At 38.4% G+C, this 525,976-nt stretch overlaps 1 protein-coding gene, 1 long non-coding RNA gene and 1 other non-coding gene across 5 annotated transcripts; 2 read left to right on the top strand and 1 right to left on the bottom strand.

Moving 5' to 3' along the window:
* Positions 1-38,915: 38,915 nt before the first annotated feature.
* On the top strand, positions 38,916-422,056 carry LOC120867932. The gene is made up of 5 exons (XR_005722077.1): positions 38,916-38,935; positions 92,462-92,469; positions 110,372-110,377; positions 215,184-215,210; positions 422,020-422,056. It is a non-coding gene; the product is annotated as an uncharacterized LOC120867932 (long non-coding RNA).
* Positions 327,124-425,586, bottom strand: CHL1 (cell adhesion molecule L1 like). 3 transcript variants are annotated; one of them, XM_040246386.1, is made up of 26 exons: positions 425,327-425,585; positions 420,370-420,475; positions 417,091-417,278; positions 405,646-405,768; positions 404,447-404,617; positions 403,479-403,526; positions 401,281-401,401; positions 396,049-396,233; positions 387,224-387,355; positions 376,889-377,029; positions 374,454-374,565; positions 372,206-372,372; positions 367,708-367,873; positions 361,441-361,565; positions 357,133-357,234; positions 356,767-356,964; positions 355,346-355,416; positions 350,263-350,485; positions 348,405-348,520; positions 347,970-348,174; positions 347,656-347,778; positions 341,147-341,326; positions 337,791-337,952; positions 337,038-337,169; positions 335,131-335,203; positions 327,124-330,753 (listed from the first exon to the last, which is right to left on the bottom strand). In XM_040246386.1, the coding sequence occupies exons 1-26, from the start codon at positions 425,415-425,417 to the stop codon at positions 330,537-330,539; spliced, it is 3,678 nt and encodes a 1,225-aa protein (XP_040102320.1). In that variant the 5' UTR covers positions 425,418-425,585; the 3' UTR covers positions 327,124-330,536. The 3 variants fall into 3 exon arrangements, with proteins under 3 accessions (XP_040102320.1, XP_040102322.1, XP_040102321.1); XM_040246388.1 differs by lacking the exon at positions 337,791-337,952 and having other exon boundaries at positions 425,327-425,586; XM_040246387.1 differs by lacking the exon at positions 403,479-403,526.
* Positions 425,587-469,105: 43,519 nt separating this feature from the next.
* Positions 469,106-469,207, top strand: LOC120868510. Its single transcript, XR_005722250.1, has one exon. It is a non-coding gene; the product is annotated as a U6 spliceosomal RNA (small nuclear RNA).
* Positions 469,208-525,976: the final 56,769 nt, after the last annotated feature.

Here is a 525,976-nt window from a genome sequence, read left to right as displayed (position 1 = left end):
TAAAAATTAAAAATAAATAAATAAATTAAAAAAAAATAAAAAATAAAAAAATAAAATAAAATAAAATAAAAATAAAAATAAAAAAATAAAATAAAATAAAAAACTCTCAGTGAGAATTACTTTGTGTATAAAGTACGTCTTTCTTTACAACACCCCACATTATAATCGCCAGAGTTAACCACTGATAATTGGAATGTTTCCATTTGGCTGAAAACTCACTGACACGGATCACACCAACACAATTTATTTTATACAAATGTAATCTACCTAGGCATATATTTTCAGTCTTGGTGTTTATTATTTAGCTTACTTTGAAGTTACTTCCAAATATTGACTGATACCGATCTATATCAACATTTTGTGTGTTTGTGTGTAAGACAGTCTTAGACTTAAATAATAAAAGGTAACTTTTTAAAGTCAATTTTCCAGAGTAAAAATTCAAATTGCATTTATAGTAAAAAAGATCTTGGGTTATATTGCCAGATTAATTTCAATTTGCACTTTTATTTTGAGGTAACTGAGTTATGTGCTATTGTAAGAAATACTACAGAGAAATTCCATATACGAATTTCCCAGGTTCCCCTACTGTTATGCAGTACAATATTAGAGCTAGGATGTTGACATTAGCACAATGCACCAGTCTTACATAGATTTCTGAAGTTTTGCTAGTACTTATTTGTATTTGTGTGTTTGTGTATGTTCTTGGTTTTACTCAAGTTCATCACATGTGTAGGTTTGTGTCCATCACCACAGTTAGAATACAGAACAATTCCATCACCCCAGGGGTCCCTCATGCTGCCTCATACAACGACATTCCCATCTCCACCATTCGCCACAACTCCTTTCCTAACACCTGGCGGCCTTTAATTTTTATCAAGTCCAAGCCTGGTTTGCTTGCTGCATGACAGGCAGCATTAACCAAGAGATGATGTTTGAAGCAAGGAATATGACTTTATTTGGAAAATTGGTTGACCAAGATGACAGAACAATGTCTCAAAATAATCATCTTGTCAGCGTCTGGATGCCAGCTTCTTTTATAGAACAGAGAAGGGGAGGAGTTGAGGAAACAAAGACCATTATCTTGCAAATAACTCATGGAATGGTCAGCCTCAGGGAGGGGATGTGTTAATCTCCTCAGGCAGAGGGGCAGAGTTCCATGAGGCAGGTTATTATGTATGATTATAAAAACGAAAGCAATGAAGAGTAAAGGTTAAAGTCAAAAAAACAGATCCATCATGGAGTTAAAATTGTCTAGTCCCTGCAACATAATCTCTTCCCCAGTCAAATATTTAGTCTTTTCAAAATGTAACCTAAATAGATTTATAAAGCATGTGAATTTTCGGATTAACATTTTTTTCACTCAACATAATTCTCAGGTGATTCATACAAATTGTTGCTTATAGCAGTAGTTTGTTCTTTTTCATTGCTAAGTACTTTTCCATGACACAGATGTATAACCATGTATTTATCCACCAACTGAAGGATATCTAAGCTGTTTCCAGTTTGGGGATAATTTTAATAAAACCAACATGAACATTTGTGTACAGAAGCTTGTGTTCCCAAACATTTGTTTTTGTCTAGGATAATACTCCAGCAAAGTAATGCTCAAAATTCTCCAAGCCAGGCTTCAACAGTACCCTGAACTTCCAGATGTTCAAGCTGGATTTGGAAAGGCAGAGGAACCAGATATCAAATTGCCAACATCCGCTGGATCATCAAAAAAACAAGAGTTCTGGAAAAAAACCTCTACTTCTGCTTTATTGACTATGCCAGATCCTTTGACTGTGTGGATCACAACAAACTGTGGAAAATTCTTAAAAAGATAGGAATACCAGACCACGTATGCAGGTCAAGAAGCCAGAGTTAGAACTGAGTATGAAACAATAGACTGGTTCCAAACTGGGAAAGGAGTATGTCAAGGCTGTATATTGTCAGATGGCACCCTACTCCAGTACTCTCGGCTGGAGGATCCCATGGACGGAGGAGCTTGGTGGGCTGCAGTCCATGGGGTCACAAAGAGTCGGACACGACTAAGCGACTTCACTTTCACTTTTCACTTTCAGGCATTGGAGAAGGAAATGGCAACCTTCCAAGTGTTCTTGCCAGGAGAATCCCAGGGACAGGGGAGCCTGGTGGGCTGCCGTCTATGGGGTCGCACAGAGTCGGACACGACTGAAGCGACTTAGCAAGCAGCAGTATATTGTCACCCGGCTTATTTAAATTGTATGCAGAGTACATCATGCTAAATGCCAGGTTGCATGAAGCACAAACTGGAATCAAGATTGCTGGGAGAAATATCAATAACCTCAGATGTGCAGATGACATCACCCTTGTGGCAGAAAGCCAAGGGGAAATAAAGAGCCTTTTAAGGAAAGTGAAAGATGAGAGTGAAAAAGTTTGCTTAAAACTCAACATTCAAAAAACTAAGATCATGGCATCCAGTCCCATCACTTCATGGCAAATAGATGGGGAAACAATGAAAGCAGTGACAGACTTTATTTTCTTGGGTTCCAAAATCACTGCAGATGGTGATGGCAGCCATAATTAAAAGACGCTTACTCCTTGAAAGAAAAACTATGACCAACCTAGACAGCATATTAAAAAGCAGAGACATTACTTTGCCAACAAAGGTCTGTCTAGTCAAAGCTATAGTTTTTCCAGTAGTCTTGTATGGATGGTGAGAGTTGGACCATAAAGAAAGCTGAATGCTGAAGAATTGATGCTTTTGAACTGGGGTGTTGGAGAAGACTCTTGAGAGTCCCTTGGACAGCAAGGAGATCAAACCAGTCCATCCTCAAGAAAATCAGTCCTGAATATTCATTAGAAGGACTGATGTTGAAGCTGAAACTCCAATACTTCTGCCACCTGATGTGAAGAACTGACTCATATGAAAAGACCCTGATGCTGGAAAAGATTGAAAGCAGGAGGAGAAGGGGACAACAGAGGATGAGATGGTTGCATGGCATCATCGACTTGATGGACTTGAGTTTAAGTAAGCTCTGGGATTTGGTGATGGACAGGGAAGCCTGGCGTGCTGCGGTCCATGGAGTCGCAAAGAGTTGGACATGACTGAGTGACTGAATTGAAGTGAACTGAAGCTAAATGCCCAAGGGTACAACTACTGAATTGTATTGTAATTGATATATAGTTTCATAACAAATGGGTCAGGAAGATCCCCCTCCCAGACAAGGAAATGGCTACCCACCCCAGTGTGCTTGCCTGGGAAATCCCATGGACAGAGGAGCCTGGCAGGCTCCAGTCCATGGGGTCACAAAGAGTCAGACACAACTGAGAGACTAACACTTCTTAACAAATTGTCAAACTGTTTTCCAGAGTTACTGTAGCATTTCATGTTTCCAGAATATATGGAAGATATTCTCCCACAATTTCTCCACATCCTCATCTTTATTTGGTGACTAAGTTTTAGTCATTTAGGTAGCCACATAGTGATATCTCACTGTAATTTAAATCTGCATCTATATAATAGCTACTGATGTTGAATATCTTTTCATGTACTTATTTATCATATGCACATTCTTGATGAAATATTTCTCTATACCTTTTTCTCATTTTCTAATTGGATCTTTTTTTTTCACCATTGAATTTTGAAAGTTCCTTATACATTTTAGATAACAGCCTTCTTTCAGATATGTGGTTTATTTTTTTTTTCTTCCAGTTTGTATCTTTTTTTTTTTTTTCATCCTTTTACAGAGCACACATTTTGTTTTGTTTTTGATATGGTCCAGTGTGTCAATCTTTACTTTTCTGAAACAGATTTTGATGTCAGTCTAAGAACTTTTTACCTATCTACTGAAGATTTTTGCTTTTATTTAAGTTTTATAATTTTACTTCTTATGTTTAAATCTATATTCCATTTTGAGTTGACTTTTATGTAAGGTAGGATGTTTACGTTAAGGTACAATTTTTGTTGCCTATGATCAGTCACCATTTGTTAAAAAGGCTACTTTTCCTCCGTTGAATTATTTTGCTCCCTTTGTCAAAAACCAGCTGGACATCATCAAATGAGTCTAATTCTAAGCTCTATTGCTCTGTGTACCTATATCTCTGCCAATAGCTCATTGTCAGATTACTGTATCAGTTTATTGGATGTATTTTCGGGTGGAGTAATTCATCCCACTCAATTCTTTTTCAAGACTGTTTTAGATATTTTAACCTTGTATCTTTTCATATAAATTTTTGAATGTTTGACTCTGTCTAAAATAATCTTCACTAGAATTTATAGAAATTATATTAAATTTCACTGATGGACACAGACTTTACTAAAAATGGAAAATGCTGAAATAGTTGAGTCAGTTTGGCAAAATTGATATCTTTGCATGATGAGTCATCCAAGCCAGGAACACAATATATCTCTTCATTTATGTAGATATTCTTTAATTTCTTTCATCATCATTTTGTATACTCAGCATATGAATCTTTGTGAATATTTTCTTAAGCTTATACCTAACTATTTCATTATTCTTGGGTCATTTGTAGAACAACAGTTTTCCGTCTTAAAAATCTATTCTGTACATATTCATTGTTAGTATATCAAAATGTAATTATTTTTCTTACCAAATTCAATTAGTTTTAGGAGTTTATTTTACATAACTTTATCTGAATAAGTCATTTTTTATAGGATATTAATTATGTATTAATAGAAAATATTTGGAAGTATTCTCATTTTCAGAACTAACTTCTCATTCTCGATGACACAGTTATAGCTAGGAATCTAAAATAGAAAAACACTTTTCTATATGTGATAATCATTTAATATTAATAAGCACTCTTGTTTTTATCTTTTAGATAAATGGGAATATTTTACTTACATCATGAATATGTGATTGTTTTGAACAACAAAAGTAGTGAAAATGACAATTATATTTGGAAGAAGCTTTTAAGAAGTGCCGCTGTAGCCACATTATTTTTACCTATTTCAGCCCTTATGATAGTCTGAATTAAAGTATAGCCCCCATCAACTATATCCCTCTGTGATACCATAAGCAGAGCTTCCTTGCTGCCCCATGTTCAAAATGTAACAGGAAATGAACTTGTGTTAAGATTTGATTGATACAGAATAATGAAAGGAGGAAACTAGTCCTAACATATATTTAATGTAAATCAGTTAGATAGGGCCTCAAATGTTACAAACAGGAGGTAGGCTGAGAAAGCTGCTCATCCCCTATCAGGGAGGATTTCCTAATATCTCCTGTAGATATAACCAAGATTGGGCTTACATAGACAACTGAGCAAAGGATTCTCAAAAAAAATAGAATCCAAGCTTAACCAAGGGGAATGCCCCATCTTTAAGGCAGAGAGCCTGTAGAATGAGTTTTCAATTTCTATAGAAGTGTATCTCTTATGTCTCCTATTTTTTTCTAAGTGAAAATACTTAATTGCCTATCACTGGCTCACAATTATATATTTTGTGTGAGTAGGAGTAGATAACTTACCATTAATTTGGGAGATTTCTGGATCAAGAGGAGATATAGCCAGTACATTTTAGATCTACGGTGAACAATAGCCCAGGTATATTAGACATAAACCTTGATGCTGTAAAGTTGTGTGGCTTATAAGTTGTTTCATTCATAGACCACATGAATGTTTGTTGTGTGTATAGGAGGGAAAGGAGAGTATATAAAATATGTAGTGATCAGAGGGCAGATTTATTGGTCACTAGGAATTATCACAAATATTCCAGGTTTTTTTTTTTTCTTTTCTTTTCCAAGCACTTAATAGGATTGTACTTAATATGCCCCCTTGATATTAGGCATGGCTTTGGCCACTATAATAGAAGCAAAAAGTTATATGTATCAATTTTCAGGAAGAAGCCTTAAAGCCAGTATTAACTATGTCTCCTTTAAATTGTCATACTGATGTAGAAAAGGAGTTTTCAGCATTTGGATTTTTGAGTGACTATAGCTAGAAGACTGATTTGAATCTCTGTTGGACAAGGAGCTTGAGAAAGAAGAACTTTTGGTATTTCAAACCACTGAAATCATAGAGGATTATTTGTTTCTACAGCATAAACCAGCCTATGCTGACTGATACACTCATTTCATCAAATGAGTTATTTATTCTTAAATCATATAAAAAGAAAGAGAAGCACTGTGTTAAAGTCTATATGTGTGACAAATTTAATGAATTCCAATTCAAATTTTTGTATATACCAGCTATAATTTTAAGTTATTTTTCAAATCTGAGAAAGAGTTACAAGTCTCATAGGGCCGGGTTTTTACCAAAAGTGAACAAAGTAGCACTTCATTGTACTGAACTAGCTCACTAATGAGGTGTGGTAAAAGTTACATGTAAACCAGGAGACCAGACACAAGCAATTTCATTTTAATCTCTTAATCTTTAAAGCAGAAAGATTAGTTTGATTTAGTTAAAAGTCTTAATTACTGGACCAAAAAGCAAAGGTATTTTTATTACATTTAAGAACATGTAGTAATTGGAAACAGGCAAAAGAAATCCTTTGTTAGTGAGCCTGTAAACATGTTATAAAGACATAAAAAATACCAGACTAAGCAGAAATGTTAGCTACACTAATGGTAAAATGTGCTTCAAAATTCCCACAAGCTGCTTATTACTTTAAGAGAGTAAAACTTGCACTTGGAGCTTGGCGCTGACTTTACTACACCATGACACCACTGACATGACCACACCATGTTTTGCTACTAAAAACACCTTATGTCCAGTTTCTGATAAAATTAGCACAGATTTAAAATCAGTGCAGCAATTTAAGGCAATGAAGCAGAAATTAAACTGTGCTCAGACTGTCATAAAGAACAAACATAGAAGGCCAAAGCATAAAATAATATATACTACCTTTAAAATATCTAAGGTTTTCAATTATCTCATTAGTTGTCCACCTAGAGATATTTTGGAATGCAGTTAACAAATCTGAATATTTTCTGGCAACTGAATAAAATCAAAGAGATTCAGTTCAGTTCAGTCACTCAGTCGTGTCTGACTCTTTGCCACCCCATGAACCACAGCATGCCAGGCCTCCCTGTCCATCACCAACTCCCAGAGTTTACCTAAACTCATGTCCATTGAGTCGGTGATGATATTCAACCATGTCATCCTCTGTTGTCCCCTTCTCCTCCCACCCTCAATCTTTCCAGCATCAGGGTCTTTTCAAATGAGTCAGCTCTTCACATCAGGTGACCAAAGTATTGGAGTTTCAGCTTCAACATCAGTCCTTCCAATGAACGCTCAGGATTGATCTCCTTTAGGATGGACTGGTTGGATCTCCTAGCAGTTCAAGGGACTCTCAAGAATCTTCTATGCAGCTCAATTCCAGAAAAATAAACGACCCAATCAAAAAATGGACCAAAGAACTAAATAGACATTTCTCCAAAGAAGACATACGGATGGCTAACAAACACATGAAAAGATGCTCAACATCACTCATTATTAGAGAAATGCAAATCAAAACCACAATGAGGTACCACTTCACACCAGTCAGAATGTCTGTGATCCAAAAATCTGCAAGCAATAAATGCTGGAGAGGGTGTGGAGAAAAGGGAACCCTTCTACACTGTTGGTGGGAATGCAAACTAGTACAGCCACTATGAAGAACAGTGTGGAGATTCCTTTAAAAATTGCAAATAGAACTGCCTTATGACCCAGCAATCCCACTGCTGGGCATACACACCAAGGAAACTAGAATTGAAAGAGACACATGTACCCCAATGTTCATCGCAGCACTGTTTATAATAGCCAGGACATGGAAGCAACCTAGATGTCCATCAGCAGATGAATGGATAAGAAAGCCGTGGTACATATACACAATGGAGTATTACTCAGCCATTAAAAAGAATACATTTGAATCAGTTCTGATGAGATGGATGAAACTGGAGCCGATTATACAGAGTGAAGTAAGCCAGAAAGAAAAACACCAATACAGTATACTAACACATATATATGGAATTTAGAAAGATGGCAATGATGACCCTGTATGCAGGACAGCAAAAAAGACACAGATGTGTATAGCGGACTTTTGGACTCAGAGGGAGAGGGAGAGGGTGAGATGATTTGGGAGAATGGCATTGAAACATGTATAATATCATGTAAGAATCGAATCACCACTCTATGTCCGATGCAGGATATGGCATGCTTGGGGTTGGTACACGGGGATGACCCAGAGTGATGTTGTGGGGAGGAGGGTGGGAGGGGGGTTCATGTTTGGGAACGCATGTACACCCGTGGTGGATTCATGTCAATGTATGGCAAAACCAATACAGAATTGTAAAGTAAAATAAAAAATAAATTATCCATCTGAGGAACATAAAGACAAGGGAATGAAAAAAAATGAAGAGAGCCTATGAGATCTGTGAGCCACCGTCAATAATAGAACATCCAAAGAATGGAAGTTTCATAAGGAGAGAACAGAGAGAAAGGGATGTAAAAGAATTTTGAAGAAACTATGACCAACAAGTCATACTTTGATTGAATACATGAACCTATACATTCAAGAAGCTCAGTGAACTTTAGGAAGGAAAAACACAAGAGATCCACACTAAGACATGTTATAATAAACCTTTTAAAGGCAGAGACAAAGGAAGAACCTTGAAAGCAACAAAAGAGAAAAGACTGCCCTATTTAAGGGAGACTTGTTAAGAAAAAGACTGGACATCTTAGCAGAAACAATGGAGGCCAGAAGGCAGTGAGATGACATATTTAAAGTACCTAAAGAAAGAGAAAGCTTATAACTTTTTACCTGGCAAACTCTATACCTGGCAAAACTATCATTCAAAAAGAAAGGAGACATTAAGACATTCCCAGATTAACAAATGCTGAGGGAATTCATCACTAGTAGATGTGTCCTATTTGTTCAGTCACTGAGTTGTGTCTGAGTCTTTGTGACCCTGTGGCCTGTCAGGCTTCCATGTCCTTCACTATATTTCATGGAGTTTGCTCAAATTCATGTTCATTGAGCTGGTGATGCTATATGTGTCCTATAGGAAATGCTAAAAAGAGTCCTTCAGTTGGAAATGAAAGGACACTAGACAGTAAGCTTGAAGCCATGTGAAGAAATAACAGGTAAAGGAATAGATAAGCCAAAAAAAAAAAAAAACACACAACAAAAGCATCAATTCTCCAGCGCTCACCTTTCTTTAAGTCCAATTCTCACATCCATACAAGACTACTGGAAAAACCATAGCTTTGACTACTTTGTTGGCAAAGTAATGTCTCTGCTTTTGAATATGCTGTCTAGGTTGGTCATAACTTTCCTTCCAAGGAGTAAGTGTCTTTTAATTTCATGGCTGCAGTCACCATCTGCAGTGATTTTGGAGCCCAAAAAAATAAAGTCAGCCATTGTTTCCACTGTTTCCCCATCTATTTCCCATGAAGTGATGGAACCAGATGCCATGATCTTCGTTTTCTAAATGTTGAGCTTTAAGCCAACTTTTTCACTCTCTTCTCATGATGTATTCTGCATATAAGTTAAATAAGCAGGGTGACAATATACAGCCTTGACATATTCCTTTTCCTATTTGGAACAAGTCTGTTGTTCCATGTCCAGTGTCCAGTTCTAACTGTTGCTTCCTGACCTGCATACAGGTTTCTCAAGAGGCCAGTAAGGTGGTCTGATATTCCCATCTCTTTAAGAATTTTCCACAGTTTATTGTAATCCACACAGTCAAAGGCTTTGGCATAGTCAATAAAGTAGAAATAGATGTTTTTCTGGAACTCTCTTGCTTTTTCCATGATCCAGTGGATGTTGGCAATTTGATCTCTGGTTCCTCTACCTTTTCTAAAACCAGCTTGAACATCTGGAAGTTCACAGTTCACTTATTGCTGAAGCCTGGCTTGGAAAATATTGAGCATTACTTTACTAGCGTGTGAGATGAGTGCAATTGCACAGTAGTTTGAGCATTCTTTGACATTGCTTTTCTTTGAGATTGGAATGAAAACTGACCTTTTCCAGTCCCATGGCCACTGCTGAGTTTTCCAAATTTGCTGACATATTGAGTGCAGCACTTTCACAGCATCATCTTTCAGGATCTGAAACAGCTCAGCTGGAGTTCCATCACCTCCACTAGCTTTGCATTATGAGAGTCATAATGGTATATTTATGTTTTCATATATAGTACACATTTTGCTGAATCTACTCATGAGCTTTAAGTAATTGAGTGATGAGATGAATTTTCACATTTGATATACCTACATAAAGAAATGGCAACACACTCCACTATTTTTTGCCTGGAAAATTCCATGGACAGAGGAGCCTGGTGGGCTACAGTCCATGGGGTCACAAAAGAGTTGGACATGACTGAGAATGCACGCACATTAGATACCTTTATTAAATACTTTTTCAAGGTTTACCTAGATACCTTTATTAAATATCTTTTTCAAGAGTTTACCTAGAACTTTTTTGGGGAAATTGTGTACAATTAGAGTGTTGCCTTTTTTTTTTTCCTTATTGTGTATGATTTAATTTTTCATATGTCATTATTAATTTCCCAAATTATCAAAGCATACCATACTGCTTTAGCAAACTTAACTGTCCTTAAATTTTCTAGCATAGTCAACTCTTGTTGATGAGCACTAGGAACAGATTAACACCTTTATAGAAAATAGAGAACAGTTTGTCAACTAGACTTTAGGAATCATATTGGATGGGTTGCTCCAAACCTATGATCTCCTGCCAATACAGGATTTAACTCCTTACACCATTTAGAATCCATAATCCACTATTTAACTACCATCCTTAGGTGGCTTACAATAATTGACTGCATCATGTCACTTTTTTTGAAGAAGATATCAAGCTTTTGCATCTGCAAATTTTTCTTTAAGTCGAAAGCATATTATTAAGTACATAAGACTTCTCTATGTTTCTTACATATATGTGCACATGAGTGCCAAGTCACTTAAGTCGTGTCCAACTCTTTGAGAGCCTACAGACAGCCACCCTCCAGGCTCCTCTGTCCATGGGATTCTCCAGGGAAGAATACTAGAGTGTGTTGCCATGCCCTCCCCCAGGGAATTTTCCTGACCCAGGAACTGAAGCCATGTCTTTTGCATCTCCTGAATTGGCAGGTGGGTTCTTTACCACTAGTGCCACTTGGGAAGCCCCATATACATCCTGCATATTCTGGAAATTCTCAAAACTGGGAATTTAATGACATAATCTTCTGTGTACCTAATGAAGGGGAAATAGTAGTGATACAGTATGGACAAATGTCAGAAAGTTTCTCTCAGTTTTCATATGAGATCAAGAATTTGGCTATGTGATTGTAGATAATAATGTTATAAACATCAAAGCTGTTAAGACTGCTGCTGCTCAGGTGCTCACTCATGTCCAACTCTTTGTGACACCAGGGACTGTAACCCACCAGACTCCTCTGTCCATGGAATTCTCTAGGCAAAAATACTGGAGTGGGTTGCCATGTCATCTTCCAAAGTTGCTAAGACTAGATCCTAATTATTCCAAGCATAAAAAATAAATGATGATTATATGACATAATAGAAGTGTTAGTTAATGCTTCCATGGTAATCATATTGCAGTAGTAAAATGTATCAAATCAACATGTACACCTAAAACTTGCACAACTGTTTATTTCAATTATACCTCAGTAAAAAGTTTTAAGGATTTGATTTTGATTCCAAAGATTTTTAACTTCATGCAAGTGATATATCTATGAGTGCATGCTAACACTTTAGTTGTGTCCGACTATATCAAGTGCTAAATTTGTATTGTAAGTTTGTATATATAGGAATGAAAATAATGTATAATGCTGGTTAGTGACAGATATGTAAGTGTTCTTCCTGTCTTAAAATCAAGCAGGAGGTAAATTATTGGAGATCTTTGTTGATACATATTAAGTATCCATTTCATTCTTCCATAATAATATCTAACATTAGCTGATCACTGACTATGTACAGGGCATTGCAACTGCATAGATTTAAAATGTTTGGACTAGGAGGAAGTCCAGAGATGGCATTAATGAACTTGGCATTTGAGGATTGCCTGGTGTCCTCTGCTGATTTCTGAGAAGAGCTGTAAATTCCTGCAACTTATGTAAGCTGGGCTTCAACCTTCTCCTGAGAGCTTGCTGATTCCAGAAAACACTGTTCTCCTTTTTGTCTCATCTCTGCCCATGGGGACAGAGGTGAAGTTTTGAAGGAAGTCCAGAATTTCTGCTTGAGATAAGCTGCAGCAATTTTCAATGTGCCTTGCTTTTCCATGAAGGGTATGCATTTATATATACAACTAAATACTGTTCATCCATTTAAAAAAAAGAATGAAATTTTGCCATTTGCACCAGCATAGATGAATTTGGAGGATATTATGCTAAGTGAAGTAAGTCAGGCAGAGAAAGACAGATATTGTGTGATATCACTTATATGCGGGATCTAAAGAATTAAAACAAATTACTGAATGTGATAAAAAAAAAAAAGAGTAAGCAGACTCTTTTAGATATAGAGAACAAACTACTTGTTACCAGTGGGGAGAGGAAAAGGGAGAGGGGCAAAATAGAGGTAAGAGATTAAGAAGTACAAACGATTACATATAAAATAAATGTTACAAAGGCATGTTGTACAATGCAAGGAATAGAGTCAATATTTTATAATAAATATAAATGAAGTATGAAGTTTAAATGTTATTAACTCTGGGCTTCCCTGGTGGCTCAGTGGTAAAGAATTTGCCTGCCAATGCAGGAGATATGGGTTTGCCTGCCAGTGCAGGAGATATGGGTTTGATCCCTGGGTTGGGAAGATCCCCTGAAGAAGGAAATGGAAACCAACTCCAATATTCTTGCCTAGGAAATCCCATTGACAAAGGAGCTTGGTGGGTTACAGTCCATGGAATTGCAAAAGAGTCAGACACTGCTTAGCAACTAGACAACAATTATGAATTGGTATGTTGTACACCTGTAACATATAATACTGAACATAAAATATATCTCAATTAAAAAAAAATCATGCTTTGACCTCCACCTACTTCTGTATCCTCATTTCATGGCATTTTTCTCCTTTATGCCTAACAATATATGCCTTCCTTTTTGTGAACCTCCTGAGATCATAAGCAAATTAGTATGATTTCACTGTGTGTATTTTCACAGATGGTATGTCATGAGGCCTTTTAAGAAGATTCAACCTTCTACTGTTTTTTTAGTGTTTATGTTATCCTCTCTTCCTGAATGTGGACTACAATTAGAATTGCTTCCAGTAAATAGAATAAAACAAAAAGTGATGGGATGCCACTCTGAGATTAGGCTATGGAAGTCTGTGACTTCCATTGTGATTGCAAACTTTATTTATCGCCTTCTTGACTTGCATGGTTTGACAAAGTGAGATGCCGTGTCAGAGAAGCTACACATGGGCAGAACCTGAGAGCAATCTCTGATTAGCTATCAGTGAGGAAGTCACATCCCCAGTCTGGTGAGGTGCTGAACTCTGCTAGTAACCACTGTGAGCTTGCAAGTTGATCCCTCCCCACGTGAGCCTTGAGGCAAGATTATAGCCCTAATTAACACCTTGACTCCAGCCTTGTCATGGAACAGAAAGCAGATTACTGAGCTAGATCACACACAGAAACTGATGCACAGATAATAGATGTGCATTATTTTAAGCCACTAAGTTTGGGCATAATTTGTTATTCAGAATAGGTAACTAATATAATAGAAGTTTCTCCTTCTGATATAGGTGTCAACCTAATTACTGAATCATCAGGAATTTTATCATTGACAACTCAATCTAAAATCAGTGTCCCACCATCACTAATAAATTACTCAGTTTATTTTATTGTTATAGACACATACACACGCACACACATATTCACTCTCATGACTATCTTAAGGCAAAACTGCTAGTTGTCATATCTCTTCTCTCCTGTTTTCTCATTACTTCCTGTCATGTGAATGATCAATCACTAATAAAAAAAGAAAAAAAAACGCTATAATTTCCAGCTTCCCTTGAAGTTTAGTCATGACCATAATAGACTCTGTCTCCTGAGATTAAGTGAATATGGAATGTCCAAATTCCAACAGATATGCTGCTTCCCACCTTTTGCCATTCTCCTGATGTGGATGTGATAGCTTGAGCTGCATATTGGGCCCTGAGAATGAGGTTTACTCATGGGGATGGTAGCACAGATGGCTGGAAGTAACTCGGGCTCATTCAATTATAATCACCAAACCAGCCCTGACCACCTATCTAGACACATAAGGAGGACACAGACTTGGTTGTTTCAACCACTATTATTGGAGGTCCTGTTATACAAGACAACCCTAAATCTAAGTGGCATATACTTACTAGATTGAGTTTGCTTATTATTTGATTATAGACCCTCTTCATTCTCCTTGTTATCTAAATTCGATCCATAAAAGCTCCATGATGGATGATCATTTACTTATCTCCAATTTTCATTGGTCCATCTTTTGTGACTAGAATAGTATTTGACATGTGACAAGCATTCAATAAACACTTTCAAAATAAATGTATATGAATGGTCATTTAGACTTATTTAGAATGTTTGCTATTACAAAGCTGTGACAATAAATACGCTTGCATTCACATGGGTGCTGAGTTGTTCAGTCATATCTGACTCTTTGCAACCCCATGGGCTGCAGCCCACCAGTCTCCTCTGTCCATGGGATTTCCCAGGCAAGAATACTGGAGTGGGTTGCCATTTCTTTCTCCAGGGGATCTTCCCAACCCAGGGGTCAAACCCAGTCTCCTGCATTGCAGGCTGATGCTTTACCCTCTGAGCCACCAGGGAAGCCCTCTTTATACACATCTTTGTGCAATTATGAGTATTTGTTCTAAGAGGGACAGCAAGAGGTAGGAAGAATTGCTGGATGGAAGAATATGTACATTACATTTAATAATAACTGCCAAATTGCCTTTCCAGAAAATCTCTACCAATTTATACTTTAATCCACAGTTTATCTTAGGAAATGTTTTCCTATTCTTTTGCCAAGAGTGGATACTACAAATCAGCTTTGGTTTTGCCAATCTGATGTATGAGATAGATGTCCTTGTGATTTGTAGTTTGCTACAGAAAGACTGTTTTTCTGCAAGTCTACTCAGATTCTTATATTTAATGCATTGAGATTCTCTGGAAGGGATACACAGCATGCAATGTTTCCCAAAGTAACCATGGCAGTTTTTTTCTTTTCTTTTTTTTCTTTCTTAGATGGTCTCAAGATTCAGGAGTTCAGCATAATCACACTCTCAGAAATATTAGCTTGGACTTAATTGGTGGCCAGGATGCAGTGTACAGTTTCTCTCTAAGCTTTATGGAGGCTAAATTGAATATATTTGGAACTTTCCATCAAAGAAACCCACTGAGAGAAGATACAATATTAAGAGTTAATTATCTTCAGATTTTAATTTAGTAGGAATGACCTTGAGTTCATAACTAAGCAATTACATTAAGCAGTGTAACTCTTGGTTAAGATAATGGGTTTCTCTGAGGAAGAAGAATACTCTTCTCATTATAGACACAAGAAGAAAACCTTAGTCCTGTTTATTCTGTGCACTTGAAGAGTTCTGGGTGGACTGACCACCTGACATGGTTTACCATGGAGTGAGGGTTTTCCCAGGATCTTGATTTTTCAGCACTGAAACCAGAAAATGCTGGGCAAATCTGGATGAGGTGGTCATTGTATTTCAGACTTCATTTTCTAGGCTGGTTTAGTTTTTGTAAAGTCATGTCTTTCGAAGAACATTTGCAGCAGAAATGCCTCACACTTTTCCATGCAAACATTTTTGTGTGTGTGATAAAATATATATGACACAAATTGTATTATTTTTTAATTTTACTTTATATTTGAGTATAGTTAATTTGGACTTCCCAGGTGGCTCAGTAGGTAAAGAATCCGCTTGCAATGCAGTACGTGCAGGAGACTCAGTTTCAATCCCTGAGTCGGGAAGATCCCTTGGAGGAGGGCATGGCAACTCACTCCAATATTTTTGCCTGGAGAATCTCATGGACAGAGGAGCTTGGCAGGCTACAGTCCATAGGGTTGCAAAGAGATGGATATGACAAGCGACTGAGCACACTCACAGCACAGTTAATTTACAATGTTGTGTTAGTTACAGGTATACAGCAAAGTGATTTAGTTATATATATTCATATATTTATTCTTTAATATATTCTTTTCCCATAGAGGTTATTACAGAATATTGAGTATAGTTCCCTGTGCTACATAGTAGGTCGTTACTGATAATCTAATTTATATACAGTAGTGTGTAAATGTTAATCCTGAACTCCTAATTTATCCCTCCCCTCAATCTTTTCCCTTTGGTAACCATAAATTTGTTTTCTAAGTCTGTGAGTCTGTTTTGTAAATAAGTTCACTTGTATCATTCTTTTTTTAGATTCCACATATAAGTGATATCATAAGACATTTGTCTTTCTCTGTCTGACTTAACCTTTTGACACACAGCTTATGTTAAAACATGATCATTCCAGTTATCTCTTCCTGCATTAAAAACTAGCCCAAAACTTTATGGCTTAGCACAATAGCTATTTCATCTTATCTCATGAATTTTGTGGATCATGATTTGGATAGGGCTCAACTGAGGAGGGCTCTCTTCCAATTTGCATTAGTTCAAGTCTTTTACAAAGCAACTGTTAAGAAATGAGTCTAGACATGCAGGTGATGCTTGGGAAAATACCTGTGAAAGATAAAGGGGAGGGAGTGAGAATAGGTAGGAAAAGACTCAAACAGGGAGGCAGGTTCGACACCAATAAAAGAGATGTGGAAGGAAAAAAGATTGGAAACGAAGACTCTTGGAATGCTGTGTTGATGTGAGAGAAGGAGAGTTAGGCTATAAGTTGTTCAGTCTCAGTCATACTGTTCATGGGGTTCTTGCTGCAAGAATACTGGAGTGGTTTCTCCAGTTGACCACATTTTGTCAGAACTCTTCACTATGACCCGTTCATCTTGGGGTTGCTGCACAGCTTGGCTCATAGCTTCACTGAGTTACACAAGCCCCTTTACCATGACAATGCTGTGATACATGAAGAGGAGGCTGTGGATTAACTGTGAGAATTGTGTATTCTTCTGGAATGAAATTCCATGGTAGACTAAACATACTCAGTCACTGAGTAACAGAAGTCTAGGAGACTGGGGACTTTGGAACACCTGAATCAGGAGGAGTGAGTGTGAATCATATATATCCCTTGCAGCCGGTGATCATGAAGATGTAAGCAGTGCATTTTCACGGCTGTCACACAGCCAAGAATGTTGTGTCATTCAGTAGATGTATGCTGAGCTTCCCGAATGACTCAGTTGATAAAGAATCCGCCTGCAATGCAGGAGACCCAGGTTCACTCCCTGGGTGGGGGGAAGATCCCCTGGAAAAGGAAATGGCAACCACCCCAGTATTCTTCCCTGGAAAATCCCATGAACAGAGGAGCCTGGTGGGCAACAGTCCATGGAGTCACAGAGAGTCGGACATGTCTTAGTAACTAAACCACCACGCCGGGTCAGTCTCAGTGACCCAAAGTAGCTTTGCACACATGCTGATGGCATGAGCTAGTGTCTGGAGTGTCCACTGGGGCACCTTTGCAGAAGGATGGCCTCCAGGTAGTGTGAACTCTGATACGATGGCTCAGGCAGTGTGTTCCAGTGAACAAGGAATAGATGCATAGCCTTTCATTAGGTAGCACTGGAGGTACACAGAGTCACTTCTGCCATCCTCTGTCGGTTTAAACAGTCACAAATCCTCCTGAGTGCAAGGGGTGGGGACAAAGATTCCACTTCTCATGGGAAGAATAGCAAAACATTTGTAACCATGTTTTAAAACAGCCACAGGACCTAATTTCTTTTATTTCTCAGCTGGCACACACTCTACCCATTCTTATTATCCCTAAGAGGGAATTCATTTAACTGTTAAGGAAGTTCATTCTTTAAAATCAAACAGACATAAAGTTAAATCTCATTCTTTAAAATCAAACAGACATGAAGTTAAATCCAAGGTCTTTGACCTTAGTTTAGTTTCCCTTTGTTTTGCCTTAAATGCTCAAATGAAATGGACATAATAATAATATTTAACTCAGTTATTATGAAGAATAAATGAGATAATGCATGTAAGTTCCCGGCAGGCAATAAGCTCTCAATAAATGTTTGTTAGTACTTGTGTATCTTTCCCATTTTTTATACTGTAGCACTGCCAATTCCATTGTTTTGGGAAATATAATTTTGAGTGTTTCCTGCTGCCTGAGAAGTGATTTTATGGGTAAGATTCATTTATTGTCCCTTAAGGTTTTAGAATTTTAGATCTAGAAGAGACACATAACAATCAATTAAAGTTAACATTCCACCAACATTTATTGAGCAGCTATCGGGGCATATCTTAGGAGGTAGGAAAGTGAAAGGAGTGGTTGGAAAGGTCACTTAATCATGTCCAACTCTCTGCAACCCCATGGACTGTACCCCACCAGGCTCCTCTGTCCATGGGAATCTCTAAGTAAGAATACTGGAGTGGTTTGCCATGCCCTCCTCCAGGGGATCTTCCCAACCCAGGGATCAAACCCACATCTCTTTTGTCTTCTGCATTGGCAGGCAGGTTCTTTACCACTAGGATCCCCTGGGAAGCCCCAGGGAAGCCGAGGATGAGACTGCAAATGGAAGAGAAACCAAGGTACAAAGATGCACATGTTGCCTTGTAGTACTGCAAATGGACTAAAGGTGGCAGTGCACCCCCCTCGCCCCTCCCCGCGATCCTCAGCTCCCCATGTCAGCAGCAGGCTGGTGTGCTTCCCTTCCCGTGCCCGGGTGTAGGGCTCTGGCCACTTTGTGGATGTCCCGGGTCAGCCTCCCTGTTGATGTGGGGAAAGAGGACCAAGTTTTGTGCTGGTAGCAGCTGTACCTCAGGCGGGAAGTTGTGCCAGCTCACACAGGAAAAAGGTCTGGCCAGGCCCTGTGACCAGATGGTTGGCCGCTGGCCCAGCTGATTTTTCTCTTGATCTAATTTCTGGGCTGAATGTTACTGTCCCCCATGGTGATCTGGGGACTGTAAATTTTGAGCCTTGTTGGTGAATTTGAAAAATACTGTGTAAATAGATATAATGAAATGCAATGCATCCTTAAGTCACAGACACAGTAAGTGCTTTATAACACCATCTCATTTAATCTTCCCAGTACATTTCTGAGGTTGGGCTATGATATGTAGTTTACAGATAAGAAAGCTGAGGTTTTGCTCCATAAAGTGAAAAATTAGACAATCAAGATTTGACATTTTTAAATGGACCCAAGGTAACAATGTGAATGTTTTATCCCTTAATAAAATAGAATTCGATGAGTAGGCTTTCTGTCCTTTAGAATTTAAGTGGTAAATAAAAGTATATAATAAAAACCCTATCTGCCATAACTGGCACTGATGTTGGATCACCCATAAAAATATCACTTAACATATGGGATCATACAGTAGATATATACACAAATATTTTTAATATAAAACTGTAAGTGTTCTTTTATTCATTAATCATTTGCTGAAATGCTAATGCTTTTTGTTTGCTGAGTATAGGTCTACTGACAGAAGTTCCCCACTGCCTTTTTACTCCTTTAAAAAGCTCTCAGGATGCATCATCTAAGATCACCAGCTTCAGTTTCCTTACAAAGTGAGGCCTTTTGTATTTTTATCATTGTTTGCCCCAATTATTTAAAACTATCCTATACCCAATTCTAACAATAATTTTTGAGCAAGATACCTTTTATGATTTATTTCATAGGACATACATTATTTCCTCAGTTTTAAAAATAGTTTAATAAAACTGAAAGCTTATTATTCAACTCATATGGTGGTTTGAGCAGCAAACATGGTAACTTCCCTGGGGAACCTGGAATGCATCAGTGTCCCCAAAGGCAGTCAGAGGGCAAGTGCCGGCTCACCTGCAACATCCCTTACACATAGGGAGTTGGAGGAGAGAGGGTCTGCCTCTGACTACTGTTTACTTATCAGTAAGATCACATTTGTTTCTATTGACATTTTATCACTTGATCCACTGTTTTGGCTTTTCTTCATTATGTTCCTAGACTAGCACTTTGCTAACAATTCATTTGCTTATAGAAATGAGTGGAAATACTTTTCTAAATGGAAACAAAACACACAATGAACTTCTTGTTAAAAAAAAGTCAGTAAACACAAACACACACATATACAAGAAGAGTCACATGTGTGTCTAGATTTCTTTGGGAATTACTCAAAAATGTGTGATTTCTTTCTCAGAGTTGTCCAACAGGACACTCTGTGACCATGGAAATGTTCATCATGGGCCATTTTTGTTTGGTCGGGTTGCTTTCCTCTTACTGATTTGTATGATTGTTTTATATATTTGATAGCTAAAGTCTCCAGTACATAGTCATAAGCGACATGTGACTGTTGAACACTCTTAGGTATGGCTAGTACAACCTGAGGAGCTACATTTTTCATTTGATTTAATTTTAATTAATTTAAATTGAATTGAAGTAGCTACACCTGATTAGTAGCTATCATACTGACCGGCACAGACTTATAGCTATTACTCCAGTATTTCCTCAAGTACAGAGCTAATTTATATGACTTGCTTCAAAACTAAATGAAGAGATTACAAAGGTAAACAAGGATATTTTAATGTTATCCTGAGCGACTTCCTCTTATTTGATTGAAAGAGAAACTGTAATGTGATTACATGTCTGCACAAAAATATATGCTAGCTGTATAATATGTTACTTTTTAGATAATATTTTTCTTTTCCCGAGATTTAGTTTAAACCTCATTTATGAGTGAGTCAAGAAAGTCAGAGTGCAAATGTCTTGCCTCTAAGGTATAAACTAATTCATATGTGCAATGATATGCAAATCTATGTAACTATCCATATTTGTACTACGTTTCATGAATTGAGCATTTGATAAAGGGTAAATATGCAGAGACATTACTTTGCCAACAAAGGTCCGTCTAGTCAAGGCTATGGTTTTTACAGTGGTCATGTATGGATGTGAGAGTTGGACTATAAAGAAAGCTGAGCACAGAAGAATTGATGCTTTTGAACTGTGGTGTTGGAGAAGACTCTTGAGAGTCCCTCGGACTGCAAGGAGATCCAACCAGTCAATTCTAAAGGAGATCAGTCCTGGGTATTCTTTGGAAGGACTGATGCTAAAGCTGAAACTCCAATACTTTGGCCACCTCATACGAAGTGTTGATTCATTGGAAAAGACTCTGATGCTAGGAGGGATTGGGGGCAGGAGGAGAAGGGGACGACAGAGGATGAGATGGCTGGATGGCATCACCGACTCGATGGACATGAGTCTGAGTGAACTCCGGGAGTTGCTGATGGACAGGGAGGCCTGGCGTGCTGCAATTAATGGGGTCGCAAAGAGTCAGTCACGATTGAGCAACTGAACTGAACTGAAATATGCAAAAAATGTAAATGTGAGAACAGATTGGCCAGTGGTCATTTTCAACATGTAATGATAACTGCAAAGCTACTTGGGTTTAGGGAAGCTATCAAATAATGTCCACGTTGATTTCTGAGTCTACCAGAAATCTACTGGTAGACTGGTAGCTACCAGTCTTCCCCATTGCATTCAGGTACTAGAATCTTCACTGGCCTGTAAATTGTATCATTTTAACTTAGAAATTATATGTTTCATAGACCACTGCTTATCCTATTTTAGAATCAGCATCTTCCTATCAGTCTAGTTCCAATGGACTGACTGAAAGTTTTGTGATAGAAATCCTTAATGAAGGATTACTCATTGGAAAAAAAAATTGTTTTCATGTTCTTGCACTATTGACCAGCTACTCAGTTTGAAAGTATTAGTCATTCATTCATGTCCAATTCTTTGCAACCCCCTGGACTGTAGCCAGCAGTGACTCTTCCCCAGTGTTGAACCCAGGTCTCCTGCATTACAGGAAGATTCTTTACCGTCTGAGACACCAGGGAAACTTGATAAATTTTATTCAGTTATGTTTGGCCAATTAATATCACACAAGAGAATAAACCACTTAAAGTCAGCATCTTCCCTCTTATGGAAACTTCACAGAATAAATGTTCTTTGTTGAAAAACCAAGAATGATAATTTCTTCATGAGAGCAAAATGATATTGTGCATTAAAGTAGAATGAAATAAAGTGCTCAACCAGGGAAATAGAGCATTGTGGTCTGTGAGACTGATGAACATGCAGAAATTGGAATTATGATTTAGATTTATGAATGGAGAGTTCCCAGAGGAAGTGACTTGTAGAGAAGCCACTTTCCTCAAGAGATGTCAACAAGTGTTTGGATTAATTTGTTTTGACAGTTTCTTGCCACTAACAACTCCTCCTTGGCAGGAAAAACAATTGACTTCTGCCAAACCTTTGTGTCTCTCTCCTGCACTCTGCCCACCTTTTATGCAAAGTAAAATGAGGCTGCTTCAATTTTATAGGGATTACTAGTCATCCAGGATTTGAGGAACTAAACTAAAATAAAGTCCATAAAATGAATTTAACTTTTTAAAAAGAGCATCCTTAATGTCCTTGAAGTCTGTGTGGATTAATTTAACAGTCTTTTGTTAGAGTCTTTTAAACTTATAGTGTTGAAATGCCCATTTCACAGATTGCAAATGTGTCTCATGGTTGAGCCCAGTGCATAAAGAGCTATTATGAGTATCAGATTATCTTAAAAATATTTTTGTTGATCTTTATTGTAAGACCTAGTCACAAATATTGAAGAAAGGATTTTATAAATATAGATTAAAAAGTCAATCCCTTTTCAGTTAAAAATTTTACTAAAATGTAATCAATGTAAAGTTCTATATTTACAGAAAAAATGTATTAGGATTGGACAGAAACTTCTGAATTATCTGAGTCAAATTTCAACTCCTCCCCAAAGTCAGTGGAATGAAAATATTACTTATGAACAGTGAGTGGCAAAAAGCAATGTCAAGAAAGAGTAAATGGTCAAAAGGCTAAAACTTGAATATTTAACAAATTCAGTAGTGAACAAATGATAAATCTACAATCAATTTTCACTCTACTCTGGCAGATAAGGCACTTGCCTTCCTAAACCAAAATAATACCTTAATATGATACAAAATAAAATAAAGCAACAGGCAAAAATCTCATGATATTGTTTTACAGAATCCTTTGGCTGTAAGTAACACAAAAAACACTCAAATGTTGGAAAAAAATAAAGGGATGTGTTATCTTAAAGTTGTGTGCTTACCCAAGTCCAAATTTGGGCAATTCCAGGCATGATGCTCCATCTGTATTCTTCAGGTTTTCTTGAATCTCTCCTCCTTCTTGTTCTGGCTTCATCTTCCAGTTGGTAGCAAGATGATTATAGCATTTCTAGGCATCACATACAGGGAGAATATCACTAAGAGTCAGAAGGGGCTTTGTGCTTCAGTGAACACCACTGTGCATGTCAGATCGTGCACACGTGCAAGAATGATCTTAGTTTATGAACCTGGAATTGAAATTACTGAATTGGAGTGTACATAAGATATTAATTTTCCTATACACACCCATTTTTTTAACATATGAAAATTAATATGGATCAACTTATATTTCTACTAGCAGAGAATAAGAGTTCCTGTCTTTTCCTTGTCTTATCAATACCTAATATTGTGAGATTGCTGAATAGTCTAATGTTCCCATTAAATCTTTTATATATTCCTCTCTGATTTTAGTGAAGTTGCATATCTTATATGTTTGCTGGAACTTTTTCAGTCCTTGTTATGGCCTATGAATTCTGTTGTTTATGAAGGTCTTTTTGAATCAAAGGGTTTATAGATTTAATGGTAGCCTGTTTCAATTTCCAGTATAGAATGGAATCCATTTTATATAAGTATAATATACATATTTCATATATTTTATGGAATACATTTTATATAAGTCCATCAGCCACCATCTATCTATTTATTTGTTTAAAACTTTTTATTTTGTATTGGGATATAGCCAATTAACAAACAGTGTTGTAATAGTTTCAGGTGAACAGGGAAGGGACTCAGCTATATGTATACACATATCCATTGTCCCCCAAGTCTCCATCTATTTAAATACTACCAATTAGATAATTTTTACTATCACTTTGTGAATATATTTTGATACTGCAGAATTATAAACTCTAACAAATAGCCCTGTAAAATGTTTTTATTTAGTATTCCCCAATGTTTAAAATTCCTATATTTTCATAATCACATGCTGCTAAGGTTTTATAAGCAATTTGTTTTCTTCTTATATTTTGCATATATCTTTTAATGTGCTTTCAATTTGTGTATTTAATAAGCTAATTCTAAATATGATGCCACCAAGGACTCATATTTAGGAAGTTTCCATTTGTTCAAAAGCAAGATTGCTACAGAATGGCCTTTTTCCATTTTTAGTATATCTTATTTTTTGTTATAACTTACAAACAGTATATTAAAGAAAGGAACTCTGTGGTACTTGGTGGCAAGCAGACTGCACACATACATATGTTGGTGTATTGATTGGGGCATTTTTAGTTATATTTAACAAAGTCCACTAGAACCAACTTAAAGAAAACAAAGAAATACTATATTCATTTTATGTATCACATAAACATAAAATGACAGGACTGCATTAGCAATAAAGAAATGAACTAAAACAAAGGATCCAAATACTGAAAAAACATTCATTCTGTCTTTCATATCTGTTCTTTTTCTTAAATCTGCTTTATTTTCCTTCCTGATGTCACACTGCCATTCTATTTCCCAGGCCGTATGTTTGAAATAAAGATTTTAAGACGTCCTGAGTTTTCCTGTTTCTGGACCCCTTACCCAGAGAGTAATTGAATTGGCTTTTTACATTTTTCATCTCCCAGGGAAGAACCATCATGAACTTGATCTTAGATTAGCTGCCAGCTCCAAGTCAATAGACTGTACACAATATGGTTGAGACATGTAATATTGACATGGCTAATTTGGCTGTACCAATATGATTTGAAGGGTACAAATCTCAGAAGCTAGAATGGAAATGGACTTGAAAAATCAGCATAATAGATGCTCACTACAATATCCATTATACTGAAATGCTCACTATAGCTAGTGAATGTTGCTTAATATTATATTAAACACCTACTTTGCAGTCAGCATCGGACTTGACTTTTGGATAAGATGACTGAACTTTGAGGCCACTTATATGTCTAGCAGTTAGAAGAAAAGTATCATTGTATAGTTTCTATCATGTGCCAGACAATGTAACAGACTCTATATATTATCTCATTGGCTATAACAATCCTAAAGCACTGTGTGGCAACTGTGAAGCCACACTGCTCAGACTGTGCTTCAAGAGAACCAACTGCAGGAAACATAGTTGTTCAACAGCCTCTAGCTGCCACCTCTTTGAACATGTCCCTTTGTTGACCCCTGACCCTGCTTTCCCAGGGCTGCTTGCTCCTAGCCAAGGGTTAGGAACACTGGAAGTAAGCCATCTCTGCCCTCTGCAGGAGTCTTCTAGTGGGCAAGTTGGCTTGGGTGTTCTCTCTTGGCTGCAAGACCGTTTTAGTCTTTGACTGTTGTCTGAGGCTCTCCATACCCAATTCCCTTCCCTTTCTCCTTTCCCACGTGCCAAACTTCGCCTGCAGTGCAAAAGGCTGCCACCTTTTGCTCCATCTCCTTTTAGCCTGCACAAGTGGTTTCCCCAATAAATACCTTGAGTATTTTACCTTATCTTGGTGGACCTTGGTTTCCTAAAGGACTTAAAGTAACCCTTCCTCATTTTTCAGACTAGAAAACCAATGCATAGAAAAGCTAAATAATTTTCCCAAAGTCACATATTAAGTGTTAGTAAAAGGGAAATGTCAGAATCAAATATAGATCTTTCTTATGTGAAAATCCAGATTCTTTCTGCCACATCATATGCTTTTCACAAGTTTTATAAGAGTGATATTATTAATGTGTGAGACATTTAAAATAATGATGGCATGTAAAAAGCAATGTATAATTGTTATTATTCTTTTGATTTTTGCCTTTGTTCATGTGCTGTAAGACATTTGGAAAGCAGCTCAGCACAGCAACTGCTAGGAAAGCTGTATGCTGAATTGTGAACGTGACCTACATTTTTTCTCTCCTCTCTCCCTTCTCTCGGCCCCTGCAAAGTGACACTGTACCTCTTTTCATTAAGAAGTGACACTATTTTCTACCCTTGAATTTGGATTGGCCTCATGACTTTCTTTGGCCAGTGAGATATTAGTAAAAGCTGATAGAAACTGAGCTTTAAAAAAAACATTAATACATTGGGGATTACCTTTTTGTGGCTCTGAAAACTTTCCACCACCGTGTGAACAAGTCCAGGCAAATCTGCCTGAGGAAAAAAGAACATATGGAATAGAGTAGAGTTGTTGAAGCAGAGAACCGCTCCTAGTGCAGAATCCCCTCTTGACCTAACTTCCCCCATCTTCCCTGGCAGCTCACTACAGACACATACCTGATAATAGTTGAGACCAGCAGACAATCCCTATATGATTACAACTAAATGGCTGAGTCACAGAATTAAAAACTAAATAAATGGTGTTCTCCAAGCCACTCAGTTTTGGAGTAGTTGTTATGTAGCAAAATTTAACTGTTACCCAATTGTAGCTATAGGAAGGAAAATATTTGTAGTGCACACTGTTAATTGTCTACCCAATGAGTGTCCCTTCCCTCTTTCCTATTATCATTACACTAATGGTCTTCAGGTTTTGGCTACATATGGAAAACAGTGACAGATTTTATTTTCTTGGTCTCCAAAATTACTATGACTGCAGCCATGAAATTAAAAGATGCTTGCTCTTTGGTAGGAAAGCTATGACAAATCTAGACAGCATACTAAAAAAACAGAGACATGAGTTTGCCCATAAAGGTCTGTCCAGTCAAAACTGTGGGTTTTTCAGTAGTCATATACGGATATGAGATTTGGACCATAAACCAGGCTGAGTGCCAAAGAACTGATGCTTTTGAATTGTGGTGCTGAAGAAGACTCTTGATAGTACTTTGGACAGAGAGGAGATTAAATCAGTCACTCCTGAAGGAAATCAATGCTGAATATTTATTGGAATGACTGATACTGAACCAAAGCCATGGTATTTTGGCCACCTGATATGAAGAGCTGACTCATTGGAAAAGAAGCTGATGTTGGGAAAGATTGAGGGCAGAAGAAGGGGGCGACAGAGGATGAGATGGTCGGATGGCATTATCAACATAATGAACATGAGTTTGAGCAAACTCCAGAAGATAGTGAAGACAGGGAAGCCTGGCATGCTGCAGCCCATGGGGTTGCAAGAGTCAGACACACTTAATGACTGAATAACAACAAGCTTATGAAGCCTCTTTCCAGTGCCCACTGGTTAAATATTGATTGGTATAAGCCATTCATAGTAATTCTTTTTATGTTGCTATTGACTAGGCAGCAAATATAATACTGACTAATGAGTCATCTGGGAGTTCTATTGCTGGACATTTCCAGATACAAGGAAGAACATTCCACATTATGACTCTGAATACTACTGATGCCTGGTGTGCTGGCAGCTTCCTTGAGGGGATGAGGTGAAAGTCAAACGAAACAGAGAAGTTGGTATAGATACCTGATATCATCGAGTCACACTGAATTAATCAACCCTTGAACTGCCTACTCAAGATTTCCTGTTATGTGAAATAATGTATTTCTTACTCTTTAAGACATATTAGTTATATTTTTCTCTTAACTTTTTCTGTAACTTGATGACATCCAATTTGATACAGTGGTTAAATTTAAGCTTCTTAGAAATTCATTACAAGCTTTTGAAACTTAATATATGTATAATCATGCCAGGAGATGAAATCTATCCACTAATAAACTTCACCTTTCAGAGTTTCTGTCCCCTTCTTTCCTCTTTTTCTCCAAACTTATACCAAGCTTTATAAAAATACTAAACAAGAAAAGCAGCATTCTCGGTTGATGCAAAGAGAATGTTCTCCAATTTTCCCAAGTATTGCTGTATATTTCAATTTTTAAAACACAGGTGATTCCTTTAAAATGAACTTATTTAAATTGGAAAATTCTGTGCCACAAAATTAAATTACTAAAAGAGAACCTAACATAATATATTTGATCCTTGAGAGAGTGATCTGATCCCTTCAGAGAAGGTCAGAAACCATGGCCCCAAAATACCATCTTCAAGATTCCTCCTGAAGTTAGACAACTATGTAGAGAATTAAAACATGGTTTTTTGTTTGTTTTTGTTTCTAGTGTAAAGCACTATCCACTAGGATGCATGGTTGGCTCATAGCTCTCCAATAAAATCCTTGTTTCTAAAATGTGTTCATTAATTGTCCTGCCAAATCTCATCTGGCTTTCTCAAAGCAAGTGTGCATGTTGCTGCTTTCTTATTTCAATGCAACCCAGAAAGTATCTTGCTGTAAGAAGGAAAAGAATGATGTTGGAAAGCAGCTGACATAAGAGTAAGTTTGAATAGTGGCAACATTCTAAGTCTGATGAGAGTACTACAGTTGAAGCCTCCAATTATTCACATCTCAAAAAAATAAATGATTTCCAAAATGGCATCCATTCACCTGGATATCCAGGATGTTGCAGGAATGTTTCTAAACTAATTTGAAGGGTGATGGTCTGAGAGCAATGTTAATGGAGATTTGTACTCTGGCAAGGAGAAGGCAATGGCACCCTACTCCAGTACTCTTGCCTGGAAAATCCCATGGATGGAGGAGCCTGATGGGCTGCAGTCCACGGGGTCGATATGAGTCGGACACGATGGAGAAACTTCACTTTCACGTTTCACTTTCATGCATTGCAGGAGGAAATGGCAACCCACTCCAGTATTCTTGCCTGGGGAATCTCAGGGATGGGGGAACATGGTGAGCTGCCTTCTATGGGGTAGCACAGAGTCGGATACAACTGAAGCGACTTAGCAGCAGCAGCAGCAGTAGTCTGGCAAACATTAATAGGCATTTTGACACCCTATGTTTCCTCCTTGGGAATGGCAGTGTCAATTATGGACTCCTCAGAGAAGGCAATGGCACCCCACTCCAGTACTGTTGCCTGGAAAATCCCATGGATGGAGGAGCCTGGAAGGCTGCAGTCCATGGGATCGTGAAGAGTCGGACACAACTGAGTGAATTCACTTTCACTTTTCACTTTCATGCACTGGAGAAGGAAATGGCAACCCACTCCAGTGCTCTTGCCTGGAGCCTGGTGGGCTGCCGTCTGTGGGGTAGCACAGAGTCGGACACGACTGAAGCGACTTAGCAGCAGCAGCAAGTAATCCCATCTGCCAGTGGAGAGGATGCTGGCTCAGAAGGGAGACAGCTTATTCATCCATCAGCAAATAGTCATTTCACCAGCACAGTACGGTCTGAGTCTTTATGATCAGAACTCCTGCCAAAGATAAATAAGTCATAGAGGTCAAAGGATTTGATGACGATAGATCTCAAATCATCTCCTGGGATCTCTTTCACATATCCTTTGGTACCCATGGTGTCACCAAATACTATAAGGACAGAAACATTGTTTGGATATACTGTTTTTTAAATTTAGTGAACTAAAATACCTGGGTGTTTTTATACAATGATGAAAAGGTTATCATGATCTCAACCCTCAGAAAATCTGAGAAATATATCTTATGGCAAAATCACAGATCATGGTTGGCCCTGCTGCCTATCAGTTCAGTTCAGTTCAGTCACTCAGTCATGTCCGACTCTTTGGGACCCCATGAATCACAACACACCAGACCTCCCTGTCCATCACCAACTCCCAGAGTTCACTCAGACTCATGTCCATCGAGTCCATGATGCCATCCAACCATCTCATCCTCTGTCATCCCCTTCTCCTCCTGCCCCCAATCTCTCCCAGCATCAGAGTCTTTTCCAATGAGTCAACTCTTCGCATGAGGTGGCCAAAGTACTGGAGTTTCAGCTTAGCATCATTCCGTCCAAAGTAATCCCAGGGCTGATCTCCTTCAGAATGGACCGGTGGGATCTCCTTGCAGTCCAAGGGACTCTCAAGAGTCTTCTCCAACACCACAGTTCAAAAGCATCAATTCTTTGGCGCTCAGCCTTCTTCACAGTCCAACTCTCACATCCATACATGACCACAGGAAAAACCATAGTCTTGACTAGACGGACCTTAGTTGGCAAAGTAATGCCTCTGCTTTTGTATATGCTATCTAGGTTGGTCATAACTTTTCTTCCAAGGAGTAAGCGTCTTGTAATTTCATGGCTGCTGCCTATAGTGTTCTCAATAGTTAGTACATTTTACCATTCACTTCCAAACTTCCAGCCACTTCTCTCAGGACTGAATCCATGGCACATTTTTCAACTTTATGTCTCACTCGTTAAACCTTCATGCATGTACATGCTCACTTTCCTCCATGCTTCTTCCTTAGCTCTTGTAATTTGCCATTTTCCTGCCCTTTGAGAAAAGGAATAAATATTCTTTCTTCCCCATCATCTGCTTATACCTTCTCATCCATTTCTTCCTATAAGAAACACAATTTCATCCACAAAACTTGTATTTGTTACTATGAATTTATTTGCTAGCATTTGCTAAGATACATATCGATACAGAACTTTTATATAAAACAAAATAGATACTTAATAAACATTAGTTATTTTTTATTTCTTTTATCTTCCATGTCGTGTGTCATATGTTCTTAGTTACAGAGTTCCCTAATTTACCATCTAAGATTGTCTGCAAAGGTGTCTGCCAACACTTCTCATTACTGAATGTCTGGCTACTCCCTCCAAGTGGTGAGATCTATTTCCCCTGTCCTTACCTTCTTGATGGGCCTGATCAACAGAATGTGGCCACAGAAGCGTTGCGAGACTTCTAGGTCTATGATGGAAACTTTGACTTTTACCCTCTTGGGACTGATCTACCATGTGAAAGGTTTGCAGAGTTATTATAAGCATGAAAAGTGAGAGAGAGAAAGTCCACACCAGCCACTCCCAACTGAGGCAGAGACATGTGAGTGAACCATCTCAGATGTTCCAGCCATAGCCAGCTTTTAGCTAAATGCAACTGCGTAAGTAACTCACGTCAACTCTATCTCTGCACAGATGCTCTTTTTCCACAAGCCTGGCACAAAGTGTGTACTTCTAAGCCAACAAACAATAATTGATTTTTTAAAGCCCCACTAAGTTCTGGGAAAGCTAGATATACAGCAATACAAATAATTAAGATGTCTACAATGTACAATATGAAAACACAGAGGGAGAGGAGCATGAATTCATGAAACCACTAATGCCTAGATCAACATCATGCCAATAGTTATTATGAAAATCTTAAAATGGATCAAAGATTTTTCTTCAGTTTCAGTTTACTTCCTCAGTCATGTCCAACTCTTTGCGACCCCATGACTGCAGCACACCAGGCCTCCCTGTCCATCACCAACTCCCAGCGTCTACCCAAACTCATGTACATAAGTCGGTGATGCCATCCAACCATCTCATCCTCTGTCATCCCCTTCTCTACCTGCCCTCAATCTTTCTCAGCATCAGCGTCTTTTCAAATGAGTCAGCTCTTCTCATCAAGTGGCCAAAGTATTAGAGTTTCAGCTTCAACATCAGTCTTTCCAACGAACACCCAGGACTGATCTCCTTTAGGATGGACTGGTTGGATCTCCTTGCAGTCCAAGGGACTCTCAAGAGTCTTCTCCAACATCACAGTTCAAAAGCATCAATTCTTCAGCCCTCCGCTTTCTTTATAGTCCAACTCTCACATCCATACATGACCACTGGAAAAACCATAGCTTTGACTAGATGGACCTTTGCTGGCAAAGTAATGTCTCTGAATTGAATATGCTATCTAGATTGGTCACAACTTTCATTCCAAGGAGTAAGCGCCTTTTAATTTCATGGCTGCAATCACCATCTGCAGTGATTTTGGAGCCCCCAAAAATAAACACTGTTTCCACTGTTTCCCCATCTATTTCCCATGAAGTGATGGGACCGGATGCCATGATCTTCGTTTTCTGAATGTTGAGCTTTAAACCAACTTTTTTCACTCTCCTCTTTCACTTTCATCAAGAGGCTTTTTAGTTCCTCTTCACTTTCTGCCATAAAGGCAGTGTCATCTGCATATCTGAGGTCATTGATATTTCTCCCAGCAATCTTGATTCCAGCTTGTGCTTTATCCAGCCCAGCGTTTCTCATGATGTACTGTGCATATAAGTTAAATAAACAGGGTGACAATATATAGCTTTGACACACTCCTTTTCCTATTTGGAACCAGTCTGTTGTTCCATGTCCATTTCTAACTGTTGCTTCCTGACCTGCATACAGATTTCTCAGGAGGCAGCTAAGGTGATCTGGTAGTCCTATCTCTTTAAAATTTTCCATCATTTGTTGTGATCCACACAGTCAAAGGCTTTGGTATAGTCAAGAAAGCAGAAATAGATGTTTTTCTGGAACTCTCTTGCTTTTTGGATGATCCAACGGATGTTGGCAATTTGATCTCTGGTTCCTCTGCCTTTTCTAAAACCAGCTTGAACATGGAAGTTAATGGTTCATGTATTATTGAAGCCTGGTTTAGAGAATTTTGAGCATTACTTTGCTAGCATGTGAGTTGAGTGCAATTGTGCGGTAGTTTGAGCATTCTTTGGCATTGCCTTTCTTTGGGATTGGAATGAAAACTGACTTTTCCAGTCCTAGGTGCCACTGCTGAGTTTTCCAAATTTGCTGGCATATTGAGTGCAGCACTTTCGCAGCATCATCTTTCAGGATTTGATATAGCTCAACTGGAATTCCATCACCTCCACTAGCTTTGTTTGTAGTGATGCTTCCTATGGCCCACTTGACTTCACATTTCAGGATGTCTGGCTCTAGGTAAGTAATCACACCATCGTGATTGGGTCGTGAAGCTCTTTTTTGTACAGTTCTTCTGTGTATTCTTGCCACCTCTTCTTAATATCTTCTGCTTCTGTTAGGTCCTTACCAGTTCTGTCCTTTATTGATCCTATCTTTGCATGAAATATTCCCTTGGTATCTCTAATTTTCTTGAAGAGATCTGTAGTCTTTCCCATTCTATTATTTTCCTCTATTTCTTTTCATTGATCACTGAAGAAGACTGCCTTATCTCTCCTTGCTATTCTTTGGAACTCGGCATTCAAATGGGTATATCTTTCCTTTTCTCCTTTGCTTTTCACTTCTCTTCTTTTCTCCACTATTTGTAAGGCCTCCTCAGACAACCATTTTGCTTTTTTGCATTTCTTTTTCTTTGGGCTGGTCTTGAACCCTGTCTCCTGTACAGTGTCACGAACCTCCGTCCATAGTTCATCAAGCACTCTGTCTATCAGACCTAGTCCCTTAAATCTATTTCTCACCTCCACTGTATAATCATAAGGGATTTGATTTAGGTCATACCTGAATGGTCTAGTGGTTTTCCCCACTTTCTTCAATATAAGTCTGAATTTGGCAATAAGGAATTCGTGATCTGAGCCACAGTCAGCTCCTGGTCTTGTTTTTGCTGACTGTATACAGCTTCTCCATCTTTGGCTGCAAAGAATATAATCAATCTGATTTCAGTGTTGACCATCTGGTGATGTCCATGTGTAGACTCTTCTCTTGTGTTGTTGGAAGAGGGTGTTTGCTATGACCAGTGAATTTTCTTGGCAAAACACTATTAGTCTTTGCCCTGCTTCATTCTGTAATCCAAGGCCAAATTTGCCTGTTACTCCAGGTATTTCTTGATTTCCTACTTTTGCATTCCACTCCCCTGTAATGAAAAAGACATCTTTTTTGGGGTGTTAGTTCTAAAAGGTCTTGTAGGTCTTCATACAACCATTCAACTTCTTCAGCATTACTGGTCGGGGCATAGACTTGGATTACCATATTTAGTGGTTTGCCGTGGAAATGAAGAGAGATCATTCTGTCATTTTTGAGATTACATCCAAGTACTGCATTTTGTACTCTTTTGTTGACCATGATGGCTACTCCATTTCTTCTAAGGGATTCATGCCCACAGTAATAGATGTAATGGTCATTTGAGTCAAATTCACCCATTCCAGTCCATTTTAGTTTACTGATTCCTAGAATGTCAGTGTTCACTCTTGCCATCTCCTGTTTGACCACTTCCAATTTGCCTTGCTTCATGGACCTAACATTCCAGGTTCCTATGCAATATTCATCTTTACAGCATCGGACCTTTCTTCTATCACTGGTCCCATCCACAACCGGGTGTTGTTTTTGCTTTGGTTCCATGCCTTCATTCTTTCTGGAATTATTTCTCCACTGATCTCCCGTAACATATTGGGTGCCACCGACCTGGGGAGTTCCTCTTTCAGTGTCCTATCATTTTGCCTTTTCATACTGTTCATGGGGTTCTCAAGGCAAGAATGCTGCACTGGTTTGCCATTCCCTTCTCCAGTGGACCACATTTTGTCAGACCTCTCCACCATGACCCGTCCGTCTTGGGTGGCCCCACACGGCATGGCTTAGTTTCATTGAGTTAAACAAGGCCGTGGTCCATGTGATCAGATTGGCTAGTTTTCTCTGAGTGTGGTTTCAGTCTGTCTGCCCTCTGATGCCCTCTCTCAGCGCCCACTGTTTTACTGGGGTTTCTCTTACCATGGACGTGGGGTATCTCTTCACGGATGTTCTAGCAAAGTGCAGCCACTGGTCCTTACCTTGGAAGTGGGGTATTTCCTCACAGCCGCCCCTCATGACCTTGGATGTGGGGTATCTCCTCTCCACCGCTTCAGCGCAGCACAGCCACTGCTCGCTGCTCCAGTGCCACACAGCTTCTTGGCTGCATACAAATCATGCTCTCCTCATGTCCATGGGGTTGCTAAGAGTTGGACACGACTGAGTGGCTTCACTTTCACTTTTCACTTTCATGCACTGGAGAAGGAAATGGCAACCCACTCCGGTATTCTTGTCTGGAGAATCCCAGGGACAAGGGAGCCTGGTGGGCTGCCATCTATGGGATCGCACAGAGTTGGACACGACTGAAGCAACTTAGCAGCAGCAGCAGTGTGTCATTTAGGTGATCTCTTCAAACCTGCTTGATTGCACTGCAGATATCCTTGGGACTTCTGCTCAACAGGCATCTCACTTGTACACCATCAAAACCTGCTCTGAAATGCATATTTTCTGACCTGATTTTAAGCCCAGTGCTCATCATTCTGTCCAAAGAGTGTTCTTCTGGATATTTGTTTGTGTTGATCCAAAAACATGGCCTCATCTGCTTTAATCTTTAATGTTTCAAAGGAAATATGAAACTATCCGTAGCTATGAACAAACACTCTTTCAACAATCAGAAAATAAAGAGATGTGGAAATCACTTTTCCTAAACATCCCCTGTCCACATAACATTGCAGGATCCAGTCTTGGTGGCATTAACGACTTCCAGCTGATGTTGAGGGTTCTTCCAGATGTGTGAGCTCTTCCTTGGCATGCTCAGGTTTCTTGACCTTTACTACGTTTTGAAATTTTGAAGTGTTGAAACTAATGTTTCACTGGATTGATGTTCCCTTCCTCTAGGTTCTGTAACTTTTATGAAAATAACTCTCACATCTAACTGCCAGCTAATTTCATAACTTGCATCACAATGTCAATGGTGGTGACTAACATTAGCTTTGACACAAGCCATCCACTTTGCCATAACCACATGACATGATCATTAGCTTTTAATGTGAAAGAGATCATTTTCCATCAAGGTAGTATCATCTGTGGAACTTGGTTTTCCAGTACCCTGGACTAAACTTTTATTTCCAATGTTGATTTTGCTGAGGCTGGTAGAAGCCTCATATCCACTATTGGCTACTTTGAAACAATTTTCTCTTATTTCTACTGCATTACTAGAGTCATACTATATTACTTTCTTTTAAAGCACATTTTTGGACAGGAATCCTAATATTAGATAAATCATTTGAGTCAAGTATGAAGAAAAAAATCCATTTCATCTGCATTAAGTTATCAGCAACTCTAAAGCATTTGTTGTTTGCAAGCACTGTAAATATGGCCTCGCCTAGATGATTATGGTTCTGAATTAGTATTTATATATGAACAAAATGTATGTAACCTAAAATATTTTATTCATTACTGAGTCCAGTGAGCTGTGTAGCTTTGGAGGAGATTTTACCAAAACCTATCTTCAAAGTTGTTCTTTTAAGCCTAACTTCCAGACTAAGGCTCATATAAAAAGCAATCAAGGTGATATGTAATCTGCTATCAGAAATCGTAGGTTTGATGTTTGTCAGCTTCAGTAATTTGAAGTTTTTGATATCTGTGTTAAAAACTTATTTCCCTGTTCTGTTACTTTTCCTATCCTCTTATGTTGATGCTTCTTTAGTAGTTACTGCTTGGTTCAAATGGTGACGTCTGTACTGGATGTATATATTCACTGATATAGTAAGACTGGCTTTAATCAACCTTCAGTTCAGAGGAGAGGCTTAAAACTAACTCTTTAATTAATGAGTTTCTAGATAAATTTGGCTTTCATTCTCAAGAAGACTTTATTGCTATTAACACTTCTAATGATCTTTTGTCTAAATCAATGACTCAAAAATTTATTCTGAATGAATAAGACTGTTAGGACCATAACCTTGTTTTAAAATTTTAACTGGAATGATTTTTTTCTAACTTCACTCCTAATTGTCAGTCTGAACTCAAGTGATCTTGCCCAGATGTAAGTATGTCCTGATGCTGTCAGCCACCTTGCTCCTGAAAGCTTGACATGGTCTCACGGGTCTCCATATAAAGTTAAGTAATATTAAACATAAGTTTCATTTGTCCTTTATCTCCTTCTGTTATAATTATCCAAAACCTTCAAATTCAGTCTTTTTCAGAGTTCTTTTTTTTTTAATTCATACATGACAAAAGGCAAAAGCAAGATTATACAACACCAAATAACTCTGCCATGATACCACTTTGATTCAAGCATCTTCTGCTGGGCAAGTGATGTGGGCTGGAAAGAAATTCAACACATATAAATATTTTATGAACCACAGGAGGCAAGATAACTTCATTTTCTACCTAGAAATAAGCTCCCCAGTACTATGAGAGCTGCCACTTAGGATAAGGGTTTTGCTGCTTGCCAGCTTTAGTGCTAGAGCCAGTCACCTAACTTTTCCTGGATTTTAGTGTATACCCTTGATGTATAAGTAATGGTGGCTGATTGTATTTAAGGTCACTTCCTCCCTCCTCAAATGAAGCTTCTACCCTTAATAGCTGTCCCTGCCCAATTGATCTTATAGAAGAGGGAAGGGAAATGGAGAAACCAGCACATTGGTTCTGTGGGGAGGAAGCCCTGTTATAGGAGGAAGGAGGAGATGGTCTTTCACCCACATCTTGGTGGCATCCTCCATGTGTATATACACAAAGAGAATCTGTTCTCTTTTCCTCTAATACTGACTGTTCTCTTCACCCCTTTTGTCAATGAGCTTATTTAAAATCAAGTGCTTCCTTTTTTTTTTCCTTTTTTTTTCTCCCAAAGTAGAGGAAAAAATATGTCTCCTCAGTTTCAGCTGTAACCTGGTAAAATAGCATGAACCTAGCCTGGAGAATCCCAGGGACAGAGGAGCCTAGTGGGCTGCCATCTATGGGGTCGCACAGAGTCGGACACGACTGAAGCAACTTAGCAGCAGCAGCAGCAGCAGCATCAGGGCTTCCCTGGTGCCTCAGATGGTAAAGAATCCACCTGTGATGGGGGGGACCTGGGTTTGACCTCTGAGTGGGGAAGATCCTCTGGAGAAGGAAATGGCAACCCACTTCAGTATTCTTCCCTGGATAATTCCATGGACAGAGGAGCCTGGAGGGCTATAGTCCATGGGGTCACAAAGAGTCAGACACACCAAAGTGACACTTTCACTTTCTTTCTTTCTTTTTTTAAATTTATTTATCACTTTCTTTCATGCCCTAATGGCAGCCAAATGTAGAGAAAAAGGGAGAGGGCATGAAGAAAAGGATGGTTAATGTATCAAGGAGCTGTAGCCTGGCATAATGAGGGGGTTTTGAAGAGAATGTGGGGATTTGGAAGCTTACCGTGAGTTAGGCAAATGAAAGAGTATATTTCTGTCCACATCCATCCATAACTTTCTGTGTAAACAACATGCTTCCTGCTTCCATGGCACAGTTGATTGAAAGGGTAGTTGTCATTCATCCCTTTCAAACAGAGTTAGTTATTTGACTGAGAATCCAGGAGCAAAGTTGCCTATGAATTTGGCTGCTATAACTGGAAGGTCACTTTGATACAGGTCTTGGGGCTGCCATTTTAGGAAATAGAAGATTAGAGCCAGAGGCAGAAAAAAGAAGAGAAAATGAAAACAGTAAATGTCTGTCTCGAGAAGGACAGACATGCTCTATCACTGTGGCAGAAATAGAAACATATCTGGACCTTAGTGCTGACTGCATTTCTGCTTTTCATTTACTTGCTTCCTGTGTATGGACATGCTTTCAAAATCTCCCCTTTATCCTGAGGATTGTTGGTCAAGTCTTTGTTCCTTGAAGCCAAAATTACTTGATAGGTGATTTTGACAGTATTTTGCAAGTAATAATAAAATGAAGCATAAAGAAGAATAACACAAAAGAAAACTCATGAAATTGATGGGAGAAGCTACCCAGGAAGGAGTAAAAGTTTGGATGTATTAGTCACACACACACACAGTGAAGGTCAGAAAAACTTTACGTGGAGGCTTAAATACAAAAAATGGAGTAAAAACAGATGTGGACATACTTCAAGGAAAATGAGAAAGGTTAACACAATGGGTCAAAACAATTAGGATGGAGCCAATGTATTGTAAAGAAAATGCCAAAGAAGGTTAAGTTTTCATATATTCTCCTCTCTGACAGATTCTTCAATTCCAATATTTTTACACCTTTTTTCTTTTACAAAAATCATTGAAAAAAATTATTTCCTTTTTTGCACATACTTTGTATTAACCTTTCCTAATTAAATTTTGAACTTTTCTTTTATTTATAAGAGATATTTAAAATGTTATTGTTACACTGAGCACTATTTCCCATCTTTAATAACTTGCAGGTAATATAATTCCTTAACAATATTTTTGTGAAAAGGTCAGTGATGCCACAGAACACATTTAGTTGACAGCACTTGGAGTTTCTGCATTTAAAGACAGGCTCAGCTGTTTTCAAGTCCATCTATTTCTTGTTTATTTGGAACTTTATCTTATGAACTGTAAATGTCACTTCTTATTTATTATTTATCTGGCTTTCCCCTGGGTCATCACAGGGACTCACTAAGGACTCACTCACTACTTAATTTGGTTATGATTCCTATCAGAAATGACCCCAGAAGGAGTGGATATGGAAAAAGCCATCTTCATTTGGCAGTTTTGATTTAGGACAGATTTAAAGTTCTCAGTGCAGAAGACTCACTGCTCTGGCAAGGAGATGCTTTATGGTGCTTCGAAACATATAGTCTATCCATAGAACCCAGAAGCTAGTAGCCCTCAGCAACAACACCATATGGACAGACTGGGCCAGCAGCCTCGGCTAACACACACGCACAAACACTGAAGCTGCCAGGTGTTCAGATTCCCTTTGCCTCAGTGTTTCTCCAGGTGGTCCAAGCCTGAGTTACCTAGAGAGCTTTTTCAAATGGCATATGATGTATATCTGTATATATGTGTGGGCACACATTTATCTTTACACACTCGTAAGCATATACATAATGCATGGACAGATTCGCCTCCATGGATGAGAATGCTTCAGTAGATTGTGTTGCTCAAATGTTGTATGCTTTTACATCCATTCCTTACAGTGGAGGACAGAGGAGCAGAGATAGCAGGGTTTGTGTGCTCAAAACCTCCTGCTTCTTTCTGCAGCAGACTGAGATGCAACAGAAACTCTGCTGTAAGTTTTGCTCCCCCTGGGTGGTTGCTCTTATAGAGTCTTTAGCTCCAAAGGGACAGCCCTGCCATGGCCACCTGGAATTTTCAGAGCTCCCTTCTTCAACAATTCCTGTTTTCCTGGATGGTCGCTAGTGATCCACACGCTCTAGTGTTGCATACATAAACAATAATATTGTTGTTGTTCTTACACTTGCAATAATTAAATACTTTTATAGTGCTTCCTATTTGCAGGGCACTCTTTATAAGCTATTAAGTCATTGAATCCTCATCGCAACATATGAGGTAAATTCTAGTACAGTAAGCCCTCTACATATGAATGAGCTCTATTTGGAGAGCACATTCGTAAGACCAATTTGTTTGTAAGTCCAACAAAGTTAGCCTACGTATCCATCCAACACAATTTGCTATATAGTACTGTACTGTAATAGGTTTATAAAACTTTTCACACAAATAATAAATTTTAAAAAACACAAAAAATAAAGAAAACATGTTTAATCATCCGGTACAGTACCTTGAAAAGTACAGTAGTACCAGTTACACCACCGCTATTTTTATGCTTGCTTCTGGACATCATGGGCTTGAAATAAAGATACTGTACTACTGTACTCTCTACAGTAGTGTACTATACAGTAATGTACACAAAAACACAATGACTTGTAGAGGATGCACACACATGATGGTGTGCACCAGACGCATGAACTAACTTACATTATTGGACACGTGAACTCATGTTCATATCTTCGAAAGTTTGCAACTTGAAGGTTTGGATGTACGATGAAGGTTTACTGTCTTATCATTTCCTTTCTGTGGGAAAGACATCTCAGACCTGCAGGGGTTCAGTCACTTGCCTGTGGTCATACTGCTAGAAAGTGTGATATAAAAGTGGCAACCTGGCTACATCATATATTGTCAATAGTGTGCACATATGATGGAGCGCCCAGACTCTCTCCATACATGCATGTTCATGCGCAACTCATCTCCATCTACTCCACATCCAGAAATAAATGTAGCTATGGAAATCTGGGTCCCATCCTCACCCTCTGAATTAGCATATGAGGATGTGCTCCAAGTAATAGTATGATCAGAACATCTTCCAACCAATGTACATTTACAGCCCTCTTTAGGAGTCTAATTGTAGCACAGAATTGGAAGAACTTTCACAGAGGAGAGAGTTGTGTTTTTTTTTAACCCATCCTTTTTCTTTTTACCTGTTTTAGCCAGAAGCCAATGTAGTATAGATTTGTTTTTAATATCAAAGGATATTTTCTTGTTGTTGTTGTTCAATCGCTAAGTCATGTACAACTCTTTGTGACCCCATGGACTGCAGCACCCTAGGCTCCCTTGTCCTTCACTATCTCCCAGAGTTTGCTCAAACTCATGTCCATTGAGTCAGTGTTGCTATCTAATCATCTGATTCTTGGTTGCCCCCTTCTCCTTTTGCCTTCAATCTTTCAAAGATGCTGTTCACATCAGGTGGCCAAAGTATTGAAGCTTCAGCTTCACCGTCAGTCCTTCCAGTGAATATTCAGGGTTGGTTTCCTTTAGGATTGACTGTTTTTATCTTTCTAGGATCTTTCTAGATTCCCATAATCCCCCATTATGGTCTTTTTCTATGAAAAACATACATGCATCTTGCCTCATCTGTCTACCCCAAGTGAGTTGTTAACACCCTCCTCAGCTTGTAAGTATGGCCACGCTTTCTGCTTTAAATATTGTACATTGAAAAATTGAAATCTATCTTAATTTAAAATTGATTAATGGGTGAATACAGGCCTTTCAAGGCTAGTGCCATACCATATGGGCATCTCGGAGGCAGGGGTGATATGAGGTGATATATGATACAGCCCCCAAATGCTATTTCAGTAACCTCATTAGTGATGAAAGGGCTCAAGACAAAGATATGAATCTCAGTATTTTCACGAAAGGGAAATTGTTCCAGTAATACAGGGAGGAAATTGAGAAAAAATGTAGTGAAGTATGTACTCTCTATACTTAGAGAAAGTGCTAGTGTGTGATATCAGGAAAATAAAACCTCCTACACTTTTTCTGAGACCAACAGACTTGATTTTAGCTTCTCCGCAGTATTGAAGAAGCCCCAGAGGCCCAGCTAAAGGAGAGGGGAGGGTATGTAACTTAGCGTCTGTTCTAATGATAGGAAAAATCTTCTGTTATGATAAGAAAATAGCATCAAATTAAAATCATATTCTGGTGACACACTGAAGTAGATTATCTTTCTACTCTCTATTCCTGTCAGACACAGTTTTCTCAACTCTAAAACTAGGGAATAATAATTCTACCATCATTGACTGTTGAGGGTAGATGACTGAGTTTACAGCTAGCTATATAGCTCTGAGTACTACCAGCCCCCAAATGCTAAGTGTCAGCTGCTAGTGCTGGTATTATAATTTGTAATGAATAATATAATTTCTGATCAAAAGGCTCAATCATAAAAGTTAAGGTTTGAATTTTGCTTTATCCATGGATGGCTTGAGAGTTTAATGTAGCATTTTGACTTCGTTTTTTTTTTTTTCTGAAACTAGAAATTATATCCAGTTTCTATTATGACATAATGGAATACAAGGACAATATTATAATATGGTCTATTTGAGAAATCTAAGCTAGAGACTTTCTTGAGGAGGCAGAGTTACCACAAGAATAGTCAGAACTCAAACACCAGTCTTCTGACAAATTGCTATAAACCAAGACAAACTGTGGTGGTTGCTGAGTTATGTCCAGCACTTGCAACCCCATGGACTATAGCCTTCCAGGCTCCTCTATCCATGGGATTTCCCAAGCAAGAGTACTGGAGTGAGTTGCTGTTTCCTTCTCCACCTTCTCCAGGGAATCTTCCTGACTCACAGATTGAAACTGAATCTCCCACATTGTAGCCAGGTTTTGTTTTGTGGTTTTTTTTTTTTTTTTTTTGTACTGACTGAACCACAGATAAGCCTAAATAATGGAGGGATATTTTCTATAATGGTTCAGATGAACAAAGGGAGATATTTTATTGGAAGTTGGGCTAAGAACAGGGTATCATTGAAAATCTGTTAATTTGCTCAAATTTTGCCTGGATGTTTTCATAGATTGCTCTGAGTTAGTGAGCCTTAATATTTGCTTAATATCTATGGGACTTGGCCCTAGAGCCATTTCTTTCTAATCCAGTTAGAATTGGCCTCATCCTTTTCCCTTACATGATAAATAAGGCTTCACCTTGCCCTCGGCATGTATGGTGGCTTGGAATAGGTTCTAATTCAAAATAAGACCAATTCACTGCATGTGGGCAACTCAATTGTGATTGTCTCTGCTGAAGCTGCCAAACCAATGCTGGGTACATTTCAGGGTATAATTTAATGGCCTTAAAATCGTAGATCAACCATATTTCATTTCATTAAAATTCCTCTGCTCTCTCTTTGGTAGTTTTTGCCCTGTGTCAAAGACAGAGAGCCTGGAAGTACTTGGGCAAGTTTTGGACAATTTGAGATTGTTTCCCTGCTTGTCTTTTGTCAGTAAAGACTAGACCTGTGTCTTCTATGCAGAGAAGAGTTCTGCGATCACTCCTAAAAATAAAATGTTATATATAGGCTTGCTCATTCAAAATGGCAGAATGCTTCATTACGACCATCATCTTGGGTGATCCTTCACAACATGGCTCATAGCTTCATTGAGTTACACAAGCCACTTTACTATGACAAGGCTGTGACCCATGAAACATCTACTTCCATTTCACTGACTATGCTAAACCTTTTAACTGTGTGGATTATAGAAAACTGTGGAAAATTATAAAAGAAATGGGAGTACCAAACCACCTTACCTATCTCCTGAGAAACCTGTATGTGGATCAAGACACAACAGTTAGAATCAGACATGGAACAACTGACTGGTTCAAAACTGGGAAAGGAGTATTACAATATTGTATATTGTCATCCTGCTTAATTCATATGCAGAGTATATCATGCAAAATGTTGGGCTGAATGAATCACAAATTAGAATCAAGATTGCCAGGAAAAATATCTACAACCTCAGATATGCAGATGATACCATTATAATAGTAGAAAGTTAAGAGGAACTATAGAGCCTCTTGATGAGTGTGTAAGAAGAGAGTGAAAAAGCTGGCTTAAAGCTCAACATTCAAAAAACTAAGATCATGGCATCCAGTCCCATCCCTTCATGGCAAATAGATGGGGAAAATGTGGAAGCAGTGACAGATTTTATTTTCTTGGGTTCAAAAATCACTGTGGATGGTGACTGCAGCCATGAAATTAAAAGACTCTTGCTCCTTGGAAAGGAAAGCTATGACAAACCTAGACAGCTTATTAAAAAGCAGAGACATCACTCTGCAGACAAAGATCTGTATAGTCAAAGCTATGGTTTTTCCAGTAGTCACATGTGGATATGAGAGTTGGACCGTAAAGAAGGCTGAGCAGTGAAAAAAAATGACACTTTCAAACTATGGTGCTGAAGAAGACTCTTGAGATTCCCTCACACTCCAAGGAGATCAAACCAGTCAATCCTAAGGGAAATCAATTCTGAATATTCATTGGAAGGACTGATGAAGCTGAAGCTTCAGTACATTGGTCAACTGATACTAAGAGCTGACTCACTGGAAAAGACTCTGATGCTGGGAAAGATTGAAGGCAAAAATAGAAGGGGATGGCAGAAGATGAGATAGTTGGATAGCATCACTGATGGACCTGGAGTTGAGCAAACTCCAGGAGACAGTCTGGAGAAAGGATAGGCAACCCACTCCAGTATTCTTGGGCTTCCCTGGTGGCTCAGATAATAAAGAATCCACCTGCAGAAGACCTGGGTTCGATCGCTGGGTTGGAAAGATCCCCTGGAGGATGGCATGACAACCTACTACAATATTCTTGCCTGGAGAATCCCCATGGAGTAGCAAACAGTAGGACATGACTGAGCTACTGAAAAACAATTCAAAATTAGCATCATAGGACCAGGGCCAAGGTAAGCTGAATGAAGCCCTCATCTTGGGCCTAAAACTTAAATAGGTGCGAAAAATAATCAGGACAAAAATAATAAAATATTAATTATAAATCAACCTTAATGCAAAAAATCCATGATAAATACTAAATCAAAACTGCAAATGAAATTAGAATTCAGTACTATATTTCACAGCCTTTCCTCACTCACCTCACTAAGCTATCATTTACTGATTTTTTTTTTTCTGAGTATTTCCTTCAAATATTTCTCTCAATTACTGAGTTTTTGTGCCTGTTGAAATTTCACTCAAATAGCATGTACCTCTCTTTCCTAAGCCTGGCCGAAATTAGATTCTTATTAATCTTGCAGGGAGATTGAGGTCCAAACTACTGCATATTTTTCACAATAGCTTATAAAACTCAAGTTCTAGAAAAGACCTAGTGTGGCAAATTTCAGAGAATTTTGAAACAATAAAGAATAATGATGCCTATTCATTTCATGCTCTCAACAATCATATGAAATGGGCATTAAAAAAAAAAATGAGGCCATGTGTCACTAGGGATTGAACCTGCAATATAGTAAATTCATTTGTCCAGGATACGAGAGTAAGGGAGGAGGCTGAGTTTCAGAGTCAGATGGGCTGAGTAGAGTGTCAGGAGGCATAAATGAGAGCCCATATGGTCCCAGAAAAGAGCAAGAGCTGTGAGATGTGGGAAGACTGTTTCCTATGGGCATTCTGGTTCCTAGTTCTATAGTCTGTGAGGCCAACTATATTCCTACCCTTGGGTTCCATGAAATTCTTCTGTATCCTTCAAAGAAATTGCCATCATCAACTCGTGTTAGAAAAGGTAAATTTCTCCTTGCTCCCAAAAGTAAAAGACTAACTGGTTGAAGTTTGATTCTTCCAAATCTCTACCCTGACAATATCCATCTCAGTTTTTATTGGATAACTCCATTAGCTTTCATCATTTAGCAATTATTCCATTTTCATTAAATGTTTACAATTTTTCAGTAGAATGTTTTACAGTTATTTTCTTTTTTATAATAAATGTTTATAGAAGTACACACATATTACGTTAATTTTTTAACTGAATTGTAGTTGTGATGCACTAATTTTCAGCTCCCACAGTATCCAGTTGTACTGTATACACAGGTGTCACACAATAAATATTTTAGGAAGACCAAAATCCATCTATTGACTATTTTTATTTTTACCAAGATACAAGGACAAATATCATCTCCAACAGTGTTAATATGTAATCATATATTATAAGCATAAAAAGATGTTCTCTTTCTGTGCTGTTAACCCTGGAATAAACAAGCCTGAATTATGAGATATTGTAACTCCTGAGAGAGCCACCAATGACGATAGAAAACATGAGTGCAAAGCTCAGATGGTTTGTGTGTTCACCAGAAACTCAATTCAAAATTATGGCTCAATAATTCAACTTTCTCCCTATGAGGTTGTTTTATTTTTAATTTTATATCCTAGCTAGATAGAGTACCAAGCACAAAGTATACACAGGGAAAAACAAAAAAACACAAAGCCTAGGAAAATTAAGTATTCATAAATCCATTATAACTGAGTTGTATAAGAATTAGTTAATTTTCATAATCTGAGCATCTGCATTTTTAATTATAATTTTTATTAACATACATTCAAGTTCCCTGATTTTTAACATTTTTTATTCTTCTGATAATCCGACTGAAGGAATTGTGTGTCAGTGATAGATTGCTTTGATTTCTAGCCTTCCCATTTAACTTTTTATAATTTTTGTTATTATTTATTTATTTGGGGCTGTGCTCTGTCTTCAGTGCTGCACAGGCTTTTCTCTAGTTGTGGCTGCAGCTGCTGCTGCTGCTAAGTCGCTTCAGTCGTGTCCGACTGTGTGCGACGCCATAGACGGCAGCCCACCAGGCTCCCCCGTCCCTGGGATTCTCCAGGCAAGAACACTGGAGTGGGTTGCCATTGCTAGTTGTGGCAAGCAGTGGCTACTCTCTACTTGCATTGCAATGGTTCCTCGTTGTCATGGCTTCTCTTGTTGCAGAGCAGTGTCGCTAGGACACATGGGCTCAGTAGTTGTGGTTCGCAGGCTCCACAGCACAGGCTCAATACTTGTGGCACAGGGGCTTAGCTGATCCATGGCATGTGGGATCACTTCACTTCCCAGATCAGGAATCAAACTCCTGTCCCTTGCATTAGCAGGCGAATTCTTTACCACTGAGCTATCAGGGAAGTCCTGCAATAGTTTTAGATAGCATTTCCTAGAGTTGTGTTTTGAGGCAAGTGATGGACATGTATTAAAAATACCAATGCATGTTTCTGAACCCACTTTTTGAATTTCCATATCCTCAAAGTTTGCCAAGTCCAAAGCAAACATATTGAAGCCAAGCTGGCAAAAAAAAAAAAAAAGTGTGACTATGCAGTTACTGGAAATTCCAGTGTAGATCCAAATAGCTAGAAATCACTAAATGGCCACTGCTTGAAAAAATAGTTAAAATTATTGTGCTGAGTCATGCTTAGAGCCTATGAAGAAGGCTATTTTCTCTCTATTGATGCAAAATCCCGGGAAGACTCTTAGCTGTCCCTCTGTGATATCAGCCTTTAAGGACTATAAATATATCCTTCAAAAATTTAGCATAACTCCATCATATTACTGAGACTCAGTTTCCTCACTTATAAATTGGCAGTGACAGTATCAATTTTGAAAGAGTATTATGAGAATTTAAGCAGTTAATGTATAAGGGTTTTTTGTTACACCCTCTGGGTAACTGTGCTCCGTTTATACAATGTTTATGATTGTTATGATTTTACTTTTACAGTTTATTTCCCTGTCATTAATCTTCAAAACTGTATTATGAACCTTGATTTAAACATATAACATCTTTGGGGATAACCAAGATATCCTTAGGTTTATTATTTGCTATATAAGAAAGACATAGTTCAAAGATCTGCCTTTCAAGTTTCAGAAGGTACATTTTACTCACTGTGTACTCTATCTGGTGAAAAATGGGTTTTGCTTTCCTGTATCAGCATTTTCTCATGACTGGGATTTCCTGGGTCATGGTGCAGTTGTATGTCCCTCTGGAAAGACTTTTTCTTTGACTTGATTACTGCAGCCCTTATTTTTTATTTGACTGAGACACTTCCTTCAAGATTGAGTGTTAAACGTCAGTCACCTATTTGGAAAGACATCAACTTGCCATCTAACTAAGGATGTCTGTCTTATTTTCACTCTGCCCTTCTCTGACTTTCCAACTAGAATCTAAGTTCCTTCATGACTGCACTATTTCATTAAATTTTGTAGCCCTTAGAAAACATCAATATCCAGATATTAGGTTTTAAATGAATGAATAAAAATACGTGTAAGATATGTAAAAAAAAATGTAATAGTGTTCTTAATTTTTACAGTCACTTGGCTACTCTCTTCTGTAAAATAGAACATTTTGGAAGATTGAGTTATGCAGATGTTTTTCACTTAGTGGCTCTCTTTTACCAAAAGGGATCGTGATTTCCTGAAAGAATGAATGTAAAACTCAGGTGGCAATGGGATTCTAGGCAGTAGGAAAATCTGACTTAGCCCTGTTATCAGTAATTGTAACAACTATGGAGTGAAGCATGAAAAAATTATTTATTCTGGTCAATTTCTAAAAAATAAGCAGATGACAAAATCCTTCTAGTTGTTTATTGATTCTGTTTGGTTGTAATGAATTCAGATATGTTTTATGTAGACATGTTCAGCAATTTTGAATATTGGGTAAGTGTTAGAATGACAGATAGTATGTGGATGGGCTTGATATATATTCTTATATCAGCCAGTAGCTATTCGGTTTCTATAAAATTATAGAAAATTTGCATTCATGTCAGAGAACTCTATCAAAGCAAAAAAGATAACATGAAATTTCATAAGGTAATATACAAATATTTTTCTAGATTCTCTTTTATGAACTTTTCTTAGATATAGAATCTTTTTCCTAAAATAAATTCAAATCACAAAGGCTGTATTCACTGATAATTCTGGTCCTGTGTGCAGTGAAAAACACTACATTTGACACTAACAAACTGGAGCAGCTTTATGTTTATTTTTCACCTAATTTGTTGTGTTTGTATAGACATACCTTATCCAAGAATAATACAATTAAAATGCTAAAATTGTGCCAGATATATTTAATTCTAGTGATACTAAAGATCATATTTCTGATCAAACATAAAAAGAACCAGCACCAGAATCTTCTTTCTTGATGTACTTTGGGCATAAGTCTATGGTAGTAATCACCTGAGATGTTATAACCAAATGTCTAATAAATAATTCTCCCCGATTCACAGGATTTAAAAAATGAAATTTCCAGAAAGATAAATTGGTTTACAACATAATTTGTCATTATGTATACCTAATCATGTCTTTTTTTATTTTTGCTTCTTTCTCATGTTGTCTAGGAGAAGGCAATGGCACCCCACTCCAGTGCTCTTGCCTGGAAAATCCATGGGCAGAGGAGCCTGGTAGGCTGCAGTCCATGGGGTTGCGAAGAGTCGGACACGACTGAGCAACTTCAGTTTCACTTTTCACTTTCATGCATTGGAGAAGGAAATGGCAACCCACTCCAGTGTTCTTGCCTGGAGAATCCCAGGGACGGGGAGCCTGGTGGGCTGCCATCTATGGGGTCACACAGAGTCGGACACAACTGAAGCGAATTAGCAGCAGCAGTATGTTATCTAATAGTTGTTCTGTATGCCAAGTCACTTCAGTTGTGTTCCACTCTTTGTGACCCTATGGACTGTAGCCCACCAGGCTCCTCTGTCCATGGGATTCTCCAGACAAATACTGGAATGGGTTGCCATTTCCTCCTCCAGGGGATCTTTCTGACGTAGGGATTGAACTCCTATCTATGTCTCCTGCTTTGGCTGGCACCACCTAAAGACCAATGAGAACTGGAAATCATTTGAATCCCCCTTTTTTTTAAAAAAAAGTATGATATTTATAACACATCTTAAAATAGGTGGAAAACACTTCTGGATAGTCTTTTATCTGTTCACTGAGTTAATCTGAAGAATGCTTTTTTTCTGCCTATATAATCTATTACTTAGTGATTCCAGAGAAATTTTATGCATTGGTATATTTAAAATAGGAAGTGACCAGATTACTGCCCTTATTATTAAACCCCAACAGATTACTCTGTCCATGGGATTTCCCAGGCAAGAATACTGGAGTGGGGTGCCATTTCCTCTTACAGGGGATCTTCAGGCCCAGGGATTGAACCCACATCTCCTGCATCTGCTGCCATGGCAGGCAAATTCTTTTCCACTAGTGCTACCTGGGAAGCCCCTTTATAGTTACTGCTGCTGCTAAGTGACTTCAGTTGTGTCCAACTCTGTGCAACCCCATAGATGGCAGCCCACCAGGCTCCCCCATCCCTGGGATTCTCGAGGCAAGAACACTGGAGTGGGTTGCCATTTCCTTCTCCAATGCGTGAAAGTGAAGTCGATCAGTCGTGTCCGACCCTCAGTGACCCCCATGGACTGCAGCCTTCCAGGCTCCTCCATCCATGGGATTTTCCAGGCTAGAGTACTAACATCTAATAAATACAATGCCCAATATGATGCACAGATGCTCAAGAAAGCACTCAAAACAGTGTATCAAATCTAGAATAAGGAAATCTGTGCTTCTTCATTAATCATAATTATAATTTAACTTGTTTTAGGGATCAGGAATTGAGTTTAATTCTAAAATTTAGGCGCACAGACGTCAGATTTGAATATTTTCCAAACATCCCATGACCATAGGTTTGTAGAATGGAAATGCTATTCCTCATGCAGAGAATACTCCCACTGTCAGTCAGTCCCGGTCATGCTTGTCTTTAAGAAAAAAAGTCATCCCAGTCATTCAGAACTCAAAATAACTTCCAGTGGGAAATTTCGTAACTTCAACACAAGCCTAATCCGCAGATCCCCAGCCTGAATAATTCTGGTTTAATATCTTGAAAATGAAACCATCACCCAGAACATTTTATTTCCCATTGTCCATTTGCAGTTTCATTCCAGCCAAAGTTACAAGATTTGGATGTGTGCATTTTTAGAGTCGAGGGAGGTATGTAGTTTGTTGTAACAGAACATTTTTGTGTTTCTCTAAAGATTATGTACACAGTCTTTAAGACCATTTTGGAAAGAGCAGAACCTCAAACTCACATGTATTTTTCATTACTTTCTAGTTACTATTTCTTAGATTGCTAGAAATGGTATAATAACCTGAAGACGATCCTCCTGTGCTTTGCTGAAAGGGAAGATGGGATTGCCACCAAATCCCTAATTGAGACCAAATTAGAATAAACGATTGTTAAGCTCTCCAACCTAATTGTGGATGGTGTGTATTTGACATTCGCTAACATATAAATTAAAATAAAAAGAGCATTTTCAGAGGTATTGGAGGAGCTTTGCATTACTGATGGCCTCCTTTGCACAGCTGAAGCTTTGCATTATTCATAATGTCATTATCAGGACTATTCAGTGTTGAATGATTTCTTCACCCAGAAATTGTACAGCCTGACCAGATAAGTAATATCTGTAGTTTGTATTTATTCTTATGACTGCTTACTGGGGTATGGCTTATCTCTGCTGTGAGCTTACTTACTGCTGCTCAGCGGGATGTACCATCAGTGACATAAGCTTTGTTCTTTTACAGATGCAGAGCGCTGCACCAAAGTATTAAATCCTGCAAATGTGGGGGGAAATTCAAAGGCTTTAATCTTTGGACTGGCAATAGTCATTGTACCGCTGCCATATGTCAACGATGAAGTTAAGTTTCGAGTCTGCTCCTAGGCAGGCAGGCATGTGGGCGTGTGCTGCCTGCTTGTTTGTTTAAGATAGAGTCTTCCCTGCCACTGCAATAACTTTGCATCCAAAACCTTTTCATCTGCACAAAACGAAGCAACCAGAGTCACACAATGAAATGCCAACGGGTCCTTTCAGAACTGATTTGTCTATTTCACAGTCCCTTTCTTATTCTAATTAAACTTAGGAGAGAATTATGTTTCAACAACTTGGGCTGTGGAAAGACAAGGAATGGCAAGAGGGAATCAGAGCGTTTAGAAAGCTCTCTGCTGTGAAAGCAAGGTTTAACGGTCTAGAGGGTTTTCTTTTTTTTTCCTCAGCAAAGAGATCATCTTTTGAAATCTTCTCCATCAGTTCCCCTCTACACATACCAATTTCAGTTTTATAACACCCCTTGCTGTGCATCTCTTGGCAGGAAACTTGCCCATCTTGCAGAGTCTTGCATGAATAATTCATTGAAGTGTCATGCTGACTCTCAAAAGCCTGGATTACTGCTTTGGAGGAAATGTTTAATAGGATTCTTCCAAACAATCCAAAATATAGTTCTGAGTTCTATTTGTCCTATCTCTTAGGTCTGAGTGCAATGAAAGAATGAATTGCTGAAAGCCCAAACACACCTGAGACCGTTCAACCTGTGTCCACTTGGATGGTAACCCCACAATGAAGGTTAGTGTTTTAAATTAGGGTCCCAGCTTTTCAGACACATGATTCTTGAGTACAGGATTTGAGTTCAAGACACTGGCACAATTACTTTTTGTTGGATCTTGAGGTTTCAGCCACTCTTAGGTAACATTGAAGGATCCTGGAAAACCAGGCAGATAAGGAGCTGAGAGAAAGTACTGAGATGGATGTGGGCAAACAAATACTATACAGAGTAGTCATTGTGATCTCTTGCTGTTATCTGTTGACAGTGTTCTTTAAACAGTAGTCCTAATGTGCCGTGGACCAAACTAAAACATTTAAAGATTTTCTTTAGACTCAGAAACTTGTCTTTTAATCCCTGTCTGGTGATTTCATGGTATCTCTTCACTTTTATCTCCTCTTCCTTTCACCACAAAGCCTTCCTTTGCAATTGCATCAAAGCCTACCTTCAACAGTCTTTAAAAATACTCATATTACCCCATGAAGGACTGATGTCCTAAATTTTAACCCAAGCTCATGCTCCCAGGATAATTTGCATTTTAAATCAAGAAAAGCGTCACAAACTTGAAAATACTCTCTGTTGAGACTTTAGTTTTTGCTTAATGACTTTGAGAAGAACAAAAGTTGTACTTGCTCATTGTAGAAAAACAAAACAGATAAAGCAAAAGAAAGAAAATTTTTAAATGGTAATCATCAATCACATCTTGACACTATGATATATTAATCTGTATATTTATATTTTATATCTATACATAGATCTACCTATAGGTCTATAGATCCATATGTCCGTGCACATCACTTTACAAAGATTAAATAATCTACAGCAGAATTTTAAACAGCAATGGAATTCTGGAGGAGTGTCTACTCCATAGGTGTGCCCTATCTAGGTCATTGGATTTTAAATTGTTTCATGGAACTGTACAGATTAGTTGAAGGAGTTTGAGTTGGATATTGTTTTTTAAATTTGCCCTCAAGATCTGTGACACTTTTTCCCATTTCTCTTTGCCTCTTGAGGCTAATGTGAATGGATTATATTAATAGGCACCCTTACCCTCTGGCTTCCCACTGGGTTCAGTCAATGAGAGAGTCAACAGGAAGGAGCTCATCAGGAGGGAAGATGAGTTTAGGGTGTTTATTTTTCCAGTTTCCTCTCTTGGGAGGGAACATTAATAGCACACACTTCTTTCTGATTCTTAGTTTTAGTCACCAAAGCTTCTGCTGTCTACCTCAGGCCGGCCAGGCTCCTCTGGTCCAGGGCTATGCTGCTTCAATTTTCGACATTCCTAGTATGGTGGCTGGATTCCAAGAGCAAGCATCTCAGAGAAAACCAAACATGTAAATGGGTATCACCTTTTATGATGCAGCTCTGGACATTGCATGGTATCATTTTCTACTGTAGTTATAAATGCTTCCATATTCAAGGGAAGGGAATAGAGACACCACCCCTCAATCAGAAGGCTCAAAGGATATTGTATAAAGATAAGAAATATTTAGCCATTTCAACTGGGATAAGAAATATTGTTGCCGTTTTTAATTTAATGCAGACTATCAAACTGCTTCAGACTATTATTAACTCTAGGTTGTTGTGCTGTCTTTGGGAATTTCTTTATACCCTGTTTATTCTTTATAAATAATCTCTATTAAATTATCCTCAAATTCCAAAATTTGAAAATGCTGTGTTTTCCTACTGGGGCAGTACCCAATAAGGGCTGAAAGCGGATGTATCAGGAAGGTAGGGGAAGATGGTTCTAGTTAGCAGGGTGCCAGGAATCAACTTTAACTTCAACTACTACAATACTGTCTTTAATTGTAATACATCTATTTTGTACTTCATAAGCTCTCACTCGAATCAAGTGTTATTCTGCTGACAAAATGCTTTACACTACCATTTGGGGTTTCTTGAGCTGGCATTTATAAATGCCACTGATACCACTTTTCAAAGTTGTTTCCTGCCTTCTAATAAGTCTTAATCAAAGCCTTTACTAGCCGGTGGTTCTTGCTATGAAAATCCATTCTTCTTCTTGCTTAATCACTAGATATACACAAAGCATGTGCAGTATTCATTGCACTGTCAGATATTTTAACAAAACACTATCATCACTAAATCCTCAGACCTCTCCATTTTGACAGTCCTGGTGTCATTAACCCAACCTTGAGCATTCTGTTCAAACAGCGGACTCATAGAGAAAAGGACTCATATAGAATAGTTGCTTTAAAAAAAAAAGCAAGAAAAAGGTTCAACAGGACGTTTTTCTCTGTTTATACTGTTCATCTCTTTTCAGGTGAAACCCTCCAAATGCCTATTGAACCCACAAAAGGAAATGAAATAGCAGAAGCTAGGATATATTCTACTTGTGAGGACAAGTAGAATAAAAGGGAGCCACAGGCCTTTTCAGCTGGTGGTACTGAATTCTCCTGTAAAATAAAAATATAAAAAGTCAATGTTTTGGCTAGGAGGTAATCAGGTGAAGGGAATATGTTTTTCTCATTTTCTCTTCTGGCCTTCAGAGATTTTTCCTATGTGAAACTGAAAACTGTAGAATTGCTAAAGATAAAGAAGCAGAAAAAAATGAAGAGCTTTAAGTCACTGGAAAATTCAAACTTCAGGTTAATTATGCACACATTTGTCTATTTTGAAGTGCATGGAAATTCATAGTTACAATAAATTATAATACAGATCAACAATCTACATAATCCCTTCAGTTTTTAAATAATGCCAATCTTCACTTAATCATTAATAGTCTGTGTTAGAATAACCAATATTCTGGTTTATCCTCAGCAATATGTGTGTTGACTGGCATTTATTTTGACCAAATGGATGTTTGTTCTGATTTGTCTAGGCTTGAGTTTAACCAGTTGTTAAATATTTTGAATACCATTCCTAGAAATAGATATTATTATTGTTCTTACTTCACAGATATTGAATGTGACGTTTCCAGAATTCAATTCCTCCCTCATATATATAAATGCCATAACTGAGCTTGGAACTCCAAACCTTTCAATAATCTTGCTATTACACCCTTTACTATAGTTCAGTTTTAAGTTCATCACTTAGGAAAGTAAACTGGCATCACACCAATATCACATGTTTCTACATGACTAAGTTTCAGTAACATATGAAATTTAAAAGGTTCTTTAAAGCTAACTTGATGTTTAGAGCCCAAGGAACAGATTGTATCATTAGAAAGGTCAGAATCTCCTTTCACCCTTGAATTCAAAGGGCAAAGACCATACTTCAGATAAAGAACTTATCTCATTTTGAAGAAGACAGTCTACATTACTGTTTTCTTTCTGGTTTATATAACATCTGAAGTTCTAAGGAAATAACCCTGTCTTCAAATATTTATTTTGCGAGTGTCATTTCCATAGAGCTACACTGAGAGTGATGGGGACAGAGTTCCATATATTTGTATCCCCTCTCCCACAAGAAAAAGACTCCATTCTATTTATTAAAATTATCAGATAAAACTAGTTGACAAAACACACAGCAACTTAATCAATGCTTTCTATTTTCACATAGGTACTAAGCATGCCATACAAGAATTATTTTCTTACATAGTATGTTTTCTTGTCATTTAATACTCTTTGATTAGCTTAAACCCAGCCTTCAGGCAGCACTTATATGAAATACTTAATATCTATGTGAAAATAGTAAATGGGCTTCCCAAGTGGAGCTAGTGGTAAAGAACCTGCTTGCCAGTGCAGGAGATATGAGACGTAGGTTCAGTCCCTGAGTTGGGAAGATTCCCTGGAGAAGGAAATGGCAAGGAAATCTTGCCTGGAGAATCCCATGGACAGAGGAGCCTGGCAGGCTACAGTCCATAGGGTCACAAAGAGTTGGACACAACACAATAAATATAACCCCTTTACTTTCAAAATATGAATTTGTGCATAAGAAGAATAAATGCAAGTTAAATAGCCACCATTTAAAATAGTCCCTAATTTAGGTAACATCTATAAAGACCAAGTGAAATTGAAGCTAAGGCTATTAGTCAGTTATAAGCTCAAGGCAAACCCCCAACACTTTGCTGTTGTTTGTCAGAACTAAGTAGGCTCACCTCCAGCCCCCAAATATATCAGGGTCTCTTTGGCTTTAGAGTAATGTAAATTAAGACAAAACCTATGTGGTTTGCATAAGCTTCAGATATTTGATTAGTCAGCCTGGAGAATCCCAGGGACGGGGGAGCCTGGTGGGCTGCCGTCTATGGGATCGCACAGAGTCGGACACGACTGAAGTGACTTAGCAGCAGCAGCGTGGCATTCCCCAAGCTATGGAAATCAAGCTCTGTCCAGAGCCAGGTCTCAGAAAAATAGGCTATCACACTATTTAATAATCTCACACATTTTAAAAATCATCTCCAATCGTCTTTCTTTTTTCATTTCCTGCCTAATAACAACTCTCACTGGAGAAGGAAACGGCAACCCACTCCAGTGTTCTTGCCTGGAGAATCCCAGGGACGGGGGAGCCTGGTGGGCTGCCGTCTATGGAGTTGCACAGAGTCCAACACGACTGAGGTGACTTAGCAGCAGCAGCAACAACTCTCACACTGAAAAGCATGGGGGCTGGTGCCAAAATCTTCAATATTTTTTTCAGAAAAAAATTTTATTCAGTTAGGCCTCAAGTAAAGACTATTGCCCAAGCCAACCACAGCAAGTGGGGTAAATATCTAATATATTTTTTCTGTCTCCCCCTATGCCTCAGCAGCTTTTTCTGGATCCATGGTCCAGACTCTTCCTATACTACAAAAGTATTCTAATTCAATTACGTATGAAGGAAAATATCAAAGGAAAGTCATTGTGGAGATGTCAAGTTAGAAGTGTAGAATCTAAAGTTTTCTGTCTAAAGTAAATTTCAATGAGATTGAATACCAGATTTCTTTCTGTTACTAACATTAATTTGCACGTTTTTTAAAAAAATTAATGTTACCCTGCATTACACTCACTAGCTCTGTACATTTACATCCATGCTCAATTGTTTCCAACTCTTTGTGACCCCATTGGAGAAGGCAATGGCAACTCACTCCAGTCCTCTTGCCTGGAAAATCCCATGGGCAGAGAAGGCTAGTAGGCTGTAGTCTCCGGGGTCGCTGAGAGTCCGACATGACTGAGCGACTTCACTTTCACTTTTTATTTTCATGAATTAGAAAGGAAATGGCAACTCCAGTGTTCTTGCCTGGAGAATCCTGGGGACGGGTGAGCCTGGTGGGCTGCCGTCTCTGGGGTCACACAGAGTTGGACACGACTGAAGCGACTTAGCAGCAGCAGCTTTGTGACCCATGGACTGTAGCCCGTCAGGCTCCCCTGTCAATGGGATTTTCCAGGCAAGAGTACTGGAGTGGGTTGCCATTCCCTCCTCTAGGGATCTTTCTGACCCCTAAGTCCATCATCAAATCTGCCATCATGCTGCAATGTTTATTGTCTTTGTAGATAAGCTCTTAATCAAAAATCTTATTCCATTCTTTAAAGTGTAACATTCTGAAACTTTATAAAATGAGAAACTTCCTTATGCAAGCTTTGTAAATTAGACTCTTCTTAATCTCTAGTTTAAGACCAGTGTGTTCTGCAAACAAAGGAAAAATGTGAAAAGAGGTTTGTAAATTATACTAACTTTCTCCCTTTACTTCTTCTAGTGATGATTTAAGTTTACATGTTGCTTAACAGGACATGATTATTGACTCGATTTCTATGATATATTTTCTGGATAACACAATAATTAGGCCTCTCTTGGGGAAAAAGAAGGTACACAGTTCTTCACATTGGGCTGGCTAAAGAGTTCATTTAGGTTTTTATAAAATGTTATGGAAAACCCCAAGTGACCTTTTTGGTCAACCCAATATTTAAATCAGCATACAACATTAAGAAAGTGATAAATTTAAAAACCACAAATAGAATAACTATGGTACAAATGTATGTTGCTGTTTCTAAAGTTATGACAATCTTTATAGCAATTGAATTAACTCAGTCTCTCTTGCCTTTTAGGGCAAATAGGTTTGATTTTTTCCTCCAAGTGGTTGCTAGTAGGTACCAGTAGTGCTGTAATGAGGACTCTCAGACTGACTGAAGTTATTGGAAAGATTGTCATGACCAACTAAAGATATCTGTCATGAGTTTGAGAGGGAAAAGTGGTGGCAAATATTTTGTAAGACATTTTGCCTTTCTCATGTATATAAAGTCAAAGAGCAAGACTGACTAATTTTTCCTGTTATTTAACTTTGTGACTCAAGGGAAATATTATACTGCCCATACTTGTAGAATTAAAACTATCCCTACTGGTGTTTTGAAATTCAAATGTTCCAGAATTTCCAAAGTTACTCTAGTGAGAGGCCAAAGTTTGGGAACCATTATTTTAAGAACTAGAGTTAGATCAAACATATTCTGTAATTCAGAGATAAATGGTAATTTGTGAGCTGAGTATATGCAGGTAGTACAGGAAACCAAGCAATGAAATTCTTGTCTCATAAGAGACACATAGGATCACTTTCACACTTGTATGTGTGTTTTTGTTTTTGTGAAGATAAATTCAGGGAAAACCAAAAGAATAGATATAAACTCATCCAGGAAAATAAGAACAAGGTAGAGTATAATTTTTATTAGGGTCATAGATGCCTCTTGTTTCTCCCTAATTTAGAATGGCTCACCTGCCTTTAAACACTGTGGAAGTGGAAAACTCTGGCAATTGTTTTGAAATTCACTGAATTACTTGATGATTGCTTCTAGCTTCCATTTCAGTGAGACTGTGGAGACCTAACCATAATTTACTTCCTGGTTGAGTGATCCTAACAATGCTTTCTCTTAATACCGTACAATGTTATCACAAACCAAAGTGACATAAATAAGGAAACACTTGAATTCCCTTACCTCTTTTCATATATTTAAAAAATTTATTAGCTTCTAAATCCATGAGGCAATAAATATCTAAATGTTCTCACAAACATGTTCCTTTCTCCATCTTTTCCCTCTCTCTCACACACATGCTATGTAGCTATTTCTGCTAATGCATTCTAATAAAGGAAAACTTTGGAAAAGTCTACAGAAATTAAAGTTTCTCAAGATGAATCATGATTAAATGATTAAAAATAACAATGTTTAGTAACATGCAAAATTATAACATATTGCAAAAGATAATTGAAATTCCTGCATATGCGTAGGATATTAATATTTTTCCCTGCTTTTTTCTAATTAGATAGATGTGCGTATTTAAAAATCTGTTCCCCACATGTGCTGAAGGATGCCAGGTTTTTCCTGAGTCATTCTGCCAATTCAGATACTGTGTTTAAATGTCTTCTATTTCACTGGTAGTATATACACATGTGATATTTTAACATCATTGGAACCTACTGGTGTGCTGGGGGTGTCAGCACAGATGTAGAAACATGTTATCATTATGAGAAAATAGTTCATTTATTGGCCACGTTCATCTTTCTATTGACAATAGTGGCCCTTACTATCCAATATGATTTATAGTATAGTCTCAACATGAGTTGCCAAAACTGATAGTTCTGCTTCCAGAAGATGAAAAGGTTTTGAGAGGTGCTGTTATGGACTGAATATCTGTGTCCCCTAACTTCATATTGTCGACTTAAAAAAATGTATAATGTGAGAGTTGCGAGTTAAGTTTTACTTGTGGCAAAATGAAGACTGCAGCCTGGGAGACACCTCAGATAGCTCTGAAAAACTGCTCCAAAGAGGTAGTGGGGGAAAGGCAGTATACACATGATTTTGGTGAAGGTGGAATACATGTAATCAAAAACATATTTTTTCTAGAAGGTTTCTGCTAGTCTCATGAAGCTTTCTGCTAGTCATGAGGAAAGGCACCCCACTCCAGTACTCTTGCCTGGAAAATACCATGGGCAGAGAAGCTTGGCAGGCTGCAGTCCATGGTCATGAAGAGTCGGACAAGACTGAGCAACTTCACTTTCACTTTTCATTTTCATGCATTGGAGAAGGAAATGGCAACACACTCCAGTGTTCTTGCCTGGAGAATCCCAGGGACGGGGAGCCTGGTAGGCTGTCATCTATGGGGTTGCACAGAGTCGGACAAAACTGAAGCGACTTACCAGCAGCAGCAGCAGCATGAAGGATTTTAGTGCTTTTCTAGATATGAAGAGATACAAGAATTAGGCACATAAAATAGGCTCCTGAAAATGGCTATCTGAAGACTTATCCTTCCAGTTTTTCCCCAGAGCACTGCTGCTGCTGCTGCTAAGTCACTTCAGTCATGTCCGACTCTGTGCGACCCCATAGACGGCAGCCCACCAGATTCCCCCGTCCCTGGGATTCTCCAGGCAAGAACACTGGAGTGGGTTGCCATTTCCTTCTCCAATGCGTGAAAGTGAAAAGTCAAAGTGAAGTTGCTCAGTCAGCACAGAGTGCCTCATTTCCATTCTCCACTGTAAACTCTTTACAGGGGGTGTTGAAGGTCAGCAGCTATAATAGTATGTGATTTAATCCTTGTAGAGGTAGATGGCAAGTGCCTATCAGTTCAGTTCAGTCGTACAGTCATGTCTGACTCTTTGTGACCCCATGAATCACAGCACGCCAGGCCTCCCTGTCCATCACCAACTCCCGGAGTTCACTCAAACTCACGTCCATCGAGTCAGTGATGCCATCCAGCCATCTCATCCTCTGTCATCCCCTTCTCCTCCTGCCCCCAATCCCTCGGAGCATCAGAGTCTTTTCCAATGAGTCAACTCTTCGCATGAGGTGGCCAAAGCACTGGAGTTTCAGCTTTAGCATCATTCCTTCCAAAGAAATCCCAGGGCTGATCTCCTTCAGAATGGACTGGTTGGATCTCCTTGCAGTCCAAGGGACTCTCAAGAGTCTTCTCCAACACCACAGTTCAAAAGCATCAATTCTTCGGCACTCAGCCTTCTTCACATTCCAACTCTCACATCCATACATGACTACTGGAAAAACCATAGCCTTGACTAGACGGACCTTAGTCGGCAAAGTAATGTCTCTGCTTTTGAATATGTTATCTAAGTTGGTCATAACTTTTCTTCCAAGCAGTAAGCGTCTTTTAATTTCATGGCTGCAGTCACCATCTGCAGTGATTTTGGAGCCCAAAAAAATAAAGTCTGACACTCTTTCCACTGTTTCCCCATCTATTTCCCATGAAGTGATGGGACTGGATGCCATGACCTTCATTTTCTGAATGTTGAGCTTTAAGCCAACTTTTTCACTCTCCTCTTTCACTTTCATCAAGAAGCTTTTTAGCTCCTCTTCACTTTCTGCCATAATGGTGGTGTCATCTGCATATCTGAGGTTATTGATATTTCTCCCGGCAATCTTGATTCCAGCTTGTGCTTCTTACAGCCCAGTGTTTCTCATGATGTACTCTGCATAGAAGTTAAATGAGCAGGGTGACAGTATACAGCCTTGATGTATTCCTTTCCCTATTTGGAACCAGTCTGTTGTTCCATGTCCAGTTCTAACTGTTGCTTCCTGACCTGCATACAGATTTCTCAAGAGGCAGGTCAGGTGGTCTGGTATTCCCATCTCTTTCAGAATTTTCCAGTTTATTGTAATCCACATAGTCAAAGGCTTTGGCATAGTCACTAAAGCAGAAACAGATGTTTTTCTGGAACTCTCTCACTTTTTCCATGATCCAGTGGATGTTGGCAATTTGATCTCTGGTTCCTCTGCCTTTTCTAAAACCAGCCTGAACATCTGGAAGTTCACATTCACGTATTGCTGAGTGCCCATGTCAAGTGCCAATTTGCAGCTGACCTAGCCCCATTATTATGGTATTTCTAGATGGTGATTTTGGAAGGTGCTTGCGTCATGAGTATGGAGTCCTTTGGAACTGGATTAGTGCCCTTATGAAAGACAATCCAAGGAACTCCCTTGCTTCTTCTACCACAGGAGGATACAGTAACAACCATTTGGTCATCTTTGAGTCAAAACATGGACCCTGACCAGATACTCAATCTGCTAATGCCATAGTCTTGGATTTCCCAGTATTCAGTAATGTAATAAATAAATGTCTGTTATTTAAGCCATCCAGTCTCTGGTTGACTGTTATAGCAGCTGGAGCAGATTAAGAGAAGTGTAGACCTTCTTTTAGAGCCAGTTCTCTAGAAGCAGAATATGACCCAAGGATTTGGATTCACTTGACTCATTCTGGGAGGTTGCTCTGGAGGAAAGACATGAGGGAAACAATATAAGAAGGGGATGGAATTAGCATGAGTTCCTCCACCTTGAGGCAAGAGGGTCAGCATCTTTTGACTGACTTTATTCGTTGCTAGAACTGCTGTCACAAAATGTCACAAGCTGGGTGTCTTAAATTATGCAAATATATTGTCTCACAGATCTGGAGGCTGGAAGTCCAAGATCAAGGTGCCAGCAGGGTTGGTTTCCTATAGGATCATAAAGGAAGGATCTGGTCCATGCCTCTCTCCTTGGCTTGCAGATGGCTGCCCTCTTGCTGCCTCTTCACATGGCCATCTCTGTGCATTCCAGTCCCTGGTGTCTCTTTCTATGTCCCAACATCCTCTTATTTTAAGGACACCAGTCAGATTGGATGAGGGCCTATCCATGGGTTCTCGTTTTGGTGAATCACCAATTAAAGACCCAGTCTCCAAATAAAATCATATTTTGAGGAACTGGGATCAGGGCTTCATTGTATGAATTTAAGGGATGGTAAACCATTCAGCCCATAACATACATCCATCACTCATTCGGTGACTATAGGCCACCTCTGGGAGAAGGGTGGGGAGTAATCTTGTGTTTGTGTCTAGAAAGCACTTAGAGCAGGTGGGGCTGGATAGATGGACTGATTGGGGAAGGGGATCTGGGCAGACACCACACAGTGTTCCCTGCAGAAATGATCACCAATAACAACAGCTAGTATTTCCTGAGAGTTAATAATATATTTCATCAAATTCAGAACCTCGCCAGTTATAAGATATACTTTTAATTTAAGTATTATAAAGAAAGAAAAAATGTCCAAGATGAGGATCTAATAGAAAACCACCATCTAAAGTTGGTACAATTAAGAGCTAAATCTTCATTATCAGATGAAATGGGTTAAAAGGTCACCAGGCAAGAAAGGGCAGTAAGAGACTTTCATATTTTGATCTTGGCATGCGGTGGAAGGAAGAAAAAGACAATTTCCATAAGAGTTAGAACCACAGGCTCTTACTACCATTGTTCTTGCATTGTTTAATCACTAAGTTATGTCCGACTGTTTGTGACTCCATGGACTGTAGCCCACCAGGCTCATCTGTCCAGGGAATTTCCCAGGCAAGAAACCTGGAGTGGGTTGCCATTTTAGTCTCCACTTACTACCATGGTTTTTTTTTTTTTTTTTTTTGCATTCATACCATCAGATTGGTCCAAAAACCTTGAGCAGACACTTCAAAGCGCTCTCAGGTCATGATGCTTCCAAATGACTGGCAGAAATGGCTAAACAGTCAAGTAAGTGCCACTGATTATAAAACATTTCCTCCAAAAGTAGAAAATAATGATAATGATAACAATAGATAAACATTTATACGTTCCATGGCTTGTTCTCTAGGTGTTGGCAAGTTATAGTCCGTGGTCCAGATGTGGCTGCAACCTTTTTTGGTAAATAAATTTTATTGGAACATAGTCACACTCATTCACTTATATCGTCAGTCTGTGGCTGCTTTTACATAGCTGATTCATTGCATCAGAGACTGTTTTAGAAAGCCAGGAGTTATTATCTGATCCATTACAGAAAAGGTATGATGACCCTGAGCACTTCCACTTATCTACTTTTTAACTTTCATAATGATCTTACATGGTAGGTGGTGTTATATCCCCATTTTATAGACATGGAAATAGAGGCCAAAGTCATATATGGCCTGATAAGTAGTATAAGAAAGACTTGATCATAGGTGTGCCATTCTTATTTCTGATATTTGCTTACAGAGAAGTCAAGATGAACAAAGAAGGGGATAGGCTGATGGTAGGAGACTCATAGAAAAGTTGTGGCATGAGTGAATGAATATGGCTGGGAAGTCGCTCAGTTGTGCCTGACTCTTTGTGACCCCATGGACTATACCTTCTCCAGGGGATCTTCCCAACCCAGAGATTGAACCCAGGTCTCCTACATTGCAGGCGGATTCTTTACCAGCTGAACTACAAGGGAAGCCCAAGAATACTGGAGTGGGTAGCCTATTCCTTTTCCAGTAGATCTTCCTGACCTAGGAATCAAACTGGGGTCTCCTGCATTGCAGGCAGATTCTTTACCAACTGAGCCATCAGGGAATCCCAAGGATGGGAAATGGCAGAAGCAAAATTTGAAGCCAGGTCATTCTGAATCCAAATCCCATTATCTCCTGGAAACTAGATTTTACAATGTAATTAAAAAGACTCTCTCAATCTCTCCAGTTAACTAACTTGCCAGAGTAATTCATACCATTGCCTCTGATAAAAATATGATGACTACTGCATCCAACAGGCTACGCTCAAGGACTTTTACTCCCAGCAGTTGAGGTGGATGAGTCTTATTGGAATTATTATTTTAATTAACTGACTTACTATTGTCCTGATTTCATTGAGGAAGTGGTCATCCATTGCACCTGATACAGAACTTTCTGTGAGTTTAGAGACATTCTAAAGACAGAAAAAATTTTCCTTGACAAATTATTTAGTTGTTTCCTCCTGTAGATAAAGAAAAATTATTATTTTTGAAAACAACCAGAATTAAATTACTAAAAGTCCTAGCTGTTTGAATTTAATGCCCAGTATAAATCTTAAAATTATCAGAAATTGAGATAGTTATTAATACATATGTGCATATAAATCTTACTAAAAATATATCATATAAACTCTTTTTTAAAGGATTTTTTTTAAATAATTGGAAAACAGGAAATAATTTTAGAAAATATTAAGAAAATAATTAAAAAACATTTTTAAACTATTAAAACCATTAAAAGATATATTTTCAGGACTTGGTATTAACGAGAAGGCAAGGTCTTCTGTTCAGTGAGGGAGCCTGTGTTGAACTCAACCTCATCTTTTTCCAGTGTATTTGCCTTTAACCACTACCTTTTGTTTGCTGTGTTCTGGAAAATGCCATCCTGCACAAAGTTCTGTACAAAGTTCTTAAATAACTTTCTGATTGGGGCAGAGAGGAGAAGACATCTGAACTGAGTTTTGGCTGGTTCCCACTGCTGCTGCTGCTAAGTTGCTTTAGTTGTGTCCAACTCTGTGCGACCCCATAGACAGCAGCCCACCAGGCTCCCCCGTCCCTGGGATTCTCCAGGCAAGAACACTGGAGTGGGTTGCCATTACCTTCTCCAAGGCATGACAGTGAAAAGTGAAAGGGAAGTCGCTCAGTCCTGTCCGACTCTCAGCAACCCTAGGGACTGCAGCCTACCAGATTCCTCCGCCCATGGGATTTTCCAGGCAAGAGGACTGGAGTGGGTTGCCATTGCCTTCTCCAGAATGGCTCATGGGAGCTCAGCAAAAGAATGAGGAGAGAAAGGGAAGGTGACGTAAGTCAAAGGAAAACCTGTGCAGAGACCAAAGGCATGAAACAGCATAAAAAGTACAGAGAGTTTGTTTAAAGTGGTTCAGAACTAGCCGAGGGTCTGGTGGATGTTGGGACACGGCGGCAAAAGGTTGTAATAAGGTTAAAAACATGTTCCGCATCTGTAGTGGGAAGCTTCAGCCAAGGAACAGTGAGGAGCCACTGAAGAATTTAGACAGTGGGCAGAGAAATTCATATTTTCAATGTTGCACAGTCATCATCATGGCAGAGGTATATACAACAACTGGAATGGGAATGGACAGGGTATCCTTGAATCTTCCTTATCAGCTTTGCTTGCTGGCTTCTCCCCTGTCCATGCATTCTGTACCACTGTATGCAAGAGCCAGTCCTTGGCCCCTTCTTCTCACTCTTCACACTCCCTTGGTCAAACTTATCCATTCCCATGACTCATAGATCACTGCAAGCAAACTGGGTCCCTCTCCCAAGGAACAGTCTAATGCTGCCCACTAACAGCTGCTTGAAGCTGAGAGATTTCAAACTCTGTGTATCCAAATCTGACTCACAATCCTCTAGTCCATATCATGACCTCATTCAGCAATGACCTTCCTATTCCATCAGATAGGAAGGCAGAAAATCAGAAGATTTCCCAGATCCCTCTCTTGCTTTTCCTTTTTTAAAATGATGATAAGGACACTTGTCACAAGATCTACCTTTTGAAAATGTAAAGTGCAGAATACAGCATCGTAAACTATGGGCAGAATGTGGTACAGCGGATCTCAAGAGCTTATTCAGCTCACACAAATGAAATGTTACACTTGTTGAAAAGCAGCTTCTTATTTCCCCTCCCCCCAGCCCCTGGAACCTCCATTCTACTCTGTGTCTGTGAGTTTGATTAGTTAAGAAACCTCATGTAAGTGTAATCATGCATATTTGTCCTCTCTAAATTCCTTTTTCTCCCAACACTCTCCATTTTATTCAGTTTCAAAATTGGATTTGAATTCTGTGAACTCAACCTATTAATAGCCCATCTCTGCTCTTGGTGTTGGTTCTCACTGTCTCTTCCCTGAGATGTGTGTCCTGGTCATCTCCTAATAGAATGGGGCTCTGTGTGCCCAGTCTTGCATCTCTCCCATCTATTTTTCATCTTCTGATAAACACCATTCTAAAATATCAAGCTGCCTCTTGCATAAATCTTCTCTATGTTTCCCCACTGCCTGTAAAATGCAGTCAGCACAGTTCTCAAATTCTAAATGTAAACTGGAATCTCCTGAGGAGCTTTCACAATCTGTAGACGTCATAGTCCTGATGCCCAGAGTTCTCTGCTCTGGGGTGAGGCACAGAAGTACTTTTAATATTTTGTAAACACTCCTAGGCGATTGTGATGTGCAGCTTGAGAGAGAATTACCAACAAGAGCCACAGAAGCTGTCAGGGATTTGCCCATTGCTTATGTTTCCCCTTTATCTCCCAAGCTCACCTCACTTTCAGCCCATAGCTTATCCTTCACCCATGTTGAAAGAATGATAAATTCTCCAATATATCAATCTATTAATATATCTGGGTTGGCCAAAACGTGTGTTCAGGTTTTTATGTAGCATCTTAAAGAAAAGCCCAGAATTCTGAGAGCCCAGTATTTCAAGCCCTGTGGTTTTGATGTATGCTGTTCTCTGTGTCTGCAGAGCTCATCTTTCCTCCTCAGTGTTTGCCCGACTCTTCCCTCCTTTGGCCCCCAAAGCCGTCAGGGTTTTCCTCACATTTTAGAGCCTCTATCACTTTATTGCATTTGTTCTTTACCTATCTGCCTTCCCTCATGGAAGTAGCTCCTTGAGTTGAGAGTTTGGGTCTCATTTTGTTCCTAGTGTTATCCCAGGACTTCACATCTAGAACAAAGTCTCTCAACCTTGGCACTCTTGCTATTTTGGACTAAATAACCCTGCTGTGGGGGTGTCCTGCCCATTGTAGGAGGCCTGGGGTCCCTAGTCTACCCACTAGATGCCAAGAGCACATCTCCTGCCGCTTGTGACAATCAAAACTCTCTCCTCTGGGTGGGGCTGGAGAGGCAACATTAGCCTTGATTGAAGACACCTGAGTTGCTAAAGCTGGCTAAGGAGGGAATTCATCTAAGGTATGGCAGACCGCAATATTGCTCGCCCCTGTGAATCAAATGTCCACACCCGTGGCGTTCCCGCCCCCATACTGATACCGGCTGGGTCATGTGACTGACTTTGGCCAATCGTCGTCACGATGCCCAGGGAGGCTTATAAAGCGCTTGTTGACTCCAGGCTTGTGTCTTGCAGTTTAGGCTTCATGTGTGGAAGTCCGGCTAGCCTCTGTCAACATGAGAGGCCAAGCAAAAAAAAGAGACATCCAGACATTTAGGAGAAAGAAGTCATCTCTCCCAACATTGCAGCCAAGCTTCAGCTTCCAGTTTACCTACCGCGTGGATAAGCCCGGGTAAGGCCAGAGTCAGAACCTCCCAGCTCAGCCACAGAATCCTGACAAGTAGTAAATCATTTTCTAAGCCACTCACTTTGGGGTGATTTGTTAGGCAGCAGTGCAGAATGCTGAGGTTATTGTAAAGGTTCAGTGGAAGAAATTGGAGTCTCTGAAGAAGATCAGGGGTAGAGGAAATAGGGAACGTGGGAGTTAATTTACTTTTCCTGTTTTTTTATGCTGGGAAATCTAACTATCCTGAAGGATTCAAGTTGATAAATAATTGATGACTTGTACACATCTTTAAGTATTTGAAAACCCTTATGTATCTTGGTTCTTTTTTCTTAAATGTTTGTTTGTATTGAACACTTTAAAGCATCTTTCATTTAGCTTTCGTAACACTGTTAGGCCAGTCATAATATCCTGTTTCATAGATGAGGGAGCCGAGGCTCATAAAGACTCAGACCCATCAAACAGCTAGTAAGTGGTAGAACTGGGATTCAGCTTGGGCTACAAGTGGCTCCCAAGACATTACTATTAAACCCTTCACTATGTTTTCCACAGAAGCCTTTGGTGTAATTTAAGATCTTCTGTATTTGTTCTTGATGGCGTGAAAGAAAAGCTTTTTCCCATCTCCATTATCCTCAACAATTCCTTTCCCTGGTACATCCCTGGTTTATCACTGGTACGTCTTCACTTCCTGAGCCATAAAACCTATAGGAAGATGGATGTGGGCAGTCTATTTTAGGAGCCTGTACCAGGAAAGATTATTTGCTGTCAGTTGATCAGCCCCTTAGTTCTCTCTCCTTCTTGCACATCTAAGGGAAATTCAGTCTGTGTCAGCTGACCCTAGGGCTTTTTATGATGCAGAATTAAGAGCTCAGGTAGAAAGTCAACAGGAGTGGTCAGAAGCCAAAAGTGTGCTTCTGCTGAAGGCTGGGATTTGAGGGGAGAGATGGAGGGTGGGCTTCAAAAGGAAAATAAGTTCAGTTGTGGCCTTTTGATAAGTCAAGGATACACATTTGCTTGCAAATGTTGCTTAAATCATCTGAAACCTCTTAACGAAGGACTATGAACTTTCTTGAAAAACTCAAGAGAAGAAAACTTTTCCCCAAACTTGGTGAACGACCGGCCCCTACTTGGTCATCCTTATGATCCCCGCAGCTGTGGGGCTCTCTGTTGAGACTGTCTCCTCCCTCATTACCAAAAGCAGAATCAGAGTATCTCACCTGAGAAACTCATTGAAACATAAAATCTGGGATTTCATACAAAGAGCATCCAGCAGTCTTGACTGCTCCTGGAGACAAAGGTATATAAAAGGTCCAGTCATTTTTTTGAGTTTGAATGTTCCTTTTCATGTTTAAATCTCTTATGGTTACACAGACATTAAGATTTGCTGAATTGGAAACAGCTGTCTATCCATTTGTTTTCCCAAAGAAGGGACTAACTTTCTTCCGACACTGCAGCTGTGGTACAGGCAAGTGCTAGTTAACCGACTGCATACATCTACGTTGATAGTTTTCTGGGAAATAATAATTCCTTGGTGCTAAAGTCTAAGCCAATGTCAACTGTGATAGAACTTTTCTCTCTTTACTAGTTAATCTGGCACATACCCAGCAGGGGGCACTGGTTTAAAACAAGAGGGCTTGCTCACCAGTTTCAGTGCTAGAAGATTTTTCTTTTCAAGCCATTTTCTAACTGAAACAAAGGTTTGAAAATGAGTATATTGGGCTTCCCTGATAGTTCAGTTGGTAAAGAATCCACCTGCAATGCAGGAGACCCCAGTTCGATTCCTGGGTCAGGAAGCTCTCCTGGCGAAGGGATAGGTTACCCACTCCAGTAGTCTCGGGCTTCCCTTGTGGCTCAGCTGGTAAAGAATCTGCCTGCAATGCAGGAGGCCTGGGTTTGATCCTTGGGTTGGGAAAGATCCCCTGGAGAAGAGAAAGGCTACCCATTCCAGTAATCTGGCCTGAAGAATAGTCCATGGCGTCACAAAGAGCTGGACTCCACTGAGCAACTTTCGCATTTGGTTTTCGCATTGGGTGGCTCAGTGGTAAAGAATCCACTTGCCAAAGCAGGAGACCCAGTATCTATCCCTAGGTTGGGAAGGTCTCCTGAAGGAGAAAATGGCAACCCGCTCCAGTGTTGTTGGCCTGGAAACTCCCATGGACAGAGTAGCCTGGTGAGCTGCAGTCAGTGGGGTTGCAAAGAGTAGATGGGAACACAACTGGACACCACCACCACCTCATTGGTTTTGGTAAATGGCTTATGACTTTAAAATAGTCATTTTCAACACAACTGCAAACTGGGTGCTATACCAGTTCTGTCAGTACAGTAGCCGCTTGCCATGAGTGTTACTGAGCACGTAAAACATGACTTTTTTTTTTTTTCAGAGATGATAATTTTAAATGATTCAGGCCTGGATAGATGAAGAAAAGATAAAAGCATATATTTTTTTCTTTTTTATGCATTACAGAAGCTTCTTTCCACACTTGAATGGCTATAATTTTTAAATTTTACTGGAGCATGGTTGCTTTATAATATTATCTTAGTTTCTGCTGTACAGAAAAGTAAATCAGTTATACATATATCCCCCCCTTTTCTTTAGATTTGTTTTCCATTTAGGCCACCACAGAGTATTGAGGAGAGTTCCTGGTGCTCTACAGTAGGTTCTTATTAGTTATCTATTTTATACATTGGAGAACGCGATGGCACCCGATTCCAGTACTCTTGCCTGGAAAATCCCATGGACAGAAGAGCCTGGTAGGCTGCAGTTTATGGAGTCTCAAAGAGTCGGACATGACTGAGCGACTTCCCTTTCACTTTTCACTTTCATGCATTGGAGAAGGAAATGGCAACCCATTCCAGTGTTCTTGCCTGGAGAATCCCAGGGACTGGGGAGCCTGGTGGGCTGCCGTCTATGGGGTCGCACAGAGTCGGACACGACTGAAATGATTTAGCAGCAGCAGCATTTTATACATAGTAGTATATATAAGTCCATCCCATTTGGCCAATTCTTCCACCTTGTCTATCCCCCCTTGTTATGTATAAGTTAGTTCTCTACATCTATGCCTCTATTTTTGCCAGTAAATTCATCTGTATCATTTTTCCAGATTCCACATAGAAGCAATAGTATACAATGCTTGTTTTTCTTCCTGACTTTCCTCTGTATGCCAGTCTCTAGGTCTACCCACATCTCTGGAAATGGCACTACTTTGTTTCTTTTTATGGCTCTCTCATTATATTTTATATATATATATTATATATATCACATCTTCTTTATCCACACTTCTGTGATTGGACATTTAGATTGCTTCCATGTTCTGGCTGTTGTAAATAGTGCTGAACATTAGGTTGCATGCATCTTTTTTAAAATTAATTTTCTCTGAGTATATGTCCAGGAGTGGGATTTTTAGGCCATATGGTAGTTTTTAGTTTTTTGAGGAACCTCCATAGTGGCTGTGCCAGTTTACATTCCAACCAAAGGTTTAGGAGAGATCGCTTTTCCCCACACCCTCTTCAGCATCTATTGCTTGTAGACTTTGTGATGATGGTCACTGACTGCTGTGAGGAGATACCTCCCAGTAGTTTTGATTTGCTTTTCTCTCCTGTATTTGTTGACCATCTGTGTGTTTTCTTTAAAGAAAAGTCTATTTAGGTCTTTTACCTTTTTTTTTTCATTTTTTAAAATTGAGATACATGAGCTGTTTGTATATTTTGGGGATTAATCCCTTCTCATTTACTTCGTTTGCAAATACTTTCTCCTATTCTAAAGAGTTGTCTTTTTTTTATCGTTCCTTTACTGTGCGAAAGCTTTTAAGCTTAATTAGGTCCCATTTATTTTTGTTTTCATTAGGAGGTGTGTCAAAAAGATCTTACTGTGATTTAGAGCATTCCACCTATGTGTACTTCTCTCTAAGAGTTTTGTAGTGTCTGGCCTTACATTTGTAGTCTGGTCATTAATCCATTGTGAGTTTATTCCTGTGCACAGTGTTAGGGAGTGTTCTAATTTCATTCTTTTACATGTAGCTGCCCAGTTTTCCCAACACTACATCCCCATTTTCACCATTGTATATTCTTGTCTCCTTTGTCAAGGGTGACCGTAGGAGCATGGGTTTGTCGCTGGGCTTTCTATCCTCCTCCATTGAGCTGTATTTCTGTTTTTGTGCTAGTACTATACTCTCTTGATTACTATAGATTTGTAGTAAAGTCTGAAGTCAGTGAAGTTGATTCCTTCAGCCCTGTTTTTCTTTCTCGAGATTCCTTTGGCTATTCAGGGTCTTTGGTGCTTCCATACAAACTGTAAATTTTCTTGTTCTAATTCTGTGAAAAATGCCATTGGTAATTTAATAAATATTGCATTGAATCTGTGTATAACTTTGATTTCTATAGTCATTTCCCCAATGTTCTTCCAATTTAAGAACATGATGTGTCTCTCCCTCTGTTTGTGCCATCTTTGATCTCTTTCATCATGATCTTATAGTTTTTCTGAGTATAGGTCTTTTGTCTCTTTAGGTCACTGTAGTGTCTGGTCGTTAATCCACTGTGTGTTTATTATGAAGGTTGCTCAGTCGTGTCCCCCTCTTTGCCACCCCATGGCCTATACAGTGCATGGGATTCTCCAGGCCAGAATACTGGAGTAGGTAGCCTTTCCCTTCTCCAGGGTCTTTCCAGGAATGCAAGAGATATCTGTAAATTAATTTTGTATTCTTCAACTTTACCAAGTTCATTGACAAACTCTTGCAAGAGATATCTGTAAATTAATTTTGTATTCTTCAACTTTACCAAGTTCATTGACAAACTCTAGTAATTTTCTGGTGGCTTCTTTAGGATTTTCTAGGTACAGTATCATGTCATCTGCAAACAGTGACACTTCTGTTTCTTCTTTTCCAATTTGGATTCCTTTTATTTCTTTTTCTTCTGATTGCTGTGACTAGGCCTTCCAAACCCATGTTGAATAACAGTTGCAGGAATGGACTTCCTTTCTTGATTTAGGATAAATGCTTTCAGTTTTTCACCACTGATAATGATATCTGCTGCAGGTTTGTTGCAAATGGCTTTTCTTATGTTGAAGTAAAGGTGCCATCTTTGCCTACTTTCTTGAGTTTTTATTATAAATTGGTGTTGAATTTTGCAAAAGCTTTTTCTTCATCTGTTGGGATGATCATATGGTTTTTATTGAATTTGTCAATAAAAACATGGTTATTTTTCATTGAGATGTGCTGAAAGTATAAAATGTATACCAGATTTTGAAGATATAGTACCAAAAAGTAATGTAAAGTGCCTCACTATTTTTTATATTAATTACCCATTGAAATAATATTTTGGGTATTTCAGATTAAATAAAAGTTGAGCTCTTCATTCTCATTTTTTAAAAATATGGCTGCTCTAAAAATTGAAATTATAGGTGTAGCTTGTATTATATTTCCATTAGTACTATATTTTTTATATGAGCAAGTATTTTGTAATTATGCTATCTTTTTTGGATTCGGTCTGTAGTTTCAGTTTCTCTCAACATTTCTCATTTTCCCAGATGATTCCAGAAACCACAAGGTCCAAATGGGACAGTGGCATTAAGGGAGTTACCTGAAAACTATTCTTAAAAAACATAAGGCAACTCTGAGAGCTCTTGTTACCTTGGGGGTGTGTTTTAAACTTGGAGAAGGAGTCTTATGCACCCAGTAATGTATAGCAAGAAACAAAAAAGTTCTATTTGACTTAAAAAAAAAAAAAAAGAAGGTTTTTGGTGAAATGCTAGGGTTTTCAAATCAGAACTTCACACTGCACAGTCAGTAAGCCCGTACTTTTTGCCAAAAAAACTTTTACAAAATTACTTCATTTGATTCTTGCAAAAAAGTTTGGCAAGTCAAAATTCATCCTATGCTACAGATGAAAAACTGAAACACAGAGAAGTAAAGCAGCTTCTCTGAGATCACACAGCTGGGAAGTGTCAGCAGAAACTTCGGAACTCCTATTTGTTGAATCTGCTGGGTCCTCTCTCTGTAAGTCTCTGGCAGATGAAGAGCACCATGGGTTTGAGACTGGCAGGTGGTGTGTGAGGGGGCTCTGCTTGTTTCCAGGTGGTCATGAGCTGTATGAATAAGCAGAGCAGGGGGCTGGCTGTTTGAGAGCAGGGATGTCACCATTGACAGCCGTGGGCTGCTGAATAGATGAGTAATCGCTCAGACAGCGAGAATGTGCTCATAACAGAAAGCAGTGCCTCCTTCTGTGATCTTAATAAGATAAATGTTCCATTGTTCTCACCTCTGGCTGGGGCCTATTTTCAGCAACAGAAGAACTGCTTTTAGAACTATAAATATTGTGCTGATTAGACAAACTGGGTTCATTAGAAAGATCAGGCAGAAAAGAAAAGTTAGAGGGAAAGCAGAATTCATCAGCACCGTTCAGACTCTGGGGCTTAGTGAGGCGTCATTTTCTCCACAACTGGATTCCTGAGAACAGCAAAGCCATCTCTCCTGTCATCACCCGTCCTGTTTTCTCATGTGGAAACCAGGGAAGTGTCACGGTAATTGTGTTCATGGCATCTTTGTCATTTTCTGGGCAGTAAATGAGCCAGCCCCAAAGCAATGCAGATCAAGTTGGGTTAGGCAAAGCAAAACTCAGTCTGCCAAGAAAAATACATATTTGTGTAAAGGCTGAGCTGATGATAATATTGATTGAATACAGACTATTTGACAGATGGGTTCCCAGCACTATTCTACTAAATCCTAATTCATATTAAGAGAGCAGCATAATAGTTAGCCCTGTATTACTGAAGAGGACACAGAGGTTCGTAGTTGATGTAACCTGTACCCAGACTCAGGAGGCTGTTTTAAGCTAGAATCCCCACTGTTGCATGACCATGATACTATCCTGCCTTCCTCAGAGAAAGTCTTCCTATCATGAAAAAAAGTGATTTTTTTTCTGACCCCCTTTATTGAAAAAAGGGCACAAATCTATAATGAAGGCACTTGCACCACACTGAATGCTTTTCTCCATTTTCATTCTGTAACAAAAAATGGATACCAGATGTAAGTCCATGTATTTATGAAGGCGGTTGCTTTCTGCTCACCTCATTTTGCCATTTGCTTTGACTTGAAGGAAGAAATAACTAAGAGCAACCTTACAGCTATAATTGGATTTTTGCCATCAGAAATGGCTTGGTACAATTGTATCCTAGAAGAAATAATACACATTTTAGGTTTAGTTTTATAGAACCTATTTACTGTAACCTTAGAGGTCTTAAATTTTATCTAGCAATGCATTTTGTTCAATACTTGCAACTTGCTTGTAACCTGCTAGGAGGGAAAAAAGGCTAATTTAAGATCATTCTGATCTTGTCTTCCAACCTTTGCAGTGAATGTATCCATCTGAAATTTACATTTTTGGTAATCACAAATTCTACATAAAACTTCCCAAAACAGCCTTATCTACTAACTGCAGGAACCATAAGGATAATTTGGTCTCCAAAATCATTACTGAAGCATTTTGGTACCCTTCGTGTTATTGAGAGATTTTGCATTTCTTCAGTTATGTGGCTTTTATAGAAAATCTTTGCTTAAGGCATTATGTATGATACATGTTAGATGATATATATCATACATGTATGATACAATGTTAGATGAAAAGGGAAAAATTTGGGGGAAACATTTTATTATGAACAATGTGGAGCCTGCGTTTTAAAGGGACTGTTTAGTCGACTAAGTTGAGAAATTAAAACTTTTCAACTTGTGTTGGAAAAGTAAAAAGGATCTTTAGTATGGTTTGAGAATTGAAACAGAGAAGGGTAATAGGTCATTTTGCTGCTGGCTTACCACTTCCTCGTGAAAATAGAATGTCTGCTAACTATGGAAATTTAAGTTATTTGGAGCTTTATGAAGTTATATCAATGCTTTGTTCTTTTCTTAGAGAAAACCTCAAACCAAACATGTAATTCAAGATCGGGATTCTAAAAATACTTTTTCAGGAAGACCTGAGTCTTTAAAAAATGAAAGTGGCAGAGAATCCCCGCAAGGAATGATGGTAGAATCTTCTAGTAGTAGAGAATAGTATTTCTATTGTTTGTCATTGTTCAGTAACTAAGTCATGTCCGATTCTTTGTGACCTCATGGACTGTAGCACACCAGGCTCCTCTGTTCTCAGACATCTCCTGGAGTTTACTCAAATACATGTCCATTGAGTCAGTGATGCTATTTAACCATCTCATCCTCTGTCACCCCCTTTTCCTTTTGCCTTCAATCTTTTGTAGCATCAGGGTCTTTTCCAGTGAGATGGCTCTTTATATCAGGTGGCCAAAGTATTGGAGCTTCAGCATAAGTCCTTCCAGTGAATATTCAGGGTTGATTTCCTTTAGGATTGAATGGTTTGATCTCCTTGCAGTCCAAGAGTTTCTGTTACAAAGTACCAAACAGGAATTTTGTGGGGTTTGTCCTATCTTAATAATTTGAATCAAAGCCTGTTTACTTTTCCCTATTTTTAAAAAGATAAATGTCCAGTCCTGCCTGATCTTCTTAGGTTCAGCTTTAAGAACCAACATCTCACTTGACATATCCATGTCTTAAACAGTGCTTTTCAAATTTTGATCTGCATATGAATTATATGCGCACATTGTGAAAATGCAGATTCTGGTTTAATGGAACTGGGATGGGATCTGATCACTTCTAACAAGCTCTTCAGTGCCACCCCTGTTCCTAGATAGGCATAGGAAGGCAGGTGGAGGAGGCCCCCACATTTGGCCTCACTTTCTGTTTGTCTTCATTTAATCCGATTGCAAGCCTATTGGTTCTGCTGTCAAACACTATACCTGATAGAACCTGATAAAACTGCATCTCCCCCTATTGCATAGATAAGACCCTAAACTTGAGGCACTGTCATAGACTGTCCTTGCTTCCTAGGGTCCTAAATGACTTCTCTCTTTGATTCTTGCCCTTGGCCCCAGAATATCCTTCTCTCAAATGGCAGAGAGAGACTTTTTCAAACATAAGTCATGTCAAACTTACCATAATTATCTTCCACTTGTTCCTTAGCCCATTACAAAGTAATCTAAAATGTGCCAACAGTGAGACCTTCCATTATCTGTTCTGATTTCCTCTTCCACTTTGTCTCCCACTTTTCTCTTCCTGTTAACTTGATGCCACCCATACTAGCAGTGCCATACTCCTTCACAACACCAAGCACATGCTCAGCTCAGGGCCTTTGCACTTATTTTTCCTTCTTCCTGATGAGTTTGTCTGCCAGAGCTTTGAATGAATCAGTACCTTACATTATTCAATTCACCGTTCCAGTATCTGCTCTTCATGGGAACCTCCCACATACCTTGTTTTAATTTCTCCTATTCCAGTTATTATGGGTGCTTAAATAATCACCAAACATTATATAGCTTCATACAGAAACTGTTCTGTTCTCTAATTTACAGTCGGGCTGGAGTTGGGATGAGTAGTTTATTTCTGTTCCACTCATCTTTTGGCTGAGGTGGCTCAAAGCCTGAGTGCTAGCATCATCTGAAGGCTCATTCTCACACATGCCTGACACCTGGGCTGAAAAGACTCAGCAGCTGGGCTCAGGCATTGTCTGTATCTCTTGTGGAATCACCACATGGTCTCTTTCTCTCAGCTGCTTCAGGTTAGCCAGACTCTAAAACACTGGGGAACAGAGGGAGCCAGGTGGAAGTCAAATGGCCATTTGTGACCTACCTTCAAATCTGCCAGATTCTATTTGTTGGAAGCAAGTTATGAAGGTTGCCCCATATGCAAGGGGAGAAAAATTAAATTCCACCTTTTGGAGCAGAAATGTCAGAAACTTTGTTAAACCTTTTGTAAAAACCATCACATATTCCAACTGCTCATCCTGTGTCTTTCCTAGCACTATTCACAAGGTGAAATCACACTCTTTTTGGTTCCTCTTACTAGAACATAAGTTCCATGAGAGAAGGTACTTGGTCTTCTTTACTGCTCTATTGCCAGCAACTCAAACTGCTGGACTAAAAGTATTTTCACATATGTGATGATTTGTTTATTTAATAAAACTATTTTCTCTGCAGAACTCAGTTGAGTTCCCATTTACTGTTGTTACTGAGTTCATGCAGGAAATTACAGTAGTGCAGCTCAGGTGGTTTATGCTTAATCAATACTGGGTGACATTCCTAATAATAGCTAACTTTGGTATGCTTCATACACACCTAATTCTTCATATGGGTTACTTTATTTACTCTCCCCAAAAATCTAAGAGATGGTACTGTTATTGAAAGTCTACTTAGTGGCAGAACTGGAATTCAAAACCAATCCTGCCTGATTGCAAAGGAAATTTCTGGCTATTCTATTTCACTTTTATGAGTCTTTAATAGGTGGAATCCTGCAAGCCTCAAATGAGTTACCTGTGAGAGTTACTTGCCAAAATACACTGTTAAGGAATTGTAATGTAATCTTTAATATTATATGTTTCAATCATTTGGATAGATCTTTGTATGCATATTTCACCCTAATTAGTAAGTTGTTACTTTCAGGAAATGACTCACTGTACTGGTCTATCCTACAGTGCCTGAGACAGATGAAGAGTTTGATAACTAATTGAGGAATTAATGAGTATAATATAGAAGTCCTGATAGGTAGAATGATCTTAAAAATTTTAAGTGAATATATTTTTATATGCATGCATTTTATGCAGAGTTCACTATTTGGAACTCAAAAGCCACAAATTCTTTGAGAGGTAGATAAAGTAATTATCATAAAATAGCCAGTTAGCTTCTATGCGTGGAATCATGAAGTGAGAACATGGAAAGAAGACAAGAAAAGGTTCAAAATTCTGATGCACCTCTTGGTAGAGTGGGAAGACTCCTAAATGTTTGTTTTAAGCTTTCTTTTCCTTATCTCTAAAATGGAGATCATACCAACCTCAGGTGATTGATGAAATGGTATAACATAAGTGCTTTGTAGTATACAATGTATTTTGAAAATATAAGTCATCATCTAGTCTGAGTCTCGGAGAAGGCAATGGCACCCCACTCCAGTACTCTTGCCTGGAAAGTTCCATGGACGGAGGAGCCTGGTAGGCTGCAGTCCATGGGGTCGCTAAGAGTCGGCACAACTGAGCGACTTCACTTTCGCTTTTCACTTACATGCATTGGAGAAGGCAATGGCACCCCACTCCAGTATTCTTGCCTGGAGAATCCCAGCGAGAGAGGAGCCTGGTGGGCTGCCATCTCTGGGGTCGCACAGAGTTGGACACGACTGAAACGACTTAGCAACAATAGCAGTATTCTGAGTCTAGGCTAATTTCTATTCATATGAGGAAATGATTGGTATATATTAGCTATACTTCAAAAAGTCACTACAGGTCTTTCATTTATTTTATTTACTTTGTATTGAGATATAATTGATGTAACGTTGGGTAAGCTTAAGGTGTACAACATGTTGATTTGATGTACTTAATTATTGTAATTGGATTGCCACTGTAGCATTAGCTAACTCAAAAACATCCCATAATTATCATTTATTTTTTGTGATGAGAATAAGGTTTAGTCTTGGCAATTGTTAAATGTATTATAAAATACTGCTGACTATAATCATTAGTGAAGTGAAAAGTGAAGTCGCTCAGTCGTGTCCAACACTTTGCGACCCCATGGACTGTAGCCTACCAGGCTCCTCTGTCCATGGGATTTTCCAGGCAAGCGTACTGGAGTGGGGTGCCATTTCCCTATGCATTAAATCTCTAGTTGCAAATTTGTACCCTTAAACAATATATGCCCAATTCCTCTCGCCTGTGGTAACACTGCTCTATTTTTCTGAGTTTGGCTTTTTGAGATTCTACATGTAAGTGGAGAATTTACGGTATTTGTCTTTGTCTGACTTACTCCACTTAGCATAATAACTTAGAAGTCTATCTGTGTTATGGATGGCAGGATTTTTTTTTTATGGCTGAGTGATATTCCATTATATTTTCACATCACCTGTTGATCCAGTCATCCATTGATGAATACTTAGCTTGTTTCTATATCTGAGTTATTATGTTTATTGCAGCATTATTCATAAGAGGGCAGATAACTTTTAATGTCTTGTTTTCATTACCTTTGGATATATGCCCAGAAGTAGGATTGATGGATCATTTGGTAGTTGATTTTTTACTTTTTTTCAGGAACCTCCATAAGGTTTTTCATACTGATTGAGCCAATTTATATATATATAAAAGTTTCGTTTCTCTACATCTTTGCCAACACTTGTTTTCTTAATGATGGTCATTCTAATAGGTCTGAGGACATATCCATATTTTTGATCTGCATTTCCCTGGTGATTAGTGGCTTTGAACATCTTTTCGTGTACCTGTTGGCCTTTTAGGAATTATTAAAATCTTACATCTTAAAATTATAAAGTTTATGGACTGCAAATTTTTTTTTGTTATACAGGAAATTGTTCTTAAATGAATGTTACCCACAAATATTGTGATGGAGACGTTTCAAACTCTTGATCCCTGTTACCAAGGGGAAATAGGGGATGGCCTGTGATGAGTCCTTTGTTTCTCAGGTGTCGTCCTTCAATTTCTTCCTTTCTAAAAGGTATTTGATTTTGTTTGGCAATATGACCAGCCTCAAGGGGAATTCAGTAATGGATTTTAGGCCATTGTGTCTATTCTACTTTCCTGTAATAGGTATATACCCAGTCATGTGCTATTAGAATGATCCAGGAAATAAAATTACATGATTATAGTGAAATAAAAAACAAATAGAAGTATACTCCAGGACTTCTAGGGAAGGGGTACTTTCTGATAAGGTGAAGTCCTGTTGTTCCATTTTTTTCCAACCCTTTCTGCTTGAACCATTGGCTTCCTCATAATTACATTTGCAGCAATGCAAAATAGACCAATAAAATTTTGAAATGCATCCTAGTCTAAAAGAATCAGATAAAACTGAGCCTCTCAATAACCTGGGTATAGTCTACCTACAGATTTCTTAAGTAAACAATAAAAATTATGAGTATAGCCATTTTTCATTTGGTTACTGTTGGGATTACTTGGAGTTCCTTGCATTGTAACTGACCTATGGTATATTACCTCAAAAATCTAGGAAAGAATAGTCATAAAGCAAGGCTTATATTTACCATGTTGAAACAGTAGCATCTTGAAAGAAGCAGTTTTGAATGTAGCAGATAGAGAACCAAAAAAAAAAGAAACCACAAACAAAAATTAAGTACGTTCAACAACAACAACAAAAACCACAATTCTAATTTTCTCAGCCTTAAGGCAGCCAAACATCCAGAACTGATCCTTCTCATAACACAAAAATTTCACTTAAATTTAGTTAAATGTAGGATGACCAGTTGAGAAAAAGGAAAATGAAGGGTTTTCATACAATTAGCCATTAGTCCTACTGACATAAACTTTTATCTTCTGTTCCGTGTTATCTTACTTTTTGTATGAATTGTCTCTTTGAAATTCTGTGAAGGAACTGAAAGAATCTCAGGGCATCTGGATCCAAGAGAGAAAAGTCAGGTGGCAAAGCCACCCAACAAGGGTAAGATCATGTGAGGCCAACTTGCAGAGTGAAGATACTGTCGAGAAGAGGTTAGGTGGGGCAAGATGGAAGATGATGAGAGAGAGACCCCTCAGTGGGTTATGTAATTTAGGCCAAAATAATGGTAGCCTAAATAGGGAGCTGCAGAGAAAGGACAACGTGTGAGAGGAGTTTAGGAAAGTATGTAAAAACAGACGAGTAGGTATTACATTAGACAGAGACATACAGGGAAGATGACTAGTTACAATGACAGGAACATTTGGATTTCATATTTAAGTAAACCAGACAAGACAGAGGAGCTGTTTGCTGGGAATGTCAAACTGGACCAAACGCTGCAGAGAAATAACATTCAAAGGTAAAGGTATTGATGACATTGAATGTTAGGAATATGGTCACTATGGGGGAAGCCAGACAGTTGTGGGTTGAAGAAGTGGGTGGACAGTGAGCTTCAGAGATAGTGAAGGCACACAAATATTGAAGGAGTGGTCCAAAGAGGGGTGAAATGAAGGGAAATGGAAATGAAGGTGAAAGGGGAAAGTCTTTATTTGAATAGGAGAGAGCTGAGTAATGTTCAAGGATCCATCTTGAACAGTGACTACCGTTTTTCTCATCTCTTACAAATCATATACTAAAGCAAACAGAGTTCTGTTGTTTTCCTTTCTTTTGGCAATGCAGATAATACAAAGGAAATTGTCAAAAACTATGAGGATGCAATTCCCAGAGGTAGCATTGTCACACAGAAACTGAAAGAGACTTCTAAATTTGAAAACAACAATGAAAATGCGTTCTCACTGGGATCACAATGCTTCTAGCAGCCTCTTTCATAGCAGACATTCCTCAGAGGCTGCCAGTGCTACCCGAGTGCCTTCCCCTTGAACTTCAGCTCCTTCTGAAGGAATCTCCAGTGTGCAGCCTCCCTTCTCATGGGGCCTCTTGTTTCTTTTCTGTTCCCACAGAAAGCATTTCAGCTTTTGTTTAACTTGCTCTTGTTGAAGATAGGTCCATTTCTACAAACAAGGCGCTAAATAGCTCATGCGTAGAGTTGTCTATCAGCCTTGGAAAATGGACTATGCTTGCAGCAGAGATACCTTTCTATTCCCAAAATGTTTCATCTGGGTCCTGGGTACTTCCCAGCCACCCTCCCAGTTAAGTGTGGTTATGTGCAATGTGGACTGAAATGATAGGGAAAAAAATGGTCTGTCACTAAGCTATGTCCAACTCTTTGCAACCTCATGGACTGTAGCCCGCCAGGCTCCTCTGTTCGAGATTTTCAGGCAAGAATACTGGAGTGGATTGCCATTTCCTTCTCCTGGGCATCTTGCCAACCCAGGGATCAAACCCTTGTCTCTTGCTTGGCAGGTGGATTCTTTACCACTGAGCTACTAGAGAAGTCCTGTCACTTAAAACCTTCAAGTTCTTTTTACATATTCTTAAATATGGACAAAAAAATGGACACAAAGCTACCTAAAATGGACACAAAGCCCAGGGGAAACTTAATAAGCTACTAATTGAAGATAACATTTTCAGAAGGTAGAAGTCTGTGTCCCTGATTTAGCCCTGAGATGAGACTTATCTGACAAGCAGCAGCTTTTAATCAGTGAGACATAAACTCGGATTAAACTGTGGAATTTCAAAGGCTTAATACAATATATTTAAAACAAACAAAATAGTAACAAATACATCATTCAGTCATTCATGGTAATAGCATGTGCCATGTATTGATTTGTATACCACTCACTATATAACTATTATTTAATTCTCCACAAAATAAATTCTCCCTATAAAATAAATGCTATGATCCCCATTTTACAGATCAAAGAGTTTATACTTCAAAGCAATTACCAAATCTTCCCAACAGTGACTGTCTAAAATCCATATAGAGGCTTGTAATATCTTCATCTAAAACATTATTATGGAACAGATTCTAGGGATATTTGGCTCTTCTGCATAGCTCCTACTTCAAAGTAAACATAAGCTCTTAATTCATTTTGAAATCTATATGCATGAAATATCTAAAGAATGCATAGCTAAGATATTATTTACAGCATAATAATTCACAATAACACTTTAATTACCTGAAAAATCAGATATTCTAACATGCTTAAGCAAGGTCAAATTCTAGAGTCCCTTTTAAAATAACAAAAAAAGGGGAAACATTCTCTCCTGTTAAAGTTAAGTTCAAGATACAAAAGTATATCCTCATAAAAATTTGTCAGACATAGTTTTCACTTGGCATAACCTATTTAAAACGAACAGCTCAAGATCAGCCTGGCTTGACCTAAGTATATATGCATCGTCTTGAATATTCACATTATGGTTCATTGAAAAGGCAATGGGCTTTGCAACAAGATTGACAACAAAAAGGAAAGTGATGAAGAAAATTGCCTTACTTATCTGCTACAGTACTCTTGATTGCCTACTGTAATTTTACGGTTCATTATAAGAGGGGGAAAAAGTTTGACCGTCAACTTGAGTACTTGTATATCATAAATTGCACAAAGAATTGCATAAATTGCCGCAAAGAATAAGTTGCTTGAAGCACTGTTTAATGAAGCCACCATAATTGTGTGTTTTTGAAGCATCAATTTTCACCAGTTTTACCCCTAATGGAGTTATGTGGGTAAAATACTTAAAGGTCATCAGACACTATGGGATATGAATCAAATGTAGAAAACTGAAGATGTTAAATTACACAGGGGTGACACAGGCTATTTTCTAAGTCATCACTTGATATAGCATGAGATTTGACTGGATAATTGAAGTAAATAGCAGTGCTTTCATAGATGGTCAGCACACATCAGGTAGGGGTCAGAAAACGTAACAACTTTACTCATCCTTTAATATAAGTGAATGCCACTCTGCAGTACTGCAGGGATTCTCCTATTTAAAGCTATTTCCCCATTCTACTAAAAGTCCTAAACTTCACTTCTTCAAAGGATACTTCCTAACTTAAAACACTTGAATACCTTAGTGCTAGTCTCTCAGTCATGTCCGACTCTTTATGATCTCATGGACTGTAGCCCACCAGGCTCCTCTGTCCATGGGGATTCTCCAGGCAAGAAGACTGGAGCAGGTTGCTGTTCCCGTCTCCAGGGGGATCTTCCCAATGCAGGGATCCAACCTGGGTCTCCTGCATTGCAAGCGTATTCTTTACCATCTGAGTCAGCAGGGAAGCCCTTCCATTATCTAGAATAGTGCTATTAAGTACTACAGACACTAGACATGTGGGGCTGTTTAAATTTAAACTAAAAGTAAAATAAAAAATTCAGATCTCAGTGCCAATAGTCAAAGTTCAAGTGTTCAGTGGCTTCATGGGGCTTATGACTATGGCCTTAGAAAATACAACTCTACATTTCCATCAGCTCTGAGAACTCAGATCTAGAAGTAGATTACCTGATAGGATACCCACAAGCTGGATATGGATATTAAGAGCTTGAAAAGTGGCTAGTCCATGTTGAGACTTGCTTTTGAGACTCCAGAATACACAGCAGGTTTGGAAGACATATTTCTAAAAATATACTGTATAATCTCAGCAATTCTTATGCTAATTAAATGTTGAAACAATAGGTAAAATATGTTATTAAATCATCTGTTTATTTTTACTACTTAAAACATGACTATCAGGGAATTTAAATTTACATATGTGCTTTGCATTATAGTTGTGCTGGACAATACCAGTCTATAGGAATCAAGCCTACTTGGTAAAGACTTCCCAGGTGGCACTAGTGATAAAGAACCCACCTGTCAATGCAGGAGACTTAAGAGATGCAAGTTTGATCCCTGGGTTGGGAAGATCCCCTGGTAAAGGAAGTAACAACCAATTCCAATGCTCTTGCCTAGAGAATCCCTTGGACAGAGGAGCCTTGCAGACTATGGTTCATTGGGTGGCAGAGAGTCGGATACAACTGAACTGAGTTCGCACCAAATGCAAGCCTGAACTACCAAGTAGCTCAGTGAAGTTCAGCGTACTGTCTTGCATCAGGGAATCTGTATACCTGAGAAATCATGGGGGCACTTACCACACTGAGGAAGAGAGATGGTTCCAGTCGGGACCTGAGGAAGGAGAATTTAGGTACCATTTAAATGATACAGTGTTTTGATAAGGCACAGAGCAAAGAAGGGCTGTTTGCCAAGGACTTAACTGCAAGCCTGAGGTTGAAAAGCATATATTTATTTTATCTTTTGAAACTAGCAAAGTCAAGATACATGCAGAATGTATTCAAAATCCCCTCATTTAAAGTTCTGCAATGAGATTAGAAATTGAGGCTGTATCAGGGGCTTCCCTGGTGGTTCAGATGGTAAGGAATCTACCTGCAATGCAGGAAACCCGGGTTTGATCCCTGGGTCAGGAAGATCCCCTAGAGAAGAGAATAGCTACCCACTCTAGTATTCTTGCCTGGGAAATGACAGAGGAGCCTGGTGAGTTACAGTCCAGGAGGTCAAAAAGAGTCGGACAGGACTCTGAGTGATTTTCACTGTCGCTTTTTTTTTTTTTTTTTTTCCACCTTTATCAAGGGAACTCAGTTCAGTCAAAGGTGGTAGGATTCATTCTTGGTAATATTATCCCTTAATGTTATATCCTCTTGATAATTATCAAAAGCTATTTTACAAGCTAATAATAAAGTTTCATATTTCTTGACCTAGCATTAAAGTTCATCCATGGTCTCTGCCATTCCCAGTAATATCCCTTATTCTTCATATATACTGTGATTATGCAAAAATGTCCTCAAAATGCCCTTCTCTTTCCACCTCTTTGGCTCATATTCTCTGTGCTTAGAATGTTCTTCTCACTCCTTCTGTTGAAATCTTTCATGGCTTAGTTCAAATGTCATAGCTTCTAAAGGCTGCCCAGCTTTTACCCGCCACAGTCAAACTAGCATCAAACAAATATCCCAAAACTTGATTTTGACCTTCCTTGGGCAAATGATGGACTCATTTTCACTTGGTGTGTAATCAGTTGTACATGAGCCCTCTCTGCCCCCTACTTGACCAGCTTTTAGAAAGGAGTGAACATGCTTTGACTGTATATTCCTCTTAAAACAGTCTATTTTACATAGTACATTCTCTAAAACATATGATGGAATATTTATTTGCAATAATGAGAAAATGCAATTAGTAATAAAAAAAAAAAATCCTTGTAGACAGATGGTATGACCTGACATTTTAAAACTTTGCTTTATCTTTGCTACATTTTCATGACTGTCTTTAGCTTTTTGGGTGTCTCATACCCCCACTTCCTTTTGCCTCTTTAGAAACATATACATACATGCTTGCAAGAGAGAGAGAGAGGGAGGAATGTATGACCACTGCTTTAGAGAGTTAGTTCACAGAATAGCTGCACAGTTCCTATTACACCACCCTGCTTATTTCTAATTTAGCAATAGTTAACCAACATCTGTACTAACATCAGGTTGAATCAAACTCTCACTTCCTTCCTTCCTCAGTCATTTCCACCCAGCTAATTGATGCTAGACATTTCTAGGTAATGAATGTATATGATGAAAGATTATTCTAAATATACTTGAAGACTATAGGTGAAATAGGAGGTAAATAGATAGTATTCTTTGAGGAGATTTTTATATAATTGCTTATCTTATGGCTCTGGCATAGTATAAGAAAGTCTAATTTTCCTTGGCAAGAAGGAAATACATCCTACATAGGAAATGCTATACCTCTGAAAAAGCAAAAGCGTTGTGCTAGGGAGCAAAAGGCTGGTGCCTTGCCTGACTTACTAGCTAGGTGATGCAACAACTGGGCACCAGGAATACAAAAGCATCTTGTGTCCACTTCCTCTCCAGGCAAAATAAATAAACAAAAATACTGGTCTCTAAATTTTTTCATAAGAATCACAAAAGAAAAAAAATTCCCAGGACTGGTCCCCAGGGATTATAACTAGTGGGTTTAGAGAGGTCTGAAATCTATTATGTTTTGCTGTTATGGAGCATCCTAGTAATTACAAGTTTGAAAAACTCAATCTGATTGCAGCCTAGCTTCACACTTCACAGTGTATAAGAATTGCTGGGAGGCTTGTTAAAAATTGCAAATTGTGCCACCTGACTTCTCACGATCCTGATTCAGCAGATCTGAGGTGGCACTCAGAAATCCAAAATTTTAATGAGCATCTCCTGGTAATTCTGACTCAGGTTCATAGACCACAGCTGGAGAAATACAGGATTCAGCTATGACTTAGGAGAGTTGATGGCTATAACTCCAGCAACCAGAACAGACCTAGGGCTCAGTTACTGTTGCTGAATCAAACGGAAATGCCCTGTGATGTGTTGTTATTTTATTTAGCTAAAGAGTTCATTATTTGAAAGGGAAAAATGAACTAATTTGCTCTTTGCAATTCCATGGGCTGTAGACCATCAGGCTCCTCTATCCATGGGATCATCTAAGCAAGAATACTGAAGTGGGTTGCTATTTCCTCAACCACGGGATCTTCCAGACCCAGGGATCGAACCCATGTCTCCTGCATTGGCTCTCTAATGCTGAGTCATCTGGGCAGCCCAATAAGATAACCAAGATTGAATTATCACTTCCAGTCCCCCATCTCTTCAGTACACTGATGTTTCCAATTCATTTTTTGGTTTATTCAATAAATGTTTCTTGAAGTCCTATGATAGGCCAGGCAGCCTGTGAGGAACTGATGATATAGCCATGAACAAAGAGAAATAGTTTCTTTCCCACTGCAACCCAAGGTGTAGGAGAGTTTTATGGTTATCTATTGCTGGATTACAAACCATGTCAAAACTTACTGGCTTAACCAACAATCATTTACTTCACTCACAATCAGCAGTTTGAATAGAGGCAGTGAAATGTCTGTGTTTTCCATGTGGCATCAACCTGCACAACTATCGTACCTGGGAGATCCCGTTTCAAGATGCTACCTGTCCATTTGATGGTGGCTGTCACAGCAAAGGTCCTGATCCCTCCGTATGTGGCCTTCCCAGGGGCTGCTTGGGGTCCACACAGCATAGGGTAGGTGGACATTTTACATGGGGGCTGGCTTTCCTCAGTGTTGTAGCACAACAAGATATAGGCTGCAAAGCATCTTCCTAGCTAGCTTCACAAGTCACAGAGGGTAACTCTACTAAATTCTATTGGCAATTCAAATCGCTAAGGCAGTTTTCGGTTTACAGGGTGTGAAATTTCCTTGCAACTCTCAATAGGAGGAGTAACAGAGAATTTGCCGCTGGTTTTAATTGTTCACGGGGTGAGACAGATATTTAACAATGAACTAAATATACTTGCAATGAGTACTACTAAGAAAAAGGGTCTGGTGCTATGAAAACATAAAACAGAGAGAGGTAATTAGGAAGAGACCCCCTAAGGAAGTAATATTACAGATGAGATGGGCTCCAAGTCAGAGTGCTACATAAAAAGTGAAGAGATAATAATCAGAAGCAGGTAAAATAATTAAGTAAAAAAAAAAAGTGTAAAAATGGTAAGAGTTAGTCTTAATTACTTGGTTGCTCTGTGCCAGGCACTATTTCCAGACTTTACATGTATCATTTCATTGAACTCATAACAATCCTAGATAATGAGTAATCATATTTCCAATTTGTACCTACTGAAAAATAAAGAAGAGTTCCTCAAGATTGCAAAGCTAGTGAGTGGCATTGCCAGGGTTTTAGGGTCTCATTGTATTCTAGAAATTTGAGCATATGGGCATCCTTGTACCAAAGGTTGTCACAGCAAGGAGCTGTGAGTAGCTAAGAAATTCCAATAGGAGAGCTGACACCCAAGGAGGAAGTTATGCAGAAAGTAAGAGCGAGCAAGCAGCAGAAATGAACTTCATCTCCTGCACCCCTGGCTCTGGTGAAGGGTTGTAATTTTCTCTCACTGCAGCGTTTTAGAAAGAGATTGAAAAATAACAGCTGGATTCCCATTTTTAAGTAGGGAAGGAAAGTCATTCCCTTTGATTTGGCTCCATTTTCCAACTTTTCTTTAAGCCCTAAATGACCTTAGTTACTACCTCTTTCTACAGTTAGAGTGGCAATGGATGATCTTGTAGCACTGGGCAGAATTTGCTAAATAAGAAATATCCCTTTAAATAAACCTTGAAAGGTATAAGTCAGTTGTCTAGGTTTCCGCAGGCCAGGTGACAGTGTAGTGAGAATGCATCGCCTGAGTGACGTGGTTCTTATGATGTTCAGATGTAATACTTCATCGAGACCAGCATGATATACTATCAGCTCTGTGTTGCTCTGATGATGTATTACTTGGTAAAATAAGGTTAGCTGTCAAAAACTCATTCCAAGGAACTGAAAGTTTGGCTGGGGGAAAAAATTCATTTCAGGTCTTAAAAAAATACATTTTTCATTTGAGTGGAGGGAAAGATGACATGGTTAGAAGTCAAAAGGCTTGAGGGCCTTCTGAACCCTGGTGAAGAAAAAAAACATCTTTCAATACAGACAACTCAGAGGAAAGTCAGGGCCAAATCAATGAAGCCAGTGCCTTCCTATTTTGTAGGAGCCAATCATGTACAATTCAGAATAGCACAACTTGGGGGACTTTTTGTAACTTCCACAACTATGTCCTTGAGACAGCAGAGGATGGAAAAATTATTTGGGTAGGTGTTTCAAGAGAATAAGTTTCTATAACAAACATCTGGAATTAGTGTTCTGTACATGGGCTAGAAATGTCTTATTATTTAGCATAGTCCTATTTATGGATGTCTTAACAACTGTTTTTTATAGAGTGATAATATATTCTAAAATGATCTTTAATACTGATATTTCAAAATCTGTTCTTAAATATGTGTGTGTCATGAAATTTTAAACAGTCTTTCAACGTTTTATTTGGTTTCAGACGTGCTGACTAATCTTGGAACTGAATTTATATTTATCACAAAATTCAGCTTTTAGCCCCACCTATTTTTAATTTCTACCAGATATTTTCATGATAAGGTTAGAGAAACTAAGTACCTAAAAAAAGAAAATAAAACAAAGTACCAACCAAACAAAACCTCTAAGGGAGCCAAATGGAAGAAGTGTTTCTTTTAAGTAAAACAAGCAAGTCCTTAAGTTCTGAGGTTCTAGAGTTGGACTCTGATTTTTTAACAGTTGGTTCTTTGCACTTGTCTAGAATATGAAAGAGTTAGAAAACTCATGTATTCATCGAGATGAATGTCACTTTCTGCTACTAAGAAAAACCAAGTATCAACTAAAAACTATCAGGCTAAAACAAAATAGCCAAACAGTGATTATGAAGCATATTCTTTGTTTATCCTCTATTCTGTCTCTTCTAAATAAGGTAGAGGCAGAGATAGAGAATGCCATATTATTTCATTTTCCAACTTTACAGCATATTTCAAAATATTTTCAGATCTTGTCTGCTACAGTTTGTTCTAATTAATTAGAACATGTAATTATATCTACATGACTCCAAAATATCTTGGTATTGTGACAAGTTGGAGTGGACTAAGGTATGGTGGGGAATCAATCCAAATACTTATCTGGAAAATGGATGTAAAGAACAGTCACAAATTCAATAATAGTTTTGAAACCAGTTCATGTATTAGTTTTGGCCTTAAAATAAGTTCTTAGTGACTAAGCCCATAAACAGTCATTTTATCATCAAAAATTGCAACTGCTTATAGAGCTCTCATCACTTGTTTGACAAAAGGAAATACAGCCTTGCAAGAGGAAGACATCTATCAACTGATATATATTTCTAAATTTCTTTTTTAATTTAGATACATTTCTACATTGTTTAAAAAAATCTTAAGAATTTTAAAATTATTTTTGAAGGAATGATTCAAGTGTTTATAATATATATCACAACATTTTAAAATGTCATTATGATGGATATTTTAATTTAGTATTTTTGATAAGTTTAGAACTGGTGATTTGTTACTGGAGCAACTTATAATAATGAATTAAACTTGATTTATATAGATGATGATAAGATATAGTAATTGGGTTTATTTTTGGGAAAAAGGCAATTCAAAATCTATTTTTGTTTGTGTACCCAAACCCAATTTTAATAAGAAAGCTGAGACAAAGGAAATATGTGTATAAATATATATGGATATCTGTATAAATAACTATATATATTTCTTGCCATCTTAAGGAAAAAGATGTCGAATTCTAAACATCAAAAGTCTTATAACTACAGAAAGGTGGTAAGGTTGTAGGGAAATATATTTAAATTGTGAAAAATGTATAAGAACGAAAGAATTTTAAACTAGTTGGGGACTCTACTGTGTGCAGGCAGAGATCTTGTAGGAGATTGGTGTGGGCGACATGAGAAAACGTGGGACATCCTTTTAGCTGGGAAAAATTTTGAGTGACATGAAAAAGAAAGGAATAAATACAGCAAAGAGAGAGAGAGAGTGGCTTACATTTAGCCAGTTACATGGTACCTGGGTGATATTTTTTACAGAATAATATAGTGAAAATTTTAAATTTTCAGGCCTAGATCTGGGATGATGTGTTGTCCAGTAGGAAACAGCAACCCCCTCCAGTATTCTTAACTGCACAATTCCACGGACAGAAGAGCCTAGCAGGCTATAGTCCATGGTGTCGCAAAGAGTCGGACATGACTGAAGCAACTGAACACACACACACACACACACACACACACACACACACACACTGTCCAATAGAGTGGGGCATGCATGTTTTAAACTCTTTAGGTAAGATTCATGTGATCGATAGAGTGGGAACTTGAGTTTGTCATTACAACGGCCTCTGTTACCTGGAGGAATGCATACAGGTTAGAAAGTATAGTTAGGTAAGGACAGGACAGAAAGTTATAGGGGCTTGATGATGAAACAATGCAGAAGACACTTCAAGGAGACATAGTACTTTGCTCCATCCTCCGTGGAGCAAATCCTCACTAATGGATTTGATAGTTACCTTGACAGAGAAAGCTTCAAATACATATTCCTTTCGTTATATGTCTCAGTGTTTTCCCAAAGCATAGTAAGCCTAGTCCTGGCAGTATTCAGAATGATTTTAGATGGTATGCCATAGACATTTGTTTATAAAGTTATTCATTTAAATAAATAAATAAATTAGAAAAAGCGTGGCTGAGTCATGAAACTGATGATATTGCACTATCATTGCTTAAGGGTAAGATCAAATCAGTGTTAAGTAAATTTAGAAAAAAACAATAGTTTATGTTCAGTAAGAATGTTTAGGAAAGTCACAAATGCAGGAAAGTCTATATGTTAAGTGAAAAGACTGAGATTGGAAAAAAGCCTCGTTCTCTATTTTTCCTCGCATAGCTCTTTATGTCTCTGATACAATCTAGATTTATCCCTTTCATCATTCTCTACCCATCCTCTGTCTCGTAACTGACCACATCATTTGTGAGACCCAGTGCAAAATAAAAATCCAGGGCTGCTTTTTCAAAAGTTATAAGTAATTTCCAGATGGTGACAGGAGAGTCTTAAATCAAGCGTGGTGTGTTTGTGAGTTTAAGGCCCAGCGCAGTTGATTCTACTGCCCCTCTGTGTAAAGAAACAGGATGAATTGGGATCTGCCAAAGTTTCATGTTCATCTTGGTTGCAGGAAATCTGAGATGCAGAGTCAAATTTTATGGAAGTGTTTGTGTAGGTGTGTATGTTTGAGTATTATTGTTTCTAGTGGAAAGCCAGACTATATCTAAGACAGTTCTGGAAAAGCAAACATCAAGACTTTCTCTGTTGTTATGTATGTGGCAGAACATGTAATCATGTGAGTTACAGAAGCCAGGGTCCCAGTGGCCTCCTTTGGATGGTCTTAGGGCCACATACTGGTCACTGCTGTGAAATGTCTTATTTTATATAGATAATTAAATATCCCAAGCTACTTTTCTAGGTTAACCTGGGGAAAAAAGTTTTATGTTCAGTAAGAATGTTTAGGAAACTCACAGATGCAGAAAAGTCCACATGTGAAGTGAAAGACTGAGATTGGAGAAAAACCCTGGTTCCCTATTTTTCCTCATATAGCTTTTATGTCTCTGATACAATCTAGATTTATCCTTTTCATCATTATCCATCCTCTGTCTCATGACTGACCACATCATTTGTGAGACCCAGTGCAAAAATAAAATCCAGGGCTCTTTTTTCAAAAGTTATAAGTAATTTCCAGGTGATGATAGGAGAGCCTCGCTTTGGGAAGAATGACATTTCAGCCTTTAGGGCATGAAGTGGGAGATCAGTTGCTTTTCTCTTCAGGTTCATATTAAGTCTCACCAAGCCTGCAAAAAATGAAATGTTTTTCTCTGTCTTCCCCTCCCTCCTCATGCTTCTGCCATCCTGCCACTTTTATTTTTGCCTTCGGGTTTCAGCTTACAGGACATCTCCCCATCATGCATTCTGAAGCCTGTTGGTCCTGCTCTTGGATGCAAGATTGCTTTGGTCTCCTTACGGCTTTCTTCTAGCCCCTAGAGGAGCACTTCAGAGGCTTTCTGGAAGTTGCTTGCTTGTCTGTCTTCCTTCCAGATTCTGCGATGGGTGAAGTCAGGGCTTCAACGTTTTGACAGCTTATTCTCTATTCTGCCAAAGATCCTGGCACATAACACACTCTACATATTTGGTGAATGAATGATTGAATGACTTAATGCATCAGTTAAAATACATGAAAGCTCTGAGAGCACTAAGAATATCTACAAAAAGACTCAAATGAACTGGCCTAAATGATATTTTAACTGCTTATGGCATATGCATCATGGTCTCCATATGGGCTCTTAGGCTTGCATAAGTATCTCCATCCTTATATTGTATTTTCAAATAAAGGATTGTTTTTAAAAATACTTTCAATATTCATTTAATGTCTAGCTTCAAAACAGATTTCATATTGAAAGCCTATGCATACCAAACCAATAATTTTGTCAAATTGTTCATAGTAAATATGAGTCATAAGTAACTTTTTTTAATCACCAATATTTACCCTTTAAACATTTGAACCATGTTTGTGGTTCATGGTTTTCATATATGAATCTACTCTTCTACATCATGTAAAAACAGGTTTACTTGTGTAAAACTGTCTTTTAGTGGGGACATGTGGTAATTCATGTGATAAATCATTTCTGATTCTTAAATATGTCACAAAGAGCTTCGAAAATGAAAAAATTTTGATCTTCTAGCTCTAGAGTTTATTGGCTTTGATGTTAGGTGCTATGTTTCTTTAAAAAAAAATACCCATTCCTGAGTTTCTTAATTCTGTAAACTCTGGACTTAGATTCAGTTACGAGCTAAAGATCAATAAATTCATAATCTCAAGTCTGTATGCTTATGTGTATTAAATTTATACAGTTTGATTATATTTAAAGCTCATCTGCAAAACTCAGTAAATTTCCAGTTGTCTTGTGGAAGTGTTCTATCATTAAGAAATTTTGCAGTAAAATGTATAATGGCTTAAGACATCTGAACTATATAAAAAAGAAATAGAAAAACTAAACTTTGTAGACAGATATTTTTGCCAATGAAGTATCTTGTCGGAAAGTTTTGGACAATTTGGTAAGGGGATAAATAATTTGAATCTTTGGGTGAAAAACTGAAAAAAAAAATAGTGGAGATTTATCAGAAATTCACCTGCCTTTCTCTGTGGGAATTAATGGACTAGAATTGCAATAGTAAGAAGAGTGAGTTCTGTTCTTAAGTGGGAATTAATAGGGACTCATAGAAGGTGATGTTGGACTTCCTCTCTGCACAATTCATTTCTCTCATCTTTTCTACATCAGTAGTCAAACTTTGCTAGAGATAAAATAAATACTTAACATACATAAATATATTTTCTTGCTGTCTTCTCTCCAGGGTTGCTGTTAAGCACAGAGTGTGTTTTCTGAAAGGCTCTTCTTTACATAAGAGGGTCAAACATATGGACTTTCTGTTTCCAAAGAGGGAGCATGGTGTTACAGGTATGGTGCTTTGATTTTAAAACCTCCTTCATGTTCTGGCACCACTGTGAACAAACTGAGACCTTCATCAATAGCTTATCTTTTATTTTTTAAAAAAATAATTTATTTTAAGCCATTTTAGCCCAACAAAATTGAGAGGAAGAAAGATAGCCCACATGCCCTCATCCCCCAAACAAGCATAGATGCTCCACACCACCCACTGTCAATATCACTCACCAGAATGATACTTTTTTTTTTTTTAACCAAGAAATTACATTGATACAGGGCTTCCCTGGTGGCTCAGATGGTAAAGAATCTGCCTGCAGTGCAGGAGACCCGGGTTCAATCCCTGGGTTGGGAAGATTCCCTGGAGGAGGTCATGGCAGCCCACACCAGTATTCTTGCCTGGAGAATTCCATAGACCAAGGAGCCTGGCATGAGGTTGCAAAGAGCTGGACATGACTGAGTGACTAACACTTTCACTACATTGACATAGCATTGTCACTCAAAGTCCATTGTTTCCTTAGGTTTACTTTTCAGCACCCTTCTACAGTGCAATTCAGTTGTTTTCCTCACAAAACCTTTTCTTTTCAATTATAAGCATACACTTATTCATAGATAAAGTCCTTTTACATAAACATTACCATCTTGGGAAACATTTCTATTCCTCCATGACCACTTGGGGACTATGTCCCTTGAGATGTGACGTTGTCTTAGCTATGCAAGAATGGACAGGACTGAGATTATTTTATGTTACCTAAATGTTAGTCTCCTTGAGATGTGAGGGACAGTTTAGCCTCATCAGCAATATCCTGGGGAGAGGAGTGCTTCTCCAGATGGCTGCCGTCACCTGTTTTCTGTTGATTCTTACTGGGAGTTGTCATCCTTGTAAAGAAAATTAATGGTGCTAAATTCTGAGGGTATACCTATTTGGAAGAGGCTTCCCAGGTGGCGCTAGTGGTAAAGAAACCCCTGCCAATGCAGGAGACATAAGAGATGCGGGTTTGATACCTGGGTCGGGAAGATCCCCTGGAGAAGGGCACGGCAACCCACTCTAGTACTCCTGCCTGGAAAACCCCATGGATGGAGGAGCCTGGCGGGCTATAGTCCATGGGGTCGCAAAGAGTTGGACACGACTGAAGCGACTTAGCATGCACGCATGCATTACTCCCAGGACTGTACATCTTATGACATATATCCTTCACTATAATATCAGAGTATTTTCACCTCCCTAAAAAATCATTCATACTCTGCCTATTCATCTTTTCCCCACCTCTACCCTGAAAACCTCAGCTCTTTTTATTTTCTTCATAGTTTTCTTTTTTCCAGAATGTTATATAGTAGAAATCATACATATACTTTTCAGATTGACTCTTTCCCTTTGTTATGTGCCATGTTTTATCATGGCCTAATCTTTCTTTTTTGGAGGGAAAATATATGTTTAAAAAAATATTTCACTTGCATTTCTGAATAAGTGACACATGTCCAACATTCAAAACATGCAGAAGAATATGTTCAATGCCTACCTTGAGTGTATTGCTCAGTGACATTGTCCTATCACCTTCCAGTAACTTTTGTAGAAAATAGTACATTTACTAGTTTTTGTATATATTCCAGACAGTTTATGCATTTATAAAAAATATGCATAGGTGTTGTTTTTTCCCCACACAAATTATATCAGTAATGTCATACACGTGGTTTCACACCTTGACATTCTCATGCAGTAACTCTTGGAATAGTTCCATATCATTACATAGAAAACTACCTAATTATTTTTAATGGCTATGATGTTTTATTGTGTGAATTTATCATAATTTATTTAATCATTCTGTATTCATGTGCATTTAGGCTTGTTCCAATCTTTTGCAATTTGAAATATGTTCCTGACAAAGGCTAGACTGATTCATTTAAAGTTAAAATAATTTGAAGATAGAATTTTCCCCTTCATCTCTCCATAAGTCTTTGCAAGGTAAAAAGAACAGGAAATACAAACACAGAAACCAGTAACATTTTCTTTGTTTAACAGCTCTTGTTTTTTTGGTTTTTTTTTTAATATTTTATTTTATTTATTTATTTATTTTTATTTTATAAATTTATTTATTTATTTATTTTTAATTTTTACTTTACAATTCTGTATTGGTTTTGACATAGATTGACATGAATCCACCACAGGTGTACATGCGTTCTTTTAATTTTAGTGCTGAATAATATTTCATTGTGTGGATATACCATGTTTTATTTATCCATTCACCTGCTGAAATTGCATCTTGGTTGCTTTCAAGTTTTGGCAGTTACGAATAAAAGTACTGTAAACTGCAGTTAATAGTCAGACCTTTCTCGGCAAAGTAATGTCTCTGCTTTTTAATACGATGTCTAGGTTGGTCATAGCTTTTCTTCCAGGGAGCAAGTGTCTTTTAATTTCATGGCTGCATTCACCATCTGCAGTGATTTTGGAGCTCAAAAAAACAACGTCCCTCACTGTTTCCATTGTTTCTCCGTCTATTTTCCATGAAGTGATAGGACCGGATGCCGTGATCTTAGTTTTCTGAATGTTGAGTTTTAAGCCAACATTTTCACTCTCCTCTTTTACTTTCATCAAGAGGCTCTTTAGTTCTTCTTCGCTTTCTGCTATAAGGGTGGTGTCATCTGCATATGATACGAAACATCTTTTCATATGATTACTTGCCACCAGTGTACCTTTTTCACTGAACTTTTCTTTAATATGTGATTTTAAAGTACCTGTTTCAATTCCTTTGATGTATTAGAGTGAGATAAAATAGGTGAATAGCTCATAATACAGCATATAGTAAATGTATGAAACATACTGGCTGTTTTTCTTATTCACTTTCATAATAAAAAGGGTGTCAAATAAGTGTTGTCAAAAAACCAATTATTTTGGCTCAATTATTACAGTAAGAAGGTAAAATATTAAAACATATTACAAATTATTTTAAATTTTGAAGTTTTGAAAATATGCTATGTGAAAGCTGTCTAGATATTCAGGAGCTAACTTCAAGTTTAAAAAAAAAAAAGGAAACTAAAATGCACTCTCAGATAGTATAGACTGTTTAGAATCTTCATCCCTAGTTGTTTTTATCTGATACAATTAGTACAGCCTATATGTGTTGACCACTGGACATACAAACTACTTTTGCTTTTATGAACAAGGCAGTTGAAATTTGTTCTCTCAAGGCCAAAAGCATAAGTCAGTGTGAAGGGTGAGACAGTAGAGTATTTGATCAAACTATTGATTCTTCTTTAAGGTAAAACATATGTGGGCTAAAATTTTCACTTTTTTATTTGGCTGTTACATGTTAGAAGCTGAAGAAACTTATTTTCTGTTTATCTTCTGCGACCACGCTTACTTCTGTGGACAATTCCAGTCAGCATGCCTCTGAGACTAATTCATGCCCTCTGATAAATATAAACAAGAAGACTTGCCTCAGACTGAAGTCTCCAGCTTAAGCTAGCATGGGTGCCCTGTATAAACTGCTTTGGTTAATTGCCAGGTAATCATATATTAGGGCTTCCCCACTGGCTCAGTAGCTGAAGAGTTTGCCTGCAATGCAGGAGACAGAAGAGATGCAGGTTTGATCCCTGGGTCAGGAAGATCATCTGGAAAAGGAAATTGCAACCCACTCCAGTATTCTTGCCTGGAAAATTCCATGAACAGAGGAGCCTGGGGGCTATAGTCCAAAGGGTCACAAAGAGTCGGACCGGACTGAGTGACTAAGCACAGGCACAATCATATATTAATATTTGAAAAGATATAAAGCATAATGAGTTAAACATCAGGTTAGTAAGAGAAAATTCAGATAGTTTGTATTCAATATTGGTGAAGACGTTTTAAGGGAAATGACCTCTGTTGTACCTGCTCTTTTCCCTTTGACCTAGTGAACTGAATTTCTATTGACTTAAGAGTGAGGTAGCACCTGTTGCAGACCTTCCCAGAAAACCTCTCCTCGGAATTTATTGACTCAGTAAGCACCTTTATTCTTGAACCAGTAATTGGCAAGGGCAATAAAGCTGTGTTAATTGGTTTAAGCATATCATAGTCCTTTTGGATCTGAGGTCAATCCCACGTAAATGATATGCCTACTACAAACTGTGAAATGGTTGAAAAGGATGCTGGGGCATGAACCTCACAATATCCACCACTTGTAGCAGAGCACTTTTCTCTTGATTGTTTCTGAGTGTATCCAGCCTGTCCCCACCCATGTGACGTCATTGGGCAGCTGAGGACAGATGTGACCAAAATGCCTAACCAGTTAGTTGATTTGCTGCTCCTGCTGCTGCTAAGTTGCTTCAGTAGTGTCCAACTCTGTGTGACCCCATAGACGGCAGCCCACCAGGCTCCCCCGTCCCTTGGATTCTCCAGGCAAGAACACTGGAGTGGGTTGCCATTTCCTTCTCCAATGCATGAAAGTGAAAAGTGAAAGGGAAGTCACTCAGTCGTGTCTGACTCCTAGCGACCTCATGGACTGCAGCCACCAGGCTTCTCCGTCCATGGGGTTTTCCAGGCAAGAGGACTGGAGTGGGGTGTCATTGCCTTCTCTGGTTAGTTGATTTAGAAATGGACAAATATATCCCTGCTTACAGTCAACATCCCTTCCTGCAATTGGGAATTGTGATAAAGATGCTCATCTCCCCCTGATGCTTCTTGAAGAAGTCAGATAAACATGTAGCAGCTCAAAGCATTGGCTACTTACTACTCTTGTCAACTAGGTGACAGAGAAAGCTAATATTCAGCAAGACAAAAGAATAAATCACATGTGCAGAAAAAAATTTAAAATACACAAGGATTATTTTCATGATTCTTTATAGCACTCCCATCCCTTACTCTAGTTCATTCTTGATTCATCCCAGTATCTTTCTTGCTTAAGTTAAACTCAGGCAAGTTTTCATTTTTTGCAACCACAAGAATCTTTAGGAAAATGGACATCTTTTCCTTAGATAAGACTTATTTTTCTGCTCTATAAATTATACTTTTCCCCCTATGGATAGAGATATGTATATGCTCACACACACACACTTGCATACCCAATGTTCAAAGTATATGTAAAATAATTTTTAAATTTATTTATTTTTAATTGAAGGATGATTGCTTTACAGTGTTGTGTTGCTTTCTGCCATACATCAACATGAATCAGCCATAGGTACACATATGTCCCCTCCTTCTTGAACCTCCCTCCCATCTCCCACATCCAACTTCATCCCACCCTCTCTAGGTTATCAAAGAGTCTTATTTGAGTTCCCTGAGTCATACAGCAAATTTCCAATACCTGTCTATTTTACATATGGTATTATATGTTTCCATGCCACTCTCTCCATTTATCATAGGGGCTGAAAGGCCTGGCAACATTTAGAATATATATAATCAATTTAAAGGATTATTGTAATAATTGGAATGAAGAAGAGACTAAAAGCCAAAGTTTTCTTTTCTTTTCTTTTTCTGTCATGGGATGTGGTTTGGTATGGTGATAAAAGGAGACAGATTTTGGAGGAAATTGCCAGTGATATTAAAATAATAATTTGTACTCATCTACAAAAATCTTTATAAAACTTTACCTTGTGAGTGAAACTTGTGCTTTTTTCTGCCTCCATCCTTAAGGCAAACAGCTCCTGAGTCTGCTATCCAGAACATTTGGCTTCTTGACATTGTCCCGTTCTCTCAAGAGAGTGCCAACAGGCAGGAGAGGAAGGTAAGAGTTGTTAACACTCTAGGCACATAATATATAATCAACAGTATGTTGTGGATTAACAAATAAGCAAATCAAGTTGCTGTGTACTATAAATCTTATATTCTGAATTTGATGTCATAGGACATTTTTTTCCTGAGCTTTTAAGCACCAGTACTTTCATTTACAAAACATAAAATTGCTGTATTTTAAATTACAGTTACTTACATAGGATGTTTCAGATCCCTGTTACTAGAGGTATGATCCAGAGATCAGTAGTAGTTGCATCATCTGGGGATTTGTTGAAATATAGGATCTCAAGCCCTAGCTTTAACAGTCAAGTGTAAATTTGTATTTTAACAAAACTCCTGAGTAACCCAGTGCACATTACAGTTCAAGAAGCACTGGATTACATGATTATTTTTTGTGTTGTTTCAACATGGGTGGGGAAGCCTGGCGTACTGCAGTCCGTGGACATACATGACACCATGGACACGACTGAGTGATTGAACTGACGTTATGAAATAGAGTAAGCCTAACCTTGATTTTAAAAGAAAGTTTTATTTTTCACTTATACTGCATTATTTGTTTCCTGTCACAGATAGTCATAACTAATCTACTATGCTAAATCACAGGAGTTGGTAATCAAGTGAGATTGGCTGTAAATCCAAACATTAATGAAAGTGATATTTGAAAATATCTTTTAAAGAGATAATGCTCAATTACGGGTGGTATTTAGATAGTTTTATGTTACAGGATTTATTTTCAGGAAAAGTATGATTCCTAAAATAAATGAATTCTAGAGATTGAGAAAGCTACCTTGTAGCTTTGTTATTATCACATTTGTCAATATTGGGATGTAACATTATTATTCAGAGACTATCATTTGGTTCTGAAGATTTTAGGATGTATACTCTCTTGACAATATCTATTGATATTTTATTGAAAATTCAGATTTCTTGGTACTTGTTAAACCCAAAAATATTCTGGCACAACAGCTAATGCAGCTGGTGATACTTTATTGTTTTGAATCTGGAATTCATAAGATATTTTCTTTCAGAATTAGTGTTGTATATCATGCTACATGACTGTTTATAACTTTAAGGAAAAATTGGTGTTTATATATCATTTAATTACAATGAATTGAAGTATATATTTAATCAACTACATTGTATTAAAACGGAACTGAAGGTTTACAAGAAATTCTAGGTGAAATATTATTACTGACTTTGCAAACCAAACTCTGATTATACAGATGTCTCAATTATTTCTTTTACTGCAACAAATTAACTCTTTCTACTAAACTCTCTAAGGTTTGCTGAAGTAAAAATTCTTCTGGTAAATTTAAAGGGAATTTTACTACATCATATAAAATTTGCATTGAGGTATAGTTGCTGTATACTATATAAGTTACAGATGTATAACACAGTGATACACAATTTTTATAGGTTAAACTTCATTTACAGTTATAAAATGCTGGCTATATTTGCATTTTGCTGATGATTAGCATTGTTGAGCATCTTTCCATATGTCTGTTGACCATTAGTATGTTCTTTGAAAAATTGTCTATTCAGGTCTTTTGCCATTTTTAAAATGGGTTTGTTTTGTTTTTTATGTGGAGTTCTATGAGCTGTTTATATATATTGGATATTAACCTTTTTGGTCATGTCATTAGCAGATATATTCTCACATTCAGTAAGCTGTCTTTTTGTTGAAGATTTGCTTTTCTGTGCAAAAGCTCTTCAGTCTAATTAGGTCCTTATTTTTATTTTGGGTTTTTGTTTTTCACTTTTACTTGCTTTAGGAAACATATCCAAAACATATCACTATGATTCATGTTAAAAGAGTGCCATGTTCTTCTGGGAGTTTTATGGTTTCCAGGCTTGATTTTAGATTTTAAACCATTTTGAGTTTACTTTTGTATATGGTGAGAGAAAATGTTCTAATTCCATTCTTCTGCATTGTAGTTTGCAGTTTTCCCAGCACCACTTACTGAAGAGACTGTATTTTCTCCATTTTATATTCTTGCCTGCTTTGTCATGGATAACTGATCATAATCATGTGGGCTTATTTATGGTCTCTCTACTCTGTTCCGCTGATCCATGTGTCTGTTTTTGTGCCAGTACCAAACAGTGTTGATTACGGTAGCTTTGTATTACAGCCTGAATTCAAGCAATGTGATTCCTCCAGCTCTGTTCTTTCCCAAGATTTTCTTTTTTTTTTTTTTTTTACAATTCAAGGTCCTTTGTATTTTCACAAAAACTTTAAAGTGTTCTACTTCTGCAAAAAAATACCTTTGATATTTAATAGGGATTGCATTGAATCTGTAGATTGCCTTGAGTAGTATAATTATTTTAACAGTACTATTTCTTCCAATTCATGAAAACAGTCTGTTTCTTTCTTTTTTTTTTGAAGGATAATAGCTTTACAGAATTTTGTTGTTTTCTGCCAAGTATCAACATGAATCAGCCAGAGACCTACCAGTATATATTTCTGTGTCATCTGAATTTATTTCATTACTGTCATAAAGTTCTCCAAGTACAGTTCTTGAACCTGCTTTGGTTGCTTTATTCATAGGTATTTTTTTTCCTTTTCAGTATGATTATAAATTGGGTTGTTTCCTTAATTTCCCTTATTGACAGTTGATTGTTGGTGGTTATTGTGTAGAAATTCAACAGATTTATATATATATTACCTCTCTATTCTGCAACTGTACCAAATTCACTGAGTCCTAGTAGTTTTTGGTGGCATCTTTAGGATTTTCTATGTATATTATCTTATCATCTACAAACAGTTTAAGTTTTACTCTGTCCTTTATAATTTGGAATTATCTTTTTGTCTGATAGCTGTGGCAAGGACTTCCAATATTATGTTGAAAAACCAGTAGCAAGAGTTGACCTCTTTGTCTTGTTTCTTAGAGGAAACACATTCAGCTTTTCACCATTGAGTATGATGTTAGCTGTGGATTTGTCATATCTGGCCTTTATTATGTTGAGGTATGTCCCCTCTTTGTCCACTTTCTAGAGAGTTTTTTTTTTTTTTTGTAAATGGATGCTAAGTTTTGTCGAAAGCTTTTTGCATCTGTTGAGATGATCATATGGTTCTTATTCTTCAATTTCTAATGTGTTGTATCCACTGATTGACTTGTAGATATGTAGATATTGAAAAGTCCTTCAGTCTCACATTTTATTTAGAAACAAAGAACCAATAGGTTCTTTGAACTTAAATTATTTTTCTCAACAAATATTTATTGATCCTTTACGAGAAGACTGTTGTTCTGAGTTTTGTGTGGGAAAGAAGCAAATCACAAAGAAACAGTTTCAACATCACGAGCAAAATATATATTTATGTGTCCATCTTTGTATGTGTGATCATCATTGAAAAGAAAGGTTATTGATTATGTCTAATTATTTTTCATATGTTCCAGGCACTAGATATGTAGAAAGTATGTAATAGTAACAGTAGGCCTTAGTAACCATTGACATTACATCAGCAACTTTGCTAAACATTTCAATTTCATTATTTCTTTGATCTTAACAAAATTCCTTTGAATTGGATATATGTAGTACTTCATTTTGCATATAAAAAAGCATGCTCTGCAGTGTTTTGGATATGCTGTTCAAGATCACAGAGATAATAAGTGTTCAATCCAGAAATAATAGCCAGTGTTCAGGGTGCTTGTGTGTGTTTATGAGGGTTCATTGTAAGCTTCTGCTTATTGAATAACTCTAAACAAGCACCAGATAAATACACTTTCTAAATCAATAGGGTAAATCTATTCTGTGAATGCTGTTCTTTACTGAGCAGCAAATGACTACTATCAAGGTGAAAGAAATGAGATTGAACAGTAGTGCTTCTCATCATGCACAAGATCTCTATTTTCACCTCTTTTGAGAAAAAAGATTTACCATAGGCAATGCAGTCCACTAGTATAAGTTACTATCCTAGGATGGTATAAAAATTAATTTTCCAAGAAGGATAGTGAATAAAAAGAAAGTTGAATATGTGTATAATGTCTGTCAGGATGCAACCAGACCCATTTTACATCATTCGCTTCTTCTTGGTACTTTTCCCCAAAGGTCCAATAGTATAGGATATTTCTTTTTTTTATTGTAGTTTTATGTTTTTAACTTTTTATTTTGTATTGAAGTATAGCTGATTATCAATGTTGTGATAATCTCAGGTAGACAGCAAAGGAATTCAATCATACAAGTACATGCATCCATTCTCTCTCAAGATCCCCTCCCATCCAGGCTGTCACATAACGCTGAGCAGAGTTCCTTGTGCTATACACTAGGTCCTTGTTGGTTATCCATTTTAAATATAGCAGTGTGTACATGTCCATCCCAAACTCCCTATCTATTCCCCAATCCTTCCTCCTTCACAACCTTAAATTCATTCTCTGAGTCTGAGTCTTTTTCTGTTTTGTAAATAAGTTCTTTTGTAGCATTTCTTTTTAGACTCTCCATATAAGGGGTGTCCTAGATATTTTTCTTTCTGTATGACTTACAGAAGTACAGAATATTTCTGAATGGTATTTTTCTGACTTGAGGATTCTTCTTGAAAAACTAGCAATACCCTTTCACGGCAAAGATAAGAGATGTCTGCCTGAGAGTAGCCAGTGGTACCAGATACTCAGGTTTTTTCCGTTTTTCCACAGCAAAATTTTAAAGGAGAAAATGGAAAGGATGTAAATTTGTTTGCCCCCCTGAGTGCCTTTAAAGTAACTAATGTATACTTTGGTTTACAATCACATGGCACCTATTAAAACAGAGAGTGACTATTTTTATCTAGTTGGGTTAAAGTTGGACTCCCCAAAGAGCCATAAAGAATGAGAATGTAGACCATCATTTTGGAGGTAGTTTCAACTGAAAGAACATTAGTGCTAGAAGTTAGAAGAGTCTTCTTTGTATCAAGGAATTAAAATCTTCTGCAAGGGTTCTGCATTAAAGACCCACTATTAACTCTGTTGTTGTGGTTATTGTTGTTAAGGAATGCAAAGACCATATTTTTTCTTTTTTTATTGTAGTATAATGAAGTTATATTTGTTCTGATTTTATATTTGTAAATGTGAATAGTCTCTACAACTCTGGACAGTTTAATACATTATACATTTAGACTTAATCATCCACTCTCCATCACCTCTTTTTAACACATTTGTAATTGGGAGGAACCAGTTCATTTAAACCAAATTAATCACATTCTGCCTGAATTAATATTTATTAGCATGATTTATATTGATTGCTACTTCACATTTTTTCTCTCTCCTCCTCTCCGTTTTTTTACTTGTTCATTAAGTCTCAGTTCAGTTCAGCTCAGTCATTCAGTCATGTCTGACTCTTTGCAACCCCATGGACTGTAGCACGCCACGCTTCCCTATCCGTCACCAGCTCCTAGAGCTTGCTCAAACTCATGTCCATCCAACCATCTCATCCTCTGTCATCCCCTTCTCCTCCTGTCTTCAATCTTTTCCAGTATCAGGGTCTTTTCCAATGAGTCAGTTCTTCGCATCAGGTGGCCCAAGTATTGGAGTTTCAGCTTCAGCATCAGTCCTTCCAATGACTGTTCAGGACTGATTTCCTTTAGGATTGACTGGTTTGATCTCCTTTCAGTCCAAAGGACTCTCAAGAGCCTTCTCCAACACCATAGTTCAAAAGCATCAATGCTCTGTATGTTATTGTAAGAATAGAAAGTAAAGAAAAAGAAAGGGAAAAATATCTCAGCCCAGGGCTCTGTGTTGAAGATATAACAGCTAAGAAACAGTGCTGACATTTTTCCTGATAGAATAATAGATGCCTTAGTTATAGAATAATAGATGCCTTAGTTAAACACATTCTTTTTAAATTAACAGGTTTATTTTGCTTCTGAGTGTTAACGAAATGATCAAAACTGTACTGTATATAATAAAGGTAAATAGTTGGAAATAGCCATGCCCATACTACGTCTCATCACAGAAATGATAAAGCCTAAAGGTCAGTTCCAGAAAAACATATATTTCTGCTTTATTGACTATGCCAAAGCCTTTGACTGTGTGGATCACAACAAACTGGAAAATTCTGAAAGAGATGGGAATACCAGACCATCTAACCTGTCTCTTGAGAAATCTGTATGCAGGTCAGGAAGCAACAGTTAGAACTGGGCATGGAACAACAGACTGGTTCCAAACAGGAAAAGGAGTACATCAAGGCTGTATATTGTCACCCTGCTTATGTAACTTATATGCAAAGTACATCATGAGAAAAGCTGGGCTGAATGAAGAACAAGCTGGAATCAAGATTGCTGGGATAAATATCAATAGCCTCAGATATGCAGATGACACGACCCTTATGGCAGAAAGTGAAGAACAACTAAAGAGCCTCATGATGAAAGTGAAAGACAGTGAAAAAGTTGGCTTAAAGCTCAACATTCAGAAAAGGAAGATCATGGCATCTGGTCCCATGACTTCATAGCAAATAGATGGGGAAACAGTGGCAACACTGGCTGCCTTTATTTTGGGGGGTTTCCAAATCACTGAAGATGGTGACTGCAGCCATGAAATTAAAAAATGCTTACTCCTTGGAAGGAAAGTTATGACCAACCTAGACAGCATATTCAAAAGCAGAGAATTACTTTGCCAACAAAGGTCCATCTAGTCAAGGCTATGGTTTTTTCCAGTAGTCATGTATGGATGTGAGAGTTGGACTATAAAGAAAGCTGAGTGCCAAAGAATTGATGCTTTTGAACTGTGGTGTTGGAGAAGAGTCTTGAGAGTCCCTTGGACTGCAAGGAGATGCAACCAGTCCATCCTAAAGGAAATCAGTCCTCAGTGTTCATTGGAAGGACTGATATTGAAGCTGAAACTTTAATACTTTGGCCACCTGATGTGAAGGACTGACTCATATGTAAAGATCCTGATGCTTAGAAGGATTGGGGGCACAAGGAGAAGGGGATAACAGAGGATGAGATGGTTGGATGGCATCACTGACTCAATGGACATGAGTTTAGGTAAACTCTGGGAGTTGATGATGGACAAGGGAGGCCTGGTGTGCTGTGGTTCATGGGGTCACAAAGAGTCAGACATGACTGAGCGACTGAACTGAACTGAACTAAAAGGTCAGTTATGGATTTGGGGCTTATTTAAGAACTGTACATTGCCAACTCAGATGCCATCCAGTGGTGTGCTAGAGACAGCTTTTACAATATTTGTGTATTTACCAAACTCCATGTTTAATGATGTCACATGGTTGACTAGAAATGGGTCATAAAAGGAGTATTTACACCATGGGAATTGGTAAATGCTGTAAATTAGACCTGTTTTTTCCCCACCCATGGAGAAATTCTTAAGCATTTTCCAGTACACCACTACACATGAGCATACAATTGTTTTTAACCAGTATCATCTATAGTGTATTCCTTTACAAATGCATGGTGTTATCCCTAGGCTAACCACACATCCATCTGGATAAACTGGACATTCTTGGCACAATTTTGGACCCTAGTCAACATTTGCTGAGTGAATATATCACCATAAGTGGTAAAATAAAAGCCTTGCTTATTTGAATATAAAGTTCTTTTCATACTTGTTAGAAATTGTAATGTACTAATTTAAAATTATTGAGGCAAAATTTCATATAAAAGAAAAAAATATTAATAGGATTGGATTAAATATCCAGCTCACCTACTTGCTAAATAGACCACTTATTCAAATTCTATACTCTACAGTTTCTCATATGAAAGTAGAGACAATAATAACCACAGGTTTATTGTAAAGATTCTAACAATATGAAGTATTTGTTACATAACATGCTTAAAGTTGGCAATAGATATTGCATATATAACAAAGTCAACAATAATTATTCTTCTTATTTTAAATATAATCATCTGAGGATAAGTAACTTTTTTAAGTAATATGTAATGAGATTTAGAAAAAAAAAACATGATTTTTCAGCTATGGATTCATTGGTAATTCCTTTAACTGTGCTGGAAATAAATCTCAATGAATAGAATTTTTCATGAAGATTCTATGAAGATTTCATGAAGGCTGAGCATTCATAAAGATCTAGCCAAAGCATTTTCTTTACCAAATAGTAAAATTCATTTTCAATTATCCAGATAAAATTGGCAGTAAAGTTTACCTAAATAAGAAGCTTAAGTTAACAGTATATTTCTAAGATCACAAGGAAACAAATCCCCAAAAATCTGAGAACTGGGACATAGGCCTCTCCTGGCCTTTATCCTCTAGGGAAATAGGAAAATGAATGGTGATGCAACAATTTTGTTATAACTCTGGTTTTCAAACATAATATGCAGAACAGTCAATAGAGAAGCCTGTGGCAAAAATGCAGATTATTGATATTCATTTTACTGACTCACTACCCAGGGAGGAAAGATAGGGAAGAAAAGGAGAAGGAGAAGACAGAGGGAAGAAATGGAGAGAGGGAGGAAAGAGAGGAATGGATAAAAGAGATGGGAAGAAGGAAATTAGGAAGAATATTTTTGGAAAAGATTAATATTTACCTCTTAATGTCTTCTCATATTTTAAAGTTTCAACACTGGGCTTGTATACTTTTTTATTTTTTTAGAGTTCTGATATTTGCAAAGAAGATCAGAAGTTTGTATTGATGTAATTTAGGTAGATTTATAACTTAGAGTAAGTCATCTTACTGGAAATGGTGTCATAAGTCAGAATGATATTAAGTCAAAACTGATTTTCTCAATGGAACAATGGTATAGTCCAGAGCAACTTCCCAGACACGTCATGAGATGAGAACAAGCATCCTCTTTAATCAACTACAGGTGATAGATGTATACAACATAAAGCTTTCTCAAGGGATGTAAATTTACTTAGCTGTAATTCAGTCATCAATAATATAAAATTGCACTTGATAGGATACTGCATCTCAGTGGAGTGGGTCAGAGCTATTATGGTCTTCATAATCCATATCCTATTAATGCAACAAGACATAAATTAAAGAAAGCCATTGGTGTCCTGGAAATTCACAGGATTGTACTCCTTGAGGAAATTTGTTCCAAACATTCTTTTTCTTTTGGTAGCTATGGTATGATTACACTTTCCTAATAATCATCTTGACTTGTGGGTATCTTTCTTGATGTCTTTTTTCATAGTATAAATGTTAATAGACCAAATTACCAGCACTGAACTTCAATTTATTGGCCTTTCTGCTAAACTGCAAACAAGTTCTTTGTTTTTTTAAAAAAAATTAGTGTTATCAACAGTAATAATCAACACTGATAATGTCTCAACACTAGCAGATATACATCACCTGCGTTGGATGAGTACAAACTACCTTGGAAGTGCATATGTTGATATATTTGCATATTTGTCCTCAAGTTTTCAGTATTGGATTCTTTTTACAAATACTTTTCATGAGATTAAATATTTAAGTTTCAATACGGGTCAGATTTAAATGCAATTTGGGCTGAATTTTGTCTCCGTAGAATCAAAAATTCTACTTTCTTAAAAGGATTGCTTTTAAGAATAATAGATGCCCAGATCCAAAATTGCTTCAGTGAACCACCTTTCAACACATTAAATTTTCAATATAAGTATGATTATAGATTAAGGCAATTGATGTTATAGAAAAAAAATGGATCAAACTTATATCAGCTGGGATCCAGTAAGGATATAGTAATTATTCTAACAAGTTTAAACAGATAATTCAGTATAGGGGCTTGATGACACAAGTGACGTAAAAACTTACAAATCAAAAAGAGAATGGGGATGCAGCACAATTTGAAAGTGAAAGTGTTACTCACTCAGTCATGTCAGATTCTTTGTGACTCCATGGACTGTAGCCCACCAGGCTCACTGTAACCTGCCAGGCCCCTTTGTCCATGGAGTCCTCCAGAGAAGAATACTGGGGTGGGTAGCCATTCCCTTCTCCAGGGGATCTTCCCAACCCAAGGATCTAACCTGGGTCCCCCTCACTGTGGGCAGATTCTTTACTATCTGAGCCACCAGGGAAGCCCAGTTTAGTAACACTTCCCAGGTGGCCCTATGCTGTGCTGTGCTTAGTCACTCAGTCGTGTCTGACTCTTTGCATCCCGATGGACTGCAACCGGCCAGCCTCCTGTATCCATGGGGATTCTCCAGGCAAGAATACTGGAGTGTGTTGCCATGCCCTCAGGAATCTTCCTACCCCAGGGATCGAAACCAGGTCTCCCACATTGCATGCCAGATGGCACTAGTGAAGTGGTAAAGAACCCACCTGCCAAATGCAGGAGACGTAAGAGATGCGGCTTCAGTCCCTGGTCTAGAGGATGCCCTGGAGAAGGTCATGGCAACCCACTCCAGTATTCTTGCCTGGAGAATCTCATGGACACAGAAGCCTGGAGGGCTAGAGTCCAAACGGTCATAAAGAGTCAGACATGACTGAAGAGACTTAGCACGCACACACACGCAACTAAGCTACCATTCCTGAGCCCCAAAAGAAAAGGATTGTATCAAATCCCAGGGAGCTGTCCAGCAGATAGCCTGACAAGAGCTTCAACTACCCAGAAATGCAGACATTGCCCACAGACATTCCATGGCAGAGCAAGAGAGGAACAAAGACCCTAATTTCTATCTGCCTGGGAAAGGTTCTTTGCTGAATATGTCGAATGCATCTGAGATTAAATAGAAAAGGAACAGCTCAGATAAATATCTTCATATGTATTCTTTATAAAGTTATCTTCATGAAAGATTCCAAGCTCACTCAAATGATGCGATTGCACAGTATATTTTTACATTTCCATTTGTAGAGACTTTACTACTCTCAGAAGAAAATCTGTCTTCCCCAGAGCCCATGAATAGCATAAGTTCACTTATGTCCTGGCTTACTGTTATAATTACTGCACACGACAACATGCCTGTAATTTGCCTGTGCTGCAAAATGTGAATCACCAGATGTTGATTGCTAGGAAATGAGATCTGTCTGTGCTAGCAAGTTTTAAGAGCTTTCCCATTAAGGAAGTGAAGGATGATGTAGTTCTGAGTGTATATATTATCATAAAACTCATTTTGTGATAGCCAAATAGGAATTCTGAACACTCTTTATTATTTTTAAACGATTAACCTTTAATGGGGCTGTATATCAAGAGTTTTAAGTCCAGTTAGTGGTAGCATAGAGGGAGTTAAGATTTATTGAGTACCTACTATGAGCTGAGCACTATATAGGAACTTTGTAAACATTACCTTACGGTGTTATGAGATGGGTATTCTGTTTAATGTGATCTAATATCCATTGTCTCTTCCCTACAAATCTGTATCACAAATATTTTGAACTCACTTCTGGCTTTGTTTTAGGTGACTTAAACTTATTTGTCTCCTTTTCCCACTTACTTTTAGTTCATTGATTTGTGTATTTTTGTGAGCAACTTTTAAACTTTGAGGGAACAAGACAAGCTTTATGTAAATAAATATCATTTTACTTGAAATAGAATTGTGGATTCTATGTTAAACTGTGAATTTAGAACATAGACTATTGTACTAACCATTGTTCTCTGATGCTAACTACCAGACAGAGAATGACTCTGGGATATTTTTGTGTTTCTCCAGTTAAGCTAACTTGAATCTATATCCAATGATACACCACACATACATTTGTGTAGTAGTAACCAATTTTTCTTCTGTTTTTGATCCTTGTAAGTATACATGCCTGTTTTTTTTTTTTTTTAATGTGTTTTTCCAACTTGCTTTTTTCTGGGTCCTTGCTTAAGAATGAGATTTGATTGACTTTAATGTTAGTCTTTCATTTCACTGTAACACTTTTAGTTTGAAAAGACTCTGTTCCTAACTACTAAGAAGGATTAACAAAGATTAAGTTTATTAATTTTTTCCATATTTTTTGTTTTGCTGTAACTTTTCTGTAATTCTATTGCATCCTTCAGTCTATGAAACAATAAACACAAGTTGTAGGATAAAACAATCTTCTGAATACCACTGGGATGTTTCATACCACAGAAGTCTGACAATTCTGACAACTCCTCTCACATAGTTTTTAATAAAGTAGGTCTCTAATTTTCATCTTCTTTTGTCTTAGAAAAACAAGTTTGTTAGTAATGTCAGCATGGTCTCTCAACAATTCTTGTCAGTGAAAAATGTTTGTCTATTGCTAGTAACACTAAAAATCATTCACTGGGGACCTATGCAGATGACAAAGATTTATTGCCTGAGTCTTAACAATTAGTTTACTTGTTAAAATAACTTGGCTTGGGAGCATGCTAACAAACAAACAACTTCTGAGAGCTATTTTGCTTTGGTAATTTTGTGTTGTTAAAATCATGTGGAGAAGCAGGCATTTCTGCAACCTATGGAACAATGAGATAGCATGTGTAAAGCTAAGCTGATACCTTGAGCTAATTCTCCTTTGTGAACTAACAATATTCAGTAATCAGCTATAGCAAATGTGTCTCCATGATAATATATTCTTGTCTTGAACACGGTAATTTTTTTTTCTGTTAACATATTCTTTTCAGCACTTATATCTCTATCTACCACTCAATTATATATGCATGGGTTCATGTTTTCACATTGTGTATTGTATTCACACCTTCTTCTACACTTGTAACACTTAATCCAACAGTGTATTATTTATCTCTGTCAAGCATTGTGTTCATACGGATACAGGCTTATCTAAGAACTTCCCAAACACCACATAATCACAAGTCAATGAATCCACTGGTTTTTGTATACATCTGACAAAATTACTGTTCATTTCAATGGAAGGAAATGTCAATCAAACAGCTTTTTAAAAATCTAATTGAGTGTGTGATTGACTTCTCCATTGAGCTTGGTCAAAATACCACTCAATGGAAAGAGAATTGTGGAGACAAATATACTAAAATAGTCCATTTGGAAAAGCATTTTTCAATTGGCAGGTGAAGCTCCTCTTTGCAGATACTCAGTGCAAGGTCATAGTCTGGTATGTCCATGTGACTGAGGTCTTGTTTTTGAACTTAGTATGCTCTGCCTATTTAAAACTTTACAGCTGGATATCAACCAAAATGACATCTTGATGAGAGGAGAGATTGCGCTACTCTCTCCTTCTTGCTTCCCATGTTAGTCTTTTCACAGTCGGGAGACCTGGGACTCTGCAGTTTCAAAGTTGAATGTCTTAGTGGCTTCTTTGAAACATGACACTGACTTGCTTTTCCTTGAAGTAGGAAATAGACCCAGGGATACTTACCCTGTGGTAAGTTCAAGGTCAAGCTCATGCTGCTTGCCACATGCTGCTGCCACTGCTAAGTCACTTCAGCCGTGTCCGACTCTGTGTGACCCCATAGATGGCAGCCCACCAGGCTCCCCCGTCCCTGGGATTCTCCAGGCAAGAACACTGGAGTGGATTGCCATTTCCTTCTCCAACACATGAAAGTGAAAAGGGAAAGTGAAGTCGCTCAGTCGTGTCCGACTCTTCATGACCCCATGAACTGCAGCCCACCAGGCTCCTCCATCCATGCGATTTTCCAGGCAAGAGGACTGGAGTGGGTTGCCATTGCCTTCTCCGGCTTGCCACATAACACACCAATATACTGAGAGACAGGTGGGGCAAGAAATTGCGACTTTGAATTTGCAAAGCCAGCAGACCAAGAAGATGATGGACTAGTGTCCCAAATAACCATCTCATCCATCTTATCCAAATTAGAAATCAGGTTTTTGTTTTTTGTTTTCTTTTAATACTGAAAGGGGAGGGAGTGTGACTTTGGTATAGGAATCCTTTGCTCTTGAAGCTGCCCAAGTATTAGATCTGGTCACAATGTTCCAGTAAACCTCCTACAAGACTATGTTATTTTCCATTCTGCAACTTTTTATAAGGGTCAGATCCTTGAGAATGGGCTATCATGTTTATTTCATGCTCTAACCAGCATTCTTTTACAGAGGTGCAGAACCAGCCTGACTAAGCACAGGCAACAGATCACAAGGGTTGGAACTAAAGGAATAGACCTAATATGGAGTTAGGTTTTTTCCTTCTCTGTTACACCATCTCTTCCTGTCTTTGGACAAACACTACTGTGGCAACTCATGGTGGTTCTTACAAGTTCTTAGAGCTTACTTTTTTTCAACCTCATGAAAGTAAAATTTCTAGAACTTTTGGTAATATATCATCACCAAAATTGAATGGAGGGAGAAAATAACTTATCTGTGTAATTTAGTAATATCCTTCTTCTTTCTAATCGAGGATTAAATCTTTTGTAACCTCCTTAAACTTTTGTTACCTTTCTCATTTAAAGTGACAAGTTAAATGCTAATGCAATTGATAGGGGTGAGCAACTGGTCAATGACCAGCCTGATCAGACTGCATAATGTAGCTGAAATTGCTAAAATATGCAGGCCCATTGTAATTTTGACAGAAAACAGTTTTCTACGGGCCTTTATATCTCCCTAGGTGATATTAAAAGCCAAGAATGTTTTAAGTACCACATTTCTTTCAAAGAAAGTTGAGAGAATTCAGCAACCTTAACTTCAAGCTAAAAATATGTGCATAAATTTCTAAGTATCATGAGATTTTTACCTGTGTCTAATTTGAATGGAAAATTTGATGGTAAATTATGTTGAAAACATGAATACAGCCCCAATTGGGATGTCTTATGCTATGTTCCATGTCACCAAAATAAAACTTGACTTAACTACAGTTTCAGCTCTCCCCAAAATGGAATCTTAAGCCAGTCATTCAGGAATTGCCTGATCAGTACTAATTAGGTAGTCTTCCTGATAGACCCCTGCCATGGCCTAAGGAGCAGTAAAACATGCAGTCACCACCCACCTATTTTGCCTCCTGTAGGTTCTTTGTCCCTGCTCCCTTAGTCTTGTAAAACTGTTTCATTTTATCCATCTCATGGGAGCTCCTTTTTATCTGTTAGATTGAATGCTGCCTCATTCAAATAGATTTTTGCTTAAATAAGGCCTTAAAAATTTTAATATAAACTCAGTTTATCTTTTAACAAATATAATACTACAGTTAAAGATCCTTGTCCACTTTGCACCCACAAGCAAAATGTAAGTTATAGTAACTAAGAGACTGCTTTTTCCACTTAGCTCTAGGTTTTCTAAGGCATAATGAATTAGACGTTTGTAGTAGTTATTTGATGATGTAGGCATAGGCAGTGGGAGTAGGGGAAGGTTGCATGCAAATTAGTGTGGGTCATTTAAAGACCTACGTTAACATTTATTTCAATAACTTTTGTTACTGAAAGTTATTGAAATAAATGTTGGTGGATCCAGGATGTTTGTAAATGGTTGGTATGATGAATGTACATCTGTTAGCATTTGATATCTGAAAGCTCATTTTGGGGGGCTATATCCTTTTTATATGTATCTGATGACCCTTGGTTTTTGCAGTATTGAACTAGATTGCTGTTAGCCTATATTGTACTTTTGTACATAAAGGAAAAAGGGCCCCACTTCTGGTATATTCAGAATTTGCAGAAACCAGTACAAAATGAAAATGTGGAGTTTTTTTAAAAAAATTATTAATAATTTCGAGACAATGACATGGAACATTAAACCAAATGCAGAACCCTTCTAAGTTCGGGTCTGTCCAACTGTTTAGGCTACATGCCCATGAAACTGGCCTTTTGTCAGTGCAGAAAAAGCTAGATTTTTAGTCACATTTGTCCTTTCATGGCCAGATACTATCATTCAGGAAGAAAGTAGGGCCTTGTTAACTAGGCTGTGATGAATTCTCTCATCAATAAGAACGTGCACACATGCATGCATGCTAAGTCGCTTTAGTTGTGTCCGACTCTGTACAACCCAATGGTCTGTCTCCCACCAGGTTCTTCTGATACTAATGCCAGTTCATACTTTTAGATGGAATATTTTTCTGGATAGTACTGGATGTAGGTTGGTAAGTGGTGAATGGGGCACTAAATAACTTTTCTTGCTCATTCAGTTAAGCACCTAGTCAAAATTAGGAATGGTCCATTTATTTGTGATCCATTTTCATTTCTTAGTCATAAAGTAAGGGATAGTATACTTTAGTAGATTAGATGTGAGAAATATCTGAGTGTGAATTCAGACTACATCAGTTCTTAGTTGGAAATATTTAGCCAACTTATTTACATCATTAAGTTCCTCATCTGTAAAATGGGGAAAATACCTACAACCTAGAAAGTACAATTTTAACATGAAAAATATTCTCTTGCTTTTTCAATGATCCTCTCATTCACTAAGTAATATCTCTGATTATGATAAAATAAGATCAGGTTTTTTTCTGTTAGTGACAAAGAATGTGTATTAATGACTATGATCTTTGATTAAGAACATCTTAAATTATCATAAATGATACCTTGTAAATCTGAAATACAATCTAAAAGTAAATTGAATTAGAATCCTTTTTAGTGGAGAAAAGGTTATGAAATCAGTGTGATAATATCAAACCTAAAATAATGGCATAAAGATTTTCTTTAATAATACTCTAATGGAAGCTTAAGTGGAAATTTTAATCATTTCCTCTGTGTGTGTGTTTTATAGATTTTTTCTTGTTAAAATTGTATATTTATTTATTTAGATGACCAATAATTTAAATATACATCACCAAGGAAATTATGAGATGAATGAACAATTCAGTCAAAGGCAAATAACTAGTACTCTATGGAAAGAAAGCAAGAATTTAATCTGGAAAACTTTGAGTGTTAATCAGTTAAAATATTTACATTGTGCAAAATGATTTCCATACCAATGAGAATTTGGAGGTCTCAAAACAATTCTAACATTTCATCTCATTTCCTAATATATATCATGTTGATGAGAGGCCAAAATTTCTTGTGATATCAAAAGATATAAATATCAATCGATAATTTTTTGCCAGCAAAACACATTTTAGAAGAGATGGTATATTGGATATAGCACAGGATTTGGATCCAAACAGACCTTGTTCAAATTCCAGTTACCAACAGTAAATAATATTTCTGTAACTTGGCAACTCATTGAAACTTGCTGACCCTAGATTCTTTATTTTAAAAATTAGGATACTAACCCCGATTTCAAAAAAAATAAAGAATGGAGTGTGATATATGTAAGTGACCTTCCAATATGGTTCTTTCTTAATTGATTACTATTGATAGTTATTAACATGAATAATATTTGTGAAACACATATTATTTTTATATTTTCATCTTAGTTTTCTTTGTGAGTGGTTCAGTTCAGTTCATTTGATCAGTCCTATCCGACTCTTTGCGACCCCATGAATTGCAGCACACCAGGCCTCCCTGTCCATCACCAACTCCCGGAGTTCACCCAAACTCATGTCCATTGAGTCGGTGATGCCATCCAACCATCTCATCCTCTGTCATCTCCTTCTTCTCCTGCCCTCAATCTTTCCCAGCATCAGGGTCTTTCCAAATGAGTCAGCTCTTCTCATCAGGTTCCATAGTAAAATGCTTTGCTTTCTTCAAAACCAACAACAAAACTTTGACTGGTTAGCTCCATAGTAAAGAACTGCTAGAAAAAGATATATTCTATTCAACAATTAAGCATTCTCTTTTAGATCAGGATTGAAAATTCAGATGCCTATAAAACAAGACAGAGCATGCCCTGGAATATTTTCTTATGAAATATGGCACTATATTTTTTTGAACAAGACACACATTGTCTGCATGTGAAACTTAGACAAGTATTTTCCATTTCACCAAAATACATTCTCCTCTGTTTTTGTAAATTCATAGACTTCTTTCTTACATTTAACAGTTATAGACTCAAAAGTATTTTTTCTCTTAACTCTAAGCTAAAACAACTATATAAGTATAATGATAAATAACCAGATTTATTAAAACTATCTCAGTGTGAGGCATCAACATGATATAGCAGTGACTATTACAAATGGAAAAGTTTATTCCCCATCCAAAAGGACAGCTACAGTTTACCCTTACCCAGTTACTAGTAGTGGGATATGGCCCAATATTGCTAGATGATTTTATCTTTCAAGAAAAGCTTAAAATTCCATTTCTTGTGAAATTTAAAAAACTGGACACTATTGCGTATTTTGGCATGACTACTAGCATTATGTAGACAAAGCCAAATGTTTCATGGACTGATTGCACATAATAGTTCACCATTTTACATTACCTGCTTTAAGTAGGTAGCATATCTTTAAGAGATCTGTAATCAAACCTCCTGAAATTATGACTGCATAGCCAGTTGGTTGGACTAATAGTCCAGCAACCATTGCTGCCAATAGGACGGAGTAGGAATGAAAATTTTAGTATATACTTTATTATTTCTGGATAGAGACCCTAGCATAAGTATGTCAATTCTCAACTATATTGAGAAAAAGTTAATGATTATTGGGTAACTAAAAAGAACTAGAGACCTATAACCCACTTACTACCACTTCCATTGCATATCTGTCTTTTTTCTTCATTACAAGCTCCTCCATATGCTACCCTCACTTTCAAAATTAGAAACAGGTGAAAAAAAATGGAGGAGTCCGAATATAGCACAAGTTACTTTCTGATAATAGTTTTGACTTGCTTTCCTAATTAGCCTGACTATATCTAGGTTTCTGTGATTAACTGACTGGCTAAAATTAGTCAAAATAGTAGTGATTAATGCATCCTTTAGGCCTTTCCTGATCACAAGGAATAAAAAAAAATACCTGCTTTCATTTCTGAAAAAAATGAAGCTGTCTTGCAAAGATACATGATGAGGTAAGGAAGACAAGAATGGGCTTCAGCAGCCAAGAAGTAATGCTGGACAGAGGAACAGAATGTTGTTCTTGTGGTTCAGAAAGAAAGGTCTATCAGCACCACTGGTGAGTCAGCACCTCTTTTAGCATTTGCCTCCTGAAACAGGTATTCAGGTCTCCTCATTAGGGTTATGCTAACCCTGTCAGTCTCTCTGCTTTACTCTCAATATGTTTATATGTTATTATTGAATTTTTCTATGTTTTTCTTTCTGTCTCTTTAATTAGTACTGCACTACTGGCTTCCAGTGACCCATAACTTCCACTTGTTTCGTGGTTTTAGCCACTTACCCCTTCACTCAAGCTCCTACAGAGGGACGGTCTTATGGAGCCTGTCAATCACCATCCAATTTATATGGTGGTGTTCTTGGTAGAGCTTTTCAGATCAGTCATTGCTTATCTTGCATCCCACCAGTCTGTGGACAGATACCTCAAGAGCCAGGTCTCCATTTTGGTCTAATGGTTTGTTGCCAAGGCTGGTGGGGTCACATGGTGTGAAGTGCAGATACTCATCTAGAAGGAATTCCTTCCAGGATCGATGAGATCAGGACAGAACCTCTGAGGCTTCTCAGAAAGATATACTCTAGTTTGTAGCATCCTGGGTGCCCAGAACAAATAATGAACTTATCCCTATGCCCTCAGCATAACTACAGATTGCCAAAAATATTCAATAATTCAAACACAACTTCAACTCAGTAAAACAATGTATTATTCAGTGTTCAGTTCAGTAGTCATATGACTTCTAAATTTAAAGGGGTTCGCAAAATCTGTTCTGCCCTTAAGTTTTTGAGAATTTTTGATGCTGAAATATTATTAAAACTTTGTAAAGTTTTAAGACAGGGTTATACATTTTCAAACTGCATTCCACAAAGCTCATATATGTGAAAGTGCACTGATATCCTGAGCTTGGCAAGTCTGAACCTGCTTGTGCCCATAATTCTGAAAAGTGGATTAATAAAATACCACATCAGCTATTGGGAGGGGTTTATATAAAGTTTCCTTTCTGATAGGTAGCTGCAGTATCTGTCCTGAATGGTTGATTTCTAATTAGCTATAAAATTCTAGAGCTAGGGAATTAATTATGCAAAGATTGAGATAGAGTATTGTTTGAAATAGACAATAGAACTTGAGGATAAATAAGGCCTTTCAAGCATTCATTTCTCCATTTTGGTCTATGTCTATATCTACAAGTTTCTATTCCTTTCAATGTGATGTGGAGTTCAGGGGTCTGAAACAATATTTTTAATTCTGAACCTTTATATTTGTGAAGCCATCTGATTTCTTATTCAAATCCAAAATCCTCTGTAGATAATGAGGTCCATTGCCCCCTTTAGAAGGGGAGTTGCTTCTCATATATTTCGGTTGCTTCTCATATATTTAGGTCACATGCACACACATGCACTTAATGCACACCATACAAGAAGCAAAAAATTGAAATTTTCTGATTACAAATGATTAAATATTCCTTAAAATAATTTTTTTTCAACTCAAATATTACTCTAGTAAGTTTCTGTATTGAAACTCTTGTCTATGGTTCTTAGGAAGCTTAGCAAAAAGTTATAGTTAGGGGAAAAAAAAGAACAAAAGAACTGTCATTTTGTGATCTCTATAGACTATATTAACATAAACCAATATTAACAGAAGGGCTACTGACTTTTCATGTATTTTTCTTCCACTTTACTTTGATCTTCAGTCAACTTTGAACATAATAAAAATGATCAATTTTGTGTAAAGCCTAAAACTCAAAGAGAACTTTTTATTTTGATTTTTCCTTCTAAAAAATTGCTGTAACAAATATATGAAATCTAATATCCTACTTTTAAATACATTTTTAACTTGAAGGCCATTATTGTATAGCAATGATGTTGTTGAACAAGCTTTTCATTTTGTATCACTTCAACTTTATACCCATTGAATATAAAATTCTGATATCTCCCTTCCCTCTTCACTGAGCAACCACCATCTACTTTATGCTTTGATAACTTCAACTTCTTGAGATAGCTCATATGAGTGGAATCATGCAATATTTATTCTGCTGTGATTGGCTTACTTTCCTTAGCATAATGTCTTCAAGCTTCATCCATGATGTAGCATATTACTGAAGTTCTATATTTTATGTTTGAATAATATTCCACTGTAAATGTGTATAAATCACACTTTTAATCTGTTCATCCATTGTAGGACATTTAGTATGTCAGCTTCTTGGTTCTTGGGAATAATGCTGCAGTGCACATGGGAGAAGAGATATCTCTTTTAGAACATGCTTATGTTTTTTGGACAGATAACCAGAGATGAGATTGCTGGATCATATGGTAGTTCTATTTTTAATTTTTTGATGAACCTTTATGTCATGCTTCATTGTACCTGCACTATTTCATATTCCAAAGAACATTGCACAAGAATTCCAGTATCTCCACAGCCAACCCTTACTTCTTGTTTTTGTTTTGTTTTGTTTTAATAAACAGACAAGCATCTTAAAGGATGGGCTGTAATATCTCATTGTGCTTTTTTGATTTACATTTCCCTGGTCTATTCATATATCTGTTGGCTGTTTGGATGCCTTCTTTGGAAAAATGTCTACTTTTTCCCCCATTTTTAATGGATTATATTTTTGTTAGTGTGGTTTAAGAATTTATTATGTTTGAATATTAACTCCTCATTAGATATATGACTTGCTAATATTTTCTCCTACTCTGCTAGTTATGTTTTCACTCTATTGATTGTTTTCTTTGCTGTAAAGAAGCTGTTAGTCTGGTGCAGTTCCACTTGGCTATTTTTGCTTCTATTGATTGTCATTTTGATGTCATATAAAGGAAATCACTCCCAAGAGCAATGTCACAAAGCTTTTCTCCTATGTCTCCTTCTATTAGCTTTTGAGTTGGTTCAGTTTTGTGTAGGGTTTAATTTAAAAAACCAACTTCACTCTTTTGTTTGTGGATGTCCAGTTTTCCCAGTAATAATTGTTGACAAGACTGTTTTTCCCTATTGAGCATTCACGGCACCATTGTCAAAGATTCAGTTCAGTTCAGTCGCTCAGTCATTTCCGACTCTTTGCGACCCCATGAATTGCAGCACGCCAGGCCTCCCTGTCCATCACCAACTCCCGGAGTTCACTCAGACTCACATCCATCAAGTCCGTGATGCCATCCAGCCATCTCATCCTCTGTCATCCCCTTCTCCTCCTGCTCCCAATCCGTCCCAGCATCAGAGTATTTTCCAATGAGTCAACTCTTCCTATGAGGTGGCCAAACTACTGTATATACATAGGACTGTTTGGGAACTCTCTCTTCTCTTTTGTTTATACAGATATCTGTCTTAATGCCAATGCAAGACATGAATTATTGTAACTTTATAATATGTTTTGAAATAAAGTGTGAGATTTCCAGCTTTGTCTTCCTTCTCGTGGTGGTTCTGTTTATTTTTTTTCTGTAGTTCCATATGAATTTTAGGATGAGCTAAACTATTTCTATAAAAGATACCATTAAGGTTTGGATAGAAATTGCATTGAACCTGTAAATCACTTCAGAAGGTAAGGACCATCTTTTTAACAATATACAGTTTTCTAATCCATGAACATGGAACATCTTTCCATTGATTTATATCTTTCATTTTTTCAGCAACGTTTTATAGCTTTCAGTGTACAGGTCTTTTGCTTCCTTGGTTAAGGTTGTTCTGAAGTGTCTTACTATTTATAATGCTATTGTATAAGAAATTATTTTCTGAATTTACTTTCCAGATTATTGTTAGTGTACAGGCATGTACATGATTTTTGTTAATTTTTTATAATGCAACTTTGCTGAATTTATTTTTAACAATTTTCTGTTTTGTTGTGGAATCTTTAGAGTTTATATACATAAGTCATCTCAGCTCTAAATAGAGATAATTTACTTCTTCACTTCTGATTTGGGTGTCTTTTATCTCTTTTTCTGACCTAATTCCTCTGGCTAGAGTATCTATTACTATATTGAATGGAAATGATGAGAGTCATGGTTATTGCCTTGTTGATCTTAAAAGCTTTCAAGGTTTTATTGTTGGATATAATGTTAGGTTTGGATTTTTTTTAATATGACCTTAATTATTTGAGGTACTTTTCTTCTCTTCCCAATTTTATGTTTTTTAATCATAGTCATAAAGGGATATTGAATGCTGTCAAATGCTTTAATACATCTATTGATAATATCATAAAGTTTTATTCTTTTTCTCTGTCAACTTGGTGTAACACATTAGTTAATAATAATATATTGCACTGTCCTTGCATTCCAAGGATAAATCCAAGTTGATGATGTTTTATGATCATTTACTGTGCTCTTAAATTGAGTTTGCTGTATTAGGTTGAGGATTGTTCCATTAATGTTTGTAAGGAATATTGGTTTGGAGTTTTATTTTCTTATACTATCTTTGTTTGGCTCTGGCATCAAGGTAATATTGGCCTCATAAGTTTGTTTGGAAGAGTTTAAGAAGGAATGACATTAATTTTTCTTTGAATGTTTGGTGGACTTCACCAGTGAAGCCATCCAGTCCTGGCTTTTCTTTGTTTGCTGCTGCTGCTGTCGCTTCAGTCGTGTCCGACTCTGTGCGACCCCATAGACGACAGCCCACCAGGCTCCCCCGTCCCTGGGATTCTCCAGGCAAGAACACTGGAGTGGGTTGCCATTTCCTTCTCCAATGCAGGAAAGTGAAAAGGGAAAGTGAAGTCGCTCAGTCGTGACCAATTCTTCACGACCCCATGGACTGCAGCCCACCAGGCTCCTCCATCCCTGGGATTTTCCAGGCAAGAGCACTGGAGGGGGGTGCCAGTGCCTTCTGCATTTCTTTGTTTAGAGATTGTTAATTAGTGGTTCAGTTTCCTTAGTAGAACTGTTCGGTTTTCTCTGCTTTGTGGTTCAGTCTTCATAGGTTCTGTTTCTAGATATTCATCCATTTCTTCTATATTTTTTAATGTATCACCATAAAATCATTTATAGCAGTCACTTGTAATCCTTTTTACTACTGTGGCATGAGCTGTGATAGCTCCCCTTTGATTTCTGATTTTGTTTATTGGAATCTTTACATTTTTTCTTCATCTCTCTAAAGATAGGTCAGTTTTGTTCATCTTTTCATAAAAATCGGCTCTTTTCTCGATTTTTGTAATTCTCTAATTTGCTTGTTCCTATCTCAATCTTTATTATTTCCTTACTTCCACTAACTTAGGAATGTTCAAATCATATCCTTAGGTATACTCCTTGCTATCTAAACTCTATAACAACTTTATAGTTTCTTCATACTTTTTCAAACTGTTTCCAAAGTCACAACAATTCACTGAGCCTTTAGTATCTTTCTAGTGTACTTCCTTTTTACTTGAAAAGTCAGTCATATTCTGTTACCTCAAACCAAGAACCATGATATTTTTGAGCAACAACTGCAAATTAGATCTTTACCTGTATTAAACTCTGTTGTTGAGGTAGATTGATGACATTAATGGCTCAATTCTTTACTTCCCATTGTATACACATCCTTTGTAATGTAATCCTAGAGTTATTCTCCAAAAGAGAGTATATTCCCTACCACGAGAAATTTATTTTGCCCAGTGGTATTTGATGGAAGTGATGGTGTGTCAGTTCCAAACCTAGGCATGAGGAGACTTTGAGTGCTTCTATTTGGTTTCTTGACTTCTGAGAACATTCCCAGAGCTTCTGCTGATCTCGTGTGATGGATGGCAGGTACATGGAACAGAACTGAGTCACCTGAAGTTCAGCCCAGATGAGGTCCCTACATGAGCCCAGGGTACATCAGCTAAATGACTTAGACATAAGAAAGTAAATTCTTATTGTGATATTCCAAAACATGTCGTTTTACACAGCAAAAATAACCAATTCAATTATATTGTGTTATTCACCCCAAATTTTGAAATGAGATACAGAGGCTTGAAAAAATTAAGGAGTTGTTACATAAAAGTTAAATAGCTGGTAAATAGAAGAACCAGGATTAAAAATTGACTTTGAGTGCTAATAAGTACATGGTATTCCACCATTCTATAAGAAATCTAATATAGCAGTATTTTTACATGTTCAGTAGCCAACATTTAGAATGGTATCCAACAAGAGATTAAATTTATCTTTTTATGATTTGAATTCTTTTCTGTGACTATGAATCTAAGTAGCTCCTCTTTTATTCATGCTATAAATAAGAAACGACTATAGGAAATATCTGATTTTGACTTTTTATCAGACATAGCTTTCAATCTTGTTTTTAAAGTTGTGTATGAGTTAGGGGGCTTGACACATCATTGAGCATTACTGCCACAAATAGCATGATGCTTGAAATGAATAGTACTACTGTGGAGACAGTTATCTGCTTACAAAGATAGATTGCTAGGTAGATACAAGATTTTCCCAGGAAAATATAGCTCATAATTTTACCACCATGAAAATCTATTAAACTTTGCAAAACAACCAAGGAAGAAGAATAATTTTTAAAAATCAATCTATATTATAAAGGTAAAATAATACTAGTGAATAAAAGTGTTTCCAACTAAAATGTCTCTTTAAAAACAACTGTTAACATTTTCTTTTGTTTCACCCAAGAAAAAATTGTATTCATTTATTGCAATATACCACATACCTACATAGGCTTTTTCCCATCAACTATTTTCAGCAGACCCATAGTGAGGAACATAGTTATTTCCATTTTTAAAATATTTGTAAACATATCTTTAAATATATATGTAATGATTTATTTGCAGGGCAGTGCCAAGCTGAGTTAATAATAAAATGAAAGTTTTGCTAAATAGTGTCAAAATTGTTTCCTAGTAATTTGCCCCAATTTCTTCTCTTACACATACAAAATTTACTCCAATTAGCAATGCTCTACACACATATGCAAACACACACACACACAAATTCCTCATGCTTGGCAACCCTAGTTTTTGATAGATTTTTAAAAAGTTTTTTGGTCATATTTCACCGCAATTACCTATCCCAGGCCTCCAGTTCTGTGGCAGATAGCTGTGCCTGTATTACAAGAGGAGCTAACACTGAACCTTAGGAGTCAAGGTGGGCAAAAAGGAACCTGTGTTCCCAATACTGGGGAACTGTACTCTAGTTTCTTTTTGCTGCTTCAGATCACCGAGGCACGGAAAGGTTGGCAGTCATTATTGTTGCTTCTTACCCCATTAATGCAAATCCATGCCCCTCTAGCTGAATGTCTTCAGAAGACTTAAAGAGCCAGTACTTTTTCATTTCCCCTCATTTTTCTTTTTTCTCACTTTCGAGAGCTGGATATTAAGACTAAGATATTCAAATGAAACTGCATATATAGGAGAAATTAAAAGTCTCTGTGCATGGCCAGGGGAAGGCAGAGTAGAAGACCTACATATGTTTTAAGTTTATGCCTTAATTTGACCTTCGGCACTGAAACAGTATATACCAATTAAATAAGCAAAAGCAAAAACAGAAAACTGTGGGGAAGACTAAGAACCTAACTTCCAAATTTATCACACAAGTTTAAATATACAGTTTTTAAAAATAAAAAATCACAAGACGGACAAAGAAACAGAAAAGTATGACTTACTTAGAGGAAAAAAACGAATCAACAAAAACTGCCCCTGAGAAAGACTTGGGGACTTCATGGTGATTAAAAATTTACCTTCCAGTGCATGGGGCATAGATTGGATCCCTGGTCTGGGAAGATCCCAAATGCTGCAGAGCAGCTAACCCCACGTTCCACAACTAGAGAACCTATGCTCGAGAGCCCATGAGGCACAACTACTGAACTCATGTGCCTAGAGTTTGTGCTCAGGAACAAGAGAAGCCGCCACCGTGAGAAGCCTGCATACCTCAATGAAGAGCAGCACCCCCCCACTCACCACAACTAGAGAAAGCCTACCTGCAGCAACAAAGGCCCAGCACAGCCAAAAGTAAATAAATAAATAATTTCTTTAGAAAAAAGGAGAGACCTGATGAATGACATGACTGCTAGATAAGGCTTTAAGACAATCGTAAAGATCTTCAAAGCACTAAGGAAGACATAGAGAAAGTCAGGAAAACCAGATATGAACAAAATGGAAGCATCATTAAAGAGATAGAAAACCTAGAAAGAAACCAAAAGGAAATTCAGAAGCTGAAAACTATAACAATTGAAATTTACAAAGTCACTAGAGAGGATTCAAAGGCAGATTTGTGCAGACAGAAGAATGACCCACTAAACCTGAAGGTAGAATGATGAAAAATAATTAAGTCAGAGGAACAGAAAGAAAAAAGGTTGAAGAAAAAGGAACAAAGCCCAGAAGAGTCTTTTAAAATATAAAAAAGTTACAAAGATATTCTTTATTAATGTTCAACAGCTCAATAATTGCAAATATTTTACACAGCCAATAATATACCATCAAAATATATGATACAGAATTTGACAAAATTGAAGAAATAGACAGTCACTCAATAGGTGGGAGACTTCAATACTCCACTCTCAATGGGTAGAACAATAACTGATAGAACAATGGATAGAAAATAGGAAAATAAAAGAGAACTTGAATAACGCAATAATCTAACTAGATCTGACTCGACATCTATCATCTAGTATTTACTGTTGCTGCTAAGTCGCTTCAGTTGCTTCCGATTCTATGTGACCCCATAGACGGCAGCCCACCAGGCTTCCCAGTCCCTGGGATTCTCCAGGCAAGAACACTGGAGTGGGTTGCCATTTCCTTCTCCAATGCAGGGAAGTGAAAAGTGAAAGTGAAGTCGCTCAGTCATGTCCGACATTTCGAGACCCCATGGACTGCAGCCCACCAGGTTCCTCCATCCATGGGATTTTCCAGGCAAGAGTACTGGAGTGGGATGCCATTGCCTTCTCCCTATAGCACTCTACTCAACAGTAATATGCATATTCAAGTGTTCATGGACTATTTTGGGGGATAGGGTATATGTTCGGCTACAAATTGAGATTCAATAGGTTTTAAAAGGAAGATATAATAGAAAGTAATATTTTCTCTAACAGCAATGGATGAAGTTAGAAATCAATAACAAAAGGAAACTGGAAAACTTAATGAAAGTCTTGAAAATTAAAAAAACACACTCTTAAAAATCCAGTGGATACCTATAAGGGAAAATATCTGGAAAAGAACATCTTGCATATATCTGAATCACTTTGATATGCTTCTGAAACTATTACAACATTGTAAATAAACTATAGTTCAATTTTTAAAAAATGTTTTAAAAGTCCACTGAATCAAAGAAGAAATCACAAGCAAAATAAAATACTTAGAAAAAATAAAAAGTACAACAAACCAAAACACATCAGTTCAGTTCAGTCGTTCAGTCGTATCTGACTATTTGCATCCCCATGGACTGCAGAACGCCAGGCTTCTCTGTCCATCACCAACTCCCAGAGCTTGCTCAAACTCATGTCCACTGAGTCGGTGATGCCATCCAACCATCTTGTCCTCTGTCGTCCCTTTCTCCTCCTGCCTTCAATCTTTCCCAGCATCAGGATCTTTTCAAATAAGTCAGTTCTTCGCATCAGGTGGCCAAAGTATTGGAGTTTCAGCTTCAGTCCTTCCAGTGAATGTTTAGGACTGATTTCCTTTAGGATTGGCTGGTTGGGTCACCTTGCAGTCTGAGGGACTCTCAAGAGTCTTCTCCAACACCACAGTTCAAAAGCATCAATTCTTCAGTGCTCAGCTTACTTTATAGTCCAACTCTTACATCTATACATGACTACTGGAAAAACCATAGCCTTGACTAGACAAACCTTTGTTGACAAAGTAACATCTCTGCTTTTTAATATACTGTCTAGGTTTGTCATAGCTTTTCTTCCAAGGAACAAGTGTCTTTTAATTTCATGACTGCAGTCACCATCTGCAGTGATTTTGGAGCCCAAAAAAATAAAGTCTGACACTCTTTCCATGGTTCTCAATCTATTTGCCATGGAATGATGGGACCAGATGCCAAGATCTTAGTTTTTTGAATGATGAATTTTAAGCCAGCTTTTTACACTCTCCTCTTTCACTTTCATCAAGAGGCTCTTTAGTTCCTCTTCAATTTCTGTCAAGTGTGATGTCATCTGTATATCTGAGGTTATTGATAATTCTCTTGGCAATCTTGATTCCAATTTGTGCTTCATCCAGCCTAGCATTTCACATGATGTACTCTGTATATAAGTCAAATAAGCAAGGTGACAATATACAACTTTGACGTACTCCTTTCCCAATTGGGAACCAGTCTGTTGTTCCATGTCCAGTTCTAACTGTTGCTTCTTGACCTGCATACAGATTTCTCAGGAGGCAGGTAAAGTGGTCTGGTATTCCCATCTCTTGAAGTATTTTCCCACAGTTTGTTGTGATCCATACAGTCAAAGACTTTGGCATAATCAGTAAAGCAGAGGTAGATGTTTTTCTGGAGTTCTCTTGCTTTTTCTGTGAGCCAGCAGATGTTGGCAATTTGATCTCTGCTTCCTCTGCCTTTTCTAAATCCAGCTTGAACATCTGGAAGTTCATGGTTCACGCACTATTGAAGCCTGGCTTTGAGAATTTTGAGCATTACTTTGCTAGCATGTGAGATGAGTGTAATTGTGCAATAGTTTGAACATTCTTTGGCATTACCTTCTTTGGGATTGGAATGAAAATTGACTTTTCCAGTCCTGTGCCCACTGCTGTGTTTTCTGTATTTGCTGGCATATTGAATGCAGTACTGTAACAGCATCACTTTTAGGATTTGAAATAATTGGACCAAAACACATATAATACAGCAAAGAAATGCTAGTGGAGAAATGTATAGCTATAAGCAGTTTCATCAAAAAAAAAGAAAGAAAGAAACCAACTTTACAACTATTGGACTAGAAAAAGAAGAAACTAAGCCCAAAATTAGTAGCAGGAGGAGAATAATGAAGACTAGAATAGAGATATATGACATAGAGAATAGGAAAGCAATAAAAATATCAATAAGATCAAAAGTTGATTCTTTGAAAAGAAAAACGAAACTGACAAACCTTTAGCTAATTAGATTTTTAAAAATACTCAAATTACTAAAATCAGAAAGAAAAATAGAGGCACTACTGCTATTTGGGGGAAAATTAAAAGGTTTGTAAGAGTACAGCGGACCCTTGGATCTCTGAGCTTGCTTCTCACAGCTTCAGTTAAGCACAGTCACCTGCAGTTTGAAAACATTAAATGTCAAATTTCAGAAATAAGCAATTCATAAGTTTTAAGTGTGTGCATGTCATTATGAATAGAGTAATGAAATCTTGGAGTGTCGTAGACTGTCCTTTTCCATACTGTTTGTGGTTGCCAGCCATCGGCATCGTCATGGCTTAGTGGCTGACAATCAGCTGCACGAGATTCTCCTGACATATCCTCAGAAGGTCAGTCGTAGCCGATTGTTGTGTCTTAATGCCTACAATATTGGCTTCATCTTCTCACAGAGGCATTTTGTCATCTCACACTATGACATGATAGTAATGCTACCTGGCTATTTTTAAAAGCTGGGTTGGTTGGTTTGTTTTCCCTTACTAATCTGAAGGAAGTATCCTTACACTTATAAAGAAATAGTCCTTTGTCTGACATTTCTACATAAAACTTTAAAGTAGAAGGTGTGAACATTATTTTGGATCTCAGGGTAATTAAAATTGTTCTGAGGGAAGGGTACAGCTGAAGTAAAAAATGGTGGATTAGTGGTAGTCTTATTTTTTGAGTGGACTTTCCCTTTGTCTCCCAAACTTTGGCTGTTTTTAAACCTATAATTTCAATTCCATTGAGATTACATTATTATTTCAAAATAACTTGCTATATATAAAATCAAACATTTCTATATCCCTGCAAACTACAGTCCCAATAAGGCTTTTAAAGTTTTATTTTCCCATAAATTAGATTTGTGATGGTGTGTTTAGCTTTTTTCTGGGAGACTTTTTATTCCTAAAAGACCTTATAAAAATAAATGAGTTGATTTATTAAAAATGCAATGCATATTTTTTATTTTATTCTCATATTGCTCATTTTCCTGAGATTCCTAAATGAGTAATATATTGAATTAATTCTCTGCATACATTGTTTGATTTTAATTTGTTGAATAGCATTATCCATAAATAGTAAAATAAATAATTGCATGTTAGAAAGCTGATTCTAAAATGCATCTAATTTTCAGCATGGCTTGATGTTTATCATCTAGAACATTTGAACCTTCAACACACTCATATTTTTCGAAGGCTTTAGAGCATTTCTATCATTATGCCTGGAAATAACATTATAATCGAGAACTTAAACTGTCCTAGAAGCCATTAAACTATCTTCACTAAAAATATTTAAATTAACACACTTAAACTCTCACAATTTAAATGAAATTTTAGCTGCTATTATTTAAGATGGGAAGATTCAGTTGTAATGGGATTGCATAAAACTGACGTTTGATATCTCAAATAATTAAAAAAGAAAAACTTCAAAATGGACCAAAAGCTGCTGTTTTACCTATGGATTTTTAACAGCTCATTGCTTTTCAATATTCAGTGATCAGAGATGGCTACTTTCAAGAGTTTCCTTTTTCTATGGATAGGGGAGCCTGGTGGGCTGTAGAGTCCACGGGGTCAGAAAGAGCTGGACATGACTGAGTGACTAACACTTTCACTTTACACTTTTCCACTTAGAAGGAAGCTGTGTGGGATGTGCATTATTCCTCATATGGAAGTTGAAGAAATCATGTATATAAAACCCAATATAAAATATGTTAAGAGTGTGATACTGTCGACGTAAAAAATAGTCACAACGTTAAATTTGAGAGTTATGTTTTATTTGGTGGGAATTTTTAGTATTTCAAGTCTGAGAGACAGCATCTCAAGTAACCCTGAGAGAACTGTTGCCTGAGGCAGGGAAAAAAGTCAGATTGTACAGAAGTTTGCTACGAAAAGCAGGTAGTCTGAACAGCAGAACAGTATTGTTAATTAAGGAAAACCAGATATCTCAAGTTAAGGAATTTCGCCAGTCCAGGTTCGATGCAAGAGACGGGGTGCTCAGGGCTGGTGCACTGGGATGACCCTGAGGGATGGGATGGGGAGGGAGGTGGAGGGGGTTTCAGTATGGGGAACACATGTACACCCATGGCTGATTCATGTCAATGTATGGCAAAACCACTACAATATTGTAAAGTAATTAGCTTCCAATTATTAAAAAATTTAGCACTTTTTTCTATGTATGGGAAGATAGAAGAGTCTGCTGTCTGAAATTTCCTTTTATACGCATCTCAGCTCTCTGGGGCCAGTATCCTGCGTTTTTTCACAATCCCTGTAGCCACACAGTCCTCACCATGGGGAGTGGCTGATGGCTGCCTGTTCAGTTCAGTTCAGTCGCTCAGTTGCGTCCCACTCTTTGCGACCCCATGAATTGCAGCACGCCAGGCCTCCCTGTCTATCACCAACTCCCGGAGTTCACTCAAACTCATGTCCATCAAGTCAGTGATGCCATCCAGCCATCTCATCCTCTGTCGTCCCCTTCTCCTCCTGCCCCCAATCCCTCCCAGCATCAGGGTGTTTTCCAATGAGTCAACTCTTCGCATGAGGTGGCCAAAGTATTGGAGTTTCAGCTTTAGCATCATTCCTTCCAATGAACATCCAAGACTGATCTCCTTTAGGATGGACTGGCTGGACCTCCTTGCAGTCCAAGGGACTCTCAAGAGTCTTCTCCAACACCACAATTCAAAAGCATCAATTCTTCGGCACTCACCTTTCTTCACAGTCCAACTCTCATATCCATACATGACTACTGGAAAAACCATAGCCTTGACTAGATGGGTTAGCAGGTATTGTCCTTCTTGGGTGCCCTTTAGGCTGAGAAATTCACCTTTGGAGGGATGAAATCGCTGATGGCTGTGGCATCTTTGTTTATTGGTATGAAATATTCCATATCTTAGTACTTAGAATCACAAGTTCAGTTCAGTTTAGTCGCTCAGTCGTGTCTGACTCTTTGCGACCCCATGTACTGCAGCACGCCAGGCCTCCTTGTCCATCACCAACTCCTGAATCTTGCTCAAACTCATGTCCATCGAGTCAGTGTTGGACCATCTCATCCTCTGCCGTCCCCTCTTCCTCCTGCTTTCAGTCTTTCCTAGCATCAGGGTCTTTTTAGTAAGTCAGTTCTTCACATCAGGTGGTCAAAGTATTAGAGTTTCAGCTTCAACATCAGTCCTTCCAGTGTATGTTTAGGACTGATTTCCTTTAGGATTGACTGATTTGATCTCCTTGCAGTCCAAGGGACTCTCAAGAATCTTCTCCAACAGCACAGTTCAAAAGCATCAATTCTTCAGTGCTCAGCTTACTTTATAGTACAACTCTCACATCCATACATGACCACTAGAAAAACCATAGCCTTGAGTAGACAGACCTTTGTTGGAAAAGCAATGTCTCTGCCTTTTAATATGCTGTCTAGGTTGGTCATAGCTTTTCTTCCAAGGAATAAACGTCTTTTGATTTCATGGCTGCAATCATGATCTGCAGTGATTTTGGTGCCCAAAAAAATAATCTGTCACTGTTTCCATTCTTTCCCCATCGATTTGCCATGGAGTGATGCCATGGACCAGATGTCATGATATTTGTTTTCTGAATGTTGAGTTTTAAGCCAAATTTTCACTCTCCTCTTGCACTTTCATCAAGAGACTCTTTAGTTCTTTGCTTTCTGCGGTAAGGGTGGTGTCAACTGCGTTTCTGAGGTTATTGATATTTCTCCTGGCAATCTTGATTCCAGCTTATACTTCATCCAGCCCAGCATTTCACATGATATACTCTGCATAAAAGTTAAATAAGGAGGGTGACAGTATACAACCTTGATGTACTCCTTTCGCAATTGGGAACCAGTCTGTTGTTCCATGTCCAGTTCTAACTGTTGCTTCTTGACTTGCATACAGATTTCTCAGGAGGCAGGTAAGGTGGTCTGGTATTCCCATCTCTTGAAGAATTTTCCCACAGTTTGTTGTCATCCACACAGTAGAAGGGTTTGGCATAGTCAGTAAAGCAGAAGGAAATGTTTTCCTGGAGTTCTCTTGTTTTTTTTTCTGTGATGCAGCAGATGTTGGCAATTTAGTCTCTGGTTCCTCTGCCCTTTTTAAATCCAGCTTGAACATCTGGAAGTTCACAGTTCATGTACTGTTGAAGCCTGGCTTGGAGAATTTTGAGCATTACTTTGCTAGCGTGTGAGATGAATGTATTGTGCAGTAGTTTGAACATTCTTTGGCATTGTCCTTCTTTGGGATTAGAATGAAAACTGACCTTTTCCAGTCCTGTGGCCACTGCTGCATTTTCCAAATTTGCTGGTATATTGAGTGCGGCACTTTCACAGCATCATCTTTTAGGATTTGAAATAGCTCAACTGGAATTCCATCACATCCACTAGCTTTGTTCATAGTGATGCTTCCTAAGGCCCCCTTGACTTTGCATTCCAGGATGTCTGGCTCTAGGTGAGTGATCACACCATAATTTTTACCTGGGTCATGATTATCTTTTTGTACAGTTCTTCTGTGTATTCTTGCCACCTCTTCCTATTATCTTCTGCTTCTTTTAGGTGCATACCATTTCTCTCCTTTATCGAGCTCATCTTTGCATGAAATGTTCCCTTGGTATCTCTAATTTTCTTGAAGAGATCTCTAGTTTTTCCCATTCTGTTGTTTTCCTCTATTTCTTTGCACTGATCACTGAGGAAGGCTTCCTTATCCCTCCTTGCTGTTCTTTGGAACTCTGCATTCAAATGGGCTTATCTTTCCTTTTCTCCTTTGCTTTTGGCTTCTCTTCTGTTCTCAGCTGTTTGTAAGTCACAAGAGCTAGAGGTTATTCTCAACCTTAGCTCTGCCTCAGTGTATGAAAATAGGGCCAACATTTAGTGTTTTTGACTTTTGTTCTTCATCCTTATAAAAAAATGATTGTAATTACAGAGGGATTTATTTTAAAGCTTTTGAAGTTTCAGTTTCAAGGATTCTCATTTGCATAGGTCACTTCCAAAACCCCAGGTGGGCTGAGTATTCATATTTAATTTTTTTTTTTCCTTAAGAGAGACCTCCCTAATGAAGGTGCTTCTGAGTTCCTAAAGCCTGGATTGGAATGCATTCTGGAAAATATTCTCCTGAGTTTGTCCTCCAATTCTTCAATTAAGTAATATTTTATGAATGTTCAGTAATTGTTCATACAGTTACTCAAAACTCTTTGTCACTCATAGTGTTTTCTGTCATAAGACATTTCTGCTTTTCCTACAATACCATACAGCTTTTAAGAAGAATGACTTTCAATGGAATGTTAAAAGAAAAAGAAAACTTTGAGATCTGTGTTCTTAATTCTTTAATTTTTCATACTTCTTTTAAACTTCTTAGTACAGTGATTGGAAAAGGCAATGGCACCCCACTCCAGTACTCTTGCCTGGAAAATCCCATGGATGGAGGAGCCTGGTGGGCTGCAGTCCATGGATGGAGTCGCTAAGAGTCAGATACAACTGAGCGACTTCACTTTCACTTTTCACTTTCATGCATTGGAGAAAGAAATGGCAACCCACTCCAGTGTTCTTGCCTGGAGAATCTCAGGGATGGGGGAGCCTGGTGGGCTGCAGTCTATGGGGTCGCACAGAGTTGGACACGACTGAAGCAACTTAGCAGCAGCAGCAGTACAGTGATTCTCCCTGGGTTGGGAAGATCCCTGGAGAAAGAAATGGCAACATACTCCAATATTCTTGCCTGGAAAATGCCATGAACAGATGGCCTGATGGGCTACAATCCATTGAGTTGCAAGAGTTGGGTATGATTTAGCAACTGAACAACAAAAAATAATGATTCTCAGTTGTGATTACATTATCAGGTATGTGAGAATCAGCGAAAGTTTTGTTTTGTTTTGTTTTAAATGCATATTCTTAGAGTTGCAAGGTAGATTTACTGAGTAATGAAAGAAGGAAAGGGTTGCTGATATCAGAAATCAGCATTTGAAAGAAGCCCTTCAAATGCTTTTGTGTCCACTAGTCTTAAGAGCCATCTACTTATTTGCATGTTCTGGAAGGCTTCCGTGTTTCATTGAAATTAGGACCATATGGCAAACAGAATAAGAACACGAGAAAAGCTGAATGCAGGTGAAACTGTGTGCCCCTTTCTCCCAACAAAAATGGAAGAGATTAGCATGTTTTATTGTATTAACATTATATATCTCTTCTCCCAATTTATATCCCTCCCCCTACTTTTTTGTTTGCCTTTTTCTCCTTCCGCTTGTCAGTGATCACAGAGCTGGAGTAAAGAGAGGAGAGAGAAAAACTGCAAAGGAAAGCTGCCTTAGATTCATTTCCTTGTCCATCTTCTTGCTTGGAGGCTCAGAACCTAGCATGCCTGAGGGGGTGCTTTTGAATAGATGAAGTGTAATGGGGGGGGAGCACTAGGGAAGAGTTGATCTTACCACTTCCCTAATACATTGGGGATAATCTTTGTACTGTCCTCCCTTAACACTTTAAGAAGTTGCTTCAATAAAGGTTAGAGTGGAGCAGCATACATGTAGAGAAAGAAAGGCACCCCTGAGCCTTTGAGTTTCATGCCTGCTTAATTCTGAGTTGAGAGCCTGTTACACACCAAGAGGGAACCAAGAAGATCCCTAGCAGGGCGGACATGCAGGCCAGGATCCATGTGGAATGAGCAGTAGAAGTTCTGAGGGCTCTGACATATACTGCAAAAAGGGACCATCTTAGTATGTTCCATCATCGTGGGCTTCCCTGGTGGCACAGTTGGTAAAGAATCCGCCTGCAAAGCGAAAGACCTGGGTTCAATCCCTGGCTTGGGAAGATCCCCTGGAGGAGGGCATGGCAACCCACTCCAGTATTCTTGCCTGGAGAATCCCCATGAATTCTGTAGCCTCCCCCCCAGAGGAGCCTGGCGGGCTACAATCCATGGGGTCACAGAGAGTCGGACATGACCGAGCAACTAAGCACAGAGCAGCATGTCATAATAAATGGCCTGTCTCTCAGAAGATCCTGAGAAACAGCTACAGAATACGTTGGGGAAATGCATTTTCCATTGTGAGAAACAGGAGAGCACAAAAAGTTGGAGAACAAAGAGAATATTTACAGAGACCTTTTTTTTTAGCCTTCCTGCAACACCTTTCTTGATGTTTTAGGATGGTAATTTGCTTGAGTAAGTGTGTCTGGCAATTAGGGAAGCACAAAAGGAAAAAATAAGACAAAAATTATTTGTGAATGACATCAGTTTTTCTGCTGTGCCTGAATTTTGTGATAAGGCCAGGGTTCTGTGGTGGGCTTTGGAGAACATAGTCACTTGTATGTGATTAGCAGGAGTATGAGCACAGAAACTGTGTGTGTGTACGTGTGTGTGTACGTGGGTGTGTGTGCACGTGTGTGTGTGTGCACGTGTGCACCAAAGAGAAATGGGTACTTTATTTGGCCTGGTGTGTTGCTCAGTTGAAATGTTTAAGCTGCTCCATCAGTTCGGATTGTTCATCCCCTTTTCAGTTAGCAGTGATTTCCACTGTGCATTTAAAAATGGAAACTTGCCTCAAGTTTTTTAAGAAATGAAAGTTCCTACGGTTAGTTGAAAACTACATTGAAAAAAAAAGTTAATGTTCTTTGTTTTTTTTCTTTACTTCTGTTTATTGACCAGAGAATAGAGTATAGTTGAAGACAAAGTATAAATGAATATTAGCAAGGAGGATAAATGAAAAGGTTGGAAGGGGCAAGAATTTTTTAAGTAACTTTTTTGAAAGAAATATATTTAAGGAAAATAAGACAAATCCATCTATTTGTTTGTAGAATGTAAATTCTGAATATCATAAAAACTGGTAGTGAAAGGTTGTTGCTGAACCACACAAAGACACCGGGATTCTTGGCCTCTGGAGGAGAAGAATTCAATCCAGGGCCAGAGATGAGGCTTGATTGCTCAGAGCTTTTGTGTAATAAAGTTTTATTAAAGTCTAAAGGAGATAGAGAAAGCTTCTGACATAGGCATCAGAAGAGGACAGAAAGAGTACTCCCCTGCTAGTGTTAGCCATGGAGTTATAGACTCTCTAATTAGTTATTACAGTGAATCAAAAGAAGGTCTGGAGGTTGTAAAGACTTCACGAGACCTACTCCCATAATTTACACCTTAAGATAACAGGATTAGCCAGAAGGTTTTTTCCAGAGACTGTCCTTAAGCAGGATACATTATTGTTATATAATCCTAAGGAAGGTAGAGGGACAAACTTTTTCTTCCTCCTTGAGAATTCCAGACCTCTCTCTCCTTGGAGACCCCTAGACTTCTTACCAACCTGCCTAGGAAATGATTCTGTCAGTAGGAAAATATAAAATGTAAGTGATCACATATATTTTCACTAATTAATTATCATGAATGTTCATGCTACTTAAAATCTTCATTATAATAGCTCAACCACAACTTTAATCTTTAGGGCCACATTTAAACACATGAAGGATTTATTAATCTGAGGCTTGGCATTGACCATCATATCTAGTAGAAACTCTTCCTAATTATAATTTTCCTTTTAACCGTATTTGCAATTTAATCTCAAACATGGTTCTCTTGTTAAAGGTAATTGAACATTTAACAAAAAGGAATAAGAAAAATGTGTGGAAGTATTTATAGACATGCTGTTAAAACACATTTTTTATTCCAGCCTGGTTTTCTCTGTCACAATTAACATTTATTCAAATCTTATTGCAAGTGCTTTGGAAAGATACAAAGGAATGCACACACAATGGCATATATCATTGTCATTGACTCTTTTAAACAATAGCTTTGAGATTTAAAGTCATTCCTTCAGGGTGTTTATCAGAGGGAAAATTAGCCTTAGGAAAGAGGCTAAACTGCTCTATAAAGTTATTTGAAGGAATCTGCTTAGGAGGTTATTTCTATAAGACTTTTCTGTTGATAGAGAGTAGTTGTTCATTATCTCGAAGCCTGGCTGATTGATTAGTTGTTGCTGTGCTTGATAGCGTGGCAAAAGTAAGTTCAATGTTATGGGATCAATTCTGATTGTAAAGAGTTAGTTTCACGTTACTGCCTTATTGAGTTCAGCCAAGATCCCAGGAACTGTTAGGAATTGCTGGGATGCTTATCACAAATCTATTCCCACTACTCAGGATGCACTTTTGTCTGCAAGTCAGTGGTTTCAATGACTAATGCTGAGCATACAGCAAAAGATGGGGTTGCTCTTACCAGAAACTCTTATTCATTTCATTTCATTTTGAACAGTATGATTCTTAAAAGTCATGGGACCTTAGTATTCAATATAATTAAGGAAATGATTTCCAAATTATATTATGATCCTTGGGCTTCCCAGGTGGTGCTAGTGGTAAAGAACCCATGTACCAATCCAGGAGACATAAGAGATACAAGTTCAATCCCTGGGTCGGGAAGATCTCCTGGAGGAGGGCATGACAACCCATGCCAGTATTCTTGGCTGGAGAATTCTGCAGAAGGAGGACTCTGGCAGGCTACAATTCATGGAGTCGCAGAGAGTCATAAACAAATGAAGCAACTTAGCACAGCACAGCTCATTATGATCCTTACCAATGCCCCCTTATGAAAATGTAATGTCTATTAAACTTTCATATTATATTTTCTCCCAGGACTTCAAATTCCCTTATTGCTTATTCTAGCTGACATTTTTTAATAGCAGAATGGAATATTGATAATACTTAATATTAAGCATTATTATTAAGTATAATACTTAATAATTATAATGTTTAATAAGTATTATTATTATGTAAAAATAATAGTTCATGTTATTACTAAATGCTTATTTGGCAATGTGTATGTGTATTTCTAACTAACCTCTTCAAAGACAAGTATCATCTCTACTGGCCAATGTTATTGTTTTTAATGATACGAATGACTTACCATTTGATAAGTATGGCAACATGAGTCACAGTGAGAAAAATACTAGAAATGATGCACCTTCTAGGTTATGTCTAGGTTACTATCTGCTCATTTCTTATATATAAAATAGTATAATTTGCTTAGTACTGACTTTTCCCTCATGCCTGAGGAAGAATTAAACCCTCAAGAGAAGAATAAAGTAACATAGCTACATATTTCTATAGAAATGGGGGGGGGGGAAAGCAAACTATAATAAAAACTATAAATTCAGATATTTATTCAATGGCTGAAGAATATATTTGTGCTGTGATAGCTATTAAATGCATTTTAGCATCCATAATAATTGAGAATAGTAGCAAAGTAATCATTATGAATAGTGAAACAAATGTAAACTAAAAAGGAATCACTATTCATTATGTTTTGTTGCTTTTTCTAGTGCCAGAGTTTCCTTTCCTACTGTGATAATGGTATAAAGCATCAGTGTAAGCTATAAAATATGAAGCAGTTTTCAAAATATTTTCATAATTATTTCATTGTGTATACTCTCATTTTCCAAAATATCTCAAAATAAACCAATGCTATAGTTGAGTCAATGAAATTAGATCTTCCAAGAGGAGATTGAACTTGTTTTCATAAAATGTTTTTTTCAGTAATGTTTATTGTGGACTTACTGTGTGCAAGGCTTCTCGCTAAGTCATAGAAATAGAGATTAATAAAATGTATCTTATTTCAAGAAGTTATGAACTAATGATGGAGAAAAATGTTAATAGAGAAATGTGCAAGAAACCATGTGGATATTGTAGCAGATGACCTGAGATTACTTGGGAAGGGACCAAGAAAACTATTGCCACCCATGCTTCTCCCCACCACTGCAAGTAATATAAGCTTCAGTTATCTTCGTCAGTCAAAAGTATGACTTTTTCCCGCCAAATGCTTAGTATTTATTTCTTCTCCCTTCTTCTCTGACGCTTTCTCTTTGAGAAAGGAGTTGAAAAAGAAAGAGTATGTGTCACATGTGTATATAAAATGTCCCCTGTTGGATTTTGCAGGAGTGATCGATTTTCCAATGATGTATCTGGTTATCTGGTATCTGGGCGTGCTGTGCTCAGTTTTGTCTAACTCTTTACAACCCTTTAGACTGTAGCTCACCAGATCCCTCTGTCCATGGATTTCTCCAAGCAAGAACACTGGAGCGGGTTGCCATGACCTCCGCCAGGGTATCTTCCTGCCCAGAGATCAAACCTATATCTCCTGCATTGCAGACAGATTTGTTACCCGCTGAGCCATGATATATCTAGAAAATAGTAACTTGCCTGGTTTAATTTGTGGCATGAAAGCATAAGTTCTGTGGTAGAAGGAAACCTTAAGTTTAGTATGCAGAGCTTGTTGACTGTGGTACAGCCAAATAGACTTGCACTAGGGCCTGCCTGCTTTGGAGACAGGGTAATTGAGTCCATAGATCTGTACTCCATGATCTGCAGCACTGGCAGTTAATTCTCTACCTGGTGCATCAATAAACTTCAAAATTAACATTCATGAGAACTTAAGGAAAACTACCTAGCTGAAAAGATTTAGGCTTGATCTATATTTGTCTTCTATGTGAAGGAAACAAGTTTATAAAATACCCAAGTGTTCTAAAATATTGATAGCCCAGCAGTATCTTGGAATTAAAATTCTTTAGCTGTTTCTTGGATAGTTTGAACGAGGACATTAGATCATTCTTGGTACTTAAGGCTACACAGCAGAAGTAATATCTGGAAAGGAAATAAGTCATTTAAAGTGATTTTAGACATCTGTTTTCTAATATAAAACTTCTCCCTTTCTGTAAAATATTTTATTGTAATAAGAAATAATAGTGTCTTTGTTTGTTTGGAAATCTGTTTATCTTTGTTTGTTTGCTTTTAACTTGAGGCCACAGAATTTACCTAAATAATACTTACTTGGAATATTCTGCCCTTTTAGAGCATTTTGTTTGATGGCAAGTCTCAGTCTTTGTAAGGATAGCGACAACTGACAAGTATGTCACACTGTGGTTTTGGTGTCAGAAATGCATTAATTCAGATCTCAGCATATATAACAGACTCTTAAATTCCCTTTGGATGGAACATGCAACTTTTTCTATCTCTAGATCTACTCTTCACTGAGGAGAGGAAAGCCAGCCATGATGTTCTTAAACCCAACTCCATAATTTAATCAATAAAAGAGAGAGTTCTTCTGTGGCACCCAATGGTCCTAAAGTGGAAAAGCGTAGATTAGAAAAGACAGCAGTGGGAAAAGTTGACGACAGCAATATGGTATCAGGTGGTGGACAAAGGAGAAAGCCAGTAAAAAATTGCTGATGGCAGAAGTTGCCTGATCTTAAAAATGCTGGGTCTTTGCAGTTCTTGTCTGTTATTGTCAACAAATTGTCTGTTGTTTGATGTTGAAGGGACTCTTAGAGTAACTCAAACTAGCTTTTCTATTTGAACTTTTTCCCATTGCTTCTTCACCACCACTTTGCACCCCACACCCTAATATCTTCTTATTCTCCCTCCTAAGAATTACATGCATGCAGTGAACTTTCATCCACCCATCCCTGTTCTCCACCTCCATGTTACACTTTCTAAAACCTTTCAAAAGGTGCCGATGACTGAGGCTTTTAGCAGATGCCATATTCCTGAGAGGTTCTTAATGACCTCAGCTTTATCTCCCTCTTCAGCTCACATTTATATCATTTACCTTCCTAGTATTCCACACTGAAGCCACTTGGAATTTAGCACTTCTGGTAGCTATTCACAAAAGATTTGTTCATTCCAAGCTAAGAATAGCTCTTCTGCTCCTTCCATCTGCCATATTCTTCGGCCCTTCATAGTGCAACTGAAATGCTACTTTCTTACGATGACCTTTCCTGACTTTGGAAGCTACAATTCTCCCTGCTGTAAGCTTTCATAGAATCCTGTATTTTTCTTTATATCAATCTTTTCTATATTAACTTTAAAAAAAAAATCAGTTACTTAATGTGTTGGCTTTCTACTCACAAGTCCCATGACACTGAGAACCATTTTATTTCTGTTTATATTATATCCTCAGCACCAAATAGAGTACATTTAAGTAGTATGGCCAAAGTGAAGACTTGATTATTGATGAAATGGTGATAATGCTGATAATCTGTTCAGAAATTACCCACCAATACTAATTTACTCTATTCAGCATCGTCAAATAAACAGAGACATTGATTAGGATATTCAGTTCAGTCACTCAGTCGAGTCCGACTCTTTGCGAGCCCATTGACTGCAGCAAGCCAGGCCTTCCTGTCCGTCACCAACTCCTGGAGTTTACCCAAACTCCTGTCCATTGAGTCGGTGATGCCATCTAACCATCTCATCCTCTGTTATCCCCTTCTCCTCCTGCCTTCAATCTTTCCCAGCATAAGAGTCTTTTCAAATGAGTCAGTCCTTTGCATCAGGTGGCCAAAGTCTTGGAGTTTCAGCTTCAGCATCAGTCCTTCCAATGAACACTCAGGACTGATCTCCTTTAGGATGGACTGGTTGGATCTCCTTGCAGTCCAAGGGACTCTCAAGAGTCTTCTCCAACACCACAGTTCAAACATCAGTTCTTTGACACTCAGCTATCTTTATAGTCCAACTCTCACATCCATACTTGACTACTGGAAAAACCATAGCCTTGACTAGACGGACCTTTGTTGGCAAAGTAATGTCTCTGCTTTTTAATAAGCTATCTAGGGTCATAACTTTCCTTCCAAGGAGTAAGCATCTTTTAATTTCATGGCTGCAATCACCATCTGCAGTTATTTGGGAGCCCCCAAAAATAAAGTCTGTCACTGTTTCCCCATGTATTTGCTATGAAGTGATGAGACCAGATTCCATGATCTTAGCTTTCTGAATGTCAAGCTTTAAGCCAACTTTTCACTCTCCTCTTTCACTCCTCAAGAGGCTCTTTAGTTCTTCACTTTCTGCCATAAGGGTGGTGTCATCTGCATATCTGAGGTTATTGATATTTCTCCCAGCAATCTTGATTCCAGCTTGTGCTTCTTCCAGTCCAACATTTCTCATGATGTACTCTGCATATAAGTTAAATAGGCACGGTGACAATAAATAGCCTTGACATACTCCTTTTCCTGTTTGGAACCAGTCTGTTGTTCCATGTCAAGTTCTAACTGTTGTTTCCTGACCTGCATACAGATTTCTCAAGAAGCAGGTTAGATGGTCTGGTATTTCCATCTCTTTCAGAATTTCCCACAGTTTGTTGTGATCCACACAGTCAAAGGCTTTGGCATAGTCAATAAAGCATAAATAGATGTTTTTCTGGAACTCTGCTTTTTTGATGATCCAGTGGATGTTGGCAATTTGATTTCTGGTTCCTCTGCCTTTTCTAAAACCAGTTTGAACATCTGGAATTTCATGGTTCACGTATTGAAGCGTGGCTTGGAGATTTTAAGCATTACTTTACTACCTTGTGAAGTGAAGTCAAGTCACTCAGTCATGTCCGACTCTTTGCAACCCTGTGGACTGTAGCCCACCAGGCTCCTCCCTCCATGGGATTCACCAGGCAAGAATACTGGAGGGGGTTGCCATTTCCCTCTCCAGGGGATCTTCCCAACCCAGGGATCGAACCCAGGTCTCCCACATTGCAGGCAGATGCTTTAACCTCTGAGCCACCAGGGAAGCTGTGTAGTAGTTTGAACATTCTTTGGCATTGCCTTTCTTTGGGATTGGAATGAAAATTGATCTTTTCCAGTCCTGTGGCCACTGCTGCATTTTGCAAATTTGTTAGCATATTGAGTGAAGCACTTTCACAGCATCATCTTTTAGGATTTGAAATAGCTCAACTGGAATTCCATCACCTCCACTAGCTTTGTTTATAGTGATGCTTCCTAAGGCCCACTTGACTTCAGATTCCAGGATGTCTGGCTCTAGGTGAGTGATCACACCATCGTGATCATCTGGGTCATGAAGATCTTTTTTGTACAGTTCTTCTGTGTATTCTTGCCACCTCTTCTTAATATCTTCTGCTTCTGTTAGGTCCATACCATTTCTGTCCTTTATTGAGCCCATCTTTGCATGAAATATTCCCTTGGTATCTCTAATTTTCTTGAAGAGATCTCTAGTCTTTCCCATTCTATTGTTTTCCTCTATTACAAATTATTTAAATCACTATATTTATTGGGATCAATTAGTTTATCATTCAGTCCAAATTAAATTGCATAGATAACTTTAATATCCTAGAAACAGTAATATGTCAGAACTGTTCTGAAATGAATAATTTTGCCAGTAAAGATAGTTTACAGTATTATTTATTCTGTGAGTTTGGTTTTAAAGAGCTTTAATTTTAGACTTCATTGTGCTATATCAGATTAATATTAAAAAAATTTATGTCCTATCCATGTACATTCATGACGTAAGTATACTTCTTTTTTTTTGACTTTCAATTTAGCAAAGTCATTTGTTTGGCCATGGATTGCTAGCAGACATGACATGTGACACAAGCAGAGCTTTGATATGTGTTTATGCAGAAGATATTGAACAATTTTGCTTCTTCTCTCTGCAGAGCTTTCCCCTGAAAGCTGTGGTCTCATTCAAATGGGATTGCAAATGCAAGGCTGTGGAGAAACTTTGTATACTATCAGTGGAAATGAAAATTGATACAGTCATTGTAACACTATGAAGGTTCATCAAAAATTTTAAAATATAACTAACTGATGATCCAGAAACCCCTCTTCTGAGTTTATGCCCAAAGGAAATTAAATTCTGGAAGATATCTGTGCTCCTATGTTAATTGCAGCATTATTCGCAATAGCCAAGATATGGAAATACTTTGTATCCATTGACAGATGAGTGGATAAAGAAATTCTGATAGCGTTAAAAAAGGAAGTCCTACTATTTGCCACAACATGGATGAACCTAGAGGACATTATGCTAAGTGAAATAAGTCAGACCCAGAAATTTAAAAAACCTTCGTTATAGTATTTATATGTATAATCTAAAAAAGTAAAGTAGAGAGTAGAATGGTGATTACCAGCAATCTAAAAAAGTTAAATAGTAGAGTGGAGATTACCAGGGAAGAGGAGATGGGGGGAAGGGGAGGTGTTAGTCAAAGGATAAAATGTTGCAGCTATATAAGAGGAATCCCTTGAGATACATAGGGTACTGCATGATGACTATAATTAATGATACTGTTTGTTGCTGTTTACTTGCTCAGTCATGTCCAACTCTTTGTAACCCCATAGACATTCTGGCCTGCCAGCTTCTCTGTCCATGGTATTGGATACTAAAAATTTGCTGGGAAAGCAGATTTCAGGTGCTCTCATCACATACACAAGATCTGTTAAGTAGCTTAACTGTTGTAACCATATCACTATGTATATCAAATCATTACACCCTACCCCTTAAATATATACAGTTTTTATTTAAAAAAAAACACCCTTAAAAAATAAATAATCAGAGAATTGAATGGTTTTGTTCAGTTGTTACTGAGCTAACATGTTCATGAATAATAAATTTTAATTGTTGGCTTCCAAGTTTAAAAAAAAAAATAATCCCAAATGAATATACAGTGGACGGAGATAACTCAGCTGAACTATAGACCCTTGAGAAAAATACATAGTCATTGGTGAAGGCCATTGAGTGTATCACATTGTTTATTAGTGGTGATGGTTAATTTTTACCCATAATACACAAAAATTTGTGGGGAAGATGGTGTAAGGCAGAGGCCAGTTGCTGCCTTGGCAAATCACCATAAGTGAAACTTCTTTAATTACTTGAGGGTAATATAAATGACTAAAGGCTATTAATAATAGGATGTAAAGTTGTCCAGGCAGCCTGAAAGACCTGAAATATCACATGAGTAAATACAAAAGACATTCAGTGATAGTTATATAGCTTCACACTAGCTACACTCTAGGTTAGTTTCCTTGCATCCTAAAACTCTAGGTTCTGTTTCCTATATGTGTGTCTCTGTATATTTTCTAGTCACTTGAAATGATCTGAAGACCAGTACATCCTTAACTAATACTAAAAGCTAACTAGATTTTTTTCCAAAATTATTACTCTGAAACATGCAGAGATTTTTGTCAAGACTGCAACTAATCATTAAAACACAGAGGTATGATCCGTTTTGCACCATTATCAAGCATCAAAAGGCATTTTTAACATGATGCCATAATTCATAATCAGTTAACATTTTCTAGTATGTTGAAAGCTGAAGTATGATTTCAAAATTGAAATTGGTACTCTAGTCTCATTAATGAGTGGTTTGGAATATGTATGGAAATAGTCCTCATTTTCAATAATTCTTCTTGTTCATTATAGCATTTAAAGAGGGGTAGAGAGTGGGGATTAAAAATACCATTTTTCAGGCACACAAATTTTAACTAGCAGCAGATGGTAAGACTGTAAAGAAACTGCTCCTCAAGCCAAGCTTACAGAAATTGGTCTCTTTTCCTTATAGTCACAAAGCATTTAGTATTAGAATCAGGGGTCAGAGCAATACTTGCCACATGTTAACCCCAGTATATCTGCCTCTTGCTGGTGTAGATGCTGCATTTCAAGGAATTTGATTTGAGTCAAAAAGCATGCTGTAATTTTTATTATAATAAGCCATGACCTTTGATGATGTTTTGCTGCTGCCCAATAATGAATTCTCTGGAGAACTTGAATCTCTTTTTTTACTTGAAATAAAGCTTCATCTTATTTAAATGCTTTGTGGAACCATAAAACTGTATTCTTTTTAAATTCAATCTAGGAGGAGGATTTTTTTTTTCTTTTTGAGGCAAAGGAAAGATAGGGGAAATATGTGTGTTGGTGTGTAAGTATGTGTGTGTATGTCTTGATGTGGGACAGGAAATTGATGGAGGGAAAGGTGGTAGGCTAGAAGTTAGCAGGGACAGAAAGATCCTTTACAGTCCTATGGTAATTTTTTTTTTTTCACATCCTGTAAATTCTTGGATGTGCTCCTCTTCTAAAGTTGGAGGCTAATTCCCCTCCCCCTGAATATAAGTTGGGCTTTTTGAGTTGTTACTACTGAATGGAATGAGGTAAAAGTGATGCTACCGAGTTTCCAAGAACAGATGGTAAACAAGGATAGCTTTTATCTGACTCTGTTGTATTATTTGCATTAGGGAAAGACAGTTGCCAGGTTGTGAAGTAACTCAGATAGCCTTGTGTGGGAATCTGTGTGAGACAGAACTGCCCATAGACAGCATGAGTTGCCAGCTATATCAGTGATCCACCCTGAGAACAAATCCCTCAGCCCCACTCAAAACTTCAGATGACTACAGCTCTCACACGTACGATCAAACCTCACGAAGCCAGAAATGCCCAGCAAAACCATTCTTACAGTCCTGACCCTGTGTTGTTGTGAGAAGTTATGAAACGTTATTACTATTTTCAACCATTAAGTTTTAGAGTCATTTGTTACTCAGCAACAAATTGCTAATATGTACAAGTTTAAATTTATTGATTTCATTGTATAATCACACTTTAGATAATATTGGTACCTCCTTTATAGTTAAAAGATTTATTTTTTATTTAAAAAACTTGTATATTAGAAGTGAAAGAAAAGTGAAGTGAAAGTGCTAGTCACTCAGTTGTGTCCAGCTCTTTGTGATCCCATGGACTATAGCCTGCCAGGCAAGAATATTGGAGTGGGTTGCCATTCCCTTCTCCAGATTTTCCCAGCCCAGCAATCAAACACAGGTCTTCGTCATTGCAGGCAGATTCTTTGCCATCCGAGCCACCAGTGCCACAGGGATTCTCTAATATTAGAAAACTGAGGGTTGGTTCTCTTGCTGATGAAGCACACAGTATATCTTAACTCCTTCTAATTATTTTGTTCACTGTTTTTAACATGTGTATTTTAATATTCATGTTCATATAATGAATGCTGCTGTGCCACCAGCTATTGAAACTTTTTTTGTGGAGGGGAAAAGGGCCGAATTCAATAGTGGTTCCTTTGAATACCTGTGCTTATTTGGGTCAAGAAGAAAAACCCTCTCCAGCACTCTATCCTACACTACAGTGGCCAAGGTGTTAATTGCCTCCCTTAAGCTACAAGGAAGGATCAGCACATTGACCTCTCAGGGAAAATCTGGAATCTGAAGGTAGTAAGATATGGAAAATGGACATTTCTAGGCAATTCTCTGTATCTGTCATTATCTACCCTATGTTCACATAAACTCTTTTCTACTTTTTTAATTTTCCAGACACACTTATCCCAAAAGGTATAACATCCACACCAGTCATGGACTGTAGCTCAAAGTTTAAGAACTCTGAGTAGTGTACGGATCAATTCAGTACTCCCAGAACAAAGAACAAAAGTAACAATGTATGCCATAGGGGAAAAAAACTATTTTATGGTTGTAAAATAAATGGGTCTTTATGCTTACTAACAGCCAGGTGATCAGTTAAAATAAATTAATTTACCTTTTCTTAACATGAACAGATCATTCAAGAGACTTAAACTTATTCTTGCTCCAATATTCAAGTTATACTTTGATGTAAATTATTCAGTGCAAATTTTTATCATCTCTTTAAATTTTCATATTTCTTTAGATATTAAGAGAAGCTGCTGACTATGAGCTAAAAATTAAAGTTAAGCCCACTCCTCAAGTAACTAGTAAATTCAAAATTGATTAAATGCACACTTTGCTATTAAGAAACAATTATGTACAATCATAAATTCTTATCAAACTTGTATGAGTTTATCTTAATTAAACTTAAATGGTTAATGATGTAATAAGTATATATGGGTGTGTGCGCTGCATGTGTGCTCAGGCGCTTAGTTGTGTCCAACTCTGCAACACCATGGACTTATAGCCCACCAGACTGTAGCCCACGGGATCTCCCAGACAAGAATACTGGAGTGGGTTTCCATTTCTTACCCCAAGTATATATGTAGTTTTCTCAAAAACAGTTCATCTGCTCAAAGCAATTGCAAAATAATTTTCCTTGAAAATGGCCTATTATGTCTAGCAGTTTTAAGACTGTTTTTATAAAAGCGTCTGGACCTTAAATTCAATATCATTTACTGAGCAACTGATTTAAATTTCTCTCAAAATTATATTAAATGAGTAAAACAATTTTTTTTAAAAAGTCCTTATTATACCATGGAATATTAGAGAAGAATTTTATGAAATAAACCGCAAAGGTTTTGTAAAGTTTCTTTAAAATGATTTATAAAGAAAAAAGCAATAGAAAAAAGAGAAATACCAAAAAAAAAAATGGTAAGAATAAAGATCAATAGAAATTTAAAGATTGATTAAACAGAATTGGCTATAATACAATCCATAATCCCAACAAACAGAGAGAGAGAGAGATGTTAAGATATGTAGTTTAATTCAAAGGGCAAATTCAGATAACAGTGAAGAAAATAAAATCAGAGAAAAATATCAAACCTGGAAAAAAAAGCTTTACATTGAAAAAGCCAACTAAACACCAAAGAGAATGACTTTTTAAAAAATCTTATAATTTGAAACATTCTTGGCCAATGTTTGATAAAGGTTGTAAAAAAATTTTATGAAGAAAATCTTGAGGATGTCTCCCAGCAAAACAGAAGAGTAGTTTAAGAGAAAGGAAGATATAGGATCCAAACAACAATGTGATCCACATAAATATTCCGTAAAATAAGATTTTGTAACATACGTATAAAGTAATAAGTTCAAATGAAAGCAGTTTTCTATGAAGAATGTTTTCAAGAAGACAATTTCTGTTTAGCCTATACTGTAATTAGGATTCTGAATATCTAACGACTATCAATTGTGGTCTGAGACATATTGAAATGATTTATTATTGTGTATGATTGCTAGAAAGTAGTAAAACAGGAACTCATGTAAAAACTTCTTCCTTGAGCTGCATTAGATCAAACTTAGGAGCATAGTTTTATTCTCTCTGTCTAGGCATCTTGGTTAATTTTGTAATGAATTCACACAGTAACAATATTGCAGGGTAACCCCTCCTACCTCAGAGTATGACTGTATTTTGAGAGGGGCTTTTAAAGAGGTAATGTTAAATGAGATCATTAGGATGGACCCTCATCTTATGAAAAACTATACATTTTTTGTATAAACTATTAAAAAATACATTTCCATTGTTTAAGCCTCTTGGTTCTTTGTGATAGCAGCCTTGGCAAACTAATACTAACATTATCACACTCAGGGACAAAATGGAATAAGAAGGTACTAATTTTTTAAGTGAACTAATTACATCATGTTCATAACAGAGAGTAAAATAGGCCTGACTAAATTTGATGAATATAGAAAAAATAGAACAAACATCTAATGTATAAAATTGTTGAGGAAAGGAGAATTAAAATGACCAAAAGTGATTGCTTCTTAAAACAGTACTAGAAATGAATAGGAAATGAGAGGTATTCAACTTTTTAAAACACCCGTGGTGGATTCATGTCAATGTATGGCAAAAGCTATACAGAATTGTAAAGTAAAATAAAAAATAAATAAATAAAAATTAAAAAAAATAAAAATAGCATTCTGCCCTGGAAAGAGTTTCATCAACACCATCTTTCTAGGGTCCATATATATGCATTAATATACTATATATTTTTTTCTTTCTCACTTTACTCTGTAAAACAGGCTCTGTGTTTATCCACCTCATTAGGATAGACTCAAATGTGTTCTTTTTTATGGCTGAGTAATATTCCACTGTGTAAATGTACCACAGCTTCTTTATCCACTCATCTGTCAATAGACATCTAGGTGCTACTAGACATCCAGTGCTGCAATGAACATCTGGGTACATGTGTCTCTTTCGATTATGATTTTCTCAGAGTTTATGCCCAGTAGTGGCATTTTGGGTCATATGGTAGTTCTATTCCTAGATTTCTAAGGAATCTCCATACTGCTTCCCATAGTGACTGTATCAGTTTACATTCCCACCAACAGTGCAAGAGGGTTCCATTTTCTCCAAACCCTCTCTAGCATTTATTGTTTATAGATGTTTTAATGATGACCATTCTGACCAGTGTGAGATGATGCCTTGTTATCATTTTGATTCGCGTTTCTCTAATAATGAGTGATGCTAAGCTTCTCTTCATGTGTCTCTTCAGTTCATGCGTTTCTTAGCCATCTGTGTATCTTCTTTGGAGAAATGTCTGTTTAAGTCTTTGGCCCATATTTTGATTGGGCTGTTTGTTTTCCTTATGTTGAGCTGCTTATATATTCTGGATATTATCCTTTGTCAGTCATTTCATTTGTAACGATTTTCTCTCATTCTGAGGGTTGTCTTTAGTAGAGACAAGACGTAGAGAACAGACTTGTGGACACAATGGGGGAAGGAGAGCTTGGGATGAATTGAGACAGTAGCATGGAAACATGCATTACCATATGTAAAATAGATAGCCAGAGGAAATTTACTGTATGATGCAGATCAAATCAAGTGTGCTATAATAACGTAGAGGGGTGGGGTGACATGGGAGGTGGGAGAGGGGTTCAAAACAAAGGGGATATCTGTATACCTACAACTGATTCATGTGGATGTATGGCAGAGACCAACACAACATTGTAAAGTAATTATCTTTCTATTAAAAATAATTGAGAATGGCATTGAAATATGTATAATATCATATATGAAACGAATCAGCAGTCCAGGTTCAATGCATGATACTGGATGCTTGGGGCTGGTGCACTGGGATGACCCAGAGGGATGGTACGGGAAGGAATGAGGGAGGGGGTTCAGGATGGGGAACACGTGTATACCTGTGGCAGATTCATTTTGATGTATGGCAAAACCAATACAATCTTGTAAAGTAATTAACCTCCAATTAAAATAAATAAATTTATATAAAAAATTAATTGAAAAATAAACTCAAAATGAATTGAAGAGCTTAAAAAATAGCATTCTATACTGTGATTTTTTTGTCTGTGAATTACTTTTCACCAAAAAAGTAGATGTAATTAATTAATCAGTTTTGAGCTGTTTATGAAAAGTTACCATAGACTCTGTGGCTTCTGTATCAATTTTTTTCCCCGGTATGTTTTTATTGCATGAGCTATTCAGGCTTACAGAATATGAAAAAGAAAATAAATGGTTGTGAAAACTAATTTATTATCTGGTTTCCTAAAATGAAGAATATGTTGGTGACAAAACATAAGGGAAAACTTTGAGACTTCAAAGGAGATATCATTGGAAGAAGCAGACTGGGGCTAAGGTATAATGCAGGGAATTTTTATAAATTATAACCACAGGCACTAAAACAGTAACAGGTGGTAGAACAAGAGATGAAATACAGAATAGTGCTGGTGAAGGGGAGGCAGCAATGACCAGGTTCAGCTTTCTGGAAGGATTTCAATTCAATATAGTATCTTTGAAAAGTGAATGGTCTCTGAAACGACTGAGGGACAATTCTATTGTACCCATGTCCTAGTCATTGACATTAAATATGTCTAGTCATTCAACTCTTGAAATTATTAGAAAATAAATAATGTAAATTGTATTATTTGCATGTAGGCATCTTTTAAATGAGGTTCAGGGTCATAATAAATTGACAAAGGAAAAGACAGAATCATTGTCTTTAATTCAGAAGAGAGGTCTGAATTAACTTATTTACTAATATATGTCCAGGAATGGTGTTCTGTGCTGTATTTATTTGCTCAGTCATGTCCAGCTCTTTGCGACCCCATGGTCTGTAGCCCGCCAGGCTCCTCTGTCCATGGGGATTCTCCAGGCGAGAATACTGGAGTGGGTTGCCATACCCTCCTCCAGGGGATCTTCTCAACCCAGGGATCAAACCCAGATCTCCCACATTGCAGGAGATTTTTTACCGTCTGAGCCACCAGGGAAGCCCAGGAAAGGCATAACGTAGATCAAAAATCAAAATGTATTTGATGTTCCGTGTTGTGTAATGCAGACAGGATGCCTTTCATAAAGAAATATATATTTTGTTCATATATGTGCATAATTTTATTACTCAGTTTAAATGAGATTGGATTTGGAGATTATCTGTGAGCAGATTGAAGCAGTTATCGGTGGACAACATAAACACAACTGTATAATATCAGATGCAAGTCATTCAGAATGAATTATTTAGTCTTTTATTTTTCATTGATCAGAAAATTTATCTTGTTTTTATAATAATAAAAAATCACCATCAAATGACATGCAGTGATGGAATTTTCATCATGTACATCTTTCCATTTCAGCCAAATTCATGGAAAAATATTCTACACTTGTTTTAGTCCATCAGAGCTACTGTAATGAAGTACAGCAGAATGGGTAGCTTCTAAACAAAAGAAATGTAATTCCTATAGTTGTGGAGATTGTGAATGCCAATGTCAGGAGCCAGCATGGTCTGGGAAGGGCCCTTCTCTGGGTTGCAGACTTCTGATCGTACCCTGACATGTGGAGAGGGGCTAGATAGAGTTCTCTGAACTCTCTTTTTTCTAAAAGCACCAATCCCAATCATGAGACTCCATCCTCATGGTCTAAGTGCTTCCCAAAGCCCCCACCTTCTAATGTCACACTGGATGTTAGGGTTTCAACTTAGGGATTTGGGGAGCACATAAATAATCAGACTACAGAAACATTTGTTCATCCTGCTTCTTCATGCCCCTATCATTCTTCAGTCTCTGGAACCTGGCCTTGACTCCCACAATTGGACTTCAGTCACCTCCATAGATGTGCAAGTACTTCTTTGTAATTGTCTTCTGATGGGCTACAGTCCACGGGGTCACAAAGAGTCGGACACGACTGAGCGACTTCACTTTCACTTTCATCTTAGTTGACTTTTCAGAAACTCTGAGCTACATCCTTCTTTATTTACCTCTCTATTGGTAATTTCTATTTGAATCTTCCTTAAATAGCTCAGTATTAAACTTTCCAAAATGGAGCTGTATCTTTCTCCTTGTTGTTCCATGGTCTAATCAGTTGAACCTTCCAACTTCTTTTTCAACCTTATGTACTAATCACTCTCTCTCTTTAGTTGCTAAGTCGTGTCTGACTCTTGTGACCCTGTGGATTGCTGCCTGCCAGGCTGCTCTGTCCATGGGATTCTCCAGGCAAGAATACTGGAGTGGGTTGCCATTTACTTCTCCAAGGGATCTTCCTGACCCAGGGATCGAACCCAGGTCTCCTGCACCAGAGGCAGATTCTTTACCAACTGAGCTACAAGGGAAGCCTGTTAAAGTCAATGCTACCCCCTAGATATGTTTTTCTAATCTAACCATTTCTCTCTGTCCATGTGTCCTTATTATAGTCAAAACTAGTTTTATCTTTTGCCTAGATTGTGGTCATGCCCTTCTAACTAACCTTTTTGTCTATGTTCTTTTTCTAATCCATTCCATTCTCCATATCATAAGCAATCTTATTCAAAAATGAATTGTACAAACATGTAGTATGTATATGGAGAAGGAAACGGCAATCCACTCCAGTATTCTTGCCTAGAGAATCCTGTGGACAGAGGAGCCTGGTGGACTGGTGTCTGTGGGGTCGTACAGAGTCAGACACAACTTAGCAGCAGCAGCAGTAGTATGTATAAACATATGTATGAATATATGTGTACATTTTGTGTACATATGTATGTGTGCAATTACACAGCCTTGGTTCCTCTCAGTGTGGCATTCCAAATACTTATTCTGGTCTATGAAGATCGTGTGTAGCTTTGGCTATCTCTTCTTATATCTGTTTACTTATTCAGCCCCCATCTCTCATTATATCACCCTCACATTTAACTATTGAACTATTTTCAGTTCCAGTGTGATGATGAGTTTTCTTACTTTAGGGTTTTAAAGCACCCTTTTCCTTCTGTTTACAACTTTTTAATTCTCAATGTTCTACTACATTCCTGCTCCTACTTCTGAATAACTCTATGGATTAAAAGTGTCTGTAGCTGGTTCTCACATTTCTTTTGGCCTCCTGGACATAGAAGTATTGCCATCAATTTTTCTTGAACTATCAACTCAAGGACTTTCTGAGAGTAGACTTGTATTAGAGCAAAATAAGTGACAATCCAGTTGGTGACTACAGGACTAGCTACAGCACCTATTTTTTAAGTATGTAATGTTGATGATGAGGTACAGCTGAGAATATGCACATGAGTCCATAGCCCTGAGTGAATGCCTAGAATACTACACATAAAAATTGAAATGAGCTTAGGGCTGGGACCTTTCAAATGTGAAGTTCTGCACGTGGTTAGCTTGTCTTTCATACTATGCTTCTTTCAAGTGCAGAATGACATAAAATGTGCCTGGGAGTCATGGAAACTCTACAAAGCTGCTGTTGTGCATTCCCAATTGTTTCCTTTCTGTATCTTTCTAGGGATCAGTTAACCTGATGCTAGTTGAAGTATATTGTGTCTTATGAGTTACACTGTCAGTCTAAACCTAAGATCACTGCTGCTGGTAGAGTAGAGAGGCACTTGAATCTCTATTCATCAAATTTAGCTACTGGGTCACTTCCTCCAGGAAATATTCCCTGACTGACCAGGTAAGTCAAGAATTGAAATCCTAGTGCACCAGCCCCAAGCATCCAGTATCATGCATCAAGCCTGGACTGCGATTCATTTCATATATGATATTACACATGTTTCAATGCCATTCTCCCAAATCATCCCCCCCTCTCCCTCTCCCACAGAGTACAAAAGACTGTTCTATACATCTGTGTCTTTTTGCTGTCTTGCATACAGGGTTATTGTTACCACCTTTCTAAATTCAATAAATTTATATTTTAAAAATTTATTTTTTTTAAATTTATTTATTTTTAATTTTTACTTTACAATTCTGTATTGGTTTTGGCGTAGATTGACATGAAATATTTTAAAAATTTAAAAAAAAGAATTGAAGTCCTGATGTCCTCATTAGTTATTAAGTAGTTATTAAGCTATATAATTCTTTATTAAGCTATATAAGTCTTTATTCATCAATAAATGTATACTTTCTTTTACTCATTGGTGTTTCCGAAATATATGATACAATGTCTGACACTTAGTAGCTTTTGAATAAAATTATTAAATAAACAAATGGCTAAAGAATATAAATCTATCCCTGCCATGGAGAATAGGGAACTGGTAAATAAAGTTTAAGTAAAGCTCAGTTTTCTGTTTATTCTCCCATTGTATCACTTTATTCTTGCTATGTGACAGACCTTCAAAACTGGCTTAAAATGATAATAATCATTTATTACTGAGCATGTGTCTGCAGGTTGTCTGGGAAGTGGCTGGTCAAGGCTCAGTGTGGTTAGGATGCTCTGCTTTAGGCGGCAGTAACTGGCTAGCTCTATCTCTTACTATAGGACCATGGGTCTAGCCCACAGGTCTCTCACGGTTCTTGGACCAGCAGGATGGGTAGGGTATACTTTTTATATGTCAGAGGCAGAGGTGCAAAAGAGAAAGTAAATGTATGCCAGTTCTCTTTCAACACCCCCTTGGCATTGACATGGTGTTACTTCTGCCCACCTATCATTGACCAAAGCAAATGATAAAATCACATCTAGTCAAGGGCCAGGAAAATACATTTCATCCACAGAGAGGCCATGGCACAACAAGTAAAACAACAATGTAAAAAAACTGTAACTATGTGATTAATGTGTTAATTGACCTTATTATAGCAATAGCAATTATAGCAATATATCCATATATCAAATCACTACTCCGTATACCTTAAACTTTTGCAATGTCATATGTCTATTTTGTGGAAAAGGCAATGGCACCCCACTCCAGTACTCTTGCCTAGAGAATCCCATGGATGGAGGACCTTGGTGGGCTGCAGTCCATGGGGTCGTGAAGAGTCAGACATGACTGAGCGACTTCACTTTCACTTTTCACTTTCATGCACTGGAGAAGGAAATGGCAACCCACTCCAGTGTTCTTGCCTGGGGAATCCCAGGGACGGGGGAGCCTGGTGGGCTGCCGTCTATGGGGTCGCACAGAGTCGGACACAACTGACACAACTTAGCAGCATCAATATGTCTATTTTGAGGGCTTCCCAGGTGGCACAATGGTAAAGAGTATCTGCCTGCCAATTCAGGAGATGCAAAAGAGGTGGATTCAATCCCTAGGTCAAGAAAATCCCCTGGAGAAGGGAATGGCTACCCACTCCAGTATTCTTGAATTCCATGAATAGAGGAGCCTGGTAGGCTACAGTCCATGGGACTGCAAAGAGTTAGATGCAACTGAGCATAGAACATGCCTATGTTAGCTCAAGAAAGCTGGAGGAAAAAAACCAGATTACATATTGAGCCAAATTTCAACTAATTTGTATGGGCAGTATGAAACCAGCCTGCCAGGCTTGTCTGTCCAGGGGATTTCTCAAGCAAGAATCCTCGAGTGGATTGCCATCCCTTCTCCAGGGGATCTTCCTGACCCAGGAAGCAAACCCAAGTCCCAAGTCTCTCTCATAGCAGGCATATTCTTTACCATCTGAGCCACCAGGGAAGCCCTCAACTTTTATAATATGGAGATATATATATATATATGTATAATATATATATAATTTCTCTAAGTTAGGTGGTCTGGGCTTCTTATGATTATAGAAAAATAATATATATAGTCTTAAGACCAAGTTTGTTTCTCCTGAAGAATGGCTATTTTAAATGTAGAAGCTCTGTTGCTCAGTTCTTCAGGTCCAAGTATTGTTTTTGTTGTTGTTACTTGAATTTTGTGGATAATTTCCTTGAACCTTAATTGGTTTGGCCTGCAAATATCTGACTCAAGTTGCATTGCTTTCTGCTGAACAGTTGAGATTGTCATTAGCATTACTGAACATATTTCCACAGTTTTGTAATTTATTTTAGTCAAAGGAAAGATCAATTGCATTTTGAAAATACTGTTCACATTGTTAGGATTCTTCCAATCAATTCAGACAAGGAAGGTGTAGATTCATTATTTTATAATCTAGGTAGCATTGAAGGTAGTGATAAATGCTTTCCTCAGAGTAAAAACACACCTTTATTTCTTTTTTAACCTACAAATTACTTGTATAACTCAATAGTTTAGTCTGCTTCCAATGTTTAAAAAGTAGATGATTTAAGGTCAATCAGTGAATTCATTCCTCTTGACTTTAAATGTGTCTTCATTATATGCATTCCAAAGAAAAAATATTACCTAATCTGCAAAGATATATTTTAATCTCTAAATAATCTCTTGGATACATTTACAACTATAATTTTGTGTATTGTGAAGCACTCTAATTATTCAATGTGAATTCTAGTCTAATGTTTAGCAAAAAAAAAAAAAAAACAAGATGTAAAAGTATGCATAACATTGACTGCAGATAAATGCACTGAGGAACAGAAGGAAATAGCAGTGTTTTAAAGGCATTCAGATTCCTAGTTTTTAAGCCACTAATGCTAGTTATAAAGTTGGTTAAGGTAGGCTTAGGGAGAAAATATTTGAAAAGGGGTTATAAAACATCACGGAGTTTTGATATTTATTTCTCTTATTCTAGAATATCTGTCTCAACAGTAGTTGTACTGGGATGGGAACTATTGAGATCTGATCCATATTGCCAGAATGTCATTAAGAAAGGTGCCATGCTCAGTAAATATTATACATCAATGATTGCAATAGACTGAGTGTTTGTGTCTCCACACCCTGCTGATTCATGAGTTGAAATCCTAATACCTAAGGTGATTGTATTAGGAGATGAGGTCTCTGGGACTTGATTCAGGAGAGTGGAGGTCTCATGAATAGTATCAGTGACCTTATGAATGAGGCCCCAGAGAGCTCTCTTGCCCCCTCCAGGTATGAGAACATTGAGAAGTCAGCCACCTATTAACCAGGAAGCATCCTCTCACCAGACCCTTATCTTGGACTTTCCAAACTCTTGAACTATGAGAAATAAGTTTCATTGCTTATAAGCCACAAAGTCTATCATGTTTTATATAGCAGTCTGAATGGCATATAAAAGTGACTTTTATAAATCTTTGTTTTGTTTTACTGAGTATGTAGTTAGGTGATTGTAGAGTGTTTTCTACCCTCTACACTTGCTGCTTTATAAGATTGGTCTGTACTTTTGTACATATGTATGTACATATGTATTCATAGCCATATGTTTGCTTAATAATCTTATGAGAAAGGTCACCATATTTGGAGGGATAGAATAAAAAAACACATGGTATAAAGCAGCGATGATGTTCAATCTGTGAATGTGTGCATTCCTATAGTTCTTTGATAACCTCACAAAAAAGTATATGCAACTTTTTATGATACATGATGTTTCAAAGAGAATTCATGTTGATTCACGTATGAACTTTAGAACAATGGTATTACATATAATTAGAACCTGAGGGACAAGAGACGAAAAATCAATAGATCTGTTTCTGTCTTATTGATCTTGATATTTTCCTGTTTTACATATGGCGAACACTTCATATTCTACTGTGAATAAGTGGTAGAGGAGTTAGAACTGTGAATTAAAAGTGTAGTATATAAATGGAATAAGAGGATTAACATTGTAAGATGGGTGGATTGGTGAGAAGGTAAAAAGTAAAACTTGAGTGAAGAAACTAAAACTTTCCCTGGCGGTTCAGTGGTTAAGACGCCATGTTCCCAATGCAGGAGGTGTGGGTTTGATCACTGGTCAGGGAACATATTGCACAGTGCCTCAAAAACAAACAACAACCAGAAAAAAAAAAACCTAGATATACTGGGAAAGATAGAACCTTTAAGTATAGATAACAGAGTCTTTATGGGACCTGGTTTGACCTGAACTGAGCATCTAAAGACAGAAATTGAGATTGAATGTTGGAGTCAAGAAGAAAAATACATAGATTAGTTAGGCAGAAACTAAAATTTAGCCTTGGACTGAAGTTCCAGGATCCTAGCCAGAGATGATTGCCTATTAAGATCCCAAATTTGTAGATTCTCCTTCTTTTCTAAACTATAACACATCTTACATGAAATATTTTATTAATTTCTTATAACATTCCTAGAATAATTATTATTTTTGATCAGTCTTTTGCAAAGGAAGTAGTTGAGATGCTAGAGGTTAATCTACCCAAAGGCCCCATAGCTGGGAATAGGGGAAGCCAGGATGGAAACTCAGGCATTGCTCTGTGAGCTCATGCTCTTAACCTGGAAGGGTCCCTGGAGAAAGAAGGGAGCAAAGGGTTATAGCTTCTCGCCATTCAGCTGGAGTTCAGAGCACACTGTGTGATGAGATGTGTGAGTGGATATGTCCTGGTAAGGTGTAGGCTTGCAAGCAAGGTAGCACTTCCATCAGCCAGTCTCAGCATATGTAAAAGCAGCAGCAGTGGCCATGTGGATACAGATTTCCAAGGCATCAGGAGAGATGACCTTGAACTTTGTTAATCAGGAGGCTAGATGGGAACAGTTCTGATTGCGGCATCAAGGCCAGAATGATATTCAGTGTTTGGAGTTCCCTGGAGAAAGGAACAAACAACAACAAAAAAGTTTTCACTAACCCTTTTAAAATCATAGATAAAACCCAGTTACATCTCGAAACATTTCAGGGGACACTGGTGCCTAGATTGAAACTGCCAAATGTAATCATTTTGCACCATCCACCTTTATAACAAAGGTTTATATGTTTTCACTTCTTTGGAAGACAGGCTTGTGACCACAGAACTAATTTTTTTTTCAGCACGTTTTTTGCTTGAAAGGATTCTAGGCCTCCAGGGTATTATGCTAGGCACTCACAGACAATAAAATAAATTGAAATAGAGACACTAGACACTATTAAGTTATAGGTGGTTACTAATAGGCAGTTTTGCAGTAAAGGACTAAATATGGAATTGCACATCGAATTCTACCACAATAGCTACTAGCTGTAAAATAAGGGTATTATGTTCCTTGTGATTTCAGACTTTTTTGAGCATTTATTGTATTTTTTCTGAATTTTTTTTTTTATAACTGGACTCATGGCTTTAAATTGAGCGATGTTATCCTAAAGAATATATTTGAAAATATACATATCTTGAGCATATTATTTGAAAATGCAATTAATATCGCTTTACAAATAAGACTGTCTTGTCTTTTCCAGTTTTTCAGATACTCTGACATATATATGTAGTATGTGTTCAGTAAATGGTAACTGTTTTGCTTTCCATATCTGATTAAAAAAAAACAGCTTGTGAATTATTTGCTAAAGTGTTTTATGCTATTTTCATAGGGTATCTTTGTTTTCCAAGTCACTGGATGAAAGTTGTCATACAAGGCCATGAGGAGGAGGCTGAGTTTCCAGACCTATTATCTCAAGAAATAGCTGTTCTCTTGGATGGAACATTGTTTATTCCCTTGGGCCACAGAATGAGGACAGATGTGAAAAGGAAGAATCCTTGCTGATAATTTTATCAGACCTTATAATCCTTTGACTTTTAATAAACTCTGCAGTGGAACTTGAGGAAATGTGACATAGTGTGGTGGAGTTTGAATTGCATAGAGCAGAAAAGGAAGTTTGTACAGCATTTTGTGCAGGTGTGCATGTATTTATGTGGTTGCCTCAGAATTCAGTCATATCTACTATTTGCAGGTCATGCAGCCCTCTTTACTTTGAAAATAGCCTCCCTATTTCACTTTGGTCCTGGTAAAGCCAGGGAGGCCATAAGGATTTGGGCTGCTCTGGGCTCGCTGGTTTTGCATCCAGGTTTTAATACTTACTGTGTGACATTGGGCAAGTTACTTAACCTCTCTGCATGTCCTTTTCTTCATCTTAAAATAGAGTTAATATGAAACCTTCCATATTAGGTCGTTATATATTAGGATTTGTATAACCTGGATTTCCCTAAAGAGCAGTCTTAAGATACAGGATTGGGTGCCGTTGGTTTGTTGTAGGAGGTGATCACATGTGGTTGGGTCCTGAGAAGAGTAAAATAGTGAAGACACAAGAGTTAATTTAGAGCTCTCTCCCAAGTTGGTCACTGCTATGATCATTGGGGTTCAACCCTGCTGCAAGTCCTTTGAGACCTGTACAGACTTTCCCAGAGAAAGGTCTACCAAGAAACTGAGGAGTGGAATATTCACAGCAGACCCCCCTTTCCTAGTGTGTTCCCCATGGGTGTTAACTGTGACACACTTGGAGGTTTGCACACATGTATCTGAACAATTCCATAGGAATCTCTCCCAGCTCTGGGACAGAAGGTCAGGGCAGATACTGGGATTTTGTTGCCACACACAGGCAAGATATTGTCAGAATATGCCTGGTGACTGCCACCAACCAGCTGAAGTTAAAAAGAGCCACTAGGAGATATAAGAAAGGGAGGTGTTGTTTTGGGATTAAATGGGGGGGAAAATGTTTGCAAAATGTCTAGACCATCATCTGGATCATGGTAAGCACTCAATACCTGTTAACTAGCAAACAGATATACTGTTCTGGCCAGTGGTATGTAAGTATTTTACAGAAAATTATGTCTCTAGACTTCTTCCCTTCTTATAACATGTATATATTATGTTGTAGAATAATACTGTCAGAGCTTTACTATACCACATTCCAGTAACAATAGTAAAATGTTGGTTACTCCCCTCTCTTCTCAGGGAAAGGAATAATTAATTATAACTTGAACAATGTCCAAAGAATCCCTAGGCTTTAAGTAAGACTATCCAAGGGACATAAAGGTTAACAAATTTCTATGGACACAAAGACATCTGATCAGTGCTTCAATAAGATGTTTTCCCAACCTCAACACATACATGCAAGCACACACACACATATATACACAGAGTTCAGCTGCTATAAAATATGAATATGAGCTACTTCTCAGGGAATTTTTAGATCTGTTTCAACCCACAAATGAGGTAAGCAATTTGAGCTGAAAGTGAGACCTATATATTTTCTTAATTCCCAGTTGCTTCACGGAGAACATTGAACTTTTTCTCATCATTGTAGATAATAAATTAGCAAGCTTAGCTTTAGATCATTCGTACTTTTTTTCTTAATCTATAATTGAAAAAATTTGCTTCCTTTTGTCTTTCTTTCCTTTGATGCTTCCTTGTGATACTTAAATTTTTATTTCTTTATGCTGATAAAATATGGAGAAACATGTAGGCAGAGTGTTCAGCAAGATACCTATCTATAAGTGAAGACCGTTTTAAAGTTTGCCTTTCTTATAAAAGATGGGGAAATTGGATAGATTTTCTAAGGAGATAAGTAAACATAATGAATATAGAATATAGGGTTTTTTTTATTAAAAACAGAAAGGATTGCTTGGGAGAAAAGTAAAAATATAAATAATCATCAGCCTTTTTGTCCACAATTGTGTTCACATAGGTCAAGATGTCTTTTTAAATATTTTGCATTTGTTTTTAAGTCTAAAAGTTATTTATACATTTCCTGAAATGTCTATCCAGTGTGTGTTAAACATTCTGTAAAACATTATTGAAATTAAAATTATTGATACACTTTTAACAGATCTATTTGAGTTTATTAAATCCAACACTTTGCCTCATTTGTGGGTGACCTCAAAAATCCTAGCACTGCCTGTGCAAAGGAAATCACTGTTTGGGGTTACTTGTGCTCTTTCACAGAAAACGCTGAAGAGCTCAGATGAGTACCCCACAATGGGTTTCCCTTGACTCCTCACAATGCATTTAACTACAGCAGTGATAATGAATGGCCACAAATCGAGACATAAATTTAAGACGGGAAGTTTAGGTCTGGTGTTAGGAGTGCCTTACTATAAATAAGGACTGGCTGCCCTTGAACATTTTTAAAGCAAGTGTGGATCTGGTGTTAAAACTAGCAAAATTCATTGCTCATTTTTCCTTTGCTGGTAGAAGAATTTACAGTATGTCTCTTGGGTCTCTTGAGCTATGTGGGAATACACAAATCTCAGCTTTACTGAGAGTCATGCTGTGCCTTTATTAGTCTTAGGGGAACCAGAATCAGCTCCACTGATTTGGAGATTTGCTCCTTTTAGAAAATTACATGGACTTCTGTATTTAGGATGCCCTATATTACCTTAATTGTGACTCTTTTAACACACTTACTGCTTAATGTATGACTTTTCTTTGCAACTTTTATCACCTTAACTCTGCTGGTTGGATTTGAAGATTAGAGCAATTAGCAGAAGACAGTTGACCTTCCCCAGGGTCATCACAGAGAGCCCTTGCCAACCACTGAGATATTTGGATTATTTTAGGCAGTGATGGTTTAGATTATTTAAAGTAGTAATAAAAATTAATAGAGTTAGAAAAATGGTTTATTGTTTAATTTCTCATTTTATATAAGGTGTATGTTTTCCATAAGGTGTATGTTAGAACACTAACATGTTCTGCTAATAATAATTTATATTTTTGCTATGAACAGTGTGGGCAAGATGCTAGGAACAAAAGAAAGGAGAGAAATTGCCCTAAATTGTAAGCATTGCCCTAATTGCTTACAGCCTAATATGGGCAATGAGACAGTTTAAAAAATAGCTACATACCTGAAAGAAATATATACTTATATATATATATGTATATTCATGAATTAATGTATATATGTCCATATAATAATTAAAATATCAATTGCAGCACAATCATGTTAGTCAAAATTTGGAAATTACCCAAAGTTCCCTAAGCACTAGGATGAATTACTAATCTGTCTCATAGTTGCATGGTAGAATATAATATGGCCCCAAGAATTAATAAATCATAACTATGTGTAGAAACATGGATGAATATAATGTTGAGTATGTTAGGTAGTTAGAATAGGAAAAAGGAGTCTAGAATGACAATGGCTAAAAGACAAAGAAGGGAAAAGCCTGTGAAAACTAAACACAACACATTCCATGGCCATTGCCCTTCTAGACTCCTTTTTCCTATTCTACCTACCTAACAAGTAGAAGAAGCCAGACACAAAACTATAGATACTGTATGATTCTATGTATGTAAAGTACAGACAAATTCCTCTGTGCTGTTAAAAGTCAGGCAAGTTACCAGTGACTAGTAACTATCGTGATAGTAGGGGGTGTGAAGTGGCCCTCTGGTGTTCTCATTGAATTCTTATGCTGCTTTTAACTGTGTGTTATGTACAGTTCATGAAAATTCATAACCCATACATATATGATGCATGCATTTTTCTATATGTATATATATACTTCAGTTGAGATTTTTAAAATGAGCAATTTTAAGTAGAAGAAGACCTTTGCAGAAGAAATGTTTTAAGAGTGGGCTATATCTACTAGGTGCCACTGCCTTAGTCTTCTTGATGAATTGACAGGGTTTAGAGATCTGGAGATAGTTATTTATGAAGGAAGAAGAAACACAAGCCAAGACAAAGAGGTCAGAAAGCATCAGGTCACTTATTAAATGAAATTTTAAGTCCTTGAGAAGGAGGACAAGTACAAAGAGAAAAATATTAAGTTTGGTTAGGCCAGACAATGAAAAAAATAAATATTATGAAAAAGTTTTCTATTTTTTTTTTTACATGATGGCAGTCAATGAAATTTTTGATCAATAAGATGGCATAGTTGTGCTTTTGAAATGTAGCAATTGCATTTGGGATGATAGATTGAAAGGCAGGGTGACTGAAGGAGAGAAGATTGAACCATGCCTGCAGTATTAACAGGGGAACTTCATATGGGTGTCTGTGCTGGATGACAGCGGTGGGACGGTGACTGGCTCTCAAGAATTATTAACTGGGTGAACACTACTATAAAGCAGTAAGTGAAGGAATGGGATTTTGCATTAGATTCTGTAAGTAGGCTTTCTTAAAGAATGAGTTTGTTTACTCAGTAGTTTATCATTCCAAAGCAGGATCTATATTTTACAATGTAATGTCATTTGAAATTGGGATTGGAGCACATGGTAAACTCTCCCACACTTTTAGGTGACAGTCAGATCACTGAATCTTAACTGCTTCGAGTGAAAATTGTATATAGAATGCAGTGGTGGGCTGGTTGTATTATCCGTTAATTATTCTGTCAAAATGCATTTTGAAGTAAAATACAAGTTTCCCTCAAGTAGTATATTGCACCTCTCTTCTCAGTAATTTTCCTAATTGAAAGACCAACAGTCACAGTGTATTTTGGGTGGTTTGGTTAGGAATTGTTTTACACTACAGATTCTTTAGTAGTTCTTATCTTGAAGGTCATTAATTCCAGCATTCTGAGAGGCAGATCAATGGTAGAAAATGCAACATCTTCGTTTTCTCTTAAGAATTCTGACCACAGATACACTAACTAGGTTTGAGGTCAGTTTTTAAGGAAAAGCCACAGATTTGTGTTGAATTACATTTTTTTCGTTTAGTTTTGCTTGTGAATCCTGGCAAGAACTTTGGGATAGTTGGTGACAGTTGACTCTAAGCATTTATATATGAGAGGGAAAGAAGAGTGGTCTAGCCCCAGATCCAAGCAAGGATGTTTGGCAGGATCGGGGAGACACTTTATCAGCAAAGTATGTGGGTGAAAAGAAAGCCTGGATCATCTAATTCTTTCCAGTGAGTGTTGGATGAACAGAATCTACTAGATAATTAATCTTCACTTTCTCTTTGCTCTTCTCAACAGTTTAATTGTAGAGGAATTAAGAAGATAGAAAACATGGCTGATTCACTGTATATTAATGAACAACTTCAATTCCAACTTGTATTTCTAAACTTCTCATCCTTTCTCTTACTGCTTTCCTACTTCCAATCCATCTTCCACATTCTCACTAATGCTGTCAATAAATTTGTTTTTATTTGATCATGCCACATGTCTATTGAAAAAGTCTGATGTGACAACATAGAAGGTACTAACTCCTTTAACTGGCTTTTTGTAGGTATTAATGGTCTGTTTGTTGAATCGACACTCGTTGAGAAAAAAAAAAAAACATCATTATTGGTAACCTCAAAGATAATATGACCCTAAAAAGATTTTAGCTTAGTTTTGTCTTGCTGATTTTATTTTAAATTATCCACCTTATGTCAAGATCTTCAGTAGCAATAATGAATTAGTTATCTCTGAAGCATGTAATGGAGTTCATTGTAAGTAAATAAGATTGCAGTTTAAATATTGATTCGGGAATAATTGAGTTTGCAACATGTGTTTTATAAATAATGCTGTTATTCTTGTTTATTTATGGGAAGGAAAAAAATCTTTGAATTTGAATTCATATATAAAAGAGCCAGGAAGTTTATCCCCTCTCCAAAAATATATATTCAGAAATTATAAAGGGAACACAGTGATTAGAAAAAATATGAGGATCAGTACATGTAAATTATGAAATGAATCATTTATTTCTGAAATCTAAGAGAATTATTATATTTCAACATACCACGTTTGTATGGAAATTCTTATAACATGTTAAAGAAACTTCCAATATACATATCAATGGTAGTAAAACCCATAAACATGGAAACATTTTTTATGTGTCGTCATTTAGAATTTTTAAATAATAAATACATCAGAAATAAAGTTTTACTTGTTTATTGCAATAGTAAACTGAGACACAAGTTTAGAAGATGACGTATGCCAAATGTGAAATGGGATATTGAATCAAGGTAGTGTTTTTATTAATTTTTTAATATATGATTTTTTCATAATAAAACAATGTATGCTGGGTTCATAGTATCCCTCTTTCAAGATAAATTTTGCTCTTTCTCTTGGCATCCATCTTGGCAAAGGGATAGCCACAAAATCATGTGTAAGTCACGATTTCATAAGATATAATTATCAAAATAAGCAACACAAATCTGATGCATCTTGTTTGTCTTTACCTTTAAAAAAAATTTCCTTTGCCTCCACAGATTTACTTTCTTACAGGCTATCTAAAAATATTTTTTGTTTAAGAAGGAGAAAAAGTGCCTCGTGACAATTTGCATAATATGCTAATGCAGATATGCATCTAGACATCTGGATGGCATTTTAATACCTCATTCTCATTCAAGGAACTAGACCTCACACAGATGGTAGAGACAATTTTAAGAGCATTGTTGTAAACAAATAAGGCAGCCAGGAAGCCAAACACACTCCAAGATAGGCTTTGCCACCAAAGAAGCTTTTTAGTGAGATGTTTTGACTACAAGATTGCACAGCCCTTATCAGTCTCTGACAAAAGGAAGAGGGACCAGCAAGCAGTTTTCCTAGGCAAAGGAAAGGAGGAAAAACCCACACGACTGACATGCATTTTCAGCTTTGAATATTTGGGAGATTAAATATATTTTTATACTTATGCAGAATATATGTGTGCATAGACCCATACACATATACATATGTATATATAACATGTATATGCATATATACATTTAAAATATATATATAAAGAGAGATATAGGATTTAACAAAGTTTATCTCTTTCTTCCTTCTCTCCCTAGTGACATATACAATCAAATCTTGGGCTATTAAAAGCTGGTAGTCTGGAATCTTTTTGCCTAAGTTTAAACTGTGAGTTTAGATCTACAATTAACTAGCATTGTTGTTTTGAGCAGGTGACTTAGTCTCTTGCATCTGTTTTGTCATGTGGGATAATGATGGTCCCTGTCTTAAAGGGTGGATAAGAAGATTAAATGGATCCAATACTTATCACATGCCCAGATCGCACAATCATTCAACAAATGTTAGCAGTTGTTATCATCATCGTTTTGCGTATTTTTTGTTACATTCTGAAGCTTCCCAGGTAGCTCAGTGGTAAAGAATCAGCCTGCTAATGCAGGAGACACAGGAGATATGGGTTCAATCCCTGGTTGGGAATATCCCTGAAGGAAGAAATGGCAACCCATTCCAATATTCTTGCCTGGAGAATCTGATGGACAGAGGATCCTGGAAGGCTACAGTCCATGGGTTCACAAAGAGTTGGACAGGACTGAGCACACACACACACGCGCTTTTGAATCTTGCCATCTATAATATGAAACTGTCAGGCGAGTGTAATCTCCTTGGTTCTGTCTCATCACAACAAAGATTTGAAGCAATGGACATTAAAGCTCTCGGCACGTCACAGCTCTTGGACAGACAATGTTATAGTTCTTAGACCAGTGTTACAGCTCCGTGTTACAGCTCAGTTTTATTTAGAAAATAGCAGGAAAATACATCCTCGAGGCATGAGGGAATGTCGACCCAAAGACACGAAGAGGAGAGAGAGAGCATGCAAGCGCCGCAGGAGAGAGAGAGGCCTGGCCCTTTGGCTCCTCTTTTTATATGTTTTTTCCTCCCCCCATCCCCTGGGCCTGCCCTATGTAAATTGGGCTAGCCAGGAGTGCTGTTTCTTCTACCGAGGGCCTCACTCTGGTTCTCAGACCTTCCTTTGTTCTATTTTTGCAGGCTTTCCCCTTCCTTGTCTTTTAGCCACCGCTATTTTGGACTCCTGTTTCCTATTCTACCAACCTAACAAAACCACTGAACTCCTTCTCTCATGAGATAATAATAGGTTTCAGGGTCTCCTGGAGATGTGACAGGGATCAGGCTCTGAAATCAGCCAAACTGTGTCTTAAACCTGAGTCTTTTTCTTGCTGACTGGTGTGTCAGGGTTAATTTCTTTATATGGTAGGTGGGGGACAATTCATAGTTGTTTCTCCTATGCATTTGAAGTAAAAGCTTTTGGGAACAGCTATATAGGTCACATGACTTGTTACTGAGGTTTGCATGCCTGCTATTATCCAAAGGAAAGGACACTCAGCAATCATGTTTGTCCTTATTGCATCTCTCTGGTAGACATTGCTTAATTTAGGCCAGTTTGGTTTTGGGATTGAGTGACATTTGTGAGTTGATGCTTAACTTGTAAAATAATTGCATTTCACCTATGGCTGATTCATGTTGATGTTTGGTAGAAACCAATGGAATACTGTAAACCAATTATCCTTCAATTAAAGATAAATTAATAAAATAATGGCATTTCATTTGAGGAGCTATGTATTTGTCAGGTTTGTCCTTGGTTATGCCCAAAGAAGTAACAGTTTTTCAGTAGAGAAAATGAGAAATGGTAATAGAGGAGTGAAAGTCCATCTAGAAGAGAGAAGACCCTCAGAGTGAAACAGAGATAAGATAAAATAGAGATTGTGATTTCCTGGGTTCCATAGCATATCAGATTCATTCAAGCTGCTTTTTCTTAATTTACCCTGTATGTGATAGATTTCTTTTGCTAGTAATTAAAATATCCTGATTAGGATAACACATAATTTGCTTTTCACTATTAGATCAAACTTGGGATTATAGTGTTCTAATATACTACCACATTATATTAATTGAGAACACTCACAAAGCAAAATGTGCCCATTTTTGAGGAACATACTTTGCATGGTTCTTTTATTTTAAAATTTATTACAGATAGAAGTTTAATCATCATATAACAAATGTAGCCAAGTGAAGTGAAGTCACTCAGTCATATCCAACTCTTTGCGACCCCAGGCTCTTTGTAGCCTACCAGGCTCCTCTGTCCATGGGATTTTCCAGGCAAGAATACTGGAATGGGTTGCCATTTCCTTCTCCAGGAGATCTTCCCAACCCAGTGATCAAACCCAGGTCTCCCACATTGTAAGCAGATGCTTTACCATCTGAGCCACCAGGGAAGTCTCAAATTATGGTATAAAGAAACTTTTTAAAAATAGACAAAAGTAGTTAAAAAATTTTAGACATTATAAATCTTTCTTAATGCTAATATTGTTTTCATATTACCCTAAAGACTTATTGTAGAAAACATTCTGTGGCCATAGCTCACTTTCACAATTGCCCTGACTATAGCTGACTTCTAGTTAGTTCCATAACCAATTAACATTTTGTAGAATCGCCAAGCTCATCACTTTTGTCCTTTCATTTAGAGATAAAACACCTTCTATTTATTTCACTGTAACACAGAAATACCTATATTAAGCTCAAGTAGGAGAAATAAAACAGAAAAAATCCAAAAACCACAATTGAAGTTGGTTACAAGCTTGTCCAGATGACATTTAACACAGTGTTGGGAAAATACAGATGCTTATCTTGGAATCAGCAAATAAATTATGCTCATGGTAAAATTATAAATTTCTGACTTTACAGGTTTGTTCTATATGTCCACTGAACTATAAGCTCAAGAATAAGAGGTAAAAAGTTTTCAGATATGAAACCTGTTTAGCTTCTCTCAGCATGAGTTTCTCAGTCTGTGAGGTGGTAATAAAATATGAACCTCACAGGTTATCAAAAAAGAAATGATACAACATATACAAAATTCTTACACAATGTCTAACACAAAGCATAACAAATATAGTTACTTCCAGATGGTAACAGAGCTATGGACCAATCTCTGCAGTTGTCATTATGCAAGTGTAGTGAAACAGAACATGAAAGACTATTGTAATTTCAGTCTAATACCCAATATTTACGGAAATGGCTTTCTCTCTCAAACATTTTTTTAGGTCATCTTTAACCACTAAATGTGTCAGTAACCTCTTGTCTATTGCAAAATTTAATCTGTATTATCAGTAAAAAAAAATAAAAGATATTTATTCTTCTTATGCACATAAGAAATTCATGTATGTGACACGAGTATATAGTCATAAGTGGAGTCACGTGAATGTTGTCACATAAGTTTTCTATCCTAGCCACTGAGATCTTGGCATTAATCTAGATTGTAGATCTTAAATTTGTGTTCATTGAAAATTCACCAAGTAAAAGATAGTTCAATACAGTTTCCATTTTTATTTTCAGTCTCTATTTTAATTATGGGTAAGATAAATAATCGGAGAAGGCAATGGCACCCCACTCCAGTACTCTTGCCAGGAAAAACCCATGGGCAGAGGAGCCTGGTAGGCTGCAGTCCATAGGGTCACTAAGAGTTGGACACGACTGAGCGACTTCACTTTGACTTTTCACTTTGATGCATTGGAGAAGGAAATGGCAACCCACTCCAGTGTTCTTGCCTGGAGAAGGGATGGGGGAGCCTGGTGGGCTGCGTCTATGGGGTCGCAGAGTCGGACACGACTGAAATGATTTAGCAGTAGCAAGATAAATAATAGGAATAAAGCAGCATGAGTCAAAGCATAGTAATTATGTATATTCTTGTGAAAAATAGAACTGAAAGTTATGAATAAAGTTGACACCTGCTTAAAAAATTGCTTGAATCTGGCTGGTACAAAATATAGCTAAAACTATTACTATGAAATCACCCTAACTTTAATATTTTAGTATGTTTTCTTTCTAATGGAATAACAACACACCTTGAAAGCATGCTTCATTTATCCTTACCTCTTGGTATAGATGAGACCTCCTTTTCCATTTTTGGAACACTTTGGAGAAGTGTATGCCATATTAGAAATTTATTAGATTTCATCAGAAGACAGGTGGTTATGAATTTTTGTTTCCAAAAAGGAGACCCGAGGGATATTCCATATTAAAGGTGTTATTCCCATTTGGTAGAAACATGCAAATGACTGTTTTTGCTAAAAAAAAAAAAAAATCTATAAAACATTTCCTCTCTTATTGTTTCCCTTGGGAATAACAGTTCCCTATTATTCATATTGTAAAGGCAAATTGAAATTTGATGTTTATGTTCACAGGAATAAGATATGTGGGGACATTTTAAGGATATCAAGCCTAGAAAAATCTTTTTATTTGAAATTCATACATATATACATAACATTAATTGTACCAACCTAAAGGCTACCTTACAGAGGAGCCTGATGGGATACAGTCCACAGGGTCACAAAGAGTTGGACTCGGCTAAAATAACTTAGCACACATAAAGGTTAATTCAAATTTGGCTCTGTTATTCATCTTTTGAGAGACAAAGACTGGTAAGTAAATTTAACTAGCAGAGCAACTGAATCTTCATTGAAATTATTATAAAGTTGAAGAATAAAGACATATATGCATAGAGAAACAATTTGTGAAGTAAAGTATCTTTAAATAGATAAGCTATTGCCATCATAAGGTAGAAAATGTGTGAAACAGGAATGATCTGTACTTTCAGTTAAAGTGACAATGAATGACAGCAAAAGATCAGGACTCACTATGCAAGGCTGACTGTTTCTGTGATGCCCTACCTAGTCTTTATTGATCTGCTGTGTAGTTAGCAGCTGTTAACACTGATAGACACACCTATAATACTGAAAGAGGACTTTTGAATCTATTCCAGTCCACATAGGATGCTGGAACTAGGACATCTTCTCTCCCTAGACAAATTTCACTGGGAAGAAAGAAGCACACAAGTGCTGAAATACACGAGTCATCTAACTGCTTCCAATGAATTGGTTAACTTCACCCACCTGTATCATCAACATGTAGGCATTCTGTGCCACCACTCATTCTCCACAAGCAATGATAGCCTGGAGTTGGGGGTGGGGGGCGGTGGGGGAAGTGAAAGCGTTAGTCTCTACTTAAGTCCGACTCTTTGTGACGCTGTAGCCAATGGCCTGTAGCCCACCAGGCTCCTCTGCCCATGGAATTCCCCAGGCAAGAATACTGGAGTGGGTTGCCATTCCCTTCTCCAGAGGATCATGCCAACCCAGGGATCAAACCCGGCTCTCCTACATTGCAGGCAGATCCTTTACTGTCTGAACCAAATGAATAACTGTTGCCAAATGAATAACTGCACCACGATGAGACACTGCTATTTAAACGCTGCCAAGGTAAAGGGTGAAAAATGAGGAAGAGTAGTGAAAGGTAAGTGGAGGCTGCAATATATTAGGAATTCCACCTAGGAATTCAGGTGGGCTGGAAGAAGTGGCCTTTAATGGAGAGATTGCGACTACTTTCAATCCTTACTTCTCTAACCTCTTTTGCACCAGCCTCTAACACACCCTAGGCGAACAGACACAGGGCTGTATGTGCTTGGCAACTTGCTACCCATTTCATTGTTCAGTGGTTCTGGAAGGGCACAGAATGCAACTCTAGCCTGGAAACATTTGGAAAAAATAACACTGTTCATAATATATCTTTGTTTCTTCCTCTGAGTGATGGTTGAAGGTGACTTTCCTGACTGCTGTTAGCAATTTTCCAAAATTAAATACTATATTTTTTGCATTTGATAGGCACAGCTGTGTCTGTTACCAAGGGCAAGCCCACCTGCACACCATTCTGTGTTCATCTAATATACTCAGAACTTTATTTAGAACCCAGTTTCATGGGGGGGAAAATGCAAATTGTGAGAACCAATTTTGTGGGTGATGAATTCTTGAGTTCCACATTGAGTTATGAAAAGGGCAAATTCATTTGTTTCCAGTAGAAGTAATATGCTGCTGCTGCTAAGTCACTTCAGTCGTGTCTGACTCTGTGCGACCCCATAGACGGCAGCCCAGCAGGCTCCCCCATCCCTGGGATTCTCCAGGCAAGAATACTGGAGTGGGTTGCCATTTCCTTTTCCAATGCATGAAAGTAAAAGTGAAGTCGCTCAGTCGTGTCTGACTTTTCGAGAATATAGGGCTCACCAAAATCTTAGCCATGAAGCAAGTGGAATCTCTGTCTACATTTGTTAGCTTTGTGTGTATATGTTTATGAAGCTAGTTTTTAATTTTTTATGTTTATTTTTTTATTTGGCAATTTCAGGTCTTAGTTATAGCATGTGGAATGTAGTTCCTTGATCAGGCATCAAACCCAGGTTTCTTCCCTTGTAAGTGTGGAGTCTTAACCATTGGACTATGAGGAAAGTTCCTGAATTAAATTTTTCAAAACTCCATGGTATTCTAATCTGATAAACACGAATAGAAAGTGGCAAGACCAAGTTTAGAGACTGATGTGAGAGTTCTAATTCTGGTATTTGATCAGGTGACTCCATTTCTCAAAGTCTCTATTATTTTGGTGCCAATTGCACTGGCAGAGTAGATTAAGCCCACAGTCATCTAGGACTCTAAAAAAGCTCTACAATCTGGGTGATGTGGAATTAGAGTATGTGATCTTTCCCAATTAAAATAATTTATCTCTCAACTACAGTCAGAATGGCCATCATCAAAAAGTCTACAAACAATAAATGCTGGAGACAGTGTGGAGAAAGGGAACCCTCTTGCATTATTGGTGGGAATGTAAATTGATACAGATACAGCCACTATGGAAGACAGTATGGAGATTCCTTTAAAACCTAGGAATATAAGCACCATAAGGCTCAACAACCCCACTCCTAGGCATATACCCTGAGGAAACCAAAGGTGAAAAAGACACATGTACCCAATGTTCATTGCAGCACTATTTAAAACAGCTAGAACATGGAAGCAACCTAGATGTTCATCGACAGATGATGGGTAAAGCAGCTGTGGTACACATATACAATGGAATATTACTCAGCCATAAAAAGGAACACATTTGAGTCAGTTCTAATGAGGCGTATGAATGAAGAGCCTATTAGGCAATGTGGAGTAAGTCAGAAAGAGAAAGATAAATATTGTATACTAACACATATACATGGAATCTAGAAAGATGGTACCAATGAATTTATTTGCAGGGCAGCAATGGAGAAACAGAGAATAGACTTCTGGACACAGTAGGGTGGAAGGAGGAGATGGTGAGATGTAGGAAGAAAGAGGAGAGTGAAAAAGTTGGCTTAAAGCTCAACATTCAGAAAACTAAGATCATGGCATCTGGTCTCATCACTTTGTGGGAAATAGATGGGGAAACAGTGTCAGACTTTATTTTGGGGGGGCTCCAAAATCACTGCAGATGGTGACTGCAGCCATGAAATTAAGACACTTACTCCTTGGAAGGAAAGTTATGACCAACCTAGATAGCATACTCAAAAGCAGAGACATTACTTTCCCAACCAAGGTCCGTCTAGTCAAGGCTATGATTTTTACAGTGGTCATGTATACATGTGAGAGTTGGACTGTGAAGAAGGCTGAGAGCCAAAGAATTAATGCTTTTGAACTGTGGTGTTGGAGAAGACTCTTGAGAGTCCCTTGGACTGCAAGGAGATCCAACCAGTCCATTCCGAAGGAGATCAGCCCTGGGATTTCTTTGGAAGGAATGATGCTAAAACTGAAGCTCCACAACTTTGGCCACCTCATGCGAAGAGTTGACTCATTGGAAAAGACTCTGATGTTGGGAGGGATTGGGGGCAGGAGAAGGGGCCGACAGAGAATGAGATGGCTGGATGGCATCACTGACTCGATGGACGTGAATCTGAGTGAACTCCAGGAGTTGGTGATGGACAGGGAGGCCTGGCGTGCTGCGATTCATGGGGTTGCAAAGAGTCAGACACGACTGAGCAACTGAACTGAACTGATGGAAAGAGTAACATGGAAACTTACATTACCATATGTAAAATAGATAGCCAGTGGGAATTTGCCATATGGCTCAGGAAACTCAAAGAGTCTCTCTGTAACAACCTCGAAGGGTGGGAAGGGGAGGGAGATGGGAGTGAGGTTCAGAGGGAGGGGACATATGTATACCCATGACTCATTCATGTTTCTATTTCACAGAAAACAACAAAATTCTGTAAAGCAATTATCCTTCAATTTAAAATTTTTTAAAAAAGATCGTATCTCTCCAGGCAAAATTAATTTCATATTTAAGGTGACAATGGTTGCTTCTTGTTATTTATGAGGGACTGCAATTTCCTAAGTGTGTCCAATGGGACGCTCGTCTCTCAAGGTGTTCTACAAAAGCAGACGTTTCCGTGGTAACTACATTTGGCATGCTCCACACACTTTTTCCCTCATCCTGGAGGAGTCATAAATCAAATTAGCATTTGAAGACTTCAGAAATACCACAGAAAAAAAAAAAATTTTAACCCTGACCCTATGTTTCTCAAACTTAGTTGACCTTAAGTGTTGGGTCATCTTTCCTTATTTGACATCTTTCCTTCGCCCCTCACATTCACTCTTCAACCTTCTCCACACGGCTCTGTGGATTGTAACACTGGATTTCCTTTCCACTGTCCTGAAGTTGTGCAGCAGTGAAGAGCACAGTTATTGAAAGTTCTGTTTGTTGTTGTTAGAGAAGAACTAAGAGCTCTTTACTGTCCATGTTCTCTTGGAGAAGTCATGGTGAAAATTTCTTTTCGTTTCTGGCATGCAGGATATTTCTTTAACACAAGTGTGCCTTTATATTAAGTCTTATCACTTCCTAGCAGCAACTGGTTCACAACCCTGCTGAATGTGCAATGGTTTCCCAGAAAGACAGCCTTCTAAGAGTATGTTGTCTCAAACGTGGCAAAAATTGCTTTTTATACTATATGAGGGATCAAGAGCTTTTAAGGACTGTTTCTTGCTTCCCTGATAATGTTCACAAGAAGACTAAATGTTTCATTTTTCCAGGTTCTGTAAAATACCCATTGTAGTGCTCGGAATGAACATAGCAAACAAATCAAATCAGTCCTGAAAACCTCAAGTGTGTGGAGATGGAAAGGACTATAGAGGGAAAGGCTCCGCCTTTCTGAAGTAGTAGTTACCTGTGATCTTACCCCTCTGCCTGCTAAGGGCAGAGGAAAGGCATGGAACTGTCCTCCACCCTCGCCTTTTACAGTTGGCCTGGTGTGTGAAGAAAGGAATAAAGGTAAGGGACAAGCTGCCAGAGAAAAGTCCCAAAGACACCTGCATTCCCTTGGATTGCCATGGTAGGAACATCATGGTTTCTCAAGAATCAGGTTTATTCTACAGAAGTTTTATTGTTTACTCACTAAGTCGTGTCTGACTCTTTGAGGCACCATGAACTGCACCACACCAGACTTCACTGTCCTTCACCATCTCCCAGAACTTGCTAAAATTCATAGCCACTGTTATGGCTTAAATCATCTTATCAGTATTCCATAAGGACCACACCCACTGAGAAAAGGAACCCCGGCAACAAGAGCATGGAAGGTAGATTCTTTGGGGGCCAAGAGTGTGTTACAGAGTGCTGCTGGGGACTTGGAGACAGGAGGGCAAAGTTTTCATAATTTGATTGCACCACAAAAATACTCATCACTGAGATTCATTTTTCTCTAAAAATGAATGAAAAAAAGATGTCTGCTCTAGGCAGATGGAGGAAGAGACTGCTCTAGATCCAGAATGTTAGATTCTGATTTACCATGTAGCAAGATTCATGTGTGTACATAGCTGCATTGAGATTTCTGGTTGGAATTGGCTACCTTATCGAAGGTTGAAGTTTGGAGCCTGTTTGTATTAATAAAATGGTTTAGTGTGATGAACTGTTGCAGACTGATTATGAGTCACTGGTCTAGAGTTTTCTAGAAGGGGAAAAAAATGTTCTTTATCTATAAATAACTCAATGTAAGAAATTTATCTCAAAAACAAGTACTAAAAAAAAAAAGAGCAACAAACTTTCCTTCCTACGAAACATGTGTTTCTTTTCATATTTAATAAAATTCTCTCTCTGGGTACCTAGAAAATTTTAATTCAGGCTTCTTTATACTCTGTCACAGCAACTATATGGTTGCTATATTTGTCTTTTTAATGCAACACCTTTTTTACATTTTGGGTTAATTTTTTTCTACCTATTAATGTTTACCATGTTCCATTTGTCTGCTCTCTCTCCATCTGCATATCTATGCATGTATCTGTCTGTTACACTTCTTATAAGTGTTACTATCTAAATTTAATAATGTTTGTTAAATACATTTTCTTGACTTCTTCATGTCTTTTATCATAAATACAACTTGGAAATAGAAATTTATAGATAAAAGTTATAAACATATTTACCATGCATTTTATAAAAGTATATATATAAATATATATGAAACTGATCTTATGTATACATACACATCCACATATGGGACTTTTGGTAAATTTCTTTTGGCTATTTATTTATATATGCAAAAAAAAAAAAAAAGAGCTGGTGATGGTGGCATCTGAATCTGTTGCCTCTATTATAATCTCACAACTCTAAGCTTCCCACACAGTTGGAAACACCATTTATCTACAGAATTCTTCTGCTGGTGTGCTCCCAGGGAAGCAGAGAAAATAAAGAATTCAGTACCTTTAATATTTCTGCTTTTTATGTCCATCATAATGTCTACATTTAGCAAACACCCCCTCACATTAAAAGTTTCTTTATATTTAACCTTAGGAATGTTCTTTGGTAGGCCTTTCCTAAAAACTTGCCTCAGAATTACACAAATGCCTATTACAGGTGCCTAACCATTTATTCCTGCTTTTCTTTCCTTTCCTTTTTCTTTTTATTCTTAATTTTCAGCTGAAAGTACATGCTTCCTGTAAACTGCACAGTTACAATTGGCATATATTACAGATGGCAGAAATAAATTTTGATACAAATTCATATATTGTTCTTGTATGTGGTGAAGTGACAGCCTTTCAGAAATCATGTGACCAAAATTCTCCAGAGAATCTCAGATCTATTATCGATTTCATGCTTTGTGAAACTTTTATCTTAGTGTTCCCTCTCTCTCATTTTTAGGTGGCTATTTTTAGTCCACCGGTATTATCCATGCCCTTTGGATCAACCAGGAGTTCATCTAAGACTTCTCCTCCTGGGTAAATGACATGCTCATATGTGACTATATAATTGAATTTTGACTTATGCAAAAAGAAAAAAGTTGTAAAGTAGATAAGAGAAAAAGTACTGTAAATAGATATTTAAAAGAAGGGAACAGATGGCCTCTTTATGAATACGTTCGGATACAGCCAAAATATGGCAAACAGATGGTTTACACGTATGGGTAGGTTGGTGATGGAGCCTGGAGTTTGTGAGGTAGAATGGACAAGAGCTCTGGCATTTCCTAAAACACTGAAATTTGGTTCGTCAGAGAAAAGCATTACAAACTACATGAACACACAGACAACCTATTAAAAATGCAGCCCATGCCATTTCATCTTCCTGGAAACCTCCATTTGCATTTCATCATTACATCAATAAGTAAATAACTTACACTAAACTGTTGAGGAAGAAAATTTTAAATGTGAGGATGATAGTGCAGATGAAATTTAAATACCTCAACTTGTTCACCCCTATTTAGTGCTGACTTATTAGATTTACTTCTTTTCACTATTGGCTTATCCTTGTTTATTTTGCAAGTCAAATCTTAAGAACATTCAAAATACACCAGCTTATTCCCCATACATATGTTGCTAGTTATTTCTACTTAGAAGGGACTGTATATATATATATACATACACTGTGTATGTGTGTGTATGTATGTATATATATGTGTGTGTGTGAATATATATATATATATATATATGTTAGAACAAAGGGTCAGTGCTCTCTCTCCTATCTTAGGCAGCACTGTGTTAGATAATTCTCCAAACAAAGAAGCAAACAAACATATTTCTTTTTTTAAAAAAATTACACAAGCAATGCTTAAATGCTACAGCTTAAACAATGCAGAATTATATAGATTGAAAAGTGTCCCCCTACATCTTTGTTGTTACTCAGTCGCTCAGTCATGTCCGATTCTTTGTGACCCCATAGGCTGCAGCAGGCCAGGCTTCCCTGTCCTTCACCATCTCCCAGAGCTTTCTCAAACTCTTGTCTGTTGAGTTGGTGACGTCATCCAACCATCTCATCCTCTGTTGCCTCATTCTCTTCCAGCCTTTAATCTTTCCCAATATCAGGGTCTTTTCCAATGAGTCAGCTCCTTCCTATTTAAAATCTATATTCTAATCTTTTATGGTAACCACCATTATCATCACAGTACATATTTTATTCTGTCATTTTCTATTAAGTTATATACATGTATGTGCCTCCAAATTCACATATATGAATTTTATTAAATTCATATATGAATTTTATTAAATCCTAAATTCAATCATTTCCATTCATGAGATGTTTTTCTTTTAAACATATCTTAGAATCATACATAAAAATCACTCATTTTCAGAAAGTTTACATATTTCATAAAATGAAAGAATTATAGTCTTTGTAGAATATCTGACATAAATCTATTTAAGAAAATTTATTATGAAGCACACTTCCTTGAGCAAACATGAATAGAAGAATTTATGATCACATGTGGAAAATGAAAGCAGAAATTCTAGGTAAATACCAAAAGTATAACTCTTAACTTCTTTCCATGCCTAGATTGGCCTTTTTCATTTCAGTTTCTCTCCTCTGTATGTATTCTGAGGTTTTTGTGTAATGTGAAAAAATGATACTCAGAAATAGAAAGTAGTCACAGGGAAAAAGACTTGGAGTTGACAGAGTCCTACCTAAAGAGCAACTGTGGTTGTACTAGTGTCTTCTGTTGAAATGCTTACTCATCTACAAGGAATTTGAATAATATGGGACAGATTTTATTTTATTTATTTATTTTTTATTTTACTTTACAATTCTGTATTGGTTCTAAGAACTAATCTATGATGCATAGCATGTTGTTTCTCCAATTGGGGCAAAAAGATTGATGCTCAATAGATTGATACTGTTCTGTGCCCGCCACCCCCGACTTGAATATATATTCCCCTGGGAACTTGCTACATTAATTGGACATAGTGATTAAAATCACCGGATTTTATTTCAGTTTTACTTGACTTGACCTTTGGAGGCACAGCTTTCCTTTTACCTCTCCATCCTTCTGGCTTCTTCATGGCTACTATCCCATATCTTTTTCTATTAATCTCCATATTATCCATGGTCTTTTTGGTGCCAGTACTCTGTTATTAATTTCTCTGGGTTTGAAAAAAGAGCAGATTTATCTTTGGTTTCATTTAGATATGCTTTGTCCCTAAGTAACACAACTCTTGAAAAGATAGATTTGGTTGATTTATTTGAAAATGAAATCATAATTCTTTGCAGTAAACATGCCTGATTCTCATTCTTTAAACTCCTTTATTTCAGAAGATTCCAATTGGATTCTAAAACAAATCTTAGATGTGATGGATATTTTAGGGAGTGTCTGCTTTGGATCAAGCACAGTGCCAAAAACTTTCACAATGCATTGTTTTGCCAGTAAAACTTCGTAAATGTATGAAGATGAAACTATTAAATGATAGCTATGCTTTATATCAGAGGAAGAAGAAACAGCTCATATCTTAAGTCTAAATCTATATAAAAAATAATACCAATATTTTATATATACATACTGGTTTCCAATTTTAAAATACTTCTATATATTAGCTCAAGTGATAGGAATGACAATATGGTGGAATGTTAATATTTTAATTTTTAGAGAAGACAAAAGCAGTGCTCTTCAGATGTTCTTGGACTTGCCATTGTCCCATAGCTACCTTCCCTAGCATTCTGCTGTTTATCTCCTCTCTGTCTAACAGACTATGAACCATTTCATTGTTTTAACTGCCTTATTCCCAGAGTGTCAGTAATCAACAGAAGCAGCAACTGTTCCCTACTTATTGGTGTATATAAGTTCATATCAGTTTTAATGAATCAGTTTTTTCGAACTTCTTTGTAGCTTTCTTCAGTAAATCATGAAAGGAAGCATATGTGGCTTTTTTGCCCAAATAGTCATATATTCATCAAGTTGACTTATTTTCAGTGGACACTGTGTTTACACATTCAACATCTTTGTTAAATGAATGAATATAGGACTTCTATAGTATTCGAACCATTTTGTCGATTTATAACTGACCTGTCTATATGTTATTCTTATCACCTAAAACTCCAGTATTTTGAGAGCATTTGTTAAATATTCATTTGAATATAGATACATATTTCCTGAATAAACACTTCGATTTAAAACTTTGTGCACTGGATGAAAAAATGAATGTGCTTTAATATTCATTTAATATTCATTCATTCAAATGTGCCTGAAAAATCCACTCCAGTATTCCCATGGACAGAGGAGCCTGGTGGGCTACAGTTTATGGGGTTGCAAAGGGTCAGACGTGATTGAGCGACTGAACATACTGATATAGTTCATGCCGGTATAAAGTCTAATAGCTACATTACATACTTTTGCATTCTACTGATAAACTACAGTTCAATTCAAAATTTTACCATTATTGAACCTCATAGTTGTTGTTTTTTTAACAGCAGGGGCTCCTCAAAGTTTTGCATTTTCATTAAAGGGTGCTATGTGCAGTTTCTTCTTTCTTTGCAGCTCCTTATATGAACAGTTCTTATCTGTTTAACCTCTACAAACTGGGGTGTGACTGAAGAATTTATAAATTAACAACAGTGGTACTATCATACAAGGTTTTAGGGAAGAATACATTTTCAATCCTTAGTACTTGTTTCATTTCCTCTTGTTTGTGGTCTTTAAAAAATGCTCTCAAAAAAATAAACACTTGGTCAATGTGTCTAACACCTTACATTTGGTTGGAATACCACTTCTGAATGGTGCTAGGGGCAGTTTCAGAGAGCTGGGACTTCTATTCAGTCAGAATAGTTGGCCTCCATTTCCTTAGTTGTGGTTCCCACACCAATAGAACGTCCTGCTTCTTTTGATACATTTATTAACCACAAGTTGAATCATTCTGTTTCTGAAATCTATCAGTTTCTTTTGCACGAATAAACTATAGTTAAGTCAGTTTTAAATTTGCTGTCCTAACATACATGCTATATAACAGAGCAGTTTTTCCCTGTCACATGGAGTATCCCTTTTGCAAGTATCATTGATATTTTTCTTGGGAAGTCTTTACTTTACCACAGCCTTTATTTATTATTTCATATTCTATTTTTGGTGGTCATTGTTTATTCTTTTATATATTATGATTTTTTTATAATTTCTCGAGAGTTAATATCTTTGATAGATTTCATTAATTTCTCCTTTTTTTGTATGTGTTCATTGTTTTATTTGGATATAACATTTCCCACCCTTACTTTGCCAATAAGTTTTTAAATTTATCACTGATGCTTAATATTTTTCTTCTTTATGTAATTATTTTTCATATTATCTTTTTTTAGTTTTCTTAGGAAGCGGCAAAGTATACTCATTTATATGAATATTCCATGTCTTTTGATTTCAGTAACATTTATGCTTATTAATAATTTTCTTTTCCTATATCACTGGCAGTCGAATAAAACCAGACATCTGTTTCTTTGCACTATCAGCATATTTAGGCATTGGCAGAACAGTTTGATTGAAATTTTTCTAAATATGATCACAGTACTTTATAGATTTTCATCTTTTTTTATAATAACATAAATATGGATTGCATTTGCCCTTTAATCAAGTGTTTGTGATTCAAGAAGACTTACCAAGATCAGATAGTTCTGAGGAAAGATTGCATTTCTCAGGCAATTATAGAAAAAAGGAAGTTAAACTATTGGGAGGAAGAAAAAATGTCTTCCATACCCAATGTCATGTACATTCTTCATGGTTTACAGGATTTTCTTAATCTTTAAAATGGGGATATTGCTTTTCCTACCAAGCTGCAAGAGAGGGTTGTCAGGAGAATCAGATAAAATGATATGTTAAACATTTTACTTCATGGCTTATCTACTGTTTCAATTAAGTTCAGTTCAGTCACTTAGTCATGTCCGACTCTTTGTGACCCCATGGACTGCAGCACACCAGGCTTCCCTGTCCATCACCAACTCCCGGAGCTTGCTCAAGCTCATGTCCATCCAGTCAGTGATGTAATCCAACCATCTCATCCTCTTTTGTTCCCTTCTCCTCCCAATTTCAATCTTTCCCAGCGCCAGGGTCTTTTCCAATGAATTAGTTGTTCACATCAGGTGGCCAAAGTGTTGGAGCTTCAGCATCAGTCTTTCCAGTGAATATTCAGGACTGATTTCCTTTAGGATTGACTGGTTGGATCTTCCTACAGTCCAAGGGACTCTCAAGAGTCTTCTCCAACACCACAGTTGTAAAGCATCAATTCTGTGGCACTCAGCTTTCTTTATAGTCCAACTCTCACATCCATACAGGGCTACTGGAAAAACCATAGCTTTGACTTAGACGGACCTTTGTTGGCAAAGTACTGTCACTGCTTTTTAATATGCTGTCTAAGTTGGTCATAGCTTTTCTTCCAAGGAGCAAGTGTCTTTTAATTTCATGGCTGTAGTCACCATCTGCAGTGAGTTTGGGGCCCCCCAAAATAAAGTCTCTCACTGTTTCCATTGTTTCCCTATCTATTTGCCATGAAATGATGGGACTGGATGTTTGCCCCCAACCCTGAACCAGGCCACTGCCAACCCATGCCTCTGCTGGAGACTCCTAGACACTCACAGCCAACTCTGGGTCAGTCTCTTGTGGTCAATGCTCCATTTTCCTGGGTTCTGGTGTGCAAAAGGTTTTGTTTGTGCCCTTCAAGAGTCTGTTTCCCCAGTCCCGTGTAAGTTCTGGTGGCTCTATGATGGGGTTAATGGCGATCTCCTCCAAGAGGGCTTATGCCATACCGAGGTATGCTTCGTGATTTGTTGCTGCTAGTCATTAAGATGTGTCCAACTCTTTGAGACCCCCCATGGACTATGGCCCACTAGGGTCCTCCGTTCATTGGATTCCCTAGGCGAGAATACTAGAGTGGGTTGCCATTTCCTTCTCCAGGGGATCCTCCCAACCAAGGGATCAAGCCTGCATCTCCTGCATTATAGGCAGATTCTTTACCACTGAGCCATAGGGGAAGCAGTAATGTGATTATTTTTTGTATGTAATACATATTATGTGATAGAATTTCATAGAACTATATTATATATATGCATATATGTATATATAATCATTATCTTACAATGAAAAAACAAAAATGCAACAGTTGGTGGCTATAGGTTTTGAGATTTGATTTATTATATTGGTGGTCTTTAATGATTTCTCCAGCCCATGATGAAGTACACAGTGAGTAGAAAAACAAATGTCATCCATTCTTTTGACAGAGTACCCAGGCTTCTGTAAATCTGGGGAAACTCTTCAATCATTACTGGCTTTCTAATTCCCCTTCAACTATTGCCATATAACAGTTTTCTTCCAAAGAATTGTTCACATTAGTTTCTAAAAGTTAAAATGGCTTTGGATTTTGTCTTACTTTCAGGGTGAACTAGTCTATGGATCAGAGGTTAATTACCAGCAGTTTTCCTAAAAACAGTCTGAAAATAATTTTGAGAAAAATACTGCACTTAATACAACAGATCTTTGTTTTTTTGGTATACAAAGTGATCACTTTGAATCATATTTCTCACCACTCACTTAGCCAGATATTTTGGTATGCTCTATAAATAATTCAATTTTAATATGGCCCCCAAAATAAATCTCTAAATTTTTTTCTCCCTCCAAACTGTTCTCTCCATTAAGTATGTTTATTTAATATCTATTCACTATTTATAATTTAAAATAGAATTATCATTGACTGCTTTCTTTATTCATTCTCATAAATCCTTTCGATTCTACTTTCTAATGCTTCTCAAATCAGATCTTTCCCTTTCCTGCCCTTTGTCACTGCTTTATTTTAGGTAAACTTTGTCTCATATTGGACATCATCTGAACATCCAGCTTGTCTCCCATCCCCTATTCTCAGTTTTCCCTTAGCCATCCATCCCTGGAAATTTCATTCTATCCTCTGGATAGTTCCCCAAATTACTTAGCCATTATATGTTGACATCATTTTCCTATGTTTAAAGGTTTCCGATGCACAATCGTTAGCCATTAGGGAAATGCAAATTAAACTACAGTAACATTAGTTCAGTTCAGTCATTCGGTCATGTCCTACTCTTTGTGACCCTATGGACTGCCAGGCTTCCCTGTCCATTGCCAACTCAAACAGCTTGCTTAAACATGTCCATCAAGTCAGTGATGCCTCCAACCATCTCACCTTCGGTCATCCCTTTCTCTTCCTGCCTTCAGTCTTTCCCAGCATCAGGGTCTTTTCCAATGGGTCAGTTCTTTGAATCAGGTGGCCAAAGTATTAGAGCTTCAGCATCAGTCCTTCCAGTGAATATTCAGGGTTAATTTCCTTTATGATTGACTAGTTTGATCTCCTTGCTGTCCAAGGGACTCTCAAGAGTCTTCTCCAACACCACAGTTCAAAAGCATCAATTTTTCGGCGCTCAGCTTTCTTTATACTCCAACTCTTACATCCATACGTGACTACTGGTAAAACCATAGCTTTGACTAGATGGACCTTTGTCAGTAATGTCTATGCTTTTTAATGTGCTGTCTAGGTTGGTCATAGTTTTTCTTCCAAAGAGCAACTGTCATTTAATTTCATGGCTGCAGTCACCATCTGCAATGATTTTTGAGCCCAATAAAATAAGGTCTGTCACTGTTTACATTTTTTCTCTAGATTTTTGCAATGAAGTGATGGGACCAGACACCATAATCTTAGTTTTTTGAATGTTGAGTTTTCAGCCAGCTTTTTCACTTTCCTCTTTCACCTTCATCAAGAGGCTCTAATTCGCTTTCTGCCATAAGAGTGGTGATATCTGCATAACTGAGGTTATTGATATTTCTCCCGGCAATCTTGATTCCAGCTTTTACTTCATCCAGACCAGCATTTCACATAATGTACTCTGCATATAAGTTAAATAATGAAGGTGACAATATACAGGTTAGATGTACTCTTTTCCCAATTTAGAAACAGTCTATTGTTCTATGTCCCAGTCTAACTGTTGCTTTGTGACCTGCATACAGATTTCTCAGGAGGCAGGTAAGGTGATCTGGTATTCCCATCTCTTGAAGAATTCTCCAGTTTGTCGTGATCCACATAGTCAAAGGTTTAGCATAGTCAACGAAGCAGAAGTATATGATTTTCTGGAATTCTGTTGCTTTTTCTGTGATCCAGTAGATGTTGGCAACTTGATCTCTGGTTCCTCTGCCTTTTCTAAATCCATCTTGAATATCAGGAACTTCTTGGTTCACATATTGTTGAAGCCTAGCTTGGAGAATTTTGAGCATGATTTTGCTAGCATGTGAGATGAGTGCAATTGTGCAGTAGTTTGAACATTCTTTGACATTGCCTTTCTTTGGGACTGGAATGAAAACTGACCTTTCCAGTCTTGTGGCCACTGCTGAGTTTTCCAAATTTGCTGGCATATTGAGTGCAGCATTTTCACAGCATCATCTTTCAGGATTTGAAATAGCTCAGCTGGAATTCCATCACCTCCACTAGTTTTGTTTGTAGGGATGCTTCTCAGGCCCACTTGACTTCACACTCCAGGATGTCTGACTCTAGGTGAGAATCACACCATCGTGGTTTTCTGGGTCATGAAGATCTTTTTTGTATAACTCTTCTGCATATTCTTGCCACCTCATCTTAATCTATTCTGCTTCTGTTAGGTCCATAATGTTTCTGTCCTTTATTGAGCCCATCTTTGCATGAAATGTTCCCTTGGTGTCTCTAATTTTCTGGAAGAGCTCTTGGCTCTTCCATTCTATTGTTTTCCTTTATTTCTTTGCATTGATCACTGAGGAAGACTTTCTTATCTCTCCTTGCTATTCTTTGGAACTCTGCATTCAGATGGGTATATCTTTCCTTTTCTCCTTTGCCTTTCACTGCTACTCTTTTATCAGCTATTTGTAAGGCCTCATCATTCAACCATTTTACCTCTTTGCATTTCTTTTTCTTGGGGATGATTTTGATCACCACCTCCTATACAATGTTATGAACCTCTGGCCATACTCCTTCTTCAGGTATTCTGTCTATCAGACATGATCCCTTGAATCTCTTTGTCACTTCCACTGTACAGTCTTAAGGGGTTTGATTTAGGTCATACCTGAATGATCTAGTGGTTTTCCCTACTTTCTCCAATATAAGTCTGAATTTTGCAATAAGGAGTTCATGATCTGAGCCACAGTCAGCTCCTGGTCTTGTTTTTGCTGACTGTATAGAGCTTCTCCATCTTTGGTCGCAAAGAATATAATCAATCTGATTTCACTGTTGACCATCTGGTGATGTCCATGTGTAGAGTCTTCTCTTGTGTTGTTGGAAGAGGGTGTTTGCTATAACCAGTGTGTTCTCTTGGCAAAACTCTATTAGCCTTTGCCCTGCTTCATTTTGTACTCCAAGGCCATGCTGGGTTACTCCAAGTATCTCTTGACTTCCTACTTTTGTCATCCAGTCCCCTATGATGAAAATGACATCTCTTTTCGGTGTTAGTTCTAGAAGGTCTTATAGGTCTTCATAGAACCATTCAGCTTCTTTGGCATTAGTGGTTGGGAAATAGACTTGGATTACTGTGATACTGAATTGTTTGCCTTGGAAATGAACAGAGATCATTGTCATTTTTGAGATTGCACCCAAGCACTGCATTTTGGGCTCTTTTGTTGACTATGGGGGCTAGTCCATTTCTCTAAGGGATTCTTTTGCTCAGTAGTAGATAAAATGATCATCTGAATTAAATTTTCCCATTCCAGTGAATTTCAGTTCACCGATTGCTAAATATGTTGATGTTCCCTCTTGCCATCTCCTGTTTGACCACTTCCAATTTACCTTGATTCATGGGCCGATGTTATTCCAGGTTCCTATGCAATATTGTTCTTTACCGCATTGGACTTTACTTCCATCGCCTGTCACAACCACAACTGCACATTGTTTTCATTTTGGCTCAGCCTCTTCATTCTTTCTGAAGCTATATTTCCACTCTTCTCTGGTAGCATAATGGGCACCTACAAACCTGGGGAGTTCATCTTTCAGTGTCCTATCTTTTTGCCTTTTCATTCTGTTCATGGGGTTCTCAAGGCAAGAATACTGAAGTGCTTTGCCATTCCCTTCTCCAGTGGGACCACATTCTGTCAGAACTCTCCACAATGACCTATCCTTCTTGGGTGGCCCTACATGGCGTGCCTCATAGTTTCATTGAGTTAGACAAGGCTGTGATCCAGGTGATCAGTTTGGTTAGTTTTCCATAATTGTGGTTTACATTCTGTCTGCCCTCTGATGGATAAGGATAAGAGGCTTGTGGAAGCTTCCTGATGAGAGAGACTAGCTGTGGGGGAATCTGGGTCTTGCTCTGATAGGCAGGGATGTGCTCAGTAAGTCTTTAACTTTCTTTTGATGGTTAGGGGTGTGTTCCCTCTCTGTATTTTGGCCTGAGGCCAAACTATGGTAGGGGTAATGGGGACCTCATTCAAAAGGACTTATGCCAGGACTGTTGTATGCAATGCCCCTGACCCCACGGGATGTCACTGTCGACCCGTGCATCTGCTGGGGGCATCTGGACACTCACAGGCAAGTCTGGCTCAGTCTCTTGTGGGCTCATTGCTCCCTTCTCCTGGGTCCTGCTGCTCACAAGGTTTTCTATGAGCCCTCTGAGCATCTCTGGCGATTATGGGCTTTAATTCTAAACGTGATTTCACCCTCCTACTGTCTTGTTGGGGCTTCTCCTTTGCCCTTGGATGTGGCGTATCTTTTTTTGGTGGGATCCAGCATTGTCCTGTCGATGGTTCATTGGTTACTTGCAATTTCGGAGTTCTCACAGGAGAAGATGAGTTCACATCCTTCCACTCTGCCATCCTGTGGATAACATACAATAATATACTACTCCACATTTATTAGAATAGGAGAACATACCGAAAATAACAAGTGCTGGCGAGGATGAAGGACAGTGAGATCTTCTCTACCTTGCTGCTGAAAATACAAATCAGTGTCTCCATTCTGAAAAAATAGTAGTCTTTTATAAAGTTAACTATACACTTACCATATGAGGCAGCAATCACATTCTTGGGTATTTATCTCAAAGAAGTTGAAAGTTATGTTCACCTGTAAATATAAAAACCTGTACACAGATATTCATAGCTGCCTTAAACTAGCACAGTCCAACTTTCCTTTAATAATTAAATGGATAAACACACCATGGTACATCAGTATAACAGAATACTTGTTAGCAATAAAAAAGAAGCTATGGAGACATACAGCTTGGATATACCTCAAGACGGTATGATAAGTGGATAAGAGGCCAATCACAAAAGATTGCCTACTATATGATTCCATTTATAGAAAAGTCTGAAAGTGACAAGTTGTGAGGATGGAGGACAAATCATTGATCGGTAAGGGTTATGATGGAGAGTGTGACTATTAAGGAATAACATGAGGGAGTTTCTTTATGGTGATGGAACAGTTTTGTATCCTGATTGCAGTGACAGTTGTCTGTATATCTGATAGCATTCTGTAGCATTGTACACTGAGAGATGAAATAGGGCTGGCAAAAGCTGATGATCTCTGTGTCATGTCTGTAGTCTAGCTACCAGTATTGTGCCAGTGTTAATTTTCTGGTTTGGGCAGTGTTATTTGGTTACACAGGTATATGAGACTCTTCATACTGAGATTGTGTTCTGCTCATTTATTTTTTTAAAAGCTGCACTATTTTAAAACTGTTCAAATTAGGCTCTTTTGAAGGAAACTTGTTAAAAAGAAAAGGCTTCTGCTTAATCCTCAAAGCCAAGAGAGATAAAACTCAGACTCTTAACGAGGCATACAGTGCAAATCCAAATTATTTTTAAACTCCGTAAACATTATTCCTCTTTATTCTCGCAAGTAGTTTCTATCTTGACCATCCTGAAACTCTCATGGGTTTATGTGGGACTCCTCCTTCCACACTCTTAATGGCAAATTCCTATTCGTATTTCAGTGAATGGTTGATCTCCTCTTGCTGTGGTCTTTCTCAAACCTCAGTTGTTGCTCCTCCTCTGTGCTTCTGTCACATACTGTCACACTTCTACTGAGAACTGACCACATTTGCTGGGATTTTTGTTTCCTTGTTTGTTTATTCATGGGTTTTCTCCACTAGACTATAAACTCAAGGAAAGGTGTAGCACCTTGCTATTCTACTTTCAGTCCGACAAACTCTGCGTTAGTCCATTGAATTCATAAACACAATATGTAACTGAGTTGATCATTTAGCCCGCAATAAATTACTGTTTCCTGTTTTGTTAACAAACTTTCACCCTTAGACTTTGTTAATAGAAATGTTTTTATTTTCTCCCACCCACAATGCAAGTCGTTGTTTCTGACCTTCCTCTTCTGGCTCAATTGGCAAAACTTCAGTGTGTTTCAGATACATTTTTTAAAAGCAACCTTTGTGGGTCTAATAAACATTAATACCATCTGTGCTTTTCTATAGCCCAGGGAAATTCTATCTAGAGTTACAGAACAGTTTTGAATAGAGTTAGAAATAACTACAGTTCCCTTGGAATCCATAACATTTTATTTGCCAGACATTATGTCCATAGCATCTAATGCCTGCTGTTATGAGCTACCATAGCCACAATTTAAAAAACATTTGTTTTATATGTAATCTCTTAGGTCAAGCTCTCAGGAAGTCATTTTAGATTATGTCATTTTGATATGATCAAATCACTTTTTAGAAATGACAGTAGTGATAACATGAAAGACAGTAGGACTCTGCTATAAAAAATAAAAGCAGAAACAATAAATTTTGCCTGAAACAAATTTTGTGTTCAGTGGGACAGCACAATTAGGAATATTATGGTGATAGTTATAAATGTCAAACTTTTATTCAGCCTAATTCCCAAACATTTTCTCATATTCCTTCTGTCATCAAACAGCCAAGGTCTCTCCTTCCCTCTTTCTGACTGTAACTGTAGACAGTATAGCGTGAGAGCACCAGAGTTTTAATCAAGACAATATGATGGAGATTTTCCAAATACTTTACAACTGCATTTCTTACCCTACATTATGAGGCTCAACATAAAGCCTTTGGCTGTATCTTTCCTTTGCTCCTTAGAGTCCAGACTCATTGGCCTTCTTTCTGTTCTGCCATCCCTTGGAGCTTGGACTGGCTTTGGGACTTGACACTAGCTGTTTTCTCTGCTTGGAATGAAGCTCCTGTAGCTCAACACATGTCTTTTATTCTGTTTAGTCAAAGCAACGTAACATTGTAAAGCAATTACCCTCCAATTAGAAAATTTGAAATAAAAATAAAGGGGAAAAAAAGACAATGTTTTCAGAGCATTAAAAAAGAAAAGAAGAAGAAAAAAGCTTTAAATGTCACTTTCTGAGAGAGGGCTATTGAGTCTGAAGTAGCTTCATCACATTATGCTGCGCTTTCCCAGGACAGTTCACTAGGACTGATGATATAGGCATCTCTGTCCAACTTGATACTCAAGAGTGTTACCTTGTAGCTTGAAATCATGTTTGGGATAACTTACCCCACCGAAAACAGCAAATACTACAACTGAGGGCTGTGTCTGATTTCTGTCTTTTGAGAGCTGGTTCCTAAACATTTACCAACATACGTCGCCTCCACACCAATCAGTACATAACTCTTTTAATTCATGTATTTTTAAATAATCATTTGTCTTTTTAAAAAAATCTGTATTTGTGCATGTCTCTTTGCTTCTGGTAGAACATAAGCATTTTGAGAAGCAGTTTAGTGCTCTCTTCCCAGTGCCTAAAACAGTGAACTCCACAGGACAGGTATATAGCAAGTATTTGTTGAATGAGTGAATCATTAGGCTAGATCTGTTACTTTTAAAAAGTGAGTTTATTAACCCTGACACCGACCAGTTGATATTTTTCCTACAAAACTTATATTACTATGTGAATGATTTCCTCAAATAATGCTACATTTAATGTATGCTATGTTACCACAGTTTCTTTCAAGCAAAGTTGAACACTGGCTAAATTTGGGGAGGGCTAGTTAGACCTAGTTTATGCTCAATATGAACTTGACTCAGAAGAGAGAACTTTTAAATCCTTAAACATCTAAGTAATCACTCCAATTCTTTCATGTCATTGTTAATAATTAAATGTTTAAAACTTCTTTAAGCTATTAAGCTAGGAATAAAAATGCAATATTTTAACCCAATTTACTCAGCTAAAGAACAATCCCAGATGTTATTTAACATGAAGATTAGCAGTGAACTGCATTTCATTAAAATCTGAGTACTAGAAAGAGAATTTTTAACATATTATGTAAAGAAGTTAATTTAACTCTATTAAATAAGGGAATATTATCTTCAGTTCCCTGAAAGCATATTAATTAGATCCTGAGTCTGCCTCAGTGGACAAGAATTTGAGCAAACTCTAGGGGATAGTGAAGGACAGGGAAGCCTGGAATGCTGCAGTCCATGGGGTCACAAAGAGTCTGATAAGACTAAGTGATTGAACACAACACACACACATACCTAATATGAATTGTTGGGTTTTGTTTGCTTCTGTATAGCTGTGTACCCATAGGTGTTACATAATCCACTATCAGGTGAAATTTAAGTGCGGGTTTCTATTATTCTTTTTTTTTTCCACTGAATTTACAATGTTAGTTTTTATTTATTCACTTATTTTTACCCAAATAGTCATTACCTTTACATTAGCATCTATAACTTATTTGGAAAATTCATTTGGAATGCTGTCATTATAATTCACTCCTGAAAATGTATGTTCAAATAACTAAAGAAAATGTAATTCTTTGTTAAGCTATTTTAAACTTTATTAAAAGATGAGCCGGTGTGGTAAAAAAAATGTAGCAAAGGTCAAAATTTCCTTTAAGTGTATTGATGAGACTTAGTGTCTTCTGTTCTCATTATAAACAAAGTTAATATGTCATTTTTTTTTTAAATTGAGCAACCCAATTATTTAATGGTCCTAGGATTTAAAGAGAAAAAATATATATTGAAAATCCGATGCCCTGGATGTTGTCTCTTAAAAAGCTAATTCAGTTTTTATGTTAACTACCATCAAAGATGATACTGTTAAGTTGAACATCTATGGCATTGCTTTCTGTTGGTCATCGTGCACAGAGTCAAATCTGCAATATAGTGTTACGACTGCCTTTGGATCCTAAAACCTGGGTTAGCTGAAAAAGTAAAACTGTGGCTAAATGGCATTCACTTTTGATGTTCAGCATCTGATAAACTTGTTTACCATTTGTGTTTAGGTCCGTGGTTGCTAAAATGTAATTCTTACCTCTTGCTCTGGGAGCAATACATGTTACTAGGAAATAATTGTTCTTTATGGCAAGTCAACCACAGCCTAAGGTTGCAAATAGCCTTTATTTAGTAATACACTCTAATAGATACTGTGCAGAATTCAGATGTTGGTAGGAGGGTCCTTCATCACAGGGGAAGATCAGGGTAGTTTAGACAGCCTTAAATTCCTATGGATAATAACAAAAGGAAGAAGGAGATGAATGAAACTTGAGAACAAAATAGTACATAGTAAAAATTCTTTAGAAAACCATTTTATCCATACACGGCAAACAGGGCTTCCTAAAATGAAAGACAAAATGAGGGAAGAATTTCTTGATCGGAGATCCCTGTTTTGTTGTAAAGCCTAGCTAAGTCCAGATTCTAGTTTGTATAAAACGAGGAGGAAAGGAATGACTAATGTACTCGTGGAGTATATTTTTAAGAGACCACCAGTCTCTATGTATGGGGGATCCAAAAGGGAGACAATCTCTGAACAACCCCAAAATTCCATGGATGGAGGAGCCTAAGTGAAGTCGCTCAGTCGTGTCCGACTCTTTGCGACCCCATGGACTGTAGCCTACCAGGCTCCTCCCTCCATGGGATTCTCCAGGCAAGAGTACTAGAGTGGGTTGCCATTTCCTTCTCCAGGGGATCTTCCCCACCCAGGGATCAAACCCAGGTCTCCAGCATTCCAGGCAGATGCTTTAACCTCAATTCATGGGTTTGCTAAGAATCAGACACAACGAGGGACTTCACTTTCACTTTTCACTTTCACGCATTGGAGAAGGAAATGGCAACCCACTCCAGTGTTCTTGCCTGGAGAATCCCAGGGATGGGGGAGCCTGGTGGGCTGCCATTTATAGGGTCGCACAGAGTCGGACACGACTGAAGTGACTTAGCAGCAGTAGCAGCAGCATGATGGAGTAGTCAGGGCAGAACAAGAGGCCAACACGGCTTTGAGGGTTCATTACTTGGAGGTTGGGGCTCTGTCATTGAAATAACTAAGTCAAAATAAAAACTAAAATGAGAAGTTCTTCAGACACATTGAGTTGAAGTTGATGAAGGTACACTGCAGTACAATATTTTTTCCATGTTATTTTTCATACATTGACCTCAGCTGTAATCATTTGTATTTGAATACAACTGATTTTTCTAGTAAAGTCATTTACCAAGGATTGTGCTACAGGCCTAATCAGTTACAAAACTAGGATACTAGTAGTTACTTGACATGATTTTCTTCTTCAGAACAACCATCATTCTATCCTCTGTCTAGTTATTTCTGTGGTATTCTATGTGTTTTCTGATAAGGTTGTTAATAATAGAAACCTGACCTTCCAGATAAGTTTAATTTTTGGCACAAAGTATGCATTCGATAAATATTAGGATTTGTTAAGGGTCCCATATTTAACCTGTGGAATAAACCAGGGGTTGATAGCTTTTTTCCATAAAGGATCAGATGATGTCTGGGTTTCAGGTTTTGAGTATGTGGTGTTCTCTCTCATAACTCCTTAATTCAGCCATTGTAGCACAAAGGGACCACAGAGCATACATATGTCAATGTGTGTTTGTATTCTAATAAAACTTTGTGAAAACAGGAGGTGGATTGAATTTGACCTGCGGACCGATCGGATTTGACAGTCCCTAGAATAAAGTATGGGAGAAGGCAATGGCACCCCACTCCAGTGTTCTTGCCTGGAGAGTCCCAGGGATGGGGGAGCCTGGTGGGCTGCCGTCTATGGGGTCACACAGAGTTGGACACAACTGAAGCGACTTAGCAGCAGCAGCAGCAGCAGAATAAAGAATATAAAATTTACAGAATGTCAATAGGTACAAGTGCATAGTTAGTATATGAATATGTAAATATCCATACATATGCAGCCAAAACTATTAGCAATTTTCATGTAGACATAGAATGTTTTCTGGTGTTAAGAGTCCACTCATAGGCTAAAAAGTAGAAGAATAAGTACATATACTGGTTCCCTCAGATGTCTTTTCTGTCTTCATGCTTGGTTCTGTAAAATTCACTAATGCTATTTTGTGTTTCATGAAAATCCACACAAAAGTTTGATCCCCAGTAGTTCATGAACAGCTCATCAGTTTGTTTTAGTGGAGTTCATAGGCAAATTGCAGACTGTCCTGTCCTTTTTCTTATTGATAGAAGTTTGATCTATAAAGCAAATTTCTGCATCAACATAATTTTACTGAACAATCTTTCTATGCCTTCATAACTACATAAAGCAATGTAGTATTCAAAAATTGGTGGTTTATTTCCATCTATTTCCAACATATTATTCTGGTGTATATTTCAAAATACTTATTTTTCACAAGTGCAGTAGGACTGTGAGTTCTATAAACTTCTTTTTTTTTATTTTATTGAAGTATAATTGATTTACAGTGTTGTGTTTAATTTCTGCTCTATAGAAAAATGACTCAGTTATGCATATATATATTCTTTTCATATCACAGGGCATAGAATATAGCTTCCTATGCTACACCACAGGACCCTGTTGTCCATCCATCCTATATATATTAGTTTGCATCTGCTAATCAAACTGTTAATCTTTCCCTCCCCCAAACTCCCACCCCTTTAGCAGCCACATCTGTTTTCTATACCTGTAAGTCTATTTTTTTTTTTTATAAATTTCTTTTTTAAAGTTAGAATAACATTTCATGGTGAAGGGCCTCTTATTTAACTCACCTATTACCAGTTAGCATTTATCCCGTGGTTCCAGTACAGGTAAGCACCTCTCCTATTATGCCTCTCTTCTCAACTTTATCCACCCAAAAGCCAAAACAACTTAGATGGTCTCTTAAGATTTTTCTGTTACATGATTTATTCCCCGCCACTTTTGACATTCAGAAAGCAACACTGAATTATGAGTTCTATTTTGTAAAGAGTGAAAAAGATAACATATTTTAGAGTTAAGAATAGATTCATTTGACATAGATTTTTCTGTATTTATCCCTCTTTTCAATGAGTATTCAAGGCATTTATTCTGCTCTACATACAGACCTATGTTATAAGAACATTCTTTCTCAGACCCTGAAATAAATGCTTAGCAAGGTTTTCTTATAGTTTTATGAGGAGGAGTAGCTATCTACTTTCTGTCATCACAAACCAGTCACAGGTCCTGTCTCAACTTTTTTATTAATAATGAGTCATGGATACTGCTCAGAATCCTTTGTCTGCAATTTTCTCTCCACAAATTGATGTTTAATTATCTGCAAGAAAAAGCAGTGAATTTGTTTTGTGACTAAGTGTAAACTCATTGATTCTCATCTCAGAAAACAATTACAGAGATGGTTTATTTCCTTGATAGATTGTTTCTTATATATGTAGTGATCAAGAACAAGAATGCAAATGAATATGTAATTATGACTACTGTGCAGTGTTTTGTTTGCTTTTCCTTTTAAACATTTTTCATTAATTGTCAAGTCAAACTGGGAGAATTTCATTAGTGAGGGTACAGGTTAAATTGTCTGTGGGAAACTAATGATGGCAGGAGCTTCTCTCTCACTCTCTGCATTGAAAGGTGGAGTTTATCTCCTCTCTCCTTGAACCTGGGTTTGCCCTTTGACTGTTGAGTCAGAAACTATAGCAGAAGTGACACTGTGCCAATTCCAAGAGCGTATCAGCTCCCATTTCCTCTTGTTTGGAATGCTTGCTCTGGGGTAAACCAGCTGTCATATGACAAGTAGATACTGCAAAGTCGCTGTACTGTGAGGAAGCCCAAGCTGACCGTGTTCTTATATCATTTAAACATCACGCATTTTAATTGACTAGTCTCCTTTTTTGGATGCTCCCTTAAAAAAAAGGAACAAATATGCCTTATTTATTTTCATTAATTTTTACAGTACACATGTATGCAGTGCAATTAGAGAGATACAGGGGTAAAAGATAGTATGTTTACTTAGAAGGAATCATAGTGATTACATACATTCTGAGAGACAAGAGAAGTGAACACACCAAAGTAATAAAATTCACAGGTGATATGACAGAAAAATGAACAGTGTGCAAATTGGGATGCTAGACTAAGAATGCTAATTCTATCTAGAAGTCTACTTTTCACACTTTTTTTTTTACTATTATTTTATGTGCACCATAGTAATAATAACTCTTCAATTTTTTAATTTATTTTTATTGAAATACAGTTGATTTACAATGTTGTGTTAATTTCTGCTGTGATTCAGTTATATATATATTGGCATTCTTCTTTAATATTCTTTTCCATTATGGTTATCATAACATACTAAATATAGTTTACTGCACTAAACACTGGACATTGTTTATCCATTCCTTATGTAATAGCTTATATCTGCTATACCGGACCTCCTATTCAATTCCCTCCCCGACCCTGCTCCCCCTTGGTACCCACAAGTTTCTTCTCTATGTTTATGAGTCTGTATCTATTTTGTAGATTGGTTCATTTGTGCTGCATCTTAGATTCTACAAATAAGTGATATCATATGGTATTTGTCTTTCTCTTTCTGATTTACTTCACTTAGTATGATAATTTCTAGTTGCATCTGTGTGTGTCCATGCTCAGTCCCGAAGTCATGTCTGACTCTTTGTGACTTCATGGACAATAGCCTGCCAGACTCCTCTGTCCATGGATCTTCCCAGGAGAGGATATTGGAAGAGGTTGCGTTTCCTTCTCCAGGGGATCTTCCTGACCCAGGGATTGAACCTGCATCTCTTGCATTTACAGGTGGATTCTTTACCACTGAGCCTCCTGGTAAGCCCCTACTTGCTGCAAATGGCATTATTTCATCCTTTCTTTATGTCTGAGCTACTCTCCAATTATTAAGCACAAATCAAATGATAGGCATTATGTAAGTGATACATTGCTCTGAGAAAGAGACGAGAAATTATGAATGATATAGTTCTAAAAGTTTTCATTGCAAATTGATCTCAAAAATACTTAGGCATATTCAGTTTATCCAGAAAAGGGAACAACTAGACTCTAAAGTGGGATTTGTTGTGGTTTAGCACCTAAGTCATCTCTGACTCTTTTGTGACCCCATGGGCTGTAGCCCACCAGGCTCCTCTCTCCATGGAATTTCCCAGTCAAGAATACTGGAGTGCATTGCCATGCCCTCCTCTAAGGGATCTTCCTGACCCATGAGTTGAACCTGCACCTCCTGTGTCTTCTACATTTCAGGTGGATTATTTACCCACTGAGCCTTCAGGGAAGCCCCCATAAATGGGATACCTTTTCAACATGCAGACTCATCAGTGTTACTTCCCTGAAGTGTTATATATGAAGATAAAAATGTTTAACATTCATCCCTGACCTCTTGATGCTGATGTCAGAAAGGACAACATTGCATTCCAACTAAAATTTATTGTATTCTTGTAACTGATAGAGATACATATGGAAAGAGCTTGTTTCGTTAAGGCAGTTCTTATAATAATGTATAACAACTGCTGACAAATGTCTCTGAGTAGAATCTCTCTTCAGATCAACCTTACTGAAGGGAATAATTTGTAATCTTAATTTAATTGTTTGCATGAAGATGACAGTACTGGAAATGGGACTCTTAAAACACTTGAAAATAATTTGAATCCTTTAGTTTTTGAAATTTCACCTCAAATTTGCTTTGTTTTCTCAGAGATAATACAAATATAAATCTTTAGCTTAGCACTTTGTGAGATTATTTCAAAAGTGAAATTAATAGAATTCAGTGTATCTATCTTACTTACATTGCTTCATTAGTGGAGTTGAGTTCCAGATCCACCACTTTGTACCTGCGTGGTCTCATGCCAGCCATTCATCTACCTCACATCACCTTACGAAGATGGATGGATAGCACACGTGCTTGTGGGCTTCAAAGTGCCTGTGACAGAGACACCCATTCTTTAAAGCAATGCATACTAAGTCAAATATGAAAAGCATATACTGGGTTACTTGAAGGGACTCCAGTCAGTCCAGTTTTACAGTTTTAATGTGTAATAAGAGATTTGCAGGAATATAAAATCATCATAATCATTATTTTCTTTGTGAAAATAAAGAAACTTTGGTTATATTCCTTTTTCATCTTTTCTTCCCACGTTACTGGCTAACATCAGTTCCCACAGATGGCAGGGGTTTCAAAATTCTGTTAGATGTCTAATTAAAACTTTTTTAAGTTAAAAATCATCCCATGGGGAAAAGAAATAAACAGGGTAGAATAAAATGAATGACTAGATAGAAATGTTTTAGGTAGCAAATTTGTTGTAGATGTTACACAGAAAAACAATCTCATTGTCAAGTAAGTTTGAAAGACTTATTATTATATTATTATTGTATTATTCTTCAAAGTTAGGCAACAAACCACTGAAATTTAGGAAAGACAGAAATGTGTTTTCTTCATCATTTTATCCCCAGTGCCTGTTATGACATCTGACACATACTTGACACGCAGTCCATAACAGTTGATTGAATTGAAATTATCCCTGAGTTTTAGTTCCCAGGTCACTATTAAGTAGCTTTTTGACTGGAGATACATGATCTTTTCTCTCTGGCACTATTTCTGTTGTATTCAGTTCAGTTCAGTCGCTCAGTCGTGTCCAACTCTTTGCAACGCCATGAATCACAGCACACCAGGCCTCCCTGTCCATCACCAACTCCTGGAGTTCACTCAGACTCATGTCCATCAAGTCTGTGATGCCATCCAGCCATCTCATCCTCTGTCGTCCCCTTCTCCTCCTGCCCCCAATCCCTCCCAGCATCAGAGTCTTTTCCAGTGAGTCAACTCTTCACATGAGGTGGCCAGAGTACTGGAGTTTCAGCTTTAGCATCATTCCTTCCAAAGAAATCCCAGGGCTGATCTCCTTCCGAATGGACTGGTTGGATCTCCTTGCAGTCCAAGGGACTCTCAAGAGTCTTCTCCAACACCACAGTTCAAAAGCATCAATTCTTCAGTGCTCAGTCTTCTTCACAGTCCAACTCTCACATCCATACATGACCACAGGAAAAACCATAACCTTGACTAGATGGACCTTAGTCGGCAAAGTAATGTCTCTGCTTTTGAATATGCTATCTAAGTTGGTTATAACTTTTCTTCCAAGGAGTAAGCATCTTTTAATTTCATGGCTACAATCACCATCTGCAGTGATTTTGGAGCCCCCAAAAATAAAGTCTGACACTGTTTCCACTGTTTCTCCATCTATTTCCCATGAAGTAATGGGACTGGATGCCATGATCTTCGTTTTCTGAATGTTGAGCTTTAAGCCAACTTTTTCACTCTCCTCTTTCACTTTCATCAAGAGGCTTTTTAATTCTTCACTTTCTGCCATAAGGATGGTGTCATCTGCATATCTGAGGTTATTGATATTTCTTCCAGCAATCTTGATTCCAGCTTGTGCTCCTTCCAGCCCAGCATTTCTCATGATATACTCTGCATAGAAGTTAAATAAGCAGGGTGACAATATACAGCCTTGACGTATTCCTTTTCCTATTTGGAACCAGTCTGTTGTTCCATGTCCAGTTCTAACTGTTGCTTCCTGACCTGCACATAGGTTTCTCAAGAGGCAGGTCAGGGGGTCTTGTATTCCCGTCTCTTTCAGAATTTTCCACAGTTTGTTGTGATCCACACAATCAAAGGCTTTGGCATAGTCAATAAAGTAGAAATAGATGTTTTTCTGGAACTCTCTTGCTTTTTCCATGGATTGTCAACATCCATTCCCCAGCGGATGTTGGCAATTTGATCTCTGGTTCCTCTGCCTTTTCTAAAACCAGCTTGAATATCTGACGTTCACGGTTCACGTATTGCTGAAGCCTGGCTTGGAGACTTTTGAGCATTCCTTTACTAGCGTGTGCTGCTGCTGCTAAGTTGCTTCAGTCGTGTCCAACTCTGTGCGACCCTATAAATGGCAGCCCACCAGGCTCCCCCATCCCTGGGATTCTCCAGGCAAGAACACTGCAGTGGGTTGCCATTTCCTTCTCCAATGCATGAAAGTGAAAAGTGAAAGGGAAGTCACTCAGTCGTGTCCGACTCTTAGCTAAGTGCAATTATGCAGTAGTTTGAGCATTCTTTGCCATTGCCTTTCTTTGGGATTGGAATGAAAACTGACCTTTTCCAGTCCTGTGGCCACTGCTGAGTTTTCCAAATTTGCTGGCATGTTGAGTGGAGCACTTTCACAGCATCATCTTTCAGGATTTGAAATAGCTTAACTGGAATTCCATCACCTCCACTAGCTTTGTTCGTATTAGAAAGTTTAAAAAACATAGAAAAAAAGCACAAAAACAAATGAAAGCTTGGAAACTGTACCCATTGAACTGCTAAAAAGCTCCATCTAGATTTTTTAATATTCTGAAATCTAGAAAGGATTTGAATGCTCAAATGGAAAGTTGTGTCCAATACAGGAAGACAAACACATTTATCTGTGTCAGTGTTTTATCACGTCTGTTTTGTTATTATTGCTTTTCATGTGATTCATACTTAATATACTCTTGCCCAAAGTAATGAACTTCATTCTTATAGGGCTATTCTGTGAAATTTAGTTTTTATGCTTATTTGAAGTAAGTTACAATTTTCTTTCTATATGTGCATTGCAATTGAAAATAAATATAAGAAAAGATTCTTATAATTATTAAATGTTTATGTATTGGATGCTATTCTAAATATAATACATTTATCATAAAATCCAATTTTATTTAATTCTCCCAATATTGCCTGATTTAAGTATTACTGTCTGTTTTCTGGACGAGTAAGAAATTTTGAGGCTAAGAAACTTTAAGGACTTTTTTCAAATATATGGCTAGAAAATTACACAGTTTAAGTACAGGCTGTTTTGTCTGATTCAGAATCACATACTTTTGTCTGATTCAGAATCACATACTTTTAAATAGTCAGTAACAGAAATTTAAAATACAAAAATTAAGTTCCGCTCCCCTTGTGGCTTCCCTGGAAGTTCACTCCTCTGAGACATCAATGGAAAGAAGAAAATGCCTTGCATTTTCCTCACCTCATCATGAATTTTTGCACTATCCCAGGTTTATTCCCAAATTGAAGGATGAGTTCAAACAGGCAGAAGGTGAGGGATTGAAACCTTAATATTGGAGGTCTCAAGCGATTTTCTCCCTCCTATGATGGCATTGAATGAACTTAAACCTAATGTTAGCATGATGGTGGTTTAGTCACATCCGACTCTTGCAACCCCATGGACAGTAGCCTCCCAGGCTCCTCTGTCCACAGGATTCTCCAGGCACGAATACTGGAGTGGGTTGCCATTTCCTTCTCCAGGGGATCTTCCCGACCCAGGAATCAAACCCAGGTCTCCTGCCCTGCAGGCAGATTCTTTACCCTTGTAGTTCAGCGTTAGCATCAAGATCTTTAAAACATCATTCATCGTGGGGGAAAAAGGAATCAATATTAACATCAGGCTCTTTCGTTTTACTTAATGCTTTTATTCACTTTTATGTACAATGTACATAACCCCAATGGAGAAGGCAATGGCACCCACTCCAGTACTCCTGCCTGGAAAATCCCATGGACGGAGGAGCCTGGAAGGCTGCAGTCCATGGGGTCGCTGAGGGTCAGACACGACTGAGTGACTTCACTTTCACTTTTCACTTTCATGCATTGGAGAAGGAAATGGCAACCCACTCCAGTGTTCTTGCCTGGAGAATCCCAGGGATGGGGGAGCCTGGTGGGCTGCCATCTATGGGGTCGCACAGAGTCGGACACGACTAAAGTGACTTAGCAGCAACATAACCCCAAAGAGCTAATACATTTTATTTTATAATGATGCCCATAAATTTTACACATTCATTCTTTATTGTTCCATCTGTCATCACTGCATTCCTGCCTCTATTCATTTAACAGATATTTACTGAAGACTTGTCATATGCTGGCACTGTTTAGGCTCATCTATACATTAATAAAGAAAAAAGACAAAAATCCATGACATGATAGAACTCAGATTTTGACGGGGTAAAGACAACCATAAATAAAATGAGTGTGTTATTATTTATGTAACATGAGAATACCATAAGGAATACCAAAGGACTATGGGAAAATAACTCAAGGAAGGCAGATGAGTTTTGGAGAGCAGAGTGGATTTAAATTGATTATTCAAATAAGGGGTTACTGGAAAGGTGACATTTAAGCAAGTATATGAAAGAGGTTAGCAATGAGTCAGCTGGATGGCTATCTAAAGGAAGAGCATTCCAGGTGGAGGGTCCAGCAAGGTGGTAAATTAGAAAAATATCAGTGAGGAAAGCAGTACAAAGGAGATGGAAAAGCCATCACAGTTGCAGAGTAAAAGCTATCATAGATATGAATCAGCCGTGGGTGTACATGTGTTCCCCATGCTGAACCCCACCCCCCCACTTCCCTCACCATCCCATCCCTCTGGGTCATCCCAGTGCACCAGTCCTGAGCATTGAATCTGGACTGCTGATCTATTTCACATATGATAATATACATTTTTCAATGCTATTCTCTCAAATCATTATACCCTCGCCTTCACCTGAACTCCCTGCTATTTCTTGTAAGTTAAGCAAACATCTTAAGTAGCCTTGTGTAATTTGAGCAAATGTCTGTGTCATGGAAGTAATGCCTGAGACAAAAATTCAGACATACAGATGCATGATATGGGAAGCTGCCAGTGATGACACAGAACTCAGGAGCAGATGGAAGAATGGGATGTCAGTAGCATCAGTTAACAGTCCAAGTGAGCTTCCAAGAGACTCCACCTCATGATCACAAAAATCCAACATTCTTCTGTCTCCTCCTCCTTTTATCCTGTCAACTTCTCTGCAGTCTCTACACACCTCTTCATTCACCTACTTAACATATTATATTTCTATTGCTAACTCACATACAATTTCCTTATTAAATAGGATATAATCCCCTTTGATCAATATTCTCCAAAAATAAAAGAAACTTTACATGGTAAAAAAACAAACAAAAAAAAAATTATCATAGAGTATGTGACTGGTGGCTCTACCTCTCACCTTTAATTTTCACCAGTGGGACATGGTGGAAATGATGCTCTGTGATGTCTGAGCATAGGTCTTAAAGGGCATGCAACTTCCACTTGGGATCACTATGCCAGAGAAAGTCCACTGCCATGTAGGAAATCTGACTACCCTCAGGCTGCTATATTGGAGAGACCATGTGGAAAGATCTCATAAGTGAGTTAGAGACGTGCCTGATGGGTCTTCAGATATTTATGTCATCCCAGTTCAGGCACCAAACCTGTAAATGAGGAAGTCTTCAAGGTATGTCTGCCCCAGCCCCGCATCAGATGGCAGTCGTAGGAGAAATGCCAAGTCAGAATAACCCAGCTGAGCCCCACTGGTCTCAGAGCTCTTGAGAGACAACAGTAAATGATTGTTGGTTTTTTAGAGCCTCTCTGCTTTGGAATTATTTGTTACGCATAAGTGGATAACTGCAATTAGTAGCCTTTTGAGTATTCTGAACAAAGGAATGATATTATTTCTGTTTTAACAGGATTTCTCTGGCTTTGTGGAGTAGGGGAAGAGAGAATAAGAGATTATTTTAATAGTACAGACAAAAATATTAGTTGCTTGGGAAGGCTCAGCTGGGAGGAGAAAGGGAAGGGAAGGGAAGGGAGAGTCGCTCAGTCATGTCCAACTCTTTGCGACCCCATGGACTGTAGCCTACCAGGCTTCTCAGTCCATGGGATTTTCCAGGCAAGAGTACTGGAGTGGGTTGCCATTTCCTTCTCTGGGAGGGGATATATGTATATTTATGGATGATTCACGTTGTTGTATGGCAGAAAACAGCACAACACTGTAAAGCAGTTATCCTGCAATTAAAAATTTAAAATATATTAGTGCCTTGGACCAGAATGGTTGCAGTGGGGGTATTGAGAAAGAGTATTTAAATGTACTTTGAAGATGTAGGCAATAACTTTACCTGAGAGATTAGATGTAGGGTATAAGATAAAGTGTTGAATAAAAATGTTTACAAAGTTCTTAAGCATCTGGCCGAATCTTAGCTCTCATTTATTGGTTGTGGGCAGAGCACGGGAGGAGCTGGCTTGAAGGTAAAATTTAGGACTCAAGTCTGGGTTTGTTAAGATGTATATGTCAATTTGACATCACAGTAGAGAAAGTAAGGAATTAGCTACATGTAAGAGCCTCATGTTCCTAGGAGACAACCTATCTGAGGAGATAAATGTGGGAGATGTTAACATATAGAAAATATTTAGCCAGGAAAATTAATGAAAGTGTAAAGGGAGAAAAGAAAGACCAAGAACTCAGACCACTTCAATTTTAAGAAGCCAGAGAGATGAATTGGTGCTAGCAAGAATGTTCAAGAGAAAAGGGCCAAAGAAGTAGAAGAAAAATTAGGAGTGATGTTCAAGGCAGCCAGGTTGGAAATAATTCTGAAACTAAGACCAGTATTCTTTATGCAGCTGAATACCTGAAATAGAGTGTAAAGGTTTAAAAGCCATTTTGCCTCTATTCATCAAACCATGACATCCATTACTGGCATGTTGAGTCCATTCTGTGTGTAAACGTCAGTAAAACTTGAGCACATATTCTCAATTGCAAGTGTAACTTCACAACCTGGTGGAGAACTGGGAATAAATTGAAACTTTTTTCTAGGCATGATACCAAACCATAATAAATGAGAGGGATGGTTAGGGCAGGATGTTTTAGCCTCTTCTCTGATTGTTGAGTGTCAGGGGACATCCACCACAATAACTCTTTGATTTTTAAGTGGGCATTTTCCTACAGGACACTGAGGCTGTATCAGTCTTACTATTCATATTAAGAGCCCAAATGATCATTAATGATACCATGTTTTCTCACATGATACATGTTGTCACAAATTTAAATATATAAGCTGAAGAAATAAGTTAGTCCAGCCATCCTATAAAATGGGCTTTTCTTTCCAGGAGGCACAATTAAGCTTCATTCTGCTGATTTTTCTCTTCTATATTTCCCATGTGTTTATTTTCATCACAATACAGATGTGACAGTCCTGTTATTTTATCCCTTAAGGATGCTGGTATTAAATATAATATAAAATCTCAAAGAAATTCACAGTAATATACACATATAACTAGTTTCATGAGTGAAGGGTTGAAATGAACTCTCCAAGGATTGTATTTGCTATTAAATGTTCCCTGTTGAAATGAACAGATAATTAATATGCCTCATGGTTAGAATGTAAAATCTGCTTCATTACCCAAAAACCTAGGGAATTAAAACCATCCTTTTCTAATTTATGAAAGATAAATTTAACTTTTAAATTCCATGTTTTACTCATTATTAAGGACTGATAATATGCACAATGTATGTGAAAGCCAATTATCTAAGAGCAATTTTAGATTCACATAAAAATTAAGATGAAAACATAGGCAGTTCTTATATGTCTCCTGCCCCATGCATGTATAGTCTCCATTATCAACTTCTTCACCAAAGTGATACATTTGTTACAGTTAATGAGCCTACCCTGACACCTTATAATCACTAAGAACCATAGCTTACCTAGAGGATTCACTCTAGGTGTTGTAGCTTCTTTGGGTTTGGGCAAGTCTGTAATGACATGTGGACCTCCCTAGTGGCTCAGTGGTAAAGAATCTGCCTGCCAATGCAGGGGATATGGATTCAATCCCCGGATGGGGAAGATCCCCTGGAGAAAAAAAAATGGCAACCCACTTCAGTATTCTTGGGAATATTGCATTAAAGAGGAGCCTGAGGGGCTGCAATCCATAGAGTCACAAAGAGTCAGACAAGACTGAACGACTTAACGGAAACAGCAAATAATGACATGTATTCATTATTATAGTATAAAGTAGAATATTTTCACCACCCTAAAAATCCACTGTGCTCTACCGGTTCATGATCTTCAGTTTTGAAGGATAATTTTGCAAGGCTAAGAATTCTAGGTAGATATTGTTTGTCTTTCCACTTTAAATATATCACTTCACTCTTACTGATTGTATAGTTGATGAGAAGTTGGATGTAATTCTTATCTTTGCCGCTGTATGAAAAGTGAAAGCATTAGTCACTCAGTCACGTCCAACTCTTTGAGATCCCATGGACTGTAGCCCACCAGGCTCCTCTGTCCATGGAATTCTCCAGGCAAGAATGCTAGAGTGGGTAGCCACTTCCTTCTCCAGGGGATCTTTCTAACCCAGGGATTAAACCCAAGTCCCCTACGTTGCAGGCAGATTGTTCCCACATGAGCCCCCAGGGAAGCTATCTACCCTCTGGCTTCTTTCAGGATTTTTTTAAGTTTGGTTTTCTGCAGTTTGAGTATAAGAGACCTAAGTGCAATTTTTTTGAGCATTTACCTTTCTTTGTGTTCTCCAAGCTTCCTGGATCTGTGGCTTGCTTGTCTGACATTGACTTGGGGAAATTCTTAGTCAATAGTACCTTAAACATCTCTTTGTTCCTTTCTCTCTTTCTTCTCCTTCCAGTATTCTTATTACATGTATGTTAAACCTTCTGTAGTAACCCCACAGTTCTTGCATAATCTGCTTTTTAATTTTCTTTCCTCTTCGTGATTCAATCTGGGTAGTTTCTATTGAGATAAACTCCGAGAGTCTTCAGCTGTGTCCATCGAAGGCATTTCCATTTCTGTTACAGTGGTTTTTGTTATCTAGCATTTCTTCTTGGTTCTTTGTTAGGATTCCATCCCTCTGTTACCACTGCCTATCTGCTTTTGCATACCTACATTATCCCTTAGACCCCCTAGCATATTCATAAGTTTTCTTTTTAATTTACAGTCTGATAATTCCAACAGCCCTGACAAATCTGAGTCTAGTTCTGATGCTTGCTCTCTCTGTCTCTTCATATTGTATGTTCTATCTTTTAGTATGCCTTGTAACATTTTCTTGATGATTGGCTCTAATGTACCAGGAAAAAGCAACTGCTATAAATACTAATGTGGTGGGGGCATGTGGGAGGAGGGGAAGGGGTCTACACTTCTGTAACTGTGGCTAAAGTTGAGTATTACCCTTTCCCCAGATTGGTTAGGCCTTGAAAACACCCCAAGACTTTAATCTCTGGTAAAAATAGGTTCTCTTAATATCCAACCAGTCCATCCTAAAGGAGATCAGTCCTGGGTGTTCATTGGAAGGACTGATGCTGAAGCTGAAACTCCAATACTTTGGCCACCTCATACAAAGAGTTGACTCATTGGAAAAGACTCTGATGCTGGGAGGGATTGAGGGCAGGAGGAGAAGGAGACGACCGAGGATGAGATGGCTGAATGGCATCACTGACTCGATGGACATGAGTTTGGGTGAACTCCGGGAGCTGGTGATGGACAGGGAAGCCTGGCGTGCTGCGATTCATGGGGTCACAAAGAGTCGGACACGACTGAAAAACTGAACTGAACTGAGAGCAGACTAGCTTGAGGAAAAAAGAAAGCTCTGAAGTGTTTCAGGATTGTTCCTTTCCCCTCCGTCTGCCAGAAGCATAAGCGATTTTTCTCTGATATTTAGTGTGAGAAGCTAGTTTAGGTCCTACAGATTAAACTCACAAACCTGCAGATGCCCCCAGTGACCAGACTCCCTGGAGCTTTGGACTCCGATTTGGCCACACAGCCTCTCCTGCAGTTTATCAGTTATAGTTTAGGTTTTCCAACCCTGGCACTAGTTCCTGTGGAGGGTTCTGCTTGTGGGTTTTTGTGATTCTCTGAATTTGACCTGTTTCTTTCTAATCTGAGAGTCAGTCATTTGCCCTGTGCCCTCCTGTCTCATGGATTTAAGAAGAGTTGTTGCTCATTCACTCCGTTCAGCTTTTTACTAGATTTTATAATGGAATGAAAATTTCTAAGCTACTTGCATGCCCACAAATAGTAGTTCTTTTTAGACCAGAGAACAGAGCCTTCTAATTAATATTTGAATAAGCATTCATATTATTACCACAAAATTCAAACAAAATTTCCTTCAGTTTATAGGTCATTTTTGTATCTTATAGTAAATGCATATATGTGTATATGTCTTGCCCACATTTCTATAATATTTCATTATATTATTGATTTGTAACTCATACACAAGATACTATTTTTTTAATATATTTTTTACATATACTACAGATATTTTTTTTAGCTACTATCCTTCAGGCTTAAACACTAGTGTAGCCTACCAGGCTCCTCTGTACATGGGATTTTTGAGGCAAGAACTTTGGGGTAGGTTGCTATTTCCTCCTCCAGGGGATCTTCCCCAACCCAAGATCAAACCAGAGTCTCTTGTTTCTCCTGCATTGACAGACAGATGCTCTGCCACTGTACCACCTGGGAAGCCCCAATATTTCTTATAATAGTACATAGTAAGTATGATGTAAAATCTCACATTTTCCCATTAGTTTAAAACATTAAAAAGATCTTCTTCACCCAATTTTGCAATTGCTTGAAACAGTATATACACACCTATACACACATATGTGTATATACATACACCTTTGTATATACAGTTGACCCTTAAAAATGTGGGGGTTAAAGGTGCTAATACCTCCCCTACAACTGAAAATCTTTGTATTACCTTTGTCTTTTTTCCTTGATATCTGAGGGGGATTGGTTCCAGGACTGGCCTTGAACACCAAAATTAGCTCAAAGCCCATAGTCAGCCCCTCTTATCTGCACTTTCACATCTGGAGCTTCAACCACAGATCATGTAGTACTGTGGTATTTACTGAAAATCTGCATTATGTGGACCGACACAGTTCAAACCTGAGTTGTTCAAGGCTCAACAACAGGCGTATATATGTGTTTGTATCTGGTTTCCATATTTGGAACTGCTTTGTGTAAGCATTGGTATGAATTGGAGAGTTCTATTTTCAAGAGCATAGTTAATTGTTCCAACACTATCGAAGGCCTATTGAACAATGCAGCTTTTCCACCACTCATTTGAAATGTTTTATTGGTCATAAACAAATCCTTATATGAGGAGCTCCTCAAGCACATGATGCTTACAGATACCTCCTTGTCTTGGCTGGTCCTCTCTCAGATACATCCAATGCCCATCTTTCCTTTTTTAAAGTATTTAATTTATTTATTTGACTGTGTCGGGTCTTAGCTGTAGCACAGACTCTCTAGCTGTGACATGAGGGCTCAGTAGTTGAGGTGCATGGGCTTAGTTCCTCTGTGGCATGTAGGATCTTAGCAAACCTGCAGCCCTTCCCCTGCAAGGTGAAATGTTAATCATTGGACCATCAGGGCAATCCCCTCATCTTTCCTTTTGGTACATGGTGTATACTTCTACTCATTCTTGAGCTTCTCAGTTGAAGTGTCATGGGTTGTGCTTGGTTTGTGCTTTCACTCCACTTGTTGTATCTTATACTGAGCAATAATCAGTTGGTATAGGTAGAATGTCTGATACACCTCTGGGTAAACTTGATCCATATACCCTATAATATGTAGCAATAGATATATTGTTTTATTTCTAGAAGGATGAAGATAAGAAACAGGTACATGTGTTGTTCAGCATGCATAAAAGCTAACTGGTTAAATTTATATCTCATCACATCATTTATATACTGGGATTTTCCCTTTACTAGAAATACTCTATTTTAATATGTGTTTGTTTTATTGAAATATATGTTTTAAAATATATATATATATTAAAGAGCATAGTTAACTGTTTCAACACTATTGAACACAATAATAATTTAACACAATTGAACATAATAATATGGTTTAGTCACTAAGTTATATCTGACTCTTGGCAACCCCATGGACTGTAGCACACCAGGCTCTTCTGTCCATAGAATTCTCCAGATAAGAATACTGCAGTGGGTAGCCATCTCCTTCTCCAGGGGATCTTCCCAACCCAGAGATCAAACCCACATCTCCTGCATTGCAAGTGGATTCTTTACCACTCAGCCACCCAAGAAGACCTATATGTGTGTGTGTGTGAGAGAGTGTGAGTTTGTTGTGTATGTGAGTTATATATCCTTCAAGAAAATTAGGGTTGCCTTTTTAGGAGTGTGGCAAAACCAAAGTCAACCTTTAGTGTTTTAAAGGTTCTGTGTTACAGGCATACAGTTTGGCACATTGCAAGCATACTGTTGTCTGTAGGAAATGGAAAAATGGTAATGACATTATATCAAGCAAAACTTGCAGCCTGGAAGGGCAGGATATATCCACGCTGCTAATTTTTCCAGTTCAGGCTTTGTCCTCTTTGTGGAAAGAATTTGAAGGGATGTCCATTGATGCCAGTGCACATCACAGAAAGTACAAATCATAAATGATCTGTTTTAAAGTCTGATATTAATTTGACACTTCATTAGTTGGAAAGTGTCTCCTCTGGTTCTAGTTAACACTTTTCCAGTTTAAATCCAGAAAACAACAGCAGAGGCATCTTTGCCAGCTAACTTGAACAGTATAACTCAGTTTGGGGGAAAGGTGATAGCTGTGGTACAGATTCATCTTTTGAGCCTCTTCATGAGGGTGGTTGCTAGTAATTGGACTACTTCTTTGTGCAAAATCTGTGGGTGAGCACCCCTACTCTGAGGAAGAAACCTGGAGTTTGCTAGCTAGTTAACAAGTGTAAAATTGTTAGTCAGTTTTCTGGGGAAGTAAATATGTGCAGTTAAGTGTGTGTGTCTATTATGCAGCCCCAGAAAAATCCACATGCCAGTTTATTTGCTTATGGTGTTTTGGAAAATGGATCCTTTAGAGAGCAAGAAAGTATAAACTTTCAACTCCACTGATTTTAATTAAGCTAACTGTAGACTGGTGAGCACTGCAAACTTCAAGAAGCTGATGAGACACTAGAGATTATACAGTAGGTACCGTGACCAATGGCTAGTCCTTAATTACCTGAAACTGACAAGACAATGACCTGTCAAATTCATGGAAATTATTTTCCATAAAACCTGAATATGGCAGTGTAATATTTATTTTTTATGTGCTCTGTTTTCTTTATTTTTTATTGAAGCATAGTTGATTTACAACATTGTGTTTATTTCAGGTGTATAGCAAAATGAATCAGTTACATATTTTTTGATGATTTTCTATTATAGATTATTACAAGAGATTGAATATAGTTTCCTGTGCTATACAGTATTTCCTTTTTCTTGTCGTTTTTATGTATAGTAGTTTGTATCTGTTAATTGCATGTTCCTAATTTATCCCCTGCTCTTTCCCCTTTGGTAACGATATATACATTCTCTTTGTGACTCTGTTACTATTTTACGCATATATTTATGTGTATCATTCTTTTAGATTCAATATACTAGTGATATTGTATTACATTTGTGTTTTTTCTGACTTAGTTCACATATATTATAAGCTCTAGATTCATCCATGTTGTTACAAATGGCAAGATTTCATTCTTTTTTATAGATGGCAGCACAGTATAAAATTAGAGAAAAAAAGAAGTCTAGACTAAAAAGAAGTTACCTGTCATTAAAAATGAATATGTGTGAAAAGACAGACATGGGAATGTTGATGATATGATATATTAAGTGAAAAAAATACAGAAAACAATATAGCCAGCATGCTTCCATCTTGGTGAAAGTTAAGTACACCAAATTTTAATCTGTTCCACTAATGCAGAAAGAATATATAGTCACTTTTTTTTCATTTCTTAATCATTAGAACACCTTATCTTGCTTGAAATGAAGCATTTACTAGTGTTTCTCTGTCTGCCCAAAGCAGAGAAACCTTGAATCTGAACAGTGCACCACTGACGTTCTTCTAAAAGTCACACAATGTTACTGTCAGAGGCTGGTCATGGAAAACTTCACACTTGGCCACTGCTACTGGGATACCTTTGATAGGTGAAACCTTGATGGGGTGGTGCCCATAAGGCACCAGGGACAGAGTCTATTTTAGATCACGTTCTCATGATCTGTTTTTCTTCCATAGCACATCATAATAGAGCTGATAAGATGGGGGTTAGAGGATTTTTATCTAGAGAACTCTACTAACCAAGCCTCCACAAATTTAAGTATCCTGAGCTGATCCCAAGTCACCAGGCTAAAGACCCTGGATTGCTTTAATATGTATCCTTCATTCCACATCCAAGGAGTAGTGGTTAATGTTTTATTCCATTTTTTCTTCTGTCTCCAACAGGCTAGATTTCTACCTATATTGACTACTTTTTGCTTTTCAGTCAGGTAGATCTAATTCCAGGATAATGAATAGTCAACAGTCTTAATTATATGTACTAGAGATGGCAAACTTTCACATCCAGAAGATGTACCTTTCTATACTCATATGAAAATATGCTTAAAAATACCAAGCTACTGATTCTAATTAATTTTTTATTCTAATGTTTATTGATTCCTATCATTTTTCTAGTTCATTAGCATATGCATGCATTATCTGTCATCTGTCATAATGAGTGCTTGCAGTTATAAGAAGATGGCCATTTTTATGTCCTCTATATCAAATATTTTCATTGATCAGCTTCTATGAAGAAACTTCTACATCTAATATGGAAGCCTTGAAAACACACAAAGGTGGCAATTGGTAATGAGAAAGATTGTCAGTGAGAAACACACAGATTCTGAAACAAAAGTTTGTTGTTGTTCAGCTGCTAAGTCATGTCCGACTCTTTGCAACCCCATGAACCGCAGCACACCAGGATTCCTTGTCCTTTACTATCTCCCAGAGTTTGCTTAAACATATGTCTATTGAGTTGGAGATGCCATCCAACCATCTCATCCTCTTTCACCCCCTTCTCCTCCTGCCCTCAATCTTTCCCAGCATCAGGGTCTTTTCCAGTCAGTCAACTCTACCCATCAGGTGGCCAAATCTTGGAGCTTCAGCATCAGTCCTTCCAATGAATATTCAGGGTTGATCTCCTTTACAATTGACTGATTTTATATCCTTGCAGTCTGAGGGACTCTCAAGAATCTTTTCCAGCACCACAATTTGAAAGCCTCATTTCTTCGATGCTAAGCCTTCTTAATGGTCCATCTCTCACATCTGTACATGACTACTGGAAAAACCATAGCTTCGACTACACGGACCTTTTTGGCAAAGTTTTCCCTCCAGGGAGCAAGAGTCTTTTAATTTTGTGGCTGCAGTCACCATCTGCAGTGATTTGGAGCCCAAGAAAATAAAATCTGTCACTGCTTCCACTTTTCCTCCTCCTATTTGCCATGAAGTGACGGGGCCAGAGGCCAGGATATTAGCTTTTTTGAATGTTGATTTTTAAGCCAGTTTTCACTCTCCTCTTTCACCCTCATTAAGAGGCTCTTTGGTTCCTCTTTGCTTTCTGCCATTAGAATGGTTATCATCTGCATATTGAGGTTGTTGATATTTCTCCTGGCAATCTTAATTCCAGGTTGTGATTCATCCAGTTTGCATGATGTGCTCTGCATAGAAGTTAAACAGGGTGACAATATACAACCTTGTCATACTCCTTTCCCAATTTTGAACCAGTCCATTTTTCCATGTCCTGTACTGTGGCTTCTTGAAAGTTGCAGTTTACTAAACATTCCCCTTTGTCCATCTGTTTCTTCAGATTTGCAAAAGTTAAAAGTAAAGTCCCTCTGGGACTTCTCAGGTGACCCAGTGGCTAAGACTCCATACTCCCAATGCAGAGGACCCAGGTTCAAATCCTGGTCAGGGAACTAGATCCCACATGCTACAACTAAGATCTGGTGCAGCCAAATACAGAAAAATAAATTTCAAAAAATTAAAAAATGCAAAGTCCCTATGCATGAACTCTCAAACAAGTTTCTCTTAACATACACCTCAAGACAGTGAGAATGGAGATAATCATGTAAAACTCTTCAAAATACTTTTCTCTGAAGTGTATCTAGGCATTTGAAGATCAAAAATATCTTTAGCTTCAATTATCCATAAAATGGCTTTCATTGCAGGCTCAAACTTGGTTTGTTTTGTCCATAACAGAAATTCCCTCTCAAACTGAATATAATAAAAAGCAGACAGGATATCATTTAAACATACTTTCTATTTTACTTCAGTACCTGAATCTCCAGGGCAATGATCATGAGAGTTTGGGAGCCTTTGTTCCCCCCTTTTTTTTTCTCTTTAACACTAAACATCCTGGACATTCAGTAGCAGAGGTACCTGGGGAATAGAGAAGTAGCAATTGATCGGTAAAGAATCTGCCTGCACTGCAGGAGACTTGGGTTCAATCCCTGGGTTGGGAACATCCTCTGGAGGAGGGCATGGCAACCCACTTCAGTATTCTTGCCTGGAGAATCCCCATGGACAGAGGAGCCTGGTGAGCTACGGTCCATAGGGTTGCAAAGAGTTGGACACGACAGAGTGACTAAGCACGCACGCATGCAATTGATAAAATTAGTTATAAAGTTAATCCCATGTGATACTTCTTACCAAGACAGACAGTCCCATCGCACATAAAGCACCTTAATATTTGACTCTTGGCTACACAGGAAAATAATGCACACAGTAAATTAGAGCACATTCGCTTAAATGTGTCATGAACATTCATCTTATTTATAGATTCATCCTAATGAAAGAGGTGAATCTGGACTTCCCAGAAAAGAAAGGAAGGGAAGAAGGAAAAATGAAAGAAAGGAAAGGCAGAAGGAAATTTTTTAAAAAACATCCATACCATCCTGGTTATGAGTGTCCTGAAGTCCATCTTTCATTTCCAGAAAGTCACCAAACTTATGTTCGATAAATGTAAACGAATTTTTTTATCCTGTCATTTTAAATGCTTTGGGAAATGCTCTTAGTTTATTTCTTTTTTTCTGATGTTGCTCCTATCTTTCACGCTTTGCTTATCTTTTGGAACTGTCTGTCCTACTTGAGCTCTGCCAAGAAGATATTTTGCAAGGACATCTTCTGCTCCCAGGTATAAAAATGACTCAAACACCACTATTATTTTTGTCCTTCAGGAAAAAAACTTCTGTGAGAATCCTGATTGCATTTTCTTTCATAAGATTCCCTCTCATTTATTGACTGAAAGGTTTGGGTCAAATCAGCCACATGTACTCTCTGTAGTTTATCAGCAGAAGGATTCTCTGAAAGATTAAATTGCATAGGACTGACTTCTAAAGTGAAGTAGAAGAAAAAATAAATCACCTAGTAAAAATGCTAAAACTGTGATTTTCTTGGGAAATGTTGTAAAATTTTAGCAAATTAAATATATTACATTTAAACCCATTTGTACTTTGCACTGGATTGTTTATTGATGCTTGAAAGAACTGTCATTTGTGCGTAGAGATAAGCAAATTGAAGCACTGTAATTACCCATAAATGTGTTTTGTGTTTCCTGGAATTTTAAAGTAGTCAAAAAATATCAGTGAAATCAAGCATGGGGAAAATATTGCATTATTAATAGTGTATTTAAAAGTAAATAAGATCTCAAATGTCTTTATAAATCATTTTTAGTCAACATAATCCTTCAAGCATCAATTCACTGTATTTTTAAATGCACATTTATTATCTCTCTATGTGGTTTTCCCCATCTTTCATTTTTCTTGTCTGCATTTCTGTTTGGGGAAGAATGTAAAATGTAGAAGCAAGCTCTCAGAAATACATGTCTCCTCTCCCTTAAAGTCCAAATTTATGGTTAAATAATGATTTGAAAATTCTAATTGCTCTCTCATTAGCCTCTCTGACTCCAGTTTCTTCTAATCTCAATGGTTAAGAAAAATATACACCATCTTCTTGCATCTCCTGACACCAGACCCTAGTTGGTTTCCTGAATAGGGCCTCAACCTTTCAGCCCCCCATGACACCCACTTCATTTACGTTCTTATCACCATCCTCACCCATGCCTCCTTAGATTATTTCAGTAGCCTTTTAACTTCATGTTCTATGCTTCATCTCTTTCTTTACCATCATAACAATAGCTGTTTTATTTCACATTGGGCTTTTCCAGGTGGCACTACTGGTAAAGAACCCGTCTGCCGATGCAGGAAACATAAGAGACATGAGTTTGATCCCTGGCTTGGGAAGGTTGATCCCCTGGAGGAGGATATGGCAACCCACTCCAGTATTCTTGCCTGGGAAATCCCATGGAGAGAGGAGCTGGGTGTGCTACATAGGGTCACAAAAGAATGGGACATGGCTGAGCACCTGAGAGTGTTATGAACCAGGTCCAGTGCTAAGATTTTACAGAATGCATTTAAAATGTGTAGCTAGCAAGCATGGGCACAGATAATAGTATCCAGCTTTTCATGTGACCAAACTGAAAGTAGCTTCAGTTCAGTTCAGTAGCTCAGTCGTGTCCGACTCTTCGCGACCCCATGAATCGCAGCACTCCAGGCCTCCCTGTCCATCACCAACTCCCGGAGTTCACCCAAGCTCATGTCCAAAAGTAGCTTAGGGTTTACTTTTAAGTTAAGGCTCTGGTGCAGATTCAGTTCTGTCTGAATCAAACTCTTAAATGCCACTATGTCCCCCTCCCTCTCCATTTTTATAAACTATGAATTTGATATATTTCATTATCTTATGAAAAACTCTTTAGTGGATCCCAAAAAGGGTTGGTATAAGTATGAATCCCTTAATATGATATCAGTATCTTTAATTATCTAATTTCTGATTCCTACATTTCTAGCCTAGTCTGTCTTCAGCCATTTTCCCAGTTGTTCCGTATATTTCTGGTTAATCAGGAACATGAGCTCAGTTTGTAGATCCCACCTAGAGCAGACTCTCTGCTTTTGCCTGTGCTGGCCTCTCTGCCTGGAAACCATTAACCTTTGTGTTCCTATCCGATACCCTCAGCTCTGAAAACCTGTCTCGCTTCCAGGGAGAATTGGTTCCTCCCTCCTCTGAGACCATTCACACCTTCAAGCCATAAAACGAGGAATAAAACTGCCATATGACCACCCAGCAATCCCACTGCTGGGCATATACCCTAAGGAAACCATAAGTGAACGAGACACATGTACACACGTGTTCATTGCAGCACTATTTACAAAATCTAGAACATGGCCTTCCCTGGTGGCCCAGTCAGTAAACACTCCGCCTACAATGCAAGAGACCAAGATTCGATCCCTCTGGTGGGAAGATCCTCTGGAGAAGGAAATGGCAGTCCACTCCACTAATTTTGCCTGGGAAATCCCATGGACAGAGGAGCCTGGCAGACTATAGTCCATGGGGTGGGAAAGAGTCAAACACGCCTTAGCAACTAAACCACCATCAGGACATGGAAGAAACTTAGACATCATTGGCAGATGATGAGGAAGTTATTGTACATATATATAACGAAAGTACTCAGCTATAAAAAGGAACACAATTGAGTCAGTTGTAATGAATTGGTATAGTAGTTGGTGTAAGTTGGTATAAGTTGGTATAAATGCATTCTAATGAGGTGGATGAACCTAGAGCCCATTATACAGATGAAATAAGTCTGAAAGAGAAGGACAAATATTGTATGTTAATGCATATATATGGAATTTAGAAAGATGGTACTGACAATCTTATATACAGGGCAGCAAAAGAGTTCAGTTCAGTCGCTCAGTCATGTCTGACTCTGCAACCCCGGGGACCGCAGAATGCCAGGCCTCCCTGTCCATCACCAACTCCTGGAGTTTACCCAAATTCATGGCCATTGAGTTGGTGATGCCATCCAACCATCTTATCCTCTGTAATCCCCTTCTCATCCTGCCTTCAATCTTTCCCAACATCAGGGTTTTTCCAATGAGTCAGCTCTTTGCATCAGGCAGCCAAAGTACTGGAGTTTCAGCTTCAACATCAGTCCTTCCAATGAACACTCAGGACTGATCTCCTTTAGGGTGGACTGGTTGGATCTCCTTACAGTCCAAGGGACTCTCAAGAGTCTTCTCCAATATGACAGTTCAAAAGCATCAATTCTTTGGTGCTCAGCTTTCATTATAGTCCAACTCTCACATCCATACATGACTACCGGAAAAACCATAGCCTTGACTAGATGGACCTTTGTTGGCAAAGTAATGTCTCCGCTTTTTAATATGCTGTCTAGGTTGTTCATAATTTTCCTTCCAAGGAGCAAGTGTCTTTTAATTTCATGGTTGCAGTCACCATCTGCAGTGATTTTGGAGCCCCAAAAAATAAAGTCAGCCAGTGTTGCCACTGTTTCCCCATCTATTTGCCATGAAGTGATGGGACCAGATGCCATGATCTTAGTTTTCTGAATGTTGAGCCTTAAGCCAACTTTTTCACTCTCCTCTTTCACTTTCATCAAGAGGCTCTTTAGTTCTTCTCGGCTTTCTGCCATAAGGGTGGTGTCATCTGCATATCTGAGGTTATTGATATTTCTCCCTGCAATCTTGATTCCAGCTTGTGCTTCATCCAGCCCAGCATTTCTCATGATGTACTCTGCATATAAGTTAAACAAGCAGGATGACAATATACAGCCTTGACGTACTCCTTTTCCTATTTGGAACCAGTCTATTGTTCCATATTCAGTTCTAACTGTTGCTTCCTGACCTGCATACATAGGAGACACAGATATAAATAACAGATTTTTGAACACAGTGGGGAAAAGAGAGGGTGGGATGATTTGAGAGAATAGCATTGAAACATACACATAACCACATGTGAAACAGACAGGCAATGAGGGAACCCACAGTCGGTGAGAGGGATGGGGAGAGGAGGGAGGTAAGACAGGGGTTCAGGTAGGAGGGCTCATATGTATGCTTATAGCAAACTTATGTTAATATATGGCAGAGGACAGCACAATATTGTAAAGCAATTATCCTCTAATTAAAATAAATTTTTTAAAAGGTGATAGCAAAAAAAAAGAAGAAATGATCTCAAGGAAAGATCCTGGGTGTTTTCTGTCTTTGTTATCTAGGATCTAGTATTGTGCTTTGCTTATGCTGGGATTAAATATACATTGTTTAAATCAAAGGTAAGCACCTTTACTTCACACAGGAATTTTTGAATCATTCACTCCGTGAATAGCCCCTGGTCTCTTTTCTCTTTTTGGAGAGAAGGTAGAAAACTCTACCTTCCAGAATGATTTGATCTATATAACCAGTTCATTGATTCAAAGCGTTTGGACTGGCTTCATGCAAGAAGAGACATCATGCAAGTTTTCCTTTATGGAACTATGCCAAGAGCTAAGTACTAGGTTATTGACTCCTCTGTTTCAAAGCCACCCTTGACTTATTTCCAAGATTATTTTTTCCCAGTTACACTATTCTTTCTGTGCATTCCCTGCCCTTGGCCATGTTTAAAATTGAATTGCTTATGTCTCCTCCCTTGACTTCTCTTTTAAACCTATTATGATTTAGTTCATTTTTTCTTAGCTCCTTATTTGAAAATTTCTGGCTGTAACACTTTCTTATAACTCCTATTGCTATCCCAGGTTTTTGCTTAAGCTCAGTGGTGCACTAATAAGGCTGGGCAGAGTTTCAACAGCATTTAATCTTACATTTTTAATTATTCCTCACATTTTGCTGTCTTGACACGTTTACTGTAATAAAGGAAATCATTAATTCACTTAGAAATATGTGTGTGAAAACTATATTTTTCCTTTTGATTAATTTCCATATTCATCATTACTTTGCTGTTAATTTACTATGCATTCACAAGAATGAGGGGGAAGAGCACAAGTTTTTCCTTTTTGTTCAGAAAGAACTGTCTCAGAAATCAAATGGAGCTGAAAATTAATTTGCATTTTGGCTGGCAAATGGGAAGAGAATACTTCTTCTTAAAGATGTGTGTTGGTCCCATCCTCATTTTTCTTCTAAATCTAAATATACAGCACACCCTTCTCTGATTTCCTCTATAAAAATACCATAAAGTGGGTGGCTTATCAGCAACAGAAATTAGTTTCTCATGGTTCTGGGGCCTAGGAAGTCCAAGATCAAGGCACTAGCAGCACATTCAGTGTCTGGTGAGAAACCGTGGCCTGGTTGGTAAATTGAATCTTCTCACTTCATCCTCACATTACAGAAGGAGAAAGGGAACTCTCTGGGGTCTCATTTTTAAGGACACAGATCTCATTCAGGAGGGCTCTACTTTTATAACCTAATCATCTCCCAAAGGACCCACCTCCTAAAACCATCATGTTGGAGATGTGGTTTCAACACGTGAATTTCAGGGGGACAAATATTCAGTCTATAGGATTTCTACCTTCATATCAGTTTCTAAACTACTTTCTCATCCTTTATGAAAAGAAAAGAAAGCTGATTTCCCTTTGGATAAAGGAAGACAATATAGTCAATATAGACAGTATCATCAATATAGATAGTATACTCAAGGCTGTGGTCTTCCCACTGCTATGTATGGTTGTGAGCAGAAGACTGTAAAGAAAGCAAAGCACTGAAAAATTGATGCCTTCAAACTGTGGTGCTGGAGAGGACTCCTAAGAGTCCCTTGGACGGCACGGAGATCAAACTAGTCATCATAAGGGAAATCAACCCTGAATACTCCTTGAAAGGATTGATGATGCAGTTGAAATGCCAGTGTTTTGGTCATCTGATGTGAACAAGTGATTCGCTGGAAAAGCCCATTGTGCTGGGAAAGATTGAGGGTAGAGGATAGGGCGTCAGAGGATGAGATGCCTGGATGGCATCACGGATGCAGTAGCCATGAACTTGGGCAAACTTTGGAAGATGGTGAGGGACAGGGAGGCCTGGCGTGCTGCAGTCTGTGGGTCACAAAGAGTCAGACGTGACTGGGCAACTGAACAACAACCACAACAAAGGAAGACAATGATCAAAAATAAACTTACAAAGCAAGCTTTAACTTAAACCGCATTTGAATGATCCCTCTGTCAGAAAACAAGAACCATGCTTGGGTGGGGAGGTCAAATATCTTATCCAGAGTTAGCAGCAAAGGATGGAGTCCTGGAATAAAGGGAAAATACCAAATTTACAGTTATGAAATGAGAACCAAAGTATGAAGCCAGAAAATAGCTAAAATTTACAGATGAGTATATATGCCACATACTCTTCTTAGACCTTTTTTTATTATTATTTTACTTTACAATACCGTATTGGTTTTGCCATACATCAACATGAATCTGCCACAGGTGTACATGAGTTCCCAATCCTGAACCCCCCTCCCACCTCCCTCCCCATACCATCTCTCTGGACATTTTTAAATCCATAAAAAGTCCTCACAATAACACAGAGAGGATTTCTACTATGTACATTTTACAGAGGAGAAAATTGAGGTTTGCAAAAGTTAAATAAGTACGCCTAGTTTGTTATTAATAAGTGGAAGGACTTGCAGTTTGAACTCAGGCAAACTAAACTCTAGAGCCCACATTATTAACTTCAACATAATCCTGCTGTTTACCAAATAAAACCTGGGCAATTCATGTTGTTTCTCTGACTCCAGATTTTACTTTTAAAATACCCCTTCTGTGTCTGAACTTACAGTGCAAGAGTGGAGGGTAGAGGACTATAATGGCTTTGCAAATGGCCATTGTCTTGGTTTCCTTCTGGGTTTGAATTCTGGGTTTTCCCTGTATGGCAAGTTACCATAGATGGTCATACATCCATTTGTTCATCTCTAAAGGGGCATAAGAACAGAGGATGCAAAGGATTTGGAGGGAAGGTGAATAAGAGGTGATGTGTGTATAAATAACTCAGCACAGTACCTGGGACATATTCAGCTCTCAATAAATGATTCTTAACCCAAAGCATCCTTTACAGTAACACTTACTGGAGGAGGAGAATAAAAACATATGTCAGAGTTGTAGAGAATGTAACCCCCAAACAAAATTTTCTTGTTTTATTTTACACATCCATGTAGACTTTGCATTCTGTTCTATTATATACATGTGTATATGTAGGGATGGGGGAGCCTGGTGGGCTGCCGTCTCTGGGGTTGCACAGAGTCGGACACGACTGAAGCAACTTAGCAGCAGCAGCATGTATATGTGTACACATGTGTATATATATGCATACATATGTGCACATATCCTATATACATGTGTGTGTGTGTGTATGCAGGATGGCATCACCGATGCAATGAGCATGAACTTGGGCAAACTCCTGGAGACAGTGAGGGACAGGGAGGCTTGGCGTGCCGCAGTCCATGGGGTCACAAAGAGTCAGACATGACTTGGGTGACTTAACAACAACAATAATATGTGTGTGTGTGTGCACACGCGCGCATGTGCATATATAGCTCATGTTAAAAACATGTTTGCTACTACTTATTTCCAGGACTTAATGTTTTAAGTGTGCTACCTATGTCCTTGGCTAATGCTCAAGATTGTGTGCCAGTGAATCTATATCCATTTTGAAACCTTGGGTTGTAACATAAAGCCAGATGCAACAGAATCGTAATAATTTGCTCATAAATAGATGTAAGAAAGACTTTGAAGGCAGCAAAAACTTTGGTAGCATTTAGTTTGCTTTTCCTGTGTCATGGGAACAGATGGTGTCACACACAAATCGCCTGTACCTCTTTAGTGAAAGTTGCTCAGTCTTGTCCAACCCTTTGCGACCCCATGGACTGCATGGAATTCTCCAGGCCAGAATACTGGAGTGGGTAGCCTTTCCCTTCTCCAGGGGATCTTCCCAAGCCAGGGATCAAACCCACGTCTCCCGTGTTGCAGGCAGATTCTCTACCAGCTGAGCGACAAGGAAAGCCCAAGAACACTGGAGTGGTGCCTCTTCAAATGTTGCATAATAATTCACAGCTGCTTGGCTGGTAAGCTTTGCTCCCACTGCCTCCCCTGTCCATCTGTTCTGGGGCAGTGACTCACTGGCACTGCATTGCCTCCAGGTGGCGCTGACCATGGTGCTTGGCTTTCATTTCCCATCCATGTGATTAGATCTAAGCTAGTCTCTCATGCCCTATTCTGCTTTCCTCCATACTCCGTCTCCAAAGAGCAACTCTTCTCCCCACCCCACGCCCCCCAAAAGTTCTTGTAACAGAATTCTCAATTTCAGCTCTACTTCGAAGGGAAGTAAACTTAAAACTTAGAGATTTAGTATTCAAACAGAATGTTGTGAACTCCACAAGAAAGACAAAACAGAGTTTAAACATTTTAAAGCAGAATGATTTAAATGCTCAGATTTTTTTTTTATATTATTTATCTCAGTGTTTCAAAATGTAGTACTGTAGTGCTGGGGGAGTTAAATGGTTCTGAGTGACAAATTGGTTAATTACTGTAGTTTTGTGTTTATGTTAATATCAGTTAGTAAAAATATATGTGTCTGTGTTTATGATTGCTTAGAAAATCTTGGAAGTTATATTTAAATTTGATTTTAAAAACATTAATTATAGATACTAATTGGATATGGCAAATATATCAAATGTGTAAGTTGGTGGGTAAAATGTTAGGAAACACTTATCCCCCAAGTTCTTCTGTCTGTAGCCATCTATCATCTAAATAAATAGAATCTATTTTTTTTATCTTGAGTAAATGAAATTTACTGAGTTTTTGGGGGGGTTGCCCTGTGACAGTGCTGTCCAGCATGGTGACATCTGGCAAAAGATTATAGTAATTTCTAAGTGATGGCCAAATGTTAGATGGTTGGCAAAGTCTTGGTAACCAGCTTCTGTCATGAAGACTTCCTCTATAATTTGGAATGACTTGTAGTGCACTACACCTTTCCCACAATGCAAGTGTGTATTTTCCCATCATCTCATTTTAGACATGATCCATTGGGGGAAAAATTCACCATCAGATTTCAGGGGTTAGGATAAGATCTTTAATTATTTGAATAAGGTACACATGCTAGGGACTCTTGTCTCTTTGAATCCAGCAGATTTCTGCACTGAATTGTTAATATTTGTGAGTTTTGTAGAAAGAGAGTCTATGGATGATAGTAGATTCTAAGAATTTTCCTATTTCCCACAAGGTCAAGAACTACTAGAAAACATAGAAAACTTGTGAAATAGAAGATTTAGAGAGAGTGGAAATAATTACATTGTTATCTGTAAAGTATATAATCTTAAAAATCAAATAGATTTTAGGTTAATCATAATTTTTTATTGGTAATTCTGACTTTTTAAACCAATATCTAGCAAGCACATCTCTCTTAACAGTAGCATTTGTTCAGTATCTTCTAAACCATGACTGTTTTTTAATATGATGATAAATATGTTTAACATAAAATTTATCATGTTAGCCATTTTAAGTGTTTAGTGGAATTAAGTAGAGTTCCACTGTTGGACAGCCGTCACCAGTATTCATTTCCAGAATGTTTTCATTATCCCAAACTAAAACTCTGTACCCATTCAATAATGATTCCCCATTTCAGCCTTCCCATTCCAGCCCTGTTAATCTCTATTCTCCTTTCTGCCTCTAAGAATTTGATGATTCTAGCTCCTTCATGTCAGTGGATTCATACAGCATCAATCCTTTTGTGTCTAGCTAAACCATGATAATGTCAATTCTGTTATACTCAGTAGGGTTCATGATGACAAGAATTGTTTTTACTAAGTATTTTCTATTTGACTTTAGCATCCAGATATAGGTAATGGTTTCCAAATATATATATATAGATATAGAAAACAAACTAGTGGTTACCAAGAGAAACAGGGAAAGAGGAAGAGGCAAATTAGGAGCATGAGACTGAGATACGAGCTAATACATATAAAACATGTAAGAAACAGGATATGTTCACCTGAAACTAACATAATGTTGTAAATCAACTATACTTCAATGAAAATAAATTAAAATTTTTGAAAGGAAAAAAGGGACAGCTATCCTGCTGTGGAATAGATTTATTTGTTACAGGAACAAATTTTAAGTCCTTGGTAATAGTAATTTTTATTATTTCCTTATGTACTAAAGTGAAGTGAAGTCACTCAGTCGTGTCCAACTCTTTGCGACCCCATGGACTGCAGCCCACCAGGCTCCTCCGTCCATGGGATTCTCCAGGCAAGAATACCAGAGTGGGTTACCATTTCCTTCTCCAAGGGGTCTTCCCAACCCAGGGATCGAACCCAGGTCTCCCACATTGCAGGCAGATGCTTTAACCTCTGAGCCACCAGGGACAGTAAACAATCCATGAGTTAAAAACCATCTAAAAAAACAGCATCCACATAATATAGTTTATAAGTTTTTGAATTCATATTGTCTCTTGTGAGTTGTGGAAATTCAAAAGCAGTATGGCATAGAGATGGAGACACGTGTCATTCTTGCAAAGATTCAGTTATCTCATGTTAAAGATGAGGAATATAATCTAATGCAGAAGTGGGTATGAGTCTTAGGTGAGGTCATACCTCCATCTACTCAATAAGTATTTATTATATGCTTATTATAAGCCAGACAATGCATTTAGTGCTGACTGGGCTGTGATGAATAATACAGAAAAAGCACCTGCCTTCATGGAGTTTATAGTTCCTGGCACACGTACATGCTCAAAAGTATTAGTTGCAATTATTAACATTACTCAGTATTTGATCCTGAGTTAGATGAAAAAAAAAAAAACTACTCTATCATATCTAGCCAATTGTTAACAAATTTCAGGCATTTTATCCAATCCTAAATATTCGACACAAGTAAGAATGCTAAGCATTTTCTAAAAGTTGATAATTGCCTTATTAACCAGACAAGAACTTCCTAGACTGGCAAATATTGCTGAGTTGACAATATTGAGTGATAAGATGGTAAAAGAGCATCAGCATGAATCCCTATATTGAAGGGTTATGAAAAAATGTAATTTGGAGATATTTGAGTGACCCAGAGAAGCTACATTTCACTTAGAAGTGTTGAAAATGCTTTGACAAATCGGTTTATATCTGAGAACTTGAATGAGTCTAAGACGGTCCTCATCTTCTAGAAAAGAACAAATGTGAAATAAGACTGCTATTATTTCTTTAGGTCTTACTGAGATTATTTTTTGCAAGAGGATGTGAATATGTGAGTTTTCTATAATAACATCATACCTTGTGTTGGATCACTAGGTAGTTATGGGATAATCTAGGGCTCAGGGAGAGATTTTTATGACAAGCTTTATAATAGACTTTCAGTGTTTTTCAAGAAGAAAATCCCACTGAGGATAGAAGGTTTATATTTTTCTCTGGCTATAACACATCTCCATAAAGATGATATTCTGCTGATATTTGAGATTCATGTTTTCTGCACAAAAACTTTAAGTGTTTTGTTCTGTGTGACAGTGAAACTGTCTAGGTATTCTAAGGCAAGGAGGGAAATGGCATTTAAGTAATATTTACAGAAATAGGTAAGGCCTAGGAGAGATAAAGTAAACTGATAATTACTGCCCAATGTTTCGTCTTTTCCCTTGAATCTCTTCAGTTTTAAGTGATTTGGGCCCTGTTAACAAAATGATTTTTCTTTATATTTCATCAACTTCTGATTTGAATTAAAAACATTTTTAGACAATCAATGGGTTATTTAAAATCCACAAAGCCAATTCTTTGTGAAGAAACTATTGTTTGTTCCTTGCCACCCATAGTCCATTCTTCTGTGATGGTTACTATGTTGACTTGGCTAGGGCATGGTACCCAGCTATTTGGTCAAATCACTGGTCTGAAGGTTATTGTAAAGGAATTTTTTCCTAGATGACATTAACATTTTAATCAGCAGCAGATTACTTTCCATATATGTGAATGGGCCTCATCCAGTCAGTTGAAGGACTTAATAGACAAAAAAAAAAAAAAAACCATCTCCCCAGAGAAAGAGGGCATTCCACCAGCAGACTGCCTTTGGACTGTAGCAGTAACATTAACTCTTCCCTGGGTGTCAATCCTATCCACTAACTCACCCTGCAGATTGTGGACTGTGAGCTCTCACAATCACAAGTCAGTTCCTTAAAATACATCTTTCTCTTCTATATATCCATATATCTTACTGTTTTTGCTTTTCCAGAGGACACTGACTAACACACCCTGTATGTATGAATCATTCTTTTTTAATATTTGTTTTTATTTATTTATTGTGGCACACCAGATCTTTAGATGCAGCATGCAAAACATTTTAGTGTGGCATGTGGGATCTTCTAGTTGTGGCCCACGTGTGAATCTTTCTTGAATCAGACATTTCTACCTAGGCATTCTCCTTGGACAATTGATTGGGAAGTCTTTTTGCCAGGTCTGTATGAGACAGAGTTCAAGTATATTTGGGAGCCTGGTTATGAAAAAAGCATCAGATTTTAAAATAGAACTGTATTATCTATCCAATTCTACACTGATATTTCACCTGTGTATGTATTAATATTTTCATCTTCCATATCCATACATTCTTCTTATTGTTGGTGTCAGGTAACAAAGCAGAGTCTTGGAAAGTTTGGTTTTACCCATCAGATGAAAACAGGTACTCTTCCAGTCTAAAAAGGAGAAATGCTAGAAATAAGTTAACCTCATTATGAAAATTGCAGTTATCTTTTAAAACCGCCTACATGAGGGCACCAAATGGGTTATAAAAAAGACAATAGAAAACTCTTTGACAGAAAAGAGATTATGAGAGCATAAAATAATTGGTTCCTCAAATATGTTTTTGCGGGGTAATGGGGACAGCCATTTGAATGGAGGATGAGTATAAACTGAATAAGCTAAAGAAACCATACTTGATTTCTGCATTTCTGGAAACACAATTTAGAGTATTAGTATTGAACCTGAAATAAAGAAGTGAAGTAAAGATTATTCCCTGGATTCCAGTTGATAGTGATGAAATAATAAAAAATATCCAGCTATTATAGACTATATCACTTGTCCATTTCATTCCCAGTTGGAATCATGCAACATAAAACATAGGCTGGATATGAAAGATGTGATGTTAAAGGTATCCATCTTTAAAACCTTATGATAGCCTTCTATTTATCACAACCATTTTCATCCATCCCCTTCTTCAGTGTATTAGCTCATTGCAGTCAGTGGACAATGAATTTATATATCTTTATATGCTTCATGGTGTTGAACATACATACAAACATACCCACAGACATAGCTGTTTCAATTTGCTATTGCTACGAAATTCTGCTTAGCAAATCTCCTCACACTCATTAGCTTAAAGCAATAAGCATGTATTAAATCTCACGCATCTCTGAATTGCCTGTGGATCGACATTTTTGTAGGCTGGGCTGGACATAGCTCTCCTGATATAAGCTAGGCTTGGCTGGGTGGTTTGGTTCTTATTTATGTGTTTTCTTTACTCTCAGAGAGATAGTTTGGCATGTTCTCATCACAGAGGCAGAGATACAGAAAGTCAAGCCCAATCAGAGAAACATTTCAAACCTCTACTCTGCCATATCTACCAAAATCACATTGGTCAGATAGCAAGTTACCAATCTCTATCCAGGGATGAGTGGGATCAGAGATGCTGCAGAGTTACTGGACAAGTTTTTGGTGTATAATTCCATTGCTGGGAGAGGGGAAATAAAGCATTGAAATAGTCTACCACAGATATACTTAAGGAATTCTAAATGTACGTGTGTTTTTCCAAACTATATATGTTTATGGATTCTTAATAACTTATAAAAGTGACAATTGTGGGTTTTGTTAATTACATTGAGTATGCTCGTATGCAGAGTTTCAAACTTATCTTTAAGATAAGAACCTTTAGCATATTTTAGTGAAAGGGAAAAGCAGTACACATACATCATGAAAGGTTGAACAACTTTTTCAGGAGTGCAGTAATTCAGAGCTTTGTGGAGGAACAAAATTGTTCTTATGCACCTTCTAGGATGGATTAGGTTTTCTTTGATGTAGAATATCTTCCAAGTGGATCCAGATCAAGAGAGAAACTGTCCCCACAGTTCTTAGTGAAATATTCTACAGAAAATCCACTTTTATGACCAGTAACTTGATTTTATACCTCAATTTGTGAACTGCACATCTGGCAAACAATATGACTTAGGAAAGGAAAAAAAAACAAAAAGACCTAAAAATTATTTTATAAAATAGAGTGTCATCTGACAGTAACTTGATTCCTAAAAGAAAAATAAATTTGTTTTATTTTGGTCACATAATAGTGCCATACATTCTTTACAGTATTTTACGAAGTAGAATTGACCCTTAAACAACACAGGTGTTAGGAGCCCTCTGCGAAGTTGAAAATCCATATATAATTTACAGTTGACTGTTTGCATATGTGGTTCCTCAGTGTCCACAGGTTTGCACCCACAGACTTAGCTAACGACAGATTGTGTAATACTGTAGCATTTCCTATTTCAAAAATTCTACCTACAAGTGGACCCACATAGTTTAAATACACATCATTCAAGGGTTAACTGTATTTTCATATGTCTGGTTGGATATTCTTATAATATCATTAATATAGACAGACAAATGTATCCTCATTTGACATATGAAGAAATTAAAGCTCGAGTCAATGAAATTAAGATGATTGCGGTCTATGTAATAGTGAAGGGTGCATCAGATAGCAAATAAAGATAATCTAATTCAGACTGGCTTAAACTATAAAAAGGATTGACTGAAGTTCATGTAAACTGAAGCTCAGAGTAGATTAGGATAATCCTTGGTTTAATAAGAGCTTGACCTTTCTGTGATTGCTGTGTGTCTTTCTCCACATATTCATTTTATATTTCTATTTTGACCATATTCACAAGATGGCCACCAATAGAACGCAGAACAGTGTTTTCTGATTGACACCCACTAACAGTATTGACACCCATGAAGCGCGTCTGGCGTGCTGCAGTCCACGGGGTTGCAAAGAGTCGGACCAACTGGGCAACTGAACAAGGACAAGGAAGAATATTGAGCTTTCTGCTCATGGAACCATCTGGCAGCCAGTCTCAGGGGACCTGGAACCCCATGTGGTGATTGGTCGGTGCCTGGGTAACACAAACCAATCCCTGTAGCAGTGAGTTGGAGGTTATCCAAAACTCCCTGAGATCATTGTAGCCAAGGTTTATCCCCAGGACTGGAGAAGAAGACACACTCAAAGTTGAACAAACATTTATTGTCTGTAGACGTTTTGATGAGGGCCATTCTGACCAGTGTGAGGTGATATCTCTATAGTTTTGATTTGGATTTCTCTAATAATGAATAATGTTGAGCATCTTTTCATGTGTTTTTTAGCCACCTGTATGTCTTCTTTGGAGAAATGTCTGTTTAGGTCTTTTTCCTGCTTTCTCATTGGGTTGTTTTCTGGTATTGAGTTGTATGAGCTGTTTATTTTGGAAATTAATCCTTTGTCAGTTGTTTCACTTGCTATTATTTTCTCCCATTCTGAGGGTTGTCTTTTCACCTTGCTTATAGTTTCCTTTGCTGTGCAAAAGCTTTTAAGTTTAATCAGGTCCTACTTGTTTACTTTTGTTTTTGTTTCCATTACCGTAGGAGATGGGTGACATGGAAACTTATATTACCATATGTAAAACAGATAGCCAATGGGAATTTGCTGATTGGCTCGGGAAACTCAAACAGGGGCTCTGTATCAACCTAGAGGGGTGGGATGGGGAGGGAGACAGGTGGAAGTTTCAAAAGGGAGGGGATCTATGAATACCTATGGCTGATTCATGTTGAGGTTTGACGGAAAACAGCAAAATTCTGTAAAGCAATTATACTGCAATAAAAAATAATTTTTTAAAAAAATTAAACAAACAGAACATACTAGGTAATGTTTCATAAAGGTAATCTGGGGATTTAACCAGGGTGAAGAAAGAGGTTTAAAGCTAAGAATATGTATAATTAAACACTGTCTGCCACATTCCTTTTTCATTCTTAAATAATCTGTCTTCTTTTGATTAATATACATTTTGATATGAGTTGTCTTATAAATATTTACCTGCTTTCTCCATTATGTGAACAATAAGACAGAGCACATTTCTTACTCTTTGTAAGAAAGTAATAATCTATTTCTTGAGCATTTATTGAACTTTTCTATGAGATATGAGTTAAGACAAAAGCTTTGCTACTTCTGAGACAGTATTTCAATATTGTTATATATTCTGATATTATTGTTCAGTTGTCATTTTTTAGTGATAACATTCATCAGAGTGAATGATCATTTATTTGATCGATTCATGTACACAAATTATTGTCGTTAATGGCAGCTTGATTTGGAAGACATATCAAGTCATATATTACAGATCCATTTCCTCTGAAGATTGTTCTTCCATGTCAGCAAATGCACATTTTGTTGGGAATAAATCACCAAAATGTGGCTACATATATGTTATATATGAAACGTGGTTAATGGCGCCTCTTCACACCAATACGGTTTTATGCTGGACAATGTAAGGACAGTTTCCAGTCCAAAGCCTTCGGTCATTTCTCAGAGGCTCCATTACATTTTCCAGGCTACTTAGAATACCATTTAGTAAATTGCTGCCTCAGGGCACTAGATAATGATTTTATGGTTTAAAGAGTTAATATACCTGAATTGCCTGACTTAACGAAAATGCCTCATTACACCACACACACATACATGCACGCACACACACACACACAGATTTACTATAACTTTAGCCACTAAGTTATATTGCTGGTGTTCCCAGGATGTCAGAAAAATAATAATTCAATTTTCAATATTGGAGGTACTCTAGAGACCTTGTTATTAAACTTCCTCGTTGTGAAGAGAACGTAATGGTGTCACTGGATTTATCTGCCTTCTTGCTACTCCAGTACTTGAGAAGACTACATCTATCTGAACTCCAAAATACACATAATTTGAGGAGTAATTATTTCTATGTTTTCACAGAAAATGTTCCCAAATTATGTTTGGGGATGAAAGAAAACGAACCATCAGCTAAGGAAAGCTAACATCAATCATTGTAGGTAAAGAATAACAACATTTTCCAGATCTCTTCAATTTTTTAACAAGAAAAGGTATGGTTATTGCACATACTATAGTTCTCCAGGCTAAAAAGATCCGAATGTCTTAAAAAAAAAAATCTAGAAAGAGGTGATACCACTGGACTGTAATTGGGCTGACTTGAGTTTAGGTTTAATATTCTTCCTTGCCCCTAGCATCCCCCTTGGCTGTTTCTAGGCATTGCCCTTTCCTTTCACAGACTTGACATTTTCTTTTGACCTTAACTTCTTAATGTTCCTTCACTTTCTAAATGCTTCCTTTTTCATGCATCTGAAAATGGAGTCTTTTAAATAAGGACACCTGTCATACTGTCAGTTACAAGGTAAAATCAGTACCATAACCCAAACATCGTGTTTCTCTGTCTGGTTACAGTAATGTTGTATATTTAAACAATAACATTAGTGTTGTTCCTATGAGTCTCATAATGCAATTTTTTGCCTTCTCCCATATTACATGCTCTTTTTCAACTTTGAACAATCTTATCTCTCTTATCACTAAAAATAGATAAATATATTCAACCTTTCTATCCCACATACTAATCTAGCTACCTCCCTTTTGATTCTCTTCATATTTTATGTTTTTCAAGAATTCATCAGTGTTCTCTTCCTCATTACAGTTCATTTCTGCCCTCATCAACCCACTAAAACTGGACTCATTGAGTTAATAATGATCTTTTGTTTCTCAGATCAATGGATACTTAAGGTATTCCATCTCTAGAACAAATGACTCCTTCCTGAAACTGACTGTTAGAAAGAAGTTGTTTGCTTGGTCTCTCTCCCACCTCTTAGGTTGAATTTCTTTCACTTCCTCATCCCCTGCCATGCTTACCCTATAAATATATATATATATATATTTTGCATCTCATAGTTCTTTACATATTTAACTTTCTCACTGGCTTCAACACCACCCACACAGCTGTGATTCACCCGTTAGTGTATCTAAACCAGTGGTTCTCAGCCAGGGTGATTTCACACACACACACTCTCCCCATGAAACACACTGGAGACATTTTTGGTGGATGCAAATAGAGGAGTGAACATGTTACTGGGATCTAGTATGCAGAGACCATGGATGCTGTAAATATCCTACATCCATGGGAAACCCTCTTGTAACAAGGGAATATCCAGCTGAAAATAACAGTAGCATCAAGGGTAATAAGCTCATCTAATAAACTCTCATCTCACCTTTCCTCAATTTCCAATTTACATTCAGTTGCTTAGCTGATGTCTCTACAACACAGATGTTCCTTAGAGGCTCTGAGCTTAACGTTACCAAGAAATTCAGCATAATCTGTGCTCAGTTAATTCTCTCATGTTGCCTGGTTTTTTATTTTAGATTTAAAGAGTTTCTCTTTTCAACTCTTCAAAATGTATAGTGTGTGTGTATATGTGTGTGTGTGTATATCAGATTGCTAACATCCATTGGATCATCAAAAAAGCAAGAGAGTTCCAGAAAAACATCCACTTCTGCTTTATTGACTATGCCAAAGCCTTTAACTGTGTGGATCACAACAAACTGAAAAATTCTTAAAGAGATAGGACTACCAGACCACCTGCTCTGCCTCCTGTGTCAAGAAGCCACAGTTAGAACTGGACATGGAACAACAGACTGGTTCCAAATCGGGAAAGGAGTACATTAAGACTGTATATTGTCACCCTGCTTATTTAACTTATATGCAGAGTACATAATGAGAAACACTGGGCTGGATGAAGCACGAGCTGGAATGAAGATTGCTGGGAGAAATATCAATAACCTCAGATATGCAGATGACACCACCCTTATGGCAAAATGCAAAGAAGAAGTAAAGAGCCTCTTGATAAAAGTAAAAAAGGAGAGTGAAAAAGTTAGCTTAAAACTCAACAATCAGAAAACTAAGATCATGGCATCTGGTCTAATCACTTCATGACAAATAGATGGGGAAGCAATGGAAACAGTGACAGACTTTATTTGGGTGGGCTCCAAAATCACTGCAGCCATGAAATTAAAAGACACTTGCTCCTTGGAAGAAAAGCTAAAAGCTATGACCAACCTAGACAGCATATTAAAAAGCAGAGACATTACTTTGCCAAGAAAGGTCCATCTAATCAAAGCTGTGGTTTTTCCAGTAATCACGTGCGGATGTGAGAGTTTGACTGTAAAGAAAGCTGAGCACCAAAGAATTGATGCTTTTGAACTGCGGTGCTGGAGAAGACTCTTAAGAGTCCCTTGGACTGCAAGGAGGTCAAACCAGTCAATCCTAAAGGAAATCAGTCCTGAACATTCATTGGAAGGACTAGTGCTGAAACTGAAACTCCAATACTTTGGCTACCTGATGCAAAGAACTGACTCATTATAAAAGACCCTGATGCTGGGAAGGATTGAAGGTGGGAGAAGGGGATGACAGAGGACAAGATTGTTGGATGGCATCACCAACTCTATGGACATGAGTTTGAGTAAACTCTGAGAGTTGGTGATGGACAGGGTGGCCTGGAATGCTGCAGTCCATGGGGTCACAAAGAGTCAAACACAACTGAGCTACTGAACTGAACTGAGTATATATAAGTAACACATTTCATTGCTGTAAAATTCTTATTTAGTGTTATAATTGTAATCTATGTTGATTTCTTCTGTTTATGATAGAAACTATTTGATCTTCTATAAACTTTTGGTCACCTTTTAGAGAGTGGAGGTACAGACAAACTCATTATGGGATGGAAATCACACACATACATATTTATGTGTGTGACTAAATTGTGAATTCATTTGGAAAAGTGTTGTCTACTCCATAATTTTATTTTCATAGTGTCAGGCAAATTACAATTTCTAATAATTTAAATTATTCAGCTCTTTTACAAAGGAAGGCTTTTAAAAGTTATTAATGAAGCCAAGATCACAAACTTTTTGTCCTTGTGAGTATACACACACGTGTGTGTGTATATATTTAAAATGTATATATGAAATATATATGTCAAGGCTGTATATTGTCACCCTGCTTATTTAACTTATATGCAGAGTACATCCTGAGAAATGCTGGGCTGGAAGAAGCACAAGCTGGAATCAAGATTGTGGGGAGAAATATCAGTAACCTCAGATATGCAGATGGCACCACCCTTATGGCAGAAAGTGAAGAGGAACTAAAAAGCCTCTTGATGAAAGTGAAAAGAGGAGAGTGAAAAAGTTGGCTTAAAGCTCAACATTCAGAAAACAAAGATCATGGCATCTGGTCCCATCACTTCATGGCAAATAGATGGGGAAACAGTGGCAACACTGGCTGACTTTGTTTTGGGGGGCTCCAAAATCACTGCAGATGGTGACTGCAGCCATGAATTTAAAAGACACTTACTCCCTGGAAGGAAAGTTATGACCAACCTAGATGGCATATTGAAAAGCAGAGACATTACTTTGCCAATAAAGGTCCGTCTAGTCAAGGCTATGGTTTTTCCAGTGGTCATGTATGGATGTTGACAGTTGGACTGTGAAGAAAGCTGAGTTCTGAAGAATTGATGCTTTTGAACTGTGGTGTTGGAAAAGGCTCTTGAGAGTCCCTTGGACTGCAAGGAGATCCAACCAGTCCATTCTAAAGGAGATCAGACCTGGTTGTTCTTTGGAAGGAATGATGCTAAAGCTGAAACCCCAGTACTTTGGCCACCTCATGCGAAGAGTTGACTCGTTGGAAAAGGCTCTGATGCTGGGAGGGATTAGGGGCAGGAGGAAGAGGGGACGACCGAGGATGAGATGGCTGGATGGCATCACCGACTCGATGGACATGAATTTGAGTGGACTCCGGGAGATGGTGATGGACAGAGAGGCCCGGCGTGCTGTGACTCATGGGGTCGCAAAGAGTCGGACACGACTGAGCGACTGAGCTGGACTGATGCATGCTCAGTCATGTCGAATTCTTTGTGACCCCATGAACTGTATAGCCCGTCAGGCTCCTCTGTCCATGGGAATTTCCAGGCAAGAGTACTGGAGTGGGTTGCCATTTCCTTCTCCAGGGATATGTGTATGTGTATGCATGACATGATTTCCAGGGATGCTGTGTGTATGCAAGATTGAAATGAATAGCTTTAGAATAATACTTCTAAAAGGCTCCTTGGCTACACGGAACTAGGATCTTATAATCTGGAAATCTTCATTTTTAAACAAGGTGATTTTATGTGAATTCATGCTAAAGAACCAATTCCTTTGCCAAGGTCCAGGCCGATCACAACAGTTATGTCCTCTGTGTTGGGTCTGTTGACGAGCAGCCATGTCCTCTCTATCCGTGCAGTAGAGCTGTTGGCAGGAGTTGGCAAATAATTAACGTGTAGACTTTTAGACCAATGGTTTGGACACTGGACCTCTGAGCTGAATGTTCTCCCTGAGGTCATATTGAAAAAATTTTGGCATCACCCAGACTCGAACCCTCTTTTGCTAATAGTAGTACTTGCTTTAGATGGTCACAGAATTAATCACAGTCTCAAGGAATCAATGTAAGGTTTGAAGCTAAGGAGTTCCTTAGGTGGAAAGGGACATTTTCTGATCAGAAAGCACATCACTTATCAACCAAGGTGATTTTTTTTTCTCCGCCCTTTTGCTTCTTCTATCACTATGTCTCCCTCTTTTAACTGTCTTGATTTGTATACCTGACTGCTGTGGAGTTCCTTCGTTGCAGCCTTTGAGGTCTGGGAGCATGTGCACATCAGTGTATGATGGTCATGTGGCAGCGTGAAAGGCTCCCTTGACTAGGAAGCTGGGTACCTTCTTTTCCAACTCTGACACCAACCAGCCATAAATGTCCAGATTGCATTTCACCATTTTTTTTTTTTTAAATGGAGACTGTTATGGCACATTCATCTCCAGCTTTTTCTTAAGTGTTCTGAGGTCTCATTGACCTCTGGGGAAAGGAGCCAAGTTATAATGGCATCTGGCAATAGGTGTGCTTGCTTTTTTGGTTTTTGTTTCCATATGTGACCTGGAATTTTTAAAATATTATAAACAACTTGTATACATATGTGTGTGTGTGTGTGTGTGTGTAAGCAATTGTATAAAAAGATGCTATGTATTTTTGTGTATGTATATATGTGTGTGTATTTATAGGCTCAGTACTAGAAAGTATTGAGGGGAAAGGTCAACCATTTCTAATGAAAGTATTTGAAATTAATTTAAAGAAACATGCAATTGTGTAAATACAAGTACACATATATTTAGGTGTGTGTATATATACATAACCTGGAGGAGGGTGTGGCAACCCACTCCAGGATTCTTGAGGGAAGAATCCCCACGGACAGAGGAACCTGGTGAGCTGCCGTCCACAGGGTCTCAAAGAGTTGGACAAAACTGAGCAACTAAGCACAGCACATATATACATAAGGGGCTTCCCTTGTGGCTCAGTGGTAAAAAATCCATCTGCCCATGCAGGAAACACAGGTTCCATCCCTGAGGTGGGAAGATCCCCTGGAGAAGGGAAGGGGCTACCCACTCCAGTATTCTTGCCTGGAGAATTCCATGGACAGAGGAGCCTGGCAGACTGCAGTCCTTGGGGTTGCAAAAGAGTTGGACATGCCTGAGCCACTAAACATCAACAGCAAACACATACATGATCACTGGACTTTGTTTCCAGAGAATGTTAGTTTTGAGTGAAAAGGTGACAATAGAAGTTCCTTATGAAGATTGTTCTGGCCACACTATGTGAGATAGATATGAGGGATGAAGCTTTGAGAGGAAGAGATCTGTTCAGGGATGCTTAAAAGTAGCTCAGAAAGAAAGAGTAAGAGTCTCAACAGGGTAGTAGCTTTGGGAATAAAGAGGAGGAAGGGTCCAGGGTGTGGGTCAGAGTGGCGGTTCATAAAATCAACTTCTTTGAACAGTTTCTGAATCAGACTTACCTTAGGGAAACCCCAAAATATTGTTCTTAAGGACTCAAATACCTTCTCAGAGAACTAACCAGATTGTTTCGTAGGTGCTGAAAGACTTTAATTAAACTCAACTAACTGATAAAAGAAGTAAAAGTTGAGGCGTTGACTTAATTAGGCCATGAGAGGGCTCTCCCTTTAAGATCAGAACTTCCCATTTATAATACAACACTCCCAATGGCAGTGTTTGTACTACATTTGGAAATATGAATCTTTGAACAATTCCACTAATTCCACTAATTGGCTGCCTCCACCTACATTAATAGATATACTGAAGTCTTTTTCCTGTGAATCCCAGACACATGTGGCAACATTGCACAAGATGCATGAATTGCCCACAAAGCCAGGGAAACTTACAGCTCATGTCAAGGTGGTGGCTGGATTATTATTATTGATCCACTTGGCTGCCTCTTGTCACTATGTCACAGCTGGCTTGCAGTCTTAAGGAAGACCTATTACATATGCTGAATCTTGAAGGCTCAGGGGGAAAAATGAGGGGGAAATAAAGAAATAGTATTAACCACTCAATATCCTGCTGTGCTTTGGTTCAGGGTGCTGGCAAGAAAGTAGAATTCATAGTTTGGTGGAGAGAGTGTTGGAGGTTAGAGAAAAAATTTTATTTAAATTTTAATGAACGGTGGCTAAGTGCTTTAGATTATGTGAACATTCAATTTATAAGTTAATTTTGGAGTGCCTACCCCAGAAATCACATAATCTAAAATCACTCTAATAAGAGTTTGGCTGTGACTAAATTCACAGTCAAAGGAGAGACGTTACTCTAAATTTAGCCTCATTTTTGGATCATGAAAATCGTTAGATTGGGTCATACACACCATGGTGCCGAGTGGTGCTTAATTAACTTAATGGGCCAAGACTTCATTTTGCATGATCTTTATGGTATTTGTGGAACTATTAGCTGTGGAAATAGCAGGAGCAAAAGCCAAGAGCTGCCACCAGGGGGCGCTTAAGTACTTTCTTTCTCTACAAGTCAATCAAATCAGGACTTCCTGATGCCTGGAAGAAGCATGAGAGTAGAAATTGATTTCCAGAAGGGTAACATTAAACTTCCTTAAATGTATTCAAAAAATAAACTGGTTCTAATGATAGGATTTAGTCAATTTAGGGACCCACACCACACAATACACACACATAAAGGAGACACGTTTTCAAATCACAGTGTGTATATCGAAAGAAACAGTTCATTAACTTCTTTTCTTATCTCAGTTCTCACGACATTATCTCATGTTAAGTATCTCAGTTCTCACAACAGTATTATGAAACAGGTACTATTATTATCATTTCTTTTGTAGAAGAGGAAATGGCAACTCTGAGAAGTTAATATAGGTTACATGATTGATTGGTTGCAGAGCTGGTATTGCAATGCAACAAACCCTTAATTTTTCATTGGTGTGTCCGTTTGCCTCTGAAATCAACACCCTTGGAACTGGCCAAAGTCTAAAGATTTGTCAAAATTTTGAATAAATGGTGTTTAAAATTTAGGGGAAATTTAAAAGTTTTAGTTGACCTCAATGTTATATTGAATTTCCTTCATGGTAAGAGAAAAAGACAGAAGAGAATGGACAGTAGCATTTGGTAATAAACACAGAAACACTATAATAGTAATATAAAACACTCGAGCTGCTTTGTGAATTAATTTTAAAATAGTTGCATGCCTGAAATTGCTTAATATGAACTTCCCAATGAAAGAATCTCTGACTTAGCTTTCTTGTTAATAGGATTGTCACCTTTTTTCCTCTCTGACTCTGAGCAACAGATAACATTATATAAAACTTGTCCCAATAGGCTCCAAATCAGCAGAGGGAGAATACACACTCTTATTCAGAGGCCCATTTTCTTTGTTTTGCAAAAATCAGTGGGGAAGAAAGTTAATCACAAACAGAGATGTAATTCGGTCCAGGGGGGAGTTCCTTCCCCACTCTGACAACGGCGTTAATCTTAATTACGTGATTTACTCCAAGGAAAAGTCAGATTAATGTACCTGTTAGAACACCACCCAGTTTGTCTAATTAATGTAAATTGTAAAATGTTCAAAAGGTGTCAGGAAGCAGAATGTGGTCTGTTCCTCTAATTTGAAAACACTGTAATTAGGATGTATTCTTGGAGAGAGGGTGCCTTGTATACCACCTTCAGGAAAACCAGGAAGATTTCCAAGAAAAAACAAAAAGGCTTGGACTGAAGTCACATAGGAGATGCATTGCCTTTCTGAACAAAGACATATGAAATAATGGGCTCCATGACTGCACGTGTGTTGGTCTCAGGTTGGATCAACTCATCTGAACTGTCTAAATTTGAGAAGGCACAGTTAGAAGTGCAATTCATGGTTTGAGAATACTCTGATCATTAGCACAACACTGAGAAGAACTGGAGAAAAGAGAATTTTCTGTCTCCTAAAATTTGAAGTCAATGCCCTTATGTTAGTTTAATAATGTAAGTTTATAACTCAGTAGAACATGTCCAACAATAACTTTAAGATCATGTGATTCTATCCAGTTTTACCTCTAGACAAGCGGTACACACGGTGATTCCCATATCTCAATTTCAATGATAATAGTCAAAATATTTTTAAAAGGTACAGATGTCCTGATGAATCAAAACAGTTACTGACTATAAACAATTTGTATGACCCTACTGCTATTATCAAATGAATATCCACTTGCTATGAATTGATTTGTGTCCCCAAAAAATTCTTACCAAAGCTCTAACCTACATTTTGATTATGTTAGGAGTCAGGCCTTTTAAAAGATAATTAATAAGGTCATAAGGGTGAGACCTAAATCTGATAGGATTGGTGGCCTTACGAGAAGAGGAATATGGCTTTCTCTCTTCCCCCCCCTCCCCACTTTTGCTCAGAGGAAGCCATCTTCAAGCCAGAGAGCCCTACCAGAAACTAAACTCTGCAGAACCTTGAGCTTGGACTTTCCAGGCTCTGAAACCGTGAGGATATAAATCTCTTTCAAGCTGCCCAATATGGTGTTTTGTTATGGCAGACATAGCAGAGTAATATGCAACTCTGAATAATTACAGCAATCTTCCTGCTGAGAATCAGGCATACTTATAACACAGAGATTGGCCTTGAGTTTATCTTTAAAAGCTTCTAGATAGATTTGACAACTTTTTGTAACACTACTTAAAACCTGAAAATCCATTCATATGAATACTCTTCTGGACATACTTTCTGCAATAGTCCTGGTGTGGTTAATTTTATTTTATAAAGAAAAGCATCACTTATTACAGGAATTTACTATTTCCAGAAATGGTACAATATGCCACTTACCATAATGAAGTTTTAAAAGGGTAATTTTCTAAGATGCTCCAAAAAGATTACATTAAAAAAACCTCTTGATTAATTGAGTGTGAAAAATGATGCTTTGTTAAAAGTTCAATGTGGTTATTTTATTGCTGGCCTTGTAGACACTTTCACATGCCAGTGTGTTGAATGATCAATACAGTTCATCATGATTTTCAAGAATGAGATACAAATGCAGATTTTCCCAGCACATCTGACAAAAGGACCCTTATTTCATTTAGTACAAATTAAAAACTATGGAACTGATATCTGCAGGACACATAGCCTCTCAGCAAATCCTATTTTAAAATGAAGAATTCTTTTGCAAAGAAAAGAGTTGCTGTATCAGTAGATTTCAGAGCAGGTAAAGAAAAGAATATTAATTACTTCAAACAGAACAGAATTTCACACATGGAATTAGGTAGGAGGTAGGTGGGAAATACTGCTGCTGAATCTTTAGGTCACATCCTGTAAACTGCATTAACATCAGAAAGGAGCTGCCAAAGGTGAGAACTGGCAGAGGATATGGAGTCTGGCCAGACCCTGCAGATGCTCTTGTCTTCTGAAATCAACACTGTCAGCCTCCACTGCTGGAGTAACGTGGCCGGTTCTGCCTCTTCCATCTTCCTCTGCATACACAAGCATGTCTCATTGGCACAGGCAGATTGAATCCAGAGCCCTAGAGATACAAGAGTCTGTGGAATGTAACACCCAGGCTTCCAGCCTCAGAGATACAGACCTATGAATCATATATTCTGGATTTCTACTTATTTTGTCAGTGAAACGCACTGTAAACAGATGTTCTGAGATTTTTAAGTCCTGTTTCCAATTCTCTTTTCATATTCCTTTGGCAAATGGACCACAAATCTCTCCGCTTTTATAATGTTATTTTTGATTGTGCTGGGTGTTCGTTGCTATATGCAGGCTTTCTCTAGTTATGGAGAGTTGAGGCTACTCTTTAGATGTGGTCCACAGGCTTCTCATAGTGGTGACTTCTCTTGTAGAAGATCACAGGCTCTGGGCATGAGGCCTTCAGTAGTTGCAGCACCCAGGCTCAGTAGTTGTGACATAGGAGCTTACTTGCTCCTCGGCATGTGGAATCTTCCTGGCCCAGAAGTCAACCCATGTCTCCCCACTGGCAGGCAGGTTCATATCCATGCACCACCAGGGAAGTCCTGAAAACAAATCTCTTTAACATTCTTTTACATGCTTGAAGAATCATAAGCACATAGAGGCTTCAGAAATAGTTGTTGTCTGAATAAATGAATAAAAGACATCTATGTTTTTTATGTGATTGACATAAGAGGAAAATATGGTGAAATGAGAAGATTGTTAATAAATGGATGCTTCTCCTGTGGAATCCACAGGCAAGCCTCAAGTGGTGCTTCATGAATTAACTCCATTTAATAATGACTTATTTCAGTTATCATAAGCATATCTACACAGTAAAACTGAACTAAGCAATATTTACTACAGGGCATGCATGAAAAGAAAAAAGCACATTTACTGAATATGAGGACACGAAAGATAAGACAGAGCGACAATCCATTATGACTCTCCTGTGTTTTTCTCTTTCTCTCCTCTTTGCCACAGTGGTCAGAGACTTTCAAAGGACCTCACACAGTTCTCTTCAGTGTAGAGATGGCTTACAGTTGATGGAGTAGCAATGCTTCTCCCCGGGACGTGGCTCAGATATACAGGTTCTCATCTGTCTTTCTACAGAAAACTCAAGAGATCAATGTTGAGGCTTGGATTTCCCTGGAAGTGCAGTGGGTAAGACTGCATGCTTCTCCTGCAGGGGGCACAGGGTCTATCCCTGGTCAGGGAACTAATACCCACATGCCACATACATGGCCAAATAAGTAAAGTTGGAGCTTGAAGTACCATGTAAATAGTGTCATTTCCAGTGTGTGTGTGTGTGTGTGTGTGTGTGTGTGTGTGTGTTAGGGAGGAAGAGCTGCTCTCTCAATATGCTATTTTATTATAATATCTGAGCAAAAGAGGGAGATTCTAATCAACTGAGATATTTTCTTTAACTTAGGTGGACATTCTAAGAAATCAGAGCATTCTTGTGAGTAAATCCTCCTAAGCTGCATAAAGTCTATTTTTCTTTTTTTGAAGAAAAAATCAGCACTTTACCTAAACTCTTTCTCTGTCTCCCTCTTTCCATGAAAAGTTATAGCCCAGGGAGATAATAGACCCCAAATCTAACAACAAGATCAGACAGCAGACAAAATATTATCAGACACCAAATCTGATAATACGCGTCAAATATCAGTCACTCTGACATTGTCTTGTTTCTCTTATGGGTGGATTTGAAACATATTAATAGGTCTATAAACAAAACCGGTATCAGCAGCATGGCCTGGGGTAATGGACTTACAATGTGGCCTGCCATCACCATCTTTGTTCCTCTGTTGTCACCTTGGAGCCACACGTTCTACCAAGTGCCTGACTCCACATCAGACCTGGTGAGAAAAAAAACAAAACACACACGCACATACAAGGTTGTGTTATGCCTCTAAGATTTCAGGACTTGTCTCTTTCAGGAGCTAGTATCTGCAGCCCTGACAAATGGGAGGAGGGCATCCTTTGTACGAAAAGTCCAATAAATGGGGGACCTTTTTCATCACAAACCCCTGGTAAGATCAACAGAAATAGAATTTCAGAAATATTCACTATCATATCCTGGGGACTGCAGGCCAAGCTCCACGCTTATGTGCTTTTCTTTTCCCTGGAAAGAGAATAGATAACGTATATTCAGGGTTCTGGAAGGCCTCGAGTCCAGAGAAGATCAAGGACTATCAGCTGAAGAGTTGAGGAAATTTTGAACTTCTGTGAAATTCTCAAATCACAGAGGCAGTTATCCACAAGGCAAGAAGTCTGCTTAATCTGAGCAATCCTCTTTAGGCTGTTGCCCTCCAGGGACTCAGAAGCCTGGCATTTGGACTTGGGTTTGCAAGAACCAGGAGTGTAGCAGGTGATGGGAGTATTAGTGATTAGGAAAAATAGTCTGGAGCCAAGAGGCTTGTTCAATAATGTAACACAAAGGGATTTAAAAGAAAAGAGGCAAGCAAGCGCTGAGCAGTTAGTCTTCGTGGTCGGAAGTCTTTTGTTTTCCTCTAATCTCCTTAAAGGTGATTGCTGTGGTGGTGAAGGCTCTTATATTTAATAGACTCTCGAGTTATTTCATTTTGGAGATGAAACATATTTTACACTTACATAAAACATACTTTATACCGCAACACAGATGCTACAACCAGTACCCCCTTGCTCCAAGAGAGCGTTACACAAAGGGTCCCCAAAGATTTCAGAACTGCACTTACCATATATAAAAGACAGATTACAGTAAACTAACCTCCAAGGTTAACGTCACAGAAACACAGAAGATGGGGCTATTTATTAGTTTCCCTCCTGGGGAGTTAGCAGCCCCCTAAAAATAAATTTTTTTAATGCACTTAACCCTGGCAAGGATAACTGTTCCAGGTATATAGATTTTCAGTAACTGTTCAAGTTGTCGATACATTGCACTCACTGCTCAGTAGGTGCCCCTGAATTGTGAATTTTGTTAATGAAGAATTGTCAAGAAGTATTGGCTTCATTAAGAAAGCAATATTCTTCTCAGTAGCCTCAGTCTCATTTTAGGAAATCCACAGGGGATACATAAGCCAAGACTTCAGAGCACAAGGCATCATATTATTATTTCCCAAACCTTTGCAAGTGTCCCCCAAAGCAGAAAAGGATTAAATTATAGGGTTTTGATTTCTGTACTGTTTCAAAGCACAAACCTATAAAAGGGGAGCACTGACACTCTTTTTCAAGGACATAAAACCACCTTTGACTTTACATGAAATACTTCGAGTTGATATAATTGCTCCTCAGATCTCAAAGCACTTTGTCATGTTTCATTGAACTCGACTCTTCCCTTTGGGCAAGAAAGGTTGACAAAAAAAAAAAAAAATCTTACTCTGTTTGCTTTCTCAAGCTACTCCAGGATTAAAGGGAAACACAGCATGTCTTTATGTCTTTGTGGCCTCATGATTCTTAGCAGGGAGATTTTCTGTGTATCCCATTTATGGGGATAAGTAAGAGTCGTCTGTATATACAGAGACAAAGAGAATAGGAAGTGGTGTGATTTTAAAATTGGAACTGTTCTTCTCCAAATCTTCCCTACCATTTCAAGATGGTGTCAGGAACCTATAATTCAAAAAAGACCAAAGCCTATCCTGCTAAAAGTTGCTTTTATTTTAGAGAATCATGAGCTTCTACGGTTCCATGAAAATACAGAGGCAGTTAGCAAAAAGTCTTGTAAGTACTTTACCCAGATGCTCTCTGAAATGGTAAATGGAGGTAATAAAAAGTTACCTTTTCATCCATGTATTTTGAAGGCTGAATAAGATGAAACTTGTAAAGAACTTAATATTGGGCAGAAAGTAAACTCCATAAATGTTAACAAGCAATGCAAATAGTAATCATAGTTGTAAAACATTTTGGTTTTTCCCTGTAACCCATTTGCACATGTTACCACATTTATAGAGTTTAATTTATAAAATCTGACAGTATTTTCTAGAGTTAAATTTATAAAATCTGAAAGTTACTAATTATTTGTCCTCCTCCTTCCTTTTATCCTTCTTCTCCTCCCTGCTTCCCTTTCTTCTTTCCTTGCTTTATTATTTAATTCATTCAGCCAGTAATATTGAGTGAACACCTATTTGTAAACACTGCAGATAAACTGAGGACCAAGCTAAACACAATTGAAATATGAAATTTATATTTTAGACGATAAGAGGCAAATATTAAACCCAAAATTCAGAAGTGCTTAATGCCAATTGTGAAATATATTTTACCAGAGACAGCATAGGACACATTAATAGATTGTAACCTGGGCATATATCCACAGTAGCAGCAGACTCATCACTGTCAGAAGCACTAATTTAATTGTTTCTTAAATATATTGCTATGGGATGAACATACAGTAGAAGTAAAAATTTAACAGATCTTTTCCTTCACGAAGCCCTCATTTTCATTTTCAATTGTGTGCTGAGAAACTCTAAGGGTCTTACAAGTGCAAGACCCTAAATGCCCACTGGAGCACATCAGGGAGAAGGCATGCACTAAAGCTTCATTACTCCACAGGTACTTCAGTCAGGGTGTGAGTAGCCCTCACTTTGCACACCATACTGACACAAATGTGTGACTGTGTTTATGTGGAAACTCAGTCCTTGCTTAAGCAGGTCCCACATGTGTGTAATATGCTTTAATGTCAGTTAACTTGGTACCATGTAAAGTGAGGGCTACCTGGGGGTCCTCGTATGTATGTTTCACAAAGGTCATATAGCCAAAAAGCAAGTAACTGCCAACTGTTTCTAGTCTTGAACATGGTCTTCCAGTTCAAGATTTCTTTGAAGAATGTATAACTCCAAGGAACTATCTTATTCCACTGGGCTAAATATCTCATTCTCTTGACTTTTTCTCTTAAGATTCAGCACAGTTACTCTCGCTACTCGGGTCACCTCTTTGAGCACATACTAGCTTGCCACCATTCCTCTTAACTCTTGGGACTCAAAACTGAATATCAAGTATTATATGTAATGGGATATTTATTTTTTAATTTACCTGTTCATGTCGGCTGCCCTTGGTCTTTCATTGCTGCACACAGGCTTTCTCGAGTTGCAGTGTGTGGCTTCTCCTTTCGGTGCCTTGCCTTGTGGTGGAGCATGGACCCCAGGGTGTGTGGTCTTCAGGAGTTGTGTCATGGTGTGCTCCGTAGTTGTGACTCATGGGCTCAGTAGTTGTGGCACACAGGATTAGCTGCCCCATGGCATGTGGGGTCTTCCTGGACCAGGGATCGAACCGGCATCCCCTGCACTGCAAGGTGGATTCTTAACCACTGGACCACCAGGGAAGCCCTGCAGTGAGACATTTATTTGTGATCTCTGGAGAGTGTGTGTTCGATCAAAGTAGGCACATGTCTTTGCAGTTCACCATTGTAACCCCAGTACCCTAGCAGAGGACCTGATATCCAAATGGCACTTAATAGTTGTTTCATCAATAAATACTGTAAGTATGGCATGGTCCTCCATAGTATAGATACCTACTTCAATAACTGTGGTTTCCCTGGCGGCTCAGATGGTTCAATCCCTGGGTCGGGAAGATTCCCTGAAGAAGGGAATGGCTACCCACTCCAGTGTTCTTGCTGGAGAATTCCATGACAGAGGAGCCTCACGGGCTATCGTGCTTAGGATTGCAAAGTCTCAGACATGACTGAGCGACTAACACTTTACTTTCAATAACTATAACATGAGCTTTGCTGATAGCCACATCACACAGTTGACTGATTCTATATTTCTTGCTGATTTATCAAATGAATTACTTTTCATTTGTGAAGGTCCTGAGGGCCCTGACATGAGGCAGGTAAATTTTGTTGGGGACGGATTGCTAGAACAAAAGTCAGAACTGAGTGGGATCCTAAAGTGGAAAGGAAGTTGTTAAGAATATCATGATCTCTCTCCCATAAGTGCTCTGTGCTTAGAGGCTGAAAAGAACAAGGAAATCAGAAATAAAACTTTCACATCATTCTAGAAATGCCAAGGCATAATGTAGAAGTTTTATGGTTTTATATTTTAAAGCTTCTGCATTATAGTATTGATTTGAATGATTTGAAATTTCATACAAAATTTCATTACCTCTTAACTTGATGAAAGTCACCAAAGAAAGAAATGTTACAGAAATGGACTGTTCCATAATGCCTTTCTTATTCATGTCAGACTGTCAGCACAGATAATTGGCACTTCAAATGGTATGGAGGAAAGTACACTTGAATATCATATCCGGGCAAAGCAACTTGGCATTTATGTGACTAAGCTTAAAATATTCACACTGAAATTAGAAATCATACTTCTGGAAATCTAATCTAAGGAAATAGTGAGAGGATAGTCAAAGATGTATGTATGAAATATGTATCGAAGCTTTTTTTTTTGTATAATAGAATAAAAAAGAAACACCGCTCTTTGACGTGGAACTATTAAGACAAAATAATGGTTAAACCTACATGATTGAAATTAAAATCGTTATACTTCCAGAAAGATGCAGAACAGTATATATTATAAGTTATCTTTAAACTGAGATAAAAAGATGGAAAGTAAAACAAAAACTAATAATAATGGTTACCTAGGAGGTAGATGACACCTTAGTTGAAATGCACTGGGTTGAGGGCCAGAACAGGGATTTGATGAACCAGCTTTGTACTTATATATATAACCAAATTTTCAGGTTTGTTGCTAGTTAACTCCAAAATTCTCGCACAGCTGGGAAAGTTCTATAAAGCAGCTTGCTTTGAACAGTGGCCTGGGGGGCGTGGGTGGCAAGCTGAACTCCATCATTAGCGACTAGTAACATTATGTGGAATTGTCTTAAAAAACCAACAAATGAGTCCATTTTTAAACACCTGCCTTCTTGAAAAAAAAAAAAAATTACAGAGCATTGTAGTATGGTAGTTCAGAGAAGGAATTGTGGTGATCAGCATCAACAAAATGCCATCAGTAAACTCATAAGGGATTTAAACCTGACTTAAGCTGATCACCTTTGGAGAAGGAAATGGCAACCCACTCCAGTATTCTTGCCTGGAGAATCCTATGGACAGATGAACCTTGCGGGCTGCAGTCCATGGGGTCGCAAGAGTCAGACACGACTGGGTGACTTTGACTTGACTAGGACTCTTGCCTAGAAAATCCCATGGATGGAGGAGCCTGGTAGGCTGCAGTCCATGGGGTCACCAAGAGTCTGACATGACTGAGCGACTTCACTTTCACTTTTCACTTTCATGCATTGGAGAAGGAAATGGCAACCCACTCCAGTGCTCTTGCCTGAAGAATCCCAGGGACGGGGGAGCCTGGTGGGCTGCTGTCTATGGGGTCACACAGAGTCGGACACGACTGAAGTGACTTAGCAGTAGCAGCAGTAGCATAAGAGCAAGAAGGAAAAAATAAAGTAAAAAATAGAGCTTGGTTTACTTTAGTTTTGAATTTGGAAGCAGGAATATGTTTTATATTATGTGTAATATAGAAAACAAATCCTTAAATTCCGAAGGAAAATAAAGAACCTGAGTGTAAAGTTAGTTAAAGATGTAAAGAAGAAGCTTTGCATTCTAATAACTTGTATAAGAATTTTGGAATATATCTCACTAACAAAGATATGGCAAAAACATCTTCATTTCCTTTAAATTGAAGTATAGTCAATTTATAATGTTGTTTTGGTATCAGCTGTACAGCCTGGTGATTCAGTATTTTTACACATTATATTTCATTAAAAGTTATTATCAAATAATAGCTATAATTCCCTGTGCCATACAGCGTATTCTTGGCATGTCTCTTTTAAACATGATAGTTTGTGTATCTCAATTCCACACCCTTAAACTGTCCCTCCCTTGGCAAAAAAAAGAAAAAAGAGAGAAATCTTAAAATGCTACCTGTAATCATATTTTAATAATACTGATATTGTTATTTTAACATATTGCCTACCTATTTTGGAATAAATCAAATATGTGTTTTCATGTCATCAGGAGACATGGCTTTAATTGTTAGAAAAATATAAATGTAAATTTAAAGAAGTTAAGCAAAAGCCTTTTCATCTAATATTTGAGTTGAAATTATCAAAATAAACTCATGCTTTATTTTGACATGATATTTTCCATATCTCTCCACTAAAACGTCTAGAAATAATGACTATCCCAGTACTTGTCAATAGTCCCAGCCCACAGATCATGGTCTCTAAATGTCTTTCCTCATCAAAGAAAACAGGACACCTTGGAGAGATGACCAATTATAGGTTTGGGGCAGAAAAAATATATATATACAAGCCTGAAACATTTGGTTAAACTTCCCAAGGAGGGAAGGCACATTACTGTCCTTACATGAAAAGGAAATCACAGTGATAATGGCAATGAATTGAAATGTACCAAAATGTAAATCATGTGGCTGCATAATAATACCAAAAAAAGAAAAAATGGTAAAAAGAGAATCAGGTACTTTTCTATTCAGACTACCTCAACATAGCCCTAAGAGTTTATATAGACGTATTTCAGATAATAAATGTGGAATTAATGATAAAATTAGGTTATTACCATTTTGTAACCACTATTGAAAAGAAGAATGATGATTAATAGCTGGTAAAACCAAAACCCAAAAATGAATGCCTAGTGGGAAGCTTCATAACAGATCGATCAGTTTGTCAACTTCTTTCAGTCTTAGTACCACACACACATGTACACATACTCACACAAACACACACCCACAAAGCAGAATGTGCATATTTGATGTGATACAATAGAAATTATTCAGCCTCACCTACAGCTATAAATGATCCATGTCACGATATTGAACCCAAACTTTAAGACTTACCAGTTTGTAGGACATACACAGGTAGAACAGTGTGTTGAAAACACCACAGAGAAACAATCTGCAAAATTCAGGGTGTGAGAAATTCTTCAGGACAAATGACTGATTTCTTCAACAAGTCAGTGGCATGAAGATAAATAAGGAAAGAAAAGGGACCAGTAGATTAATAAGAGACTTAACAGTTATCTCAACCAAATGGTACCTGTTGGATATTTTTTTAATCCCAGTTTAAGCATACAAAATAGTAAAATCACATTTAAAAACAACTGTGAAAGCTTAAACATTGGAAAAGACCCTGATGCTGGGAAAGATTGAGGGCAGGGGGAGAAGGGAGAGACAGAGGATGAGATGTTAGGATGTCATCACCAATTTGACAGACATGAATTGACCAGACTCTGGGAGTTAGTTAGTGAAGGACAGGGAAGCCTTGCATGTTACAGTCCATGGGGTCGCAAACAGTTGGACACAACTGAGCGCCTGAACAACAACAAAATGTTGACTAGGTGATTTTGAACACATTTTCAAATACATCAAGTGCAATAATGGTATTTTAATTAGGTTACAAAATAGAATCATTTATATTTTAGAAGTACAAACTGAACTGTTCATGGACAAAATTATATGCTGTCTTAGATTTGATTTAAAATATGCTAGTGGAATGATAAAATAATGGGTGGTGGTGTAGGTAGTCAAGGTTGGACATATGTTGATAACTGTCTAAGTTAAGTGGCAGGTATAAGGTGTTTTAATCTAATACTCTCCCTAATTTTATCCATTTGTGACATTTCACATACTAAGAAGTTAAAACTAATATTTTTAGATAATATTAACAACAGTTAGCTCTGGGTTATAGGATTTATAAATCCTTTACTTTTCTTGATCTATTGCATAACTTTCTTTAGTAAGAGTGTGTGACTTTCTTTTTTTGTGTGTGTGTGTGACTTTCATTAAAAAAAAAAAAGGTATATAAATTTTAAGTGAACTCAAGACCAAATTTGACCTGATATATCCAGGTTCAAATTCCCTAATATGTCAAGAGTCACAGCATTGTTTTCTAAGGGCTACTGTAACAAAGTACCACAACTCAGTGCCTTAAAACAATGGAAGCTTAATCTCTTGCAGTTCTGGAGGCTAGAAGTCCAAAATCAAGGTCTCAGGAGGTGCTTGTTCTTTCTGGAAACTGTACGGGGGAATCACTTCTTGTCCTTCTAGCTTCTGGTAGTGGCCATCAGCCCTTGGCTTATAGCTGCTGTCACTCCAGTCTCTGCTTCTGTGTTACATAGTATTCTCCTTGGGCTTGTCTGTCTTTTCCTCTTATAAGGATGTCAGATGGATTAAGGGTCCATCTGACTTCAATATGACATTATCTTATAACTAACTATAAACATCTAACCAGTTATATCTACAATGAACTTATTCTGAAATAAAGCCACCTTCTGAGGTGCTGGGATTAAAATTTCAACATACCTTTTGGGGTCACAGAATTCAACCCATAACAGCCACAAATGCTGCCCATGATTCTTGAAATAGCTGGGATATATCAGGCAAATATCCTACATAAATTTGGCCCAATTTCAGATCTCAGATAAGCTCCTTATTAGTTCTATGACCTCAGATTTAATTTTTAAATCATATTTCCCTTGGCTGATCATACTAACAGCAATAATAATAGTTTGTCTTAGGTCAGGTTCTCTACAAGACACCCTAAGGTAGAACTTGTTTGCTAACCCTTTGGTGGAGTGAGTACAACCGTGCAGCAATAAGAGCAAGGGAGAAAATGCCAAAGAGGCCAGAACACACTGGAAGCAAATATGGTGGGCCCTCCCTACCAGTTGTTCTTCATCTGCAGATATAACCAGCATTGGATCCAAAGTTAACTAAATCTCAGAAAGTGGTAACCACAGATACAGAGGGTCAACTGTACTATGTCATTTTACGTAAGGAACTTGAGCGTCCCCAGTTTTGGCATCCTCGGGGGCCCTGAAACTAATCCCCCATGGGTACTGAAGGTGACTGTACATGCTGGTACACTATTACCAAGTGGGTCACAGCTTCACAAGAACAGTGACAGCTGCTCAGTTATGTAGGCAATTCCAGACAGACTTGTGCAACCACTGTAGCTCAGCACCCTTCAGTGGGATAAAAACAAGAAATACGTATCTTGTACAGCTCCTTCTTATTGCCTCTTTCTCATTTTTCCTAGTTAAGCCTATGAACCCTTAACTCTCCAGCTCTCCCCATATCCCACTCTTGGTTTTGTCACCCGGTCCACCTAGGCATTCAGGAAGCCACATCGCACACCAAGTGGGGAAGGGCTTCCCCTGAATTCAGAAGTAGGAAGACTAGAGAGAGCCTCTGGTAGGTAGGATTTTGGTGGATTAATGGCAGGTAAAATGGAAGCTGTATCCAAACTGAGCATTTATCCTGGAAATGGTTTATGGAGATCAGGCAGCTGAGGCCATATGCTGAAATTTTCAGTGGAAAGCAGCTGGGGCAAATAAACTGATGAAATCTAGGTTGGCATGTAAACTGTCTCGAAAGAACACTCAGCAACTTACAGGTTAGTTGTGATATGTCGCTGAGAAAGTACTGGTAGCTCAGCTGGTAGAGAATCTGCCTGCAATACAGAAGACCTGGTTTGGGAAGAGACCTTGGAGAGGGGAACAGCTACCCACTCCAGTATTGTCACCTGGAGAATCCCATGGACAGAGGGACTTGGTGGGTTACAGTCCGTGGGGTCGCAAAGAGTCAGACACGACTGAGCAGCTAACACTTTCACTTCCTGTTTATTTGGAAGAGACTGATTTTGGCATTCAAAGAGTTTATCGTATAATTTTAAATTTATTTTAAGAGGGCCACATGAATTTGAGGAGAAGAGGCAAAACTATGTTTAATGAGAAGACTTTATTTTAAAGCCACTGTGATATTAAACTCAGACTCTGAACTACTTGTAATGAAAAGGAACTAGCCACACAAAATAATATGAGCATGAAAGAAAGGGTGTCTTAAAGTCAACTTTTGCACTATTGTAAATAAGAGTTCAGACTATGGCCTAATGCACTTTTATTTTACTATACTGTTGCTGTTTTGTTTTGGTTTTGGTTTTTGCCATGAAACAACACTCCTTTTATTGATCTTCCCATCTTCATTCCTCCTTCCACTCCTACCCCTCCATCCTCCTCAATACTTCTTGCAGCCAAAAGTCCGGGCTACAGGAAAAAAGGAGTTTAAGAATTCACATACCAGCTTTGGAACTCAAAAGCTATTCATACATACAAATTGTTTAACTTTTTAAACTTTGGTTTCCTCAATTGTAACTAACAAATGGAAATGGTTAAGCCAAATCACATACATCAGGTGCTTAGCACTTGCTGTCTATTGACATTGTCCAATTTTCATCCACATGGTCTTCCTCCTCTCTAGATCTGACCACAGCAGATGCCTAACTTCCTCATCCACCTTTACTTCCCCAACTCTGCCTGCCAGCCTCTCTCTTCACTCCCTCTTTATACCATAACTGGAGGAATCCTGCTCAGAGGGAATTTTTTCAGTGCTCTCTCACCAACAAAAGATAAACATGAGATTCCCAAGTCTGCTCAGCTTCATTCTTCACCACTCACACACCATTTCCCACATGCACTGCACCCTAGACTTTTACCTCTGTGATATCCTTCTTCTGACACATAGCGAATTTCTGCTTGTCGTTCAGGCCTCAGATGAAGTTCTTCTTCAAACCAAAAAAAGCTTCTGTACAGCAAAAGCTGTTATCTGTATTCTGATATTAACCCCTTGTTAATATCCAAAATATACAAGAGATTTCTAAAACTTGATAGCAAAAAATAACCAAATGAAAAAAGAGCAAAGGACCTCAATAGTTATTTTTCTAAGGAAGACATATACCTGGCCAACAGGTACCTGAAAAGACACCCAACATCACTAATTACCATTGAAATGCAAATCAAAGCCACAATATTACTTAAGGCAATGGCACCTCACTGCAGTACTCTTGCCTGGGAAATCCCATGGACGGAGGACCCTGGTGGGCTGCAGTCCATGGGGTCGCGAAGAGTTGGACATGACTGAATGACTTCACTTTCACTTTTCACTTCCATGCATTGGAGAAGGAAATGGCAACCCACTCCAGTGTTCTTGCCTGGAGAATCCCAGGGACGGGGGAGCCTGGTGGGCTGCCGTCTATGGGGTTGCACAGAGTCGGACACAACTGAAGTGACTTAGCAGTATGTATTTTTACGAAAAAGAGAAGAGAGAATAAATATTGGCAAGGATGTAGAGCAAACTGAATCCTTGTACACCATTGGTGGGAATGAAAATAGGTGCAGCCACTATAGAAAACAGTAAGGAGGTTTGTCAAGAAATTAAAAATGGAACTACTCTCAGTTCAGTTCAGTCTCTCAGTCGTGTCCGACTCTTTGCGACCCCATGAATCGCAGCACGCCAGGCCTCCCTGTCCATCACCAACTCCCAGAATTCACTCAGACTCAAGTCCATCGAGTCCGTGATGCCATCCAGCCATCTCATCCTCTGTCGTCCCCTTCTCCTCCTTCCCCCAATCCCTCCCAGCATCAGAGTCTTTTCCAATGAATCAACTCTTCACATGAGGTGGCCAAAGTACTGGAGTTTGAGCTTTAGTGTCGTTTCTTCCAAGGAAATCCCGGGGCTGATCTCCTTCAGAATGGACTGGTTGGATCTCCTTGCAGTCCAAGGGACTCTCAAGAGTCTTCTCCAACACCACAGTTCAAAAGCATCAGTTCTTCGGCGCTCAGCCTTCTTCATAGTCCAACTCTCACATCCATAATGATCACAGGAAAAAACATACCCTTGACTAGATGGACCTTAGTCGACAAAGTAATGTCTCTGCTTTTGAATATGTTATCTAGGTTGGTCATAACTTTTCTTCCAAGGAGTAAGCGTCTTTTAATTTCATGGCTGCAGTCACCATCTGCAGTGATTTTGGAGCCCAGAAAAATAAAGTCTGACACTGTTTCCACTGTTTCCCCATCTATTTGCCATGAAGTGATGGAACCGGATGCCATGATCTTCGTTTTCTGAATGTTGAGCTTTAAGCCAACTTTTTCACTCTCCTTTTTTACTTTCATCAAGAGGTTCTTTAGTTCCTCTTCACTTTCTGCCATACGGGTGGTTGCATCTGCATATCTGAGGTTACTGATATTTCTCCCAGCAATCTTGATTCCGGCTTGTGTTTCTTCCAGCCCAGTGTTTCTCATGATGTACTCTGCATAGAGTTAAACAAGCAGGGTGACAATATACAGCCTTGACGTACTCCTTTCCCTATTTGGAACCAGTCTGTTGTTCCATGTCCAGTTCTAATTGTTGCTTCCTGACCTGCATACAGATTTCTCAAGAGGCAGGTCAGGTGGTCTGGTATTCCCATCTCTTTCAGAACTTTCCACAGTTTGTTGTGATCCACACAGTCAAAGGCTTTGGCATAGTCAATAAAGCAGAAATAGATGTTTTTCGGGATCTCTCTCGCTTTTTTCCATGATCCAGCAGATGTTGGCAATTTGATCTCTGGTTCCTCTGCCTTTTCTAAAACCAGCTTGAATATCAGGAAGTTCCCAGTACACGTATTGCTGAAACCTGGCTTGGAGAATTTTGAGCATTACTTTACTAGCATGTGAGATGAGTGCAATTGTGCAGTAGTTTGAGCATTCTTTGGCATTGCCTTTCTTTGGGATTAGAATGAAAACTGACCTTTTCCAGTCCTGTGGCCACTGCTGAGTTTTCCAAATTTATTGGCATATTGAGTGCAGCACTTTCACAGCATCATCTTTCAGGATTTGAAATAGCTTACCTGGAATTCCATCACTTCCACTAGCTTTGTTTGCAGTGATGCTTTCTAAGGCCCACTTGACTTCACATTCCAGGATGTCTGGCTCTAGATGAGTAATCACACCATCGTGATTATCTGGGTCATGAAGATCTTTTTTGTACAGTTCTTCCATGTATTCTTGCCACCTCTTCTTAATATCTTCTGCTTCTGTTAGGTCCATACCATTTCTATCCTTTATCAAGCCCATCTTTGCATGAAATGTTCCCTTGGTATCTCTAATTTTCTCGAAGAAATCTCTAGTCTTTCCCATTCTGTTGTTTTCCTCTATTTCTTTGCATTGATCGCTGAAGAAGGCTTTCTTATCTCCTCTTGCTATTCTTTGGAACTCTGCATTCAGATGCTTATTTCTTTCCTTTTCTCCTTTGTTTTTTGCCTCTCTTCTTTTCACAGCTATTTGTAAGGCCTCCCCAGACAGCCATTTTGCTTTTTTGCATTTCTTTTCCATGGGGATGGTCTTGAGCCCTGCCTCCTGTACAATGTCATGAACCTCATTCCATAGTTCATCAGGCACTCTATCTATCAGATCTAGGCCCTTAAATCTATTTCTCACTTCCACTGTATAATCATAAGCGATTTGATTTAGGTCATACCTGAATGGTCTCGTGGTTTTCCCTACTTTCTTCAATTTGAGTCTGAATTTGGTAATAAGGAGTTCATGATTTGAGCCACAGTCAGCTCCTGGTCTTGTTTTTGTTGACTGTATAGAGCTTCTCCATCTTTGGCTGCAATTCCAATTCTAAGTACATACCCAGTAGAAATGTGGAATCACCATCACAAATAGATATCGGCATTCACATGTTCATTTCAGTAGTGTTCACAATAGCCAAGATACAGAGATAACCTAAGTGTCCATCAACTGACAGATGAAGAAAATAAGGTATGTATTCACACTGGAAAATATTCAGCCTTCAACAAAAAGAAAATCCTGCCATTTGAAACAACAGAGATGAATGTGGAAGGAAGTAACCTAAGTGAAATAAGCCACAAAAATACAGATATGCATAGTGTCACTTGCATGCATAGTATTTAAAAATAGTGTTAGCTTACAGTGAACAGTGCCGGACTTGTGATCTCCGAAGATTTAACTTTGGGACTAGAGACCAGGCTTGATCACTCAGGAGCTTTTGTATAGCAGAGTTTTATTAAAGTGAAAAAGGGCAGAGAAAGCTTCTGACATAGACATCAGAAGGGGGATGGAGAGTGCCCTCCTCAATAGTCTAAGCAAGAGAGTTATATACTTTTTAATTAGTTATTACAATCAATCAAAAGAATGTCTCAAGGTTCTAAAGATCTTACTAGGCCCACTCCCATAATTTACATTTTAAGATAACAGGATTAGCCAGAAGGTTTTCAGGAAGGTGAAACTGTCCTCAAGTAGGATGCATTGTTGTTATATAATCCTTAGTACAGTTTAAAGGGAGTTGTTTGTTGCATAATCATCAGTTCTGGGCTTTTATGTAACTAAGACTAAGGAATGTAGAAAGAAAGAAAAAGATGTTTGTCCTTTCCTCCTCCTTGAAAATTCCAGACCCCTATCTCTGGTTCAAGAGCCCCAGACCCCTTTCTCCTCCTTGGGGACCCTGGATTTCATATCAACCTGCCTAGGAATTGACTCATTCCTCCCTTTTCTTTTAGGAGAATTATGTTGCCAAGGAAAAGGGCATCGTTTTCACTCTATAGTTACTTCCTGCTGTTGAGGGGTGTCGTCCCTAAATTGTTGAGACAACATATTCTCCTAACCCTCATATTGAGGGTCTCTGATCCAGGGGCCCCAAGTAATAGTTGGAGGAGGTTGTGGCACTAGAAGGAGCCTGGACAACCATTTGTTACTTAAAAGCTTTTAGATGGTTAGAAACAAACCCCATTATACAGTTACAGATGTAAGGCAAAATAGTCATTAAACCAAGATAAAACCTAATCAAAATTAAAAGTCATATTATGTACATAGTTATATCAGTCTATCCTAGAATTTTTAGATGTCATCAAATCAAGAAGAGGCATCAGATATGATTGTTATTGGTGAAGGTATTCTCAGAGTTGAAGAAAGTCCTTTCCTTAAAGTGGAGAAACCCACAGTGGGAAGCCTTCAATTGACGAGGAGGTTGAAAAGCTGAAAGCCGAGCCACATAGTTAATTCTAAGGCTTCAGGATGTATGACAATATCTGTGCACGAGAACTGTCTCCCATAGAGACAGTCCCTTCTTCTTAGAGGCAGTTTGAGCCCTCATTAAAGCTATGGGTAAAACTTTAAACCAACTGTCTTGTGTTTCCTGAGTTAGCTTACACAAGAGTCTTTTAATAACGTCATTAGCCTTTTCAACTTTTTCTGAAGATTGGGGTCTCCAGGAACAGTATAAGTGATATTCTATTCCTAGAGGTTTTGACACCTTTTGAGTTACAGCAGCTTTAAAGATGGAGCCATTGTCACTCTGAACTTTAGAGTGTAAGATCCCACTTACATCAGGAGAAGTCAGTACAGTAAGATTTTGCCCATTCATTAACTTTGGACTTTAGTGACTACTGCTTTTGATGTGAAACTAGGTGAGGATCATTGAGTTTGATAACGACAGGAGCAGTATTTTGTGCTCTACCCATGGTTTTGCCATCAGCCCACACTCCAGGATTTACATTTTGTTCCATTAGTGGGAGAGAAAGAGCAGGCTCCATATTCATGAAAAACAGAGGCCTGGACCTTGTTCAGAATATCCCTTCCCGGAAGGGGTGAGGGAGACTCCAGCGCAAATAGAAAGTTGTGAGAAGACAGTACAGAGTCCCAGTTGCAGCTTAAAGGATGACTGAAATAATAACATTTGGCTCATCCGGACAGTCCCATTATGGTAGTGTATCTGGAGGAGAGTGGACCAGGAGCTTCAGTGAGCACAGAGAAATTTGCCCGAGTATCCAAAAGAAATTGACTGGCCCTCCACAGTTATTAATACCTGGGGTTCCTCAGGTGTTACTAGGACGAAGACTTGTGTGGGGACCCCCCAGGCACATTTAGTCCTGATTGTCCTGAGAGTCCAAGCCCTGGGGTCTACACCTCAGAGGGCTGTCTCTTCTCCAGTGTGGTCCTTTACAGATTGGGCATGGAGCTAGGGGCAGCTTAGATGCCTGAGGGCAACTCCTTTCCACAGTAATAACAAGTCCCTCCCTTTTCACCTGGGTCCCTCTGGGCATTTTTCCTCAGGCTGTTTCAGAGCAGGTCTGACAGCCATTGTTGGGGCTATTTAGTCTTTTGCCTGGTTCTTTTTTGCCTCTGTTTTCCTCCTCATATTCTCTACTGTAATATATTGTCTGAGCCAGGTGCAACAGTTTTTCTAAATATTGGTTTGGTCCAAAAGCCTGGTTTAGGAAGGTACAGCAAATATCTGGAGTCAACTGAGTGAGAAATCTATCTTTTAGGATCATTTCTCCCTCTACACTTTGAGGATCAGCGTCAATAAACTTGCAAAGAGTCTTCTGTACTCTATACTAGGAGTTTATCAGAAGTTTCCTTCTCTCCTGTTCTATGTCAGCAAAATTAGCATCAAGTCTCAGCATGCACTCGCTTGAGTCCTTCAAGAATACATCCAGCAAAGCAGCTCTGTTATAGGAACTGCTTGGCTTCCAGTAGGGAGGAGGGCTGTTTTGTGCTCCCTCTTTCCCCTTGTCTCACGTTCAAGCCATTCATCTCCAAAAGTAGTAACTTCCCGCAAAACTCAAGCTCCCAAGTCAGGAGTCCGTGTCTGTGCCAAGACGTGAATTACATCTCTCCAAGTAAGGTCATAAAGTAGTTAGTCCCATAAAGTCTTCTATGTAATTTTTGGATCCTCTAAATAGTCTACCGAGACTCAGGCAATCCCTCCTAGAAGGGTGCCCTAATTCTCAGCCTGTTCAGTTGGGACCCCCCAGATACAGGGGCAAAGTAAGAGAGCAGGAGGCAGTCGTAGGTTTCACACCAAAATCTGTACTCTTAGGTACAGAACTTCTATTCATTTCTCTTGTTTTCTATGGAACCTGTCTAGCTGTAAAACAATATCGTAATTTAGAGACCTTTCAACAGGTTAGCATTCCCCATCTTCCAAAGGATACTGTGGCCATTCAGTATCACAGAAGAATCAGAAGTGTCTTTTTTCAACTCTGGGGATCAAACGTCCCAGTGTTTTAAATACATTTTAAAGGAGTAGTTATGGAACTGTTAGTTCCCACCTGTAAGAGAGAAAAAAGCAGCATCCACAGCCGTGGCTCCTTTCCACTGAAGCCATCCTCCCTGCTCTAGACGCAGGTGTAAACAGACTGTCCACCGAAGGTTTCCTTCCCTGGTGGGACTTGGTCTGTCCCTTACCGATGCAGGTACCTTCCTTGTCCCTCCTGGTTCTACCACTGAGGTGGGATGCACCAGGGGTACAACTGATGGCACCCCAGATTGATGTCCAGTCCCTCACCATTAAGACCTTTGTCTGATTTTTGCTCCTTCTTCTCTGATGCCACCTGGGGTGGAGCAGGGTAGCTTTTTAGAATATTTCCCAAGCTGGGACTACTAGGGGAAGCATTCGTGTTTCCATGTGCCTATCCTCATTCCTGAGTATAGTCTGACCGCAGTAGAAGCAGTGAGTCGTTGCCACATCAGTATATGGGATAGTGAAAGGGTCAGCCAGCTAGGAAAAAGTGATTTTTGTCCTCAAGCTATTAGGACAAAGCCTTCCAGTTCATCTCCACAGATTCCACAGAAAGAATATCTAGGGAGTTGAGACAGAAGCCATCAGAGAGCCTTCTCTGGTCTGCTAAGAGCCAGCACTACCAAAGGAAGAAGCCCATTGCACTTCCAGTCTGACCAGATCCTGCAGTTCCAGATCTGTGTCCTCAAAAACCACATGGTCACCAGCAGTGCCTTTATCCACATAGATAGGAGACACAGGTATAACAATGACTCACTTTCAGGTCTCTGGCTCCTGAGGGAGGTAGCCAAGAGAGTAACCTCTAGCCTGAGAGACATTCTTGTAGCTAGAGTTCCACCTAGTTCCCAAACGTGCTGTTGGAGCTAGTTCCCCCTCGCTCCATACATGCCCCTGGTAACTTTCTAGCAAGGCTTGCCTAGTCTAGCAAGGCTAGGTGCTTCCATGCACAGGGTCTAAGTAAAAGTACACAGTAACAGCATGGATCACAAGTCCCTTGAAGGTCTGTGATCCAACAGATTATGTTAGTAGGGCTAATTCCCCATGCAATTATGAAATGGTCAAAGAGACCAGGAAAAGGTGACTAGTGACCCTTAGGAAGCATCACTATGAACAAAGCTAGTGGAGGTGATGGAATTCCAGTTGAGTTATTTCAAATCCTAAAAGATGATGCTGTGAAAGTGCTGCACTCAATCTGCTGGAAAATTTGGAAAACTCAGCAGTGGCCACAGGACTGGAAAAGGTCAGTCTTCATTCCAGCACCAAAGAGAGGCAATGCCAAAGAATGTTCAAACTACCACACAATTGCAGTCATCTCACACACTAGCAAAGTAATGCTCAAAATTCTCCAAGCCAGGCAGGCTTCAACAGTACATGAACCATGAACTTCCAGATGTTCAAGCTAGTTTTAGAAAAGGCAGAGAAACCAGAGATCAAATTGCCAACATGCATTTGATTATAGAAAAAGCAAGAGAGTTCCAGAAAGACATACATTTCTGTTTTATTGACTATGCCAAAGCCTTTGTGTGGATCACAACAAACTGTGGAAAATTCTGAAAGAGATGGGAGTACCAGACCACGTGACCTGCTTCTAGAGAAATCTGTATGCAGGTCAGGAAACAACAGTCAAAACTGGACATGGAACAACAGACTGGTTCCAAATAGGAAGAGGAGTACATCAAGGCTGTATATTGTCACCCTGCTTATTTAACTTATATGCAGAGTACATCATGAGAAACACTGGGCTGGATGTAGCACAAGCTGGAATCAAGATTGCAGGGAGAAATATCAGTAACCTCAGATATGCAGATGACACCACCCTTATGGCAGAAAGCGAAGAAAAACTAAAGAGCCTCTTGATGAAAGTGAAAGAGGAGAGTGAAAAAGTTGGCTTAAAGCTCAACATTCAGAAAACTAAGATCATGGCATCTAGCCCCATCACTTCATAGGAAATAGATGGAGAAATAGTGGAAACAGTGACAGACTTTATTTTGGGGGGCTCCAAAATCTCTGCAGATGGTGACTGCAACCATGAAATTAAAAGATGCTTACTCCTTGGAAGAAAAATCATGACCAACTTAGACAGCATATTAAAAAGCAGACACATTACTTTGCCAAGAAAGGTCCATCTAGTCAAGGCTATGGTTTTTCCTGTGGTCATGTATGGATGTGAGAGTTGGACTGTGAAGAAAGCTGAGTACCAAAGAATTGATGCTTTTGAACTGTGGTGTTGGAGAAGACTCTTGAGAGTCCCTTGGATTGCAAGGAGATCCAACCAGTCCATCCTAAAGGAAATCAGTCCTGAATATTCACTGGAAGGACTGATGTTGAAGCTGAAACTCCAATACTTTGGCCACTTGATGTGAAGAACTGACTCATATTTGAAAAGACCCTGATTCTGGGAAAGATTGAAGGTGGGAGGAGAAGGGGATGACTGAGGATGAGATGGTTGGAGGGCATCACCGACTCAAAGGACATGAGTTTGAGTGAACTCTGAGAGTTGGTAATAGACAGGGAGGCCTGGCGTGCTGCAGTTCATGGGGTCGCAGAGTCGGATAGGACTGAGCAACTAACTGAACTGAACAAAGTTTAAACTGAGTTGTTTGTTGTGTAATCAACAGTTCTGGGCTTAAAGGAAAAAAAAAAAGTTTTATGTGACTAAGACTAAGGAATGTAGAGAAAACAAAAAGATGTTTGTCCTTTCTTCCTTCCTGAGGATTCCAGACCCCTAGCTCCTCTTTGAGAGCCTCAGACCACTTTCTCCTCCTTGGGGACCCCAGACTTCTTATCAGCCTGCCTGGGAATTGACTGTCTCAATAGTCAAGCTCACGGAATCAAAGGGGAGAATGTTGTTTGCCAGAGTTTGGGGATTTGGACAAAAGCTGAGAGGTTGGTTTAGACTTTTAATTACAGGGTTTAGGTTCTAAATAAAGGGTTTAGACTTCTAATTATAAAATGAATAGGTTCTGAGGATCTAAGGAATAGAATGGTGACTATAGTTGACACTACTGTACCATATATGTATAGCTGTATATCTGGACATCGTGCACTGGATTTAAAAAAATTGCTGTAAATAGGCCTTAGGAATGTGGTAGTGAAGTGTAGGTGGAAGGGAAGCTTTACATGGCCCTAAAATTTCTGTCCTTTTATGAGCCTCTGCCTCTGTACTGTGAACTTCACAAGAGCTTCTTAGGTTTGGGGGATTTTTGTTGTTTATTGTTGTTTTCCCCTTCTAGACTGGAAAGAATAGCTTGAGTGGCTGGAGGTGGGTATTTCCCTTCCCTCGGGACAGCTTGCTGTTGTTGTTTAGTCATTCAATGTATCCGACTCTTTTGCAACCCCATGGACTGTAATCTTTCAAGCTCCTCTGTCCTTGGGATTTTCCAGGCAAAAATACTGGGGTTGGTTGTCATTTCCTTCTCCAGGAAATCTTGCCCATCCAGGGACTGAACTTGAGTCTCTTGCATTGGCAGATGGATTCTTTACCACTGAGCCACCAGGGAAGACCCTCAAGGCAGCTATGTACTCGTAATACTTGATCCGGTTCTGATTAGTTTCCTTGAGGGCAGGCCATCTGTGCTTCCCTAGTGGCTCAGACAGTGAAGAATCAGCCTGCAATGTGGGAGACCTGGGTTCAATCCCGAGGTTGGAAAGATCCCCTGGAGGAGGGCATGGCAACCCACTCCAGTATTCTTGCCTGGAGAATGTCCATAGACAGAGGGTCCTAGTGGGCTTCAGTCCATGGGGTCGCAAAGAGTCCGACATGACTAAGCGACTAAGGACAACACAGCACAAGCTGTAAAAGAACAGAGTTCTCTGATGTGTTTCAAAACAGTTCCCATTCCCCTCCCTCTGCCAGGAGCAAAATGAGAATGTTCTCTGGTAGTGACTTTAGAAATCTGTTGAAGGCTTCAGGAGGTATAAGCTCACAAGTCTGTGGGTGCCCCCTGATGGCTGGGTCCCCCTGAAGTGTTTAGCCCTGAGTTGCCCACACTGAATCTCCAGCAATCTGTCGTTCACAGTTAAGGTTTTCTGCTATAGCACTAATTCCTGCCTCGGTCTCTGCCAGTGAGTTTCTGCTCCAGGAAACCTGTTTTTCCCTGTCTGTCTCGATCTTTGGGGCAGCGGTGTATCCTGTTTTCCTCTCTCATGGATCCAAGAAGGGTTGTTGATTTTTTAGTTTCTTGAGCTTTTTCTTTGTTGTTCAGCCTGAGTGACAACTTCTAAGTTTCTTACACTTGGAACAGGAAACTGGGAACCCACAGTTACATGATACTCTGCACTCTCCCCCAAACTGAGATCTCATCAGTCAGGGGTTGACTGTGAAAGAGAATTCTGCCCTTCCTGAAATCTACTTCTGAGGCGTTTATCTAGAGTTTCCAACATATGCCATCTAAATCATATGTGTAGCGGAATCATACAGATACTTTCCAGCCTTTTATAGAAGTGTCGATTTTGAATGATAATCTTAAGCCTTGTTTTCAAGAATGTTTCTCCTCTCCTTGAATATTGCATAGCACTGACAACCTCATTCAGGCATGTTGTTTTTTTTGTTTTTGTTTTTGATGAAAAAATTTGAATGCATGATGCATGCCCATTTGAGGATACCACATTCCTTCTATTTCCGTAAGAGCTTAGAAAATAATTAAGGATTTAGGGGTTTAAATCCATTCTAAGTGAGCCTGTCTATTAAGAATGTCACCACCACCTCACACACCTTACCCAGCCTTCACTCAAGTGCTTCTATAATTACACTGTAAGTAGCTAATTAAAAAGAAGGTGTTTAATGTACTGGAGTTAAGAGCGCTTTCTATTCAGGAAATTAGATCTACTCCTTATTAGGAGGTGCAAATAAGCAGTTCAATAATGTGAATCCACTCGGAACAAAATACTGACCAGGAATCTTCCTGAACGTATAATTCCAGCCAGAATAAAGATGTCTGGGAAAATTACTCCCCCACCCCCCCACCACCACCTCCCACCCCCTGCTGCTTCCCTCTTCTTCACATTATTGTTATCTAGTTCCACAAGACAGAGATAAGAATCAGGACTTCCGCATTTCTCAGATGGCCAATCTCTTTATCCTGTGTTGGAAGAGTGACACTCATTTTCTTGCCAGTAGCATTGCTGCCACCATCACAGCTGGATCTTTATTTCTTTTTCAAATAAATAAAATTAAAGATGCTCAGCAGGGCACAGTTCAGCTGTATATCTCCTAGTTGCACACAAATTGAAGCTTCTTTTAACTTGTATTTTTAAACTTCTTTGCCATCCTGCAATGATAAAAGTAAAGAGTCAGACAATGTAGTCCATTTACCTGCCTGCTTTCCCTCTAAATAGACAGCAGTTGGTTGTGAACGTGTTACTAGGGCAATTTTATGGCAAAGAACTCTTTTTCTTAAAAGGTGATGGAAATAGCTGGAGAAGAAGACAGATTTTGTTTTCCTTTCAAATTTCTCAGGCATCTGCAAGGTCAGAGTTGCTGATGAATAAAGTTGAGGTAATTTAATGAAACTTTTGTCATGAGTAGGTGGGAGACAGGAGGAAACTATATTTATTGCAAGATATATAAGGCACTACTTTGCATTCAAAAGTCATAGCATTCATTTTTTTTTAACTGAAGTGTAGTTGGGATACAATGTTGTGTTAATTTCTGCTGTATGGAAAAATGATTCAGTTATATACATACATGCATGCCTTCTTTTTAAAGAAAATATTGGAGTATAGTTGCTTTATGGTGCTTCCCAAGTAGCTTAGTGGTCAAGATCTACCTGCCAGTGCAGGAGACACGAGTTTGATCCCCTGGAGGAGGAAACGTCAACCCACTCTAGTATTCTTGCCTGGGAAATCCCATGGGCAGAGGAGCCTGGCGGGCTACAGTCCACAGGGTCGCAAAGAATCAGACGTGACTGCGCATGCACACAGGAGGTGTGAGAGACAGTTGCTTTACCGTACTGTTTACTTTCTACCGCACAGCAAAGTGCATCAGCTATATGTATACATATATCCTCCCTTTTTTTAGTTCTCCGGTGTAGGACACCACAGAACTCTTAAGTTCCCTGAACTATACAGCAGGTTCTCATTAGTTACCTGTTTTATCAGTTCAGTTCAGTCGCTCAGTCGTGTCCGACTCTTTGCGACCCCATGAATCGCAGCACGCCGGGCCTCCCTGTCCATCACCAACTCCTGGAGTTCACTCAGACTCACGTCCATCGAGTCAATGACGCCATCCAGCCATCTCATCCTCTGTCGTCCCCTTCTCCTCCTGCCCCCAATCCCTCCCAGCATCAGGGTCTTTTCCAGTGAGTCAGCTCTTCACATCAGGTGGCCAGAGTATTGGAGCTTCAGCTTCATCATCAGTCCTTCCAATGAATATTCAGGAGTGATCTCCTTTAGGATTGACTGGTTTGATCTCCTTGAAGTCCAAGGGACTCTTAAGAGTCTTCTCCAGCATGAGATTAGAATGGCCTTCGTGCAGTATAAATGGACACAGACATAGAGGTAGGACAGTCATGTGAAGACAGACACAGTGGTTGCTGTTACGCTGGCACAAACCACAACATGCCTGAGGCTATCATAAGGTAGAAGAGGCAAGAAAGGACCTTTCTCTGGAAGATTTGGAGCATAGAGCCCTTCCTCCACCTTGCTTTGGACTTCTAGACTGGAAAACCATGAGAAATGAAATTTCCCTTGTTTTAAGTAACTTGGTCTGTGATCATTTGTTCCATCAGCCCTAGAAAACTAGTATACCTTTCTTCTGCTCCTGCTTTGATCTACTAAGATACCCTATTTCTGGCTCCAAACTCATCAGTTTCTCCTTTGTTATTTAAGTTACCTCATATTTGGAGCAAACTCGAAGAGAGAGTGAAGGACAGGGAAGCCGGGCACGCTGTAGTCCATGGGGTCGCAAAGAGTCGGGCATGACTTAGCAAATGAACAATACCAAAATAGTCTTTCCAATAAATTCCCTTCAAACATAGGTTAGCCTACGTGAATGCTGTTGTTTTCATCCAACTGTCCAAGCTAATAAACACACGTCCTGCTTGCATCTTAGGTGTCTTTTCGTATTGGTAGCCAGTCAAACATAGTTTATTAAGAAAAATGAATCAAACTTGTAAATCAGGCAAAGGCAGGGCAGTGCACACTCTCATAGACATATTAAGTTAGAATATTGCTTATCAGACCAACACAAAGCTTTTTAAATTATCTATATTTCAGGAATGTACCACTGATCAACTTAACACTTATTGTAAAAGTACATAGTCTGTGAAGTTGCAAGTTAACTTCTAGACTTTTGCCTGGCAGAGATATAAATCATTATTTTCTAATAGAAAATATAACTAAAAGGTTTGGGTTTTCTTGCCCTGTAGAGCATTAACCAGTTTTGTAGCTAATCTAGCAATGTTATGCCCACATTCTTTTCCCCAGTACTATATAATCTTTGTTCCAACAATTATCCTTTGAATCATCTTTGCCTTCCTGCTGATTACTACATTAATGAGAATTGCTCCTGACGTATTTGTATGAAAATCATATTTTCAACTTCTGGTAATTATCTTTTGACATGCCACATGCACAGATAGAATTATTAGAGAATGTTGATACTTCCAGATTAGCTGAATGACCTTGTGCAAATGTATTCACAAGGCAGAAGTTAGGATTTAATTCAAATGGAAGATGTGAAAGAATGTCATTGTGCTTAGACAAAAGAATGGTTTTCATTTTCTCCCTTAGAATTAAAAAAATGAATTTCTTTAGACTTAAAAATACATATATTCCTATATATATTTGTAGAATTATATATGTATTTCTAATTCTGGAAAGCTAATTTGCTCATGTATATTGACTGAGCGATGACTAAGGGTCTCTCAGAGTCTAAGACAAGTTTTCACTGAAAATCTGTTCTTTAGAGTCATATTAAATAGCTTCAAGTCCATGTTATTTCACCCAGTTCTTTGGGTGTAACTAAATTGGACATAGAAGCATAAGAATATTAAATAAACTGAAAACCCAAAGCAGAAAGTTACATGAAACTGATGAGAAAATTAGGCAATCTCCATAGCAATAACCAACTTGCATTTTCACTGCAATCTTGAAACGTCAAAGTAAAAAATGACAAAGAATAATAGAAATCCTACAACATTTGCAATGTAGGGACAATATGACATTTTTGAAAAGAACTGGACATCTTCCTAATGGAAAGGGAGTGTGTGTGTGTACACCTGCACTCCAGTGCGCATACCACAGAGGTATAAGTTGGGAAAGAATAAAGGGTAGGAAAGGAAATAAGGATACCACTGTTTCCTGAGTGTTATTATATGCCCTAGTCTAAAAGTCCATTTAAAAATTGAAGTTTTCAATTCTTGCCATAGGAGAGCATATCATTCCCATTAGAAAATGAAATAGGGTGATTACCTTTCCGATGGTCATGCAGAAACAGGGTTCAAGTTCATTTCTAACTCCAATCCTCTTTATTTTAGATATTCTGATAAAGAACATTGCATTGTTCCAATGAAAACACTTGTTAAAGCATATAGTGTGACTAAGTCTGAGATTTTGTTATTTGAGAGATGACCATTATTTTATGTCCCATTGAGAAAGACTAAAATCTTACAACTTAAAGGGATACCGTGTTTTGTTACTAAGTAGTATTTAATTTTCTAGGTATTGAAAAATCATTTTTCCTTATTTAGCAATGGATGTTTTTTATTATATGTCACCAAAAAAAGAAATATAAGCAAAATACATTTTTAGTATATTCCTTTTTTCTCCATTCTGTGTTTAATTTTTCCAGATAACATTTATACTCACAGTTGTATATTTTTTCCACATACAACTGCTAATTAACATCCACAAGTGCTTCAAAACTAATGATAATGAAGTGTTTTTTTTTTAAACAAATGATTGATTGCTACCCCTGAGGGTTTCTTCAAAGCCAGTGATACTTTTGTTTTTTAATTTGCTGGCAAATATACACAAGTAAGTATCTGTATTTATTTGCCAGTATGTGTGTGTGTGCCTGTGTGTACGCTCATATAATTAAATATGTGAATTTTACAAATATGCATATATACTCTCTAACATTTTTAGGTTATGAAAACCTGTCAGGAAACACTTAAATATTATTCATTTTGATAGTGTCTTCAACATCCATTTCATTGTCTTTCATAGAAGAACTCAGAAAATATTTATCAACATGAAAGGAACCTAAAGGATTTTACTCTAATTTTTACAAATTTCAAGTTATTTAGCTTCATGTATAATAAGGAAATCCCTTGACTAGAGTGAATTTTCTAGATATACTGAAAACATATTCCTAAATGTTGACCATTTATTAGTAATAGAAAACCAATCAAGATAGTAAATTGCAAAATATATCAATGAAGGCAAATTTTTCCTTAGAAAAGATAATTTAAAATTATAGTATTTCAAGGAATTTTGTAGTGTTATTTGTTGATTTCTGCCTAATTTAATGCAGATTATAAAGCAAACATCTGCTAGGCTCATCCAATAGATCGAGTAACTAAAGGTAGCAAAATTGGTATGTTTGGTTTTCTATCTAACACAGGATTTCTTTTATTAGCAGCATTTTAAAATTGGATTTTTATTACCATTTTATGTGACTTATAATTTGTACATTAAAAATTAAAATTTCAAAAATGATCACTTTGCATCTTATTCAACAAAAATGTAGGGCATGAAATCTTACTTTGATTGAATACTTACATCCCAAACTTCTTAGTGCCCCAATCTATCAGCCGGTCTTCCCAAATACTCATATGTAATTTTGAGTTAAATTTGAAAAAAATTATTTAAACATGTCATACAAATAAGTGTGTAAATTCTATAACCAGCTGTTCGTAACAGCAATATTTCAGTGTATCAAAAAGATCATTTCTCTAAGCTACTAGTTTCTAACTAGAAAGCGAGGTTGGCTTTTTAGCTGATGTGTCTGCAGCCGTTCTCCCTCCAGTTTTAGGGAATTTTGCAATTCTTCTTCTAACCTGAATGCCACATACAGATACTAACACACACGTACAGAGTTTTTAAAGAAATAACATAACATAAAAACCCAATGGCCAGAATAATGTAACATGGTGGTTAAGAATACAGATTTTTTCAGTGAATTTCTAGGTTCAAATCCCGTCTCAACCGCCGCTAGCTTAGAGCCTTCAGGAGTGATTTAGCCTCTCTGTTCCCATTTCTTCATCTGTAAAGTGGGATAATTAGAGGTACCTAATATGGCACCCCACTCCAGTACTCTTGCCTGGAAAATCCCATGGGTGGAGGAGCCTGTTGGGCTGCAGTCCATGGGGTCGCTAAGGGTCGGACACGGCTGAGCAACTTCATTTTCACTTTTCACTTTCCTGCAGTGGAGAAGGAAATGGCAACCCACTCCTGTGTTCTTGCCTGGAGAATCCCAGCGATGGGGGAGCCTGGTGGGCTATTGTTTATGGGGTCGCATAGAGTCAGACATGACCGAAGCAACTTAGCAGGAATACATACGAAGGCTCTGAGGAAAAAGTAATATTTGAAATGAACGGAGAATTCTACCTGCCACATACTAAATCATACAAGTGTTTGCTAAATTTTTAAAAAATGAAACTATTTCTTTTAGTAGTCACAGCACATACTGGAGGAATTTGTACATCTTTGAAAACATGATGCAGTGTCCACCTATTTTTGTTATTTACTTCTCCCCTTGCCTCACCATAAATACGTTTGCTTTTTGCTATTACACTCTCAAAAACATTATCACAATGAGTAACCATATATAAAATGCCTCTGTAAGTGTTAGTTGCTCAGTCGTGTCCAATTCTTCACGACCTTATGAACTGTGGCCACCAGGTTCTTCTGTCCATGTAATTCTTCAGGCAAGAATACTGGAGGGGTAGCCATTCCCTTCTCCCAGGGGATCTTTCTGACCCAGGGATAGAACCTGAGTCTCCTGCACTGCAGGCAGATTCTTTACTCTCTGAGCCAACAGGGAAGCCCATAAAATTCCCATTAAGCTGGTTAATTCACTGAAACATAGAATTAGCTCCAGCCCTCACCCTTCAAATGATTAAACTGTTCTCCGTTGGAAATGAGTAGAATTGGGTTGATTTCACCAAGCAGAATTTCCAGATTTTAATAAGGCTGATACTATAGAGCAGCCAATGCTACTTCTAACTGATAGACTCTTACTGAGGAGTTTTGTGGAAGGAGACAGGAATACAAACATTTGTGAAGTTATAACGTGATGCCCATGATTTGCTAGTGTTAGTGATCACCATCTTCATGTACTAAATCAAGTTCCTTGTGAATAAGGAGCACTGTCTTTGAGGCCTGAAAGGAACTTACAGTGAAGTTTTACAGATGTTTCAAACTCAATAGGATCCAAATAAAGTCATCTGTTCTGTCTGCCTGTCTGTGCTTTTAAAGAATTGAAATAGCTCTCTGCCTCACCTAGGAGTCTGAAACTTGCTTCTTTTTACAAATAGGATTTGTTTCATGCAAGTATGATTTTCATCTATCTTTGTTCCTTTAATTATCTTATACTAAGCATGAAAGAGATTCCCTTAAGAATTGTACTCATTATTAGGAGTTAAAGATAGTTATTTGATAGATGAGGGCACTTGGTATTCTTATTGACCTCAAATTGTCTGATTAGCTCCCTTTAGACTCCCACCTGGTTAAAGTAATGGAAACAATGTGATTATTTTGCATTAGGACAGCTCCCCTTGCAAAAGTTCAGCTGTCCATTTTATTAATACTATTCTATTTGCATGCTAAGTTACACATTAACTTGTACAATAGTCTATGTTCCCAACACTACATGGGCTGGAATATTAATTTTGTATAAGATTAAGAAATGTTAGAAGGGAAATTTTTGCAGTATATTTGTTTGAAAAACAGTAACTTAAAAGAGATTCTTTACCACCAGACTTCTCAGAACCATGTTAATATACATCTCCTTCAACAGAGAGATACAAGATGCTATGTCTGCCCAACATTTCTACCACTTTTTCCAACTTAAAATACCCCTCAGAATTCGTATTATGTGGTGCACCATTTGGGAATGGCTTCTTGGTACACTCTTTTTATTTCTGAAACGTATCTGTTTACCATCACTTGAATTCTTTTATTGGTTGGTCCTCCTACATGTACCCAAGTAGTGGAGAGTTAAGAAAAGCAGGGCAGTTGTGAATAACACTAAGCAACAAATATATACCCCTTAGCTCATTTCTCCCCTGGAAGAGGCAAGTACAGCTTTGGAATTTACTGTTTCTGTCACCAATGTAGAAATTGAGAGTATTGAGCATATATATAAAGAAAAGCTATTAGCAAGACCAACTAGGTCTGCCTTGGAACTAGTGAACCTCCAACTGCTTTCCACCATCTACTGCCAAGCCATGGCTTAAGCAACCCTTCAGTGGTGGTGAAAAACAAATGAACATTTTCCATCAGAAACCCAATGAGAATCAATGGATAGATACTCTAGAAAACCAGCTTTGGGTTTACTATGAGGAAAAACATGGTGATACAGAAGAATCAACATGGTAGACTAGGTAACAGAATAAATAAATGCTATGAATGTGTGACCCAAACCTAGTCTACCTGTACCCACGGACCTAGAGAGTGTTTCTATTTGGAAGACAACTTAGAGTGATAGTAGATGGATTTCACCTCCTACACAGTCTTAATCCCTTTGGGTTGCTGTTACAGGGTATTATAGACTGGATGGCTTACAAACAGAGATTTATTTCTCACATTTCTAGAGACTGAGAAATTGAAGATGCAGGCGCTGGCTGATTCACTGTCTAGCAAGAGCATACTTGGTGTTTTATAGATGACTCTCATATGTGTCCTCAGATGGCAGAAGGGGCGAAGGAGCTCTCTGGGGCCTCTTTATAAGGGCAGTAGTACCATTCACAAGGGTGCCACCCTTATGACCTAATCACCTCCAAGTAGCATCACACTGGGTATGAGGATTTCAATTTATGAATTTTGGAGGTATAAAACATGGCACATACCAAATCCAAGTAACTTGTTGTGGCTTTCTGAGCCATATGTGGAGGAAAACTCAAATGGTGGTGTTATAATGTAGCATGAACAATTAACAAAAGATCAAATTATTAGGAATTGGAGTTTTGACAGTGTATAGGTCACCTGCTGGGCACTGGAACCAGTTGATTGCATCCTAAGACATCTGTCAAAATAGACTTTGCTGCAGTTTTTCACCTGTGTTTGTGCATGCTCAGTTGCTTCAGTCATGTCTGATTCTTTGCGACCCTGTGGGTTGTAGTCCACCAGCTCCTCTGTCCATGGGGATTCTCCAGGCAAGAATATTGGAGTGGGTTGCCACATGTTTCTCCAGAGGATCTTCCTGACCTAGGGATTCAACTCATGACTCCTGAAATAGCCATTATTGCCTTCCTTGTCATTTAAAATCTTAAATAAGATATTCAATTACACATCAATAATATTCACTCACTACAGTTAGAGTTATTGAAATGAGAACACTTTTTCATACAACCCATTTGGGTCTGAAAGTATTCACAGAGCTATAGGCTCAATAAAAGTGGAAGAGTCATCATTCCAACTTGTAGAGCAAACCAAGTTGGAAAATCGGGCATGTTGTTATTGGTAAAGAAACAAGTAGGGGAGAAGAGAGAAATATCCTTGTACAGAAAATTTAAGTGGCATAATTCTTCTTTTACTTTAGTGCAGCCTTTAAAATCTTTGCCTCTTGACTACACAATATAAAATGAACTCTGGGGTTTCCCTGGTGGCTCAGTGGTAAGGAATCTTCCTGCCAGTGCAGAAGATGTGACTCCAATCCCTGATCTGGGAAGATCCCACATGCTGCAGAGCAACGAAGCCCAGGAGTCACAACTGTTGAGTCTGTGCTCTGGAGCCCAGGAAACACAACTACTGAAGCCCGAGAACCTGTGCTCTGCAACAAGAGAAGCGCCTGGAATGAGAAGCCTGGGCACCGCCAACTGCAGAAGCGGCCCCTGCTGGCCACAACTAGAGTAAAGGCCATACAGCAACGAAGACTCAGCACAACCAAAATAAATAGATATTTTTTTAAATTATGAACTCTATACACCATACAGCATCAGCATCCTCATACAAAACGATTTGAAATATGTAATGAAGAGCTTTCTTTGCAATGATTCTTTTCCTCTTTACTTTTGTCTTCAGGCTTAAACAGAATGTCAACATTCTAATGTTATGGAATTTCCTGTGAATTGGGCATTTGGTAAATGATAAAAACAGAATTGTAGGTTTTCATCATAGAGTGAGAAGCATGGAGAATAACATATACATGTTCTAAAATCTAAATGTCTTCAATATCAGAATACAGTGCTGACTAAACATTAATATTAGTAGAATGTGCTTTGCATCTTTTCCAGATTCCAAGTAACTAGAATCTTGAATGTTCACGATGACTGGGACTGTCTTTGGTCATGGAATTGAAAATGTGGTTGGAACCTCATTAACACTCTAGGCACTCTTGTACTGATAGGATAAAATGCATACGGTAAAAGGAAAGCAGAAATGTATCATATAAATATCAGAAGGCCTTACCCATAAGATTAAAGAAACTTAGAACTGCAATGAATTGTTGTAGACTAATTTAAACTTCCTTTTTCCAAATAAGGAAACAGACCCCAAGAAATATAGCCATGTGTGCTAAGAGCTTGCTTCAGTATGATGGGGACAAAGCTAAAACTCAGACTGTAAGATTTTATCATCTTAGTGTTCTTCGCACTTACCCAATAGAAATGATTTTAAAATGATAAAATCATAAACTGATATGAGCAAATTCCCTTCTCATCCGGTATTTGTAATGACGATAATTTGGAAGGTCAGAACCACATTTTGCCCCCCATTATTCTGCAAGGAATGTGCACTGAAACAATTTGAAAACTTTATGGGATGTAGGCTTCCTATTACAATTGCCCGAATAGTAAAACATTCAGATTGTTAATTTTTGAAGACACAGCCATTTCCAAACTGTTTTTATTTTCACTATGTTTTATCTCTTTCTTTCTTACACTTCATGAAGATTAAGATCTTTGTAATTTAAAAATTATGCAACAGCTGCTGCAAACTGCTTTTACACTGGAACATGAAATTTATATTGGGAAAATACTGATTACCAGCTATAAAATATGTATGAGCCTCCACAGCCAACTTTGTAAAATGGAATTTCTCCTCACAGCAAAATAGAATGGTTACTTTGCTTGGGGGATTCTCTATTAAAGGAGAATTGTATTGATATGTGTTAAGTATTGTTCTACTGCATGAATAATGCAACCATCCATTGTGAGACTATTTTGGAATTATTTCTGTGCCAATTTATTATTTAGACACTTACCTATTATATGCTGCTGCCTTTGTAGCGAACCTTATTTTTTTGATAGAAGGCATAACTGTATACCTATAGATGACAAATGTATGAAAAGTAAAAATTGACCCCATGGACTATACAGTCCTGGAATTCTCCAGGCCAGACAGAATACTGGAGTGGGTAGCTGTTCCCTTCTCCAGGGGATCTTCCCAACCCAGGGATTGAACTCAGGTCTCTCACATTGCAGGTTGATGCTTTACCAGCTGAGCCACCAGGGAAGCTCAAGAATACTGGAGTGGGTAGCCTATCCCTTCTCCATCAGATCTTCCCAATCCAGGAATTGAAGTGGGGTCTCCTGCATTGCACATGGATTCTTTACCAGCTGAGCTGACAAATGTATATTTGTAATTAATTTTGATTCTGTGTGTTTTCATGGCTAATGAGACAGGCATGTTTTATATTTTAATAGTATACACATTATACATATCAACCAGAAAAACACCATATTATTTGAGGGAGGGTTACTGATGCTTTTGAACTGTGGTGTTGGAGAAGACTCTTGAGAGTCCCTTGGACTGCAAAGAGATCCAGCCAGTCCATCCTAAAGGAGATTGGTCCTGGGTGTTCTTTGGAAGGAATGATGCTAAAGCTGAAATCCCAGTACTTTGGCCACCTCATGCACAGAGTTGACTCAATGGAAAAGACTCTGATGCTGGGAGCGATTGGAGGCAGGAGGAGAAGGGGATGACAGAGGATGAGATGGCTGGATGGCATCACAGACTTGATGGAGGTGGGTGAGTTTGAGTGAACTTCAGGAGTTAGTGATGGACAGGGAGGCCTGGCATGCTGCGATTCATGAGGTTGCAAAGAGTCGGACAAGACTGAGCAACTGAACTGAACTGAACTATGTTGATGATGAATGACAGAAAATACTGTAAAAATTGTTTCCCCGAGCATTTTGAACTTTTCACAGAGATAGTGCTTTGGTCTTATTTTATTCTCTTAACCATGTAAGTCTCACAGGGTTATTATCCCTGTTTTCAAAATTAAGACACATGGTGGTTAAATATCTTTTGCCAGTGCTACCCCCAAATAGCCAAATTATTAATCTTTGCAAAGACTGTGTAACTCCTGGTTCTGGAGACTGGCGAGTCCAAGCTCACGGCACCAGCATGATTGAATGAGGTCATGCTTCCCAGTTCATTGCTGGACCTGTTTCACTGTGTCCTCACACGATGACTCAGATAGTAAAGATTCTCCTTGCAACACAGGAGACCCGGGTTTGATCCTTGGGTCAGGAAGATCCCCTGGAGAAGGGAATGGCAACCCACTCCAGTATTCTTGCCTGGAGAATTCCATGGACAAAGCCTGGCGAGCTACAGTCCATGGGTTTGCAAAGAGTCACATAGGACTGAATGACTAACACTTTCAGATGGTGGAAGGAGCCAGGGAATTCTTGGGCATCTCTCTTACAAGACCACTGATGCCATTCATGGCATTCATGGGGAATTCAGTGTATAATTATGGGGAGACATTAACGTTAAAGCCACAGTAACGACTCAGTTACTTCATATGGACAGAAGCATCTATTTCACTCACTTTATTTTTTAATTGAGATATAGTTATGTACAGTATTATATGTTACAGGTATACAACATAGTGATTTACAGTTTTTTAAGATTATGCTCATTTTTTAAGTTATTATAAATTATTGGCTACATTCCCTGTGGCTATAACAGTTTATCTTTGTAGTATATTTAAGTATAATAGTTTGTGCCTCTTAATCTCCTACTGCTCTCTTGCCCCTCTCCTCACTAGTAACCACTAGTTTGTTCTCTGTATCTGTGAGACTGTTTCCTTTTTGTTCTGTTCAGAACTTTTATTTCTTAGATTTCACGTGTAAGTGATATCATATAGTATCTGTCTTGCTTTGATTTATTCTTCATAGGATATCTTGCAAGGTAATCCATGTTGCTGAAAATGGCAAAATGTCATTCTTTTTTTGGCTGAGTACTATTCTGTTGTATGTACGTGCCGCCTCTTACACATTGATCTGTGGAAGAACACTTAGCTCGTTTCCATATCTTGGCAATTGTAGATAATGCTGCTATGAACATTGGGTGCATGTATCTTTTTGAATACAGTGTTCGTTTTCATTTTTTTCAGATATATACCCAGGAGCAGAACTACTATCTTACACGGTTGTTCTATTTTTGGTTTTTTGAGAAACTGCCGTACTGTTTGCCACAGTGGCTGCACTAATGTAGCTTATCACTAACAAGGTACCAGGGTTCTTCTTCCTCCAAATCCTTTTAATCCATTCGATTTTTGTGGTCTTTTTGGTAATGGCCATCTGGCAGGTATAAGATGATATTTCATTGCAGTATTAATTTGCATTTCTCTGATTAATAATGTTGAGCATCTTTACACGTGCCTGCTCAGCATCTGTATGTCTTCTCTGGAAAAATGTCTATTCAGATCTTCTGTCCATATTTTAACCAGATGGTGGTGGTTGTTGTTTTAATTTTTGATGGTGGGTTGTATGACTTGTTTATATATGTTGGATATTAACCCATTACTAGTTATATTATTTATGAATATATTCTCTAATTCAGTAGGTTGTCTTTTTTGTCAGTGGTTTCCTTTATTGTACAAAATCTTTTAAGTCTAATTATGTCCCATCTGTTTATCTTTGCTTTTAATTCCTTTGCTTTAAAAGACAAATCCCGAAAACTACAGCTGTGATTTATGTCAAAGACTATTCTGCCTATGTTTTTCTCTAGGAGTTATAGAGTTTCATGTCTTACGGTTAGGTCTTTAAGTGATTTGAGTTTATTTTTGTATATTTTATGAGAGAATGTTCTAATTTCATTCTTTTACATGCACCAAGTTTTCCCAGCACCACTTATTGAAGAGACTGTCTTTTCTGCCTTGTATATGCTTACCTCCTTTATCACAGGTTAATTGCCCATAAGTGCTTGATTTATTTCTGCACTTTCTCTGCTTCATTGAGCTCTGTGTCTATTTTTGTGACAGCACCATACTTGTTTGATTTAGTAGTTTTGTAGCAAAGTCTGAAGTCAGGAGTGTGATTCCTCCAGCCTTCTTTGTCAACATTGTGTTGAATATTCTGGGTCTTTGCTGTATCCTTATAAGTTTTTAATTGATTTGTTCTAGTTTTGTGAGAAATACCATTCATATTCTAATAGGAATTGCGTTGAATATGTAGATTGCCTTGGGTGGTATGGTTATTTTAACAATATTAATTCTTCCATTCCAAGAACACTGTATATCTGAACATCCGTTTTTGCCATCGTCAGTTGCCTCCATCAGTGTTACGGTGTTTTGAGTACAGGTCTTTTACCTCCTTAGGTAGGTTGATTCCTAGGTATTTTATTCTTTTTGGTGCAGTGGTAAATGGGATTATTTCTTTTTCTGATCTTTCATTGTTAGTGCTTTGAAGTGCAACAGATTTCTGTGTTAATTTTGCAACCAAGTGAATTAATTGGTGAGCTCTAGTAGTTTCTCAGTGACTTCTTTAGATTGATTTTTGCATAGTCTCATGTCATCTGCAACCAGCGACAGTTCTGCATGTTCCATTCTGCTTTGGATTCTTTTTCTTTCTTTTTCAATTGCTGTGGCTAGAATTTCCAATACCGTGTTGAGTCATAATGGTCGGAGTGAGCATCCTTGTCTTGTTCCTGATCTTTCAGGAGACTTTCAGCTTTTCTCTGTTGAATATGATCTTAGCTATGAGTTTGTCATATATGGCCCTTATTATGTTGATGTATTGGGTATTCTTTCACATGCACCATTTTCCCAGCACCACTTATTGAAGAGACTGTCTTTTCTCCCTTGTATATGCTTACCTCCTTTATCACAGGTTAATTGCCCATAAGTCCTTGATTTATTTCTGCACAGAGGGTATGTTCCCTCTGTGCCACTTTCGGCAGACTTTTTATCTTAAAGGGAATTGAATTTTGTCAAAAGCCTTTACTGCATCTATTGAGATGATCATATGGTTATTATTCTTCAACTAAAAAATGTTCTTACAGTTTATTTGTCTGTGTCTTAGTTGACGCTCGTGGGGCCTGCATTGCAGCCTGTGGATGGCTTGGTCTATCTCTGTTGTCAAAATGGCATTATTTCAAACTATCCCATGGCTAAGAGACTATCTCATCGCTAAGAGATACTCTGTTGTATGTATGTACCACATGTTTTTGAATCATTCATTCGTCAATGGACATTTTGATTCCTTCCAAGCCTTAAATATTGTAAATAGTGCTGTGGTGAATACTGAGGTGCAGTTATCTTCACAAAATATTATTTGTGTGCTTATTGACTCATAGTAAAATTGGCCCCTCATAGGGTTTCTCTCTTCATTGATTTGTGAGGAACCTCTATGCTGCTCTCTATAGAGAAGTACCAGATTACATTGCTCCAACAGTGTAGGAGGATTCTTTTTCCACAACCTATGCAGCTTTATTTCTCTGTAGTCCTTTGGGTGATGACATTACATTAAAAAGCAGCAATTGGAGACATGAAATCATGTTGTTGTTTTTTAAACTGTGGGCTGACAATAGACCAGTTGTGACAATATACCAGTTGAAGTGCATGCCTGACAGAGGGCCTGGATCAGAAGATGGTGACGGTTCAGTTGCTAAGTCATGTCCTACTCTTGGGACCCCATGGGCTGTAGCTTGCCAGGTTCCTCTGTCCATGGGATTTCCCAGGCAAGAATACTGGAGTGGGTTGCTGTTTCCTTCTCCAGGGGATCTTCCTGACCGAGGAATCAAACCCAGGTCCCCTGAATTCCAGGTGGATTATTTACCGACTGAGCTAGAAGAACCCTCTTTCAAACACCTAGCCCAGTACATTTCTTCAGGTCCGTATTGTTTTCAGCCTCACAGGCCTGAATAAGTGACCACGAGCTGCCCTTTGTAAGTTGCAGTTGCAGAAAGTGACCACGAGGTGGCAGCACTTCCTCCCACCCCACTCTGGTTACTGCTTCAACCAGAGCCTTAAGGAAAGTCCTATCTGGATGGAATGTGCCAGAACAAAGACCCAAGGACTTGAGTCTCATTACTTCACCCCTCTTACCCTTAACAGCCCAGATTAACACGAATGTCTGCTAAAACTGGATTCTCAGGGTGATTGGTATGTGGGGTGAATGACTGAAAAAGCAGAAGGTGAGAACCCAACCCTTGGAACCTGTGGAGACCAGGGGACAGTTTAAAGCTCTTTCAGCCCATAGTGTGCACCACCCTTTGGATGCACTAGGCTCTGTATGGGTGTGGGAAGGCCCAGTTGTATCCCAGCTCCTGTTGCCATCCAGAGAGTGGGGCAATCAGGGTTGGCGGGGGGGTGGGTGGGGGGGCTTCATTTGTGAGCACTTCTAACCATCTCCTTAGCATTTGGGACTGGAGCATGCATGGGGTCCAGGCTCAGACAAAAGTAGAGGTCCCCAGTGCCTCAGTGGAACACAATTGCCATTTCTACCTCTTTCTTTGAATTTTTGTTTTACTTTGGGGTATAATTGATTTGGAAGGTTGTGTATTTTGAGGTGTACAGCCATGAGATTCAGTTGTAGACATGCTTGCTGCTGCTGCTGCTGCTAAGTCGCTTCAGTCGTGTCTGACTCTGTGCGACCCCATAGATGGCAGCCCACCAGGTTCCCCCGTCCCTGGGATTCTCCAGGCAAGAACACTGGAGTGGGTTGCCATTTCCTTCTCCAATGTAGAAGTGCTTAGGACTGTCCTTATTTGAATCTTTACACATGTGGATGAATGCACATTGCTAATTGTGTTTCCTGTGCTCCACAGTGGGCCCTTGGTGGTTATGGATTCCCAAGGTACTTGTGTGTATCTGTTAATGCCAAACTTCCGAATTATCCTTGCATCCATATTTCATCTTTGTGGATTATCATCTGTTGTTGTTATCGTTGCTCCAAGTCTGTGAGTCTGTTTCTGTCTTGGAATTTCATTTATTCCATGAAATTCTACATTCTGCCGATAGGTGATATCCTAAGCTTGTATCTTTCTCTGTCCTACAACAGTCAGTGTCCAAGCATGGCGAGGTCCATTCATATTGTAAACTGGCATATTTCATGGTGTTTCATGGCTGAGAGGTATTACACTGTATAATGTGCCAAACATTTTTTAATCGGTCATCTGTCAGTGGACATTTGGACTCATTTTGGGTCTTGGATATTGTAAATCACGCTGCAGTGGATATTGAGGTGCAGCTATGCTTGCACAATATTATTTTGTTTGCAGATTGGTCTGTAGTTGAATTGGCCCCTCATAGGGTTCCTCTCTTCATAGATTTGTGAGGAACCTCTATACTGCCCTCCATAGAGGGACTACCAGTTCACATTGTTCCAACACTGTAGAAGGGTTCTCTTTATGCCATGGCCTGTGCAGAATTATTTCTCTGTAGTACTTTGGATGATGACCACTTTGAGGAGTGTGAGGGAATCCTCACTGACATTTTTATTTGCATTGTAAAAAAAAAAAGTAGTGGTTTGAGGCATGAAATCGCGTGGGTTTTTTGCCTGTCTGTTTGAAACCTTGGGCCAGCAGTATACCAGTTGAAAGTGCCTGCTTGACAGTGGGAGTGTTGGAGAGCTCTCTTTCAATTGCCTCGCCCAGGACGTTTCTTCCAGCAGTTATTGTGTACAGACCCACAGGCCTTGTGAATCGTGAATCACAAGTGCAGACAAGCTGCCCTTTGTAAACTGCAGTTGCAAGACGCCTCCACAGGTGGTGGCCCTTCCTCCTGCCCCATTCTGGTTACTAGATCAGCCAGAGCCTTAGGGCAAGCTGTGTCCTGGGTGGTAGTTAAGAATGGAAAGTGCCAGCACAAAGACCCCAGGGCTTAGGGCTCATTACTTCATCCCTCTTAAGAGCCCAGATTAACACCAATCCCTGCTAAAACTCTATCCTCAGGGTGCTGTAGTATATACCTGGAATGACTGTGAAAAAGGAGATCAGGGCTGGAGACCAGGGGAAAGTCTAAAGCTCTTTCGGCCCAGAGTGAGCACCGTCCTTTGGATACACTTGGCTTGGTATGGGTGTAGGAAGGCCCAGTAAGATCCATAGCTCATGTTGCCAACCAGAAGTGGCCAGGCACTTGGGTGGAAGAATCTTCATTTGCTGGCATCTCCTCCCCATCTCTGTAGCATTAAAACAGTTCAGCTTTGGGACTGGAACCTGCATGGAGTCCAGGCCTGTGACACAAGCAGAGGTCCCCAAGACCTGAATGGAATATAGTCGCTTTTTCTCTCTTTTAGTTGATTTTTTAATTTTTTTTATTGGCATAATCCATTTAGACGGTTGTATATTTTGAGATGTACAGTCACATGATTCAGTTCTAGATTTACATATGACTGTTGTTGCGTAGTTGGTAAGTCGTGTCTGACTCTCTTGTCCACCGGCCTTCGCTGTCCATGGGATTTCCCACGTAGGCATATTGAAATAGGTTGCCATTTCCATCTCTAGGGAATCTTCCCACCCCAGGGATCAAACCATCACCTCCTGTACTGGCAGGCAGATTCGTTACCACTGAGCCAACAGGGAAGCCCCTGATGTATGACTATTGTCATTTGAAGCTTTTCATGTATAAGTTAATACACAGTATTGATTGAGGATCACTGTGCCCTACAGTAGGCCTTTGTTGATTTTGTATTTCCAGAATATGTGTGTATATACAAGTTAATACCAGCCTCCTAAACCCTCCTTTCCCCCATGTGTCCTCTTGGAGAACCATCAGTTTTCTAAGTCTGTAAGTCTGTTTCTGTTTCAAATATTCATTCATTCCTGTGAAAATCTAGATTCTAAGTGATAACCTAAGCTATTTATACTTCTCTATCTCACAACATTTAACATCTGAGCATGTCTGTGTCCTTCCACATTACTAAAATGTCATTATTTCATGCAAGCTCATGGATGAGAGATAATCCATTGTATATGTGTACTATTAGTTTTTTAATCATTCATTTGTCAATGGACATTCTGATTTCTTCTAAGACATTGTAAAAAGTTCTGCAGTGAATATTCAGGTGCAGTTATCTTTGCAAAATATGATCCCATATGGGATTGCCCCCCTCGTTGGGTACCACTCTGCATAGATTTATGAGGAACTTCTATATGACCGTCCTTAAAGGGAGTGCCAGCTTACATTCCCAGCAACAATGTAGGAGGGTTCCCTTTCTTCCAGGCCCTATCCAGCATTTATTTCTCTGTAGGCCTTTTGAGGATAACCACTTTGATTTGTGTGAGGGAATCCTCATTGTCGTCTTGTTTTGTATTGCATTAAAAAGTAGACTTTTGAGGCATGAAGTCATGTGTTGTTGTTTTTTTTCTTTTAAGCTGTGTGCTGACAATATACCAGTGGAAAGTAACTCTTGACAGTGGACCCACTTCAGAGCTCTGTTTCAAATCTTTGCCCAGATCATTTCTCCAACCAGGTATTGTTTACAAACTCCAAGGCCTTGTTGAGGAGCAAGTGCTGACAATCTGCCCTTTGTAAGTTGCAGTTGTGGGAAGTGTCCACAAGGCGGCAGCACTTACCCCTGCCCCACTCGTAACTGCAACCACCAGAGCCTTGGGGAAAGTCCTGTTGCGGGGGAAGTCTCACCCGAGTGCTTGAGTCTCATTACTTCATCCCTCTTACCCTTAGGAGCCAACCGAGGCTTGGTATGAATGTAGAAAGGGTTGGACCCCAGCTCCTGATGCCATCCAGAGAGTGACAGGGCAAACAGGGTTTGAGGGGGCTTTCTTTGCTGGCACCTCTTCCCCATCTCCTTTGCCTTAGAAATAGTAGCTTTGGGACTGGAATGTGCATGGATTCCAGGCTTCAGACAAAAACAGACAAAAAAAAAATAGATTTCCCTAGTGTCTCAGTGGAATACAATCGCCATTTCTCTCTTTTTAAATTTAACTTTTATTTTATTTGCGAGTATAAATGATTTAGAAGGTTGTGTATTTTGAGGTGTACGGCCACCTGATTCAGTTGTAGATGTATGCATGTGCTTTGGTTTGAATGTTTGCACATGTGGATGAATGCACGTTTTTAACTGAAGTTTCCTAGCCCAACGGAGAAGGCAATGGCAACCCACTCCAGTGTTCTTGCCTGGAGAATCCCAGGGACGGGGGAGCCTGTGGGCTGCCATCTATGGGGTCATACAGAGTCAGACACGACTGAAGTGACTTAGCAGCAGTAGCAGCAGCCCAACAGTAGGTCCTTGCTGATTATGTATTTCTCATATACTTATGCATGTATGTTAATGCCAACCTCCTAAAATTATTTCTGCATTCATGTTTCATCTTTGGGGAGTATTGTTGTTTTTCCCAAGTCTGTAATTCCGTTTCTGTGTTGAAAGTCATTCATTCCTATGAAATTCTAGATTCAACCTATGTGATAGCCTAAGCTTATATCTTTCTCTGTCCCAGCTAAGTTATCGACCAAGTATGACTTCCATGTTGCTAAAATGGCATTATTTCATGATATCTCATAGCTGAGAGATAATCCGTTGTATAATGTACCACATGTTTTTTAATCATTTATCTGTCACTGGACATTTTGATTCCTTCTAGGTGGGATGCTGTAAATAGTAGTGCAGTGAATATCCAGGTGCAGTTATCTTTGCAAAAATATTGTTTTCTGTTGACCGCATGGTGGAATTCCCCCCTCATAGGATCCCAACTCTTCGCAGATTTGTGAGGAACCTCTATAGCATAGACGTAGTACCAATTTACATTTTCACCAGCTGATTAGGAGGGTTCTCTTTCTTCCAGGCCCTAGCCAGCATTTATTTCTCAGTAGGCTTTTGGATTATGAGCACTTTAACTCTTGTGAGGAAACCCTCATTCATGTTTTCATTTACATTCCATTAAAAAGCAGTGATTTGAGACATGAAATCATTCGGTTTTTACTTTTAAACCGTGGTCTGACAGTATTCAGATGAAGTGCCTGCTTGACAGTGGGCCGGTTTAGAACTCTCTTTCAAATGTCTGGCCCAGGACATTTTTGGGGGCAGGTATTGTTTCAGCCCATAATGTAAAAATGTTAGTCACTGAGCCGTGTCCGACTTCTTATGACCTCACAGACGGTAGCCACCAGGCTTCTGTCCATGGGATTTCCATGGGTTGCCATTCCCTTCTCCAGGGGACCTTCCCGATCCAAGGATCAAACCTGGATCTCACACATTGCAGGAGGATTCTCTACCACCAGGGAAAGCAAGAGCTGTTTTGGGAAGTTGCAGTTGAGGGCAGCATCCACAAGGCGGCAGCACATCCTCCCGTCCAACTCTGGCTACGGCATCAACCAGAGCTTTAGGGAAGGTCGTGTCCTGGGTGGAAGTTAGAGTGGAATGTGCCAGTACAAAGACCGGAGTGCTTGAGTCTCATTACTTCATCCCTCTCACCCTTAATAGCTCAGACTGACACCATTCCCTGTCAAAACTCCACCCTCAGGGTGCTGTAGTATGTGGCTTGTGTGACTGCGTGAAAGGAGGCTGGGAGCTGGGAACTCCACGCCCAGGAGATGTGGAGACCAGGGGGCATTTGAAAGCTCTTCCAGCCCAGAGTGTGCGCCATCCTTTGAGTGCTCTAGGCTTGGTTGTGTTGTAGGCCGGGCCCCTGGCTCCATAGTTCCTAATACTCTCCAGAGAGTGACTGGGCACTCAAGGTGCTTCAGTTGCTGCCTCCTCTCTATTTTCTTGCCTTAAAACCATCCGCCTGTGCAGGAGCCTGCATGGGGTCCAGGATTCACACAGCAGAGATCCCCAGTGCCTCAGTGGGATATGGTCGCCTTTTCTCTTTTTTAAACTAAACTTTTGAGTATAATGGATATAGAAGGTGGTGCATGTTGAGATTCAGCCAAGTGATTCATTTCTAGATGTACATATGACTGTTTTTGTTTGAATTTCTTCACATATAAACTCGTGCATAGTGTTATCTTCCTGTGAACCCCACTAGGCCCTTACTGACAATGTATTTCCAGTATATTTCTGTATGTCTATGTATAAGCAAAACTCCCAAATTAACCTTGACCCCATTCATTTTTGGAGGCCATTGGTTTTTATTTTTTCTAAGTTGTGAGCGTGTTTTGTTTTGGATATTCATTCATTCCTATGAAATTCTAGATTCTACCTGCCTTAGGTCCATCCATGCTGCTAAAATGGCATTATTTCCTACTATCTCACGGCCAAGGGATATTCTGTTGTATATATGTACCACATGTTTTTTAATCATTCATCTGTCAGTGGACATTTTGATTCCTTCTGAGTCTTTGATGTTATAAACAGTGCTTCAGTGAATATTGAGGTGTTATTACCTTACAAAATATTGTTTATATGCATATTGGCCCTGTGGTAAATTTGGCCCTTCATAGGGTACCTGGCTTCATCGTTTTCTAAAGAACCTCGATACTGCTCTCCATAGAGGGAGTACCAGTTTGCATTGCTCCAACAGTGTAGAGGGCTTCTCTCTCTTCCATGACCTAGCCAGCATTATTTCACCGCAGCGCTTTTGTTGCTGACCTCTTTGACTGTTGTGGGGAAATCCTCATTCTCGTTTTGATTTGTATTGTATTAAAAAGCAGAGATTTGAGGCATGACATTTCTTTTTAAATCATGAGCTAGCAATACACTGGCTGAAAGGTGCTGCTTTACAGTGGGCCTGGTTTAGAACTCTCTTTCAAATGCATAGCCCAGGACCTTTCTTTGGGCAGGTACTGTTCTCACTCTAGGGGCCCTTGTGAATCTCAAGTGCTGACAAGCTGCCCTTTGGTGCAGTTTCAGGACGTGTCCACAAGGGGGCAGCATGTAACACTCCCTCTGCTCTGATTACTGCTTCAAGCAGAGCCTTGTCCTGTCCTGGGTGGAAGTTAGAGTGGAGTGTGCCAGCACAGAAACCCGCAGGCTTGAGTCTCCTTCCTTCACCCTTTTCCCTTCAAGAGTCCAGACTAACAGCAGGCTCTTCCGAAACTCGATCCTCAGGGTGCTGCAGTAAGTGGACTATGAAAATACAGGCTGGAGCTGGGAACCCCACCCCCAGGCAAAGTGGAGAACATGGGACTTTTTATAGCTCTTTCAGCCCAGAGTGGGCATCCTCTGGGTGCACTCGGCTTACAGTGGCTGTTTAGGAAGGCCCAGCTGTATCCACAGATCCTGGCGCCATGCAGAATGTGACCGGGCAATCAGGGTTTGAGGGGCTTTCATTTGCTGGTTCCTCTTCCCCGATCTGTTTAGCCTTAGAACCGTCCAGCTTTGGGAATGCAGTGTGCATGGGTTTCAGGCTTGGGACAAAAGTAATGGTCTCCTTTATTTGAATTTTTATTTTACTTACAAGTATAATTGATTTAGAAGGCTGTGTATTTTGAGGTGTGCAACCACATGAATCATTTGTAGATGTGTGTAAGCTATATTGTTTGAATCTTTGCATACGTGGATGAATGCACATTGTGAATTGGAGTTTCCTGTGCCCAACAATAAGTTCTTGCTGGTTATATACTTCCAATTTATTTGTGTATATATGTTAATGCCAACCATCTATATTATCTTTGCATCCTGTTTCATCTTTGGGAACCATTGGTTTGTTTTCAGGTCTATGAGTCTGTTTCTGTTTTGGAAATTCATTTGTTCCTATGGCATTCTAGATTCAATCTATAAGTGATAGCCTAAGCTTTCTCTGTTCCACACTAGTTAGCGTCTAAGCATGCCTGGGTCCATCCATGTTGCTAAAATGGTATTATTTCATGATATCTCGTGACTGAGAGCTAATCCACTGTATATATGTACCACATGCTTTTTAATCATTCAACTGTCAGTGGACATTTTGATTCCTTTTGAGCTTTGGAGGTAGTAAATAGTGCTGCAGTGAATACTGAGAAGCAGTTATCTTTGCAAAATGTTGTTTTCTATGCATATTGGCCCAGAATGGAATTGCCCGCTCATAGGGTCCCTCTCTTCGTTTGTGAAGATTTGTGAGGAACCTCAATATTGCTCTCCACAGAGCAGCTACCAGTTCACATTGTCCCAACAGTGTAGGAGGGATCTTTCTTCCACGACATATACATAGCATTATTTCTCTATAGTCTTTTGGATAATGACCACTTTGAGGGGTGTGAGGGAATCTTCACTGGCATCTCTATTTGCATTGCATAAAAAAGCTGCAGTTTGAGGCATGAAATCATGTTTTTGTTTTGTTCTAAACCCTGGGCTGACAGTATACCAGTTTAAAGTGCCTGCTTGACACTGGGCCTGTTTTAGAACTCTTTCAAATCCCTGCGCAGAATATTCCTTTGGGCAGGTATTTTCAGCCCCACAGGCCTTGTGAGTCCCAAGTACAGACAAGCTGACGTTTGTAAGTTCCAGGAAGCATCCACAAGATGGCAGCACTCCCTCCCGCCCCACTCTGGTTACTGCTTCGATCAGAGCCTCAGGGCAAGTCCAGTCCTCAGGGGAAGTTAGAATGGAATTCAGTTCAGTGGCTCAGTCGTAGCCAACTCTTTGCGACCCTGTGGACTGCAGCATGCCAGTTTTCCCTGTCCATCACCAACTTTCGCAGCTTGCTCAAACTCATGTCTATCGAGTCAGTGATGCCAACCAACCGTCTCATCCTCTGTCATCCCCTTCTCCTCCTGTCCTCAATCTTGCCCAGCATTAGGATCTTTTCCAATGAGTCAGCTCTCTGCATCAGGTGGCCAAAGTATTGCAGCTTCAGCTTCAGCATCACTCCTTCCAGTTCAGGACTGGTCTCCTTTAGGATGAACTGGTTGGATCTCCTTGCAGTCCAAGGGACTCTCAAGAGTCTTCTCCAACACCACAGTTCAAAAGCATCAATTCTTCAGCGCTCAGCTTTCTTCACAGTCCAACTCACATCCATACATGACCACTGGAAAAACCATAGCTTTCACTAGACACATTTATAGGCAAAGTAATGTCTCTTCTTCTTAATATGCTGCCTAGGTTGGTCATAAGTTTTCTTTGAAGGAGTAAGCATCTTTTAATTTCGTGGCTGCAGTCACCATCTGCAGTGATATTAGAGCCTGGAAAAATAAAATCTCTCACTGTTTCCATTATTTCCCCATCTATTTGCCATGAAGTGATGGGGCAGATTTTTGAATGTTGAATTTTAAGCCAACTTTTTCACTCTCCTCTTTCACTTTCATCAAGAGGCTCTAGTTTTTCTTCATTTTCTGCCATAAGGGTGGTGTCATCTGTACATCTGAGTTTATTGATATTTCTCCTGGCAGTCTTGATTCCTGCTTGGGCTTCTTCCAGCCCAGCGTTTCTCATGATGTACTCTGCATATAAGTTAAATAAGCAGGGTGACAATATACCACGTTGATGTACTCCTTTTCTTATTTGGAACCAGTCTGTTGTTCCATGTCCAGTTCTGTTTCTTCTTGGCCTGCATACAGATTTTGCAGGAGGCAGGTCAGGTGGTCTGGTATTCCCCTCTCTTGAAGAATTTTCCACAGTTTATTGTGATCCACAGAGTCAAAGGCTTTGGAATAGTCAATGAAGCAGAAGTAGATGTTTTTCTGGAACTCTGTTGCTTTTTCAGTGATCCAACACATGTTGGCAATTTGATCTCTGGTTCCTCTGCCTTTTCTAAATGCAGCTTGAACATCTGGAATTTCTCAGTTCACATTCTACTGAAGCCTGGCTAGGAGGATTTTGAGATGACCTTGCTAGCAAGTGAAATGAGTGCAGTTGTGCCATAGTTTGAACATTCTATCGCATTGCTTTTCTTTGGGATTGAAATGAAAATTGACCTTTTCCAGTCCTGTGACCACTGCTGAGTTTTCCAAGTTTGCTAGCATATTGAGCACAGCACTTTAACAGCATCATCTTTTAGAATTTGAAATAGCTCAGCTGGAATTCCATCACCTCTGCTAGCTTTGTTCGTAGTGATGTTTCCTAAGGCCCACTTGACTTCGTAATCCAGGATGTCTGACTCTAGGTGAGTGATTACACCAGTGTGGTTATCCAGGTAATTGACATCTTTTTTGTATAGCTCCTCTGTGTAATCTTGACAGCTCTTCTTAATCTTTTCTGCTTCTGTTAGGTCCATACTATTTCTGTTCTTTATTGGGCCCATCTTTGCATGAAATGTTCCCTTGGTATCTCTAATTTGCTTCAAGAGATCTCTAGTCTTTCCCTTTCTATTGTTTACCTCCATTTCTTTGCATTGTTCACATAGGAAGGCTTTCTTATCTCTCCTTGCTATTCTTTGGAACTCTGCATTCAGATGCATTGCATTACAAAGCAGCAATGTGAGGCATAACATCATAGATTTCTTTCTTTAAACGTTGTGCTGACAGTATCCTAGTTGAAGTGCCTACTTGAGAGTGGGCCTGACTTAGCAATCTCTTTCAAATGTCTCTCCCAGGACTTTTCTTGGGCAGGTATTGTTTCTGCCCCACGCAGTCAGGTGTTAGTCACTCAGTTGTGTCTGACTTTTTGCGACCCCCATGGACTGTTGCCCGCCAGGCTACTCTCTTTGGGATTCCCCAGGCAAGAATACTGGAGTTGATTGCCATTCCCTTCTCCAGGGGATATTCCCAACCCAGGGATTGAACCCTGGTCTCCGGCATTTCAGATGGATTCTTACTGCCTGAGCCACCAAGGAAGCAAGTAAGTGCTGACAAATTTCTCTTTTCAAGTTGCAGTTGTGAGAAGTGTCCACATGGCGGCAGCACTTCCTCCTGCCCCACTGTGCTGAGTGCATCACCCAGAGCCTTACGGAAAGTTGCCTCCTGGGTGGAAGTTGTAGCGGAATAGGCCAGCACGAGGCCTGAGGCCCTGAGTCTCATTACTTTCTCTCTCTTAGCCTTAAGAGCTCAGACCAACACTGCCCAAGCTTAATTGTCAGGGTGAGAAAGTAAACTGGAGCTGGAGAGCCCACCCCCAGGACATGTGGAGACCAGGGCACATTGTAAAGCTCTTTCAGCTCAGAAAGTACACCATTCTTAGGGTGCACGAGGCTTGGTATTCTTGCCTGGGGAATCCCGTGGACAAAGGAGCCTGGTGGGCTACAGTCCATGGGGTCACAAAGAGTCGGACACGACTGAGCGACTAACACACACACACACACACAGGCTTGGTATTGGTGTAGGAAGGCCCAGCCCCTGGTGCCATCCAGAGTTACTGGGCAGTCAGGGTTTGAGGGGACTTCGTTTGCTGGTACCTCTTCCCCATCTCCTTTGCCTTAGAACTGCCCAGCTTTGGAACTGGAGTGTGCATGGGGTCCAGGTTTCAGACAAAAGTAGAGGTCCCCAGTGCCTCAGTGGAACAGTCACCTTTTCTCTCTCTCTTTTTAATTTGAATTTTTATTTTACTTATGAGTATAATTGATTTAGAAGATTGTATATTTTGAGGTGTACGACCAGGTGATTCAGTTGTAGATGTGCTTATGACTGTTCTTAGTTGACTCTTTTCACATATGGATCAATGCACATTGTTCATTGGAGTTCCCTCTGCAGGGTGTAGGCTCTTGCTGATTACTGATTTCCAGTATATTTGTGTATATATGTTAGTGCCAACCTCCTGTATCATCCTTGCCCCCATGTTTCCTCTTTGGGAACCACTGGTTGGTTGTTTTTTGTTTTGTTTTGTTTTTCTTTTTTCTAAGTCTTTGTTTCCCATTTTGAAAATGCATTCATCCTATGAAATTCTCAATTCAGCCTTTAAGTTATATATATATCCTAAGCTGGTATCTTTCTCTTTCAACACTTAATGTCTGAACATGGTTAGGCCCATCCCTGTTGCTAAAATGGCAATATTTCATAATATCTCTTGGCTGAGAGGTATTCCACTGTGTAGCAGTACCACATAGTTTTTAACCGTTCACCTCTCAGTGAACATTTTGATTCATTTGAAATCTTGGGTGTTACAGATAGCAACGAAGTGAATATGAAGGTGCAGTTACCTTCACAAAATTTTGTTTTATGTGTGGATTGGCTCCATAGTGAAACTGCCCCTAAGGATACCTGTCTTGATGACGTTGACCGCTCTGACAGGTATGAGGAAATCCTCATTGTCATTTTCATTTGCATTGCATCCAGTTCAGTTCAGTTCAGTCAGTCAGTCTTGTCCGACTCTTTGCGACCCCATGAACCGCAGCACGCCTGGCCTCCCTGTCCATCACTAACTTCCAGAGTTTACCCAAACCCATGTCCATTGAGTCGGTGATGCCATCCAGCCATCTCATCCTCTGTCATCCCCTTCTCCTGCCCTCAATCCCTCCCAGCATCAAGGTCTTTTCCAATGAGTCAGCTCTTTACATCAGGTAGGTGGCCAATGTATTGGAGTTTCAGCTTCAGCATCAGTCCTTCCAATGAACATCCAGGACTGATTTCCTTTAGGATGGACTGGTTGGATCTCCTTTCAGTCCAAGGGACTCTCAAGAGCCTTCTCCAACACCAGAGTTCAAAAGAGTCAATTCCTTGGTGCTCACCTTTCTTTATAGTCCAACTCTCACATCCATACATGACCACTGGAAAAACCATAGCCTTGACTAGATGGACCTTTGTTGGCAAAGTAATGTTTCTGCTTTTTAATATGCTGTCTAGGTTGGTCATAACTTTCCTTCCAAGGAGTAAGCGTCTTTTAATTTCAAGGCTGCAGTCACCATCTGCAGTGATTTTGGAGCCCAGAAAAATAAAGTCAGCCACTGTTTCCCCATCTATTTCCCATGAAGTGATAGGACCAGATGCCATGATCTTCGTTTTCTGAATGTTGAGCTTTAAGCCAACTTTTTCACTATCCTCTTACACTTTCATCAAGAGGCTCTTTAGTTCTTCTTCACTTTCTGCCATAAGGGTGATGTCATCTGCATATCTGAGGTTATTGATATTTCTCCCAGCAATCTTGATTCCAACTTGTGCTTCCTACAGAAAGCAGCAATTTGTGGCATGAAATCAGTTGTTTTCTCTTTTAAGCTGTGTGCTGACTATATACCAGTGGAAATTGCCTGCTGAATGTGGGCCCGCTTTAGAGATCTCCTGTGATTGCCTCACTTAGTACATTTATTTGGTCAAGTCAGGGTTTTATGGTTTGTTTGTTTGTTTGTTTGTTTTTAATTAATACAGACCCTCAAGCCTGTGAATAGGAAGTGCTGACAAGCTGCCCTTTGTAAGTTGCAGTTGCAAGGAGGCAGCACTTTCTCCCGTCCCACTCTGGTTACTACCTCAATCAGAGACTTAGGGAAAGTCGTGTCCCGGGTGGAAGTTAGAGTCGAATATGCCCCGTACAAAGGCCTGAGAGCCTCTCATTACTTCCTCCTCCTTACCCTTAACACCAAACTCTGCCAAAACTCGATCCTCAGGGTGCTAGCATGTGGGGTGAACCACGGTGAAATGGCAGACTGGAGCTGGGAACCACACCCCCAGGACATGAGGCGACCAGGGTACGTTTTAAAGCTCTTTCAGTCCATGGGGTCACGAAGAGTCGGACTCGACTGAGCGACTTCACTTTCACTTTTCACTCTCATGCATTGGAGAAGGAAATGGCAACCCACTCCAGTGTTCTTGCCTGGAGACTCCCAGGGACGGGGAGCCTGGTGGGCTGCCGTCTATGGGGTTGCGCAGAGTCGGACACGACTGAAGTAACTTAGCAGCAGCAGCAGAGAGTGCACCATCCTTTGGGTGCACTAGGTTAGGTGTGGGTAGGAAGGCCTGGCTGTATCCGCAGATCCTGGTGCCATCCAGAGAATGGGCACTCAGGGCTTGAGGGGGTTTCATTAGATGGCAACTTCTCATCTCCTTAGCCTTAGAATTATCCAGTTTCCAAATGAAGCCTGCATGAGATTCAGGCTTGGATAATAGAGGTCCCCAGTGCCTCAGTGGAATACAGTGGTTTTTTCTACCCTTTTAAAACTTGAATCTCTATTTTATGCATGGTTATAATTGATTTAGAATGCTGAGTACTTGGAGTTTGTCAGCCACATGGTGGTTCCCTTGTCGATGTACATATGACTATCCTTATTTGAACCTGTGTACATCTGGATTGATGCACATGGTTGATTAGAGTTTCTTGTGCCCAGCAAAAGGCCTTTGCTGATTATGTATTTCCAATATACTTGTGCATATATATTAATGCAAAAAAAGTAAATTATCCTTGCTTCCATGTTTCATCTTTGGGAACTATCTTTTCCCCCCAACCCAAGTCTGTGAGTCTTGTTTTTGTTTTGGAAATTAATTTGTTCCTATGAAATTGTAAACTCTGCCGGTAAGTGATATCCTCAACTTGAATCATGATCTTTCACACAATGGTTAGTAACTGAGCATGTCTAGTTCCATCCGTGTTGCTAAAATGGCCTTATTTCATCCTGCCTCATAGCTGAGATATTCCATTGTATTTATGTACCACATGTTTTAAATCATTCATCTGTCAGTGGACATTTTGATTCCTTTTGAGTCTCAGATGTTGTAAATAGCATTGTAGTGACTACAGAGGTGCAGTTATTCTTGCAAAATGTTGATTTCTGTGGAGATTGGTCCAAAGTTGAATTGGCCTTTCTCTTCATTGGTTTGTGAGGAACCTCTGTACTGATCTTCATAGCAGGAGTACCAACAGTGCTCCAGCAGTGTGGAAGGGAGCTGTTTCTTCCACGACCTACCCAGCATTACTTCTCTATGGTCCTTTGGATGATGACCACTTTGACTGATGTGTGGGAAGTCTTACTCGCATTTTCATTTACATTGCATTACAAAGCAGCAATTTGAAGCATGAAATCATGTTGTTGTTTTTTCCCTTTTAAACCATAGGCTTGTAATACACCTGTTGAAAGTGCCTGTTTGACAGTGGGCCTGGTTTATAACTCCCTTTCAAATGCCTGGCTCAGGACATTTATTTGGGCATGTATTTTTTTATTAAAAGGGATGTATAGGTCTTGTGAATAACAAGTGCCAGCAAGCTGCCCTTTGTTAGTTGCAGTTTCAGAAAGTGGCCACAAGGCGGCAGCACTTCCTCCCACCCCACTCTGGTTCCTGCTTCACCCAGAGCCTTAGGGAAAGTTGTGTCCTGGGTGGAAGTTAGAGTGGAATGTGCCAGTACAAAGACCAGAGAACTTGAATCTCATTACTTCATCCCTGTTACCAATAGGAGTCCAGATTAACACCAGCGTCTGTCAAAATTTACTCCTGATGGTGCCCTAGTATGTGAGTTGGTCAACTGTAAATGAGGAGGCTGGATCTGGGAACCCCAGCAGCAGGGGATGTGGAGACCAGGGGACTTGGCAGAGCTTTTCCAGCCCAGAGGGGACACCGTCCTTTGGGGGCACTAGGCTTAGTGTAGTTATTTGAATGCCCAGCTGAGTTTGGGTGTGTGGGGCCATCCACAGGGGACCAGTCACTCCTGGTCCAGGTGGGGTTCATTTGTTGGCACATCTTCCTAAGCTCTTTAAGCCCCTGGATAATTCAGTTTTGAGACTGAAGCCTGCTCAGATTTCATGGATATGGCACTGTCCCAGATTCCAGGTTGTGTTGGGGAATGTCCTAGGCAATTCCCTCAATTAGCTTACAATGATGATCATGATAATGTTGCAATATAGATTTTTCCATTTTGTTTCTTTGAGGTATACAGTAACAGATTCAGCTGTGTAGATAAATATTTTTTTTTTTTTCAGAGTCTTTCCCTATATAAGTTATGACAGAATGTTGAGTAGAATTTCTTTTAGGATACATTAAGTCCTGGTTGATTATTTATAATTTTCTATATATTATACTGTCGGAGACGGCAATGGCAACCTATTCTAGTACTCTTGCCTGGCAAATCCCATGGACAGAGGAGCCTGGTAGGCTGCAGTCCATGGGATCGCCAGGAGTCGGACCCGACTGAGCGTCTCTGGGGTCGCACAGAGTCGGACACGACTGAACCGACTTAGCAGCAGCAACAGCATATATTATACTGTATATATTAATATCTATCTTTAAATTTATCCATCTTTTCCATGTGGATAGTGGTTTTGTCCAGAATGTCAGTTCAGCTTGTCAAGCTTATGCTGATGTAATAGAGAACACTGCTGTTCAGTGGTTTAGAGTTAACACTGATTTTTCTCCTGTGCGATAAATTTCAACAAAGTTTGTAGCGACTTTGCTTTTCACTGTTACTCAATGGGGCCAGGCTGATGAAGCCTCTACATTTGCTTCCAGGAACACCTAGTTTGAGGCACAGAACATGGAAAGTCCTGCCCCAGCTTTCAGAGGTTTCATGGGAGGTGACTGACTGTGGCCAGCCCTGTGCCTGCAACCAACTAACTTTCATGAGAAATGCAGTTGTAACCCATATTTGCAAGGGGGCAGAAATGCTTGGAAATATATGGAAATGAGCCTTAAAAAGTATTTTTCAGAACTTCTGTCATCAAATTCAGGCTTCAGGAGTTCCATAGCATTTATGCCCTAAGTAGTGAGAAAGAAAACTGGATAATACCTGTATCACACAAAGGGGAAGTGTGAAGATAAAAGAGGGTGAATCTTCATGTTCAAACTGAAAAGATATCCTAAGTCTACATAAGCAGAGATATTTGATGTATGATACCTATCATAAGAGGAGGCAATGTAGAAAGTTGCCACCAAAGTATATTTGATGGGAATATTTAAATAAACAATAGGACGTCACTGTGCTGACTTTTTTAAATGGATGAAATTTGTGTGTGTGTGTATGTATGTGTGTGTGTGTATATATATATATATTTATGAAGATAATTAAAACATTGGCTGGAAAAAGAATTGCATAAGACATTTCAAAAATGAGATACTCCATAGGAATATGAAGTTATTTTTGTAAATAGTGATCAACATACATAATTGTACACGCACTTCTCCTAAATAAGAGTTCTGCTAGTACTAGATGGTATAAGGAACAGAAATCTGATCTTTTCACCTTAAACTGATAACAAACCTTGTCACTTTGGAAAAATAGAGTGTGAATGGAAGTGGAGATGGAGGAGGAGAACTTTTGCTTAAATGTTACCTTTTTGTTGCTTTCATAACATGTATTATTTGTATAATTATTTACAGATGAATTTACTTTGTTTACATGCAGACCCCCTTAAAACATCAAAACATTTCTGTGTGTGTGTGTGTTGCCTAGTCACGTCCTACTCTTTGAGACCCCACGGACTGTAGCCCACCAGGCTCCTCTGTCCATGGAATTCTCCAGGCAAGAATACTGGAGTGGGTTGCCATGCCCTTCTCCAGGGGATCTTCCCAACTCAGGGTTTGGACTCTGGTCTCCTGCATTGCAGGCAGATTCTTTATCAGTGAGCCATCAGGGAAGCCCCAACATATATATATATATACACACACACACATATATATATGTATATATAAATAAATATAAATAAAATATATAAGTATATATAAAATATATTAAATATATATATTTGTTACTAAAATATTAAAATCCCAGGGAACAAATCAGAGATACACATTTGACTTTTCTCCAGGTCCTCACAGGGACCTCCACAAGAGGATAAAGATGAACTTAACATTCCATGTCTTACACAGGGTTTACTCTGTCTGAGGCCCTTGCATAAAGCTAGAAAACTGGACAGTGCTATTTTTCTTCATTCCCATCCTTATAAATCAACTTCTCATCTTTTTTTTCTTTTTAAAAATATATCCATGATGTGCAGTTTAGCTAGAGGTTGCCAGGTTAAATAAAATTCATTTTCTTTTCTTTCCCTAAAAAGTGTTAGAAGCACATGTGCAAATCAGTGAAAGATTTCCTTTGGATTTTACTAAAGGGCAAGCAGGGCACCTAGTGGATTCCACTCAGATCCCATGTGTAAGGCGAATTCAGGGGTCAACAGAGACAAGCTTTCAATAAACACGTGAATATTTGTCCCAAGATGCACCGCTCATTTTTTTTTTTTTGCAGTGCCCTCTTATTCAATTACTGAAGCCATCTGTTTTCCTTTAAAAATAAAATAGCCATTGACATGTTATTTTGAACCGATGTTTAGAAGCCAGTGGTATCTTTACCATTAAATGTATGTGAACAATGCCAATCTAAATATTTATCAAGGAACTGCATCTATTACTTAAGAGATCTCTGCATTGACAGATACTGTCATGTAGAAGAAATGACTGTGCACCATAAGAATATTTTTGGCTAGAAAGAAAAAAAAAAAAAAACGACTAAAATTGACCTGAATAAATAGGTTATTTTCCTAAATTCCAAGAAGTTTACAAGACACTATTTGCTGGGTTGTTTCAGCAGCTCCGCCATGGCTGGCATGTTTGTGATTATTTTCACTTGTTGTGAAGTCACAGGATGGCTGCAGCACCTCTCACCATCACACTTTCCATCACGTTCAAAGATACGGGTGGGAGATGGTACAAGGAAGAGCGTTTCTTCTTGTGTCTTCCTTTACGAATAAGTGAAGGAATTTTTCCCGGAATCCATTCAGTGTAATTCCCTTTGTATATCACTGGACAGGCTAGGCAATATCCTCAGTATTAGAAAAGGGATTTGCTTTGCCCACCCTCTACCCCTAACATCAGTGCCCCCATTCCAAAACAGAAAAAAAAAAAAAAATTGCTCAATGACTTTGGGAAAAAATGATGAGGAGAGACAGCATCAGTGTCCCTAAGAGTGTGTCCTTATAGTAATAAGCCCTCCCCTTGTCCAGGTTTTGTGTAGGCCTTTTACAAATGTTAGCTAATTTACTCCTCAAAATAGGTGTGTAAGCCGGAGACTGTTATTCCCAGTGGAAACTGGGGTATTATGGCTATGGATACTGGGGAGTAGAGAAGAAAATAACTGCACAGTGAGTGGGTTTATTTGTTTGTTTGTTTTTTACAGCGAGTGTTTTGAACCAGGATTTATACACTGGTTGAGAGAGTTCCTAATCATTGTGCTAAGCAGTTGCTCCAGGCAGCAGGAGATGATGACCAAAAATTAAGGCCCGTGGAGGCTTTTGACTAGTTGTGTAAAACAGAGAGGCAAGTCTTACTCAGAACTTCCAGACCACCCTCAAAGCCGTGTCACTCATTTATAAGTGAAAACAAAATGAGGGGACATGTGGATATGAAGAATTAAAGACAGTTACCTTTATTCAGGCTTCCCTGGTGGCTCAGAGGTTAAAGCGTCTGCCTGCAATGCGGGAGACCTGGGTTCGATCCCTGGGTCGGGAAGATCCCCTGGAGAAGGAAATGGCAACCCACTCCAGTATTCTTGCCTGGAGAATCCCATGGGTGGAGGAGCCTGGTGGGCTACAGTCCACGAGGTTGCAAAGAGTCGGACACGACTGAGCGACTTTACCTTTATTCATAGGGCTTCCCTCGTGGCTCACTTGGTAAAGAATCCACCTGCAACGCAGGAGACCCAGGTTCGATCCCTGGGTCAGGAAGATTCCCTGGAGGAGGGCATGGCAACCCCCTCCAGTGTTCTTGCCTGGAGAATCCCATGGACAGAGGAGCCTGGTGGACTTCAGTCCATGGGGTCACAAAGAGTCAGACACAACTGAGCAACTGAGCGCACACTCATGCACACAGCCTTATTTGTAAAAAGTAACAAAAATGAAACCCAAAATGGTAAAAAAGGCAAAAAAAGGGGAGGAGCTAACAAAAGAAAACCAAGAAATCTGCAGATAATGACACACCAGTATAATCTGGGGACACGGTGATTCTGGTCACAGTCAATTTCTCCCTCCCAGAACCACAGACACAGTGGCTAGCTCGAGGTAGAGACTCGTCACAGCGAAGGATCAGGAGCCAAGAGGAGCTGACTCGCATTCTTCCTCCTTTTGTATCTGACAAGGAAGGCTCTGTGATTCTGTCCTCATAGGAGCTGCAAGGAGAAATCAGGCATCGTTTCCCAATCATAGCTCCCTGCTGAGGGCTGTGACTGAAGTTACCTAACCCCAGGGGCCATTAGACTGTACACGATGTCTTAGCAGATATACCCCCTCATTTTGAAAACCACCGCTAACCTTCTGACCCATGTCACGAATAAGAGAAACTGAATTTAAAAAGGCACAACATTAAGCCAGACCTTCCCTAACTTAAGTCAAGAAAATGTTAACACAGTCACTGGATCATGTAGACTGAAAATTTGATTGTGTAATTTTATTCCCAGGCAAAATAATCCTCCACTTTTAAAAACCCGTTAAAATAATTATTTTAATGTAGATCATTTGTTTTAGGTTAGGGGCTAATTGCTATTCCTTTCATTTATGGAAATAGACCAAAAAAATGTATTTCTTTCTCATCATCTCAGCAGCCAACTATCTGAGTGCTTGAAAATAGGAACCTTTATGTGCATTAAGCATTATGCCTCCAGTGTCCATGGGCGAAAGAAATTGTTTGGGCTTTTTAAAAAATTTGACTTCTTACCTATTTACAGTGTGCCCTGCAATTGTTTCTTTTAAATTGCCATCACTGTGTTAATTGTTTTAATATTATGACCATTTTTCTTGCACTGTAGACTAATTTTTATTTCCTCTCAGGGTCCTTCTAGTATTTCAGGACTACAAAAAGGGGATGCTGTTTTACTGAGCTTGATTATATTGACCTGAGGTCAGCCAACTTTTTCTGTAAAGGGCCAGACAGTAAATATTTTAGGCTTTGTGGACCATGTCCTCTGTCAACACTATTCAGCTCTGCAGTTGTATGAAAATAGTCCAAGACAGTTTGTAAACGAGCATAGCTGTGTTTCAATACAACTTTGCAGAAAGAGGAGGAACCTGACTTGGCCCAGGAGTAGTAATTTGCCGACCTCTGGTGGGAAACTCTAGCTCTTTAATGCCTGAAAAACTGTAACATACGTCTATGTCTGTGCAGTTTTAAAACAGTTTAAATAGAGTAATAAATGTATCCTAATATGTATGAGGTGTCAACTGCTATCGTGTTCGCATACTTTTTGTAATTTTAAATTACGAATTTGCCTTCTTTTTAGCAAATAGTGGATGATTGATGGCAAAGATGGAGACATTCATAATTGCATGTTTTAACTAGGAAATAATGCTGTGATGCGTGCTGAAACAATCATGGAATCCCAAAACCTAATGACAGCAGCGAGTCAAAATCATAAATTTCAGTGCTGTCTTGACTTCCTAGTCACTTCTCAAGGTGACCAGCTTCCTTCCCTGACTTCCTCGTGCAACATCACAGAATAGACTAATTATCATGAACATTTTGTATGTGAAAATACAATGCCAGTAAAGGTTGAATAACTGGTCCACCATTCTGAAACCTACATAGTAGCAAAGCTGGGACTGGAACCCCGATGTCCTGATGCTGTACAACTGTTTCTACCCATAGCTCTTCTTCTTGGTAGAAACAAATTCCTGTAGGTCCTAGAGGCTGAGTGATCCTGTAGGTTTTTAGCAGACTTTCCAAGAAAAGCATCCAGATTCGGGGAACTGAGAGAGGCTAGTCTTTCGATAATATCAGCGTTGAGCAGACATTTTAGACACAATGCTGAGTGGTACAGAGTTCTGAGCTGGTGGCCTGAGTTGTTTTTTTTTTTTAATTTTTTTCTTCTTCTCTGTTTAATTTTTAGTTATGTATATATTTGACTGTTCCAAGTCTTAGTTGTGGCATGAGGGATCTTGAGCGGCGGCATGCAAACACTTAGTTGCAACATGTGGGATCTAGTTCCCATATCAAGGATCAAACCTGAGTCCCCTGTATTGGAAGGGTGGAGTCTCAGCCACTGGACCATCTGGGAAGTCCTTCTGGCCTGTCTCAGCAGCAGAATCCCATGTCTTTGGAAGTTAATAGCTGGAGGTTACTCTCCAAGTATGTGTTGGGCTGTTACCCAGGACTTCGGTGGATATCCCAGTCCTTATGCATTGGTGTTATCTGCCTGATTAACGGGATGCTCTGTGACATGAGCCATTGATTAAAATGATGTATGTGCCTGGAATTTCCTGCCCACATCATGACCAACATTACTCACCAATCATGGACACCTTGACACCAGCACTCTCTGAGTCTTGAAAAGAACACCCTCATGGACTCTCTGGGCCAATCTAAGTTTTTACAGTCGTATGGCCTTTGCAGTCCTGGATGACTGTGTTGTTTACTGTAGTTCAGATCTGAGGCAGGCGCTGGTTCCAGTGTCTCACAGTGGTATGTGAGGTTTTTTGGAGAAGCAGCAACTTTGGTCCCAGCCTTAGTGAACTCGTAGTGTTTCAGGGTGAGAACTAGACCATCAGTGCATTTAAGAATGTAACTACCAGTAGCACTGGATTCTGGGGTCTCAGGAAGTGGCAGAAGTTTAAAAAGACATTTATGTCTTGAGCATCAAATTGTAGCAGAGGAAGGAAAAGAGAAAAATAAGCAAAAGGAAATGAGTAGATGAGAAGGGGAAAAGGAGGTGCAACTAGCATCCACTGTGGTGAATGGAAGCTTCTGGAGAATGGTGGACCCAGGAGACTTTCTGCTTTTCCTACTGCGGTTTATTGACCTCTTTTTGGAATACAGGTCCTTCTTCAGTGTTGCATAGAGGTCATTTGTCTTATTCTCTGAATAATCCCTAGTGTTCAACAAGTTTTGTGTAATTTGGGATTTTTCAGTTAACCTTGTTCATGTATCTATGTCTTTTGTGGCTTACTGCCAACCTCTTTCTCTAATATACAGTTAATGTGTTCATGTTTCATGAAAATGTTATGTATCTACATTTGAAATATGGTGATGTAAACCATAAAAATTCTTAATTTGTGCAACACCCTTCTATGTTCAAAAATTAATTTGATTTCAAAGCTAGTTAGCTAGTTGTGTAAATTATAAACAGTGTATGCTTTTTTTCAACCAGTTTACCTTATTTAGCTGATAAATAAGAAAGCCATTTTATCAAGATGAGTTTTGACTTACACAAGTTTGGAGTCACATTAGGGTATTAGGAACTACTCTGACATGAATTGGAGTGCCCTGAAAGTCAGAATATATGAGCTAAGGTTTCAGAACGTAAGTTACTAAAGATCGGTTAAATATCTCAAGAGGTCTGAAAAACTATTAGCTATATAAAACCTTGTGAACTCAAAAGGGACTGGAACAATGATGAACACAGGCTTTACAGCAATGAGCAATCTTGTAGTATCTTCCCTAACTATCTGGGAAAATGAAAATATCACGTAAGGAAGGAAAGTATGCTATCTTGCTAATTGAACCAATAACCAACATTTGTGTCTATAGTTCCAGGACTGTGCTCTCACTGAAATATATTTGACAGTGGATAGAGGATAATTGTGGGCACTTACTGACAATAAAGACTCAATAATTATGGCAAAAAATTAATCTGTATTTCCATTGCAGAGAAATCTACCAGATAATTTTACTGGTTATTATCCTGATAAATGAACAAAAGAAATTACTATACTCTTGCCAAACTGTCCAGAATGTAAAAATAGAGTGTGAGTGGGAAAAAGATAGATATGATGACTATCAGCCAATCCACTAAAATCAAGAATTTTAAAGTCAACTCCAATTGATGTCATGCTTATTCATTATAAAGTTTAATTTCATCTTTCTAATTTCACTTTACCTACCTATTTACCTCACAGTGTTTGTAAATTGCTCTGCTTTGAAATCCCCTTTTCTACCCTTATGATTTGGAATTTATTTGACCAATTATTTCTTTCTCCATTTGTTTCTTTCTTGAGGCAGATATTCCCCCTTAGCAAAATAATGTACAACAAATGACTATCTAGGCACTTTTTTTTTCTAATGAGTTTTTTTCTGCGGTTGGAGTCTTGCTATTTAGTTTTGATGTGGAGACCCATACCCAAACAGTGTGTCTTAAATCATATGGAGAAAATAGAAAAAATTAAATTAGAAAGCCCAAAATATCTATTATATAGGCACTAGGTATTACCCCCCCAAACACAATGTTCATCAAATGTGAGTGAAACTTTCTTTTCTAGAAAGGTATATAACGTGGAATTATTGGTAAAAATCCACAGATACGTGATATTGGAACTGTGTCAGACGTGAAGTCAGACAGCTGGATGTGTATAAGCTAACAGGGTGAGTGTTAGGAAGTGAAATGTGAAAATGGCCCACAGTGGGTTCTGGCTCAGGCTTTTATTCAAAGAAACTCTCTATATGTAATGTCTGAAATTTAGTACACTAAAGTTACCATCATATAACCTTTCCAGTTATTCTAGGGAAAGTTAAACTAATAGTTATTAGCCTTTTTAAAAATTTAATTTCTTAAAAACTTTTTGGCCATATGAAACCACACGAGGGGATCTCATTTCCCCAACTAGAGATTGAACCTGCTCTCCCTGGAGTAGAAGGGCAGTCTTAACAACCAGTGGACCACTAGGAAAGTCCCTTAAAAAATTTTTTTTTTTAATGTTTTTAGAATTGTTGGTCTTTTAGTCTCCATGCTTTACATGCTGTTCAGGACTAAATGTGTGTTGATGAAAACTTAATCAGTCTATCTTAGAAAGAAATGGAAAATTTTGTTTGAACCAAATTTGAGCATCTCAGAAATCTCTGAAGACTGTTTTACCTGTTAGAAGTCAAGGCACAGTTACATAAGGGTTTTGAGACAGAGGGCTGTACATGAAATTACATATTATTGACAGTCTACACAATCCAGATCATCGTGGCCCCATACAAGATCAAGGAGGAAGGTTACCTTTTAAGGACTTATCTTGGTGATGCTGGGAGAACATGCTTTTACGGTGGAGTAGGTATTTCTGCTGATGGAGGCGGTTTGGTTGATGCATAATGCACGTAAGTCGGGAGAGAGGAGGGAAACGGGCAGGGACAATTTTTGATGTTTCAGTTTTTCTTATCTTGCCATAAGATTTGAATTCTACTTCACATATGTATGTCCTCAGAGAATTCCTCATGTTGAAACCCCAACCCCCCGTGCAACTGTATTTGGGAAAATGATCTATCAGGAAATGATCAAATTTAAATGAAGTCCTAAGGCTGGGGACTTCATCCTATAGAATCACTGTTTTTATTAAAAGAAGAGCTATCTTGCTCTCTCTCTCTGCCATGTGAGGACACAGGAAGGCTGCCACCTACAAGCCAGAATAAGAGTTCTTACCACAAATCGAGTAAGCCAGCACCCTGTTTTTGGACTTTCCAGCCTCCTGAACTGTGAGAAATAACTTTCTGTTGTTTAAATGACTCTGTCTTGTTGTTTAGAGCTGCTCAAGTCACCCCTGACACGTGGGAAGTATTATTAGCGTTGTGTCTATTAATGTTCAGAGGAAGAAGTCAACCAATTAATGTGGGTGAGGTCCCACGTTAATCGTGTTGAGCTGTGGCATTAAACAAAACTGATAAGTTGATGATATTTGGAAATTAGTTGTAGACCTTTTCTAAAATACATTTGCTTCTGACTCTGTAACATAGATTGGTGCTTCCCTACAAATAGATATCTAAGGTCACAGTGTTGAATTTTACTGAGTCCCATGCTTCTGGAAAATAGCCAGGACTGAGAAGTCCTCCCAGCCTTTTGCGTTCCGGAAAATGGCACACACGCACAGCACACACACACGCACGCACCCTTTCCCCCAATGACTTAGATAATAATCAAGGCACCTCCCTCAGCTTACACACCACTAGGCTGGAGACAGATACTCCAAATTCCCATTCTTTGCCTCTTAAATGAAAATCTGAATTGTTATGTTCCCCCCGACCAAGATTTGAACAAGATTTGATCCTTGTTTGAACAAACCTTGGCTAGTCTTCTTTCCTTCTGCCAGGACTCTGAATTTTAACCCATCATCAGCCAGAGCCAGCATACAGCCCCTCTCTAATGGCCCTTACAGGAATATGTTATTGTTTAGTCCCTCATTAATGTCCAACTCTTTGAGACCCCATGGACTGCAGCACACCAGGCTTCCCTTCCTTCACCATCTCCCAAAGCTTGCTCAATCTCATGTCCATGGAGTCGGTGATGCCTTCCAACCATCTGGACCTCTGTTGTCCCCTTCTCCTCCTTCTGTCTTTCCCAACATCAGGGGCTTTTCCGATGAGTTGGCTTTTTGCATCAAGTGGCCAAAATATTGGAACTTCAGCTTCATCATCAGTCCTTCCAATGAATATTCAGGACTGATTTCCTTTAGGATTGACTGATTTGATTTCCTTGCTGTCCAAGGGACTCTCAGGAGTCTTCTTCAACACCACAGTTCAAAAGCATCAATTCTTTGGTGCTCAGCCTTCTTTATGGTCCAACTCTCACATCCATACAAGACTACTGGGAAAAAAAACATAGCTTTGACTCTACGGACCATTGTTGGCAAAGTGACGTCTTTGTTTTTTAATATGCTGTGTAGGTTTGTCATAGCTTTTCTTCCAAGGAGCAAGTGCCTTTTTTCATGGCAGTGATTTTGGATTGCAGGAAAATTAAGTTGGTCACTGTTTCCATTGTTTCTCCATCTATTTGCCATGATGTCATGGGACCAGATGCCATGATCTTTGTTTTTTTGAATGTTCAGTTTTAGGCCAGGTTTTTCACTCTTCTCTTTCACATTCATCAAGAGGCTCTTTAGTTCCTCTTTCTGCCATAGAGGTGGTGTCATCTACATATCTGAGGTTATTGATATTTCTCCTGGCAATCTTGATTCCAGCTTGTGCTTCATCCAGCTTGGCATTTCATGTGATGTAGCCTGAATTTGTTAAATAAGAAGGGTGACAATCATTTCAGTTCAACCACTCAGTCATGTCTGACTCTTGTGACCCTATTGACTGTAGCACCCCAGGCTTTCCTGTCCATCACCAACTCCCAGAGCTTATTCAAACTCATGTCCATTGAGTCAGTGATGCCATCCAATCATCTCATCCTCTGTCATCCCCTTCTCCTCCCACCTTCCATCTTTCCCAGCATCGGGGTCTTTTCAAATGAGTCAGTTCTTCACATCAGATGGCCAAAGTATTGGATCTTCAGCTTCAGCATCAGTCCTTCCAAAGAATATTCAGGACTGATTTCCTTTAGGATGGCCTTGTTGAATCTCCTTGCAGTCCAAGGTACTTTCAAGAGTCTTCTTCAACACCACAGTTTAAAAGCATCAATTCTTTGGCGCTCAGCTTTCTTTATAGTCCAACTCTCACATCCATACATGACTATTGGAAAAACTATAGCTTTGACTAGATGGACAACATATAGCTTTAATGTACTCCTTTCCCAATTTTTAACCAATCCATTGTTACATGTAAGGTTCTAACTGTTGCTTCTTGTCCTGCATACAGGTTTCTCAGGAGACAGGTAAGGTGGTCTGGTATTCCCACCTATCTAGGCATTTTCCACACAAAGGCTTTAAGCATAGTCAATGAAGCAGATGTTTTTCTGGAATTCTCTTGCTTTTTCTATGATCCAAGAGATGTTGGCAATTTGATCTCTGGTTCTTCTACCTTTTCTAAATCCAACTTGAACATCTGGAAGTTCACAGTTCAAATACTGTTGAAGCCTAGCTTGGAAGATTTTGAGCATGACCTTGCTAGCATGTAAATGGGTGCAATTGTATGGTAGTATAGACTGAACATTCTTTGACATTGCCCTTCTTTAGGATTGGAATGAAAACTGACCTTTTACAGTCTTGGGACCACTGCAGAGTTTTCCAAATTTGCTGGCATATTGAGTGCAGCACTTTTACAGCATCATCTTTCAGGCTTTGAAATAGCTCAGCTTGAATTCCATCACCTCCACTAGCTATGTTCATAGTGATGCTTCCTAAGGCTCATTTGACTTCGTACTCCAGGATGTCTGGCTCTAGGTGAGTGGTCATACATCGTGGTTTTCCAGGAATAGGTAGGAGGCTGCAATTAGGACAAATATTCTCCTCACTCATCCCACTTTCCCACACCAGGTGCTGCCTGAAAACTGGCTTCACCTCTTGGTGTTGAGCCACAAGGCACAATGAAGCCAAAGATCGGGAAGGATTTATTACTTGCAGAAAGTGAGGAGACCACTGGGGAAGCAGTGTCTCACCTACAACAAAATTGGGGAAGTTTGAAGATAAGGGGACATGCATATTCATGAAGCGTCTCAGCGGGTAGGCAAAGTCCAAGCTATGGTTGATTGAAATCTTGAAGGTCAGAAAATGTCAACATCAACATCGTCATCTCTTGGACTCCAGTTGATCTGGTTTGTTTTCTTAAGATCCTTATTATTGAGACATGTGCAAGGGCTAGCATTGCAGTCAGGCTTAGATCATAAAATGACTTGAGCCCCAAATGGCTTCTCTCATGTTAAGAAAGCCACACCTGATTCTCATTCTCTGGGGACCCTCACCCCATGATCTTCCACTAACACTTCCTAGCCTTGCTCACCCCTCCTCAGGAAAGCTGCCTTGCCTGACCTTGGAGACCCTGGTTGCTCTTCTGATCCCAGCACCTTTCTCCCACCCCCCACAGTAATCCCATTCACCACTTTTCTCTTTATGTCCAGATTTATTTTTCATTTGATGAAGAAAGCCTGAATTAAAGCAAATTTTGTCAGAAGGCTCTGGGAGTCTTAGATGAACTGGCTTCTCACACTATTCTCTATCCTTTCCCAGTGACAGACACGGTTTTGATTTCTGCTCCTATAACTGAACATTGAAGGGTGAAATGATTCATGATCAAACTGGGGAGTTTTACTTTCCTTTTAGGAAGATCTCTTCTAGAGTATTTTCTACCTAATTCAATTCTAAGTATTTTAATAAAGTTCTTTGCTGTTCAGCTTCTTCTGTAGACCTGAAAACTGAACTGTTGTAACAAATCTGACTCAGGGGATTTTTATGAAATACATTAGAAAATGTAAACCACCTTCACTCTAAAAATTGATGGATATGGTTTGCATATTAAAATATTTGGGTTCTCTATAGAGTGATATTTTCTACTTAGAAGTAAATGGGTTTGAGTTTGTGATATTCTGGCTAGAACTCTGGTTTAGAATCATATAGGTTTAGGTCCTGATTTCAGTTTGCTATTTTGTAGCAGCAAACTAATGGATTTAGGATCTCAACTATTTCACTTGAAAATCATATTAAAAAAAAAAAAAACCCACATATCTCTCTTGGTTGTTGGTATCATTGAATGTGGGCAAAGTACTTAGCAAAGTGACTGGGACTGGTTAAAGAAAGAAATACTATTATAATAATAAGGTACTTAAAAAAAACCTTTTGTCTATTTATGTTTTTATGTTTCTTTAGGATTTTCAGTCTTTTATCTCTCAATGTATTTTTGAAATTGTTAGCCACACCCCATGACATGAGGGATTTTAGTTCCCCAACCAGGGATCAAACCCACAACCCTCATTAGAAGCATGGAACCTTCCAAGTGTAGAACTACTTGACCACCTGGGAAGTCCCGATAAGGTACTTTTTTCCAGTCTTCTGCTGCCGCTTTGCTCAATGGAAGAAGGTCTCTTCTTGTCTCTGGATGGAAAGTCTGGAAGTTCTATGACTCTCCTGGTCCACTTTAAAAACTTCAAAGTCCTTTATTAGTTTAAGTTACAAAACACATCCTCTGTTTGGAAACCAGGCTGTCTATATCCAGGAAATCTTGATTATACAGTAGGCCAGCATATGGGTTCTGGGTAAAGGATATATGGACTATCTGATTTGTGTTTCTTTTTCTTCATCTCTAAGCTTGGCAGGTGTTTGTTGGAAATTCTTCCTGTCCTAGAAGATTTTGTTGGTTCTTTGGGCACCAATGGCTTCCCAGGTAGCTCAAACAGGAAAGAATCTGCCTGCACTGTGGGGGACCTGGGTTTAATCCCTGGGTCAGGAAGATCCCCTGGAGAAGGTAATGGCAACTCACTCTAGTATTCTCACATGGAGAATTCCATCAATAGAGAAGCCTGGTGGACTACAGTCCATGGAGTCACAAAAAGTCAGACACAAGAACCCTGGCCTGCTGTTGGGGAACTTTTCCTCCAGCTCCATTAACTGTAACTGGATTTCCATTTCTGCCAGGCATTTCCTTCTGGAGCAGTTCCTTTAGAAACTGGAAGTCCGTGGCCAGCTTGTCTCTGACGTTGTTTCTCCTCCAAGAGAGGCTTCTTGGACAAAATTTGACCAGTAACCCCTGACCCTCCACTCCGTGTTGGCTCTCATAACCTTATGACCCCTACAAGAACCACAGAAAGACCTTCCCATCCTTGACCCTAACAGACACTTGTAATGCAAGTCATTCCAAAGCAGTTTTCTCTTTTCCAGCCTCCATGCCCTAAATCGTTTGCTCTTCAGATATCAGATAGAAGTCAGACACTAGCCTCCTGTGTCCTTTAAGCCTCAGGTGACCCATTTCAAGGTCTGTGTGATTCTGTTGAAGTTATTTCCTCTAGAACCAAGGAAGAGACACTTTTAGGCTTTCCCTCAATACTAGTGAGCCATTCAAAGACATAAAGCTGGTTCTCGGCCACAAAGCTTGCAACTTCCACCAGGTAAGTTTTTTTTTTACTGCATTCTTAGATATCTGGCATTTGACAACCCACAGACTTGAGCCCATTTTAATGCCCTCCTCCATTATTTATTAAGTCTATTCAGCTCAGTAAAAATAAATACACATGTAATTATTAAAAACATGAGCTCAGCACCTGAAATGAGTCTGGTGATGTAAGAAATTTCCAAAAGGCTCAGGGGCGGGGGAAGTAAATTAAGTGAAAGGAAAATAAAAGGGTGAGTTTTAACACCCAGTTCAAATTCCAGGCCAGTATCAGCATCATGGGTGTTAGTGAAGCAGGCAGGACCAGCTTTAGTGAAAATTTCAGCTTCCTTCTAAACTCATATTGTCACTGATAGAATACAAACAGTAGCCACTAGTTGAATAGGCGTTCTTAGCAGACATTGTGCTACACACTTTTATATTCTTTATCTCTTTTAATCTGCAACATCATTCATAATGTCAGAGAAATGTAATAATGTGTCCAGGACCACATGACTGACTAACTTAGAGGCAGAAAGTTCATATCAGCTCTGTCTGGATCCATAGCCTGAGCTCTTAAACACTGCACGGGTTGATGTTGTTTGAAACCCTTTCCCAGGTTTTGCAGGAAATTTGTCAAAGGTCTTGTGTATCAAGTATGCCCTCGGCAGGCTCAGTGTGAGGAGGAAACCATGTTCTGAGAGTTTATTCAGTAGTTTTTCTTACGTTTGTCTGGAGAAGTATCATGCCATGTCATCCGTTTAGAGAAGAGTATGAAGTTTTTCAGCTGGTCCACCAAGGACACAGTCAAAATCAATAATTTGGTAATAGATTCAAAAAGTACATTTTGTAAACATAAACAGCAAAAAATAACTTCTTATCTCTTCTTTGGGAAGAATCCGACAGCCTAACATTAGCTAGAGGGGTACTGCTACGTTGCTTCAGTTGTGTCCGACTCTGTGTGACCCCATAGATGGCAGCCCACCAGGCTCCATTCCTGGGATGGAGAATCCCTGAGATTCTCCAGGCAAGAACACTGGAGTGGGTTGCCATTTCCTTCTCCAATGCATGAAAGCGAAAAGTGAAAATGAAGTCGCTCAGTCGTGTCCGACTCTTTGCAACCCCATGGACTGCAGCCTACCGGGCTCCTCCGTCCATGGGATTTTCTAGGCAAGAGTACTGGAGTGGGGTGCCATTGCCTTCTCCGTAGAGGGGTACAGATTATGCAATAAACATCTAAGTTTACAGAAAGAACAACTGGGGGAGAGGAGGAAGGAAGAGAGGAGGAGGGATGGAAAAAGAGAGAGGGAGACGGGGAGAGAGAGAAGGCAACACATTCAGGAGCTGGAGAGAAAATATTTGAGATCATCATTCCTAAATTCTGCTTTTCACAAGGTCCCATATGATGTTCATGCGGGTCTGTGATAGCGTTCTAAGAACAAGCGCTTGTGAGACACTGGATGAAACACTGGGAGACGGTGAAGGACAGTGAAGCCTGGTGTGCTGCTGTCCAAGGGGCTGCAAAGAGTCAGACACGACTGAGCGGCTGACCAGCAGCAGCTATGCTGCAGTCGCTCAGCCTTTAGCACGTGGCCCAGCTCTCCAAGCAGGGGACACAGTCTCATTTCACACTCTTGATCATAGAAGCCTTCTTTTCCCTCCATTCACCCGCCCCTCAGAAGGAGAAGGATCACCAAGCGTCAGGGCTCCAGGGATGCTCCTTTGAGAAATGGTGGTCTTTGTGACCACAGGAAGGAAGCCATTGCTCTAATCAAGCTTTGTTCATTGTGACTATTGGAAGGGAGATTGAGTCAGAAGTGCAGGGGTCTTTTCTCCTAAGACACCAAGTCAACATGGTTTTCTGGTGAGAGGGAGCGTGCTCAAGTCAGATGTGTCACTGGTAGGGACGCTGCATAATGAGGCCACACGTTCAAACCCGCCATCTGATGTGCGCGCCCTGAGATGGATGGCAAGGCTCAGGCTTCTTTTTGAAAGTTTTAAGTGACAAATGCTTATTTTTGGCACCAGAACCCACGGTCTTTTTTAGATACTGATTTCTCAGCTGAAATAACTCACCATAATGATATGCGCAGACCGTACCCCACCGATCAGCTTCCTTCTGCCATCTGCAAATGGAGCATAAACAGGAGGAGGGCACCGGGGTTACCATATGCAGCTTCTTTCAGGAAGAACCAGCGAAGCACAGATGTTAGCAAGGGGACTGTCAGGGGGCTTTCTAATTTATCCATTATTTTACATCGCACAGTGCTAAAGCAGTGATACCAATCTCATTTTGCATTGGAGGATTAGGAGTGAGCTCTTCTGGTAGAAGGTAGTTCTTCATGCTGCTTTGGTGAACAGTGTAATGAAGGTCTTCCACAGAAACTGACTTTACTGGGTTCCAACCCTTTATTCCTAGACCCTCTTTTCACATGGCTGAGCCCAACAAAATTGTCATCTGTCTTGGATTCATGCTGATAGCTCAGAGAGTGAACAACCTTTTGCTGTGACCCTGATAAGCTACCTCCGAAGTCACTGGGCCATCCCCCATCTTCTTGGATAACCCTACTGTCTGAGCAAACCCTGAAATCATTAGCTTTCAAAGCTCTTGTTAATTCTATGTGGAAGTAGTTCCTGGGATTTCTTCTGAGCATCAGTGCTTCAGCCCTGAATATGAGAGATTCCAACCAAAGGAATTAAGTAGTTCTGTTTAAATAAGTACAATATAGTCTCAAGTAAGTGATGTTAACATTGATAATCTCAGATATTGGGTAAGTGGATGGCATACTATTCCTTGTTTTTCTCTGAATTTTAAATGACATTAAAAGTCCATTATTTTACATACGTATAGTATTTTTAAAGTTAGCAATTGCCTTTGATTGCAGTATCACAGTTAAAGCTTATGAGAAGCTGGTGAGGAAGATGGGGTGAGTATTTGAAGCCCAGCCATGTGATTGGCCCCAAAGCACTGGCAAAAATGGCAGAGCCTGGGTCCCCCTTGAAGCTGTGATGTTTCAAAAGTCAGCTCACCCTCCATGGTGCATGGCATCTCCTGCAAAGTTTATGCTTCCAGGCATTTACTTTTGTTACTGCTTGAAAGGCAGGACTTTGGAGAAATAGGAGGACAGATAAGGGATTCCTGTGAATTCTTAGTATGTCTGTGGTCTGGTTACTTCTTCAGTGTGTGATGAACCTGTGAAAAATTCTTTCTTTATTATTAGTAAAAGCAGTGATAGTCCTACCTAGTTTTATTGAATATGTGGCTATATGCCTGGTGCCACCTTGTATGCATTTAAAAATCATAACCATCAAGACAGAGTGAGGTGGGGAGGGAGGGAGGGAGGGAGAGAAGGAGAAAATATTAGTTTCCTCAATTACAGTTGATTAAACTGATACAGACTCTGAGAGATTAAACAACTCCCATAAGGCCATTTAGTTACTTAACTGGTGAGTGGTGATGCCAGAAACAAAATCAAAGAATTTGTTCTCACTGATTCTTAAAGCCTAGAGTTCATAACCGCAAACCCAGGAAAGACAAATACCCTGTGTACGGGCTGCCAGTCCCTATTCCTGCATCCATTGCAGGCGTTGTTAATCTATTCTGGCCCTTTTTTGGGACTACCTCGTTGGTCTTACCTTTCCCACACAGCTATTAGCATATAATTGGAGTTGCTGTGCAGTGTGAGTTGCCATTCTTCCACCAACTATACTGACTTCAACATTCATACTCTAAACCGCTGAGATACACTTTGAGGAGAAAAAATAGCTAATGTATTTCATCATCAATTATTATTACTGTGTCACTATTAATATCACATAGAGATGTATACATATGTATTTTAGCTGGTGACAGGTCAGAAAAGAAGTGAAGGATTGTTCATTTGGACTAAAATGCATATTGCCACAGTGATGATCATAGAATTTGTTTTGTGCTATATGCATTTTTAATTATTTGGGCAAGTGACTCATTGTTACCAGTTCCAAAGTATAAACAACACTTTACATACCATGTGTCCAACCATCTGCAGGGTTCCAGTATAATGTGTGTTCCAGTGAACTTAACTATACAATTGGGAGTTGTGCAAGCAATTAGTTGCTGTCTCTTTGTCCTTTGAGTTCCCCAAGACTGGCAGAGAAAGGAAGAACTTTGTGAGGAAAAAGGATAAACACAGATACGTACTTCTCGTGGGTGGGGTCCTGAATGCTATGGTCATTTGCCCATAGACCCAAAGAAAGTGTAAGTGTCCTGACAACTTTAGAAGGAGGTTCAGGTCTTCTGTGTTTCATTAGTTTCCTCAAAATCCTTAAACTATAAAAGATGGAGAACTATCCACTCAAGTGCAGCTCAGCAGTGGACTGCAATTAGAAGCGAGTGTGCAGAATTCTCCACCGCTTGTTTCACTTATAATGAGTCCCAGACGTTTATGTGAGAAAGGCTGCACACAATTATCATTTTTGACATGATGACTTCAGTGGGAGGATGGAGGAAGTCATGATGGCCATTAGGGAAGCTTTGTGTCCAGTGGGGTAGGAAGATGTGAGACCTCTGGTGAGATCAAAAGCTCAGTAGTTCCACTCAAAAGCTGTTTTCCTATAACTCGCTGTACAGATAGTAGTTAAGACCTTGAGATATTTTATAAATATCCATAACATAAATCATCAGTTCAGTCACTCAGTCATGTCCGACTCTTTGTGATCCCATGGACTGCAGCACACCAGGCCTCCCTGTCCATCACCGCTCCAGCGCTGCACAGCCACCACATAGATCATAAGGGATTTATATTTATTGTAAGCTGTTAGGGTTATTTCTATGCTGACAGTCCTAGTCATTATCTTACTTGCTTCCACACATGATAATCATTATATCTTACAAATACTTACATTTGGTTTTACATGTCCACCAACCATTTGTCAAGAACCTATTTTGTTCCTTATTATTTTAGTTTAAATTTTCTTATTCATTCCTTCCACAAACCTAAAAGTTAAATATCATTCCAGATGAGAAAACTGAATTTCAAGGGACGCATAGATCATACAACTGGAAAGTAGGAGAGCCAGGTTTTGAAATCTGAAAGACCAGATGCCTGCCTACTTACAGTATTGGAGGCTACCTTTTGCCTTCACCACTATAGGTAAGCGATGTGATCTTGGGCAAGTACCTTTCTCTGAATCTATTATATAAAATAATGATTTTTAAACTAGGCAGTTTTTTTTTTTTTACGAAGAGATTCTAATCCTGAACAGTGACAAATGTAAGCGCACAAACCAACCACATTAATGAGATTACAGACATAAGTTATATCCATAGCTGCATATATACATATGTTAAACACATATGTATATAGATATATGGATTAAATATAGATAGGAAACTATGCTGTATCTATATAATTTAACCATATGCTGTAACTAGCATGGTGACTTTGTGGAACTTTTTTTCTTAGATTTCAGGTTCTTCTTGAATTAAATGTGAGGTGACCAGATCAGAAGTTCCTAAGAATGGTGAATAAACTGGGTTTCAGCAAATTCTCCAAACCCCTGTTTAAATGCAAAATTGTGTATATGAGCTGCTTTGAGAATTTGATTAAAGCTATTGCAGATTTTCCCCAAAAATAAACCTATGCAAACAGATGCTAGGCTTTTATATAGGTCACAATCTTAACTCCTGGAATATGAACTCCAAAGATTTGACATTCTTTCACTGTAAAGTGCTATCTTCAAAATGGGTTTATTTGAAAATGACCATTTTAAAAATTACAGTTATATTGCTATCTTTTTACTTTACAGTTTAATATAAATTGTAGGAAATATAGTATTCTTAATTAATATGTCTAGAGGATATTTTGGGACCTTTCATACATTTTGACACATACTGCCAAATTGCTTTTAAAATGTTTTACCAGTTAGTGTTAGCAGGAGTTATAAACAGTTCACCATCCCCCTTGCCAATTGTAAATATGATGATCATTTTTCATCTTTACCAATTCTATGGAGATTAATTGTGCTGTTACACTGCATTTTAATGTTACTATTATTGCACACTGTTCGCCTGTCAAAGATTTGAATTTACCAAAGCTACACCCTCAGTTGTAAATACTTCTAACATCATGGCAAAAGCTGAGAATGAAGAATATTACCCCTCTGAAAAGCTACAGTTTCAGGAAAAAGTAGGAACGTAGATGCTTTCTCTCTGGAAGTAACTCTCTGTTGTGTAACTCTAACAAAGTTCTGTTGGTACAATCTGCATGTACATGTCCCCATTAACTAAAAATCTTCCTAAAGATATGTGAAACAAGAGGCTTGGAGGATCCTGAGAAGTAGGAGAGTTTAGAAATGGACCATAGTAATCGGCTGTACACATACTCTTCTGTGGTTGCTGGGAAGATAAAGAAATGGCATATAGCTTGGGTTAGAAATGGATTAAGGATTTTGAAGGATTTATGAAAGGCTCATGTTGCGTATTCCAGTGCAAAGAGACTTTCTGTTTAGACTTGGAGAGAGCAAAGAACTCTGAGATTGCTCTGCAAAAGAACCAGAATAGATGCTGAAGCAATTTTCCAAACATTTTAGAACTTCTCGGAGGCCGTGAAGATTAGCAGTTTCATTTGCTTAATTAAAAATATATATATATATTTAAAATAGAAAGTAGAGCTATTTTTCCTAGATTGGCATTTCTTGGTATAAAAAAAAGAAAACAACTGTCAGATATTATAAAACATTGAAATTTTATATTACTGTGTTGTGGATTTGAGACCATAAATCATCAAGGGGGTATGCTATTCTTATCATTCTGAAAGTCAATTTGGTACTATGAAAAGCAAATTCAGAGAAATGACTGATGTGATTTTATTATTTCTGAATTTTTCCCAACTTTAATCAGTTGTTTTCCAAATTTTGGCAGTGTTGTAGGTCAGTTATTCTTCAGGTGGCATCACCTGACCAGCAGGTGAAGCAGCAGCATCTGGGAACTTTTAAAAATGCAAATTCTTAGGTCCAGCCCCAGATCTGCAGAACACAAAACTCCAACGATGGAATCCAGGACTCCTGCACTGACAAAGCCCTTCAGTAGTGCCACAGGTTGACACTAATAATATGAGAGGTGGCGAATTCCATTAAGGTATTTAACTGTTGTGTACTGAAGGTAAAGTTTAACCTGAGTTTGAAATTGTTTTATTTGTATTAGATGTCAACGCAGGTTTCACCTTGTCATCTTTCTTAACAAAATAATTTGTTTCAAACAACACCTTACCTTTTGCTGCAGAATTATCAACATGATCATAAGTACATCTTTTCAGTTAACACTTTTAAAAAAGTGTTTAATAATGTTATAGTGTGATTTATACTTTGCATATTGGCTATTTACACACTTGAAGTCATTTTTATCTTCACAACAGACTGATGATAGAGGTATTATTAATTTAGCTATGCAGATGTTCACTAGAAAATATTTTATCCTTATACTGGGGTATTTCTAATTACAGAAGAAAGGAAGAACTATCAATTTGTCTGGTGATGGTTTAGTTGCTAAGTTGTGTCCTACTCTTGTGACCCCATGGACTGCAGCCCGCCAGGCTCCTCTGTCCTTGGGATTTCCCAGGCAAGAATACTGGAGTAGGCTGTCATTTCTTGGATCTTCCAGACCCAGAGACAGAACCCCAGTCTCCTGTACTGCAGGCAGATTATTTACCAACTGAGCCACGAGGGAAGCCCATCAAACAAAAGATCAATTTGTTTAGAAATTGATAATAATACAAACAATTCAGAAGTCACTTATCTTTCTACCAAAAAGGAAAAAATGAAAATAAGCTATTTTCCCCATGTCTTAAGTATTTATTGTAATTTTATCATAAATTGAGATTTGAAAAATACCAATCCCTTAGAAAAGACCTATGTAATTAACAAAGCTTGAATTAATGAAGTTCAGTAATGACTATGATTTAGAAGTGAAAGAGTAAAGAAGTAGAAGAAATGAGAGTAATATCTAAGTAATACATATACAATACATGTTTCAATCTCCAGACACGTTTCAATCTCGAAAACTGCCTTCAAGGAAAGAAAGATACCTTGCGTGTTTATAGCATGGACTTTGTACATAAAGTTTGTATCCTTGTAAAACACTCCCATCTAGTGGTTGACTCTTTTAATTACATCTTTTATTAAAATAGCACAATTATATGCTTCCACTGTTTAAATCAAAGTATGTGTTGGTATTTTATAAATTAAATTTAAGATAATACATTTCAAAATATAATGTAAAAATTATAAATATTTGCTGCATGAAATTATAAATATCTTCACCATGAAAATCATTTTAATATAGATTGTAGTACAGTTCTTTGTATGTAACTTGCTGAAATTTACCTCCCCCCCGACCCCACCAAAATCTGTCTTGTCTCTTATAACTGGAATTACTGAGTTAATGATTACTTAGCCACATACAAAACAACTTCCTTTCCTGAAAGCGGAAGGGAGGATGACCTGGTGGCAGCTTTGGAAATGATTGGTTTCCCCACGATCAGGCCTGCTGTGTGCAGTTCTGTATTTTTATTGAGGTAACTGTATATTATTTTTTTAAATTGAGATATAATTGACATGACATTATTTTCATATATAAAACATCTGACTTAGCTTTCTATGTATATTGAAATTATTACCAAAATAAGCTGAACATATTCTAAATGTAGGCATGTTTACAAAATGTAAACAGGTTTATTTTGAAGTATAGCTGACATATAATGCCTGTGAACTGTGGTGCTGGAGAAGACTCTTGAGAGTCCCTTGGACTGCAAGGAGATCCAACCAGTCCAGCCTAAAGGAGATCAGTCCTGGGTGTTCATTGGAAGGACGGATGCTGAAGCTGAAACTCCAATATTTTGGCCACCTGATGGAAAGGACTGACTCATTTGAAAAGACCCTGATGCTGGGGAAGCTTGAGGGCAGGAGAAGGGGACGACAGAGGATGAGATGGTTGGATGGCATCACCGACTCAATGGACATGAGTTTGAATAAACTCCGGGAGTTGGTGATGGACAGGGAGGCCTGGTGTGCTGCCTGCCGTTCATGGGGTCACAAAGAGTCAGACACGCCTGAGTGACCGAACTGAACTGACATATAATACTAGGTAAGTTACAAGTGTACAACATTGACATCCACAATGTTTAAATGTTAAATGCCATCTATAGCTGTTATAAAAGATCGGCCACCTTCCCTGTGTTGTATAATCTATCCTCAACGCTTCTTTATTTTGTGCGTGATAGTTTGTAACTGAGTATCCTATTCCTAGGTTGCTTCTCCCCAAGGTAACCCCTAGTACATTTTTTAATATCTGAATTTTTTTCTTTTCTGGTATATTTACTCATTTGGTCTGTAGATTCTACATGTAAGCGATACCATACAATGTTTGCCTTTCTCTGACTTATTTCACTTAGCACAATGCCCTCCAAGTCCATCCATGTTGCTGCAAATGAAAAAAAGTGTGTTGTTGTTGTTTTTGCAGTGTAATTACTCTCTAATCTGTGGGTCACCCACTCAGGATATGGACTTGACTATATCACCAGTCCACCCTTCCTACCTGTCTCCTTGAGGTGTGTACTTTGTCTTCAGTTGTAGATTTTTTTTTTTCTTGTAGGTTCCAGTCTTTTACTGTTGTCATTTCTGCAAATGTTTGTGATTTTGATGTGACCTCGTGAGAAGGTGAGCCCAGGGTCTTTCTACTCCTCCATCTTGTCCAATCTCTCCCAGATCAGTAAGTTTTAATGAGCAGACTAATTGGTTTTTTGCTTTTATTTGTTATTTCCCATGTGGTGCTTAAGCTCATTCACTTAACAACTATTTTTTGAGAACTGTTTCATGCTGGGGCCAATTCTGGGTGTCAGAGCAGCGAACAAGATCTTGGCTGAATTCACTGAGAAACCATTACTATAATCTGATGTGTACTTTGTAAGGCGTCCTGGGATTGTTTAACAAATTTCAGAGGACCACAAAAATGAAGCAAGACCACCAGCCCTAGGAAATAGATGTCTTGGTGTAGAGTGGTAGCAATAGTGGTGAACTGTGAGTTAAAAAGTATTTTAGAGTTACAATTGATAGATGATGTTGAACACTGAGAAACAGTGGGTCCAGGAATGCCTTTCAGGCTTTTGGTTTGAGTGACATAGTGGATAATAGGGTCATTTATTAAGACAGAGAACCCAGAGAAAGAACAGTTTAGAGTTTCTAGTAGAGATTGTTTCATGTATCTGGACTAGCATTTTCTCAAACGCATTAGTTATTTGGAATATCTCCTGTGACTAACAAATATTTTAAAAATGTCCCTCGGATGCCAGAGATTATGCTAGACAGTTGATGCTTCATAAAAAAGAAGATGCCCTTATAGAATTTCTGGACTAATCAAAGTAATAGACATGGTAATTACTATAAAACTGCAACAGTGACTAGTGCAAATATTGAGAGGTAAGTAATAATCTGATACACTAAAAAAGTGTGATTTGACCAAGTTATGGAAGTTTGGGGAGGTTTCTCTAAAGAAATGACATTAAACTTTGAAACAGATCAGTGATTTTGTGAAGAAGTAAGTTTAAAAGGCTCACAACAGGAAGAAATTGACCAAATACTCAGAGCTGATAAAAGCTGAGTCAGCCTGAATTCCTTAAAAGAGCCTGCAGCAGTCAGTATATGGACTGCTAATTTATTAGGGAGTGCAGTCCCCATAAACTAGTATTAGGCACAAGGGAAAGGGAGAATAAGGCAGGAAAAAAAAAAACCCAATTAATAGATTCTATTCAATTGGCCCCTGTTAAATGCGAATGATTGATCTAATCCATGGGACGATCCTGTATAAGGGATGTGGGAAGGGATATGAGACAAGAAAGAAGGTTGGAATTTACCTACCAGTCTCCCTGTATCCCTGTTTAGAGGTTCTAGTAGAGATTGAGAACCCTTACTCTGTGGGGTCTTAATTCCTCCATGAGCAGGAATAGGGACCAGGCAGGGTTCCATGGCATCTCATGCCATAGTGGCAAGGGAAGAGCTTTCTGGAAGAGTTTCATCATGAGCACTCCCCTTCATTTCCACCTGGATTTCGTCCGTCATTCATGGAGAGCCACTCACTCCAACTGCAGCTGGTACAAGACTGAGAGCACCTCAAGAATCCGAAGCACGGCTTAAGAAGCATTTGATACAATCACTGTAATAGGAAGGAAGGAAGGGAACGATGGTAAAGGATGGGATTCAGGATCTGAGGAGGAATCGGACCGTGCTGGATGCTCTCTCTTAAGAGCAATGGAAAGTCATTTGGGGGAGCAGAGTAGGGATGAGGTTCATTTAGCTGAAGTGCTCCTGGGCCAATCCAGGACATATGCAAGCAATAACATCAACAGAATCTAGTGACAGGTTGAGCGTGGGGAACAGAAGACTGAATATGAAGGATGATGGTTAATGGCTTGAATACTTACTGTTGCTTAAAATCACTGAGCTGTCCAGTTGTGGTAGGGGGTGGGAGTTGAACAGCTTTAGCAGGGGAAAATTATGCATCCACTTTCAAAACATTTTTCCTCCTGTCATCAGAGGGCAGACATCAAGTAAGAAGTCATCTATGGAAAACTTCAGGTGTAAGGATTTTGGAATAGAAAATACTTCAAAGTTGGCAGTCCGGATGTGACAATCAAAGTCTTGGAGGTATGAGATACTTCAGGGAGATGGTAGAGTGAGAAAGAGACTTAGGATTGAGTCTGCCAGAAACTTCAGGATCCAGTAAGCTTGGATACCATATTTTCTTCCTGGAGAATTGCATTGTAGCAGATTTCTCGACTTTTCAATGACTGCTTTTTAGGTTGTATACACTGAACTGTTTTATAGACACAGTTTTGTCTGTTTTCCCCTAGTATACATTCTGACCATACTATATTAAAACCAAGAAGTTTCTAACCAGGAGTAAGTCAGCTTTAAACTCAAACCCACCTTTCTAAAGCATTTCTAAGAGGAGTGACGGACGGAATAAAAAAAAGTATATACTGTATGTAAACTGCTTAGTACACAAATTGCTTTTTATAAATCACAATTTTCAGTAGATTTTCTGCTGAGTCAGATCAGGTGTTCCAATTACCCACTAGACTTGGTGGAAAGTACAGCCTATTGGATGTTTTCTTGCAAAGGGACACTTCCACATTGTTCTAAAACCAATCAGATGAATATACGTTCACTTTAATTTTACATTTATCATAACTATAGTTTATTGGCATATTACAGTTTGTAGATGTAGATGATATTAAAAGGTCTATTTGTAAAAACTATCATTCAGCTCAAAATACCTTACTTATACCTTTATGCTCTACTAATTTATACTTCATTTACAGATATCCCAGGATCAGAGGAAACTGAAGGTAAGGTTGATAGGTAATTCTGACTCTCCTTATGTGGATAGGAAAAAAAGGAAACATTTTTAGAGTACGTGAAGTTGAACGTTTATTGGGAAAGTTGAATTTCTTGTATACTGAAAATATTTTTAAACCATACATATTCATAGGCATAATACAAACACCACCTACAATACAAACACATTTTAATAAGGTTCTCTATGAATATTAATTCTAGCCAAAAGAAAATCAGGTAAACCAGTTCTGCGTATCTTTTATCTGCTTTGATGATGTAATCCAACAATTTAAGATATAAACAAAGTAAGCTTTGGCACGACCCTACTTATTTCACTATGGGTACTAGGATACATACTACCACAGATTACAAACCCAATCCCTTCATAATCAATTTAAAATTGTTACAAGAAGCAAACCTTAATGACATGTAAACATTTTTAGGGTTTCAATTGGCAATTATGTCTTAAATGCTTAGAAAAACACACCACCATTTCTCATTATTGTTCTCTCTTTAGCTCATCTCTTCCATGAATATAAAGTAGGAAAAATATTATTTGAGACTTCCAGCATAATTCCATTGTGCTTTACACTTTTATAAATATGGATACATCTAAAATATCAGATGCCTTTTTACCAACAGAATAAATCCACCAAATTCACATTTTCTTATAAACACATGCAAAATTAGTGAAAAACACTTTTGTATAGCAAAGACCCTGCTTAATTTCCTTCTGATTAATAATTTTGGATGGCATGTGCAAACCATACTGCTCATTGAACAGTAGATTTATTTCCTCTAGATTTGGTTTTCCTATAAAAATATATTTATGTGTTCACAGGAAAAAAGTTGGCATGTGTGGAGTGACTTTTTGACGTATCATTAGATTATAGGTTTATGAAGTTAGAAGGCATCTTAGCTTTTATCATTTTCAAATTTTTCTTCATACAAAAGAACACCCTGTGACAGAGATAAGGTAACTGAGATCATCGTTAGCACTTTGAAGTTGAGACAGTTTGAAGCAAAGGGGTCAAGCCACTTGCCTAAGGTTTACGTACAACATCAGTGCTGGAACCAGGAAGAGAACTTGTGTTTTCCTAACCCTTGAACAGCTCCCTAGGAACTGATCCCCACCATCAATCCTGGAGATTATATACAATCTGTTACATTGAAATAATATTGGCTGTAGGCTAGAGAAAGTTAGTCATAGACCTATCCCTTCTGTGCAGATTCCCAGCAGAAACCAAATGCTATTGAAACAGGGTAATGAAGAGTCATAGCTAAAGGCAATCTTAAAGCAATGCCGTTTTTCAAATCCATATGTTTGGGATATTCAGAAAATATGAGCAGGAACATGCTTATTGCTCACAAGTTAAAGAACTCTGTGATCCAGGAAAATAAAACATTATTTGTGTTAATTTCTAAATGAAAGGTGATTAAATTTATATTAATCCTAATGCATTTTTGAGACTATGTCCAACCTGCAGAAACCTTTTCAGCTGATGACAAAGATGAGGAACCGGGATACTAGAGGAACTAAACTCAGAAGTCCTAACCTTGGCCTCATTGATAGCTGAGTACCAGAAATTCCCCCCAGGTAAGTCAGAACATGATGACTCTTCCTTGAGAAAAGCTCTGCCTTAAAATTAGATGGGGATCAAGCTCAAGTGCTGGACGGGTGTGTGGCTCCTCATTCCCAGCTCGAGGACCACAGTGCCTTCCCACTTTGGTAATCCTTCCATCAGAAGTGTGGCCAAGTCCTGAGCCCACCAAGTTTTGTTGTAAGTAAGACATTCTTTTCTGCTGCCTATCCATTTCGGAGGACACACAGGTTTAAAATGATAATTAGATATTCGTTGTGGATTAGTGCTTGACTATTATACACAATTCCTCATTTTGGTCCATAAAGAGAGTGGGCTATATGAATAAAAGTCAAGGCTTGAACAATATATACCCATGGGTAGAGTTCAAAAATGAAAGTAAAAACTGTGAGTTGGTTTCACATAAACATAATTCAGAAATATACTTAAGGATTTAATGGTAAGGTTAAAAAATATTTCCATAAAGTGAACTCAACACTGAATTTTACTGACACACATGCACAGTCCTTCATAGTATTTCTAAACTGCTCTCATGTACAATTTTAGAAGGACTAGTAGCTCACATGCCAGGAAATAAATTCTCTGAATTTGTACTAGCTTTGATAGAAGGAGAACACAGAAAAATACCCCACCCTGAAGATTCTTAAAATGTGATATAGGCAAACATATGTATAGGAATTTATGCAGTAAACGGTTTTTCTTTTTGGCGGGCTGGGGTAGGAGTACACTCAAAACCAAAAATTTACTTTGAAAAATATGAAAACATTCCCCTCAATATTTATATGATATTTTATTTTGAGATTGTTGGAAAAGCATATAAGAACAAAATCCAAATGCTTTGTACAAAGTCTTCAGTTTGGGAACCTCATGTTATTGGTCATAGCTGTGGATTGATGAAAAATGGTATATTACTATATACTCTAGCTGTACAGACATGCCTGTTAATGTTCTTTCTCACTTCAAAATAAAACAATCTCTATTTTAAATTGTGTAAATATTAACATAATATGTACAATGCATTCACGAAATATATGGAACATACCATTATACAAACATAGAAAAAAGGTAAAAGCAGTCAATTTAGAAATGGAGATATCAAATAGATACAGTTATCAGACCCCAGCATCACAGACACCCCTCTTGCCTGTTCTTTTGTAAGATAATCTTCTGACCATTGCTTCTTTTGCAGCTGAACTGAGTCCAAAAAAAAAAAAAAAATGTTTTTAGGTGTCATAACTGATAGAAACTAAGTTCATGTTGAAACTGAAAGAATTCTGTTTAAGCAAGACCATCTCTGGGCAAAGAGTTAGGAGCTCAATAAATACTAGTTGATTGTTCACCTAAGACTTCTGCTAGTAACATTTTAAATAATAAATTCAGACTATATATATTCAATGAAGTGTTATTTAATAAGACATTCATATTCCTCTTTACAGCTTAAATAACCAGGTGGCTTACCATCTTTTAACCTGTCATGAAGTGAAGTCACTGAGCCAGTTCTCTGAGAGTGAGTACACATGTGCATATGCAGAAAACCCACAAGGCAGCAACATCTATGCAAACACAGTGAAGAGTGGGACCAGGCAGGTATGCATTTCACCGGATAGAGACTTTGGATTCAGTTGAAGTGAACCTAAATTTTGTGGTTTGCATTTTGAGCACCTGAAAGAAAAAAAAAAAAACTCCAGGCCTATAGTGCTAAGTATTTTCACTTTTTCAAGGCAGTGCTCTTTTTCTTAACAGAGTTGCAGGATGTTTTTGAATTCTGGGTGAAAGCTTCTGCCAGAATGTTTCTATTCTATATGAAAGTTCTTGCTCCCTTGAACAGTTAAATCTGGAAGGTTGGTGTGAACCACTGGTTTGTTGCTACGTGCTCTGTTTATGCCCGGAGTGGAAATGTTGCTGTGGAACTTCCATTGCTTTCCACAGATCCTTTCTCCTTAGACCCAGCATAGGCACCAATGAAAGAGCCATCCTCGTTGAAGAGACCGTGGTCACCTTCTCCATACTCCACTAAGCTGTCGGCACTCTCTGTGGCCTGCATATCCCTGTTAAGGGACCGAAGGCTTCCTTTGAGAGGTTTTTCATCACTGTCACTAGAAAATCAAAAAGAATAGTTTGACAAAATCTGAAATACTCATGGAAAGCAAGATTCATGCCAAAGTGCTAATAGGTTTTAAAATTTTCCAGATAATCATGTTAGCACTGAAGACACTAAATGACCCTTTCATAAAGAAATGTTTAGAAAGTCATTACCAATTTGTGTTATGCTGAGCAACTGAGAAACTTTTCTGCTATTCACAACACTCCTGCTTCCCTTTAAAATTGAGACATGCAGATAGTCAATCTGCTTATGTACATAGAGAACAAAAGTTATTTCCTTCACTTTCAGGAACTTTTAGAACTCCTGGACATCAAAGCTTGATCTTCTGCCTTTACCTTTGATCCTCCATATTTTTCCAGATCCTTCCAAAAATTTCTCTCTTGTCCGGGTTAATCAATCAAATTCTGTTGCTTGTATAAAAGAACTTCAATACAGTTTATAAACTCAGAGTTAAATTAGAAAAAGAATAGCTGGATTTTTAGAACAGGAATGCTACAAGTATCCTGCATTTATGCTCTGAGTTTTATTCTTTAACAAATCCAACTCTGAGTTAGTAAAATGTCTTTGAAATGACACAGTTTTCTTAATTTCTAGCTGAGGATTTTTTTTTAATACCAACTTCTTTCACACTATAAAGCTGTATACCAAATGAGAAGATTTTATAAAATTCTAAAAAGGAAAAATTGGGGGAAAAGGTAATTAGCACATGATGAGCACTTTATAGAATGGGGTAGTAGCTGGTGGTGTCCATCAAATTGTTCCGTTAGCTCAGTTTTTCTAGAAGCAGGGCAGGACGGTACTTCACCACCCTCTGTGTTAGGCAGTGCCGTATGATTTGCTTTGGCCAAAGAAAAGTGAGCAGGAATGACAAAGTCACTTTAGAGCTGCTGCTCCATGTGCCATATTCCGGTTCACTGCTGTGGTGACCTGCATACTCACCTACCAGCAAGTTCTCCTAAGCACCAAGATGGCCAGGGCCATCTATGGTGGACACAGGCATGTGGACACAGAACTTGAGAGAGAAAAATATCTGGAGTTGTTTTCACTAGCAGTATAACTACCGCACAGTTGCACTCATCTCACATGCTAGTAAAGTAATGCTCAAAATTCTCCAAGCCAGGCTTCAGCAGTACGTGACTTCCAGATGTTCCAGCTGGTTTTAGAAAAGGCAGAGGAACCAGAGATCAAATTGCCCACATCCGCCAGATCATCGAAAAAGCAGGAGAGATCCAGAGAAACATCTACTTCTGCATTATTGACTATGCCAAAGCCTTTGACTGTGTGATCACAATAAACTGTGGAAAATTCTAAAAGAGATGGGAATATCAGACCACCTGACCTGCCTCTTGAGAAACCTATATGTAGGTCAAGAAGCAACAGTTAAAACTGGACATGGAACAACAGACTGGTTCCAAACAGGAAAAGGAGCATGTCAAGGCTGTCTATTGTCATCCTGTTTGTTTAACTTCTGTGCAGAGTACATCATGAGAAACGCTGGGCTGGAAAAAACACAAGCTGGAATCAAGATTGCCAGGAGAAATATCAATAACCTCAGATATACAGATGACACCACCCTTATGGCAGAAAGCGAAGAGGAACTAAAAAGCCTCTTGATGAAAGTGAAAGAGGAGAGTGAAAAAGTTGGCTTAAAGCTCAACATTCAGAAAACGAAGATCATGGCATCTGGTCCCATCACTTCTTGGGAAATAGATGGGGAAACAGTAGAAACAGTGTCAGACTTTATTTTTGGGGGCTCCAAAAATCACTGCAGATGGTGATTGCAGCCATGAAATCAGAAGGTGCTTACTCCTTGGAAGGAAAGTTATGACCAACCTAGATAGCATATTGAAAAGCAGAGACATTACTTTGCCAACAAAGGTCCGTCTAGTCAAGGCTATGGTTTTTCCTGTGGTCATGTATGGATGTGAGAATTGGACTGTGAAGAAAGCTGAGTGCCGAAGAATTGATGCTTTTGAACTGTGGTGTTGAAGAAGACTCTTGAGTCTCTTGGACTGTAAGGAGATCCAACCAGTCAATCCTAAAGGAGATCAGTCCTGGGTGTTCATTGGAAGGACTAATGCTGATGCTGAAGCTGAAACTCCACTACTTTGGCCACCTCATGCGAAGAGTTGACTCATTGGAAAAGACTCTGATGCTGGGAGGGATTGGGGGCAGGAGGAGAAAGGGACAACAAAGGAGGAGATGGCTGGATGGCATCACCGACTCGATGGACATGAGTTTGAGTGAACTCTGGGAGTTGGTGATGGACAGGGAGGCCTCGTGTGCTGCAATTCATGGGGTTGCAAAGAGTCAGCCATGACTGAGGAACTGAACTGAAAACTCAGACTGTCCTGACTCTTACAATAATTGTTTCCAGAACCAGGATGCTACAGTTACAAAAACAAATATGAAGGAAACTAAAAGACCAAATGTGGCATTACCTTACAGATAAGGCAAAGGGATAGCGAAGAAACTAGTACCAGCAGCTGGAAAGATGAGAATTCACGTTATGTTACTGTCCCCTGGAATAATCTTCCTGAAAACACACAGTTTTGAGGAAAGGTAATGAGAACTTTTAACTACTCTAAACAAGATGCCAGCTGAAATAGCGCAGGGGGTGGTTTTACCTGGCTTTTTAGAGCAGCCGCAAAACATGAGGCAATGAGTTTTGAGTAAGGCATGTCTTTAGTTTTTTTCCTTATAAAATTGATCAAGTAATATATGTCTTTCAAAAGCATTTTAAACAGTTGCCATAGATCCTCAATGACCCTTGCCTTGTGGGGTTTGAGGCAGTTTTCTAGTTTGTGCTTCCTTGGCGGCTCAGAGGTTAAAGCGTCTGCCTCCAGTGCGGGAGACCTGGGTTCGATCCCTGGGTCGGGAGGATCCCCTGGAGAAGGAAATGGCAACCCACTCCAGTATTCTTGCCGGGAGAATCCCATGGACGGAGAAGCCTAGTAGGTTACAGTCCTCGGGGTCGTAAAGAGTCGGACACGACTAAGCGACTTCACCTTCTTTCTTTCTCCCTCCTTTCACCCTTTAATGCTCCTTTTCCTAGATAGTATCTGAAGTCATTTACTAGGAAATGTCACAGTATAAGGAATATTTACTAAATGGAGGAAAGAAAAATAAGTATAGAGGCAAGGAGAGCTTACTATGAGGTTCAGATGTACATTGGTGTGTGTGTGCACGTGTGTGCTTAGTCTCTCATTCGTGTCTGATTCTTTTGCAACCCCGTGGACTATAGCTCGCTGAGCACCTCTGTTCATGGAATTTTCCAGGCAAGAATACTGGAATGGGTTGTCATTTCCTTCTCCAGGGATCCTCCCGAACCAGGGACTGAACCCACATCTGCATCAGCAGGCAGATTCTTTACCATCTGGGCAACCTGGGAAGCCCGCATAAGTTAATGCAGGAGAGCTAATGAGAATATTCCACAACTCTGTTTATAATGATGGATCCAGGGCAGGGGCCAGTTAGCATCTGAGTCTGCTCTGTAATATGGCTCCTGGTCTTGTGTGCTAATGGTCATATATGCTTGGAAACTGCAACAGCTCCCTTGGCTGCAGTATACAGAGCACCTGACTGAAAGCAAGAGAGTCCTCAGCGGGAACAGGTAAGTAAAGAAGAGGGTGACGGAAAGGTGAAGATGCACAGTGGCAACACGAGGGTGAGACGGGTAACACACACTCAAGAGGTACTTACCTCCTACCAGATTTCTTGTAGTTTCTCCCATTTTGGCACACTTGTGTAAGTTTGGTCCAGGGGTTAAGAGTGACACAATCTTTTTCATCCTTTAAAGGCTATCTTAACCTTCTTTGGATGAACTTTTACCAGAGCTCATCTTAGACAGCAATCGTTGCTCCCTTTTTTGCTCTTATTCTCTTTAATTAATTACAATTATTTGCATAGATAATTCCCCCCTGACACACACACAGACTAGGTTCACCTTGAGGACATGTTTTGTGACTTAATCACCTTTATAGGTGCACACCGCAGGTACACAAAATACATGTTTATGGGTATACACCGAATACAACCTGAGTTCACAATGGCTACGGTGAGGAGTGACTACAACATATTTTACCTATTTTATATAGATAATCTCTAAATAACAATACTGTCCTGTGAATAACACCTTTCAAACAAACTGTCCAAGCACACAGAGTCTACCTAGATAGCAGTTACACCTCACACCTCCTCACACAGACATTTGGTTGCTATCAATCACTTGTATTACTATTCTTTATAAGGGTTTTAAAATGTAGTCCTGTAAGCTTTAAGTAGAAATGCTTTTTATTAATATTTCAAAGTTTATTTAACCTGATGGATATATGCTTTGGTGCATTTTTAAATGGAGTGTAATGTTTACCTGTATTCTCCAAAGGTTTCATCTTTCGCTGACTGAACTTCAGGGTCTGGATGAAGATCCTCCTTCTCTTTCACTAGAAAAACACACACACAGGTAGAGGAGTAATACAAGTCATTTTTAAAGACATATTTCTTCAAAGCACTGTTAATACGTCAAGTGTTGCATGTCTGCACCTATTCACTCATCTTTCACCTCTTTGTTGACAGAGTTACAGCCTGGTGCAGTTATACATGAACTTAGTATTATGTGGGCAACATGTCTTAATGAAAGAGTCAAACCTAGTTACAGTCTCTCAGTGAAGACCAAATTACTGTATGTACATTTTATAATGCTTAACTTCCTGAAAATATCATTGGCTGATATCAGATCTATGTTGTTAAACCAAAGGACTAAAAAGTCTTTCATTTGGCTGTTCTCTTCTTACTCCAAAATGCCTCAATAATCACAATATTCAAGTCTATAATACCATAGGTTAAATGAGATTTATTCTAAACAGTGGGATATAGAACACGAAGATGTTGCATCATTGTGCTCAGAAAACTCGAACTAAAATCCCCTGTCGTGGCACCTTTTACTACTTACTTGGAGAGAGATGAGAATTTCTCTTGGTTTTCCTACAGTGTGAAATGTTGACTTGTGTTTAAGAGCACAACTTGAAGAAACTCCTTCAGAATCTGGATAAGGTAACACCTCACAAAGGACAATTTGTTGCATATTCTCTTTACAGTTTTCAGTTACTTACCTAGAACATCCATTGTCATTGAAACTCTAATTCATAAGAATTCAGTATTCACAAGAAAAGGGGTATAACTGCATAAGCATTCTATGTAATGTTACAAAAACTTAGAAATTATTCTCTGGTTTGATTGTTCAATATACCTAATGGGCTCCCCAAAACATTACTGGATGAATCAGAAGCCAGTAAAGAATTTCATACTGATCTGATCAACAACAAACAAGTAGCACTGGTATGTAATCTTGGCCCCTCTATGAAAGCATCATGAATACTGAGCAAAAATAATAGTAACAATAACTATATATATATATATATATAAAAGTATAAAATACATTTGAAAGTTGAATGAAGTTAAAGCCAGCTATTAACTAGGATTTTTATTTATATTTTATGTACCATTAATTCAAGAGGTATTATACCTGATATATATCAGAGGAATAAGGGATGCATTCCCAGCAATGGTTAAGTTAACACAGCTGACTAGTGAACCCAGTACTATTAGAATGTACTAGTGCAAAGTATCTCTGGGTCATGAATCTGTAGAGAGGCATACTATTAAAATATATGTGTGTGATTTAATAACGAGTCTCCCTAACATCTGTGATATTCTACAGATAGAAATTAGAAGCATGGAAGTATTATATGCCTCTCTAAAGCCTATTTTATATACTAAAAATGATTATTTTAAAAAAGATGAAATACTTTTATTCATAAAACAAGTAACTACCTAGAAATAATTTTCTTGATCATACATACACCCTTTAGTTAGTTAATAGAGGAATTTTCTTTTCCTCTCAGTACAGTATATAACTAATGTACTAATATAAATAGACTTTAATGTGTAATGAAAACAATTGAAGATGTCTCTTACGAAGCTCTCCTAGAAATTAAATGTAAAGTGTGAAAGTGTTAATCGCTCAGTCGTGTCTGATTCTTTGTGACCCCATGGACTGTAACCTGCCAGGCTCCTCGGTCCATGGGATTCTCCAGGCAAGAACACTGGAGTGGGTTGCCATTTCCTCCTCCAGGGGATCTTCCCGACCCTGGGATCAAATCCAGGTCTCCTGCATTCCAGGCAGATTCTTTACCATTTGAGCTACCTGGGATGTCCTAAACAGGTAAGTAGAATTTACTTAGTAAAATTTAAAGTCATTGTAAGAAACAACTTTACCTGAATACTTTCCACCTTTGTTCCTCTTCACAAAGCAAACAGTTAACAATATTAGTGTGAGTAGAGCAATTGCACACATCAGTCCAATAAACCAGCCTTGAGTGGAGATGTCATCGTACAGACCAGCATATTCTGTTGTACAAAGAGAAGGCACACTAAGTACTGGAAACAGTCTTTGAAATTAAGCCCCTTTTGGGAACATTAAACATCATTTTTAAACATACAGAATAGCATCACTTTTGTCCTTGGAGTGCCCCTAGAGGGTATGTGATTTGAAGTACAGTTCATCAGGAGAATCCTGATAAATCGTTAATTCATTGTTCAGAAAGGGCCCTCTCAAACTGCATTTGACTTTGAGGATGAAAACCAAAGAGAAACAGTAGAGACAGATCAAGATAAACAAAGTAGCAGCAGCAAGCAAGCAAGCAAAAGCACAAGCTGCCTTGGTTACATGCAGATTGCCAAGGAGATTCTGGGGTTTTGTTTTTAGTTTTTGTTATTAACACATGTTAATTAACCACAGACATTTTTAGGCAACTACTCTGGTAAAAACAATTGAGAGGTAAATCTGGACGTTGGTGAGACATTTTTCATTTTGATACTTTAAAAACGGTATGCCAAAACAAATTGACACTATGGTTTTTACAACTAAGGTACTTCACATTTTCAATATAGGAAGTAGGTAAAAGTAAATAATCTACAGAGCATAGATGTATTGTCTAAGATGGCTCCAAACAGAATCTCATTTCTCACCTCTCCCTCTTGTCTCAATTACATCTTCAAAAATGCTATTGTTATCAACCCAGTTCTTAGTCAAAAGGCGAACTACATGTTCAGCTCCCGGCTCAAATGCCTCTACTGGGTGAATCTTTTGAGTAAGATTTACTCCTTCTGATATCTTCCCGACACTTTTACCTAAGAAATGTACACAGTTAATTCATATGAATTGTAATCACTGAAAAGTAGGACATGAAAAGCAAAAAAGTACTGTTATTTGAGATGAATAAGAGAGCCATTTGTAGCATTTTTTCTTCAGTTCTGAATTATCAGAAGATGAAGAAAATGAACATTTCAAGATTTTCTTTTTTAATGTGCCGAAATGGAATATATGAACTTAATTCATGTCCTTTAAAAATGATACACTTGTTGATAAAGTGATGCTATAAATTTGCGTGGTCATATGAATGGTTTAAAACCAAACACAGACTTCAAAAATTATACAATGTCACTTTGTGCAATTTGGACTTTCACAAACCTTGTAGGAACCAGATTTGGAGATTTTGGCTTGTAATTGAAAGCATATGGCATTAAAATCTTTAATCTACATTACTTCCTTTGCCTTGGTCATTTTCATAAGTATTGATAGAACAGCATAATATACTCATATATTAAATGCTTGAAATTTCTAGAAACTTAGGCTACATAAAAGTGCAGGTTTATAGGTACTTTGAAATGTATTGAAATATTGGAAGTGTTTGAGAACTTTACACTTCAAAATAAATGTATGTTAATATATTAATTGTAGAATATCAGAGCAGATAAAAATATGACAAGTATAATTAAAATATACATTTAATTTCTGACCTTATAACAAAATATCTAAAATAATTTTGCTGTTGATCCATAATATTGCTAAGAATTAACTCAATAAAATGTTTTAACAATGTGTAAAAGCTTTAAATGAGAATGTGTCACATGTTAAAATTTAGGTATAACTTTTCAACACAGAGTAAAAATTGATTATATAGTTACTGATAACACAAAGACATCATTAAAAATGGCACCGTGAGAAAAATAAGACCAGTTGTATTAGTTGAAGAAAACCTTCAAGACTGAACATATTGAAACAACACAATTAATTTTGCCTTTAAAAAACATAAATTTAGTGTTCCATTAAATAGCACAAGCTTTTGGAAAATAGAGCAAAGCAAGTATTTTATTGCAACCAGTAATAACACAAAAAAGAATATTTCTGATTAACTCGATTTTTCCCCCTTTTAGATTATGGAATGCAAGCCACCTGAAAATCAGTGACAACCAGAAAATGATGGGGGGAAAAAATGCTTGTGTATCAAATCCCATTCTCTGATTTAATCCCAGATGTCCTTAAAATGCACCATCCAGGCAGAGCAAAGAAAAAAAGATACACAGAAACAGATTCCAATTTGCACAAAAGTTAACATTTTTAGAGTATTTAGTAATAGCAAGATGGATATTCTCAATAGAAATATATATTTTTTTCATTTTTCCCCAAAGATCATGCTGAAAACTATGGAAAAGACTAGTTGTTTTTTTCTGTAAATATGGCAATATAGGCCTATAGAAGAAAATTCAGTGTCAACAGGGGAAGGGGACAGTAGCTGACATTGCAGAATCCTGAAAAAGAGCACAAACATACTAGTAAGAAACACTTTCAAATCATGACACATGAGAGTGAAGAAATATGCTATAAGACGCTCAAGCACATTAGATATATTTTGAATTTGCAGAAGAGAGTAGCATCCTTTGTATACCACATAAACAGCATTTTCCACCCTCTGAAAACAACTTGTCAATGCAACCAAGCCCAAATTTGCCAATGTTTCCATATATACGAGAATGCATGACTATTATAAGACAATTTTGTGATTTTTTTTTTCTTACATGCTGCCACGAATGGGACTAGCATTTCTGATATATATTATAGTGTTGGTCCTTAAATAAAAGCAACCCTCCCCCGGCCTTAAACTCTGTTTTAGAAAATACTACAGTTGCATATTTAGATTACCACTATTCTGACTTATTTTCTTGGTGTCAGACACTTGTTAACCATCCATTTGAACTCTAGAGGAATAAGAACCTTTTAGTTACTGAGTGTTTTCAGTCACCATTAAAAGTAGGTAAGTTCTTCAATTCACTTGGTATCCAATTCATCCTTGGGAACAATTTGAGTTTTTGAGAGAAACTATTTTGGATATATATACGTATGTGTATATACACATGTATATATACACATTCCCCCATAAAAGAAAGTTTTGAGTATACAGGAACTCTTAGGAAAACATAAGCTCTTCAGTATTTGCATTGAATAGGAACAAAATGAGAGGAAGAAACAAACTGACCGCAGTCACAGTATAACCACTTACACATTCATTTCATAATGAGTCATGAATTTAAATACATTGCAATACATATCTTATATAAATGATAGTTCAAGTTTCTTCATTACTATTTTCTCTTTTTTCCATGGATTCTACCTTTCATTTAATCTGAAATTTGGGAAAGCATCCACAATAGTGGATGCATAGTACCAGATACATAAATGACTTGTTTATATTTCCCTTCCTGCTCTCTCCCATTTCCTTTTGCCGGCCTCCAGTACCCCTCTAGGTCTCATCAACTTGAATTCAATGCAAGGCCCTCTTTTTTAAGCTTAAAAGTGTGCTTATCCTTTCCCCCAATCCACTTCCCTTTCTTGTTTTACCTTATTTTATCTCCTAATGCCCTGTTGATAACATAGAAAGCTTAGTAAAAATACTTCTAAAATCATAATTGGAGAAATAATTTTTGAAGGGAAATGGCCCAAGTTGGAAAAAAAATAGAAAAGTAAAATTGAATTAGGCGAACTATACAAATGAAATGATACAGTTATGAGCCATTTTCAAGCTAATTACTTGGCATCATCCAGTAGACAGTAAAATAAAATTGGTATATGAATCACTGTATAGATGAGTCATGACATGAGGGTGAAATGTGTTAGATCAGTGTTGCAAAATGTCTACCAGTGCAAGAGGCAAACATTTTTCAGGGAGAAAACATTTCCAAAAGAAAAATACCCGCTCTACTAACCTTATGACTAACTTTGTGACCTTATAGCCCCCTATTTTAATTAAAATTATAGTTCCTGACCTTATATACACTGAGACTACAGTTTGATTACTGTTGTGCAGAAATCCATAAATTGAGTCAATGTGAACTTTAGAAACAAGAAAAATAAGTTCTGTACATCAGTGGAAAACAGAAGGTCAGACAGATTGAGAGCACAATCATTTCTGATTTATAGTGACTACCATGGTGCCTTCCTTTCAGAGCAGTTTAAAACGGAACATGCATAAACCTCTGGTACTTACTCCCTTCTCCTAATGTAGCACTCTCCTCAGTGATTGGTTTTCCACAGCCCTTTGAAGTGCAAGCCCTCAAGTAGAATTTGTACTTGGTAGTTGCATTGAGGTTCAAGAGACGCCAGCTGGGCTTTGATGGAGTTGTAATGTTGATATCATTTAGCTCTCCAATTTCATCAGTGTCATTTACTGAAGAAAGAAACATGAACATCAACACCTCGGATTTTGTAGTCTTAACCATTCAAGTTATGCTATGCCTAATTTCTGCTTCTATTTATGCTTGTGGCCTGCCATCTTAATTATTCATAGTTATCAACTCAATTCTATGAGGTAGATACAATTATTATGACATATTATCCATGGGTAATTTAAGATCTGGCAAGAATAAACACACTGCCTAGATCTAGAGCCACTAACTGGCAAACTAGGATTTGAATTTAAACCACAGCCTTTTAACTCCAGAGCCCATGCTCTTAATCACTATGCTACACTGGACAACCACCCAGCTTTACCATACCTATTAACAATGATGAGCTTCCCCCCACTGATATATTTTCATTGTATCCTTGACTTGTGTGTGTGTGCGTGTGTCTATGTATTAGTCACTTAGTCATGTCCGACTGTTTGAGACCCCGTGGAGTTTTGGCCGCGACTCCTCTGTCCATGGGATGTCCCAGGCAAGAACCCATGGAGTGGGTTGCCATTTCTGTCTTCAGAGGATCTTCCTGACCCAGCGATCAAACCTGGATTTCTTGCATTGCAGGCAGATTCGCTACCATCTGAGCTAAGTACTTTTTAATCTTTTATTGTAAAAATTTGAACAGTGATTTACCAGAGTCTTCTATAGTTTCTGGTTTAATATGTAGCACTGAACAAGTATTCAGATATAAAGACTCAAGAAACTAATCACTTAATGTATTTTAAAATGTCTACTGTATACTTAGCCCTATGTAAAGTGCTGTATGGAAAAATATGATTTAGATAGTGCCTTTCAAAGAACCTGCAGCATAGCAAGATCTTGATATTTGTGCAAAAGCACAAAGTGCTATCAGACTACCAAAAGAATAATCCTAGGTGAAATGGTATGTTCAAGATTGTGCAACCATTAGTGGTAAGAGAAGGGCTAGAATAAACACTTGGTCCAAGAGAAAATAAAAATATATTTACTCTTTAACTTAAAAATGCCTTCATTGTAGATATAATGCAGTGTGATAAATGTAAATGAAAAATTACTAATCCAAACATAGGAAAGAAGTAAAATAATCACTCTTGGTAGATTACTTGAGAGCACTCCTGTAAATACCACCAAGTCAATTGAAAAACTACCACAATCAATGTAAGAATTCAGCAAAGTACATAGAAAGCTCTCATATACACACTCAACAACTATTTAGAACATATAGCCACAGAAATAGATAAGCCATCTAAGAATATTTCAATCACTTAATAGATAGCTAAATAAGTATAGATATAAGACTAGAGATCTCTTCAAGAAAATTAGAGATACCAAGGGAACATTTCATGCCAAGGTGGGCACAATAAAGGACAGAAATGGTATGGATCTAACAGAAGCAGAAGATATTAAGAAGAGGTGGCAAGAAAACACAGAAGAACTGTTCAAAAAAAAGATCTTAACAACCCAGATAATCACAATGGTGTGCTCACTCACCTAGAGCCAGACATCCTGGAATGGCAAGTCAGGTGGGCCTTAGGAAGCATCACCATGAACAAAGCTAGTGGAGGTGATGGAATTCCAGTTGAGCTATTTCAAATCCTAAAAGATGATGCTGTGAAAGTGATGAACTCAATATGCCAGCAAATACAGGACTGGAAAAGGTCAGTTTTCATTCCAATCCAAATGAATACCAAAGAATGCTCAAACTACCACACAATTGCACTCATCTCATATGCTAGTAAGATAATGCTCAAAATTCTCCAACCCAGGCTTCAACAGTATGTGAACCGTGAACTTCCAGGTGTTCAAGCTGGGTTTAGAACAGGCAGACGACCCAGAGATCAAATTGCCAACATCCAGTGGATCATTGAAAAAGCAAGAGAGTTCCAGAAAAATATCTACTTCTGCTTTACTGACTATGCCAAAGCCTTTGACTTTATGGACCACAACAAACTGTGGAAAATTCTGAAAAGATGGAAATACCAGACCACCTGACCTGCCTCTTGAGAAATCTGTATGCAGGTCAGGAAGCAATAGTTAGAACTGGACATAGAACAACAAACTAATTCCAAATCAGGAAAGGAGGAGGTCAAGGCTGTAAATTGTTACCCTGCTTATTTAACTTATTTGCAGAGTACATCATGAGAAACTCTGGGCTGGATGAAGCACAAACTGGAATCAAGATTGCCAGGAGAAATATCAAGAACCTCAGATATGCAGATGACACCACCCTTATAGCAGAGGGTGAAAAACTAAAGAGCCTCTTGATGAAAATAAGAGAGGAGAGGGAAATGTTGGCTTAAAGCTCAACATTCAGAAAACTAAGATCATGGCATCTGGTCCCATCACTTCATGGGAAATAGATGGGGAAACAGTGAAAATAGCGACAGACTATTTTCTTGGCTCCAAAATCACTGCAGATGGTGACTGCAGCCATGAAATTAAAAGATACCTGCTCCTTGGAAAAAAAGCTATGACCAACCTAGACAGCACATTAAAAAGCAGAGACATTACTTTGCCATCAAAGGTCTGTCTAGTCAAAGCTATGGTTTTGCCAGTAGTCACGTATTGATGTGAGATTTGGACTACAAAGAAAGATGAGTACCAAAGAATTGATGCTTTTGAACTCTGGTGTTGGAGAAGACTCCTAAGATTCCCTTGGACTGCAAGAAGATCCAACCAGTCCATCCTAAAAGAAATCAGTCCTGAATATTCACTGGAAGGACTGATGCTGAAGCTGAAACTCCAATACTTTGGCCACCTGATCCGAAGGACTGACTCACTGGAAAAACCCAGATGCTGGGAAAGATTGAAGGCGGGAGGAGAAGGGGACGACAGAGGATGAGATGGTTGGATGGCATCACCGACTCAATGGACATGGGTTTGAGTAAACTCTGGGAGTTGGTGATGGACAGAGAGGCCTGGTGTGCTGCAGTACATCAGGTCGCAAAGAGCTGGACTAGACTGAGCGACTGAACTGAACTGAACTGAAATAAATATAAAGTCGTTATCTTACTGAAAGTCCACATATCAAGTAGTATCGTAACCACTGCGATTTTAATATTTCAGCTTTTTCTCTATATATTCTAAGCACTTGTTTTTAAAATAAGTTTAGATATTATATACAGATCAACATGAAGGTAGGATTTATTTAATATTCAGTTTTTCTATAATTACAATAAAGATAAGATCTATCTTTACCAAATAAAGTTGACATTGAAAAGTTCTCAAGTATCTCTTCAGTGCTTCCTACATGTTTGAAATCCAGTTTATGGAATTAAGAGTCTTAAAGTCTTCCCTGCTGGTAAAGAATGTGCCTGCAATATGGGAGACCGGGGTTTGACCCCTGGGTTGGAAGATCCCATGGTGAAGGAAATAGCTACTCACTCCAGTATTCTGACCTGGAGAATTCCATGGACTATTCCAAGGGGTTGCAAAGAATCAGACATCACTGAGCAACTTTCACTTTCAAGAGCTCAGCATCTAGAATGACTGAGCTGGGTTTCAGTGTTTTCGTAACACTTGTTTTACTGCATGACTCTTTGTAAGTGAACTCTGTATACCTGTCATCCATAAAGTAGTGGTACATACCTCATAGACTTCCTGTTTTCATGAAAAATGAAGGGAGAGTACTCAATTTTTACTGATCCTGCTAACTAGCCAATACTCAAAAATGATAAACTGCTGCCTCTATTAGGGTTATGCCTGTACCTGTTTAATCATAGGTACTCAAAGCAGAACAGAAGCTAAAGCTGATACCTGCTGGGAGCCAGTGTGAGGAATCCCACCCGTGACAAGGTCATGAGGGAAGAAGCTGACATACACAAGGCTGTGATCAGACTTGAGGAGTTCCCCCTGGCATTTCCTGAGCATCCACCCGCCAAAATAAAAATCTGCCGGTTTTTGTCCTCTGCTTTTCCACTTTTCTGATATTCTCTAGAAAAAAGTCAACTCAGGGCTTTAGTCTTCTGCATTTGAAAGGGATGTTTCAGTTAACCCCCCCTGATTGCTCTCTAGCTTGCCTAACAGGTTCCCTGGACCTCTTACAGCTTGTGAATTGCTTGCAGCCCCCAACCCGGAGAGGCACAAAGCTTAAAAGCATCTTAAAGATACAGAGCCTTTTCTAAAGAGTTAAAAATTATATTGATGACGGGATTTCACTGTTGACTCAATGATTGCTGCCAGGCCTCCATATTCTTTATCTTTTAGGCACCTGGGAGGATGTTAATCAATGTAAATGGGATATGGTAAAAGATATATAGTAGTTTTGATGTTAGCAACACTAGACTTTTGAGTTAATTACTTCTCTCTGCACTCCTCTTGTGTCCTTGCTATGTAAGAATGTAACTTTATTTAGTGCTTTCCGAGAAGCAGATTTTGGGAAGATCAACACAAATAAGTCTTCTGGTTGACAAACCCTTATCAGAAAAAAGGCTGTAAAATGTTAATTGGCCCTTTTTGGCCAGAAGATGATGTAAATCACCTAAGACTTGTGTATACAATTAGGTATGCAGAGAGAAAAGCCTGGTTTTGAGTCTGGACTGCTAACACTGCATAATTTTGTACTACCCATTGATGTCTATGTACAATCAAAAAAAGGTATAAAAGGCCTTTCTAGACAATAGGGGCCGAGCCAGTCGTTGGACTGGTTTCCCCCGTGTCTCCCTCTCTTTTTCTCCCTCTCCCTCCTTTTTCTCTTTACTTTAATTTCAGGCTGAATTCCCATCTGGGGCACGGAGGCTCACCAAGTCTACTTACTTGCCCTGGCTGTTAAGACCCGCGCAAAAGGGAGCCTAAGGTGAGGCACCCTTAGATATTCAAGCAAGCGCTGGTGGCCCAACGTAGATGGTGCAAATTCCTTGTCTGGAATTTTATTGGTCTTCCGCATAATCCAAGTTATTCAGCCCTCTTTCTCCACTTAATTTTCCTACTACACTATTTCTTCCTAATCTAATCTTATATCAATAAACAAATAAGTTTTCCTCGCCAACGCCATCCACGCTTTGAATTCCCGGGATCCACCGGGGCTGGACCCTGGCAGATACCTGACCTGAACTGCTGCAGGCCTTGAAGGGATTGATGGCAGTTCAGGGTTATGACCCAGTTGACCTATGCAAGCAGTGTAGACTGGGCTTCCATAGACTTGATGGTTCTGCTCTTTAGGAATTCATGCCTTCTAAGTTTAACATTTTCCTATAAGCTCAGTCCCCTAATCTCCATGTTGAGCTGATACTTAGATTTGAAGACTGTAACAGATGGGTGGTGCTATGATTAAAATAATCTAATCTAAACAACATGCTTTTATCTAAACATGTTGTTTTTAACTTAATGGCACAACAGCATATGGGGAGAGCCTGTGTGGTGGTCCAAAGACAACTCTAGTTCTCTCAGTGTGACATGACTGTAGCAGTGGGCTACAGAAGCAGGATTCTACGAATACAAATATACAGAGTTGAGACTGGAAACATGCCTCAGAGACAGAAGAGGCAGGGTAGGCTGGAAGTCAGTGTGCTCTGAATCTCCACTACATCGCTTCTTTTTCTGTTTAAGTAAATTAAATTTTAAAATTGTAAACTATAAATAGAAACAAGCTATTCACCCATTTCTCCTACCCCTCCCCAACTTCCAAGTCTGGGGCTACCACTACATCACCACTAATCTATTCTCTATCCACTACATCATTTACTAATTTTTTTCTTTGCATATTTCCTAATTCTCAAGGTATCTTTTATATATATATATAAGAGTGTGTGCGTGCTCAATCATGTCTGACACTTTGTGATCCTGTGGACTAAAGCCCGCCATGCTCCTCTGTCCATAGGATTCTCCAGGCAACAGTACTAGAGAAGGTTGCCATTTCCTGCTCCAGGATATCTACCGAACCCAGGGATCAAACTTGTGTCTCCTACATCTCCTGCGTTATCACTGATCCACCTGGGAATACCTATATACATATTAAAATGCATATTTTCTGGTATCTATTAACACTGCTTTTCTCCCCTCAAAACAAGAATTGGCAAACCTTTCTGTTAAGGACTAGACTGTAAATATTTTAGCCTTCATGGGCTATGTGATCCCTGTTGCAACTACTCAGCTCTGCCACTGTAGTAAGAAAGCTGCTATAGACAAATATAAGTTACTGGACATGGCCATGTTGCAATTACCTTGTAAGAACAGGCAACAGGCTCAATTTGATCTCTAAGCCAGTTTACAAAGCCCTGTGCTATAAGTAAGTATGCCAGCCTACCAACCATGAATTAGATTCTCAGCATGGAAAACCAAATACTCAACCAAAAAAAAAATGAAACATTAATAGGTGAATCTAATTCAAATATGTACTCACTTATCTGGTACTGCAATAGATAGCCAGTTAAGTTTCCATTCAATTTCTTGGGTAGCCCCCAGGACAAAGTGGCAGTGTCTTTATCAACTTTGATGACTTTGAGAAAAGTTGGTTGTTCAGGGACTGGAAAACACAAAACCAACAATAGATACTCCAGTAAATTTCTTTAAAAAATTATATTTTCTTTTTATTAAATTGAGGCGCCAACTCATATGACATATGTACAACCTAACTACTAATAAGGGAGGAAATGTTTTGACCATTGGGATATTTGTTAAATTGTTATTTATAAACTAGATATTAAACTGTCTCACCTCCTTCTGGTGTTTGAAATATAAAAGGCTCACTCTCTGGACCAGCTCCTTTGGAATTATAGGCTAAGACTGTTAAGTGAAATTCACTAAAGGCATCCAGAGAAGGAACCATTCCGTAATTTCTTTGTCCTGAAAATCTCAGAATGTTTACTTCTTTGGGATGTGTCCTTCCATCCAACAGGCTTTTTGTCTTCCACCAGTTTACCTGCAATGAGAATAGGAACCCTTAACATATCACCAACTCAATGGACATGAATGTGAAGGACAGAGAAGCCTGGCGTGCTGTAGTCCATGGGGTAGCAAAGAGTTGGACACAACTTAGGGACTGAACAACAGCGTATCACCAATGATAGAAGATTTCTCTTATGAAATCAGTCGTACTTACAGGAAATATATTAATTTAACAATGAGAAGAAGGAAAGCTATGATAAGAACCTGATATCCTTTCAGATGTCCGTGTACTCTTTCCTTCGGAATTGTTGACCAGGTAACTTTAACTAATGTGCTGTTTATAACATCCACCCCTTGGATCACTGGAGCTGTATCAGGATCTGTTGGGCACATAAGAAGGATTAGCTTTCAAATAATCCAAACACAATTATTAGGATCCCTTTCTAAAGGTGATCCTTCACTTCTTTCTTTTAAATCTGAGGAAAGCACTTTTCTCAAGTCAGTTTCAAATGGAATGAAGAGGGTTTCTCATTACAGAAGAGTTTCAGGGCCCCAATATTAATGTGTTTCTAGAGAAAAAGAGGGCCTGTACCACACTGAGAAAAGCCCCTGTCCAGATGGATATGGTATGAGCAAGGTAACTGAAAACAGTGGACAATGAAATCCTCTGTGGGTATCTTGCCTTGGAAACGTGAACTAGATTAATATTATAACTCAAATGACTTGGGAGTTTGATGAATAACATTAATTGAGCATATTCTGTATGTCAGACACTGTTCTGAGAGCCTATCCTGGATTGGCTCACATAATCCTAAGAACGGTCCCATAAAATGATATTATTATTATTATCCCCATTCTACAGGGGAGCTAACTACAGAGAAGTAAACCAAACCCACTGCAGCCAAGACTAATGTGTTAGTTCCCAGTGAGGAGATCTGAGTAGTGAAAACAGAGAGAGAGTGAGAGTGAAGTCGCTCAGTCGTGTCCGACTCTTTGCAACCCCATGGGCTGTAGAAGCCTACTATGCTCCTCTGTCCATAGGATTCTCCAGGCAAGAGTACTGGAGTGGGTTGCCATTTCCTTCTCCAGAGGATCTTCCTGACCCAGGGATTGAACCCGGGTCTCCGGCATTGTAGGCAGATGCTTTACCGTCTGAGCCACAAGGGAAGACCTAGTGAGAACACAGGTAGTAGGTAAAGGAGGAGCGAGTCGTTTCACATTCCTGCCCTTCTTTTCTTGGAACAAAATATTACTTTGGATACTGTAAGAACAATGAGAATAATGCCTACTATCTAGTTATTTCGGAGAAGGCAATGGCACCCCACTCCAATCTTGCCTGGAAAATCCCATGGACGGAGGAGCCTGGTGGGCTGCAGTCCATGGGGTCGCTAGGAGTCGGACACGACTGAGCAACTTCACTTTCACTCTTCAATTTCATGCATTGGAGAAGGAAATGGCAACCCACTCCAGTGTTCTTGCCTGGAGAATCCCAGGGACGGGGGAACTTGGTGGGCTGCCGTCTCTGGGGTCGCACAGAGTCAGACACGACTGAAGCGACTTAGCAGCAGCAGCATCTAGTTATTTGCAATGCAGTGTCTTTCCTTTTTCCAAAAATTTGCAGCAGTTCTTATAAATATCTAATAATAAAATCATGTCATTAGTACCTCAAAATTCTGCGTGTGAGTGCTTCTATATGGAAATCTGGGTCTGCACCTCACCTTCCTTAGAAAGGCTCCAGCCCTGAGGCCAGGGTGTGGCAGCAGGCAGCTGGTAGGAGGTCCTTGACAAGTAAGGGCACATATGATTGGACACCTTCTAAGAGTCATGCTGCTGAACTGTGTGCACTGATGGCTCCAGGTCTTTGATGTTCATTATGAAAGTAGTTTTTTTTTGGGGAAACTGAATAAAATTAAACCTTTCAATGTTCTTCCTCACCATCCCTCTGACAACTCTCCCACAGTCAGCTCTAAAGTAGAAACCATGTGTTCAATTTCTTTTTATCTCCCACTCTAAGTAGAGCCTCTTTGCATGCAGTACTTGCTTAAAAACGCTCCTTGGCAGGGGTGCAATCTACTTGAGAGAAGCTAGTCTAGAAGTGGTGGCTGTCTGGTACATCACTTACAGTCTTCTCCAGAATAGAGAATCACTGACTGTGGCTCAGGGCCAGAGCCCAAGTGATTGATGGCTTGGACCTGGACATCGTACGGCGCATAGACAGCAGGTGTCATCACCCGCAGGGTGTGGTTGGTGACTGTCTCTTCCTCCCACTCCACCGGGGCTCCCTGTGGCTTCCAGGTCACTCTGTACTCCAGTCCGGGTCCATTCTGCTCCATGGCTTTCAAAGGCTAAAACAGAAGGTTGGCGTGATCACAGATATGCTGAGTCAGGGGACAGAGAAGCCACCCTAAGTGGTACAAGAAATGTGGCAAAAAAGGGATCATTTTTGGTGAGATCTTTAATCCCCCTCTTTGGTTTGGAAATGCTTGTGAAAAGTTTTGTCATTCTGTTCATTTAAGCTTGAGAGTTGCTCCTTCCCTTCCCCAAGTAGAAAGAATCCCACAGTTTTGATGTCTGGATTATGCCCTTGTGGTTAATTCTAACTGTTCATATATGAAAGAACTTACTAAGAATTTCCACAGAAAGTTTTAGCTTTTCTTCACACTTTCTTCTATATTCTAATTTTTTCATTCCTAAAGAACTGCAGAAATGAAAAGGACATGGCTATGAATTCCCTTAGTGTTAGTTGCTGTTTGCAACCCCAGGGACTGTAGCCTGCCAGGCTCCTCTGTCCATGGAGTTCTCCAGGCAAGAATACTGGAGTGGGCTGCCATTTCCTACTCCAGGATCCCTAAATATAAATGGGATTTTTTTCATGGCTTTTCAGTCAAAACTCTTTCCATCTGACTCCATCCATTATCCCCCATCTTCCTTCCAAGAGAAGAGAGAGAGCAAGTAAATATTTTTGGATAATATGTATTTGTGTGCACCAGTACCCGGAAGATGTAGCTCCTCTTTGTAATACAATAGTTCCCAGCTTCTTGCCCATTCTGTTTCTTTTACGAGAAAGCGCTCCCCATCCTCCAGTTTATTTTGCTGTATAGACATATTTACTGGAGGAATTTCTCAAATAGGAGATTGGTTATTTCCACTCTAGCTTTTAATTAAGTAATACTTTAATTAAAAAACATTAATGTGATTTAAACCATCTGTTTAATATCATGAAAATGGGAATATGCATTTAAATGAATCAACTATATACAACACATAAAAATTTGATTTTAGCCATAGATTTATAAGAGTCACTTATATAACTAATAATTTTGTCTGTATATGCAAGTGATTCAATAACCATATGTAATGTTTTTATAGAATTTGCAATACTTCTTGACTCAGATTAATTTATAAGTACTTAATAGAGGGATTGGATGGAATGAAGTTAAAAGAACAGTAGTATATCAGCACAATAATTTCAAGTCTGGTGCTTATTCTAGGGTTAATAGTTAAATTCTCTAAAAGGAAAAAATATGAAATCAAAAGCTTTCTGAGATTTTCACAGTCACTGTTTATATTTTGCTTTCAAACTTTTGCTCCAAGATATTTCCTACTCCCATATAGATAAACTTACCAGAGGCTGTCACACTGCCCAGATAAGTCAGGCCACAAGCTTTTAGTTCCAGTTCTACAATCTGGAATTACAATTACCTTCAGTCCCAACTGACAATAAATATGTACAGATACTATTATTCAGTTTATGCATGTTTTGCTTCAAGTTGCATTTGATAAAGCTCTCTGAAAAATTTTAAACTGTGCCACCCTGGTAACACTGTTAAGAAAAAATCTCACCTAAATTGCCAGCCTCCTTGGTGCCTAGACTCCCAAAGAAACTGCAGGAATACTTCATATTTGGCTTTCAGACAGTGGACAACAAATTCACAAATAGATCCCAAACAAAGATAAGAAACCATAGTAACCAGGGATGTGGGGTGGGGAGTGGGGGAAGATCACCAGCATTCCTTCCCCTCCTGAAGCTGCTCATAAGAAAGGCATCTCTATAAGAGGTTCTTAATTTGATGTCTAGGCATCTCTAGATGGGGTCTGTGGATGCCCTTCAAAGGATCTGAAAACCCATGGAACTGCTAGTAAAACTTTCTATGTATAATTTTGTAGAACAAAACTGTACATCTGTTGTATTTCCAAAAAGATCTATGAACAAAGCAAGGTTATACTGACTAGAAACTGGATAGATTTTTTTGTACTGCCTAAGTTCATTTTAAGGCGGGTGGTTTTCTGATTACAATTGTAGTAGAAACAATAAGTCCTACATCCTTTAGAGGGCTTAAACCACTTGGCTGTGATCATATAACCAGGTAACTGGAGAAGTTGCTATTTCCCAAACATTAATGAAATGTCATTTTCTGGAATCTATGAGATTAGATATTTGCTATTTTATTGAAGTTCAAATGTAACATAAATACATTTATACTTAAGAATAAAGTATAAACTCATCATTATCTTAGAAGATAATGTTAACTAAAAAGAGTAGTTTTATCATTGTTAAAATTTAATGTCACTTTAAAAAAAGTGAGTCCTTAATATTTACTGTGCCAAATTTATAAAGATAATATATATACAATAGAACATGAGTTAAATAAGATAACTGAAATCCATTTTGACTGTAAAATAAGGTTACTTATCAATGAGTAAATGCACATTCACTAATAAGTTACAAGTAAAAGTTTGTATATTATTTTTCTCCATTGACTGTTTCATAATGTATAATCTAGTTGGAGGGACAAAGACTATTTTTGACTGCCATATATAAACCAAGGACCTCATAATACTTTTATTCATAGTTAATGCTAAAAAGAAAACATAAACCAAAAGAGAATTAGGGACAACCAGTCTGTTCCTATTTAATCCTTTTGTGAAAGATCAATGTTTTCTTCCTTTTTTTTTTTTTTTTCAGACAAATTGCTCCTCTCTGATCATTATCTTATAAATAGGAATTATTTTGTAAGTCAATCTTTGGAGGGGATCTGGTACTCAATTTATACTGTGTGCTTGTCAACTTGGGGAAATAGCTGGCATTTAACTCCAGTTTACAAGATAATTTGTGCAAAAGAATAACTGATGAGTAAATGTTCTTAAACTTCACTGGTTATGCTTATTAGGCCTCTGACATTTCTAAATGACATGAAACACAATGGGATATATTATGAAGGTAATTGTCAGCTTAGTTCCAAATCTCTATTTCCTTCCTCTGGTCAGTTAATTACTAAATTACATGTCATTTACTTTTCAAAGACAAACTGTAAACACTTTCATAGTTTAATCCCAGTCTTCCAAGAAGAGAGCACTAGTAATTAGTCTTGTTTATCTTTGGGGGTGGGGACAGAGTGATTTATGAATAGGATGATCAGTAGGAAGGACTGAAGATCCCAGCTCTCTTTTCATTACTGACTCAGGGCATGCATCTGGGTAAGATCATAAAGCTGTAGCCCCAGCTTCTCTGAATGTACTGCTGACAGCGTGGAGCTACTATAGCCCTCCCAGAGGAGTCGTGACAATTAATGAACTAATGTTAGTGGAAAATGGTGCACTTCTCTGAGGAAGTGACCTGATAATTATACACTATTATTGTCATCTAATCCAGTTATATCAGCTATCTAATAGAAATTTCTATGGAATTTACAAGACAATATTATTGTCATCTAATCCAGTTATATCAGCTATCTAATAGAAATTTCTATGGAATTTACAAGACAATAGATACTCTAAAAGGATAAAATCCTAACATAATTTTAAATGTGGTAGCAGCTATTTGTGGCCATATGTTCAAGAAAACAATACTATTCTTGGCTATATTTAACTTCTGCATATTGCCAATTATTTTTCAAATTTTAAGTTTGCAAAGCTTACTCTCACTGAAATGGGAATAAAGGGTTAGTTTTACATAAAAATATTGACTACATATTTTGTGAATGTGAATGTGAAGTCGCTCAGTCGTGTCCGACTCTTTGCAACCTTGTGGACTGTAGGCCACCAGGCTCCCGGGTCCGTGGGATTTCCCAGGCAAGAATACTGGAGTGGGTTGCCATTTCCTTCTCCAGGGGATCTTCCTGACCCAGGGATCGAACCCGGGTCTCCCGCATTGCAGGCAGACGCTTTAACCTCTGAGCCATATGGTCAATGTTATCATAATGATAAGACCAATCATAATGATAAGACCAATCAATGATAAAGAAAAAAGGAAATCAAACTTTGTACATTCTAAAATTCTTCCAAAAATCACATGTGGAATGAGTTCTGGAAATAAATTAATATATTCCATCATACATTAAAAACTGCTTGTAAAATTCAGTGACTTCAGTATCAGAAATCTGTTATTAATTAGAATCGCTAAATGGTAACCTACTTTCAAGTAAGTTAAAATACTTGTTCATGAAACATATCAAAATAGAGGAGTGTAACATCTTCCACTGTTACAGAAGAAATTTAGAAATGGCATTAAAACAAATTAAAGTCATCTGAGCAGATACAAACTTCTGTGCAAAATTCAAAGGGGAAAGTCTATTTTAGTAACTTCTATATATATATAAAAGAGAAAATGAGTAGAGTCTGAAGTTCAAAGATATTCATGTGGAAATCCTAGTTTTGTTGATTTCTAATTGTATAGTGATGGGCCAGTCTATCCGTGGACCCTTTCTGTATCTAGGATACAGTATTAATGATCCTCTCTTCACAACATTGGTCTCAGAATTTGATATGAGTATACAGAATGCCTAATAGTGCTTAGTAAGCAGTGACTGTTCCTTAGGGGGTCATACTTTTGATACGCTTAATCTTTATTGGCCATGTACCAAAAGACAGTGAAAGATTATCAATAGGTTTGTTTTTTTTTTTGAATGGGAGAGGATTAAGAATATTGCTAATAAAAATATTAGGAATCATAAACTTTGGGGGATCGATTATAATGAAATCAGCCTGTAAAAACTTTCTTAAATTATCTACCACAGTTAAACTCTATTTTACAACACTCTAATCACAATGACTTTTTAAAACTTATAAATAAAATATATTTATAAAATATATAAATAGTTTCATGTGTTCTTGAAAGATATTGTTCTATTATTATACTTAGGATGTGGACCTAAAAAAAGTAAAAAGAACGCAAAGGTAATAAGTAAAACATAAAGAATCCTCACCTCCCATTTGATAATCATTTCCTTGGGTTGAGAAGCTTGAACTCTTATGTTTTGTGGATTTTTGTCTGGAGCTGAAAAATTATAAATATGAAAATTACTTTTCCTCATTGTATGATCTATAGATATATCATCCCTTTGCCCATAAAAAACAGATTTTTATATAACTTTGATTATATTTATTTATATCTGGCCCAGTTTGTAAAAAGATTCACAGGACTTTTATATAATGATTTTAGAATGTAAATATTTCACATATTATATTTATACATATTATGAAATGATCAAAATAGTTAACACATCTCACCTCACATAAAGCATGTTTTATATATATATATATAAGGAGTAAAATCATATTCATGGATTGATATAATTATTAGTCATTGGAGAATAGAAGGTTTAATTTACCTGTCTTCATTTTAAACCTGCTCTTAAAATTCTAAACACACTATTTAAATATACATTTTAGTTTTAAATCTGCTTTACTTTTTCTTTTAGAATTATTGTTAGAAATGTGATATGAATGTTTGCCTCTACATGAATAAAATTAAAGGTCATATATTAATATCAACAGCTAAGTTTTAGGGGCATCAAATAGGAAACAGCAGGTAATGCCCCCATGAAATATATTTGGATGAATCTATTTTATAAGAAGGGTTAAGTATGCAATTTAGTGCCAAGATGAACTTATACTAAAATCATACAAGTACCTGATTATTATCTCTGCTTATATTTTCTCAATCCCCAAAGGGAATTGTATCCTAGCATATTTATTTCAGACAGAGAGGGAAAAAATACCATGCTATGACCACATTGTTAATCATTCCCAATTCAGGAATACAAATTTCAGCACTGTCAATATTTTGATTTATTGGTTTATAACATTATATAAGGCTCACGTTTACAATATTATATTTTGAATTCTGTATATATTACAGCATGTTGGTTCTTGAGAATTTTTTTAAAGCATCTTGAGATTTTAGGTAGATCTTAGATATCTACTTAACTATTGAGATATAAAAAATACACTAAATGCATAAAATGGCATTACATGCAGTAAAAATTGAATGCACTATCTATAACATGTCAAGCGTTTTACTTCAGAAAGTTGAAATGAGAAAAATAAAGAGAACGTTGACTTTAATATACATTGAACTCTAGTTTACAACTTATTTATGGTATCTGATTTTAACATAATACTCAGCTATCAGAAATTACTCAGAATAATGCTTGTTCATGTTCCTCAAACATTTATATACAACTTACAAGACTGATGTCCTTTGACTATTTTCTGTGTTGTTAGTTCTCTACTGGAGGAAATCTAAAATCCTACACCATGGCATCAATCCTTTTTCTTAAAAGATGTTCAAGGATGCGGCAAACTAAAATATTTTGTTAGAAACTTGAGGTGTGAGCATCCATACCTGCTGGGGGTGTTTCATGATGGCCTGATGGGTGGCTAGGCTGGCTTCTCCCAACTTCATTCATGGCTATGACCCTGAACTGGTATCTCACATACGGAGCCAAAGACAGCACGACTGTTGTTTCCTTTCCTTGGACTCGAGTCAGTTCTTCCCACCTTCCAGGCTCCTCTTTGTTTCCTTCAAATTCTACAATGTACTCTGGCAGTGGGAACACAGAAAAACACATTAGAAGAGACTGAGAATGTTTAAGTTATACTAAGGTTTATATATAATATGTTTTAAAGGATGTTTTATGGATAATCCACTCATGCACCAATGGCTTTAATATTAACTCTGGAGAGCACAGCTACCCCAAGTCTTCCCTACCACTGATATTGCTATTGTGGTCATCGCCAGCCTCCCATGTCAGTCGAACACTTCTGTTCTGTCTTTCCGACAAGTGAAGGTTTTCTGGTGGATCCGGAACATCTGATTAATAATGAAAAATAAAGGTAAGGAAAAGGCAGATCATTGCCTTGTCAATCCCACTTCCTCACTCAGGCACACTGCAATCCTCTGCTTCCCCTCCATGCCCCTGTCTCCACTCTGACCTGCCAAATCTCACCTGACCTTCTGGTTCTATTCTAAATGCAGGTTCATCCACATCTGTTCCCAACTGTAAGTATTACCTCCCTTTACTATGACTACTAAGGCAATGGCACCCCACTCCTGGAAAATCCCATGGACAGAGGAGCCGGGTGGGCTGCAGTCCATGGGGTCGCTGAGGGTCGGACACAACTGAGCGACTTCACTTTCACTTTTCACTTTCATGCATTGGAGAAGGAAATGGCAACCCACTCCAGTGTTCTTGCCTGGAGAATCCGAGGGACGGGGGAGCCTGGTGGGCTGCCGTCTATGGGGTCACACAGAGTTGGACATGACCTAAGTGACTTAGCAGCATACACTTATTTATATGCTTAGTTCATCTCTTGTATGGGACTAAACAGGTCTTCCAGAGTAGTAACCATACTTTATTCATCTTTACATCCCCAGTGCCTTGCACATAAATGTTTTGTGACTAAGTAAACAGTGTATTATCATGTAAATCATGCATGTAATTCTCATATTAGAATCATAAACTTAGGTCCTATAAGTACAGGAAAATAAGAACATGAATTTAGGCTTTCTTTTCAACATGCTTTGGATTTTTTCATTTATAACAATGAATTATCAGTATATCATACCTGGAGTTCTAAAGAAGAGTAGGAAAGGGATTTATATTGGAAGAAGATACTGAGCTGATAAATGTTGTGACAGAGACTAGAAACCTGAGTAAGCAATGACAAATTTTAAGCGTGTTAAAGACACGGAAGTTTCTGGTACTTTGAACATAAAAGGAACAGTAAAAGAAAAAAAAAATGTATCACTAATGATCCTGACTTCTAAAATTTGGTTTCACTTCTCTCGTAAATTCAAGAACACATTTTTTCAGAGGAGACAAAGTCATATCTAATGACACCTTCTTAGGCGAGCTTTCGTCTCCAAGTGGGGAAAAACATCCATTATCCCTGTATTTAACAACTGTTGGGAATTTATACTGACAAACATTGTCTTTTCACTTCAGGAGACAGCATGTTTATTTTTAAAATGTGGTCAGTGACTACGTTCACACTGTAGAATCCTAAATGATAATTTACTGTAGAGCCCTAAATAAGAATTGATTTCCTCCACAGGCTTGAGGATATCTGAACTCAGAGAATTTAAGCTTGTCTTCAGCACTTACTAAGTCTACTATTTCTCAAATTTCTTGAAACAACCAGTGCAGCCTGTTTTGTCTGATATTAAAATCTGCTCTTGCTGAGAATCACATAGAACTACGATAGATGGACTGCAATTGAGACCTAAAAGAATGTTGCTCTTAAAGGATGCTTCTGGCAGGGTTTTTGAAAGTAACTTCTGATTGAAAAGGGTCAACCATATGCTTTAAAAAACTACTTTCCAGGAAAGAGAGTCTTTTAGAAACTATACATGGATTTGACATTTGTTACTGTCAGCTATGGGGATATGCTTCTTAAAATCAGAGACTGACCTGAAAAAAGAGGGTATAAACTCCAAGAAGTGGTAAGAGGATGCCCCCTATCTCATTAAATATTCATTATTTTATTTTCATTCTAAAAACATCTGGCAATTGCTTCATCAATAAATAGTACATATAGTCACTATTTAAAGTTATCAAACTTTAATAGTTCAAGAAGATGGCAGCCTAATTACAGGACTGACATATCAAATTTCACAAGAAAATTTACGTGGCATGTATCAGGTGGTAGGGACACCAGTCTCTTTGCCATTGCTCAAAATACTTGAGGGCAAAGCCCATGGATCCTGACATTGACATTTAAAATTGTACCTGGCACAAACTCCAGTCTACCTGAATTTTAACCATTTTATCCGGTGAATCACTTACTGCAATGATTACTAAGGACTGAACCTTTCTGCTTTTAGTTCCCTGAAGTAGCTGAAATACATCTCCTAAAAAGGTTTCTTTTGAACCAAGTCCATACCACCTATCATCTGATAGGTAAAAGCCGAACATTTTGGGGGATTTTTAGGTGGTCATTTGTTTCACTTGAAACATGATGGTCATTTATCTCACTTGAAATAAAGTGGTCATTGGCTTCACTAGTAAAGATCCAGCCTCTTTACTCATTTTCCACCAGCCTACCTCAAGAGGGACTGGATTTTTTCCTCTCGTTCTGTACCCAGGGGAGGCAACCTCCCTGTGAATCCCAGTGACCAGAGTGCTAAGGATACAAATGCCTGTTAATAGTAAGGATTTCTCTAGATACATGGTCAAGGCATTTAAGATACTTCCGTGGTGGCTTAAGACACTAAAAAACCTGCCTGCAATGCAGGAGATGTGGGTTTGATCCCTGGGTCGGGAAGATCCCCTGGAGAAGGGAATGGCAACCCACTCAGTATTCTTGCCTGGAGAATTCCATGGACAGAGGATCCTGGCGGGCTACAGTCTATGGGGTCGCAAAGAGTTGGACATGATTGAGTGATTAACACTTTGTCTCACCAAACCACTTTTAAGGACTGTCAGCAAGCTAAAGGAAAACTAAGTGCTAGCCACTGAAATACAGTAATAAGAGAAAACTAAAATTAAAAGATGTTTACTCCTTGGAAGAAAAGTTATGACCAACCTAGATAGTATATTCAAAAGCAGAGACATTACTTTGCCGACTAAGGTCCGTCTAATCAAGGCTATGGTTTTTCCAGTAGTCATGTATGGATGTGAGAGTTGGACTGTGAAGAAGGCTGAGTGCTGAAGAATTGATGCTTTTGAACTGTGGTGTTGGAGAAGACTCTTGAGAGTCCCCTGGACTGCAAGGAGATCCAACCAGTCCATTCTGAAGGAGATCAGCCCTGGGATTTCTTTGGAAGGAATGATGCTGGAGCTGAAACTCCAGTACTTTGGCCATCTCATGCGAAGAGTTGACTCATTGGAAAAGACTCTGATGCTGGGAGGGATTGGGGGCAGGAGGAGAAAGGGCCGATAGAGGATGAGATGGCTGGATGGCATCACTGACTCGATGGACGTGAGTCTGAGGGAACCCCGGGAGTTGGTGATGGACAGGGAGGCCTGGCGTGCTGCGATTCAGGGGGTCGCAAAGAGTCGGACATGACTGAGCAACTGAACTGAACTGAAAAATGTCTTTGTCAGGCTCCCAGCAAAAAGTAAACAGTTCACACAACTTAAGGTGATTCAATGAGTTTGTAATAAAGACTCAAAAGATATGAGCAGAGTATCTGGGGTGAGGGGTGGGGGGCGGGGCACAGGCAGTTACTAGAATTCCACCAGGGAGAGCTGTGTGGACAAAGCCTCTCAGAGCATAGATGACTATGGCAGAGACACACAACCAGCCTGCAGGGAGGCGGTATCCGGAGGACACACCCTCCACCCACCACCTCCCCTGCCATGGCCCCCCACCGGCCGAAGCAAATGAAAGCTTGAGGGTAAGCGGTTTATCAACGGCCACTGTTTTCCAGATCCAGAGAGCAGGTGAGACCGAATCCAGAAGGGAAACTAGGAGAGCTATCCAGCAGTCTACAAGCTGTAAACGTGGATGACTGCAAGCATAATTGCACTGATTATGCCAAAGGGGCATGCACATTGCTTTCTAATTAGAATTATTATTTAAAAAAAAAAAATCAGAAGCCTTTCTCTGCATAAGAACCCTTCAAGTCCCTCCCTCTCCTTCTGAATGGGGCCCTGGGAATTGAGCTCGGTCCGGCCTCTGGTTTAGATCAGGACCACTGTTTAATCACCACTGGACCCCCGCCTGACCTCTCCACATTAGCCCACCTCTATCCCTCAGCCACATTTCTCTGCATACAGCTCAAGGGTCCTAGGAACTCAAGCATACTTCAGTTTTCTTTCTGCTGATAGCATCACCTACCTCCCACTGCTTCTGGCAACAGTACCCAAGCAGAAAAAAGAAATTAAGCATTACTTAACTTCTTTAGAATAAGAAAAGGTAAAAGCATTTGAAAGTAGGGTAACTAATTGAAAAATTCAAACTAACAAACATGCACAGGCTTAATAATCATTGGCTTAATTGCCAAGAACAGTGAATTTAATCAGTAATAGAGAAAAAAATGAACAAAGATTTCTCTATTAGTTAGTACACTTACCAAGGACAGTTACTTGCGTCATATCAGCAATGCTATCCAGAGCAGTGTGAGCTGAACATGAGTATATACCTTCATCTTCCATGGTGACATTAGATATTGTCAGATTAGCTCCATCAATAATTATCCTACCAGGAAAAAAGTGAGTCTGTGATGAGGATGAAAATAATAGAAACAAAAAATGTGTAATCCTGTCGAAAATAAATATTCCCCATGGAAAATATTTCAAGGAAGAATTTTTTTTTTAAAAAGCCTGTCACATAATGCATTTTATTGGAGAATTCAATAGTTGAAAACTGGGGATAAAACATTATTAAAACGCACAAAAATGTCTACAAGTCATGAAAGGGATCAGGTTTGTTTTTAATTTATGAACTCCAACCATCTGTGATTCACGGGTCAGTGATGAAACTGTCTTGCCTGGTATGTCTAAAGACTGTACAATAATTAGGATACATTTGAATAATTCGTAATGCACATTTGGGAAACCACCTACACAGGATCAACTAGGGTGCTTCTTACAAAGATGGATTCCTGAATCACACCTCAGTTCTACAGAGCCAGGATATCTCAGTTGAAGTGTGGTAATCTATCTTTGACAACTTTCTCTTTTCTCCATCCTTCCAACCTCCCACATAGAATGCACATTAAGATCTGATACAAATTAAACTCTGACTCATTTGAACACTAGATGGCAGAGTAGGACTTCTTTTTGGAAATTATTTGATGCTTTGCTGCTGCGTCGCTGCAGTCATGTCCGACTCTGTGCGACCCCATAGACGGCAGCCCACCAGGCTTCCCCATCCCTGGGATTCTCCAGGCAAGAGTACTGGGGTGGGGTGCCATTGCCTTCTCCAATGCATGAAAGTAAAAAGTGAAAGTGAAGTCGCTCAGTCATGTCTGACTCTTAGTGACCCCATGGACTGCAGCCCCCCAGGCTCCTCCATCCATGGGATTTTCCAGGCAAGATTACTGGAGTGGGGTGCCATTTGCCAGTTTTTAATTGAGTTTACATGATTTTTTAAAATATATTATACCTTTTATTCTATGTCTATGTATTATTAGCCTAGTTATTCAAGTCATTTTTTTTAAATAAAGTTCCACTAAATTTGAGATATGTTTACAGCAGTTTGTTATTTGGTTGAAATAAACAATGTCTTCCTTGTGGAGAAGGAGAGAAAAATCTTACATAATTTTTTAAAAATATAAAACTCATATAAACTGTTTAAAATTCTGAGTTTAAAAAAGCCACTTAAAAGTGTAGTAAAGTTAAATATGGTTCTTCCCTTTGATGATAGACAACGTCAGCCCCTTAGCTTTATGCCAATAACTGAACAATTTGCCAATTGATACTACCTGTTATTGCTAGTCAAGAAACTCACTATAATTCTAATGAAGAAACTTTGACATAAATCAGTTTCTCAGTTCATGTTAGCTATGTGTCCATTTGGTACAAATATCAGAATATTACATAAACTTACAACCTTGAAAAGTTTACCTGCTTAGATGAAGAAATATGATTTAATAACCTCTTCAGGAGGGCTGTTTGAGCCCTGCACATCCACGAGGGCCCAGAGAAGCCGAAATATAGCCTGAAATATACAATCTTTTGGCCAAGATTTATCCCTTAGTGCGTGGCTGCTTCAGGCCAGAAAGAAAGGGCAACTTTTCTGTAACGCTCTGTGTTTTAAGAACTCAGAAATGTGCCTATTTTTAATCAAGGTAGAATGACCCACTGGTTCTTGAAATGTGGTAGCTATGCTGTACCAAGGGAGGTTATTAAAATGCCAGGCATTGGCCTCAGTCCAGGTTCTGATTCAGAACTTCTAGGAACAGGGCAAGGGCCTCTGCATTTGAACAAGATAACTAGGAAATTCTCGCTCACATCAAAATTTGACTATTTGTGTTAGCAAGGATGCACTCTGCAGTGCAGAAATAAGAAATAGGTCCAATTTCTCAGTGCATAAGAACACAACACTTTAGGTCTCTCTTATGTTTCCATCAGAGGTCAACTGTATTCTGCTTGAAGAAGTCCTTTCATTACATTTGTTAAGTATATTATACATTTTAAAAATGGATTCTACTCTACTTATAGAAGCTGCTCTCTGGTTTCATCTTCATCTCTGTCCCGCCTAGTCTTTCCTCCTGTTTTTACCTGTTTAATTATCTTCCTTGAGAACCTTACCATCACCTGCAATGTCTTACCTCCCTCATCTGAAACATCTAGCTTGCTAGTCCCCAACCCATGTTAACCTCCACTGTTTTCTTGTTCCAGTCTGTCTGTGTAACAGCCAAACTTCACTCCAGACAACATGACTACATGGTTCTCTCTTTGGGGACCTATGTTTGAGGCTCCAACTATGACTGTGCAATCCTGAACAAAACTTGGAGCCTAATTCATGTTATCTAAGAAATGGGTATAACAATATTTTCTTTCTCTTCAGGAAGTAAATGAGGGAAAAACACACAAAATGATTGGTGTACAGAGCCTGGCTTAGTACGTGCTCAGAAAGTGTGACTAATAATATTAATCAAATTGATTTAATTCATTGTTGGCTCATAACTCATCACATTTCTTAATGTCCCCAAATCCCCATTCCTTCTGCCTTTCTGCTTGAACAAACTACCTTAGTTCTTCATTTCTTAGGAAGGGACCCTTCTGTCCTTATAATCTCTGCCTAATTTAATGCCTTATAGCTCTGAATTCTTATCTTCCAGTCATTAAGTTCTACCCCATTCATTTGCTGCAATTTTTAAGGGGAAAAAGTACCCCTTCCACGATGCCAAGGTAAAGCCTTCCCACTTGTGCTCTTGACATCTTTTCCGTCTCATCCTCCTATCCACAGACATATAGACACATCCCAAACCCCGCTGCGGTCTCCCCTGCAGGGCAGCCCTTCACTCTGTCGTCATGATAGTCTGCATTACATTTGTTAAGCACAGTCAAAATGTTACAAATGGTTTGATGTCACATCCATTTTCCACTTCATTTTTCGATGTTAACAACAGTGTATTGTCTAGAGCCTCCTGCAGGATAGAAATCCACAGAAAATCCCTTGAGATCATTCCAGCCTTCCTAACAGGTTTGTTGTGAGGATAATCAAGAGAAAGCAAGGATGAGAGGCACTAAAATAACATGAGGCATCCAGCAGGTATAAAGGCCCAGGGTGGCAGTTTTCAACACTCATCACACCCCTGTATGTGACAGGAGGCAGGAAGAAAGAGAAGCAGGTATTTTCACTTCTTTCCCCCCCCCCCCATGTGTCTTTGGATCAGAAATTTAACCACTTTCTAGGTAAAAAGCTCTGACTCCCATCCTAGTGACGAAAAGGCACCCCAGCAGAAGTGGGAGAGAGGCGCCTACTAATGGTTCTACAGAAATTTAGTGGACACCTGTGATCTCAACTTCTTGCTAAAATTTCACGCCTGCTCCTGTCTCCAGTCAAGACTAGCCAGCAACAGTCACTCCCAGCCCTTCCCACCCCAGATATCCCTTCTATGTTAAGGTTATTGTCCTTCCCCCTACCCGTATTTAAAGAAAACTAGAAGAATATCTCCACTACTTAGGTGACCAGATAGCCAGAGCCAGCATCCTGCAGAAGCTGTAAAACTGAGTCACAGAAAGAGGCTGTTTCGAATGTCTGGATTCAGGGCCTAAATATGCGGGTAACATCACCAACAAGCCGTGAGGCTGATTTCCTTCTCAGCTATAACCCAGAGATTATATGGAGGATCCCAGACAACTAGACAGTGAAAACAGAGGGAGAATTTGGGGATATCTGAGCAGCTGATGAATCGACTGACACCTAACCAAAGGCTGAAGATCTCTGCTGCAGTGGGTAGCCTATTAGGTATCAACGCTATTCTTCTTTTATGCCCCTGACAACTGGTTGCAGTACGTATGCTGTCTTTCCACAAACATTACATTTACAGAAGAGATGCAATAGAATAAATTAAGTACCTAGGCTAAGACCAATCAATACCTTTAGAGAGAGGTAGCACACACACTCACAAATACCAAAGGAGACCAACCAGGTAACAGAAAGGAGACAAGAGTACTGGAGAAATGAGTAGAATGGATCATTACAACTAACCTGGACTGTGTAGTGAGTATATTCTAGTACTTGGTGTTAATGCACAATAATCCTATGATGAACTTACCCTGAAAAACTTTTTTGAACTAAACTATGTTATAGAATATAAAACTAAGGCACAGAAAAGTTAGGCAACTCAGAGAAAAGTGTAATTCCAAAAGATAGTCCACGAACCCCAGTGTTCATTGCAGCACTATTTACAACAGCTCGGACATGGAAGCAAGCTTAACGTTCACCGAGAGAGGAATGGATGCAGAAGATGTGCCACGTATTCACAATGGAATAAACTCAGCCATAAATAGGAAAGCAACGGTGCCATTTGCAGAGATGTGGATGAACCTAGAGACTCTCGTACAGAGTAAAGTCAGTCAGAAATACTAACACATGTATTGGAATATAGAAAAAAATTGGTATAGATGAACCTATTTGCAAAACAGAAATAGAGACAGATGTAGAGAACAAATGTGTGGATACAAACGTGGCATTGTGGTGGGATGAACTGGGAAACTGGGGCCGATGTGTATTCAGTACTGCGTGTAAAACAGATACCTAATGAGAGCCTACTGGGCAGCACAGGGAACTCTACTTACTGCTCTGTGGCGACCTAATGGGAAGGAAGGAAAAAATACAGATGGGATATATGTAGATGGATGGCTGATTCACTTTGCTGTATAGCAGAAAATAACACTGTAAAAATTTTACTTCAATAAGAAGTTTAAAAATACAGAAAAAGTTAGGCACCTTGCCTAAGGTCACAAACCCAGTAAGTGAGAATGCTAGGATTCCAAGCCAGGCCTCTGGGCTCCAGAGCCCGTGTTCTTAATAATGACATTGCCACCACCTCGTGTAGAAAAGCAAGTCCTATCTAAGGATCTTCAGAGTTAGACATTCAGAATGATGGATAACCAAATAAGCCTGCAGGTGAGACTTGGATCAGACACGGTCACTGCTTAATACCTAACTCAGCAACAATGCAAAAGAAAGGAGAACTGTCCTCTGCTTTCAAAAGACAGCATAAGTATTCAGTAAATAATATTTTCTTAGAAGTACTTAATAATGTTTAGAACTAGTCAGCATCTATTCATACATTATTCTATATTCTCTTCTCTATTTTTATATATTATCTACAATGAAAGTGGATGGCTCAAAAATGTACTTGTCCACACTTAATTAATGCGAAGGGTTCAAGATATGATTTAGGTTCTGCCCGTGACATAGACTCCTGTGAGACTGGGAGGGAGAAGGGACAGGACACCAGCTCCTCCTCTGGGGCCGTGTGAGTCACTCAGTTGTGTCCGACTCTTTGCGAGCCCATGGATTGCAGTCCATCAGACTCCTCTGTCCATGGGATTCTCCAGTTAAGAATACTGGAGTGGGTTTCCATTCCCTTCTCCAGGGGAATCTTCCTGACCGAGGGATCGAACTCAGGTCTCCTGCATCACAGGCAGATTCTTTGCTGTCTGAGCTACCAGGGCCCTGTGAGCAGACAGAGACTCTGGCACAAGTCAGAACTGTCAGTGTTGGGGTCACCAGGAGCACCAATGGGCTGAGGGGGCAGTGAAGGCAGCAGCAATATCAGCCATGTGAACTGCAGCTGCAGGACCACACCACTGAGAACCCAAAAGCTCAGGAAGCAGCGCCCTTAGGCCTAACTCCTCCAGTCTTGCCACGACTTGGTGAGCACCCAAGCCCGTGCACAAGTATAATAACAGGACATTTCCTGTCCTTACAGAATGGTACACATTATATGAAAGTGAAGTCGCTCAGTCGTGTCCGATTCTCTGCGACCTCATGGACTGTAGCCTATCAGGCTCCTCCATCCATGGGATTTTCTAGGCAAGAACACTGGACTGGGTTGTCATTTCCTTCTCCAGGAGATCTTCCAAACCCAGGGACTGAACATGGGTCTCCGGCATTGTAGACAGATGCTTTACCATCTGAGCCACCAGGGAATCTCTTATATGAATTACAGCTAGTAAAAATGAAAAGACCAGTGTTTGAGGGCAAAGTGAAAGTAGTACATTATATGACCTTTTAAATATTGCCTTAAAGACTGAAATGTAATAATCAGTTTTTATATCTTAATGCAGTGTAAATACTTTTACCACTATTTTTCTTTCAAATGCAAGGTTTAATCCCAAGCCAATATCATGAGATATGGTAATGGTGTATTTACCTGCCATCCTCGGTGCCGTTAATCTCAAAGGCTTCTCCATCTTTACTCCAGGACAACTTCAAACTGTATTTCAGATGTGAGTCACATTTGCTCTCACAGTGTAATTCCAGTGTATGTGATTTGGGGACCCGAGGATTCTTGGGAGAAACTCTAAGGTTTGTAGCATCTGTTTTTATAAAACAAAGATACTAGTCAGAAGTACAGAACAGCTTATGTTACTGTCAAAGTGAAAGTAAAAGTCACTCACAGTCGTGTCTGACTCCTTGCAACCCCATGGACTATACAGTCCATGGAATTCCCCAGGCCAGAATACTGGAGTGGGTAGCCTTTCCCTTCTCCAGGGGATCTTCCCAACCCAGGGATCAAACCCAGGTCTCCTGCATTGCAGGCAGATTCTTCACCAGGTGAGCCACAAGGGAAGCCCAAGAAAACTGGAGTGGGTAGCCTATCCCTTCTCCAGGGATCTTCCCGACCCAGGAATTGAACCAGGGTTTCCTGTATTACAGGGGGATTCTTTACCAACTGAACTCTCAGTGAACACTTAAGTTATCAACAAGTTGGCAGGGGTGAGATTATTGTCAAGTGCCTGTCATTTAATCAACCAAAATGGTCAACAGTTATTGTCAAATTTTCATGCACTATTTATCACACTTTCAATTCTTAACATCACATATCAATACTAATTTTGTTCCATCCCGGCCAGGGCACCTCAGTGGAAGTTTTATTTAATAGCACTATCCCTTTTTACTTCCTCGACAAAGGGAATAAGAAGAAAGCAAGGAAGCAAATGCATCCAGATGTTGAAAATAATATAAATTCTCCTTCTAGTGCTCTGGATATGTGATAAAAATGCCATAAAGAAAAGAAGAAATTCAAATAATTTCCTATTATCATGCTTATTATTAGCTCAAATCTGAGGTTAAATGGTGCAGCCTATGCACAGATGAACAAACTACACGAAGGTGTGGAATGTGAACACAAGCCCCATGAAGGCAGAGGCTGTATCTATTATGTTACTACATTCAAGTGTTCACAGAACCCAGAAGGGAGCCTGTATACAGTAGGTACTCAATACGTATTTGTTGAATGAGTTACAGTGAGTCACATTTTTAAAATAAAGTAGTAATATCAATACTATAAAGCTCAAACATTGGTACCATGGCTATATTAAAAAATGTTTTATTATCATTGTTCCAAACATATAATCCTTACTCCTAGGGACCATAATAAGGCTGACTTCCAATTTCACAATCATGCCCTAGTATTTGCTATCTATGTGTTACTCAAAAAGCTGATTAAAATGTGAAAGTGTTAGTAATATTAATTATTTGATATCCCAAACACAAAATTTGAAGAGCTTATCAAACTGAATTAATTCCAAGTAAATTACTAAACATCCTATTCCTAATTTGAAAGTCAGAAATCTACTGAATGATAACCAATACTGTATGATAAGCACTTGTTTAACAAGACTCTAAAGTTCACTTTCATTGTGACATTTTATAATTATAACAATTCTTTGACAATATCTTTGCCTTACAGAGAAGATAAAGGCTAAAATGAAATTAAGTAATAATACTAATATTTTCTAATTAATAAGGGACTGAACTATAATTTGAACTCAAGACTGGAAGAGACCAAAACTCATGCTTTCATGGCTAATAAACACATGAAAAGATGCTCAACATCATTCATTATTAGAGAAATGCAATTCAAAATCACAATGAGGTATCATCTCATGCCAGTCGGGATAGCTACCATCAAAAAGTCTATAAGCCATGAATGCTGGGGAGGGCGTGGAGAAAAGGGAACCCTCTTACACTGTAGGTGGGAATGCAAACTGGTAGAGTCACTATGAAGAACAGTGTGGAGATTCCTTAAAAAAAGGGAAATTGAACTGACATATGACCCAGCAATCCCACTGCTGGACATACACACCAAGGAAACCAGAATTGAAAGAGACACATGTATCCCAATGTTCATTGCAGCACCATTTACAATAGCTAGGACATGGAAACAACCTAGATGTCCATTGGCAGACGAATGGATAAGGAAGCTGTATATATTCACAATGGAATCTTATAATGAGGTAGATGAAACTGGAGTCTATTATACAGAGTGAATTAAGTCAGAAAGAGAAACAATACAGTATATTAACGCATATATATGGAATTTAGAAAGATGGTAATGACCATCCCATATGCAAGGCATCAAAAGAGACACAGATGTGAAGAACAGACTTTTGGACTATGTGGGAGAAGATGAAGGTGGGATGAATTGAGACTTTAGGGAAAAAAAAAAAAACCTCATGCTTTTAATCACTCTGCTGTATAGCCTCTTAATCAACTCCATTCTTGACATTCTTTTTTCATTTGTAACAATTACCCCCTTAATGTGGTGTATTGCACTGATTGACTTGCTTATATTGAAGAATCGTGTGTCCCTGGGATAAAGCCCACTTTATCATGATGCTTTTAAATTGTTGTTGGGTTAAAAAAAATATGCCCTTAACTCTCATGGATATGGTTCCTATATACCCCTTACATATACAATGGACATTAGAACAGACCAAAAAGTTTATGAACTTGGCCTTCTCTCTGGCCACTAGCAGTTTCGAGGTCCACTTTGAGCCAAGCACTGTGTTGGACAGTAGGGAGGTTAAGGTTTCTTTGGATTCCAGACTTCACTCTCATTACCTTTCACCTGGCAGAGCTGCTCAACTTTGATTCAGGTTTTATAATGTATAAAGGGCTCCCCAGTTTCAGTGCTAAAGAATCTGCTTGCAATGCAGGAGATGCAGGTTTGATCCGTCAGTTGGGAAGATCTCCTGGAGGAGGAAATGGTTACCCACTCCCGTATCCTTGGAAATCCCATGGACGGAGGACCTGGGCAGGCAACAGTTCATGAGATTGCAAAAGAACTGGACACAACTTAGTGACTAAACAACAACAACAAATAAAGTGTAAAAAGAATTATCTTCATTGACATTATCAGAGTATTTAAAAAATTGTATATATCATTTGAAAATGCAGAGAGATACCCAATATAAGTTCACATCACAGAACATTAATGTCCCTTAAAAATATAGTCCATGGGGTTGGCAGGTTGGGTAACTTTGGGTACAGAAAAAAAAAAATACAAGGAAAGAATAAAAGAATATGATATGGATGGACCTAGAGAGTGTCATACTAAGTGAAACCAGTCAGACAGAGAAGTAGTATCGTGTGACACCCCTTATATGTGGAATCTAAAAACAAATGAACTTACTTACAAAACAGAAACAGACTCACAGAATGAGTCTATGGTTGCTGGCGGGAAGGATGGGGGGTTAGTTATGGAGTTTAGGGTGGACATGTACACACTGCTATTTAAAACAGGTAATCAACAAGGACCGACTGTCTAGCACAGGGAACTCTGCTCAATGTTGTATGGCAATCTGGATGGGAGGGAATTTGGAGGAGAATGGATACATGTATATGTATGGGTTACTCCCTCCACTATTCATCTGAAATTATAACAACATTGTTTGTTAATTGGCTATAATAAATAGAAAACAAAATGCAAAATGAAAAGGTAAGAAAATATAAGCCAGCCAAGAAGCAATGACAGAATAAGAGAAGAAAAGGAATATGTGTGTGTGTGTGTGAAAGAGAGAGAAATGCTAAGGTAACACTTAACACAGATGATTACACAAATATGCACCCAGGCACCTAAGAAGAGGTAGGTAGTAGCTGGTCATGACAGGGACCTGCCACAAGAAACACAAGTCCTCCCTACATTTACTGTACACACGTATGTGCGAGCTCAGTCATGTCTGACTCCTTGTGACCCCATGGATTATAGCCTGCCAGGTTTCTCTGTCCATGGAATTCTCCAGGCAGTCTCCTCCACTGGCAGGCAGATTCTTTAACATTGAGCCACTGTTCTCTGTGTTTCCCTGAAAAGGGTTCTCTGAGCAATTTTAAAATCAAAATATTGATGATGCCTGTGGGTCTGGGTTCCAATTAGCCTGAGTCTAGGTGCAGAGATGCTCCTCTTTGGGACACTGATATATTTTGGCACATACTTAAGTTTTGTGAGTACTTAGAAATAAAATAGGTTGCTTGGACAAGAGAAAAAACACAAAGGTGTTTATAATTTAAAAACAGGACGAAAACCTTTGCCATTCTGTCATGCCGTAGTCTTTACAAAACGATCCCTTATGAATTTATTTGTGAAATTTTTAGTTTTAAGAGTTGAATACTGATGACATTTCACTGAGTTGGTTACTGAAAAAAACAGTTACAGAAATACACCAAAATAGGGGATTTTAAAGTGTTGCTGGTCATCCATCACCAAGAACACCCAGCTCTCTCTTATAATTGTATAAAGCTATGGACACATCACTGACATAGCCTCTAATTCTTGTGATGGTCTTTTAGATGAAATCTGATCTAGGGAACATGGAAAACTGAAGCTGTGTGACCGTTTATGCAAAGTAAAATCAAAATAAAATTACTTCTGATATCCAGATTGGCTGTGACTGCTGTTTTTCCTTTCGCATTTTCTACCCAACAAGAGTAGGAACCAGCATCTTCTTCGGTGGTCTCAGTGATCTGTAATGTGCCATTCTCATGGACATGATACCTTCTGCCATCGAGAGGTTTTGCTTCTTCCACTTTCTGCCTATGGACATAGAAAGCATGAATTAATTCGGGCTATGAGTGAATCGTATCTCTTTTTTTCAAACTGGCCACTGGTGTCATTCAATCTTATCCCGTCTTCACAAACTTAGCAAACCTTACAAGATTTTCCATTATACTTAACAATTCTTTAAAATATTATGTATTTGGTTGTACTGGGTTGCTGGGTCTTAGTTGTGGCACGTGGGATCTAGTTCCCTGACCAGGCATTGAACCTGGGCCCCCTGCATTGGGAGTACAGATCTCAACCACTGGACCACCAGGGAAGTCCTTACAATTTTTTATTTTGTTGGTAATAGGTGGTAAGTGTATATCTTACCTGCCCGAATAGACTGTAACTGGAGGAAATTTGAGTCTGAGCTCTGTGCCTCTGCTATATTTATAATAGCTCTCAGTACCACTTTGCATCTGTCCTCAGAGTTTAATAAATTGTTTCTGCCTTATTGATGGTGAACTCTTTAGTTAATCATTGCTGCGGGGTACTAAATGGGAAAGCTAGTAATTGAAAGAGATAATGAACCTTCTGAACCTCCGGCTGTCCAGAGCGAACATTGGTCATTCAGAAATATTATAGGCCAGGAAGACATCCCTGTCCTGTGGACATGGATTACATTTACCCTTATCAGCCCAAAGTCATTTTCGCCAACATTCATCCATTTTCCAAGCTTTTTTCTGCCACAACTTGATTCACCTTCTACATTTCACAATAAGAGGCTGCTGGAGAGAAAACAGCCAAAGGACAAATTCTGGCTGCTGCTCACATGAGATGTTAGAGGGTTGGGACTAGGGTAAGGCAAGGGAGGCACTTGCCTAAGAGACAAAATTTAAGGGTTGCCCCCACCCCCACCCCAAATCTCAGTAATCCAGATAAATACTTTTTTCAAAGTATTTTTTCTTTTGTTTCTGATGTGGACCATTTCTAAAGTCTTAATCGAATTTGTTACAATATCGCTTCTGTTTAATGTTTTGGGTTTTTGGCTGCAGGGCATGTGGGATTTTGTCTCCCCGACCACGGATCAAATCTGCACCCCGTCTTGGGACAGGGATTCCCTGTCTTTGGAATTTCTGTCTTTGGAAAAACCACTGGACCACCATGGAATTCCCAAGGTATGTAATATTTTAATGTGATACTTGCACAAATCAAAAATAATGCAAAAAAATAATCCACAATGAACAAAATAGCTACCTTTTAAATAAAGACAGAATCTGGTCCTATAAATTATATGACTCACTCTAATCTCACCTCACTCTCATCTCAGCCCTGCAGAGCACTGGGGAAAATTATTTAAGATCCATTTAAGCAAGCTTTCCTAGAGAAGGAACAAATGCGGTAGATCAACAGAACGATGTGTCTGGAGTTACTATCCCAACCTATAAACTGAAACTAAAATACAAAATACACACTGAAAATGTTTTAAACATAGGCATTTGTAATGGAAGGCAGGCTTAATAATAATGTAGATAATATCCAAAACAAAACAACAATGCATGACTTAGATACACTCATAATGAAAACCTAAATCTACTTGTAAAATTGTCTTCATCATTGCTTCAAGGCTTTGCTTTTCTTTGTAAGCAAAAATGGCTCTCCCTATTTCCCCATGTGGGAGAATCCAGATCTAGTCAATAGTTCCAGGAGAGGCAGGAAAGTAAGTTTGCTACTTTATTTCCCGGAGGCACTTGCTACATGTAATAACACTGACACAATGCAGCCTGTCAAATGGTGGAGGGAGGAACATGGGAAATTTACAGCCGATGTTCTCTTAAGAAAACTTCTGCCAGGGGCTGCACCGCCACCCTGGGCAACTTCGCCAAGGCCACTTTTGATGCCATTTCCAAGACCTACAGTTACCTCACCCCTGACCTCTGGAAAGAGACGGTGTTCACCAAATCTCCATATCAGGAATTCACTGACCATCTTGTGAAGACCCACACCAGAGTCTCTGTGCAGAGGACGCAGGCCCCAGCTGTAGCCACCACATAATTTTATAAAGGGAATAAAAAAGTGAATGAAACCAGTTAAAAAAAAAAAAAAAGAAAAAAGAAAACTGTGTAACAGCTTACCAGGACACTATTGCCTCCGGTGAAGCAAAGAACTCACAATGTAAGAAAGCACTGTATCCAACCACTGTAGCATAATTTTCTTCATCTGCTGTTTGTATCAATGGACGGACATCTATGAGAAAATAATACAATTTTAAACTTTTGTGTAAGAAATAATACAAGAAAGTTAATTTTTTTCAATATCCTAGTCATATTAATAAAAATAGAAAACAGCCAAGTATCACACCATTGTTGTTTAGTCACTATTGTGTCTGATTCTTTGCGACCCCATGGACTGTAGCCCGTCGGGCTCCTCTGTCTATGGGATTTTCCAGGCAAGAATACTGGAGTGGGTTCTGCCGGGGTCCAGCCCCGGTGGATCCAGGGTAATTTGAAGGTGGGGACGGCGTCGGCGTCCTTGGTAAAATACATATTTAATCACAGATATATAGAGAGATTAGAAACGGATAGTGTAGTAGGAAAATTAGTGGAGAAAAAGAGGCTGAATAACTTGGTTTATGTGGAATAGCATCCATGCTCCAGATGGGAATTCAGCCAGAAAAACGGGGAGCAAGAAAGAAATGACATGGGGGAATCAGTCTTTCCAGAAACTGATCCCATTTCTTTATTTTTAGGTTTGCTTATATACTTTTTGTTACACATAGGGATGAATACAGAGTCACGCGGGGATCAGCAGTCCTGACCTTTATCAAAATCAGGTGCTTCACACAAAAAGGTCTTAGGGATTTTACATCATCTTCTGGCCATGAGTGAGACCTGCTGACATTTTATGATCCTTTCTTTCTGATAACCAAAAAACTTATTTCTTCCAAGGGTGTTTTTTCTTAAACCAGGCACCACCCTCCAAATAAAGTTGCATTCCTATAGGGTGAGGGTGTAGTGAGTTACAATCAAGAAAGGAATTTATTTAACCCAAGGTTAACATGATTAATCTTAAAGGTTAATACTTATTTCTCCTATATGCTTAAAGGTTAATACTTATTTCTCCTATATGCTTAAAGGTTAATACTTATTTCTCCTATATGCTAGTTATATTCATTATAAGGGCAGGGAACATGGAGATTTAGCAGCAAACATCAGCCCAACAAATGAAAATCCTTTCACCAATGCTCCCCATAAGATCTATTTAGTCTTAAGATAGTGATAAAGTTACATTTTTACATAACAAGGACACAGTGATTTATAACAAAGTACAGTGATCTATTACAAAAGAGAAAATTCATTAACTCAAAAAGTCTAGTATTGCTAACCTTAAAAACTACTATATTTCCTTTTCTATATTCCAAATACATTGACTAATATATTCCCAGGTGCCTAAGGATATGGAGGCCTGGCGGCAATCATTGACTCAACAATGAGAAAAGCCCTATGCTAATTAAGACTTTCAAAATACTCCAAAACTCTCTGTGCTGTTTATGGTTGAGAGGTAGTAAACAATCATGTGCTTAGTGGCAGGAGTATGGATAATCCTGTCACACAAGCTAGTCTGTGAGCAGAGAGGTTTGACCTAAGACACCCTTGTCCCACCCAGGGCAGGGAATTAGAAGCAATTATTGGCACAACAAATGAAAAACCCACTATACTAATAATTTCCAACTCCCCAAAATAATTTGCCTTTAGTAAGTCTAAAACATCTCGTGCCTCTCAGATTGGGAGGCTGTAAACAATCACATGTGGCCAGACAAACCTATACCGGTGGGCTAGATAACCTTCAGAGGAGTCCGTAAGCTGAAACACTCTTGTCACGCCCAGGAATTTTTATTGCCTTGGAGCTGCACGTTTATTCCTTCTCCGAGAGAAATGGTTATGGGGGAGAGGCCCCTGTAAACTCAGAGGTGTAGGTGAGAGCATAAAACAGACTCTGGTTTGGGGGTAGATGCTCGGGAACAGGGGGTTTCCTGAGGCTTGATCATGCCTTTGCGTATGCCAAGCCTCCTTCCTCATGACCTTTGCCATGGGCGGAGTTCCTCACGCTGGCCCCCGACAGGGTTGCCATTTCCTTCTCCAATCACAGCATACATTCCTGAATTAGGAAGTATCCCAATGCAGTACCTTTCTGGAAGTTTGGTATGGGGCCTAATACTCAAATGTAAGGCTAAAGGTACTTTGATCCCCTCCACCTTACCCTGCCCCCACCACCTTTTTTTCTCTTTTTTGGCTATGCTGTATGGTCTGTAGGGTCTTGGTTCCTTGACTAAGAATTGAACTGGGGGTCACGGCAGTGAAGGTGCTGAGTCCCAACACCGGACCACCAGGGAACTCCCTCCACCATGTTTCCATGTTCTGAGAATTCAGTAGACTTGAGAGTATGACCTTGAACATTTTCCTGAAGATAAGAGTGGATAGATAGCTTGCTCCCGTGTATGCTTACCTACAGTCCATTGGGTTGCAAAGGGTAGGACATGACTCAAGTGACTGAGCACACACATGCTTACCTACAACATCAATGTTGGCATTGGCAAGGATAGTGCCATGGACATTTGAAGCTTCACACTGGTACACAGCGGTGTGATTCGGTTGTACGTTGGTAAAACTGATTTCTCCAGGAGAGATGACATCACCAGAAAATGGATTTCCTACAAGAGATGAAAAAAATGTCAGCTTGATAAAAAATAGAATCTGAAATATTTATATGCCATTCATTAAACGTGTCACACAGTATTTATATTTTAAGACCAGTTTAGGGTGAATAGTTCATCAAAGCCAATTTTTTAGAATTTCTTAACATGAACCATGGAGTTTTCTTTCAATCCCTTCTGCAGTTTCAGTCTTCCTCCAAATAAGTATTTATGGCCAACATATCTGTTGATCTCTAGCCCAAAGTCTCTCTCAAGATTCCAGATTTTCTGTTTAGCACTGAAATCCCACTGGGAACTGAATCTCACTTACTCTTATAAATTGAGGTCCGGCTACTGCCCAGCATAACCAGATGATCAACACAGCTTGATCCCCCAATCCACCAATATTGGCTGCTGTTTTCCCTCTTGACATGTTGTTCCTTTGTTTCACTTTCCTGCCCTTCTGCAATTTCCCGATCTAAACCATTTGTTTCAATTGCCTTCATTTGCTATTTTACCACTTCAGATAAATAGCTCATGTATTTCACTTTCCCAGGAAGACTAAATTCTTCTTGAGAGCACAGGTCAGCTTTTTTCTTTCTTGGCAATAAATCCCTATCCCATTGGTTATCCAAGTATAATTCTGGAAATATCTTTTGAAAATGAGAAAATCTAACATTTATGCTACTTTAATTAAGGGCCAAGGAACTCTGCTGGATACGCCACATGTGCTCTCTCATTAACTCTGCTCAGAACCTGCTCGATCAGCACCAACATGGCTGCTGAGCAGGCCAGGGGGACTGTATATCAGAAAATACCACGTCCCACAGCAACTGGCCATGTGCCAAATCACATGTCTTGCTCGGCCACTTGAAAGCAGCACTGGGAAGGAAAAATATATATACTAGCTAGGAATGTTGAATGAGAAGCACACACGGTAAAATTTTTCATTTCAATGTCATTTCAAAGTTAGTAATATATCTAATTTTTAAAGCTAGTACCATATACTAATGCATATATGTGGAATCTAGAAAAATGGTACAGATAAACTTATTTCTCAGACGGGAATACAGATGTAGCTGTAGATAAGTAATACATGTGGACACGGGGAGGGATGAGGAGGGTGGGCCAGACTGGTAGATTGGGACTGACATATATACACTGCCATGTGTAAAATAGATAGCTAGCGGGAAGCTGCCATAAAGCAGAGGAAGCTCAGCTCAGTGCTCTATGATGACCTAGAGGGGTGAGATGGGTGGGAGAGGTCCAAGAAGGATTAGGTATATGTATGCATATGGCTGGCTCCTTCATTGTACAGCAGAAATCAACACAGCATTGTCAAGCAGTTATATTCCAGTACTTTTCTTCTCACAGTGTCTTCATTATAGAAAATAGTCTCACTATACTGAGTATGGGGTTATAGAAAACACAGAATAATAAAATAGAGGCTTTTTGTTAGGCATCATTTGTCCCTCTGGGAGTGAGAAAGGAATATATTTTTACACTTGACTGTGAGCTCCGTGCGAGCAAGATCTTGTGTGCCCTAGAGTTTCAATCACTATGTCCCTGGTGCCTGGAAAGTAGCCACAGTGGAGGAGACAGTGAACATTTTTGGGGAAGACTGAAAAACAGTTTTGTTGTATGGCATTTTATCCCTGGAAGGTCCCTGGGGTAGGCAGAATAAGAAGCCCCTGAAAGATGGCCACAGACTCATCTCTACAACTTGTGAACAGTTTCCTTTTTGTGGCAAAAGGAACTCTGCACATGTGCGTAAGGTCAAGCACTCAAGATTGGACAGTTATCTTGGATTCTCCAAGGTGGCCCAATGGAATGACATGGCTGTTTATAATCAGAGAACCTTGCCCAGCTGTGACCAACCAAAGGGAGAAGTGACTATGAAAAAATGATCGGGGAGATGTAGCATTGCTGATTTGAAGTTTGGAGGAAGGGAGCTGTGACTGAAGGAAAGTGGCTACCATCTAGGAGCTGGAAAAGACAAGAAAAGAGTTTCCCTGTGCCCGCAGAAAGAACCGCAGCACTGAACACACACTGGTTTTAGCCGAGGGAGACTTGCATCGGGCTTCCAACAAACAGGATTGTGAAGTAATAAATGTCTACTGCTTTTCGATGTATGACATGGGGAACCCAAATCCAGTGCTCTGTGACAACCTGGAGGATGGGTAGGGAGGGAGGTGGAAGGAGGGTTCAGGAGGGAGGGGACACATATATGCCTGTGGCCAACTCATGTTGCTGTCTGGCAGAGGCCAACTCAACATTGTAAATTATCCTCCAGTTAAAATAAATACAACTTTTTAAAAAGTATATTATTTTAAGCCACTAAATTTGAGGTCATTTGTTATAGCAACAATAGAAATTTGATAGAGTCCTGTAGGACAGTGTATCTGTCAAGAATCATCAGGATGAGTAGCGCTTCTAAGTTTTCAAGGCTACACAGAATCAAGTCTCTGATCTCATTCTGCAGTCTCACACTCTACATCAAGTTTTAAAAGCTTCAGCCTATTTGGTACGCCTTCCTTATACCATCTGCCCCATGGTAAATTCTGAGTCTACACTGGACTACAAAAAGAAGAAATGAAACTCTGGCCTCATGTTTGAGTGACAAACACTGCTCAAAGCTGCCTTCTGGGATAGGTATGGAAACTGTGGAGTACTTGTGGCAAACAGGCTACCAGGAGCTCCCAGAATTCTAAAAACTCAAGTTATTTATCAACCAAAAACCACTCTTCCTGACTCAGGTTGTTTGATCAGTTCAAAGGGCAAAAATGCAATATAGGGGGAGAAGCTTCAGCTCTGGACTTTTTCATTTCAGTTCCATTTATGGCTCTAAACTCACTTTGGGTGTGTCCTCAGGTACGTAATGCAATCTCTCTGGGCCTCATTTGACATATGTACAAACTGGAGAATAAAATAAAAAAATGTCTCTTTTTCAGGGCCAGAAATATTGGATGCAAACCATTTGAAGAAGGTTAGGCTTGCAATCAATAATAGTAATCATTTTGATTTAAAAACATTACATATAAAGGAAAAGTAATTGCTAAAAATAGATGCTTACGGAGACTCCAAACCCTTCAGTAATCCCACAGTCATCAGACATCCCAGTTAAAAATGGTTATGACCAGTTGGCAGGGGAACAAGGAAAGCTGTGTAAGGAACAGGGAGCATGGGCTCCAAAGATAAGGATGAGGCTTTGGTTCCAGTTCTGCCCTTTCTCATCCAGGCTCTCTCGTGTTAGTTTATTTTCAGTGATCATGTGGTCATCCACCAACAAACCTGTTAGCCAAACTGTGGATATAAATCCATAACCTAACTGTTACTACCAGCAACCTAGCCCAAGGGTCCAGTATCTTTAAGGCAGCTCTTACTTGGAGTCCTACAACTGCTTCTCCATTCAGAGTCCAGAAGAAGTCTTTCTTAATAAATTAGAGCCTGTCACTATTCTGCTGTAAATACTTCAAGAGCTGCGTATCTGATTCGCAATAATATTCCGAGTCCCTTTGGGACCTTCCCCTTTCCATGCAACATGACCCCAACACCTCCAGACTAGACTCTCTCAGCATGGCCTCCTCACTCACTCAGCTTAGCTACGCTGCGGTCCCTCCTTTTCCTCCACACTCCAAACACACCTCGGGTCTCTACACGTACTGACTTCTCCACCCTGGAAGCTCTTTCACGGGTACTAGCATGTCAACATCACTTATCTCTTTCAAATCTCTACTCAAAGGTAAATAACCACAATGGGCTTCTTGGTATTATCCTAAAATCGGATAGCAACTCTAGGTTCTGAACTTCCCTGACATCCATCCCCTTCCCCAGCTAGTTCTCACTTTGCCACATCTCTGTGATTACCTATTGCATATCTATTGGTATGGAGAGACATCTCCACACCAGAATATCTGTTTATGAGAAAAGGAATTGTTCATTTTATTTACTGCCATGTCCCAAGCAACAAGGTGAACGCTTGGCTCTTAAGATGAAGGTATTCAATAATATTACTGAATGAAATGACCTGTTAAATATGAATAACTGTACTTCCTTTAAAAGCTCATTTGGGGGACAAAGCAGTATGTGAATATTCTTCATATATAGCCAGGTGCCATTCAAATATAAAATTTTATGATTTTATGTTCCAGAGGTTCTGCACTCTTTTAGAGTCCTTAACATTCTTTATAAACAAAAACTGTTTTCACTTTCCTCAGATATACCAGAAATCTTATTTTTCATTTCCTATTCTGTTCTCTAAAAAGATGAGGAAAAAGTCTCAAATTGAGGATATTAATAATGAGGGCAAAAATGTCATCAACACATGAATAAAGAAAATGTGATAAATGTGTGTGTGTATATATGCATATACATATATTCCACTATGTATATAACGGAATATTACAAAGTGAAAGTCACTCAGTCATGTATGACTCGTTGCAACTCCATGGACTGTAGCCTACCAGGCTCCTCTGTCCATGGAATTCTTCAGGCCAGAATACTGGAGTGGGTAGCCTTTCTCTTCTTCAGGGGATCTTCCCAACCCAGAGTTGAACCCAGGTTTCCCACATGGCAGGCAGATTCTTTACCATCTGAGTCACCAGGTAAGCCCAAGAATACTGGAGTGGATAGCCTATCCCTTCTCCAGGGGGTCTTCCTGACCCAGGAATGGAACCAGGGTCTCCTGCGTTGCAGGCAGATTCTTTACCAGCTGAGTTACCAGGGAAGCCCCCATGAAATATTATTCAGCTACAAAAATGAGAAAATCATGTCACTCGTGACAGCATGGACGGACCCTGAGGGCAATATGCTAAGTGACATAAGTCAGAGAAAGACCAATACCATATGATCACACTTACACGTGAAATATAGAAAACAAAACAAGATCATAGATACAGAGAACAATTAATGGTTGCCAGAGACTGGAGGACAGGGAGATGGGCCAAACGGGCGAGGTAGGGAAAAAGGCATAAACTTCCAATTATAAAATGAATAAGTCATGGAGATATAATGCACAGCATAGCAGTAATAGTTAATGATAATATATTATATATTTGACAAAACGTGGTCAAATATTTTGGCAATGGCAAACCACTTCAGTATTCTTTTTTTTTGTTGTTGTTAATTTTACTTTATTTTACTTCAGTATTCTTGCCTTGAGAACCCCATGAACAGTATGAAAAGGCAAAAATATAGGACCCTGAAACATGAACTCCCCAGGTCAGTAGGTGCCCGGTATGCTACTGGAGATCAGTGGAGAACTAACTCCAGAAAGAATGAAGAGATGGAGCAAAAGCAAAAACACCACCAAGCTGTGGATGTGACTGGTGATGGAAGTAAAGTCTGATGCTGTAAAGAGCAATACTGCATAGGAACCTGGAATGTCAGGTCCACGAATCAAGGCAAATTGGAAGTGGTCAAACAGGACACGGCCAGAGTAAATACTGACATTTTAGGAATCACAAACTAAAATGGACTGGAATAGGTGAATTTAACTCAGATGACCATATATCTACTACTGTGGGCAAGAATCCCTTAGAAGAAATGGAGTAGCCCTCATTGTCAACAAAAAGACTCCAAAATGCAGTACTTGGATGCAATCTCAAAAAGGACAGAAAGATCTCTGTTCATTTCCAAGGCAAGCAATTCAATATCACAGTAATCCAAGTAATCTGACCAGTAATGCTGAAGAAGCAGAACAGTTTTATGAAGACCAACAAGACTTTCTAGAACTAACACTCAAAAAAGATTTCCTTTTTATTATAGGGGACTAGAATGCAAAAGTCAAGAGATACCTGGAGGAATAGGCAAATTTGGCCTTGGAGTACAAAACAAAGGAGGTCAAAGGCTAACAGAGTTTTGCCAAGAGAACGCACTGGTCATGGCAAACATTGTCTTCCAACAGTACAAGAGAAGACTCTACACATGGACATCACTAGATGGTCAATATCAAAATCAGACTGATTCTATTCTTTGCAGCCAAAGATGGAGAAGCTCTATACAGAAAGCAAAAACAAGACCGGGAGCCGACTGTGGCTCAGATCATGAACTCCTTATTGCCAAATTCAGACTTAAATTGAAGAAAGTAGGGAAAACTAGCAGACTATCCAGGTATGACCTAAATCAAATCCCTTATGATTATACAGTGGAAGTGACACAGATTCAAGATATTAGATCTGATAGAGTGCCTGAAGAACTACGGAAGGAGTTTCATGGCACTGTATAGGAGGCAGGGATGAAGACCTTCCCCAAGAAAAAGAAATGCAAAAAGGCAAAATGGTTGTCTGAGGGGCCCTTACAAATAGCTGAGAAATTAGAAGAGAAGCTAAAGGCAAAGGAAAAAAGGAAAGCTATACCCATCTGAATGCAGAGTTCCAAGGATTGGAAAGAAAAGATAAGAGAGCCTTCCTCAGGGATCAATGCAAAGAAATAGAGGAACACAACAGAATGGGAAAGACTAGAGATCTCTTCAAGAAAACTAGAGATCAAGGGAACATTTCATGCAAATATGGGCACAGTAAAGGACAGAAATGGTATGGACCTAGCAGAATCAGAAGATATTAAGACGAGGTGGTAAGAATACACAGAGGAACTGTACAAAGAAGATCTTCGTGACTGAGATAAGCACGACGGTGTGATCACTCACCTAGAGTCAGACATGCTGTAATGTGAAGTCAAGCAGGCCTTAGGAACTATCACTATGAACAAAGCTAGTGGAGGTGATGGAATTCCAGTTGAGCTATTTCAAATCCTGAAAGATGATGCTGTGAAAGTGCTGCACTCAACAGGCCAGCAAATTTGGAAAACTCAGCAGGGGCCACAGGACTGGAAAAGGTTAGTTTTCATTCCAATCCCAAAAAAAGGCAATGTTGAAGAATGTTCAAACTACCATGCAACTGCACTCATCTTACACACTACCAAAGTAATGCTTGAAATTCTCCAAGCCAGGCTTCAACAGTGTGAACCATGAACTTCCAGATGTTCAAGCTGGGTTTAGAAAAGGCAGAGGAACCAGAGATCAAATTGCCAACATCTGTTGGATCATCGAAAAAGCAACAGAGTTCCAGAAAAACATCTACTACTGCTTTATTGACTACTCCAAAGCCTTTGACTGTGTGAATCACAACAAACTGTGGAAAATTCTGAAAGAGATGGGAATACCAGACCATCTGACCTGCCTCTTGAGAAATCTGTATGCAGGTCAGGAAGCAACAGTTAGAACTGGACATGGAACAACAGATTGGTTCCAAATCGGGAAAGGAGTATGTCAAGGCTGTATATTGTCACCCTTATTTAACTTATATGCAGAGTGCATCATGCAAAATGCTAGGCTGGTGAAGCCCAATCTTGAATCAAGATTTCCAGGAGAAATATCAATAACCTCAGATATGCAGATGACACCACCCTTATGGCAAAAAGCAAAGAATTAAAGAGCCTCTTGATGAAAGTGAAAGAGGAGAGTGAAAAAGCTGGCTTACAGCTCAACATTCAGAAAACTAAGATGATGGCATCCAATCACTTCATGGCAAATAGATGGGGAAACGATGGAAACCATGACAGACTATTTTCTGGGCTCCAAAATCACTGCAGATGGTAAATGGAGCCATTAAATTAAAAGATGCTTCCTCCTTGGATTAAAAGTTATGACCAGTCTAGACAGTGTATTAAAAAGTAGAGACATTACTTTGCCAAAAGAGGTCCGTCTAGTCAAAGCTATGGTTTTTTAGTAGTCATGTATGGATGTGAGAGTTGGACTATAAAGATAGCAGAGCACCAAAGAATTGATGCTTTTGAACTGTGGTCTTGGAGAAGACTCTTTAGAGTCCCTTGGACTGCAAGGAGATCCAAAATGTCAATCCTAAAGGGAATCAGTCCTGAATATTCATTGGAAGGACTGATGCTAAAGCTGAAATTCCAATACTTTGGCCACCTGATGCAAAGAACCAATTCATTGGAAAAAACCCTGATCCTGGAAAGATTGAAGGCGGGAGAAGAAGGGGAGACAGAGGATGAGATGGTTGGATGGCATCACTGGCTCGAAGGACATTACTTTGAGCAAACTCTGAGAGTTGGTGATGGACAAGGAAGCTGGACATGCTGAAGTCCACGGAGTCACAAAGAGTCTAACATGAGTGAGCAACTGAACTGAACTGAAGGTGGAATTTCCTAGTGGTCCAGTAGATAGTTGCTAATAGGAAATTTCCTAGAAGTCTGGTGGTTTCATCTCCAATCTCTCACTGCCAAGGGTCCAAGTTCGATCCCTGGTTGGGGAATTAAATCTCACAAGCCACATAGCACGGCCAAAATTTTAAAAAAGGATGCTAAGAGAATAGATCTTGAGAGTTCTCATCACAAGAAGAAAAATTCTGTAAGAAAATTCTGTAAGAAAATCTCTGTAAGGTAACAGATGTTAACTAGCTTTATTGTGGTGATCATTATGCAATGTATATAAATATCAAACTATGATGCTATACATCTCAATTTAATATAAAGCATACCTTAATATGAAAAGGAAAGAAAAAATAACTTTCAGAACTGTTCAGTGTTTTGTCAAAGTATTTGTATTTTAAATAAGTAGGCACATTGAAAGCTGTAACAATTTCAAAATTGAAAGCAATTTTGTTTAGTTACTTTCTGAAAGAGTAGATATGGCCATACTGTTTTTTGCGCAATTCTAGATTAATAGTCAAGCCTATGTAATAGGTATTTTTAAATAATTATTTTAATTTTCAATCTCATCATCAAATGTGTTCAGTCAGTTTATCTGCTTGTCACTGACACTGTACTTATGATCATACAAAGAGAAAGAAAACAGATGCACTTCTCAAAAATAATAGTAATAAGCACTAGAGTTTCCTGAGTATTTGCTATGCGAAAATAATACTGAACAGTATTTTGGGAGTATTCTTTGTGTGGTAGCCCCTGTGAAGCGTTCTCTATGTGTGCCTCCTTTAATCTACATAACAACCCCAGTGGTCAGTGCTATTTTCATCTTCCTTTTACTGACAATGAAACAAGTTTAAAGAGGGTCAGTAATAGTGGGATGAACTGAGAGAATACGCTGACATACACACTACCATGTGTAAAATGGATAGCTGGTGGGACACGGCTATGGAGCACAATAAGACACCAAATCACAGTAAATGCTAGAGCCTGAATGCAAACACAGACCCTCTGGATCCACAGTCACAGTATAAACTGTCACAATATCCTACAGATAAGCATTATCCTAGGTGGTAGACTATGTTGATCTCATGCAATTACAATCAACTACCGTTAGCAGCATTTTGTAATTAAACACTTAAGTTTCAGGAGATTCCCAGCTGTATTGGAGTTGCCTGATCAATCTCCCCAAGCTTGAGTGCACAGCCTGGTTGGGACCCCAGAGACACATGTCACTAGGATGCCCACCCTGACATGAGTGGGTGCAAGGCAAAAGGAACTAACAAAAGCATCACACATCATGCCTCAATATTGTAAATGCTCTAAATTAAGCTAATCAACTGACAAACGAGACTTGTTCTATTATTCACTCTTTACAAAGACATTCAAAATGACCAGAGCTCCAGGTTCAAATTGAGGATTTGGGACTTCTTGGAGCCCTAGGCTAGAACATGGTGGAGTGGGCAGATTAGGCCCATCTCTGCTTTTCCACGCCAAGGCCACCTGGGAAGGGCTCAGAGCTGACTGCACAGGGGATTCTTCTGGTCTTGGGGACTCAAGCTTGGCCGAGAACCTGAAGTGAGCCAGGTTCCGGCTTTGCAAGTCTCTTTGGCCCTGTGGATTTCTTGGATTATGGAGACAGGTGTGCCAGAACGGGTCCTCATAAAGAGCAGAACCCAGTGAGGAGTTACTGTTGCTTGGATCCAAGGTCAGTCCTGAATTTCAGCTGCACCCTCAACCACTGGGTCCCTGTGCCTGTTCCTTCTCAGCCAGAGAAATCTTCCTCCTTGGATGCATCCTCTATGTCATTCAATTGTCTTATTTAAACTAATATAATGGCCAAACAGATAGTATTTATGGCTTTTCCATAAATGTAAGCACAAATAGAATTACTTTGAAAGATGCAATTCTGTATTCTCTGGTTAGATCTGTCTGACAGTAAGGACCACTTACCAACTCCACTTTAGCCATAACAAGGGTGTCTAATCATTAAGAGTCCCAGCCAAACGCTGCCTTCAGCATCGCCTCATAACTGGGGTTTTCACTTACTCTCAATTGGTAAGCCATTGACTCTCCACTTGATTGTGGGTTCAGGCCGTCCTTCAGCCTCACACAACAGGATACCACTGCTGCCAGTGCTATATACACCACTCTGAGGTTTCTTGGTCCAGCGAGGGGGCTCTGGAAATAAAGGGAAGAGCTCATCAGTGTTCTATCTATTTCAGAAGGTCTAGAAATGCTATATCAATAACCTCAGATATGCAGATGACACCACCCTTATGGCAGAAAGTGAAGAGGAACTAAAAAGCCTCTTGATGAAAGTGAAAGAAGAGAGTGAAAAAGTTGGCTTAAAGCTCAACATTCAGAAAATGAAGATCATGGCATCTGGTCCCATCACTTCATGGGAAATAGATGGGGAAACAGTGGAAACAGTGTCAGACTTTATTTTTTTGGGCTCCAAAATCACTGCAGATGGTGATTGGAGCCATGAAATTAAAAGACGCTTACTCCTTGGAAGGAAAGTTATGACCAACCTAGATAGCATACTCAAAAGCAGAGACATTACTTTGCCAACAAAGGTTCATCTAGTCAAGGCTATGGTTTTTCCTGTGGTCACGTATGGATGTGAGAGTTGGACTGTGAAGAAAGCTGAGCACCGAAGAATTGATGCTTTTGAACTGTGGTGTTGGAGAAGACTCTTGAGTCCCTTGGACTGCAAGGAGATCCAACCAGTCCATCCTAAAGGAGATTAGCCCTGGGTGTTCTTTGGAGGGACTGATGGTAAAGCTGAAACTCCAATACTTTGGCCACCTCATGTGAAGAGTTGACTCATTGGAAAAGACTCTGATGCTGGGAAGGATTGGGGGCAGAAGGAGAAGGGGACGACCGAGGATGAGATGGCTGGATGGCATCACCGACTCGATGGACGTGAGTTTCTGTGAACTCTGGGCATTGGTGATGGACAGGGAGGCCTGGCGTGCTGTGATTCATGGGGTCGCAAAGAGTCAGACACGACTGAGCGACTGAACTGAACTGAGAAATGTTAAGGATTGCATTTCCATTATACACCAGCAGATGGCAGACACAACAAAGTGTTTCACATTAAGTCTTCTCTAAGGTAAGACAGGCATTGTTATTTGCCTGGAATGGGGTTTGTGTGTGGGCATGCGTTTTTATGAATGTGTGTGTTGTAATTTGGAATCTTAGCATGTATAGTAAAATCGACACACTAAAAACAGTTATCTACATTCAATTTTATCTAGCTATACTATCTATCTCATTACAGAAAAATGCAGGAAGGGTGAAGTTTACTGAGTGCTGACCACAGCTTATTTCAGGCTGAAGCAAGGCATCCAAAATGGCTGATTTTCAAGTAACATATTTTGAAAATTTTTTAATGAAATTAAAACATTCAGCCACTATTTTAAATATTTCTTAGTTAATGACTTTATAGCATTTTATATCTCCATATCCCAAAGTCCACCTTAGGAATTTGGAAAATATTATTTCCTAAATTCTTTTTGCAAGGGGGTAGGAGAAGGAATCCTAAAAGCAACATTTACCATTCTGCCCTCAGAACAATGGAGGAAAAGATATACTCAAATTACTTGCGTCTTTCCATGTCATAATATGCCAATATTATAATGCTAAGTGGTATTTCAGTAGAGAAGGAGACATTTCTCTTTAAGTGCAAACATCACTGTCATGTTTTGTCACCTTAAGTATATTACTATGTCAGGAGCGAATAAAAGATTAATATTAAAGTATGGATGGTTTCGATAATTTGATTTCAGAGAAAATTGCACAATACCTGCAGGTAGTAATTCCCATCAAGTGTTGCTTGGTTATTTCTCCCGAGACAGTTTTGGATTTACATTTTTTAGTCAAAAAGGAAACTCTTTAAGATACATATATGTGTAAAACAAAAGTGTCATTTGAAGACTGTGTTACAAAACAAAGGAGGAAAAGGGGGATTATATGGGGAAAAATGTCCATAAACTCACCAGGAAAAACAAAAAACTACAAATATCCCTGGCAAGTTCAAGTCTGAGCAAGAGACATGCCTTTGTAATTATTCGACAGGATACAGACTTGTTAAATTCCAAGTTAAATGTGTGTGTTCATAATCTACATGGTGTAAATATTTATTCATATAGTTTAAAGTGCAGCCGTCCAAATTATAAACTGCATATGAGCTTTTAAGGTGAAGAGTTTTACTTCTGTGTGTATGTCTACATTTTTACATCATTGTTACTTTCTTCTGATCTATTCATACAACCACTGTAAAATAAAACACTTGAGCTACAGAAAAACCAGGAAAAATTTCATATTTACAGTAGAAAACTAAGACTACTGCTTTTAGAACATGTAAAAGAAATCATGGCCATGCAATATACAACATGACTATAATTTATGAATAATACTGTATTACCTATTTGCAAGTTGCTAAGAATATATCTGAAAAGTTCTCATCAGAAAAAAATTGTAACTATGTACTGATGGATGTAAACTATACTACTTGTGGTGACTGCTTTACAATACATACCAATACTGAATCATTATACTGGATAACTGAAACTAATGATGTAATATGTCAATTATATCTCAATAAAAATAATAAAGGATGTCATGCAATGATGACCCTTCTCTAAATCTGAGTAATAAAATCAAGATTTCTATTTCTATTCTCATCCTACAAATTTCATTAATCCTTTGGTACCAGTATTAAGATATACTACTATTAGATATTGCTTCTCAGCTGGTGCGGTGGTAAAGAAACCGCCTGCCAATGGAGGAGATGCAGGTTCAGTCCCTGGGTCAGGAAGATCCCCTGGGGAAGGAAACGGCAACCCACTCCAGTAATCTGGCCTGGGAAATACCATGGACAGAAGAGCCTAGCAGGCTACAGTCTATGGGGTCGCAAGAATCAGACAGTACCCAGTGACAGCCTGCACGCACACACACACTGTCAGATCTTAGGTAAATGTACTTAAATGACCGTCTTAATCAACCCTTTAACCTTACAGATGGAGAACTGAGCTCTGGAGAAGCCATTCAACTTGCCCAGGGTCACCAGTAAAAGCAGCCTCACTTTCTGTTCTTGCCATTCCATGGACCAGCAGACCTACTGAGTGAGAAGCACTGAGACCCCCAAGTAAATGTGGTGTTATTTCTAACTCATTACTATTTCATTAATTTGGATCACAGGAACAAAGGCCAAACAGTTGTACCAACTTTCATTTTGTACTCCCAGATCCAAGCTCTCCAACATTTATCATCTGTGCACACTCACTAGAAATCATCAGTTAACTTTGGCCTTGTTGTTTAGTTGCTCAGTCGTGTCTGACTCTTTTGCGACCCCTGGACTGTAGCCCACCAGACTTTTCTGTCCATGGAATTCTCCAGGCAAAAATACTGGAGTCTGTGGCCATTTTCCTTCTCCAGGAATCTTCCCAACTCAGGGATTGAAGCCACATCTCCTGCACAGGCAGGCAGATTCTTTATGGCTGAGCTACTTGGGAAGCCCCCACTAAACTTCACCTGAACCCTTTCTGATAAGCTTTCTTTATAAATGCTTAGACATTTGTTTTTATGCTTCTCATCCCTGTTTCTCCTGGAGAAGTAAGCTGCTGCTGCTAAGTCGCATCAGTCGTGTCCGACTCTGTGAGACCCCATAGACGGTAGCCCGACAGATTCCCCGTCCCTGGGATTCTCCAGGCAAGAACACTGGAGTGGGTTGCCATTTCCTTCTCCAATGCATGAAAGTGAAAAGTGAAAGTGAAGTCGTTCAGTCGTATCCGACTCTTCGAGACCCCCTAGACTGCAGCCTACCAGGCTCCTCTGCCCATGGGATTTTCCAGGCAAGAGTACTGGAGTGGGGTGCCATTGCCTTCTCCAGAGAAGTAAGCTAGTCCTGAGCAAAGGTATGTTTGGTCATGTGATTTGAAAGGGACTTCAGGCTTGTTCTTCAGTTCAGTTCAGTTGCTCAGTCGTGTCCGACCCTTTGCGACCCCATGAATCAAAGCACGCCAGGCCTCCCTGTCCATCACCAACTCCCTGAGTTCACTCAGACTCATGTCCATTGAGTCGGTGATGCCATCCAACCATCTCATCCTTGGTCGTCCCCTTCTCCTCCTGCCCCCAATCCCTCCCAGCATCAGAGTCTTTTCTTTTTTATTTATTTATTTTTTAATTTATTATTTATTATTTATTTTACTTTACAATTCTGTATTGGTTTTGCCATACATTGACATGAATCCACCGAGTCAACTCTTCTCATGAGGTGGCCAAAATATTGGAGTTTCAGCCTTAGCATCAGTCCTTCCCATGAATACCCAGCACTGATCTCCTTTAGGATGGACTGGTTGGATCTCCTTGCAGTCCAAGGGACTCTCAAGAGTCTTCTCCAACACCACAGTTCAAAAGCATCAATTCTTCGATGGTCAGCTTTCTTCACAGTCCAACTCTCACATCCATACATGACCACTGTTCTTAGAAGCATATTCTTCCTGGGTTTGTTGCGACACTGCTCTCAATACCTGCCCAGGGTGAGATTTTCACACCTGGCATCTGCAGTGAGAGCACCTAGACTATGTCTCTTAGGTTAGTGATCTGTGAAAAGCCAGGACAGAATTCCTCTCTTGCTGATGTCTTCTCTGCTTAGTATAGGGGAGCAAAAATTTGCCACCCCAAAACATCTCTTTGGCATGCAGATTGTTTTGAGCTGAAAATAATCAAGGCCCAAAAGATTCAGGAAGAAACTCTGATCTCGCCACTAACTGCATAAAATAGTTTAGTTAGAAGGCCTGTTTCTGGAATACAGCTATTGCAGAAATATGTGCCAAGAACAGCTAGCATAGTGGATCAGATGGTAAAGAATCTTCCTGCAATGTGGGAGACCCAGGTTCGATCCCTGGGTCAGGAAGATCCCCTGGTGAAAGGAATGGCAACTGTCTCCAGTATTCTTGCCTGGACAATTCCATGGGCTAGGTTTGGTGGGGGAAACTGCAGGGCCTAGACATTAGAGTCCACTCTATGTCCCCCTGTCTGCCCGGCCCTGCAAACACAGACAAATCCAACATTGGCTCTTCCATCTCCAGTCTTTCTTGGAGATGCTGTCCTCTCCTCTGAAGCCCCAAATATCCTCTTTAGTCTTTAGCTGAAGATGGTGTTTAAGCTCTGGCCCTTTTGGTCAGTTACTCAGTTCTCCTGGCTTGCTTCCATGTATACATGTTACTACCCTTTTGTTTTTCTCCTGTTAATCTGTTTCATGCCAATTTAATTTTTAGATGAGCCAGGAGAAAAAGGAAAATTTCTTCCTCCCTGATACTGGCACAAAGGAGAACAGATGTGTGTGGTATAATTTTAAGTTGAACTAAAATGACTCAGTGGGTACCACAGTGAGCCTGAGGACATTGGCTAGGGGACAGGAAGTATCTGGTGGTTGCAATCAGGCTATGGGCATGCAGGAACACCAGAACAGATTTTTTCAAAGGTTGGAACATGCAACTATATTCCTGACAGGTAAGACCTATTTGAAAGGATGGGGGGGGGAGGCTTAAGAGAGAAGAAAGAATGATTAAAATGGAAATTTCTGAGAGAAAGCATCATCACTGAATCCCAGTCTTTCATCTATTATCCGTAAATCTCTGGTAACTGATGAAAATGACTTATGTTGAAATTTTACTCATTTAGTTATAATTGTAAACAAAAAAATGATAAATTTCTCTCATGATGATCAAAACTGAGATGCAAATGTCTGAATGTTTACAATGTAATAAGCAAGCTAATTAGAGATGTTTATCACTAGAAGGAAAACAAAACAGAAAACTTGGTACCTATGAAATATACAACACAGAGGTTATTTTCTTAGTAACAGATTTATATTAAATATCTATATTCTAACAGATCAAAAATTATTAGGTTCAGCAAACTTGGATTTCACTGCAACTTTTTAGAAGTAGATTTGTTACTTGAAAATGAGACTTTCTCAAATAGGTCGATTACTGAATTGTGTTTGAATTAATGACATCTTTTTAAAATGCACCACAATTATGGTTATAAAATTATATATAAATACTTGCCTATTACATTTACTAAATTTCAAAAGCCCTACATGAGGCAAAAGTTTACAACACAAACACTGTTAGTTGGATGCAGTTGAAACATGTCTGTGATCATACTTTGATTTTTGTATTTAGAAAATTTTAGAGGCCGTTTTGGTTTCCTAGGTGGCACTGTAAAGAATTTGCCTGCCAGTGAAGGAGAGGAAAGAGATGCCAGTTGGACTCCTGGGTCAGTGACCCACTGGGACCCACTCCAGTATTCTTGCCTGGAAAATCCCATGGACAGAGGAGTGTGGTGGGCTTGTGAGATTTTAGTTCCCCAACTAGTGATGACAGATTTTAGTTGTGTTTATTATATTAATAAAGAATAAATATCACAGATACAGAGAACAGAGTAAAATACATGCTTTTGCTTAAGCACATTGGATGTTTTCAGAATGGGCTACATTGTCAAAGTTTATAGTAACATTGCTCTTTTCTCATATGACTAATCCTGTTATTTAATTAGTTTCCAAGCAAGAGACAAAGTAAGGGAAAGAAGAAAGTGCAGGAAGGCGGAATAAAATTGAGTGAAAGTGAACTTATCCATCCATATGATTAATGAAGGATGTATTCACTGCCTTCACACTTTAAAAAAAAGAAAGACTTCTTCAGCTGGGCTTGCTTTTCACTTGCATGTGTGAAGAGAAACTCCTAAAACATACAACTGAGGGCACGTTTAGTAGTTTCTCATTAAGGATAAAGGATTAAATGTCCCCCATAAAAACATTATTTACATCTCAATACTGCTAATAGCTGTTTTATGAATAGCAAGGACAATTTGTTCAGGAAACCTATATTCCTTTGGAGCCCTATAGTCAACATTTTAAATTGCATAATTAATTTTACATCCTTGATTTATTTTTTTCTTTTTGCAACCTTTGCAGTTCTTCTGAAAGCTTCAGTCTCACAGTCAAGAAAACCCATGGCCAGATTGTTAAAATATTCAGCTACCGTAGCAATGTTCCAGCCATCTGGAAGGATTTCCAATAGTCAGCAACTTGGAGGAAGAGCAGCTAACAATTAGACCTGTCGGGTTCGTGGGTATGTGTTGGTGCTGCAATGAGGGTCGGGGGGGCAGAGGGTTACAGAAAAACATCCCTGTTGTATGGTCTAGCTGTATTATGCAGAGGCATCAAACACTGACTAAAATTATGGAAAAAAATCTCTCAAACTCTTCCTCTCTGAATTCCTTGGTGAATAATGTCAGAGGAATATGTCACTATTGGCAACTGTTGACATTTATGCATAACAACAGGCTTCCTCTTATAACAGGTTTTGCTTTTGTTGAACTAAGGGAAATGATACTCTCATCTTTGGTTTTCCATTCTTTCTATTGTGAGATGTGCTAAGTTGCTTCAGTCCTGCCCAACTCTTTGCGACCCCATGGACTATAGCCTGCCAGGCTCCTCTGTCCATGGGATTCTCCAGGCAAGAATATTGGTGTGGGTTGCATTTCCTTCTCCAGGGGATCTTCCCAACCCAGGGATTGAACTGGCATCTCTTGCATCTCCTGCATTGGCAGGCAAATTCTTTATCACTAGTGCCACTTGGGAAGCCCACACTGAGAGACGGATTTTGGAAATATGCCGCTATTCCAAATAGCAACATGATTAAAAGTTATCTTAACATTTACTTGTTAATATAACTTCCATCTGAGCCTTTCTTTTTTCCATTAATTAAAACAGTGGGCCTTTACTTAGGTATTTTTTGTGCAGAATGAAGCTTTAAGAGGGGAACTTCATTGGAATATAAATGAAAGCCTTAGAGCACCAGTTCACTAAATAGAAACCTGAAAGAGATCATTTCTTTCAATAGTTAAGCCTGCGCAGCACTAAAAGAGCACAAATGCAGTAATCATCCCATTAATTTGATCCATACAGTCAACCAAATCATACATAAAAACTGCAGTGTTATCAGGACCATGGAAATAGGTCTGCATCAGTCAAATCCACAGGATGACTAGGTAACCTTTACATGTGCCCAGAAGCCAGAGCCCTGATAACTAATACTGTGGCTTACCTTCTTTTTCAGTGGTGACATCACTGCCTACTTATTTCTGTGAATACAACAAGCAATATACCAGGCTCTATTGTTCAAAAAGCTTGAGTTTACAGAAAGAGGACGTGAATATAACGTGGTTTTTGCACCTTTTGGCAGAGAAATAACACTTACATCACACTATTTTTCTTTCCCCATCAGCAACATACTAAATATCATCTGAATCCAAGAGATGGATTCCCCCCAAGTAGGAAACAGTTAAGACAGTAATCTGTCTGACTCCCTCATTTCATTGGTAAGAAATAGAGATACAGAAAGGTGAAGTAAATTGGGCAAGGACCCAGGAAGTTAATGCCAAGACTGGGAAACTCCAAGCTTCTCTCAGGCCTATCGTAATACTTTCTATGATGGTAATGCTTTCTTCTTCTAAGATTTCATATTATGCAGTGTTACACACATATTACACTAAATGTTTTCGTATAATAAGATGATATAAGAGATCAGGTTTAGCGACCAAACAGTCTACGTCATCTGTGTTCAATCCCTAACCCGAGATCTTTTCTTGTCATTTGTCCCTTCTACATGGTTTCATGCGGTAAATGACAAACCTGATTAATTGAAGTCCAATATATGCCATTGCTCACTCTACAATTAAATGCTGAAACAGCTTACTCATTTATATATATATATATATGCATGTGAGGTTGACTATACATATGAATTCACCTTTTTTTTTAATAGAAAAATAAGTCAACATGGGAAATGTACCTTCTACTATAACGCGAAAATCATGAGTGGCTGATCCCAAGAAATTGTTGGCTGTGCAGCGATAGTTTCCTTTGTCCTCATAGGAGACATTCTCTATCTTCAAAGTGTCGACAGAATTATTTTTTGATTCTCCTCCCTTTGGTAAATCACCTCCCATTTTGTTCCAAGCAACTTTTGGAGTTGGTCTGTGAAACAATACATAAATGGTAAACATTTTTTAAGTGAAAAATAAAATATAAAGAAATCCACAGGGTACTTCCCTCACTGTGCTAATTTCAGGTCTGCACTCAAGGGTTCCACTGAAAACATCAGCCTTCCCAGTGCACAGACTTGCAGACCACCATCCACCATCCATAGTGAAGATCAGGGTTGGATCACGTCTCCTTCATTGCAAACTCCTTTAATAGGCTACCTCTTCAGAAATCGTCTGTTTCCTCTACTAAGAGGGCTAGCTCCATGGAAGTGCTGAATACGGATGGTTAGATGAAGGATGGATGACTGGACCCATAGAAATGTACAAGATTTTTTTTTCAAGTGTGCTATCTCCCTGTGGGTGGTTTTGAAGGGGCCAGAAATAACAGCCGTCTTCCCCATATGAGTTTGAAAAACACCATAAACTAAGACCCAAGGTTTATGATAGCAGCAGGTAGCTGTGACACCCCTCTTAATCCTTATGAGGCTGCTATTGCAGAATAAGACTCAAACGTGGGTGCCCAGTGTACTGGCTAGACCAGGGAATAGCTCATTTTAGGCCAAGGTGGGCTCTGAGGCATAGACTGGGTCACCCAGGCAGACTGTCAGCCTAGTAGGGAATACAGGAACCAAGGAATGAACCAAATCACTCTTGATGAGAAAAATCAGATTGCCCAATATAAACAACACATGATAAAAGCAAGAACAAAACAAATCCCAAGTTGATAACTTGTCATACATCAACCCAATGACATTTTCCACCTTATCTGGGTGGAAAACAGGAATGAGGAATCAAGCCAGCTAGGTTTAAAACAGAAAAATCCCATCTGTTGGGATTTTTGAAATGAAAATTTTTGAATGCAAACCAGACAAGTGGAGAACTGGGACGCTCTATGACTTTTGTGATTTAAAAATGATATGAAGAACAGTGATGCCTGATTTTAACTAATGGATGATTTTTTTTTTTCCTCCTCTTCACTTGAGCTGTATGACTGAGTGGAAGAAGTATTTTTGCTGTTTTTACTGATGACTATTTTCTTCTCACTTCTTCTCACTACATTTCTTTTTATCATTAATACCTAAAAGTTACTGAGTATGTTCTAAATGGGAGCATCATTATCATCGTTTTACCAGTGAGGATTCTAAAGTTCAAGAAGTTAATTTGTTTAAAGTCACTGGGGTAATAAATGACACATTAGAACTTGAAATTGTCTGACTAAACTTGTTCTTTTGATCAGTCTTCTATTTTATTTGTGCTTTCCCCATTCTTTTTTTTTCCCCTTCCTAACCATCAATTCTGAGAATATACGCTTATAGGCAAATTAATTAGTTACTAGTTAATAAGTGAACAATTCATACTGTTTGCCTCGATTTTCTTAAATTGTATTGTTAGGCAATGGTTAAAATAATTCAGTTATTATGCAAAAAAAATAGAGGTAAAAATGATTTTTACACACATCTAGTCTCTTCCCTCATTGCATAAGTACTTGTCTGGAACCACCACTACCGTTCATTTCACCAGGCTTAAAATACAGGATATACTACTGACTTCTGTAGGGAACAGTAAGGATGCTCAGATAGGGGGCTATGACAGTGTATTAGCTGTTGGCTCCCTGAGCACACCACCCAGCAGGATGCATAACCCATATCTCCTAACTGCTTGCTTTGCACTCCATCTGTCAAAACGGCCATTTGCCAAAGTGCAGGCTGCTCTGGACCTTAGTTCCTCCAAATCAGGGGATTTTTGTAAGCTCATACTTTAATGGTACAAGCATCTCACCTGCTGTAAAATCTGTTTGTTTTTTTTTCTTTTTGCCAGTCCTTGGAAACCAGCCTAATCTTCTAATACCTATTCTTTGAAAGAATAGGATAAAATGATTATCTAATAAGTATCATATGACTATAAGACAAATTCATCTGGGGACACATCTGTACCACTGCAAGAACATCCAGCTGTTGTCTTGCCAATGTTTTTCTTTCCTTTTTCAAAAGTTTAGTAAACATTTACTAACAGCACTTGAACAATAAATTTTCAAAGGAAAATATACTGCTTAATCCATTTTTATACATAAATCCACACCATACCATCATCTCAACATTTTCTTTAGGTCCTTGCCCAGCCAACTTTAATTCTTAAACTTCCTTTGTTTGCAAGAGAATTGTATCTAGCTTCAACCCGTGAATTCACAAAACAGAGAAAAGACAGAAAAACTGAGCCCAACAGTCAGCAGAGGGAGTTTGCCTTTAAGCCTAATGAAGCTTTCACAGGATGTGAGTGAGTGTGAACTGGTCCATGAATGTGCTCTTTCCACCAAGGGACTCACTGTCTGCACTCCTTTTGGGGAGTGAACACTTTTCTGAATAAAATTCACAATGTTGTTTTTTAGCTATTCTTAGTTTCTACCTTACAGAATCTGAACCCCTCAACCTTTCCCACTGAAAGCTTTCCCGTTTTACTTAATAGTATCCACATTTTCATTATTACTAGCCATTTTCTGAAACATCTACTATACCCCACTCCTTTAGATTCAGGCACAGTGCCATCCTCTGTCCACCCTGCCTTTAACTGAACAGAACAGTTCATTTGGTTGAAATATGATGAAGAAGTTAAATTAGGAGGAAGTATAGGGTTCTGGAGACAGACAGGATGGAATCCCAGCCTCCACTACGTACTAAGTCTAGAGAGGTGAAGTCCACTCTCCGGCCTGCACTTGCCTAACCGACAATAGGAATGAGTCATGAGATGCGTGTGGCAAGGATAAAATGAGCTAATGTATGTGAAGGGCAAGACACAGTGCCGGACACATAATAAAGAAGACAATATCTTCATTATACCTATTACAGTAGAAGGTTCGTGTTTAAACCTTCTTAGAGGGCCTCCCTGGCAGTTCAGTGGTAAAGAATTTGCCTGCCAACGCAGAAGACATGGGTTCAATCCCTGGTCTGGTAAGATCCCACATACCATAGAGCAACTAAGCCTGAGCACCACAACTATTAAACTGGTGTTCTAGAGCCCAGGAAGTACAACTACTGAAGCCTGTGCTCCACAGCAAGAAAGGTCACTACAATGAGAAGCCTGCACACTGCAGCTAGAGAGTAGCCCTTGCTCACCACAACTAGAGAAGAAGCCCATGTAGCAATGAAGACCCAGCACTGTCAAAAGGAAATAATTAAAATTTAAAATATACTTCTTAGAATACATTTTTTTTTTCAAGTACTCTAAAAATTTTACTATGTATCACATTCACCTGGAAGAGAATTAGACCAGTCCAAATCCATGATGACTACAAAGAAAACCCTTCAGATGAACTTCTCTGACAAGGCCTTAGGAATCCTCAAGTCCCAAAGACAACACATGCCAGTGCTCACTTTTTCTCTACTGGCTCATGATGCTGCATTTTCTGAAAAGCCCACAGAGTCTATTTTATTGAAGACCATCCATGCAGTTGGCAGCCCACTCAAGAGGTAAGTTATGGCATTTGTGGGCAACAGGAGAAAAGAGTTACTGACATGTTCTCCCTGCCCAAAGAGTCAACCAAGAACAGTGATGAACCATGGAAGAATGTAATTTCTACCACTATAAACACGTATGAATAGAGTAAAAATGCAGGCAGTTACCAACATGATCCAAACGAACCTGATGCTTTCATCTCCTCACATAATACAGATATAAATTTCCTGAACAGAGGCCATGTCACTGCACATCTAATTACTCTATGGCAATATACTTGGGCAGTTTAAGACAGATAAGCAACCTGAATATTTTGCAGGATGGAAAGAGAAATTTACAAAGCTTAGGGGTTATAAAACCATTAAAATCTGCTCCTTTTGTTCACAGTCCAATTTAAAACCACTCATTCAGAATAATACTGAACAATGAATGAGTATGAATTTCAAATTCTAGTCCATGAACCAGATGACCAGCTATAAAAAGCCCTTAGTTTACAAACTGAGTATATAAACTCAGGTGCTAGGAAGGTGAGATACATTTTCCCATGATATTCCCAATGGCAGGGATGGGTATGTGGTGGTAAACAAGGGTGAGGATAGCAAAGAGACAACTTGTATGACCAGGTATTAAATAAGATGATCCTTGTTTACATAGACTTATGATAGCTACTTGACAACCATCACAATTTCAAGAGGTGACCAAGTGAAGTCTTTTCTTGGAGGATTTGCAAAACTGTACTTTAGGTGTGAAAAAAACTTTGGTTCATTGGTTCTGATGTGAAACTCTCTTAAATCGCATGATCTGGGACTTCTTGGTGATCCAGTGGTTGAGAACCCGCCTGCCAATGCAGGAGACATGGGTTTGATCCCTGGTCCAGGAATATTTCACAATGCCACAGGACAATTACACCTCATGTGTCACAACTATTGAGCCTGTGCTTGAGAGCCCAGGAACCACAACTACTGAGCCCACGTGTGTCACTACTGAAGCCCGCGTGCCTAGAGCCCATGTTCTGCTGCAGGAGAAGCCACTGCCTACACCTGTTAACTAGAAAAGCTTATGCACAGCAACAAAGACCCAGTGCAGACAAAAAAAAAAAATTAATTTAAATTACGTGATCTAGATCTGTTTGCGTGCAAAGGACATGTGGGTGAAATAATAGAGATCCATAGAATCTGGGGAAACATAACAAGCAGAAGCAGGACAAATAATACAGCAGAAAGACATAAACCTGGCACCAATAGTGACGGGCTGACTCTTCACAACCTCATGCTCTCAGGATGCATCCCCCGTTGACCAAGGTAAGGAGGGCACTGTCCCTGCCACCTCCATTCACACTTTTACCAACTGACAGAGCTATCTAATTATAAATCAATCTCGGTCACAGCCTGAAATCTGCAGAGAGAAGTGCAAATTACTTTCCCCAGAAATGTAGTAACAGGATTTTCTCTTCTAAAGAAATCATTTCTTTTTTTTTTTTTTTTTTAAGAAATCATTTCTTAAAGATGCATGCAGGCACACTCTTCACTGCTACCTGATTCTTTATAGAACAGAATGGAAAGAGTTATGAACAGGGTCAAGTTACTCACAGGCCTTCAGCAAAACACTCGAGCAGCAGGGTGTCCCCTTTGAGGACGGTGATAGTAGACTCACTGCCACTTTCAGGAGGAGGCAACAATAGTCTGGGTTTTCTCTGCTTGATTGAATTTGCTACAGAACAGAACAGAAAAGACTCAGATTTTGTTCAAATTAAGAAACTCCTTTGGCACTCAATCCTTCCTAAAACATATTTAACCATATGGACCTGTGTGTGTGTATGTATATTTACACACAGATTTTAATTTATTTTCACACATTTTTTCACATATATTTCACACATTTTAATATATTCCTATTTAAATAGATTCCACTCCTACCAGGAAGCATGGGTTGCCCTTCAGATACATTAACTAAGTGCTGCATCAAGTTTTATAAAGGTTATGATTCAAACCACATCTTCAAATTCAGAAGTTCAAACAGTGTTCAAGATAATTAGTTTCTTGATGAAAGCCTTAATTTCACTGAGAGTCCACAGCTTTATATTCCACATTTTAGTCATACTTGGTCATGTTTGATGGCCGTGTGTATTATTCTTGAATTGAATGTGCCTAAGTATCTGACAGGATTCCTCTTATAATACAGTTTCCTGGTCCCTACACCCAGAAACTCTGATTCAAAAAGCCTGTGGTGCACACCAGGCATCTATGAATTTATCAATGAGGTGACTCTACTTTCAGTCTTATATCCTCAAAGACACTGTTGTACAGAAAGATTCACAAGCCATCTCAGTAACTGGTGAGGAAATGTTCCATTTCTTATTTTCCTAAAGTGAAAGTCACTCTGTCCTGTCTGACTCTTTGCAACCCCATGGACTGACTATACAGTCCATGGAATTCTCCAGGCCAGAATATTGGCGTGGATAGCTGTTCCCTTCTCCAGGGGATCTTCCCAATCCAGGGATCAAACCCAGGTCTCCCGCATTGCAGACAGATTCTTTACTGTCTGAGCCACTGGAGAAGCCTCCTTTTCCTAAGAAGCCTTTCAAATACAATGGAAAATAAGGAAGCTTCCATTTTTAATGCAGATTCTGATTTCCGCTCCAAGTGTTCACACAAATTATGTTTCACATCCAATGTCAATGGGATTTGATGTGATATGCGAAGTGTAGAGGTGAGGGCTGCTATCAGAGTAGAGGAATGAAGGTACTGACAGCCATAGCTTCCTTACAAGTGTTTATTTGTTTTTTGAAAAATATGAACATGTATTAGAATGGTGTGATTTTTTTTACACTTTTATATTGGAGCACAGCCTATTAACAATTGTGTGATAGGTTCAGATAGACAGCAAAGGGACTCAGCCATACATAAACATGTATCCACTCTCCCCCAAACTCCCCTCCCATCCATGTGTAATGATTTTATTGAGTGCTGAAAAGATACAACAATATATGTTTGTGTTATTGACATCAAAGGAAAAGATGTTGCCTATATACACCTAATCAGTCCATTTGCAAACTGAGGGTACAGCAAGGAGAGCCCTCATCCAGCCCTGGTGATGTTATCAGTATATTAGATTACCAGAGTTATCATGGAGGGTTCATTGCTGGTGCCAATTATAAAAGAAATATTTGTTGCATTCAGACAAATGATTCTTTTTTCTGTAGAAAAACTACTTACTATATAATTTGGTTAAATGTTCTATGGGAATTTTTTTTTTTAATAATAAAAACCATTTCATAGACAAGTGAGCTTGGAAAATGCTGCAACTTATATTCTTTCTCACTGAATCACAATGGACAGTTGTGTAGTAAGTACTTCAAGAGGTCTAGAAAGGAAAATAACCACTTGACTTTCTTACACTCAATGCCTTCTCTACTTCTGTTACACTCAACCATTGCTTTTTCCTTTCTTCATGTAACAGCTCTCTGCCAAACTGCTGATTAACCATAAGGGGCATTTTCAGAGATCCGTAATAATTACTCCATGAAAAACATAATGTTATATGTGTATATGTATTTACTTATGGTAATTATATCATCAATAAGTATATAGGTGTATTTATATAGTTATGCATTTGTAAATATTATCCCCTTTTACATAGAAAATAGAACCCTCTATGTTAACCCTTTCTTTACTAAGAGTATCAGTATATTAATAAACTTAGACGGTATTAAAGTTGAAATTCTGAGATGATAATGAGAGACCACAGGTGAAAATAAATGTCAACATTCTACATGTCATCAACTTACCCTTGGAAATATTTTCTGTGGATGAACTCGAGTCATTAACATGCTTTACTGAAATAAAAAAATGGAAGAAAAAACTCACAAACATAATGGTAGATGCTGACATCAAAACAATGAAAAGCCACAGTTTTCTCCTACAAAAATTACAAAATGAGGTATAAGCATACTTCACTAGAACAGTGCCTTTGGGAACATAGTTGAAAATACAATGGAAGGACACAAATTAGAGCTCTATTAAAGAGAACTGAGGTTGCTGAAGGATGTATAGTGAAGCCTTGGCATAGAGAATCAACACACAACAAACTGATGAACCAAATTATGAAAAAATTATGAACCACATTAGACAATGGAATGGTCATGCCAACTTTTGACTCTACCAGAGCCAGTTATTCAGTCAATGAATTTCTGGAGATTATCTCTGCCCTTTGAATCTTGGTTATTTCTTCGACTAATAATGACAGTTTTCAAATTTAAGAACCCAGAATGCCATCTGCAGAATCAAATAGGAAAGAGAAGCAATTCAAATAACTTTGCCAATTTGGGAAATACAGAAAAATTTGATGTGATAAAAATGATCATATTACTTCTTGTTGTTTTTGACTCTGTTCTTTTCTCCCACATGTTCAGCCTTGCCAGTTTATCCGAAATCACAGAGATTCTGAGCCTGAGACTTGCTGAGAAAACCCTGGAATTTTGTTCTGTATTTCACACAAAGAAAGTGACTCGACTCTCTGTCATCAAGTGAAATACACTTCTCCTGTGAACTGAGATTTGATTTTCTGGCTGCAGGAGACAGAGCTACTGTCGATGTGCAGCTGCAGATGTTTCTTTCATCTGGAAGGAGTCTCCAGAGTTAAACTAAACAATGCTGGAAAATATCAACCCAGCTTTAACTGGCTTCAACCAGAATAAAATTACAGACACATTTGTCTTCCACATTCATGCTGGCACAGTAAATTATTTCAACTTACAACTGTTAACTGTTAGCTTCATTGGCATTTTCTGCACAATAGTCCTCAATCTCGGGAATGCAGCAAAGCAACAGTAATCGTTCCGACTGTCCTTTTCCTCCACATTTGCGAAGTAGAGATCTCCCTTTTGGCTCATGTATACTCTCTCATCTTGCTTAATGTGTTCTAATTCTGGAAGAGAAATACCTTTTCATTAAAAGGGGCAATTGTCCTTTATTATGCCTCATCACCTTTTTTTTCCCATTATCCTTTCTTTCATATTATTTTATTTTTCATGTAGGCTCTTCTTATTCCTCCCAAGTCTGGTCTTACTATAGAAGCAATTAGTGAGTGAGAAGTAAAACACAAAAAAACAACAAGAAAATCATTGAGAGAGCACTTATCAGCATTAACTGAAGTACGTGATGGACAATTAGTCTGGGCATTTGACCTCTCCTGACCATTTAGGATTCTACTTCTGCTCTATGGGTCTGCACTGACTTATTTGAAAACTAGTCCAAAGAGATAATGGCCTAATTATTACTTTTATTATATTAGGATCATATTTGTTAAAAACAGATTTTCACAAAATTGTGTTTGAGATATTAATCCCTCTGCCATGATGCAGCCTAGTTAGGTTCTAGGATGGATGGAATCTGAAACTCTGGCTACAACCAAGAGTAGCTTCTTTTGCTCTCTTCCAAATACTGTACGATTATTACTTTTCTCTGTGGGTCATAACGAGAAAAGATTTAGATAGACCTGCTAAGGCACATGCCAGAGGTAGGGTTTACAAGAAGCTGGAATCCCAATGCAAGAGCTGATAATAGCTTTTGGAAAATTAAACACAGAAGTTAATACTAATTTCTAATACTACTAATAATTTGTGCATCACTGTATTAAGTAGGTGCAACATATTAAAAGAGAAATATAAAGCTAGCAACACAGACACGAGCCATTCTCAATTTGACATACTGTATCGTATTAACAGACTCTACTCTTTCCAGATATAACAAAATCAAGACATATTCAGTGGTTTTCTAGTGCTTTCATGTATATTTAGAACTTAGAGCAGACTATAGATGAAATAGTTTTTAAACTATACTTGATTTCACATTCATAAGTTCATATTAATTTTGTATCCTTCATTTGAGTTTGTCATTTGACACAATGCATGAAATTAAAATGCCCCCTTATTGATAGAACAGAACATTACTCACCAATATTCATCCAATAAATGTGTAAAGGTGGCAGGCCTTTGGGAGGGTTGCATGGAAGGACAATTGGATCACCTTCCTCCACTTCAAGAGGGTCAATTTTTTCTTTGGGAAATTTTGGAGTATCTGATATAAAACATAATTTAAAGACACCGTTTAAAAATTTTAATCTTACAAGTAATGCTTAATGTTACAAGTATTATCTTAAAGCATTCTTGTAGAAATTGGAACATACATCAATAAGGCAACAATATGCTTGTGCACATTTCTCAGTGAAGAGGTATAAGCTCTGAGTCATAGGAGTGGCTTGTTTTAAGTTTTCATAGATTTGGTATCATTTTTCTCCAAACGTTGTGATTTATTTTTAGGCAAATATTTATTTTCTGTCTTTTGCTTTATTCTGAAACCCTTGAATGTGACTGGCAAATATTCCCTTCAGATCATAATCAAACAAAATACACAATTCAAAGCCCACATGGGGAAAAAATGGTATGAATACAATAAAAAGCCAAACATGACCACTAGAAGTTGCAAAGAGAGCCATCCACAGTGGAATCACTCCCGGTAAATAAAATTTTAAGTGAAATGAAATGGATGTAGGACAGGAGACTTCGCAGTATTTGAAAATATTGTTTCTTTCCCATGCTGGAATCGATTCCCTAAAAAGGTCAATGCAATTACTGAGAATGTTCGTCACAACAGTGCAGAATTTGAAATACAACATTGAAGTTTGATATTTTATGAAGTTATTTATAAAAGTTTTAAGAATATTCAAAATATATTCCACCTCAACATTATTTGTACATCTGCACTACAGAATTACTTAGGGTTTGATAGAGAGAAGTCTTATATGAGGTATTTATAGCCTTCCTGACCTGGTGGAATTTATTAGCAGTTTTCCATCTCTATATTTCATTCTTAAAATATGGCTCACAAAAGATTATTATTATTCCTGAGAGTCTAAAAATATATTCATTTACTGTCAATTTTCCTCTTGAGAAGCTTTGTGCCGTTCCCTTGCTCCTCACCCCCACCCCCTACTCTAACTCCTCAGTGATTGAGGGAACTCACTGACATTTATTATAGATGCACTAGCTACAGTGAATTGCTTTTTGTCTAAATTCAAGGACCTTTCACAGCTTAACATCGCAGGGGGCAGTGTCTTTATTACACTGCCTTTGCCAGTTCAAAAGACAGGCACTAGCATGTGACAGTCCTCAGTGGATTCCCTCGTAGTCAACTCATTCTAAGATTTCTCCTGGCAAGCCTGGAAATAAAATTTGACATAGGAACCATCTTGGACACGAATTTGGTATATTTTCTGCAAAATGATTTGTATAACATTTGCTGTCAGTCAAAGCTAAGGCTTGATAGATATGAGTTTGAGCAAGCTCTGGGAGTTGGTGTTGGACAGGGAAGCCTGGCGCACTGCAGTCCATGGCACTGCAAAGAGTCGGACACGAATGAGTGACTGAACTGAACCATCTTAGGATCATGCTTTTGCTCTAGGTAGAATGAAACTTCCAACAAAAGACAGAAGAACATCTGAGTATATCCCCTACATGTACCTTGTTGATAAATTATCAGTACCACCTATTTGGTAAAGCCTTAGCTTTGACTGACAGCAAATGTTAAACAAGTCATTTTGCAGAAATATACCTTACGCAAGTAAAGTGCAGTAACTTACAGAACTAGTATGTACCCCAAGCTCCAAATTCAAATCACTTGTTTAGAGAAACTCGCTCTAACTAAAGCTCAGTATTCATTGTTATTGAAGTTAGCAGTGTTGTTTGGTAGTTATTGAATCTATTTACAGATCTCTTTATACTCAGATAATAGAAGCAAAAGAGGAAGGGAAACAGATTAGGAAATGAAAGACACATGTAATCCTGTTTTGCAACTAGCAAACTTTACAGTGCCAAATATGAATACACAGTTCCCTGGGTGGTATCTAATGTAAAGTCGCTAATTAAGTTGTATAAAGCCCTAATTGGAGAGCCGTCTCTTCAGAAAAAATTTAATAATTCAAACAGATAGTATCGCCAGTGAAGCACTATCATCCTTGCATTAATTAAATCTAGATTATAAAATTCTAATTATAAAAGTGTAACTATGTTACTCAACTGGCTTCCAAGGCATTCATAATAAAAAAGATAAAATAAGATTTAGAAGTCTACCAAAGCGTTTATCACATACCATAAATCTGGAACAGCTGTAACCAAAGAGTGAAATTAATACCTGGAAACTAGGAAGAATATTTATATATTTAATAATTTAATGCCTGAGAATAAACACTGTAAAGGATATAAATTTGTCAGGTTTTTTTTAGATCTTACTCTTTGACTTTCAAACTATACTGTAAATTTGATGCAAAGCAAAAAAGTGAATATTTTAACATCCACAAATAAATGTGAAATTTAATTATTATAACAACTGCAAGCATGACATCTACCTCAATTCAATTTAAAAAATGACTATTTAACTCCAACCAATGACTTCTGCTAACTGTATTTCTCTGGTGATAAACATTAGCATTGTTGAGTTTGGACAGATGCAATACTTTAAAAACATGAATTGTAAACAGTCATTTTTCTTTTGTATGAGGCAACTACACTGCTGGAGCTCACGAACACATTTCAAATGAGTGCTCTATTAACACCAAAAGCAAAATCACTTAATTGTGTATCACTTAATCGTGACTGGACTTGATCATGGAATGGTGTCTTTGCAAAGGGATCAGCATCCACGTCTACATTAGCATCTACCTAAGCAGGATTTGAAGAATGTTTGGAAATCCCATAATATCAAGTCTAGATGAAGCCATAAACATTTAGTCCCTATCAGTCTACCTCATCAGAAAATCAAGCAAAGCATAGCACCCATCCCTCTACTACTCTTCAATAGGCTTCCACATTCATTATTCAGTGTAGCAGACAAACTTCTAGTAACAACTCGAAGGGCCCAATTCCCTAAAAACCCACCTAGCATGAAAAGCCTTTCGGAGAGACAAATTAGCTACATGCTAGCAATGGCACCCCAACTCCAGTACTCTTGCCTGGAAAATCCCACGGATGGAGGAGCCTGGTAGGCTGCAGTCCATGGGATCTCGAAGAGTCGGACACGACTGAGCGACTTCACTTTCACTTTTCACTTTCATGCATTGGAGACGGAAATGGCAACCCAGTCCAGTGTTCTTGCCTGGAGAATCCCAGGAACGAGGGAGCCTGGTGGGCTACCATCTATGGGGTCGCACAGAGTTGGACACGACTGAAGCAACTTAGCAGCAGTCTTCTTATTGAAGCTATCAACACACAGCAAACCTGCAAATACAAAATCTCTAGGGGCTCTATACTTGAGGTACTGACAATTAATTTTGAAACCCATCATCTTAACTCTTTCAACTAATATACTAAAAAAAAAATAACATCTTTATATTTCAAATATAGCAGACTTGTGAAAAACAATTTTATCTACAGACTAGCCTATAAACGGCTCTGGCCTGGACACTGAAACTAACTGGCTATTTTGCTTCAGACCACTATCCTTACTTTCTCTGCCCCCTTTTTACTTTTCTCTGGTATCTTAGAATCCTTTCATTTCATCTCTCTGCTACTGCTGCTAAGTCGCTTCAGTCGTGTCCAACTCTGTGCAACCCCATAGACGACAGCCCACCAGGCTCCCCCGTCCCTGGGATTCTCCAGGCAAGAACACGAGTGGGTTGCCATTTCCTTCTCCAATGCATGAAAGTGAAAAGTGAAAGTGAAGTCGCTCAGTCGTGTCCGACTCTTCGCGACCCCATGGATTTCGTCTCTCTGGGCTCCTCAAAAGCCTCCCTCAGAGGCTTAAGGACAAGTTGCACAGTCCCACATGGAAACCAACAGTAAAGAACTGGTAATGAAATGTCATCAGAGAAATTTAATGAAATACAAGTAATTCTGACTAACCACATCAATGAAAAGGTACTGGTGACTTAACCATTACCAAGTTACACTACCTACATATTATCTTTATGTTACCTACAGAGTATCTTTTCTCTGATACCCAAAGAATAAAAATCAAATCTCCCTATATTCTCTATCTCTCTCTGAGTCTGATAACCTATTGCCAAGGTTATTTTCAACAAAGAAGGATAATACTTTTTAGCTCATCCAGAGGATGTTTTAACAGAATAATCGAAGCATAGGCAACACTGTGTAGCATCGGATATAAACGTGTTCTGGAGCCAGCTGCTTAGGGCTGAATCCTGGCTTCATCCCTTACTATGTGACCTGAACCCATTACTTAATGTGTTTCAGTTTCTTCATTCATAAAATGGAATTCGACATGACACCTAATTCATTGATTTGTGGCAAAGTTTAAATAAACTATTTCATATAAATCAATTAACATAGTGTTGGGCACTTAAAAATCACTCAATATGGTGGCTCTTATTCAAATATTTTCACTTTACATGGTAAACCCAGCCACACTGTATAGAGATGGGCAAAGGGACAAAGGCCTTTCCTTTGCTATTGTTTTTGATCTTCATGTAGCCTATATCATAACAACTTCTACATTTCATTCAACTATTTGGAATTTACTTTATCAAAGAAAGTAGGGAGGGTGCCTGAGGGATGAAAGACTGTATCTTATAGAGAATCTATGGTTTGTTTAATGAATTATTCTGTCCCCTTTCCTATACCAAAGAGCTTTATCTATTTTGACTTCTCACTTTGTTTACAGGACTGGCCTGGGGAGCTTTTGAGTACCTTCCATTTCCCTTGAATGTGCTCAGCAAATTGCTGACAGTCTGGCATCATTATCATGAATGCAAGCCACTGAGCTCACATGCTGTATCACCCTGAACTCCAGTTTCTATCTGCAAAGAGATTTAATTGATTCCCATTTCCTGTAGAGTACCCTATTAACCCACTTAGAAGTACAGAGAAATAGCACTGCCTTTCAGTCTATGAACTGGTAATGAATTCACACTAAGGAAGGACAGCCAATGCAGTCCATTTCATTCTAGTCATTCACATACTGGGACGCATGAGAGCAAAATCCTCGGCTTTAATTAAACCTTTAAAACTCTAAGTTGCACTCTCTACTGAACAAATTGATCCTCCTAAGATTAGTTTGCATATATTAGTAGAAGAAATTAGCGTATACCACTGGACCCCTACTTTTGCTCTTCTACCCTTCCCAAATTAGAGCAGTAAATAGCCAAGATATGTCTTAAGGAAACTGACCTGAGGAATTCATACACATGTAGAAACCCAGCACACTAGAAATTCTAGGTAGTTTCTATTAAAACAATATACAGATGATTTCACCCCTACACCTGGTATTCCTTGCATTAGTTTATGAGTAACGTATACTGCATTTTTACCTTTATTCATTCTTTTAATCTTTAGCCAGCAAATCAATCACTGATAGTAAGAATTCACACAGCATTTATAAGACAATATAGAGAACGAATAGGACAGGATGATATCATTCTCGCCTTTAATATCCTGTTAATATATTTGACAGTCAAAGTCTCTTCCAAACAACAAAAAATGCTTTTAAAATTCCACAGAAATTACACATGGATATTCCTAACATTAGTGATTACTAATTTTTTTTTATAATAGTCAAAGTTAGAAACAATCCAAATGGGCATCAACTGGTGAATGGATAAACAAAATGTGGTATATATCTGTATCATTATTATATGAAATTATTCAGCAATAAAAATGAACAAACTACCGATTTATCCTAGAACATGAATGAATCACAAAAATCAGGCTAAGTGGAAAGAAGCTAGGTGGAAAAGATCACATATTGTATGATTTCATTTGCATGAAATATTCAGAAAAAAACATTTCTAGAGACAAGTGTCAGACTGGCAACCGCCTGGGCGTGGGGACAGAGAGCGCCTAATCTTTAATACTGGCTTCTAATGATAGTTGAACTGAAAATTTTTATGATAAAAGAAACTGCTGTGTACATAAGCTGGTAAAATTTATGATGTGTAAATAATACACAGAATCTATAAGAAAAATTAGTATAGGCTAAAGTTATGACCAACCTAGATGCATATTAAAAAGCAGAGACATTACTTGGCCGACTAAGGTCCGTCCAGTCAAAGCTATGGTTTTTCCAGTGTTCATATATGGATGTGAGAGTTGGACTGTGAAGAAAGCTGAGTGCTGAAGAATTGATGGTTTTGAACTGTGGTGTTGGGGAAGACTCTTGAGAGTCCCTTGGACTGCAAGGAGATCCAACCAGTCCATCCTAAAGGAAATCTGTCCTGAATATTCATTGGAAGGACTGATGCTGAAGCTGAAACTCCAATACTTTGGCCACCTTATGCGAAGAGTTGACTCATTGGAAAAGACCCTGATGCTAGGAGGGATTGGGGGCAGGAGGAGAAGGGGACGACAGAGGATGAGATGGCTGGATGGCATCATTGACTGGATGGACGTGAGTTTGAGTGAACTCTGGGAGTTGGTGATGGACAAGGAGGCCTGGCATGCTGCGATTCATGGGGTCGCAGAGTCAGACACGACTGAGCGACCGAACTGAACTGAAGATAGACTAAGAATGTTAAGTGGAGAAGGCTGACCTGTGGCCTTAAGGATAAATAAAACTGAACAGCCAAAATGGAATTAATGACAGCATCATTCTAACTTCACTGATATCTGTCATAATGAAGGCAAGAAAATAGCTTACCTTCTCTCCAGACTCACTGACCACACCCACAGGATTTAGGTTTCTTGGGTACAGTCTTTCTTTTGTTCACTGCTGTATCTCAAATTACTAGAAAAGTGTCTGACAGATGAAGGGAGTTTAATGAAGATCTGTTGAATAATTCACGGCCTAACTTACCATGCCATATCTTGGAAAATCCATTCAGTTGAATGATTTTCTCCATATTTGAGAGCAGAACATTGTATTTGGTTGTTTTATTTTTTCTTTTACTCTCTTTCCCTGGCAAAATCAACTGCAATTTTGTTAAGTGAGCTCGCTCAGTCATGTCCGACTCTTTGCGACCCCATGGAATGTAGCCCACCAGGCTCTTCCATCCATGGGATTCTCCAGGCAAGAATACTGGAGTGGGTTGCCATTTCCTTCTCCAGGGGAACTTCCCGACCCATGGATCGAACCCAGGTCTCCTGCATTGCGGGCAGGCGCTTTACCCTCTGAGCCACCGGGGTAGATAACTAAACACAGTATATAAATTTTTCTGTCTGTAAGGGGTAATGACCAGATCTTCAGCTACTGTACCTATGTTCAAACTTAGAATCTAGCCTTTAGGTTTGTTTTAAAGAAAAGTTTAAGAAATGAGAGTTAAAACTTTGATGTTTTACAAACTTTAAAACTCATATCACAGAGTGTAATATAAATGAAGAATCAATTCTCTACACCTTAAGAGAAGAATCAACTGATAAAACTTGTAGGAAGCCTTTAATGGTCTCTGATTTATAAACTCCTAAGAATTGGGCTGATGGTCCTATTCAACATATAAATAATTGCAGAAAGGTATTAGATGATGAAGTAATTTTAGGAAGAGCTGGGAATGATGCATGAGAAATCTAATTTACTTTCCTCTTTTCTACAGCAGCAGAAAAAAGGGCACAATTATCCACTACATAGCTCAGATTCAACTCTCATCTCTTAATTACAATACTAGCCAATTCTGGCCAGAATTACCCTTACATTTTTCATGCCTTCACTTGGTCTGCTTTGATAATGACAGAGAACATTTTCTTTTCAAAATCCTTTAATTGTAGAACCTTATAATAAAATGTGCCATTTCTCTGCTATAGGTCTAGCAACTGCCTGTTCCTTTGTGTCTCCATAGCAACCACTAGAATTCAGGTTAGGGATCACCCTAATGCCTTGTCTTGTACAACAGATTTTTTTTATATCTTCCTTTCCTCTCCCTCTGTCTCCTACTTCCTCATCTTATTTCAGTTAATTATATTATATACTTATCTATATTATACACTATATTATAGTTTATAATATAATCTATAATATAGAACTATGACTATAGCTGTATAGTTAATTATATCTATGTGATTTTATGATTCTTGATTACAGTTTTCTGACCCAGAATTCATGAACATTCTCTAACGTCATTTTAAACCCAAACTCCAGAGGCAAATTTTCAAGTCTGTACGTCACTACTGTGCCCACTACTACGCTTTAACATCACACTTAATAATTCAGTATGTCTAAGACAAATCAGTATTCTACATACTAATTAATTCTGTATATATAAAGACCACATAAAATAAATGTAAAGAATAAAAAGAAAGAAATGCAACACTCTTGACCCACCACCCATCGTCAGAGAAACATAAAAGCACTGTCACCTTTCTATTTGGTGTAGATCCCACCTGTGCCACATCCCGTTAGAGGTAACTACCATCCTAAATTTTGTTTTCATCATTCTCTTGTTCTGCATTATGATTTTAGCATATGAAATGATAATCCTAAACAATATTGTATTAATTTTTACATATACTGACCTTACATAAATGAAGTCACATTTTATGTTTCTTTTAGAGATTTGCTTTCATTGTTCAACACATCTCTAAGGTTCATCAGTCTTCACTGCTGAGTAATTTTTGTATGAATATGCCACATTTATTTCATTATATCACAAATGAACTTGTGTTTTTGTTCAGTATATTTCTAAAACACAAACAATGCTGCCACAGCTATTCCTGGTGCTCACAGGTAAGGGACACATGGACATGAGCAAAGAAGAGGAATTTCTGGGTCACTGGAGAGAGTATCTTTAACTAAGTAGGCAGCGACCAATATCCTCCACAGTCCAAGCAGTAAACTGGACTCTCCACAGTGGATACCTGTTATGCTGGCCACAAAGTCCCACCTAAAACTGCTACCTACTTTCAGACTCTGCTGTATTTCCCAATTTTGCAGGAATCAAATGCTTGTATTATTTAGGTTACCACAGATCTATTTCCGATTGCTAATTATATGAAGCACATTTTTATATTTGTATTGGCCATTGCAGTCTGAGGTGCAAGTCTAGATCTTTTGCCACTTCCTTTTTTGCTCTTTATTTGGTGGTGGTGGTTTAGTCGCTAAGTTGTGTCTGACTCTTTGCGACCCCATGCATGATAGCCTGCCAGGCTTCTCTGTCCATGGGATTCTCCAGGCAAGAATACAGGACTGGGTTGCCATTTCCTTCTCCAATTTCAGTTCAGTCGCTCAGTCGTGTCCAACTCTTTGCGACCCCATGAACCGTAGCACACCAGGCCTCCCTGTCCATCACCAACTCCCAGAGTCCACACAAACCCATGTCCATTGAGTTGGTGATGCCATCCAACTCATCCTGTGTCATCCCCTTCTCCTGCCTTCAATCTTTCCCAGCATCAGGGTCTTTTCTCCAACTTAGAGGTCTGTAAAATTATTTGTAAATACATTAACATCATCTTCAGTTATATTCATTGGTAATGTTTTTTCTGGATTATTTTTAAAATACCCATTTCTCAACTGTATTTTGGTCATATTTACTTCATAGCTAACGTTATCATCAAATACTGAAAAACACTCTGCAGTTTCAGGTATAATGTTCTAAACATGCTTATTAGCTAGAGTTTGTGATTGGGTTCTTTAAATCCTCCATGTGCTTTTCTAATGTTTCCTCTGCTTGAGCTCCCAAATAATGAAACACACATGTGAACATCTTCCATCACTATGGTAGATTTGTCTATTTCTCCTTGTACCTTCTATTTCTTCTCCATACACCTTCATATTACATATGCCTGGTACATTCATCTCCAGGGAGCCTTTATAAAATAAAGTCTATTTTGATTGATATTAATAGAGCCATATGTACCTTTCTTGTGAACAGTATTTAAGATATCTATTTATCTATTAAAAAGATGGAACATCTTTTCCCCCTTTTAGTTTCAACAATACTATTTGCTCATGATTTAGATGTGTAATGTGGTAAACAGCTTATAACTTTTTAAATTTTGGAGCTTTTAGTTTACTTTCATCTTTAATTAATGATATGTTTAGATTTCTATAGTTTTTTTCCTCTCCTTTTTCTTTTTCTTCTTGATACCAGAGTTTCATAATCACTCATATTTTGTTCTATATGTATCCTGTAACTATTCTATACATTTTAAGACATATACTTGTTAAGATTTTAAATTTGAGTTATAGCCTCTCCTCTAGAACAATACAGAAAACTTAAAAAAATTTAAACCCAGTTTCCTGTTCCAGCTTCAAGGATAACACACACGTTTTTCATTATTTGTTCTCCCCAGGTTTGTGTACATTCTACTCCCCCAGCATAAGGTGTCCATATCCTGAAAGGTCTAGAACTCTGCAAGAAGAAATTGCAAAATAGAACCTCTCAGCAGTTTTATATCCAAGAATTTTTTCTTCAAAGCCTTTGGTTAGAATCAAGAAGTGTTGGATATCTTAAAATTCAGGAAAATAAATGACCAAATGTGAACGTCAGTCATCAGAGATCCCATGCTACAGAGATCAGATCTGGTAATAAAGAATTTGCTTACTCTTGGGGATAATTATTGATAAATAACAGCTTTAATGGTAAGGGAACTTGTAGTTTCCCATGGTTATGATCTATGGAAGATATTACTAACATATACTAATATCACTGGGCACTCATAATGAGGTTAGGTGGGGGTATGCCATTTGCTTTGCCCCATCTAACAAGGTGAGTAGAAGCTGCCTGTGTAACTTCTTGTGGGAAGCAGTGTTCTATACCCCAACTCTCTGCTCCAGATGGTACAAGTTTCACATGGTGCAGAGATAGGATGATGGTATATCCATCAGTTAGGATCTCTGAAAAGCTACATGGAGAACTGTTGCTCTGAAGAGCTGCCAGAACTACAGCAAACTGCCTCATCAAGGAACAACCCTGTATTAACACAAGGGCTTGGGGATTACTTATGACTGCAGCATAACCTAACCAAATCTAACTAATATATTTAACTTCATTGGATGAACAAAACAAATACTATTTTTCCTCATGTTACATGTATCATTAGTGAAATACAGCAAAAGTATGTTGCTTTCAAGGTCATTAACTTCTAAATATCAAAACCTGGAAGATAATTTCTCTTATAAATAAAATATAAGGCAATTATAAGCTGATTAAATTAATAATCTTATTTCATTGCAACCTAGAACTCCTACTAAACTTCACTAAAATATTAAATGAAATCTCCCTTGTAATACTTACTGTTGCTGCTGCTATTTAGATGCTAAGTTGTGTATGACTCTTTTGCTACCCCATGGACTGTAGCCCAGCCAGATTCCTCTCTCCATGGAATTCTCCAGGCAAGAATACTGGAGTGGGTTGCCATTTCCTTCTCTAGGGGATCTTCCCCAACCAGGACTGAACCCACGTCTCCTGCATTGGCAAGCAGATTATTTACCACTGAGCCACCTGGGAAGCACCGAAATACTTACTAGGAACTATAAACTCGATTTCTTCTGACATAGCAATCCCCAGCTTATTAGAAGCAAAGCAGCGGTATTTTCCTTGAAAGTGAGATATGTGCCCATCATTTGGTATCCTGAAAGTCCCCCCATTGTTAGATACAATTATCCGAGGGTCAGAGAGATTAAAAGGCTTGTCATCCTTATTCCACAAGAATCTGTAAGACAAAACTAAAGTTAGCAACCCTGAAAAAAATCATAACTTATTTACAAATAAATATACAGAAATAAGAAAACTGAGACATTTTAAAATAAAAAGTATATATATATATATACACACACATCTATTTAACTGAATGTAACAATACAAAAAGGTATCTAAAATAATCTGAGAAATCTTATAAACTGCTATAGACTTAATGTTTATGTCTCCCTAAAATTCGTATGTTGAAGTCTATTTCCCAATATATTGTAATAGTATCTGAGAGTAGGGCGTTGGAGAGGTGATTATGTCATGCCCATTCTTGCTCCCTTCTGTCATGTGAGGTTACAAGACGACGACTGGCTGTCAACAGAAAGCAGGTCATCACCAGACACCAAAGCTGCCAGTGATACTAAATCTGTCAGTGACTTGGTCTTGGTCTTCTCACCACCAGAGCTGTGAGAAATATGTGTCTGTTGTTTAAGCCATTCATTCCATGACATCTTTATTGTAGCAGCCAGAACTGACTGAGACACAAGCCATGAAAAAGCTGTGACAATTGGAAGGGGAAAAAAAGATAGGTTTCATTTTGTTCTTTTAAAATTAAAGATATATTTTAAAACTTATCCAATTGAAAGGATAATGTAGGATCTTTACTAATATTTCAGACATTACAGTATTTGGAGACTAAAAAATATAAGTATACAGTATGTCCATATATGTGTGTGTATGTGTATATTTGAGAAGAGCGCACTCAAAATTCAAAAACACACAAGCAATTATTATCAAATTGGGTTATATAGTCTATCAATATTTTTAGACATATTTGTAACATAATTGAGACCACAGTGAATGTATAATTTTTCCATTTAAGTTTTTCCAATTATTGCAATGCTCTAAAGATAGATTTTATGACTATATTATCTTCTGTCTTATGGCCCCTAATTAATTTATCTAACCATTTTCACTTTTTCTCTTTTATGAACAATATTGTTACAAAAACTCTACATATTTATTTTGGGTGGTAATTTTACAAATATTTTATTATGGTAATTCCTTAAAAGTGAGATTGATAAACCCATAATATAAGAAATATTTCATCACTTTTGATAAGCACTGAAGAATTATATTCCAGAAAAAACATAGACAATTCCCACTCCCATATGTAACAGTATCCATTCTATGGACATGGTTATAAAAAGGTTTTTTTTTGTTTTTAATCTTTAAAAATCTAATAGATATATAGTGACTTCCCAATTAGATCTTATTCTATATATTAATAATGCACACCAATTTGAATACGTTTCAGGAACACAGTCTGACACTTGTTCAAAAAGAATAGCAAAATCTTATGAGACACAATTTTCTTAGGAGCATGCCTGTCTCCTGACAACTTCTCTTACTTCTTTTTTCTCTGCATCTTTCATATCTTTTTGGTTTTAGGTGCAAATAACGTATAGAATCTTTTCTTTAAAATTCTAATACCTTGACTAGGATACCTCTGTATATTCAAAATGAAACACTTCCGATTTGCTCCATGCTGCATCTTTTCATTCATTCAAGGTTTCTCTAAACCTGCTACCCAGTATACATGCTACATAATTGATGCTATGTAGTTTTTGCTATCACTTTCAGTGATATTGCTGTTACTAACAAATGGAATTTCTGGAGTTGTTCCTTTTACTATTATGATGGGATTTTTTTCCTTTCTTGTTTTCTAATTATTTTCTGTTTTATATAATAAGGCATTTAACTATACTTTTAAAAAAAGAAAAACTGACCACTTATTTCATATGTATAAAATTTTATTTTTGTCCATTGAATTTTATTGAGTTTTCAGATAGAATATCAATTATCTAATAAAGATAATAATAATGTAGTATTAATAATGTAGTATAATAATAATGTAGTATTAAATATTCTTTCCATATCTAGAGTTGTTAAAAGATTCTTACATAACTATATTAGATATGACTTAAGAATAAATAATGTTAATAGCAGGTACTCTATTCATGATTCTGAATTAGTAGTTCATAATTAAACTTGATACTGGATATTGACATGATAAATATAACATCATTAATCATCTCCCATGATTGTATGGTGTATCTCTTGATATAATTAAGTTAACCAATATTTATATATAATAATATTGATTGATCCATATTTGCAGTGATTAATACATTCTCCTTTATTCCATTATAAGTTATCCATATTCACATATATGAATTATATTACAGTTGGTAAAAGACAGAAAAATGACAATTAAGAATGCTAATGATTCACTAATAATTTTTAAAATATCAAATTATCAGGCAATAAAAATGTTATTCACAACACAATTTAAAATAATTAATTCCATTCTTTCATCTTTAATGGATGTAAAATGATCAGGTAAATCAATGAAAGTCTGTAGGTTTGCTTATCATTCTAGAATCATTTAGAACTTTAAAATCTTGAATTCTCTTCATATCTTTTCCTCTTTAATTTCAGTACTCACACAGTTCTTTCTCTCCAAACTAGTAGGTACTTAGAAAAAACTTTCAGAGATTATAATTACCTATAGTAACAATTTTGTCATTAATAATAAAATACTAGATAAAATATACCATGTCATTTTTATTTTGCCATCTGAGTTAACATCTCTATAACAAAGTTAAAAATATCAAGTAACAACCTATTCACTGAATATATGTGTCACAATTAAGACATGCAATAATAAATATGTATAGAATAACATTTATAAATATATTTTCATTTAATAAATGCCACCTTTCAATAAATAGAATAAAGTATTTTCTGTTATCTGTGTAGCTTGTTCACTCATAAATAATCAGTGCATGTTTCTACAATGCCAAAGCCTATGTAAATATTTAACATAAGATGATTTATGATAAAAATAATTTTAGCTGGCAAAAGAACATGCATAAAATAACCAAGCATTGATTTTGTAGACATAGCTATCATTCACTTGGAAATTTTTACTTTCAATAATGTGTAGATTTAAGTGACTTAGCAGTTTAGCAAGCTTATAAAGATTAGAATAAAATTCAGTATAAAGGATTGTATAATTTTAAACAACTACTTAGTTTGAAAAAAATACTCACTTTGGTTCTGGATTTCCTTTAGCTACACATTCAATTTGAAAATACTCATCGAAAGGAAAGGCAACTTGCACTGTTGACTGCTTCACGATTGTTGGAACCTGTTGAACTAAATATTAAAATAAGTATTTAAATAATGTGCTCTCCAAAAACTGGTTGAAATTAGTTTAGCTACAACAAAAATAATTTAAACACATTTTCTATATTAGTAAGTACAACCAGAGAACAAATCTGGCTTCCTCTTTGCAAAATGTAGTTAGCTCTAGGGAATATACTTCACTGCATCCATTTATGTTGTCATATGTTTTTATAAACCCACAATCATGTAACAATGTAATTTTAAAACATCCAACTTATATTGGCATTTCATCTATGTTGATGTGTTTATGCAGTTTTACTTGGTTTGGTCATTGACAATTGACAATATTTGGTCATTGACCATATTTGATAACTTAGCTAATAATTTTATTTTTGGAAATTATACTATTTCTTCATTCCTTAAGTATATAGATTTTTCCTTTATTGAATTAGTTACCTGTGATAAATTTCTAGGCATGGATACTAATCGTAATGACCCTGGATAAATGTAACCATCTCTAAGAGGATATTTACCACAAACAACCTATGAGTATAGCAGTTTCCCACAGCCATGCCATGAATGAATAACAGCGTTCTAAAATGATAAAACATTTTGCTAATTATTACCAAAAAATAACCCCCTCCTCTTTAGTTTTATTTCCATTTATTAATTTTGTTATATTTCCCCTGAGCTTGATTTTCATTTGTCACTTCCAATTTATAAATTTTTAAATATATTTTGCCACCTTGGGAACTTGAGGGTATTCTCCTCCTTATAGAATTTAACACTAATGATCGTTAGGATGAAAATGATAGCTAATATATAACAGTTTCTTTAAAGAGGATTCCTCAAATTCAGATATTCCTTCAACTTGTGATGGGTTTTTTTTTTTTTTCATTTTGACATGTTAAATACCTTCCAGACAAATTTAAAAAGTAGAGGATAGCTTTGTATCTCACCAATTCAAGCAAAGGGATGGCATTTCTGAGAATTATGACCATAAAATAAATGTCCGAATCCTGAAGTTTCAAACTTGGATTAAGTTTTAAAACAGGACACCAATCATGATATACATTAAAAATCTGTCATAGAGCATTCAATAGCTTTCAAAGGAAGAAACTATAATTTTAGTACATTTGTAACAAGCTCTGTAAGAAAACAGGATTGAATTCCTAAGAAAGTATAAATGGTTCAGTAGCTGAAATCTGACTTTGGCAAATAGGCTCTGAAAAAGCAGTTTCTGAGTGTGACACACACAGGTGGTATTCCACAGTGGATACAAAGAGGCCCCAAACTCTGTGATCCTAAGCCAGGCCCAGAGCCACACTCTACTTTTCCCATTTGTAAAATTAGAGACTCAAGCCAAGTGAACAGACTTCTTGGTCATTGGATCCCTTTGCATTCTTAAATATTTTATCTTCAAGTGGTTTTGTAAAGGTAGGTTGTATTTAACAATATTTACCATATTAGAATTAAAAGTGAAAAATCTTCTAAATATTTATTCACTAAAAGAATCCTATTATTTGTTAAAGTAAATAACATTTTATCAAAAATACTGAATATAGTTAGAAAAGTGGCATTGTTTTACATTATTACAAATCTCTAATATCTTAATGGACAACGGCTGGATTCTATCAACTTCTGTATCCCATATGTTATGTTTCATTGCAATAAATGAAGAAGAGCCAACCTTACATAGATGTGTACCTAAAAAAAGGCTGAGATATTTTATAGTTCTTTCTGATTTTTGTGTGCTTCCCTTGTGGCTCGGCAGGTAAAGAATCCGCCTGCAACGCAGGAGACTGGGGTTCAATCCCTGAGTTGGGAAGATCCCATGGAGAAGGGAAAGGTTACCCACTAAAGTATTCTGGCCTGGAGAATTCCACGGACTACATTCCATGGGACCTCAGAGTCAGACATGACTGAGTGACTTTCACTTTCTGATTTCTGTGTGCACTGTTTTTGGATAGTACCCCAAAACTCACCAAGCATAGTTTCTTAAAGGTTTCTTGCAATATGAAATCGGAAACCCTGTGGATATATTTTCATATTCTGTCATATTAAAATGTTTTATCCACAGGTGCTTTTTAAATCATGCATGTTTTTGTGACATGTAATATTCATCTGGAAAAACTATCAGTTAACTGAGTTATATAAATCTTCCAAATACTGACACATGTCATTACACAATATTAAAATTTCACATTTGTTAATATCACTGATCTTAGAAATGCCTTAAATGTGGAGATGCTGTCAGTCTCACAGTAGAGGATACAAGCTTTCCACAATTCTAATATGTGCCTAAACGCTCATATTTTATCATTGATAATATATATTTTATCAGTTATTTCTGTTGAAGTGACAAGCTCCCATGATTCATTTTGGGGAAAATATCCATCAAAGTAATCCATTTTTTCTATCAGTAAAAATGATATCTGGCTTGGCACTCACATAATGACACAATCTAGGAAGACAGACTGTCATAGTACTTCGTTACATAGCAGAATTATTTTATATTTATTTCCAAATTCATCCTACAGAATATTAAGAAGAATGTACTCAAGGATGAAGATTTAATAAAATCAATAACACTTAACTGTTTCAATGAAGACAGTCTTAAGCAAAACTTTACTTTTTGGTGTTTTTTTTTTTTAAGATTTTTTGTTGTTGTTATTTTAGTGTAAGTATATGGTCCTGGGAATTCCATAAGTTTGGTGCCAATGCCTTGATCTATGCTGGGAAAGTGCCTGTTTAGCACCATTGCTTTTGCAACATCAGTGCATAGTGGAACATCAACATGGTGGAAAAGTAAAAAGTGACATCTTGGTATTATTATGAAACATTTGATCAAATGGACTGCCTGAACAAATCTCTGTGACTCTGAGTGGTCCATGAACCACATTTTGAACACCAATGGCCAGCCTAGCATAACAACTCAGCCATTTCCAATTCTAAAATTCTTTACTTTTGCTTAATGAATCTGATAATTGAATTTTACCAGTTTAGTGGCATTAGCCCAAGTTCAGGCTTTATCCAACTGGACATTTATAAACACTTTAATAACACGTGGAAAACATTCAAATCTTCACTGACATTTACTTGGTTCTGACTACCACCTCTTTCTGTGTAGAGCAGGTCTTGAGCATATTGCAAATTCCTATTATTTAAATGTTATTACAGTTATAAATGATGAGGAGTGATGCACAATAGCAATGGTCCCTAAGATATCAGCTAGTAACTTGTGAACAACTTGTTTATTAGAACATTATTCTTTGTTAAATTTGCTAAGGTTGTAAAGTCTCAGCTATAACTAATTATTCAGGGAATGAAGCTAATAACCTTTGGGTATTTATAAGAATATATATTCTACATTATAAATCTTTTCCTCCATAATTAGGCCAATTACAGAGACACCAGACTCGTTGACATTCAAACTGAATACCTGCCTTACTTCATTTGCCAATGAGAGCTCTAGAGTACTGAAATAAATGGGTAATTTTCAGATGTTCTGAAAACATGTCATTAATATTTTATAACAATTGTTGTCTAAGGACATTACAGTATGAAAATGCATAAGTAACTGAGACAACCAGAAATTTTTAAAAATGTGTCTTATGTACTAATACAAAATTTCCTATCACCACTGATGAACTAAATGAGAAAAGATGGAAGAAAATGTATAGTCTCTGCTCAGAAATCTGAATCAGGAATCCTAGTACATCTTTGGCACTACTGGGAAGAAAATGTAATTATTAATCTCTTTTCCATAAGGATCACTAAGAACCTTGCGCTTAATTTGGCACTGCATATTCAAACCCAAAGAATCAACAAAGATGTATTATTTCAGGTTTTCACCCAGTGTTTGTACATATAGGCCAATATATACGATGTGTAGGCTAACAGATTTTCACTTTGAATAAAATAGAACTTTAAATTTGTACATCTGTACAACAAGTCTGAGGTCAAGACTAATCCTTTGAAGTTTACATGATCTGCAAAGAATATTTCCCATGCTAAGATTATAATGATCAATATATCTTATATTATGACTCTCCAAATTAGGTATAAAAGAAGACAGTAGGTATCAATACTTGAACTGTATGGATAAAAATATGTAAATAATCCCAAGTGCTTATAAACAAGAGAAATTATCCTAAACTATACTTTAAATACTTGATACATTATTACATAAATTGTGTTTCCAAGTATTTTTCAACTTCTAGTTACTATAACTTGTTCAAGTTGATTTATAATGGTTAAAGATTTACATCCATTTTTATTGATACCAACATATGCTAAGATACATATACCCCCAAAATGACTAACATTTTGATATGAATTCACCCCATAGAATGCTTAAAATTTGCAGAGGTATTATATTACACTTTTAGTTGTGTACTATGAAAATGCATTTTCAATATTTTTCTAAGTATTTTCATTCTTGAATAGATCATTATTGTGAAAAACAATACAAAGTTCATTCAGCTCCTCTTTTGTCCTGATTGGTTGAATGCCATTAACTTCTGAGTCACAACTCTCTCTAAAATAAATAATCAAACACATAAAAGAAATAACTGTTGCTAATATTGCAGATTACCTTACATGGTAAAATACCACCTGATCTATAGGTTATATTTCTTGTCATGTGCCAAGTTTGCCTAAAAGTATAAAAGCCTGAGCTGCAAAATAATTAATTACAGCAAGCAGCCAAGTATAAGCCTTCTCAAAAATTTAAAAGGAGAACATGAATTCCATGTAGATTGCTGTAAGACTGGTAGAAAAATGGCAGAAAAATCACATGTTTAATACATAATTATTCAACTTGAAAATCAAAATGCAAATATGGACTTTCAAAGTAGGTATTGAATATTGTCACTTTACCTGAAAGTGGTATATCAACAGCTGTTGAGAATTTTAACAGGAAGAAAATTAGAGATGTGATTAATCCTCTTCCATTTAACAATACCTCCATTGCTCTTCAGGAAGAAGGCAGCCCAGAAAGAATGAAAATTGTAATGTCTTTTCTTACTCTTGATCGGAAGCTGGTTACAAACAAACAAACCTGGAAACAAACAAACAAAACAGTAACACATACTCTAAGCTCATGTACTGTAAATGGTCAACAGAAGTTGAATATATTTTTCTGTTGGCAATAATTTCCTCTTTATGAAACTGTTCTCAAGTAACTGCATACAAATGTAAGTTTTTCCTCTTTGTATTTAAAATAAAGGATAGTTGATATGGTAAACCATAAACTACTCCCATAATTTTTTTTTTGATCAGAGGAAATTTTACTTGGAATGTACTCTAGTACACTCTAATGAATGTCAGTGGCTTTGAGAGTAACTTCAGTTAGGTAATTTCTTTCAAAAGGTGACTCTTTTTCAATCTTTATTTTAAGCATTTAACCTCATTTGAGTTGTTCACTGTCAGAAATTTAATATTTTATTTCCCTGGCAAAAGAACTTTTCATGTTCAAAATTATCACACTAATAGAAAGTAAATAGCAGGATACAGGGAAGGGAATAAAGAAGAATGAATGGATAAGCATCAGCCACTACAACTAAAATTCATGAATCTAGACTTGCCTCAATAAAACATAAGAGCATCAGTTAATTTCCACTTCAGCAAAAAGTTTATTCATTCCATTGTTGACAGAAATATAAGGGTTAAAATATAAATTTCTCCTTTCTCTTGTGATTTCATTTTTATTCTGAAACTTGATAATAGATATTCAAACATTATTTATCATGTACTGTTTTATTATACTTTACTATTCTATATTATTTAATTATATAATATTTATAATATATTATATATTATTATTTAATAGTTTATAATAATGTACTGTTTTATGATACCACTAGACCATTCAGGGATGACCTAAATCAAATCCCTTATGATTATTCAGTGGAAGTGACAAACAGATTCAAGGGATAAGATTTGGTAGACAGACTACCTGAAGAGCTATGGATGGAGGTTCTTGACACTGTACAGGAAGCAGTGACAAAGCCATCCCCAAGAAAGAGAAATGCAAAAAGGCAAATGGTTGTCTAAGGAGGCCTTACAAAGAGCAGAGAAAAGAAGAGAAGTGGAAGGCAGAAGAGGAAAGGAAAGATATAAGCATCTGAACGCAGAGTTCCAAAGAATATCAAGGAGAGATAAGAAAGCCTTCCTCAGGGATCAATGCAAAGAAATAGAGGAAAACAATAAAATGTGAAAGACTAGAGATCTCTTCAAGAAAACTAGAGAGATCAAGGGAACACTTCATGCAAAGATGGGCAAAACAAAGGACAGAAACAGTATGGACCTAACAGAAGCAGAAGACATTAAGAAAAGGTGGCAAAAAAAAAAAAAAAAGTAGCAAGAATACACAGAAGAACAGTACAAAAAAGATCTTCATGACCCAGATAACCACAATGGTGTGATCACTCACCTAGAGCCAGACATCCTGGAATGTGAAGACAAGTGGGTCTTAGGAAGCATCACTATGAACAATGCGAGTGGAGGTGAGGGAATTCCAGTTGAGCTATTTCAAATCCTAAAAGATAATGCTGTGAAAGTCCTGCACTTGATATGCCAGCAAATGTGAACACTCAGCAGTGGCCACAGGACTGGAAAAGGTCAGTTTTCATTCCAATCCCTAAGAAAGTCAATGACAAAGAATGTTCAACCTACCGCACGACTGCAGTCATCTCACACATTAGCAAAGTAATGCTCAAAATTCTCCAAGCCAGGCTTCAACAGTACGTGAACCCTGAATTTCCAGATGTTCAAGCTGGATTTAGAAAAGGCAGAGGAACCAGAGATCAAATTGCCAACATCTGCTACATCACTGAAAAAGCAAGAGATTTCCAGAAAAACGTCTACTTCTGCTTTATTGATTATACCAAAGCCTTTGAGTGTGTGGATCACAACAACCTGTGCAAAATTCTGAAAGAGATGGGAATATCAGACCACCTGACCTGTCTCCTGAGAAATCTGTATGCAGGTCAAGAAGCAACAGCTAGAGTCAGACATGGAACAATGGACTGGTTCCAAATTCGGAAAGGAGTATGTCAAGGCTGTATACTGTCAACTTGTTTATTTAACTTAAATGCAGAGTACATCATGCAAACTGCTGGCCTGGATGAAACACAAGCTGGAATCAAGATTGCCGGAAGAAATATCAATAACCTCAGATATGCAGATGATACCACCCTAATGGTAGAAAGCTAAGAGGAACTGAAGAACTTCTTGATAAAAGTGAAAGAGCAGGCTAAAAATACAACATTCAAAAAACTAAGATCATGGCATCTGGTCCCATCATTTCATGGCAAACAGATGGCGAAACAATGGAAACCACAACAGACTTTATTTTTCTGGGCTACAAAATCACTGCAGATGGTGACTGTAGCTATGAAATTAAAAGATGCTTGCTCCTTAGAAGAAAAGTTATGACCAACCTAGACAGCATTTTAAAAAGCTGAGATATTATTTTGCCAATAAAGGTCCATCTAGTTAAGGCTATGGTTTTTCCAGTAGTCATGTATGGATGTGAGAGGTGGACTATAAAGAAAGCTGAGCATCGAAGAACTGATGCTTTTGAACTGTGGTGTTGGAGAAGACTCTTGTGAGTCCCTTGGACTGCAGGGAGATCCAAACAGTCCATCCTAAAGGGGATCAGTCCTGGGTGTTCATTGGAAGGACTCATGTTGAAGCTGAAACTCCAATACTTTGGCCACCCGATGCAAAGAACTGACTCACTGGAAAAGACTCTGATGCTGGGAAAGATTGAAAGTGGGAGGAGAAGGGGACAACAGAAGATGAGACGGTTGGATGGCATCACCGACTCAATGAACATGAGTTTGAATATACTCCAGGAGTTGGTGATGGACAGGGAAGCCTGAAGTGCTGTAGTCCATGGGGTCGCAAATAGTTGGATGTGACTGAGCAACTGAACTGACCTGAACTGTTCTATTGAATGAATGATTCTTTAACTTCTACAGTGATTCCCAATTTTAAAAAGTTTTTCACACATAATTTCATGTAATCCCTTAATAACCCTTTTATCCTCCTACCCCTAGATTGCCATTTCCCCCACTTTCCTCTATCCACTGATAACCATAAGTTTGTTCTCTATATCTGTGTTTGCTTCTTGCTTTTGTTTTATTCACAAGTTGTAGTTTTTTTTAGATTCCACATATGAGTGATATCAGACAGTATTTGTCACTTTAATGTCTTCCAAGTCCATCAATGTTACTGCAAATGGCAAAATGTCATTCTTTTTATGACTGAGTAGTAGTCCATTGTGTGTATGTATGTATGTATGTGTATGTGTGTGTACCACATCTTTATCCATTCATTTGTTGGTGGATATTTAGGTGGCTTCCATACCCTGGCAATTGTATACAGTGCTGCAATGAAAGCTGGGAGTGCATGTATCCTTTCAAATTAGTCTTTTGGGGTTTTCAAAGATATATACCCAGGAGCAGAAAGCTGGGTCATATGCTAGTTCTATTTTTATCTCTTTGAGAAATCTTCATACTGTTTTCCACAGTGGTTGCACCAATTTATATTCCTACCAACAGTATATGAGGGTTCCCCTTTTTCCTCATCAATATATGTTATTTGTGTTCTTTTTTGATGATAGACATTCTGACATAATGAAGGCCATATATGACCATCACATGGTCTTCCCTGGTGGCTCAGATGGTAAAGAATCTGTCTGCAGTGCAGGAGATCCTGGTTCAATCCCTAAGTTGGGAAGACCACCTGGGGAAGGGATGACTACCCACTCCAGTACTCTTGCCTGGAGAATTCCATGGATAGAGGAGCCTTGCAGGCTACAGTCCATGGGGAAGCAGTTGGACATGACTGAGAGACTGAACAACAACAGGAGGTGAAAGACCTTACTCAGAAAACTAAGACATTGATGAAAGAAATTAAAGATGAAGCAAAAAAATGAAAAGATATATTGTGTTCTTGAACCAGGAGAATTAATATTGTTAAAATAACCACAGTACCCAAGGCAATATACAGATTCAATGCCATCTCTATCAAAATACCAAGTGCATTTTTGTAGAACTAGACGGATAATTTTAAAATTTGTATGGAAACACAAACACCCCAAATAGGCAAAGCAATCTTGAGAAAGAAGATTCCAGTATGGTACTAGAACAAACACACTGATAGCTGAAACAAAATAGAAAGCCTAGAATAAACCCACTCGCTTAAGGTCAATTAATCTACAACGAAGAAGGCAAAAATGCAAGAATACTCAATAAGTGGTCCTGGGAAAACTGGACAGCTATATGTAAAACAATGAACTTATAATATTTTTTTCTTATATAAAAATAAACTCAAATGGATTAAAGACTTAAATGTAAGACCAGATACTATGCAATTCCTAAAAGGAAACATCAGCAGAACATTCTCTGACATAAATTATTAAATTTGGATCTGTCTCTTAAAAGAAAGGAAACAGAAGCAAAATTAAACAAATGGGACCTAATTAAATTTAAAAGCTTTTACACAGCAAAGGAAACCACTGCCACAATGAAAAGGCAGTCTATTAAATGGGAGAGGAAACTTGCAAATGATATAATGTATCCCTAAAAATGAATTTGCTTTAAAATGTGATAATTAGTTTTTCCAGGTAGTTAATTTTTTTCTGTAAAAATAATTTACTTATTTATTCATTACCACTAGTAGAAAAATTAATGTAAGTAGAGTCAGATAAGCAATTTATATTTAACTCCAAATATCTTGACTTTTAAAAATTCCCATCAAGTTGTACCTCAAGATATTATGTACTAGCTCTTTTCATACATTTATCAAGTAGGTAAAATCCAAAGTAGTAACTAATGCTACTGTGTTACTGTTATAAAATAGAAAGTCTAAAACGACAACAACACATTTATATTTTGACTAAAGTTATATTGATCATGAAGGAAAATACTCCCAACCTCCCCACAAAATGTCATGAATCTTTGTTCTTAGAGTAATGCCAGTTTTACTTTGTCTGATCTCATTTGACCCATTTGTAAAGTAGAAATTGGAAAAAAAAAAAAAAAAAAGGTACCCTTGTGTGGTTCAGAATATTTCCTAAAATGAAAAATAACTTACGTTGGTAATTAAAAGTTATTTTCAAAAAGGTTATTATGTTAAATGACACCATTTTCCTGGTGAAATGAATTATCCCAGTCAACAAAATAAAATGTGAAAAAAATTGATTTCATTATAAAAAGCAGAACATTGCCTGAGGACAAAAACTCAGTTCTACATTATTTGTAGAGAGAGAATGAATCATTTAGCTATTTCTAAGGTAAAAAAGTAAGATGAAAATGTTAATTCCTTGACCTTCGAATTTTCCTTTTCCTTCTCTTGAAGTACTGTGAAAATGGTAATCTAAACTCATTGTTTATAGTTATATATAAACATTTACCTGCAATTTATTATTTAATATTCTGTTCCATTAATAGTCAATGCTGATTTAAAGGTATTTTATGTATTTGAGCGGTCCTCTATCTGTAGGAGGTAAGGCTTTCAAATGCTATTATGAGACCAAATTTCCAGATTAATCTGTCATCCTACCCTGAATTAGAGAATAAAAATACTAGACAGCCAAATAAGTGAGAACAGGCTTAATTTCAATTAATTACTGATTTAGGTTAGTGAGCTCAACTGTCTCTAATTCCCATAGGAAAATATCTCATAGATATGAATTGTTCTACAGTGATGGTATGACTTTTGTAATTTTAATGATTTTAACCACATGGTCTTGATCCAAGAAATTCTCTCCCATAAAAGCATGCCACATTGAAGCCCTAGCTTAAAATAAGCATATAAATTCAGCCCCATAACAAACAATAATGACATCCTTAGTTTCCAGAATAGGGGTAATGGTTAGTTTTATATCTGACCTTATCACTTGCAGGGATTAGCTTCAATTTACCTGAGACCTATATGTTAAGAGGGTGTTACATAAAGGTCACTGGAAGTTAAAATATGACCCCCTGCAAGCAACACTCCATTATGTGGTGATGATGACGGCGCCAAACAGCTTTCATACTGAAAAGGGAAAGTCAGTCATAATCTCACAGTCAGAAGGCATAAAAGAGCATACTATTTAGTAAATAGGTTTTACAACCGTACAATAACAATAAAAGCACATTCTCATTTATCTTTATTCAAAGAATACAAATTTAGAGAATCTGTGGTGGCTCAACAGTAAAGAATCCGCCTGTCAATGAAGAAGACACAGGTTTGATTGGAGAATGCAATGGCACCCCACTCCAGTACTGTTGCCTGGAAAATCCCATGGACGGAGGAGCCTGGTGGGCTGCCGTCCATGGGGTCGCAAAGAGTCGGACACGACTGAGCGACTTCACTTTCACTTTTCACTTTCATGCATTGGGGAAGGAAATGGCAACCCACTCCAGTGTTCTTGCCTGGAGAATCCCAGGGATGAGGGAGCCTGGTGGGCTGCCATCTATGTCTACGGGGTCGCACAGAGTCGGACACGGCTGAAGCAACTTAGCAGCAGCAGCTTTGATCTGTCATCTGGGGAGATCCCACAAGCCCCAGAGCAACTAAGCCATGGTACCACAACTATTGTGGCTGTGCTCGAGAGCCCGGGAGCAACGACCGCTGAGCCCACCTGCTGCAGCTACTGCAGTCTGCATGCCCTAGAGCCTGTGCGCCACCACAATGAGAGGCCTGCACAGGAGAAGCCACTGCAATGAGAAGCCTGCACACTGCAACTAGAGAGTAGCCCTGGCTCTGTGCATCTAGAGAAATGCCTATGCAGCAACAAAAACCCAGCACAGCCACAAATTTTAAAAAAATTATTTTTGAAAGAATATGAATTTAACGCTTTACATCAGAACTCATTGCAACTCAGGATGGTGCTGACACTAAGACAATAAAAAAAATATACTAAACTATTCTTGAGGCATAGTTACATAAAGCTGATTAAATGACATTAACTCAGATCCAAAAAAGAACCAACGAATTTTCATGACTGTGGACCAACTGGGTTATATCTTTCTGCCATACTAGAAACTGCTCAGAAAGAAACAAAATATTCATGACACCTCACTCAAAAGGAAATGGATGTCTCAGTGTTATTAAATTGACCCTTCCTGACTTCCTTAACTTTTCCATAATGACTAGCATCATAACAGCTAGGAACACATTGGTTTCAACAGAATCAGAAACATAGATAGGCATGCATACCACATTGCTTCTAATACAGCAATAAGAAAATGAAGGTCTTTGCTTCTCCAAACCAGCAGCCTCTAACATACACGCAACAACATTAGAAAGTGAACCCATAGATCTGTCTCATGTTCTTAACACAGCTTAACTGTGGTAAATCTGTGAACAACTTACTCCCTTAACTTAAATTCATTTTCTGCTTTAGAAACTGGAGGAGAGGTGGCTTAGCCTTTTCATTCCACCTGGCCTCCGTGAGTAAATGTCAAGATACTGCGGCCTGCTAACCAGCCACAAAAGAGAACAATATGTAGTAAATAAGAATATGGAGAATGGAGTCAGTTTATCGTGACTTCAAAGCAATCACTCACTAATTATGTAGCCACAGGCACTTCACTTAACCTTTACCATTCACCTCTATAAACGAATCTAAGAGTTGCCACCCTGTAAGCACCCTTAGCAAGTGTTAAGTGAGGTAATATACGTTTAGCATACATGAGTGAGTGAGTGCCTGACTGAAAGTTGCTCAGTCATGTCTGACTCTTTGTGACCCCATGGACTATATAGCCCATGAATTCTCAAGGCCAGAATACTGGAGTGGGTAGCTTTTCCCTTCTCCAAGGGATCTTCCCAACCCAGGGATCGAACCCAGGTCTGCCGCATTGCAGGCAGAGTCTTTACCAAATGAGCTAAGGGAAGCCCTAGCGTACATGACAGGATAATAAATGCAATTTACCATTAGTGACACTGATGGTAACGTTGTTGTTAGTGGTAACTAGGATATAGCCTCTGGTAATAATATTTTGATTCAGAGTATAGATAACTTGTAGGGCTTCTATTAGAGTAATAAAATCATAATGACTTAAAACACTTTTCACTATTTAATTCAGTTCAGTCGCTCAGTCATGTCTGACTCTGAGTGACCCCATGTTCTGCAGCACCCCAGGCTTCCCTTGTCCATCACCAACTCCCAGAGATTACTCAAACTCATGTCCATTGAATCAGCGATGCCATCCAACAATCTCATCCTCTGTCGTTCCCTTCTCCTCCCACCTTCAATCTTTCCTAGCATTAGGGTCTTTTCAAATGAATCAGGTGGTCAAAGTATTGGAATTTCAGTTTCAGCATCAGTCCTTCAAATGAATACTCAGGAGTCATCTCCTTGAGAATGGACTGATTGGATCTCCTTGCAGTCCAAGGGACTCTCAAGAGTCTTCTCCAACACCACAGATCAATTCTTCGGCACTCAGCTTTCTTTATAGTCCAACTTTTACATCCATACATGACTACTGGAAAAATCATAGCTTTGACTAGACCAACATTTGTAGGCCAAGTAATATCTCTGCTTTTTAGTATGCTGATCATGGCTTTCCATCCAAGGAGCAAGCGTCTTTTAATTTCATTGCTGTAGTCACCATCTGCAGTGATTCTGGAGCCCCCCAAAATAGTCTCTCACTGTTTCCATTGTTTCCCCATCCATTTGCCATGAAGTGATGGGACAAGATGCCATGATCTTAGTTTTCTGAATGCTGAGTTTTAAGCCAACTTTTTCATTTTCCTCTTTCACTTTCATCAAGAGGCTCTTTAGTTCTTCTTCATTTTCTGCCATAAGAGTGGTGCCATCTGCATATCTGAGGTTATTGATACATCTCCTGGCAACCTTGATCCTAGCTTGGGCTTCATCTAGCCTGGCATTTCACATGATGTCCTCTGCATAGAAGTTAAATAAGCAGGGTGACAATATACAGCCTTGACATACTCCTTTCCAGTCTGTTGTTCCATGTCTAGTTCTAACTGTTGCTTCTTGACCAGCATACAGATTTCTCAGGAGGCAGGTCAGGTGGTGTGGTATTCCTCTCTCTTTAAGAATTTTCCACAGTTTGCTGTGATCCACACAGTCAAAGGCTTTGGCATAGTCAATAAAGCAGATGTTTTTCTGGAACTCTTTTGCAGTTTCAGTGATCCAATGGATATTGGCAACTTGATCTCTGGTTTCTCTGCCTATTCTAAAACCAGCTTGAACACCTGGAAGTTCAGAGTTCATGTACTGTTGTAGCCTGACTTGGAGAATTTTGAGCATTACTTTGCTAACATGTGAGATGAGTGCAATTGGGGAGTAGTTTGAGCATTGTTTGGCATTGCCTTTCTTTGGGAGTGGAATGAAAACTGACCTTTTCCAGTCCTGTGGCCACTGCTGAGTGTTCACATTTGCTGGCATATCAAGTGCAGCACTTTCACAGCATCATCTTTTAGGATTTGAAATAGTTCAACTGGCATTCCCTCACCTCCACTCGCTTTGTTCATAGTGATGCTTCCTAAGGCCCACTTGACTTCACATTCCAGGATGTCTGGCTCTAGGTGAGTGATCACACCATTGTGGTTATCTGGGTCATGAAGATCTTTTTTGTACAGTTCTGTGTATTCTTGCCACCTCTTCTTAATATCTTCTGCTTCTGTTAGGTCCATACCATTTCTGTTCTTTATTGTGCCCATCTTTGCATGAAATGTTTCCTTGGTATCTCTAATTTTCTTGAAGAGATCTCTAGTCTTTCCCGTTCTATTGTTTTCCTCTATTTCTTTGCACTGATTACTGAGGCTTTCTTATCTCTCCTTGCTATTCTTTGGAACTCTGCATTCAAATGGGTATATCTTTCCATTTCTCCTTTGCCTTTCTCTTCTCTTCATAGCTATTTGTAAGGCCTCCTCAGAGAGCCATTTTGCTTTTTTGCATTTCTTTTCTTGGCGATGGTCTTGATCCCTGCCTCCTGTACAATGTCACAAACCTCTGTCCACAGTTCTTCAGGCACTCTGTCGATCAGAGCTAATCCCTTGAATCTATTTGTCACTTCTACTGTATAATCATAAGGGGTTTGATTTAGGTGATAGCTGAAGGGTCTCGTGGTTTTCCCTACTTTCTTCAATTTAAGTCTGAATTTGTCAATAAGGAGTTCATGATCTGAGCCACAGTCAGCTCCCAGTCTTGTTTGTGCTGACTGTATTTACTGGTGAAACAACATTAATAGATTTTAAACACTCTACTAAATAGGAGAGGTTTTTGTTTTTTAGGTGTGGGTGGACCATGGTAGATTGATAACAAAACATCTTCCATTCTCATGCATCCACATGCTTTGGCAGATGACTTTACGTTTATTTCCTCACTTCTTCAATCTGGTCAGCTTTTGACCAACAGTGTGAGCTCTGCGTTGAGGCTTCAAGAACTCATGCATGTTTTATTCTCTCTTTTGGAACTCTGCTCAGTATAGACTGCACTAGCCTACCAGAAGATGAGTGACATCTCCACCATCACCCTCTATAATTCCGGCCAACAGCCAGCCAGCCACCAGTGTGGAAGGACAGCCACCTTAAATGAGCCAGGCCCAGATGACCTGCCAGTTGGACACACGTCTAAGAGCCAGCCTGATTAGCATCCGTCCAAGACTGGTTAAGATCAGCAGAACTGCTTGTATCTTGCCTGGGGTTCAGGACACCCTACCCCAAAACATGCACTTTGACGTATTGAGTATTGTAAGCTGAAGGAATTTTAGGAATGGGAAGGCCTGAAGGACTCTTTGACCTTCCCCTGAAGCAAATTCATAAAACCTTCACATAAGAGCTGCCCTCCCTCTACCACGAGGAAAAGGAACATCCTTATCTCTGAAGATGGAGGGATGCTGCCAAGAATCGAAATAAACAGACCTTGCCAAGTTTCCTGCAGGTCACTGCACTTAGCTCAGATGCCTTTTTTTCTAACACATTTCTACAACTTTCTGCTCTTTCTCAAATGTAGCATGAAAAAAACTCAGGTATAACCACTTGTTCAGGTCTTTATTTCCTTATGAGGGCTCCCATATCACATAAAACTTAGATTAACAGAAACATGCAACTTTGTTTAATATGCCTTTTGTTTCAGAGACCCACTCAAGAGGAGTAAAAGAGTAAAGGAAAAGTATATATTTATATTTCATCCTCTATATACCAGAACAAACGGTAGACTAAGCAACAATAACAAATGTTTATTGTATGAAATCAACCTGTTTTAGCATGGCTGCAATGCAGAAAGGGCTAACCAATATAGTGCAGAAAGAATAAAAGAATTGATAAAGTATTGATAAATGCTGAAGTCATGCAATATATATATATGGAAATTCTTTATTTTGAGGTATATGTTAATATTTCCACAGTAAAGACATTTTTAATGTTTATTCAATCAATGGAAATCAGAGATTATCCTGAAGTATTCCAATAGCAGTAAGGAGATGCCTTAAGGCAAAACAAAGTCTTGAGAACTTCCACTAGCTTACTTGTAGAACAAAAGACAATAGGAAGAAAGGTTCCTTTAAGGCTACCATGCTATCCAGACCTCTTCTGTTTGAACTAGATTCATAAAATTTCTAATCCCTTTGAGTGTATCTCTATTCCACACATTCTGAACAACAATTATATAATATAACACAATGCTTGTTTCTTATTGCTTTATGAGTTTGTAATGTCATGGTCCAACTAAAGAAAACATAAACCCAAAATATAGTAATTATTTTAATCTGGGTAGCTGTTAGTAGAATACTTGATGCCTTCTGGTATTTCTTTCATGCGTTGAGTCTTAACTCACTGATTTTGCATCGTTTCTATTGGAGTCTGCTTTAAATTCCATTAATGAAGTATAAGAAAGGCAAAAAGGAATAGAATAAATCAAGATTACATTTTCACACTGAACTATTATATGCTACCTTTCTAAATTGAAGAGAAACACAAGTATTTTTAAATTAAATGTCTTGTTGCTTTTGTTAACATATTCTGAATAATAATCATTCCTAACAGCCACTTGTTTTTTACACTTAACAGTAATGGTGTCATGTTTACTCAAAAACCTCTGACACTATTGTTCTCCAGAGGTCCTACTGAATTATGATCTGTTTCTTCCTTGAAGGAAATAATGTAACACAAATTCATATAATTTCATCTCAAAATACGGATATTCCTACTTCCTTTTAAAATGAACCAGAAACTGACCAGTGAGGTAATGGATCAAAAACAGCTTAGAAGGCAGCTAGTTCAAGATACTAAAATTTATCTTGGTGGTATTTTTCACATTCTTGCTATTTTCTGTTAATAATTTTTCACAAACATGCTCAGGTCAAATTTCTAAAGAGAATATATAATAAATCAGCTTCAAAAGAAAAAAAAAGACTCTCGTGATCACTGTTTCTAAAAGCCTTATTTCTACTGCAGCAGCTACACAAAGCAGCCATGTCAGCGGCTGTCCATCTGCCATTTCTAAAGAAGGCATAGAAGGTAATCAGCCCCCAAAAGTGCTGTGTTGACATTCCTCTTTACTGAGAAACAGCATGAAGTTGCTGCTGCCACCATGATTTCTAGGGGTCGGAAGTAACTTCATGCATGCTAAATCATTAAACAACATTTTTCAACTAAGAAGCTTGAAATAGATCAGCAACTTTTATTATAATCATCAGGAAGAGATATTATGACATTGGTATCCAAATTGCAGCTTTAAAAATAACTCAATGGATTTGTGTAATAGTCTGGCTTGGTGTCATATCATAGAATTATGTAAATTGCATTTTCTTTTCAAAAATAAGGGCTTGAGAATTAGTGACACTTTGTAACACAAAGTGTCTTATATAAAGCAATCTGACATTTTCAGGATGGGGTGGATGTCACCCTCACTTCCCTAGGACCTCAAGTGCCCCTTTACGCAACTCCCTTTTATGTGATTGTCAAGCTAAACGATTCCCTTCATTCCAAAATTAGGTCTTATAGGGAGGAAGTCCAGCATATTTCCATAAGCCTAAAGTGTGATCTGAATCACTCAACACCTTGAAACTGGGAAAGGATAAACACAAAGAAAATGAAAAGGCTTTTGTTCACTCACATGCTTGGCTAATACCATAAATCAATTTACAAGTGTCATAAACACGGTAATCCTGAAATAACTGTTAATGGGCTTTTTGCTCTGAAAACAAAGGAAATATTGTACATTACAGCTAAATCCATTCAAACTGTTTCATGTCACTGAAGTGACAAGACAAAAGAGTTGTTTGGAGTTATAATTCACCCTCCTGCAGGAGATGAAGGAAATGTAGATTTTCACTATGAGCGAATTGATTTTATTGGGAAAATGTCACCATTAATTAATAATTATGTTGGATAAACTAATATTAATATACCATTTGTTTGATTAAAGAGCAAAATACTGTGCTTGAACACTGGCAGGAGTAGAACTGAATCTAACATTTTTTGCCCGTTTTCCCTTTATTTACCTGTTTTCCCTTTATTTACCTGTAAACCCCAAATTCTTACCAAGCAGTATTCTGAGACAATATCTAATTCAAATCCTTTCAAAAGGGAAAAAAAGAAAAGAACCAGATCTCAAGGTCACTTGACTACAGCGATGGAGAAAATGGTCTCTCTTATACCCCGACATGTAACTCATGTACTGAGTCATTTCTCATAAACCTTTTACACAGTGATAATCACCTAGTGAACTTTTTAAAAATTGAGGAATAACACAGATGTTCTAAAGTACACAAAACTTAGGTGTACAGCTCAGTGAATTTTTGCATATGTATAAACTTGCGTCACCGCTTTTCAGACCGTTTAAGGAGTTCTAGTGACACAAAGCACTGTGTTAGCTTCCTTCCTAGAGGGACTCCAGATGACCAGTTCCCAAGAGAGCAAACCAGTTTGTGTTCCTCTAGCCTACTGTATCCAAATGAGGGTGGCATCTGGGTTATGTGGGGTGGGGGACATGTATAATTATAATTTTTATTTATAATTTTTAAAGAATTATATACAATTATAAAAATTATTACATTTTTTAAAAAGAAAATTTATTAAGAACATACATAGGTTTTAGATGGTTTTAATATGCCTTTGTTACTTTTCTGTATTAGTGAAATGTTTCTCATGTGCATGCTCTACCTATAAAACTAAAATAAGGGTTCTCAAGTTATTTTTCGCCCTTGCTTCACACACATATTTGTAAGAGATTTTATACTCCTCGGGGCACATGTCAGATCCTATCCGTCCTTATTCTGCATGTCAAAACCATAGGAGACACTCAATAAACCTTTATAAATAAATGAATGAATGAATTTCATATACTCATTCACAAAAGAATATATTCTGCATAAATGTGCAATGTTGATAAAACTCTAAATACATCTTTTTTGTTGTTTGTTCAAAGACAACTCAGAAATACAATTTTCCTAATTAGTCATTAAACTAAGCAAGGATTTGTATATGTAAAACACTGATGTAAACATTGCTAGGCTTGTTTCAATAACAACTGCTAACAGAAGTAGAACTTTCAATGAATATGACTAATTTTTATCAGGGTTTATTTGAGGCCAACTATTTGTATAGCTTTTAGTGGTTCTGACAATTGTCAACAGAAGTGAAGTACTACATTTTCTAAAATTTACTTTAGAATACTTCAACATGAACCATGTTAGAGTTGCATAGATATGATGTGTGTGTGTGTGTGCTAATTTGCTTCAGTCGTATCCGACTCTTTGCAATCCCATAAGCTGTAGTCTGCCAGGTTCCTCTGTCCACAGGATGCTCCAGGCAAGAAGACTGGAGTGGGTTGCCATGCCCTCCTTCCAAGGGATCTTCTCGACCCAGGGATTGAACTGGAGTCTCTCCTGACTCCTGCACTGGCAGGTGGGTTCTTTACCATAGTGCCACCTCTAACCCATAATCCTCCCAGATGGCTCAGTGATAAAGAATCTGCCTATGATGCAGGAGGTTCAGGTTTAATCCCTGGGTCAGGAAGAGTCCCTGGAGAAGAAAATGGCAACCCCCTCCAATATTCTTGCCTGGCAAATTTCATGGACAGAGGAGCCTGGCGGGCTAGGGGTCGCAAAGAGTCGGACACAACTTACCAACTAAGCATGCATGCATGCATAGTTTAGGTAATATTTGAAAGGTTTTAATCAAAACTCTTCTCAATTTCTAATCAAATGTAGAATTGGCTATTACAAGTGCTTCAGCTATCTTTATTTTTTTAAGTATCAGATGGCTTGTTCATCACCAGGAAAAATGTTACAAGAATGTTACATGGTAAAACAAATAGTGTTCAAGATATAGAAGGACTTGCTTGAAATATTTGTCCAGAAACAAGCACCCCTACATAAATAGGATATAAAAATCAAGCAAGCCCTACAGCCTACAATTCCACTGTACTCTTGGCTAAGAATCCTACTCATTCCTGCATTGACAGTCTTTTCCTCTTTCCAATTTAAAGAGTAGCTAAATACAGCAACTAGAACAGCGACTCAACAACACCTCTATGGATGCTTCCTGCAGAATTCTAACACAATGCCTTGTAAGTTTAGTGCCCAGGACTCCACTGAGCTGACAGAATAGAGGGTATAACTGAATATGGTGTACATGCTTGTGAGCACACATACATATGAGCACATGTGTACATTTGATGCTTAATAAATATTTATTTCCCTGGGAAACTTCTGCCTAAGACTGTCCATGTCCCAAAGCACCTGATAACCACGTTGAGAGAAGAATGAAAACCCTCATCTTCTTTTAAGACCTGGAAACTATCAGTATCTATAAAAATGATGAAAAAAAATGGATTGGGTCAAGATGCAAACATCAAGAAATTACTATATGATATGAACTTCCTATGTGGAGGCACTTTCAACAAAGATACTCACAAATCTGAAGAAGTTATATGCCATTAACCTTAACCTTGGCTTCTTTCAAAGGTATAAAGAATACATTCCAACCACTGGCACTTGAGTATGGTCTTATTTTTCCTTTAATATTCAAAAAGCACTTAAGGTTCTTATACTGACTGGGAGGGTCATCGCTGTTAACAATTGATAATGACTATCAAGCACATGAACAAGTCATTACCAAGTCATTCAGGGAGGACAGACTGGATGATGAAGATGACTAGACCACAATTTGGGGCATCTTGCTTCTTATTTTCTCTCTGTACTATTTCACAGTTCAGTTCAGCCCAGTTCAGTCGCTCAGTCATGTCCAACTCTTTGCAACCCCATGGACTGCAGTATGCCAGGCTTCCCTGTCCATCACCAACTCCTGGAGCTTACTCATGTTCATTGAGTTGTTGATGCCATCCAACCATCTCACAAACACTTGTTAATTGTTTGCATCTGTTCTGCTTTGCTCCCACATTTCTTTTTCCATTCTCTGAGGCAAAAGCATCCAAGGCAATTTATTGGTTAAAAATGCTAAAGACCATATAGTAATACTATAACTTTCAACTTATTTTCTCTTTAAATTTGTAGTTCATAAAGTATTCTTCTTGTTGATTCAAAACTCTTAGGTGCAATATAATGAAGCAAATCAACTATGATCAGTGAGTTCTGGGACACAGTAAGGAAATAATATTTATGCCTTGTCACAGTCTAGGGGTTGCCAAAGTGGGATTTCTTTATTCAAGTTTATAAAAAGGTTCAAGTATTTTTTTAAAAAGTCTAATAGATATACAAATGCCTAGTTGTTAGAAATTTAGAGCTGGCCACTAAACAAGTTCTAAAAAGCAATCCTATTCTTCAAGTCATAAAATTCAAAGTATGATTCCGAGGTACTTAAGAGAAATTTATAAAAAGCTTGCAATTTCATTTGGTTCATTAATTACTCTTATTATGGCACTATAAACATTAGATGGCATTAGAGCTAACAAAGTTGACTGATAATCCTTTCTACTCCTATGAGAAGAATTAATGCAGCATCCTGGGCTGATGACCTAGATCTCTAACCCCTTTTGATTTTGTAGTTGTTTTCCATGAACAAGAAATAAGAACAAGAAAACATCATCACCTTATACATCATTCAGAACTGATTACCTTGTTTATCTGTACTATAACTAGTTAGATACAACTTTCTGTGGTAGTTATATGGCTTCCGTAACACATACGTTAACAATGTGAAATAATCTTACACCATTTGATTCTAATATTAATACTTTTTAAATTGTATTCAGTGGGTATTATCATATAACATTTTAAAGTTTTTGTTTTTTGTCTTTTTTATAACAAAAATGTAGCCTTATGAAATTCTTATAGAAAATTAAATATGATACATATTCAAATAATATGTAATTATAATAATTAGATGAAAAGATTACACATGTCTCTTCTTCCTTACCCCAGCCAACACTTGAGGTATGACCACTTCCAAATATTTTTCTATGGAAACATGTTTTATATAATAATATATAATTTATCTATTTCTACACAAATGCTATCATGTATCTATGCGATTCTGTTGAGTGAAAAGGCAAGTTGTGAACAAAGAAGAACCAAAGAATGTGGGTTTACCAACCAGTTCCACAAGGTTTAAGTCATATCCCACTGCCTTTGCCCACCTGCTGTGCAACCAAAAGGAATTCAGGATGAAAAACAGGATGAGGCACTCGGTGTTTTGGATAGACGGGCCCTTAGATAGTCAGATGCATGGGCATCCCACGTGGCACAGTGGTAAAGAATCCGCCTGCCAATACAGGAGATGCACTTTCAATCCCTGGGTCAAGAAGATGCCCTGAAGAAGCAAATGGTAACCCATCCTGGTATTCTTGCCTGAGAAATCTGATGGACAGAAGAGCCTGGCAGGCTACAGTCCAAGCGGTTGCAAAGAGTCAGACACAACTGAAATTGTGTGCACATGTGATTAGAGAGAGAGAGAGAGAGATTGTTTCTTCTCTACCTCTTCAGAGAAGTTTTCTCATAGCTAAGTGAGTGGCTGCCTAAGGGCTACAGTCCTCAGTAAGGTCGCTGAATAAAACTTAAATCCAAGAGTCTTATCTTGTGTGTCTTTAAGGCAACACAATTATAAAGGCCTATTTATAGAACTAACACCTAAAGACCATGAGGCTTTTCCTGGGCAAGACATTTCTTTCTGCTCATTTCTGTTTAGGAAAAAAATGATTGAAAAAAATGGAAAGATTTTAAACTTCTCTGGCTAAAAATTATACTAAGAACCTGTGTCCCTGCCAGTTTTATGAACGTTTTTAAGTTCATCAGCATTCCCAACATGAATTCATTTGTTGGATATTTCCGAGTACAAAGAACATTCTCTCTGCTATAGAAATTTTCTAGTATTTTGTGACTCCAAAGACAATGCTATATTCATTGTACCAACTTAAAATTGGTACTTGCCTTCTGCCTCTACAAGGATTAAATCACAAGCTGCTGTGACCACTGACCTCCAACACACCCAAATGAGGCAGTCGGTGCTCTGGGAAAAACTGGCAGAATAGGACTTCAGATAGTTAGACACTTTCAGGAGATTTTATGAGCCCAATTTTTGCATCCCTTCATACCTAAAAAAGCACTAAGATGATAAATGGTGACATTTGCTTTTCGTGACTAGCAATAACCTGCAAAAATGTGGACTTGATTTCATGTACCATCTTCACCAAAATCACATACATATACTAAACTTCCCCTTGAACTCTTCAGAGCAATTTCTCAGAACTAATATCTTGTCTCTCAGGCCGTTGTCCTCATTTTGCTCCAAATAAAACTTAACCCTTACATTGTACACTTTTTCTCAATCAACAATTGGAATATCCTGAAAGAAAGAAAGTGAAGTTGCTCAGTCATGTCCAACTCTTTGAGACCCCATGGACTGTACTGTAGCCTACCAGGCTCCTCCGTCCATGGGATTTTCGAGGCAAGAATACTGGAGTGGGTTGCCATTTCCTTCTCCAGGAGATCTTCCCGACCCTGGGATTGAACCTGGGTCTCCCACATTGTAAGCAGATGCTTTACTGTCTCAGCCACCAGGGAAGACCATGAACACTGTAGTGAGTAGCCTATCCCTTCTCTGAGGGATCTTCCCGACCTAGGAATCGACCAGGGTCTCCTGCATCGCAGGATGATTCTTTACCAGCTGAGCTATCAGGGAAGCCCCGTTGACTCTGCTTCAGATCATATTCCTGCCTACCTATAAGCTATCTCTATCAGAAAGAATCAAACCTCAACATTTAGACTCCTTAAACAGCAAATCCAGAGGTGCATTCATTTTCCTTTTATTGCAATTTCCATCTCAGCACCATCAATCCGCCCCCCCCCCCCCACCACACAACCCACCATGATCAGAGCTAAAAGCTTGAATCCCCTCAGTGTCCTCAACAAATCTTACTCATTTTTGTTGCTGTCATTCAATCTATGATTGCCTCTCTAGATTCTCTCATGATTTCACTTGCTGTCATATTACAGCAGGCTTCTAAAACTTTTCTCTAACCGTTTCTGTAAGCTTTCATTTCTTTATTCAAATTCTTGACCAGTTTCTTGACCAGTATCTTTCTGAAACCCAGTAATGATCTTTTTTTCCCCGTACTGAAATCAGGTAGAAGTGCTTAAATACTTAGTGTTAAAGCAGGGCCAGGATCTGCAACCTGGATAGAAGGAAAAGGGAAGTGGAGTTTTTTGTATCGTATTTCCAAGGAAGTTCACTCTTCATAGGTATCTGTGTTACCCTGTTTGAAGACATACACAGACGCAAAATATAGGTGGGGACTAACTGTCCTGAAGCCATGCATAAGTGCTGATGTGGTTTCATTGCTTCCCCATCAGGTTAGTATAATGTGCAAACCTCGGAACATAATATAGAAACTCATCTTTTCTCCTTGTGCAAACTCATGGAAGGAGAATGGGTTTTCATAAAACAGTTCTACATATTTTATAAATAACTAGATTGATATGTATAAAGCCAAGATATTACGTCCTCCAAATATGGTATGAGAATTCAGTGAGGCAACATTTCTACCTAATATTGTACCTGGAACATCACAAGTTCTTAAAATTGGTAGCAATGGTGGGGTTTTTTGGTTGTAATTTCCTCCTATCCTACCACCTTTTTCTCCCCTCATCACCCAGAAAGGAACCAGTGGTATTTACAAATATTTACAACTCCTTGGGCCCACTGTGTTCCCTCATGCTCTGCCCATCTAACTCTCTCTCCCTGAAAAGCTCTATCTTCCTACTTTAGCCAGTAATGGCTTACTCATGTCTCAAGATTTTAACTTATACATTGATTTTACATTTCTAGAGACTAACTTTGTTGCTTTCCTGAAAGCTAAAGCACACATATCATAATGTATATGTACTTTTTAACACCCCTATCACCTCGCATAATTACCAAATTTTTGTGGGGTGCGAACATTTAACATCTAATCTCTTAACTTGCAAGTATATTATATGGTATTGGTAACTATAATCACCATGCTTTACATGAGATCCCCAGAGCTTACTCACCTTTCACTGGAAGTTTGTGCCCTTTGACCAGCATCTCCCCATGGCACCCACACCTCGGCCCCTCTTCTACTCTTCATTTGTGAGTTCAGCTTTTTTAGGTTCCACAGATAAGTGAGAGTATACACATTTAAGTAAGAATGTCTTTGTCTTATTTCATGTAATGCCACAACGTGTTATTTATTTACCAGGCTGCTGCTGCTGCTAAGTCACTTCAGTCGTGTCCGACTCTGTGTGGCCCCATAGACAGCGGCCCACCAGGCTCCCCCGTCCCTGGGATTCTCCAGGCAAGAACACTGGAGTGGGTTGCCATTTCCTTCTCCAACTCCTCTCATTATACTGTAAAAATATTTATGATCAGGGGCTGTTTCAATAATCTCTGTATCCACATCACTGAGGAAAAAATTAGTAAGAATAAATACTTAAGTATTTCACCCACAGAAGGCCACAATAAAAGACAGAAATAGAGACCTAGTAGATGCTGAAGAGATCAAGCAGAGATGAAAAGGATATATGGAAGAACTATACAAAAAAAGGTCTTAATGAACCAGATTACTACGATGGCGTGGTTAGCCACCCAGAGCCAGACATTCTGGAGTGTGAAGTCAACTGAGCCTTAGGAAGCACTAGTAAAGCTAGTTGATGTGATGGAATTCCAGTAGAGCTATTCACAACCCTAAGGGATGATGCCATCAAGGTGTTGCATTCAGTATGTCAGCAAATCTGGAAGACCCAACAGTGGCCACAGGACTGGAAAAGGACAATCCTCATCCCAATTCCCCAAAACGGTATTACTAAAGAATGTGCCAGCCATGGGACAACTGCGCTCATCTCTCATGCTAGTAAGGTCATGCTTAAAATCTTGCACGACGGGCTTCAGCATTATGCGAACCAAGAACTTCCAGATATCCAAGCTGGGTTTAGAAAAGGCTGAGGAACCAGAGATCAAATTGCCAACATTTGCTGGATCAGAGAAAAAGCAAGGGAATTCCAGAAAAACATCTACCTCCGTTTCATCAAGTATGCTAAAGCCTTTGACTGTGTGCATCATAACAAACTGGAAAGTTCTTAAAGAGATTGGGACACCAGGCCATCTTTCCTGTCTCCTGAAAAATCTATACGCAGATCAAGAAGCAAAAGATAAAACCCTGTATGGAACAACTGATTGGTTCAAGAATGAGAATGCAATACGGCAGGGCTATCTGCTGTCACCCTATTTGCTGAGCACATCATGAGAAATAATGAACTGGATGAGTTACAAGCTGGAAACAAGACAGGTGGGAGAAACATCAACCACCTCAGATATGCAGATGATACTACTCTAATGGCAGAAAGCAAAGAGGAACTAAAGAGCCTCTTGATGAAAGTGAAGGAAAATGAAACAGCTGGCTTAAAACTAAATATTATTTAAAAAACTAAGATCATGGCATTCAGCCCCATTACTTTACAGCAAATAGAAGGGGAAAAGGTGGAAGTAGTGACAGATTTCCTCTTCTTCAGCTCTAAAATCACTGCAGATGGTGACTGCAGCCATGAAATCAGAAGACAGTTGCTTCTTGAGAGGGAAGCTATGATACACCTACACAGTGTGTCAAAGAGCGGAGAGATTACTCTGCCGACAAAGATTCATACAGTCCAGGTTATGGTCTTCCCAGTGGTCACATGATTGTGACACCTGGACCATAAAGCAAGCAGAACACCAAGAATTGATGCCTTCAAACTGTGGTGCTGCATGACTCCTAAAAGTGCCCTAGTGAATCTTAAAGAAAAACAACTCTAAATACTCGTTGGAAGGACTGATGCTAAAGCTGAAGCTCCAGTATTTTGGTCATTTTGCAAACAGCTGACGCATTGGAAAAGTCCCCGATGCTGGGAAACGTTGCAGGCAGAAGGAGAAGAGGGCTTCAGAGGATGAGATGACTGAATGGCATCACTGATGCAAAGGACATGAACTTGGGCAAACTTCGGGAGATGGTGAGGGACAGGGAGGCCTGGCATGCAGCAGTCCATGGGGTTGCAAAGAGTCAGACACAACTGAACAACAACATGCTTAAACAGCAGATCTGCCATTCAAATTCTTTCCCTTCACCAAGAGGCCACCCCTCAGAAATAAAAACAGCGATCCAGTCAAATCTCCGGAGAAGGCAATGGCAACCCACTCCAGTACTCTTGCCCGGAAAATCCCATGGACGGAGGAGCCTGGTAGGCTGCAGTCCATGGGGTCGCTAAGAGTCGGGCACGACTGAGCGACTTCACTTTTTTCACTTTCCTGCATTGGAGAAGGAAATGGCAACCCACTTCAGTGTTCTTGCCTGGAGAATCCCAGGGACAGGGGAGCCTAGTGGGCTGCCGTCTATGGGGTCTCACAGAGCTGGACACGACTGAAGCGACTTAGCAGCAGCAGCAGCAGTAGTCAAATCTCTGGTTAAACATGGTAGTAACAGACTTCCTGGCAAGTAAGTTAATAGCATTGACTAGTGACAGCCCTCTTCTATGAAGTGACTGTCTTTAGCACTGCCTATGGTAAAACAACCCAGAATCTAACATTAGTGGGGCATAGTCTATTGAAAAAAGCTATATTATATGAACATAAAATGCAGATTTTTATGATCTAAATATTGCTTTGTAGTAGTAATGAAAATAGCACACATCACTTAGAGACCCCCTACATGAAACTGGGCCCCATGCATGCTCCAAAGCAGCATGAAAAGACTTTAGAACTTCAGAGGTCAAGTACATCTCCCTCAGGAAATCATGGAGGTGCAGGAAGAAGTCCTTGACCTCCAGTGACGTTACCAAGTCCTTTCTTGCTGCCTCAGAGCGTTCAAGGGGTCCAGTTTTACATAAGGTTTCACCTGTGCCCTAGGACTATCTGTACCCTTAAAATTGTTAGTCACAAGAAAGAAGTCCTGAAACATGCTACAATGTGGAGAAGTCTTTAAATTGTCATGCTAAGTGAAAACAGTCAAACACAAAAACCATATATTGTATGGTTATTGTATAATCCCACTTATATGATATGTCCAAAATATTTAAATTCAGAGACAGAAAGTGGATTCCTGATTGCCAGGGGCTAGGTAAGGGAGGAATGGGGAGTGATTATTAACAGCTACAAATTTTCTTTTTGTGGAGATGAAAATGTTCTGGAGTTAGAGCTGATTCCTGATCATTGCACAACTCTGAATATATTAAAAACCACTAAATTGTACACTTCAAAGAGTAAAGTGTGTGATATGTGAATTAGATCTTCAGAAAGCTGTTTTTCTTTCTTCTAAGAAGTAACAAATATATAAAAATGTTAAAAAATTATTAGTCAAGGTATATTGGGTGAGATCTGTGATTATCTGTTTGACCCTCTGTATTATCTCAACCTCTAATAGGATTATCTCCTAAAAGAACATATTTTTATGTCTATTGAGTATAATGGGACTGAAATTCTGAGAGAGATCTTACTGGATTTATCCAACCAACACACATATGCTGACATATTGTTTCATTCTGGGGAGTTATAAGCAAAGAAAACAGTCAAGTTTGGTTTTATACACTTAGATGGAAATAAGTCCACTCAGGAGCCCATTAACATAATCACAGATGATTTTCAAGTGGGCCAGCTAATACACTGCCTCTGCACCTTACAACTTATACAAGACCTACAGAGTTGGTTTATATTTTGAAATTCAGCTCCAATTTGAAATTCAGTCTCATTCAGCTCCATAACCACCAGCCCACTGTGATGGTCCAGAAACATTTCCTGCATCAGAGTAAAGAATTCACAATATTAAAATCAATGCGGTTTCCTGTTGTTAACCAACGGTCTGTTTCTTCAGTCCTGCAGAGATGAGGCAAGAACGGAGCTCTCTTTGAAGCTAACAAATGCTTAAGGTCAGATCATCTCCATGGGATACAAAGCAAACCCAGGGAGAAATAATAGCCAAATGTATTTGAAATGTTCTGTTAGAATGAGTATTGCTATAATATACACCATTCATGCATGACTGGGTACAGTTTTGTTCTCTCTTCAGTGTCTGAAGTATTGTACAATTTAAAAATATAGTGTTCTATCTCCCATTGATTCAAAGTACCACTATTTGAGAACTGTCATTACATTGGTTCATACCATACTGAAAGGCATTTTACAAGTATGAAATCAATGTTACCCACAATTCCCTAAGTATAATATGCCTAATAATGCGGAAATGTTCTACTCAGCAAAAAAGAACAAATACAAAGATGATATCACTAATTTTCTTAACCACAAATTATGCTCTTAGGACCTCTTCTCTCTTCCCCTATGTCAGTCTTTAGTCTTTTTCTCTCATTATCTTTGTCTTTCTCCCGCATGTTTCTCTCTCCATCCTCTAACTAGCTCTCTGTCCTAGTCCTTTCAGTTGGCACCTCTCCCATCTGTGCTCTCCTCACTTATTAACTTCAGGACTCCCCACACCTCTTTCTGTTCTTCCCCAATGCACATTTTCTCCTCCTCACGCTTCCTATCATTCACCCTGCCCCCTTGACTTCATCATGCACTTTAGGGATGTCATTATGCATGTATATTTCAACCTATAAAATGTTATGTACATTAGCTTAACTATTCTGCTCTAAAGTCTACAAGCCCCTCTTACAGGGTTTTTTTTTGTTGTTCATGATATGATAAATAGCTACCATGTGTCTGCATCCCACCTTTCTTGTTTATTTTAAATTACTTCCCACCCATTTTGTCCCAGGTATGGGCTCATGGTCTAAGGTGGGGCATCCCCAACATCTAACCTCTCCACGTCATTGTGATACGTGAATATGTGACCCAAGTGTGAGTAATGAAAACGATAGCCTGAGAATGTCCAAAGCCCCTCTTCCTCTGTGGTTATGAATTTATTAAAGCATGGGTCAAAAACAGTGATCATGGTAATAAATTCATGGAAAAAGTAATTTAAAGAAAAAAATGAAACATAAACACAAAGAAAAACACAGACAGACATAAGAGACATGAGAGCATTCAAGTCTTTGTACCAGTATCTGTGAGGCCAGACCCATCCATGTTTTCACATAGTTTTCACATATAAAATAATAAATTTCTTATTTTACATTAAGTAATATGAGTTTGGGCTTCCCTGGTGGCTCCGTGGTAAAGAATCCACCTGCCAATGCAGGAAACATGGCTTTGATCACTGGGTTGGAAAGATCCCGTGGAGAAGAAATAACTTATGGACAGAAGGGCTGAAGGGCTACAGTCCATGGGGTTACAGAGAGTCATACATGACTTAGCGACTAAACAAGAACGATGTGAGCTCAGTTTTTGCCACTTGCAGTTTATCTCTAAAAATATATAAATCTATATATTGGAGTATAGATCTGAATTCAGTAATAGGACACATGTAATTTTCAGTCTGGAGAAAAACAAAGTAAATATTCACCAAGTGAGTAAATAAGTGCATAAAGAGTTGCTAAAATAGAAATTTCAGTTGCCAAGAAACTCTAGAAATACATTCCAAAGAATATGATAAAGCCTAGCATTCACTAAGAAGGGGCCTAACCTCCTCATGACATCAAAGACAAAGATAGAGAGCTGGTTGGAAATTAGAAATCATTTCTCTGGAAAGACTTGGGCAGTGATTGCAATTTCCATTCTCCCCCCAGGTAGGAAACATGCTATGGCTGCTTCTTCTAAACTCAAACTGAAAGAGGAAGAATTAGAGTTGGCAGATGATTGTACAAATAGACTTCCAGTCACCATTTAAAACCTAAGTCTCAATCAGTAGAACAGAGCACACCTCTTCACTAGATAAGCAGTCTGCCATTTGATAAACAGCAAATGTGTGTGTGTGCCTGTGTGTGTGCATGATGCGGGCACGCTCTGAACTGTGTCCAGCTCTCTGTGGCCCCATGAACTGTAGCACACCAATGTGTCTCTTGAATTGGCAGGCAGTTGCTTTCCCACTAGTGCCACCTGGAACAGCAAATACTTACTAATAAATACACAGCTTTCCACGAATGAACACATACACACAGTAAACACAGAAGAAAAGCCCCCATCGTTGCTTTGCTTTACAGGCCTTTTTCATGTTCTTATCTAACTACTTTTACCTGATTTTACGTGCTCAGTCACAGCTGACTCTTTGGACCCCATGGACTGTAGCCCACCAGGCTCCTCTGTTCCTGGAATTTTCTGGGCAAGAATACTGGATATCCAGAAGCAGAAAACTGATTTTCTTTTCCCCATTGTCTTAGAATAGAGCTAACATTTTCATTTATTTTTTATTCAGGAACTCTGGTAGAGATGGATGATTCAGAACAAAAGAGAAAAAAACAAAACAAAAAACAACTTCCTTTTGAAGGGGAGAATTTGCCAGCCCCAAATATGGCTCTCTGAAATAAGGATTATTTTAGGACAATTATTTTTAAGAACTAGCAGATACAGGAAAAGTTCTGAAAACTGAGAAATAACTCATCTGTGAGAGAGGTTTACACTGTTTACACTTGTGAGGCAAATTTCCATTTCTAAGGGTGTCTCCCTCTCCACACCAGGAAGAGAAAGATGACTCTAAATCTCTAGAAACTCATATTCATGGAGAAGGCAATGATTTAAATAGACATGATAACTTTACCCTTGTTCACTGTGATTTTTCTTTATAAACTTCCTTAACTGGCCTCCTCTCCTGCCACCAAAGATCTTTGTCTTTGATGAATAATGTTTTTAAGATGATCACTTGGGCCACTTTGGAGAGTTATTCAGTTTTCCTGGATATCTGCCATATATACAGGAAATATGTATCCATGTGTGCTCAGTTGTGTCCAGCTCTACAACCCTGTGGACTGTAGCCCGCCAGGCTCCTCAGTCCAGGCGATTCTCCAGACAAAAACTCTGGAGTGGGTTGCCATTTCTTCCTCCAGGGAATCTTCCCAACCCAGGGATCGAACCTGCATCAGTTGCATTGGCAGGAGGTTCTTATCAACTGCACCACCTGGGAAGCCCATAGGTAGGTTACAAAGCCTGAAAGAAGTTTTTCTGTTGGCTGCGTGGGCGCAGGAAGGCCGAGAGGAGCTACTCCACGTTCAAGGTCAGGAGGGGTGGCCATGAGGAGATACCCCTCATCCAAGGTAAGGAGCAGCAGCTGCGCTTTGCTGGAGCAGCCATGAAGAGATAACCCACGTCCAAGGTAAGAGAAACCCAAGTAAGATGCTAGGTGTTGTGAGAGGGCAACAGAGGGCAGACACACCGAAACCATAATCACAGAAAAGTAGTCAATCTGATCACATGGACCACAGCCTTGTCTAACTCAATGAAACTAAGCCATGCTGTGTGTGGCCACCCAAGACGGGCGGGTCATGATGGAGAGGTCTGACAGAATGTGGTCCACTGGAGACAAGAATAGCAAACCACTTCAGTATTCTTGCCTTGAGAACCCCATGAACAGTATGAAAAGGCAAAATGATAGGATACTGAAAGAGGAACTCCACAGGTCAGTAGGTGCCCAATATCCTACTGGAGATCAGTGGAGAAATAACTCCGGAAAGAATGAAGGGACGGAGCCAAAGCAAAAACAATACCCAGTTGAGGATGTGACTGATGATAGAAGCAAGGGCTGATGCTGTAAAGAGCAATACTGCATAGGAACCTGGAATGTCAGGTCCATGAATCAAGGCAAATTGGAGAGGTCAACTAGGAGATGGCAAGAGTGAATGTCGACATTCTAGGAATCAGCGAACTAAAATGGACTGGAATAGGTGAATTTAACTCAGATGACCGTTATATCTACTACTCTGGGCAGGAATCCCTTAGACGAAATGGAGTAGCCAGCATGGTCAACAAAAGAGTCCAAAATGCAGTACTTGGATGCAATCTCAAAAACGACAGAATGATCTCTGTTCGTTTCCAAGGCAAATCATTCAATATCACAGTAATCCAAGTCTATGCCCCCAACCAGTAATGCTGAAGAAGCTGAAGTTGAATGGTTCTATGAAGACCTACAAGACCTTTTAGAACTAACACCCAAAAAAAGACGTCCTTTTCATTATAGGGGACTGGAATGCAAAAGTAAGAAGTCAAGAAACACCTGGGGTAACAGTCAAATTTCGCCTTGGAATGCAGAATGAAGCAGGGCAAAAGCTAATGGAGTTTTGCCAAGAGAATGCACTAGTCATAGCAAACATTCCCTTCCAACAACACAAGAGAAGACTCTACACATGGACATCACCAGATGGTCAACACCGAAATCAGACTGATTATATTACTTGCAGCCAAAGATGGAGAAGCTCTATACAGTCAACAAAAACAAGACCAGGAGCTGACTGTGGCTCAGATCATGAACTCCTTATTGCCAAATTCAAACATAAATTGAAGAAAGTAGGGAAAACCATGAGACCATTCAGGTATGACTTGAATCAAACCCCTTATGATTATACAGTGGAAGTGAGAAATAGATTCAAGGGACTAGATCTGATTGACAGAGTGCCTGATGAACTATGGAATGAGGTTCGTGACACTGTACAGGAGACAGGGATCAAGACCATCCTCTTGGAAAAGAAATGCAAAAAAAGCAAAATGGGTGTCTGGGGAGGGCTTACAAATAGCTGTGAAAAGAAAAGTGAAAAGCAAAGGAGAAAAGGAAGTATACAAGCATCTGAATGCAGAGTTCCAAAGAATAGCAAGGAGAGATAAGAAAGCCTTCCTCAGTGATCAATGCAAAGAAATAGAGGAATACAACAGAATGGGAAAGACTAGAGACCTCTTCAAGAAAATTAGAGATACCAAGGGAACATTTCATGCACAGATGGGCTCAATAAAGGACAGAAATGGTCTGGACCTAACAGAAGCAGAAGATATTAAGAAGAGATGGCAAGAATACACAAAAGAACTGTACAAAAAAGATCTTCACGACCAAGATAATCATGATGGTGTGATCACTCACCTAGAGACAGACATCCTGGAATGTGAAGTCAAGTGAAAGCATCACTACGAACAAAGCTAGTGAAGGTGATGGAATTCCAGTTGAGCTATTTCAAATCCTGAAAGATGATGCTGTGAAAGTGCTGCACTCAATATGCCAGCAAATTTGGAAAACTCAGCAGTGGCCACAGGACTGGAAAAGGTCAGTTTTCATTCCAATCCCAAAGAAAGGCAATGCCAAACAATGCTCAAACTAGCACAGATTGCGCTCATCTCACACGCTAGTAAAGTAATGCTCCAAATTCTCCAAGCCAGGCTTCAGCAATACGTGAACCATGAACTTCCTGATGTTCAAGCTGGTTTTAGAAAAGGCAGAGGAACCAGAGATCAGATTGCCAACATTCGCTGATTCATCAAAAAAGCAAGAGAGTTCTAGAAAAACATCTATTTCTGCTTTATTGACTATGCCAAAGCCTTTGACTGTGTGGATCACAATAAACTGTGGAAAATTCTGAAAGAGATGGGAATACCAGACCACCTGACCTGCCTCTTGAGAAACCTGTATGCACGTTAGGAAGCAACAGTTAGAACTGGACATGGAACAACAGACTGGTTCCAAATAGGAAAAGGAGCATGTCAAGGCTGTATATTGTCACCCTGCTTATTTAACTTATATGCAGAGTACATCATGAGAAACGCTGGGCTGGAAGAAGCACAGGCTGGAATCAAGTTTGCCAGGAGAAATATCAATAACCTCAGGTATGCAGATGACACCACCCTTATGGCAGAAAGTGAAGAGGAACTAAAAAGCCTCTTGATGAAAGTGAAAGAGAAGAGTGAAAAAGTTGGCTTAAAGCTCAACATTCAGAAAACAAAGATCATGGCATCTGGTCCCATCACTTCATGGGAAATAGATGGGGAAACAGTGGAAACAGCGTCAGACTGTTTGGGGCTCCAAAATCACTGCAGATGGTGACTGCAGCCATGAAATTAAAAGATGCTTACTCCTTGGAAGGAAAGTTATGACCAACCTAGATAGCATACTCAATAGCAGAGACATTACTTTGCTTACCAAGGTCCGTCTAGTCAAGGCCATGGTTTTTCCAGTGGTCAGGCATGAATGTGAGAGTTGGACTGTGAAGAAAGCTGACTGCCAAAGAATTGATGCTTTTGAACTGTGGTGTTGGAGAAGAGTCCCTTGGACTGCAAGGAGATCCAACCAGTCCATCCTGAAGTAGATCAGTCCTGGGTGTTCATTGGAAGGACTGATGGTGAAGCTGAAACTCCAATACTTTGGCCACCTCATGCGAAGAGTTGACTCATTTGAAAAGACCCTGATGCTGGGAGGGATTGGGTGCAGGAGGAGAAGAGGACGACCGAGGATGAGATGGCTGGATGGTATCACTGACTCGATGGACATGAGTTTGAGTAAACTCCGGGAGCTGGTGATGGACAGGGAAGCCTGGTGTGCTGGCGATTCATGGGGTTGCAAAGAGTCAGACATGACTGAGCGACTGAACTGAACTGATTCTTTGTCCTGCTGTTAGAAACAGTTTCCTTTCTTAGTAGGTAGCTCTTCTCTATAGACTACATGGGATACTGCCTGATTCATGAATCATTCATTAAAGCCAAATAGATCTTTAAAATTTACTCAGTTGAATTTTCAAGTTAAAAAGGAAGGAAAAAAGTCAAAGCTTCATCTATCTATATAGTATCATTTTAGTAAGTAGAATTATAATAAGTAACTTAAAATATCATAGAACAGCGCTATAGTCTGGCACACAGTAAGCATCCCATAAATAACTATGAAATCAACAAAAAAGAATAAATCTATGGCATTGACTCCCTCCCATTTAGACATATATGGTCATGCATTTCCATCAAGAGTAGTTTGCAAGGTGAATTCTGGTCAACTTCACTTCTAAAAGTTCAGATGTGTTCCATCCTGGAATGTGGTGAACTGAACTTATTAACTCTGCTGACTTTAGTTTCTATTTATTGTACTATTATTAATATATTAAATCCTTATTTAGAAAGAAAGAGTATTCACATCCCCGGGTTCACTGCAGTATTACTTACATTAAGTATGATATGGAAACTAGCTAAAAGTTCATTAAAGGATGAATGGATAAAATTTGTGTGTATCTATCTATACACACAAACACACATATACACACACATATACATATACACACACATGTACACACACACACACATATACAAACAGACACAGATATACAAACACACACACAGACACACAGACGTACATATACACACACCCATATATATACACACACATGCACACGCACATATGTACATGTATACACACACATACACACATATACACACAATGCAGTATTATTCAGCCCACAAAGAAATAAAATCTTATTTTTGTAACAACATAGATGGACTTCAAGAGAATAATGCTAAATGAAATAATTCAGATAGGAAAAGACAAATATTGTGTGGTCTCTCATGGGTGGAATCTGAAAAATAACAAGCTCATAGATATGGAGAATATGGGGAAATTGGTAAAATGGTTTTTTTGGGGGGTTTAAGTTTTGATACATTGATTTTTTAAAAATTATTATTTAAATTTTTTTATTTTAAACATACAGTAACAATAGTGAACATGAAGGAGAAAAAAGAAAACAGAAGAGCTTCTCTTTTAGATGCCAAATCTATCAGAAAGAATCTTGGTTTCATTCGGTTTTGGTCACTGTTTTTAGGGTATCAGTCAAAAAATATAATCCTAGTTTTCTATTCTAAGCATATGTAGTTATGGAATATTACATGAGTAATGTGAATTCCGATACATTTCTTTTTCTAACTAAAATCAGTGGATTCAAAAATGACTTCCTGGATTCTATGCTTATTGTTAAAAATCGTGTATAGCCTTTCCCCTAACAACATTAGAAAGCACACACACATGAATTCAATGATATTCAATGATATCTTCAAGTCAGAATCATCATTTGGAATCTTTGACAGGAGTGCATAGGAGAAAGATGAAGAGGATTGGCCAGTATCTCACAAATGAGAACATATCTTGCTTGACCTCTGATTTCTAAATAAATATCCAGTATTTACTGAGTTGTATTTTACATTTGTTACTTTTTCTTTCTTTAGAAAAACAGGGGAAAGAGCCAGCCAATTATATATCCATTTCTCTTCCAGCTAAAGAGAGTTTCCTTTACCAGTTTCTACCTCAGCATTTCTAAATTTTAATAATGAATCAATTACTCATTATTTAAAGACGGTATTTGTTTTATAAACCTAAAGCACTATGCTGTACCTACATTTTTATATCCAAACAACCAATCAATAAATGTTTTACCATAGATCCATAAGTCAGGCTGATACAAATCATTAAAAAACATTGGTATTTTATACCAGAATATCAATTTTTTTCCCCCAAGATTTATCTCCTGGGGCATAGTGAATCAAACTTACTAATTATGTTCACTGCATTAATTTCTATTACAGTACTGTAGGCAATGTTTCTAATATAAAAATTTTATATTTAGAAAAGAATTATTTTAAAAAGATGTTCTGAATTAATAACAAAAAGATGACTATTTCTGTAAGCAAAATAGCAATACATAAGTACATTATGGTGATGGTTTAGTGGCTAAGTTGTGTCCAATTTTTTTGTGACCTCATGCTCGACAGCCCACCAGGCTGCTCTGTCCATGGGATTTTCCAGGCACAAATACTGGAGTCAGTTGCCATTTCCTTCTCCAGGGGATATTCCCAACCCAGTGATTGACCCCGGCTCTCCTGCATTGCAAGTGGATCCTTTATGGACTGAACCACCAAAGAAGCCCAAGTATACAGTTCACTTCAGTTCAGTTCAGTTCAGTCGCTCAGTCCTGTCTGACTCTTTGAAACCCCATGAATCGCAGCACGCCAGGCCTCCCTGTCCATCACCAACTCCCGGAGTTCACTCAGACTCATGTCCATCGAGTCGGTGATGCCATCCAGCCATCTCATCCTCGGTCGTCCCCTTCTCCTCCTGCCCCCAATCCCTCCCAGCATCTGGGTCTTTTCCAATGAGTCAACTCTTCTCATGAGGTGGCCAAAGTACTGGAGTTTCAGCTTTAGCATCAGTCCTTCCAATGAACACCCAGGACTGATCTCCTTCAGAATGGACTGGTTGGATCTCCTTGCAGTCCAAGGGACTCTCAAGAGTCTTCTCCAACACCACAGTTTGAAAACATCAAGTATTTGTCCGTCAGCCTTCTTTATGGTCAAACTCTTGTATCCATACATGACTACTGGAAAAACCATAGCTTTAACTATACAGACCTCTGTCAGCAAAGTAATGTCTCTGCTTTTTAATATGCTGTCTAGGTTGGTCATAGCTTTTCTTTCAAGGAGCAAATAGCTTTTAATTTCATGGTTGTAGTCACCATCTGCAGTGATTTTGGAGCCCAAGAAAATAAAGTCTGTCACTGTTTCCATTGTTTCCCCATCTATTTTCCCTGAAGTGATGGGACCGGATGCCATAATCTTTGTTATTTGAATGCTGAGTTTTAAGCCAACTTTTGGGCTTCCCTGCTAGCTCAGCTGGTAAAGAATCCACCTGTAATTCAGGAGACCTGGGTTTGACTCCTGGGTTGGGAAGATCCCCTGGAAGACGGGATGGCAATCCACTCCAGTATTCTTGTGTGGAGAATCCCCATGGACAGAGGAGCCTGGTGGGCTACAGTCTACGGGGTTGCAAAGAGTTGGACACGACTGAGTGACTAAGCACAGCATAGCATACTCCAGAAACAGGGCCATGTGTTGGGAAGGAAAAAGTGATGAACACATGGCTCCTTCCAAAATTCTATTATCAAGGATGGCAAGTTAGAATTTGTCACTCAATTAAGCAAAAAAAGAACCAAGAGACGGAAATACTAAACCAAAGTATTTCAAGGGCTCATTAAATGCCTAAGGGAACTAATTTTCTCTTTTCTAACCTAACAAGCATATGCAGGTGGCCCTCATTATTGGCAGACTCTATCTGCAAATTAACATAGTTACTAAAATTTATCTATAGCCCCCAAATCAACACAGTCCTTTTGCCGTCATTCACAAACATATACAAAGCATGAAAAGATTTGAGTTGCTTGATACACTTGTTTCTAGCTGCCTTGAATGAGTTGCTCTGCCTTCTTGTTGCAGTTTTCATACTGGAGTGCCCTTTCCATGGTCTATTTAGTTTTTCTCATTTTTATATCTTTTGTTTTTGGCTTTTTTTTTTTTTTTTGGCTGTGCCATGCAGCTTGCTTGCTGGATCTTAGTTTTCCAACTAAGGACTGAACTCGTGTCCTTGGCAGTGAAAGCAGAGTCCTAACCACTGGACCACTAGGGAACTGAGTCATTTTTACACTTTCACTATATAAAATGGTTCACTATTTAAAAGCGTGGGGCTTCCCAAGTGGACTGGCGGTAATGAATCCGCCTGCAATCCAGGTGGTATAGGATACTCCAGTTTACTCCCTGGGTCGAGAAGATCCCCTGAAGGAGGAAATGCCAACCCATTCCAGTATCCTTGTCTGGAGAATCCTATGGACAGAGGATCACAAAGACTCAGACATAACTGAAGTGGATTGAGCATGTATTTGAAAGGGTACTGTCTACCAATCTTAAATTCAAAAAGGCTGTGATAAGCTTTGCAGGGAAACAGATGTATTAGGTAAGTTTCATTTAGGAATAAGTTACAGTGCTGTTGATCCTGAGATCAATGTTAATGAATGAACTATATATTCTAAGAAATAGCAAGGGAATTTCAGAAAAACATCTACTACTGCTTCACTGACTGTGCTAAAGTCTTTGTGTGGATCAAAACAAACTGTGGAAAATTCTTAAAGAGATGTGAATGTCAGACCACCTTGCCTGCCTCCTGAGAAACTTGTATGAGAAGTCAAGAAGCAACAATTAGAGCCAGACATTGAACAAATAACTGGTTCAAAATTGGGAAGGGAGTACATCAAGGCTGAATATTGTCACCCTGCTTATTTAATTTACATGCAGAGTACATCATGCAAAATGCCAAGCTCGATCAATCACAAGCTAGAATCAAGATTGCTGGGAGAAATATCAACAACCTCAGATATGCAGATGATACCACTCTAAAAGCAGAAAGTGAAGAGCAACTATAGAGCTTCTTGATGATGGTGAAAGAAGAGAGTGGAAAATTTGGCTTAAAATACTCATTCAAAAAAATTAAGATCATGGCACCCGGTCCCATCACTTCATGGCAAATAGATGGGGAAATAATGGAAACAGTGACAGATCTTATTTTCTTGGGCTCCAAAGTCACTGCAGACAGTGAGTGTAGCCATGAAATTAAAAAATGCTTGCTCCTTGGAAGGAAAGCTATGACAAACCTACACAGCATACTAAAAAGCAGAGCATCACTTTTGCTGACAAAACTGCTTGTAGTCAAAGCTATGGTTTTTCCAGTAGTCATGTACAAATATGAGAGTTGGACCATGAAGGCTGAGCACCAAAGAACTGTTGCTTTTGAATTGTGGTTCTTGAGAAGACTCTTGAGAGTCCCTTGGACAGGAGATCCAAGGAGCAAGGATATCAAACTAGTCAATCCAAAGGAAATCAATCCTGAATATTCATTGGAAGGACTGATGCTGAAGCTCCAATACTTTGGCCACCTGATTCGAAGAGCCAGCTCATTGGAAAACACCCTGATGCTGGGAAAGATTGAGAGCAAAAGGAGAAGGGGGTGGGGGAGGATGAAATGGTCATAGAGCATCACGAACTCAATGGACATGAATTTGAGCAGACTCCGGGAAACAGTCAAGGACAGGAGAGCCTGGCATGCTGCAGGCTATGGGGGCACAAAGAGCTGGGCATGACTTAGTGACTGAACAACAACAAGGACCAAGTAACCTATTTTCCATGATTTCATTCATGGTACTAACTATACCAAGTTCTCATATCTTTAAGGTAAAATGAAAAGAACTTTGCAGCAGTGAATTTTTAATCTTCAAAGTATCATATAAACATGTTTTGTACAAAACTCCTTCTTAAATGAAAAAAATGTTTCAGATCACAAAATGAATGCAAAACAAATAATGTCTGTATGTGTGTGTGTGCATATATATATATATATATATATATAGAGAGAGAGAGAGAGAGAGAGACCTGAATTCTAGACTTTCAGTTGACATATTTCCCCTAGATTGTACTTCAGTATCATTTGATCTGTGTTACAATGGAAGAGAGATTGATTAAAGGTATTCCAAAGAATAGAATAGGGAAATGGAGGTGTTCTAAAATGCTGCTCTGTTTCACAATTGAGCTTATCCCCAGCTCTTTTTAATAACCTGTCTTCTCCATATAAAGATGGTGTTCATGGTCCTGTTGATTTAAAAAAAAAAAAAACAAAACTTTAAGGGGCATTCCTATGAACAAAACCTGACATACAGAAAATGCAAAGATGAAGACACCACCGTCCCGCCCCCACTCCCTGGTGCCCACATGCCATTTGTCAGGAAAATGGTGAGAGCCTTGACCAGTAGAGGTGGAGGGTTGGCAGGGAACTGCTCACATCTCCAGCATGGTCCCCTCGGGTGACAAACAGCATTTGTGAAACAGCAGCCCAGGGGTCAGGGTAAAATCTGTGGCAATGGAACTGGGCCAAAAAATAGACTCAGAGGAACACTAAATCTGTAACCTTGACCTCATTAGCAGTAAACAGTAACCAACTGCTAATTACCTTATGGCTACATTGTAAACTGATAACATGTATATGTAAATTGTGTATGTTTGTATATAAATCATGTATGTGTGTAAACTTGTACACACTTGTTATGCGTTTGGCACCTAAAATTTGCAAGGATTTAATATGATTTAAGTTAGGGAGACAAGATACTAGATTAACCAACAGCCTCTAATGGAAAACGAGGGTTAAATCTTAAAGTAGTGATGAAGTTTCTGGTGGAAAATATACTAACTGTACAACGCTTATTGACTTAGTCACCTGAATTTAGTTTTGTCCTGTACTCTGAAGAAGAGGTAATTCAATCTGAATCAAAGTAAAATGAAGCTAGATAAATGATATCAGTAAAATACAAGATATCATGCTGTTCCACAAGAACAAAACTTTTTAATTTATCTGGCATTTGGAGGCACATCACAATATAAGGGTGCTGTAAGTAAATTAAACAATTTCTTATTAAGCCCAATTAGTACCATGCATTGAAAATATTACCAAAAGGATTAATTATATCAAATTAGAGAGTAGCACTTATAAATCTCTACAGAAGAAACTTTAGAACAGATTCTAGATTACAAAGAGAGGTCTCCCTCTTCCTCCCCAAAGCAGAGTTTTATTGTAATATATTATAATAATTACAAAGCCATATGCTTTTTTAATATCTCTGTTCAAGTTTATCTAAGAGAAGGTAATAAAATACTCTAAGATATAAGTCTGCCAAGTGGCAAATATGTTTTGAAGGAAAAGCAAGATCTTTAACCCCTAATAGAAGAATCTTGAGAGTCCCTCGAACTGCAAGGAGATCCAACCACTCCATCCTAAAGGAGATCAGTCCTGAGTGTTCACTGGAAGGACTGATGCTGAAGCTGAAACTCCAATACTTTGGCCACCTGATGCAAAGAGCTGACTCATTTGAAAAGACCCTGATGCTGGGAGGGATTCGGGGCAGGAGGAGAAGGGGACGACAGAGGATGAGATGGTTAGATGGCATCACCAACTCGATGGACATGAGTTTGGGTAAGCTCGGGAGTTGGTGATGGACAGAGAGGCCTGGTGTCCTGTGATTCATGGGGTCGCAAAGAGTCGGACACAACTGGGTGACTGAACTGAACATATTGAGTGTCTATGAGTGCCAGGCACAGAGCTAGCATTCAGAGATACAATGATAACCAAGACAGATTTGCTAACTCATCTATTAGAATTCGTATTTTAATGATGGCAAAAAGAAATACATATGAAAATAATGGTCACGGTAAGTGCCATGCAAGAGACAAACTGGGTGACGTAACTGAGAACAGGGAGGGCATGGACATCTTAGAGGGCTTAAAGGAGGTCTCCCTTGGGATATTTATCTTGGACCAGAATTGTGAAAAGCAGGGTAATGAGTTTTATGAATTATGTTCATTGTGAATTTTTTTTATCTGTTGCTCATTATTATAATTATGTTCAATTATAAAAGTGCGAGGAGAAAAACTTGCCAGAGCAAAACATAATGAGGGAAACTAAATAAAAAACATCACAAGTCTGGAAACACTGCTTCCTCTCACTGCAACCTCTTTTCTTCCCTACCTCAAGGGCCAATGCAGAGTCACACAGGTTCATAATTAATGGTGACCACAAACACAAGGGGAAAATAAATCCCAGGGTTTCTGTTGTTGTCACTTCTGCAGGAAATTGCTAATAATAAAGCTATTATTTACTAAGCCTTGGTTATTTTATATGCATGCTATTACGTATAATACTTCATTTAATCCTCACAAATCAAGAAGGTAAGTGTTATTAACTTCATTTTGCAGTTCAGTAAACTAGCATAGAGTCTAAATAATTTGTCTGCGATTACACAGCTGTGGAGGAGTCGGGTTGTACTCTGAAGCACAGTTGGACCTGTCAAGACTGATTTTTAAGTACTAGGGTAGAAAGCAAAAGTAAGGAAAGAATTGAAGTGATTATCTTCTCTCTGGCTTTCCCTTATTCATCCAGTGCATGTTCTCACTGACTATACTGAATTTTGTACTCAATTACTTAATTGCAGTATAAAAATAGACTTTGGCTTCTCTGGCGACACAACTTTTACATGCTAACGATACTTGTAGAGAAAACGGTGGGAGGGACTTCAGATTTCTCTGAAATGCCCAATCACCCAGCTGTAACCATATCTTCCTCAAATAAGAGCTATCTTGTCGTCGTATTTTTGCAAAGAATTCCACATTTCCTCAAGATGTTTGACTGGCAGCTGCAGTTTTCACTTGATTTAGCATTTAGTATAAGAGGTAAAGATGTGGTAATGAACTCATTATCATAATTAATATTTCAATCATGTCTGCAAACAACCTTTTCAATAGATAAACCTTTCAATAGATAAACCTGTTTCTAAAAGGCAAGTATAGATAAACCTGTTTCTAAAAGGCAAGTATACCCTAAAAGATTTATCAAGAATTTTTCTTCAAACAGGAAACAGGACCATAAAAATCAGACTACATTATTGTGACTGGTCAAAGAATGACAACGGATTCTACAATATTTTATACTTAATTTCATTACCTACACCAATGGAATTATAAATGGATCCATATACAGGTCCATAGTTTTCTATTACCACAAGTACATATAATTACCTCAAATAAAATCTGCTTATTCAGTTATGCCTATTTTAAAATGGGTATCTCAGTCCAATACAAATTTAAAGAAAAATTAGGGAGGTGCTACAAGAAGAGATGAAAAAGCCTTCCTCAGCGATCAATGCAAAGAAATAGAGGAATACAACAGAATGGGAAAGACTAGAGATCTCTTCAAGAATATTAGAGATACCAAGGGAACATTTCATGCAAAGATGGGCTCAATAAAGGACAGAAATGGTCTGGACCTAACAGAAGCAGAAGATATTAAGAAGAGATGGCAAGAATACACAGAACTGTACAAAAAAGATCTTCACGACCAAGATAATCATGATGGTGTGATCACTCACCTAGAGACAGACATCCTGGAATGTGAAGTCAAGTGGGCCTTAGAAAGCATCACAAAGAACAAAGCTAGTGGAAGTGATGGAATTCCAGTTGAGCTATTTCAAATCCTGAAAGATGATGCTGTGAAAGTGCTGCACTCAGTATGCCAGCAAATTTGGAAAACTCAGCAGTGGCCACAGGACTGGAAAAGGTCAGTTTTCATTCCAATCCCAAAGAAAGGCAATGCCAAACAATGCTCAAACTACCGCATAATTGCACTCATCTCACACGCTAGTAAAGTAATGCTCAAAATTCTCCAAGCCAGGCTTCAGCAATACGTGAACCATGAACTTCCTGATGTTCAAGCTGGTTTTAGAAAAGGCAGAGGAACCACAGATCAAATTGCCAACATCTGCTGGATCATGGAAAAAGCAAGAGAGTTCCAGAAAAACATCTATTTCTGCTTTATTGACTATGACAAAGCCTTTAACTGTGTGGATCACAATAAACTGTGGAAAATTCTGAAAGAGATGGGGATACCAGACCACCTGACCTGCCTCTTAAGAAACGTACATGCAGGTCAGGAAACAACAGTTAGAACTGGACATGGAACAACAGACTGGTTCCAAATAGGAAAAGGAGCACGTCAAGGCTGTATATTGTCACCCTGCTTATTTAACTTACATGCAGAGTACATCATGAGAAGAGAGTGAAAAAGTTGGCTTAAAGCTAAACATTCAGAAAACGAAGATCATGGCATCCGGTCCCATCACTTCATGGGAAATAGATGGGGAAACAGTAGAAACAGTGTCAGACTTTATTTTTGGGGCTCCAAAATCACTGCAGATGGTGACTGCAGCCATGAAATTAAAAGATGCTTACTCCTTGGAAGAAAAGTTATGACCAACCTAGATAGCATATTGAAAAGCAGAGACATTGCTTTGCCAACAAAGGTCCATCTAGTCAAGGCTATGGTTTTTCCAGTGGTCATGTATGGATGTGAGAGTTGGACTGTGAAGAAAGCTGAGAACCAAAGAATTGATGTTTTGAACTGTGTTGTTGGAGAAGACTCTTGAGAGTCCCTTGGACTGAAAGGAGATCAGTCCTGGATGTTCATTGTAGGGAATGATGCTAAAGCTGAAACTCCAATATTTTGGCCACCTCCTGCGAAGAGTTGACTCATTGGAAAAGACCCTGATACTGGGAGGGATTGGGGGCAGGAGGAGAAGGGGACAACAGAGGATGAGATGGCTGGATGGCATCACCCACTTGATATACATGAGTCTGAGTGAACTCTGGGAGTTGGTGATGGACAGGGAGGCCTGGCATGCTGCAATTCACAGGGTCGCAGAGAGTCGGGCATGACTGAGCGACTGAACTGAACTGAATGAAGTAAGAGAGAAGCCATTAAAGATGAATATTATTTTCTACTTTCTTATAAATCTATCAGAGCAGGATTTTCTTTTAGCAGTTTTCTCTAGTCACTCTCATCTCCCCAGTTATATACATTAACATGAAGGCAGAAACCATATTTATCACATTCTCTGAATAATTACCAGCTCTTTCAGAGGATGTTTTAATATCTCACGTTTCCTTTTTAATGGTCCAGTGTTCATGGCATTTCTATGAGTGTGACTATCTTTTCACTGGTAGGGCTACACAGTTTCATTTAGAAATGAGCCAGACTTCAATTCATTTGGAACTGTGTATAAAAATTTCCATACAAACATTCTAGTGTTGTTCACACGTATATGTAAGTCAACATGCCAGCAAATGATCATCTCTTTACACTCCTAACATAAAACCTTGTGTGGATAGAAATAAGTCAACATGAATGAATAATTCATTCACATCTTTGCTTTGCTGTCCTGTACTACTCAGATCTCACATTAAATGCCACCTCAGAGTCCTTCTTAGCTCACTAATGTAACCCCTTCATTCTCTCATAACCTTCTGCTTTGATCCACAGAACACTTAGCAGCAATATTTTTTGTTTAGACAATTTCCCCCCCTAATTCTAACCAAAGGCAGCAAAGCACTATATGAACAGAGACTTATATTTCACTAATGTATCCCCAGTACTTAGCAAAGTACTTGGCAAATAAAAGGTAACCAATAAATGCTTGTGGAATGATATGTGAGTGTGAGAGAATGTAAACCTGAGAAACAAAGAAATCCATTCATACATCTAATAAATATCCCATCTTTTTGATGCACATTTCCTGGCTTAATCCTTATAGCATTTTGCCGCCACCTTCCCACCCTGGCCTCTTGAGGGCACCAAACTCACCCTAAGTGTGTTAGTTGCTCAGTGCTAAGCCGCTTCAGTTGTGTTCGACTTTTTGCAACCCCATGGACTGTAGCCCACCAGGCTCCTCTGTCCATGGGATTCTCCAGGCAAGAATACTGGAATGGGTTTCCATTCCCTTCTCCAGCAGATCTTCCTAACCCAAGGATCGAACCTGAGTCTCCTGCATCGCAGGTGGATTCCTTACCCTCTGAGCCACCAGGGAAGACCCCCGTCTTTAGGCCTTGTTAAATACTGATTTTAAAGGACATGTATATTATGATAAACGAAATAATGTCTTTTATACCAGTGGTTCTCACCTGAGTGGAGGGGGGGAGGACATGTCACAATATCTGAAGGTGTTTTGACTTATCACAACTGGCAGGGTAGTACTGGCATCTACTGGAAGGCCAGGGATACTGATGCTAAGCATCCAACATTGCAGGAGACTGTCCCCTACAGAAAAGAATTATCCAGTCCCAAATGCTAAGAATTACAATGTTGTACTCTATTCTCTATTCCTTGTAAGGATTCAAGGTGACACATATTTATTAGATAACTACCATATGCTAGTATCAAATTGATTTCTTGTGAATAGAAAGACATTATAGATGAATTACAAGTGGATTGATTAATAGATAGTTGACTTGCCAGATGGATGGATGAAGGGATATAGATGGGTGAATGGATCCTTTATTGACATACATGCATACATACGTCAAACTAAAGCAGTCATAATGCTCTGTGTAGGAGTTAAATAAACCACATGTAATTGCTAATTTCAGGACATTTAAATTCTTTTTATTCATCCTACTGCATCTCCACAGAACTTGTTCTTTTTAACAATAAAATACTGGACTGAATAGAAAGCTACTCATGAATTTGGGGAGAGACTGTATGGTCATTTTGGCCTTAAATGGTAATGATATTTGTGGATAGATTTGCTGTGAGAACTAATTACCAGATTTTAGTTAAGTGCCTCGTGAAACAAATATAATAATGCCTTCTTCAAATGAAAGGCATGTCTCTTTCCCAAAAGTGAGAATCACTGTGACAAGTGAGAAATCCATTAACTATGTAGATGGAATCGTTCTGCATATAAGGAAGTATCAAACTGGAATCTAGGAAAAGAGTGTGAGCAGAGGCTTTTTGAAAATAGAGGCTCAAATAGTGGAGATTATACTTAGATCCCTGAAGAGAAAATAAAAATTTTATTTCCCTGGAGGTCCTACATTTTACATAGCATAGCCCAAAGATCAGACTGTAAGTAGCAAAGGCAGGATTTATGAAAAAACAGGGAGTAGAAGTAGCTTCTACCTCACCAAGTCTCCCTCATTTCCACTGTAGTATGCAGGGATCCATAGTGTATGGTTTGGAAGCACACAAACTAAGACAACACAGAGATTAGCATGGCCTCTGTATAAAGATACATGCAAATTTATGAAGTTTTCTATGTTTTACAGTGGGATGACATATTCAAAGTGCTAATGGTCAACCAAAGGGTCTAAGTCACTCAAAACAATTCTGCAAAACTGACGAGAAATGAAGACATTCCCAGGTAAACAAAGACTGATGTGTTGCTAGCATATCTGTCCTACAAGAAATATTACCGAGACTCCTTCAAAGGGAAATGAAATGACACTAGATGTTAACTTGAATTTACACAAGGAAATAACAGCAGTAAAAGAAAATATGTAAGACATTGTATGTATTTTTGTAAACTTTTCACTCTTGATGAAAAGATAATGGCATAAAACAATAATTATAAAACTGTATAATGGTGAGCTTACATTGTATAAAGATGTAATTTGTATGACAATAACAGCACAGAGAAGAGGAACTCAGGATGGATTAAAGAGTTGAGTGTAATGCCAGAGACTATATAACTCAGAGGAAAATATTGGTAGAACTCTCTGACAAATTGCAGAATTTTCTTTGACCCCCTTTCTAGAGTAATGAAAATAACAAAGATTAGCAAGAGGGATCTAATTAAATTTAAAAGTTTTTTCACGCAAAGAAAACCATAAACTAGATGAAAAGACAGCTTTCAGGACCAGAGAAAATATTTGCAACTGACAAAAAAATCAATCTCCAAAACACGCAAACATCTCATGCAGCTCAAAACCAGAAAAATAAGAGGGGGATTCATTGGTGGCTCAGTGGTAAAGAATCTGCCTGCCAGTGCAGCAGACATGGGTTCAATTATTGATCCCCAAGATCCCACCACTACTAGAGAGTAGCCCCTGCTTGCCGCAACTAGAGAAAAGCTCATGCAACAACAAAGAACCAGCATAAGCAAAAGTAAATAAATTTTTAAAATTTAAAAAATGGGCAGAAGACCTAAATAGATATTTCTCCGAAGAAGACATACAGATGGCTAGCAAACACATGAAAAGATGCTCAACACCACTAATTACTAGAGAAATGCAAATAAAAAACACAATAAGTTACCACCTCACATCCACCAAAGGTATCACCTTACACCTGTCAGAATTGTCGTCACTAAAAATCTGCAAACAATAAATGCTAGAGAGGGTATGGAGGAAAGGGAACCCTCTTGCACTGTTGGAGGGAACGTAAATTGATATAGCCACTGTTCTCCATTCCAAAGAGCAGAATGGAGGTTACTTAAAAAAATTAAAATAGAACTACCATATGACCCAGCAATTCCACCACTGGGCATATACCAAGGGAAAACCATAGATCAAAAAGACACATGAACCCCAATGTTCCATGCAGCATGACTTAACAAGAGCCAGGACATTGAAGAAACCTAAATGTACATCAACAGAAGAATGGATAAAGACAATGTGTACATATATACAATGGAACATTACTCAGCTATATGGACCTAGACTATCATACAGAGTGAAATTAATCAGAAAGAGAAAAACAAATATTGCATATTAAAATAATTTAAAATTTTAAATATTGCATATTAAAATTTTTTTAAGTGCATATGTGGAATCTTGGAAAGTGGTACACATGTTGAAAGCAGAAATAGAGACACAGATATAGAGAATAAATGTATGGACACCAAGGGTGGAGGGGGGATAGGATAAACTGGGAGATTGGAATTGATATATACATACTATTGCTACTAAATATAAACTAGATAACTAATGAGAAACAACACTCAGTTGTGGATGTGACTGATGATAGAAGCAAACTGACTGGTCATAAAAGCAAAGTCCGAGGCTGTAAAGAGCAATATTGCACAGGAACCTGGAACGTTAGATCTGTGAATCAAGGTAAATTAGAAGTGGTCAAACAGGAGATGGCAAGAGTGAACATCGATATTTTAGGAATCTGAATTAAAAGGCCTGGAATGGGTGAATTTAACTCAGATGACCATTATATCTACCACTGTGGGCAACAATCCCTTAGAAGAAATGGAGTAGCTATCATAGTCAACAAAAGAGTCTGAAATGCAGTACTTGGATGCAATCTCAAAAACGACAGAATGAACTCTGTTCATTTTCAAGGCAAACCATTCAATATCACAGTAATCCAAGTCGATGCCCTGACCAGTAGAGCTGAAGAAGCTGAAGCTGAAGACTTCTGTGAAGACCTAGAAGAACTTCTAGAACTAACACCACAAAAAGATGTCCTTTTCATTATAGGGGACTGCAATGCAAAAGTAGGAAGTCAAGAAACACCTGGCGTAGCAGGCAAATTTAGCTTTGGAGTAGAGAATGCAGAAGGGCAAAGGCTAATAGAGTTTTGCCAAGAGAACGCACTGGTCATAGCAAACATCCTCTTCCAACAACACAAGAGAAGACTCTACACATGGACATCACCAGATGGTCAACACCAAAAAATCAGACTGATTATATTCTTTGCAGCCAAAGATGGAGAAGCTCTATACAGTCAGCAAAAACAAGACCAGGAGCTGACTGTGGCTCAGATCATGAACTCCTTATTGCCAAATTCAGACTTAAATTCAAGAAAGTAGGGAAAACCACTAGACCATTCAGGTACGACCTAAATCAAATCCCTTACAATTATACAGTAGAAGTAAAAAATGGATTCAAGGGATTAGATCTGATAGACAGAGTGCCTGAAGAACAATGGACAGAAGTTTGTGACACTGTACAGGAGACAGGGATCAAGACCATCCCCAAGAAAAAGAAATGGAAAAAAGCAAAATGGTTGTCTGAGGAGGCCTTACAAATAGCTTTAAAAAGAAGAGAAGTAAAAAGGAAAGATATATGTATTTGAATGCAGAATTCCAAGGAATAGCAAGAAGAGATAAGAAAGCCTTCCTCAGTGATCAGTACAAAGAAACAGAGGAAAACAATAGAATGGGAAAGCCTAGAGATCTCTTCAAGAAAATGAGAGATACCAAGGAAACATTTCATGCAAAGATGGGCACAATAAAGAACAGAAATGGTATGGACCTAAGAAGCAGAAGATATTAAGAAGAGGTGGCAAGAATACATAGAACTACTATACAAAAAAGAGCTTCATGACCCAGATAATCATGATGGTGTGATCACTCACCTAGAGCCAGACATCCTAGAATGTGAAGTCAAGTGGGCCTTAGGAAGCATCACTACAAACAAAGCTAATGGAGGTGATGGAATTCCAGTTGAGCTATTTCAAATCCCAAAAGATGATGCTGTGAAAGTCCTGCACTCAATACGTCAGGAAATTTGGAAAACTCAGCAGTGGCCACACGACTGGAAAAGGTCAGTTTTCATTCCACTATCAAAGAAAGGCAATGCCAAAGAATGCTCAAATTACTGCACAGTTGCACTCATCTCACACACTAGCAAAGTAATGCTCAAAATTCTCCAAGCGCAGACTTTAACAGTACGTGAACCATGAACTCCCAGGTGTTCGAACTGGTTTTAGCAAAGGCAGAGAAACCAGAGATAAAGTTGCCAACATCCACTGGATCACTGGAAAAGCAAGAGAGTTCCAGAAAAAACATCTACTTCTGCTTTATTGACTATGCCAAATCCTGTGACTGTTTGGATCATGACAAACTGTGGAAAATTCTTAGAGAGATGGAAAAGCCAGACCATCTGACCTGTCTCCTGAGAAATCTGTATGTAGGTTAAGAAGCAACAGTTAGAACTGGACATGGAGCAACAGACCATTTCCAAATCGGGAAAGAAGTATGTCAAGGCTGTATATTGTCACCCTGTTTACGTAACTTATATGCAGAGTACATCATGAGAAATGCTGGTCTGGATGAAGCACAAGCTGGAATCAGGACTGCTGGGAGAAATATCAGTAACCTCAGATATGCAGATGACACCTCCCTTATGGCATAAAGTGAAGAACTAAAAAGCCTCTTGATGAAAGTGAAAGAGGAGAGTGAAAAAGTTGGCTTAAAGCTCAACATTCAGAAAATGAAGATCATGGCATCTGGTCCCATCACTTCATGGCAAATAGATGGGGAAACAGTGGAAACAGTGACAGACTTTATTTTGGGGGGCTCAAAATCACTGCAGATGGTGACTGCAGCCATGAAATTAAAAGACACTTGCTCCTTGGAAGCAAAGTTATGACCAACCTTGACACCATATTAAAAAGCAGACATAACATTGCCAACAAAGGTCTGTCTAGTCAAGGCTATGGTTTTTCCTGTGGTCATGTATGGATGTGAGAGTTGGACTATTAAGAAAGCTGAGCACCAAAGAAGTGATGCTTTTGAACTGTGGTGTTGGAGAAGACTCTTGACAGTCCTTTGGACTGCAAGGAGATCTAACCAGTCCATCCTAAAGGAAGTCAGTCCTGGGTGTTCATTGGAAGGACTGATGCTGAAGCTGAAACTCCAATACTTTGGCCTGATGCAAAGAACTGACTCATTGGAAAAGACCCTGATGCTGGGAAAGGTTGAGGGCAGGAGGAGAAGAGGATGACCGAGTATGAGATGGCTGGATGGCATCACTGACTCGATGGACATGAGTTTGAGTAAACTCCAGGAATTGGTGATGGACAGGGAGGCCTGATGTGCTGCAGTCCATGGGGTCGCAGATGGTCGGACATGACTGAGCCACTGAACTGAACAAGAACCTGCTGTACAGCACATGAACTCCACTCAGTGCTCTGTGGTGACCTATATGGGAAGAAAATCTAAAAAAGAGGGGATATATCTATACATGTAGGTGATTCACTTTGCTGTATAGTAGGAACTAACAATATTGTAAAGCAACTATACTTCATAAACAAAAAAACAGAAAACATGAAAGATGGTACCACTTTTAAAAAAAGAAGAAAGAAAGAACAGGAATGCACTGGGATCTTTAATTCTTATTAATATTCTTATTAGTATTAACCCAATAAGTTGTTTTATGTCAGATGCTAATTGTAATCCTCAAGGCAACCACTGAGAAAATGAAATTTAGAATACAGAAAGTAGAACAAGGGAAGTAAAATGGTACACTGCCAATTATTTAACACAGAAGTTACTAAAGGAGAGACAAAAACAAAAAATAGATGTAGAAAAATAGCAAAATGCTAGATGTCAATTCTACTGTAACAGTTATTACATTAGATGTATGTGGACTGAACACTAATTTCAAAGCAGAGATTGGCAAAAGAGTTTAAAGAAAAATTTCCAATTATATGGTGTTCAGAAGTGCATAACTTCAGATTCAAAGATGCTTATAGGCTGAAAGTAAAAGGAAAAATAAATACCTTGGAAAAGGTAACCAAAATAGATCTTAGGTGGCTATACTACCATTAGGCAAAATAGACTTTAAGGAAAACATTGTTACTTTAAAAGACAAAGAGGGACTTTTTTTTAAATACAATGCCAGCAAGCCAACCCATCAGAAGATATAACAATTATGAACATAAATGTACCTTAAATCATTCTCAAATACACAAGATTAAAAATGGGTACAATGAAGGGAGAAATAGAGAGTTCAACAATAATAGCTGAAAATTTCAATACTTCATTTTCAATAATGGATAAAACAACTAAGCAGAAGATAAGGAAATTAAAGATTCAGAAGTTTCCATGGGCTCTTGTTTGAGGACACAGAAATGGCTGAACAGAAAACTACAGAGCCACTATACCAAGACAGAACAGACCTATAGATTACTAAGAGTTTTCCAGAGAAGCAAAACCAACAAGATATGTATATATGTGTATAGTTGTAGATATGGAAATTTATTTTGAGGAATTGGTTCACACAGTTGCAGGGTTTCTTCAGTCTAAATGTGTAGAGCAAGCTAAGAGGCTGGACACTCAGGAAAGAGGTGCAGTTTGAGTCCATGGGCAGACTTGCTGGCAGACGTCCTTCTTGGCATTAGATAAGGTAGATCCTATTCTGTAAAACACTTCAACTGCCTGCATGAGGCCCACCCACATCACAGAAGCCAACCTGCTTTACTCAGTGTCTCCAACTTAAATGCCATCTAATCCAAAAAGGCTTCCAGATGGCTCAGGGGTAAAGAATCCACGGGCAATGCAGAAGATGTGGATTCAGTGTCGGGAAGACCCCCTGGAGAAGAAAATGGCAATCTACTCCAGTATTCTTGTCTGGGAAATCCCATGGACAGAGCACCTGGTGGGTTACAGTCCATAGGGTTGCAAAGAGTCAGACATGACTGAGCGACTGAGCATGTATGATACATCCAAAAAAATATCTTCACAGAAACACCTACAATAATGTTTGACCAAATATCTAGGGACTGTGCTTAGCCAAGTTGTCACATAAAATTAACCACTATAGGCTCCAATGATAAGATAGATAGGTGGCTAAGTCTCAGAGGGGCCCAGCACCAGATATGGCTGTTGGCATAGCTGATGTCATTTTGGGCCCTTACATTCGTGTCCTTCCACTGAACCTACCTAGGACTCTGCATACATGTAACTATACTGGGCAGTGAATCACTTCTGTTATCAAGGGCTTTGTAGTTAATAGATATGGTTTAATAATCATTAGGACCAGGTAGCCTCTATGCTGGTTAGTCCCATTAGTTCCCACACAATAACAACAATTTTCACTGACTATTCCCCCCATCCACAAAAATAACTATCCATTCATAAATCTAGACTTAAGAATGCATGTCCTGTTTCCTAGCACCTGCTTTTATACCCTAGGTTAAGAATCAAATTGGCCCAGTGGCCTCAAGGCAGTGTGGAATGCAGCTGCCAATGCTTCCAGATCTTTGTCCACCAATCCTACCCGGTGCCTAAATTACCCTACAATAACTGAGTGCCTCATTATTCAGTCTCACCATGCATGCCCAGTTTGGTGGGCACTTTTTGTTCCCAGTGTTCTCCAACACACCACTTAACGAGACTTAAGGTGGACAATCAAAAGCAGAGGATTTCTGGTCCCTCGCAATGCAAAATAACCAGCAGAATCACAATTTACCAGCCTCATAATTTACAAGCTGCTGGAATGTTGGTCATGACTGTGTGATTTAGATATTAAATACTAGTTACGGGGCAGGATGGTAAAACCAAGAAAGGAACTAGAAGACATCAGGGCCACTCTTCTAAGATGGAACAGGCCTGTGTATGTTAGTAAGAGTTTTTCAGAGAAACAGAAGCAAAAAGATATGTATGTATGCATCAGTTCAGCTCAGTCCAGTCACTCAATCATGTCCGACTCTTTGCGACCCCGTGAATCGCAGCACGCCAGCCCTTCCCATCCATCACCAACTCCCGGAGTTCACTCAAACTCATGTCCATCGAGTCAGTGATGCTATCCAGCCATCTCATCCTCTGTTGTCCCCTTCTCCTCCTGCCCCCAATCCCTCCCAGCATCAGGATCTTTTCCAATGAGTCAACTCTTCGCATGAGGTGGCCAAAGTACTGGAGTTTCAGCTTCAGCATCAGTCCTTCCAATGAACACCCAGGACTGATCTTTAGAATGGACTTGTTGGTTCTCCTTGCAGTCCAAGGGACTCTCAAGAGTCTTCCCCAACACCACAGTTCAAAAGCATCAATTCTTCAGTGCTCAGGTTCCTTCACAGTCCAACTCTCACATCCATACATGACTACTGGAAAAACCATAGCCTTGACTAGACAGACCTTTGTTGGCAAAGTAATGTCTCTGCTTTTCAGTATGCTATCTAGGTTGGTCATAACTTTCCTTCCAAGGAGTAACCATCTTTAATTTCATGGCTGCAATCACCATCTGCAGTGATTTTGGAACCCAAAAAAACAAAGTCTGATACTATTTCCACTGTTTCCCCATCTATCTACCATGAAGTGATGGGAACAGGTGCCATGATCTTAGTTTTCTGAACGTTGACCTTTAAGCCAACTTTTTCACTCTCCTCTTTCATCAACATATAGGTGTATATATTTATTTTGAGAAATTGGTTCACATTGGGAGAGTGAACTGACATATATACACTATTGCTACTATATATAAAAGATAACTAATGAGACACTATAGCTCAGGGAACCCAGTGCTCTGTGGTGTGAGCCCTTTAAATGTACTCATGGAGTCATGTAAATTCCCAGGCTCCTTGGCAATTTCTTTGGGAGTAGAAGTTCTAACAGGACTAATTCTAAAATACTGAACAATTAACAAGGAGACTAAGTTACTCAAGACAATTAAGTTTTTACAACCTGAACACTACTGAAATTTTGAATGGATATTTCCTTGCTGTGGAAATATGCCCTGCTCATTCTAGGATGTTGAGGAGAATCGTTGACATGTGAACCATGAGACCAGTAACACCTTTCCTCTTCTCCCAAACTGTGACAATCAACCATCTCTCCAGACATTGTCAGATGCTCCCTGATAGGCAAAATCACTCCAGATGAGAACCACTAGGTTAAAGAAGGTGATATTCTTAACTGGAACATTTTCTGGCTAACAATTTTACATATAATGTGTTTATCTGTGTACATGTGTGCATATGTCTACGCATCTCCATGTACGTCTCTATGACTGTATACATCTCTGTGAAATCTCTGTGTGTATACATCTCTGTGTACACCTGTGCATCTTTGCATGTACGTATGTGTATGCATGTATGAGTGATGGGGAGGTGGGGCACTAACTTATTGTTTAGTTGCTAAGTCGTGTCTGACTCTTTTGCAACCCCATGGACTATAGCCCACCAGGTTCCTCTGTCCATGGGATTCTCCCAGCAAGGATACTGGAGTGGGTTGCCATTTCCTTCTCAAGGGGATCTCCCTGACACAGGGCTCGAACCCACATCTCCTGCTTGACAGGCAGATTCTTTACCACTGAACCATCTGGGAAGTCTACACTTGCTAATAGTTAACTACTAAAACCAGGGAGGAAAAAGATTACCATCTATAACCCATGAGAAAACAGTATGTATTAAACTAACCATCCAATATCTGAAAATTCTTGTAGTTCGTTTCTTTATCCTTCACTGATCCCTCAAAGAAATAGTCATTTAGTTGACTATTTTATGGTTATAGTTTGGACTATTTTATAGTTATAGTTTAGTCATTTATAGTCAAGGTGATAGTTTTTATTACCCTCTAACTCTAGCCTCTTGTGCCATTCTTGTATGCTTGCCTTTTGACGGATTAAAGTTGTATTTCTCAGATTCTGCTTGCATGTAGTAAATATACCAAAAGCAGTTGTCAACTAGCTTTACCAGTAATGAAAAAACTATCAACATTTCTTATCTATTTTGGAGGTTCTCCAGTTTGCCATTAATGATAAAATGATTTGCCACAAATTATTTTCTTAAGACTGATTTTCAATTTTTTAGATAAATTGCTAGAAAACAGTTTATATATTATCCATGTCAACACAACATTCTCTTGAAAAAAAAATACTGGAAAATCTCACATTCTTTTAAGTACAAATTGTCTTCACTGTAGCTGAAATTAAAATAAATATCTTAGTCTACCAATAACATTTTGAAATCTATTTTTAAAATTTACCTTAATCCAGACTTAGTGAAGATATTCCATACACCCATATGTGTGGCATATAGACCAGTATAGTCCTATTGTCATTTCTCTTTTCTTTTTGTTTAGTGGAAATCTGATTTTATCCCAACCTAAGCATAATCAGTAGTTTAAGTTTAGGAAAAATAGTGGACTATGTGAAAAAAAAAAAAAGACTATTTTTATGCAATAGTTTTATACTCAGTAGGGAAAAAAAAAAACGTTTGCCAAGTAAAGGGATTAACACGTCTTCAAGGGACTTCTCAAGTTCAATTTTTTCCCCCTGGCTCAGCATTTCATTTTTACGGCATCTATTAATCAAGTCTAAGAGCCTTAAATCCCCAATCCCTACTTAAGATTATTTCACAACTGCTGTCCTCTTCTCCCTTTGTCTCTAGCAGTGTCTTCCTCTTTATTGTTTTACCTCAGCTCTTCACCCTACTCCTTCCGTCATCCCAATTCACCATCCTTTCAGCACAGCAGCCATCAATTTCCAAAACCATACAAGGACTAACATTTATACTTTCAAAGGGAATTCATAAGTAATGAAGATTATTTAAGAAATGTCAGGGGAAAAAATGGATCACTCCAGAATTTAGAGCAACCAGCCCCAAATGGAGAGGGAAAAATGGAAAAAGATGACGAAATTTATCTTTGCTATTTATTGTATTTGAATATCAAAACTCACAGTTAATCAGAAAAGAGACCAGCTATAGCAAATAGCTCCCCTTCAATGAAAATAAACATTTTAAGAAATAAATGTATGCAAAATATATGTAAGATTAAAAAAGAAAAACAGTAGGGTGGTAAAAGGAACCAGGTATAATCTCCACTGAGAAATCTGTTCTTTTTTTAATTTCACTAAAGTGGAAAGAACAAGTAAGTGATTGGCTATTTTCTTCCCTGTCTTCATCCTTAAAAGTAACTGAAAAATTGCTAAGGATCTAAAAGGTCAAACATCATTAATCTTTTTCTCAGATACTCATAATTCTGAATGTTGTTATTATATAGGTCTATTTTATGCATGTCCCCTTAAGAATACAAAGATCTTGGCATAAGAGATACACAGCAAAATCAGAGTAATTCCAAGTTGCTTGAAATCATTTAAAAGCCAAAGGCAAACTTCTACCTGGAAACCAAATACCCTGCCTTTTCTTCCTTAACAAGACTCAAACTAACATTTCTTTCTTTGTTCCTATCCTTGATAGAGTTCAGATACTAAAACATTACTTCCTGTCTGAGATTTGCAGACTGCCATTTATAACGTTGTAAAATACCCCTTTTATCGAGTAACTGTGTGTGTACCTCTGCAAGCAAATGGTCTATTCCTCAGGTCCAGTATCCCAAATCTACCATTATGCTTCTTGAATTGACAGAAAATTGCTTTCAAATGCGGTTTCTACTCATCCTTTTTATAGATATGGTAAAAAAAAAAAATAGCAGCAAATCAAAAAGGAAAACAGGTTAATCTTATGCCAATCACGAAACCTGGTGACAGGTGTTGCCATATGTTGCGACAAGATCTCCTAGCCATGGGTCATTGCTTTGAAAGCAACTAACGAATAGCTTGCAGTACTGTGACACGCGGAATGGCCCCCTGGGATCTCATGCAAAGATCTCATGACGGGTGTGAAATTAACTCGTGGCATCATGCTATTTTCCAAACATGACAGCTCCCAGATCAGTATCCAGTTAGCGCAGTGGGGACTGCAGGAGGAACTTCGACATCTAGTAAATGATTTCAGTGGAGTCCCCTGTGAGCCTTAAGAAAAAAACATCCCCAGAGAGAATGTCTAGAAAGGTGAAAATCACAGAAGGCAGTGGGCAAATACATTAAGTTAAGCAAAGTAACTCTGTCTGGGATAGCCTCATAATTTCAATTTGCTTCCTGGACTAATTTTTCACAAAGATAAATAAAGTACTCAGTATTATAATTGTGAAGAGCTCTTTATTTCTTCCTTGAATTAGAACAAGAGATTCAGTCATGAGTTGAGGAATTACTGAAGTGACCACACTTCCTCCCAACACACACGTGTGCAAATGAACATACACAAAACACATACTTCTCTGCCAAATGGAGTAAAACATACATGCTCACATTGGAACTTTCATAATTTTATGTGCAAAAGTAAAATCTCTAGACAGTAAGAGTAAAACTTTGCTACAGAAAATAAAGATGCTAAAAGAACAAAGTGAAACACTTGCATTATGTAATAAATGAATGTGTCACAGCTTTACTCTGACTTCTGAGTTAATTCCCTTTCCTACATCAATTTTAAATGTCATATCAAAGATAACAGGTGGAAATGGGCAAATATGGAGTAAGAAGAGTAAGCAAATTCAGCATTTAGAAATACAGCCATCTAAACACAGTATTTATTTTCTTTGAATTTCCAGTACAAAACAACACTTTTTGCATAATGTTCATAGTATTTTTTAAAACAAACAAAACCATAGGCACAGTGACTGTTGTTTGAAATGCAAGCAATGTTTGGTCTTAAAAGCATAAAAGGAATGCATGAATACTAATGTAGTAGAGAGTGAGAAATTACAAGGCATTGAATGTTATGTTCTTTGGCCAACAGGCAAATTAAGTGTATTAATATAATGTGTGTGTACAAATAGAGACCATTAAAATCTGGTTTCACAATCTGGGCACTAGTTACTAATTCCTATTTCTTCATTTTACTTTTTAAATTTACATTTTCCTCAGAATTACTTTTTGATCCTAGCATGTGGACATTACCATTTAATTCTAGGACTGGGAATACCTGAAGTATCAAATAATAACCTTCAATTTCCAAGCAGATGTTTAATACATTTTAAGATCAATAAGCATTTAACCCATTATAAACAATTTCCTTGAATGGCTATATATGTAACAAACACTATATAATACATATTATGTGCTCGGGACTATTCTGAGAACTTTATAAGAAATTCATTTAATCTTAATAAAACAATCCAGTGAGATATGTATTATTATTTCCAACTTTTGGATGAGGTTAACATGGAAGCAGAGTAAGTCATGTAAAACATGCCTAGGGACTTCCCTGGTGGTCCAGGGGTCAAGAATCCACCTGCCAACGCACAGGGCATGAGTTCAATCCCTGGTCCAGGAAGATCCTACCTGCGGCAGAGCAACTGAGTCCGTGTGCCATAGCTACTGAGCCCACGCTCTGCAACAAGGGAAGTCACTGCAATGAGAAGCCTGTACAACGCAACTACTGAGTAGCCCCAGCTGACCACAACAAGAGAAACCCTAGGCAGCAACAAAGACCCAATGCAAGCAAGATAAATTAAAAAAAAACAAACAAAAATGTCTACAGTCAATCTCTGGAATACTCTAAAACTGAACCAAAATCTAGACTTTCAAAAAAAATTTGTAATTGGAAGGTAACTGCTTTATAATGTTGTGTTGATTTCTGCCATGCAACAATTTGAATCAGCCTGAGTCTCCCTCCTACTCCCCACCCTATCCCACCTCTCTAGCTTGTGACAGAGCACCAGGTTGAGCTCCCTGTGTCATGCAGCAAATCCCCATTGGCTATCAAGTTTACATATGGGCATGTATATGTGTCAAGGCTACTCTCTGAATTGATTGCACTCTCTCCTTCCCCTGCTTTGTCTGCAAATCTGTTCTCTATGTCTGCATTCCTATTGCTGTCCTTCAGACTGGTTCATCAGTACCATTTGTCTCTATTCCATATAGAGGTGTTAATACACAACATCTGTCTCTTTTGATTTACTTCACTCTGTATAACAGGCTCTAGGTTCATCTACATCACTAGAACTGACTCAAACTCATTCTTTTTATGGCAAAGTAATACTCCATTGAATATATGTACCACATATATTATCATTTGATGGACATGTAGGTTGCTTCCATGTCCTAGCTATTGTATATAATGCTTCAATAAATACTGAGCAACAGACATCTTTAGGAATTGTGGTTTTCTCAGGGTAGATGTCCAGTAGTGGGCAGAATTCAGACTCAACCTCCACACCATGAAGTTCAGCATCCAATAGGTCTTCAATTCTGACTACTAGTTTTTAGAACTTGTATTACTTTCTTGAACTTTCAAATTCAGTTTTTTTTTCCACTATAAAAAAGGGAGTAATAGCATTTAAAAATGCTATTTTTAATGCTAGAAAATGGCTAGGCACACAATATGTATTTCAATTAACAGTATCTTTGTATCATTGCTAATAATGTTTAAATTTCACACACTTCCTTTTATGTACGCTTGTCTTTATACAAGTGTTCCTTTCAGACTAAGAACTACCCTTTTGAATAGTAGAAATGGCCTTTTTTCAAATTCAGGAAATACAGTTTTCTCATTATAAAACATTAAGTTTATTAAATGCCCCCATTCAAAGTCTTATGAATACAGAAAAAAATAGACTATTGGGAAAAAAGGCAACACAGATAGTCTCCAGGTGTCTGCTGTTCCCTGGTTATGACATCATGTAAGCTATCTGCACTCTCTGCAGATACTAATTCTACACAGCAACTACAGCAGTTCATAAGATATGTTTTTTATGCTGGAGATGAAGCAAATCTGGACCCACTCTTGCATGCAATGAGCAATAACCAGGCACAGCCCGGCCACTTGATAGCTAAGTAAACTTGGGCTCACTGATCCTGTCTGAAAGTGAAGGTCGTTCAGTTGTGTCCAACTCTTTGAGACCCTATGGAATAGTCCATGAATTCTCCAGGCCAGAATTCTGGAGTGGGCAGCCATTCCCTTCTCCAGGGTTATCTTCCCAACCCAGGGATTGAAACCAGATCTCTCGCATTGCAGGCAGATTCTTTACCAGCTGAGCTACCAGAGAAGCCCTATCCTGCCTGCTCTCCCCGAAAGAGGCAGTTTAATTATTAGCAAATATGCAGAATGACCCCATCCAGCACCTACTGTGTGCATAGTGCCATGCTAGACACTTAAGGTACAGTGGTGAGCAAAACCAGCCTGGAGCCCATTTTAACAGAAGGTACTATCTAAATTGCTTAGTTAGAAAATGGAGATATTGCTTGTCTCATAAAAATGTCAATGAAAAGTTATATGGTTCACTAGAATGATAAAAGAAGATGCTACAAGGATCACAGTGGTTTATATAGAAAACATAAAATAAATCAATATTTCTTGCACATTAGCAACTGGATAAATCCTCATATAAATAAAAGAAACACAGAGGAAAAACTGTGCATTGACTGAGGCACAATATAGCTTGTAATGTCCCATACTGGGAGAAGATTTTTTTAAATTACAAATGTCTTAGCTACTCCTAAAAATGGCCACAAATATTCTATTTAATATTTGAAACCCACGGTAAAGGGGAATCTAAAACTAAGTAATGAGCTGTTTACAGTAAAAGGGAGCTATTGGTAGTGTGTATGTCAGCCTACCTTACACTAGAGTAAAAATAATAATAATAATAAATTTCACCAGAAATTTTTTTTTCAGTGCCTAGATTTAGAAGATTGTGAGTTGAACTTTAAAATCAGTTCTTTCCTCATTTAACTTAATTGAATAATGCATTCCACGGTGCATGCATGCTTAGTGGTGTCCAACTCTTTATGACCCCATGGCCTGTAGCCCACCAGACTTCTCTGTCCATTGAATTTTCCAGGCAGTAATACCAGGGTTGTCATTTCCTCCTCCATGGGATATTCCTGATCCAGGAATTGAACCCACATCTCTGGCGTCTCCTGCACTGGCAGGCATATTCTTTACCACCGAGCCAGGAAGGCCTAGAGAAAATGAGCTACCTGGGAAGTCCCATATTTGAATAGTGGGTTTATTTATTCTGCTAAAGACAGCTTTAATTGGCTTAATAGTCTTGCCTATTAATTTGACTATGGTTTAACCTAGGCAAACTCATTTACATTGGGGTAGTAATATATCTGAATAGTATCCAAAATGAATGTGTATGTGTACATGTTTTATAGGGATCAGAAATGCCACGTGAGACAGTACTCTGTCCAGATTTGTTCTTTCCAAAATGGCAGTTGCTAGCCACATGCTGTGATTTACATTAATTACACTGAAATAGAATTAAATATTTAGTTTGTCACACTAGTCACACTTCAAGTACTCGACAGCCACATGTGGTTTTAGGCTAACATATTGGATGAGGCAGATATAGAACATTTCTATCATTGAAGAAAGTTTTATTGAGCAGATCTGCTATGGACATTCATGTGTTTTCATCCATCCATTATTTTTACCCATTCATTTTTGATTCTTCATATCACAAATATTGATCAACCCAGCCCAGGGCTAAGCCATGGGACACAGTGATAAGCAAATAAAGATATTGTTCCAATTACCATGGAGCTTATACTCATATGGGGTAAAAGACATTAACAAATCACACGAATAAAGATAAGATTGAAAATATGCTAAGTGCAAAGAAGGAGGGAGGGAGTGCTATTTAGAGGGAGGAGATGGATTCACCCAGCAAAAATGACTGATGAAGGGACAGCTGAATTGAGATCAGGGAGAATGTGCAGCTGGGCAAAGAGGCAAGATCGTGTAGAGGGCACAGGAACATGAGCATGTGCAAAGGCTCTGTGGTCAGGAAGGCCTGGAAAAAATGAGGAGGGTAAAGGTCAATGAATGGGAGTTGGTGAAGCGGGGTGGGTACTGTGTTCCCAGTTGAGCCTGCAAGTTAGTTAGGTTGACATTACTGAAACCTTGTAAACTGTGTAAAAAGCTGGTCTTCATCCAAGATAATCGAAAGCAATTTTAAGGAACAGAAAGTAATTTTAAGCAGAAAGATGGTATGATCAAATTTATATTTCAGAAAGAATCTCTGGGTAGAGTATGAAAAACTACCATATGGGCAAGACTAGATAAGAATAGTTAGCAGACATATTGGTGCATATTATCATCTGCCACCTGCCACCTCAAGTTTAAATATAGGCAGGCAGACTATAATTTAAACATACGAAGCATTCAAAAACTTAACTGTTAAGTATGAAAGATACTTATATCATGCTTAGCTAAATTTTTGAAGGATATAATTGAAAACATAAACCTAACATCAAACTCATGAAGCTGATAATATCCTAACATACACAATTTCATCCATCCACAGAGCCAACAGCAGAGAGAAGCAAAAGGGAATAACGTGAATGTGCTGAATTTAACTCCAACGAGTATTGCTGAGGCTTAATGGTGAAACAGTAAAGGTCCAGAGAAGACCCAGCTCCTGAATAAGATTAAAGGAGATGATGGGGGCTAAGGAGAAAATAATGAAGTTTGGGAGTGATCACTACCTCCAAGAAATTCAAAAGTTTAAATACTTGTGGAAAAAAAGGCTGCCAAACTAAAACATACTAATTCAGGCTCTTGGATGAGGAACTCTGAATGTGGTCACAGGAGAAGCAATCTCTTTTTGGCCATGAAAAAGCCGCTAAAAGCAAATTCCAGCTTGGTACACTCAGTGATACCAAAGAGACTGCAAAATGCACAGGACTTCCATGAGGCATTTGATTTACTATGATCTCCTCACTGTTCCTAGGATACATGCCAAACTCTCTTTTCTCGAGTCTTTGCAGATTCTCCTCCTCTCACTTCAATGGCTCCTTCCCAGATACTCACAGAGCTATACTTCCTTCCCATCTCTCATCTGATGTCACCCCTTCAGAGAGGCCTCCCTAGACTATACATGGATATAATAGTGGCCCACGTCCCTGTTTTTACTTCTCATAAAAGGAAATATCACCATCTGACACTTCATCTCTTCCTTGGTTTGGCTGTTAGTTTTTTCCCTAGCTTAGACTGTAACTGCCATAAAGGGAGAAATTTGTCTTATTCATCTCTGTATCCCCAGTACCAACTGTCAGGCAGTTGTAGGAGTTCAGTAGGTACTGGGTGAATGAATGAATGGGAGGATGAATCAAGTCACAGTACGAATCCAGCAGTCAGTCATCTTTGGAATGTTTGTCACAAAATGTGCCAACTGCTACTTTGAACTAGTTCAGAAAACTCTTGCCTGATTTTGCAATGTCTTTGCCACAATGTGAACAACTCCACAGCCTTTCTAGTTATGAGCATGAAAAGTCTCCCTTGCCTTAGGCTTCTTGCAATTTAAAGTGCCACGGTTAAACTGCTAACTTCTGACATTAGCTACCTGAGGGAAGAATCAGTGTCTAACTCACCTTCCTATGTCCACAGAACCAAAACACAGTATCTTGTAATGAAAGGAGCTTGTCTTCTTGAAATGTTTCTGAGAGGAAAAGTGCCATGGGAAAATGAAAGAAGCCTTGAAATTCATGAATTAAAAATACATCCCTTACTATACCTAAGACTTTGAAGAAGACCATAAAGTCCATTCAGAAATGACAAAGAAGACTGTATCTATAGGAGTAAAAACAAACTTATGAGTTGGAAATACATTGGTCACTACCCCTAGAGTTTGGAATACTACAAGAGTACTCACAAATTTCACAGAAAAACAAGGTTGTCAGAGAAATAAAACATCTATAGCAACAAATACATTCTGATGCTTTGAAAAGAATAAATTTCCCCAATATTTTTGGCACTGCTATACAGTCTTGTAAAATAACATGTTTTAAATAACAGTAGCAATATTATGGTAAAGTAAAAAAATGACAATTTTATAGTAATTAATAGGTATAAGAATTTAATATTTTTATGGCAACTGGTAAAATTATTTATGTCTATACTATTTACAAATATAAAAATTTCACTTACCCAATTCTGTTGAAATTTTGCTATGTTGCAGAAAATGTCTATACATGATTTCACAGTGAGCACATGTCAAAACAGTATTTTATCACAATGTGATTTTTAATAGCTTGAGATATGACTACCAAATAGATATGTCACAAAAACATGATCTTCACTTAACATGAAAGATGACTTTTCATAAGAGTGCTTTGAACCCAGCATATGTATGAAAGGAAGAACCACGGTGCATACCCAACACCCAATACTCTCAACCACATTCATCAATGTTCACTTTGATTTCCCTTTCCTGTCTCCATTGCTCCTCTGAATCTCTTTGTCAGATAACATTATCATACATATCCTGATTTCCACAGTGGAATGAAAATACCAGCTTTTGCAGCTCTGCATCTCTGGATTTCTATTTATGGCAATGTCCATTCAAAGTTTAAAATTGTAACAGTTTCTCTACCCTCACAAATTCCCTGTATTTCATCTCGTGGCAATTTCTCCTTGGTAAGCAGTCTTCCATAATCTCCCCATCAACCACTCTGCCTATTACTAGGGAAAAAAAAGTTAGTGGGCACAAGCGGTCTACATGGCAGGGAAAATAAAATAGAGGAGGCCTCATGGAGCTCTCTAATCCAGTTGTGACTGGTTGATCAAGGATTCTTACCTCAGTTGGAACATTAGCCTGAAATGATTTCATTTTTTTCCTTCAAATGGTGCTTTCAACTTGGTTTTGCCAAATTCTCTGTTCCCACCATTCTACGCTATTTTATTCCATGAGACTCAAGTCACTGTTTATCACTAAGTTTCAGGCTGATTTAAAATGTTCCCTTCCTCACTATTTTTGGCCAGAACTATGCTGAAAGGAGTTGGAATGAGGAGAGCAATGTCATCGCTTCTTTTATCCACTTCTCTCTCTAGCATCCTGGAATTAGAACCCACTCTTACAGCCTGGATCTTCAGCTGGATCAGCTCCTGTGCAGTCCCCAGCTCCCACCCATAACTGCAGGGCCCAGAGCATCTTTCTCCTGTTGTCGCTGCTCTGAGAAACCCCCTAGCTGAGGTACCACCAAGGCAGCTGGAGCCCAGATACTTAATACCAGGTCTGCATGATAGACGGGACATTTCAGGTACCCCTGCTGGGCCCAATGGTGAGAGTCTGGGCTGCTCTACTGGCCCACCCTACTTTCTCCTTCCACTTTTCTTCTGCCTTGCTCACATCAGCATAAGAAGTCATCACTGATTCAGGTAAACAGGGAACAAACTGCCAGTTTCCTATCTTTCAGGCACATCAATCTGTGCTTATGTTTGACTGGACTCCTTTCCTGACATTGCAAAGGGAAAAGAGAATCCCCTCTTATCACCAACAATGAACATGGCACAAAGCCAAAACATTTCCAAGAGCCACTCTCACCTTCCTGGCCCCAAATCTTTCTGTGTACAAACTGGGCAGCTAAGGTAATGGTTGGGGTAATCTGGCTTCTTCTTTCAACTCTTGGGAAACCCCTGAGTGGTATCCTCGTGTAACCAAGCAGGACCCTATGAGGCCATCCCAGAATAGACTCCCCACCCATGTCCTCCACCTGCCTTTTGTCTGTTTTAAAAAAAAAACTTATAGTCAAAGAATAAATTCAATCCAAGAAGTGAGAAAATGCAGAAAGAAAGTAAAACAGTCAAGCAAGACAAAATACTTCAGCCATTAAACAAAGGTGAAGACTTAGCTCTTCCTCAAGGACTATAGACAATATCCTGAGCCATGTCCTTTAGCTGTTTTGCAGATACCGAAACCCAGAACAGGTGGAAGAAGTTAACTGTATGCTGCTCACAAGCACACAGACCCCAGACCAGCTGGACGCAGAAGGTTGATGATTAATGATGCTGACTTCCATGTCCCTCACCACCAGCCAATCAGAAGCATGTCCACGAGCTGATCTCGCCCTGCTCTGTGAATACTGTCAGACTCCTCATTACCCTCTACAGGGTGGGGCACACATTTAGGAGGGCTTTAGGTTGCTGTGATCCCCTTTGCTTGGCACAGCAATAAAGCTGTTCTTTCCTACTCCACCCAAAACTGTCTCCACGTTTCTATCAGGCACCAGTGAACAAAGGCCAAGTTTCAGCAACACTAGGTTCATCTCTGATTTGGGCTGTGAGTTCTACCTACCAATTTGAGAGCAACAACAGCAAAAAAAACACAACATCTCACTCAATACTCCTTTAAGACTCATTAGCAGAGAAGTCTAAATTAGGTTAATTTCTGGCCACCACCTTAATCACTTTTGTCTTTAAACCCTATGTTCTATAACATTTCAAGAGGAGCAGAGTGAATTGTTTCCTAAAACTGAGTCCTACTAATGAACACAGCATCTAAATCCAAACCTGCCAAACTCCAAATATTATTTTTTAGTTTTTTTCAGTGTGCTAAATAAAATTAAGATTCATAGCTGCGTCTGAATAATTATTAAACTTTGCAACATATATTTATGACGTATAACAATCTTGGGTAAAGGAAAAGGAACATGTATAAACAATTCCATTAATTATGAAATTGAATCCAAAGCACCAACTAGTCATCATTGAAAATACTTTTTCATATCACTGCCATGGCTTCTAGAAAATTTTATGCTTCATTTTTGCAAAATTAGTGTTTGACTCACTGTTTGAGATAAAACAAAACATAGATGCTTGTGGAATATACTAAGATCTGCATGCAGAGAATTAAATCTATTGAACAGGTGTTGGGACAAAACACATTTAGAGCAAGAATAAACAAAAAACGTGACAATGTCAACAAATATGAATTGAATAAACTACCAGCTGTGATTAAAAACCAAACAAGTTTTTCTTCATAGGAAAGATATACCATTTTAAAATTGACCATCACCAGCGCAACGGACCAAACTCATGGTTAGAGATGAGAATACTGACAAAAACATTTTTATGAAAATCGTTAGAACTTCTTATGAAAATGTGTTCAATTTGCTCTCGTTTTATCAGAATTATTTCATACTTTAAATCTATTTTAACAAAATATCTCATAAATCAGAAGTTACCAGCAAGTGATATTGTATTTAGCGTTTTTCTTGAGTTTTATACAACTCAGTGGAGAAAATCAACATGAATCTGGCCTTGCCTTTGAGATGCACAAAAGAACTTAACTAGGTGTTAATGTTAAATCACTGAAGATCATGAATATAATATGTATAAGGTGATTTTAGATTCTCAAGAGGGGAAACTTTACAGATGGGATACATTTAAATTTTCTTTTGGCAAAATAAAGAATTAAATTCTGATAATTTAAGGTAATATCGGCCACTGGAAACTTCAAAACACGAAGAGTTCTTAGGAAGTGAATAGAATTTTAAGGAGAAGTAAGTAAAAACTAAAATATGAACATAAAATAGAAGAAAATGAATAATTCCAACCTAAGGGCTAAATCTCCTCATAGTGGTTAATTAGGATTTTATGCAAAGGAAGTTGCTACCAGGCCAAAGAAACAAATTCTCATTATATTTGGAGCCACAAGTCATGAGGGAAATGATAGCATGAAGCTTCTTAGAGTAATTTTGAGAAGAGATCTTGCTACCGAGTAAATCTGCCTTAAAAATGGTATCACATTTTTTTCAGTTGTTTTATAGGTGTTTGTTTAAAACCTGATGTATACAGGGAAGGGGCACAGGCTAATAAAAGCCTAGGATCCTTACCACTGTGAAATATGAAAAACATATCACAAATAGCAGATGAAGGCGAGGAAGCAGACTCACCAATATGAAAAATAATGAGGATAAATTATGCTGGTAAAAGCTATGGAGGTGTAAACCCGTCATTAGTCACCAACCAGCTTCCCGCAGACTTAGTTCCTAGCATTTCAAGTCAGGGGGCAGTGAGATGATTTCCTGGATGTCTTAGTCTGTTCAGTCTGTCATAACAGTACCGTAAACTGTGTGGCTTATAAACAACAGAAATTTATTTCTCACAGTTCTGGAGGCTGGGCAGTACTCCAAGATGAAGGCGCTGGCAGATTCAGTGCCTGGTAAGAATCCTTTTCGGAGTCACAGGCGGCAGTCTTCTAGCTGGGCTCTCTCAGGGGTGAAGGGCTCCGTGGGGCTCTTTTAGAGAGGGTCTAATACGATTCGTGAAGGCACCACCCTCAAGTCCTAATTGCCTCCCAAAGCCCCACCTCCTAACACCATCTCGCTGGAGATTCAGCTTCAACTTAGCAATGTTCAACGAGTCACAAATATTCATTCTATAGCACCGGACCCTAAGAATCGGGGAACAGCTCTGGTTAATAACTATTGTTCTAAGAACTACTGTTGTGATCATATGAATGGTAAACTGTGTCTTGGAGTGCCCTACAGTAGCGCCCTGAAGTGTTGCTTCACTGATTTAAGAACCTCCCTTCCCACCTGAGAGCTTCAGGGAGCCGCACTGTGCTCACAGGTGTTTCGGGACTATCCCATTTGCTGTTAGCTTATTTGTTCTAAGTGAAAATCACACTATCTCTCATCCTAACTTCTTAATGCAGGAAACCTACACAATTTCTCTGAGATACGTTGCCGCTGAGCGGGGAGCCATATACACCACCACCCCCAAGTGTGCCATTTCACCTGGTGGATTTTTTCCAGCTGAAGCCAATTAAGACCCAGCAGACTCAGGTAAAGCTTTTCGCCTAAATGGCAACCCACTCCAGCACTCTTGCCTAGAAAATTCCATGGACGGAGGATCCTGGTAGGCTACAGTTCACGGGGTCGCAAAGAGTCGGACAGGACTGAGTGACTTCACTTTCACTTTAACTGCCTATAAAAATTTAGATAAAGGGCCTGTACCTAGAAGAGAGCTATTATCAAAGATAATTTTTATATCTCGAAGACATATCTGCATGACAGGGCAAACATCCGATTACCAAACATGCTCTTCTCACCTTCCTATGGACTGGCTTCTACATTTCTGAAGCCCAAGTTTCCTACCCCCATCTCCTTAACTCAGGATGGTATATAAACCACAAGTGACTGACTGACCTTGAGTCTCCTATTTTTCTTTCTTTCTTTCTTTTCTTTTTTATGGAGCTCCCTGAATCCAAAATTAAGTTTGTTTTTCTCCTGTAGTCTGTCTCACGTTAATTTAATTATCAGACCAACCAAAGAACCTAGAAGAGAAGGAGGTAGAAATTTTGCACCCCATCAGAAAGCAACCCTCTATCCTAATGTTACTGATGCCAAAGCCAGAGCTTAACATTTTTACAAATAAAGAGGTGTTGTGCCAACCTGCATATTCAGGAAAGGGACTAATTCTTCCATAAGTTCCATCAACTCCAAGACATCCCAAAGAAACCTACAATCTGAGAAAAATGGTCTGCCTGTCATGAAGACAGAGCTTCATGGTCAGTGCCTACCCAGCTCCTCACCAGATTGCTGCTGTTGCCACAGCTGCTGGTAACATGTGCCAACTAAGCCACCTAATTTTTCAAAATGCAAGAAAGAAGGCTCTTCTTCCAGGCATTTATGCTTAACCAAGGATGCTGCACAACAACGCTGGACATGGTTACTAACCGTATCACATTTTATAGACCTTTCCACAACGGCCACTGAGAAACTGATCTGCTCCAAGTGGACGAGGTGCAGAGACCCAGAACTGCCACCCCCTTTAAATACCTGCTGGTACCATTTATTTCTCTGTATGGAATGACTTATTCGTTTTTATTTATTTTCCTTAGCAGGCTTGTTATTTTGACCAGGCACTAGAGATTTCAAAAACTTTGAATACTGAGGAGAAACCTCTTTTATTCCCGAAGATTCCTGGAATGTTTATCCAAATTTACCACCTCATTTTCCATTGCACTCCCACCTTATAGCAACCATCAAGTTTAAAAACCTTAAAATTCCACCTCATTAAACCCTCTGCTTCATTGTGCATACCTAAAAGTTCCTGCCACTGTATTTCCCACACCTCTCTCACAAAGGTTTTGAATGAATGTAGGGAAAATATAATACTGTATAGAAATTTGAAAAGCATTCTGAGTAGGAGCTACCCTCTTCCTTCCTTCCATAATGTCATCCTTCTCGTGCGCTTGGGGATCACATCAATCAGATTTTGTATTTCAACTCAGAAACTCAGTAGTTTTTGACTAAAAGAAATTCAGTGTGAACCTCAATTCCTTATTTATAAAATGAGGATAGAGAAAAAGCTCTATTCTTTAGGTTATAGAAAGCAGTAAGTGATATAAAAGTATCACAATAGTAAATTTACAAAGTATCTATATCTCATTTTAAAAATAGATGGAAGTCTGTATCTCACTTGTAGTCCTTTCCCAACGTCTAAGCCAAAGTTCTGTCAAAAATGCTTGGAATCATAAACCAGGAAGCAAGGACTGGAAAGAAATGTTTAGGCAGAGTTGTAGATGTCTAATTCACTTAGCTTTCTGGCCTTTTATGCAAATAATCCATTATGAAAAAAGAAAGAAGGTCTTTGTATAACAGAATGACACATTTTCCCTACAAGCCCAAGACTATTTTATTAATCAGAATGCCCTTTGTTAAAAGAGCAAGTATCATTCATTCTGAGTCAGATAATGAACAGTCCCCAAACCCTCAATTCAGCATATCTCAAAGATAGGAAGTGAATATTTGCTTCTGTAGGCTTCATGTATGGCATGCAGTAGGTCTACAATATATTTCCATAGTATATATAAATGATACAGGTCAGGGAAATTGTGAAAATGTGACAGTCTTGAGTTATCAAAGGTGCAAACTGCCAGTATTCTCATCATTGATCTTTTACAGTGTTGTTTTCAAAACTACTTCTCCCTTTCTGCATGATCTGTTTATTCAAAAGCCTATGCAATTTTACTATTAATATTACCAAGTTCTTATTTCCATTAGAATACAAATAGGACCTCTACAAGTTCATTTTCAAAATGATTCCCTGGTGTAGGAAAGAGAGCAATAAAGGTGGAGGCTATGAACAGTATCATTTACTGCTTGGACTTTTTTTAAGTGCATAAAGAAATAATTCACCTGTCCTATTCATGTGGCAATGAGTTTAGTGTCATTTAAATAGAGTACATAAAAAGAATCATTCAACTCATTTAACTGCTCATTGGTTATCCTTCGAGTGAGGTCTGAATGACAGCACCAGAGTGACGCATCCAATAGAGAAAGAAACTAGAACAAAAAACTACAGGGCATTTCTGTAAATCCATCTACAGTGAGAATGCAGCCTATGGACACTATCCATCTTAGAAAAGCCGACCCCTGGGCAGGAACACACAGGAAAAGGTCATTCTTTTCAAATCAATGTTAGCCCTTTGCACTACCACCGTGTGACTCTGCACATGGATATAATCAAAGTAGCTTATGCAAGTGTATGGGGCTAAGGACAAAGCAAAAACTGGCATCCTTAAAATTACTCTTTCAACACCCACTAACCCATCACAGATGGGGTGAATGTTCTTTACGTTCCAAGGTCTGTAAAAATCTGAAAGTAAGATATATAAAAGCAAATATATGTATAAATAAAAATAACGTAATTGTTGTCTTTAAGAAGCTGACTCAATAAATCAATTATGTGGATAAATCTTAGCTAGAGGGAGCAATCTGGAGCAGTGACAAATGAAAGTGGAAACAAGGGACCTCTTACGTCTTGTCTAGCACATTTCATCACTGGAAGCTTCTGGTAACAAATGCTCATCTCCTTTCTCTAACATTATTCCTTCTTAAAAGAAAACAAAAGAACGAACAAGAAAACGTCACAGTGGTACAATGAAGAAGTTGCTGAAATTCAGAGCCATAGGATACATGACAAATTTTCAGTTAAATGTTCATTACGTCCGTTGCATACTTTTTTTTTTTTTTCATTAACTACTCCAAGAGCTATAACCTCTTAATGCATCAATACCACCACCCTGGGGATGACACTAAATTAGCTCTTTCAGATGGCGAGGAGTTCATTTGATGAATCACTACAAGTCTCAGGGCACTAGAGTGGACAGAAGCAGGTCGATGGGGCGGCTCAATCCTGTTTCATAGAAGCTTAGCTGCTTGGGCATCTGGATCCTACTTGCATGCAAAGCATTTAGCAGGGAAACTGACAGAAGAATCTACTTTCCAAATTTCCCTCACTTTGCACCATGTTTTGGACTAAGCATTATTCAGTCTTCATATTTCAGGACCATTCTGAACTATAGGGAGGAATAGTTTTGAAATATCTAAACGAGATTATATAAAACTGTCACTAAGGATTGTCATTCAGGACTTTGGCCACCTGATGTGAAGAGCCTACCCAACTGGAAGACTCTGATGCTGGGGGAAAATGAAGGCAAAAGGAGAAAAGGGCAACCGAGGATGAGACAGATAGCATCATTGACTCAGCGGATACCAATCTGAGCAATCTCCGGGAGATGGTGAAGGACAGAGGAGCCTGCATGCTTTCTCCTCTCCCTTACCTCTCTCCCTCTCTTCCTCCTTTCTTCCTTTCCCCCCCTTTTTTCTTTCTACCTTTTTTTAAGACCCAGCAGTTTACTCAGAGGTAAAAATTAAGTAAACATCATGTTAAATAGATAATATTTCAGTGAATCGCAGCATTGAGTAATTTTTGTGTGCGATTTTGTTTCACTCTGATTGTATTATGCAATGCCAGACCTTCTTTTTGTACAATGATCAAGGGTAAAAACAGGGGTTTTGTCCAGTCCAGAGACCTGGGAGGCAGAACTAAGTGACCAAACCACCATGGGATTTAACAGCTTAGCTCATCCTTCAGATGATTCTCATTTATTTCTGAAAAACAAACTCAGTACAATTAATTTAATAAGTAGAAAAGGGGGCAGACAGAATGGTTTCTCAAACTGTCAAAAACCAGGCTGATTTCCAACAAGCTGGGGGTTGCAAAGCTGCTGAGACTTCATGGAAATGTCTGGGAAAAATAATTTCATTTAAAAACCATTTTGGGTTTCCTAATCTTGTTTATTTCTTACTGCTTTTCCCCCTTATTTTATTAGCAATGAAGTTTATAGGAAAATAAGAGTGTCTCCTTCCATAGGAAGCTTTTAGGTAGCTCTTTTATTTCTACCATCCAATGCATTGATTTTTGAGGTCAGCATCTTGAACAAGTTTCACAAACTATACCCCAGTGTCAATGAGTTACCTTTTAAAAATGATCTTCCCATCTGTCTGTCTGGTAAGTTACAGTAGCCTACAAGTTCCCATATATGTATAGATCTTTGTTATCATAATAGCATGAGAATGTGATTTAGGAAGTAAGAATGACTCCTCAAGCTATAGTGGCATTGTAGTCAAAAAGGGATTTTTTTCTCTTTTTGGTAATTGGAGGATAATTGCTTCATAATATTGTGTTGGTTTCTGCCATACAATAGCATGAATCAGCCATGAGTATATACATAGGCCCTCCCTCTTTAATCTCCCTCCCACTGCAATCCCATCCCATCTCATTAGGTCATCACAAAGCACCAGGCTGAGCTCACTGTTATACAGCAAAAGAGGTTTTATTAAGTCCTTTTTACCTCTTTAAATGACAAGCATACTTTATAGCATATGTTATGGTTTGGGAGGTAGTGATCCCAAACTGGTCAGCAATATGCAAATGACTTAAAGCATAAGATGGAAACTGTTGTTTCTAATGGCTTGGTACAGATTCATGTCTTTTAAGAATGTAAAAGAGAAGAACCATTATATGACATTCCAAAAATTCACTTCTTGTATTTTATTTTCAGTTTTTAGTGTACTGAACATTGTGTGCACTCATTCAAAAATAGTTCTGCTAAAATTTTAGAATACAGATTAATTATTAGAATCCTGTGCCCCACAGTCAGAAATTCTAATTCAGCAGGTCCAGAGTGGAGCCCAGGAATCTACATATGTAATTAACATCCCAAGAAATTATTTTACTCATTTATTCAATTATTCATTAACAAAACCTTATTGTGATATTATGCTGTGTGCTCAGTTCTCTGGATACACTGGTGAAAAACAAAGTCCCTGCTTTAATCCATTGGTTTAATGTATAAATAAAATGCTTGGAAGCAGTAAGAGCCAGGAATAGAAATAAAATAGGGAAAAGCAATAACAGGGAATGATGAATGAGACAGCAAAATGGGATATTCAGGCAAAATCTCCCTGATAAGATATTGCTGATATAAGTGGTTCAAGGACCAAAGTCGGAGGAAAAACTCCCTTCAAACAGGCTAAGGATGGGGATATAGTATACATATAGCTATTTTACACACAACATTGTAAAGCAATTATGCTCCTATTATGTATTTGTGTGTGTGTGTGTGTGTGTGTGTGTGGCAGGTTGCCACTTCCTATTCCTATAACACACACACATATATATATGGGCTTCCCTGGTGAAGGAAATGGCAAACCATTCCAGTATTCTTGCCTGGGCACCATTTATCAACTAAACCACTACACACACACACACACACACACACACACAAGCCTGGCAGGCTACAGTCCATAGGGTTGCAAAGAGTCAGACATAACTGAAGTGACTGAGCATATGTATATGTATGTGTGCGTGTGCATATATAAGTTTAAAAACAGGCTAAGGAAAAATAAAACTTATGTCTTGCTTCTCAGCTTGCACATGATGTCAGATATCTCATATGTCTTTAAATTTCTAATTTCTCTTGGTACTTAACAGTTTACTCTTCAGTTCAGTTCAGTTCAGTCCAGTCACTCAGTCGTGTCCGACTCTTTGCTATGCCTGAATCTCAGCACGCCAGGCCTCCCTGTCCATCACCAACTCCCAGAGTTCACTCAAACTCACGTCCATTGAGTTGGTAATGCCATCCAGCCATCTCATCCTCTGTCATCCCCTTCTCCTGCCCCCAATCCCTCCCAGCATCAGAGTCTTTTCCAATGAGTCAACTCTTTGCATGAGGTGGCCAAAGTACTGGAGTTTCATCTTTAACATCATTCCTTCCAAAGAACACCCAGGGCTGATCTCCTTTAGAATGGACTGGTTGGATCTCCTTGCAGTCCAAGAGACTCTCAAGAGTCTTCTCCAACACCACAGTTCAAAAGCATCAATTCTTCGGTGCTCAGCTTTCTTCACAGTCCAACTCTCACATCCATACATGACCACTGGAAAAAACATAGCCTTGACTAGACGGACCTTTGTTGGCAAGGTAATGTCTCTGCTTTTCAATATGCTATCTACTTCCCTGCAATTCCTATGTCCTCCTACATGCACATAACACAAATCACACATATTTTTATTAAAAAGATGTTTAAAATGAAGACAGTGTGGCACAGTTATAGTCTTTTTCTTTAAAAAGACTGCTCAAGAATGATGTGATAAAATTGCCCAAAAGTTGGCAGTCCTAGAATATAGTAAAAAAAAAAAAAAATAATGGATCTAGAATAAAGAATGTGATTGTCACACTTTAGTTTTCTCCCCCAAGAAACACTTGGAAATTTTTATACAGGTCTAGGTGCTTCAGTTTAAAATGGATTCATACCAACAGCTCATTCGGAAGTGAGCTCCCAAGATGGGAAGTGGGACAGACAGCATCCCACGGAAAGAAGAGTTGAAGGACCTGGGGATGTTTTCCTGTGAAAAAAGATGACTCAAGTGAGATATAAATCTTCTCTTCAAACATAAGAGGGTCATAGAAAAGGAATAAGACTTTGTTTTGGGGGGTCCAAAGAGCAGAGCTGAAAGAAACAAAAGAAAATTCCTGGGAGAGATATTTGAGGCTTATACAAACGTAGCTCTAGGTTTGGAGTTACACAGACATGGGCCTGGAAGCCTCAGGAAGGAGCCCCCGTGTCAGAGGAGGTGAAGTAAGGGTCAATGACCACTTATGGAAATGGGAATGCAAATGCCTTCAAGCCCAAAGGAATGGTTGAATTAAAGGACAGCTGAGGTCCTGCTGACTAAGAGAATCTATGACGCATGATTCAGAATTCCATGACTCAAAACAGTAAGACTGACTGCCGCATGAAACAATAGCCCCTCTTACTCTTACAGCCCTCTCAAACCAGGAGGCATATCGGTGCTGCCCCGACAGCCAGCCACGTGGGAGAACTGAACGTTTGAAGTTGATACAGTTGGCCTTTAAAAGGACAATGTGTCCTTCCAGGGCTTGCTCCCTCTTTTGGGGGCTGCTCTCTCCCAGCCTCCATCATCTTCTCCCATGTGGTCCCTTAGACATGTAAACACATCCCTAGAACATGCTGCCTCTGTCGGAACCACCCAGCCTGGTGTTCTCAAGAGTCCATCTTCCTCAAGGGGAGATGCCAAATTAACAAAAAACAAATTCAAAGTTTTTCAGGTCATTCAAGTGATATGTTTATGATTTTTTTCCTATGCATGCATTACTTACACTAATTTTAACTGACTTTTCAATTGAAAGTATTTTAAGATAATAAGTTCTCTCACTACTATAAAATGGGGACTAAGTACCACATTCCATAAAAAAAATAAATACATTGAAGCCTCAACAATTAAGTTCTGCACAGACATTTTAACCAGCTGAATCTTGGATTTTAAAGTCTTTTTATGAGAAAAAGATAGTAGAAAGTTAAAATTTATAGACTCATACAAGCGCAAATCTATGTGTGTTTTTTTTTTTACTTAATCTGAAGTACCAAAAGAGAATTAAAAACGAAAAATGTTTGATGCATATGTCTGCTATTTAATCTTAAATTACCTATGATTATTTTATACTCCATCAGTGGTACTCACTCCATAACTAATTAAAACTAATGTCCCCATGTTAGAGAAGAAATGAAGCCTTAACCTCTAAAGCAGCCCAGGTGGACAAAACTTTAAGGAATAATGAATTAGAGAATGCCAGGCACCATGGAAAATCCATGGAAGTATCTTTAATCACCTACGTAGTCAGTCTCCCTTGAACTGTAATTTCCATGTAAGGACAACCACAGACACAGGCAGGACTCAGTTCTTGCTTGTAATTCTTTTGCCTAGATTCCAGGTCTGGCAATACAAGGTTGTCCAGTCCAAATCGTTGACTCATTCAGTAATCCCCAAAATAACTAGGCAACCACTGTATGCCAACTGCTCTGCTAGGCACTGAGAATACAGCTCTTGATACATAAGATTCCTGCGCTCACCTCCAAATTTACATGGGAATTTTGTGGATGCAGGATAGCTACATCTCTAAGTCAGAGTCTATCCACCTCAGTGTGAATGACATTTGGGGCAGAATAATTCCTTTTTTATAGGAGGTTTTTCTGTGTGTTGCAGAATGTTTAGTGGCAGCCCATTTCTCTACTTCTGTCCCAAAGGTAACAACCAAAAATGTTTCCAGATATTACTAAATGTCCCCTGAAGGACAAATTACCCCTGGTTGAAAACCACTGCTCTAAGTCCTTCTTCCCTATATGCAAAGCAACAGCGCCGCCTTGTACAACTTCAGGGAACACCATTCATTTGTACTCCATGTGAATTTCTTCCTTAAAACTGTGTAACAAATGTACATCCTTCAAAAGGAGAAGCTCTGCTGCTTTACTGTGTAATGGGTGAAATTACATGCTCTGGTGATATACATTGGGCTTCCCTGGTAGCTCGGACGGTAAAGAATCTGCCTTCAAGTCAGGAGACCCGGGTTCGATCCCTGGGTTGGGAAGACTCCTGGAGAAAGGAATGGCTACCCACTCCAGTAGTCTTGACTGGAAAATTCTATGGACAGAGGAGCCATGAATTTAGAGATTTAATAAAAGACAAGGATATAGAATACTTATCAAAGTTCTACCTTTTTTTTTTTTCAAACTGCATTCATGAATATTGCTTCTCTTGTCTCACTTCTTTTCTCTCATGCACACACATACACAAACTAAGGCATGGAACTCTTACTTTGTCTAACATATGATTAGTTCTAAGCAGAAGCCCAAAGAAGGTGAAGAAGAAAAACATTAATTGATGAATGCTGCTGTAAACTCTACGTAATTCAATGTCCTTTTGGAAACGAGAACAAAGATACCAGAAAAATTTTTTAAAGCTGAGAATGTGACACCAGACAAAAGAAGAAATACCCTCACTTCCCAGATACCTTCCTGTTAGGTTTTTTAACAGACCAGTGCTTCTCAACTCTGCTTATCAATAAAATCATGAGTAGAAGTTGAAAAGAACAACCCCCAAAACAACAAAAAACAGCTATCTGAGCTTCACCTACAAAGTTAGAATAGCTGCCCAGAGAGCCTTCGATCTAAAGAGTGCCACAAGTAATTATTATGGGTACTAAAAGGTGCAAACTACTGTTCTAGGTTGTCAGGAAATACTGGGGGAAAACAAGACAAGAAAATAAAGCCTGCAGCATACATATGAATCACTTATCTCTGCATTTTCTAGATTTGAGATTTCAGATACTAAGTTTCTCCCATCAAGGAATGACACTTGCCCAAAATAAATGAAAACCTTTAGCATTTACACTTTTATCCAGAGAGTGCACACACACCCACACATATCTGCCAGTTATCAGATACAAAGCTGGCATAATGCCCATCTGTGCCTCTTCATGACCTAGAAGTTACTGAATTCTAGAGGTCATTTGAATGACCTCCCAATCGTAAATCAATGTGGTATAAACTATAATCATTAAAAATGTCTAAGAAGGTTTTTATAATTACACAAAACTCTAGGAAATATACCCCATTGCCTTTGAATCATAGCAACTGGAAGTCTAGCCTTTTCAGTGGATAAAGAAAGACATCTCTTAAACTATACACAATTGACTAAGTCACAAATAATAGCTCAAAACATCCTTTTCCCAGAAAACAACTGCTTTTTGAGACTATAATTACAGTAGGAAGCCAGTGAGAAGGGTAAGAGTGAAAGGATCTATCTAAAAATAGCATTCTGAAAGAAAACACAAATTCAAGTACAATTTCATAGGACAGAAATGGGCTCTACCAGGCAGAACAGCCAGAGACAAGGGGAGGAGAATGCTGGTGCAAAAGCATAAGGAAGGGTAGAAACAATGGAAAATACAAGTCTAGCTTCTTTCTATGACTTATAAGGCCATGCACAGTCTGGTGCCCATGACCCTCTCAAGACTCTCTCCTCCCAGCTCCTTGTGTTCCAGCTGCAACAATCATTTTTAAGACCCTAGGGAAAAAATCTAGCTCTTTCTCTGCTCAGACTTAAGAGCTATATTTCTCCCAAGCCTGAAGGTTTAATCCAGCTTTACCTCCTCAGAGAGGCCTCTCCTCTACTGGGGAGGGATCTTGAGAAGTTACCATAGCAGGTTGATTTCCCTGGAATGAATGAGCTATCTGAGATCAGAGCATGGGGAAGAGAAGGGAAAGAAGCTGAAACACCCAAAGGGAAAAGCTGAGCTGGGATTCAGCTTAAAGGGAACCCTCAGCCCACCCTTCAAGGAGTGCTGAAGTGGGCATGATCCTTCGAGCTGATCTAATTTGCACAAGTGTGCTGGGTCTTCATCCCTCTACATCAGATAGTAGATGTTCCCGTGTAAAGGAGGCATGACCTTGCACAAAGGGGTACTCTCTTCACCTGAGGCAGTTCTGACCCTGTGTACTGATTGTTGGAAGCACCCCAAACAACAGAAGGTACAGAACTGGAAAAAAGTGAAAGTCACTCATTTGTGTCCGACTCTTTGTGACCTCATGGACTATACAGTCCAGAATAATGGACTCCAGGCCAGAATACTGGAGTGGGTAGCTTTTCCCTTCTCCAGGGGATCTTCCCGACCTAGGAATCAAACCAGGGTCTCTTGTATTGCAGGCGGATTCTTTACCAACTGAACTATCAGGGAAGCCCAACAGAAGGTATAGCTGGTTCTCAAAGGCTGATCTGGGTAGATTATAGAATCTACCACCATAACTTTATCTCATTGTTCCTCGATTTCCTCATTTATAAAATGAAGATGACACTAATGATCTCAAAAGATGTCCAACATCTTCCGTGATGACTAAGCTCAATGTTAAGTTCTCAATAAATGCTGAATATGCATCTTTATCAGCTCTATTCAGGAAAAAAGTGTGGAAACACTTTTGATTAGAGAGCACTTTTTCAAAATTCCCTCCTTTCTCCCTTTATCCATTGACTCAACCAATATTACCCAAGTGTCTACTAGGTATTACGGATTTTTCAATACCTGAGGAAAGAGGGTTGAATGTTCTTGTCCAAAAGGAATTTACTTTTTAGTAACACGTGCATGCTAAGTTGCTTCAGTTGTGTCCAACTCTTTGAGACCCCATGGACTGTAGCCTTCCTGGCTCTGTCCATGGGGTTTCCCAGGCAAGAATACGGAAATGGGTTGCCATTTCCTCCTCCAGGGGATCTTCCCCACCCAGGATTGACCTTAGTCTCCTTCATTGGCAGGTGGGTCTTTACCACTAGCACCACATGGTAAGATTTTTAGTAACAGGAAGAAGGCAAATAACCATGTAAATAAAGAGGTAATAGAACACTGTTAATAGTAATAAGAAGTCTCAGATATGCAGATGATAATACTCTAATGGCAGAAAGCAAAGAGGAACTAAAGAGCCTCTTGATGAAGGTGGAAGAGGAGTGCAAAGAATCTGGCTTAAAGCTCAACATTAAAAAAAAAAAGATCGCGACATCCGTTTCCATCACTTCATAACAAATAAAAGGGGAAAAAGTGGAAGCAGTGACAGATTTTTCTCTTCTTGGGCTCCAAAAATCACTGCAGATGGAGACTGCAGCCATGAAAATAGAAGATGCTTGCTTCTTGGAAGGAAAGCTATGACAAACCTAGATGGCATATGAAAAAGCAGAGACATCACTTTGCTGGCAAAAGTCTGTATAGTCAAAGCTACGGTCTTTCCAGTAGTCGTGTATGGATACGAAAGTTGGACCATACAGAAGGCTGAGCACTGAAAAATTGATGCTTTTGAACTGTCATGCTGGAGAAGGCTCTTGAGAGTCCCTTGGACAGCAAGATCAAACCAGTCAATCCTAAAGGAAATCAAGTGTGAATATTCATTTGAAGGACTGATGCTGAAGCTGGAACTCCAGTACTTTGGCAACCTGATGCAAACAGAGGAAAAGACCCTGATGTGGAAAAGTTCGAAGGCAAAAGGAGAAGAGGGCAGCAGAGGATGAGATGGTTAGATAGTATCACCGACTCAATGGGCATGATCTTGGACAAGCTTCAGGAGTAACTGAGGTACAGAGAGGCCTGCCATGTGACCATGGGGTCACAACAGTCAGACACAACCAAGTGACTGAACGGCAACAAAAGAGTAATAAATGTTAACTGAAGGATGAAGAAACGTGTTTACGAAATTTTATTATTGACTCATTAATGAGTCACATAAACCCAAATCAAACTAACTTAATTAAGGGAATTTATCAGCCTACAAACAAAAACATATATAAAAAGCAGAGGGAGAAGCAGCACCAGGAGCCTCTGAATTCTGAAACCCAAACACCATTAAGCCATCCTGCTTACTCATACTGCTGTCTTGCTTGTTTGCAGGATTATTCTCTGATACTAGCTCTGTTATTCCCCCTTGAGTACAATTTATCCCTAGTGAAGGATGTTGAATATCATCAAATTGGCACTACCTATCCCATCGTATAAACCATGGTGCTAAGGGTCATAATTCAATATGTACACAGTCTTATAGTCAAGGCAATAAAAGTAATGTTGTTAATAATTATCAAGGCTTTGCCATGTATAAAATACAATGCATTTATATAATTGTATCTAAAAAAAAATAAATTCTGTAAGTACTATTATCTCCTTTTACTAAAGAAAAAAAAAACTAAGGTTCAAAGAGATTAAGTAACTTACAAAAGCCCACATTATTAGTAAGTACTGAAGGTCAAATTCAAACTCACTTCAATCAAATCTCCTAAGCACATGCTCATAACCACTAGATAATTAGGCTGTGCTAATGTTGGTTACTATATAGTTATATCATAATAAATGTAATTATTTCACTACCTTAATTAATCCATGCTGATCAGTCTTCCATCCAACATGAAGGCGTGATAATTGGACATGCACAAATGAAAAGCATAACCATACCAAGGCCAATAAAACGGGAAATAGCACAAGAAAAAAGTAGCAGAAGAAATCAACATGAAATATCATTTAATGCTATAATCATTGAGGCCAGTCAGACAATGATTGGCCAATTTAACCATATCTAATTCATGTTGGGGTTTACATGCTTCTATTAAGTTGGGAGGAGTCTTTATTACGTTAGAAAATCAGGGAGGAATTGTAAAATGTACACTAGTCTAGAAGCTAGGAGATATAAGATCTAATTCTTATTCAGTAAATATGCATTTGACTTTTTTAAAAGATTTTTTTGATGTGGACCATTTTAAAGTCTTTATTTAATTTGTTACAACACTGCTTCTGTTTTCTGTTTTGTTTTTGTTTTTTTGACTCTGAGGCATGTAGGATCTTAGCTCTTTGACCAGGAATGGAACTCACACCCCCTGTATTGGAAGGCGAATTCTTAACTACTGGACTGCCAGGAAAGTTCCTGCATTTGACTTTGAAGGCATCAACATCCCAGTTTTTCAACCCAGAATTTAGGGACAATAGTCCCTGGCCTATTTACTATGTTTAATATGTATTCCCTAAAGGTTAAGACAAAATATACATAAGCACTTAGCGTATTTATCACACAAAACATCTGAGTGAGTTTTTAAAATACCAAGTAGGAAAAAATATATATCTGAGTTTTCTTATACCTGTAGCACTAGAAAAAAGGTTAAATGTTTGATATAATAAAGTTGAAAGTAAACTTTTTAAAGCTAAAACAAAATAATTTAAGTGAAACATAAACAGAGTGAAGAAGATGTTCCAATCAAACCAAATATTTCTGTATTAATGCTTAAATACAAAGATATAAAATAAGTCATCCTCTAGATTTAGAAATGTTGTAGAATTGTGCTTAGACCAAAAGAATCTTATACGTATTCCTATGCATTTTATAAGAAATAAGAAAACACTATTCTGGAGGTATTTCTAGATGTTACAGTGGTTGAAAATTTTGGCCTGAAGCCTCATTTTTCTATCATTTGATTTTACAGTCCTAGAATTTCCATTTCCAACTCAGCTTGATATTTTTAGTTGGAGAACTAAATTCATTTTAAACAGGACTGTAAAAATGTGACAATTACAAAGGGAATGATTTGAGAAACCAACCGTAATGGGAAATTAAATGTCCCACCAAAATAATTTAAAGGCTTTTTAGCAGAAGAAATATGTGCTATAAAATTTAATCTAAGATAATAGAAACTCTTAAAATGTGACTTATAGAAATATAAGTTGCTAAAAGGTGAAACTGGGCTTCTTTTCAAAATGTACTTCCCCAAAACAACACTTTTCCCAACCTCTCAGCATACAAACTTCCCATATCTGGCATGAAATTTCCAGCTTTAGATTTGCCCCAAAAGTCATGGGAAGTTGGAGCAAGAAGGAAACTTGCAGTCTTAATCCAACACTCCCATTTTACAGAAGTATGAAGTTGAAACTCAAAGTAATGAAATAATATGCCTAAAATCATACTACAAATCAATGCTAGAACTCAAGATGAAGACGGTGAAGATGATGATGACAGCAACCACTCACTGAGACAGTTCTGTAACGTGAAGATCAGGATCAGAGGCCTGAGGTTCAGAGAGGCTGGCTAATTAGCCAAACCTATGCTCTTTCTTCATCAGTTTACTACCCACTGCACCATTCTCTATCTTGTGCATGTATACTAAGTTGCTTCAGTCATGTTCAACTCTCTGCAACCCCATGGACTGGAGCCCACCAGCCTCCTCTGACCATGCAATTCTACAGGCAGAAATACTGGAGTGGGTTGGTTATCTGCCTTGTATCTGGACTCATTTTCTACCACCATTTCCCTTCCAAGAAAAATAAATCCATGGTGATAAAAATTCTCTAATCAAATGGATCCTTCTTATTTCCCTCTTGCCTGGTTTATTTCCTACCTCTGATTAGGCCTCAGTTTCTCAGAGAGGCTTTCTCTGACCTCCCCTAAGTCAAATCCTCATTTAACTCTCCTAACTAGCATTTATCAGAGGTGCAATTTCATAGTTGTTTGCATGATAATCAAATGAATATGTGTCTACCATAACAGAGATAAGATTCATGAGGGTAAAAACTGCCTGTTTGTTTTCTGGTGTATCCTCAGCCAAGTGTCTCCTAATAGTTAAACAAAAATAACTGTTGAATGAATTAATTTTTTAAAAAACGTTTGCTTCCTACAAATGAATGAAGAATACTATATTAGACAAATGTAAAGTGATTTATAAGATTCATTTTCTTTTATGGTCATCTTACACATGACACAAGTTTAATATATTATAAAATATGTAAAATATGATGACAGGAGAGCATGATGTATAGAGATATTGTACACAGTTAAGGAACTTCCTATATTCACAATGTGGAATGAAATGCCAAAACCACATAAGGGTTGATTAACTGGTTAACAAGAAATTAACAATTAGCCTGGACTGAAATCCTTGAACAAACCTAAGGTCAGTACACAATAGTCACTCAAATATAAAATATAACATACCTGCTGTTTGTAGTTGTGAAGAAAACACTAAAATAGGCATGGGAAGATCACAAATATAAGGAAGCGCTTCCTGGAGTCTGTTTGCAAGAAAGTTACTCAAGACAACGGTGCCAGCTACTCACTATCTCAAAGGCAGACCTCAATCATACTATTAAAAATATTCATTTTCACTTTTCTAACAGTGAATGCTGCCCTTAAGAAAAGGAGATTATACTGTACAGGGTTCTTGGGGAGCTTCAATGCATTTCTCCGTTTCACTCCTTTTCTTGCTCTTTTTGGGGCAGGGAATATTGTGGTTTCTATGGAGGCTCCAATCTTTGATCTCTGTGCACAAGGCTTCCTTCCATGGCAGGATCACTTATGATGGGCTAAATTAGCCTGTGATAGAGGCTTTGATTTACTTCCTAATTCCCTGCCTCATCACCAGGCTCTCAGAAGTGCCTGCTCCATCGCCCTCCCCAGTTCAGATAGTGATAGCAATGATGTATTTCATTGGTTTGCTTCCTCTCCAAGGCCTGAAATATTTTCACACATCTGCAGTTCAATATAATCTGCTATTTAGGGGATTTGCTTATGATTTGTGTCAATGTTATACATGGTATTTTTCCCCAACATGGATCGCCTTAGGGCAAAAATGGCATTTTGTTGAGGGAACACAATTTTCTCTATTCATTGGATTTTACTCTGAATCATTTGTTTGCTTGTTCTACTTATGTCCCCAGACATTTTATTCAGGCAGTATGTTGTGCTGCCAGTTGAAAATCCTTTTTAAATGACAATAGAAGATCCACAATGTCTATTTATTAATTTAAAAGATCACCCACGTTTTGGTGCGTTTCAGTGTCTCTTTGTCTTTAATATTTTTATGGACATTTTGCTTTGGTCTTTTCTCTGAAAAGCAATAGAAACTTTTTTTCCCACTGAAAAGAGACTCTGTCTTCCGAAAGTGCAAAGACAGAAAAAATAAGTAAATGATTAGAAAATGGCTAAGAAGACTAAACCCAACCCTGTTAAAATTTTACAAGCCAGTGGACTGGCAGTAACAACAAAACCTGCAAAATGATTGCAAACCTTGGCCTTAAAAGAAAATTCTTCACATGATGCTCATTCTACAATTTTTTGATTTTGAGAAGCCATTTCTCTAGTGATTTACAATCTACCTGTAGCATTTTAACAACATATTTGTATTTCTCAGTTTCCCTTTGGAGCCCTCACTGAGTTTCATGCTTTAGAGATGACATTTATTTGTGTGTGTGATTTGAGTAAAAGCAACTTCAATAAGACTCCCATTGAAACAAACATATTTTTGGCACCTCGATACTAAAATTATGTATGCAAACTGGAGGCAATCCAAAAAACAGCCACAAGAATGATGAAGGGAATGGAGTGCTTGGCTAAGGAAGAAATGTGGGGCTTCTGAATGTCTCAAGAGTGCCTAAACAAAAAAGAAGGAACAAAACAGCCCATAAATATTGAAAAGGTGTACACATCAAATACGGATAGGAATGATTAATTCTGGGACAAGAGCATGGAGCTAGTTTTGGTGTTCTTATATCATGGGAAGGAAAAAAGAAAAAGGACCCTGCTTAGTATCATCCTTTTAAAATATGCAACTCTCATTCCTCATGCAAAATATTTTAGCATCCAGTGGAATCTTACCATCTCAGAATGCCTCCATTTTAAAAGATACTGAAAAATTAGCCCTTTATTCAAAATAGAGGAACTTCTTTCTCAGGATATCAGTTTTACTCAGTTTCAACTTCAAATCTTTTGAGGAGAGACTTTCATTTTGAGTAAGACTCATTCAACAATTCTTCACATTTTTATTTCAGAATGGTCCTGAAGTGAATTAGACATAGGCAATGCCAACGAGACCTGCGTCTCTTAGCCAGTTGGGGATGTTAGAGAAAGAAGAGTTAAGGGGACATGAGAATTAATCAGAAATCAAGTTTTAGTGAGACTAGAAACTACCAGCATGATTGCCTACATTAGAGGATGCAGAAAAGCAATCTGAGAATTTAAATTGAGCCCAGAAGGTGTCCAAGGAGTAAACTATCAGGAGAATCTTTTCCTCCCGCTGTTCTTCCTTTCCTTTTTCTCCAGGCCCCATCTTTAAGCATCTAGTGGGTGCTACATTCTGTGCTCAGTGGTAACAAAGCAAATATATATCTGAACTGTACTCTACCCTCAAAGACCTCTTACTGAGACAAATATGTACACAAATTATTGAAACTGAGTGTAAGGCCTAAAACAGAGTTAGAATAAGACAGATGCAGGATCAGCCAAACAAGTTGCATCTGTGCAGTGTATTCACCAGCAATCTCCAGAGAAACAGAACCAGTAGCATATATATAGGAATAAAGAAAGAGGTACTATTGGAACTGTCTCACAAGATTGAGGAGGATGAGAAATCCCATGACCTGTTCTCTGCAAACTGAAGAACCAGCAGTGCTGGTGGAATAATTCAGTATGATTTCAAAGGCCCCTGCTTCTCTGGTGGCTCAGATGGTAAAGCATCTGCCTGCAATGCAGGAGACCTGGGTTCAATCCCTGGGTCAGGAAGATCCCCTGGAGAAGGAAATGGCAATCCACTCCAGTACTCTTGCCTGGAAAATTCCACGGATGGAGGAGCCTGGTGGGCTACAGTCCATGAGGTCGCAAAGAGTCAGACACAACTGAGCGACTTCACTATTATTCTTTTCAAAGGCCCAAGAACCAAGAATGCTGATGCCCGAGGGCAGAAGATGGGTGTCTCAGCTCGAACAGAGAACAAGTCCACCCTCCTCTGTCTTTGTTTTATTCACACCCTCAGTGAACTGGATGATACCCACTCAAGTTGGTGAGGGCAGTCTTCTTCATTCAGTCTACTAACACAAACGCTAATCTCCTCTGGAAATACCCTCACAGACAAACCTAGAAATAATGTTTCATCAGCTATCTGGGAATCCCTTAGCCTGGTCAAACTTACATTAAAAATTAACCACCAAAAAGAGTATATGCATCACACTGCACTGAGAATATTTCAGAAAGGACAGATATAACTTGTCCTCCCCAGAGTATAGGAGTCAAGCCCTGATATAACTGAGCATGTGAAATGCTTTCTGAGAGTAGGCATGGATTTCACTGGAACCTAATCTATACCTTCATGACAGCTTCACAGACCAGCAAGGGAGGTTGTCTATAATCTTCTCTTAGGTAGTAACAGCATGATACTAAGATGCAAAGGAATATACTACTCTGTCTTACTTCCTCTCAGGACATGCAGCCTAGAGTCTGATAAAAAAAAAATTCACTCAAATCCATAAATCAGTAGGAGGAGCCATGTGTAGAGATAAGCACCAGCAACCAGTCTCAGCACATGACCCAATGTGACACATCTTTTTATCAGAGTACATATTTTACTGTGACCTTCCACAAAAATACAGATGCTATCATTCAACTACTTAATCCTTCTGTTAAGATATAAAGATAGTATCATCTCTAGATAAATTATACATAGGATCGGCAATGATTGAAACATATAAATAAAACTATGTTAATGTGCTATGCACAAACTCAAGCTCAATTTTTTTTTTACACTTAAAACGTGTGCTGTGAACAAGTTCAGACACATTTTAGTGTTGAATAATATAATGGCAAAATTAGTATTCATATATTATAGTCTATCAGTATCTTGGGGATTATTTTACCCCATATTTTTAATTCTTGGGAGATTGTGAGGGGCTCTCTAAATCAAAGATTCTCAAAAGAAAATTAACACTGAAGTATGTTTGCATATGTGTGTACATGTTTGAGTCTGTGTGTGTATCCTTTGGGACTATAATTCCCTAAGCACTTCCTGGAAGCTGCATAAGTAAATTTCTCAAGCACTAAAACAGATGGACAGCAAGGGAACTTATTTTGTAGAATTAAATAATGATTTCATTGATCATCAAGAGGAACACAAGAAAACAAACATAACAATAAAATGAAGTTAAGAATGTATGTCATGAGTGAGCAGTTGTTTTGTAAGTTGCCATCCTTTTCCATGATGTCAAAAGACACAATTATTAATATATCATCATGACATGACCACAGTTAAGGTTCCTCATGGCAGCATGCTAACATCTTTTTTTTAAATTTAATACAGTAGACATTGTATTTCATCCTTTAATTTCTGAAAAGATTTACATAGGTTTCTTAGGATCTAGAAATTCATTAGGATAAAATCAAAGAAGTGTTTTAACATAATAAATGTACTCCTAATAACCACTCATCATCAAAGGATTTGATTATTCATCAGATTTCAAGAAGAGTTTTCTCTAGGAATATATCTCAAATGCTTTTTAATCTTCTAATAGACCAATAGATTCACTGGAGTTAGAAAGACTGCACAGAGTTCCAAAGATCTACACACTACAGTAGAGGGGTAAAATCCCTCATCTGAATGAGACAGAGGGCACAGGCTATCCAAACCACACAGTTTCCCCATAGACCTCTTCTTGGAATAGCCCTACATTCATTTAGAAGGCCCCTCCTGGTTACCAGGAAGTAGGTAAGGAGCAATGACTCAAAAACTCAAGGAGTCCCATCTCTTTCCACACTGCCTTCCTTATAGTTACTAAGGTCCCCATAAACAACCAGTATGTAGAAAGATTTTACATGTACCCAAAAATAATTCTACAGGAGTGCATAGTCTCTTGGTTACAAAATGTGCTCTTGAAAAAGTAAAAAGAGTATTATTCTTCATTGAAAAAAATACCATTTTTTCCTCATACAACAAACTAGTGAATACAACAACAATAAAAAAGGAGCAGACTCACAGATACAGAGAACAGACTAGTGGTTACCAGTGGGGAGAAAATAGGGGCAGAGGCAATAAAGGAATACAGGATTAAGATGAACAAGTTATTAGGTATAAAATAAGCTAAAAGGATATATTATAAAACATGGGGAATAGAATAAGTACTTCATAATAACTATAAATGTAATATAACCTGTATAACCTTTAAAAAGTGGGAATCTCTATAATTACAATAATATATAATATCATCACTATATTTATATAATGCTGTTTATCAACTATACTTCAATAAAAATGCTATTTTTGTCTCAAATCACTTTGTCTTTAAAAACTTATGATAGTAAGGGTTAAAATTAACTGAATAACATATGGACTCAACACAGTGCTAATATGCATTACCAAAATAATCTGATTTAACCCACACCTACAGGAAATTACAACTATTATTCTAATTTTATGAACTAGGAAATGGAAGTTTAAAAGCGGCAAGTAACTTCCTCATAACCAGATCTATGTGTATCTGGCCCTTAAAAGAAGATTTTTTCTCACTCTTCCAAACCCTTTGAAATTTGTTACAATTCAGCCTGGTATTGCACAAAGAGTTTGAACAAGCTCCAGAGGAGGACTCAGGTCAGATTCCACACTGATCCAAATCCAAGGGACAGTTACTAAAGCTGAAAGCCCTTCAGATCATGAAGGGGTAAGCTCTGTGTGACCGATGCTTTGAAAATGCATAAGGCACCTGATTAAAGACAATATTCTTACCAGTAAATTAAGTTCCCTTCAGTTCCACTATGATGTCTGTGGTATTAACACAGGGTCATTGTAGTTTACAGCACCTAGGGATAGATTAGAAAGTTGTAATTTTAGAGATAATCCCCATCTAAGAAACCATTTTAAAGTAATTTTTTACCTTTTCCATGTTTAAGAAGGTGATTTATTTTTTATTCCTCACTAACTCTTGAAAAAATTCCCAGATACCTAAACAACAGCATTGCTCTGTTGCTGAGAATAAAATACAGTCTCCAGATTTCTATCTATGAATAAATGAAACAGAGATGGAAAAACCAGCCACAAAATTACTCTTCTTATTGATAGAATTATTGATGTGTCTTCTTTCGCAAACTCAAGTATTTTGCAACAGACCACAATTGCACGAATTTCTTCTTGGCAGTCCTCCATGGACTGTTTTTCACAATAGCCACTTGCTTTTGTCTGAGGCTGTGACCCATCTATCAGTATAAAACTGTACAGACTGAAACGATGAAAGCTCTATCAGGAAGCACTCTCCAAGATCAGAACTCTATGAATTAGAGTTAACAGAAACCTTCCGTTCAAGACGCCATCTCTCACCCAGGTGTGTTCCCAGAAATCCTCCCATCTTTTAAAAAACCAACATGTGAAATGAAGGAGCTGTTTCAACCAGTACACACACTCTTTTTATTGTTAACTCCCGAATGATTTGTGGATTGGCTCCCAACCTCTAAAAGATTATTTATAAGCTTTTTCCAAATGCCTTCCCAAGAGTATATCTTTGAAAAACTAAGATTTTTCTGCTGAACATAAGGACGGTCAAAATGAGTCAAAGATTTTTGTCATACCAGTTGTCTTAACTTAATGAGCATCATTCTAAAGAGCTAAATTCCATTTAGTAATTTTAACTCATTCCGGTGGAAACTACTAATTAAAGAGTTTATAAAACTACAATATCTTTTGCCCTTAGAAGAAAGATGGCTAAGATATCCAAGCAATACACTTCGTTTCTGTGCATTATTTGACGATCTTTTTGGCCTTATTCCAAAAGCTGTTGCCAAAATGCTATAAGCAGATTGCAATGCCTCCGGAGAAAAACTGACACCAATACACTGAAAAGAAAAATTCCACCCTGGCAAGAATGAGAATAGTCCTCACTGCTTTCCAACTGACCAAGTGACACACTGCACAGACTGTGTCCTGTATACTTTTGTTTAGTGGCCTCATTTTAGTTTCTTTCAGCTGACTTCTTACACTGTTACTGTTTATAATTTTCATTATAACAAAAAGAACTATTTACGCATGGCTCACAAAGCCCAAAACAACATTTAACATGGCCCCTAACCAGTGGGTTCATGGTACACATAGCTTGAGTATAACTGTATTTATAAAGGTCTACAGGCTAATAGAAACTTTTCCCCTAAATACAGGAATATAAAAACAGGCCATCATTTGTTGTATCCGGCGTGCTCTGTGTTTCCACAGTAACCTAGTGGAGAAAAGAAAAAATGAAATGTTTCATGTATGGATTCCAAATGAGGTTTGCTGATTGCCCTAGCTCATTTACTGAGACTAAAGTTAGATGATATCCTTTATACAAGCAGTGATAAATTGGATATATTCTACATCCAGGTTCCCACATTAAGTCTGTTTAAGACATCTCTTCAAAATCCACTCATCTCGCACAGCTCCTGTAGGTAGCTCTTCCAATGGGACTCACCTTTTTACCTCCATGAGTCACTCCCAAGACAATAGGGATCAGTGACCATGCTGAAGTTATCCACACTTTCACTTAGCAATTTCAAGAGTGTCTTGGCATTAGGCATGAAGACTGTAGCTACTGAGCAAACTGATTTGTATGCTCACAGCAGCAGCATATGCCTGCTGAGCTCTCATCTGCTTCATTCAACTTTGGTTGAGAAGGCACTCACATTAATCATGGATTTAAGTTCTGTGCTGCTAATCCAATCACTGTGTGTGAGTGTGTTGTATGTGTCTGTTTGGTATTGGTGTATATAAAGGGTTATTTCTGTGTTATTAGGTCTCCTTTCATTCCTTCACGTTGTGGGCATATGATCTCCAAAAAGGCATATACGAAGACAATTCTTTAGAATGCAACAATATTAGAACATATATATGCATATGTATACATATAATTCATATTAAATACATATATTAAGGCATATATGCTGATAATAAAATATGAGCATACATGCTATTTTTATCTCATTGTATCTAATTCTTTTAACTTTGTCTGATTGTCTGTTTCCTTATGATAAATATTAGTGGACCAGGAATCTGTACAAATTTGGGATATACGTAGGTGGGAGGTACAGGCTTAAATATTATTTTATAAGGGTATGCACATACATGGGCTTCCCAGATGGTTCAGTGGTAAAGAATCAGCCTGCCAATACAGGAGACATGGGTTCAATCCCTGGGTCAGGAAGATCCCCTGGCAGAGGAAAATGGCAATCCATTCCAGTATTCTTGCCTGGGAAATGCCATGGAAAGAGGAGCCAGGTGGGCTACGGTCCCTGGAGTCACAAAGAGCGGGACATGACTGAGCGATTGAGCATGCACGCATGCACACACACACACTACGCTGTGCAGTCTAAGGTGTCTTTCTCATCCTACTTTTACTATATTTAGCAGGATATATAATCTTTTGAATTTGTTTGTTTAAAGCTTTTACCCTTCCTCCTATCACCAGTGATACAGATACTAGTATTTTCTTTTCCACACTTAGAGGTAAGTTGATTCTTTATTTTTCAAAATCCCTGTTTTTCTACTTATGAATAACCACACCTACCAAATGTTATGGGAGGAATGAGGAATACTGAAAGGGAATCTGAAGAATTTAGAAGCATATTAAAGCAATACAGGCATTTGAGCCCTTCTTGGTTATTTGCTTTTACTCAAAAAAAAAAAGGGCATGACAAAGAAGCTATAGTGTAGGCAAATCAAACTAGTTAAACTCTACTCACTTGTGGAAAAAATAACAAAGCACACTGGAGGGAGAAACAGAACTTTCTCAAAGTAAGAGGCACTTAAAAAAATGGACCAGGGTCCACCTGGTGAACAGCAAACCCATGACAAGTGTAAAAGAGGAGCTCTGGATCAGCTGAACTCGGGTTTCCATGCCATCCTGATATGGACACTTTGCTGCCCTGAGGTTATTTAGATTATGAAAATAGTATTTTTCACACAATATGGCCTTTACAAGCAAACCTATGACTCCATAGTTACACAGCAAAAGAAATAGTGATTTCTTCCAATGCTGGAGGAAAAAAATTACTTAATAATATGCAATGCTTCTACATGAACCATCCTAGGTTATTTTTAAGGTGAGTTCTCCATACCCGCTGAATTTACAACAAATCATGTGTAAATTTCAAGCTGTATTTTAGATAAAATGAACCAGATCAATGGCTACCCTAAATATTCCTGATAGCTTCTACTCTATATTTAATACCGTGAATCTTGAGTTCCCAAATGGCAAATCTTGATTGTTGCTGTAATCCCAGTACCACTGACTGGCAATGTAATGAAGATTAAAAAATAAATTTTGGAAGAATTAGTGATTGAATGTATAAAAGTTACATGTATCAAAAATTAGTGTTACTTCAGTTCTTTAACCCGACAGTCCTAGGTATGAATGTCACTGTGATAGAACAAGGAGCACATTAACCAGTGTATCTGACAAAAGGGACACAGGAGCATAAGGAAAAAGAGCCCAAGGAGCTAAAAGTAAAGTGACTATGAAAAAAAAAGTAAGATGAGCGTGCACTTACTGTGTGATCTTAGGCTAGGAACTTTCAGAACTCCAATTGTCCTGTTGGCAAATAAGGGATAAAGGTATCTACCTTGCAGTACAGTGTTGAGGGATAGGACTGACATGGACAAAACACTGAGCTCAGGGATGGGACCTGGAAAATGTTCAGTGACCAGAGGGGCAGCTTAGCTCTCCATCATCACCAGGAGAGAGGTAAAGGAAGCAGGAAGGACACCTGATCAGTGTCCCCAACTCAAACTCAGTCAATAGGTGTAAACCACATGTTATCTTAAGAGGCAGCATAGGAACCTTGACAACTGTTCTATAAGCTACCTGTGTGGGCAGGTACATACATTATTCTCATGAGACAGAAGAGGATTTCTGTACAATGTGTGTGTGTGTGTGTTTTCACAAGTTTGTGAGTTCCTCAAGGCCAAGAAAAACACTTGTTTTACTAATTTTTGCCTCCCTAATACTCAAGTGTATTGGCTGTCAAATTATCAAAAACTGGTTGCTTATTAAATATATACTGAATGAAAACGCATGTTCTATGTATGCATGTATGTGTGTGGGGGGCAGTATATGTATTTGGAACTGTCGTTGATGTTCCTTTTCCTTTAAAAATGTGCCTAATTTCAATCTTTAACCACTGGAGAATATCTAGTGACAAAAAATAGACTAAGAGCACTTCAGCTTTTAGTCAATATTTGGATCCATATTCTTAAGGCACTGGGATTGAAAATGCATCTTTCTGTTATCAATTGACATTTACTTGGCATGAATAAATGAGCTCTTGATTCAAATCATGGAGTTCTATGCCCTCAAAAATCTATGCCAAGATGCTTGGTTCAATTTTGTTTAATTGTATCTTTTTAAAAGGAAGTGATATAATATTCTTTAGGAAATAGACAGTAGTTGGTGGTACAGTAAAAATGAACACCCAATGGAAATTCTTCCATATGCATAATAAAATGAAAATAAAAACAAACAGTAAATGTTTGCTTTTGGAAGTTCTTTATAAGCAAAACCTTACACAAGCAATATAGAAATGTTGAATTTCTTCCTACAAACACTTCTGAGAGAATACTCAAAAAGAAGAGTTCCTATTCTTGACCACTAGCTTTAGTATTTGTTTACTAAAAACAATTATTGATGTCCTACTAAGGATCATATGTGAATTTTTTCTAATATCAGTTGACAACATACTTTGTGCTGGATGTTGTGATAAGCAGTTTATGTATTATCTCATGTAACAGAGTGCCCTCTAAGTTAGGTACCATTGACCATAATTTTATAGATGATGAAACAAATTAATATAGGTTAGTCTGTACAAATACATAGTGAGAATGAATGGCAGAATCAAGATGTGCAACCAGTGTTTCTTCAAGGCCTACTTTCTCCACTAGCTTATTTTTCCTACCACATCATTCACATCAAGTGCCATGAGTTTGATAAAAAGACTCCATAGTAATTATTTATCTATGTTTTGCCACATTTTGAGATATACATTCTTAAAGAGGTTAATAGCATAATATGGTGAAATCAGCAAAGAATATCCCAGGGCTATCTAATAAATATTATTCCTAGCTCTGTTACTAGCATTGCCTATAAATAGAAAGTTTCTTAACCATTTTGAGGCTCATCATCTTAATCTACAACAAGACAGTGTCAACAGCGATTGGGAGACTCTTTTTGCCTCAAAAGTCAATGATTACAAGAAAAAATTTCTCCAATAATGGAACTGAAGGAGATACACAGAAGGATAATTAAAATGTTGAAGAGGCTGAGATCATGAGACTCATAAAGAGGAAAACTAAAAAGCGTTTTGCAGGTAAAGATGAATACACAGAACATATAGATCAAAATACATAAAACCTTGAGAATACAGGAAAGTCAACATAATATCTTTTCTACAATCTTGGATTATTAAAACTTGCAAGAGGGACAATCCCTCAGAAATGAGTTGGGAAGCAATTCATACACAGCAGAATTCTACTAAGACAACAGGTCATGTATGTTAAAGAAACAGTTTCCAAAAAGGTCAAGACATATTTTGGGCAAGTGCACTCATAGTTTATTCACAGAAAGGAGGGTTTATATCTCACTATTTTTGAGAACATCATGGAGAACAATAAACCCTCTCAAGAATCCCTTGTGGATGGCTGATCTAGAAGGGTCTGGATTTGACCAATGATATCAATTACACTCAGGTACTTTGGCATTTGATTCAATGCCAGTAGGTAACACACAAAATGTAATTAATAAATGTGTCTGAATGAATGAGCTCTACCACTTAAGAGCTGTGTCACCTTGAGGAAACTACTTAACTCCTGTCTTCTCTACAATCAAACTGTGGCTGTGATTTCTTCTGTTGATGACCTGAGAATCAAAATTATTAAACAGTAGGAAAAATACAAAAAGGTGACATTTTCTGATAAAACTCCCAGCTAAGCAGCAATAGCCATGCATGGCATTTTGTTGTAGCAGAATCCTGAGGTGGAGGAACATGACCTGAGGCTCAGAGTGCATCTATAAGGCACAGATTCCTCATCACTCCCTCTGTGCTCTTCCAACCATGAACGCCAACGTGGCAAAACAACCACATTCAACTATATTCCGTAGTCACAGCACAAACCTTGAACCCAAGCCCCATATGACACCAGAGGAAGAGCTGGAGCTTTTCTAAATAATATGAATTAAAAGTCCCACCTCCCAGAGGTCAGAGTCCCTCTTCTGGACCTGTTGTTCTTCTGTTTATTACCTTGGAGTGTGATGGTCAGACACATTCCCCCATCTGCTCAATATGTCAAATGCATGCAAATATTAATAGAAAACATGTTTGAAATGGTTTTGCAAGCAATAAACAAAAATGTCAACGTTTTAAGAATAAATCAAATCGATCATCTTTTAGATCTCAAAGAGGATCTAGATCTGATTTTATAGGACTTTCTAACGCAATTGGAGATTGTCTTCCCAGGAAGTAGGAATGTCCATTACAAATTGGCAGTAGCAATTCTGAAAACAACTGGTTGAGGAGCACTTTGCTTTTATATATGCTCCAAAATGCATGTAACAATAATCTCACATAAAAAGTGTACGTCTCTCAGTCGTGTCCAACTCTGTGCGACCCCATGGACTGTTGCCCACCAAGCTCCTCTGTCCATGGGATTCTCCAAGCAAGAATAATGAAGTGAGTTGCCATTCCCTTCTCCAGGGCATCTTCCAGACCTGGGGATCAAACCTGGGTCTCCTGCACTGCAGGCTGATTCTTTATGGTCTGAGCCACTAGGGAAACTCAACCTCAGATATCAGAGAAGCAAAGCTCCTTGGACAAAAGCCTGAGCAAATCAGTTGACCAAGTGAATAGCAAGAGTAAGGCCCATTTAGAGATGATAATAAGATATGCTTACGTGGGGCAAGCTGTAAAGCAGGCACTGTTCTACTTCATATTTCATGAATTAAATTTCATCCTTACAACTTTATGAGGTAGACACTTTTTTTGTTTTTAAGGTCCTCATTCCAGAGATGAGGAACTAAGGCACAAAAATTTTACATACTTCGTAGGGTTACAGAACGGTTTCTCCAGAATGTAGCTTTGTAATTTGGATAGGCTTTAGTACTGCCAAAGACATTACTGCAGTACTGCACCATCAGAATGCTTTTAAAACAGACTCTTGTTGTTTAGAGCTGCAAGCTTAGTGACACAAACATTTCAAATCATGATTAAAGAAAGGAATTTCAAACCTTTAAAAGACACACTGAAAAATGAATTAAAACTGCTTGAGAGTCTTTCAGGCACATTTAGGTAGGACAGGAAGTTAACATAGCTATTATTAGGACTTTCTGTCCCAAAGCATTGTACAAGGGGTCTTTGTTTATTCATTCAAGTATTTACTACTTGTCTGTGTCTTGCACTGTGCTAAGTCACGCCCATGAATGGGAGCCCTATGTCCCCCCAAGAGGAACTTGGCCAAACAAATCCGATCCCAGGATGCTATTCCCAATTTCCTGCATGAGCCACACTCCACCTGCTGCTTTGGTCAGAGTATTTGCTCACGTGGCTTTCAAGCCTTGACTGGCCTTCACTGTTCTCATACCACTGGTTTGTGAATCTCAGACTGTCCACTTCCTTCTCAGCTTACTCAAAGAACACCCCAGGCTATACTCTCTAACCCCCTATGAAATAAGATGAAGATTCAATCCTCTGTCCACCTTTCCCAGATATTTTCAGTATGGTATGTGTTTTAGTCCACCACAGTGAACCAGTGAATTTTCAAGTAGTTTTACTACTCCATCCATGAAAAACTCATTTTCATCCAGGAATTTCATTTTAGAAAGGCTTTGTAGGAAATGACAGTTGGTTTAAGTGGATAACTGTGTAGGGCTTTTTGCTTTATTATGAATGTAATAAATGTTCACTATAAAGATTTTTGGTAAAATATTAATGTGTATGTGTGTGTGTATGTATGTGGGTGCATATACACATATACATATACGTGTGTGTATATGCATATATGCTATGCTAAGCCGCTTCAGTCGCGTCCGACTCTGTGCGACCCCACAGACAGAAGCCCACCAGGCTCCCCTGTCCCTGGGATTCTCCAGGCAAGAATACTGGAGTGGGTTGCCATTTCCTTCCCCAATGCATGAAAGTGAAAAGTGAAAGTGAAGTCGCTCAGTCGTGTCAGACTCTTAGCGACCCTATGGACTGCAGCCTACCAGGCTCCTCTGTCCATGGCATTTTCCAGGCAAGAGTACTGGAGTGGGGTGCCATTGCCTTCTCCATATGCATATGCTGCTGCTGCCGCTGCTGCTGCTAAGTCGCTTCAGTCGTGTCCGACTCTGTGCGACCCCATAGATGGCGGCCCACCAGGCTCCCCCGTCCCTGGGATTCTCCAGGCAAGAACACTGGAGTGGGTTGCCATTTCCTTCTCCAGTGCATGAAAGTGAAAAGTGAAAGTGAAGTCGCTCAGTCGTGTCCGACTAGTAGCGACCCCATGGACTGCAGCCTACCAGGCTCCTCCGTCCATGGGATTTTCCAGGTCAGAGTACTGGAGTGGGGTGCCATTGCCTTCTCCGCATATGCATATATACATACATATAAAATAGATATCATCTATCAAACATAAATACTATTAACATTTAGTGCATTCCTTTCCCAAATTAATATATCAATATTCAAGGACTTCCCTGGTGGTACAGTGGGTAAGAATTCACCTGCCAGTGTAGGGCACATGGGTTTGATCTCTGGTCTGGCAAGATTTCACATGTTGTGAAGAAACTAAGCCCATGTACCACAGCTCTGGAGCCGATACTGTAAGGCCCACAAGCCACAACTAGTGAGCCCATGCGCTACAACTACTGAAAAGCACGCACCTTAGAGTCTGCGCTCCACAACAGGAGAAGCCACTGCAGTGAGAAGCCCATGCACCACAATGAAGAGTGACCCCCACTTGCCACAACTTGAGAAAGTCCGCACACAGCAACGAAGACCAAGCACAATAAAAAATAAATTAATAAAAAATTGCTTTTCAAATATATAACAATATTCAAATAGTGATATAGCTATCCACACAAATATATGCATACTCATCTATGTATATATACTAGTTAATATCTAAAACCATAAACTGTTTAGCTGTACATAACATTAAGAACATTTTGCTTTATTGAATAACCTAACATCCTCTTATGTTCATATGCTTGGGCCAAGAGTCACATAACTGGAAATAGCTTGTGTATTTTGCAAATGTATTTTCAAAGAATATTGAATGCTGGAGAAACTTCTTATAACATTAGGTGAAACCAACAAAATTTTATAGAGTTTGAGCTCGGTTTTACCAAAAACTGATCTATATCTATAACTACCTGGGGAATAACTTTGGAAAAAACACATTATGAGCATTGCCTTTGTTGGGGGAAGGGGCAAGAAGAGATTAAAGATGATCCAATTGAATAGACATATTTTTAATAGTAATAAATTATTTTTTGCATCAAAATAAACATGATAAGAAATGAAAATACTTTTCTCCCAAAGGCTGCATAGTTATTTGAACTAGGTAAGTAAATGGCCCAATTTCTCAAGCTGAAAAGAAAGAAACTGCATTCCAGTTTTAGGGCATAGGATGGGTATGGGAAAGCAAAAGAGGCACCTGAGAAGTAGTCTAAGGAAACAGGGCAGAGTCAGGAAGATATATGAAGTCTGGGGAAGCTGAAGATAAAGACAGAGAAGAGATAAAAAAGAGATGAGCCTAAAACAATGTAATCATTTCACAATATATGTGTATATTAAGCCATATGTTGTACACTTTAAATATAAACAGTTTTTGTTTGTCAACTATACCTCAATAAAGCAGGAAAATAAAGTTATATTTCAACTAAAAAACAGAGATAATGTCTAACATGATGATCTTATTTTATATACACTCATTGGCAAATGGAAACTTTGTTCTGCAAAATAGGTCAAAGGGCAAAGACCTAACTTCTAAAACTATGTAAATAATATAAGTAGCAGAGCATGGAAAAATTATTCTAATAACTGAAATAAAATATAAAACTGCTACAAAGAGATGTCATAAGATGTTCAAAGACTAAAATATGCTATCATTTATTGATAGACTTTAAATGATATTTGAACTATCAAACTACTAATTTTCTATAATAAAATACTAATCCTAATTAACTGTAATGCAGAAAAACTATGCAAATTCAATGGCAACTCTCAAAATGCTTTTAATGGGGACCAAATCAAAATAATTCTGTATGAAGGGCTCCAGGGAACTGTGTACAAGCATTATAATATACAAACATAACTGTGTCACCCAAAAGACCAAATTAATAATTTGTAACAACCCCACCAATACGCAGACCTAGACCCTGATTCCTCAGTGCCCCTTTACAATGAGCTAGATACACAGGAGATGTCAAAATCTCTGAGTTAAAGAGATGAATATGTGAATTTTCAGTATAACTTTCTGGTCAACCAGCAGTGATTGCCATGACTTCCACTCCTGCCAAAAACTAATCAGCAAATCAATCAGAAATATAAGAGATTTCTGACATGAAGAGATAGAAAATCATTAGTGATTCTTTTAAAAATATTCATTAAAATAAAATTTATATTGGGTTAAGTAAGGTGAAAGTATAGTTGAGGATCAGACCAGTACATTGAGGGTGAGATACATTTGGGGTGATAGAGAATAAGAAAAGTCGAAAGATACACTTTTGGTTGAAAATTTCAATTAACATTAACTTTTTAAGATATTAAAAATAAACATTCCGAAAAAAATTTAATGCAAACCTATTTTGCAAAATTTCAAGCTTTGTTCACCTAGGGTTAGGCCCATTTCAGTTCTCTATGAAAGTGTGCATCTGCAGTGACGTAAGACATTTAAATCAAAATGAAGAGAAAACAGCAATCGTGGTAGTGATGGTGGTTTTTTTTTTTTTTAAAGAGAAGGAAAGAAGGAAGGAAAGAAAAAAAATTGCCTTAATTATGGGAAATCTCCAAGGTAATTTTTTTTTTTAACTTTTTATACATATTGGGGAAAGTTATTTGGATCTCCAATCTGCATTGATTTTATCCCCCAGGGAATCTGAGAAAAAGGAGATAGTATAATAAGCACAATTTCAGTTAGACAAAAACTCGGAGAAAATATAAACTAATATTATTCAAATCACTTTTCAGATATCTAATCCTATAGCAGGAGGACTACCATTAAGGTGAAATGAAAATTAGTGATTTTTATGCAGTTAAGAGATTTTTAACACCCTTAGAATCACAAACATATTTGAAAATCTGGAGAAAGCTGACTCTTCAGAAATATAGACACATATTCATGCATTAAATATACTGAACACAATTAAAGCAGTCTCAAGTGCTCCCCTGGTGGCTCAGCTATAAAGAATCTGCCTGCAGTGCAGGAATTGCAGGAGATCCCTAGGTTGGGAAGATCCCCTGGAGGAGGAAATGGCAACTGTCTCAAGTATTCTTGACTGGAGAGTCCCTGGTGGGCTACAGTCCATGGGGTAGCAAAGAATTGGATACAGCTAAAGCGACTTAGCACACACGTGCAACAGTCTCAATGACCCCTCTGATCTGGGTCATTCAAACTATTCAAGATAAAGTTCAACCTAAAAAGAGGATTTTTTCAGCAGTAAAATAGGGAACTAAAATATGTCATAATTATTTAATCAAATTTTATTGCAAATTACCTAACTTAACAATATGACATCTTACATTATTTTATAGCACTACATGATTTTTTTAATCTAATCCCTGAAGTAATTTTTTGTGTTAGTTTTTTAAGGTTCCTTTCTAAATCAGGAAAAATACAATCCAGTGAGCTAAGTTACTTCTTTAATGTCACACACAGCAAGTGACAAAGGTCAAGTGTACAACATCATATTGTGATTCCAATTCTAGTCCTTTCTTGACAATGTCATAACCTAGTTTATATGTTTTTTTTAAAGTGGTTTTTACTTTGTGAAGTTACACAGTTTAAAATAGCACAAAACAAACTCAATCTTTTCCTGTGAAAGGAAAATTATTTCTTTTTTTTTCCAAATCATCAGCTGGTAGTTTGTTATGAACCAGTGAACAAGCTGTGGACCATAGATTCCTACTTGGGATTTTGTTGGTTTTAAGTGTTTGCTTTTATCTATTTCTGTTTAACGTGATAACACAAAAGTCGAGAGAAGCACTACTTCCTTAATCTCTTCACATAATCTGGGCATCATACAGGAACTTTAAAGACAAATTTTATTCTCTTCATTATATACCGAATGCTCTGAATTTATTATACAAGAGACCCTTTGATCCTTCAGAAAC

The sequence above is a fragment of the Oryx dammah genome, unplaced genomic scaffold, assembly GCF_014754425.2.
Source record: "Oryx dammah isolate SB20612 unplaced genomic scaffold, SCBI_Odam_1.1 HiC_scaffold_9, whole genome shotgun sequence".
NCBI lineage: Eukaryota > Metazoa > Chordata > Mammalia > Artiodactyla > Bovidae > Oryx > Oryx dammah.
Note: the sequence above shows the minus strand (reverse complement) of the source record. Positions and strands in the feature narration are given on the sequence as shown.

Coding starts and splice junctions, on each gene's coding strand:
- CHL1 (XM_040246386.1), bottom strand. CDS start 425,417: ATGGAGGTATTGTTAAATGGAAGAGGATTAATCACATCTCTAATTTTC. Junction 404,618..405,645: donor CATTTATTGGATGAATATTG/GTGAGTAATGTT, acceptor TTTCTCTTCCAG/AATTAGAACACATTAAGCAA. Junction 337,170..337,790: donor AATTGAGACAAGAGGGAGAG/GTGAGAAATGAG, acceptor TTTGTACAACAG/AATATGCTGGTCTGTACGAT.